Source organism: Euleptes europaea, chromosome 11 (genome assembly GCF_029931775.1).
Source record: "Euleptes europaea isolate rEulEur1 chromosome 11, rEulEur1.hap1, whole genome shotgun sequence".
NCBI lineage: Eukaryota > Metazoa > Chordata > Lepidosauria > Squamata > Sphaerodactylidae > Euleptes > Euleptes europaea.
The window spans coordinates 46427874-47004589 of NC_079322.1; the positions used below are offsets into that span (position 1 = coordinate 46427874).

At 41.9% G+C, this 576716-nt stretch overlaps 2 protein-coding genes and 1 non-coding gene across 7 annotated transcripts; all 3 read left to right on the forward strand.

The window, feature by feature from the left end:
- The first annotated feature begins 65051 nt into the window (after positions 1-65051).
- DGKB (diacylglycerol kinase beta) lies at positions 65052-348402 on the forward strand. Of its 2 annotated transcripts, XM_056856965.1 has the most exons (25): positions 65052-65181; positions 75199-75275; positions 75917-75937; positions 80244-80397; positions 82142-82282; positions 83850-83899; positions 85828-85902; positions 86539-86658; positions 94242-94359; positions 96307-96395; positions 97268-97384; positions 104777-104875; positions 122267-122299; positions 132713-132829; positions 137222-137295; positions 142792-142866; positions 151333-151418; positions 153673-153762; positions 160396-160556; positions 199476-199540; positions 254907-254997; positions 268961-269156; positions 340444-340564; positions 342784-342844; positions 347927-348402. In XM_056856965.1, the coding sequence occupies exons 1-25, from the start codon at positions 65112-65114 to the stop codon at positions 348032-348034; spliced, it is 2409 nt and encodes an 802-aa protein (XP_056712943.1). In that variant the 5' UTR covers positions 65052-65111; the 3' UTR covers positions 348035-348402. The 2 variants fall into 2 exon arrangements, with proteins under 2 accessions (XP_056712943.1, XP_056712944.1); XM_056856966.1 differs by lacking the exon at positions 122267-122299.
- Positions 207223-207291, forward strand: TRNAT-AGU (transfer RNA threonine (anticodon AGU)). The gene has a single exon. It is a non-coding gene; the product is annotated as a tRNA-Thr (tRNA).
- Positions 348403-399128: 50726 nt separating the features above from the next.
- On the forward strand, positions 399129-486567 carry ETV1 (ETS variant transcription factor 1). 4 transcript variants are annotated; one of them, XM_056857691.1, is made up of 12 exons: positions 399129-399222; positions 399986-400073; positions 401976-402023; positions 412372-412425; positions 444132-444261; positions 446022-446210; positions 451320-451567; positions 476142-476222; positions 478181-478249; positions 482847-483016; positions 484516-484617; positions 486317-486567. In XM_056857691.1, the coding sequence occupies exons 1-12, from the start codon at positions 399178-399180 to the stop codon at positions 486536-486538; spliced, it is 1446 nt and encodes a 481-aa protein (XP_056713669.1). In that variant the 5' UTR covers positions 399129-399177; the 3' UTR covers positions 486539-486567. The 4 variants fall into 4 exon arrangements, with proteins under 4 accessions (XP_056713669.1, XP_056713667.1, XP_056713666.1 ...); XM_056857689.1 differs by lacking the exon at positions 412372-412425 and having other exon boundaries at positions 399150-399222; XM_056857688.1 differs by lacking the exon at positions 401976-402023 and having other exon boundaries at positions 399150-399222.
- Positions 486568-576716: the final 90149 nt, after the last annotated feature.

The window sequence follows — 576716 nt, forward strand, 5'->3', positions numbered from 1 at the left end:
TGGCTACAAGGGCACAAAAACATTATAAGCATCCAACAACAAGATTAAAAAATGTACAGTTAAAAATGAAGCCAAATCTTCCAAACTAGTTTATCCTCCACCAAATACCCTCTGAAATCAAACTGTATTTCAGGTCTTTCTAAATACTGAAAATAAAAGTACCCTCTGCACCCACTCCAGTAAGACATCTCAGCAAAATGAACCTACTGTGGTGGGGAGGGGAGCTCACAAACTAACTGTTGCCATATAGACAATCCTGCAAGATGGTACCCCTTGGAGAAGGTTGGCTGAGGACTGCAAGTGGCATGTGGGAGAATACTGGCAGGGCCCCAGGCCATGTAGGGCTTTAAAGGTGGTAGCCAACACTTAGAATCGGGCCTGGAAGCAAATCAGTAGCCGCTGCTGTTGATGCAACACTTAAGTTATATGTTCCAAGCAGATGATCCTGGACAGGAGTCTTGTTTCCACATTTTGTACCAACTGAAGCTTCCAAGATGGCAACTTCACACAGAACATCTATAGTATCTAGAGGATATCATAGTGTAGATCAGCATGGCTAGTTCAGCAGAGTCTAAATTCATTGGGCAAATTCATCGGCAAGATGTAACAGAAAATAAGCATTCCTAGCAAAAGCACCGCCCTGCTTATCCATCAGTAAGATCTGGTTCAAGAGCACTCTCAAGCCCTTAACTCAATCTACAAAAGACAGTTTAACTCCATCTAAGGTTAGTAGATCGAGACCAGCAAAAACAAACTTCATCACCTTGCCTTGTCTGAATTAAGTTTATTTATTAATTCTCTGCCACTTGACCACAGCCTAAAGACAGTGAGCCCAGGACTTGCACTGCTGCTTCTAGAGACTTAGATAATGAGATATAAATCTGAGTATCATCTGCATATTGGTGACAACCCACTTGGAAGCTTCTGATGATCTTCACCAATGGTTTTACATACAGGTTAAAGTACATTGGGGATAAAAAGGACATTTTGGGTACCCCCTAACTATTTGATTCTGTCCTATGAAAACTCTTTGCTTCCTGCTAACATGAAAAGTACAAAACAAACAGAAGTTTGTTCCCTTATACCCCAGACATTAGACATAAAATATTAGAAGTATTAGTATGGTTGTTGCCTATTCAGATATGTGTGAAGATCAAGCCCTCCTCTCAATCCCGTTATCCTCTTGTTGTTTATACAGGCACTAACTGTCGGTGTATAGCTTTTAAACGCACAATTTACATCCCTACCTTGAAGTGAAGTCTCATAATATGAATTAAGCTAAGGTTTGTTGTTAACAGCAACTTATTAAAACTACTTATTAACACTCCTCACTCCTTAGTGTAGGTTACCGTATCTACTGGGCTGCCAGCATTATGGGCAAACGATATTGGCTCAAATCTTCACACAGTAATGCTTTGCCACCATGCTGGATTCAAATGGCATGCCATTACTGAGGAGACCCCCTCTACCCCATAGGAGGGGGTAGGAAAAATTTCCCCATTGTTAACTGAATTGGGTGGTCACCAGATTCCTTTCCTTAGAGCACATGACGCACCCTATTCCTGCTTATCTCAGGGCATCACCAGTATATGCCAAGTCTATTTTACAATCCAAGTCCTCCCCAGGCAGCGTGAAGCTGGTGAAAAATCCCTTCCATCTCCCAATCAGAGAAGGATCCCAAAACATTCCTGCTTTGGCTCCAAAGGGCCTGGTTAATCCCATGTTGGCCTACTAGATGGACAGCTCTGCAAGGCAAGGACTTGCCTTGAAGCAGCAGACTATGCTTGAATGCACATGACTCACCCTCTCCCAACTGGTGGGACTCCGCGCTTGTCTCCTACACCCAGAGTCTAGTATCTTGTCTCTTTAAAAGAAGGGGGTGGGCAAAAATGGACACCCTGACCATATAAAGGTGGCTGCTGAGCCTTTATCCAGGATATTGGAAACCTGCTAAGTGCTGATCAGTTTCTCCAACTCAAGGCATGTTACAGAGATGATAAAGCAAAAATCTAATTAAAATTCTGGCTATTAGCAAGTAGGTAAACCTATATAGGCAAATAGTATATGGGTGGGGTGATACATTTGGAATACCTACAGAGATTGGGAACGGGGGCAGTAAACAATCCCAATCTCCCCACACAAACATTCAAAAAGGTTTGTGTTTCAGTTCACCGTACTCTTGCTAGATATAGCGATCAACTGGTAGCACAAGGAAATGGTTTCACAAAGAACCATAATGCACTTTTGAGCAGCAACAGCATGTTGTTGCCTTCCAGCAACAGTAATAAATGCAATGCCTAAGCTTTCCCTATACAAACACAGCAAAAGTACAAGTTTCACCTTAGGCTAGGTTTTTATTATGTGTGATGATAATCATAGAATATAACGTAATGTATTATATATTGGGGAGGGAAGGTGGCATGGCATATAGTCCAATCTCATCAGATTTTGAAAACTAAGCAGGGTCAGTACTTGGAAGGGAGACCACCAAGGAAAGCTCTGCAGAGGAAGGCAATCGCAAACCACCTCTGCTTCTCACTTGCCTTGAAAGACCCTTGCTGGGGTCTCCATAAATCACAACACTGTTCACATGAGGAGGATATAAAAGGCAGGGCACTATTAGGGCAATAATATTGGTCTACCAGAAAGGAATGGATCACTGTGGTGATGGTATATGTGAAGAACTTTGAAAATTGAAAGTGTTAATCAAATACTAAGTGCTTTCTTTGATGAAGTGGCCATATCTGTGTTACATTTATACATGTTACTTTTCCATGACTGTATTGCACTGGGGTTTCTGACCGTTTCCCCCTGGGCTGGCTGCTGACTGGTGTGTCAAGAAATTGGGTGCCAGTCGGTTTTTAGATTTTATAGATCTATAGTTTTAATTGCAGAATTATATTTTTGTATTATATTATAACATGGATTATATTGTAATTGATACCTTGATGTGAGCCGCTCCGAGCCCTGCCTTGGCTAGGATAGAGTGGGGTACAAGTGTGAAAATAAATAAATAAAATTGATTAGTTTAGTGTGTTTCACAAACTTCTGCTTGGTCTTGGATGATGCAGATTACAAAAAAAAACAAAAACTTCTCAATATTAGCCTACCTACCTGACTATTTGTCATAAACGAAGAAGGGTTGCCATGGCAGCATGAACATAATGCAGCCACTCCTTAAGCTCTCCCCCTCCTGCTCTCCTGCCCACACATTTGTTCGTGATGAATAATTACATTGTTGACTCCCCTTCACTGTCAGAATTATGAAAAAGCTGCCCTTAAAAAAATAATTGTTTGGATTAGAAAGGGTCTGCTAGGTGGTATCTGTTTGGTTTCAGTTGAATCACTATGTATGACTATATCATCCCCCCTCCACACCTTCAATGGATTTTAATGTCTATGAGTAGAGTGGAAGATTCTGGATGGTATTGCTTGTCATAGTTGACCCAGGTCAGTTTAGAATAAATTAAAATTAGCAAACTGACCAACAGGTGCTGCAAATTATGAACTTGCTCTGACCTACTAACTAGTTGCCAGAGGATGGGAAATCTTCTGAACCTGTAGCTGTGATCCTCGGACTCCATTTCCCATTTCCTTTGTTCTTTTTGCTTTTCTAGCTTGCCACCCTCTGGCCTTGCCATCAGTCTCTTCCCTTTCATTCTCTTCCCTCGCACCTACCGATTTACCTTTTCTGTTCCTTCTCCTGGGGAGAAAAATTCCCTTATTTGTCCCTGACCCTGCTTCACAGATATTTTGATCCACACTTCCTTGCAGAGTGAGATATGATATTGATATTTTAAAATTCTGCAACCATTTTTAAAAATAGTCATTAAAAATCAGTTGCACAGAATATAAACAACAAAACGTCATTTCTCCCACAATTCCACCCAATGAGAAGCACAATCGGAATGACCAACAAAAAATAAATTTAGTTCTCCAACTCCTTCCACAGTTCAGCCCAACAAGAAGCAAAGAGGCACAATCAGAATGAAGAATAACCAAAAGGAAATTCAGTTCTCCAATTCTGACTGTGGAAAATGAGAATGCACAGAATAACTTGGACTTGCTCTTTTACAAAAAAGGAAAAGGAAAGGAAAGCTAATGTCTTATCCATTATCTCACTTTCTGTTCCAGCCTGAAAGCTCTTGACCTTATCAGAGACTAAGAGCCATGTTGTGCCATCTCAATAATTAAAACAGGCCCCATTCATCTATTTAACAGCTTATGTCAGTCCAGAAAGTGGCCTCTTTGTGCCACAACAGATAAGCGAGATGTGTGGTGTTGTGGCTTTGTCCATTGAGGGTCTGAATTTAATACCTCACAGACTGATCAAATGAGTTTTTTTTTAAATGTAATTTACATCTTATGGGAGAAGATGAGAAATTCCTCCCATTAAGTGCAATAATAAAAAGTTAAGATTTATGGACTTGCACTTCAGTGTTAAGGGAACTGAGTCATGAATTTTCTATCATGCTGATTTGCTTGCCTTCAGATCAGTCTGGCTTTTGGAACTGAACTTCACAGAGGTCCCTCCCTACTTGGCCAAAAGCACCTCTGGTTTTAAGCTGGTGTATACACACTGATTGTAGTTATTATCATTGCTTTATTGACTGAACAAGGCTGTCAAAATATTGTCGAAGGCTTTCACGGTCAGAGTTCTTTGGTTCTTGTGGGTTATCCGGGCTGTGTAACCGTGGTCTTGGTATTTTCTTTCCTGATGTTTCGCCAGCAGCTGTGGCAGGCATCTTCAGAGGAGTAACACTGAAGGACAGTGTCTCTCAGTGTCAAGTGTGTAGGAATAGTAATATATAGTCAGAAAGGGGTTGGGTTGAGCTGAATCATTGTCCTGCAAAAGTATATCAAGTATATCGTATACCTTGCAGCTGTGGACAAGTTTACATCGGGACAGCAAAACGCAGCATACAAACAAGGATAAAAGAACATGAAAGATACTGCAGACTTGGCCAACCTGAGAAATCAGCAGTGGCTGAACATGGGCTGACACAAACAGGACACAGGGTCTTATTCCAAGACACTGAAAGACTGGACAATTCTACCAACTATTTTGTCAGATTGCACAGAGAAGCCATTGAAATTCATAAACATCAGCACAACTTTAATAGAAGAGAGTTTAAGAATGAATAAGGCTTGGCTTCCTGTCCTGAAAACCTCCAGACTAACAAAGACTACAGTCAACAATAGCCATGCAGATTAGCTTTGGATTTCACACATTAACAGATCACTTCAGGATACAATGGTTCCATATTAGCATACCACACCCTCATTAGCACATTATCTTGATACTTACAGGACAATGATTAGCACATTACCTTTGATACTTTTTGCAGGACAATGATTCAGCTCAACCCAACCCCTTTCTGACTATATATTACTTTTCCTACACCCTTGACACTGAGAGACACTGTCCTTCAGTGTTACTCCTCTGAAGATGCCTGCCACAGCTGCTGGCGAAACGTCAGGAAAGAAAATACCAAGACCATGGTTACACAGCCCGGATAACCTACAAGAACCAAAGGCTGTCAAAGATAAGACATTTTAGAGGACTTTCATTCATAGGGTCGCCATGAGTCGGAAGCGACTTGATGGCACTTAACACACACACATTGACTGTAACAACTAAAGCCAAATAGGAATAGTTAACCATGTAATGTTAGGCTCTTCACTGATCACTATCTTGATCTCTGTTTATGGCTTTTGTCATGAAAACAGTAATTACAAAGAAGAGCCAGGTCAGGGCTTAGGATAGGACACCTCCTGAGGACTGCCTTATCCTCCATGACGGAAAAAAGATAGGATTTGAACATCCATTTATGTTCAGCAATCTGATGGGAACATCTTTTAATGAAGATAAGAGGATTTTGAGGTGGTTTCTTTGACACAAATGTTCTTTTTCTTTCTAAACATTAAATGAAGAGTACAAATCAAGGTGCTATTTGAAAAGCAATATATTTGGATCTCAAAGACGTCTGACAGATAATGATGTGAATCAGAAGGGGGGAAACTGTCCATCAAAGCGTACTCCATCTTTCAGAAAGCTCCACTGTGCTTTCAAAGAGGCACCTGTACACTTTTATTTATTGCTGCTCTTAAAAGAAATATTCATCCCTATTTCTTCTTTTAGGGTTGTATTTTCCACTACTTTGACTTCCTAATTAATTGATTCAAGATCTGATACACTAAAGAATGTACAAACTTTAAAAAAAATTATTAAGTAGCACCTTCTCTTGGCTATACTGTAGAAGAATAAGAGTTTTTATATGCAGACTTTCTTTACCTTTAAGGAGAATCAAACCAGCTTACAATCTCCTTCCCTTCCTCTCCACACAACAGACACCTTGTGAGGTAGGTGGGGCTGAGAGAGTTCTGATACAACTGTGACTAGCCCAAGGTCACTCAGCTGGCTTCATGTGGATGAGTGGGGAAACCAACCTGGTTCACCAGATTAGAGTCCACTGCTCATGTGGAGGAGTGGGGAATCAAAGAGTCAGTGGTACATTTATAAGAATATCAATCTGTTTCACTATGTCAGTCATCAAGAATATTAAAAAATACTCTGTCTGAAACTCTTGTAGTTTGCGGTAGAACTGTGTGAACTATAAACCAGCTGTTTTGTATATGACTACTTTTGTTAGATACTCTCCTTCATTGTTGAACTATACCACCAAAATACTCTATGAAGCATCCTTTTGTTTGATACATATATTTTCCTTTGGGATAAATTTTCTCAATTATTTGCTGAAAATGTTGTATTTGATTACCATCATTCATCCACATGTAAAATTGCCCTTTGTTTCTTGTGCCTTTATTGTGGGAGTGATTTTCATGCGACTTTCCATGCAGTTCTTCATTATGGCTGGAAGCTACAGCTCTCCTGGAGCAATAGATGGGGAATGTGTGCATGGTACATCATTTGTGTACATGTACCAATATTACGAGCTGAGAGACAGAACATAGAAAACAGCTGAGCTTTCCTCTAATGTTTCTTGAGACAGCTCACAATTACCAAGTCACACCAACCTAAAGGGAATTTGTCTGTTGCAGTTAGAAAACCACACCATCCCATTTTCTATTGACAAGAAGTAAGTCCTAAATGATATACTATTCTCTGGAGGAAATATAACAACTATTAACCAACAGTGTGCATATTTAAGTTCAGCAGAACAGGGAAATGCAGCCAATAGATTCATTTCTCTTATGGAGTGGTTTAGCAGCTTGTCTTCCAGTCCATCCTGCTCCCATTGTACCACTTATGGTGGCAAATGTCTTGCAGTTTCTCTGCTTTGACAGCCTAAATTTATTTTAAAATGCCCTGGGTGTTCTGTTTGGTATAACTCAAGATGCCATTAAGAGAGATTCAGTAACATTTAAAAAGTAACTCCAAGAAATGCCAGAGAGGATCTCAGACATCAGCCTAGCACTTGGCTTTATCAGCACTTTATGATGATTTGGTATGAAAATGAAAATAAAAACTTCAAGCCAGAGGGATGCATACTAAGCTGGAATCTTTTTTTTTAAAATTGGGCATAAAACCTGATTTTATTTTAGTGGATTCACCCAAAATCTTTTAAAAACTGAGTCTACACAAGCACTGTTTAAGGGGTAAATAAAAATGAGAAATCCATACTATTTCCCCCTTGTTTCTTCATTAGCAATACTCATACCAAACAATTAAACTGCTTTCTAAACTTGAAGTTGATATTCGCAGGCAAATATTATGGTCATGTCCATGTTGTTTCATATTTCTTTAGGACCTCAGACTTTACTTCATAAATGCAGTGCTTCTCAGTATCTCTTCAGCAACCACCTGCAAGGCTTTATTCACTGAAGGTGCTATTCAAGCGGTTGACGTTCAGTGACATCTAGTGATATACACCCCTTCTTCTAGACAGAGGATATCTGGGCATTGACAGTACACCGATCACAATTAAACTCCAGATGTTTAAGAGACAACAAAAAAGCTACACTTTGCATCTATATTTCAACAACATGGAACATTATATTGTGAAGGCTTTAATCCTAAGAACGCTGTCTTGGGAACCCTTTCTTGGGAGCAAGTCCCACTAAATAAAGAGCAGAGCTGCTTAGAACTGCTACTTAAAGAAGAACATGTACCTTATCCTCCCTACTTCCCCCCTCTATTTTGTGGACTACTAGAGCTACCCAGTCTGAAGAAAGGAGCATTAGCTCTCAGAAGCTTATATCTGAAAATTTTTGTTGGTCTTTAGAAGAAGAAGAGTTGGTTTTTATATGCTGACTTTCTCTACCACTTAAGGAAGAAGCAAACTGGCTTACAATCCCCTTCCCTTCCCCTCCCCACAACAGACACCCTGTGAGGTAGTTGAGGCTGAGAAAGAGTGACTAGCCCAAGGTCACCCAGCTGACTTCATGAGTAGGAGTGGGGAAACAAATCCAGTTCACCAGATTAGCCTCCGCCGCTCATGTGGAGGAGTGGGGAATCAAACCCGGTTCTTCAGTTCAGAGGCCACTGCTCCAAACCACTGTCCTTAACCACTACACCACGCTGGCTCTCCAGTAGGGTGCTACTGGACTTGTCGTATCTAGCTGTTCTACTGCAGACCAACACGGCTACTCTCTGAAATTAGTGCTACCCTAAGCAGAGTTACACCATTCTATGCCCATTGAAGTCAGTAGAAGGGTGCAGCTTTGCTTAGGATAGCACTGTAGATCTCTCTAAGCCTGTGCCTACTGATATCCCATGCTTTTCTTATCACTTAACTGAGGAATATTATCTCTGAAGTGTTCTGCTCCCAAAAAACATACTGCAAATTGTACAGGTTCTGAGGTAAGCAGCTGTGGACATGTAGTATCGCTACTCCCCAGAATGTTACATGAAGAATCAAGAAAATGGGAAACAAGAAGGCAACAGCACAAACAGTCATGGCACTGTAAACATTGTTGCATTAATTATTATTGTACAACATTTATACTGCAGGTAAGCTTTAAAAAAATTAGGCTTAATATTTTTTAATATTCTTGATGACTGACATAGTGAAACAGATTGATATTCTTATAAATGTACCACTGACTCTTTGAACATGCTGTTTTGTTTCCTAATAATGGGCAATTCCATTTTTATGTTGAATTTTCCAGGCAGAGTTATGTAGATAAATTTAATGGGTGCTAAGCAGCCCATTCCTGACCTCAAAGGATGAAAGTCCTTTGGAGGCCAGGAAAGGGCTGCTCTGCATTTGGGCCCCCTGCGCCAGCATTAGTTATGCCACCCAGGATGGGCCAGATGCCAGTGGGGAGGCCCGGACGCTGGTCTCCTGGCGCTGCCATGCCACCCAGGGACGCCAGCTAGGTCTTCCGCCAGCATCCCACCAGTGCAAAGGCCTGCACCAGTGTCCTGGGGGGTGTCCCCAGGGTGTGCCGGGGGCGGAGCTGCCAGTAGGCAGCTTCCTGTCCCCTTTTGGCCTGGCATGCCGGTGGGGAGAATGGTGTTGCTGTGCCTGCTTTTTTGCAGGCGCCAGCCTCACTGTTCTCAATGGGGCAAAATGCCCCATTTAAAATTTTAAAAGCTGGCGAAAGGCTTTTTAAAGCCTTTCGGCAGCTGGGAAACGGGTTTGGAGGAGCCACGGTGGTGCCTTGAGCATACCGTCCCCGACCTCCAAAAGGTGAGGAATGGGCTGTTAATCCAGCAATCCTGTGTTGCCATGCAGGTCTCTATGTTTACTTCAGCTGACTAGGAATGCCATGGTAGTATAGAAGAGCCCCATAAAATGAACTTGGTGAGCTCCATGTGTGCATTGGATCACAATTGTACATGCACATACTTGCAGCCAACCCTACCAAGTTCCATAAGACTTACTTCATAGTCAGTTTGCTTTGGACTGCACCAGAATTGCAAGAGACACTGAAATCAATGGAGCTTATATTCAATCAATTAGTTTAGAATTGGGACATAAGTTTTAAGTCTTAGTGAGTTTTGGTTTGGTTTGCACTTTTAAATTCATATATAGTGTATTCTAAATTACATACTTCTCATGGTTAAGTAAAGGAAGGTTTGTGTGTGTGTATTCCTGACATAATGCTTTCAAAACTTTATGGGTTTTAGAAGCCTGTGTATATTACTCACCAACACCACCGTAAATGACTGCATGACTGTGTTCTATGTGGGAGTTATATACTTTGCACAATGAAGTCTTCTGACAATAAATGCCAGCTAGAGACATTGGAAGGCGGTTCTTCCCTGCATCCTTGCTATACATTTTAAACTAAACAAAGCTCCCCGCCTGGTACTTCGTGACTTTGGTACTTTGTTGTACTAAACCCCTTTCTGTGCCCTTCACTAATAACTTAGGTTTTGTTGCTTTCCTAAATAACTCTCTGATGTTCATTGGCAGAAATTAACCGTGCATTTTTTTGTTTTCAACGGGGCTAAAAGCCCCGTTGAAAACAGCGAGGCTGCACCTGCTAAAAAGTAGGCGCAGCAACACCGTCCTGGCTGCCGGCGTCCGTGGCCAAAAGGGCATAGAGAGCTGCCTAATGGCAGCTCCGCCCCTGCCCCGCCCCAAAAATACCCTCCCACGCCGGCACCACAAGTCTCTGCTGTGGCCTGCGCCATGGGGATACTTTGCTGGCGGAGGGGCGAGGCGCAGCTCTGCAGCGCTCAAGCGCCGATGGAACTGCCCTTGCTGCCAGCGTGTGTCTTGTCCCGTGAATAAGATGCACTTACGCTGGCAGTGAGGTCACGCCGCCTCCTGAGAGGATTCGCACCCCCTTCAGGAATGCACGGTAAGTGTGTATGTGAAAATCAGTTTTCTGCTTATTAGCAGAAGAATCTATGTAAACCTGCTACCATCACCATGGAGGGGAAAAATACCACCACCATCCCCCTGTTTGACAGGGAGCTACCAGAGGTCAAAGTTTTGCCCTATTGATAAATGTTCTTCCCTGACCCATTTCCTCTTTACACACGCCCATTGATTTTTGCAATTGTGCAAATTAATCTTTTGCTCAGATTGTGCTCTGTTGTTACAGGTTAGGCATAGCACTGCCATGCCATTCCATATTTGGATATCCCATGGCTTATTTCTGTGAAGGAAAAATGAGCTGGAGATCCAATCAGCAGTCCTCCAACATCTTGTGTAGTTTGACCTTTAGACAACTATAGTGTTGGTTTCTTTTTCACCCCCACAATCTATCAGGCTTTCAGAGAAACTTGCGCTCTAGTCTTTCAGCCTTTCCTCTCTCCAAGCATACAGGTCAGAGGCTTATATTGCTTCCTACCATCCTTTCTTCCTGCATTTAAATATGTTTGCACAGTGAATACAAAGTACAGGAAAAGAAAGCCCCTCTTCAAAGAAACACTCCCTCTTGGCTTTGGTGAGGTAGCTTTATAAGACCTTACTTATGCTAACTTCTTTTGCCTCAAAAAAGAATTAAAAAGATATTGGAAATGCATTTTGTAGATAGTTTTCTTATATGCAATGCGTAGCTCCTACAAAAAGGTCCAAAAATAATTTGCTGCAAAATGTCTGGTTGGACATAGCTGGCCCTGTTTAACAAAAACAAGTTAAAATAAGGACTGACTTGATCATTCTTACAGAATATAGTTTACCACACACTAAGCAAGTGACCATCAGTTCCCATTTGGAAACTTTATACTGTTTTTTTTAAAAAAAAACCATGAACTGTCATTTGGTTGTCAAATCAAATCAGACCTTTATTGGCATAAAAATAAATAAATACATATTGAGGTTAAATCATTTGGTTGTGTCATTAAATGATTTCATAATCAATTCAATACATGTTAAAGCGCTGTCTTAGTATACATTTTGTTGACAGTAGTGACAGTCCTAAGTATGTTTTTAGGTGGAAGGAACTGTTCACTATGCACTATGCACCCAAATGGAGTCTGCTGCAGACACAAAGCACATTTGGTGGTGGTGGAAAGTTCCGTCAAGTCACATTTATGGTGCATCAATTCCACTGAAAGTAGTTCCAGGGGGTTTCACTGTCAGTCCATATTATTGTTCTAATGACCAGAAAGCAATGCCGTAGTTGTGTCCTAGATAGGTAAGGTTGCCAGCTCCGGGTTGGGAAATACCTGGAGATTTTTGGAGCGGAGCCTGAGGAGGGGAGGGACTTCAATGCTATGCAGTCCAATTGCCAAAGTGGCCATTTTCTCCAGGTGAACTGATCTCTATCGGCTGGAGATCAGTTGTAATAGCAGGAGATCTCAGCTAGTACCTGGAGGTTGGCAACCCTAGTCATAGGACATATGACATCCAGAATAATGTTCAATAAAAATGAGCAAAATTATACCAACCTACCCTTAGTCCAAATGATGCAAAATGTAGTTATTTGGATACTGCAGTTATCTGTTTAATCACAAAAGTTGGAATGTTGATGCTGGTCAGTCTTATTTGTGTTTGATGCTGTTTTTATTGCTTGATTACTTTCTGTGCTGGGTGTCCTTGTCTCTTGTTCTGGTTGTTAGTATATTAAATTATGAATATTGCCTTTTTGCTTTCTTTCCTGGATGGCTCCCCTAGTCTCCCAGCATATTTCCCAGTGCTCCTCTCATACAATAACTGCAAAACTGATCTTCTTCCAACTTTCTCGCATGATTGTTATTTTTTAAAGCACAGGGGCAGTATGTTGTCCATTGTTCTGAAGCATGAGCTTAATTTGTATGTGTGTAAAGTGCCATCAAGTCTCAGCTGACTTTTGGAAACCAAGTAGGGGTTTCAAGGCAACAGACTAATAGAGGTGGTTTGCCATTGCCTTCCTTGCATAGCGACCCTGCCTGGTATTCCTTAGATGGCTACCCAACCAGCAAATGTGGCTACAAGGGCACAAAAACATTATAAGCATCCAACAACAAGATTAAAAAATGTACAGTTAAAAATGAAGCCAAATCTTCCAAACTAGTTTATCCTCCACCAAATACCCTCTGAAATCAAACTGTATTTCAGGTCTTTCTAAATACTGAAAATAAAAGTACCCTCTGCACCCACTCCGGTAAGACATCTCAGCAAAATGAACCTACTGTGGTGGGGAGGGGAGCTCACAAACTAACTGTTGCCATATAGACAATCCTGCAAGATGGTACCCCTTGGAGAAGGTTGGCTGAGGACTGCAAGTGGCATGTGGGAGAATACTGGCAGGGCCCCAGGCCATGTAGAGCTTTAAAGGTGGTAGCCAACACTTAGAATCGGGCCTGGAAGCAAATCTCTCATCTAAGCACTAACCAGGGCCGACCCTGCTTAGCTTCTGAGATCTGAAGAGATCAGGTTAGGCTGGGCCACCCAGGTCAGGGGAGCTTATTTTAGTGACACTCAACAACTTCCAGTTTTCATTTCCCCCCCTGAAAACTAAATCAGAAAGGAGAAAGTTTTCCTTCCTTTTAGAATGAACAAAAAATAAATAAAAAGAGCATTACCCAGAAATATGCACATTTTTGATGTGTTGTTTTTTTTTTTTTTTTTAAATCTGCCTACTTATGCAGCTGATTTCAATGGGGTTTAAGCATAACCTCGTTTCTTGGGTGTGGGTCACCACCTATACCCTGGCAGTTCTTCTTAACACATAGATTCTTCTTTTTCAACCGGATTCCACTGTTACTCTTTCAATACTGGTACATTAGGGAATTGCTTCAGACAGGTAAGAAACTGCATTTATATATGCCAGAATCATGCAGCGGGGCCTTACCTGAGCCACCCAGTTGCAGCCGATGGGCCCCAGTTCCATTCCGGAAATGGAGCAGGACAGACCGCGCAGCTTCCAGCCACTTTGCCTAGCTGCCAGCATGGCCAGGTTTTTTGCCTGCCTCTTCCTCCTCCTCCCTGCAGCCTGTGATTGGCTGGGGGGGGGGGGGCTCTGTCGCTCAGGGATGACACGGGATGGGTGATGCATCATATGATCATCACCCTGCCCTCTAGGCCTACTTAAGGCCTTGTCACCTGGCCTCGTTCCGGGTAGCAGCGGACCCTCCCTCCCTCCCTCCCCTTAATTTTGTATTTTGTTATGTTTCTCATCACAGCTCAGATGGTTGTTTGGCATTGGGATGGATCCTAATTTGGGGAAAGAGCCTGTGTGCCTGCCTCCTCTTTTTTGGGATCCCCATAAAGGGTCTTGGGGTGAATGCCCAGCTCAGGGACTGTTGTGTGGCTCCACTCCAGGTGGTGAAGGAACCATTTAGAGTTGACGTCCTAGTGGAACCAAGGATTCACCATTCCGGTTGCTCCCCCAACACTCGGGTTCGGGGATCTTTACATTGCCTGACAGGGTGGTCAGCCAATGCCAGGATCCACCCCTATGCTGCGCCAGTGGTCCATTGTGATGTAATAAATAAAGCTGTGGCCTTTTGTTCAACCCAATTCTTGTGTATTTGTGTTATCCCCCCCCCCAATTTCTATCACAGAAACACTCTTGTCCTTAGGACCGCAATACTACAGAAAGGGCTGTTTAGTGGGCTTCTAAGGTCTCTTGTATTGTAGCACACTTTTCTACCTCAAAAGCACATCCCAGAATATAAGGAGAATCTCTAAGAAAGTATTTGATGAAATGTAAAAACTATGTTTAAAAGCAGGAAACGTTGGGAAGACTGTGTGTATGCATATGTGTGAGTGACTACTCACATAGGAGTCTTGAAATCTAGCCAATTCAGACTGGCACAGTTTTAACTTCAAATTGTATATAAACTTTCACATCTTTAGGGCAAACTCAAGGCTTTAGTCCCCTTTTTTCCTCAGTACAGATCTTGCTTATAATATTCAGAAGCATATTGCATCTGTTATCCTTTCAGCTGAGATTTCAACACTATCAACTTCTCTAAATAAGTTTGTCCTTTAAAGTTGTTTTTATTATATAATGGAAGTGTCTGACTTGAACTGCTGACAAATTACCCATTTAAACCCTGCATTTTACCTACTAATTCATCAATGTTTCAGTTAATCTTCCTTTACCCTTAGAGTGAAATTTCCTAATGATTTCTCAAAATTAAAAGTCTTGTCTTGAATTATCAATACTAGTAGTAAAATGCTGGGATTTAGCTTAGGTTTGTATTTATCTTAGCTTTTAACATGTGTTTTTGGCTGTTCTTTCTTTTAACCTAAGGTAGTAGTGGAATCTTAAATTCTGATCCAAAACTATGACTTTTTTTCTTGCTTAAAACCAGTAAGTCACTCCGTATTTATTCATTTATAATTGGGGTAAAGGTTTATCACAATGTAGCTTCTTCTGCATTGTTAGGGGGAAAACTGGATTTTTTAAAATCCTGGCTCAAATGAGATTGGACACTTAACAATAGAAGTCTACATTGAATCATACCCTTCTAAATCCTTCAGTTGACTTAGAAGGATGTTGCTCTTATTAGGATTGCACTGTTAGTTGGGTTTAGCACTTGAGACATACAAGATGCACTCCTAACGACACTTTCTTGGGAGTAAATCTCATTGAGTAACATGGGACTTACTTCCTAGTAGACCTATGGAGGATTGCTCCTGTCATATAGTAGACACAGGTCACATATTAGTTATAAACTCAAGTGGTAATGTATTCTTACTAAATGTAGCCCTTCTTCGCTAAGGATGACACAGACTTGTTCCATGGAGACTGATTTGATTACTCCCATTCTGCAGCCCCTCCACTGGTTGCCCATTTGTTACCAAGCCCAGTTTAAGGTTTTGGCTATCACATATAAAACCCTTCATGGTCTTGACCCCTCTTATTTATGGGACTGCCTCTCTCCCTGTGCTCCACCATGACAACTCCACTCATGTCAGCAGGGGTTTCTGTGGGTGCAGCCTGCAAAGGGGCAAACTCAACAACTGCACGCACATGTGCTTTCTTCATTGTGGCTCCTGCCTTGTGGAATGGAATGGTCTGCCTGAGGACAGGAAAGCTCCCACTCTCTACAAACTATGCAGAACTGAACTATCTGACAGGGCTTTTCTGCACAGGTAGTCTGCCTTGGAAACGTCGGGATGTGACGTCACCCCATGGGTCAGGAATGACCCGGTGCTTGCACAGGGGACCTTTACCTTTTTAAATAAGACTGCACAGTACAAGATGGTTTCACAAACTTACTTGAATAAATGATTGGGACTTGAGTCTTTCTGCTGTATATAGCGTATTGTAAGTAATATCCAATAATGTAATTTCTGTAACGCTTAATGTGTTATGTTAACACTTATGCTATACTTCTGTTTCTTTCTGGTGGTTCCAGATTTCTAATATCCTAATGCATTAGTTATTGAATGTCCTATTTGTTGATTGCACTGACTCTCTATGTGTAATCTTCCTTGAGTCCCTGTGAGAAAGGAGGATTATAAACAATGTAAATACAAAATTTTAAAATAATGAAGAGATAGGTGTTATACTTGGTGACTTGGAATTTAATGCAGATGAGGGACAGGTAGTATTGTGACTTAAATGTTCCTAAACTAATCTTCAAACTAATGTTTTACCACAGTTAGGTAATCTGAAACAGGGTTTGAGTTCTATACTCTTCTTTCATGAGAGTGTTCTAGGTAGGGTGACAGCCTCAGATTTATATTATTGAGATCTGTGACACTTTCATATGAATTGTGTTGTTTGATAAAGAAGACAGATGATGCTACAGCAAGGTTGCAGCTTTCTTTTCTATGCAGCTGAGCTGTAATAAAAATGGAATAGTAATAAGCCATCCTGTATTAGTTGAGTAACACATCACCGTTATATAGTAAACACTCATCTCTCTTTTGTTATCCTGCCAGCTAAATGTGTTGTTACATTTTTTTTCTCAGTTTGCTCATCCTAAATGGGATTTTTCCCCCCAGTATAATTTATGCCTAACATATGCTAGGTCTATGCAGCTGAGATTGTTCCTGTGTTGATTTGATTGTGGTGTGGTATGTACTCTGTTTAAAATGGACAATGGTAATGTGAAACTAGTTCAGGAAGCACTGCAGTTAGCTAGACTAATTTTAACAAGGTTAAACCTTGTTAGACCAAGGTTTAACAAGGGTATGATAAAGAGAAAAATGGATGCGTCATAACTGCCCAGCAGAGGTTGCTCAGAGGACTGGCAGATAGGTGGGCTAAAGAAACTATCACGCATAGGACTCTACACTTTGAAAACAGTCTACCTCAGTGGTAATGTGCTGATGAATTTTGTAGTTACAGTGAAGCTTACCCTTTCATTTAGCCACTCAGATAAGAGAAGAGGAGCTGTTTTTTTATATGCTGACTTTATCACTTAAGGCAGAATCAAACCGGCTTACAATCACCTTCCCTTCCCCTCCCCACAACAAACACCCTGTAAGGTAGGTGGGGCTGAGAGAGCTCTAAGAGAGCTGTGATTAGCCCAAGGTCACCCAGCTTCATGTGTAGGCGTGAAGAAACCAACCCAGTTCATCAGATTAGAGTCTGTTGCTCATGTGGAGGAGTGGGGAATCAAACCCAGTTCTCCAGATTAGAGTCCACCACTCTTAACCACTACACCATGCTGGCTCTCTGATGTCATGTCTGTCTGTCTCTCTGTCTCTCTCTCTCGCCCCCCCCCCCCCCGGTTTCCAGGCTCTCACTCCCAGGCCTTACAGGGATCTTGGACAACAAGGAAAAAAGCAGGACTGCAGCTTGACTCTGTTTCAGGGCAGCAAGATTTTTGGAGTACTGCTGGCTGCCTGTTGTTGCTGCTCTGGTCTCTGACTTGGATTACTACTGCCTGCCTGGGAAGATGTGTGTGTGTGTGTGTGTGTGTGCATGTGTGTGTGTGTGCCAGGTTTGGCAGGCTGCCTTGATACTGGCTTGCCAGATTGGTTTTGCTTGGATTCTTTGGTTTGACATTGATTCTGTTGGGCTTGCCACATTGGCCCTGGGTTCTTCTTGGTTTCTGTGATTTGATACTGGTTCTGTTGGGCTCACAACAGTGTCCCTTGATTAAGTTGGTTTGGTTTGGATTATCTGGTTTGACATTCTGAACTTTTTTTCAGATGCGCATCCCTACTCCCAAATTCTCTCCTGCTCATTCCTCTGCTGGTGCCTTGCTCTCCTAGGGTCCATCTAGGATTCTTTTGGATCCTGACATTGTTGCAATTATAAGGAAAGTATAAAGCAGTCAGCAAGGCCCTTTCCACTTCACTGAAAAATTCCCTCAAGCAGCGTAATCAGTCGAGTTTGAGTCAGCTGAGACTCTTGGAATAGGCAGGTGTATCTGACCAATCCAACTGTGTGAGGCACAGGCGGCCATCTGGCTCCTACCTGGCTCATAACGAGTAGATTTAAATAGATTAAAGAAGGTGCAGAGAGAGAGAGAGAGAGAGCAATGATGATGGAGAAGTCTGGGCAGGAGGTCATGCATAGAATTGGGGGGGGGTCTTCTAGACAGTAGCTAAAGAGCCAATTACAAGATGTAGGGCAAAAACCTTTGCCCCTTTTTAATTAAAGCATGCCATTGATCTACAAACTAGTTCAATCACAACTTTTCCTCCACAAGACTGCCAGAATTGATGGTATTGTATAAATATGGGGTTTATTGCAAGCTGAACATGGGGTGAACAATTGCTTCACTACATGTACAGTTCATCACAGATCTGTTTTAATTGACACTTCCCTTGGGTCAGTTTTTTTGTTCGAGGTGGTCCTTGCTTGCAGGTCCACCAGTCCTCTTTTTTTAGAATTAATCTTGTTTGTAAATGGTCTATATGGAAAAGTTTTAATGAAGAAGTTGATTAATTGCAAACTAAGACTTACATTATTTACTCACTGATGTGTGTAAATATTTCAGCAGTACACATAGGTAATTTATATTAATTACATAATGTCCCTGCAGAGAGACAAATTTATCTGAAGTAATGATCAAATAAAAAGGTCCCTATCTCCTACATCCTTAGCTTGTTGCTCTGAACCTTAAAAAAATCTTTGTGAATTTTTCAGGTATTGTCCGTGTTGTGACAGAGCTCATGAGATACTGTGGACCTGAACTGCAAAATAAAAATTGCACATCAAGCCAAACAGGCTTTGTGCATTTCACCCACAAGTTTTAAATGTAATACTTGTAAATAGAACAACAATAATAGTATATCCATATAAATAATTTCATTACATGATCAAGCTAGATTCAAGGTAGCTAGTTTTTGAGAAACTGGACTTAATCATTGTTTTTTACTGATCTTGGATCGTATGGTGGTAGAAGGTCACTTTAAATATACATTTAAAGAAAAAAAACTTAAACCTGATCAATCTTTTTATGCAGAGAAAAGTCATGAAGCATAGTTTTTAGTCATGAATGGACTTTGTATCATCATATAGAGAGTTTTCGATTATTGATGTCAACGACATTTCACTGATTTCACTGAATACCTGATTTGACAGCAATCATATAACTAGGAACAAGAGCCCAAACAAAAATGAGAACAAGTGATGCCAAAGGAGCTGGTAATTAGATATGAGCAAGTATGGAGACCCACAAATACTTGCAAAGGGGTATTTAATTTCTACCTCCTCCACTATCTCCTCTTTCACTTCCCTGAAAGCTCCCACAGACTCTTCCCTTTTCCTGCTTCCTTATATACTTCCAACCTCAGCCAACCTAACTTTATCTGCCCCCTTCCTGATTTCAGGTTCCCTCTTTTCCTCACCCTGGCAGCTCCTACCTGGGAAAGCTATGGCCCAGTTGCATGATGCCACCCACCAGACTGGGCCCAGTTGCACATGGTAGGGGTATGCAAAAAAAAAAAAATCAAAAAAACTGGACTCGAGTATATAGGAGCCAACAATTTTGGGGATTCCTGAACATTCACAAATTTTCATACCAGTATGGGATTTTTTCAGGAATCCGAAAAAAATCCGGCTCCATTATAGGCTATGAGAAATATTTCCAGGGTTCTGGGGGGACTGTTTTTTTAAGATAGAGGCACCAATTTTTTTGTGTTTTTTTGAATTAGAAGTCTTTTTCAGATTGCTGACAACCATTGCATGTAGTTGGCATTTGAGACTGGTATTATGCCATACCATTCTGTTGGTGATATACAAGTGGAAACAACCCCTCCCTTCCCTCTTTATCCAGCATGATTCATAGATCTTTTCACTAGCTTCTGTACAGGAAATGTACATCCTAATGTAATGTATGTCAAGCTAGATTTTGAAAGAGCAACTTGTATTCATCCATTCAGCTTCCTAAATGGTTAATGGTTCAGAGGATCGCATCTCACATCATTTTTTTAAAAAGCTCATTACTCCAATTATCATGGTTGAGATGTCTATGAAGAGAAGCAGGAAAAAATAGACTAGAAAATCTTTTACAGGCATTAAGGAACAGATCTGGGCTTCAAGCTTATTGTCATTCATTCTCCCTGAGAAATGAAGGCAAGTGAGTGCCCGCTAAATAAGTATTTGAGACATGTCTTGGATAGAAAGTGGGAGATGGAAAAATCTAGTTAGTTACAGTCAGGAAAGGCATCAAGACTCTGAGGCAAACAATGTATTAAAAGCCAGTGGGAATAAAGAGCACTAGGGGAAACAGGAAATGGCTGTAAGGGAACATGAAAGAGCTGTACAGGATTGAGGAGACAAGGTCAAGGAGTGAGTACATACCACTGCAATACATTTTTAGCTAGCTTTGATTCACAATGAAATGTACAAAACATACTAATCTGCTTTTCTTTGATTCAACAACGTTGTCACTCCAAGTTGCTGAATAACAGAACCTGTGAGATGCTTTCTGCAATGTCCTAGGGAATGCAGGTACACACTGCTGTGATGGTATAGCACTCTACCCAGTTCAAGAGCAGTGGTTCCCACCATATCATCTGTAACTATTAAGCACACAGAACAATTTGCAGCAAAATGCATGTTGAGTGAACATATTGTTGAAGGCTTTCACAGTCAGAGTTCATTGGTTCTTGTAGGTTATCCGGGCTGTGTAACCGTGGTCTTGGTATTTTCTTTCCTGACCTTTCGCCAGCAGCTGTGGCAGGCATCTTCAGAGGAGTAACGCTAAAGGACAGTGTCCTTCAGTGTTACTCCTCTGAAGATGCCTGCCACAGCTGCTGGCAAAACGTCAGGAAAGAAAATACCAAGACCACGGTTACACAGCCCGGATAACCTACAAGAACCAATGAGTGAACATACTTTGTTCAAACTCCCTTTATTACGTATGAGGTAAGCTCTTGACTGAGTCACTTCAGTGTTCCCTGGCAAAGTTTGCCTCAGGCTGATCAGTACCAGGCTGATCGGTTCTGCACAGGAACTGTTGCAGCTATGGCTGTTTTTGTCCAGTTTAAGAACCAGGGATGATCAGGGGCCTGGAGACTAAGCCCTACTAGGAAAGGCTGAGGGATTTAAGAATATTTAGTCTGTAGGAGATTGAGGGAGGACATGATTGCTCTGTTTAAGTATTTGAAGGGCTGTCACTTGGAGGAGGGCAGGGAGCTGTTCCTGTTGGCAGCAGAGGATAGGACTCGCAATAATGGGTTTAAATTATGGGCAAGAAGGTACCGGCGGGATATCAGCAAAAAAAAATTACAGTAAGTTATTCAAAGTGGAATCAGCTTCCTAGGGAGGTGGTGAGCTCCCCCTCACGGGCAGTATTTAAGCAGAGTCTGGACAAACACTTATCAGGGGTGCTCTAGGCTGATCCTGCATTAGACTAGATGGCCTGTATGGCCCCTTCCAACTCTCATGATTCTATGATTTACCAAACAAGAGCCAGAATCCCACAAGGTTACAGTCATTTAGATAGTTAAATTGGCCAACTTGTATAAAGTACCAAACCCTTCACTATTAATTCCCTTTTTCACCTGATATATGATCAGCTTTGGGTAGAAAGAATGCAGGCAGCACCATCTGTTTGAGAAGTGATTGCAAGAACAGATCTCAAGGTTAGCAAAGTTCACTGGGCCATGAAGAAATATCAAACAGATTAAAAAAATTACTATATGCTCTTAAAAATGTGAGGTGGTAGCAGTGGCAGATGGTGGTAGCGATGACATCTAATAGCATAAGAAAACACTATAATTGTGCAAACGGACACATCCGGATGGCCTGCCAAACAATTGACTTTGTGCTTGCAACCCACAAGCAGGACATGAGCCGTACCAGCAGGTGCCTCATAATGTTGCAAGGGGTCCTGGCTTATGCTGACCAGATTGCATGCTTCAGTGGCACTTGTAAAAACATTGCTGCCCCAAGAATCCACTTGGTTTTTGTGTAGGTGGAATGCCCCTGTGAAGCTTTAACCGGGGGTGGGTGGGTTTGTTACACGGTGCGCTTTTGTTACAGGGTATAATCTTTGTTTACTCTTTGCATGTTGTTAGAGAATCCATAATCTCAGAGGTGAGTTACTATTTTCCCTCTTATTAGCTTTCCATTTCATCTTCCTCTGAGTATGCTAGGAAAGTGTGCAGCTCAGATTCTGGAACTGGTCTTTTGACAATACAGTGCTAGCAGAAAACACAGAAATACACATAATCTTGCTTCAAAAGCCCAGCCCAGCCCTTTCCTTTCTGTTGTTGTTGTTCTTTATTGGATGTAGTGACTGGTCTCAGTATTCCTAGTATTCCTATAGCAATACTCTTTCCGCACATATACCTACCCACCCCCAGGCATCTACAATGAAGCAGCCAGAACACAGTTGCTAAGACACTCTGGTGCTGAGAAAAAGCTTGGATATTTATTTTGTTTTCCATATCTCTGTTCTGTGTTTCATTTTTGGGAGAAAAACTTACCACAACATAATTAACATGGTTACAAAATAATTAAAACTGAAATCCACAATGCAAACAGTTGGGGGGATTAACTCTAAAACTTCCCATTAACTGGATCAAAACAGCTGCAGAAGGCAGCAGATATAGTTAGCTGTTTAATGAGAAGGCTAGACCAGCCTCCTTCGGGAGGGCATTCTACCATATTTGGGTGACAACTGAAAAGGTTGTACTTCTCATGGATGCCAATCTTGAATCTGCAGGTAAAAGATTTATGAGCAGGGCCTCAAAAGCATAAATGTATAGAGGTGTCTGTTTTATACCAGAGAAGGCACTCCTTGGGATATTCTGGATTCAGACCATTTGGGCCTTGAAAAGTCAAATCCAGCATTTTGATTTGGTCCTGGAATAGGGTTGCCAGGTCCCTCCTGGAGACCGATGGAAGCTTTTGGGAGGCAGGTACAGGGAGCGGCAATCCGCATCCCCATGCAATGACATCATTTCCGGAGCGATGTAGAAGCACTGGCACTGTACCAGGGACTAAGTTTGCAGATGCATGTTGGTCAGAAGCTGACCCACAGCCAAAGGGGGAATCATCTGGGAGTGAGATTCTTATTCATCCCTCAGCAAAACAGCTATATAATGACCTTCAAAAAGGGAGCTCTTCCCTCCCCAACAATTTAAGTAGGACAGAAGCAAAGCTTTTGATTTCTGCATTGCAAAAGGGAGAGGAGAAAGAGCTCCTTTCTCTGCATTTCTTTGCAGCCCCGATCAGCAGCTTGGGTGGGGAGAAGAGAACAGAAATCAGCTGAGCTTCTGATTACCCTTCCCTAAATTTGTTGCATATCAGCAAGCCTGGGAGGCAGCAAAGTTTCCAGGATGGAAGATCAGAAGACCTTGGTCAACTGGGAGTCTTCTTCTGATTCCCACCCCCCACCACCTTTCCTTGGTACAGAGCAAAATTTTCTTAGCAGGTGGCTAGAAGCTGACTCCCAACTGATCACTCATCAGTTTGTTGTGAACAGCCAAACAGCCTGTTGAGTAATTAGCTTTCTTATCATCACTGGTGAACTGGAAGTGAGCGGCACTGGCAGGTTTTGAGCATCCGTACACCACTTGTGTATTTTGCCTTTTTTTGTTTTACAGAATTTATATCCCACCTTTCTGCCCTCACAAGGCCACCAAGGCAGCTAACAAATTAAAACATACTTAATAAAATCACATTTTAAAACCAACCCCCCCAAAACACATAATCAAAACAATTACAACAGAGCTAAAATATGTACAAGGCATAGAAACTATTAAAATATTGGACAGGAGGGAGGGATCACTGAGGGAGTTCCAAACAAACCAAAGAAGTCTTTACTCACTTGCAGAAGATGGTACCAGAAGGGGAGACGAATCTCCCTGGGGAGAGAGTTTCAGTGTTTTGTTACCACGGCCAAGAAGGCCCTCTATGGGTTTGCCACCCACCTATCCTCTGAAGGCAGGGGCACCTAAAACTGGGCCTCTGAAGATGACTGTAGTGGTCACATGGGTTCATGAGGGAGTAGGCAGCCCTTCAGGTATATTGGCCCCAAACTATATATAGCTCTGAAGGTCAACACCAGCACCTTGAATTGTGCCTGGAAGCAAATTGGGAGCCAGTGTATATGTACCAACACTAAAGTAACATGGTCTCTACAACTCATTCCAGTCTACATCCTGGCAGCAGCATTCTGCACCCCTGAAGTTTCCAAACATTCATCAAAGGCAGCCCTATATAGAGTGCATTGCAGTAATCTAGTCTAGATGTAAACAGGGCATGGCCAAATCTTTTCTGCCCAGGAAAAAGCTGGTAAAAGACTCTGAGTCCTGGCCATAGCTGCCACTTGCTTATCCTGCAGTGCGCCTGGGTCCAAGATAATCCCCAAACTATGGGCCTGTTTCTTCAAGAGGAGTGCAACCCCATCCATTCAAGAACATGTTTAAAGTTTAGCTTTTTCTCTATGGCAGCCAATAACTAATACTGTCATTAGTCTATTATTATAGCCTATTATTAAACAATAAATTGCAGTGAAATTAAACAATAAAATACAGTGAAAGCAGTTGCAAGGGGGGGAAAGAAAAATATATGGCCAAAAATACCCAAGTTATCAACACACATCAGATAACACTTAATAACAATAGAGTGAGAATAAAAGCAGCTCCATTTAATCATAATCAAGATTTAATTAAAACAGTTTTGAAGACAATAATTGGCTTGTTTCATGAAACAAGAATTACCTTGATAAATTTACTTCATGCCCTTTTCTCTTTTGTTTTACAAAACAATTACATTTTTATGAGCTTGATGAAATAATTCCTTGATCATATTATGCTATAATTCATGGCCTGATGCATATTTATACTATGCAATTTGACTGGAAGACAGGATCACAAGACCGGTTTTCAACATACTGTAGATGCTAACCTTGAAATTTCTATCGCTTCACCACTAGGTATTGTACTGTACATTATGTTCTGTAGTAAAAATACGATGCCTGTGTATGTAACTGTGTTCAGCAGTTGCCACCCCCTTAAAAATGCCATTGAAGAGGCTTCAGTTGTTGATTCAGTTCTTGACTGTAAATATGCAAACGAAGGAGCCGAATAGGACTTTGAAAAGGTGAAAAAGTGAACTGGTTTGGAAAAGCAAGCTCAGCTCATATTTTTATAATTAGATTTCTCATCTAAAGACTATAAGCCTCTTATTCCTGGCTGATCCTTCCCCTCTAAGAAATAGAATAAGTTGAAATTTGAAAAAGGTATAGTTCCGTTTCAGCCTTTTAAAGCCAAGATGAGACTATAAGAAAAAATATGTTAGAGATCAAATATCCATCTTTTCCAGTATCCTGTTTCACACAGTGGCTAGCCAAATGTTTCCAGAAGACATCCTGCCCCAGCAGAACACAAAGTTAATATATTCCCCATTGCTGTTTCCCCTGAATATCTCCTTTATAAGTTAATATTTGTTTCTGTTGGGTATCTTGGTCTCAGGGTGGCTTACATAGTTCTCTCTGTGACTTGCTCAAGGTCACCCAGTGAGTTTTATATCTGAGTTGATTTGAATCTGGGCCTCAGCCAGTAACTTCTGTAACCGCTAACCCATCTTGGCTTTTCATTATCCCTCTGTGGACATTCTGAGATTTCTCAAGATTATTTAGAATGGTCTGGATGATGACTGTAACCATTGGCAGTGTGTTATAGCAGTAAATGTCAGAGAATGTAGAAGACCCAGGTTCAAATCCCCACTCTGCCATGAAGCTTGCTGGTTGATCTTGGACACTCTCAACCTGACCTTTTAGTGTTATTATGAGGATGAAAATTAGATTTATTTATTTGCCACTTTCCGCCCCAAAGAGACCCAAAGCAGCTTACGGTCATAAGGAGCTGTATCTTGGGCTGGTCTTCAGTGGGCTAGATGTCCAAGGTCACAACCAAGGGACCTTTGTCTTTTGACCTTTGCCTCATACATACGGTCATGCCCCTTCTATATATTTGGAAACAGGAAAGAGGAAGGGTGAGCAAAAGCACAGCTTAGATATTGTTTCTGGCATCAGTGTTCCTCCCAGTCGATGGGATGGAAGAGGTCCTGAGCTCTTTGCGAAAAGGGTGGGATTAAAATTTAACACATAAAGGACAAAAAAGAGATATAAGGTTTCCATCTTGGAACAGTTTAATCCCCCCCCCCCAAAAAAAAACTTTTTAAAAATGTATATAATAGGCCATGGCACTGAGATAGGATTCATTTTCAAGTAGTTCTTCTGGCTTTTTAAAGTAAATATTATGGAGCAATTTGGATGCAAGCCCACCAACCCAGACACATCATAAGGAAGATTCTCATTTTAATTGCTAAATCATTGGCACTAGGAGTTACGACAGGCAACATTACAAATTGCAAGTAAATTCACTCTTTGCCAGTAAAAACTGTTACAAACTGCCAGGAATTCTGTCTTATACACGTCAGTGTTCCCTCAATTCCTATAAAAAAATCTAAAATCTTCTTTTAATGCTGATTTTAAAATGAGTATTAAGTTTTATTACTTCAGTTACCATAAATCAAAGGTGTTTGCCACTGGATCATTCTTCTAATGTACTTAGGATGGTGTGGGTCCTCCAATATTAACAGATAATACAAGGACACAGTGGATTTTAGAAAATGAGCTGAATTAACACACAAATCAGCAAAAAGTGGAAAATTTAATGGAAAAGCGGAAAAATTTATCACAGCGTATAGTTCTACTGATAAACTATCTAATAATGATTTCAGTAATCAGTTATGAACTGTAGTTTAATTTCCAAAAAGAGAGAAATGGAGAGTGTGACAGAATGCTACCACAATATGATATGAATGCTGTCAGGGGATTAGGGTTGCCAGGTCCCTCTTCACCTCCGGCAGGAGGTTTTTGGGGCGGAGCCTGAGGAGGGAGGGGTTTGGGGAGGGGAGGGACTTCATTGCCATAGAGTCCAATTGCCAAAGCGGCCATTTTCTCCAGGTGAACTGATCTCTTTTGACTGCAGATCAGTTTTAATAGCAAGAGATCTCCAGCTAGTACCTGGAGGTTGGCAACCCTACAGGTGTTTGAACCTACCACTTTCTGCATAGAAAGTGTATACCACCCATTTTAAGGAGGTTCCACATCAAGCAGGTTCCCTGGAGAGATGGCATAGACATTTTCTAAATAAATATGACTGAACTGCAGTTTACGCTCAAGAAATGCAATTTCTACATTGCTGTTTATATAAATGCTGAATAGGAGGTATTCACATTTTAAAGAAACACAGTTTCTTGGGGGAATATCATTTGGACAGAATATTTTTTTAAAAAATTGTTGATTTTTCAAGTTTTAATTCCTTCTTTTGAAATGAAAATTTAGCTTCTAGTTTCCTTTGATTTTATATTTTTCAGATTATTTTGAAGTGGCAATATTAATTTTCGGTATCCAGAACCAAAGACATTTTTATGGGTAGTTCTAGATTGATTAAAAACTATGAGCACTATCCTGAAAGGGGGGAAGCATTTTTTAAAATAAAAAAGGAAAAAAGGGGAAATGCCCCACTGAAAACAGTGAGGCTGTGCCACCGAAAAGGTGGTGCAACCCCGCCATTGCTCAAGGGGGCATTCCTGGGGCGAAAGGGCTGTGGAAGCTGCCTAAAGGCAGCTCCACCTGGGAATGCCTCACTCCACACTGGGCCGACATGGCTGCGCTGGTGGCGGCAGCACCCAGATGCTTATCATATTCTGTGATAAGGTGGCATCTACACTGACGTGGGGTCATGCCGGTTCCAAAGGAGCTTCCCCCAACTTCAGGAATGGGCTGTTAGTCATAATTTTTCCATGCTGAAACTATTGCAAATTCCTACCAGCAGCAGCTTATTTCACAGCAAGTGCATTTCTTGGCCTTTCTGTGGAGGCCTGCCAGCTAATGACATTAGCTTTTTAGGAATATTTGGCATGATGTGTGTCATGCAAGTATGACTATAAATGCTATTTTCCCTGGCACTGTTTGTGTTCTTCGTGAGTGTGGTTTGAGTCCAAGCCAAAAACTCTTGAAGGGACTGTTATGTCTCTGCTTTGGCTGTACAAGCATAATTAGTTAAATATATCTACAACATGCTGCCTTAACTGTGTCTCAGTTTCTTTTATGAAGATAATTTCGTATTAAAGAAATAGACATCTATTTGGTTGCCTTTCAAAGTACTCTAATATTTATGTCAATGAAAGACAAATAGCACAATCCTAAGGAGAGTTACTCTAGTCTAAGCCCATCAAAATGAAAGGGCTTAGACTGGAGTAACTCACTTTAGGATTGCACTGAAAGTGTTACTTTAGTGCAGATGAAATTAAATGATATTTTTGCCTATTCTGAGGTTAGTTTACTGACTTCATCTTGGGGAGAGGATGTTTTTAATGAAAAACTAGAAAGGTTTAAAACACTGGTCCCTTTTTGCCTTGTCCTTCTGTTGAAGGCAACCAAGTCATCTCAGATTAACAACTAGAGAAATTACAGTATAATTACAAAAAATTAGTTGCTCTTTGATTACCACGAAAAGACAAACGTCTCTTTCTCTAAAAAGCCAAGGAAAGTATACTAGTTTTTTTTAATTGGGATATAGCAGCTGCAGGATGGCCCAGTTTGGATCTGGACTGATGGTTCACCCTTCCCCCCCCCATGCCATTTTCCTGACCTCAAAGAGACTACTGTTATATGTCATATTGAGGGAAATGTACAGGTCAACAGTATGCTGCCTTAATGTTTCCCACTAACCGCTGCCCCATGGCCTATTTGTGACTGGTAGAAATGGTGGAGGATGAATGGGTTAACTCTTCCTTTGTTATGACCCCAATCCAAATTGCAGGCCCTCTACATTTTCTGTTTACTAATTAAAAATCCCTGGGAAATCCAATCACAGATATCATTTGACTTGCTCCTTCAGTTGTTGCCATCTTCCATATTTAATTGTTACAAAAACCAAACCAGAATGTTCTGACTAGCTTTGGGCTTTGGCACTCCTATTGGTGGATTCTGGGGAGGATAATTACATAAGGAATAAATTAATGTATAAATGGGATAGGTGTAAAATGCCTGGGTTTTTGTTTTTTGAAACTCAAGCTTAAGTAAATATAAGTGCCAGCTTAAATGTCTTCAAAGGCAAACATACCAGGAATTTATAAAATTAAAAAAGCTGGCTATTGTCTTTTTTTTTTTTGCCAGGTTCAGCAATAAATAAATTACAATATTCACAACCAGCCTATTATTTTTTCCTGCACACAATTTGATGAACCAACTCTTCCAACCATCATTATGCCGATATTTCTAAATTATTAATGAAACTGGCTGTCTTGGGGGAGGCTGTCTTTAATTGCTCAGTACACAACAGATCTTTAAACAAATGTAAATGTTTGAGCCCACTGTTATTTACTTACTTATTCCCAGTATAGTATTCACTGGATACTACATGTGCCACACATATTACTTTAATACGTCGGTTGCCTTATTCATTTCAACAGACAAACCAAATTAGTACTTGTAGAGTAGTAGATCCTATTCCTTCACTGGAATAGCTGGGGCAACTCATGCAGGTACAGAGGCTTCTGGGTATATTTCAGAGGCTTTGTACCTGCAAAAAGTGCCTGGATTGTGGCAAGAGAACAGGTCCAGAAAAAAGTTAAGCACATTCAGAATCCTACTCAAGTTTATTCAATGGAGCTTTCCCCCAGGAAAATGCTATGAGCAAAAAAAACAAAAAAACAAAAAACAAACAAAAAGGAAATTAAATGAAAAAAGAAAAGAAAAGGAGAAAGAAGAAAAAAAGAAAATGTTATTAGCAAGTAAATTTATCTTGAGATCTATGGTACCTAAGTCCCCAATTAAGTGCATGTAGGATAATTGCTTTTCTTTATTTAGAACATTTAAATGTCACTTTTTTCTTGAAACACAGGACCAAAAGTGGTTTACAAATTTTAAAGTAGTAAATAATCTTAAAACAGTAAGCATAATGTTGGTTATCTTCTTTATATGGCTCTGCATATTTAAAGTGCTGATGCAATCATATATATTTTTCTTTCTGTGCATATATTTGTTTTAACTATTTGTCTCCCATACTCTCAACCAATACCTTAGTTCTTGAGGCAGCTGACATATACGTTAGAAACATGCAATGATGTTTGCACAATAAATAGGGTTGCCAACCTCCAGGTCCTTACAATATACAACTGCCTTGGAAAACTAACTTACAGTAGCTTTTTTGAGCATAAGTCTTGGAAAACCCACTGAAGTATACTGGCGACTAGAGAAACTATTTGAGGCTGATGAAGCCTTAGGTGAAATGCAATGAATACCATGGATCTGCGTTCCTCCTCTTGATCCGGTTCTGAACACTCTTGATTCAGTTGTGGTCCCCACCGGACATTTGGCATTACCCTTTTAAGGGAATTTCAAGAAACGAAGAAGCCGGGTGCTCAGCTTTGAGTCTACGGACAATACAAGTACCTATAAGCTGGATAGCTTGATGGACTTATCTGGTGGTGACTATTCTTTGTAAATATTGTACATAGTACATAATTATTGTTCAGCACCGTTGTTTGTTTGCATAGTCCTTGTCTGTGGCTTGTTGTTTTGAATACACTTGATATTGTTTGATATAAATTGAGCCTACTGTTATATATTGTATTGAACTATTTCAGCACAACTAGGAGTAATATTGTTTGGGTGGAACCTCCAGGTCCTAGCTGGAGATCTCCTGTTATTACAACTGATCTCCAGCCGATACAGATCAGTTCACCTGGAGAAAATGGCTGCTTTGGCAATTGGACTCCATGGCATTGAAGTCTCTCCCCTCCCCAAACCCTGCCCTTCTCAGGCTCAGTCCCAAAAGTCTCCAGGTATTTTCCAACCTGGAGCTGGCAATCCTAACAATAAATTAGCTATAATAATCACAATTCTAAATCCCACCAAAATTACCTTAAAAACATACTTTTGGGCTTAATGAAAACCCAGAACATTATCAGCACGTAAAAACAGGACACATAAACATATATACATATGTCTTCTCTTAAATAATCTAAAACAGGAGTCTCCAGCCTTTTTGAACCTGTGGGCATATTTGAAATTTTGACAGGGCATGGTGGGTGCAGAAATTGCTGCCACAAAATGGCTGCCATAGGAAGCAGAGCCAGCCACAAAATGATTGCCACAGCTTAACTTCAGTAACACAGTGCCGATCCTTATGCTGTGGTGGCAGCTGCTGCTAAAGCAACATTTTTTAAAAATAAGCACAGCCAATCAAATCTCCAGTAGTCAATCAGAAGCCTTGATGGGCAAAAGCCCCACCTGGCCCCACCAACTTCCTAAAATTACTTGGTGGGTGCCTGAAAAAGTGTTTGCGGGCGCCGTGACGCCACTGGAACCACATTGGGGACCTCTGATTTAACGATAAAAGAAAACCAGGAAAAGAGGTCTCCCAAAAATATTGTAAACAATCTTTTGATTTTATGGGAATCGTTTTGCGACAGAAGTAAAATATAAAAACTGAAGGGGTGATAAGAATTAGAACGTCTCCTTTTTTTGTTTGCAAGATTTTTCCTAAAGTAAGTATCTGTGGTAGAAATATTACCATTTTTCGCTCCAGAGGAAAAGCAGAAAGAACCATGATCACACCTACACGCTAGCTCAATTAAATGCTCAGCTTTGTTATTTTAAGTCAGGTGTTAAAGATAAATCTATTTTATAAGTTTTAAAGGTTTATTTGATCTTTCACTGACTTGACAAGAGGTGACAAAATACAAAAAGCTATTTTAAATTCTGGTCTTTTTTTTTTATCCAAGCACAATTAAACATGAGTAAAAATTACAAATATTAATGTTTTCTTATATTTGTGTTTAGGTAAAAAAAAGGATAGTGATTTACTGCTGCTGAATAAATTATAGTGTTAACTTGTTGAGCTCCTCCCATCGTATTTAGCAGTTAAGACCAAAATATGTGTTACGAGTCATGTCACAGGTGCCCAACCCAACACCCAGTCACATATTCATATGGGGACTAACTCTGAAAAACCTCTGCATCACGTCGGGTGGCTGCAAATGCTGTGAAGGAGAAGAGCGGCACAAGACTTCCTTCCAGTGCCATTTTTGCCAGGGGAACTGGCTGCAGGAGAACTTTTTGCCCCTACCTCAGGTTCCGCGTGCTTGTTATTTTTGCTGTATTTGCTGGTCATGGACCGTAATAAATACCTTTGACCATCCAAAGTGCTGACTGGTTCAACAAGGTTGGGGAATTCTGTTCTAAAACCTCAGGAATAGCCTGGAATGGCCACTTGGTGGACTTAGGAAGAGGATAAAAATCTGTGTGAGCAGCAGTCCCCAGGACAGGATATATTGCTGTTGAAAGTATACAAGTTCTTAAACATTTGTTGTGTTTTTAATGAAGACCCTTTAATCCCAATGTTCTCGCAGATACAACTCCCCCCTCAAAAAAGAGGTTTCAAATGGAGAAACTTCTGATTTATCCAGCAGTACCTTGCCATTCAGACTAAGAAAATTATATTTGAGGACTGTAACAAATGAGTTTTGTTTTTTAAATGAAAAATTTCCTTTGCTAAAAAGGCTAATGGAAGCAAGACAGAAATTGACATATTGTACTGAAGCAAAGGTTATGCCAAATATAAGTAGAAGTTGGAACAATGACTTTAATACTGGCTTCAAGGAGAAATACCACTCCAGGTCCACATAAAAGAGTTGAACTATAGTTGAACTATAGTTCAACTGCATGCAAAGATATGTATCAGCACTAACTTAAATAGTGTGTTTTTTAACATGTCTTTATGGTATACTGCACCTTTATATGTTGCTTTTCTCTCAGTCCTCTGACAAAAATGTGCCAGTAGTCATACTGAACCCCCAGTGTTTAAACCAGAGCATCAATGGGCAGCGCTGCAGCTTCCTTGAAGCTGTTTTTATTTGTTTGTTGGTTTGTTTATTTATTTTGTGATTTATAGCCTGCCCTTCCTGGCCAAAGCTGGCTCAGGGCCGGTAACATCATACAAGATACATTAATACATCAATAATAAAATTAACCACAAAATCTAAATTTAAAACAATAAAATCCCAATTTAAAACTTAAAAGACTTAAAAACTACAGAACTTCAGATGGTGCCTAAACACTACTCATGTTGCTGGATATACGCAACAGGTTACCTTCAGTTGACACCAATAATATAACAGGAGGGGAGAGAATAGGGAGGCCAGCAGATGATATTCGTGGCTGTCCTCAACCATAGGCCTGGCGGAATAGCCCTGTGTTGCAGGCCCTGTTGAAGTCTTTAAGGTCCTGCAGGGCCCTGATGTCACCAGGCAGAGTATTCCACCAGGCTGGCGCCAGGGCCAAAGAGGCCTTGGCTCTCGTCGAGGACAGCCGCACACTCTTAGGGCCAGGGACCACCAGTAAGTTGTTATCAGATGACCATATGGATCTTCGGGGGGTATACCAGGAGTTTTTGTGGAGTTTTCCTGGTTGGTTTGCTGGCCACAGCATAGCAAACTGCTCAGGATGGGTTGCAGCTGTGCTGTGGCTGCACCGTCTCCAGATGCAGCACAACTACCCCCTACTTAGGATTGTGCTGTAAGTGGCCTTTGGCAAGCCTCTCTGCACCATCTCTTCAATATGAGGATATCACAAACATTGTTGAAAAGCATACGTTACATCATTAGTTGTTGTTGTTGTTGTTGTTTTTTGCAGTGACCACATATCTGAGCACTCTCTCCGTTAGTCTGTCTTTATATCATTCCCATGTCCCAGCAAATCAGTTTCTCTCCATATGGTGAGGAAGAAGTGGATCATGCATCAGATTGAACATGGTATACATTTATCCACAGGGTTACCCGAACAATGTACTTTTCATTGTCTGGGCAGCCACTGTTCAAAGCAATAATTATCTCGATAATCATGGAATCACTTTCCTATGACAATAACTGGAAGCCCTAATCAAAGGTTCCACCCAAGATGTTGTGTGAACGAACTATATATGGGATATATAACATTTAAGAAAGACCGTTGATGCACAGACACCCATAGTATCTCTTTTCACAACTTTTGAGTAATCATGGCTAGTAATGTGTCCTTTGTGTACATTTATTTAAATATATGCATATTTACCACTGGTCATTCTGGGTAAGATATAAATTAAAAGGAACAGGTTGGTGTCGTGCATTTGAGCATGTTCAGCATCCACTGTTTGTCAAAACTCTATAGTACTGAAACATAAATTACCTGAAAAGGTTTGGAAACTGATTACCAGTCTCCAAGTACAATGTATTTTGTTTTCCTGAAAACAACAGTACCACACCCTTGTTCATGTTACTGGTGACTCACTCAAAGGGTTTTGTTGATTCTCTCTAGCCATTCAAATATAGCAAGAGCATGAAATTACTGTAATTTGAGGCTTCAATCTATGTCACTGCACTGCCTTTTTGTTTGCTTCTTTTGGGGGCAAAAATGGGATATTTCTATAAATAGCACACAGTCCAATAATCTGTAAAGTCTGTAAGACAGGACAACACTTTTGCAGGACAATACTCAGCTCAAACCCAACCCCTTTCTGACTATATATTACTCTTCCTACACCCTTGACACTGAGAGACACTGTCCTTCAGTGTTACTACTCTGAAGATGCCTGCCACAGTTGCTGGCGAAACGTCAGGAAAGAAAATTCCAAGACCACGGTTACACAGCCCGGATAACCTACAAGAACCAGTTAGAACAATATTTATTACTGCCTTTTCTCTCTCTATTGAATGAGAGGTATGCCAAAGTCATACTTTGCCTAGGGTGTCAAAACAACTTGGGCTAATTCTGGACAAGTGTGAGCAACTCATGGGCTGTCCCAAGTAAGTGCCTTGAATCTTCTTCCTCACTAACAGTCCAATCAATGCAAAGTTCCTTACGTTCCTAAAGCCCCTGAGAAAGGTAAGAGCTCACTTAGAGGCTACTCAAATCTGTTCAAATTCAAATCCCCCAGTTTAAGATTGTTCCAGTTTGAAACTCACTGGGATCGCTTTTAACAAGTAATGTGAACAGCTAATTTCCCTCACAAAGTTTTTATGAGGATGAAATGAGAGAATTGACAGGCACTTTTTCTACAGATGCAATGCATAATTATTACTCTATATTGCCAGCATCATGTCTAATTTTATTTTCTTAATTTGGCTGATGAAATGTCCATCAGCAGTTGCCTGAACTTGAAGCAGCAGGTCCAATTTTAGACTTGAATCCAAAACCACTTGTCACTTCTAAAAATAAGTATGTTTATGTCACCATAATTGCTCCAGATGAAGCATATCAGCAAATACTTAGCCCATAATTACACTGCCCTCCACCAAAAGGAGTCCTTGTGCTAACATAACTGTTAGGATATAGAGATTCTAAAGAAAAAGTTGCTTTGCTACTTCTGTGTATCTCTGTTCCCCTTTCCCACTTACTACCTTTAAGTACGTCTTATATAGATCAATCGATCTGTTACTGAGCCTATTTTAATTGGAGTACTATTTATGGCATTCTCATTATCACAAAAATGGTAGGCTGCTCAGGAGGAATTTCTCAGTCAACATCCTTAGTATGTTCAGAATGTCCAATAGCTTTTCTAGTTCTCTGACATGAACAAACATTTCTTTAAACAAAACAAGATCAATAGCTGTGCTTAAAACTTATTGAGTTACTATCACAAATTAAATTAGAATGACTAGTACTGTACAGAGAGTTTCTATGAAATAAAAGTTTGCACTTAAGAAGCCTTGTAAACATTCTTTAAAAGACATCGTTTTAAAGAATTGATGTTTACACAATATAAATCAAAGAAAATATAGATAATTAATGACCATTTGTAAATAGGGATGATTGCTCAAAAATGCCCTGTTTGTACAATGTGCCCTCCTTCTTCTATTGTCAGAACAACCTGGTGAGGTAGGTTAGTCTGAGACAAAAGACTGGCCCAAGGTTCCTCAGTGAGCTTCATAGTTATAGTACAACACTCTACCTACTACAGCGCACTGTTATATGAGTAGAACTATAGTTGCCACCAGAACTGATAGTTTCATTGTAATCTCTTTGTTTTTGTACTTTTAATGGTCTGATTTAACAGTCTATTAAATATATGGAATATAATTGCCAAGGAATAAACAATCTTCTCAATGAAACCAAAGCATAGAGGTTTGATTACTCATTATCCAGAAAAGTTAGCACAGGTAGCTAATATAATATAATATTTCTACCAAGTAATATAAGCTTTCTACCAAAATGTCATTGCATATGGCTAATAGTGGACATAAAGTCGAGACCGGCTCCATCAGCTTCATTCGGTTAGCACAGAAGGATATTTCTGAGACCTTCAGAAATATAATGTACTGGATTTTGAGTCAGCACTTATTGGGATTGGCTACATCACTGGTTTCCAATACCAGACTGGACTTCATTTTTAAAATATGTAAAGTAAATGTGTAAAGTAAAAACAGAGTGCCTTGAGCATATTCAGAATGCCTTTCTTGTTCTCTCTGTCTCCCCTGCATAGCCCAACCACTGACATCTAATATTGGGGTATCAGTAGGGAACATAAAATCCACAAATTCTTAGATGCTGCCATATCCCATTTTAGAAGTTAAATACTGACTGTATGTTGATTACAGAATACAATAGGAGGAGGTTTAATTTCACCTAGAGTGTGTGGTTACACCATCAAACAAGAAGATTGCACAAATGATTTATATTACTGATTTTTATAGCAATATTCTGTGAGAATATATATTTAACCAGCTTCTAAAAGAGTACAGAATCATAGAATCATAGAGTTGGGACCACCAGGGTCATCTAGTCCAACCCCCTGCACAATGCAGGAAATTGTGCTTGTATTTAATATATTTTTAAATGTATTAACAAGACTCCTCACATCTGAGTGTTTACGATTATTTTTAAAGCCCATTGCAGACATTTAAATTGGAATGCCAAATATATGAAGTGCTAATCATTTACAATTAATGTTGCAGAGCAAGTAAATAAAAACTTCCTCTACTTCAACATCTTGATTACAGGTTTCACAAGCCTGTTCTGCATCTTTATCAAGACCCAAGACAAACAAAACTTGGCCTTTCACTTAGAAGGAAGCTGTTTTCTACTATGGATAATGCTTTCAAAGGTTGTGCAGAAGGTCCCAGGTTCAATCCCCAGCATCTCCAGTTAAAGGGATTAGGGAGCCATGAAATGCCCTCCCCACAGGAATGTCTCAGGCTCCTTGAGTTCTATATGCTTGATTAAAATGGTTCTGTTAACAGGCTTTTGGAATTGATCTGTTTGTAGCTGCTGTGTTTTCTTATTGCTTGTTTTTGTTTTTTAATTCTGTTTTTGGAAGGTTGCTGTATTAACTGATTCTGCACCCCCCCCCCCGTTCTTTATATCTTATTTTGGTACCCTCATTCTTTATATCTTATGACGTGTTTCTCTTGAACTCCCTCTATGTATGGTTATTTAAATGGTTTTGCCAGGCGGTTTTTGTAATTAACTGCTATGATTAGTATTTCTATGCGGTTGTAATGAAGATTTGTTATAGTTTAATATTGTATGCCATGGCAGAATTTTTTTTGTGTGTGTGAATACTATAAATAATAATAGATGTCATTCAAAATTTTGCTGAGAAATAGTTTTGACCTTTGAACTGATGCTAGGTTTTGAAAAAATTCATTAAGTACAATCCTCAATTTTTATGATGCTGAAATGTTCTGGCTAATTAGTGCAATTAAGCTCATCAAAAACAACATGCTCATCCATATAAAACTATGATTACCTGTATCACTTTATAAGCGCTAGCTGTCTTTGCAGACTTAAATTTAAAAAAAGCTCAGTGGTTGTAATTTAACCCAAGTTAACTTTTTCACTAATATCAAAGGAGAGTGCTCAGATCACTAACTGAAATCAATATTACTTAACCAATTTACTTTGCTTGTTTTTATTCCTTATGAATATTACAGCATTAATTAGTATTCTAATGAAATTTCGGTTTTATTAACAACACAATCCCATGCACAGTTACTTGGGAGTAAACTTTGCTAAACAAAATGGGGTTTCTGAGTAATTGTTCATAGGATTGCTTTGCACAGCTGCAATACTATATACAATTTTCTGGAAGTGAGCCTTATTTGAACACAGTGGGATTTCATTCTCAGTAAGCATGGAGAGGTTTGGGTTCTACATTGTTTCTGAATGAAGAGAAAATGATAGAGATATGAAAGTTGATACTGATTTTCCTTTTTCAAAACAACAACAATTAACTCTAATATAAGTCATCAGTCAGAAGCTGGACTTTTGTTTGCTGCAGAACATGAAGTATGCTGCATTTGAGATTTTTTGTGGATGCAGCCTGATTAGGTGGCACTTTCCACCACCACCACTTCACTGCTGCCCTAATCTGGAAGGTCTAGACCAGTGGTTCCCAAAGTGAGCAGTGCCACCCCCTGGGGGTGGTGGGATTACCTAGGAGGGCACTAAGAGGCAAGAGGGCAGCAGGGGGGGGCGCTAGAGGTGGGCCCCTTCAACTGTGTTGTCCACTAATTTACAATAGATCAAGCTATGGCACCATGCTGGCAAATTTGGAGGAAACTATCATAATTTTTTCCCCAGACTTTGAAGAGCTGGTACCCCTGGATCAAGTTCATCATTTTTTTGAATAAATTTCAACTAAAAAGTTTTGATTTGATTTTGAGTAGATGTGCAATTAATTGTTACTGTTTTGAAATTTTATTGTTATTATCTTCTTCAGTGAGTCATGCAATTCCCTATTTTGAATAAAGGATAGAGTAGCGCTAGGGTTGAGTTTGTGGAACCAAGGGGGTGGTTGCCTGAAAGGTTTGGGAACCACTGGTCTAGATTAACATGTTCTTATGATATCTTAGAAACTAAGCAAGGTTGGCCCTGGTCAGTATTTGGATGGGAGACCTCCAAGGAGGTCCAGGGTTGTTATACAGAGGCAGGCACTGGCAAGCCATCTGTCTCTTGCCTTGAAAACCTCTGGGAGTTACCATAGGTTGGCTGAGACTTGATGGCACTTTCCACATACACTTCCTTGCAAAGCAGGTCTTGAAGGCAATAGCTGTTATCCTGAGCCTGAACATGGAGGTTTGTGTTAGTTATTATCACTGCATTTTCAGTGTTAATAACTGCGGGAGGTGTTGCCAAGACTAGTTGTTACACTCAAACAAGCTGTTGTGCTACCTTTCAGACTGACTGATTAATCGTAGCATGAGCCTTTTATGTTATAATAAGTCACTAAGAATCATAGAATTGGAAGGGCCCACCAGGGTCATCTAGTCCAACCCCCTGCACAATGCAGGAAATTAACAACTACCTCCCCCCACATCCCCAGTGACCCCAACCCTCCCCCCACCATGCAGGATCCCACAATCAAAGCACTCCTGACAGATGGCCATCTAGCCTCTGCTTAAAGACCTCCAAAGACGGGGACTCCACCACCCTCCGAGGCAGCACATTCCACCGTCGAACAGACCTCACCGTCAGAAAGTTCTTCCTAATGTTTAGGTGGAATCGCTTTTCTCTTAGTTTAAATCCATTACTCCGTGTCCTAGTCTCTGGAGCAACAGAGAACAAGCTAGTTCCCTCATCAACATGACACCCCTTCAAATATTTAAACATGGCTATCATGTCTCCCCTCAACCTTCTCTTCTCCAAACTAAACAAAGCCAACTCCCTGTCTCTCCTCATAAGGCATGGATTCCAGACCTTTGACCATTCTGTTTGCTCCCTCTGGACACACTCCAACTTGTCAACATCCTTCTTAAATTGTGGAGCCCAAAACTGGACACGGTATTCCAAGTGAGGTCTGACCAATACAGAATACAGTGGTAGTATTACTTCCCTTGATCTATACACAGTGGGTAGCTGTGTTAGTCTGTCTGCAGTAGTAGAAAAGAGCAAGAGTCCAGTAGCACCTTAAAGACTAACAAAAATATTTTCTGGCAGGGTATGAGCTTTCGTAAGCCACAGCTCACTGAAGAAGTATCTGAAGAAGTGAGCTGTGGCTCACGAAAGCTCATACCCTGCCAGAAAATATTTTTGTTAGTCTTTAAGGTGCTACTGGACTCTTGCTCTTCCCTTGATCTAGACACAATACTCCTGTTGATGCAGCCCAGAATGGCATTGGCCTTCTTAGCCGCCATATCACACTGTTAACTCATGTTCAGTTTGTGGTCCACTAAGACTCCCAGATCTCTTTCACATGTACTGTTGTCAAGCCAACTATCTCCCATCCTTTACCTGTGCCTTATGGTGTTTCTGCCTAGGTGAAGTACTTTACACTTCTCCTTATTGAAATCCATTTTATTGCTTATGGCCCAGCTCTCCATTCTATTGAGGTCATTCTGAACTCTAACCCTACCCTCTGGGGTATTAATTACCCCTCCTAACTTTGTGTCATCTGCAAATTTGATCTGCAAATCTGTAGGAAGTTGTTTAATCAAGCTGTCTTGAGGCAGCAGCCATCTTTACCTCTTGAGGTAGCGTATTCTTGTTCATGGCACATAGCTTGACAACCAGCATTTTGTAAATGGTAAACAGTGAAGCGACGTGGTGTCTTTGATTCATACAGCCTCCCTCCATACGAATTATTACTTGGAAGTAATACTGAATAAAGCAGATTTGAGGTTTGCGTAAACATGCACATGCTCAAACTGCCAGAGACTAGCTCACAACCCACATTTGATAAGCGTGTGTCATATCCACAATACTCAACAGGTATTCATCCCTGAATGTATTCCTTATTTACAGCATTTATAGGCTGCCTTTCCAGAGACCTGCCCCAGATAGCTCACAAGCTAAAAAGAAGAATTGGTTTTTATATGCTGACTTTCTCTACCACTTAAGGAAGAATCAAACTGGCTTACAAATAACCTTCCCTTCCCCACAACAGGCACCCTGTGAGGTAGGTGGGCTGAGAATGACTAGCCCAAGGTCACCCAGCTGGCTTTATGTGTAGGAGTGGGGAAACCAACTCTGTTCACCAGATGAATGTCCGCCACTCATGTGGAGGAGTGGCGGAATCAAACCCGGGTCTTCAGAACAGAGTCCACTGCTCCAAACCACCACTCTTAACCACTACACCACACTGGCTCCCTCCTCACATTTGGCAGCTTTTGCAAGTCTTTAATGACACTGTTCATGTGGCCGATTCGGCCCCGAACAATGTGCGTTTGCAAGTCCGACCTAGAGCCATGATGAGCTTGCTGCTGGTGATGTCCGAGAGTGGCCAGGAGAGGGGCCGTGGCTCAGTGGTAGAGCATCTGCTTGGCGTGCAGAAGGTCCCAGGTTCCATCCCCGGCATCTCCAGTTCAAGGGACTAGGCGAGGAGGTGATGTGAAAGACCACTGCCTGAGAGCCGCTGCCGGTCTGAGTAGACAATACTGACTTTGATGGACTGAGGGTCTGATTCAGCCATGCGCAAAGAGACCGAACTTCTCGCAATGCAGGACGGGTGAGAGGGGGCGCGCGAGTTAGCTGATTGTGGCCCGACACTGGCTGTAGAAATGCTGCATGCTATTGCACTGAGTTTTAATTTACGCATTTTTAAAAATGCACGGTAGCAAGCTTTCATACTGGACACGTGGGTGGAAAGGAAGGAAAGGGTCACGAGAAACGACTGGTGTCAACGTTTCGCGCAATCTTATGATACTTCAGCACAGTCGAAGAATTGGTCCTAAATATTGTCGAAGGCTTTCACGGTCAGAGTTCATTGGTTCTCGTAGGTCATCCGGGCTGCGTAACTTGGTATACCAAGACCGCGGTTACACAGCCCGGATAACCGACAAGAACCAATTGGTCCTAACTTTGCCACTTCGCGCGACCTACAAGGGGATGTAAAGAAAATAAAAAAAAACGATTCTCGCGATGACGCAGCGAGCAGGGTTCGAACCTGCGCGGGGAGACCCCGTTGGATTTCAAGTCCGACGCCTTAACCACTCGGCCCGCGGGTGGGGGGGGGCGAGCTGGGCCGCGCGGCCCCCTGAAGGAAGAGGGGGAGCCCGTCCACTTGAGGCGAGGGAGGCGGCTCCCCCGAGCAGGGAGCGCCCGGGCGGGTTCTCTTCTCTCCTCAGGCCCGGGGGTGCGGGACGAGCGGCCGGGGAGGCCCCTCCGAGCCCTTTCCGCGTCGCCTCTGGAGAAGCGGCAGCCTGAGGCTCCGGGGCTGCTCTTCGCCGGGAGCGCGACTCTGCCTCTCCCCGCTTCGCGTTTCTTCGCTGGCACAGGGCGGGAGAGGAGGGGGTTGGACGGGAGAGCGCGCGTGCGCACTGCCCGAGCCGAGGCGCCTCATATAACAAGCGGCGGTTAGAGCCGTTGAGGGGAGACGCCGTGAGGCGGACAACAGGTAACTGCGTTTTGGCGGGAGAGGCGCTGGAGTTCCCGGCGGGGGGAAGGGGGTCAGGAGGGCTCGGGCCGAGGGGGGCGCGTGTCTGCCGCAGCCCAGCCTGCCCCCGGGGCGAGGGGGGGGCGAGGAGCGCGGGCGGCGGCGCCTCCCCGCCCTGCTCCAGGGCAGCCGGTGCTGCTCCTCGGAGGGCGCTTGTGCCTCTCGAGGAGGAGCGGCGCGTTCCGGGCGGGAGGACGTTGGCGCGAGCGCGCGCGCGTGGCAGCCCCTTGCTGCAACCCCTGCTGCGAAAAGCAAGCGGCTGGCCGTTCGCAGGGCTTGCAGCCGAGTTGTTGTTGCTCTCCTTCCCCCCCTCCCCTCCCCGTGCCCTGTATATTTTCGCTCTGCATTGCACCGCAGCAAGTTATCAAACCTCTTCTCTCCTCCTCCTCCCCATCCCGCTTGGGTGGTTGGGTTGCTGGCCGCCTTTGGCTGTGTGTGTTTGTGTGGCCGCTTATGCATGGGAGGTTTTGCTTTGGATTTGCCGCTCTCTAGATGCACGTTTTCCCCATCGGGATTCTCTAAACTCCCCGTGGGGGCTTATTGTGGAGTTTTCAGAATTTGGATGGGGGAAAGGTGCATCTAGAGAGCGGCAAATCCAAGGCAAAACCTCCCAGGCGCAAATGGCCTGAGTCGCCTTCTGCGCGTTTGGAGGGACATCTGGGTTAAGGCAAGGGGAGGCGTGAAAGTTAGAGCCACCAGGATCTTCTGCTGCTCATTGCTCAGTGTAAAAGTCTCCTCTTTGCCAATCTGGTGGACGGCCTGATCTGTGACGTAGCGGTGCTTATGTCACACCGGCACTGACGTTAATGTATGGATTTCACCTATGTTAGCAATAAGACGCTTCTTCTGCTTCTCCTGCCAAGGCTGGCTTCTAGAAACTTTGTTGGATGAGGTAGCAGTTTCTTATTTCTCCAAATGACAGTGGAAGAGTGATTCACTTACCTTGGATGTTTGCTCTGACTTATAGGCTGTCACCTACTGACAGCGCTGCTTCCACTCTGGTGATTCTAAGTGTTCGTTTTCAAACAGCATGAGTATTTATCTGCTTGATCCTTAATAGTGACACCCTTCTACATGCGCAAAAGTCAGCGGGCTTAGATGGGTGTAACTCTGCTTGGGATGGCCCTGTAAGTATCTTTTAAAACGGGATGGCTCTGAAACCAGAGAAATCTGAAATGGTCACATTTTAATTCCATGCTTCTTCTAAGGTTGGCTTAGGTAGTCATCCCTTTCTCCATTTGATCCCCTCAGCAACCCTACAAAGTAAGTCAGGCTGAGCTGAGAATGACTGATCCAAGAGCGCTCAGCTGTGTGGCAAAATGAGGATCTGAACCTTGTTCTTCGTGGTTCTAGCCCAACGCTTGAGCCATTATACCACACTGGCTCTAAGTCTAAATGTGATTTGCTAAATATAAAAAGCCATGATACCATGGTAGGCGTGGAGTTCATTTCTACTGTGGGAGCTATAAGATGTAGAGAGATAAAATTTCTAGGACTGTGGAAGCTAGGGGAAACTGGTTGGTGTTTTTCTTTGCGGGGGATGACATTTGTGGGGAAAAATGAAATATACGCAGTAGTTCCTTATCAACCCTATGCTTATTTTACTGTTTTAGCAACAAAAACATTTCATTTATAACTTAGGCTAAACACTACCGTTTTATACGCAAGCTATTTATGAAAGTTAACAGTATAATTTTCTACAAGCTGTTCATATAGCCAATACTAAAAAGAAAGAGCTGCAGACTGCTGTACCTGATTCTACCTTAGCGCATGTGTCTTAGGTTTCTGCCACTGGAGAGGCAGGAGAAGGCTGTTGAAAACAAACACAAATTCCGTAGTAAACAATATAAATAATCTCTTTCACAGTAGCAGCATATTGGATTAATGTTTTGGAACACAGGCAGGACAATGCTGCTGCATTTGTCTTGTTTGTGGGCTTAGAGGCACCTGGTTGGCCACTGTGTGAACAGACTGCTGGACTTGATAGACCTTGGTCTGATCCAGCATGGCCTTTCTTATGCTATATGGATATGCAGGTGAATTTTACAACACTGAAAAAATCAAACTCTTCAATAGTGTATTATCATTATACACATTATAGCATACTTGCTGTGTACAAAAGTATTCAATTTAAACAAACATATTATTGGGAAAATATGTTGTGTATGTCTACAGTACACATAGGAGTTAGCATTCTCTAGCTCCTTCCACAGGTAAGCTGGCCCTGGTGTGGAAGTGGTGGTGAGCTGAGTGGTGGTGGGGGGCAGCATCCATATGCCCCATCCCTATGCTGCTTGCCAATGTCACTGCTTTAACCCCCCTTTCCCCTTGTTGCATTGTTGCAAATGCGCCAATGTGATGACAATCCCCTGTTGATGCCACCACCCTAGAGTCATGGTGCTTCTCAGCAGGGAAAAGGAGGAATTTAGCTCCACCCCCTCCCAGATTTAGATGTCAGTAGAGCTTCCACACCTGAACTCCCATCTGCAGCCATGCTGAATTTCCCAGTTTGAAAAAGATTAGAGGATGGTTTCCTTTGCTCTGGTTGAACAGGGAAGCCTTGGGAACCCCACAAGTCATGCTTGGAATGAGTATTATGTCATGTGGAAACTCTAAAAAAAATGCAGGGGTGTACTGCTGTTAATGCGAAGGGGGGTCCTCATGTGGAAGCTCTAATGCAATAAATTGCCTTACATAAAATATTCATTTTGATTGAGTAAAATCTTGTCTTGAAGATCATTTTACTCATTCAAAAATAGACAGTTTTTCGTTGGAGGTTTTTTTTGGGGGGGTTTCCTAAAATTTCCAATTTTTCTGTGGAGCAAAGAATAAAAAAGTCTGGTGTTTCAATTCAAATCTCTGCCATGAAGCCTGTGGGGTGACCTATGGGTTAGTTACATTCTCTAAGCCTAACTTTTTTTGCAGTTATTGTCCTCCAGAGCTTCTAAAAGGAAGGGCAGGTTAAAAATCTAATGAAAAATAATTGAAACATGATGCGTGTTCAAAATATTATGTTAGTAACAATATATCCCCATCGCATATTTTCTATATAAAATGTGAAGGTAACTTTTATTTTGTGAAATGCCGAACCAGAAATTCCAGCATATGCCTAAAAAATAGAATATCTAAAGTAACAGTAGCCTTGAGCTAAATTTCTAGTCTTTAAAATTATTTTTGTGCTGTTGTACAAATGAGATCATTGACTCCAAGCACAGATAGGTTACCATTAGGTGTTTTTAGTTACATGTAACTTGAAAGAAACATATTGAACTTGTTGTGTGATACCTGAAGAAGTGAGCTGCGGCTCACGAAAGCTCACGAAAGCTCATACCCTGCCAGAAAATATTTTTGTTAGTCTTTAAGGTGCTACTGGACTCTTGCTCTTTTCTACTACTGCAGACAGACTAACATGGCTACCCACTGTGAATTATCTTGTTGTGTGATGTTCAACTCCTTTTCAAACTGGAGAATCGTTTTACAGTGGTGGCATGTTTTTAAGCATGTGTTTTCTAGGCAGGACATAATCTCAACAGAGCTATATTTAAAGAGCATTTATTTCTCAGTTTTATATAATTAATGCAAATTGGCTTAATACACAGGCAGATGTTTTGTGCTCATAGTTCATACACACAGTATGCTTCCTGATGAAACCGTGAATTGAAATGCTGTTAAAATGGAACGTTTGTATATTTCTCAGTTTACTGATTATAGTGATACTATACAACTCTTTAGGAGCCCCGTGGCGCAGAGAGTGGTAAACTGCAGTATTGCAGTCCCAAACTTTGCTCACGACCTGAGTTCGATCCCAACGGTAGTTGGTTTCAGGTAGCCGGCTCAAGGTTGACTCAGCCTTCCATCCTTCTGAGGTCGGTAAAATGAGTACCCAGCTTGCTGGGGGTAAAGGGAAGATGACTGGGGAAGGCACTGGCAAACCACCCCGTAAACAAAGTCTGCCTAGAAAATGTCAGGATGTGACATCACACCATGGGTCAAGAATGACCCGGTGCTTGCACAGGGGACCTTTACCTTTTTATACAACTCTTAAAATATGTGTGGGATTTTACTAATGTAGCCTTGCTTACCTTTGACATAGCTTACGTGCAACAAAACACAATGGAGTCCCAGTAGTGAATGGGAGAGACAGAAGTTGGTCCAGTTCAGTGTAGCTTTTCAGCCTATTCTTGAGGGGAAATGCTGAGCCAGTGGCTGGAGGAGGTGCCACCTCCAACTAGGATTGAGCCCCCCATTGAAACCAAAATGCTGCCCGTACCCTCGAGCCCTGTGGAACTGCTTCATAGGGTTCCACGGGGATACGACACCTAAAAATGTGGCGTTCATCGAGGTGAGGGCAAAGGGGGCATTCCCGGCCTAAAAGGGCTTAGAAGGCAGCCTAAAGGCGGCTCTTCTCCTGGACCGCTCCAGGAATGCCCCCAGGAAGAAACAGGATGCTTGATTAATCAGACTCCTGGTCAATCCATCAGTCTGGTTCTTATGAGGTGGCTAGTGGGGCACAGAAGTGTGTCATCAAGAGTCTGAGCTGGCGTCCCAGGCCAGCACGGGGAGGGCAGCATGAGAGGCTCAACACTGGTGTCCATGTCAGTCTTGCCAACGCAAGGGGCATGGATGCAGGTGTGGGCCTTTGCACTCCTCCTAAGGACTTTCAGTCCTCAAGGTCAAGAATGGGCTGCTATTTGATGAACTCCCAGCCATCTTTTATTTTGTAACTAACTAGCCAGCCTCATAAGAACTAGACTAATGGATTAACCAGCAGTCTGCTTAATCAAGTATCCTGTTTCTCACAGTGGCCAGTCTCCATGTATTCCACAAGCAGGGAATGAAGGAGACAGCTTTGCTTGCTATTCCCCTCCAACAACGTGTTCAGAGGAACAGTGAATACTTTTATAATGATAGTGAACCTTGTTTGCGATATTGGCACCCATTTATGCAGTTCACAGAGATAGTCTTGGAGTTCTTTACAATCTGATTTGGTATTTGTTCTCTTTAATAGGTTTGTGTATTCTGCAGTCTTGGCCTCTTAACTGTTCGCCCTGATTCCAGATATGTTATGAACAAATATTTCCTTTTGTTTACAAAATTGGTGCCCCACCTTTGTGCTCCGTTAGGGCTGCTAGGGATGCTGCCGGTTAAAACGAGCAGTAAATACCAGATGAAACAAAAAAGGCTTCACTCATTGGTTCAAGACCACCAAAAGTGACATATTTTAAGAATAAATTGTTTAATTCTACTATCAGTTTTTTCTTGTTCAATCAGTTACTAACAGTGAAGAGACCCTTCCTTTTATCCCATGACTGCTAAATTTAATCTGGAGCTTTTGGTGAGGAATCTCATCAAACGTTTTTTGGAAGTCCAAATATGGAATGTCTCACCCTTATCCTCATGTTTGTTAATCTCTAAAATAACTCCAAAAAGTTGGCAGGAAAGGACTTCTCTTTGCAGAACCCATGCTGTTTATTCCTTTAAAAACACTTATAATGTGCAAATAAATGTAAACTAAGTAAAATGAAACATGAATTGATATTTGATTCCTAATGAAACTCTGAAATGCTTCCATTATATGGTGCCATCGTAGCGAGCAGTCTTTTCTGTCCGTCTGTGCCACAGTATCAAAGAATAGGAAGAAATGATTCTTGCTCCTGTATTCACACAAATTAATGCATCAGGAGCTATTCCAAAATCTTGGAGACATACTATTATCGTCCCAATCTTTAAAAAGGGTCAGCGCTCTGACCCAAGCTGTTATCATCCAATCAGCCTTTTGTCTTGCTTAGGCAGATTGTATTCCTCCTACTTATTAAAGAGGCTGTTGGACTGGGTTGAGAGTAATGACATCCTTGGCTGGGAACAGATTGGCTTTAGAAGGGGTTGGTCTGTCACGGACCACTGTTTAGTGCTCTCCCATCTAGCCGAGAAATATTCCTCCCCCAGAAATGGCACCCTTTATGCGGGTTTTATGGATCTTAAGGGAGCTTTTGATACCATCCCGAGGGAGAGGCTATGGTTGAAACTATCACATTCTACTATGGATAGGAGGTTGCTATGGCTTATTCAGCAATTTCATACCGACCTCACAGCTCAGGTTCGCTGTGGCAACCAAGGAGAACTAACCGAGCCCTTTGAGCTGGTCAAGGGAGTTAGACAAGGTTGCCTCCTTGCTCCTCTCTTGTTTAATCTATACCTGAATGATATGGCAACCAATTTATCAGAGTTTTGCCACCCCCCAAAGCTTGCAAGTCATCCCACCCCGATTCTATTCTATGCTGACGATGCAGTTCTCCTGTCCCGCACAAGAATTGGTTTGAAAAGATCTTTACAAACTTTTTCTGAGTACTGCTCTAGGGAAGGTCTTAAAATAAACCATCATAAATCTAAGATTATGATCTTCACTAAGAGGAGAAAAATGCCTCTTTTTCGCTGGGTATTAGATGGCTTTGAGCTTGACCAAGTCAAGGAGTTTGTTTACCTTGGCATTCTGTTTTCCCATAACCTAAATTTGAATGCCCATCAAAAAGCAGTGTCCAACAAAATTAAACCTGGGGTTGGTGGTATTGTCAATTTTTTTCACACCAAAGGTGGCATATTCCAGGGGCTATTCCAGGGTTTTTAACCTGAAAATTACCCCAATTATCCTCTTTGGTGTTGCCATCTGGATTACAGTCATCAGTGAATCTATAGATCGTCCACTGCTTCAGTTCTTACGAAAACTCCTAAATGCCCCTCGATGTGTTGCTGGCGTTACTCTTCGTTCCGAGTTTGGCCAAATGTCACTTGAAGCTAGGGCGTGGTTGGCCGCCTTTAAACTACACTTTAAACCGTGCTTTAGCACTGAGGGGTTCCTAGCTTCTCTGAAGCATGACCCTTTTAAATCCTCATGGCAAAAAATCTTAGATGAGAAACTGGCGTTGTTGGGCTTCTCGCAGGATATGTTATCAGATCTTGGGAAAACTGAAGCTTTTGCCAAAATTAAAAAGCGCATTTAAGAGCTCGATTATAACAGCACTACTTTTCGTGCTCGTCGTGTCTGTTCATCCCAGTTCTTCGGAATACCCCCTCCACGTGGTCTGCCTGGCTATACATATTATCTAACAATTCCTCGTCTCTGTAGAGCTTTTTTTGCTTGGCTAGATTGAATGCTAACCCTTCTATGGTAATGCAGGGCAGAATTCTGAATATACCATACTCAGACAGGATCTGCCCTTGCTCTTCTGGCTCTATTGACTCATTAGCCCATGCCCTTTTGGAATGCCGCTTTTACGAGGAACTTCGATCGCACTATATTTCCCCCCTTTTAATATACAAATCCAATGCCTCTGTGACTGACATAATGCCTTTTTTACTAAGTGATAGGGACCCCAAGGCTACATTGTCAGTGGCAAGATTTGTTTCAGTCCTTATATCCCTCCAACACTAGATATATGCTGCTCAAGATCAATTGATCAAGGAGCTTCTAAGGGATAAAAGGAAAGGAAAGAAATGAATAAAGAACCATGTGTGTATGGGGGGCGGGATGTAGCCCAATTCACAGAATGGGGAACTGATACCTTACATCACTATATGGTGGTGGTCTTGAGCACTAAAAAAAATTCATGCCCTCTGTTAATTTGAATCTATGCAATTTTTTTTGTAATAGTTTGCCAATAGAACAATACAGACAAATTAGCTACTGTTAAATTAATTAGTATTATAGTATTAGAATTATACAAGAAGGGATCAGTGAGACTTGTGGGGAGATCCCAGTTTCCCCTTCTTCTTTACTTCTTTCCCTTCACTCTCTTCTCTCTTAACTGCACAGTCTTTCTCTCTACCTCTTTCCCCCCACCCCTTTATTTCATGCTGGCACAATCTTACTGTGTATCATGTCTCATCCCACTGCAGACTGTTCTTGGGCTGCCACCACCACCACATAGCATTAATTATCAGGGTTGCTAGGAAACTCCTATAGTGGTGCCTAGAATCTCATGGTGTTATGTCACAAGATCTCTTATGTTCCCCCCTCACTTTTCTTTTTCATTTTCAGATTTTACTGCAAACCTGGGAGTTCCTTCAGATTTGTAGAAAGATCTGTTTCCCCTCTCCATGACCCCAATAGTTGGATATATGTATCCACAGATGGGGCCATGTTTAGTATTAAATATACTGATGAGTGGACAGTCTGTTGGCAGAGGTGTGCTTTTTTGATCCACAAAAAGTTTATTCCTTGTCTAGGTAAAACAGCTTTGAACCAGTAAAAAAAGTATTTTCCTGTTTTAAGATTTTTTTTGTTCTTGTGCTGATGATGACTAAAAACACTTGAGGTGGTGAGTCCTGAGACATATATGTTAATTTAGTAAATTTACATATGTAATTATTTCAGGATTATGTAGTTGCTTGATTCCCTTATATACTGGTGATGTATACAATCCTGCATTCTGTTTTGATGATAATATACTTGCAAATTTATTTTTGATTGACGTCATTAATGTTGTGTTTTAAGAATTACAGTAGCTGACACATTGTAACTCTTTATTTTAATATGTTGTACATGAGTGTTTCATTTCAATTTTTAATTGGTATAATGTTCTTTGGAGAAAATATGGTCTGCTTTATGGAATATTTGTTTTAATGTGCTCGTCTTCAAACAGTTTTTTAAAAATAATATCAAAGTCATGTTAAACAATTATTTCAAAATAAACCAATACCTTTTACCAGTTTGTGATTAAGAGAAAGTTGTACCAGAGCATATCATAGCAAGCTGCAGTGTTGTTTTGTTAATTATCTTTTCCCATACATATTTTATTGGAAGTAATAAGAACAACTGGGCAGAGGTGTCTTGTATTTTATCTCTTTTAACTCTTTTCCCATACATATTTTATTGGAAGTAATAAGAACAACTGGGCAGAGGTGTCTTGTATTTTATCTCTTTTAACTCTTTTTTAAAAAGCTTAAACTAGAAACTGCAAAGTCAACAAAAATCTGTGAAGTGCTTTACATGTACAAGAGTGAATGTGAATAATTTTATTCAAAAATTCCAGTGGCCCAGACTGTTTTAATAATTTATGTCTACAGATGTACTGACAGCATGTTGACTACATAAGGAAATGATGCCCCACAGGATGCCCGGCAACACCGTTTCTAGTGCCCTCCAAGTGTTTTTAGGAAGTGGGCGGGGTCAGGTAGGGCTTTTGCCCAGCAAGGCTTCTGATTGACTGTGCAGATTTTTTTTTTAATGTTGCTTTGGCAGCAGCTGCCCCCATAGCACATGGATCTATGCTGTGTTACTGAAGTTAAGCTGTGGCAATTGTTTTGTGGCTGGCTCAGCCTCCTGTGGCAGCCATTGTGTGGCAGCCATTTTATTACTGAGCCCACCATGCTGTGTCAGAATTCCAGATGTGCCTGAAGACTCAAAAAGGTTGGTGACCCCTGGGTTACGCTGTGAGAGTGACTAGCCCAAGTTCATCCAGCTGAACTTCATAGCAGAATGGAGATTTTAATCCAGATCTCTCAGGTTCTCAACTTGGCTCCACCTGTGTATTTCTGTTTGAGCAGTGTGACTTTTTTCACCACTGTCTTTTAGCTGCAGCACCAAATGCCTTCCAAAATTCAGTTGGGCATTTTGGGCTACAGAGGCAGGGAGAGGACCAGAAATTCTCCTCTGCAAGTAGAAATCCTTCCATCTTTGAAAATGCTCCAGTGGATGCAAGCCAGTTTTATACCCTAGTTATTACAACACATTGCCTGAGAGTGTGGCCTAGCTTATATGAATGACCGTCCTCATATGATTGGTGCTGTACTTGGAACTGTTGACAGGCTAGTGGCCTTCCCAGAATGATGATGCCGCTATATGCACTGTCAAAAAATAAGACAAAAATGAAGCAAGTCATGGAGTAATCACTGGATGCCACAAGCTTTTCTGCTGGTACATGAGGGAGGACTCCTTTTGACTCCTAAAAAGATATGCCAAGGTGGCATTGCTTCAGACAAATGCTAACAAAAAAATTATCTAAAACCGGAATTTCCACGAGGTGCTCCAAGACAAATGTACTATAGCTCAAATAATTTCTGTCTGAAAATATCATCTTCAGAGACAAGGAACTTGCAATAATAGTAATTATAGGGTTTAAGCGTTATCCTTTTCTGGCCCTTTCCTTTGCTTGCACTGTGCTCCTGAATTGAGTCAGACCACCACATGCCTGATAATTCAGTTTTAAAAATCACTGGGAACTCCAGGCATGGACCACCTAGCACATGTCTGGTTTGGCCTTAATTACATAATTGTTGTTCAAAGTGTCAGTAAGAAGGAGGGTCATTCGTTTAAGAGATTAAGGGCAGGAAGAAATGTGATAGGCTTGCTTTTCTCCAATATAAGTATTGCATCAGACTTGGTGTCCAGAGAAACATGCATATTTTCTTCTTTTTATCATCCCCCCCTTTGGTCATCCTAGTTTCAAATATTAGATTCGGAACTATTTGAGGTAAAGTCCTATCGTCTTGTACTCTAAAGTGCTGTCAGCACTGATGGTGGAATGTCAATAACGCTTGAAACAGGTCTCTTTGGGAACTTATTAGACTGCCCAGTTTCTTAGTACTGTCTCTTGTATTGCAACCATCGCCCTCATGTAAAATGTAACTTTTCACAGTGATGTTCCCTGACTTATCTGAGTGTAAAAATTCAGTACTCATTCACTACTTAAATACCAGTTCAGTACTTATGTTTGCAAAGTAATGGTTGCCATGGGGAAATTGTCAAGGTGCTTTCCTTATCACATTGTATGCCATATGAATAGCTTTAATGCCAGGGGAAAGTCTGAGTCCTTTTCTGCCTCATACAATGAAGAGGAATTTAAACACATCATCTGAACACTCAAATGGTACAATTTTTGCTGTGTGGTAGCTTTTCACACTCAAGATATGTGGTGGATTTGACCATCTGAATAATGGCAATAAAATGTTTTGATCACCAAAAACTAAAGAAGCGACAGTCCCATGAAGGCTACGTAAAGTTTGAAAAATGTGTATCCATGGCCACAATCTACAAAAAATATGCTTAAATCCTGTCTTGTTTGCAACGTTTACATTCCTTCTTTCTACTTGCAAATTATTCGGGATAGTTTACAAAAAGAATAACAGTCTAAATATAAAATAATGCAATGTATCATATCAAATATTAGGAGCATTGCTACTATGAAGCAATGGAGGTTAGCATTCCTCTGTTATTCACCAAACAGAAAATTGAAACACCCCTTATCAAAACCAGAAACATTAAAATGGTAGACGTCAAGCAACAGTTAAAAGTAAAACCAAAAAGCATGGCAACAAAAACATTACGCATTAAGCTCAGCCCCCTCCAAAGGCTATCCAGAAAATAAACATCTCTACCAATCTCTAGAAGGCCAACAAAACACAGGAAATGGGACTTCCTGGGGCAGGTCTAAGAGGCTCTGGTGGGAAAAGCCTCTAGTGGAAAAAGCCTCTTTTAAATGTCAGCCAACCTCACCTCACTGAAGGAAGATGTGGAAAAGCCAGTACAAGTCAGTCTTAATTATAGGCAGGATCACCTGGGCAAAGACGGACCTGTAGAAGTAAATGGGGAATATTAGTTGTAATAAACACCATAGATTTAAAAGTGCATTTGTTTCTCAGGACCAGGCCATGGTTTTTTAAAGGAGTTATTCTGATTTAAGAGCATAAGAAGAGCCCTGCTGGATCAGACCAGTGGTCTATCTAGTTCAGCATCCTGTCTCTCACAGTGGCCTGCCAGTTCCTCTGGAGGTCCAACAACAGGGCATAGAGGCTGAGGCCTTCCCCTGATGTTGCCTCCTGGCACTGGTAATCAGAGGTTTAGAAAAGGTGGATGCACATAATGAAATGCGCTTTCTGTAGCTGTTGTATTTAGAATGAGTGTGAGGGAAACTCATACACTGGTTTATTGTTTTTTGTCTTTGTGAAATTAGAACTATTCATCATCCACAGTCACATATTGTGCCAGAGGCAGAAAGCCCAAAATCTCATGTTGTGTTTACAGTGTGTATAAAGTACTCTCATGCTGCTGGCATGACAGATGAAGTAGTATTTCAGTCTTGGTGCTTACTGCATCGATATGCTATTACGATTTGGTGATTATTTTTTCTAGCCTGTGATGAGAAAAATAAGCTTCATGGGTAGGGTTGGGAAATACCTGGAGATTTTGGGGGTGGAGCCAGAGAAGGGTGGGGTTGGAGATGGGAGGAACTTCAATGGGCTATAATGCCATAGAGTCCACTTTTCAAAGTGGTTATTTTCTCCAGGTGAACTGGTATCTGTTGCCTGGAGATCAGATGTAATCCCAGGAGATCTTCAGGCCACCACCTGGAGGTTGGCATTGCAATCCTTTTTATGGGTCCTCCAGTAGTTCGTGTATTTGAAATGCACTGGAGTGACTTGTAAATTCTTCAGTCTGGGTGAACATAGGCATGCGTTTTCTTATTGACAAAAGAGGGAGAGAGATTGAGAGCCCTCGACATAGACTTTCAGTGTACTAACAGTTACACACTTTCAGATGAAAGCGTATTGGATGGATGCACAGAAGATAGACATATAACAGAAGAAATAAAAAATATGACCAATATATGTTAAGTGTTTGGGTAGCAATAAGTATCTGTGAAGTTGAATTTATACAATGCAGCCATTAACAGACCTTTCAGATTTTATACTATAATCTGCAGATAGCCGTGATTGCATTTTAGATGCTTCTGAGTTCTGAATGGGTAGAAACAGGAGCAGATATCCCAGGAGAATCTGAGGTGCTGCAGTTCAGCTTGGCAGCTTTTGTTTTACTTTAAGAGCAGTAGTGATGCCTTGTATACCAATCTTTAAATGATTATTCCCTCAGCCTGCTAATTTACTTACTCTGGGGCAGAAACAGGAATGTGCTCGCCCAAGTATGTGGGAAAGGAGCGGCACCAAGTGGACATTTAGCATGGCACAGATGCATTTCTTGGATTTATATCCTGACTTTCCATTAGGATGACCTAGGCAGTTAAAAAAAAATATACAGTAGGATACCGACATAATAGAAAATTGAAAACTGCCCTCACCCTCTGCTGGTGGAAACAGATTGCTTGAAGTGTCACACAAGGGATGGCAAGTGGGAGCGATCATTAGACACCTTCCCCCATTATTGGTACCAGTAGAGGGATGGCAGATGGTGGTGGACCATGATCCCTCCCTGTGTTGCTGGCAGCTGGTCATCTTTAAGCCAGTAGCAAGGATGGCAAATGGAGGCAGTCTGTGGCCATTCCCACCTAATTAACATGGGTACAGATGTAATACTGGAATCTGTAACTTTGCAACACAATAAAAGAGCTGTGTGTGTGTGTATTTCTGGAAGTTCACTGGCATGTAAGGAATTCATTACGGTCGTATGAGATAGATTTGGGTCCAGAACTGTATAATTATTTTTGTGCATCCAAGGAAACTTTGCTTAACTCATGTTAATTCCAGATGGGTAGCAGCGTTAATCTGTAGCAGCAGAATAAAATAGGATCCACAGAAGGTTATGCTGGAAGTCTTTAAGATACCACTGGATTCCTAATTTGTATATATATAGTTCTCAGTAAATGATCTGTTCTTTCTGCAGGCTTCAAAAAAGTCTTTAGACACTGACATGGGATTTAAAATCAGTTGGAGTTACAGTCTGAAGGCCTGATAAAATTTAATTTTAATGTTTTTTTTAAAGTAAAGCTTCCCTTTGCACGCTAAAGCAGATCTTTGGATCCTGTTCTTTGCATGTTATCACTACACATTTCTTAATTGTGAAGTAGAATTTCACTTTGTTAGGATTTTTAAAGTTTTGTTTGTGTGTACACATTTATATCTAGTTTTGACAAGTGGCTCCACTGTGTGGATCAAAAACCCATTAAGTGCAATCATCCAGGCTAAAGTAGATGTTTCTGCCATTCAGGATGGTTTCAGAAAAGTTTGGAAGCTTAAAAAAAAGAAGTAAAATAAAACAAAGTAGTTTAAAAATGCTGAAAAACTAAAAGACACAAAACTGCCACAAGAGATTTTTGTTGTAATTTATTTCATTTTGAATCTAAAGGTGGTTAGAAGGTTGAGAAGAATGTATATGCAGGATGGAGAAGCAGGAAGATGGGAGGGAGGCAAAGAAGGAGTGAGAGATGATGCCCCAAATTAGAATGCAGGGATGGAGGGAAAATGGAGCAAAGAGTGTGTGGGGATGGGGGGAGGCGCGCGAGGAAAAAAGACTCCCTTGCCATGGATTCCCCTCATATGTAGAGGTAACTAGGGCATTCATTTTAACTAGTTTAATTCTTTATATACAATCTGTTAGATATGTTTTCATAGAAAGCTCTGTGAAATTGCATTGAAGAAATCCATACAGCAGTCACGTTTAAAATCTAAATTTTTCTTCTGATGTTCTTCTTCTAACATGTAATCAAATGTAAAGTAATTTACGCTATTTGGTATTTCTATGGTGAATGCAATATTTATTGCTGATTAAAGTAATATGATCCAGAATTTATCATATGCTACAAAAATAATTAGAATATTTTTGTGGAAATGAAATATTGTAATGTAGACTGCTTTGTTAATGACGGGCTGAGATCTTTAGGTAAATCTATAATGCTTTGATTTTTGTTGTAAAACTTTTTTCAAAGAGCCGGTATTTCTTCCATTTTATAAAGTAAGCAAAAAATATTACATCTTTGTTTGGAATTTAACTACAGTGTAGCTTCTTGGCCACATCATGCAATGTACAGTTACTTCTACAGATATCCCCTTTAGCTGCATTATAGTCCAATGTACTGGGTTCTGTGCAACAGAAGACATTGGAAGGAGATTTTTCTACTTCCTTCAGCAGCTACCTAGAAACTCTGAAAAAGCAACATCAATGATTGTTGGAACTACACAGTATGGGCAGCTGATTGAGGAGGGCAAAGATTTAGTATTAGACTTCCGTTATAATGTTTTGATTCGTTCCTAGAAAGCATAATATATAAAAAAAATTCTTAGATGAGTGATTGGCAATGACCTTCATAGTATTTTAGGACAATTGAATATCTAAAAGTCATTTTTGCTGTTGCATCGAATGTGGATTTTATCAGCTGTTATGCTTTCCATGTTACTTGGTCCTTTTTTAATAGCAGTGAGATCAACAAGGATGATAAAGTGCAGATCTAGCTTCATTCTTTTAGCTCTTGAATGAATATTTTAAGTGTGAGTCAGTAAGTAATCGGGAATAGCTAGAGTAGATATACTCATAATGAGGTTTCAGGCACTGCAGGCAACTAGGTGGCATACAGTAAATGTTAGGATTAAAATGTAGACAGCATGCCTGGAGCACTCTGAAATAACTAAAGGATACAAGTGTGACAGGGCATAAACGTATATTTGTTTATTTTATTTACAAAATTTAAATCCCACATTTCTGCCCTCACAAAAGCCACTATGACTGATAACAAATGAAAACATACATGATAAAATCACATTTAAACTTCCAACCCTCTCTCAAATACACATCATTAAAACAATTAAGAACAGAGCTAAAATGTGTGGGTGGCTGTACAAAGTACCATAAATGCCCATGGGGTTTTCAAGGCAAGGAACATCAGAGGTGGTTTGCCATTGCTTGCCTCTGCTTATTCCTTGGTGGTCTCTCATCCAAATACTAACCAGGGCTGACCCTGCTTAGTTTCCGAGATCAGGCTAGCATGGACCATCCAGCTCAGGGTGCTAAAATACATATAACAACATAAAAACAACAAAACATTGGGCAGAAAGGTGGGATGACTGAGGGAATGGCAAATTAAAAAAGAAACAACACTTGCTGGTGGAAGATGGCAGATGGTGGAAGATGGCAGCAGAAGGGACAGACAAATCTCCCTGGGGAGAGAGTTCCAGAGTTTTGTTGCCATGACCGAGAAGGCCCTATCCCAGGTTGCCATCCACCTAATCTCAGAAGGCAGGGGCACCTGAAGCAGGGCTTCCAAAGATGACTGTAATGGCCAGGTGGGTTCATAAGGGTGTAAGCAGTCCTTTGGGTATATTGGTCCCAAACCATATGTGGCTTTGAAGTTCAATGCCAGCATCTTGAATTGTGCTGGAAGCAAATTTGGAGCCAGTGTAGCTGGGATGAGACTGAAGTGATACAGCCCCTATGATCTACTTGAGTCAACATCCTGGCTGCACCAACTGAAGTTTCTGAATACTTCTCAAGGGCAGCCTTATGTAGAGCACATTGTAGTAAACTAATCTAGATGTAACCAGGGTTTGTACCACAGTGGCCTGATTTTTTTCTGCCCTGGAAAGGCTGCAGTGGGCTAACCAGTTGAAGCTGGTAAAAGGCACTTCTGGCCACAGCTGCCCTTTATTATCCAGAAGTAGGCTTGGGTCCAAGAGCACCCTCAGAGTATGGACCTTTTCCTTCAACCAGTTCTGTTTGATTTTCAGGGCAGTCCATAAGAATGCTGTACAACAAAGGATTTAAGCTGCTGTAGGTCTCTATGGCATTTATCTGCTAATTCAACTTGAAGGAAGAGTGGACATAAAGGCATGGGGATCTGAAGGCATTGCTTGTGAAAGTGCTAAGCACAACCTTGACACACAGTCCTGCTGCTAAGAGCTCCCTGAGCCAGAAACCCCTTAACAGGTACTTCTTCTCAAGCGGGATCTTCTTGGGGCCAAACCAATGCTTCTATTAAAGGTATTGTAATCTGCAAATGTTATTTGGCAGACACGGTGCACCAGCCAGGAGTTAACAAAATGATTATGGAGTGCAAGGCTTCAAGCTGGCTGCCCACAAGAAGGGAATGGAGTTTGAAACAAGCAGTCAAACTGACTGCTTGAATCTTTACTGCTCTCTTTTCCAGTTCAGTAACAAGTCCATAGTGTGGGAAGTCAGCAACCTTTTATAATCAGAGAACCAAACTGCGTCAAAATTCAGAGCAAGAGATCAACAGAGAACAGCTGTTTGCATAACTGGAAATGTAATATTGATGATAACTGGCATGCTGATTAGTAATCCATAAAGCAAATAAATAATACAAACACTGTTGTAAGTCATTTATTAGGAAGTGGCACACACAAGGTTTCACTATAAGTAATGTACACAGGAGCATCATGTGCAGTTATTCTAGTGCATGGCATAAATCTGCATGTTTTGTACCTGGATTGCTGGCAACTGTTCACCTGTACTATTTTCCTAAGAAGCCCTTTAGTCCCATAAAATATTTGACAGATTCCCTTCACATACTTGTTATTTTTGCATCCCAATAGACTAGAGATCTCACTGTGCTGAGCTACAGAGTTATAGGTTGCTATCCCTTCCTTTATTACCTAACTCAGGGCTGACTTAAGTTTCTGCTTACTAAACAGATTCCTACCAGCATGCTCTGATCAGCTGCTAGGGCATTAGTGGCTAACCTGACCTTCCTGTAGCCTCAGGTAGAGTGGCTGTGGACAGGGGATCCCTACCCCAGGCCCTGCCCAATCTGCTGGCCAGCAGGGAAGGCAGACCTAGGCTGATATCACTGGCAATGTGGTGATGTCACTTCTGGCATGTACTGGTAACGATGTCAGTGTGTCACCAGTGTTATGGCAATACTCTGGTATTTGGGCAACTCTAAGGTAGAAGCCATTTTTACCATAAAGTTTTTGCCCAAATACCAGAGCTTCATCGCAATGCTGGTAACATGATGACGTCACTTCTGATGCCCGTCGAAAGTAATATCACTGTGTCACCCTCCTGCTCCTAGTAAGTCCCCTGGTCGGTTGGCAGGAGGGACCTGGCAACCCTATGCCAGCCTCTAGGACTAGATGCTACTGTTTCCATACCAAGCAACGGGAGCCCCATGTCCACAAAGGCCTCAAACCTGTACTTATTTGGGTACAGTGAAACCTCTCCATAGCTTTTCTGATTTGGGCCTATTATATCCAAGCACGTCACAGTAATTTCAATAGAATTTTTCTAATACATGTAATGAAAATTACAGCCAAGATCTAAACAAATTATCACCTGCCATTCTGATTGTAACCTATGAAGAATGAGAGGACCTGAAAGAGAGAGATGGTATCAGAATACAATAGCACTAATTTAAACAATACTGAATATGGTTCTGTTACTATGCAGAGGCATGCTTGCAGTTAAAAATGGAAACTCATGAGTTGTAATGTTCTTTCTTTGCATTTCAATCAGGCCATCTTTCAAATTACAATGCAGGATATAGAGCTATGAAAATCAAGGTTTGTAAGATTTATTGAAGAAAGCTCTTGAATTGCATATTGTTCACTTGCAAGTCAAAGTCTGAAAGGTCACTTAATTAAGTTTGATATCTTTATTTGATTTGTTCTTTTTTAAGTTGTAGGGATTTTAGAACAGTTCTAAAGCAGGTATGGCTGTCAATGCTTCAGTGATTTCCTAATTGAAGAAGGTCTCATTTGTCTTGATTATAGGTGAATATGAAAAGATTTTAATGCAGTCCAGCATTACAATAGTGAATATTAAATGTCTTTAAAGGAAAAACATGAAATATTCACTACATTATTTTAAATTTAATGTTAAATTTTAAATTATTTTGTTTTAAGCAACAGGTTAAGATCTTAATGAGTCTTCCATTTCTGTATTCAAACATAAATATTGCACTAATTTAAATTACGTTTTTCAAATGTGAACAACTAAAATTAGACATCCTATTCTAGATGATGGCCTCATTGAGCCTCATGCAAGATTTCCAATATTTAATAATCCCACAGTTGTATCTGGGATACCTGATCTCTACTAGAAATGCCTCCAAGCATTTAATTTGTCCCCCCTACTTTCTGTTTTCTAATAGTGTCACATTGTCAACACTCAGATATCCTATTTTCATCCTATATGATTAGATGTTTTTTTTCCCATCTAGCCTTTCCAGCTAATGAGTCCCTAGCTAATCAACAAAAGTGTTGTCACTAAATGGGTGGAGTCAGAGTTATAATGGTTCAGTAGTGGGGGAAATGTTCAACTGTTTTTGTAATATGTGACTTAATCATTTGTTGGACTTTATTATTCCCATCATATGTGTGTTGTTGAACAAGGTTACTATATTTTTAAAATGGTATTCCTAAGTCTAAAGGAGTGCCTAGGCTCTCCCAATGTTTTGCCTTCCTCTGGTCTACCCACCGCTTTCTACTCAGCCATTGACATACCAGTAGGCTTACCATTTGCCCACCAGTTGTGAGCGAGCTCCTTCTATCACCCTCATTTGCCCATGCTTGATCAATTGAGCATCAGGAGAAGTGGGACAAATGATGTCACAGCCCCCCATGGTCTTTACCGTAGAGAATGAGGGAATTCCTGGAGAGTCAGGTACAGTGGTGCTCTGATGTCACTTCTGGGTGATCACCGGGAATGATATCAAAGCACCATCAGTGTTTCCCCTCTCCCAGGCTCTGCCTCCCAAGGCTCCCAGGCTTTGCAGTTGAAGGGACTGGTAACCCTACATGCCAGTGATATTAATGCTGCTGCTACCTTGTTCAAATTAAATAACTATTATTAAATTGCTGCAGCAGGCTGTTACTAAAGGCCACATATAGAAATTAGAGCTTAGAGAGCCTAATATAATTAGTGATCTTAGTAGTAGTAGTAGTAATGTTGTTAAGTGTCAACTATAATAAATTATATGAAATAACCATTTAAAAACAAGTTGTCTTCAGTAAAATTTAATCCGCTGGGAATGAATTAAATGCCAGTCATTATTGAAAGTTCCTTCCTGATCTTTTCTTTGGCTGCTTGCTGGTTATCTTATGTCTGTTGTTTGCAATTCATAAAATTGACTGTATTGGTCTTTAACTTTTTTCCTTCTTGACGGGTGGCTATCATGGATGATCATCTGTTAAAACAGGTGTTCTTCAGCATTACCGTTAATTAAATTGAGCTATATCGCCCTCCCCTTTCTCATTTTATTCCTTATTCTCTTGCTAATTCTAGTTTCTGCTGCTTGAAAATAATGTCTTGTACTTTCCTTTTAACACTTTATTCTAATAAAAAGATAGATAGCCAAGAATACTGCAAGTCTAATTTGTCTTAGTGTTTTTTTTTAATGTCCCCACTTGCTTCTCAAGTACACATAAATAATCCTACTTTATAAACAGCAAGTGCTGTCAATCTGTCCCCTCAAAAGGCTTAGAAAATGTGCTACTAATTTGTACCCAGAAGCTGTCATTACAAAGGCCGTGGAATGAAGCAGAATTTTTTTTGGCTAAACTGGAGCTTGCTTATGGACTCAGCAGAGTTCAAAATCAAAATGTTCCTCATATTCAATGCTGCTTAAGTAACATTCCCCACTGTTCCTACACGGATTAAAATATCTCTGTGGTTCCTCTGAGATCAGAGTAATTTACACTGCCATTCTAAGCACATTTGCATCCTTCTAAACCCATTGGTTTTAATAGATTTAGAAAGTTGTAACTTTAGGGTTGCACTGGTAGAACTGGTACATACATGGCTAGGGTCTCTATGATATAGCAGCTCATGTATCAATAGAGTCAGAAAGAGAACAGAATTCAGCGAAGGTGTACTATGCAGGCAGACCTTTCTCATTTAACATAGCAAAGGAACAAAAAAACACTTTACTTAAATATCAATAGGACTTGGAGTTTTGCAGGTTGCAACTATTCCCTGGGGAAGCTGACATTCTATGCTTCAACATGACTGATGTGATATGGCTTACTTTATATTGCCACATGATGAAACTATGCTACATAACATGGGGGAGTAATTTGCTCTAACTAAGAGAATAAATGCCCTGACATGGTTGGCCCAGGCTAGCCTGATCTCGTCAGATCTCAGAAGCTAAGCAGGGTTAGCCCTGGTTAGTATTTGGATAGGAGACCACCAAGGTAGTCCAGGGTTGTTGTGCAGAGGAAGGCACGGGCAAACCACCTCTGTTAGTCTCTTGCCATGAAAACCCCAAAAGGGGTCGCCATAAGTCGGCTGCGACTTGAAGGCACTTTACACACACAAGAGAATAAATATGTTGCTGCTCTTTTTAATAGCTTTACTGTTTTCTTGTTTTATATTTTGTACACTTGGACAATTTTCTATTGTAGAGGTGATTTATATATACCATCTCCTTTTGATAGAAAACTCGATCATTTCATGTGAGCATTTGTATCATAGGCTAGTGTAGATGAAGATTCTTTGCCAGAATCCTTTTAAAGAATTATTGCAGTTTGTTCATTTATTTATTGAACTTTTTGATGTCTCAACATAACCCCTTGGCATATGGGAGGAAATAATGCTATTTAGGTAGGGAGGGTGCCAATTGAGCTTGTCATTTTGCTTGCCAACTTAATGTCTGATTTGGATATAAAATCTTGGGGAAATTTCAGTGGTGTGGAAGCTTTTAAAAATAATGTACAAGTCTAGATTTAGGGTACTCGAAAAGACTTAGATGAGAGGCATCTGTAATTGACTATGGGGGTGAAATGCACTGTTAATGATGATTACAGAAATACAAGGAGATGCTAAAATAAATAACACAAAGCCCGCTGATAGAAAATCTTGTTAGAATAATGCATTGGCCACGTTTAGACATTGCAACAAACTGCATTTTGTTTAAACAGCACTGTTTTGAACAAGCCACAGTTAGAGCCCATTCCTGAAGGGGAGGCAAAGCTCCTTAGGAACTGGCATGACCCTGTGCCAGCGTAGGTGCCACCTTATCACGAAATAAGGTGGCTCCTATACTAGTGTGGGTGAACACATCTCCTGGGCGCCGCTGACCCCTGCTGCCAGCATAGCTACGCTGGCAGAGCTTTTCTAGAAGCTAGTTTCCTCACCCCTTTTGCTCCGGGAATGCCCCCTCAAGCAGCGGTGGGGCTGTGCCATCTTTTTTGGTGGCGCAGCCCTGTTGTAGGCAATGGGGGATTTCCCCCGCTTTTCTCTATTTTTATGTTTTAAAAGCCCCTTTTTTGCCTTCGCGGCAGCCAGGATGCCTCTGAAGAGGAGGTATGGCTGCATCAGTACCAGCCGCCACAGATCTACCCCCCCCCCCGCCCCATTCTGGATTGGGCTACCCGTGTAGCAGGTGATCAAAGCAAGCTTGACTCTGGAAATCTCTTTGTCTGCTGTTCACTTCTTATGCCATCTCCAAGGTAAATTACCAGATGCTCTCCTGAGTACCCCTGCACTTTCTAGACGTTTATTCATTTCTGCAGTTGTCCCTATCTGTGTTTTCCTAGTAGCAATTCTTTGTAATGCTGATAATATAGAATGTTTAGAACCTTTAATTGTGGGTTTTCTTCTTCTCTTAACAGTGTTCGAATTGTCACCGGTGCCAGAAAATATCTAAAAGCTTGTACCGACTAATTTCATTCTACTCAAATGTCCTGTCATTGAGAATCCAAACTGCTGAATCTCTAAAGGTGTTTGAACTACCTCTAGAACCAAGGAACACAGCTGTCTGGTATGTAAAACTACGCTTCAACATCAGTATGACAAACCAGGAAAAGTGGGCTAACCTCAGTCCATCAGAATTCTCTCAGCTTCAGAAGTATGCTGAATGTAAGTACTGCTTTTGGAACTTTTCTGTATGATTTTGTTGAATGTTATCACCATTTCCAAACATATGAAATTATAAACTGTAATAGAAGAGTCCTGAGTTATTCACTGGCATTATTTTTTAAAAACCCTTCCCCCCCCCATATGTTTATTTAAAATAATTATTGAGAGATTAAAAATAGATTTTTTTGTCAACAGGTTTCTGAATGCAAAAGGTTTAAAGTACTGTGAATTCTACCAAAACCAAATGCTGATTAATGGGAAGCATCCCACAACTGATTACTTATATTCTGTTTCATTACTTCGTTGTTGTCAGCTGATAGTTTACTGCAAGTGGCCCTGATCAATTTAAGATTGCCCCATTCTGAAGCTCTAGAGGCTGTTACTTGTAATCTCTAGCCTTTCTGTCTTGTCTTGCACTTAGTGTAAAATGAGTTTGAGCTGTTGAGTTTATAGATCTTCATTGTACCGTTCATCCATGGGTGGAGAAAGGAAGTCCCAATATTTCCTTATCTCCTTGCTGCATTGAGGACCACCTGGTGGATTTTCCCAAAACATCAGAGTTTGCATGTAGGGACAGTTCAGATTATTTTTGACCCTGCATGTGATGGTGTAGTGAGTGAGAAAGAGTGTGCCTCCCTACCTCATGCACTGACTCTAACTGATACTATTATCCCATAATGGTGTAATATTCAAATGGAGTCAAATTCTGTGTGCATAGGTTCAAATTGCACAGATTATTCCTGTGATCCTTACAGAGGGAAGTAGGATCCATAAGTCTCTGCAGGCAAACAAAAATAGGCTCTCTGCCCTTATGGAGGGAAGTAGCGAAACTCAACCAGACCTTTAAGAGGAAATGATCTGACTATGGCACTGATTCAGATACAAATGTGCTACTCATATCTACACCTGCACAAAAAATATAAAAATATCAAATCCAGCATGTGACCTGCTTCATGTATTGGGGCTGAAACAACCTGGGAGAGGCAGTGTCTACATGGACAGTGAAATCCCCTAGGGCTACCAGTTGTGGGAAATGCAACGCCCTGTCAGAGACTGCCTCCGCTAGTCTTGGTAGGGTATCCACTGGTAAGCTAGGCGGACGGCATTACATTATAAGGCAAAGAGAACTGAGGAGGGGAGAGGAGAAGCAGTGTGGAGAAAGAAGCATCTGCAGAAGGCAGCAGAAAAGGTAAATGGGGAGGAGTCTCATGAAACATATTGTTTCCTCTTCTCTACACTTTCATGAAAAAAGTGTTTTTGTGTAAACAGTTGGTACAGTCCTACGTTGGAGACATTTCATGCAACATGATGCAATAGAGTTTTTCATATCTGTTTGCCACTCTGCAGGCTGTGATGACAGATTTATGAATGCTGAATATATCAGCAGACTGCACTGTAGCATGTGTATGATTTATGACTGTAAAACGATCTGGAATACACTAGAAGGAAATTGTCATAAGTTGACATTGTTTTATAACACTTCATTGAATGACTATCAAGAGAAATTTTTTGAAGAGCCTTTACTAACTTCTAGCAACTCTTCCCACATTAAGCATGCCTATGATCATAGGCAATGCTATTTAAATTGCTATGAAAAATATGATAGCATTTTGCTTTTTATGTTAAGAAGGCTTTTAATGAGTTTATAAATGGCTGCTGTTTTGAAGACTTGCATTTGAAGTTGAACTTTGGTGCAAGCTAAAGAAACTTGGCATGTACTACTTATTTATTTAATTTATTTCATTTGTACCCCACCTTTCTCCCCAATGGGAGCCCAAAGGAGCTTACGTTGTTCTCTTCACCTCCATTTTATCTTCACAAAATACCCTGTGAGATTAGGCTGAGAGAGTGTGCTTGACCCAAGGTCACCCAGCACACTTCCATGGCATGAGTGGGGATTCAAACCTAAGTGTCCCAGATACTAGTCCAACACTCTTAACCACTACACCATACTGGCTCTGCTACTAACTATAGTATAACTATGTTATACAGATTGTGGAAAATCATAAATCAGATTCATTCTTAGAACGAAGAGGCATGCAACATTGAACAGAGCAGCGAAGCTGATCTGGAAGGGCTTGCAGTGCATTAATTTCAAATGTACTTAGAGTTGGAGAAGCGACAGCATATGAACAATTTTATTAATGAAAATATTGATATGGGGCATGTTTACTCCATTTGAAATATAGGGGAAGCTGTAATGTCTGCTGCTCAGAGCCTATGGAATGCTTCTCCAGTCCCCCCCGCCTCTTGTTGTGCTTCCCATCTAGCTGTTACTTCTTGTATCACAAAAGTCTCTCTGCTGTTGAAAGGACTACAGTTAATTAATACATTTGGCAGATCCTATTATTGCAGTAAACTTTATTGAAGGCAACTCTGGTAGTATGGAACTGGTTTATTTCCCCCACCTCTCCGAAATGAAATTCTTTAAGATTTTGCAGTTTCAAGCAGTAGCTGGTTGTGTGTGGTGCTAACTTAGGCTCCCCAGTTGTCTAGGCCTGGTAGGAAATTTCCAGCCCAATCACGTGCCTTTGAGAAGTTACGGAGTGGAAGAAAATAATGGCTTCCATAGTGATTCTCTAGGAATTTTCCCTAGTCTCTGTGGTATTTTGCCTGCAGATCAGGAGAAATTCCTGGAGAGCATCACATAGACATGACATTGCATCCTTCTCAAACTCCACCCTCCCTGAGCACCACCTTCAAAATCTCCTGACAAGTGCTTACGCAGGGTTAGGTAAAATATGTTAGTTAGCTGGTCCTTGTGCTGTCAGTAAACAACATCCTCCTATTCCCACACAGGTTAGAGTAGTTTTGTCCTTTATTTTATTTTTTACCCAATGGAACAATGCATGAATATTCATGCAGTGCTTTAAAAATTGTAGTCTCCTACAATATTAACATATCAACCTCACAATCAGCATTAACTTTAATCCATAACATATCCCATGGTCAAAAACTCCCAGAAGAAACAGAAAGTAAGACATTAGCAAATACAGAGAATAAACCAGATAGGAGCAGGATGGCAGACAGCCAAAAGTGATAAGGGCTAGAAAGTGGGGTGAGTAGAAAGCTGTCTCAGAATTAACATGTATGACTGGGTCTTGTTGCTGGAACAAACCTAAACACATCTGCAACTGGTAAGCATCAGGAAATTCATTTGGTGTAGGACGCTTTTTTTAGTACACTGAGCCCTGGTATACTCTTCTCCCCCTCCTACCCAGTTTTTAGCCTGTTGACAAATTTTCTTGAAAAAAACCAGTCAGTAGTTTTGTTCAGCTTGACTACAAATAGCTGCAGTTCCTGAGCATTCCTAAGTGTTTGCTTTGAGAAGAAATGAATAGACATAGTCACAGTTCTAGTTACGTCTGTGGCATCACCCTGGAGATAATCTCACCTCTGGCATCTTAATGCTTCAGTGCAGGAGAGAAGGAGCTGTTGCATCAGTAATGTGTGTGTGTGTGTGTGTAAGTGCCTTCAAGTCGCAGCCGACTTATGGCGACCCCTTACGGGGTTTTCATGGCAAGAGACTAACAGAGGTGGTTTGCCAGTGCCTTCCTCTGCACAGCAGCCCTGATATTCCTTGGAGGTCTCCTATCCAAATACTAACCAGGGCTGACCCTGCTTAGCTTCTGAGATCTGACGAGATCAGGCTAGCCTGGGCCATCCAGGTCAGGGCTGCATCAGTAATGCAGTAGAATAAATCTGCGTAGAATGCAAAATATTGATGCCTTGACATCTTTGCCACTTGGACAGAAAATCTATTTTTCCATCAGTTCTATTCATCAGATGTAGTTACATAACGGACATAGATTCAATAAACAGTTTATGGAAATTGATATCTTTGTTACTTACATAGTCCATCCTTACCTCTTTAGGCACAGTTAACAGAATTGTTCAGGAGGGCTTTCTTGTAGAGGGAGCAGAGCTATGGAGTAATGGATCAGCTTGGGAAATGATCTGTATTAGGGATAATGTGTTTTTCCTTCCAGTTCTTCAATCCCTGTGCCTGTTGAATATTGTTTTACTGGGAAACTTTGCTTTTAGATTCAGATGCTACCATATTTTGTAATGGGTTTACTGATTGACTGAATAGCCCTATTGTACTTGTAATGTTCCTTGAGTCTCACTAAGAAAGTTGGAATATAAATGTAAATAAACAAATAATGGATGCTTGAGCCATTTGATCTGGAAACACGCAAAGGCAACCTTATCAACCTGAGTGCTCTGTGCCAGACAAAGGCACTGGGCCTTATTTTCCCATAAAATATCCTGACCAAAACAATGCTGGGTCAGCTCTAATTTGCGGTATCACATAGAATATGACATATAGATGTCACATTGCAAAAACACTCAGAAGATCTGGTTATGGATCTTCTGGCGCCAAGTCTAGTTTGGCCCTGAATCTTCAGCAGTGCTCTTCAGGGTTTTTTTATTTTGGCTTTTTATGCACTGTGGGTACTGGTTTTGACTTATTTAGTTGCATGTATGTATGTGTGTCTCTTTGAGCTCTTAATGGTAAAGTCTGGCCATTTTTTTTAAATAGCAAACAAATGCTCTCAAAATGACTGGCAGATTCTGGATATAGCTTTTTTTTTAGCCATTGCTTGTGTCATCTATTTGGTTGGTGTCCTAATTGTGGTTAGAATTCAGTTTTACGAAAGTACATGGAGCTTCCTTATACTAAGTCAGACCACTGGCCTGTCTAGCTCAGTATTATCTACTGTGACTGGCCAAAGCTCTCCACTGTCTCTGGAAGAGATCACCTACTGCTAGATCTCTCCCTTTTAAACTGGAGAAGCCAGGGATTGAACATGGGACCTTTCTAATGCAAAGCAGATTCTCTACCATTGAGCCACAAATCTAACTGATCGCTGAAGAACTCTTGATGAGGTTTATACTAACAGAATGACTTCTTCATGAAGTGCCAATATTTTGGAGAAAACCAAATACTGAATTTTGTTTGAGGTCAACTGGTTGGCAATCCAAAGCACTGTATGCAGTACTTGATGTTTAGAAGAGGTTTTCAGTTTCCCTCTCCTGGTGGCACTGACAGCTTTCAAGACTATAGAGTCGTAGTCATAGAGTTCTGGGAAAGAGCCTTACAGGCCATCTTGTCCAGTCCTTTTCTCAGTGAAGAAAATCTATCAGTACTAGATTAGCACCATGAGGGATGAAAATTTGGTTAATCAGGAACTGAATTCTCTGTATACAGACCACTGCCATGGGGCAATGCCAGGAACAGCTAGTACATATGAATACTGTGTAATTTACAATACAATTTGCTTAAATCCCTGCTGCATAATGTAGACAGGTATAGTATCCAAGTGTTATAAACTAATGCCATGCTTATAAGGTGAAAAGGGGACAAATGGATTTAATTTAGGACTGAGCCTCCCATGGCGTCATGCTTTGAATCAGCAACAGATCCATTGTGCTAGACTAATCAAATTCTTTTGCACCTGTAACTGTAAAACTACTTAACGTGCTGAGCCCTTTATACTGCCAAATCCAGTTTTCTTTGAAGTGTTTCAGTTTGTAATTTTCATAGGACCTCCCCCAGTGAAATAGACTTTTTTTAACCTTTGAACTTTGTTTTTCCCTACTTTGGTTTCTACGTTGGTGGTTCAAATTAATTTGAATAAGGTGCACTGATGCTCAAGACTGTAATTCCAGAATACTATGTGTTCTCTGCTGCTATACCGATTCAATAGTCACTGTGTACTTTCAATCATGGGATTGCTCTAAAATGTTTTATAGTTCACAATAAACTATAAAGTGTAATCTTTATGTATGATTACGCAGTGCATTCCTAAGTAGAGTTACATCCTTCTAAGCCTACTGACTCCACTAGAAGGGTGTAACTCTGTTTAGGATTGCACTGCAAGTATTTGAGGTTGGAATTTGTACTGAAACATGACCTGCCAAATGTCCTCCAACAAGGCTGATCCTTGTCCAATGACAGTACAAGCTAGATGTGATCAAACAAGATCTTTTGTACAGCTCCTGACAAATCTCTATCATGTTAGCCTATGCTTCAATAACAGTGCAATCATGAATAGTTACACTTCTCTTAGCCCATTGGTTTCAATTGATTTAGAAGGGTATAACTCTGTTTAGGATTGCACTCTATGTCTGTTAGCCTTTAAGGTTCCACAAGACTCAAAAATTCCCGTTTCCTTTCTAAGTGTTAAATGAAAATATTAAACTAAACGGAATGATTTTTGTTGCCTAAGGCAACTTGTATAGGGCACATCTCATTGCCTTCAGTGGTATTTATAGAGGTGTAATTATATCTAGGATTGATCTCAATTTTCAAGTTGCAAGTAAATTCCCCTTTAAATGATGAGGTTATTGTCAAGTAAATGAGATTAGAAAGAATCGAGGTGCCAGCAAGAAGACATGGATGCTGTTACAAAGTATAGTTTTGGCAATTAATAATATGTTTGAGTAATTACATTAAAATTGTTTTGATCTGTGTTCTCAAATGATGTTAATTCTGCTTGGACCTTTTCAAAAATTATGGTATAAAAAACTTCAATAGTATTTTCAAAAGCTAATGGGAAATTAGATGTGCCCAATTTATTTGGTTTGGGCTGTACTCTGCGCCCTGTATCATTATGATTGTCCCACTCACATAGAAGAGTAAGAACACTCCTTTTGCAAATGCTCCTGTAACAAGGTTTCAACAAGATGTACATGTTTAGGCCCAGATCATATGGTTTTATCTGGGATATAAACTGTACTGATCAAAGTTGCATGTTTTGGATTTTACATCCATACACTGTATTTAAGGGTGTGGATATCTAGCAGCCCTCGAGCAGGACTGGTGAAATATATAGTAACAAACACTCTCTTTACAGTTAGATCTTTGTATGTTTCTGTTTAAGTGGAATAATGTGTGTGTGTGTGTGTGTGTGTGTGTAATTTTATCATCTTTGGTCTATTTTTTGCTTACATTGCTGAAACGTTTGAGGAACAGAAGTTTTATTTCATATTGTACACACCTAAATGGATACCCTGAACCAACATCTGGAGTTACAGCAGGGCTGGATCAAGGCAAACTTGAAACTTTCAGGACAGGACAGATGTACTGTCAAAGAAGGTTGATCTAGAAATATGCTTATTGTGCAGTCTTGAAGGGGGAGGCGGAACCGCATAGGACCTATGCAGGCATCTGTGCCACTTGCACTGTGCAAAGGGGCATGGACGCCGGCACAGGGTGACTTACGCTGCCCCCGGGGTGCCGCACAGCAGCGCAAGCCTCCTGTGCCGGCACTGCCTCCCTGATGGCCTGCGTCCGGCACGAGTGTGGTTGTGCCACCTTCGGATGCCGCCTAACCATTCCCCCTTAGGAATGGGCTGTTACAGTAGAGTTGCCAACCTCCAAGCTGTTCCTGAAGCCTGATCTTCATCTGGAGGAACAGATTGTGATGGTGGCCTTGGCCAGGAAAGCTTTATATCAGCTCAGTCTTTCATCAGCTGTGATCTTTCCTGGAGAAAATGGATCAGACCACAGCAGTGCATGCTTTAGTGATAGCCATACGAGACTAATGGGCACAAATTGAGGCTGCCTTTGAAGAGAGTCTGGAAATTTCAGTTGATGCAAACTACACAGGCAATAGTTTCAGTGGGAACCTGGATGCTACATGGCACTGCGTTGGCTTCATTGATTGCCAGCATTTTTCCATGGCCAGTGCAGAATGCTGGTGCTGACATTTTAAAGCCCTTAAATCACTTAAAACCAATATTCCTAGACTCCATAGTTCAGTATACTTGTAGATCTTCTGCTGAGGCACTGTTTTGCATATCATCCTTGAGGCATGTCAAATTATATTCTATAATTCTTCTAGGAGGCCTGTCTGGCCCTGCGCTCCTTGTCTTCTGCTTATTTCCTTATCTCAGTTGAACACATGAACACATGCTGCCTTATACTGAATCAGACCCTTGGTCCATCAAAGTCAGTATTGTCTGCTCAGACCCGCAGCGGCTCTCCAGAGGTCTTTCACATCACCACCCTGCCTAGTCCCTTTAACTGGAGATGCTGAGGATTGAACCTGGGACCTTCTGCATGCCAAGCAGATGCTCTACCCCTGAGCCACAACCCCTCCATAGTTTATATATGAGTGAGGAACTGCTTTGTAATGGTGGGTGGTACTGAGAGTCAGTGGCGGCTTCAGTTTCATTTTCCTTGTGGCCCTTGTCCATTCCCGAAAATAAAACAATCCTCAACCTTCAGTAAACAAAAAAGGCATAATTCCAGGTTATTAACTATGAAAGTAGATTTTTTGCTGATATCCAAACTTTGTATTCCAGGAAGCTACAAACTGGATGAAATTATTTTTGTCCTTCTATGGATTCTCTCTCCAATGTTCATTCTTTCCATCTTAACCACTGGCCAAGATTGAAATAGCCAGTCTTCTTCTGGGATCGTATTCAGTTTCCACTGAGGTCTACTTCAGTAGTTACTAACAAATTAAACACAAAGGGCCTATCTTTAATATTAAACCTCAACCTTTTGCATAGCAGGCAAAATTAATGCTGGGTTGTTCTCAGCAAATATACAGAAATAATATTTATCATCCAAATATTCATTTCTCAGTATGTGATATCCTTAAAGCAATTTTGCATTTCAGCACTCATGAAGGATCCTATTTAATTTTTTGGTTCTAAATAACTTGCATAATTTTTATATTGTTTCTTGTTTAATTTTACAAAACAAGCCCCATCTGGCTGGTCTAGCTTTGCTTTCTTTCCTGCTGTTCCTTCTTTGGAATATGTAAAATGTATTTCATTCCTATGGGACTCTTCCCCTGTGTTGCATTTTATAATCCTGCTTCCTCTCCATACGATTCTGTTTTGCTTTGGATGGGACTGTGAGTAATCACTGCCATTTCAGTTCTTTGTACATTAGAAAAAAGAAAAAAATAGTCATGTTTGTGTGTATAAATACAGACACATGTATATATGGTCTAAAATATTAATATGATATAAGGGGAGGGAGAGAGAAAGAGTACCGTATATACTCGAGTATAAGCCGAGTTTTTTTAGCCATGATTTTTGGCTTAAAAAACTCACCTCAGCTTATACTCGGGTCAATACGGTAATTCGCCTGCCGGGCCCTCTCCCAGCGCGCTCCCGCCGGCCAGCTGATGGGCGGGCTGTCCCGCCTTCTACCCCCCACCCCACCCGATTGCACCTTCTGCGCGGCGGCGGTGGCGGCTTCTTCCCCCCCACCCTCCCACCCCACCCGATCGCGCCTTCTGCGCGGCGGCAGTTTCTTCCCCCCACCCCACCTAATTGCGCCTTTTGCGCGATCGTGCCCTCTGCGCGGCGGCTTCTTCACCCCCCACCACACCCCGCCTTCTGCTGGGCGGTGATGGTTTCTCCCCCCCACCCCCCACACCACCCGGGCCGGTCCTTCCGCTTGCCAGCTGACCCTGCGGGGCCTCCTGTGCACAGGGAGGGGGCCGCCGCCACTGCCTGCCTGCGCACCTGGAGCCCGGTCAGGTAAGCCTGCGGGGGGGAGGGGTGCATTTCCCCCTCGGCTTATACGCGGGTGCCTAATTTCCCCCCATTTTGGGGGTGAAATTAGGCACCTCGGCTAAAACTCGGGTCGGCTTATACCCGAGTATATACGGTAATCAATACATTTAAGCAAAACTGAAAAAGAATTAATATTCATAATTATGTGAAGGGAAAACTGTGTCCTCCTTTCCCCCACCCCTTTCTCTTTTTTTCCAGAATTAAACCATTTGGCAATTTAAAGAGGAAAATGTATGCATGGAGAGGGCATATTTAACATTTCTGCCCTCGTCGTATACTCGCACTAAATCTAATTAACAGTGTTTAAATACTTGTGTAATGAAGAATTGTGTCTGCTATTATACTGTGTTTTTTCCTTGGTAAATGGGCCTTAGCTCTAGAAAATACTTTGACTGAACTGATAGAATTTAGGATGGAGGATCCTTGATTCATTCTGGATGAATAAATGCATGGCCTCTGTCCTTGTTTTTGCAGATTCCACAAAGAAAATTAGGGATGTTTTGGAGGAATTCCATGGTAATGGTGTGCTAGCAAAGTACAATCCTGAAGGGGTAATTTTTCTTTCTTATCTTCCTTTAAATTTTACATTAATTGCTGGAAAGTCATGTTCCGTAGAGTTACTTTTTCCACTGTCCTTTCATTTTCTAAAAACCATAGGATACATTATGGTGCAGTAGATAGGAAATTTCAGAGTTGTCAGATTGGATCCAGACTAAATTATCCACCACATAAATGGTAAGGTAATTTCTAGTAATTCCCTCTTCCCTCTGCAGACCCCCAGTTTCCCTCTCATTCTCTCCCTGAGGGCCTCATGTCCCCCAGGTCCAGCATTTTGGGGAGATTAGTAGACTTCAGGAATGGGGGAGGCAGGAACGTTCTTTTCTACTGACAGAAGTGCCTTGCGTAAGCATAAAATTGAGTCTGCGTCTAACCCATTATCTTTGATAAAACAAAAGATTTGTATTGGTGAATGGTGAAAGCTATTGTTTCTTGTTGCATGATGAAAAAATCCTATGAAAAGTTCCTACCAGTTTGTTTTAGAGTATTTTTGACACCTAAATATATTAGGAGATCCTTTTCATCGCTTACCTCTAAAACCAAAGTACAAATGCCATTCTAAGAGGAGATATTGAAAAATGGTAGACTGTATTAATATGTGTGTAATTTCTTTCTTTCTTTGCATGCATTCCAGAAGCAAGATATTCTTAAACAAGTAAGCAAGTGTCTTTGATGGTGGTTTTGCTGATATGTGAAGAATATGTTTTTTTGGGAAGCTTCACTGAAGCACTCATATTTTAAGAGCAATTATATTTAATGGAAAATACTGTGGTGTTCTTTTGGTCATGCTTACTTGAGAAAATATTTTTGTTAGAGAAAATATAGAATACAAAATTAGTATATTAATAGTAACTTCAAATAATACTATTTACAAAATACGTAGATTGTGGGGAGCTGATGAGTAAGATTTATTCCAACCAGTATTGACTGTTTTTTGTGAAATATGATATCAATGCCTTCCTTGCACTATGGGTTGAGTATTTCCTGGAAATTGGATGGTAAAATGATTGGGTAAACCCTCATGCTCAATCCCAAACCACCTACATTTTGTAAACATTCCTGTCAAGCTCTCGAAAATGTTTGGGCATGGTCAAGTCTTTTGACAGGATGCTTTGCCAAATGTTCCTGCCTGTTTATATGAACTCAGATACCTGTCCCCTTTGCACTGGTCACTGTCACCCAGCCATAAAGATTACCATTCTGATGGGAAGGGTAACCTGCTGTGGAGGATTACTGTTTCAACAGAGGGTAGGCTGTGAGTGGGGCCTCTGTTTCCAGGAAATTACTCTTCCAAGTCTACCCCAGCATGACTTCCTACCAGGGAGGGAGAGGGTTGTAAATTTTGTGAGTTCCCAAACTGAATGGGAAGACAGAGCAAATTCCAATTTCCTTCAGTCTTAGAAATCCAGTATGTTCTGACCATGTATGAACATGGTCAGCTGGCTGCCTATGTGATGATGAATTCTGCCAGCTCTGCAGATGCAAATACACTTGAAATACTGCTCATTTTAACTGGCAAACAAATCATCGGTATAAGCACGTGGGGTGTTCAACTGGAAAGAAAATGAGCATAGCAAACAATGGTTGATTTTTGAATGTTATTTATGAGAATTACAGCATCATTATTGATTACTATGACAAAGCAACTCTCACACTGTGGGTTATTCATGTATCACTCTTATCCATATACTTATTGGTATCCTCAAAAGAAATCACATTGGATCTAGGAGGCATACCGTATATACTCGGGTATAAGCCAACCCGAGTATAAGCCGACCCCCCCCCCAAATTTGAGGGAATTTCTTATTGACCCGCGTATAAGCCGATAAGAAGAAATTCCCTTTACCGGTAATGCTGCGCTCTAAAATGGCGGCCGCCATTTTAGAGTGCAGGGATGATCTCGCTCCTGCCCCAGGTCGCCCTCCCGCCGGCCTCCTGGGCCCTCCTGACCCACCCCGACCCCAGTGCCATCCAAGGGGGGGAGGGGCCCCCGAACCCCATACTCACCGGGAGAGGCGGCGAATCGGCGGCGCAGCCTTCCTGGGCCTGCAGGAGGCCCCTGCAGGCCGCTGCCGGACGGAGGAAGCTGCGCAGGCCCGGCGGCGGCCCGGCCTTCCTGGGCCTTCAGGAGTCCCCCCCCCCCCCCAGGCCGCTGCCGGCTGGGGAAAGGTGTGGGCCCGGCGGCGATGGCGGCGGTAAGTTTCCCCCTCCCTCCTCTACCGTATTGACCCGCGTATAAGCCGAGTTCGGCTTTTTCAGCCCGTTTTTTGGGCTGAAAAACTCGGCTTATACGCGAGTATATATGGTAATTCCATTACCAGTGCCACAGGGTTTTACTGATCTATATTCACTGAATTTTTCAGTTTTAATTTTTATGACTATGATGACTGAATTCCTGTCTAGCTACATAGTGTAAAGGTATTTATTTCCTAATTAGTCAGAAAGATTATTCCTTGTAAGAGTTTGTGTATAGGTATTCCAAATTTAAGTTTTGTGTGTTTCTAATAGCAAAAAAAAAAAAAAAAAGAGGGGGGGAGAAGAGAGTGTGTGTACTTCCAGGCTAATGTAGATTAATGCTGATAGCACAACTGTGCTAACACAGGGACATAATAAAAGGGATAAATATCATTGCCCAACAGTAATAAAAATGAATAAGGCTACCTAGTCTATTAAAAGTACTCTGAGGATAATTAGCCAAATCTGCTATCTTTGTAGCTTTCAAACATGGTTGTTATAAAGACTAAGGATGAAGTTAGTGTAAGGCCTGTACTGTTAATATCAATTACAATATTTTTTTCCAGAATTTTAGTGTCATTCTTTCATACTAAATTAGGAGTTTGGCCAAGTATTTTAGAGAGTGAGTGTGTGTATGTGCTTATATAACAGTGCCTAACATGGTTCTCAAGAGTGTCTTGAAGCTCACCAATGTGCTTGCTGCTTGCTAGTTGAATGTTGGAGATAAAATTGAAGGGGCCTTCAATGGAACAGAAAAAAGCAAGGAGTTTTTGGTTACTCCCTACCAGCTGACGTACTAGAAAAGTACTGAACTCATGCTGGGAAGACTCATCAACTATGCATTCTTGGTTTGGCCATACAGACACAGACGTTCTGACATTTCTGAACCTGGAAACCTCCCTGGGGCCACAGAGGAAATAGAGGATACCTCCTTGAGGCAGCACCCTCCTTCAAGGCACCCTTTTAAAGCCATCATCAATTGGAGCAATTGAAATAAGTCTTTTGCATAGCAATACAAAATGGGCAAAATAGGGCAATGGGTTTAGCAATCCATGGGTACAAGGGCTGCAGATCTTTCTACACCCCCTCACCGAACAGCACTTTTGAACACTGAGGTAGTGAATTCTTGGAACGCAGGATCCATATGGACTGATAGCCACATGGATCACTGAAGGTAAAGGAGAAATTACTCTTGTGACATCATCCCCTTCACCCTCCACACTGCAGTCCCATAATCCATGTGGAATCAACTTTCATGGGGGGTGGGGGTCAAATGGGACTGCTGGGTAGAGGGGAAACATGAGAAAGAACTGCAATATTTGCATCCAACGATTACTAGATCCAAAATTGTCAATATGCCAGAAAGAGCTGCAAACGGTTGCACCCCATGCTGCCTTCTCATTCATATCTTAGTTTTTTCCCTATGAAAGGATGAGAAAATAAATGTTTGATAATAGGAAACAAAATTTTGTAGTAAATAAAAAGTGCCCTTTGACAGAAACACTCTCATAAAGTCACAATAAGGCTAGCAGCATATTTGTATATCCAGTTAAACTTTATAACATTGAATTCTTCAATAGTTTATTATAGCATATTGATTGAGGACAGTCTGTTCTCTGCAGTGAAAATATGGGCTGAGGTGATGTCTGGTGTATAATGTACTCAAATTCTAACCATTAAACTATTAGATATCTTAAGAGGAATGAAGTATGCTGAGGTACTATGTAGATAATTAACTTTTTAATAGTTTTTAACTGTTTCTGTTTCTGGATGGCCTATGGGCCATTATAAAGATTGACATTGACTGAGGCCAAAATAAACAATATACATATTCTTGAAAATGTATTTTCCTGTCTCTGATAGGCATTTTCCACTTTTGAAGACAGCTATGATTGGGTTATGAACCTCATGGCGCAGAGTGGTAAGCTGCAGTACTGCAGTCAAAGCTCTGCTCACAACCTGAATTCGATCCCAATGGAAGTTGGTTTCAGGTAGCCAGCTCAAGGTTTACTCAGCCTTCCAACCTTCCAAGGTTGGTAAAATGAGTACCCACCTTGATGGGGGTAAAATGTAGGTGACTGGGGAAGGCAATGGCAAACCTCACCGTAAACAAAGTCTGCCTAGTAAATGTTGTGACGTAATGTCACCCCATGGGTCAGTAATGACCTGGTGCTTGCACAGAGGACTACCTTTGTCTTTTATGACTTGGTTGGATCAAGACTAAATTTTCTCCTAATGATAGGTACTTCCATCAGTGGAACAGAATCCCACCCCCATCGCATAGCTAATCAGTCGCCCTGAGATGCTGCTCCTGTGGGACAGGGAACCCTCAGGCATGGCATGAGGGACAAATCAAAGGTCTGCATCAGACCTTTCACAGAAATACCATCTCCCTTTCTGTTAGCAGCAAATTCAATCTGAATCCAACCCATTTATGTTATGTCTTAACCAACATTGTCCATAGGTAACCCAGCAAGAGTTTGTAACCCTTCCCTTGCCTGTGGTTTTAAGGACTGAATTAGGTACGGACTTATGCTTGCATAAAACATTGGTACATGCATTAAGAATATAAATGGAATTTAGAGTTCACTTTGGTTGAAATGAACTCCAGCAACCATTTTTCAGAAAGTTCTATTCATCTAAATGTGAGTAAAGCAAAATGTAAAAAATATTTAACTTTATCACAAAAAGCCAAGACTGAATGAACACCTTTTCTACCTTTATAGACTATTGACCTAGAAGGTTTCAAATTGTTTATGAAGACTTTTCTAGAGGCTGACCTACCAGAAGAGTTTTGTGAACATTTGTTTACATCATTTGGCAACAAAGTCCCTCATAGCAGTCCTTTGGTAAAGACTAAACCCCAGCTCCTCCCAGGAGGTAAGCAGTTGGATAAGTTATAGTGTTATATGTTTGGCAGTTTTGATTATTGTGATTGGGACTATCTCTGTTATTGTTGCCTCATAGTATTTGATGGGTGATCAAGACTTAACAACAACAACAGCCTTCCCTCTCATTTTCCACAGTGGTTTTTCTTCATTTTTGAATGGCTCAGCATTCTGATAATGGGAGGTGCAGAAAAATAACAGTTGCAGTTTGATCATGGGCAGTTCCAGAAAGGTTCACGTATAGCTGAGAATACAGCTGGAGTTAGTCAAACACAATGCAGCCTTGATAAAGTACTGCGAGTTGTGTATGAGGGGATGGGGGCAGCCACTAGGATGATAGCTGGGAACAGCAGACAGGAGAAAGGCCCTCCTATTGCTTCTCTGGTCCCAGTTGCCCCTCCTAAGGCAACTTTTCCAATAAAAGGACTTTAAAACTCATTCTAAGCAATAAGAAGTAGGTTTTTAGGATTGCATCCTGTCTGGTTATCAACATGACCATCCTTAGTCACTCTTAATCTTTATGATTCCTTTCATATCTCTTATTCACCTATTCGCTTGATATTCTGATGTTTCAGATTTTCTGTTGAAACACATTGGTGGTGCTTAAGTGTTCCATGAAACACATGGATTGGTGGTGCTTAAGTGTTCTATTGTATTTATTATTCTTAAAACACTTTTCTTAGGCTCTAATCCAGCAGGTAGTTACACTCCTGCTCAAGTCCCACTGAAAGCACTGGGATCTAATTAGATATATACTGGAGCCTTTAATGTTTTGTTGTGATAATGTAATGTTCAAGAGATTACCGTTAATTAGTATATAGTGGGTATTTGTTCCTCATAATGAGGTAAGAAATAGGATGCTCTAAAATGCCTTTTTTGTTGCCAAATGCACATTTAAACAGAGCAGTTACAAATTTTAAATTAGGCTTGTTAAGAAAACCTACCATATTAAAAATGTAAATGAAAGTGAAAAGTATTTTTCAGAAATACCTAAAAAGGAAAAGTAACAGTAGTATAGTACACTTACTTGGATCAGCCACAAGATGGGAGCAAGTTTTAAAGTTTTTTGTTGCTTTTAAAACTTTTTATCTGGCTGGAGATTAAGCAAAGGAAATAGGCAAAGAAAAGAGAGAAATAGATGCTGCCAATCATGACAATAGATTGCAATTGTATGCATACTTTCCAGGAAATAATGCCATTGAACTCAGTGGGGCTTGTACCTGGGTAAATAGGCTAGCTCTGAGTAAATAGGATATTCTGTTCTGTTAGGCTGGGTCTTGAATACACTATTTAGTGGCTGGCTTCAGAGTAAATAGAAATTAGCCCAAACTGTCAGTTTGCCATTTGTAATACTCTTTAAAATGGGATGGATCAGCCACAAGATGGGAGCAAGCTTTAAAGATTTTTTGTTGCTTTTTAAAACTCTTTATCTGGCTGAATATTAAAGGAACAGGCAAAGAAAAGAGAAATAGATGTTGCCAGACATGACATTAGATTACAATCGTATGCATACTTTCCAGGAAATAATGCCATTGAACTCAGTAGGGCTTGTACCAGGGTAAATAGGATATCTCTGGGATGGAGAAGGAGCTCCACAGATGTAAATGGAGCAAAAAGATCTCTGTTTGTACTAAAAGCATGAATTCAGGTATAGTTATGGGCAACAGACACAGCCTGTCAAATTTTCTCTTTTTTATTAAGCATATATAACTAACCTAACATGAATGTTATTTCAGGTTTGCGAATTACAAAAAGTATGACTGCATCACGACCTCCCGCTCTTTCTACTTCGCATATACCAGAAGTAATCCAGTTAAAGGATATTGTTTGCTATCTTTCCCTACTTGAAAGAGGAAGACCTGAAGACAAACTAGAGTGTATGTACTGCATTCTATATGCAAAAACTCACTGGAAAAAAACACTCCCTCTGAATCCATTCCTTTGTATTAATACTAAAAACGTTGTTTGTATTTCATCATTGCAAACACAAGATGTAAAGGAGACCCTGTAGTCTGCAACCCCAAGATGTGAGGATACTGGGAAAAATGTAGACTGTGGCCAAAAAATTGGGAACTTCCCCCCATGTCCCCTCCCAGGTTCCTATCTTAAGAGTTGCCCAGAGAAGGTTAGAGAGTCAGTTGTGCAATCCATGTTAATAGGATTTCAACATCATCCCTATTACAAATTACAATCTGTAAAATTGAAATAATCTTCATTAAATTATATCAGAACCCTGGAAATGCTAGCAACACAGTTGGGTTGTTTAAAAATATTGAGCTTCAAAATCACTTAATTTCTGAAACTTGCCACAGCCAAAATGGTGCTATCCATGGAATATGTGAAACGTTTTGGACACAATTCAGGCAACATTATATATTTTTAGGTTCCTTTGATTTCAGTGTAAGAGATAAGAACAGACTATAGGTTTTCTGTTTAACTAAATGAGAGCTGAATGTTAATGATGTTCTCTAGTTTAGTTGTTAGATCTAGAATTTTTTTCAAGTGTTTCATGTGTTTCACTATTAGCAACACAGATTTTAAGCAACTGCTACTGTAAAAATGTAGACAGTAGGCTCTATCTGCTGGAGATTTGGGTTCATTGCATGCTGAGAGAGCGGATCTTCTTTGCAGGCTTGCCCTTACGTTTTTACAGCTAAATTACCTGTGTGTGATTGATAGGGATTCATGCATATCCTATCTTAAGAGCTGCCCAGTGTATATTAATTTGTGTGTGAGAGAGAGAGTAATATATCAGAATAGTCCTGATTTAAAGGAAGAATTTGTTTTTCTGTTGGCAATTTAACACAACAATTTTATGCCTGTTTACTCAAATGTAAGTCTCATTTTATTCATTGGGGTTTACGCCCAGGTAAATAACTTTTTATCAATAACAATGTTTATAAGGAGTGTTAACGCTGAGGAGAGAGCCAGTGTGGTGTAATGGTTAAGGTGTCAGACTACGGCCTGGGAACTCCAGGTTCAAATCTCCACTCGTGCCATAGAAGCTTGTTGAGTAACCTTGGGCCAGTCACACACTCTCAGCCCTGACCCTGGCTAATATTTGGATGGGAGGCCTCCAAGGAACACCAGTGTCGTGACGTAGAGGGAGGGAATGGCAAACCATCTCCGAAGATCTCTTCCCTTTAAAACCCTACAGGGTCACAATAAGTCAGTTGTAACTTGACGGCAAAAAGAAATGCTGAGGAATGCTTAATTGTTGCCACAGTCCCTGATTCAGAAAGGATAATGAACTAGTTGAAAGTAATGTTGTCCAAGCTGTGGTGCGGTGTGTGGCGAGTGAGAAAAAATTCTGCTATTTAATTTTAGATCATCTAGATTTGAAAATAAATATAACTTTCTGTTCTGCTAAGTAATACATGAACTAAATAAAACCATGGGGCCCAGCTTGACCTTGAATAATGGTTGTTGTGTTTTCTTCCTTAGTTATGTTTCGCTTGTACGACACAGATGGAAATGGTTACCTGGACAGTTCGGTAATTTTATTCATTAATACCCAGATTATCTAATAAAACAGTGTTATGTTAATAGTAAAGTTGTGCTTGTCTGGAGATTATAAAGTTAAATATGTATTTTGGACACTTGAATTTAAAACTGTATAAAAAAAGGCCCGGATCCCATGCATCTCTCGTGATAACGGAAGTGTTTTCCAACAGGTGCCAGGAGCTTTCCTGTTATTTAAGAGGCTCTTCTGACTGCACCACCACCAGCAGAACGCCTTTGTGTTGTCCAGTCCACTGTGCTTAAATTGTTCTTCGTAAATATGTTTTCATGACAAAAATCATAAACAGCGAGCTATCACACACTAAAAGGGAAGCCTAAGATTTACTACCTGAGTTACACGCACAAAGTTACTTGTTTGTCAGTATCTTTTAGTAACCAAGAAGACTTACAATGAATTCCTAAGGAATGTTACTTCAGTCTAAACCCATTTAAATGAATGGACTTAGACTGGAGTAACTCTCCTTAGGAATGCGCTGTTAGCTTCTAATGAGACAGAGTCCTACTTAAGCAAAAGAAAAAATCAACTCAGCTCTCAAATCTGAAAATACAGGCCAATCCAAAAATATGATCTATAGAGTCAATTTGGTTAGTACCACATCTGCAGAATCTATTAGAGTATGGAATACTATTAAAACTTCCTAACAGAACTGCCGATGGAAGGCGTTCAACTGCACAAGCTTAAATGCCCTTCTATACTTTAGAAGAGATCATTCAAACAGGTAGTTTGGCATTTTTTTGCTGGGGGAAGAATACCAACTGAAAAGGATGAACAAAATCTGGGAGCTCCAACCAGTATACTCTTACAATCAAGATCCGTCAAACATCTTTTAATTGACTGACTCGGTTTACAACTACACAACATTTGTCATTAATAAAGGAGGGGCTGAGGCTCAAGGGCAGAGCCTTTGATTGCATATAGAAGGCCCCAGGTTCAATTCCCAGTCTCCAGTTTTAAAAAGGATCAAGTTATGTGAAATATTTGTCATTTATGACATGTTAGATATGGTCCTAAAAGTGCTGGATTTTGGAGGGGTTTGGTCCTGATACTTTACAATATGACATGTTCATATAGGTACTTACTTTAAGAAATTGTTTGAAGTAGGAATAAGTGAGGATAGTAAACAGTTTATACCCTACCTACTCCAAAGATGAATAGTATTTTAACGGTTGAACAAAATATTCAGGAAATTACCCAAAATAGTATTAAAATAATTTCCTAATAGCATAATCCCAGCCATCAAATGCCAGGGGAGTAATGAAGTATGAACTCTGCTACTGGAGCATGCCAGATGTAAGATTTGGTAAACCTCTAGAAGAAAATTATTTTGTATTCGATACAAAATTTTGAGGGGTGGGTCTTAAGATCATGGTTGCCTCAGCTGGGGGACACCCTGGGCTTCTCTAGCAATACAATTCTGCTTAATTCTGTAATCTCTTTTCCAATGCCATTCTGCTTTGACCATTTTAAAATGTTATTTCTATAAAATATAATGAACTTTGAAAGAGTTGTCCTAGTTTTTTTAAAAATATATTATGTCAATTAAAATTAATTTAATTTGCTTGACAATGTGTGTGTGTGTGTTAAGTGCCGTCCAGTCGCTTCCGACTCATGGCGACCCTATGAATGAAAGTCCTCAAATATGTCCTATCTTTGACAGCCTTGCTCAGATCTTGCAAAGTGAGGGCTGTGGCTTCCTTATTGAGTCAGTCCATCTCTTGTTGGGTCTTCCTCTTTTCCTGCTACCCTCAACTTTTCCTAGCATGACTTTCTTTTCCAGTTTCTCTTGTCATCACAAGAGTCTTGCTTGACAATAACCCAGTTGAATTACAGAATCACAAAGTAGGTATACGTAATAATGTTGCATTAAAAGGGATTTTTGTGTTTTGCTTTCATGTCTAGGAACTGGAAAACATAATCACACAAATGATGCATGTTGCAGAATATCTTGAATGGGATGTCACTGAACTCAGTCCAGTAAGCATTTCCTCAGGTCAATGATTTAATTAATACTGAAAGTTTCTAAGGAGTGTTTTGAATAAATTGGTTAAGGTTGATATTCATTGTGACTTGGCATTTATTATTCTTTAACTTCATGGTGAAAAAGATGGGAAGATAAGGGAAGGGAAGTGGTCAAGCGCTTAGCTACATTAATGACGAAGCTAAGGAGCAGTGGATTTGTAGAGCTGGGTAGAAGCTTTCACCAGCTAAAATCATATTAGGACATTGACATGGTTACTCATTTGGTGTGTAGACAGATCAAACAAAAGAGATTTACAATTTAGTCTCATGTCAGATAGAACAGATTTCCCCTCCACCCCCCCCTTACATAACCGTGGAAAATATTTTTGTAACGTTTTTGGAAATTTTTATCCAGTGTTTTGATCAGTTTCAGAAACAGAATTAAAGAAAAAGTATTGCTGAAAGAAAGGAAAACCAAAACTAGGTTATGAACATTATTGCTTGATTTGTGTGTGTGTGTAAATGCTAAGCAATTTTATTGCAGTTTCAATAACAAATAAGCTATATAAGATAAAACAGTTTTATATTTTATTTTCAGCATCAGCTTTTACATATTCTGGCTTAATATTATTTTTTGCCTTTATTCCATAGATTCTTCATGAAATGATGGAAGAAATTGATTATGACCATGATGGTACGGTTTCTCTGGAAGAATGGATCCAGGGAGGAATGACTACAATTCCACTCCTAGTGCTGCTAGGACTGGAGAATGTAAGAGCTGCCATAGGGATGGTTAAACAGTAGGGTGAACAAATATGGGTTGTTGTTTTTTTAAGGATAAATCATCAAAAAAGCTCTTTTGATTAGAGCTGAAATCTGAACTCTTAGAAATCTTTGAATGCTATGACACACCTGATAATGCAAGATGAGGTAACTGAGAGGAAAGAAAACACCCACAACATTTCCTTTAAGCTTTTCTTCCCTATTTATTTTCTCTCTCAGGTGCTCAGAATAATTTGTTAATTTCTGGGACTAGAATTACCAGAAAGCCCTACAATTTTCAGTTGTATATTTCACTAGTATATTTTGGGAATGTAGTCCCCAGTACACCTGATAGTTACTGCTAGGCATTCTCAGAACTATAACTCCTAGAATGAATGCTCGGGTTCCTTATGAGGAGGGGGAGAAAAATGGAGGGAAACGCTGCAATTATATTTCCTTCTTTTAGCTGGTTCATGTCATTACCACTTCGCTCCATATTAAAAGCAGATGGATTGAGAGGGGTAGAAGTGGTAGGGGAGGAAAAATTCTTAATTGGTTCAGATTTACCAGCCAAGCTAGAAAAGAATTTGGCAACTACAAAGCCTGAACAAAAATCTAGGAGCCACACACTCCTGAGCAGGTTCATTGCTGGCAAAAAGCTGCAGTCATAAGAACACTTGCTTGGGAGTAAGCTCAATAAATAAGATGGCACTTATTTTTGAGTAGACCTGCTTAGGATGACTCTTAAATTGTACTAGGACTACACTAGTGGAACAGCCATTGAAGTTAAAGTAGCTATTCTACTTGTGCGTATTTGGAGCAGGGGTTCTACCCTGCCTGAGGATGAGATGCTAAAGGCAATCTCTCCTTCCCGCTCAATGTCCTCTGCTAGGAGTGCTGGATCAATCAGGACAGGCCATTTATGCTTAGTAATTAGCAGTGCGTTCCAGGCTGAAGTGCCCCGCATATTTTTTTATTTCTTCACACTGAACCGTCATTCCAGCCGTCACTGTGAATTTACTGAAGGAACCATGAAAAATCACAGCTGCGGCTTAGCTATGCAAATGACCATTACTAATGGCTATGCAAACGAAGGAATGAAGGAGCAGGCGAGTGGGGATGGTGGAATTTGTTTGACTTTCTCCTCTTGCAACTGGACCGCGAATAGGCATTTTAAAGGACGGATTTAAAAAAGCAGCTTTGAGCGACCATCAAAATCGACCCTGCATAAATGGGCTTAGTCTTGTGGAGTACACAAGAACAAGGAAGCACTGCTACAGTATTCATTACATTTGGAATGCCAAAGGGCTTGTGTGATCTGAGTGGGTTTAAGAAAAAGGGGTGTGTGTATTTTTTTTAGCTGCTGCATGCATGGAGAAGCGTACATGGTTCTCTGGATTGTTGTTCAAGATCTTATTCCTACTTGCCGCAAAGTAATGTGTATGTGTACAAGTTTACATGGCCTCAAAAAACCTTAGGACCAAAAGATCCATGAATGACTCTTTGCTATTTTTGTTGCAGCCACACAGAGACCTAGCTCAGATATGGACCACAGCTAGAATTGTCAGGTCTCCCAGCAATCCCCACTGTTGCCTGCTCGCCAGCACTTGAAAGGCCAGCGGGAGAAAAATGGTGGCAAATTGGGAGGGGGGTGATTCACCAGAAGCTCTTTAGTTTGCAAATACTACAGTTTCCCCATAACGTCATGATGTCAATTCTGGTTTTTGATGTTTCATGCTGGTACCAATGCGGTGAGCCTGTCCCCACCGCTTATGCTCAAGATTCCAGGCTGTGACCTGGCAACCCTAACAGCCTGTAAAGAGGAGGTATTTAATCCTTCACCCTGCACTATTTTTTTCAAGCTGGATTGCCCTTTGGAATCTATTATTTGCTCTGGGAAAGGAAGGTTAATTCAGGTAGGCACCTACATTCTCATCTACCCATGAACTGGGGAAGGCTTAAATCTACCTTTCCCTTACCACATCCCCAGTCCAAATTAGGGTTCCATGCAGCTGCAGTTGGTTTAGACTGGAATAAATCTGCATGGGATTACACTGTGGTTTAGATCCAATCAATTTTAGGTACACCTAACGTTCTGCAGATTATTCCCACTGTCCCTTGAAAGCCTTCCCAGAACCATTCTTTCTCCCTTTGAGAGACATTGTACAAAGTAACTGAATAAGATATTTTTTCCAAACCCATGTACATCTTCATGACTATCCGTGATTCTTGTTAACTGTTTCCAAAGTGTGCACAGAGCTTAAATGTACATGATAGAGCCATTGTTTAATTTCTGTTAAAAAAATGAAAATAAAATTGCCCCATAGACTTCAGGGCTACGATGCCAAAAAAGATGTTGTAGGTATGCCGCTGTGGGAAGGGGCATTCCCAAGGCGAAAGGAGTTAGGCAGCTCCATCCCCAGGAACACTCTGGGAATGCCTCCCAGGACGCCAGCACAGGGACTTGCGCCACTGGAACGCTGCCAGGAGGCAGTGTCCGAGCCGCAGCCTTAGCACAGATTAAATGGGCACTTACACCGGTGTGGGGTCACACCGGTTCCTAAGGAGCTTCACCTCCCCCTTTCAGGATTGCAGCCTAAATGAATGAAGTCTTGTATTTCCTTCGAATATCTTTGACATTGAATTATACTTACTATTTATTTTGATTGGATAGGATAGTTTATTGAACTTTCTAGTGAAAACTTAAAAGTTTAAATTATCATGCAAGCTCATAGGAAGAAAAAAGTCCCATAATTTCTATAAAAAGCACCCAAAAATCAAGAATATTGCTGTTAAATGCCTGCTCCCATTGACTTATGTTTGATTTGCTCCATTTATAATGTAACATATCTATTATAGTCTTTTTTTTCAATGCAGCAAATTTGCTTAAGGTATGTTCTTTTTAACAAAAACTTGAATATTCACATGATTCTTTTAAGGTTGTGACGATTCTCAATTTTCATCTTGTAGTGCCGGGATTATGTGGGCCAATAATTTCCCTCCAAAATGTATTGTACAAAATAACTGAGGAAGATATTTTTTCCAAATTGACAATTTACATCTGCATGACTATCCCTGATCCTAAATATACTAAAAAACGTAAACATGTGTAGTTATTGTTGCACTTAGCAGAAGGTCTCAGGTTGAATCCCCAACATATCAGGTACCAGTCAGAACAAACAGAATTCAACAAGATGGAGCAGTGGTCTGGCTTGATAAAAGTCCGGTTCTGAGTTCATCTAAGTTAATGTTATGGATGTGGTATGGAAAAAGGAGTTATGTGATTCTGTTCGTTGAAGTTCTTTGGATGAAGTGAGCCAATTGCAATGCTGCTGTAACAAAGTGATTGAGATGGTCATGCTGTCACAGACATAAAAGTCTTTGGAGCAGTTCACAGATGTGAAAAAATGAGACATGGTTAATTTGGACCTCAGTAAACATCTGCACATGTATTGTGTATATGAGTATGGCTATTCCAATTCTAATCCCCATAATTGCCATTGCGCTTATGGTACCCCAAGGCATTGTTTCACACAAATTAAACCCCCACATAAGCTAGGGTTTAGCAGTATCTCAGCTTGCTTTCTAGGGGATGACATGGGGTAGTCATATGTATGAAATGGAGATCTAGTAAATCAAATAAAGAATATAGAAGATATTGGTGATTTGATACTTCAGCTCCTTCCATTTTTCCTTGAGAGGTATTGTATATATCGTGAAAGCTTGCCCTCTTTCATTTACATAAATTGGTCCAATAAAAACAATAGCATTCATTTTTTGCATCTCAGTCTTGTGAATTTTGTAGTATGCCTGAAACCACTGTACTTTGCTTTCTTCATCCCTTCCACTAGATGTCAGAGTTGTACTGTAACTACTGCTGTAAGATGGTTTGAGGCGTCAAAGCCTTGTAACCTATATATTTGTTAGATGTATTCCTGTGGCCAAAGCCACTGAATATTTAACACTCTCAAACTTCATAGAAATAAGATTGTGGAAATTTAGGTTTAGATTGCAGAGAGACATGTTGTTGAGTTAGACTACAGAGTATGCAATCCCTAAGTAAGATTGTCTCTGAGATAACCTTTGTGTACATGCTCTCTGGCATGGTCAGCATTGACCACTATTAGACAGACTACTCAGCCCGGAGGGAGCGATGGTGTAGCCCTGGTTTGTGTGTTTAAGATAGTTATCCAGTTCAATGCAGAACATTTCGAAGGAGGCTAATAAAAATTACTACGAGTGGCAGAACTTCATTTATATATTTAAAGCATTCCCTATCAATTTTGGTACCCAAAGTGGCTTACAAAGCTATGAAAACAATTTTAAATAAAATTAAAATTCTTTTTTAAAAGATTCCTAAATGGTTGTGATGAGTTTAAACTGCTCATTTTTTGCGTTTGTGTTGCTACTGCAGGCCTGGGAGGACAGAGTTGGCAAAACTGCTCAATCTTGGTGCTACTGCTCTGGTTTCTATCTCTTTAGGGCTTTAGTGAACCTGGTGGATGTAGACCCTCCCATACATGTAGTTGCTGAGCATAAAACATAAAGTCAACAATAAAAAGACCAGTTCAAATACAGTCATACAAGAGGCAGCAGTATATAACAATTGATCAAACAGAGTAAACAGCAGTGCAGAATGAGTCAAATATTTAAAAGCCCCAGAAAGCAAAAACATGTTGACCAGTCACACAAAAAACCCAACTTATTGGGTAAGTGTCTCTGATGGCAGAATTCCATGGCTCGGCATAGAAAAGGCCCTAACATCTGAAGGCAGGATTTGTTGTGAATAGATTTCAAGCAGAGTAAATATTGGCCTATTGGGTATAAATGCCTAATGTTTCTACATGATATTTAGTGTTGCCAACCTCCAGGTACTGGAATTCAAAGTATGGCACAAGGCAATATTTTCCAAAATTAGGAAAACAAAAATACAAATCTTGCTTTTAAGAAAATATATTGAGAACAATTTTTATACAGTCACACTTCTGGAGCAAAAAGATATATAACAATTGGTCTACACAAGACCCCAAGTCATAACACAAAGCTTTGCAATATGAAAGTATATAGGCTCAAAGGCTCAATTCTTATTCAGTCAGTTTCAAAAGAGTCCATAAATATTGAACCAGTAGGCAACGGAAACGTGATACAATGGAGATCCGGTATAATTCCATTTCGTGTAAACTTTCTCAAGCCTTCAGTCTTTCCGTGCACTATTCATTCAATGAATAAAGGAGAGTACCTTTCCTGTATATTTGGACGGCAAAGTAAGACTAGCTGAAGATCTGCTATTACAACTGATCTCCAGCTGATAGAGATCAGTTCACCTGGAGAAAATGGCTGCTTTGGCAATTGGACTCTATGGCATTGAAGTCCCTCCTCTCCCCAAACACTGCCCTCTTCAGGCTGTGCCCCAAAAACCTCCCATCAGTTGCGAAGAGGGACCTGGCAACCCTAATGATATTAGAAGTTCTGGTATTAACTTTCAGCATAGGAGGAAACACTTGCTTTAAAAAAAATGAATCTAGTTTTAGAATGAATGGTGGCAAGGTGAAAACTAAGGAGATTCTAAAAGACAGTAGGGCAAACTTTCTGTTGACAGGTATGGTTTACTATGCCAGTCTTAACTGAAGAGACTGATAGCAAACTTCTTATCAGCTTTGCTCAAAAGAAGCTGGTTCAGCTTCATCGCTGTTCCTTTGCTTTCCACAGGAGGGAGTCACTTTGATTCTCTTGAAAAAACTGTCAGGAAGTACATAGTGCATAAGTTAAACTGTTGAAGCATTCAGAAGTCAGTGTTGTAGAATATACTCTCGTTATGTGCATACACTTGCCTATACACTGTTTGTAGGTTGCCTCCTAATTTTATGTGCATCTAGTGAAGGGCTTTTCATGACCTTTCCTTTGAACATACATGCTACATAACATGAAACGTAAACAATTTATCAACTGGTACCCACTGTATGGTATGAAATTATATTCAAGACTCACAATGTGTTCCTGTATTTGTATATATGAAAATCAATTCAATAGTAACAAAGGGACATATTACATGTAACACATTGTGAGTCTTGAATATAATTTCATACCATACGTTGGGTACCAGTTGATAAATTGTTTGTCTTGCACATTTAGTACCTGTCTCCCCCCATTCAACATAATGTGAAACATGGCAACAGAGGATGGAAATACTCCCTCCTCCAAGTAATCCTGAAAAGCATCAGTGCATGAGGGGAGTGCCATTCAATTCACACACAGGTCACTTGGGATTCAAGCCAAAATATATGATAAAGAGTTCTAACACAACCTAAAACCACCAGTGGTGTAATAAGTTTTATTGGAGCTGCCTAAAGCTTTTAATATTTTAGTTTACTCTGAATATATAATGTAACATGAAACATACTGCATTATTGTTGCTTTTGGATATTTTCTAATAGACCACATAGCTTCGGTTTTGGTAGCTAATAATAATAGTAACTATATGAAGAATGGTGTGTGAGATATTTTTAAAAATCACGATTGTTGTGATGGAAAATGGGGAAAGAAACAGGGGTGATAAGTTTGTATATAAGAAATCCTAGACAGACGATCTATAACTCAGGTATGGTTAGAAATTATTTTAAGTTACAAAGGTATGGTTAGAAGACTCAGGCATGGTTAGAAATTATTTTAAGTTACAAATTTGTATATACTTATATGTAGCACTTAACATCAGATTCTTGGCAGTGAACAGGAACAGAAAACTAATTTGCTGTTTTCTGAAAAGTGCACTTTATTTACGTAATGGATTTGTGGATCGGTTACAGCCTGTAACACACTTAAGTATTTTAATTGGCAGAACACCCACATTCAAGACTTGTTTGTTTCTCTGATAAGGAAAATGCCAGCTAAATCTGTCCATATGTTCTGTTCAAATGGAGGCGAAATCACATGTAGTGGCCGTTCGTTTGAACAAATGGCAAAACAATTAAATTACCTGAAAAACTAAAAATATATATTAAGTATTTTATTTCACTTTTAAGAGAGCAGTCATTTATTTGGGAAATGTGTGTGTGGCAGGGGGTTTGCTTATTGATGACAAGTTAAAAAAATCATTTTTGACACTCAGAAACATTGCTTTGGAAGCATTCGTCTAGTAATAACTTTCCATTAGTTGAGCAATCTTTTGGGAACACAGAAAGCACCACACAAGAAATTACCCTAACGGGATGTGCATTCATAGCACAAGCTGGATGAGTAATCATGACCAAGGTGGATGACTAATCATGAACACAAACAGGTGTTGTGCACATTGTTATTGTACCAGTTCTGTGCATGGGTAGCACCAACTCATAATAGGATGGTGTTGCAGTGTTAGGCATAGATAAACTATTGGGAAAGTTTTAAACATACAACTTTGTGCTTCCAGAAACTTTTGTAACAATGTCAGTATATAATCTATTTAAAAGTATTATGTTGTGATCTTTTCTAAATTAATAAATGAAGAATCAAATTGTCCTTTATGTCCTTGAGTCAATTTCAGTTTTTTTGGGCACTTATAGGTTTCACTGTTTATACCATTAAATGAGATACATTTCTTTTTATGTCCTCTGCAGAATGTGAAGGATGATGGACAGCATGTATGGAGACTGAAACATTTCAATAAACCGGCTTACTGTAATCTTTGTTTGAATATGCTAATAGGAGTAGGCAAACAGGGCCTCTCATGTTCCTGTGAGTATATGTTCAGGTTAGCTCTGTTTATACACTGAACTGGATAGTTCTTGTTTATAAGCTCTAGTTAGATCTGGATTGTTATGCAGGTCTAATTCATTGCCTGAGTTAACGCTTGGGTTTTTCCTAGGCCAGGAGTTTTGGCCTTTTTTGTATCATCCTTAGCAGGAGAAAAAATGTTTGAATATCTCCAGAGTCTAGCAGTCTCTAGAATGGGGATATTTTTATTTATTAAACATTTATAAAAGTGCTTATTGGAAAATAAAAATAAAGGCAGCAACCAGGTCAAAAATTACGTAAATAAAACATTCATATGATTGGGCTGGAAAGAGTTTCACTTCAATTCCCCAGTGGGATTGAGAGAGATACTTAGCTGTCACTTTAAAGTGAATAAACTGATAGATATCTCTTGTTAACTTATAGTTTAGATCACTACTGGTAGCTACCCATGCCTCCTTTTTGGAGGCTCAGTTATAACTTAGAAAATGATAGTAGTACTCTTACGTAAGATTTGGGCATTTTTGCAATAGGCCCACTATCTCAGTTTTGTCTTCTTTCCCTTGATTCACTGTTGCTGCTTATGCCTCATTTAACTGAGCTATAAAGTAGTGTTTTAAGCATTTTCTTTCCTTCCACTGTTGGTAGTTAATCGACTGATATGTTTCTGAACAGTATATATACTTCTTTAGTCATCCTCTGTGTATTAACAAAGTCTCCTCTCTTCCTAATACACAGCAAATTCCTCTAGACTCACATATATAAATACTGCACTGGTGTACAAATTAAACATAGGCCAGTGTTGCCTACTCATGCCATTTGTATTGCCCCGTGCAAATGTTAGCTTTTGGCGCTAAGCTACCTTATTCAACACATTGCTCCTGTGCTTCTGCTAGTTGGTTGCTGGGGGTTTCATTAAAGTGTGGCTGGAGAAGGGGGGCCACAGGAGCGTGTAGTAGGCCACACATCCCTCCGTGGCCAATCAACCGAGTTGCTCCCCGCAGTGTGTCTGATTAATAGACGCCCCTCCCACTGGGTTGCTGTAATAAGTGCAAGTAAGGTGTTCCGAAGCGCTTTGTGCTTGGTTTCAGTTCAAGACACAAGCAGGAATACTATTAGAAGCTGGAAGAATTTTCTTTTGTTTATAGTACATGCAAGCTGTTATACAGTAGCATTATTTCTTCCTTGTAACACAGATACACTAACGTTAGGTATTCAATCATCAAAAAAATACACCAGCAGTATTCTAAGACTGAAACCAAGAGAGTTTTACGTCACAATATGGCACTTAGATCTCTCCCCATTATAATTCTCGTTACTTTCATATGCGAGCTTTGTCAATAAAGAAAAGCGTGTTTAAGAATATGATGTAGGTTAGGGTGGAGACAGGAAAATGAGGTTTTCTATTTCAAGGAAAGTAATAGTGTTCATGAGAGTTGAGCTTTGCATGATGAAATAAAGAGATGGGCAACAATTGCTTTTTGAAAGCAGATTAATTTACTATTTAAGGTTAATAAACCAATACAGAAAATAGCCCTATTTCATTGTGTTTGTTTTCGTGTTTGCTACCTGTGCTTATGCTTATAGTTTGTAAAATATTGGTTTCTTCCTTTTAGTAAATGACACAAGATCATTTGACAGTCATCAATTTGCCTCCAATATTATTTTTCATTTAGGAATTATTGTGAACATTTTAGAGGGCTGATTTAATTAAGCATTTCCTGCTTGATCATGAAGAGTAGAACGATATTCTCCCCCCCCCCAATTACACACTATTTCCTTTATTAAACGGCCTTTTCTACTGCAAAAAGAGTGTTTAGGTTTGAGTTTCCATATTGCTATGTTACATATTAGGAAATGGATAATGGAGTTCTGCTCGTATTGCTGTATTCATAACGACTTTGTATGGAACAGTGGGAGTAATGCAGTGTATATGTGGTGGTCTTTCAGTTTGCAAATATACAGTCCATGAGCGTTGTGTTTCCAGAGCACCAGCTTCATGTATCAAAACATATGTGAAATCCAAAAAGAACACTGAGGTAAGCCAGTATTGGTGTTTGTACTAAAGTGTGCATGTGCAGGGTTGGCCATTCCCAGAATCTTTGTGATGTGTACGTGACTTCCGTAGGAATTCATTAAGATGCCTTGCCAACGTGGTGCTAGCAGCTTCCAAAGGTAGCCTCATATCTGCATTCCTTTGAAGCTCTATGGAGGGTGGTAAGCTGGCTTCTGGTAGTGGGTTTTGACACCCATCTGAGGGTTGATGCAGATTATTCCATTTTTAATGAGGGTTGATGCAGATTATTCTGGCCATCATTTTCTCACTCCTAACCAGGTTAATATTGACTGTTGGTACTGCTTGAATTTTTCTTACTAAGCAATATCTCCAATTTCTGGTCTCTCAAATCACTATGTGGTGTGGTTGGACACCTGTAAATGGATTGTTCCAAAACTCTCCTAAGACTTTTTGTGAAAATTGATCTTAGAAGGGTGCCAGCTTCAGTTTCCTTATATCTTTCTCAGTTGTCAATTGAACCATACAGCATTCTTGCCCTTCATGGGAACTTCTTTGGAATGCTTTGCTCCAAATGGAAATGTTTAGAACACATGTGTGCAGATTTCAATACAGTGAAACCATATCTGTGAGTAGTTATTTGTTGCAGCCCAAACTTTTGACTTTGTTGACTGAGGTGTTTTGCCTCAGCTCCAATTTTTGCCTGAAAATTTGCACACTGATTTTTCACATTACAGTAATATCTGCAGTTTAAGCCTCAGTTCAAATCTACACAACCTCAATAATTATGGTTACATATTTACACCCCCACAGAACCTGAAGCCATGGCATTTTTTTTAGAATAACCCAACCATATTGCCATTGTGTCATACTTATTTCTGCTCTTTTCTTTCCTAGGTGATGCATCATTTCTGGGTAGAAGGCAATTGCCCCAAAAAGTGTGATAAGTGTCACAAAACTATAAAGTGTTACCAAGGACTGACTGGACTACACTGTGTTTGGTGTCAGATCACAGTGAGTACCTGAGTAGTGATAACAACAGTAGTGATTTCACAGGCTAAGTTATTACCACATGAGCTTCACTAACTCTCGGCCCCAGGATGTGGTGATGGCTGCCAACTTGGAGGGCTTTAAGAGGGGAGTGGACATGTTCATGGAGGAAAGGGGTATTCATGGCTATTAGTTGGAATGGATGCTGGTCATTCTGCATACCTGTTCTCTCGTATCAGAGGAGCATGCCTATTGGGTGCGGTGGAACACAGGCAGGATGGTGCTGCTGCACTCGTCTTGTTTGTGGGCTTCCTAGAGGCACCTGGTTGGCCACTGTGTGAACAGACTGCTGGACTTGATGGGCCTTGGTCTGATCCAGCAGGGCCTTTCTTATGTTCTTACATTCTTAATAATGATAACCAGTATCAGTAACTTTGTATGTAATTGTGTGTGTGGGGTGTGTGTGTGTGTGTGTTGGCATCTTGCCCCCTCTATTTTTGCTCAACCATGAGATCTCCAGCCTGATGCTATCAGTGGACCTCAGGTTTGGGGTGGGGGGTGGACATTCATGTCCTCCCTCTTCCTCCTCTTCTCCTTGGTTCGCCTCCTGCACATCTTGGAGTAGGTAGTCAGGCACTTTCTCTTATGACCCTCTCCTGGGCCCTTTTGGAGATACTGTGCCACACAGCACATACCACCCTCTGTTTCTAACTGCTTGTAAGCGACACCTCTTCCCAATCACACAGAGCGCCTACTGCCTTCTAAAACCTGTCTCAGGTTCAGGGTTACAAGTCAGTCAGGATGTCACAAGCTACACTTGTCTCTTTTAGAATATACAGAGAGCCATGACTATTTCCCACCTCAGGTCCTCTCTCACTCACAGAGACATTCATAGACAGGGTAGCCCAGCCCCCTTTAATAACAAGCCCTCACTCACACAGAGTTGTTAGGGTTGAAGCTCAAACACTGTTCCAGTCATGCACTGCCCCCATGAATTCATTTTATGTATATATAGATACATACATGTACATCACATATCTCAGCATCCCTCTTCACTTCTCTCAAACAAAGGAAGGGTTCTCCTCCCAATCAAGAGTCAAATCTCTCTCAAGTGGGCTCCCCTGCACCATGCCACAAGAGCCCTCCTGGCATGTAGCATCTGAGTTTTATGATGCTCATGTATCAGCCTGTCTTTGGCAGGTATGCCAGATGATGGGCTTTCAGGCTGAACCAGATTTCTGTTTCTCATGACTTCCTCCACTTGGGAAAACAGTTTGCCATTGGTTCATGAACTTTTGATCATAACACCCCCAAGCCCAGAGGGTAACCTTGGTATGGTCCATCACTCTAGGAAGTGGTGCCTTCTGAGGGATCACATGCCTTCTCAGACTGATGCCCTCCAACCCTGAGACTCTCACTCTCCACAACAGCAGAAGAGCTGTCAGCACAAGAATAGTAAGTCCTTGAAGGTCTTGTCCCCAAACCTCTCTCTCTGCCTCAGCTACTCCAAGTTGGCAACCCTAGCCTCAAGGGAATGAACCTGAGAGCCAAGAGCTCCATGCATTGAGCATGCACCTATGATTTCCAGTGGGTAGATAATTACACATGTGGCACTCCCTGCAAAACACTAGATAGCCTGTGATGGCTTTCTATCTTCGTAGCTGCTTTAGTTGTTCAAAGGTATTTTAAAGTGAAATAGGGTGCTTACCTGAATTTGTGCAGATTTCTATAGCAGGAAGGATACAACAGTACATCACTCTCTTTGTTGATGTGGAGCTTGATGTCCTTTCTTAGGATGCTTGGACTAGAGGGGTTCTCTTCTGCTCCCGGTTGAACTCCTAAGCTCAACTACCCTGTTTAAAGCACTGGTTGCAAGCCCCACAGGGATCCTGAGTGCCTCTAACAGAGTCAGCCCTCCAATGAGCTCTGCTTTACAGGTGAGAGCTGTGGCTCCACCCCCAGGAGTCAGACAATAACAGCCAGCTGACTCACGTCACTCAACAGAAGCCCTGTCCAGCAGGACCATGTGCTTCTAGTGCATTTACCAAAAGCTGGAAGGAGATTTTCACACAAGAACACCCCCAAGCAGCTCAGAAACCACACAACCTAATAGCCTCTCCCCTTTCCCTGCTTCCTTTTGTTCTTCCCATCCAACAATCAACCTTCCTTTATCTTCTACCTTATCTTCAGGTGCTGCTTCTATTGTTTTTTTAACACCCCCCCCCCCAATATTTGTTTGTTGGGTAGATTTCAGATTTTTCAGCAAACCTGGGGCTTTTCTCAGGTTTGTAGGAAGATCTGTCTTGTCACTCCATGGCCCCAATATCTGGATGGGCCAGTGTTGAGAATTAGGTATAGTGATACGTTGAATGCATATGACTTTAAATGCAAATGTTTATCTGAACAGTCTTAATTATTTTTTTTCATAAAAAGAAGCTCCTAGGCTAGTCCTAGATCAGTGTTTGAGTGTGTAGTTCATGTAGTGTTTAGGGTTTCTAATTAGAAGTTCAAATTACAAGCAGCTCACTATTTCTCTACAGGAGAGATACACATGTTCTCATTCATTCATTCCATAGTGCAGAGCCTTTGCAGTTTCAATGCTTCTGATTTTTGCTCCATGTTTAAGAGATGAGGGGTGGGCTATTGGATCACATGCTGCCTCCCACTTCTGCTTTCCTGCCTGAATCCTTTTGCTTGACTAGAGAATCCCTTCAGGAAACGTTTTTCAGGCCAAATTATTAAATAGATTCCATGTTCCAAGACTGACGGTACAAACATATGCGTAGTTACTCCAGTCTAACCTCTTTGAAATTAGTGGGCTTTGACTGGAGTAACTCTGCATAGTATTGCACTGTGAGTAGTAGCAACGGTAAATGAAAGTTTGCGACTTCCTCCTTTATACACAAAGTTAGTACTTGGCTGCTGCATTAAAGAAAATATCCCTATCAAACAGAACAATCTGGGGAAAAATATGAGACGATCACATCTCAACTGAACAAACTGTACTTTGTTGCAGCTGAACATATGTTGCCTTCTCCTATGATTCTTTATTTCACTGTTTTATTACCTGTTTAAGAATTTGAGTCCTCTGTGCACAGGGATTTCCCCCCCAAAATTCCAAAGAAGTACTGAATTTTACCATAAGTAATACTCATATTTCCATGTTCTTTATCTATAATAAGAACAGTAATGTAATATACAAGCAGGAACCTACAAATATTTGTAGGAGGCATCCCTCCCCCATTATTTCCTCTTCTACTTTCCTGAAAGCCCCAATAGACTTTCCCCTTTTCTTGCTTCCTTCTCTCCTTAGGGTTGCCAACTCCAGGTTGGGAAATTCCTGGAACTTTGGGGGTGAAACCTTTTGAGGCAAGGTTTGGGGAGGGATGCAATCTCAGCAAGGTATAATGCCATAGACTCCACCCTCTAAAACAGACATTTTCTCCAGGGGAACTGATCTCTGTCATCTGGAGATCAGTTGTAATTCTGGGTGATCTCCAGCCTCCACCTGGAGGTTGGCAACCCTTGTTTCCATGGAGGAAATGGCTGCTATGGAGAGTGGAATCTATGTCATTATACTGTTCTGAGGTCCCTCCCTTCCTCAAACCCCACCATCCCAAGGCTCCAGCCCCCAAATCTCCAGGTATTTCCAAACTTGGAGTTGGCAACCCTATCTCCTTCCCACCCAAATGCCAATCTAACTTTATCTGCCCCATGTCTTAAGCTTCCTTCCAATCCCAGCAGTCTCTACCTAGGAAAACTGTGGCTCCATTGTGTGGTGCCAGCCACTGGGCAAGGCTCACTTGAATAGTAGGGAGCCTTCAAGGACTTGTGAGGGAGGGACCTCACTTTCTTCTTATCCCCCACCTCACATTATTTGTCCTTTCCCTCCCCCTGGCAACTCCCACATCCTCTCCCCTTCCCCTGCCTCATTCTCTCCTTCTCAACTCTTTAAACTGTAGCTGGCAATCCTGATCTTGAAAAAGCTGGAAAAAAATCAGCTTCTTGGGGGATCATTTCGGGATTTCTGGCTACAGCGGTAGAAAGGAAGGAGACCCCTTTTAAAAGAAAAAAAACTGCGTTGGCACATTCTCACTGAACTCTGCAGGGCTTCAACACTTGAACCCCTTTGGCTCCATTATCACCTATGGGGAATCTATCTGAGGCTCTGGAGTGGGCTGTTTTTTTTCCCCGTTTGTTTTTTTAAGGCAGTGGCGCCAAATATGCAGTTGCTGATGACTCTTCTTAGAAGAACCCCCAAATTTGGAGGAAAAATTGGGAGACCATAAAATTGTGCAATTCCAATATATTTAACTGGTAATATTTTTCATAAGAAGTGCTGCATAATAGAAAAATGGTTTCAAAAAGCACACAGGCCCAATAATATTGTCCATCTTAACGCTGTCTCTTTTCTGCCTTTATGATCCCAGAGACATATAGGATCTACTTGGTATAGTCATCAAGCTCTGTAAATCTGAACATACTCAGGATCACACATTCCTTCCTCCCATCACAAATCAGGGTTGAAAAGTTTACATAACAAGCTATAGTTAGTTGTGACATCTGTTTCTTGCTAACTTTTTTGTCTAGCTTGAAATGTCAAAATTGTACTTGGTTACAAACCAGGAAGTCTTCCCTCTGTGTAGGGGAAGGAGTGGCCACGTGAGCTCAAGGACTTCCAGGGGTTCTTGAACCAACAAAGCATGGTTTATTTGGATGAGAGCAAAGAAATATTAAATTTGTGGAGCCAGATTCCTCGCTTAGTGGAAGGGGGCCATAAGATCCAAACTCAATATCAAAAATCCCTCCTCCTTTTAACATCTAACTTGCCTTGTCCAAAAAGCATTTCAGACTAATTAGAAAAATCAAGCTATTTTGTTCACAGATAGGACTGCATGCCACTGAGTAGCAAAACTGTTAATTATTACTGGGTATATGAAGAGTCTTCTGTTGGAGCTAGCATGACCTGATGTGCATTAATTAGAGCACAAATGGCTTCACTAAGACAGGGAATTAGCCTGACGTGTTTTAGATTATTGGGTGACCAAAATGCCCACCCCCCCAATAAAGCTTTGGTACTTGGAAGAAATAAACTTTTGCTACATTTTTTATTTTCTGTTGCTAGGAAACTGCTAGAAAAAGGTATTTTTGCAATAGTAATTAATATGACAGGGCTGCTATTAGGTGCCAATCATTTTTTTTAAAAAAACATTCAGAAATATAGTAGCTAAAAGATTCTTTGCTAGGGATATCTCTGAAGAGCACGTGTATGACAGATTTAAACTAATATATCATATGTTTGACACAGCTCACACTAACATAGATAAATCATCTAAAGAAAAACAAATCGTTCACTCACCTGGAGAACAGGGATTTATTGAAGCAGCTATTAGACAAGATATTTTACTGTGCCCACTGAAAGAGATCACTTTAGAGCTAGTTACTTGTGTGCTACCTATTAAGCCATGCAAATTGCTGTATAAATTAGAAACATCTAATTTGTAATGCTTAATATGTTAGGATTCTTTCCATTAATTACAACATGCATTTCCAATAGTTAAATATTGATATGATATTCTGCTAATATATGGGAAATAAATTTTCCAGCTGAATTATTTATCTCATGTTCAATAGCCAACAAATATTATTTCCAAGGAAAAATATTTTAGGAATTGGGTGGGAGGATTGTGATGTTTTCTTTAGTTAGATACATCACCAGCTCATTTTGTGCAGAATAAAATGACATAGGGCCAGTTAACATGTAATGCCTATTCATGGCTTGATGTTCATAAGTGAGCAAAGTCATCGTTTGCCATTTCATCTGAAAAGGCAAACTATATACTCTATATCACTCTATAGAGTGAAGCACTCTATATCAAAAGGCAGTCCAGACACGCAAGCATATTGCTTTTCCTTGGCATTGACCCAGAGGAATATACAGTGGCCAAATACTTGGGAAGATCATAGTGACAGCCCCCATGCTTGGTGGGACCCTTGTCTGTCCCTTTGAGCTATCAAGCTGCCCTACGCAGGAGGTAGACAAGCAGTCCAGGTGCCCAGGAGCCCTCTTGTAGAGCTGGCTCCTGTCGGCTCAAGGCAGACTGAGGGGTAAGGAGGTACCTGAAGATGCTGTCATCTAGTAGTGCTGGATGTCAGAAGCTCAATAATGGCTGGAAGCATCAAGCTGTGCAGCTGAGAGGCAGGAGCGGAATGCACTACAGGTACAGGCGTGTTCTGGCTGAGGGAAAGTGGCTTGCTGTATGGGTGACGCTGATTAACTGGCCATTCTGGATAATTAAGTGTTGAATAAGGAAGTTTGTATCATACAATTTGGTGGGGGGCAAAGTGCAAAGGATCCCTGTGGTGCAGAGTGGTAAGCTGCAGTACTGCAGTCCAAGCTCTGCTCACAACCTGAGTTCGATCCAGATGGAAGTCGGTTTCAAGTAGCCGGCTCAAGGTGTGTGAATCCGGCCCCGAGGAGAAGGGCAAAGCTGCCTAGGCAGCGCAGAGCAGTTTAACCTCCCCCCCCCCCTCTTCCCGATCCTGAGGCTCAGCTGTTGGGCGGAGACCCGGTCCCGAGGCTTCCCGGTCCTGAGCCTCGGACTGGGAAGCCTGGGGGGAGGTTAAACTGCTCTGCGCTGCCTAGGCAGGCAGCGCAGAGCAGTTTAAATACCCCCCGCCCGGCTTCCAGGGACTCTGCTTTAAAGCCTCCTCTAAAAACTTGTTTTCCTCCTCTAAAAACTAGGTGCGTCTTATGGTCAGGTGCGTCTTATGGAGCGAAAAATACGGTAATAGTGCTGTGTGAACTGGAAGACAAAGCCGTATAGGGCAGAATAGGGGGTTCGATGCAACCTGCTTTTCCACTGGTGAAAAGAAAAGGAAAGGGTCTTCTCTTAACCACCTAAAAGACTAAGATGTAGCCTTATTTTGCAGTTATTGGAGAAGGACTTACATTGCTGTCTCATCTAACTGGTAACCACATGTCATACGTAAGTGCCATGAAGTTGCAGCTGAGTTATGGCAACCCCAGTAAGTGGCTCAAGGCATGTGAGAAGCACACATGGTTTGCCATGCCTTCCTCTGCAGACTGTTTCCTGCTGGTGTCTCATCCTAGTACCAGCCCTGGTTAGGTTCCGAGATCTGACGAGATGAGGCTATATCATGGTGCCTTCTCTTCCTTTGGTAACCCTAAGTTTTAGTAAAGTGACTTTTGCCTCTGTCCATTTGTTGTGCCTTTCTGTGAAAATATATCAAAATTATTACTGTGAATTCTAGTTTTGAATCTCATATTGCTCACCTTCAAAAACACTTAATTAAAAATAATAATAATCATTCTTGGTGTGTTTTCACATTTATGGGTTCCTTTAAATGTTTTAATTTTGATATAGTTATTGATATTTCTCTCTTTCATTGTAGATGCACAACAAATGTGCTTCGCACCTAAAACCCGAATGTGACTGTGCTGCTCTGAAGGATCATATTCTGCCACCCACAACAATCTGCCCTGTAGTATTGGTAAGTTCATCCTGTTAACTATTCCAATGAAGCCCTTTTGGACTAAAGAGTTAAAAAAACAACCCTTCATGGATATCTGAACGTAAGGCTTCAGTTGTACTGGCAGCACATTATAACAGAAATCATTTGCTCACTACTGACAGACGCTCACACAATTTTCTCAGTATATTGCATTTTTCTTCATGTGACTCTGTTCTCTAGGATGTATAATGTAACTGAAGCAGTCTCAGATTTTATCACTCAGTCACACTGAACTTACCAGAAATTGTATAGACAGAATACTTCTATATCCTACATCTTTTATGGATCTAGCTTCCCAGAATACTGAAGTTATTCTTATGAGCACTTTTTGCTTGGTATGCACATTATATATCTGCAATGCTGAGGTCTCTGATCTCAGCCGGAGGTTACCTGGAATGATGACATTGGCCGTGCAGCAAGCAATGCATCAACATTATGTGTTTTATGCTGCAGTACTCAGCAGTAAATTTCCTTGTCCACAAAAACAATTACTCAATGAAAATAGCAATAATGATGCATGCTCTCTGAGCAGCTACTACCAAGAGTTGCTGCTGTGAAATGTGTTCACAGCTAACATATGAATAGAGCTGTGTGTTCCCTGTACCCTTTCCCAGAAACTCCTTTCCTTTCTGCAAAGATGTCTATTGCAAAATCGAGGGGGAAATGTAACTCTGCTGCTATTTGGCTGAAAAATATATGGGAAATAGGGATGAGTTGTGCCTCAGTTACCTTCTGTTCTCTGGTCACTCTGTGGGTTCTTCTCTGATCACCTTGCTTTGAATTTCACGAATCTTTGCAGAGTGATGCCCAAGGTCAATGAATGACTAGAGAATAGTTTTGCTTCTTTCCTAAGTATCCACAGAGCCTGTGAACAGTTCCCCACCCCCTCATCTCCTTCTTTTTAAAGGTCTGGGGGGTGTCACTTTTTGACATTCAGAAATCACTGGAGCATCACAACAGATCTTCATTAAGGTTGTCTATTTATTTTTGTTCTGGTCTTTGACCATAATCATTCATTAATGTGAGATCAGTAGATTCTCTAATGTTCACAATGACAATATTTCTTTTGTAGCCAATCAGAATCATGTAACAAAGTACAGCAGAAGCTAGTGATACCAGAAATTAATGCAGAAATATTTCAGCATTCTTTTATAATAGACTTAACAAAATTATCAAAGCAGAAACAAACTTTTAAAAAAACACCCACTATAATAATAATAATAATAATCCAGATCATCCAAGAGCCAGGAACAACAAGAATGTGCCAAATGAATTGCAGTGGGGAGGGTGTTCTGCAGTCAAGGTGCCAAGACTGAAAATACTTTTTATGGTACACATCCACTTTTCCTCCAAAGGTACGCATACAGCAGAACTTCTGAAATGGATCATAACTGATAAACAGGCTTGTATGAGTGTAGCTCAACATTTATTGCTGTTCTGGGGTTAGGATATTCACTCAGTGGCTTGGAAGCAACATGTGGCTTTTTAACATGGCACATATGGTTTATCTTAGTACCAGTCTCTATTGTGGACCTGCCCCATGTTCCAGGAAAGTGGCCATTTTCTGTAGAAATCGAGATAGTTTCATCATTACTGAGAGCCCAAGATAAAACTAATAGTCTTATTTTAAAAACACAGTACAATCCACCCATGCTGATTATATCAGGGCTGTGGAAATATAGGAGTTCTATGTATGAGACAAGGTGAACATATGCATCTGAATGGGGTGGTGGAATGGGGCATACCACATTTGAGTGCTAACCTATTAAAAAAACTCCTTGCAAGTAAAAAGAAGTAACAGGGAGAAAGGTTTTATCCTCCCATTCTCCTGCAGAGCTAGAGTAAACTTTCGAAGGGAACTTTCAACATAAGGAATTTTTGTAAAATCTAGCCTACAAAAGAGTGCCTGTACTGTTTTGAGACATATCTCCTACTTGTAAGGCCTCCCCCCTTCAGATTCACAAGGGCTGACAAAAGTTCGGCAGTAGTGGGGTTAGAGAACCCTACATGCTCAGACGTACTCTGGTCATTAAAAAAAACATTTTATTCCCCATATATCTTATTCTCAATGTGGCCCCATCTGTGGATACTTAAATCGGGAGATTGGGGCTATGGACAGATAAAACAGATATTTTTACAAACCTGAGAAAAGTCCCAGGTGTTAGAGTTTCAGACTAAGATCTGGGAGACCAAGGTTTGAATCCTTACTTTGCTATGGAAGACCACTGGGTGACCTTTGACCAGTCAAATGCTCAGCCTAACCTACTTTAGACGGTTCTGAGGATAAAATGGAGGAGGGGAGAATGCTGCTTTGGCTTTCCGTTGTGGAGAAAGGTTAGGCATAAATGAAGTAAATAGATAATAAATATAGTTGAAGACTGGGCAGATAAAAGGTAGGTTGGTTTGTGGATAGGAAGAAGAGACAGAAGCAGGGAAAGGTGAGGATATGGGGACAGCCAGGAGGAGGGAAAAAGGAAATAATGTGGGTAGAGGGATACAGGGGAAAGTATGATGCTACTTTCAAGTTCTTGCAGGCCCACCACATAACTGGGCCTGGCCTGGCCACCAACACTTTGAAACTTGGTGAGAGTTTTCCTGAGCAGAAGCTTCCAGGGGGAGAGATGGAGGGAAAGCTGAAGACAGGGCAGATAAAGGTAGGCTAGCTGGTGGGTGGGAAGGAGAGAAATAAGCAAAAATAGAGGAGAGGCTATAGAGGCTTTCTGGGATGAGAAAGAAGAAATACTGGGGAGGGGGAAATGAGATTCCCCTCCCACAAGGCCTTGTAGTTTTCCTGCTTGTCAATGACTAATTCACAACATGACCTTATCTGTGGATACTTAAATCCAGAGATTTGGGCCATGGACAAACAAGTGAGATCATAGAATCATAAGAGTTGGAAGGGGCCATACAGGCAATCTAGTCCAACCGCCTGCTCAGTGCAGGATCCGCCTAAAGGGAATTGTAGTTGGTTGCTGGGAAGACTAGACCCCTCTATATCCGTGTTGGCGAACCTATGGCACGCGTGCCAACTCCGGCACGCGTAGCCCTCTCTGCCGGCATGCGCGGCTCAGCTGGGCAGCGGGGGCTGGAGTGATTCAAAGCCCCCGCTGCCTTCCCTGCACTCCCTGCCGCCCAGCTGGCAGATCTGGAAGTCCGACTCCAGGAAGGGGTGGCGAGGGGAGGGGCATGCGCCGAGCTAGCAAGGAGGCAGCATGGATGGGGGCTCTGCTCTCAGCCGCCGGCCGTTGCTTCCTCGGGCCTCTCCACTTGGCCCCGCTGGCGTGGCCGAAGCCGGTGGCTGCCCTCGCCCCCTCTTAAGCCCCCTTAAGAGCTGGGCCGCCCCCTGACCAAGCACCCCGTGGGGCCCTGCCTGGCCCGGAGCTGGCCGCTCCCTCCCCCGCCTCGTGGCACAGCGCCTCCGGGATGGCGTGGCGTGGGGCTGGGGGAGCCCGGAGCGGGAAAGGGCATCGGCCTCGCCTCCTCGGCAGCCAGCGTGGACCGGATCCGGGCGGGTGGCTTTTCCTGGACTCCCTCCTTGGCGCGGCAAGCGGGGCCAGGGAGGCTCTGCAAAGTCCAGCTCTCCTTAGGGACTCGGGGGGGGGGAGAGAAAGACTTTCTTCGGGCTGGCCGAGGGAGGAAGAAGAGGAGGAGGAGGGTCGGGGGGGATTATAGAAAAGGGGGCTTGGGGTTCAGTCCTGTCTTCTTTGGACCTCCCAGGGGCTCCAGGGCCACGTGAGTGGCCCAGGCAGGTTCCAGTGGCCCCGCCCCCACCGGCTCCACCACCGCATGTCTGGGGAGCGGGAAGCAGAGATGGCCACCCCGCCGGCACAGGAGCCTCCTCGAGAGGAAGCGCGGGGGGTGCATGCGCGCCGGAATGGAGCGGAGGGGCGGGGGGGGAGATCTTATGCTGGGCTGTGTGTGTGTGAGAGAGAGAGAGAGAGAGAAAGAAAGCAGGAAGGCTTTTCTGTCTCTGGCCATTCAAGCATGGGAAGTTTTGCTTTGGATTTGCCACTCTGTAGATGCACGTTTTCCCCATCCAAATTCTCAAAACTAATCAGTAAGTCCCCATGCAGAGTTTTGAGAATCCGGATGGGGAAAATGTGCATCTGGAGAGTGGCAAATCCAAGGCAAAACCTCCCATGCATAAATGGCCTCTTTCTTTCTCTGTCTCCCTGTCCTTTTCTTTACCTACTTTTCTTTCTCTCCCTCGCTCCATTTCTTTCTCCCTTTCTCTCTCTTTTTCTTTCTTTCTCTCCCTCCCTTCCTTCCCTTTCCCCCTCCCTTCCCTTCTTTCCTTCCTTCCTTCCTTCCTTCTTTCCCTACAGCGGCTTCTCCAGCGCCCTCTGGGTCTGTGCGGGTGGAGGGGCGTGCAGTTTGGCAATTGCACTTTGGCAATTGGCGTCTATGGCACTGAAGTCCTTCCCCAAACCCTGCCCTCCTCAGGCGCCACCCCAAAAACCTCCCACTCATGGCAAAGAGGAACTTGGCAACCCTAGCCTCTCCCTCTGGGCCCCCCCTGGGGGTGGTATTCAGGTTAAATTGTCGCATTGGCACTCGGCGATAAATAAGTGGGTTTTCAGTTGCAGTTTGGGCACTCGGTCTCTAAAAGGTTCGCCATCACTGCTCTGTACTGAAAAAGAAGAAAGACTGAGGAGAAAGTAGAGCAGGGGCCGTAAAACAACACAGAAGAATCAAATCTTGTTTTATGAATCCTGCCTTCTGTTGCCTTCTTGCCTGCATTCAGCTACATGAAGATCCTCCTTCTCTCATGTAGCAAGATAGTTTCGTTAGTTCTGAGTTCTTTGCAGTCTCTTCTCATGTTTCTAGTTTGTTAACATTTTCCTTGAATTGAGGTGCAAAGACTTGAAATGAGGTGCTAACTAGAAGGGTACTGTTATTTCCTGAGTCTTGGTGATGAGGTCTTGTTAAAGTGGGCTTTAATGGCGCACTACTTACTGTCTCACATTCAGTTTATTATGTTCTAGAATTCCGAGCCCTCCTTAGCAATGATGTTTCTTAGCCAGATATTACTACATTTTATTTATGGGTGGAAAACATTTATATCCTGTCCTCTCATCTGAAAGGACCTTCAGGGTAACTAGAACAAGTAAGAAAATATAGATCACTACGTTACATAAAAGAAAACTGTCATCTGATGAAGCAACACTCAAGTTTTTATTCTTAACAACTTCAGAAGAAATCCAGCAGTGCTGAAACCCCAGATCATGCAAAATCTATAGCAGTAAGGACAGAAGACCTACCCCAAATGGTAAGCAGTAGCAGGGCCAACAGTGTTGTATATTGAGGGCCCATGGAACCTTTAACTGCCCTGACAGAAATGGAACTCGCATTGAATCCTCAACAAACAGAGCCCCTTGAAAAAGTATGTTGTGGTATAACAGTAGGGACAGGGCAAGATGAACCTATTTCAGGATGGGATTACAAAACTGTGATGCCGATACAGCGAATGTCCTCTGACAGTGCAGGCATATGGAGAAGGACCTCTATTAACATATTAGTTATCAGGCAGGTCTAAGTGTGAGAAAACGCTGTTTGAGATACTGTGGTCCTAGACTAATGAACGCTTAAAATATTTTCAGTTGGATCAGGAAGCTAATTGGCAGCCAGTGAAGCTTACACACAATTGGAGTTTATTTACTTATATAATGTGTAGTTGAATTCTCCCAGTGGCTTGCCCCTATCAAGCAACCTGGCAGCTGCATTTTTGACCAGTTATGATTTTTGGACACTGTCTTACACAGTGTACATTACAGTGTCTTCTAGTCTGGATGGCCTTAGGGTGTCCTGGCCAGAACCCTCCTAACCAGGAAGGAGTATAGCTGGCAATCCAGTCAGAGTTGGTTAAAAGGCACCCATAAACACAGCTGCCAATTAGCCTTCCAGGAAAATCAGAGGGTCCAGGAACATGCCCAGGTTGTAAACCTTAGTTTCAATGGGAGTGCATCACCCTCCGTTGGAAGTTCTACACCCACCCCTAGGCTATTTGTGTTTATGACCAAGAGTACTTCTGTGTGGATTAAGTTGTTGTCTATTTCCATTTTCCTCCTCCCATCCAGTCCATCACCCGCTTCAAACACTAGTTCAGAACTTTTCCTGCCTTCCCAGGGTTAGAGGGAAAAGTGAGCGACATAGAGGTGAGCAGGGGATGATCTACATACTGGTAGCAAGCCCATCTCTTTCAGCGGTTTCTTATAGATGTTAAATAGCATAGGTGACAAAATAGTATTTTGTGACGCCCCACAGATTAGAGGCCACAGAACAGACCACCCCCACCTGCACTTAACCCTCTCCCCTAAGAGCTGGAACTACCACAAAACAAGAGCTACTGAGATGATCAGTGGGATGAAATGCTAGAGGAGAACTAACAGAGATACATAGTGGGATATCACCCACCACTATGTAGTGGCCCAGATTGACCAAGGCAGTTTCTGTTTTATACCTGGTCTAAAGTGTATATTGTATTTCTGCATCAGGGTTTCTGTTGATAGATTTTCTTCCTCAGATAAAACACTTTAAAATATGCTTTTTATTAATAATGATTGTAAAACATAGTCATAAGAAACAGAGAAATAAATTCAGTAAAAACCCCAAACCTGGTTATCAAATAAATGAGAACAATTAGTGTTGTTCAAGATATTGATAACAACACTATAATTAAGTTTTTTTTCTATTATGTTTAAACATCTAAAGAAAATATTACCCAATTTTAGAGATCCCGGAATGTTAAAAACTATGTATAAATATATTTAAAAGACAAATAATTTTTAAAATATTTATATATCACTATATTTAAAACATACAGCATTCCATTATTAAATTATAAATACTAAATGTAAACAAAACAAAGAGCTACTTTGGTAATTATGAAAACATTTGTGCATTGACATATCAATATGGTAGTGCTCATATAGTCGATCCTGTTAAAACCATTAATAATAAAGTATATTTAAGGGGGGAAACCAAAGAACAATGTAAATGGACAACAGTTCTAATTGTCTGACTCATATATACCAAAGTATCATATCAGTATTATTGACCAAATCCCAGAGTTTGAGATTTAATACTGGAAACTGCTGTTGACTTCCAATTACTAGCCTTGATAATTCTGGTCAAAACCATTCTGTAGACTAGAAGATGCATTTTCTCCTTAAGAACTAACCCTTTAAAAAAGTCAATATACAAACAGATTTTTGGACCCAAATGTCGATTAACCTTTAAAATATTATTTATTGCATTTGTAATTTGTAACCCCAACTTCTTAAGTTAAATGCTTTAAATTTATTCTTCCTGCATTTTAATTAAATTGGTAGTCTAGATCTCCAGTTTATCAGGTATTTTATTTCTATCATTTTCATTTAAGTGATTGTGTATTGTATGTATCTATTGATTTTTTAAAATATGGCTATTATGGAAGTAGGACATAATCTGGTAGGGTTACTTCTTAGTGTGAAGTCTTTGACTATTTTTCATTTGTTTTTCATGTCTTGCCTAAACCTCTGTGGTCTCCCGTATATTAGAAAGTTCATAACAAATTTCCACCTTATACTCCCATTCCTTCTTTGCTCTGCCTCTCCAGAACCATGGTGCTTTTCAGTTTTATATAAGGACTGAGAAGAAAAGGGGGTTACCTGTAACAAAAGTTATTCAAGAGGAGACTCAGAACATATATGCAGTGATTGGCTTTATTACATAGCTTGTGACTGAAACGAAATGATTTTCGTTACAAACTGTGCATGCAGATCTCAAGTGATGGTCTTTTAATAGATGTCAGATACACTTTATTGCCATCTTCTTTTATTTCAGTAACATTTTAATTAATTCACACTGATCAAATAAATGTACATTGAGACTTGTTTCCTAATGAGGGTGCATTTAGAAGAAAGGTTTTGCATCCTTCTGATATCCTGTGGGTAATTATATTCTAATTATATGATAGGGGGAGGCTATAACTCTTTTCTCAGATTATTCATTGGATCCAATTAATTGCAGACTCATAATGAAAGTTCATGATAAGGTTGACTGTCAGTGAGTTTAAGAGAACCTTTAACTCAATTTAATCCTAGTACTACATTACAATAGAATTACATTATAACAAGGTTAGAAGCTGAGTATTGGCATGAGGTAGATGAGTGTTCAGGAAGAATAAAAGGTGAACCCCTCCCCCAATAATATTCCTTGTTTTATATTATGCAGAAAATAAAGCAGTGATATGTACCGCTTCTATAGTCAGGTGTATGCTATGCATAGTGTATAATACCAGTGTCCCATTTGTCAGTATAATAAGTAACAGGATAATTTCATTTTCCTGCTCTGTATTATAAACTGTAATGCTAATTAAGTAAACAGCAAAGAAATGAGCCTTCCTGTCAACTTCCCCTCCACAATCCTAGTGTAATAATAAAGTAGCCCTTCTTTGTATTAATATGAAAAAGGATAACTCCTCTCTCTTAAAAATGGAATAACCATGTGGAAAGAGCTGTGGAAAGAGCTGCAGTAATGTTTATCTCCTCTCTCTCTCTCTCTCTCTCTCTCTCTCTCTCTCTCTCTCTCTCTCTCTCTCTCTCTCTCTCTCTCTCTCTCTCTCTCTCTCTCTCTCTCACTCACTCACTCACTCACTCACTCACTCACTGTATGCCTTCCCTTTTAAAAATATAAATTAAACACAACATTTTTTTGATATGTCATGTTGCTTTTCAGCATTTATTTATGCAGAGTGTACCATGCAAAATTATTCCCAATATTCAGAAACTATTCATTCCATGTACTGGAGTATTCAGTTGGGGCTGCAGCTCAGTGGTATATATTAAAATGTCTTTATTAAAACATATCCCACCTTTCCTCGAGGTTCAAGGCAACTAACAATAATAGTTTGTAAATTTTCCAGTTAAAACCAGACTAAAATAACAAACTCCAAATCTCTCTTTCCCTCCCCCTTCAAAGATACTTTCCATTCAGAAGCCTTGGCAAAGAAGCAGGGCTTGCAGCACCTCCTGAAGATATTCAACGAGGAGCCTCCTCACTTCTGGTAGGCATATGTTTGTCCCAGAAGGTTCTAGATCTAATTCTCTATTGATAGCTAAAAGGATCAGGCAGTAGGTGATATGAAAGACCTCTATTTGAGATACTGGACAGCTGCTACCAGCCAGAACAGCAACCTGCAAGCACATTTGGAATTCTGACAAGGCATAGTGGGTGCAGCAAAATAAAAATGGCTGCCACAGAATGGTTGCTACAGGAGGTGGAGCCAGCCACAAAACAATTGCCACAGCGTAACTTCAGTAACATAGTGTAGATCCTTGTGCTGTGGTGGCAGTTGCTGCCCTAGCAATATTTTTAAAACTCTGCACAGCCAATCAGAAGCCTTGCTGGGCAATAGTCCTACCTGGCCCCACCCACCCCCTAAAAACACTTGATGGGTGCCAGAAAAGGTGTTATGGTAAATATGAAGGCAATTCTGTTAACAGGAGATTTTGGTTTACAAATTTTGTCAGTGATGCTTCTGGAAATCACCTTTTCATTGTGGTAGCATACTGCATAATGATTTCACCCAAAATGTTTAATAGAACCACACCAGCAAATAAACTTAGGAAGGGAGATGCTGCTCAGAAATATTAATACATTATGGCAGGTAAATTGCTCAACTTGTTTCAATAGCAATCTCCTTCAGGGACACAGTAAATGAATAAAACATATAAGATGTTAAAATGAATGCAACATGTTAAATCAATAAACGTCTGCCTTCCAACAGAAGATATGTGTGATGTAGAGAACTCAGAATATTTAATAATCAACAGTCATGCATCATTGAATTTCAGAAACATGGAAGGACAAACAGTTATAAGAATATAATAAACAACTTTAATTAGAGATGTCATCTCGATCATATGAGTACAGTTAACTGCTTTCTTTTATCCAACAAAAACCATGTTTAAAAAATCTTTTAAAACTTTATTGTTAAAAAAAAGCTAACAGCAATAAAAATCTGTCTCGAACAAAACATTCCAAAATCCAGACTCAAAATGATTTAATAGAAACATAATTGAGAGCTGGGATGCAAAACCTATAACGAGATGGCCATAAAGAAGAACACAAAGCAAGCCTTCTGCTTATGCTTCATAAGAGTCATAGTAAGAACTACTTCAATAAAAACAAAAATATCTTAAAATATCTGTCTACAAGGCAACAGCAAAGAACTCATATGGCCAAAGGCAGAAACCCTACAGGTGGAAACCATTCAATTCCTGTTTATGGTCACAAGATACATATATAGTAGACGAGAGTAGGAGTCCAGTAGCACCTTAAAGAATAACAAAATTTCTGGCAACGTTCGTGAGCCATAGCTCACTTCTTCAGATACAGTTAGAATGTGATTCCATCTATCCTTAAGTAGAGATGAGTGAATTAGACACAGAATGGCAATGTAAATGTAAAAAGTAAGTAAATGATATTAGCAGGCGTGATTGGATTAGGTGTGATATGCAGAAGGGTAGTAGGCATGGAAAAATCAGCATTGGTAATGAGACAAGAATCTCAGATCTCTATTAAGTTCTGCAGAATGCATAGTCTTGAGCTTCATTATTAGTTGTAATTCAGCAGTCTCTCTAATCCACCCTTGAAATCCCTTTGTAAGAGAACTGCTACTCTTAAATCAGCAACTGAATGTCCTGGAAGGTTAAAATGTCCCCCTTCTGGTTTCTGAATGTTGTGGTTTCTGATGTCTAAGTCTGACATCAGTAACAAAGCTGCTCTACCTGCAGAGAGGTGTGTGTTATTCCCAAACTCACTCAACCAAACCAGTCTGGCTTGACATCAACATCCATGAAATGCAACAGTCATGTTTGAACACGTCTAAGCATCTAAATATCTTGTCCTCGCCATTAGACTTCAGCAACTGAAATTTATCTATACAACTTGAACCAAACTGCACTCCAATAGTGTCCTGAGTTTTAACTGAATGAGTCACGGCATCCAAATCACAGTGGATGTGAGCAGTTTTGTCTATAAAATGCACCACAAAAGAATTACAGCAGATCTGCCTGTTTTCTGGGCTAACCTGTTTAAGGAGGTAGGATAAGAGCCCCCTCACAGCTTGGAAAAAGACCACTAGGCAGCATTGTGTGGGTGCAATGATGCAGGTGATCTTGCTTTATTGTCACAACAGCCACGGAGTAGGAATTATAATGCTAACATGTATATAATGCATAGGGACCAGAATGTTCTGGAAAGTCCCATGGTTGTCATAAAAGCCATGAAGTCCTAAGCTGCTCATGCCAGGGTAACCTTAACATGAATGTTGAAGTCCACAAGGACAGCAAACCTCATGGTCCTCAACGCCAAATCTGAGACCGCCTCCATCAGTTCAGGTAGGGACATTGTTGGACAGAGGGGTAGGCTTTACACCAACAAAATCCCTGCTTTGTCCTGAGTCCCCAGCATCAGGTACATACATTCAAAATTAGGGTGTAACAGGTGTAAACCCCCCCCCCTCAATTAGGGAAGTATTCCTTTTAAAATAGACACCTGGAAACAAAGGATATTTTTGCCTGTTCCAAGGGCTGTACTGAGATGACTACTCTCTCAGATACACAATAACTACAGGTAAACAGCCTTCTTAATTAAGAGAAGTCAAAAATTTATTTGTTCCAGGTGTCAAGTGAAAACCTTGTGTCCCCTTGTGGGACAGTCTGCCTGAGGAGGTCAGGAAGGCTCTCACACTTTTATCATTCTGCAGAATGTGCAAAACAAATGTTCAGGAGGGCATTTTTATAAAGGGGTTAGAGCTGCAGTGTAATGGAACTGTTCGGGAGGGTGCTTTTATAAGGGAATAGGACTGTAGTCTGTTGCGGGGTTTATTACATGTATTGTCCTGCCTTTGTTTCATTGTCTTCTACCATTGTAATCCATTTTCTGCATTGTATATCATACTTTATGCAGATTTTTTATTTGCAATCTGATTCGCAATTTGGTTAACCTAGTCCTCTTGCATTGTTTATTGGATATTTTATGGGATCTGATTGCGTTGCTTCCTTATTTTTATAATCTTCCTTGAGTCTCAGCAAGAAAAATAGGCTATAAAGTTAACAACAAACAACAAACTCACCTGGCATGCGGCAGCAGCGCTTTTAGACAATGTATGATCTGCAAGATTACCAGGATGCCCATGGTTGACTGGAAGACTAGAAGATGGGATGCTTATAACTTGATGACCATTTCTGCCTCTTACCCACCCTATCTTTATCCCACCACATCTCCTCCTTGGCAATCTGGCCAAGTTTGAAAAGAGGGAGGGGGCAAAAAGGAAGAGTCAGGAGTAAAACCTCACTGGGCAAGGATGTGAGGGTGATCTGGCTGCAACATCTTTCGGTCCATTGATTGCCAGGGTTGATTTGGCTGATCTGGCTGGCTAGGCAGGTGACCCCTACCTCCCTCACCTCCCAAAGCTGTGTGCTCGGTGGAAGAGGATGACCATCCCAGATAGAAGGAGTGTACCATTCTTCAGTCAAGGGTATATGATAGCTGTGCTCCCCTGCTAGAACCTCCAAACAAGCTTAAGATCCAAAACCTGACTGGGCAAAGAAGAGGAAAGAGAAGATTGTTCAGGATAAAAGAAGGGGAGGTTTCCAGGCAAGAATGGAAAATGTTTGGAGGCAGTCATGGTCTGATCAGTAAAATGGAACTTGGGTGGCCAGTTCAAATAATATAAATTGGATCATTGAGTTAGCTAGTGTAAGTCAGGAAAACCTTAATTTGAAAAATTGTAATAGAATAGATTCTGCTTGTGGTTAAAGGCACAGTGAGGGTCTTTGATGGACAGATACTGGGATAACTATTCTACTCCTTTCAGCAAATGGTAAATCTTGCCTCCTCTGTGGGTTCCCTGACTTTTATTTTTAGAAATGACTAGGAACCTGTTTACTGGCCTGATGAAAAGACAGGAAAGAATTTGATCCTGACACCAAGATGGAGGTGAGGGATGAAAGAAAGACACACACCAAAAATCCATAAGCTTGAATCCTAGGAAAGATATGTATGGCAGAAAACACAAATTAAAGGCCCTCAGTGAACAGAAATGAATTATTTTTCCCATTTAGCAAAACAATTTGCTAACTTGATTGCATGATTTACAAAGCAATATAAAGCTGCTAACTAAGACAGAGATTTTTTTGCACCCAAGTGTCTTCATGTCTCTTAGTGTGGTACCTCTGCTAAAATGTTTTAGTGAAAGGGATATAATGTTAAAAGAAGAAGGTTCATTATATCTGCAAATGTCTTACCTGTAGAGGCTGGGTCTCATTAATTTCAGTACATCTTACAGAGTTAGAATTCATAATTGATAGGATTCGTTATCACTTGGATTTCAATCAAGGCTCCCCTCCTACCATTTATAAAGCCTCGATAGGCTTTATTTGCGTCAGCTCTATGTGGTGCCTCTTCCCCCTAGTGACTGTGATTCTTCATCTGGGGTCTTCTCACAACCCTCAGCTGACATTGTTAATCCACAGAGTTGTTCAACTTGGCATGTGCAGCTTGACAGCCCCCCTTTTCTTATTTAATTTAATAATGCAATGCATTTTTGTTTGGCAAAACCATGATTTCCATTCATCTATTCAGTGTTGTACCTGTTGGCAGGATACCGTTCTGGCCTTCTGCCGTTTTGGTATTCCTCAAGCCTTTACATAGGATAAACACTTCACTAATAGGAGTAAGATGTGGAAAGTGTGTGTGAGTGTACAGAAAAGTATTATTCTTCAACATCTTCATGGTGATGCTGGGAGTATTTATCCAGAGATCTGGATTGAAATATCATCTGTATGTTGGTGACTAGGGCTGTCAATTCGGTTCGGTCCGAACAGAAAATCAACCGAATTCTCCTCGATTCGGCGCTTTTCTGTTCGGACGGATCCGAACTCAAAACTGGCGGGCAACCGGGGGTGCCGAATTCAGCGAGTTCGGGAGTTCGCGAATAAATCCGGCAAATTCGGCCGTCAGTAAGCAGGCGCGGGGTGCCCTTTAAACTGATGTGCGCCTCCCAGCTGGGAGGCGCACATCAGTTTAAAGGGTAGCCCGCCCCCCTTCAGGGGAGCCGGCTGAAGAGGCGCGGGGTGCCCTTTAAACTGATGTGCGCCTCCTGGCCGGGAGGCGCACATCAGTTTAAAGGGTAGCCCGCCCCCCTTCAGGGGAGCCGGCTGAAGAGGCGCGGGGTGCCCTTTAAACTGATCTGCGTCTCCCGGCTGGGAGGCGCACATCAGTTTAAAGGGTAGCCCGCCCCCCTTCAGGGGAGCCGGCTGTAGAGGCGCGGGGTGCCCTTTAAACTGATCTGCGCCTCTCGGCCGGGAGGCGCAGATCAGTTTAAAGGGTAGCCCGCCCCCCTTCAGGGGGCCCGAATATGAAATGGCCCAAATATGGTTTATATGTTTTTGTTTCTCAATTACGTATTTTCTCTTCTCCTCGCCCCCCCCCCCCCCAGCCACCAAGAAGGCAGGCAGAAAAGCTTCCCCAAGAATTTTCCGAGACTGCCATAACCTGTTGTATACCATGATGATGAGAATATTAACATAATAGCAACAGCTGCAGCCTAAATAGAACCTATGAGACAATTAATGGGCTACAACAAATTAATTTGCTGCAGGTGTGTGAGATCTGAACTCCATCACCCAAGCTATTTCCCTCTGAAGGCGCGCGGGGGCCGAATTTTCCCCTGAACTCCGGATCCCCCCGAATTTCTGGGGATCCGAAGCGGGGGAGTTCGGACTTCGGCACGGCCCGAAGAAAAACGGGCCGAATTTTGCCGAATCCGAACTGTACCGAATTTTTTTTTTTGACAGCCCTATTGGTGACGCGGTGGAAGATTCTGTTAAATTGCAGTCGACTTATGGTGAGCTTGGAGGGTTTTCAAGGCAGGAGATGTTCAGAGGTGGTTTGCCATTGCTTGTTTCTGCGTAGCAACTCTGGACTTCCTTGGTGGTCCCCCATCCAAATGCTAACCAGGGTGGACCCTGCTTGGCTCAAGATCAGGCTAGCCTGGGCAACCAGGTCAGAGCAACTAATGGCGATGAGCAACTAATTTCTTTTTTTATTTTCAAGAGTGGTGAAGCAGTCCATGTTCTGAACAATGATCTGGAGGTGGAAGTGGGCTGCATGAGGGCTAATAAACACGTAAAACTGTTGGTCAATAATATAGCCAGTCAGGAATTCAGCCTGTTTTTGGTGATATTGAACTTATTTTAAATAAACTTAATGCTTGGAGGTAATATTGGAGGTATTCCATAGATGAGGCTCAGATCAGATCCATGGTTTGTAGTGCGCCAAATGGTGTGCCAGCTCTGGATATTTTTTATAGGCATGGCTTGATCAAGTGTATCCATGTTCTGAACATTCCAAGTTAGATTGTTGGCATTGTATTGTATGGGGAAATGTTTTCTGAAATCTATTCAGAAGGTACAAGTAGCCAAAATGAAGTGGTAAGATTTCTGACTGGCGTGAATTAAAGGAAACATACCTTGACAGTTTGAAGACAATGACACAGGCCACTGATTGCTTCTAAGCACAATTCAGAGTGCTGGCCATTACCTTTAAACCCTTAAACTCCTTGGACCAAGGTAGTTAAGGGGTTGCCTGCTTTACAAGTCTATCTGTCAATTAAGGAGGTCTTGTTATACATGTCCCTACTTCCAGTGGTAAAGTGGGAGACTGCAAGAGCCGGAACCTTTGTTATTGTGGTTTCCTGACTTTGGAACACCTTCCTTACAGCCATTTGCCTGGCCCTAAACCTGTCTAACGTCTGACACCAGATTAATAAGTGTTTAATGCTTTAATGCCTAATTGTTTTTTTTTATTTATTTATTTTATTACCATTGGCCTCTCTGGTATATTTTAGATCCTGGTGTTTTAATGCCTTTTATTGTACTGTTTTTAATTCTGTCTGTATTTCTTATCTTGTTATTTTAATGGCTTTTATTGTACTGTTTTATTTATTTATTTTTTGCTTTTTTTAGGTGATTTTTATGGTTTTTCAGATTTTGTAACTTTAACATACAGGAGCCATCTTGATAACTACTGTGCTTGATATAAATATTTTGAATAAATGAGTAATATGTTGCATGAAACATGTAAACTAGCTTTAGTGGTTTTGTTTTTAAACCAAACATGGAATCAGAGCTGGATAGATGCTAGGAAGACAGAATTCTTGATTATAGATCCACTGCGAGAAACCTGGTCCAAATTGAAATGAGCTTTACTCTGTGGAGTAAATGATTTACATCAAGTAAAATATGATTTCACAATGTTTTATGACCTCTAGTGAGACCAAGACTTTAAAAAAGTTAGTGTTCTTAGTTCTAGAAATACTTAGAGTGTAATTTCTTACTGTTCTAAACCTGTGTTAAAGTATGATGTTGTTGTTACCTTCTACAACAACTACCTATGTTTCTTTTATGTTGGATAGAAAAAGTTGTTCTTTCCAGAGGAGAATTGCATGTTTGAATTAACTTTCATTGTTTCACATTCTGTTCAATGTTGGAATTTAGATGATACATTATAGCTGGTACTATTCACTTATCTTGATTTGTATTTAAGTTTGCCACCTCAATGTCTTTGATTTTTTTGTTTTTACAAAAAGCCAAGATATGGGGTATATGTGACACAGTTATTCTCAGTGCACATGTAGGTGTTGTGTAGTCTGAGCATTCAACTAGTTGTAAAATGGTGACCAGTGGAAAAACATTACAGTGAAGCTTAATTCATGTTACTGAAGTGGTGGGGGAGCTGCCACCTTTGAGTATTCACATTGAGTTATTCTGGTAATGTTTGTAAGAAGGAGCCACATGGGTTGAGTAATGTTTCATTCCACTGCCAGAGTCTTCTAGCACGACATTTTATCTATCTTGGCCAGAAACTGTGGCATTTTGCAGATAACGCCAGCAGGAGTTTCTATATGAATAAGATGATAGTTTACACTGTCAATATACATATATAATAAATGTGGGTGTTCCACAGTTCATGCAATCGTTTGCCAGTACTCACATCTAGATTCCTCAAAATGTCAGCATTATGTGCCATGATATTTGAAATAACAAGGTAGCAGAAGAGAATGGTTATATGGTAACTGGCAAAAGGGAAAGAAGAATGGGGACAGTTACAGAGGAACATGACAGTGAACAAAAGCCTGTACTGGTAACCTCAGATCACTTCCTTGTAATGACTTCAGTAAAAGCAAAAATAAAACGGCTTCCTTTCTTACACATTCAACATAATGACTAAACATTCAAATTCCTTGGCAGGGATTGTTTGTTGTTGTTGTTGTTTATTTACAGTTTTAATATTATAGCTGAAACTGTTTTTCTCCAACAGACTCTACCCCCTTTAGGAGGCTCACTTCCTGAGGTGCGTAATGTAAAATGTTTACAGCTACAAATACAAATGGTTTTCATATTGAGTTTCTTTTGCAATAGCATGTGTTTATGAGCTAGTGGTATATTTTCAGTGGTAACAATTGTAAGCAGTCGGACCCCTCCCCCGTGAAGGGTTGTCATGGAGGCATGGGGGCCAAAGACTGGCATAAGAGCAAGACACTGCTCCCCACAAAATGGACGCCTCTCAGAGGGCTTTGGGATCCACCTTGTGTGTCAAGCCTGGGCAAGAAGGTGGTTAGCAGCTGAACTTTTCCCCTGGACCTAAGGCGTGCCTGGCTGAACACTAGGGTTAGCTAATTCAACACTCCGAGCAGACCATTACTTACCCTGTCTGCACCCATCCCAGCAATCAATCAGTATTCAAGAGAATAGCCCAGGCAGTCTCTTGGGTCTTGATAACTCATCAAGCCTTTCCTATCTTTTTGTTAGAACCCCAGAAAAGCAGTCAATTCTTACTCTCTGGCTTCCCTGCCAGCTTACCTTATACCACCTCAGACCCATTTTGAGGTATAAATATTGGTCCTTGGCCATTCATAGCGTGTGTGTGTGTCCGTGTCCATACTCTCACTTGCGTGTGAGCTCTTTCCTTTGCTCCTGGAAACGCTGGTCGTTTTCCTTCTGAGCGCTGCTTTCCCTGGATGTCCCTTCAAGACTGGTAACTATCACCCACCCCAAAACCCTATCCAACTTCCTCCCTTTTCTCTTAGTCATCTTTTGTATGCTTTGTTCATTGCTTAAAATATATTTCTTGCTTTACTATTTTTATTCTTTAATAAAACTAGTATTAATTATACCACCTGCTAATTTGAGAGTTTTCACCGAAGACTATCCTGGTATACATAGGTTATCAATCCCAGTTACCCCCTTTTGTTTTCTGTCTTCAGCTAATTCCCCCAAACAAAGTGGAGACTGTCTACTTAGGGTAACACAATCTTCTCTGTAGTGTATAGTGTGCAGGAAAGCACACCTGATTAAAAGATTTTCTTTCCCAGTGAGCAGTAATCTTAAGTATTATATAAAGATTAGTCCTATGTCTGTACATTTCACATGGTAATAGGGATATATGGAACAAGGGTGTTTTGTTTTGAAAGTTTTGGTGGAAGAGGGAGTAGAATAGATTATAGGATCCACAAAGGATTCCACAATCCATTGTGGTACTTTGCTTCCTTGGAACAGCACAGGCCTTAAAGCAAACAAGATGCAGCCTATCATATGCCCTTGAGTTATTCTGCACCTCATTTATACTGGAGCTATTGATGTGTTGTTGGTGGTCTTGGCAACCCAGAGACATTGCTGCAAACAGGGACAGTACCTGAGCAGGTCAAATGACTTCCCTTCATTATACTAGGCCTTGTCTTATCTGTTCTCATGCCTCCAGAAGGTGTGGTATGGCATAGAGACATCTCAAATTGCCTTATACCCAGCTTCCATGTATTTTAGAATGGCCCCAGAACAACAAAAGAAACAGGTTCTGGATCCACCTCAGTAATACCCATCTAGAAGTACAGGTGGCAGCCTGGATTCTGGCTGTGGTGGAATTCTTCCCCCAAATGTAGGCAATAGGTGTCTAATTGAATAATTAAGATGCAGCTTTTTAGGGCTTTTGAATAAGAATAAAAAAAGCCTTTCCCCTGGTTTCTGGGACTTGAATGATATTGCAAAGATTCCTGCAGGAAACAAGAGTGGCAGAGGATGAGAAGAATTCTGTCCCTGTTCAGGGAAAACTAGATTGGTGCTGAACACTCAGATGTATATCTGTTTTGTCATCGCTAATGGCTATAACAAGTAGTGTATGCAAAATCAGCTTGTATTAGATAGGCATCCAAATCCCTGTTGGGAATGACCAAGAATTTTAAAAAGTTTAAAGGTTGGTTAAAGAATAGAACAAATTAACAATGTAAGCCATTAAAATGTGTATTGGATTTTAATAATGTATATTAACTTTTAATATTGCTTTATTGAATAACTTTTGTTCAGCATGTCTGTTTCATGCCTGTGTCTATGAGTCAACATTATTACGGTTGTGTCAATCATTCAGTATGTGCTAATAAAATTATCATTACATGTATGTCACCTAGAAAATAAATTTCTGCACTTCACAATGATATTTATTTTCAGTAGGTGTCAGCTTCACCAGCACATTGATATAAAAATATTCTTCAATCACCCTGAGATTTTACTTAGCTGTTGCTTTTGCAAACCATGCCATGTGTCACTTGATTATTCTTATGTCATGACAATCTTTCAATTATGTTAAAATCATATTAGATACTTAATTTTAATTACTAAGGAACTTTGACGTAGGCTTTTGTTTTCATACTTCTCTGTTCTGAAATGTTCCTTCTGGTGCTCTGCACTGTTGCAGTCCACACATGCAAAAGCGGTGCAGGAATTTTTTTTAAAAAATGTTGGGCTTACTGACAAGTAGATATGCTTTCTTGAAATAGCAAATACATTGAAAACTCTTAAGTGGAAATAACCCAAAGGGCATGCTGTCAAAAATATATGAATTGCGTCTAGCCTGCCAGAAAGATATGAGTTACATGAAAACTTGGGATGAAGATTTAGGAAGGGCCAATGGGGAACAATTTATTGTCGGAAACCTGTTATCTTCCATAAGCATTCAGAAAAATCATTATAAAATCATTATGCTAGTGCCTGTCAGAATGCCAGAGAGCCAGTGTGGTGTAGTGGTTAAAAGTCTTAGACTAGTGTCTGGAAGAACCAGGTTCTAATCCCTACTCATGCCATGGAAACTGGCTGGGTGCCCCTGGACCAGTCACATGCTCTAAGCCTAACCTACCTCACAGTGTTGTTGTGAGAATAAAATGAAGGAGAGGAGAATGATGTAATCCACTTTGGGTCTTCATTGGAGAGAACGGCAGGGTACAAATGAATTAAATAAATAGATAAAAATTATGCAATAGCTTAATACTCCTTGGAAAATTACAAAAAAATGTGTGGGTGGGTTTATGTGATAATATTAAGGGAGGTTTCCTAGGTATATATTGGGCTTGTCCCATGATTACAAGTGTGTGGAAGGGAGTTCTTAAGATCAATAGGAATGTACTAGGTATTACATTACCATTGAGACCTGTACTGATCTTGAGAAACCAATTCCAAGTAGAAGTAATTTGGTATCAGTTGCTGAAATTCTAGTAGCAACAACTTCTTCAATTAATATGTGACTTTAAAAGATTTGGGGAGACACATTAGCAAAGTTCATTAAATTGCATGAGTGCACAAGTGTGCTCCCATGGAAGCCTTAGTGCTACTTGCATTTGTATATCCCTGTTGTAAGGGTTGCAGGAGGCATAGCAGATAAATGGATCTGAGGTCCTGGTGATACAGAGTACTCTGATGTGAAAGCTCTGTTGAGAATTCTGACGGCATCAGCAGGTAGAGAAAAATCAGAGGGAATGGAAATCCCACCAAAACAAAGGGGGAGCCATTGTCTGCCTTTCTTTGTCAGTTTTTTGTCTCATGGCAGCAAATTTTCCAAAATTGGAAGGAGGAAGAAAAAAGTTGCAGCCAAGGAAAGCGCTCAAATGGATTCAGAAAAATAACTCAATGAAAAGAGCTTTACATTAGTTAATCCCTGAGTATACTCAAGAAAATATAAATGCATTTATTGCTCCAGACAGAAGTTCTGTGAGGCCTTTTATCTGTCACATGACTGTGCTTTGAATATGTGTTCTGTTTCCTTCTTGTTTAGTATTGCAGTGGAATGTCTGTCACTATTCCTTACACAATATTGCCCTCCCCTCCAATTTCTCCACTCTACCTCACTTCGGGCTCCATTTAAAAGCTGCAAAATAGTTCACAATAATTGCCAGTATCTTTCCTTGCAGATAAGGTGTTTCCTATGCTACACTGTCACTGAATCTTCACAACACCAGCTTAATTACCTTTGTTTCCCTTTACCTTTCTCTTAAAGTTGTTACTACTTACACTTTAATAATAGCAAGAACGCAGGGGTTGCTTCTCCTTGTGATTGTGCCTGTAGGAAAGCTTTTAACAGCAGCTTTTACAAAGGAGCATGGAAAGGGGTAAACTAGGGATACCACCCCACACCCATATTTGTTTTACAAGCAATGTTCACTACCAGTCTGCCTTGTTTCTTCCTTCATTGTCGTATTTAACAGAAGAAAATGTCACAACTTTCAGACCTAACTGAAATTTAGACTATTATTGAAGGTGTAGAATATCATATGTTGGTTACTTTATTACTTTAAAAAGTTGAATTAAATCCTTAAACCTGTGCTAAATTATCAGTGGAGAAAACATTTTTGATCATTTCAGTGGCTTCTGCAGAATGGCTCTCAAGCTTTCTTGCCTCCTAGTTCTGCTTGACAAGTTCCTTTAGTCTTCCTGGGAGCAGGGAGCAAGGCTTTGAACACAAGCCTTCAAAAACTGAAGGAGTGAAATCTTGTTTTTGGGTCTGCTGTTGTAATTAATTATGTTTGAGGGAAACTTCGTCCACCATCTGTTCAAGCATTGTTGAAAACTGGTGAGGCCTGGTGGTCATGCAACAGCAAGAAGAGAAAGTTGTTAAAACATTTAGGTAGGCTCTGCAGTATAGGACAGTCACAGTGATTTTAAGTTAGGAAGGAAATTCCACAGGTACAGAGCCTTATTATGGATGTACTCAACTGTATTTCTGCCTGTTATATGAGTCTGTTGGAGACTCAGAGCCGCCATCAGGAGTGAAAGAGATTGTAGTTTTGTGTCTTTGTTTATGAGCTGGAGAAAGGTTTTATTTGTTTGCTGTAAAACTGGTTGTTTCTAAAAGCTATTGACTCGGCCCAAAAGAATTATAAAATAAAACAGTTAGCTAAACGACATAAAAGTTAGCTAAACATTGGCCCAAAGGAATTATACAATATAAATGTTAGCTAAACATTCTGGGTTTAGAAACCATAGATTAAATTTTAATATGCTTTACCAACTCAATATGATTGCTTGAACTAAACTTTTCCATTGCTCTTTAATTTGTGGTCAAAAGGTGATCAATAATGCTGATGAATTTCAAATTGCAGACTCATAATATAACTCCTCCCCCCTTAAAAACTTCCCTCCATTTGTGGGGCATGTGGCTTGAAATAGGATTCACTAAACGTCCCTTCTAGGTTTTTTTCAGTCCAGTCGCAGGCAAAAAACCCTTACCTTTAGGAATGGAGCAATTGGTGGCAGGGAGGACTTGATACCCACCAGTCCTTACGTTCCCTGGTATCTGGAAATGTTGCTCTGCATTATGTTCAGTGTATTATTTCCTACCAAGGATCATGGCATCTGCTTCTTGAATTGTACTGAGAGGTAGAGAAACTGCAACTGTGTTATGCACAGCTTGATCTAATTCTGCTTTCTGAGTATGCTCAGAGCATCAATTTCAGAGGCCAGACAATGTGTGATTTGTCTGTAGCAAGCTTTCCCTGTCACTGGTTACTTCCATCCATTTTTTAAAATGGTAAGAGGTGGAGTATTTTTTTTATTTATTTTTTTAAGACAGAGTGTGCTGATAGGGAGGGGCATGAATCAACCATTTGAATTTTTGAATGTTCCCATCAAATGCTCAAAAGAACCCTTGAGGTTTTTTCCAAGTGTTTGTCAGGAAAGCTTAAAAATTCTAAATGGTTTTTGAGACAAGCCTTGGGGGAAGGGGTTGCTTATCATGGGCAAACCATTCCTGACCCCGAAGGATGAAAGTCCTTTGGAGGCCAGGAAAGGGCTGCGCTCTGGGCCCATGTCACTTATGCTGCCCAGGGTGGCCTGGACGCTGGCAGGGGCCCCAGACACCATCCTCCTGGTGCTGCCATGACAGCGCCACCCAGGGAAACCGGCTTGGTCTCTTGCTGGCATCCAGATGGGACACTTACATTCACCGTCCTCCAGGGGGCGGAGTGCCAGTAGGCAGCTTCTTGACCCCTTTCGGGATGGGAACACCCCCCCCCCCGAAACAGTGTATGCCAGCTTTTTGCTGGTGCAGCCTTGCTGTTTTCAATGAGGCAAAATTCCCCATTTTTAAAAAAATAAAACAAAGGCTTTTTAAGGCCTTGAAACAGCCAGGGAATGGCTTTGGAGGTGGTGCAGTGGTGCCTCGGCTACTCCGTCTCTGGCCGCCTCAAAGCTCAGGAATGAGCTGTAAAATGTGACTTTCCCAAGCTTCTGATGTTTCCTCACTTTTTAGTGTCCGAATCCCAGGCTTGTTTCCTGGAACGACTCTCTTAAGTTCTACAGATCCTGCTTCCGGCAAGGTTGGCATAGGATTGTAGCCCGATCCAATGGTTATTTTCGTAGCAGCTGAACGGTCTGCAGTGGATGGTCTGTTCTTTGGGAAAACTGACCGTTGAATGGGCCTGCCTTGTGTTGAGGAGTCGAACTCAGTGGTCATGAACTGGTACAGCTGGATTTGATAGTATGTTATCCAAACAGTTGGCTCCACATTGTACCTAAGAAAATGAACTGTGATCTGTGAGTTCCCTGATTCAGATCTCATTTCTGTCACAAATTTGCAAGGTGTCCTCAGACAAGTTTCTCTCTCAGCCTCACTTCAGCAATAAGAGATAATAACAATGGTGTACCTCACAGACCTTCGTGTGAGGGTTCTCTTACATAAATAAAGCAGCCACCAACAGCAAAATGGTGCAGATTGCTTTTAGCTTGGTCCTTACCTACCCCTTAAATTCACTGTCCCTTCTGTATAACCTGTGCTATGGGGTTAAGAAATGTCAAAATAAAAACACTCCACAAGATTTTGTTATGTGGCTACAGCTTGTCCTGAATTTCAAAGCCTCACTGATGTTTCTGAATGGGGAAAGTGGCCCCTTAAAGTTGTGAATTTCAACTGCATAGGAAACTGACCTATGGGGCTAGGGCTGGCTGTTCTATAAACTGGGTTGAGAGCCCCAATCTTCACCTTAGCTGGTCAGCAGGGATACTTCCTAAGGTATTGGTTTGGAAGGAAAGAGACAGTAAACACTTTCTCTTCACCTCCTAATTGGAGTCTTACAGGCAAATTTACAAAGGGTTTGTTTCTTTTTAAAAAAAAGATATTTTATTAACATTTTCAGAAAAAAACACACAAATTACATTTACACACATTCACACAGTTTGTACTCCGGGGAAACTGTTTCTTCATTTCAAATATCCTATAAATTATTCCTATAGTCTTCGTTTTTAAAAAAAATAAATTTGTTCTATATAGTAAGTTTTATAAACTAATCTTTATCTCTAACAATCTATCTTTTCTGTTTAACATATTCAAAATAGCATTCCCATTTTTTGGGGGGAAGTCTTCAGTCGTCTTCTCTTTTATCAAACTGGTCAGTCTGACCATCACCACAAATTCATCATTTTTTGATGCCATTTTTCCAAGTCTGGGATATCATCCTGTTTCCAGGATGCTGCCAGTACTAATCTGGCCGCTGTTGTCAAATAACCAAATAATTGTCCATGATTTCTATCCAAGTTATCAGGTTCAATTCCTAATAGCATAGTTTCTGGGTTCAGAGGGAATTTGATTCCTAAAACTTTCTGCATTTCTTGATGAATTTGTATTCAAAATTTCTTAACTTTTTTACATGTCCACCACAAATGAAAATATGTTCCATCTTTATCTTTACATTTCCAACACTGACTGTCATAAGATTCATTCATTTTTTTAATGTCCACTGGTGTGATAAACCATCTGAAAAATTGCTTGTACCAATTTTCACGTAGATTATTACTTGCCGTGAATTTAATTGACTTTGTCCAAAGTCTTTCCCATTGCTGCAAAGTTACCTCCTTTTTAAAAAATTTCATGCATTTTATCATGCATGTCTTAATTTGTTCTTGTTCTGTTTCAAATTTAAGTAAGAGTTTATAGATTTTTCCCAAAATATGATCCTTATCTTTACTAATTAAGTCTTCAAACTCAGTATTCTTTCTTATTTCGCCTTGCTCATTTAGCATATCTTGATATTTCACCATATCTACATTCTTCTCTCCCTTGGTTAGATATGTATCTGTGGGAGACATTATCCGTGGAGATGCTGGACTTAATCTGTTTTTATTTCTAAGCCATGTCTTCATCAATCCATCTTTGATAACATGTTTCTCTCTAAAGATTTCTGAGTTCTTAGCCTTCCATAAATAATAATGAAATCCTTTGTTCCATATGCCCTTTTCAATGTTCAGATTTGTCTGATCTGGTTTCTTTATCCAGTCCTCAATCCACGATAATGCTGCTGCTTGGTGATAAAGCTTGATATTCGGTAATGCAAGACCACCTCTTTTCTTTTCATCTTGCATTATTGTAAAATTAATTCTTGGTTTCTTTCCCACCCAAACAAATTTATTAATTTGTTCTGCCACTCTTTTAACAACTTGTCCTCGATTTGTATTGGAAGCATTTGAAAAAGAAATATCAATCTTGGTAATAGGTTCATCTTAATGACTGCGATTCTCCCCATCCACGATAAATTGAGTTTTGTCCATCTTTTTAAATCTTGCTGTATTGTCAACCATGTTTTAAGGTAGTTATCTTTTAACAATGTAAGATTTTCCCCAGTGATGTGTATTCCAAGATATCTAACCGGTTCTTCTGTTATCTCACATCCTGTTAAAGACTGTATGGTCTGTTTTTCCAAGTTATCCAGATTCTCTAAAATGATCTTTGTCTTATTTTTATTTATTCTATATCCCAATACTCGGCCATAGTTCTCTATTTCCTCCATAAGATGTTCTATTGACTCTGTAGGATTCTCCAATGTTAAGACCACATCATCAGCATAGCATTTTAATTTATATTCCTCTTCATCAACTTTCAGTCCACCAATCTTCTCATCTTGTCTTATTCTGGTTGCTAGTACTTCTAAGGCCACATTGAATAATAATGGCAAAAGTGGGCATCCTTATCTAGGGCCTGCCTTAATTTCAAAATTTTCTGATAATTTTCAAGGGGTTTGTTTCTATTCTATTTAGGGGGCCCGTGGCGCAGAGTGTTAAGCTGCGGTACTGCAGTCAAAAGCTCTGCTCACGACCTGAGTTTGATCCCGACTGAAGTCGGTTTCAAGTAGCTGGCTCAAGGTTGACTCAGCTTTCCATCCTTCCGAGGTCGGTGAAATTAGTACCCAGCTTGCTGGGGGTAAAGGGAAGATGACTGGGGAAGGCACTGGCACACCACCCCGCAAACAAAAGTCTGCCTTGGAAACGTCGGGATGTGACATCACCCCATGGGTCAGGAATGACCCGGTGCTTTCACAGGGGACCTTTACCTTTTTGTTTCTATTTAGCCCAGCTGCCAAGGGTCAGAGGGAGGGCAGTATGCATGTTTACTCCTAACTCTGTCTCATTTTGGGGGTTTGTTTCTCTTTTTACCCCTAGTGTAGCAGTGAAGTAGTGTTTTTCTGAGTGCCTGGAGACTCCCCTGGGCATGCAGAAACCTCCATCTTGTTTGTAACGATTTTCATATTTGGCATGGGGTCTAACCAGTTTACTATCAGAGAATGTGATAATAGACCTGGAAGAGATGGACATACTCATAATCAAAATGTAGTTATTCAAAAACAACTGGTTGAGTCCAACGGTCATTTTATAACAATAGAAGATAAGGTGATTTTTTTGCTGATTTTTCTACTGCAGATCCCCAGTTTGCCACCAAGTTTTTCTGGAGGGACCCCTGTCCCCCAGAGCAGCCTTTTCAGAATGTTTAATGGGCTGCAGCATGAGGGGAGAGTTGAAAAAGTTCACTTCTGCTTTCTTTTGGCAAAAAATAACCTTTGGATTTGGCCCAGTGCCTTTCTATATGGTTGCACCCAATTAAGTTATTCCTTACCTGCATTTGCACATGATGTGCTGCTATTGAAGCAATGCCATGGGGAAAATATTCTGAACTTACTCCTTTGAATGCTACTTGCTTTTAGTCAATCTTGGAATTAACTATATTCTCATGTTTTAAACTCTTCAAATAAGAAGTTGCAAGGTACCAAACCCTTTTGAAAATTCCAGATTTGTGTGAGCCAACTTTTGAGGACTTTTATGAACTGCATAGATTTTATTTTCAAGAGCTGTGAAAACTCCTCTAATTAATCTTATTATTCAAGAAGCTTGATCGTGCAGTTAGATGGCCTCACATTGTATTACCAACTTCACACCATTACATTAGTACTTATTGTGACAAAATAATTATCATCTATCTATTATCTAACCACCATTATGCCTAGACACATAAATAGACGTATGTGAAGTTGGGCTTCATTTAGTGATTTGATTGCAATCACTAAACTCATTATCACTGAAGCAGTATTTGAATGTGTCATCCTAGAGTAAGTGTTTTCCATTTTAACCATAGCAGGGTTTTATAACATTAATCTGTTCTGCCCCTCCCAACCCTCCATTTTAGGAACGGCAAGCAACTATGAAAAAAGAAATGAGTGGCTCTCAGCAAATGAACAAACTAAGTGATCGGAACAAGATGCAGCGAGCCAACTCTGTCACTGTAGATGGACAAGGCCTTCAGGTATTATTAGTTTTATTACTTTAAATGTACATCCAGCCACTCTTATAAGGTTTTCCCTTGTCACAGAATCAGTTTGAGTTTAGCCCAAACAAAGGTCCTCAGGTAAAAAGTGTTTTGAACATGAATTACGTGTTTCACTTCATGATACTATAGGCCGCAGCAATGAATCGCTGTTTTTAGACTTGAGTAACCAAATGACCATTATGACTTAAATTTCGTGTGGAACTCCAAAATGTGTTGATGATTGTTTGATTTTCAGTACCAAACTTTGCCTTACAAATTCAGAGCAGAATGGAAGAGGCGATTCCCTAAAATATAGGCTGGCAATTTAGCACCTGTTAGACATGAGGGGTTACAGGAGCAGTTGAAGCAGCCCAGGCTTTCTTGCTGGATGTGTGCCAACATCTGAAGCAGACAGAGACTTTTCCTTACCCAGAGGGGAGCCCCTCAGCCCTGGAATAGAGTCTAAAAATGCAGTTGTGGATGGAAATTCACAAAAGGAAACAGAATATGTGTTTCGTAAGTAACCAAGTTCTTGTAGAAGAAAAACATAGTCACCTGAACATTTGTTGCTGCCTCCCAGAAGTGTTGACTCAGTGTGGAGAACCTGCAAGTGACACCCCCAAGCTTGTGAGAAAGGAAGGACACTGAAGCTCCAAAGTTTTTTCCAGCAGAAGCACTATGTTGCTTTCTTCCTTAATGGCAAGGAGCTCACCCCTTATCAATCATTCCATGACCCCTGGGGTACTCCCATCCCCCACCTAGTTTGATTAGTTTGAGAACCACTGCCTTAGAACTGTATGAAAACCCTTTGTCGTTGAACAGAGGGTCACTTGCTGAACTATACACTTATACAACCGCTTGTATCACAGTAGATAACTGTAGATCAACATTGTAGTAAAGAGTATTCTTAATACCCAATCTCTACAGATGTGAATCAATATATTTTGCTGCAAGAACATGTAATATGGGACATTTGCATTTCTCTAAAAAAAAAAGCACCATTTGTGGGCATTATTTAATTTGGGCTTACAAATGCAGGTGTAGTTCTCTGTGTCACATAGTACCTCTGCCCAACTTTGGTGGCCTTTTCTTGGTAGCATAATCTGACGACAGTTAACCAGGATCTGGATAACATCTACCCTATAACCAGGGTCCAGATAACATCTTCTGGATCACGTTCTACTCTATATAGGTCTGCCTTTGAAGACTGTTCAGAAGCAAAATTTAGTGCAAAATTTGGAAGCAAGATTGATGTCTGGCACAATTTACAGGGACACATCTCTCCATTATTGACAGAGCTACATTGGATTTCTGCTTGCTTCCATGTACAATTCAGAGTGCTGATCATTACCTTCAAAACTTTAAACAGTTGTGGACCAGGCTGCTTAAAGGATGGTTTGTATCCCATGTGTTCTTGGCCACCAGTAACATCTTCTAGAGACACTGCAGTGTGCCCCCATGCTCAGAGATAAAATAGATGATTATTTAGAATAGGGCCTTTGTATAAGTCAGCAAGATATAGGAACTTCCTGCTCACACAGTGCCTAGCCTTTCCAGTTGTGGGCAATGGGTATAAATTATTTGATTCCTTTGATTTTGTGGTTCTGTTACTGTTGATTTGCTGTTTCTATGGATTTCATGTTTTGTCAGTCAGTGTGCATATCACTGTAGGGATGGTCTTCTCTGTCTCTTTTCCACTTTTCCTTTATTGTTATAGTTGTTGGTGATATTTGCAGTGGATATTTTCCTCACTAGCTACCATTATTTGTTTCTTATTCTTGATTACTTATTGTGAGTCATGTTAATTCTGTATAAGCTGCTTCAGAAACCACTGGCTGAGAGTTATTGTGCAGGGTATAAATGGTTCAATAAATAAGTTGCCTAGTGTTGACTTCACTTATACTGATGCACCAGGAGGGGTTTTTGTTCTGTATGTCTTCTGTTAGATGTGGGAAAATCAATTTGAGTGCTACCATCAAATAAGAGATTTTTTGTTATAGGATATAAACATTTCACAATGAAAGAGAGTTGGCAAATTCTCCTGTTCCTTTTTGAGGAATACTATCTGCATTAGATTTTCATGCCTGCTTTCAGAATTGGTAGAACGTTTATTTTTAAAAACCCAATAGTAGAATAGGTGCTAAGGCAAATAATTTCCTGGCATTCATACAGAGCTCTATTGGCATTATTCAGAAAGTCTGATAGACACTTCATTCCAGCTTAGATTTTGAACATTTTAACCAAAATAAAATAAGGTTATCAAGTGCTGTTTTGTTTTTGATGTAAACATGTATCCACAGTTGTGTGGGTTCTACTGTCTAGATGAATATTGGAGATGTGTGCTGTTGAATTAGATAAGATATGGAGGTGAACTCCTAAAAATACCAATAAAATAACCCTTTCCCCGTTGCAAAAGAGTGGTTGCTTATATGAGATGAAAATATATGTCTAGATCAGTGGTCCCCAAACTTTTCGGGCCACTGCCCCTTTGGTTCTACAAACTCAACCCCAGTGCCCCCTATCCTATAAAAAGCATCATTCAAAATAGGGGTTTGCATGACTCACCAAATAAAATAATAACAATAAAATTTCATAACAGTAACAATTACACATCTATTCAAAACCAAATTATAACTTTTTAGTTGAAATGTATTCAACAAAACTGATGAACTCGATCCAGTGGTACCAGCTCTTCAAAGTCTGGGGAAAAAATTTCCACCAAATTTGCTAGCATGGTGCCATAGCTCGATCTGTTGTAAATTAGTGAACAACACAGTTGAAGGGGCCCACCTCTAGTGCCCCCTGTTGCTCTCTTGCCACTTAGTGCCCCCCTAGATAATCCCACCGCCCCCCAGGAAGTGATACTGCCCACTTTGGGAACCACTGCTCTAGATTGTATCAGCTACTGGTGGCATCCAACACATGGGAATGACTATGAAACCAGGGCTCACCTTGCAAAGGTCTTTATATTGGCATCTATTTCAGTAGGTGAAACATGGGGGAGAGATAATATAATATTAATTAAATAAATGTTCAGTGACATATGGCTTTACTTCTATGGCAGAATAGTGACTGAGGATTTTGAGCAGTGTGCTTTCTGTGCTTTAAGCATGTAGTTTACATTTGTATTGAAGTAAGTTATGATGACACTTCAAAAACAAACCTAAATACTAATTTTCATTTTGAGTTCTGGCAATTTGGGAAACGTTTTTTAAAAAAATTGGATGTGATCTACCACCACTCTCCCTTAAATATAGAAAGAGAGGAATTGAATATTTTTCTATTATCTATTTTTATTAAGAACTTTGAATAGTATGTATTAAAAAGAAAGAAGCTTTGAAGTACTCATCTGCATAGATTTCTCTGTCTCTCTGTATCAAACAAAAACATTGTCATGTAGGACTATGCAGGCAACTCAGTAGCAGAGGAGATTGCTACTTAAGTTCAACTATTATTAATCATAGTTAAGCACATTCATCTTATTTCTCTCTAGCTTAACCAGCATAATGATCAGGATTATTATTTCTAATTAGAGGAAGTAATATATCATGTATAACCTTAGGATGAGCCTCATTAATTAACCTGAATCTGTAGGGACATCCAAGAGGCAGTCCATCTTTGTCACAATGAGAACCACTGGTTTATGTTTCATTTACAAGGACAAACATCCCTGGAATTGGACTAAATAAGTAAAATTGATTAAAAATCTAGATAAGCATTAGAGGTGTGACAGTCTTTTATATAGGCTGTAATATGACACCGTCTATGCAGAAACGTATGTTCCTCAATCCATAGATATTTCTTCCTTTCCTTCACCACCCAACAGATGATTGCAAGCTGGGGAAAACAGGGTCCTGGTCTGTTCTTTCTTTCCTCAATTACAGAAAAGTGAAGAGTCTACATGTATGTGGCTTATGACTACACCTGTATTAAAAGAAATCACAAATGGTAGATCTCCAAGTCCAAGAATCTGCCATTGGATCGCCTGTCGGGAGAAAACCACTAGGGAAAAATCACCTAATTTTATTACAGCCAAAATGTAATGTCAGTAGGCCCACTGGTTAAAATGGTCCTCCCAAGGAGCCTCATGAATCGTACCAGATTCCAGAACACTCTGGGGGATTTTAGGATCCCAAACACATGCTCAGCGGAGGCTACAATGGGAGTGTTGAATGCAAAGCTCCTTGAAGCTATCAACAAGGTTGCCCTCCTACGACCACTCCCGCCCCTGGGGCTTAAATCGACACCCAGGTTTTATCACAGAAGTGGGTGACTTGAAGAGGACCACAGCGGTGCCTCTTCCCCACCATCCCCGAATGCCGAACTCTCAGGGATGCACTGTAACTGTAGTAAAAGGATTGACGTGCTTCTGTGGTATTCTTTATTTAGATCACTCCTGTTCCAAATACTCATCCACTTCTAGTTTTTGTGAACCCTAAAAGTGGTGGAAAACAAGGAGAAAGGTATGTGTTGCATTGGTGATCCTTCTCCTTTAAATGGGCTGATTTGTTGAAGTTTTTGTGTCTATTTTTTTCAGGAGGCTAATTCCTTTTATTGATTCTTAAGAAATATGTAAACATGTCTTTCACTTTTGAATTACACTTAATAATAGTTTTGAATCATAGTGGACCTATTACTAGTGATGGAAATTTACTGGGACTATAATCAATATGTACATTATAGATTATTTGACCATCATTCTGGAAAAAGGCCTCTGCTCATAGGAAGAAGAGGTTCCAGCATTGGATTGTAGGGTGCATGGTGTAGTGACCTTGCTGGTGAGAATCAGGTGTGACTCTGGTCTCCCTGTACGGGAGACCTCCTAGAGATCCCACAAACACCATCTTGTGTTCCATGATGGAAGACAGCTAGAAAATAAATGGACTACTTAAGGAAGCAAGCAAGAGACTCAGATGCCCAATATCTCCAGAAAATTATCAAGCTGAACAAGATAGCTGAATGGTTATAAAATGAGCTCTTCTATCTGATGTCCTTTGAAAGCCTAAGATGAATAGAAACTGGGATTGAATATTGCGGGCAGAAGCATTGGAAATCTGAAATGGGCTTCTTTGAAACCGGGGCTATAAGAAAACTGCAGAAATACCCAAAACTACCGTACTTGGAATCAAGGGATCTTATTTTATTTCCTTAAAATTGTATGAGCAGAGAAGCTACCACTGCACTATCAAAAGAGGCTATATCATCAATACTTTAAAAACAAACAAACCAGTAATATAATTCAATTAACATTGTTGTTCAAAGTACATCTCAGGCTGCTTCCACATGGCTGTTCTGCTCCACCTTTGTTCCCATACTGGAACAGGGATTTTTTTTTTTTAAATCCACATAATGTTTATTATGTATGTGTAGGTTACACACAAGGCCAGAGACAGAGTTCCAACAGCAACCACTTTATTGAGCTAACAGGGAAGAGAGAGCAAGCTAACTGCAAAAAACCTCAACTTATATACAGTTCCCAACCACCCAGAGCCACCCCCACCCCCAGTCTGTGGTTGGACGGCCAAAGTCCACAGTCCAGTAGGAAAAAACAGACGACAGAGCCTGGAGCAGAGCGTCAAGCTCAACACAGTTCAGCGCAGCTGAGTTCAGCAGTTCAATAGTTCAGCATAGTCCAGTGATGGCGAACCTTTTAGAGACCGAGTGCCCAAACTGCAACCGAAAACCCACTTATTTATCGCTGAGTGCCAATGCGGCAATTTAACCTGAATACCACCCCCAGAGGGGGGCCCAGAGGGAGAGGCTAGGGTTGCCAAGTTCCTCTTTGCCATGAGTGGGAGGTTTTTGGGGTGGCGCCTGAGGAGGGCGGGGTTTGGGGAAGGACTTCAGTGCCATAGAGTCCAATTTCCAAAGTGGCAATTTTTTCCAGGGGAACGGATCTCTATTGGTTGGAGATCACTTGTAATAGCAGGAGATCTCCAGCTAATACCTGGAGATTGGCAACTAGTTCCTTAGTGTTTTCTCTCTACATATCAAGACAAATGGAAAGGTGTTTGGAGGATGGCTTGTGGGCACTTCAAAGGTGGAATAGGATTGCACGCCCCTCCGCCCGCACAGACCCAGAGGGCGCTGGAGAAGCCACTGGAGGGAAAGAAGGAAGGAAGGAAGGAAAGAAGGGAAGGGAGGGGGAAAGGGAAGGGAGGGAGAGAAAGAAAGAAAGAAAAAGAGAGACAAAGGGAGAAAGAAATGGAGCGAAGGAGAGAAAGAAAAGTAGGGGGGGGAAGGACAGAGGGAGACAGAGAAAGAAAGAGGCCATTTGTGCATGGGAGGTTTTGCCTTGGATTTGCCACTCTCCAGATGCACATTTTCCCCATCCGGATTCTCAAAACTCTGCATGGGGACTTACTGATAAGTTTTGAGAATTTGGATAAGGAAAATGTGCATCTACAGAATGGCAAATCCAAGGCAAAACCTCCCATGTTTGAATGGCCAGAGACAGAAAAGCCCTCCTGCTTTCTCTCTTTCTTTCTTTCTCTCTCTCTCTCTCTCTCTCTCTCTCTCTCTCTCACACACACACACACACACACAGCCTCACCTCCTCCCTCAGCCCGCAGCAGAGAAGTGGGGGGGGGGAGCACACAGAACAGCCTGCAGCGCACGGGCGCCTGGAGACCCTTCCCTTCCCGCGGAGGCTCGGTGTCCTGCCCCGCTGACAGCATGAATGTCCAGACAGAAAAGCCTTCCCGCTTTTCTCTCTCTCTCTCTCACACACACACACGCACACACACACACACGGCCCCCGCCTCCCCCCTCAGCAGAGAAGTGGGGGGCGTGCACCCAGAACAGCCCGCAGCGCATGGGGCGCTGGGAGACCATTCCCTTCCTGCGGAGGCTCGGTGTCCTGCCCCGCTCCTACACACCCGTGGAGGGCTGGGGCAGGTCCTGAGTGAGGGAGAAGGAGCTGGGAGAGGAAGGGTGAAGGGGCAGGAGAGGCAGAGCAGCCCAAGGAAGGCCAACAATGCGGCGGTGTGGCTCAGTGCCACCAGCCAGCTGGGCGGCGTGCAGGAAGGCATGCAAGGGGAGAAGGGGGGAATGGACAAGGGCCCAGAAGCCTTCCCCAATCAGGCACCAGCTGTGAAGGGGGAAGAAGGGAAGGGGGACAAGAAGGGGAAAAGAAAAAAATCCTGCCCCGCTGACAGCTACCCCCACCAAGCCGGGCCCGCCGCCAGCGAGGGAGGGGAGGGAGGCACCCCAGAGCCTCCGCCTAACTTCCCGCCCTGCGGCTCACCGGCCACCAGCCCTGCCGCTGCGCCCTTTGCTTATGGACGGGGCTGGGAAGGAGGGAGGGAGCCCAACCTAGCTCAGTGCCCCTCTCTGTCTGCCTGGCTTGCCCAGGCCCCTAAGCCCCCAGCCTGGAGGGGATCTCCCAATCGGCCTGCCTGCCCTGAGGGGGGGATGCGGCGGTGGGGCGCAGCGGCGGCAGGCTTGTGAGAGGCTAGCGGGGTGGGGCAGAGGGCGCCTCCTTCGCGCCCACCTGCCAGCCACGCCCCTCCACCCGCACAGGCCCAGAGGGCACCGGAGAAGCCGCTGGCCATGCCGAGTGTGGGCGCTCGGCTTCTGTTCCCCGCTCTCCCACCCGCCTAGCCGTCCACGCACGCTCCAGCGGCGGCAATGGCGGCGGCTTCTGTGGGAGAGTCTGGGGGCCACCGCCAATGATGTCGGAGGTTCCCCACCCCTGGGCTACTGCCTCCCCCATCCGGGGCGGGGCAGAGCCAGAAAGGCCAGCGGCTTGAAGGAACCGCGCGTGCTGGCAGAGAGGGCTACGCGTGCAGGAAGTGGCACGCGTGCCATAGGTTCGCAAACACGGACATAGTCCTTGCACCAACTAAATACATTGCAATGTTGTCATCCACTTTCTGACTTTCCCCGTTTTTCTGTAATCCTGCAGAAAAGATAGGAGTCAAAGCAGGTTGCAGATGGGAAGATGTGGATTTTCAAACTGCCCTCCCACACTGGTAGCAGTTTGCAGCTGTCATTTCCCACCCCTAATGTTCCAGGCTTTTGCTGCCTTTTTAAAAAAAAGTAGTTGCTACCGGCCGGCCTCACCCGAGAGGGGGCTCCTTCCTACCCACTTGTGAGGGGGGGATGTGGCGGTGGGGCACAGCTTCAGGCTTGTGAGAGGTGAGCGGGGTGGGGCAGAGCCTCCTTCGCGCCCACCCGCCAGCCACGCCCCTCCACTCGCACAGGCCCAGAGGGTGCCGGAGAAGCCGCCGGCCATGCCGAGTGCTGGCGCTTGGCTTCTGTTCCCCACTCGCCCGGCCATCTGCGCACCCTCCAGTGGCGGCAATGGCGGCGGCTTCTGCAGGAGTCCGCGGGCCGCCGCCAATGATGTCGCGGGCCGGATCCTGCCCGCGGGCCGGAGGTTCCCCACCCCTGGTGTTATCGGTAATAATAACGATAATTAGTCATTGTTTGACTGGGTTGCAGGTTCATCAAGACAAACCTTTCTTGCTAGTTGTCCTACTGACTTTCTAAATATATCAGTGGATTTTTTTCAAAGGCAATAACTTTTAATAAAGAAAAAAACCAGCCTAAATCATCAGGCTAATTACTTTTTTCACTTCAAAAAAGGACAGAGAATACATAATGACTGGCAATTTTTGGAAAGCATCAGGGCTTTAAAACTCCAAGCATGTCCACCTGTCAGGTGTCTGGTTTAGTAATCATCATACTAGTAGTTCATCCATCCACAAGACAAAGTCAGTCACCCTGCATTGACTTTTTGTCTTTGGATCACCTCCAGACTAGGAAAAATGCTTGTGTGTGTTTCTTGAGGATTTGACTGGCATCAATAAACATTTGATAAATGATCAGACTGTTCCAATATGGCAAATTTACAGATGGGCACAGCTTAAATAAGAGAAGTACAGTGAAGTTCTAAGCAGAGTTACTGCTGTAACTGACCACTGACTTCAATAGACAGGATGACACTGATTTTGCCGTGTCTTTTCTGTTTCCATATCTTTTCTATTTCCAAGCATAGTACGATGCACATAAGTAAATAAAAGTAAAAAAGATGCATGTTGCTTGAACTCAGAAGTGGATGGCGGAGAGACATTTTTAAAATCACCTTCACCTATGAGTAACATAGGGAGAGGTAGGGGGGAGGGGGGAGTGAGAGAGAGAGAGAGAGAGAGAGACCACACATAGAAGATGAGACAGAAGGCAAGAATGCCAGCAACGTTTGGTTATTTCCATCTTTGCCCCATTCACATATCCTTTCCCTTCCCAGGTTAACTAGCTGCACTTTATCATCTCAGTCACTCCCCCTCCCCAGCCTCTTTTAATTTCCCGTATTATGAGAATAGTGCTTGAAACAATGGAATGTGGAGCACCCAAGTCAGAAGAATGGTTGGCTCCTTTCAGTCATACATATATCTTGTTACAAAAATTAGAACTCCCAACCTCTTTTTTTATATGTGAATGAGACAGCAAACATATCTTCATCCCATCGAGTTAGGCGCTTATTTGTTTGAAATACTCTGTTGTTGTTTTTAATTAAAATCATGGCTAGGATCCCAAGAGTTTGTACTTCAGCACACAAAGGGGCTTGTGGATGTGTGCGCTTAATAGCAGCCCACCGTGTTGCATGGCCAATGAATGTTGAAACTGATATTTCAAAAGCAGTCAGTTTCCGAAGAAAAATGTAAACTGGATATCTCATGTGACTCCCTGGCCTTTCTCATAAATGTAGATCTGCGGTCCTCTGTGTCCAGCGATTATGGCTAGCCATTCCATATGCCTTTATGTGTTCATATAATTGCTTTTTGTAAAAACGTGAAACTGTGGTTTCAGTTCTAAATCCTGGTCACAATAATAAGTGGGTGAATTTTAACCACTTCAGTTTGTTCAGTTTCAAAATATTTAAGTTTAGATTAGGCAAAAGCTTAATTGACTAGCTAATAAAACCTCTTAAATATTCCTTGTTTCAACTCTTGCAGAATTTATAGAAAATTTCAGTATCTTTTGAATCCTCGTCAGGTTTACAGCCTTTCTGGAAGTGGACCAATGCCGGGGTAAGTCCAAGGCTAAATGTTGTCATCATGAATTTATCAAATAAAATACAGCATAAGTAGAGCAAACTGAAGGTTACACATAGGAAGTATATGATTTTAGTGCATCAGCAACATAAATTTGAGTTAACATTGCAGAAAGGAAAATTGTGTGGTTTGAAGATATATAGTGCACACAACTCATATGTTAGCCATTTGCTGCTCTGCATAACTTTGTGGTACATCACATTTTTCATATATGTCATTTTCTTCTGTTTCTTCCATACTCAACCTTTTCTTCTTTCTTATCTTATCTCTTGCTATGCTTGGCTTCCAATACTAGTAGCCTATTGCCTTTTAAATGCCACCCCAATTGGGCAAGATGGGGTGTGGGAAGTGGATTGGTTATTTCAGCCAACTCTTATTTAATTATTTCAGCTTTTTAACAAGAGTAATAAAGATGTTAATTAAAATGTGATTTGCATTGTATCTTCTAAATACTGATAATAGCCTCAACAAGGAAGAAGTGAGAATGGTGTAATGACTGTTATCGCACTAGGTATTCCCAGCGATGTATCAAGAGTTTGGAAATGTTATAAAAAACATCGCTTTAAAAGGGTTTTTGGATACCACGGCTAAAAAATGTTTGGAAGACGTCTTCACAGCTCAAGGGGCCAAAGTAAGTGCGAACAGAATTTTTTATAACATTTCCAAACTCTTGATACATCGCTGGGAATACCTAGTGCGGTAACAGCCTGTACCTTTGTGGCCTGTTTGGCCATCCCCAAAAGAGGAAAGACTCTGGAAAACTACAACAATGCTAAGTAGTGGTATTACCTTTTCTCCTTTCTTTGGGACCTAAGGAAACAATGAGCATATGCAGAGCACATGTGGCTGTGAAATAAAAGGTTTTGGTTGCCCTGGCCATGCTTGAAGTGTGCACAAGTATTCTTCTGGCCTATGAGAGTATTTTGTTTTCATTACTTAGAAGATAACTCTGTGTTCTCGGCCATCTGCTTCTGCTTTTGTTAAATGTACTGGCCCTGACCTGGATGATCCAGGCTAGCCCAATCTCGTCAGATCTTGGAAGCTAACCAGGGTCTTAGAGCCAGCATGATATAGTGGTTAAGAGCAGTGGACTCTAATCTGTAGAACCGGATTTGATTCCCCCGCTCCTCCCCATGAGCGGTGGATGCTAATCCAGTGAACTGGGTTGGTTTCCCCACTCCTACGCATGAAGCCAGCTGGGCGACTTCGGGGTAGTCTGAACTCTCTCAGCCCCACGTACCTCACTAGGTGTCTGTTGTAGGGAGAGGAAGGGAAGGAGATTGTAAGCCGGTTTGATTCTACTCAAAGGGTAGAGACAGTAGGCTTATAAAAACCAACTTTTTATCTTCTTCTTCTGCCCTGATTAATACTTGGATGGGAGACCACCAAGGAAGTCCAGGGTTACTACACAGTGGCTGGCAATGGCAAACCACCTCTGAATGTTTCTTGTTTTGATAACCCTATAGGGTTACCATAAGTCAGCTGCAACTTTACAGCGCTTTCCATCACCATCACCACCACCAGTGGATACCTTATATTGTCTCTATCTTGATCTCCCATATACTACTCCAAAGTATATGATTCAACCTACTGCACAAATAGCTTGTGGAGTTCAGTTTACTGTTTTGTACTACAGAAGCTGCTGAAATCTTCGCTTGTTTATTTTTTTCAGATATTTCTACCCCACTTTCCCCCCACTGGAGACCCAAAGCTGCTAACAATATTTTCTGTCTTCTTCCATTTTATCCTCTTGCCAACAACCATGTGAGGTAGCTTAGGCTGAGAGAGTGACTGGACAAAGGCTTCCCAGTGAACTTCCATGGCAAAGTGGGGATTTGAACGTTGGTCTCTCAGATCCTAGTCTAACTAGTACACCAAGCTGGAACTAGAATTTTTATTTGAATTTTCAACTTGCTAAAATAGTTGCAATTACAAAATGATAACAGTAAAAAGGACATCTTAATCTAAATTATGCTTGTACCTCTGGAACACAATATTTATATCTTGGGAACATATATTGGACTTTTGTGTGGCACACACCATTAAAAAGCAACACCTGCCAGGTTTGTCTACTGTTGGCATTTTCTGATAGCCAGGTTTTTCTGTTGCTGTTGCCTCTTGCTTTCAAAAACATGCAGCTGCCAGGACCTAGGGTAACAATATCTCTGAGCATGTACTGAACATTTTACTGCAGCTCTATATGTTGCTGCCAGCTTTGCATATGTTATGCTTAGTGTTAATGTAAGCATAGGGCGTTTACCTTCAGTAGATTGTTGCTGTAAGATGTTACATATGAATCACCAGACCATTTTCACGGGGTTACTTAATATTTTTATTCAGTTTTACATGATTGAAAAGTGTTTCAGTTTTTTGACATGACGTGTCTTTACTTGCTTTAGAAAACCTGTGGTCGTTAGATTTATAGATATCACTATGACTTAATGATTAATAATGAGTTTCAAGATTCTCAAGTTTTTAGTATTTTTTTAAAACTTAAGCAAAATACACTCCACAATCTTCAAATTACCATTTGTGATGACCCCTGGTAACTTGAACCAAAGTACTGTAATTTTATCTTTTTAATATGCTTTTAAAAAACATTTGCGAGGATAGAAAATAAACTGTGTAGCATACATCCACAAGAGGGCAATGTTCAGTATGGACTTGAATCTTTGTTTAGTTTTCTTTTCCATTTTTCACTGAATATAAATGCATATATAAAAAGGACAGGAGGATGAGTTCAAGCAATTCCTAATTAATTATCCGGCCAACATAATTTTACACATAGATTTTTCATTCAGATATGGGGTTTTTTTTTGTACAAATTTAATATATTTCTAAACTTCTCATATATATTGTTACTTTTCATTCTTTTGTTCTGGCTACTGCATACAATATAACTCCTTTTCTAGAATGGCAGTACAAATTTATAGTACAGTCCTAAGTAGGTCTACTCAATGGGGCCTACTCCCAGAGAAGTGATTTTAGGATTGTAGTGGCAGTCAATACATAGAAGAGCTATGCAAGTAAGAGATCATTGGATGGGTGCCCCTTAAACCCCCATAGTTGTTCTTTTCTTCTTCAGCTGCCACTTTCGAGCCTGACTATCAATGGAGCCTCTCCCAGTTTTAAATGCAGCTGCTGTACTCCGTCATGCTTCCCTGTCTGGGAACAAAGTTAATTTTTGGTGGCTGCCAGAACCTTTTTTAAGGGGTAGGCAGGCTCCAAAGAATAGTGTTGTAGCCAGAAGAAAGGTAGCCAGAAGAAAGGATAGAAAAAGTAAAGCACCACTTACTCTTCTGCTGGGGCTCTGTAATTTCCTCGACAACATGGTTTTGCTTTTCTGAGGCCTGTTCAGTCTTTACAAGTTTGGTGATTCAACTGTAAGTGTGGTCTCTGGGTTATTTTGGGGGGGGGGGGGTCAGCGAACATATTTTCCAACTTCAGTACATGTGATTGGAAACCCAGGTATTTGGAAAATACAAGCAATGCCCTATTCACACAAAATGGTGAGCACATGCACTGTGAGGATCCGAAGCAGCATCTTCTATTAAAGAGAAGAAGATTTTTTATATGCCAACTTTCTCTACTATTTAAGGAAGAATCATACAGGCTTACAATCACCTTCCCTTCCCCTCCCCACAACAGACACCCTGTGAGGTAGATGGGGCTGAAAGCGCTCTAAGAGCTGTGACTAGCCCAAGGACACCCAGCTGGCTTCATGTGTAGGAGTGGGGAAACAAATCCAGTTCACCAGATTAGCCTCCGCCGCTCATGTTGAGGAGTGGGGAATCAAACCCAGTTCTCCAGATTAGAGTCCACTGCTCCAAGCCACTGCTCTTAACCACTACACCACACTGACTCTTTATTAAGGGAGGCTGGAATGCCAAAACTGTAACAATTGAACAGGGCTCCACTTTTCCAGTAAGGAAGCTTTCAGTAAAAAGATCAACATTTGAATTATTGAAGCAGTGACTGACATCTAGCCACTGTTATTATTTTTTTAAATTTCTTTCTAAATTTGTTTCTTTTGTTAGCTATAACCTCAAACTGTGGTTCAGTTGACCAACATTGTCTGTAGCAAAGACTAGTATAAAGCATTTATTTGGCTTCTATTCAATTTCTCTGCCTGCCTTTTAGTATTAGTTTTATATATTTGTCATCCAGTGGTCTTACAGTCTCTGTTGGTTTTTCTGGGATATTTAAAAGCATATGTGTGCGTGTGTGTATGTATGTATCTATACAGATTGCTGTACTTGTATTTCTCAAACCCACCCTTCTGCTAATGTGTATGGCAAGCAGCTTTTGAAAATGAGGGTAATGTCAAAAGCAGTTTATGGTATACATTGGAGTTTAGCAATTCAAAGGGGGAAAAGGCTGTGGCTGAATCTAAACAGCTTTTCAGTTTCTGGTCTATTTGTTTCTCACACTTCTTCTTTCTCTTATTTTTACATTTTTTCTGTCTGTATTAAAAACTTCCTTCATTAAGTAAGGACCTCAATGTGGGCCAGTTGTCGTCCTGAGGTGTATTCAATCCCTCTGATGTAGCTAATAGGTTTCAGAGTGGTTGTTTCATATGAACATATCAAATCAATGTAAGGCCATGCATTACTCTGTGCAAGAATGCCAGTGTTCATAAAACAGGTACTCTTTGCAATGTATGCTGTCCTGTATATACACATATTGACAACCTGAGTATTTAGCTCTGTGGGATTGAGTTTTTTTTTTATTGGATTTACAATTGAAATAGATATAAGAGTTTAATATTAACGTCACTATTACGAGTTATTAAAAACTGGATATGGGAAAATAAGTATAAATGTGAGAAGCCATGCAGTCGCCACAGCTGAGTTTCAGTATAAATGGTACACAATTCAGTCATAGAGAGTCACAGTTAACTAAGTGACATGAAAATTGCCATTCTCCTACATTCTGCAATTTGTAACTTGCACCTGTTTTTACCCTGAAAAGAGTTTCACTGTTCAGTGGTTATATCTCTATGGGAGCCATCCACTTCTGTCAACAACTGCTTTGTGGATTTAATTATGCTGAAGAATCTGAAATTCAGTCATTATTCACCTCAAAACTAAATAATTGTTGTGCAAGTAGCAGTTGGCCTGTAGCACTGTGTGAAACAAAAGAGAGGTCACCATTTATAAAACCATTACATTCTATGCTTGAAATGTCTGGATTCTGTGCATTTTATACATAACAATTAGAACTCTTTTCACATGGTGTATGTAAACTTTCTTAAGAATGTGAGGTGATAACAAGAAATTTAAGGAAGTAATTTATCATCCGAAGCATTGCTTCTATCTGATTGCAGCATTTGCTCCTCAGTTCTTTACAAGTTTGTGTTATAATCTGAATAGCTGTGGTATCTAAAAGAAAAGAGGAACCTCATACAAGCACCAAAGCATTGTAAAAACAGCTGATAGTGACATACCCCTGTTAAAAGACATATAAATACGGCAACATTCTGCACCAAGGCAGAATGAAAGGCAGCCCATACAGCATGCAATAGAGAATAGGGTATGCAGTCAAATGCTGTAGATCCAGGCCCTAAGATATCAGGCATTTTATTAGATGGGAAATATCTGATACTGCTCCTGAATCCTTGACAGTTTAGTACTTTGATAATATTGGAATCAGAAATCCTGTCAGGGAGGCAGAAGCAGCTAGGGAGAGGAAGCGCCCCCAGTCACTAGCTGGTGCACAGTGCATGTAGCCCCGCCACTCAGCTGAGAGCCTGGCGGGCCCGCCCTGGGCGCGGTCGTGCCTACGCCAGGCGGATGACGCGGTGGGATGTGTGGGAGGCTGAGGAAGCTCCCCTGGCTCTGCCCATTCAGGTCTCGGAGGAGAAGAGGGCGGTCCCCCTTGAGGCCGCCTGAGGGTCCCCCCAGCCCTCCCCATGCTCCATTCCCCCGGCCTGCGCGCTTGCCGCGCTACCGCCGGAAGGTCCCCCCCCACCCTCCCCGTGCTCCATTCCCCTGGCCTGCGCGCTTGCCGCGCTGCCGCCGAAGGGTCCCCCCCCCAGCCCTCCCCGTGCTCCATTCCCCCGGCGTGCGCGCTTGCCGCGCTGCCGCCGGAGGGTCCCCCCCAGCCCTCCCCGTGTATGTGTGTGTGTGCTCGAGATCCCCGGGCCGCTGGCGAGTGCATGTGTGTGGGGGAAGCCTCCCTCCCTCTCTTTCCTTCCTTCCTTTTTTCTTTTTTTCTTCTTTCTTTCATTCCTTCCTTCCCTTCTTTCCTTTCTTACTTCCTTTCCTTCTTTCCTTTTTTTCCTTTCCTTTCTTCTTTTCTTCTTTCCTTTTTTTCCCTTTTTTTCTTTCTTTCCTTTTTTCCTTCCTTCCCTTCCTTCCCTTCTTTCCTTTCTTACTTCCTTTCCTTCCTTCCTTTCCTTCTTTCCTTTCTTTCCTTCTTTCCTTTTTTTCCTTTTCTTCCTTCAGTTCTTTCCTTCCTTTCCTTTCCTTCCTTCCCTTGTTTCCTTCCTTCCTTTCCTTCTTTCCTTCTCTCCCTCCCCTGCATAGCCTCTGCTAGGTTTGCAAACCTCCAGGTGGTGGCTGGAGACCTGGCAACCCTAGCCTCTCCCCCCCCCCCCACGCCGGGAGATCAATGCCCGGTATGGCTCCTGAATTATGTTATAAATGTGCAAGTGGCCTTTGGCAGGAAAAAGGTTCCCCACCCCTGCCCTAATGTAATCAGGTAAAACCAGCCCAAAGCATAAAAATGTCACCATGCTCGCCTTTCGAGTTTTAATTCCATTTGCCTTTACATATCTCTGCGAGAGTGGATTTTCAACGCTTCTTCATATCAAAACAAAGACAAGAAACAGACTAAATGTTGAGGATGACATGAGGTTGGCTTTAACAAACACTCAGCCACGAATTTTGAAGCTAGTTACCCAGATGCAAGGACAACCATCACATTAAATATTAATTAATTATTTAATAAAATTAATTAATTAAATATTATGTTGGAATTATATTCTGAAAAATCTATTTGTATTGTGTTTTCTTTATCCTATTGAAAATGTCATTTATGGCTTTATTATACAAATGTGGCGGGGGTTGCAGGTTACTTGGCAATTGTAAAAGGGGGTCACGACTCGAAAAAGGTTGGGAATCACTGCACTAAAGAGAAGGAAGTAGTTTCATTCTTTACTGAAGAAGATATAATTTGCATATTGATGACAAGCAAGTGGGGACCCGTGATACTCGTGGGAAATCATTTCCCCTTCTATTAATTATCCCCCCCATTGCTGACCGCTGCAGCTCCTACCCGCCCGCCCCCCAATTTCTGCCCATGGGTCCTCTGAGGCTTTCTAACCCACCCAACATGACTTACTTGAACACATGAAGCTGCCTTATACTGAATCAGACCCTTGGTCCATCCAAGTTAGTGTTGTCTGCTCAGACCGGCAGCAGCTCTCCAGGGTCTCAGGTAGAGTTTTTTCACATCACCTACTTGCCTAGTCCCTTTAACTGGAGATGCCGGGGATTGAACCTGGGACCTTCGACATGCCAAGCAGATGCTCTACCACTGAGCCACAGTCCCTCTCCTGGCCACTCTCCAATGTCACCAACAGCAAGCTCATCATGGCTCTAGGCCTTTGCTGCTTTGGTTTCCTCTACCCCCATCATTGCTGCCGCCGGGCCCAACACAGCAGGTGAATTGCTGATCTTCATTTCAGCTTGGAGCTTTACCATCAGCCAAATAAATATCAGTCTGTTATAAAGTCTCACTATTTTTCTGAATTCCTCGTTTCATTAAGGATTCTGTAATCATCAAGAATACCCTGTGCAACATATTTGAACACATGAAGCTGCCTTATACTGAATCAGACCCTTGGTCCATCAAAGTCAGTATTGTCTACTCAGACTGGCAGCAGCTCTCCAGGGTCTCAGGCAGAGGTCTTCTACATCACCTACTTGCTTAGTCCCTTTAAATGGAGATGCCTAGGATTGAACCTGGGACCTTCTGCATGCCAAGCAGATGCTCTGCCACTGAGCCACAGCCCCTCCCAAAGTTTTGATTTGTTTTTAGTGTGTGTTTGAAAACCATTGCAGTCAGCCTTGGGTTGTAAATTCCCTGCCTGAAAAATGATATTCTTACAGATACTTGGCATCCATATACTAATTATTCTTTATACATTAAAATATAGTGCCCAGGAGATGAATACTTTACTGATCTCTATAATAAACTGCACATTATAATGAAACTAATTTTATTGGATCACTTTACAGTAATTAGCATCTGATGGCTATTTGCCTTATAGTTTAGCCCATTGTATCTGAGAATTATAACCACTATGCTGTCCTGTTGCAAAATGACTTCAGCCGGTTTGGACAATTTAAGCAAATGGAGCAGCTGTGTAAGTTTTATATTCATAGAATCAAGAAAACAAGGTTGCAGATAATTGCACATACGTTCTTTCTTTTTCAGATTAAATTTTTTCCGAGATGTTCCTGATTTTCGAGTATTGGCGTGTGGTGGAGATGGAACTGTAGGTTGGATTTTGGACTGCATAGGTAACATTTCTTATAGTTTCTATTGATCTCTCTTTTTGTGGGGGAACACTTACCAGATGTTTGCAATTTGACATTTTCATACAGCTGAAACTGAAAATCATCTGAGACAGCAAAACGTCCTGTGTTCATGGTAGTCAAAGGCTGCAGTCCCATGCAGCCTTACATGGGAATAACCCTCACTGAATAAGATGGATTTATTTCTGAGTAAACATGCATAGGATTGCACTGAAAGGAAGGGAGGCTGCAGAAAGCAAAAGCAACTTTTGAAAGGTGTGGTTGAAGTGCTGTTTAGTATAGAGCTGCATAGTGAACAAAGGTCTATAAGCTGTTTTGTCAGTTTTATATATTGTTTATAATGAATGTCTTATTTTAGTGCTGATCCTCTTTCATTACATTGGACTTTACTCAGTATTACAACACACTCCTCATTAAAATTTTATCTACCATATCTTAGAATGGTACTTTTCTTTTTTTGCTATTCCTAGGAATAGACCACAGAACCCTCTCACAGCAGTACAGTTGTTTTACTCTAATAGAATATGTGGTTTTACTGTACAATGATCTTCTTTCTCAGTTCCTGTGATACTAATGGCTACCAGAGAAGACAATAAGATGTGGGTTTCTCAGTGTGGTTGCCATATAAGGAAGAGTATCCATGCAGTAGAGCCATATACAGATTGGGGAAGATTTTTCTACAAACCTGGGAGAACCCTCAGGTTAGTAGAACAATCCAAAAAAAGGAGTGCCTTGAAAGACTAAAACAAGCCCCAGGTCTGCATTAGATCTCTCAACACATGGAGCTGACCGGCACTGATAGGAGGTGGGAAGCTTAAAGCAAAAAGTGGCACTGTGGCCACTGGCCAGGCAATGGAGAGGATCTGGGTTGGATTTGCCTTCCTCTCCATTCCCCTGTCAGCTACGTGGTGGTGATGAGAAGCTTAGAGGAGAAAGCACATCCTTTGCCAGGAGATGGTGGGTCAGGGAGGTGGAGCAGAAAACGTGTGTTGTGGCTTCTGCTCCAAAGCCAGATTCCTGATCCGCTGAAGCCTCCTGTGGCACTACTGCCACCAGCCTCATGTGAGCTTCCCAGTGGCAAGGAGGGCGGGTGGAAAAAGCACCTATCCTTGTGCTGGAAGAGTTACCTGCCATGCTGCAAGAATAGCTCTGCGCCTGGCCCCAGTGAGGAGACCATAAGGGGGGAGGTGGAAATGACATTGAACAGGTGGCACAATTGGGATGGAGAAACTATATTTCTCCTCCTTTGCAAGTCCTTTTGGGTCTCTCTTTCTCTGTCGTATGAGAAGTAAGCATACCTACCGACATAGTCCCTGCCGGTGGTGTCTGTGCCCCCAAAAAGGTCAGGGAAGGGGTAAACCAGTCTTTTCAGCAGTTCTCAAGACTATGAGAGCTTATCTCCTCAGGCTACCCAGTAGCCCTGCTCTCAGAGCCATGAGGATGCCAAGAAACAGGAAACACATTGTAGTTTGCCTGAGGAGAGGTGCAGAGCTGAGACTGTTCCCCCTTTGTAGTTATCTTTGGATAACTTAAAAACAACTTGCAACATCATGCTGTAAGTCTCTTATGTATATTTATTCACTTGATTTATAACCCAGGCTATCCACAAAGACTTATGGTTGATATCGATCTTATTTTAAAATGTTAAAATAATCTTACATTGGTTCTAGAGGACAAGCTTGGATGGTGAGCTTGGTATCGAGCTATGTTTTGCTTGGTATGTTATAAGGTGGTCCTAGATTGTGCAAATATTAGATGCAATATTGAAACATTCAAAATTGACACGCACGTTTCCATTGACTTTATTCAAACTGTCTGATTTGACCGAGCAAGCTCATCTCTGGGTATTTTCCTAGTTTATCATATCCTGAATATTAGAAATAGATTCAAGTAGGAGGAAATTGTTCCATTGTGTGCAGTTGTGTACTCCATTCCAAAGAGGATAACAGAAAGCTGAAAGATTCTCTTCTTCTCTAGTAGTCTGAAAACATCAGAGATCTACAGTGGCTAGTCAGCAGTTGCAAGGTTAGGTACCAAAAAGGTGAAAATAATAAATCATGGAAGCACGTACTGCAGGCAATAAAAATTGGTAACTCAGTTGCTAGGAGGCTTCCTTCAAGCTGGACCAATTGCTGGGTTAAATTTTTATCTGAACACTGACATTAGTGATGTATTTTAAAATCTGTATGCTGTCTCATCTGCTTTATCCTTTAGCTGTGTCTACTTTTTTCATTTACAGAGAAAGCAAATGTGATTAAGCATCCACCAGTTGCCATTCTGCCCCTTGGAACTGGGAATGACTTAGCCAGGTGTTTGAGATGGGGAGGAGGTAAATGAAAGTTATGATGTTCTATATTTAATTATTTAAACCTATTTTGTTAACAAGAAAAAACAATTTCTTTTGCAAAAAATTTTTTACAGGTGTAATACATTTACTACAGTGCAAATTTTAGGTGTATGGAATAAGATTTCAGTGTGACAAAGTGGTTAGCGTTGGACTAAGACCTGTGAGACCTGTGTTCAAATCTCTCAGGCAAAAAAGTCTTTGGATGACCTTGGGTCACCTAATCCGTAATCTACTTCATAGGGTTGTTTTGAGAAGAAAATGGAGGGGAGGGAGATAATACACTAAAAGCCCCAATGTACACTGTCCTGAGCTCCTTGGAGAGAGGGTAGGATAAAAATGTATGAAATAAATCCCTTTACAGCCTGGGCCTGCAAAGTGCTGCATATAACAACTGGTTCAGGAGACCCAGCTTAGAGGTGATTATCGCTTTCAGTATTGCTGTCTTTTTAGCCCTGCATAGAACAGCTGTGCAAGCTAAAAGACATTGCGGTGCTCTACCTGAGAGGATGGGGAACGGGAAGGGTATCTTTACATTGTCTTGGAAGATGGATAGGAGTTTCAGACAGAGTCATTTTCCCAAATGGGAGGTCCAGTTTGGGCTTCACTAATGCCAGTCCATTGAATCCGAGTCCTACAGGCATCGATGGTCTTATGCTGTGGTCAGGTCATGATGCGTGCTGACAGTAGGAACTCCCATGAGTTTAAGGCTGGTAGTATACAATCACTGATATTTCTGTTATTTTAAATATAATTTTAGTACATTGTTCATTAATAACAAGAAGCATAAGTTGGTTTTTGTTGCCCTTTAGAATTGATTTGAACAAAAAGATGATTTTCTATAATATTATGATGTTAATGTTTGGGAATGTTAAAAACCAGTCTCAAATCCTGTTTGGCTGATACCTTGGATGGTTTTTTTTTAGTTGTTCTTTCCTTCTTCTCTCATCCTGCAGTAGATTTCAGACAATCAGTCTTATGGTGCTATCTACCAGGATCCATGGAGGCAAAGAATAAATAAGAAGAGGGTGCATTTAAAACCAAGCTTCCATTCTTGTTTCATTTGTGTTATGTCTTGAAAGCATGAAGAATGTATTTTTACATCCAGTGCTTTCTTTGTGTGGGATTAAAAGGGGAAGACAGTAGCAACTTGCACAAAATCCCAAGAAATAATGTAGCCAAGAAACAGGACCCCTGCTGATTATGTAAGGTATGAAAATTTACAGTCCCAGAGCAGCTTTAAACGGACCTATCTATGCTTATCTTATTTTCAGTATATGGAAGACTGTAATTCATACGAGACCTGACACATGACCCTATTGAGTAAACTTTGATGTCATGCAGTTCTTCCATTTTTTAATATTCCTTCTGCTCATTTCTTATTAGTCAGATAGCACTAGGTGCATTCTTGAACCTATGCTGATATTAAACTGGGAGGCTGTAGGAGATCAATATAAGCTTCTCTGAATTTTCTAAAGGATAAACGATGAAATGAATAAATAAAATAGTTGCACCTCTATCTTCCTTTAATTGTGTTCTGAATGCCTGCTGGAACCCAACAATTCTTCCATTTTTGCATTGTAATTCTGTCTTTCTACTTTGGAGCCCTTTCCCCTTCTCCTAGTTTTTAAATACAAGGCTTCTGAGATCCATTACACTTTCTCTGTAGAATTCTATGCTACTATCTCCTTGGTTATCTTTTGTAGTTTTTTACTTCTGCCTGCCAAGGGGCATGACATTTTGCCAACTGTGATATATCTATGGCTTGATCTTTAACTTTCAGCATATCTTGTTCTGCTTGTCCTCAGATAATACACTAAAAGCCCCAATAGTGGTCATAGGAATTGAACTCTTCTCTTCTGGAATATAGAAAAAGAATTTGTCTTAATTATTTGCTTCAAATTCTGTAAATCACAAATTTGACCTGTTGGGTGTAAAAGTTATTCCTCTCAAGGTTGTCTAGCCAGCCTTGACTTCTTCCAAATTTTTGAAACTTTTATAGAACATAGATGATCCCTCTTGATATGCTGTGGTCTACACCTAATTTCCAGATCAATTAGCTCTCATGATCTCTACGAAAATAGTGAAGCAGATACCTAAAAGAACAATTTCCTGAATATAGTTTATATGGCACTTCATATGGAGCGTTTAATCAAAGACTATTGTAATTGTTTGACATGATATTGTGATCTGATTTTTTTAGGATATTAGCATTTTGGTGTTTAGAGTTGGATTTAGGTTTCAATTATATATAATCTGTTTTTTCACCAAGTTGATAACTTTTAAAATAACTCTTCTTCTTCTTTTTTTTTAACAAACAAGTGATTTTCCTTTATAAGTATGGGTTCTATAGGCACTGATCCTGTCCAGAAAAATTCCATTAAAGTCCCAGGCGTGAAGGACAGGTTTTAAAATAACATTTGAAAGAGGTAGTGTGAGGCAAAGTTTGACCAGTGTGGTCTTTATCTCAGCTTTCACCTGACAGACTGACCTCAAGTGGTTTGTAAAAACAGTTTTTCCAGTATATGTGAGGAAAATTACCACAGCTTAATTAATGTTGCTGCTTGTTGTAGCTATGATGGCCTTTGAGTTCTTATTCCCTCTTATTGCCTGGGTTATAGTTTAGAATAGCCTTGCCTTCCCTGGAACTTCATAGGAGTCATGAGAGAAACAGAACTTCTTCTGGAAATTCCAGTTCTTTGGTTAGCTTTCCCCTGAAACTAACCTCTGAGACAGGTATTCATTAAAATTAGCCTGCTTTTCTTGAAGCCAGGCTCTGTCACACTGGACATTAACACATGGTTGTTTTCACATATGTTTGCCCTTGTCCTATCTCACACCTTCCAATCCCACGTTCCAAAAACTAAACACACGGGGAGAGGGGACAGGGACAAACAAATGAGAAGGGGCAGCAGCGGTGACTCCTTCCCCACCCCCACCCACTCCTCTCTCTCCCCCGTACCCTCCTTGGCCTTTCTCCAGCACCAAGCTGGGGTCTTAGCCCACCTCACAGCCCGCAGCATGCAGCCCGGAGCCCCACAGTCTAGCAGCAAAGTGGCGAGGTGACAAAGCAGCACAGTGGCGGAGGCTCCCTCCGGTGCCAACATCTCACACTTCCAGCCAACGCATTCAGGCTTGCCTTTGCCAGGTGGAGGCAGCATCAGCTGGAAGTGCATGGCATTGGCACCGGAAGGAGCCACTGCCGCTTCACTGCCTCACCACTTTGCTGCCTCACTTCTTGACTGTGGGGCTTCGGGCTGCGAGGTGGGCTAAGACCCCGGCTGGTGCTGGGGGAAGGCCAAGGAGAGCACGGGGGAGATGGGGGGAGAGAGGCGCAGGTGGCGGGGAAGGAGACGTCAATGGTGCTGCCGCCAGAGCTACAAGTGGGGAGCTTGTAAACGCACCGTAAAACTCCCACAGCTATAGCAAATCGGCAGTAGAAATAGTGGCAACACAGCATTCAGATAATCCAGGGAAGATCCTGAATTGGAAGAATTCATCCCGCGGGTGGGCCACGGCCATGCGTGTGGCCTTCGGAGTTTTGCTACACCCTCAGGAGATTCCAGGGGCAAAACGGCCATGCGTTAATCCTAAGAAAGGATCCCTCCAGTCTTACCCTCTGGAAACTCAAGTCATATCTCCCAAAGCATTCACAATATTCACTTGCATTCTGTTAAAGCCAGGCTCTGAGACAACTCAGTCTCCTGAGAGAATATTCCTCCAGTTTCACTCCATAGAGGTCCAAACCTTATCTGACTCAAACTGACTCAAACTACCACTTTTCTTGTCATTTCCCCCTCCCCTTGGCTCCACCAGCATTCCATGCATCCTGATTGGATTGTAGCTGCTCTGCTGCACACCCACCAAACAGGAATAAAGAGGACTGGAGATTGACAGAAAGGGGGAGGACCTTTCCCATGTGTCTCAATAGGGGGAGTAGGTTAGACTATTGAATTTCAGTGAGAAAGGTGGGATATAAATAAAGTAAGAATATAAAATTAATTTGTGTCATCAGTTTCAATGAGTTTCCTAATCATGAATAACTTAATCTCGATCAAGGTCATTGCCCACCCATGGATTCTTCTCTAGTTATCACTTCTACTAATGTTGCTTCTAGTGTTTAAAAGGGTTGTTAAAAACCTGAGATAACAATGTTCTGATTGCTGATTCCACAAATTGACAACCCAACTTTTTCAGAGATACTGATCTACTTATACCAATATACAGTCATCTTTTTATAAAATATGTTTTCTTCTCTTACCAAATCATGTCCTTTCTATATGTCCAAAATAGCTAGTGATGACAGTGCAGATATCTGGGTTCCACTTTGTCCTTTACTCACAAATGTCCAGAGCTGTCAGTGTTTCACATCTTCTTTGGATGCATCAGTTCCTTGGGAAATGCTGTGTCCTTCCTTATCCAGTAATGAGGTCAATTCATGACCATATGCTAAGGTTTTATACTAGAATCTTCCTTTTTAATGTGAGCTCTTCTACTACATGTGTGTGTTCACAAAATGACCATATATTGCTCAGTATACTTCAAAAGGTTTCTGACTGGTATACTCCCTTCCTATGGGCCTGCTTGCTGCTTCCTTCTGATTGTCTGGAATGTTCTGCAGAATGGAAGAAAGTGGGGGCACTTAACAATGGAAATTACTCAGCAGTAATTCATTTTGTCAGAGTCCCTTTTCTCCCACCCTGCTACCCTCATCATTCCTTTCTTTATGCACTGTCCATGGTGGATTAGCGCTTAACCAGTGTGCAAGCCAAAAGTTGGAATCAGGAGAAAACAAAACAAAACAAAAATGCTCAAATTCTCTTCCTTTCATTATTCTTTGCCTCCTTTTCCCTGGTAGCTGGTGCCATAACACTGATTTTTTTTCTGAAACTTTCCCATAGGATTGGAGAACGCAAGGGATGTCAACAAATGTTGTTGCTGGTGAGTAATTTTCCTCCTCAATGATGCAAACTCCTGGCTTGATTTATGGATTATGAAGCAAATAACCTTTATCAATTTGCAGAACCAGCTCCAACACTACTAAACTCATTGACTGGCAATATTACTTTTGTAGTTTGTCGTAGAAATATAAGATTTTAGTTTCTTTGTATGAAGAATCATCTCTCTCTCCCCCCCCCCCCATACTGGAGAAGGTTGCAAGTACACAGACAAAATTAAAAATCATGCAATACCTTTTGTTATGACCAGCCAAAGTATCACAAAATAGGAAGCAAGTGTTGACACTTAGGATGTTTCATCAGTCTGGATGTTCATTCCCCCCCCCCCCCGAAAAAGTGGAGGGATGAAAGAAAAAGTCATGGTGACAAAAGGTTGTTTTAAAGTGAAACATGCTACAGGCTAAATTGGCTTAGTTTAGATGGTGCAACAGGGTTTCATGTTGCTGGGGCAAAAAGAGAGGGGACAAGATTGGCATTCTTACTCTGTGAATGTGAAAAGTAGCAGTTAGTCAAGTGTCCCTTGTAATATTGGTGGTGCATGATGATTTGTTGATAGAGTAGCATTGTTTCATGCCCACCTAAAACAGTGACAACATTGCAACTCCTGATTTACTTGTACGGTGATGATGTCTGTTTCACAGGAGTTTGATAGCCTTATAATTTTGAATCCTTATGATGAGTGCATAAGAATTTTTAAGTAGTGGAAGAAATAAACACTTACTGTCCTTAGCCAAGATTCTTTATACTTTTTTATGGTCTTACATAATAAACATTTGTTGTTGAGAATGGAAAAATGCAAAATAATTTGCATTTCTGCCATTATTGCATTTCTGCCATGATCACAAATTTTGGAAGTGTTTTTCCATTATTCCTTTCAAAGCCAGCCAACAACAAAGAAAGTTGATGCAGAAGAATAAAGTGCAGTTGGGCTCCCAAAACTGTTGCAAGCCCGATACATGTAAAATCAGAGAACCTAAGCCAATGTCCAACCAAAGAATCTAAGCTAATGTCAAACCTGAGAATCTAGTGCAAACAGGATACAAACCAACTTAAGCAAAGAATACAATGCTGCAAAACAAACAAAAAAAGTTTCAAAGGACATGAATAGCATTGTCAAAATACCATTCCAACCCAATATTAAGCCCTGGGAAGACACAGAAATGCAGGAAATTATAGGGAGAAATTCCTGGGAGCCTTAAAATGCTGGCTCCCAATATTCCTGGTTACTCCTTAACATTTCTAGGATTTTTCCGGTATCCCAAAAAATCCTGAATACCATCCGGAGACCTGAATATAGTTGGAGAATACCAACAAGGTCTTTTTCAGGAATATATTCAGACCTGATATATCTGAATGCACATCCCTAGTTATGAGATCAAATTAGGTAAAGATGTTACGTTTGTTACCACTCCTGTTTGTTCTGTTTGCCAGTAGGAAAAAAAAAATCAACGATCAGCTGAGCAGACCAGATTCTGCCCTCAATTTCTTTGTCATCTTTGTTCACATTTCACCAAGATCTGTTGTTTACATGTATTTCTAGTTGGTCAACCTAGAAGGTTTTTAAAATGCTGGTGGTGAAATGATGGCCCCTAAATTTACTCAAGAAAATCAAATGTTGGTGAAGTTGTTTGTATTCAAAGTCACCCTTTTTTTTTTACAGGGTATGAAGGTGAGAATCTTTTGAAGATCTTAAAAGATATTGAAAACAGCACTGAGATCTTACTGGACAGATGGAAATTTGAAGTAACACCCAATGATAAAGACGAGAAAGGAGATCCAGTGCCTAACAGTATCATCAATAATTATTTTTCAATTGGAGTGGTAAGTTTTTTGCTTATTCTTAAGTGATATCTTTTGTTGTTCTAAATAAGTGATTGAAATTAATATTCGGAGTGAAGAATGGCTGAATGCAGAATTTATCTTACATACAGTTTTTCTAGTAAAAGGAATACATAGATTGGTGATAATTTACATAAATTTACTTACATAGTCAAAATAGAATTATTTTCTCAAGCTCTTCCACCTGTTCATGTATGGGCAATATAATCATACTGTTCCTAATGCTTTCTATGAAGAGCTGCAGCACTAAATTAGTGGTGCCTATACAAATATAAATTATGAATCATTCATTAACACCTCTTAACTCATGTTGGTAAATATTCAGTCTTGCAGAAGCAAGATGATGAAGACTTTTTATATGCTCCTTTTTAACATAATTTCATATGTTTCTCCATGAAGAAAAATTTGCATTTATACTTATTGCTTAGTAATATCAAAACTAAAATTTTCTGGTGGTATATGTATGGATATGTGTATGAATATAATCTTTTGTCAGAGCTTTGAATATTATAAAACCATTTATCAGAGAGAAAATGGTAGCTAATTCCCAGTTATTCAGAGATCTGTACTGTTTACTAATGCAAATTAATATAAGAACTGCCATCTTATATGGCTATCACCAGATCGTAGGTCAGTTCTACCACTCAGTTGTGGGACTACCCTTTAGCTGTTAAAGAATGTGGCAGTCATTTCCAGCGGGGTTGCACTTTGTAATAGTGATCTGACATTTGTATCACCTCCATGGTCTCATAGCCTTAAAACCTAATGTAGCTTTACAGTCATCATAACTTACAGACTGTTTCCTCCCGTGTGACAGGTTTTGATTTCTGAGGTCTAAGGCACCATCTTAATGATGTCAGCATTTTGTGGGGTTGCATCCCAGTTATTGAATTCTCTCCTTTTGCATACTCACCCTTGCTAAGGAACCTCTTCTTATCACAGTGTACACTCTAGTTATAAGACCATCCCTGCCCCCAGCTGATCTCAAATTCACCCTGCTACTAGCAGCCTCTGTGGCTGAAGCCTCCACCCCAAAATGGGTCATAGCTGATGCCCAAGAAGATGTGCTGCCTTTTCTCACCTGGCAGAGCCTGTGAAATGCCTTGCAATGGCTGGATGCCATCCCTGACCACCAGGCAACTGATGACCAGTGGCAGGGGCCGCAGTGGCCACCCAACACCTTTAAAGCCTCTAACAGGCCAGGCCACTGAAGTGTCAGAAGTGCAAGTGCTCATGGGGGCGGACTGAGGGTGGACTTTGGCTGCAACTGTGGCCCCAGTCAGGAGGACAGATCCTTTGCTTGGCCTGTACAGCTTGCCACCCAGTCCTTAAAAGGGGGGCTAGAACACAGGCTGAGGAGGAGCTAAGCAAGCTCTTCCCACTAGCTGCATGTGAGATGTCATGGAGAGGAAGAGAGACCAGATGAAGGCAGTCTTCCACCCCTTTCAGTTCTTGTGGCCCTGACATGAATGTGTCAAAGGAGGCAGAACAGGACCCACATCCAGCCTTTAACCTACCCCCTTGGCGAATGAGGATGCGGGGGAGGGAAACTAATTGATTTTTATACTTTTCCCATGAGGTCCTAGTTAACATCAGTTTTGGTCCATACCAGACATCCATGTTGTCAAAGGTACTGGCAAAACCATTTGCTCGAGGCAGTTTCATATTTTTCTGTAGATGATACAGTTAGATTGCTTATTTTTTTTAATGCTTGCATTATCACCCTATGAATTTTGGCTTTTTTGTATCCTCAAATGTATGAGGAGTTGTAATTTGCCCATTTGCAGGCTGGCACCTGCAGAAGACCCTGCTCCAATGAGTGAAGCTGTTGTGGCAGAGTGTAGGGGGAGAGATGTGATCTTACAGATAAATCTATATAATTTGGTAAAACAAACTTCCAATAGGAAAAAATGACCTATATCAAGAAAGGTTCTCCAGGTTACTTGCAAAACAAGCCTTAATTGATTAAGCTTCTTCCCCCACCCCCTCAACATCATGTAATTTATCTATTTGAGGAGGAGAATCTCATTCATACTGGTATTGCTGATGAATAAAGATCAGTATGTGTTCATTCTGAAGTTATTAACCTAAAGTAGCCAGTGCCCCCGACAAAGACAAGTGTACTTTTACAACACCTAATATATTACCATCCATATACACTATCAAATAGAAATTTGTATGGTCGTGATTTAATACCCTTCAACGCCAGTCAGTCACTAAGAGCCTCTTATTCTGCCAATAGGTTAAAAAAAATGACTTCTTAGTTCTCATAATTGTAAATTCGGCATTGTTATGGGTCTTGGTCCCCATCACTGTCCTGCAAGTTGTTAGCCTCATCTTTCATTATGTATCCTTAACATATTCCTGCAGAATGGGAAAGAACTACAGGTATAACTATTTGGGATCATATTTTAGACTTGTCCTAGATAAGGTTTTTCACTGCCATTGACATCATGTTCTATGGCAAATATAAAATGTTTTTGTCATTAAAAAGGCAATTCAGACCTATAATTGATGGTAAGCAAGTCAGAGTGATAGCTATAGAGAAAGAGAGAGAAATGACAAGTAATTTCACATACAATTGCGCTATAAGCTTTTTTGGCACACTGCCTACTGTCTTAAAAGGACTGAGAATTAACTATACAAGAGATATTTACAGAGCTTTTTTTAAAAAGTTGCAGTTCAGGGCTGACTTGGTAGAGACATAGCTGATCTATGCCATAGTAGCCGGGTTGATGACATAGGACAAGTGAGTTGATAAGCTTTTATCAAACTAATAGCCAAATCCTATCCACTTTGGATAGGTTAAGTACCGTCAAGTTGCTTCCGACTCATGGCAACAATCACAATCCGTGCATACCGAGCGAGAGAGAGACTACTTTCCAAAATGTTTGATTGGTGTTTTATTTTTTCTCCTTAGTCTCTTTACATATTTTACCTCAGTAGAAATGAGACAGCAGAGAGGCTTTTTCAAGTTAACAACCAAGTAACAGAGATTTATTAAACACTGTACAAGGTATGAACTTGGAGGGGAAACGGTAGGTAGGGAATTACAGTTATTAAATGGTTCTCAAATTCAGTTCACAGAACTTCCTATAGATGTTCCTATTTAGATTCTGCTGCCTAGCTAACAGGGAGGTATGGCGATTATACAATCTCTCTCCCCTCAGAGAACAAAGAAGTATGGAGATTGTTTCTCAAATCTCTCTTCCAGTTCTCTCTATAGAACTACCCCACTTTTGTGGCAGTAATCTCTTAACCAACCCCTTATCTGGAATATCTCCTTCCCAGAGCTTATTCCCTTTCAGTGACCTGAAAAAAGGTTCCTTTCCTCCCAATCTCTGCCTGTCAAAACCGCTTAGGCAAATCTGCCTGTTTCACAACCGCTTAGGCAAATCTGAACCCTCAGGTTCCAAAGTCAAAAACAGCTACTAAACACGCAGGTTACCAAAACTAGACTTCCTCCCTTTTCCAGAAAAGAGAGAGTGAGTGCCTTAGCTCTGCCCACTCCCTGCCAGTTTTTTTATGAGCTTCTCTCAAAGATTAACTCTTTGTCACAGTGACCCTGTGAGTTAATGACCTCCAAAATGTCCTATCATTAACAGCCTTGTTCAGGTCTCATCAAATTGTAATGGTGTAAGTAGATTTGGCCCTGACCAGGCTAGCCTGATCTCGTCAGATCTCAGAAGGTAAGCAGAGTTGACCCTGGCAAGTATTTGGATGGGAGACCTCTAAGGAATACCAGAGGTGTGACATGGGGGCTGGCAATAGCAAACCATCACTGAATGTCTCTTCCCTTTAAAACCCCACTAGGAGTCGCCAAAAGTCAGATGTGACTTGATGGCATAAAAAGTAGCTTTGGCCTATTTTGCATAATGTAGGTTGGCTGCAAGTGGATGCTGACAGCCCCTCCCTCAAAGTACCCCCTTTCACAATGCTACTGTGTTGCATAAGTGCTTCCTTGCAACACCAGTTCCATTTCACTGGCATAGTCTTCCCTGAGACCAGTCCTGTGCTCTTGTTTGCGTTCTGCATAGATCATAAACTCAAGATCGAGAGCTGTTCAAGAGTTCATTAAAACACTATTTATATAGCTTCAGAGCTGTTCTAACCTTTGATATAAAAAACCCCATGTATGAGAGACAGAAAGCATGCATAGCTATAGCTTCAGAACTACATATAGACCTGAAAACTTACATAAATGTAATTGTCAGCTGTGTGGTATATACTTAATTTACAGCTTATATTAGTCCATATATAATTTTGTTATTTATGTTACAAGATTTGTAATTCACTATGTAATGATTAACAAAGCATCATGTATTAATATCATCATACCATAACTGAGGTGTATTTTCATATTGATACGTTTATTTTATAATAGTAATTGAAGTCAACTTGAAGTATATTCTTCCCATAGCTGGAATATATTGTTAAGGCTTCTGTTTACTAATATTGTTTATTTATTGCTTTGTTATTCTTTACATCCTCTGAAGTTTTGGGGGCAGTGCCTGTGAGATCCTTTTTAAATCTTTGCAACAACTCTGTGAGGGAGACTAGCATGAGAGAAAATAGTTGGGGGGGGTGTCACCAACTCCTCTCTCCCACTGCAGTCCTCCAATTCACTCTTCATGCTATTCCTGATGGTTCCCTGTCCCACAAGAGCAGCATTTTGGGTTGCAGTAAGAGGGAAGTTGGGCACGGTGGACAGAAATTCTTCCTTTAGCAGAAATGTTTGGTGAGATCCAAGATTGTTATTGTACATGCCACAAATGGCATTGCTGTTTAGAAGCCAAAAACAAGAAATCATTAAACAACAAGGGTATATCTCTTCAAATAGTTTTCTTTTTCATTTTAGTAGCAGAATGACAAATTGTGATATGGCGGTTGATTTTCTTGCTTATGGCTGCATTCAGATGTAACCTCTAGTTGGCTCATGCTTATTGGAGAGTCCTCAGGCTTACATTCTCCTTCTACCACTAATAAAATTTTAAAACCAGGAAACCTTCAATAAGCCACAATTTGCTGTGACATCCAAATGATCCACTTCAATCAACTGCAGTGTTTCTTGCTTACAAACCAGGATTCTAAAACATTGGGTTATGAGCATGCACACCTCAAGGCTTTGGCATGTTCTCTCAAACAAAACTAAGTTCACTTGGCAAGGGTGTACAGCCTGGGAAAGCTGCTATTGCCAGTATTTAGAGTAAATGTCAAATAATCTGATTGTCCGCGTAATAATAATCACCATCTGAAAGCATGGTTATGTGAATCTGACAGTGCAGTCAAAAGAGGAAAAGGGAGTGGAGATTATATCTGATATTTTAGTTAATCATGATCAGTGTTTTCCACAATTTAGCATGGTCAGTAGGTACAGTATGGATGGACCTTCTCCACCTGTTAATGTAGATGTCCATTTGCACAAGGGCATCTGAACACATATGGACTAGTGAATGGATGTTTAAAAGATCCCTTTCTGGGCTACAGAAATAATTCAAGCGGTAGCTGTCTGCTACAGCAAAGACAATCAGTACTCTATTCCAGCATAAACTTCCTTGGGCATAAACCTCTTCAGAGAGCATGTCAGCTCAGCCCAATGAAATGTATTTGCATATATACCAGCAAGTTCCATCTATTGTGGATTCAAGGGAAAGCTAATCGTTATACCCTTAAGTATTAACCCCTCACATTATTGTTATTACTTGTATTACAAACTGATTTACAATAATTGTTATAAGAAGGAGAAATGAGGAAGCAGAAGTTGGCAATATAATGTTCAGAAAAAAACTAACTGAGAACAAGACTGGTTTCCATTTACAGTTTGCCCTTCAAGATGATTGTGGCATCTTTTCTGGAATAACTTTCCACATTTTTTTTCATTATCTGTCTTTGAAGAATGTATGCTAATTTTTGAAGAGAGAAAAATAAACTTGACAATGGGGGTCTAATGAGAAGAAATCATTTTCTGAAAGGCAACTGTGATCATTTTTGAAGTTATTAGATTAATAAGTACAGTCTTAGTCAATGACATTTCCCATCTTAGGAGGGTTATTGACATTTTGATATGAGACAGAGAGACCTTTAATGAGATCTCAATCAAAGGTAATATTTAGATAATGATACATGAATTCATAAATACTAGTCAAATAAAAATGCTGTAGTCCATCTTGGCCTTCACCTTATGAGAATTGGCATAGGCCACAAGATTAACAACATCATGATTGACTACTAATACCCTCTCACTTTAGTGCCTAATTATGTCTGGCTAATTGTATGAGATAATGTTTGAAGCTGAATTTAACAATGTAACTTAATCCATCATCCAGACAATTCCCTGTGATAAGATACTTACCACACCAGGTATTAATAATTGCTGCCAGTGTTAAATGTATAGTGTTCAATGGTGTGGTTATATTCAGTTCACTTTAACCCTAGGCCGAGTGATTTCAAAGTCACCTGAAGGCAAAACGTTAGCGCTGGGGTTACAGTAGACAGACACAGTAAGAAAATGAAAGTTTAAATTTGCACTCTGGGTCGAAGGATGACAGTTGGGTGGGAAATGCCTGTATAATCAATCACATGCATGTGATTGAGATATTCACAAATGTACCACAGCTATGTGAGATCTCACTGTAAGAAAGCAGCTCTGACATTTCTCTCTGTATAAGTGTGTCTGAAGGGCTTCTGTGTTTTGCTGATTCAAGTAGAATTTTATTTTGAATTTTCAGTTTCTGCCAGAATTGACCAGATTTGTATGTATGTATTTTTGAAACTTCTGCACCATTTCCACAGAAATGCATAGTGAACAAGCAATTACTATAAAATACATACATTTATTGTTCGATTCTGCATCTATGCGGTCTATGGGGTCATTCTCCAAGTGAGACCACTGAACTATTTTGATGTTGGGCAGCGCAATCCTGAAGGGGGCAGTTCTGCGGTGACCGGGCTCAGTGCAGCTGCGCCACCTCCTTCGAGGCTTCCTGGCTGTTGCGGAGGTATAAAAAGCCTAAAGGCAGCTCTATCCCTTGGAACGCCCCTCAGGCCAGCGTGGGCTTTCCCTTCTGGGAAAACCCTGCCTGTGCTGGCAGCAGGGACCTTCAGCGCCTAGATGCCAGTGTGTTTGCCCCCACGCCAGTGTAGGTACCACCTTATTCCAAAGGAGCTTCATCCCCCTTTAGGAGTGGGCTCTCAAGTGCAGCATGTAATTTAAATGGGAGTAGAAGTGAACAGTGAAATGAATGTTAGTCAAGATTGTAATAGCACAAGAGTTAAGGGAATCAGTAGATGATTTTGTTAAAACATGTTAAAATGGTGCAAGAATGCAACTGGTTTGATTTGGCACAAGGGGTAAAATATTACATGTATCAAAATGTCCCTTGCTGATGTTAGCAGATAATAGAAAATGTTTTGGATCAAGAGAAAAGTTATCAGTTTGCTGAAAACTTGATGAATTTCAAAATGGCTGCCAGAATTTCTAGAACAGGATTCTGAATTATTCAAATTTAATTAATTAACCTGAATTCTGTGTTTTGTTTTGTTTCTTTGTTTAAGTTTTGTCACCTTGCATGATTGATCTGAAATGCTTTTGTGTTTCTGGATAGGATTTTCAAAGTTCCTGATGCTCATGAGTCTTTAACAACCTAATTTAGGATCAAATTAGACATTAAGCTAAGCCACTGGCTGCCACCAGAAATGGTAATGACATGTTTGCCTCCCCCTACATAGTCTAATAGAGCTTTGTTATACTGTGAAGACACAATGTTCTGTTTTTCATCACATTTGCCAGCAGCCACCACAGGGAACAAAGGAAAAGAAAATTGTGATGTCACAACATGAGGTAAAATTTGCTTGGAGTTACGGAGTTGAGGGGACATTTTAAAGCTGCTGCACCTTTGGTGTAATGTCTGGTTTGGTCCTGAGAGTTGCCGTGATCTAAGTAACTGTTTCTTTAAAGGAGGGAATAGTGCAATAATTAATAATAAAAATAAACCATTTTTCACTCTCACAGCAAGTGTCTGTAAGTACTACCACCTGGCATCTCAGTGAAAGATAATAAGCATGCTTTCTTAAATTTTGTCAGTGATTTGGCACATGGCAAGAATAAGTAAATTTCTTCAAGTCAATCTAGAAACTTGATTATTTACTGAGAGAGCATTCGATCAAAATAAATGGGAGTTTTAGTCCCTCATTTGCAAAGGATTGTTTTTAAAAATAAGATGTAAACACATTTCTGTTTTACTGGTTTCAGTCAATGATCTGTCTATGTCCTTCTCTTTCTTTTAAAAGAAATAAATCATTATTTCTAGGAATGTTTGGATCCTAAAACCATATCCTGTGTTCTGGGAGCAGAACCTATCTTTTTTCCCCTGTCATCTACTCACAGAAATTGAATTGCTTTATTTTACTACAAACCTATGTGTGGGATGTTTGTCATAAGGGTGTCTTGGCACAGGGGATCTCAACCTTCATGAAAGTGAGTGTCCTATGCCAGAAAATGCCTGCTTGAATTCCATCGTTTTCATGTTGTATTTATCTCATGGCAATTCAGAAGCTAAGCAAGGTCCGACCTGGTATGTGTTTGGATTGTGACACAGAGGCAGGCAATGGCAAACAACCTCTGAATGTCTCTTGCCTTGAAAACCATACGTCAGCTATGACTTGACAGCACACAAAAACGTTTCAGCTCCCCAGTGTTGTGCTAGAGGTAGGCTACATGAATTTAAAGTCAACTTGGGGCTGCCGAAGTTTTGCAGACAAAGTGTTCCAAGTTGCCCAAACTGTAACTCAATGTGGCTACATGTCACTGTTTGTACTGAGAGTACCAAGATAATCCCTTCCTCTTAAATATAAAACTTGGCTTCATAACTCCCTCCTCCAATAGGAAGGATGTTTCCTTGTTGCTTGAAAGAAACATTTTAGTGCTGGCACAGGTGCCAACAAGAAAATGAGAGAAGACAAAAGTAGTGAGATCTGTGGACCTTACAGGAACTTCTCTTCATTATAGGTAACTATCAGTTATATGGTGGTACTTTTGTATTCTTTATTCTCAGGGTTCCTTTGTTCCTTGTGCTATTCTTACATTTTTAAAGCGTGTTATATTTGACCTTGCTGCATATTTAGGAGAAAGGTGAGCTGATTAATAAAGAAATCAGCCAACCACAGCACTGCCTAATGGTGCTTCTGTAAAACAAAGTCTAGGCAACCAGGCCTGCCTTTTTGATCAGCATTTTTATTCAATCTCTGATACTTTGGGAATCAACACTGTTACGCTTCCCACCTGTCAGCTCTTGGAACCAGCTTCTTTGACACCTCATGTTCTCCACTTGTTGGCCTCCAGCTTTGAAACTCCTTGACCCACTGGCGCCAAATCACATTGTATCAGTTACAGGATATGGGTGTGTCACGGAATTCTGTTCTGTCTCCAGTGTCTGCTGGAGGTGTTGTGAAGTGTCGAGCACTGTGATGCACAGAGTTATGAAATGTTCCACACGGGATATAGCCCAATCATCGAAAATTAGTTGTAGGCAGTAATTAATCTAACAGACTGAATAGGAGTCAGATTTGACATATCCAAATTACCGAAACAGCCTCCATGATTGAAGGAGAGAATTGTTATGCCACATCTGTTTGTTAATTCACCCTTTCTCACTAGCAGAACTAGACATTTTGTCAAAGGGGGGGGGAATGGAACAAAAAGTAGGTGGCTGACACATACATTGAACAAACTTGTATTTGTTCAGAAGTTGCATATATTATCACTGAGTATGTTCACTTATGAAGAAAAAATGCATGGTTTCTATTAGATTTGCAAGTTTCTTGCTTTCACATTATTATAATGGTTAATAATATCAGGTTTTTCTATTCTAATTTTGCAAGCAGTCATTATCAATAAAAAACATTGTGCTGAGCTCTATGCATCCCCCCAATCCTCTCCAAATGCAGTATTGTTACGATTGTGTCCCTCTTCTGAAATTCCTCAAGCTTTTCTCTTATCTGAATAACTGGCTTCTGGCTGAGTTCTCCCCAACCTGGCTTCAATAGGCCAAGGGTTACACTTCTCTCCTTCAGTTTTGGAGGCTCTTTCAGTAATCTGGATATGTTAAATCTGACTCCTATTCAGTCTATTAGATTAATTACAGCTTCCAATTAATTTTCTATGATTGGTCTATGTCCCATGTGGACCATTTTATAGCTCTGTACTTTACAGTACCCCATATTTCATGACACCTACAGCAACTGGCCATGCTGTTTCAAAAGCTTTTGTTCCTTTTGACATTCATGGTGTTCATGATCCTGAAAGCAAGGTTGAGAATACATTTCTTCCAACTATGTTTCCTAAAAGCATTTGCTCCTGATGTTGGCAACTAAAACTACAACAGCCACCCACATCCATCTGTTGGTGGCTGAAGCCATATCACATGATGAGCAACGTGTCCTTTCAGCTTCTGAAAGTAGATGTCATTTTGTCCTTGGATTACTAAACTATGGGGTGCAGATTGCAAGGGCTAATCACCTCTGGACCAACATAGAAATATTCAGATAAACTGGAATTAGTTAGTGGTGCTCACTCTTCAAGCCTTCGCACCTTTCCACAGCAGAATTACATTTCAGGTTGCCGCTGATAATATTGGGAAAAAATTAACTCAAGGAGGAATTTGTCCTCCCTTTCTAAGTTAACTTTACAGATCTGTCAACAGACTCTTTATGGTAATAATATTTATTCTTGTTTTACAAAATGTGTGCCCCATTTTCTGCCCTCATAAGGGCCATCAAGGCAGCTAACAAGTTGAAAACATACATAATAAATTGGTTCTTGTAGGTTATCCGGGCTGTGTGACTGTGGTCTTGGTATAATAAATACATAATAAAATCACATCTTAAATTTACATAAAAAATCATGTTAGGCTTAGAACTGTTCATATCTCAGGGATGGACAAAACAGCTGAGAGCATCCTTTGTAAGTGTGATTATGCTTCATTAGCTTTCTAGTCTTCCCAGATGCTTTTTCTCTATTGTATATATTGATATATCTAACGCGAAATACACCCCTAGAAAGCAGTTTTCAAAAATCCCTCAGTTTGCAGAAAAATCTGATTAAAAAATGTAAACCCCCCCCCCCCCACACACACACACAAAATGACTTTGGTGAAAAAAACGCCCACCAAGATCTCATGACGTCATCGCTGACATTCCAAGGAAGATTTAAAACAACTTCTGAGAAGAAATCAGAGGCAGGAGGAGGACAGGCATGACTGGGTGGTTGGAAGGGGGAATGAGAACAATTAGGAGGAGGAGGAGGAAGAAGGAGAGGGATGAAACGGGCCACTGTAACACTTAGAGCCATCAATCAGAATGAGCCAGAAGAGTTTTGAAACAGAAAGTGCATCATAGGCATTCCTGCTGTCCCCATGTACTAATTTATACCTTGCATGCCTGGGTAATGTTGTTGATGAGCAACACTATGGTGCCAGAGTTGTCAGGGACTCTGCCAGGAGCGATTGTTGGTGTTACTACATTAGCTTTTATTTCAAATGGTATTGATGTGCAACTGACTTTGGATAGCTTTGAACTTTTGGCTGCAAACATCAGTAGCAGTTGGCAGCAATAATGAAACCATGGGATCAGCCTAAATCTAACAAACTAATCTCTGGAAATCTATTTATCCTAAAGCATTTTAAAAAATTTAAGCACAACAGAAGTGACACAAAATGAAAACCCTAGTGACACAACATGTGGATATCCCTAGTTCTTGACACGTTATCACAGGTAGGATCCACATGTCATTGAATCTTATAGTAGCATGATAATTTACTTCCTGCATTTTCTTGTGCAGAAAGAAAAGTCCAGGAGCTGAATCATTATGATAGCACAATATCCAACAATATCTATTCATAAAGTTGCAGTCAGATATGCCATCATAGTTGTTTAGTATTTTCTTGCCAGGCTAAGTCAATAAAAGACATTTATGTTCTAATTTGTCAAACATGGTTCTTGCACAGTGCAGTATTTGGTGTATTGAACCCGATGTCATAAAGAAATGCAACTCAGAGAATCTTGCCCATTAACAGAATGCCTCTAATTAATGTTAATTACAGTTTCCTTTTGTAGCCAAAGCCTTCATTATTTTGCTGCCAGAAATATCTGCTCTGTCATTCTTCCTTCATTTGGTTTATTCTCTGCATTTTCTCATTATTGTTTCTTGCTGCATCTTTTGCTATCAGTTTTACTTCCATTTGTGCATGTATACATAGTGAGCTTTATTGATTTAAATAAATAATTATTATAAATTAATAAGTTTCAGCTGAGATTTTTGCTAATTATTACAAATTTGTGCTGATGCTGAAATTGGTTTAAAAGTAGCTACAATGTATTATTCACAGAACTAATATACTTTTTTAAAAGTCATGCCTATTAGGATAAATCGATTCAGAATTCAATGTGTATGTCTTCTGTATGTGGATTTGGCTCACGATCCTGTGTCATCATTCTAAATCTCAAGTCACTCTTACATTGACTTCTGTTTCGGTTGTTGTTTTCAGAGCTATATGAGATGTTTTGTTCAGCAGTTGATACAAGTGAGGAACTGAAAAGTGGCTTGCTGTGCTCATACAAATCAACACCAGTTAGTGGCGCCTATATTCCATGGAGGTGTTTGTGTATCGAGCCAGTGGTGTAGTGGTTTGCAGCAGTGGATTCTAATCTGGAGAACCGGGTTTGATTCCCCACTCCTTCACATGAGCAGTGGATCCTAATCTGGTGAACCGGGTTGGTATTCCCACTCCTACACATGAAGTCAGCTGGTCACAGTTCTCTTAGAGCTCTCTCAGCCTCACCTACCTCAGAGGGTGTCTATTGTGGGAAGGAGAAAGTGATTGTAAGCCAGTGTGATTCTTCTTTAAGTGGTAGAGAAAGTCAGCATATAAAAACCAACTCTTCTTATTATTATTCTTCTTCAGTTCAGATGTTACTTCTTGTATATGACGCAGTCTTATGTCATCAGATCACTGGAGCATCTAGTTTAGTATTGTCTATTCCGGCTGGCAGTTGCTCCCCAGGGTTTCAGACAGGGTTTCAGACAGCATCTGCTCTCTTAGATCCTTTTTCCTGGTGATGCCAGGGACTGAAATTGGAATTTTCTTTGTGCAGTTTGTCATTGGTCACTGAACAGTGGCACTTCCTTTTTAAAATAAGGGCTGTGTCACACTGTATTTTAGCTGCACTCAGGTAAGTTCTGTATATCCATCTCTGCAATGTTGTGTCTCTGTGAAATTAGGCCTTACAGCATTTCTGCGTAGTCCCTTCCCTGCATGCTTGATATAGGGTCTCTGCCAACTCTGCATCTGATTGGGTAGGCTGTGGCTTGCAAAAACCACAATAAATTCATTAGTCTTTAAGGTGTCAGAAGACTATTTGTTGTTGTTTTCATATCCACTGCTGATTTCTTGTCTTGCTTGCCTGTATTTGGAGTTGCCATGTTAGTAACTGTTGTAAGAACTTTTCTAAATCATATTACTAAATCCACACCTCAGATGCTTAGGTTGGTTCCGGATTGTGCTCACACTCTGTCTCTTCCTCGTTTTCTTTTTTTCACCTAGAGCCATAAATGGGCAGAACCTGCCAGCTCTGATTTGTAATAGGTTCTTTTAAAAAATACTGGTTTTGATCTTGACATCCAATGAAAAACCTGGTTGGGGGGGGTTGTATATTGTTGGCTGAGCAAGCTGTGGCTTTCTCAGCATCTGGGGTGGACCACATTGGTACATTATTTCAAAGGAGATTGAGAAGATGGACAAGAATTATAAAGGGAAATGCTGGAAATGGAAAAAGAGAGATGGTATATTTTACCATAGGTGGTGGACATGTAAAAAAAAACAAAGAAGTACCGGAAAGAAATACATGCTAAAATTCAGAAAATTTTAAAGTTCATTTTTTTTAATGGAAGCCAAATGTATGTTATTGGGCTTTCCCCAAAAAAAGTATTCCAAAAACTCTGGAAGAAGAGTTCAGATGTATGATAATGACGGCCAGAGTTACATAAGCAGCAAAATGGAAAGCAGAAGAGAGCCCTGTTAGAGAAGCTTGGGAGAGTAAATTGGCTGAATATGCTATAATAGCGAAATTGACAAACTGTGTTAACACATTGGAGATCCAATTCCTGCTGAATTGCTGCAGCCTGACTGACTCTTGGGCATGCACAGTCTTACCCAGGGCTGCTGGCTGCCTCTTCCAGTTTTGCTAGCCCTGTAAGAAGTTGCAGTTTTTGGAGAGCAGTATTTACCACAGCAGCCATAGTGTGCTGCAACTGAATCCTTTAGTTCTGTAGAATCTATCACGGTCTTAGGTGGAAGTGTTACTAGCAGTGCCCTCACCAAACTTATTCATTCTTTGTGCAAACAGTTAGCTACTACTTTTTGTGCAAGTTGTGTAACTGGAGACTGACTACTTCCATACATGGCACATAACTAGTGGGAGCATATGGCTTTAATTAAGTAGCCTATTCTAGCTCCTTCTTAGGCATCTATCCACATGGCACACAGTATTTGTTGAACACAAATCAAGTTTCACAGCTGTCTCTTAAAAGAAACTGATTAAATGACATAGGCTGCTTTTAAACACTCTGTTAGGTTACTTTGCAGACCCTCAAGAGATTAAGCCAACAGAAAAAGATGGATAGGACACATACATTAAATATCATATGGTTCAATGTTCCCCCACTTTTTTCTTTCTTTCTTTCTTTCTTTCTTTCTTTACAGTTTAGGCTCCTTAATATACTTGATGAAGGCATTATGCAACTAGAAATACTGGCAGGCAGCACTGTGGAACCAATGATTTTGGAATAAATTTCTTATCATGATTTTTCATTTGGAATTTAAGGCATCCAAAAATGGTGTTTATAGGAATTAACAGTGTTTTAGGGCTCCTTAGTTGTTGTTTTTTCATTAAAATGTTTAAGATGTTTTTAAAATGCAAAGACATTCAAGATGGGTAAAATGGATAGAGAGAGCTGTTTCTCTCTCTCCCATAATAATAGCATGAGGGGGACTCAAAGAAGTTGATGGGCAATAGGTTCAGGCCAAGCAAAAGGAATTTTTTCTTTACTCAGTGAATAGTTAAATTGTAGAAGTCACTGCCAGTGGACGGCCATAAACCTAGATAACTTTAAAAGGGGGTTAGGTTCATGGAGGATAGGTCCATTAATGTCTGCTAGCGATGGTTAGTAAAGGGAACCTGCATATTCAGAGGCAGTAAACCTCTGAAACTCAGTGCTAGGAGGCAACATGAAGGGAGGGCCTTGGCCTCTGTTCACATTGATTGGCCCTCCAGGGCAACCGATTGGCCACGGTTTGAAACAGAATACTGGACTAGTTGGACTAGCAGAGCTATTCTTATGTTCCTATGTACTGTTGCCAACCTTTTATCTGAGGCTACAGATTATTAGAATAAAATTTTTGTTTCCTGTCTCCCATGCCCAGGTCTAATCTCACAGTTAGCTCCTTCCCCCTATCATGGCATGCATGTCAGAGTATCAAGTTGATTGTAATAATCTGACAGTAACAGCTGTGTGATAGCTGTCAGATCTGAGAGATCTGGGAGGTCAAAGATGATGTAAGCAGAATCAATAGCCTTGCTGGTACCAAAGGGAACTGCAAGAATCCGGATCTGGGCAGTTTGCTGATGCAATGCTTTGCACAGTTCCACAGGTGGCCTAATTCAGATCAGCTGCAGTGAGTGTATATAAGGCTATGTAACTGTGCTTCTGTAACACCAGTAACACCAATTACAGCCTGGAAGTAGTAGTGGAGAAGTGTACGTGATGGTATGTTTTATCTGTGCACTGTAAATAAAAGACACTGTTTCTTATAAAGCAAGACTGCTGGTGGTTATGTCCTGGAGGAACTCCTAATCCACTTGCTTCCACGTCAATGCAATGCTGATATGCTAATGCTGCATACAATTGAACTGGACTACATGAAAGAAGAGTTATCTAATCCAGCCACACACACACACAGAGAGAGAGAGAGAGAGAGAGAGAGAGCACATCTAAGGCAGAATCATACTTTTTGTGAGATCTCTGCAAATTAAGTATAGAACTGTTCTCAGTTCTCAATAGCAAGGCTTTGGTATGTACGTCTACTGTGAAAAAAATTACGTCTAAAGTCAGAGGTGCGCAACTCAGGTGGGCCATAAGGGATCTTGATTGGGGCTAAATGGGGTCACCCCATGACATCACCTGGCTTTGCCCCATTTCATTGCCTGGCTCAATTATGGCACGCGTAAATTTTTTGGAGGGCAGAATGCCGGCTGTTCTCTGGGCTGAAAGGTGACTTCTGACCCATCCTCACACCTATGAAACCCTGGTCTGGATAAAGCAGAAATTTCACAGGCTGGCATGGTGAGTTCAGAACACTGTTCTCTTGATGTTCTTACACTCCTTTGAGGAGGCAGGTTATATGTAGTAAATCCTAGTCTTAAAATGTAGCAATATCTGATGCACCCAGAGGAAATGAAGCAAAGTCTATTGAATTGTATTTTACTTTGTTGTAAGCCACCATGAGCCTTGCTTGTCAAGGGAGTGGTGAGGTATAAATTTGATTGATTGATAAATAAATAAATATGCTGGCCACAAACCTGAGGTAACAGAACTAAAGAACATCTAAGAATGAATCCATTTAAATGTATCCAGAAATGAATGTGATTGTAGGGTTCATTTTAATAAGCTCATATCTAGTAGATGTTTAGGGGCTTGCACCTTTTCATGTATTGTTGTCAAGCATGACTTCTAGAAAGACAATTGGAAAAAAATGTTTTCTTTTTGTTAGTCTTTATACATAGTTGTCATGCGGGGGGTTGTCACCTGCGGTTGCCCACGTCGCTGCCTGGGAGAGAGAGGGGGCTGAGACTATTTCTTCCGCCTCAGACCAGTCAGATGGAGAGTCAGAGCTGGTCTCTCCTCCTGATTCAGCCAGTGTGCCTACGAGCGCTCGGCTCTAGCTAACACTGGCCTCTGTATCCTCCCCGGCAGTTCTCTCTCCTCCCCCTTTATCCTCCCAGCCAGCGAGCTGACGCCCGGGCCCCCCCCCCCGGAAGCCGCCTAAATAGCTGGTTACCCAGGCCGGCGTCCTCCTCCCCTCCCTGTCGTGCTGGGCGTGGGGCGCAGTCCGGCCGCCTGCGTGCCCGCCCATGAGTCAGCCGCTGGGCGGGCTGGCCCTCCCCCGCCCGATCCTGTGCTGCGGCGGGAAGGCTCCGAGCTGCCCCGCAGTCATTGGGGCCAAGTCTGCTGCCTGGTGTCAGCGCCGTGGGGCCACCGGAGCCCCTCTCCCGTCGCCGTCGCCACCGGGCCCCTAGGGGAGAAGAGGGAGAAGCCCGTGGTAAGGCGACAGGCCGGGGGGGAGGGGGGTTGCTGGCCGCGAGGTCTGGGGCGCGGGGTGGGAGCCCCGCCCCTGGAGAGCCGGCTGCTGGGTCCGGGGCGCGGGGTGGGAGCCCTGCCCCTGGAGAGCCGGCTGCTGGTTCCGGGGCGCGGGGTGGGAGCCCCGCCCCTGGAGAGCCGGCTGCTGGGTCCGGGGCACGGGGTGGGAGCCCCGCCCCTGGAGCGCCGGCTGCTAGGTCCGGGGCGCGGGGTGGGAGCCCCGCCCCTGGAGAGCCGGCTGCTAGGTCCGGGGCGCGGGGTGGGAGCCCCGCCCCTGGAGAGCCGGCTGCTAGGTCCAGGGCGTGGGGTGGGAGCCCCACCCCTGGAGAGCCGGCTGCTAGGTCCGGGACGCGGGGTGGGAGCCCCGTCCCCGGACAATAGTGAAGTTACATACAGTAAAAAAGAGTAGGAGATCAGTATCATCTTAAAGACTAACAAAATTTCTGGCAGGGTATTAGCTTTTGTGAGCTACAGCTCACTTCTTCGGATACAGCTGTATCTGAAGAAGTGAGCTGTGGCTCATGAAAGCTCATACCCTGCCAGAAATTTTGTTAGTCTTTAAGGTGGTACGGGGCTCTTACTCTTTTCTATTGTTAGTGACAGACTAATACAGCTACCCATCATGAAGTTACATAGTCTGTTGTGATAGCATTCATAATCACAGCATTCCCTTTTTGCTCTTGATTCTACAGCTTTACTTTCTGTTAAAGCATCTCGGGATTTTAAAAATGCATTATTTGTTGGGAATACCATTTGGGGTCTTTCTCAAATTGCCATTTTTTGCTAGCCTCTTTATTTATAGAATCATAATTCAATCCTTATCTCATTGAACAGTGTCAATACAGTTGGGATTGACACATTTACTGTGCTGTTTTAAACTTGTTTGAGCACCCCTCAAGTGTTCCCGCATCCCCTTCGAGCGAAGCTTCTTGTCTGTGGGTTCTACGTCATGAATGGTGAGCATTAACCAGAAGGTTAATAGGAGGGGGGTTACAAAGAAATTGTGGTTAAAATAAAACAGTCTTGAAAACCACATTTAAATTTTATATTAGTTTTTAATCATGGCCACTCATTTCCATAGTTTTACCCAGATATCTTCATACCATTTAGAGAAGTTGCATCCAAGATCACTTTATGCCATTTGAGAACAAAAGGTATTTCTGAGAAATATAGTGTGATCTTTAGTAACAGCACGAGCTCTACTTGATATGGACGAGAGAAATTTTATTCTTAATTAAATATAATGCAAAAACGTGTTCAAACTGCTTTGACATGTGTGGAAGATAGGATAATAAAGTACCGACAGTCTTAATCACTGGACCTTATTAAATATTAATATGCTGTCATTAGCAGTATGTCTTAAAATCCATGTCATTATATGTCATTCAGGATCACTACTAATTTCCTATCATATGCTAATCACATAAGCAGGTGCATGAGGTTTAATTTAACCCTTCTGTTGCCACACTGATTAATGGATGGGATTGGTCCTCTCAACCTGGGCTGACAAAACCAAGACATACATAATGTATACCTTTGGGCATAACCCACAAAACTTGTAACTTATAAGATAAGATGCTATTTTCTACATGTTCTACATGTTCTTCCTCATTCTCTTTATCATAGATCTTCCAAAGCTAAAATATCTAGATCAATATATGTACATCACATGCCCAGCTTTTTCCTTTATTCTATACATCCTTTATCATGTGTTATGTGGATAAAATGGAGGAGAGCAAACTAAATATGTTGCCTTGACCTCCTTGGAGAATGGATGGGATAAAAATATGCTTAATAAATAAATGGTAGATCAGGCACCCTATCCTTTTTGAACGTGCAAGAACCAGTGGAATTCTGACACAAGGTGATTGGTGCAACCACAAAATGGCTGCCTTAGGAGGTGGAACCAAATACAGAATATCAGGGAGTGATGTTATGAATGCACACGAACACAGGAAGCTTCCTTCTACTAAGTCAGACCCTTCCATCAAAGTTGGTATTGTCTTCTCAGCCCAGCAGGTCTTCCGATTGACCAATTGAGATCTGATTGGCTGTACCGATTAAAAAAACATGGCTTCCACAGCATTTGAGAGCCAACGTGGTGAAGTGGTTAAGAGTGGTGGTTTGACGTGGTGGACTCTAATCTGGAGAACCGGGTTTGATTTCCCTCTCCTCCACATGAGTGGTAATCCTAATCTGGTGAACCAGGTTGGTTTCCCCACTTCTACACATGAAGCCAGCAGGGTGACCTTGGGCTAGTCACAGCTCTCTCAGAGTTTTCTCAGCCTCACCTACCTCACAGGGTGTCTGTTGTGGAGAGGGGGAGGGGAAGTGATTGTGAGCCAGTTTGATTCTTCCTTAAGTGGTAGAGAAAGTCAGCGTATAAAAACCAACTCTTCTTCGCCACCACACCACAAGGATCTTCACTGCATGACTGAAGGTAAGCTGTGTATATGCAAGAAAATATTATAAAATATATATTCATTTTAAGAAGTATCCTGTTAAGCAGAGGTTCTGCCTCAAATGTTAAAGAGTTTCTATTAGATTTCCATATAACCTGACTCCCTGATATTTTGTTGTTGGCTCCATCTCCTATGGCAACCATTTTGTGGTTGCTCCCACCACCCTTCGTCAGAATTCCAAAAGTGCCTGCAGGCTCCTAAAGGTTGGGGAGCCCTGTTCTAGAGCTTAACAACAAAGTGTATGCTTCTAGCAATCATTTGAAACCAGTCTACTTCTGCCTGAAGAGAGACAATGAGATAAAGCTCTCCCTAACCTGCTAGTTAGATGTCAAAATTGTCTCTGAAAAAGTGGCAGTTCAGCTCCTCCTCCTTTTTACTTCTCCAACCTCCCTTCCCATTTCTCTCTGAGGGCCTTGATTGGGTGCTTCTGGCGTCTCCAGTACCCAAACAGAGATAAAAGAGGATTGGCAGATTTATTTTTAAAAAGTGATGGACAGTGCTTTCCATCACAAGGTGAGACCCACAGGAATAGGATTTCATTGGGGGGAGGGATATCAGTCTGCTGTGAGAGATGAGAAAATTGCTCTCTGCTGGCGCAAGGACTTGTGCCCACACAAATCCTAGTATGGATCCAAGCTGAAGAGTGCAATCCTAGGCATGTATGCTCAAAAGGAAATTTCATTGAGTTCAATCATGCTTGTTCCCTATAAAGTTGATAACATTTTCCTTATCATTTGGCAAGATTTTACAGGCAACCTGGTATTCTATGATAGCTCAATCATTGATTCTTTGTAGACAGATATACTGCAGCATATTTCAGAATTGAGATATAAATTACTTTTTAAAATGTGATTTAACTCCTATGCCTCACATTTGTGAAATTTTAGTCCATTGGATTAAATAAGCACAACTAAATGAATGTGGCTAATTAAGCTAGGTTTAACAGGTTAATATATATTGCTCTAATATGACTGCTGGATGTTTGCACCTTGAAGGTGCTTTTCTACAATGAGGTCTTATGCTCATTGTATCATGCCTTAAAAGAAACAATAGACTTGAAATGTTCTATTATGGAGCTCTTACTCTAGTCTTGGAAGTTTTATATTATGGTTTTGGTATCTTGTGGCCCAGTAAACAGGGCTAATTGTGGGGGTGGGGAGACATTTGGCCTAACCCTCAAGCTCAGAGGAGGGCTCAGACACATGTTAAATTTTTGACATTTAATAAGTTTCCTAACTTGTTTGATTCACATCACATATTGTCATTGTTTATTTTTTTATTATGGCTAAAGGCCTCAAAAGCTCAAAGTGGTCCAGGCCTTCCTGGACCCTGCCAGTAACCATGTTTTAATCTTTTCCCCCTGAGCTCAAAATTTGGACTGTGTCATATGGAGAAAATGTCAGTAAAATAGACATAAATAACAACGGGTGCGGGGGGGGGGGCTCAGGAATTTTCAGGGTACAATCCCTTTAGAAGAAATTTGCAGAAGAAAGTATGCAGATAGAGTTATTCAAGCTGTGTATTGTAGGGATTCCATCACAGCATTCTCAAGCGACTGGACTAAATGGGGGTTGGGCTGATTTTGTTAGATTGAAGGGTAATGCAAAGTGCATCTGAAGAGCTGTTATACATCTTCTGCAAATGATAAAAGTTAATTATATCTTCATTTCTACAAGGAACTATCCCCCACACAAGAGCATATTTAATACATAATTTTAAAAGTTAATCCAGTTTATAATGATTATTCATTATAAGCATAAGCCTGATAGATTAGGATGGACAACTGTTTAGAACTTCATGGCTGGGAACAGTTCCATCTCTACCCACAATTGATGCACATACGTGGCTATTTGGCTGTGTACCTCATGCCATCTGTTCACATGGCATGACGCTGCCTTACAAATTGGTTTAGGCCTGTGCCAGCAGTAATTGATGTAGTTATAAATACAAAAGATTGCATGTGCCATCTTCTGGATGAAGATTCTCTTGTGGCCCCTGTAATAATGCGGATCTAAATCTGTACCTGGTGATGTCGTGAATCCATGACATGAAATCTTCAAGTTAGTAGTTAATTTAAATATTCAGATCATGAATCCTTAGGAGGCTAAAGACAGACTTCATATAAAAGGGAGCTCCTAGTGCTTTTGATAATTATGCCTGTTTCTAGCATATCAGTGAATCAAATGCTGATATTCTTCCCCCTTCGGATCAGCACTGCAACTGTGTCTTCCATCTAAACGAGGGAAAGGTACACTATAGACTTTTATGCATGGCTGTTTCTTTCGTGGTCACCCCTCCAATGACTTTGGGTCTTTATTTTGATTATGCATGCCGTTTCTGACCGTCAGAGGTCGCCTCACTCTCCCCCTGTGTTTCCCCACGTCTTGCCTGTGTTTTCAAATTCAAGATAAAACAGGTATCTGAAAACATGGTAAAAATGCAGGGAAACGCAGGGGGAGAGCAAGGCGACATCTGACTGTTGGAAACGGCATGCATAATCGAAACAAAGACCCAAAGTAGTTGGATAGGTAATGTGAGGAAAACAGCCATGCATAAAAGGCCTATAGCTAGATGCCTGAAATGAGAGGAGTTTGTACAGCCTCTACCAACCCTGCTTTGGGGTGCCTTGTTTCACAGTGAGATGGCACAGTAGAAGCATAGACATGAGTGGGGAATGGCAAGAATGACATAGCATCTGGTTCCTTACTATAATGATATTTAGCTAGTATATGGAATTTGTTGTGTTCACATACATTACCTCAGTAATCCTTACAACTGTCCTCTAAAGTAGGTTAGTAATGTTATTCTCTTTCTGCAGATCTGGTACTGAGGTTAAGCAAGAGAGATATGCCTAAGTTCACGTCATGCATTTGTGGCAGAAAAGAGGTTTGTACTGGGGATGTCCCAGATCACAGTCCATTTTCTTGGCTACTACACTATGCAATGTGGACATTAAAAAGCCGACAATGCATTTACAGTGCTGTGAGCTGCCTGTTATATTAAGCAATATATGCATATTTAACTTTTTAAAAGCTTTTTAATAAGGGAGATTATAATTGTTCTAATCATATATTTGTAAAAAGGAAGTAGAATCTTAAACCAATCATGATTGAAATCTCTTGTTCATTAACTATTAATCCTAATCCAGCAATTCCTTCTGGACACTTAAAAAAGAAAGTATCCATGGAGTTTTCACCTTCATTAAGGTAGCAAAGCTTTCTCTTGTATGAGCTGTGTATATCAGTGTTTACAAAACTTTGGAACAGGATCGGTCTTAGAAAAATTAGTAAAACTTTTATTTGCTAGACTTGTACCAAGAAGAATAAATTATTTTAGAAGCAGCAGATATAAACTGATACGGTGATAAAGAGATCTTCACAGTCATAGCACTGGTTAGCATATAACCTAAAATCTGTGATGACCCTATCTTGTCAATAGAGAGGTGAAAAACTGATTAGCATGAACAAGAAAATCAGTTTTGGAAACAATTAAAATAGTCTCTGCAAGCCAAATCTTGAATTATGTTGGCAAAATTTTGCACTCTAACAAAAGTGCAAAGTGGAAATCCCAGAGTGTTGAGCATCAAAGGCTGTTAATAGCTTCACTATTAAGGGTTAATAACTGCAGAATTGTTATCATTTTTCCCTTTTACAAACCTTTCCCTGAATGTGAATGTCAGTGTTCAGTTGGAGCATGCTTAGTTGAGTCAGTATGACATCATTTATGTGGGTGAATTTTTTCATATTATGGTTTGTGGGAGGCATGATATTTTTCCCGATGTTATGAGATGTTGCCAATATCTTTTATTTTAAGATAGAGAGAAGCAGAGCTGTTATTCTTTCTGTGATTCAAAGATTGTGTAAATTGAGCAAGAAAGTAGTGAGGAAACACTTTTAAAAGGAAGAAAAGGGGCACAGATTTATAATTTACCCTTTGTGTGATGGTTTACAATGATCTACTGGTTCAAAGTACACAGGAACTACAAATTAAAGAAATATTTGTACTGAACCTTGAGACTATTCATAATCACAAGTGTGATCTTTTATAGTTCACAATAGTGGGCGCCAAATTTGAAAGTGTACAGCAAAGCAATCGTGTGGACCAGTTTTTCAACAAACAAGATGTGATTATACCAGGGCTGATCTAGCAATCCTCCAACAAGCCTTCCTGCAGTTTAAAGAGTCTTCCGCCAGTTGTGACTTTTCCTCCAGTGCTCCAAAGCTGGAGGAAGGCTTGCTCAGTGGAGCAGGATCCATCCCACTGGCTACAGTGTTAGTTAAATGTCAGAAGAGGTGATGTTCCTCAAGCAAGTGTACATAAGTCACATCAGTACAGCAGTATTTTCTGAAATGGCTTTGCATAGAAATCCATGAAATGTCTATGTCTGAAGAGTAGGGTAAATAAAATTTAAAAAACAAACTTTGGTGCAGAAAGATTAAAAACAAAAAATATTAAATAGCAGGTTTTATGACCATTTTTTATTTAATTTCAACCAAAACTGTTTATTTTGTAAAACTGGTGATTACTGAATATGCAGTTTCTCATCTACAACAGATCAATTTCACATATGCAAACTGAGCTTTGAAAGAGGTGGTATTTCAGTATGTAACAGCCCCTCCCTTCCCAATGGCGTTTTATTCATGAAAAACTGTGAATAGCAGTATTCTTCAAAGATCCCCTTAAACATTAGGGAACTGATCTATGTTGTCTCATTCAAATGAATAGAAGTTTGCTTTTCACTTTCTTTCAGAAGATCAGATTCTTTATGTGTCAGCTAACACAAAGTAACATTTGTGAGCAAAAAAGGTGTTTTTCCCCCTACGTTCTGCAAAGTTCATTTTTAAAAGCCACTTTGCTGTAACCATGAAAACCTATGTAACCTTAGAGCTTTGTCAAGACCAACTTAAATGGTTCCTGATAAGAAGCCAGTCAGTAGCTATCCATTCAGCTAGGGATGATCCAAACTCCAGCTGATTGTCCTAGCAGCTGTGTGACTTCATTACCATTATAAAGGCAAACAGCCAAGCCAGCTGGAATCCAGAGAGGCTACTCAATATACATGGCATGTCAGTTTGTTGGTTTACATATCAGAATTATAAGAGGATCCTGTGGGTGGAAAATATTGAGTAGAAAATACTATGTCTATCAAGTTTTGGTTTCAAAACTCTTGTTGCTGTTGTGCCAAATTCACGCTATTTTATGATAAGAATGTTTTTGCTTCTCCTACAACATAGTAAGCATGTCATGTTTCAACCCTTCATTTAAACGGAGACATGTCAAAATTTGCATTTAGATTTCAAATATAAATGCACACCATAATCTGTCTGTTGTGATAACATATTATGGTGCTGTAGAGAATTTATACTGCTGTTACTTCTATAGCTATAGTGGGGAAAGATGTGAGGCTTGATAAGATCTGTTAGTGCTTAGTTTCTGAAAAGTGATAGAGCAGGGTCTTAAACTTGCTCCCATGTCCTTTGGAAGCCCTGGCCCTTAATCCTAATTGTGGGTACAAGCTATGGTCACTCAGTAGTGAGGCCAAGATATTCTTTACACGTTTAAAGGGGAACCCTAAGCAGAGTCACATCCTTCCAAGCCCATTTCACTCATTAGGCTTAGAATGGTGTAAAGCTGCTAGTGTGGTTTTCAAGGCAAGTGACATTCAGAGCTGGTTTGCCATTTCCTGCCTATGTGTCACAACCCTGGTATTCCTTGGAGGTTTCGCATCCAAATACTTGCCAGGGTCAACCCTGATTAGCTTCTGAGATCTGACGAGATCGCGATTAGAAGATCTTTCTTATTTCATCACCGGACTCAGCCCTGCAGTTAAAATCAGGTAATTGGGTTGAACTGTAGGTAGTTAAGCCTTATCATCAATACTTTCGATCCATATTTTACAAATCAAGGGATGTGAAATGTGTTTGCCAGTCATATGGGACAAGAGGCCAGGGGAGGACTTTGAAAGAAAAATCAGCAAGGTGGGGTTCAATACATATGCTTTCTGATGCAGATGCTATGACAAGTACAGTGTTGAGAATCCTATAGTTCTTCCCTAAGAGACTCTGTCTCTGGTGCAATCTTATCGAATTGGATATAATGCTAACTGATGACTTTACTATGTAAATTGCTGAATAAGGACTTCATAGGACAATAGAACCTGCATAGAACATTAATCCAACTTACATTGTTAGCATCCTTGTAGCCAACCACCACCACCCCCACTCATCAAATTGCTTTAAATTAATTAAATATCTCTATATGGTTTGTTGGACTTTAAATGTTGGTAGATAAGTTACTCCTCTTGAACTGAATCATATTAGGAAAAAAACCACTATGGCTCTTGCAGCTGATAATAAGCAGACTATTTAATTGTGAGAGTTGAAGTTAAAATGCTGATTCAGTAGATGGAAAATACATTTAAGTTAAATATTAATTTATATGTCTTCAATAATGGGTACCTATGCTATTTAAGGAAGTAATTATGCCACAGTGTAGTCAACAAGAGTATTGATTAGAATTTAATTCACTACAAGAAGACTCCAATCATTCTTAACCGAAGTTTTTCCCCCTCTTTAACAGTATACTGAAGCTTGTCCTATATTTTTTTTTTTTTGGTGGTCAATTTAGTAACAAGTTTGCAATTAATCATTTGCTGATTGCAATGAATGGTCTGTCAATAATATGCAGCTCACACTGCTAAAAGGGTTATACAGTGCTTTATTGTTTTCCTTTTGTCTTGGGAACACTTTGTCTAGCTATGTTTCCTAGAATGGATTTTGAATAGATGTTTTGAAGTAATGCATGCCAGCTTTAAAGAGACACCATGGACTGATTCGGCATATTAATCAAAATAAGCACTAACTTTCTTTTGGCATTTCAGTATTTGGACATCTGTTGACTTCTAATACGTGAAGTTGGACACTCTGGCATTAATGAAGAGTTTCATTATCTTAAATGTCATAACATTTGTTTGAATTACTCTGTGTAGGTTTCAGATGCTGAAATTGTAATCTTGAATTGCTCAACAGATTTCATTATTCTTTCAAAAATACATAAATGGAAGCTTGCTAAAAATTCCATCAATAAGTCCCAGTCTGTGCAACAATAATTCAGTTGATATAAAAGGTAGTGTACCTTGATTTCTAAAGGGACATTTACCCTGCTTTAATGGCATTCACTTCAGAGGTAGTAAACTAACATTGGGTTGGATCCAGTCGGTTTGCACTGATGAAGAAGAGAGGAAGGGTTATGCTTGGGATCTTGGGAACTGCAAGTACAAAAGCCATGTGGAATGAACACTGTAATGAGTGGGGGAATTGGCTGAGATTGAGCAGAAAAGCTGGCTGGATTTTTCTCTTTTTAGATAATAAATAGATCAAAAATGCATTTTTGTTTAATCTCTGCTTCTGCATCCATTAATGAAAGCTGTATTACCCCTTTCCATGATATCTCTTGGGAGGGAAATATTTGAACTGATTTTTACATCATGACAAGATTTGTGTACTCCATGTAGGATCATCTACAACCTCTCACAGTGAGTTGGAAAACCTATTCACCTGTTTTCTGTCATAGAAGCCTGTGCCATAATTGCATTAATTTCCCATTGAACTGCTGATCTGTGTCATTCTGGGAAATTGTTTATATTTCAATGAATCTGTCTGGATTTTGTGGTATAGTGGCTAGAGTGTTGGGGTAGGGTCTAGGAGACTCAGGTTCAAATCCCTACTCTGCCACGAAACTTGCTGGGTGAGCTTGGACCAGTCATATATTCTCAGCCTAACCTACCTCACAGGGTTGCTGTGAAGACGAAATGGAGGAGAGGAGAATGATGTAAGTCATTATGGACCCGCTTTGGAGAGAAAAGCAGGATGTAAATTAATTAAATAAATAGGAGACGTTTGTGCTTGTTTGAAAGCACTCCACTCAAAAGATTGCACACTGATCTGCGGCTAATATTTGAGGATTAGTCTTGCCAACCGGGGTCAAACCACTTCCTTAAGAAAGTTGTCCAGTAGTTGTCCATTGGAAAAAAAAGTCACTTCATTTCAGGAGGTTCTTAAAATTGTTCAGAATTGCTCACCCCAATGCAAGGCAAGCCCAGACACTTTCTGTTTCATGTCTGGGTTTGTACTAAGAAGAGGGACTTGCTGACCCTCCTTCCTCTCCAGCCATATATTTCATTTTCCTTGTTTCAAATCTACCTTGTAGTAGGGAACACAGATCCCCTGTGTTATAAGTGGCACAATAGAAGCTTCCAGGTATGCTCAGAAACAGCTGTCTGTTGCCAAGTACATATCAGATCTCTTCTCTTTCTAGTTTTCCCTGCCATGATTTCCCTCCTCGAACATCCTGAATTCCCCTTTCGAAACTTCCCCAGTTCCAAAATTCAGAGCAATTGCTGGTCTAAGTTTTGACTACTAACTTTGCACAATAGTGGGTTTTGTCAAAGGCTTTCACGGTCAGAGTTCATTGGTTCTTGTAGGTTATCCGGGTTGTGTAACCGTGGTCTTGGTATTTTCTTTCCTGACGTTTCGCCAGCAGCTGTGGCAGGCATCTTTAGAGGAGTAACACTGAAGGACAGTGTCTCTTCAGTGTTACTCCTCTGAAGATGCCTGCCACAGCTGCTGGCGAAACGTCAGGAAAGAAAATACCAAGACCACGGTTACACAGCCCGGATAACCTACAAGAACCAATAGTGGGTTTGCTTAGCAAGATAATATCAGCTGTTCTATCCTAATATTTGTGTACAAAGGCATCCACACTGCCATTTGAATTTTTGCTGCATGATCAGGGGCCAGAGAAATACACCTTCAGAGTTATTTGCTTCCCTCAGCTCTACTTCTGAATGCTGATGATAATAGTGATCTACCTCACAGAGTTGATATGAGGATTAAAAAAAAAAAGATATAGATTGCAAAGCAATTTGAGCCCTAAAATTGCTATATACATTATTTACAAACAGCCTTGAGATCTAAATTTTAGATCTATATTCCACAAATTGAGTATATTTATAGGCCAGGCCTGTCACATAACAACAATAACATTGTGTTAAGAGTATGTCTATTATAAATTATTTGTGCTTATAGCCTTCCACTTTGTTATCATAATTGAAACTCTACACGGCTATTAATATTATATAGCACTTTGAGCATGCAAAGTGGTTTACATAACTTATTTCATTAATCACTGCAGCAGGATAGGTGATGTGATGGAGAAAATTAAAATTACTTACTGCTTAAAGCCAGCCAATCAGCATGGTCAAGTGGAAGATACTTGCAGATACCTGAAGACTGAGGTTTGGAAAATGGAATCCAGCCTTAGGAATACAAGTTTTCTTTTCTCTCCTCCCTCTTGGGGAAATTCACCCTTCCTTTCCTTAGTGTTAACTTAATACATTGGCACTATCCATCATTAACATTAATCTACCTTCATGAGATCATTATTTACAAACCCATTTCAGATTGTGGTTTCAGTTTCTGATTTATGAAGGAGACCATGGCTAGTTCTGGCAAAACGTCGCAACCATGTTTAATGATAAGAGAACTTAGAGGGGAGTTTTGGATACAGTGAAATGCAGGGAGCACTTGTTCTTAATGCTTAGCTGTGTCTGTACCAGGTAGTTGTGGACGAACTATGATTTGAACAGAGAGATACTACTTTTTTAAAGTCAGCTCTGACCAGTTGACAGTATTGCGTGATGTTTTAATATTAATGAAGTTTGTTTAGCACCACCAGTTAAAAGTTTTGGTGATTTTAGTGGTGTCAGCCTGTTGTGTCCCTGGCTGTGAGATCAATCCCGGAAGTAAAACATAAGCATTGATTATTGAATCTGCTTCACTCCTTCCCAGTTACCATAGAATAAGGGAATACACATGTATGCACATTCACAAGTGCACAGCTGATGGTGTCTTTGAGCCTATGTATAAACAAGTGTGTTCGAGGGGGATATATTTTAGAAAGTGAAGACAGTTCTAAAATCAGAGATTCAATTTTATTGAAGCATAAGTAACAAGTAGAAAATGCAACTTTACTGGCAATTCACGCAGTAGAAAGAGGGCTGGGAGGGGAGCCACTGAAACTGCATTATCTGCTGGAGACTATTTAGGGAAGGAGAGAGAATTGGATTGGAGAATGGAAGGGGTGGGATACAAGTGCAAAAGTTGGGGCTTTAGTGGGGTCTAGCCAGGTAAGAAAATGGGAAGACTATCAAAGAGAAGGGATGGCAGGAGAGCTGTCAAGAACTCCATGGAAATCCTTAGTGGATTTGTTGGCAAATGTGGAGGGGAGGGGGACTTTTGGAAGGCAGCTAGACAGGGCGGGGAGGGCGAAGGATTGGCTTGAGACCAAGCTTTCCAGAGAAAGAAAGAGAAAACAAGCATGCAAGAGGAGAGAGGATTTAAAATAAGGGTCTTGCTGCTTGAGTTTGATCCGAGTGCAGGTTCAGCAGCATATCGGAGGGGGCAATTCTCTGGGGGAAACTGACTTGATTTGAGAGGCCTGGAGGCCCCTTTTAACTAAAGTTTCTTTAGACTTTTTGGTCATCTGGTTTGAGAAGGTGTTTGCAACACCAAAGGTCACTCTGTTAATCTGTTAAAGAAGATGGTTTAATTTTGTTAAAATGAAAGAGGTTTTGATGGCCTTCTCAAATGACTCTAGAATTTTCTGCAGTCTTTAAGAAGAGGTTTCAGTGATCCACAGGCACCAGTCCTTGTTTCAGAGGGTGAACTCATCAGCTTGTTTTCCTCCGTTCCTGTGGGGGACCCTGAATCCAGCTTCCCCTGCCTCACTGCAGCTTAGGCAATAGACAGTGTTAGGACTTTAAAATAATGTTTTGAGAATTTAGGAAAATGGCGTATGTATATATATATATATATATATATTTAAAGATGTGTTCAAGTAATTACTTGAGAATTATCTCCTTTGCGGCATGGAATCAAACCTGCCCACTCAAACTATTTTCAGCTTCAAAACCTTCCACTGTCATAAGATGACCAAAATAATTAGTGTCTCTTTTGAATACTATAAGCTGTGCATTAAGTCAGTGGAAAATGTTTTTGCCTATCTAAATTATTTAGTCAAAACAGACATTCGGAAAAGTATTTCAACAGGAAGATGCATGCAAATCATCAGTGTGAAGAATGCAAGTACTTTTTCACAACTTAGTTTAGGAGGGACTGATTTTAACCCTTCACCCTCTATCCCTGTTCTGCATTTTATTTATATGCCCAAAGGTAGTTTGCAGCTCTCCTGGTTTTAGTAGTTTGATGGAAAAAGAAAGTCTTGAGAAGCCACCATGAAGGGTTGACTCAGACAATACACTTCCAGGCATATAGTGGGGTGTGGAAGGAGAAGAACATGATGCCTTACCATCTCACCTACTTGGTACACTGTCCCAACTATGATGCAGTAACCTAGGCTATATTGTCTGATTGGGAACAGGTAAGCTCCTAGACAATGCAGAGGCTTTGGGGCAAAATTAGAGGGTACAGTAATGTGCTTGCACTGGAAGCCAGACCAGTTTAGTTTATTTATTTACAATCATTTGACCAGCAGATAAACAACATTAACCTTGATCAATACAGAGACAGAATTACAATTTTATGCTCACCAGAGCTCTCCGCACTCTAGTGGCAATGTAACAAAACTTTGCCACTCTGTAGGAAATGCTGACATATCCTCAAGTAAATAATTAATAATAAAACCATCTAAATGTCTAAAAACTCAGTTCAACAAGGGCAAAATCAGCCTATTTCTCATCCTGATAAAATTCACAATATAATACAATATGGGTAATTGTCTCAACATCAAAGTTACAAAGGCACAACCTAGACTCCAAAGGTAAATGCTGTAATCTCCCACTGAGCAAAGCCGATGGAAAGGCATTAAAATGAGGTCTTGAAAAAGCCCATCAAAATTTAGTAAAAGTAATGAACGTAAGATAAGGGACCAAAGAGAATCCCTCCCAACTGTTTAGTAATCTATATGGTATTGGAAGAAGGGTCCTCTCATTCTGCAATTCGATGTCTATACATCATTGACTAACCATATTTTTGCTCTGCTGAAGCCCATTTCTAGTAAATTGTCAGGGGCTAGACCTATTGAGAGACCTTTATTAATTATCCCTCTGCTCCAAGAGGACTGAAGGGTTAGATAGAGTATAAGGCCTACAGGCTGAAGATGAATTTTTAACCAGTAATTGAAAACATATTATCCAAGCTTTAGCCTTCACTGTTAACATCCCAGTCTCTTGTTGGAGCACCACATTGGGTGTACATTTTGGGACGTTAAACAAGGCTCTAAGGAACCCTGACTGGATTCTCTCTAAGGGTGCATAGTTAGTTTAAGGACCTAATTGGGCACCACATAAAAGCTGGGCTAATGATTTGGCTAGAAATAATTGCAGCTAGAATGAAGCCACCTCCTTTAGTGCTTAAAAAAGAAAATCTTAAAATGGTAGCCAGACCAGTATGCTGGCATCTGGGCAGGTAGCACATAGAACCTAATACTCCCCATCTTATAGTCCAAACAGGCCCAGGGTTGAATAGCAACAGCTTTTATTGCAATAAGGAATATTGCTAGCACTGTACTTAAATGTGAGGAGGGCTGCCAAACCTGTTGCTTTCTGTAAAAATGTACCCCCTTTTCAATAATTTTTCCATGTGCACGAACAGGCAAAATATTTGCCTCCTTTAATGTGGCAGTTACATGTGAGACTAATACGACAGAAGAAATTAAACAGTTATAGATAATAGATTATAAGGAGATGGGTTGCATGGCTTACAATAAAATTGTAATTTTTCCTACCTGCTGTTTCCCAATTACCTTTTTCCCTATTTTCCCTTCTGTATCCTATAAAAACCAATACAAATTATTTTAAAAATCAACAACTAACTAACAGGCCTTCCAGGATACAGGAAAAGATTGTGCAAAAATTTATTTTATTTGTTGCTTTATTTTGGGTAAGCACTGAAACTGTGCAGCACTAACTTTATACCACATTTTCTGGGTTTTAAGACTACCTGTGGAATCTGCATACATGCAAAAAAAAGAGAGGAATGCATTAAACAATGAACAAAGGATCTAGGAGCAATGCACACATCACAGCTGCATTTATGACTATTGAAAGTTGCAATTTCACTCTGTGTAAACAAAGTTATCAGCTCATAAGAACAACGAGACACATCTTTAACACAGAACAACCCAATTAACCAAATTGTGCGTGATACGAACACAACAATATGTTTCAAAATACAAATAACAAGCCTTATATCAAAGTATCTGCACACCAATGTGCAACAAATCAAAAAACAACAAATGAACAGAAAACTCTTCCACATATCTTTAAAAAACATCCAAAGTTGCATTTTTTATCTTGGTAAATGCCTATGTTGCAGCTTAGCTGCATCTCTTGTATTTTTAACTTACCGTATATACTCGGGTATAAGCCGACCCGAGTATAAGCTGACCCCCCAAATTTGAGGCCAGAAAAGGGAATTTCTTATTGACCCGCGTATAAGCCGAGGGTCAATAAGAAATTCCCTTTACCGGTAATGCTGCGCTCTAAAATGGCGGCTGCCATTTTAGAGCGCAGGGATGGTCTCGCCCCTGCCCCAGGTCGCCCTCCCGCCAGCCTCCCAGGCCCTCCCAACCCACCCTGACCCCAGTCATCCAAGGGGGGGAGGGGGAAGAGCCTCTGAACCCCCTACTCACCGGGAGAGGCGCTCTAAAATGGTGGCCGCCATTTTAGAGCGGGAGGAAGAGGCCCAGAGAAGGCCCGCTGGAGGCTCGCGGATCAGCTGTAGAGTGGGAGGACCAGCCCTGGTGAGGTGGGCGAGGTGGGGGGGAAGAAACTGCCGCTGCCGCCACACAGCAGAAGGCGTGGTGCGGTGGGGGTGGGCTGGGGGAAATCAGCTGGCCGGGGGGAGCGCGCTGGGGGTGTGGGGGGGCGCGCTAACTAGCTGGTCGGCTGGAGCGCGCTGGAGCGCGCTGGGGGGGTGGGGTGGGGAATCAGCTGGAGCGCTGGAGCGCGCTGGGGGGGTGGGGGGAGCGCGCTGGTCGGCTGGAGTGCCCTGGAGCGCGCTGGGAGGGTGGGGAATCAGCTGGAGCGCTGGAGCGCGCTGGGGGGGTGGGGAATCAGCTGGAGCGCTGGAGCGTGCTGGGGGGGTGGGGGGAGCGCGCTGGGGGTGGGGGGGAATCAGCTGTCAGGGGAGCGCACTGGGGGGGTGGGGGGGAATCAGCTGGCCGGCGGGAGCGGGATTCAGGCGGCTCCGAAGGAGAAACCGCCCAATTACCGTATTGACCCGTGTATAAGCCGAGTTGGGATTTTTCAGCCTTTTTGGGGGGCTGAAAAACTCGGCTTATACACGAGTATATACGGTACATCTTGCAATTTAATATGATTTCTTGAGCTGCCTTTGCTGAGTGTATCCATATCATATAAAGGCATCCCACGCACAAACACCCAAAAAAACAACCTAATAGTGATTTTTAAATAAATCTGTAAATCCATTTGCCATCAGTGTAATTTAAAAACTGTTGACATGTTTCCATACTTAATACTGTTATGGTATACAGTCTGTCTACCTCTCTTGACAAAGAGCTTTGTAAGAGATGATGTACAGTGTGATATCTCTCCCACTCTAGGCAAGCATTTTGCCAAGAAATGGAAGGGATGCTGATTGTGCTGTGGATCCCGATATAGGGCTGCCAGGTCCCCCTTCTCCTCTGGTGGGAGCTTTTGGGGCAGGAAAGCAGCGCCCGAATGCGTGCCCGCACCGACGCACCCGCGCGACACTTCCGGTTTGCAACCAGAAGGGCTGCCTCGCGAGGAGCCTTATGCTACTCAGACTCTTAGTTTTGAGTGGTGAAAGGCCCCTTGCAATGCATTTACACCCAGAAGTGCTGCATCGCAAGTGGCCCTTTACCACTCAAACTCTTAGTTTAAGTGGCATAAGGCTCCTCGCGAGGCAGCACTTCTGGTTGCAAACCGGAAGCAAACCGAAAGCACAGTTTAAGGTGTAGTTTAAAGGCGGCCAACCACGCTCTAGCTTCAAGTGACATTTGGCCAAACTCGGAACGAAGAGTAACGCCAGCAACACATCGAGGGGCATTTAGGAGTTTTCGTAAGAACTGAAGCAGTGGATGATCTATAGATTCATTGATGACTGTAATCCAGATGGCAACACCAAAGAGGATAATTGGGGTAATTTTCAGGTTAAAAACCTGAATAGCCCCTGGAATATATTTGCCACCTTTGGTGTGAAAAAAATTGACAATAGCACCAACCCCAGGTTTAATTTTGTTGGACACTGCTTTTTGATGGGCATTCCAATTTAGGTTATGGGAAAACAGAATGCCAAGGTAAACAAACTCCTTGACTTGGTCAACCTCAAAGCCATCTAATACCCAGAGAAAAAAAGGCATTTTTCTCCTCTTAGTGAAGATCATAATCTTAGATTTATGATGGTTTATTTTAAGACCTTGAGATTGGTTTTCAAGAAAAGGCAGAAATTGGAGGGAAAACTCAAGTCAGATTTATATACACAAGATTACCTCAGAGAAATAGCTTAGATGTTTTCTTCACTCAAGTTCCTTCAGTTCTCAGTTTCAAGCTTACTCAGATTCCGTTTCAAGCTTAGCTTAGTTCTATCCCTCAGAACTATTATTCAGACGCAGACTCTCAGTCCCCAGCCTAGCTCTCTGACTACCCCACCTCAGTGGCTGTAATCCTCCACACCTCCCTGCTACTAGAATAGCTCTACCTCAGAGACTAATCCCCCTTGTGACTTGAGAATGGGCCCTCTCTAACCCAGTTTTCACTCCTGTCACTGCCACAGGTTGTGTGTGTCAATAGCTTCGGCTTTAACAGAACCCCTCAGGTTCACAGAGTACAGTCTCGCTTCTTCTTCGTCTCTTCACCCAGCTCTGAATGCTTTCTGTCTCTCTGAGCTCAGAGTGTCTGTTTTCTGGCTCCGCCCACTCTTGGTCTGTCAGCTCTTGCTGCAGATTAAGCCCTTATCTGTCACACATGTATATAAATTACTAGAAAAAAAATCCATTTTTTAAAAATGTGTATCTTCTCGACAAGCAAAAAAATAATTTTTGTCAACACATTGCGTACAGATACAAACATGTAAAATGGTCCACTGCATGGTCTCTGTCCTAAATTAGTATGGCCAGAGACTGAAAATCGAAAACACAAATATTTTCATGCCAATTATATCTTCAAGAAACAGAAAATAAGAAGCAGCGGTATTTATTTGATTTGCATCCTTAAGGTAGCTTGTGAATGTCCATAACCAAACTTGATCACAGGATGTGGAGTAGACAATAGATTATTAGTAGCATCATGCAGAAGATATTGATATTGTCAAAACCTTATACAGTAATTAAGGTCATTAACAGCTTACTTTGTGTAATTGGGGGCTTTATTATGCTTATGTGAAAACAGCATAAGTTATGAGTTCAATATGGATAATATTAAAAATGTGTTTTAAAGGTATTTTGCTTAGTATAACAAATATATAAAAAATAGAGAATAAATATATCACATTTTAGAATGTTAGAGGTTAAATTGGGATAAAAGACATATTGGTCATTTATGCAGGGGAAATGTGCGTTTGGTTTGCTGCACAGTTTTCTGCTCCGAATTCTCAAACATCATATGCATGAAAGCTCCCACCCCCCAAAAATTCCAGAAGTACCTTGTGATTAATTAGGCATCCCCCAGTAAATCACGGAGCTTCTGAGTTTCTCCCCCTGAAAACGTCGCCTTGTTGCACCTTACTTGGAGGGGGCAGGTCAGCTCTTACAGGGGCTGCATGTGCTTTTGCTGGGTATTCCTCCCCACCCTTCTTCAACAGCTCCCTGCTGGGAGCTGCCTTCCAACCTTTGCAGCCTCTCTTCAGTGTCTTCCTGCACATTTCATGAAGGTCTAACTCCCTCTTTTGTGCTTTGCTTTGAGGGAAGGGGTCGGATGGGAGGGACAAACACATGGGAGGAAGAAGCCAAAATGAGCATGGGGAGAGAAACCTGAAGTTAAGAGATATGCGTGGAAATAGGAGGAATTTGCTTCGCTCTTGCCTCAAAGCAGTATTTAAATTCATTCTAAAACAGGATCCTAGAACTGCGGGGGAAGAACCAGGCCAGAGCGAAGTCACCTCTGATAGTCGGCAAAATCATGAATAATGCAAAGGAAGCCTCGAGGCAGTCCAGCAGGGACTATGAACTAAATGCCCCTGCATAAATGGCCATTCCCACCCAGTGTATATACTTTTTCTTCTATATAATCGAACAGTCGATGTAACATTTTGATGAATTATTGTGATCCCCTATTTCCCCCATCCCTTTTCTTTTATGTTCACTCCTTTTGAAAATTTAATAATAATAATAATAAAGCTTACTTGGTGGAAGATGTTTAGAACTCTGGCTTATAGGTGATGGTATTGTTTTTCATTCTCCCTTCTTGACTAAATTTTGTGCTTTTCTTCATCTCAACTCAACACTTATGCAGTGTTGATCCAAACGTTTTGCATCTGTATGGTTTGCCTGCTTCTGTAGCAACTGCTAAATAAAAAGCAAAGCCTACCTAACCAAGTGACATCCTATGCCAGAACTCTGTACCTAGGATTGTTTTTATATATATATATAATTGTGATCATGCAACATTGGTTGTTAACATGCTTAGTTATCCCTGATATTACATAGATCCAAGGAGGCAGCTCACCTGCATGGGAATCATGGGAACATATATATAGTCCTATCAGCCATAATGTACAAATAAAATTGGTAAGGCAGTAACATGCACGACTTTCATATTAACAATACTAACATAACAATAACAGATTAGCAAAATCAGCATATTTTGCAAAAGGTGCTCCAAAGTCTCAGTCTTCTGGATACAAAGATAGTTCTAAATGCAGGAGAGGAAAGATTCATAGACAAGAATGTTAAAGACAATGCGTTTACTGAATATCAACCTAGACTCTGGTGGAGGAGAAACTACAGTAGGGTCTCACTAGATGACTCGTGGGTACGGTCAGATTGCAAATATGGCTGATTCCACGGAACATTCTATGCTGGGGGCTGAGACTTAAGTGGGTCTGAGGGAAGGGAAGCAAAGGAACCTACTGATATTGTGCTTAGAGAAGTTATTGTATTTATGAGCTGGGGCTGGAGTTGACATGGAAACAGACAGTGTGTACCTGTACCCTTCTCCTATTCTTGCCATATTTTTGAGTCGGATCAATAATGCTCCCAGACTATCATTTTAAGGTATCAGTATTGTTCCCATCTCTTTGTTCCATGCAGTTCTATAATAATATTAGGATCAGTAGTCAGAATATCCTGTAATGTGGATAAGGTTCTCATATGATGATGATCAGAAACAAAAACGTTTCCCAAGGCCATTGAGTTTCTCAAACTAAGTTTTAATCTGCTAATATAACAATTCTTTATCGGGAAATACTAATAGGGGATATTAATGAGCAGTGAACTTTACCATATGGTGCTTTTAAAAAATGAATGTAGCATGTGTAACACCTTGCCCTTCATTTGCACTGAACATTGATTCTTTCCCCAAAAAATATCTTCCTAGTGGGAGAATTCCGGTCTCTTCCTATTACCTTAAATATAAAGATATCTCAGTGGCTTTGTTCAAATAATTTGAAGAATGCCATTCTGTTTCTTGGGTATGAAACAATGGCAATTTCATTATATAAAAAGAACTGTAGGACAAACATCCCTATGAACTATCTATAAAAATGAATTCCATGTGCCATTGTTAGGGACTCCTTTATCCAAATCTAGCCAGAGTCTTACTCTTTAATGAACAGCAAAAATGTGAAATAAGTGAGTAGCTTACAAAGGCAGGGTCCAGCCAAGTATTAACCCCCATTAAAAGCTTATGATCTAAGAATACTTCTCTCACTGGGGCATCTAAATAAGGAGGCAGATAACAGCCTTGCAATAACATTTCATATTTTGTGATTGTCTAAAATAATATATTTATTTTTAAACATTTTCTTCCAGGATGCTTCAATTGCTCACAGGTTTCACATCATGCGAGAAAAACACCCAGAGAAGTTCAACAGCAGGTGAGAGCACATATACTACACATATATCTATGTCTATATCTTTTATAGCACAAGTGAGCTAGTACATATTCAATGACCAAGTGTAATTTATTGTGTGTTTATTGTGAAAATGGAATGTTACCAACCAGTAGCCATAGCATCACTGAATCTTATATTAAAGTGAGTCATGCTGGCAGTCATATTTCATTTCCATTCTCTTCCTCATTTTTGTGGAACAGATCTTTGCATGTGGGGAAGGGGCCATGGCTTAGTGGTAGAGCTTCTGCTTTCCATGCAGATGGTCCCAAGTTCAACTCCTAGCATCTTCAGTTAATAAGATCAGATATCAGGTGATGTGAAAGAGCTCCACCTGAGACCCTGGAAAGCCACAGAGTAGGTAATACTGACTTTAATAGACTAATGGTCTGATACAGAATGAGGCCACTTAATGTGTTTACGATCAGCTTGTTTCCTATGTGTTTTCCCAAAAAAGTAGATTAGACATTTATTTATGTTTTGCTCCTAATAATACTATGTTTACATGTATACCTATGTACTATATGACCAATTTAATTGCCAGGGCTGGGTGAGATTTGAGCTGGAATTATGAAGTAGTCAAACTCTGGGCTTGTGAAGTTGCCAAAATTAAATTAATCTAAAATAAAATGTTTCTCAAGTACCAGAGGGATGCATGGGCGAGTCTCTTGATGAATGTAACAATAATACTAGAACTGTGGGGCACCCATTGAAGTTGGTGGGCAATAGTTACAAGACACTCAAAAGGAAATACTTTACTCAACAAGTCACTGTTGATGCAGTGATGACCATGAGTGTGGATGGTTTTAAAAGGGGTTTAGACAGATTGATAGAACATAGGTCCATCAGTAGCTACTAGCCATGGTAACTGAAGTGAACCTACATACAAAGAGGTAGCTACCTCTGAAAACCATTGCTAGGAGGCAACATCAAGGAAAGGCCTTGGCCTCTAGGCCCATAAATTGGCCTTTCAACTGATTGCCTGTTATGTGATACAGTATACTGGACTAGATGGTCCACTGGTCTGACTCAGCATTGTGTTCTGATGCCTGGCACACATTCTTGCAAAACCAAACAAAAATGGTGGTCAGCATGAGGCATGACATGAGACCAATAATTCGAAAGCTTGCGCCTCTTTAAAGATGCACAAGGTTTTTTGTGTGGGAAGAAGGGCTTATTATTTAGAATGGTTTCTACTTCTTTTGTGTTCTCATTTAATACCTGATTTGCATTGGGGGGGGGATACTGGAAAATATGAATCCAGACAAGCAGTTTTTATGATGTATGGCAATAATATTTCCACAAGGACATAAAACACACTGGATCTGTTACAGTTTCCGTTTCCAAGGTTTCCCTCCTCACACAATCCTTAAAGAAGGCCCAGCTTCTGTATACAGATTGCCATTCGTTTTTTCTCTCTCTTAAACGTACTCTTTAAAATATGCAAGAATAAATGCTGAGAATCCTCTAAAACTGAAACAATCCTATTTTGCTCCTTCTACTCACTCGGGTAGCAGTGATCAATAGTAATCACTGGTATATCAGTTTAGCATTTTTAGAACCACACTTTTCCTTTCTGGAATTCTTCCCTCCCTTATAATGAGAAACTGTACGTATGTGTTTAGTTTCCCAAAGATTTGGAAAAACAGTCCACACGCAACGCAAAGTAGAAATGCACAGGAAAAAAGTCACGTTTTGCAGATTTTACACATTTCTCCCTATGTTTTCCAATGGAAAGAAGCCTATATTTGTAAAACAGCATTTGGTTGATCTTGCTTGTGATGAGCATGAAAGAGGCTCCTGTCAGCACACAAGTATGTGAGTGGAAGCAAAACATAAGGATTCACAGCTGCAGCTGTCTAATAAGAGTTCTGCAGTGGCTAATGGCAAAGTGTCAGCTCATGGATCTTCAAATACCACATAGCGCATCATCATTGCTATCATGCTGGTCTTGAGAGTCAAGCATTTTCTGTGCCAGAATGGTTTGTTATTTAGAATAGTCTCTACTTCTGCTGTGTTCTCATTTTATATATGATTTGAATTGGGGGGGGGGGGCGGTGACCTGGAACGATGCATCCAGACAGGCAAGTTTTTATTCAGTTATGGTTCCAATATTTTTAAAAGGATGGAGTGGAGTCCTAAAAGGACACTGGATCTGTTACTGTTTATTTTCTATTTTGCTGCCTTCTAGAAGGAGGCAGTGATCAAACTATTCCTGGAAAAGCCCTGTTTAGATAAAGACCCAGCAAATTACAGATCAAAGAATACAAGCTCTTGGTGGTGGCCCAAATGCAGCATTACTGTGGGGGGGGGGAGGAATCAGATTATCTAGATATTTATCAGTCTGCTTCTCATTCCAATTTGGAACGGATTACTTTGGTTGTGCTATCTGATTACCTCCGCTAAACAGTAGGAGTACAGCCCTGCTGGTTTCCTTGGATCTGTCAGTATTCTCAACCATAGACTCCTTCTAAGTCATGTGGTTGGGATGGGAGTAGGAAGCTTGACTTCTTCCTGACTGGCAGGTTCCAGAAACTGATACTGAAACGCATCCACCCCACCCCATAGCATCTGGTCTGTGGCATGTTACAAATGTCCATCCCGTTTCTGAAGCAATTTAACGTTCAAATGAAATGGTTGGAGAAGGGAGGTCATTGGGAGATTTTGCGGTACTGTGCCTTCAACATGCAGATGACATCTAACTCTGTCTCTCCTTCAATTTATGCTCTGAGTGGTTGTCTGTAATCAGAAATAGATTCTATGGGCACTAATAAATTATTCTATGGTAACTAATAAATAAAGCCAATTCAAGAGAAGATTAGGGAAGAGAGGAGTATTGGTATCAGGACTTACTCAGTGTCATTCTTACCTTGGCAAGCTCCAGAATACTTCACTGATATATCCTTTACATGTAAATTATTCTGAAAAGTTGGTTCTTGTTGGTTATCCGGGCTGTGTGACTGTGGTCTTGGCCCGGATAACCAACAAGAACCAATGAACTCTGACCGTGAAAGCCTTCGACAATATTTTGAAAAGTATTTGGAAACTATAGTCAGTTCAGAATGCTGCAGCAGGAGTGAAATTGAACATTAATTACAGGGAAATCAGCTTCATGGACTACCAGTTTCAAAGCAGTGGCAACTGGTATTGTTCATCTTCATCTGTGCCTGTCAGACAGTTAGAGGAGGCCCTGCTTCAGGTGCTGCTACATTTTGAAGTGAAAGAGATGGCTATCATGGACAGGGCCTTTTCACTGGTAGCTCCCAGTTTGCAGAATGTGCCTCTTAGGAAGGACTCGGTGGCATCTTCCTTCCTCTTCTGCCAGAGGCAAGTTAAAACTTCCTTTATTTGGAGAGCCTTTTATGTTAGCTTTATTTGATGATTGCTATTATCTGATTTTGCTGGTATTTTTTTGATATTTTACTACACCAGTGGCCCCTGGCAGTTACTGTTTTTAATTGAATATTCAATTGTACTCAGTTTTAGGTGTTTTTTTTTTTTAAGTGATTAGCTGTTTGTAAGCCTGCTTTCAGGTAGATTTTTAGGGTTTTTTAAATTGATTAGCTGTTTTATATCCCGCCCTCCCCAGCCAAAGGTCAGGCTGTGTATCATTATTCTTGGTGGGAGGGAGGGGATGAGGTCTAAATACTCTTTAATATGCCACATCACACTTCTCCAGATGTGATTCTAAACCCAATGTACAAATGGTTCTACGATTTTGAAGAAGAGCAAGCGGATGTACTGGTGGCTTGTTTGAGTTTCCTGAAGCATAACTGAGGCTGTAGTTGAAAAGGACATAAGGTTGTCAGTACCCAGAGAACATGCTACTTGTAATCTAGTGCTTTCTGTATTGCACCGTATCCTATAATAAATGCCTGTGTAATAATTGTAAAACTCTAAAAAGCTTGTGTCAAGAATTATGCTGTATCAAGGATGTATCTCAGGTCTGGCTTCCACAGCCAAGGGCACTCTAAGTGCCTCCAAAGACAAATGGCAGGGCCTATTGAACACTTAGCGAATGCTGAATTTCTAGACTCTAATGGTGAAGCTGGTTTATTAGGGTCCGGCTGCATATTTTCAGTAGCTGGCAATTATAATTTATAAAAAGCTCAGCTAATCATATGGTTTCGGCTCAGATTTCATGTCACAATAAATCATATGCCATTAATAACATCTGCTAGCCTGCTCACCTTGGAATTCATCTATATTTTAAAGAACCTGATGCTTTAACATTATCTTAAGGAAATTAATTGCAAAAATATATAGTTCTGGCCCTTATGCCCTCTATAGATACTGAGAGGGAATTTGAAAAAAAAGTAAGATCCTCAAGAATTCTCATTTCCAAAGGGCATGCAGAATATTTGTCAGAAATATTTCTGTGAAATTAGGTTATACTTCTTCACATTAGTATACTTGCCCATTTATAGTCTCAGAAATTGCTTAAGTAAAATTGGTACATTTTAAAGAGAGGGTTTCCTTTCACCCTGCATGCCCTGTATACTGAGAGCAAAACACAGAAAGTCTTTGCTCTTCATACATACTATCACACATGAGTATTTGTATTGTGGAGTGTTCTCAACCTGAAACATCCCATAGATTTTTGCATCACAAATTCATCCTCCTGATTCAGAAAGCTTGTGGGCTGAACAAGCCCTGGCATGGCAAACATAAATGCATTTATTTGGAAAGAACTCTAATTTCAACAGAACTTCTATCTGAATACAGAATCAGAACATACATCTTTGCCTGTTGCTGTACACATTATTGACTGATGTTTTGCTGGCTTTGTGTTAGACATTTTTGTCAGTCATATTTGTGCTTTTGTTTTGTGCCAATGTCAGCGCATTTAACATCTACAGAAAGAGGCTCTTCAAAACACTGATTACTTCATGCACATAACCTGTAAACAAACATATATATTTATGGGTTACATTTAAGGTCTTGCTTTACTTTAGGAAGGGAAGAGAAAAAGAGAAATGATGAACCTATACAAAGCTGTGCTGCCACCACCCCTTCTGCCCAACACTGAATTTACTTCAAGACAGGTCATGTTTGTAGTTAATATTCTAAAAGTACAATATACTCTTTAATAAGGCATATGAATTCTAGTCGTAGCTAGGCAGCATTGTGTTTAACAATTTTGCCTCAGAATTTATAACTGACGTTTGCAACGATGATGATCATAGATCACACTCAATCCATGCATTTTCAGTTAACATTTATCCAGCATACTGCATACTGCATAGCAAGATACAGCAAACATTAGATAAATATGTTTTTGTTCTTCTCTCACTAAGCATTTCTTTACTTTCATGAAAGTTTCTCACGTATAAAGACTAAGATGGATCTTCATTTTTACTCCATGACTGTAATGGGGTGGGGAGGAAGCCATACTAACTTCCTTGTGTTTCACCCAGGGCCAAGCCAGTTATGTACATAGACACTGCTAGTTGTTTAGATAGATAACATTCAATCATTTCAAAACAACTGTGGTAGATATCTTTGATGCCAACACCAAATCACATTTAGAAAACTTGTTAAGTAAATGCAAGAGAATTGAAAATGACTCATATATACATACATACACAGGCCATGTACTCATCCATTCCAGAAATTCTCATACATTTTCTCAACCACCGAATACAGCATTTGCAAAAGTAAACTTAAGTTTATGATGCAGTTCCAGACTAATCTCCATTGTTCACTTTTACTTTTAGGAGTTACTTATGAAACATCAGCGGTGATAGAACTTAAATATATAGCTTTAATCTATTGCTCCTTTGGGGGAATGATACTTCTTAATCTCTAGAACAGAACCAAATTATTGTGTCGGTGATTGCCTTTGAGTGCACCCTTAAATAATAGATGTCAACTTGACAGGCCTTTGCTGTCAGCAAAGGGGAACCATAATATGTACCACTGGCTGACAAATCCAGAGGCTCCTTAGTGTTAAGCATATTTTCTTGCTCCGATTAAAAATTGCCAAGCATACTCTCTACAAGGACAAACTGTTGATTCATAACAGATCCATATGCTATAGGCCAACATCAATAAAATGTAATTTTCTTCATGATGATATCAGGCTAGCAACATATTTTCATTACTTGGGTAGCTTTGAGTAGTTCAGTGCGTGTGTCCCCCACCACCTGAGGCGGATGCTGAAGTGTCAGCTGTATGTTCTGTTATTAATATAATCAATGGCACTTAGCTGTTAATTTTTCTAAGAAATGGTATTTTATAATCGGGTATCTACAGGAAGAGGACAGGCAACAATACAGAAAGCTATCACTGCTGTCCCCTTTCTAATGAATTTGGCGGTATCTACATGTGATTATGTGATATCACCCCATGGGTCAGTAATGACCTGGTGCCTGCACAGGAGACTACCTTTACCTATATATCTACACCTCTGGTTAAATCAGCGCTTTCAAAGAGTGAACCATCACATGGAAGAAATAACTTGTTCAAAGGGGAAAGGCAGAGCTTGGAACAACTTGTTACTGACACTGTCCATGTACCGAGAACTTACTGACACTAGCAACTGTGATTGTACCAAGAACTTAAAGAAAGGGGGGGGGGGAAATCACCAGTAGTACAGATCACTTATATTTGTTGCACAAAGAGCATTGGTTCGCCATAAACCTGAGCATGTTGGATCGAGGAGGGGTCTGTATAATAACCTAAGAGCTAGAAGAAAATTCGGTTGGATTCACTCATATGCAGTAGCAGCTGTTGTTTAGCACCCGGTGTGCATTGGGAGGCCCTGATATAAATGTCCTGGTAGGCTTCTTCCAGCTCTTTCTTTGTTCCAGAATGACCTGGTAAAGTAGTGACCACTGAAAACAGTAGCCACAAACACTGTTAGAACATGGTGCCACCAGCCAGTTTTAAACCAGACTTTCAGTGCAGTCTGAGCTAGAGCAACCTACCTGTGGCCATACTGAGTTTGACAACTAGAGGCATTACTGAATGGCACCAAAGTGGCTTCCATTTCTATATCATGTCCAGATGCACAGGGGCATTCCTAGTATGCATATGGTGCTGCAAAGGAATCGTGGGCTGCTCCTGAGGTCTGGATTATATTGACAGTGCTGCATGTCTAAGGTCCTCAATGTGCACGAAGCCTCTGCACATTGGGGTTTTCAGTTGCTTGCAAAAGTAGATGCTCCACAAATACATGTCTCCCAGTTGAGATTTTTTACTTGCACAAAAGAGAACCCAAATACAATCAGTGTCTGAGGAAGGGGAATGATGCTGTTTTCCTCATGTGCACCCCAGCCCTCTTTGCACCAAGGTTTTTGAGGATCTAACAATCGACTAAACTGTAGGGCTGTCGATTTGGTTCGTTCCGAACCAAAAAAGCGCCGAATTTCCCCCGATTCGGCGGTTTGCCGAAGTTGAACTGTACCGATTTTTTTTTCAACAGCCCTACTAAACTGTACCTCATACATCACCCATTCTGTGCCATTTGAAGAGGTTTGTTTTAATTTCCACAACTCTCTCTATAGGGATCAATTCATTGTTTTCTGTGTTGCTTATGCATGGGAGTTTTACCTGAGCTTCATTGCTTGCTGGACCCACACTTTCTTCTCTGGAATCTATGCACCAGCAGTCTCAAAACAAGAAGCTTGTGAGTCCCTGCCCCTTGAAATGGCACTATGTAGTGGGCTGTGGCTCAGTGGTAGAGTATCTGCTTAGTATGCAGAAGGTCCCAGGTTCAATCCCCGGCATCTCCCGTTAAAGGGACTAGGCAGGCAGGTGATATGAAAGACTCCTGCCTGAGACCTTGGAGAGCCCCTGTTGGTCTGAGTATACAATACTGACTTGGATGGACCAAGGGTCTGATTCAATATAAGGCAGCTTCATGAAACCCAAAAACAAAAAGGAGCTCCCTAAAATGAATTGGGGCGGGGGGACCCAAGCCTTGTTTCTAAATGCCTTTCTTCTGCTCATAAAGAACAGGCCTGGCCTCTTGACATGCTTTGTAATTGGCTGTAGTTCTTTCTGTGAGAGAGAAACATCCCTCCCCCAAGCTTCCTTGTGCTGCGCTTTGTTTTATGCATGGAGATTTCAAGCGGGCTGAGTTCAGGGGAGATGGAAGAATCGGATTAATAGAGGGATGGGAAGTCCCAGGATTTGTGAGGGCTGGCCACAAGGTCATCTCTAATGGACGGAAAACTCATGCATAACTCCAAGGAACAACCGAGACAGACTGGGGGTGAACATGAGTGGAGGTACCCATGAATAACCAATCTGTGTGTCTGTTTCATTTTTCTCATCCTTCCAAGAAGCAGCATTCCCATCCCCCCCATTTCATCCTGACAACAACCCTATGGGTTGTTAGGCTGAGATAATGTGACTGGCCCAAACTGGTAGAACCCAGTTCTCCCGAGTCCTAGTCAGAAACTCTTAACATTTGCACAACATTTTCTCTTTTGTGTGTGTGCAAAGATTCACTGATCTTACTTATAGACCTTTCCATAGCAACGAAAATATAATGTCAATATTTTTGTATTTCTTCTCCCAATAAACTTTAACCTTAAAAAGTTGGAGGCAGTTAAGACACATTGTTTTTAAATGTCTGTACTATATTATAAAAAATCATTTTTCAGTTCCTGCTTGTATGAAAATTCATTTGAATTGCTTATGTTGTTTCAGAACATGTATCACTTCTATGCAAATAAAAACTTTGTTTTGGACTTGATCATAGTTTGCATTTTTAGAAGTAGCATCATTCAGTCATATTGTTTTTCATGCTTTTGCATTAGGATGCTCACATAACTAAACACATTTACATCTCATTCTTCAAAGTGGGAAGCTCCACTCAAAGGGAATGGTATTTGTGCTATAGAATATTGTCAAGATTTCACACTTTACTGTAAGCCCCAATCCCCTCAAACAGCTATAGTGGAATGTAAAATGGTTTAATCCCATGGAACAGCCAGTCCTCTGTTGCAACTTTAACTTCTGCAGCACAAAGGTTGTTTTGCAACAGCTTAAGCAACATTTATCCCTGACAAGTGGAAAGGTTTTGTACAGCACTACACCCTTGGTTTCTAAATACACCTACAACAACCTTGCAGTTGAACCATTGGATTTTGGTAGACTTGTATTTAAATAATATCATCCGTTAGCAGTTATTACATCGTTTTCATCTACTGCAGCAGTCTTTATGATTTTTCCTTTCCTAATTTTTACCAACATTTGAAAACCATGGTGAGTTCTGTACAGAGTCATAAGAACAAAAGAAAGGCCATGCTGGATCAGATCAAGGTCCATCAAGTCCAGCAGTCTGTTCACACAGTGGCCAACCAGGTGCCTCTAGGAAGCCCACAAACAAGACAACTGCAGCAGAATTATCCTGCCTGTGCTCCAAAGCACCTAATATAATAGGCATGCTCCTCTGATCCTGGAGAGTATAGGTATGCATCATGACTAGTATCCATTTTTACTAGTAGTCATGAATACCCCTGTCCTCCATGAACATGTCCACTACAGTCTAACATTAAAATTATGATAAAATATCTGTTTATCATAACATTACTGTAAAAGATTCAACAATGCAATTCTATGAGCACTTTCCTGGGAGTAAGCCCTGTTGAATAAACAGGGCAAATAGCACCTATAAACCCTGTTTTATCCTAGTAGTGACTGCACACCATTCAAGATCCCCATACCCTATAGTCACCCCAAGAACAGAAAAAGATTTCAGGCTTGTCAGGCCTGAGTTTGAAGCCCAGAGCACGTGGGGTTGCTCGCTTGGTAGTGCAAAGCCCTTCCGCTCTTCTGCTAGTCCTTCTTTGGAAGAAAGACACGTTAACACCATTTAGTTCCACTAAATGCACAGAAAGAGATGGGTGCTAGAAAACTCTTCAGTTGCTGCCTAGACTCTGCTGCATCTCCCTATTGCACCTCTATTTCTGCAGCTTCAGCTACTGGGTTAGACAGCTACTTACCGTATATACTCGGGTATAAGCCGACCCCCCAAATGTGAGGCCAGAAAAGGGAATTTCTTATTGACCCGCGTATAAGCCAAGGGTCAATAAGAAATTCCCTTTACTGGCAATGCTGCGCTCTAAAATGGAGCCTCCTGCCGGCCCTGGCAGGCCCCTGCCCGCCGGAGGAAGGCGCCCGGGCGCGTGGGCGGCGTTGGCGTGGCCGGCAGGGGCTTCCTGTCGGCCCTGGAAGGCCCCTGCCAGCTGAAGAAAGGCGCCCAGGCGCGTGGGCTACGCGGCCGGCAGGGGCCTCCTGCCGGCCCAGGAAGACTGCTGCCGGCTGGGGAAAGGCGCGCGGGCGATGGCAGCGATGATGGCGGTAAGTTCCCCCCTTCCCTACCGTATTGACCCGCGTATAAGCCGAGTTCGGCTTTTTCAGCCCTTTTTTTGGGCTGAAAAACTCGGCTTATACGGGAGTATATACGGTACCTCTTCCTGGCCTTGAAATTAAATGCATAGCTCCCCAATTACCTCAGCAGCTCCCAACTCCTTGCCTCGCTGGATCTTTCCCTCAGACCAGGACTTCAAATCTCTGGTCCTCCATGGAACAAGAAAAAGACAAAATAAGAGATGCGGGGGGAGGCTAGGGGTACAAAGAGATAGGAGGGTTGGGGATTCATGGTTTACATTCACTTTTAGTGTCATTTTGGGTGTGAATTCTCAAGGCAGTGGTGGATAACTTTAATGTTACTTGTATCTTTGACTGTGTGCTTTGTAACAGCTTATAAATATTTACAATCCACCCACTTGAATGTACCTGACTGTCACAGTTGACTTGGCATATCAGTCTGGCAAATTACTCACCCAGAAGTAATGATTACTGGCCCCAGGCAAATAGCTAGCTGAAATTATGGTTTATCTATGCCCATACATATAAATAGATACATGTACCTATGGGTGTGTTAGTATTGGACAGAGAATATGTTGTGAGGGAATAATTCAAATGAATTGGTTTACAGATAATAGTTATCAGTCTTTTGTTCAAGGGCTGCCTATAAATAAAATTAAGATTTTGTTAATCTCCATTGTTGTTTTCTTTGGAATTGCTGGGTTGCATGTGTTCTTTAGATAATTTTGGTCTGGTGCTTGTTCACAAATACTTTGTTAATTGTTCTAGTAGTCAAAATTAGAATTCATTTCAGTTGTCGCATCACATGGTATGCTTCTCTCTAAATGAATGAATATAATAATTCTTATTATTGTGTTTCTGGTAGATTGTGTTTTCAGTGTAACTATTCATCATTCTGCATTTGAAGTTGTAATGAGTGTGTGTGTAATTTCATTCCATACAATTCTATGTTGATTTATCAGTTTGTTGATTTCATGCCGATAAAAGTGTCTCTTGATGAAAGGTTCTCAAAGTGCAAGGCAGCAACCCTTCAGAATGACAAATGGAGAGTTGCAGGCTTTTCCCTGTCCTAAAGTGTGTGTCTTCAGCAGCCTGAGGAGTCAGAGTGCCAGCTCACCACCACATCTTCCCAGTTAGCAAAATAAAAGAGAATGCCCTGCACCTTTGTTCTATGCCTGTGTCTTCAGTTGGCATAAAAGATGGGGTATGTTCCATTGTTTCTCTCAGGGGCTTTTCACGGGGAGGGGCTGTGGCTCAGTGGTAGAAGGTCCCAGGTTCAATCCCCAGCATCTCCTGTTAAAGAGACCAGGCAAGTAGGTGATGTGAAAGAGCTCAGCCTGAGACCCTGGAGAGCTGCTGCCAGTCTGAGTAGACAATACTGACTTTGATGGGCCTTGATGGTCTGATTCAGTATAAGGCAGCTTCATGTGTTCATGTATTTCTCCCCTGCTTTTTCTTATGTTTGTCCTCTTTGCTCCTAGGTCAAAGGCACAAACATGCAAGGGTATCACAATACTTTGGGCTGCCAAAGAGTGTAGTGATGGTGGCAGCCATAGACAGTTTTCAAAGGGGATTAAGCAGATTCATGGAGGATAGGTCTACCAGTGGCTACTAGCCATGGCAGCTAAAGGGAACCTCCATGTTCAGGGGCAGTAAATCTCTGAATACCAGTGCCAGGAGGGAACAACAGGGGAAGGCCTCAACCTCTGTGCCCTGTTGTGGGCCATCCAGAGTAACTGGTTGGCCACTGTGTGAGACAGGAATACACAACCCTATATCTTTTTAATTTTCTATGTTCAGATGAATATTTTTTTGGTAGCATTTGCTGCAATCTTAGATTTTTTTTGCAGCTAGTGTAGTGTGTCTTTGCAGTTCCTCCTGTATTCCATGTTAAGATGACTATACACTTTCTCATCATGTCCCAAAATGTTTTTTCTTCCTTTCATCAGCCAGCTGAAAGTACTTTGTTAGTACTTTAGAGTATAAGCGTGCTTGCACATGGGAGTTTTACCCTGTATAGATTGTCGAAAGTTCCCACTGTATGTGGGAACATCTGTACAATGCCCAGTCTTGGCAGGACTCAAGAATTTCCCATGTTTTTCCATGATTCGCCAGTTTAAAGGGAAATATTCTTAAACCCAACTCATTGGAAAAAACTGCAGGGTGGATGAGGGCGGAACTTCCATTTGGATGCTCTGACCACAGCCAATACAGGTACGAGGGTAGAGTTAAGGGAGGGTTGCTGTGACATCACTGATGATGACAATACCCTGCCTTGAAAAATCCGCATTGTTTAAGGTACATGTGGAAGAAAATAAACTGAGGGGGTTACCGCACTTGTATTCCCACCGATGTATAAAGAGTTTGAAACCGTTATAAAAAATACTGTTTGCGCTTTGTTTGGCCCCTTTAGCTGTGAAGACGTCTTCCAACCATTTATAAGCCATGGTATCCAAAAACCCTTTTAAAGCGATGTTTTTTATAACATTTTCAAACTCTTAATACGTCGCTGGGAATACAAAGTGCAGTAACCCCGAGGCCACAACTGTGAAAATGTAGAGGGAGGGCAGAAGAACCATGCTCAAACTGATTCCAATGCTTGTGGATCAACTGCTAAGAAAATCAGTAGTAAGTTAAGCATGTGAAAAACCCTTATAGTGATTTTTTTGTGTGTGTTGGCTTACAATGCTTAAAATTTTAGCTGATGCAAATTGGCTTTTTAAGGAGTTGTTGGTAATAGCATATGGTACAACTTTAGATCTTCTTTGCACTCCTGATTTTTAGACAGAAGTTGAGAAATGTGAGTTTCAGGGGATGTACAATGGATTGGATTCAACCAGCATTTCCTAGTAAAAAAGAGAGGGAGGGGTCCAGTTTGAACACCAAAAAGGCTATGCTGGGGATCATCGAACCTGCATGGACCTACAAAACCCTTAATGACCTTGATCCACATACCTGAGGATCTCATCTTCTGTTGTGACAGTTTTGCTTGTCGGAGGAAAACCTTCTGAAGGTGCCACCTTCAAATTGATAAGGTTGGCTACTGTCTATTCATGTGTATTCTCTGTAGTGGCTCCCACCTTGTGGAACAGCCTGCCTGATCAGGAAGATGCCCACTGTTCTATCGTTCTACAGAATGTGCTAAATTGAAATGCTCAATAGGTCATTTTTATGAAGGGATTCGAACTGTAGTAGAAAGGAATAGTTGAGGAGTGCACCTTTATAATGGGATAGGTTTGTAGTATTTTATTGTTTTATGGCATTATCTTCTACCTTTGTAGTTCCTCTTTTTGCAGTTATTTATAGTATACCTTGCCTTAGAAAATTTGCTGTTTGTATTGTTTTTTAACTTTGTAATCATAGACCTATTGCACTGTTCTTTCTGTAATATACCTTGATTCTCAGTGTGAAAGTAAAGTAAGTAAATAAGTGGACAAAAGTCACATGTGATGGAGGTTATAGTAAGAAAACAAATTGACTGAGCCAGCTTTTTGATATATGGTATAGAGCGGTACATTCATGTTAAAGCACCCTTTAAGTCTGCTCCTGTGCACTCTCCCTTTTTTCTTCTAATTTCTTTTGTTCATTTAATATACTGTAGTGCAGAAAAAAATAATAAAGATTTCAAATGTGAGCCCAGATTTATTCTTGTATTATAAAGTTAAATCAATAGCTACTTAATGCCCTTGGTTTAGTATTTTAATAAAAATAAAAAGGGAGAGACAAGCTTACAGACCTGAAGGAAAATGCTGTTAAACTATGCTGCTTGAAATTTAAAGTCTCTCTTTATTCAAATAGCATTTTGAATAGTACGTTATGTCTTTTGATAACCTAGAGCAAAGATCGAGGCATTGTAAACTTTGAAGAATACCTAATGACTTTGAGCACTTGAGAGCAATTTTCCAATCTTGCGGCAGCTGCACTGATTCCCAATTCATTTCCAGTGCCAATTCAAGCTGTTGGTTTTGACCTATAAAGCCCTAAACAGTCTAAAGACCCTCATACCTTCAGGACCACCTCACCCAATATGACCCCCTCTCCCCCTTCAGTCCTCAATACTGCTGGTGCCTGTTTGTCATCCACGAGGGCAAGGGCCTTCTTGGTGGCTACCCCTGCCCTCTGGAACCAGCTCCTCAAGGAGGTTCATGCCCTGCAGAATCTATTAAGGTTCAGTAGGGCATGCAAGGCTGCCTTGTTTTGGGCAGTATTTAATTAACCAAGAGAATGGGTGAGCTGGCTGGCTGTCTAGATTTGTTCCAGAGCTGATGACCGATTGAATTTTAATTAGAATCTGTTTTATTGCATTTATTTGTATTTATCGATTTTAATATCTATTTTAAGTTTTGATGCTGTGTTGTGTGTGTTGTGAGCCGCTCCGTGTCCAAGAGGGTGCAGGTTATAAATCAAACGAACAAATAAAAGTGCTTCTACACATTAGACTGTTGTCTTTAATTGGTTCTTATAGGTTATCCGGGCTGTGTGACCGTGGTCTTGGTATTTTCTTTCCTGACGTTTCGCCAGCAGCTGTGGCAGGCATCTTCAGAGGAGTAACACTGAAGGACAGTGTCTCTCAGTGTCAAGTGTGTAGGAAGAATAATATATAGTCAAAAAGGGGTTGGGTTTGAGCTGAGTCATTGTCTTGCAAAAAGTATCAAAGGTAATGTGCTAATCATTGTCCTGTAAGTATGAAGATAATGTGCTAATGAGGGTGTGGTATGTTAATATGGAACCATTTTATCCTGAAGTGTTCTTTTAACTTTTGAAAAAACATAACCTACAAACAGTGTTTAAACCCACCAAGAAAATACAACAGATGCTACGATCAGCAAAAGACAAAAGAGACCCCTCACCTCTGTATATCGTATACCTTGCAGTTGTGGACAAGTTTACATCGGGACCACAAAACGCAGCATACAAACAAGGATAAAAGAACATGAAAGATACTGCAGACTTGACCAACCTGAGAAATCAGCAGTGGCTGAACATGGACTGACACAAACAGTACACAGGGTCTTATTCCAAGACACTGAAAGACTGGACAATTCTACCAACTATTTTGTCAGATTGCACAGAGAAGCCATTGAAATTCATAAACATCAGCACAACTTTAACAGAAAAGAGTTTAAACAGAAGAGAGTTTAAGAATGAGTAAGGCTTGGCTTCCTGTCCTGAAAACCTCCAGACTAACAAAGACTACAGTCCACAATAGCCATGCAGTTTAGCTTTGGATTTCACACATTAACAGATGACTTCAGGATACAATAGGTCCATGTTAACATACCACACCCTCATTAGCACATTATCTTGATACTTACAGGACAATGATTAGCACATTACCTTTGATACTTTTTGCAGGACAATGATTCAGCTCAAACCCAACCCCTTTCTGACTATATATTACTCTTCCTATACACTTGACACTGAGAGACACTGTCCTTCAGTGTTACTCCTCTGAAGATGCCTGCCACAGCTGCTGGCAAAACGTCAGGAAAGAAAATACCAAGACCACAGTCACACAGCCCGGATAACCTACAAGAACCAATGAAATCTGACCGTGAAAGCCTTCGACAATATTTTGTTGTCTTTAAATTCACAAAAACTGGCTTCACTGTTAAAAAATGATTTTAGAAACCCACGTGTAACTTAAGTGACTAAGCAAGAGAGAGATGTAAAAAGCACATCAACGAGTCAAAGGTAGGATGAATTCTTTTAATCTGATCTGGAAATGGTGGAGTCTTTGTCCTGCATAAGGAACACTTCTCGTGCCAGTGGAAGGTTCCTGAGCTAGAGGAAGGCTCTTCCAGAATCTGAAAAGAATTATAGGACCAACCAAGTATCTCTATTGTTTGGATATGTTAGTAGATCTTAACATTTTACATTACTCCACCTAATGCTTCTCCACATAAAAACAAGGTGGCAAAATCTTCATGTGCAGACTTTATCATCTCAGAAGTGAAGATATTGAACTGCTCTTAGTCATGTAGGTTGAATGGAGCTACATGAAATATTCCGTTGTTCCTGTAGTCCTAGCACCGCATGAGCCATCAATCTAAAAAGTTTAACACTTAGTGGAAGTTGTTTCAGATCCCAACACTTGGATTTGTGCTGTCAAGTTGCAGCCAACTTATGGTGACCCCCAGCAAAGGGCTTCCAAGGCAAGTGAAAAGCAGAGGTGGTTTGCCTTTGCCTTCCTCTGCAGAGGCTTCCTTGGTGGTCTCCTTTTCCATTACTGACCCTGCTTAGCATCCGAGATCTGATAAGATTGGGCTATACCATGCTGCCTTCCTCTCACACTTGGATTTAGCATAAGGTAAATTCCCAATCACTGGAAAAGACAGTCATGCTAGGAAAAGTTGAAGTCATGCAGCAGGAAAAGAGGAAGACCCAACGAGAGATGGATTGACTCAATAAAGGAAGCCACAGCCTTCAGTTTGCAAGATCTGAGCAAGGCTGTCAAAGATAGGACATTTTGGAGGACTTTCATTCATGGGGTCTCCATGAGTCGGAAGCGACTTGACAGCACTTAACACACACACACAGAAATTCCCAAAGATGGTGGAGTGGACGCATCATTTTGTATTACCTCCAGCTTTGGAATTGTTTTTGGTTGATATGTACTCACAAGTAATGGCAAGACTGATTTATCATTAGACTGTAATTCAGGTCCTGGTACATGAGCATCACACTATGGATGTGATAATCTGCCTTTCTTTTTAGTTCCACAACCTCTTTTCCTCTTACTTGTACAGTCCTGGGCTTTGGAGCTATTTGAAGCTCATGACAACTACCTATTGAAGGAGCTGAATATTAAGATCCCCCCCAGTAGTCATACATACACACAGCATATCAAAAAATGGGAATTTTTCTGCAAATCTGGAGGGTCCCCCAAGTCTGGAGAAAAATCTATTTTCTCTCAATGTGTGCTTGATCTGTGTATTTAGCTATGCACAGAACTGCTCATACTTGAGAAACAGCTATATAGATGATGATATATAGATGATGCTCATTCCCCCTTCTTACTTCAGTCCCTGCACCACATCCCAATCTTGAAGGCCCCTTGACCTTCTGAAGAATCTTTTGAGAGCACACAGGAGTTTTCAGGATGAAGGGGGAGAGAACCATTCAATAAATTCTTTTAGTTCACAGTTAGTAGGATCCAGTTCAGTGGTTTTTGGGAGACTAAGGTAGTAGCTAAAAGGAAGTTTGGGATGCTGCCTTCTAGCTGTGTGTGCTTCTCTGGACCTCCATCACAGTGTAGTGAATGATGCTGAAGACAGTAAGGATGAGAGTCAGCTCTTTGAATCTTTTGTGATAGGTTTGAGGATTCCATTATAAAGGGAACAGTAGTTATACTCTCTATAAGTATAGCTTTTAGGATTATGCTTTCCCCCTGTAGTAAAACAATTTGTTCTAATGAAACACTCCTCACTATACATGACAATTTTGAGTTTTGCATTTTTCACCTTTTATTGTAAAATGTGACAATAATCTTCACATTTGAATTGTAACTAATAAAACACTGGCTTCAAGATGTGTTTCCTTAGAGCAAGTACCATCTTGTAGACATCTATAAATAATGTTTGAATCTTAGGGAATTTCTCATTTCAGAAACTATTGGTATTGCTCCTTGAAAATTAGATTATGTACAATTTACCTTTTACATATTGCATATGTTATTAAACTTTTTTTGAACGCTTCCTGGCTGATTACCCTTACATTTTGTACTATGGTAACGACCCCTTAAAGGGTGATAGATTCGTACAAAGAAAATGTGGCAAGTGCTTCTTTAAAATGCTTCTGTTTCTATGTGTTTTGTGGTAACATAAGCCAAATATTACATGCGTGCCCTTCATTCTAGAAAGCTTTGTGTATGTATGTCTTTTTTATTTGAGTGTCCCTTCTTTTGGATGAAATGTAGTGTTGTGTTGAGGGTTTAACTATGAATTAGGGTAGATGTTGTTGTCTAGGTAGCGTTGGGTTTATTGCTGGGTGCCATGAAGCCCACTGAAAATAGAGAACCAAATGGTGTAATGGTTGACGGACTCTAATCAGAAGAACTGTGTTTGATTCCCCCGTTCCTCCACATGAGCTGCAGACTCTAATCTAGAGGGCTTCAAATCTCTTGTCCTCCATGGCACAAGAGGGAGGTGGTGAGCTCCCCTACAACATGGTGTAGTGGTTAAGAGTGATTGTTTGGAGCGGTGGACTCTAATCTGGAGAACCAGGTTTGATTCCCCACTCCTACACATGAAGCCTACTGGATGATCTTGGGCTAGTGACAGCTCTCTTAGAGATCTGAGCCCTACCTACCTCACAGGGTGTCTGTTGTGGAGAGCGAAAGGGAAGGTGATTGTAAGCCACTTTGAAACTCCATAAAGGTAGAGAAACGCCGGGAATAAAAACCAACTCTTCTTCTTCTGAATAACTTTAGGGAAGCAGCTTTCTCTGCCTTTTCCACAGGTAGTTGTGAGGATAAATGGGAGAATAATGCTATAATAACTGGGTGTTGCCCAGTTAAAGGAGGCCCAGGGCATGCCCTGAAGGTAAAGGTTGCATCAGCTTTGTTGAAGCCAAGCAAGTCTGGATCGGGTCTGTGCTAAGATGGGAAAATCCTTTGGCGCCTTAGGATAACGAGATAGACAGGATAAAAGAGTAGATTTTGGCTTCAGTGTTTGTGAACAAGCTTTCATGGCCAACTTAAATATCCATCTTCTGCTAAGTGTACATTTTTAGCAAATTCTCAATTATAGTTCAAAGAGATATAAAGTATGCTCAGAGTATGTTAGTTGTTTGCAGATTTAGGGGAAAAATACACCATAATTGGTAGTTAATGGTTCACCACAGTTAATACTTAATAAACCATTAAAAATGGTGGATGTTAATTTTATCATGCAGCAGTACGAGGGCCTTCCGAGACATGGAGGGTGCCTCCTTAATATAATGAACCTGTAACAATTTTATTTGCAAAGAAAATGATTATTTAATAAATGACAAGCTGTCCCACTCTAGGATACATTAATTCACTTTTAAAACTGTGCCTTGTACTCTATAAGAAGGTGATAATTAGGTTTGCAGATTAAAATAACATAATCAGACCACTTGTCTGGATGCTTGTTAAAATACATTTTCTCCTTCATATAAGCCTCCTAATAATTAAAACTAATGTTTAAAAGTTATTCATTTTCATCATCTGTTTTTTTAAGAACAAAAATATCTGATAACATGCTATGCCATTCTTAAGCTGATAAACTCTTTAAAAGTTTAATGTTTGAAAAAGAATATGAGAAGTGATTAAGTGATAAGTTTAGGCATTGCAATTAGATCAGTACACCTACAATATAAAGCAGTGCTCATTCATATCCTGATGTAATTTCTTCCACTGTCATTACTAGTTGTTCCACTTAACCTTTTTTTTAAAGTACACAAAATTTTCTTGCATGTTTAAATCAACATTTTCTAATACCAATGCAAATGCGAAATATTGTGACAATATGTCAGCGATTCTGTGTTTAAACAAAGTTTAAATTAATTTAATGCCAATTAATCATTGTGAGCCAAATCAGTGCATTTAGTATACCAGTTTGCAGCACAAATGAACCCAACAGATAAAATAACAATGAGTAGTTCATGTCTGAACTGTTGTAGGTTTCTATGTGTTTTATAGGATCAGAGCTATTGCTGCTGATCTCAGAGGTTTGGGTTTTTTTAAAAAAAGAAAAGAAATGCAAGTCAATTTCCTATATATGGTGTTTGCACAGCATTAAATACTCCTTAAAACAACTTCCTGACCTGAAGTAGACAGCTCACTTCAATGAATAGTTTTTGTGTACACAGAGTACCTCCAGACAAGTGTTGCTTTGCTTGGACAAGACACAAAATTAGTTTTCCAAAAGGAAATCTGTTCACGGAACAGCACTTTAATGGAGATCCTTCCGAGAATGCCAATCAGTTCAATATCAAGTCACCAACTTTGTATTCTGGTGTTAGATTTGTAATGAGAAATGTGCCCGAACGAGCTTAGTTTCTGTAAAACACCACATTTGTTGACAGGAGTTATTGTTCGGGGGCGGGGGGGGGGAGAGAAAGTTAAATGTTTGAGCAATAAATATAAGTACACTAAAGGTCAAAGGTTTTACCAGGTCACCACATCTTTTTCTCTCCCTGAATTGTGAACCATTCCGGTATTAACCTTTTGAAAAGGCAGAAGTAAGAGCTGGATGGTTAGGAGATGCTTAATTATCTGTTTCTTTAAGTTAGATCCAATCACATCTGATCTCTTTCAGCACTAACGTTTTCATAAAGCTGCCAGAAAGTTCCTCTATCTATCCAATTGCACGGCCATAATTTGAGATAAAATAATGCATCTAGCTATGCTGTCATCTATAATTCATGGACACTTATGAGTGTAATTCATTGAAATTTCACCTCTGGCCCAACCTCTGCAGCTCCAGGAAGCAAGATTCATAACGCATTTCTGTATGGGTTTTTTTTTTTATCCATATCATTATGTGAGCCTTATAGGGGGTATAGACAATAAATCATACAAAACAAACAGAGGGCAGGAGTCTGGCACAAAGCTGAGTCATTTAATAACAGAATTTTCCCTCCTTTTCCTTTTTTTTGGAGTACTTGAGGGGAATGGGGGCTGATAAACAATTGAATCGGGCTCCTGCTAAGTCTGAGCTCTTCTTCAAATGTCAGTTGTTTTCTTAGGCTCTAAAAAATTAAAGAGCTTTCCCCTTTTGACCTACTAATACATCTCAGTCACAGTTCATTGAGAAGCTGTGACAACATGCACATTGATAACAATGCATGCTGTTTGATCGCAGTATTCTTAATATCATCTATACAGGGATTTTGTGGGCAAGACTGGTCAGCGATTTGTAATAATCTGAATTAATCAAGGTTGTGAGGGCAGATATGTCTGATTTTTACTATCCACTTGCATAATTAACCAAAAGACTCATTCCATGCTACCAGCTTGGACCATGTTCACATGTTGCTGTGTTTCCAAGGCTCTAGCATTACTTCCTAATGATATTTAAATTGTGGTAGCTTATGTTAAAATGCATACTGGGCATGATATGACTGTTTACATTGACAGTAGCAGGTATGACTGACAGGTATAGAACACCTGTATCATACTTGCCAGCCTCATAGCAGTGGATCTCTTTCAGTACCTTTATTAGAATTTGTTTAAAATTCAAATTGTCTTGCTTTAATGCCTTGCTATAATTTCTTTTCCTTGCTTTTTTCTGGCCTAAAAATAGAAATTGAGTTGGGATAAGGTGGGCTGTAGCAAAGGGGGGAAAGGAGGGAGGGCTTGATACAGGATAATCCCTTTCTTCTCTCCCAGCTTTTAGTATTTAAAAGGTGTTCTTTCAAGATGCAAATTAACATAATTATCCAACTGGAAAACATATTTAGAAGGTATGCAATCAATGTAATAAAGCTAGTCAAATAAAGATGGGAATCATATCTGACAAATCAATTACAATTTCCTAATGAAGAAATCTTGACAAATTATCAGGCCTTTTTAAATTCAGGTGGCATATACTTCTCTGTTGCTGTTTGAGTAGAAATTACACCAAATTGTTGGGTTTTATTTTTAAAAATTCTACTTTGATTTTTGAAATTCTCTGTGTGGAAGAGAATAATATTTGCTACCATTTGGTATAGACAAAAGGTGATACTTTGAGTTTACTTCCATAGAGCTTTTGGCAGAAAACATTGATCCCAACTGGGATGAATCGAAGAGTTCATAGATTGTTTAATTTGTTTTGTTTAACAAGAAGCATTTAGGTTTTGAAATTTACCCATAATGATGTAAGAGAAACATATTCCTCGTGTTAATTCATACTTAATTTTCTTTTTATTTGGTAATCATAAGTGGTTATTCTTTACTTTAAGGAGATTTTATTCGCTTGGGCAGGACAACTGAGCCACTGAAAGATTCTGAAATTGTAGCTATGAAAGGAGTGCATTCTTATTCTCTATTAACTGAAAGTGACAGCAATATTATAGCAAAAAACTATGAAGGACCATACCACATATGTGCAATTTAGAGTACCATAATGAACAGAATTATATCATTCCAAGCCCTGACCATGTAGAAATCCCGTTTTTTGTCTTGTGAGTTTTACTGCTCTTGCGATCATAGTGCAAGGCAGCCCCTTTACTATTAGAATGATCATAAAACTTTGCATTTCTGTAGTATGCTCAATGTTCAAAGCACTTCAGAAACACCCTGCTGTGAAACTTACAACTGCCCTGTAAGGTAGGCAACGATTATCCCCCATACTGCAGAAGGGGGGAGACTGAGGATGAGACAGAGTGGCCTCTCAGATCAAAGCTCCTTCTCATAGTCACCACAGTGCACTCTTTCATTTAACAATTTTATATATAACAAAAATAAATTTGTTGAGGAAAAACACTGCAGAATTATAGTTCCTCTGCTGCACTGTGTTTTTTTGCAACAGCAAACAATGCCTTTCTTTTACTGTTCAGTATTGCTATGCTAAGCTCCTTTCAACAAATGTCTTTTGCTTGTAATCACTGTTTCATCAACTCAGCTGACAGTCACCATTGTTGTTTTTTGCATCCCACTTAAAGCAGCAAAACATCTCTTCTTATTGCTGTTTAGCTACTGATTAAATCAAATCTCCTCTGATTTGCTTACAGGCAAAAATGAGCCACGTTTTCTTCTGTCTGCAGCATTTCAATGTCGAAGGCATTAAAAACTAGGAGTGTGTGAAATTTAGTTTTCAGATTTTATACATAAGTTTAAGTATTTCTCAATGCAAAGTTTATAATGCAGGTGGGGGAGGAGATGGGAGCTCCTAGTTCTGCTCTCTGCAGGCCCCATCAGGATCGGGCTCTTGTAACATTTTTCGATAGCCTGAATTGAGCTCTAAAATGGCGGCATCAACAGGACGGACCCATGGATGACATATCATCTAGTTTGGCCTTAAGCTCTTGAACAATATTGGGATAGAGAAACAAGTGATCTGCGTTCAGTATATAGCAGCTTCATCTGTCCAATTGTTCATCCTTGCTCTAAAGTAAAGGATGAACTAGCAAATACTAATCTTGCAAATCTCCAAGGCTACAATTCCACACAAGTGATTTGTGCCTAACTTCCATTTGAGTCTTCAGTGATTGTGAACACAGCTGTATCCTTAATGAGGAGATTAAGCATTACCCAGCCAAAGAAGTATTAACAATGGAATGAAAAGGAGGATGTCCCTTGTAAAAAAGGAACATTTAAATGCTTAGGCATAGAGACATGTTGATTTGACACACCTTCAGAAGTGGCAATTCAGGGTCTTTTGCCCATTTATACAGATGGAATATGCAGATCACCACTGAGGAGCTGAAAAATATTCTGCTTATGAGTTTTCCTGCATTGCTTTCAGTGGTTCAGGAGTAAGTGCTTTTATTACCCACTGAAGCATAGCTGACATAGCCCTTAGAATCTGTCAAATGTCAAGATGATGCAAAATATAACATTTGTAAATAATGCATCCAAGTCATAGTGTGCATTTATAGGGACTCATTCATTCTTTATTATGACTATAAATACTCTATTATATGTACTGTACCTGTATTAAAACAAAATGTGTCTATCTTCATGGCACTGGGTTAAATGCATATTTTTGCCCCACATAAATCAACTGCAAATAGAAAAACATAGGCAAAATTTATTATTGTTGTTGTTGTTGTTATTTGTTAAATGCATATACCTCTTCCTTTAAAAAACAACATTTAAAATGACATTCAATGTAAGGCATTCAGTATAAGGCATTTGCCATTGAAGACCAGCTGTCTTCAGCATGGAAGCTATCTTGTGGTGTTCCACCGGGCACAGTCTTATCCGCCATGTCATTCAACCTCTATGTAAAGCCTTTAGGAGAAATCATTTATAGCTTTGGAAGTGGATGTCATCAATGTGCTGATGACATCCGGTATTGATCTTGAGCCACTGCTTCAGTGGCCCGATGGGCGGTGAAGGTGAAGCAGGAGTCAGGGAAGCCGTTAGCCCTGCTGTAAAATGAGATGGCAGCCAGATGAGTCATCATGGTCTTAGGCGCTAGGCCTCTTTTCTTCAGGAGGTGAGATATTGGAAGACCATGGTCTCAGAGGTGAGCCAGGAGCTACTGCCTCCATGGGTGGTGGCAAACCCCAGGAATGATGTCACGGCCCTAGAGTAGGTGCCCCACATGGAGGGGACAATGGAATTTAATACTTCCTGCAGAATTAGCTGCTGCCAAGCACCCACAGCACCTCTTGGAAGAGGTCCAGTTGGCAATTTGCCTTGGAGGCCAGGGACTGGAACCTTGCTTCTGAAAACGATACAAGGTGTCCGTGATGTTGTTATCTGTGCCTGCACCATATTGGGCTGAAAAGCAGATGTTAGTGGACAGGCATGCAAGGACGAACCTGCGAATGAGACTCATCGGCTTATAGTGTGACATTTGCCAGTGAATGAGCCTGATCATGGCCTGGTTGTTGCACCAGAATTGCACCTTTCAGTCCCTGAAGAGGTCCTCCCAACAACAAGAACTGGAAACAATTCCAAGAAGGTATCATGGCCAGCCTGGGCTCAGCGACAGTGAGGACTCCGCAGAGGAGCAGGGACCTGGTGCAGGCAGCCCACAGCTGAATAACAGATGGAAGAGATGGAATAACATCAGGAAGACCAAGTGCAGGAACTCTTGAAGATGCAGCTGACAGTCAACTCAGAGGCACCTTCACCCCCTAATTCTGAGGCAGTAACTCAGGCCCCAGCTCTCCAGGATCACCAGCACCCTTGGAATCCCACAGAAGACAACTGAGATCAGAACTGCAGGCTCACAGGCATAGCGCACGCTTGGCTGCGCAGCACCAACTGTGGATGGAAAGTGAGAGAGAGAAGTGCCTGCAGGACTGGTCTCGAGAAGCAGGTGGCACGCCCTAGCATGTGGCTATAAAACCTCCAGAATAGAGCTGTGGGACGTGGACGCAACACATTCAATAGAAGTTGAACTGGCTGACACTTTACCTGATTAATTCCTTGTGACCTGACCTCAGACCAGCTACTGACTCTGCAACCTTTTCTGGCTCCCTCTGACTTTGGACTGTTTGACCTTGCTTTTGGACATTCCTTTGGCTTGTAAACCTTGAGGCTGAAAGAGATGCTGTAAGCTGACACCAGCCCCGGCAGGCAGTTAGAACAGAAGGTGAGGTCTCTCAAGGTGGCCTGTCCCACACACCGAGTTGGCCACCATTGTGCGCACCAAAGCCTGGAGAGGTAGATGCCGAGCCCAATGCTGCCTGATGTGTCCGAATGGACTTTCATCAAGGTGCCTAGGTCCGGGGAAGGATTGCCAGATTGAAGCACTGTTAAAGGACTCAAGAAATGAGAACCAAGCCTTGAGGTTGGGTTATCCTGATGTGATGCCGTGGGGAATATGCTCCAGCTGTGGCCCTGGCAAGGATGGGTACAGATGGCCCAGCCTGGGAAAACAGCCCTGCATGCAAAGTTGAGGTGCCCCAGGAGCACCTGGAGCTCCCTCAGGGTGCAAGGGCAAGAATGATCAGAGCCTGAAGGGCGGTCAGCTTGTCATCTGGTAAGCGGGATGTGCCAGCACTGGAGTCCAGTAGCATCCCCAGGTAAACCAACTGAGTGCGAGGGGCCTCCATTCTGCTGTGGGCCAGTGACATACCCAGCTCATCTGCCAGGGCCCAGAAGGCAGCCAGGAAGGCAGTGCAGATGGTGCTCCCAGCCAGCCTGGCAAAGAGAAAATCGTCCAAGAATTGTGGATGTGGAAGAACCTGGTCCAGTCCTGAACTGTCCACTCCTACAATGTGGTCAAAGCTTCAAAAGCCACACAGGCCACAGAGCAGCCCATGGGCATAGCTTGTCTACATACTATAGGTCGTTCAATTTGAAACCCAACAAGCAGACGCTGGGGTGGACAGGAAGGAACCAGAAGGCCAATTGTATATCACATTTAGCCATCAAGGCTCCAGGGCCGCAGGAATGACACAATCTAATAGTGTGATCAAAGAAGGCATAACGAATTGAGCAGAATTCCTGAGGGACTGAGGAACCATTTTTTCCCCCTTCTGGTGGCAGCACCTCATGCCTCTTGGGGCTTCTGCTCGCAAAGCCTCCCACCCAACCTTGTGGGTGGAGGGGGCTGCCTCTGAGAGGGGGAAAACGTGAAAGAGTGGCACTTAGAACCCTAATTAATCAAATTATGTTCTAAGAAGAAAGGCAGGTATGTTTGGATGGTCTGCAGGTCAACAATAGCTCTAAAACAGTGCTATTATGCCAATCGTATTGATCATTTAGACAGCAGTTTAATGCAGGTGATAATGTCTGTAACGAAGCACTTTATGCCAGTAAACATTATCAGGTAATGGCATTGATAGTCAGCAACCTGATCTGTCATAAACAAACCACTAATGAGACAATGAAAATAATTAATACAATGTTAATGGACGGAAATGCTTGCAATTATTTTCTAGCTATCATTTTATAGCGAGTTGAAGGAATGCAGCAGTTTGTGGAGTAGTATGTTGTTCTTCTTTATTTGATTTAATGCTTGGCCAATGGCTCAGGGCAACTAACAGTGGTAGACTAGAACAGGGGTCGGCAAACTCATTAGTCAAAAGAGCCAAATATCAACAATACAACGATTGAGATTTCTTTTGAGAGCCAAATTTCTTAAACTTAAACTATATAGGTAGGTACACTGTTTATTAACGTAATAAACTTTAATTAAAGTTTTAAGTCTTAATTAAACTATAGGTACACTGAATAAAACTTGATATCATACTTAATAATGATCTTTTTTATTGATAAAAATTAAATTGTAAGTCCCTGCCATTTCCCCCTCCCCGTCCGGAGTCCTCGTCTGGAGGCCTGGTCTACAGCCATAAAAGCTTATTGGTAGACCTGGCCTCCGGCTGAGTCCCATTGGGAGGCCAGGTCTACCCATTGGCTTTCTTGGCAGTAGACCTGGCCTCCGGAGGCCTATAGAAGCCAATTGGTAGACCTGGCCTCTGAAGGGGAACTTTTTCCCCTCCTCGGAGTCCAGGTCTACCGACAAGAAAGCCAGTGGGTAGACATGGCCTCTGAGGAGGGAAAAAAGTAAGTAAGGCATCCATAAAATTAAATCATGACAATGACTGACAAACACTGTCCATTTTCCCCATCTGCATTCTCAAAACTCTGCAGGGGGGCTTATTGTTGAGTTGTGCATCTGAGTGGCAAATCCAAGGCAAAACCTCGCATTCACAAAGGCCAATAACCCCCATGCAGAGTTTTGAGAATCTGGATGGGGAAAATGTGCATCTGAGTGGCAAATCCAAGACCTCCTCCTCCTCGCCGCCGCCTGGGCTCCTTCCTACCTTCCCTCAAGACCCAACCCAGGACTGCCCTGGGCGGACACTGATGGGCCCCGTGCCCCACTTACCTCCGAGCCTGGGGAACAGGCGGCGCAGCGCGGCGGGAGCGCGGCGTGGACGGAGCCAAGCCGCGATGCCAGGCCGAGCAGGGAGGGACGAGCGATGGGGAGGGAGGGCCAGAAAGGCATTCTCCGGGCCAGCATGCCGGGGCTGAGAGGCGAGGCCAGGAGCAACCCGGGGCAGGGCAACGCCCCAGCGGGTCGGCGGGCAGACGCCGACGGCTCCAGCACCAGGCGGCCCTTACAACAAGGGAGAGGGGAGCCAAAGCGGGGCGGCCTAGAGGAGGCCCCAGGGGGAGGTAGCTCTCGGGCCAGCCGGAAGACAGGCCCGGACGGACACCAGACGCCCCCCCGACCAGATCACCCGCCGGAGAGGAAAGGGGCGGGGCTGGAAACCGGGAGGGCCCTTGGAAGTTTGGCGAAAGTGGAAGGGGCGGGAAGCGCTTCAAACCCCCGCCGGCCAGCTGGGTGGGACTGGAAAGAGCTGCACTCAAGGGCTCAAAGAGCCGCATGCGGCTTGGGAGCTGCGCTTTTGCGACCCGTGGACTAGAACGTACTTTTGTTTTTACTGTAGTCATCACTTGGTTATTTTGACCCACTTCAAATTGAGAAAGAGTACTTTCTAGAAAGACTTCATGAGAGTATTGGATCTTCTAATTACTTGAATGCACCAAATACATTCAGTTTCTGCATTATGTGAGTTATTTCATTCTTTTCTAAAACAACCACATAACTTCAGTTTATGTTCCTAACTTAAGAGAAAAAAAGATAGTGGGATCCAGCCATTTCCTTCATTTAGTCTTATGCACATAATTCCCCCCTTATTACAGTCCCTGACTCTCATGGTTTTGTCCATTCAGAACCCATGGTCCCCAGTACAACCTTTTAGGCAGTTAAAGGAGATCCCCTCAGTTTTTTCCAGTGGAAAGGTTAGTTGGATCCAACCCAGAGTATTCAAGATTAACTATACTACCCACCACAGACCCTAACATACTATACCAGTCAAGCATTCCTGTTGTAACATCTATTACATTGTTAGGTTTAAAGAGCCACATCAGTTACTTAAAATGTACTGCCTGCCTTAATCTTTACAAAATTCATGTTCTTTTTATTATTATGACAATAAATTTCTGTCAACAAATGATTGCTACCAATTCCAGACGTTTCTTCTGGTATTAAGTCAGCTTAAAGTATCACCTAGGCATTAAATGCCATTAACAGAGATTTACCACTAGGAAGAATGATTTGCGAAATTCACTGTAATGTTTCTTTGCTGGTGGTAAGCCAAAAAAGATACAGGTTTGCCAGAAAATGTTTCAATTATTTAGATAAATAATGCAAGATCATTTTATGGTTTCAGGGCTTTTTACTAATACTGGAATAATTCTCAAAGAAGGTTTTGCCTCTCCATTTAAGGTGCCTTAGGGACAGCAGATGATTATGTTTTCCCTTTATGCACAACAAAATAGGATACTTCTATGCACTCAAAAGGCTTTGGTGGAGAATGGTGGTCATTTTTCTATGAAGTACATGCAAGTCTCAGTAGCATGCCACTGACCAAGTAAAAAGGTCCCCTGTGCAAGCACCGGGTCATTCCTGACCCATGGGGTGACGTCACATCCCAACGTTTACTAGGCAGTCTTTGTTTACGGGGTGGTTTGCCAGTGTCTTTTCCAGTCATCTTCCTTTTACCCCCAGCAAGCTGGGTACTCATTTTACTGACCTCGGAAGGATGGAAGGCTGAGTCAACCTTGAGCCGGCTACCTGAAACCAACTTCCGTTGGGATCGAACTCAGGTCGTGAGCAGAGCTTGGACTGCAGTACTGCAGCTTACCACTCTGCGCCACGGGGCTCTTGACCAAGTACAGAGGAGGGAAATATGTAATTTTGTTTGATTGAAGCAATCCTAGCATGCCTACTCAGGAGTAAGTTCCATTTTATTCAGTGAGGATACTGCCAGGAAAGGGTTCTTAGGATTGCAGCCTAAGAGAATACGAAGAGACATACTGACAATCTCCTGCAGTTTTTCACTCAGTTTTCAGTTTTTCATACATTAATGCAGGTTGCTTTGTTTATTTATTTGTGACCATTTTAAAATGCCCTTTAAGTACAGTCCGCATTCTTGAAGGACTGCTCCTCCTCAGATGAACCCAAATGAACTTTCTCAGAAGGTTTGCTCTCTTTCCCTCCTTTCAAGGAAGTGAGATCTGTGACTGCCCAGGCAAGAATGGTTTCTGAGGTGATTCTGCTTACAAAATGGGCTGCCGGTTGAAGTAAGAACCATCTCTTCTCTCATCCAATTTAGGTGGCAGTAAAAAAAATTTTTTTTAAAAAACACCAAAACACCAATTTAGGTGGCAGTGAAAAGCTACATTGTTCAGGCAGGCTTTTTCCTGACATGGATTTAATGGTGTTTAATTGTGTTCATGTTTTTGTATGTTAGGTTTTTAGTTGACATTAATTTTGCTTTATTGTACCCACTTTGAGCAATGAGGAAAAGCGGTGTAGAAATACAGTAAAATAAACAGTTCCCTTTGTCTTGTTCATTGTGATCCATTTGTCTGGACTGAGTGAACACCTTTAAAAACCTAGTTTCACTGTATTAACTCTTGCCTTCCCATATTAGCATGGAACACTAGTTGGCTACAAATTAATTGTGGCAATTACCACACTGTTCAATTAAAAAGCAATATTCAGGTGCTTGTTGTTAGTATGTTAAAAATAGTATCCCACAGCTAGTACATTTGAGTGGTGGAACAAAACAACCAGCCAAGATTAAGTATGATTAATCCCATTTATCGAGAAGTTATTTTGTTTGATTTACGTAGTTTTTAGTGCTGCAGCTCAAGGTGAATACGTGTAATTATTTTCTAGGGGCACATCCACCCACTTTCTACCTTATGGTTTAAATGGGGAAATTAAGCACATCCTGAAATATTTGGCATTAATGCATCTTAAAAGTGCTCAGCTTTGATTGAATCATGCCCAAGATTTATGATATTATTTACTGTTGACCATCTTCTTGCAAGCAGTTATTCTTAGTGTATATTAAAGGATTAATGCAAGCAAGGGTTGTACTTGATAGAAACTAGTAGATCTGTATCTTTCTTTGCTGACGGTCTCAAAGCAATATGACAATCAACCTAAATGCATGCTGGATTGACATGACATTAAGATGGGCAGTTCTGCACCATAAAGCTTTTGATAGAAAAGATGAGCACTTCTCTTTCTAAAGTTGCTTGAAATCTGACAGATTGTCAAAATTAAGTGCCATGTCATTCACGTAACAACAAAGCAAACACTTTGAAAGCTTTTTATGATAGAAAGGTCTTCGGTTCAGGACCTGTTGCCTACACCTTGCAAATGTATGTTAATAATGTGCTGTCCAAATAATTGTCCAGAATTTTTTTTAAAAAACCAAGTATGTAGGAAAGAGCAGTTTCATAAATGCAGAATGTTGTTAAAACATATGTCTTCCCTTGATGGGCTTTAGCTAGGAAAATGACTACTGCTGTTGCTGCCTGTAGCCAAAGAAAAATAGGCCCAATATATTTGATGAAGATTTAATATACTTATTTATGGACAAGTGATTTTTACTAAAGAATATGAGGCGAAATCTGGAAGATTGAAATATATCTCATATTGCATTGCTTATAAGGACAGGACAAAGGAGAGATATGAAAAAGCAAATGCAGCCTCAGGTTTAGGGCTTTTCCAATTCCTAATTTCCAGCAACTGGCATCACACTCATGCTGCTATGTTTTGCTTTGTTTTCTCATTTTATCTGCGTTTTATTCCTATAATCTGTCGATTTCAGAGATTCCTTCAAGATTCCAGACAGGACATATCCCCTTTTTGATTATTTTCATGTAATATTTCATAATCAAATGAGTGTGTTTGCACTATATACTTCCCACTTCCAATTGATCCATTCATGGTGGAAGACCAGTATATTAGTGCATAAAAATAAGGTATGCTTAGAAGTAGACAAACATGAAGGAAACTGGAAAATTTGCACTTGATGTAAAGAGATGCTTTTAAATTCTCATTGAGCTCACAGAAAGTATGATGCAAATCAAGTACAAACAACCATTATTTGAAATGAGGAATTCTGCAAGTCTGATATGAATTTACCAGTCACAACTGGTGATAAAATTAGTGATAATCATTGGAAAATCTTGAAATTGGTGATAATCATTGGTAATCACATTCCTTTTTGGATGCAAACAACATGGTGAGGGGGTTTGTGTGTGTCAGCAAAGCTGAAAGCAATACTATAAGGGGCCTAGACTCTGTCAAGAGGCTAAGCACCTAGCAGTCACTCAAGGCAAAATGGTTGAAGCTGAGACACCAGACTAAGATGTATCCACCCCTTCAGAGATCAAAGGATACATCAGAAGAGCACAGACAGTTTCAGTGGTGAAGGGGGCAGAGGAATCCTTGAAGGGTAGCTACTGGGCAGCAGCAGTAGTAGGAGGTGACACTGGTAGAGGATTTTTCATCGACAAAGGTAGTGCCGCTAACCCTAGTTAGTACTGCGCAGAAGAAGGGAATGGTAAACCACTTCTGACCAACCCTTACCTTGAAAACCCTATGATGAGACAATGAAAAATGAAAAAAGATATAGTGCTGGAAGATGGTACCCCCAGGTCGGATGGCGCTCAGTCAACTCCTGGGGAAGAGGAGAGGAAAATTACAAGAAGCGCTATTCTTAATTATTCAACTGCACTAAAGCCGAAAGGATGTTCAGTTGTTGACATGAATGGATGCAAGTGGAAAGGGTGTGAAAGTTGGACAATAAAGAAAGCTGACAGTGTTTCTTTTGAAATTTGGTGTTGGAGGAGAGTTTTGCTGATACCGTGGACCACCAAAAAGACAAATAAGTAGGTTCTAGATCAAATCAAGCCTGAACTATCCCTAGAAGCTAAAATGACTAAACTGAGGCCATCGTACTTTGGTCACATTATGAGAAGACAAGAGTCACTGGAAAAGACATCTGAAGAAGTGAGCTGTGGCTCACGAAAGCTCATACCCTACCAGAAAATATTTTTGTTAGTCTTTAAGGTGCTACTGGACTCTTGCCCTTTTTGACTACTGCAAACAGACTAACACGGCTACCCACTGTGGAAAAGACAATCATTGCTAGGAAAAGTTGAAGACAGCAGGAAAAGAGGAACACTTAACATATGATGGATTGACTCTATAGCCACAACCCTCAGTTTGCAAGACCCAAGCAAGGATGTTAACGATAGGACATTCTGGAGGACGTTGATTCAAAGGGTCGCCATGAGTCAGAAGCAACTTAATGGCACTTAGCACACACACACACATACAGGAGGAGGTGGTCCTTAAGGTATGTCGTCCCAAGCAGTAGCAGGAATGCATAGTAGCATGGGGAAGTACTTTCCTCTCCTCACTCATGGAGCTGTTTAGATACCAGCTAGATACAAAACTTTTTCCCCAAATAATGGCCATCCCATTTGTCTTGCCTACACATTTCTTATATTACAGTGATGGACAATTCACTAGTGTGATATAACAGTAGTCTTCAACCATTTTAAATCACAGCCTTCAACTTATTGACTGACTTGCAATATTTTAAATGCCATTATTTTCATTTTTGTCATAGTAACACACTTTCTTCATCATACTCTCTCCCTCCCTCCCTCCCTCCCTCCCTCCCTCCCAGTTTTCTGTTTTTTTTAAAAAATGATAAACAACAAAAAGAAAATTAGGATGATACCACTGGTGAAACCCAACTTAGATTGTCCCAACTCACCAGGTGAAGATCAGTGTAATATTGAGAGAGTCTACAATCCAGTGGGTATAAAAGTATACCTATATTTTTGATTGTGGCTATTGGCTGTCTTGAATAAAAGACACTTGGAGTAACAGTAGAGGCTATCTTACAAGTGGCATTTTATCTTTTCTACCATTATCAAAGGAGCATTTTCCAAAAAGTAATATCGAATTAGTGCAATCCTAAACAGAATTACACAGTTCTAACTCAATTGACTTTAATGAACTTAGAAGAGTATAACTCTGTTTAGGATTGCCCTGTGAGTGAGTTTTGCTCCTTGTTGGCCTACTTTTCTTTAGTGAGGGGTTGTTGAGAACTACATAGGTTTTGTCATTATAATTATCACCATAAATCAAGAACTGAGATTTGCCTTTGTGTTTAAGAGAATCAGCTTTTTATTGACTGTCTTCCATAATTAATAGCATTTTAGTCTGATTTTCTCTAAAGGTTTAGTGTGAGATCATTTTTTAGGACACTAAACTACCTTGACAAAAATGAGGAATCAATAATGTGTTGATTAGCAGTCTATTTGCTGTAATATTGGATGTTTCCCCTGTCGTTACTTTTTCCTGTTACATTTCTGGTAGAGGTTGAAGGTCACTTCTACCTTCTGGTTATTCTGCTTTCCATAAGTGGCAGTTTAACACTGATGGATTCACTCAGCTATCTGTATGGATTTTCTTAGTGCATCTTTAATCTATTCTCTTTTGGTCTCAAGGTTATCCTGTAGGAATATTCATCAAGACTGTTATCAAGAGAAAATAAATTGTTGGGCTCTGTGAGATAGATTCTGATGCCAATTTCATCTGTTGATCTAGATTTAATATGATTAAGGAATTTCAGATTTAAGACTAAGACCCTAAGTTTAATTTCAATACTCATTTATGAAATCCAGGAATTCTCTGTTTGTTTTTGTTTTGTTTTAATTCTGAAAACTAGCTGTGAAAGTGGATAACATGATTTGAAAAACTAAGTTTTATTCTTTAAATGATATTGAAAATGAGAATAATGCATTGGGTATGAAATTACAGTTGGGAGTGGTGACAAAATCAACAAAGTTTAAACTTTAATAGGCTGAATGCCAACCAACTTACACAACCACTTACAAAAGGTCAAAAGAGGTGATGGCTATATCCAGGACCTGTTACCACAACCAGAATATAGTGTCCCTGATCCAGCTGTTTAATCATGGCCCAGTGTACACTTAACTCCTGCCCCCTCACAGAATATCTTCGTTGTTTGTTACAATGGAGAAAGACATTCCATGTATGCACTGTTCCGAATATGTAGATTGATTCCCCCCCGCCCCCTGCCCCCAGTTAAATGAATATGTGCAATGGATTTCTGGACAGGGAAACTGGTCAGCATGGAATCTAAATTGTTCTGTTTTGTTATAAACAGCATGCCCTTATATGATGTGATTGGCGGGGGCGGGGGATGTGTATAAGATTTTACAATAAAATCCTAAGCAGAGTTACACTGTTCTAAGCCCACTGACATCAAAGAGTTTAGAGGAGTATAATTCTGTTTAGGATTGCACTGTCGATATCTTCACACATATACATATGTAAGATCATATTCTACTGCCTATACTCTAGTAATAGTAACAGTTCTCGATACATGGAGCTCGATGTGTGGAGCTCTTGGTTCCAGGGTGCAGGTTCATTTTCTTGAGCCTAGGGTTGCTGACCTGGAGAAGCTGAAACAGAGAGAGGGGTTTGGGGACAAGACCTTCAAGGACTTGCCCACTCCTGTGCTGACAGCTCTTCTGCTGTTGTAGAGTCATGAGGTCGGAGGGCATCAGTCTGAGGAGGAGGGATGTGATTGCTTGGTTGACAGACCAATATCCTTTCGTACTAAGGATACCCCTCTGGCGTTGTGGGGAGGTGGGCTTTTGGTAGTGGGTGATTCAATTATTAGGAATGTAGAGAGGAGTCTATGACAGGCATTTTGACCACAGTGACTTGCCTGCCTGGTGCAAAGGGTGTGGACATCACATGCTGTCTAGATAGGTTGATAGATAGTGCTGGGGCAGAGTCAGCAATCATGGTGCACACCGGAACCAATTGCATTGGGAAATGTAGTCATGTGGTCCTGGAGGAAAAATTAGGCTATTCGGCAGAAAGTTAAAGGCTAAAATCTCAAAGGTAGCATTCTCAGAATTGCTTCTGGCTCCTGAGTAGGGCAGCTAGACAGACACTGATCAGGAGCCTCAATGCCTGGATGGAAAAAGTGGTGCCATGGGGAATGAGATTTGTTAGGCACTGGGGAACTTTCTGGGATAAGTCAAACCTGTACAAAAAAGATGGGATTCATTTGAACCTAAGGAGAAACAGGCTGATGATGATTAGTGCCAAAAATGTGGCAAAGCAACTTTTAAACTAATCCTATGGGGAAAGCAGGGCCAACCAGAGGAGTAGTGATCTTGGACTTGGTTCTGAGCTGGGCTCAAGATCTGGTGAGAGATGTAGAGTCTGTTGCATCATTTGGGGAACAGTGACCACAATGCTATTGAGTTCTGCATTAAGGTCAATGGAAAGTTACCCCTAAAGTAAAAAACTGTAACATTTGATTTCAAAAGTGGAAACTTTACAACATTGAGGAGAATAGTTAAAAGGAAGCTGAAAGGGAAAGACAAGAGAGTCTAATCACTAAAGGATGCATGGAAGCAACTTAAAACCACGCTAATTGAAGCCCAGATAGAACGCATTCCCCAGGTTATGAAAGGTACTGCCACGTCTAAAAGAATGCATGCGCTGTTAACAATGCAAGTCAAGGAAGTTATAAAAACTTCATTTTAAAAGTGGAAAAAGAGGCTTCTTTTTAAAAGTGGAAGGTCTGCCCCAATGAATTGGACCACAGGCTCTGGCAAAAGAAACGTAAGTTAATAATCAATGCAAAAACGAGAATTTGAGGAGTGGGTTGCTAAAAGCATCAAAACAAACAATAAACATTTATTTAAATACATCTGGAGCAGGAAACAGCCAGAGAAGCAGTTGGACCTTTGGATGACCAAGGAATAAAGGGATTGCTAAAGGAAGATGGGGAAATGGCAGAGAAGCTCAATGATTTTTTTGCTTCGGTGTTCACTGTGGAAAGTGTGGGGCATGATCTTGGGGTTGTAGTAGATAGCAGTGTGCTACAGCATTGAAAAAACCAAACTGCATGTTCAGGGTTTTTAAGAAAGGGATTGAAAATAAAATGGCCTGTACTATAATGCCCCTGTATAGATCTATGGTGTGGCCTCGTTTGGAATACAGTGTACAGTTCTGGTCACCATATCTCAAAAAAGATATAACAGAGCTGGAAAAAGTGCAGAAGAGAGCAATCAAGTTGATTAGATTGGAGTACCTTCCTTATGAGGAAAAGCTAAAGAGTCTGGGACTTTTCTGTTTAGAAAAGAGATGACTGAGGGGGACACAGTAGAGTTTTATAAACTTATGCATGTGGTGGAGAGAGTTGACAAAGAGAACTTTTCTTCCTCTCCCCAAAATGCTGGAACTCTGTGGCATCCAATGAAGCTGATGGGCAGTAGATTCAGGATGGACAAAAGGAAATACTTTTTTACACAGAGCAATTAAAATGTGGAATTCTCTGCCAGAGAATGTAGTGTTGGCCACAGGCATAGGCAGCTTTAACAGGGCATTAGACAGATTAATGGAGGATAGATTTTTCAGTGGCTATGAGCCATAATGACTAAAGGGAACCTCCTCGTTCAGAGGCAGTGAACCTCTGAATACCAGTGCCAGGAAGGAACATCAGGGGAAAGCCTTGGCCTCTATGCCCTATTGTTGGCCCTCCAGAGGAACTCGTTGGCCATTGTGTGAGGCAGGATGCTGGACTAGATGGACACTCACTGGTCTGATCCAGCAGGGCTCTTCTTATGTTCTGAGTAAAATATTTTAAAGTATAATTGCAATATTTTGTTCAGACATTTGCACATTATAAACAAACCCCAATTTTCTTCTGTTTTTTAAGATGACATTTTTCAAATAGGGCTTCCAGGGTAACCCTTAAGTAAAGTGTAATCTGACTCTTCTGAGTATTTCACTGATATTTTATGAAATAGCAAAAATAAACCTATTTTACAGGGGAGAGGCTGTGGCTCAAGGGTAAAGCATCTGATTTGCATGCAGAAAGTTCCAGGTTCTATCTCTTGAATCTCCAGTTAAAAAAGGATCAGGTAGTAGGTGATGCGAAAGACTTTTACTTGAGTCCCTAATGAACCATTACCAGTCAGAGTAAACAATATTGACCTTGATAGACCAAAGGTCTGACTTTTTATAAGGCAGTTTCCAGTTACATGGGAACATTGTACAATTTAAATAATGACAAATAGCATAAACATAGACTCATGAGAATTTTTGAAACTAGTGACTTGCTGTTTATTCATTTGCATTCAGCATCATGTGTTTGTTTAAGTTGCTTACATATATAAAAAAATTGGTTGATGTAAATACAATATGGTTCACAAAACTGCTCCAATTACCATTTTGCTGTGCTTTCTCTGCAGTAGTTTATCTCCAGCATGAAGTCACAGTGAAAGTCACTAGAGTTGTAATATTAATTACTAACCAGTCATTGATTTGTTAATCTGTTAGCTAGGACCCCATTAGGTCTTTAAGAAACCAAATTTAAAGGCATCACTGAGGCTACTATTCAGATTTGCTGTTTTTAGCTCAAAAACCCACTAAAGCTTTACAGGAACACACAAGGATTATTACGCTGTTTGAAAGACATGTGGCCATTCTCTTAAACACAGAGAAGTGACTCTCCCTTCATCACAAGGCCAATTTTAAATTATTATTTCCATGCTGCCATGGCATAATTTTGCCGGAGATTAGGAGAGGAGAATTTTTAAAGACCTGCTGCTAGGGCCGCCATTTTCCAGCAGACTGGAGAAAAAGAGAGCCAAAAAAAAAAAGAGATCTCAACTGTTCATAGTTATCAGTCCACTCTAGGAATCACTGGAAAGTCTATGAGTTTACCATAGTGTTTCCAGTGATTCCTAGAGAGGCATGATGTCTCTTCTGGGTTTTCCCTGGAAGTAATGTCATGTTGCTGGCACACACCCCGTGTTCCCACCTCCCTCCCCTAGACTCTGGGACCACTAGTTACTACTACTGCAGTTTCTGAATGCTAGGGGAGACATGAAGGATCATACATTCATTTTTTCTTAAAGAGTTGCTCTTCAGAACAATTGTTTAGATGTTAGTAGAATCATATATTGCCACTGTGGGGCAATAAATAATTTAAGGAAATTCAGGCATGGTCCATAATCTTTGATAAGGACAGGGAATGACTGAGTCAGCACTGTTCAAAGCACACAGTTAGCCTATTTTGATAGCCTACTTTGCTGATTTCAGCAGTCTGTTCAGAGGCAACTATCCGTCAGCAACCATATAGTTTCACAGTGAGGAGTGACCCTCCACACACACACTGCTTCCCAGTGTTTAAAGAGCACCACCCCCTTCAGGTCATCCCACAGCAGTAGCCAGTGGTTCTAGCTGCCTGAGTGGCGATTCCTAGTTACTAGGCATAGAGAGTTCTTAACTTTTAGAATAAATTAAAGCTGTTGACAGTAAAAGCACTCTGGGAGTTTGAGAAGTGGTACTGTGAATTGCTTTTTGTTTATGAAATGAAAGGGAGTACTCAGTGCCATGGCCTATAACTGTCTCTGTCTAAGAGCACAGACCATCTCACCATATGAGCGCTTTCTGCTTTGCCTTATGTTTGGGGGAGGGGAAATAATTTTGGCCCAGCAAACATCTGGTTGCTAAACTAAAAAAGCACTGATTGGTCCTGACAGCTGTCTGCTTCACAGTACTATTTAACCGGAAATCTTTGAAACAGATTGATATGAATAATGAACAATTTGTGTAATGTATGTGTGACTGAAATAAACAGCACCAAGATCTGGCTAATTAATGTGGAAATAATCCTATATAGAAATTAGGATTTAAACCCTGACTTTCCCCCACACTTTTGCCCGTTTTAATAATCCATCATCAAATAGGACTTTTATAACACCCCCCTCCCTCTGAGCAATATATTGCAACTGTTTTCATTATGAAATAGTTTGAATGGGATGTCATCATCCCTTAACTTCAACAAGTGCAGCTGATGGATGTGGCCCATTTAAATGTACAACAAAGAGCTGAACTAGATAACGAACTTATTATTACTCTCTGAGGATTATAGGTTATTCCCAAAGGAGTGCAGTAAGCCAGTGAAAATCCATATCTACTGGCTAAACAATAGCCAGAAGGCTGACTGGAGATATTGATTTACTTTCTAGGCCATTTAGGCCTTAATGGTAGAGAAAAGCTGAAGTGCTGTTTACTTTTCTGCCAGAATCGACCAAACAACCAGCGCATTTTTTTTACAGACTTTTGATTGATTTCGCTTAGAGGAATTAGGGGTGATTTATTTTTAAGCTGAAAGCAACTCGTAAATATCTCCCACTACAGTTTTCCTGAGAGTAAATTAAAGGGAAATACTTATTGAGAAATTCTTTTGTTGCAAATCAATGTGAAATAAGAAATCTGCCTAACTAGCTATGGTATGGTGTCAGACACCTTTGCAAGAATGTAATCACACCGCAAAGTCTCAGAGTTGTCGAAAAGTTTCACAAAGTATGTATAGGTATTTGAGAAAACTGTACCCTTCTGATTTTTTTAAAAAAAAGAAAACCTCAGCTACGATAACATAAATAATAATGAGTGATTTGTTTATAGTATTTGAGGTAACACTAGAAATGTTATGGAAAGCTTCCATAGATAAACTAAACAAAAAGACAATTGGATTATGGAATGAAACACTGCATATTTAATACAGAAATGCAGGGGAAAAAATCTTTAAACAGTTGGGATGTTAGCCACTACAAACCTAGATTAATAGGTCTTAAATTTCTTTCCTTCCCCCATTCTTAGGGGAATACAAATTTAAGAGTGTTAGATTTGAATCCAAAGGGCAGTCTCTAGGTATGGACATTATGGGCAAAGATAAATAGTCTCTGAAGCTGTCTGTGCTCTATTCCCATCTTTGTCTCCTTTTTATCTTGAAGAATGTCCATTCAGTCATTAGTATCCTCATCTGCCCTTTGGAGTCCGTTTCCTATCACTTTGTTTGGTTCTCAACTCACAGCTGATTTATGGCAACCCCTAGTGGGGCTTTCGAGGCAAGAGGTGTTCAGAAGTGGTTTGCCATTGCCTGCCTCTGCGTAATGATCCTGGTATTCCTTGGTGGTCTCCCATCCAAACACTGACCAGGGCTGACTCTGCTTAGCTTCCAAGATCTGATGAGATCGGGTTAGCATGGGCTATGCAGATCACTGTTCTAGATCTAGATAATTACTAAATAAAAAATAATTTTCACCCCCCAAAAACTGTGTGTGTGTGTGTGTGTGTTTAATTTTGGGAAAGGAGTATATATCTAAATTCAATGGTATTTGGATCCCCCACCATTTCAGGAATTTGGTTTGGGTTTTTCTGGGTTTCAGGAATTATTCAGGTTCCATTATTCCCTATGAGACCCTTTTTCAGAGTGGCTGGAGTGGCTATTTTCCAACTAGTGACACCAAAATTGTGGCAGACCTAGGGCTGCATGTCCACTAAAGCCCCCCTCCCCCGAGTTTCAGGTTGATTGGACCACAGGCCCCTGAACAAGGTGCCCCCAGTCATCCTACTTGCAGGGGTGTAGACTGGGAGATAAAAACAGCCCTGGGAAAGGGCCCTGCCCCCACAAAGGAGGAAGAGAGAAGGATCCAGCCAGACCCTATGCCTGGTTCATCCAGACTGCAAGTCGCCTTCCCCAGGCTGGGCAAGATTCACACTGGCCTTGGGTCATCTTCCTGGGACCCGGTAAGACTCAATGACAGCAAGGCACTACCCTCCCTGGGTTGTGCAAGACTCATACTGACCAGGAGCTGCCTTCCCTGGGCCAGGAGAGATGCCTCTCTCCCCCCACCCTCTCTCCTTGCCCAAGAAACCTGTTAAAGGCTAAAAACAAGCCTGGGATCCTTAAAATACCAACCCCCAATATTACCAGGAAAAAATGGGAGCCTGAGAATCACAGATACCAATCTGGATACTCAAATATACCCTGAAAATACCAATAAGGTTTTTATTTTGATATATATTCAGACTGGATATATCTGAGTGCACATCCCTAATAATTATTCCTGTAATGAACTAGGATCAAACGATAAACATTTAATACCATGGGGGAATCTAAAGGGCATCTTAAGTTAACCCAGGGCAATTGGGGTGGCTGAATGCAGTTTTTGACTTATTTTCCTTTAGCAACTAATCCACAAAATGTAACAAATTTGTTTCGATTCCAGAGCAAATTGTCATGCAGAGTATGAATGTGGGGGACTGCTATTCAAGGAGACTTAAAGCTTTGTTGGGGTCACAGGATTCCCAAACTGCATAAGGATTGGTGGACTTGTAATGTTTTAAGTAAAATGTTTATGATTATTGAAATATTTCTACAGTGTTTTTACCTGCATAGTGGGACAAGGTTTAAGAATTCTGCCATTTCTGCAAAGTTACTCACCGTGAGGAATTGGGCGATTCCTCCACATGACTGATTTTTTTTTACCTTGAGATGGCAAGGATAAAATATCCTGATCTATGTGACAAGTTGCTGTATGCAGTGAACTTTCCACATGGTGTCTATTTTCCTCGACCTTGCCATTCCAGAATAAGGAAACGGGAATTTGGGATAAAAAGCAGGGCCGCTGACAGTTTGCTCTCTCCAGTGTTAGGTAATGAAATTAGGTGAGAAGAATTTAGAAGAAGAAGAAGAGTTGGTTTTTATATGCCGACTTTCTCTACCACTTAAGGGAGACTCAGACCGTCTTGCAATCACCTTCCCTTCCCCTCCCCACAACAGACACCCTGTGAGGTAGGTGGGGCAGGGAGAGTGTGACTAACCCAAGGTCACCTAGCTGGCTTCGTGTGTAGGAGTGGGGAAACAAATCCAGTTCACCAGATTAGCCTCCGCCGCTCATGTGGAAGAGTGGGGAATCCAACCCGGTTCTCCAGATCAGACTCCACCTCTCCAAACCACAGCTCCAAACCACCGCTCTTAGCCACTATACTTCTACAACTAAAACAAATCTGTAATATTTATTTGTGATTTCGTAATTGCAACCAGAAATATGCTTCCTTAAAAGTTATTTCAGATTTCCTCTGAATGTCACCTATTATCTTTAGTTTTTAAATAAGAGTTACTGCTCGGTACAGAAGCAGATTAATGAATTTCATGTGGGCCTGCTATACTGGGAGGCAATTCATAAAAATGCTTTTCACATTTCGTATTCTAAAATATAGTAAGAATTATGTGGCTGGAACCAGTAGCCAAGATTTTCTTCATAGAAGCCTGATGATAGCCCTATGGAGAATTATAATAATAGCTTCATTAATTTAAGTAAAAGTCTGTGTCAGGTCTGCGTTAGCATAGCAGGATATTAGAAGTAAAGACAAGGAAAATTGTTTTATTCCTCTGACATAATTTAAAAATGAAGTGTGAAGTTCTATGACCTTGCTATAAAGTTAATAAGGTTCTGTGTTATAAGTCACAAAATTACATAGATTTTCGTACTGTGTCATTGATTCTGTACAATGGATTAGACCTGATAAATCCAAAACTGTTTACAGGATTCATTGTTTATGTTATAGTGAATACTGTAAGTATAATGGAGAATGTACATAAGAACACTGGTAATCGTGTGGATTCATATACAGGCATGGAGATTGTGTGCAAAGGACAGCATGAACAGAGATATCACATACTGTTGGGCCAACATGCAGAATTTCTTCAGTGATTTGGGAGCATATGACAAGTGGTTATGACAAACTGAGTGGTGTGTACACTGGTCAGCTACCTCTTCTCTGTGTGAGGACTATACATTTTGTAACGGCAATGTACAACACTTTCAATGGAACCTGTGCATATTAACGCAGCAATGTGTGAAACATCTGTAATAATTTCATATTGTCTGGCAGAAGTTGGCAGGTGTCAATGTTGACCATGCAATTAATGCTGTCAGTGTGAGCACCTTCTCCCTGCTCTGTTGCCAGTATTTATATACAACTTGTATTAATCCCAGTTTTTAAAAAAACTACTAACCTGCCAATCTGCCTCTGGTATTTCAGCAGCTGCTTTCATAACTCTGAAGCTTAGTAAGGAAGCAATGCTGTCATAACCACGAAAAAATACAAATACATTGAGCATAAGAAGCTTTGTAGTGAGTATCAAGAGACAATCAAATGCAAAAGACAAATGACTGGCTTTTAACTTCACTTTTCTCAATGTTTAGCATCCCCCCCACCATGAAGATAGCAATTTCCCTCCCCAGTACATGAATAAGCATCTTACTGTGATTACGAGCAGTGGCATTTGCTTTTGAAGATAAAGCATCACAGATCAGAAACTCTGTTCAGTTATGCGGGAAGTCTCTTGTAAATTATTATCATTCAGATATCACACTGCTGTGTAATTGCTGGTTTTATACCAGGTGCTGGTTTTATACCAGGTGCTTGAGGTTAACCTCTTGTTAATTTATGCCACTTGAGAATATCACATCTAATCCTGATAATAGAATATAACCTTTGGAGGGGGGTTAACAAGGCAGTATTTGCTTCTTCAGCATACCACAGGTGCAACCTAAGGTGTCTGCCTCAGAAATCATCTTTGCCTGTGACAACATGGCATAACCTAGTTTTCAATATTGCACTCTGGTATGGGCCAGTCATACAATTTAATAGCAAAAATCTCTGTTCAAAAGGATACAGTCCTATGTGGACATACAAAATGGAAATGGGGGAATCTGTGCACAGGAAACCAACATTAATCAGTACTAATGACCTGCATGTCCCAGACTAGCCCAATCTCGTCAGATCTCAGAAGCTAATAAGGGTCAGCCCTGGATAGTATAGGGATGGGAGACCATCAAGGAATTCCAGGGTTGCTATGCAGAGGCAGGCAATAGCAAACCTTCTCAGATCGTCTCTTGCCTTGGAATCCTTACGAGGTCACTATGTCAGCTGTGACTTGACGGCACTTTATACACACACACACACAATGCTATTGAGAGAAATGATAGTGGGAAACTTTCCAAAGAACAAAAACCTTGACCATTAGATCTAGAAATACTGACAATGACATACCGGTAGAAGAGAACATGTAGCTAAGATTATGAAGGCTCTATGCATCCATGGAGGTTAAAGATAGGAAGTGTCATTTGGCAGCATTCAACATCTTATGCCTTGTGTCAGCCTCCTTTTGTTTTCTGCCCAACAGCTAACCTTGCCATCAGTTTGCCAGTCTTGTTGTGATTGTTCTTAACAAAGTTGTTTATTCACCAAAATATCTGTTAGTCCTTGCCTCATCCCATTTTACAGTGTGTAACTGCTTTAATAATTATATTATGTTTTAATTACTGTTTTAATTAACTTAATAGTAATATTTTTAATTTAACAGTAATTTTTATGTTTATTGTTACCTGCTGTGGGACCTGACTGTATATGTAGAATGGAAGGGTACATAAATGTCCTAAATAAATATGATATAGGGAAAGGAGGCAGGTTTTAAGGTATATTGTCCCCAGGCTGTTTTTTGCTCCATGCAGAAAGAGGAGTTTTAACCTGTATACAGAAAGAAGATTAACACTGACTTGCCATTCTTAGGGTTAGTTATTGGAAATTTAAAAATGGCAAAGATGAACCTATTATAAATCTTTCTACCGACATATAAAATTTTCCTGGATATGCATTGCCACTGACTATTTCCTTACCTTTTCATATGATTCATTATAAAACAGAGCAAGGATTATATGATTGTCAAGACAGGAGTGAAAAGAAAAGGAGAACATTAAAAAAGTCATACAATCTTATTAATATATATTATGTGCTACAATGAAATCATTTTACCTAAGTACAAAATTACCTGGGTAATAGATTTATGAGCAATGAGAAAAGGCAGACTGTTTTTCAATGAGCAAGCCTTGTGTAAAAAATCCTCTTTTTCCCTTAAAATTTAACACTGAATTCTCCAAATTGTCTACAGTTCCTTGTTTTCAACTGTGTTATTCTTTCTGGTTTAGGTTTAGATATGTGTAGTTCCGTGATCGTTCCCTGTGAAAGAAAGGATTTTTGTTTTCTTTCATGGATTGCAGGGGCTACTGTTTCAAAATTGATTCAGCACAGGGGAAGAAGAGATATTAGTTCCTACACACACACACTCCATTTTCCTGCTAAACTTAATTCCATTGGAATTGAGTTGCCCCTCAATGTGGATATAAGCAGTCCATTTTGAGTTAAGAAGCAGGGCAAGGGTCAAGAGTTACCGTAAATAACACCCATCCCAACATGCCAGAATCTATCTCTGTCTGTGTTTAAAAACTTGATAATAAGCATTGCAGCTGTTCTAAAAAGTTACTCTAGTATCCTAGAGTGGACCCTAGTCCCAGGCAATTATTTTTTACAGAAAGGCTTATGAACAATTTGAAAGTAATCTGCAATGCAGTGTTAAGAATCTTTTTCTGTGAGTATGCCCCTTGCATAGATCTGAGTAGGATTCTTAGTAGACCTGTTTAGGATTGCTTTCCCACTCTGCCATCCTAAACAGAGCTACAGTCTTCTCAACCCATTGACTTCTATACACTAACAGCGCATTCCTGACATGCGCCCGTGGCCAGGACCAAAGGCCTTTAGAGGCCGTTGAAGGCCCGCTCCGGCGCAAGGGCCCACAGTGTCGGCGCGCAGGGCCGGACGCCTGCCGCCGGACGCTGCCGGACGCCTGCCACCGGCATCCGGACACCAGCAAAGGCCGCATCGTCATCCCGGGAGGTGTTCCCAGGGCTTCACAGCATCACGGGAGGCGTTCCCGGGGCGTCATGGCGCCGGCCGGGGGGCAGGGCCGCTGTTACGGCTCAGGAACGCCTCCTTTTTTCCCAGCCAAGGTACGCCACCTTTTAGGTGGTGTATCTCCCATGCAACCCTATGCGTGCAACCCTATGGCGCTGGCCAGCCGAAACCTCCTTAGGAGGTGTTGCCTCCTAAGCCTGGCGCAGGCATTCCAGTCAGAAATGCCTGGTTAGAAGTTTAGGTTTGCATTGCTAGTCTAGTTTCACAAATGTTGTTTTATTGTAGGACTCTGATGTTGTTGTGAATATATTCTGTTACATAGCCACCTCCCTGTTATTGAACTGTTCATTCATTCATTTATTGGGTGCCATCAGTGAGGCTAATTTAGAACCACCACTGATCAGCAAGGGAAGAGGGAGGGTGACAAAAATCACCCAAAACAGAGGAGCGTTTGCTCTTGCACACTCAACACAGCTCTGTTGGAGACACTGCTGCTGCCTCCATCTCTCTCCCTTTCTCTGAGGGGAGAGAACCACTCACCGCAAGGCCAGCAGCCACGTGTCGGCTTGGGAAAGGGAGGTGCCCTCTTTTTTCTCCCCTGGCGGGCCCGTGTCTGAGTGACCTATGAGTGTAGCTGATTGCCTCCACAGTCTGAAGGGGCAATCCCATCATGGTGGGCTTAGAGCAAAGGAGGGGTGGTGTAAGGGTTGCCAACCTCCAGGTACTAGCTGGAAATCTCCTGTTATTACAACTGATCTCCAGCCAATAGAGATCAGTTCACCTTGAAAAAATGGCCACTTTGGCAATTGGACTTTATGGCATTGAAGTCCCTCCACTCCCCAAACCCCGCCCTTCTCAGGCTCCACCCCCAAAACCTTCCGCTGGTGGTGAAGAGGGCCCTGGCAGCCCTAAGTAAAGGGATGGGTGGATAAGCAGAGTGGTGAAGGGGTGTGGAAAGGCAGTGCGATGAAGAGGGGGCAGATGGGTGGGAAGTATGACGAGGAGTTGGACAGGCAGTACAGCAAAGATTGAGTTGCGAGCAGAATAGCAAGGAGGGGGAGAGGGCGGGGGAAGAATAATGAGGAGAGGGTGGCTAGGCAGAGCAGAAGGGAGAGGGGTGGGTGGGTAGGCCGAGCAACAAAGGGAAAGAGGAGGGGTAGGCAGGCAGAGTTGCAAGGAGAGGTTGTGTGGCAGGAGGTCAGAATGCAGAAAGAGGGGGCAGTGGAAGGGCAAGGGGGAGGTGGGGACATAAGAAGTGTCTTGCTGGATCAGAGCAGTTGTCCATCTAGTCCAGCATCCCACCTCACACAGTGACCAACCAGTTCCTCTGGGGATCCAGTAACAGGGCATAGAAGCCGAGGTCTTCCCCTGTGTTTGGATGTTAGGAAGAAGAAGGAGCATGGTGTGGAAGGAAAAAGATGGGAGGAGGAAGTGGCAGTGGGAGGAAAAGGTAGAGAAAGATGACTGATAGTGGGTGTCAGAAGCCAGAGGAGAAAGCAGGAACCAGTGTGGCAATTTCTCTATGAGTTTCTCATGGGTCCCCACTTGTCTATAGCTAAATGCATGACATCTAGAATAGGTCCCCCTAACCAGAGACAAAATCAAAGTGTCACCTCTTCTAAAGATAAGTCTTGGATTTTGTTTGAAAATCTTTATGGACAAGGAATTGAGGTTCTAGCTACCAAAGAAAACAAAAATTGAAATGTATCAGGATTATTATTTTTGGCTGGCTGGGGAGATTTGATTTATAGGCAGTTCACATCTTCACCGATGACCTGTGAAATAAGGAGATGACCTGGGCTTTTGGCATGATTGCCTCTGAGTGCCCTCTCTTCTTCCATGGAGTCTGGAATGCCCCATAACTTTGGATGTTGAAATGGTAGGGCAGATGGTTAGAGCAATAGTGTAGAATAACTTGAAGCAATTATGACCAGACACAGGTGAGAGTACACTGTCACGCCTACCATGTGGCAGTGATGGCAGCAAAGTGAGTGCACTCTTCTTCCACCATTGTGTTGGCACAGCGTCATCTGGTGGAGCTTTTCTGGGTTGTTGAAGAGGCTTTTATCTCAAGCCCCAGAATATGTTGAAAACGCACAAGCCTGCTCTGATTCCTTAGCAATGAATTTTGCAGATAAAATTGATTGTATCCACCACAATTTAGACACCACAGTTGGATTGATTCAACCTCAGGATGTTACTGGAGCACAGTCTGGTCTTAGTTGTATGGAAGATTTTCAGTTGGTGAGGCCTGATGAAGTGGACAAGGTGCTTCGAATTGTACAGCCCACCACATCTAGTCTTGACCATCGACCCTCATAGTTAATAGTATCAAGCCAGGCTGGGATGGTTGACTGGCTCCAGGAGGTAATAAATGCCTATCTTCAGGATGGTGTAGTTCTGACCACTTTGAAGGAGGCGGTTGTGAGTCCCTTACTGAAGAAGGCATTCCCGGACCCAAATGACCTAAACAACTGCACCTAGTGGCCAGTATTCCATTCTTAGGCAAATTGCTCAAGGCAGGCAGTGACTACACAACTTCAGGCAGTCTTGGAGGAGACAGATTATCTAGAACGATTTAAATCGGGATTTAGGCCTATTTTTGGGATAGAAATAGCCTTGGTCACCCTGACTGATGACTTTCACTGTGTTAGTGACAGGGGGAGTATGTCCTGGTTTTATTCTACTAGACCATGGTATCCTTCTGGAAAGCGTGGCTGAGTTGGGAGGGAGTACCGTGCTTCGGTGGTTCTGCTTGTACTTGACCAATTGATTCCAAAAGGTGTTTTGGCCCTGTGATATTTGTGCTATGGGGTCCTGCAGGGTTCCATCTTGTTCCCCTGCTGTTTAACATGTACATTAAACCACTGGGAGAGGTCATCCAGGGATTTGCAGTGAAGTTCCACCAATATGTGGGTGGCACTTGGCTCTATTTTGCCTTAACAGCTTAGCAAGGCGGGTCTGGGGAAGCTCTGAAAAGTTGTCTGGAAAAGGTAATGGGATGGATGAGGGCCAATAAATTGAAGTTCAGTTCAGACAAAACTGAAGTGCTGTTGGTCAATGGACAAGCTGCTCAGGAACTGAGGAGCCAGCCTGTCCTGAAGGGGGTTGCGCTCTTCCTGAAGGAGCAGGTTTGTAGCTTGAGGTGCTACTGGATCCTGGCCTACTATGATGATTCCTCAGAGAACATGATCTGACCACAGTGATCCGTACTCTGATCACATCCCAATTTAATTACTACATTGCACTCTATGTGGGGCTACCTTTGAAAATGGTTCAGAAACTTCAGTTGGACCAAAAAGCAGTGTCCAGGGGTTGTTTACAGTGATCATATCACCCCAGTGCTGAAGGATGTACACTTGTTACCCATCTGTTTCCAGGCACAATTCAAAGTGCCGGTTCTTACCCTTAAGGCCCTGAAGAGCATGGGGCAGGGTACTTGAAGTCCAGTGTCCTCCCATACTATCTGGCCTGTCAGTTAAGATCTGCCTGTCAGGCCCTACTGTCTGTGCCCCCACCTTCAGAGGTGAGGCAGGTGGCAACTAGAGACTGGATTTTTTTTGTTTCTTTGTTTGTTGTTTTGCTTTAACTGTTATAGGATAAAGCGGATTTTCCCCACATTTCCACTCTCATACAAAAAAACCATTGCTTCTACGTGATAGTATAATAATTCTGTTGTTAGATAAAATTAAGTGGATGAGAAGTATGCTTACTAGGGCTGTTGAAAAAAAATCAGTAAAATTCGGATTCAGCGAAATTTGGCCTGTTTTAATTCAGGAAATGCCGAAGTCCGAACTCCCCTGCTTCGGATCCGTGGAATTCGGTGCGAGATTTGAGTTCGGGGAAAAATTTGGCCGAATAAAGCCATAAAAACTACATTCCAGCCATTCCGTGGCTGCAGGGGGTGCATTTTTGGGGGTACAGCCCCCAAACTTTCAGCGTAGCTTCAGAGGAGCCTTCTTGCAAGAACCCCCAAGTTCAGCTGATCCCATTCATCCCAATAGAGAAAAGGGGGGACCCCATATTTCGGGGGGGGGGGGCCTGATCTCATCTTTACAAAACTTGGGGGTTCTTGCAAGAAGGCTCCTCTGAAGCTACGCTGAAGGTTTGGGGGCTGTACCCCCCAAAATGCGCCCCCTGCAGCCACGGAATGGCTTGAATGTGTGCTGTAAATGGAATAAAAATGCACATTAATGGAGGACCCCTTTCGGGGCCCATATTTCGGGGGGCCCTGATCCCATCTTTACAAAACTTGGGGGTTCTTGCAAGAAGGCTCCTCTGAAGCTATGCTGAAAGTTTGGGGCTGTACCCCCAAAAATGCACCCCCTGCAGCCACGGAATGGCTCGAATGTGTGCTGTAAATGGAATAAAAATGCACATTAAGGGGGGGACCCCTTTCGGGGCCCATATTTCAGCCCCCCCTGATCCCATCTTTACAAAACATGGGGGTTCTTGCAAGAAGGGTACTTTGAAGCTACGCTGAAAGTTTGGGAGCTCTACTCCCAAAAATGCGCCCCCTGCAGCCACGGAAAGGAGCGAATGTGCACACGCACCCCCCCCATGGGGATTTCTCTCTCACGCAAACAGATATTCTCTCTCCCCGGGCCGCACAGCAGCTGGGCTCACGTGCTCAATCGCGACTAATTGGCCAGAAGAAGATCCTGCTTGGCCACCGATTGGCCGCAGGAGAATGCTACTTACTGACGGTTATGCTGCTGCGCCGAACCCCGAATTTGCCAAATTTATTCGCCGAACACCCCATACTCGCCAAATTCGGCTCCCTGTTTTCTCGCCTTTTTTGAGTTCGGTTCCATCCAAACTAAAAACCGCCGAATTGGGGAAAATCTGGCTGTTTTTCGGTTTGGAATGAACCGAATCGACAGCCCTAATGCTTACATTGAAAAATTAGAATATATAAAAATACCGTATTGTCCCGAGTATAAGATGACTTTTTAACCCAGGAAAATCTTCTCAAAAGTCGGGGGTCGTCTTATACGCCGGGGGTCATCTTACAGGGCGGGTGCTGAAACTTCCGAGCCGGACTGGAGAATCTGCCTGGGGAGCCGCCTCCGCTCTGTCCGTGTCCGCCGGAGGAGGGGGTGAGGCGAGCCCGGCGAGGGCACTTGCTGCCCAGCTGGGAGTCGGAGCCAGGCGCGCCGGGGCGCATGGAGGGAAGCGCTCGGCCATGCTCCGGCGGCGGCACAAGGCCGGCAGGCTGGCTGGCAGGGGCGTCCTTCTCCGCCTCCTGGCTCCTGCCCACCCACTCCGGCGTCGCGACTGCAGCCGCATCGCGCTCCAGCCCAGACTGAGGGTGGTTCGGGGCTGAGCGAATGTGGGCGGGCGGGCTGCGCGCTCCTCCTCCTGGCCCCCCCTGACTCCCTCCCTCCCCGCCTCCCTCCTCGCCTGTGCGTTGGTGCATCTGGCTCCGCTTTTGCAGCGCGGCCAAGAATGTGACCAACTCCCCAGGCAGGGCTCTTCCAGGAACAGGCGGCGCCTCCCCCCAGCCTGGCTCGGCTCCCGGCCCTTGTGCAAAAGGCGAGCGAAGGGGGGCGGCAGGGGAGCGTGCGAGGGGCGGGCCTCGGCTGCGGAGGAGTATATCCCAAACTCTATATTTTAACTGGAAAAGTTGGGGGTCGTCTTATACGCCCAGTCGTCTTATACGCCGGACAGTATGGCTCCTGACATTAAATGGATGGGTCAGTATTTTCCAGAGTGACAAATATAATATATTCCATAGAAGGTTGTATTAAGACACATGGGCCTTACTGAAATTATATTGATATTGTGAGGTCCCTCCCAGTTAGATACCCCAATCACTCCAAGATCTTAGCATGGCAGATTTGTATTCAACTTCTTCAAAACAACGAATTTAACGAATTAATGAATCAAAATGAATTTTGGTTCTTCTAGGCCACAGAGAAACTTTGAAAATTTGGCAGACACATTGTTCATATTACTCTAATTATTAGAAGCAGTGAAAGAGGGACTCCTCCTAGAAATGAGAGTGAGTGGTATATATCCAAATGATTATTGTAATTCCCAGTTACTGTGAAGGATGATGTTTAGTGTACACATGTGGAAAATTCACAAAATTATATTTTTGCACCAGTCAGTCAAAAATTGTGGCATATGCTGATCTCATTGTACAGGCCAGTATTCCATCACAGAGCACGCCATGTCATAAAAGGCCAGAACTTTATTTATTTGAGCATTTCTGTGCTGCTGTTCTCCTTTAAGGGATCCAAAGGAGCTTATTGTGTTGCTCAGCCATTTCAAGAGCAGGGTAAAGGGAAAAGAGGGGTATTTAGTCTGCCTCATGTTCCTGCTCAGCAGAATTATGGCTTCCTGAAGGGCCAGAGTGAGAGAGAGAGAGAGAGAGAGAGAGAGAGAGAGAGTTTCTGCTTCCATGCATAATTCCCTATTCTACAATGAAACACATGCTACTTCAGACTTGGACTTGGAGGTAACACTTGCATCTCAGCCTGTGGCTCCTGGCTTGATTGGAACAATAAACTGTTTCCATCTTGTTATGCAGAATTGACTCATAAGGGGTCACTTGTTTATGGTGCATAATGGCTTTAAAGGGCATTTATTCTTCTGCCATATAGATTTTTCCTGTTCTGAAGAAAAAGGCTTTCTAGAAATATTTAGTTATTTTTTCCATTTAATAAAACTTATCCAGCATTTTATAGGAGGAAACTGGGCATATTTTGGTCCAATTTTAGTCCCATTTATTTCAACTGAACAGTAAAGCATATGCCTCCACTTTTCACATCAGAATAAATGGAACTGAAAAGTATCAAACTTTGTTTGGATCATGCACACTTACAGGAAGTAAATGAGAAATTATTTTAAAGAAGAGAATAGGAGGTGAGGCCATGAAATGAATTCCTGCTCTACATCCCATTTTCTCCCTTAGGATTATTTCTGATGCATCTGGCTTTGTGGACTTTATGGTCCATAAAGACTTTATTGCCTAGAAAGGAAATATTCAATTCTTATGATATTTACAAAAGATAGAAATTTAAGACAAACTCTATCAAAATGGGGATTTTAGCAAGAACAAATGTCATCATGAGTTTACAGGTAGGGGGAAGTTTCATTGCCATGGACAGTCTTATTGTTTCCTAAAATCAAACTATTGATTAAGTGTTTTAGAAGAGTGGTTTTCTATAAATGAACAAACTTCCTATTGGCCAATACATTTAAGAGTCATTAATTTGTTTGTTCGTTTGTTAGCAATTATGTACATCTTCCCAGGTTTTCATAAGGGTGATATCATTTTACCTTTGTTTTACTGAGTATTTGTGCACATGCAGATGTAATTTTGTATAAAGCTAGGGCTTTTAAAAAAATTTACATTCACACGAATTATTATTTAGGTGAAAGAATAAGAGCCTGTTTTTTTATTTTAAAAAAATCCTAGAAACCATTTCTAAATTGTTTGTCACTGAAAATAGATCTGTATATTCTTGTGAGCTTTGTTTTTTCAGGTTTATGGCTAAGGTCATGGAAAAAAAGATTTCTAGCTAACGTTCTGTTCAATGCTGAAAGGCCTGTAAGAGCCCTTGCCATAAAGAGGATAATGGTACATACTAATAGATGCGTTATTTTGTGAAATAAAGACTGTTCATGAAGGCTTTTCCGCCTCCTTGACAATTATTAAATGGATATAGTTTCTATTGACTTAAGGGTTCCAAGGACTTCTTTAAAAGGTCCTGAATTCAGTAGGATAAATTTTGAATTGAGAAGAGGCTGGACAGCTGGTGCTATTTCTTCTAACTGGAGAACAGGATTTGGGTCACTTACTCAAGGACCACAAGGTGGGGGAAGAGGGCTCGTTTTGTACTATTGGAACAAGTCTGAAATAATGTAAGTTAGTGTATGTTTTCACAAGATTATAATGAGCACCCATTAAAATAGTAATGTATGAAACAGCCCCTTACTCTGCAGGTAAGCTGTGATGTTTGGTGCAACTTGTGAGCATCCCAAAGCATTTTATTGTCAGCAGACTTAAATGAATATCACTAGACTCACTGTCACAGCTCTGCATGCACAAAGGGTTGCATATTTCTGTCCAACACCGTTCCCACGAAACCCAAACTGCATTTTAAAATCAGGCAGAACAGGAAGAACCCTGATACACATCTACACAATCACAGCCTTTTTAACGTGGAGTTATACTACTGATGAAACAGATTGCTAAATATTTTCACTAAACAGATTCACTATATCCTGTGGTAGTAGGATGAACAGGGGTAATGTTTTTGCCTAAAGTGCCAAATGTTTTATACTGTTTCCATCAGGTTTTATTTTGCAGTAGAATATGCTAACTTTAAAATTCCAAGTTTCTGTCCGGCTGCTTTTGTATTATAGGTTTTTACTGAAACTAGCCAATATCCAGTTGCCCTGAAGCTAATTAATTGAAGATATGGCATATTGGTGTTTTCTTTTTTTAATACCTGTCATAATGAACAATAAGCTATTGCAATAGCTTACGGTAAGCTTTTGTTGTTCTTTCTGTACTTCATTATGATTACATGCCCTGGAACAAGATCAAATTAGCAAGCACAAGACACAAAGTAGGAAATCGTACATTTTCGAGACATTCACTAGCTGTGGCAGTGTGGCAGTAGCCTCCCCACCCCCCCCACCCCGAATCCCCTCAGCATTACCTAATATATCTCCATTCCAGAACTTTCCTGTTATAGCCTTTGGAGATATTTTCCCACTTGACAGCCACATTTAAGTTTTCAAAATTATGAGATCATCTGTTTCAAAATGGATGTCAGACATTACCTTCCCTTATGATGGAAGTCAGGATGCTAACATTTTTCTTTAATGTTCATATATTGATGATTCTTTTCTTCACATTTCAGAATGAAGAACAAATTTTGGTATTTTGAATTTGGCACTTCTGAAACTTTCTCAGCCACCTGCAAGAAGCTGCATGAATCTATAGAAATAGAAGTAAGAAAAGAATTACCATGTGTTATTCATGCAAATGTAGTATTGAAATATAAGAGGCATGTTGAGATCAAGGGGCTCAACTTGATTGTGAAGTGAATATAATTTTCAAGCTCAAATAATGTAATCCATATTGTATCCTTCGGTGTGACCCTAAACATTGGAAGAAGGCTCAGTTTAGTGATCAGTGAAGCCTGACTTTGGTAGAAGAGTATAACATGTAAAGTATATTGATTTGATGCAATTTTAACCAATCTTTTCACCCAATTCTGTGTTCACAAGGTGTCTTCCAACCATAAAGTATTATAGCAAACCACTCCAAAATCATTCAGATATACACGGGCACACATAATATAGCAGCAGAAAATCAAAACTGAACCTCTTACCAATGGACATCAACAGAGAAAATTTGAGTTGTTTGGATCCTACAACTCTCTTCTGCTAAGTGAGGAGCGTTTCTCCATTGGGGCTAGGCTCCCCAATTATTAGAAAAGAGTTATTGGATCCAGCCTATTGTGTCTAGTTAATATTTATAAATGAAAAATTGTTCAAATAAGGGGAAATTGCTCTGGGATGAATTTTTTTAAACTTAATTTCTAAGACCCAAGGTTTTTTAACCTTTAAGATCAATCCACAAGACCTGAACTTATCTTCCTGAATTAAAGGTTAAAGAATGCATTTTGGGGGAATCATTTGTCTTCATTTAGTGACTTTTTTCCCTGTGCAAGGGATCATTTTGCCATTTAAGCATACAGGATAGATAGGAAAGAACCTGTTGGAGATAAGAAGAAAGCAGGAATTAAGAAAGATAAATTTGTGAAGTTTTTGCTGATTGATCATGAAAAGAATATTTCTGGATGGTCTCTTTGTGTGCATGGTAATTGTGTTAAATGTTCACATCCAAATATATAAAATACTGTAATTAAAAATAAGAGATTGAGAAGTTATAACAAAATCCTGATTATCTCTGGAAGGTAGAATAATCTCAGCCCAATGAAGTCATCAAAATCACAAGCATTTCTTCAGTGAGTATTATTCAGGATCAGGCCCATAAAATGTAATGAATTCCAAAAAGGTCATGCAAAAGCTTATGGCAAGCTGGTCATACTAATTACACTCTCTTCTTAAATGGCTGTTGGATAAACTAGGAAAGCCTTAGTTCAGGAAATATAAGGAGCTTTTTGTTCTCTATGAAGTAGCTGGGTTGGGTTCCTTATGATTTGTTGTGGTATATTTGTTTGTGTAACTTAAAAAAAATAACCAGTGAATATATGTTTGATTTTTAAAAACATTTTGAATAACTTCTGTATGTATTCCGATCCAAAAAGTGCAATCCACATGCAGAAACAGATCTTCGCACACTCTGATCTGTTTTCTAGATCTACACCCATGTACACACATGGCTGCCTGAAGGGGCAGAAGTCCTGTACTGCTCCTGCAATGGTTTGGCAGAGGAACAGAAAGGTCAGGAATAAAGCCCTCATGTGCAATAGGGGTGTGCAGTGAAATCTCTGGATTGTGGCTTACATTGTTGTTGTTGTTTGCCTTTGTATTTACAAGTAAGGGAAAAGCCTCTTTTGTGGAAATCTAAGCAATAACCCTCAAGGTCATCAAATAGTTAGCTAGATTTTATTTTCAACTAGGTACAAAACCAGGTACATTTTCCATTTAAAGATCCAGTATTCGACAAAATTAATGCCCACATTCAGCCTGTCTGCTAGCCGTATTTCCACTTCTACTCAGGTTGCCATTTTTTTATTATTGAGAGCCAGCGTGGTGTAGTAGGTAGGAGCGGTGGACTCTAATCTGGGGGTTGATTCCCCGCTCCTTCACATGAGCGGCAGACTCTAATCTGGTGAACCAGGTTGGTTTCCTGACTCCTACACATGAAGCAAGTTGGGTGACCTTGGGCCACTCACAGTTCTCTTAGCGCTCCCTCAGCCTCACCTACCTCACAAAGTATCTGTTGTGGGGAGAGGAAGGGAAAGAGTTTGTAAGCCAGTTTGATTCTCCTTAAAAGGTAGAGAAAATTGGCATATAAAAACAAACTCTTCTTATTATTTACATTTTGGTTCACTACTACAAAAGATTTCCAAAATCACCCTCCGTTTACACCTGTAAATCTACACTCAGACTTTCTGTAAAGATTCATCTCCTTCAGCTTCAACTCTTGATTTCATTTACCATTAATCTATTTGTCTTATTTAATCAATCCAATATCCATTCCCTTTGTTTTCAAAGGGAAACACATATTTAGACGTAACTTCCCCAGCACCCAGTTAGGATTAAATGTACAGGGATTATTCCCTTCACATCAGGAATTCTCTCTGCCACATTGTAGATTTATTACATTGTAGATCATTACTTACTTTATTTATACTCCGCCTTTGTCCCAAGTGGGATTCCACAGCAGCTTCTATCATTTTCCTTTTCTCCATTGTATCTTCACATCAGCCCTGTGAGGTAGCTTAGGCTGAGAGTGTGTAACTGGCCCAAGGTCACCCAGCAAGCTTCCATGGCAGTGAGGATTTGAACCTGGGTTTCCCAGATACTAGTATTACACTCTAACCACAACACCACACTGGAAGGAAGCAAGTGTCCCCATTTTAGAGGCAATTACAATTCTCCCTTGCAGAGCATACACAAGGAGGTGTGACAGTATTGGCATGTAAGTAAGTTTTTCTCAAGTCCCAGGATTTCTTTAAAAATTCAAGCAATGAGGGGTCTATTTTTTTTAACAAAAATAGAGTACACCGGAGTTAAACATCTACTCCCTATCTCATTGCAGTACCGCGCTTTCAGTATTTTTGTTCTTGCCTAGTCCCAACACCAATAGAGATGTGATGGCCCTGGAAAAACACTTGTTGAGGCATTTTTATTTCCCTAGGGCCCAGAACCACTTTATACCACTTTTTTTTGCTTGAGTAACATTATTGTTGTGGTGGTAAAGCTTGGGTCTGATGGGGTGTGGGAGTCACACAAATACGACCCACTTCTTCTTCAACATGTCCAAATCTGTCCTATTTAGGTTCACCAACCTCCAGGTAATAGCAGAAGATCTCCTGCTATTACAACTGATCTCCAGCCAATAGAGATCAGTTCATTTGGAGAAAATGGCCGGTTTGGCAATTGGACTCTATGGGATTGAAGTCCCTCCCCAAACCCTGCCCTCCTCAGGCTCTGCCCCAAAAACCTCCTGCCGATGGCGAAGAGGGACCTGGCAACCCTAGTCCTATATAATGACAAAGTTGCAACTGACACCTATTGTTACAGTAGTGAAGATCACTTTGCACTTGACAGAATTTGAAAAACAAACAAACAAGGATTTAACTGGAATCCTATACCATTTCACCCATTGTAACTGTGATGCTTGTTGTTTTGCTTTAATTTATTGTTTTAGTTGTTTTACCTTTTAAAAATGTAAACTTTTTTGTAAAAAGTAGTATATAGGTAAGAAAATAGACTGGAGTACAGAACTATACTGTTTCCCAGGTATCAAAATATAAACATATCTGTCAGGAAATCTGAAAGTAACCTGTGATGGTAATAGATAATATTTCTCAAAGGTGTATCATACTTTAGGCAGAAAAATCAATTACATACTTAAGGTTATGGATCCAACAAGACATTGATAATATAGCTAATATAATAATTAAATAAAAAAGTTAATAAATGGCCTTATTGGGTGGATCAAATTAAAGATTTTATGAATAGATAGAATTTCTGCTATTAATATGAATGTGCCTTCCAAAACATTTTGACTAAGGTTAATAACCAAATCTTCATAACAGTTATATTACTCTTTATCTGGAAAGGGAATCATGTTCTAATATACTTCATAGATTGGTTCTTCCTAATATTAAACACATTTCCAAGCAACAAAATTGGAATCAATGGCCAGTTGATACTCATTATATATTGGACAAATGTATAATTCTTGAAGTATGTGCACTCTTTGTGCCATTAGAACAACTGATTATAAACTTGGTGGATGGAATAGAGAGAAAGATTTGGCCTTATTCAAGTCCAAAACCTGAGTACCCAAGATTGAGTGGAAAAGATAAAACTGTATAATAGAATGACATGGAAGGAACCATCAAGGTCTGCCATGGGAAGGATAAATCAGTAGGAATCTCTTCCCTCTGTTTCATAAGCAGAAGTGCTTTTCCACTTGTCCAAGGAAAAATTTGTTCCAGAATCACAGTTTGTATATTCTAGAGCCTTCCAAATGTTCTGTAGTATTCCCCTTGTTTTCACTATAAAAAATGAGTGACAGATTATCATATTCCAAAACCTTTACAAAGTCTTATTTGAATACTTACCTGAAATAGCAGTTGAGTATTTAGAAATTATATTTGACTGAGGCCAAAGAAGTATGCAAAATGACTTGACCATTGGCAATGGATTAATTTCATAAAGTATGAAATATTACCTCAAGCAACAAATTGAGGGACAAATTGTACTGTGAGGACAAATTTCATGAGATGTGCAGTTACATATTAGTTTAGTTGTTATAATCATATACGGTACATTTCCTTTTCTTCTCTCTTTGCTTCTGGAAAAATATAGGACTATATATTTAAATTAACAGATACTGTTATGCTATGCCACTTTCAAACACACTGCTGAGTAGTAGTAATGAAAAATTCCATCATTTCTTGGGAAATAACAGGAATAGATTTGTGTTTTGTGTTTTGTTATTTTAACTGAAAGCTATGTTGGCATAATGGAAATGGACTCACATTTAAAAACTCCTCTGTTTCTGAACAAAGAATTTCTCCTTTACTAATTCTGAAAGTAACTCATCACAGCGGGATTCTGAGGCCTAGTGAAATAATTGTCTTAGTATACTGCCTGCTGTGTTCAATATTGAGTGAAAATGCTCTCTGCATCATCTTATATCACAATTCTCCATTTATTTAAATAATTTTAGTCAGTTTGGGGGACGCAAGACCTTTATAAATTAACAGCAGGGAAATACCAAAGGTGTCAGATTGCATATTTATCATCTTTTTCGTGTAATACTTAAATATGTATTAAGAAGTGACTGACATAAATTAGGCAGATTTCAGAAGCCACAGGCTGTGGCTTGTAGAGGACCCCCTTCTGCTTGACATTTCATCCTTGTCAAAGATCAAATTATTTTAATTTAGGCTGCAAATTATAAGGAATGAAGACTTCTTTGTGGGAATTCCCTGTGGTAATCTGACTTTTGTTGTTACTGCTGCTTGTCAGTGTGCAAAAGATATAATATGCATGCAAATAAGGTTAAAAAATATGTACTATCTAATTATCCAGCCAGTACATTCCACTTGAAGACAGTGGGAGGCCTGACACACAGTATGTGTTTGATTCATTGAGGCCTGCAGGGTATTTACACAAGATTACTTTTAATTATGAAATTAATATCTGTTTATCGAGAATGTATAGCAGTGAGTGAGTATACACGCATGGAATTTTTTAAGTCAAAGAAATCATCTTAATGTTTAATGCATATGTAAGATGTAAGAATGTGGAAGGTTTGATGCCAGTACAGAAGTTAAAGATGCTTCTCACCCTCACTGAAAGTGATTCAGTTTTTTTAAAAAAATTGTACGTTTGGTTATTCCAGGTGCTAAGTAATTTCAAGATATGTTACTAGAGCTTTTTAGGCTCGCTTCCATGAAGACTACATGCAGTTTTAAATGTTGGTTCTTAAAAACAAATATGGAATAGAGGCTGAATAGCTATGATTATTTTTTTATCTTCTCTCCTGATTTCAAATATTTTTTTTAAAAAAAGCAGGCACTGTGCAGAGCATCGAAATGACCATAAGTGGAGGACCTGTAATATACAACAAACAGACAAGATAGGGATGGAATAAAGGCAATGCAATGACATACAAGTAGGGGAAGGTTAGGAGAAAGATCCCATGAGGAGATTTTCAGGAGGGAGGTTGTCAGAAAGCCACTAGTCAGTTCAGAGAACAGCTGAGGTGGGATTCCTGCTCCCCAAAATCTAGTTACATTGGGCATAATGGAGCCAGCTGCCATCATGAAGCAGTTACAGCCCCCTTAGCTCCAATCAAGATCTCTTGTAGGCCAGCCCACGTTGTTTGAATTGTGCACCTCTACTCCAAACCCTGTTTTCTAATTCCATATGTGGGGAGAGGCTTCAGTTTGGTGGTGAAGGAAAAGTGGGGTTGCCAACCCCAAATTGAGAGATTCTTGGAGATTTGGGGGCAGTAACTGGGGAGGGAGAAATTCAGAGAAGGGACATTGCTCAGCAGAGTCTGTCCTCCAAATCTGTCATGTCCTCCAGGGAAACTGATCTCTGTTGTCTGGAGATTACTTATAATTCCAGGAGAACTCCAGCTCCCACCTGGAAGTTGGTGAACTTTGGGGAAAGCATTCTGTATATCATCATAGGTGCTTCGTTATTACTTACATGCTATTTCTGTTTAAGAATTCTGTACCACAGGCTGGGCTATGCCTCAGTGTTACTCCACTGTAGAAATTGGACTGATGTCGTCCAAATGACAAACATGCAATCAATATGCACATAGTCCAAATGACAAACATGCAATCAATATGCACATAGTCCAAATGACAAACATGCAATCAATATGCACATAGATGTGTATTTTACTTGCCTCACTGCTTCTGTCATCTGGAGTCATTGGCTAGGACACCATTGTAGTTCCTGTTTTCTGCTTTTGGTATGTTTGGGTTTCAGTTGCACTGGGATATCCCTGCTTTCAACTGTGAAATGTAGGTTCACATATTGTTCACATATTGCTGTCACATATTGTGCAGTCTGTACTATCCCTAGAGTTCATCCCAACTGTCCACTTGTATGGAGTAATCTAAGACCGATAAGCTTTAACACAGTGAGTTGAATCTAGCCAGCTTGTTCACTCAATCTCACCTAATTCCTATCCTTGCTACAACCCCTGTTCCACATGGCTTTCGTCCATGCAGGTCTCAAGATCCCCAGCATAGTCTTTCTGGTGGGTAAAGAGGAAATCTCATCCTTTTTTTTAACCATTGGAAAAAACAGTTGTCTCCAATCCAGTGACAAAAAAGCAATAACTGAACTTTTTAGTTTGTTTTTCCATGGTATTAATTATTGATTTTTAGCTCTCTATTTGATCATGTTTTAGTCATGTCGCAGTGGAAGTAATGAATCATAAAATTTCATGAACCAAAGTATTATTAAATATTGGTGGTCCCCAGCCCAAAGAGTGTCCAGCTGGCCTCGACCAGGGCCAGGGCTTTTTCCGCCCTGGCCCCTGCCTGGTGAAATGGTCTCCCTGGAGAGATCAGAGCCTTGCGGGATCTTACAGAATTCTGCAGGGCTTGCGAGACAGAACTATTCTGCCGGGCTTACGGTTGAGGCCAGCTATGATTCCTTTTGAAATATTGGCTTCCCTCATTTTCTTCCCCCTCACTGCTGACTCCCCCACCCCAATTTTGTTTGATACCATCTTGGGGGTATTGTCCATCTGTCCACCCAGCTGCAGCCGGATATTTACGTTGGCACCACTGGGCATCTTGATCTTGATATTAGAATTTCAGGCCGTTTTGATGCTGTTTTAATGTTTTTATTCTGTTTTTATATATATATAACATGATGGGTAACTTTAATTACAAAACACAGTGGGAAAGTTACATCGGAGCCCAAAACTGCTCAGTTTAAAACGAAGTTAACAATAAAGATTAAACTAAAATTGCCATAATTGTTGTCAGCCAGTAAATAGAATACAATAAAACAGCATCTCAATAGTGTGGCCAAAATTTTATTTATATCATTGTAAAATTAGATCCAAGCCACCCAAGTTTAATAAACAATCATCTGGCATCTGGCCTTTTATTTGCCAACAAGTTAAATGATAGGAGGATAATGTATTATTATGATTCAGAATATATTTTTGAGACATGAGATTCAACTAGTGACTTTGACCTATACAGAGAAAGTGAGCCCAACGGACATCAGAAGGCCATGCATAGCTATGGTGGGTTTTCTTTTTACTGTTTGAATGAATTCCAGGTTGCATTAACAGTGGGGGAAATGTAGATATTGTGACAACTCCATGCCCTACAATATGTTAACATGAGCTCTTCATCTTGATAACCATATGGCAACATTTGCAAATCCATATTACACGGGAAGGGGGAATAGAGGATTCCATAATTCACTGTGGTTTTGAACCCATTTTGATTATTTTTCTTGACTGGCGTGTGTATTAATGTGTGATCTGGACAAATTTGTTTTTCAGGATTATACATTTCAGTCTGCACTTCAGAGCAACTATGCTTGTTTCTACAGTAACAAAAGTACTATAATTAGCAGCTGTTAAAATGTTTTTCAATGGATTGTGTTAGCCCTGACTCAGCCTTTTCCATGAGGCAGCAAGGTGTGGAGGCTCTATGAGAGTTGGGGGAAAAGAGCTGATGAGGGAAATTGGCTAATTTAGCTTATTGCTTCCTTTCCCCACTCCTCTTTCCTTGTTTCATGTACAGGGATAGTGCCTGATGGTTCCTATGCCCTCTTCTCCTCAACTTAGGCTTTGCAGGGTCCCCTGCACAGACTGCTTGTAGCTAAGGGGCAAGGGAGAGCGCAAGGGTGATGGGAAGAACAACATGAGATCACATTAACTTGGCCATAAAATGACCAAAGCCTAGGCTTGCCAACCTCCAGAGATCTCCTGCTATTACAACTGATCTCTAGCCAATAGAGATCAGTTCACCTACAGAAAATAGTCCCTTTGGCAATTGGATTCTGTGGCATCGAAGTCCCTCCCATCCCCAAACCCCACCCTCCTTAGGCTCCGCCCCAAAAACCTTCCACCGGTGGCAAAGAGGGACCTAGCAACCCTACCAAAACCTTTATTAAGCACAATCATAGGAGCACTAACGCAGCATAGGGAGGGATCCATAATCAGGCGACCCACCTGTTGGCTGATAACACAACCCTTCACCCTAGCCTGCCTGCTGAGGGAGCACTCCAGGATGGCAATTCCACAGATCCCACGTGGATATCCTCCATCACTCTCTGGTTCCCTTGCCACTTGAGGGTTGGAGCCAGGCACCAACCCCCGAGCTTGACTTAATGCAGACAGCTCCACCCTCAAGACCCCTTATGGAGGTCCCTAGACCTGGAACCAGCCTGATGCCTCAAACCGGCAAAGAGGTGAGCAGCCACCCAACGTCTGCCAAAGCATTAGAAATGTGCCCATGAAAGGAGGCTGTCCTGAATGCCATACAGCCAAATGACCTGACCCCATTCAGAGAGGTACTCCCCATGCAGCCAAAATAAGGCCGATTGCCTGTCTGGGTGCCATATGATCGAGCTGTCCACCACCTCCACAATCTGCCCAGTTGCCTTTGCTCGCTTTCCACTGTGTCATGTCAATTCTGCCTGGGCAGACCCCACCACCACCACTCGCAATGCTGCAGCAACTCAAACCAAAAGAGCTGTGTCCCCAGGAGGCAGTAGATGACGAATCACAAATCTTTAGAAGCGGCTATCAGTAGCTCCACCTTTTTCTTGCTAGTAAGGTCGTTCTCACCCACATGTAGGACCAAGTCATCTGGAGGCTCGTGCATGACGACTTCTTGGGTGACAGCAGTCATCAGCTCCTCCCATCACACACCCCTATGCCGGATCCATGTGACTGATAGCAACTCCTCTAGGCCCATAGCTGTCCACCATCTGGATGAAGCCGTGTAGATCCCGGCCCAGTGCATGATGCAGTGGCCCATGATCCAAACTGTGCTGCCCTGCTGGGACGAAAAGAGAAGTAGTTAGCAACCAATGTACAGGCGGTGTGAATGTAGATTTTTAAAGGACCTCCAGCAGCCGATAACCTGGATGTGGAGCAGGGAAAACCCAAGCCCTGCTACCTCAGTGGCAGCCCCAATGTGGAAGAAATGTGCCCCATAGTCCACGGGGGGAGCCCCAGTCCAGCCAAGTGTGCCTGCAGTACACTGGTGAACTGATACCTGGTGAGATAGGCTGAGGCTCACATGGCCAGATAGTCCCTGGTGGCCCGAACTGGGCAAGGCTGACCCCAGGGAGCAACCAACTGTGGCAACTGCTCCCTGCTGCAGTTCTCTGAACAAAAGAGGGCCAGGCCAGAGTAAACTAATACGAGTTCCAGGTCCTCCTGGAATCCCTGCCCCTCGCTCAAACAGCCCAGGCACCAGATTAGCTGCCTGAGCTGCGATGGAGTTGAGCACTGCATCCCCCAGCTCTCTGAGGATCCAAAGGGGAAATCCCTCTTATTCCCCAAGCCCATGGCCACAAAGCTGGCCCCAGGTAAGTCCAGGGCTGTTGTTTATGCCAGGATCAGGTGTAACTCTGCACTCAGACCTGAGCCACTGAATGGGCAAAGAGGACAGGTCTATGGTATGATTCAGCAACATCTCTTCACTCAGTACTTATCATATGCTTCTGGGTTGCCAGCTTCCAGCCCTTTGTGTGTGTGTGTGTGTGCTGTCACGTTTCAGCTAACTTATAGTGACCCTGTAGGGTTATCAAGGCAATAGATGTTCAGAGGTGATAGATAGATTGTTTATTTGCGGCCCTTGGCCAGATAAAACAAGATGTTCAGAGGTGGTTTATCATTGCTTGCCTTTGCGTCAGAACCCTGGTAGTCCTTGGAGGTTGCCCATCCAAATTCTAACCAGGGCCAACCCTTCTTAGCTTCTGAGGGCTGACGAGATCAGGCTAGCCTGGAGCTATCCAGGTCAGGGGCCCTTTGTTTACAGAACCTCTATGTTTTTGGCCTCTGAATTCAGAGAGCTTGATAGTACCCATGTAATGGAAAAGAAACAAAATGATGAGGCACATTAGAAATAATGTGCCTGCCACACAGACGTTTCTGTCAAGCATCATCATAATTCTTACCTGATAAGGATTTCCAGTTGAATGTGGGAGTGTGACTTAGAAATTAGCATGTTAGGACGATTATGGATGTTCAGATGGGAGGTGTTTTATATAGAGCAATATAGGTTATAGTTATATATAGGTGTTTTATATAGAATTACTGTCCCAATAACATGGGAGAGCATACAGGGTAAGACTAGTTCAATCAAGAATCCATGAAGTATCTCACACTGCAGGGGTTGATTGTTCGTAGAACTGAGAACCTAGCTGTTTTATATCAACTCAGACCATTTTTATGAAAGGTAGTTAAATGTTGCTATAAGTGCATCTGTAAAACAAATCTAAAATCCCAGATTGAGCAGGAAGCCACACAGCAATATGTATAAAATGATATATTTGAAGTCATTGAGCAAGTGGCTCTTTTTGAGGCACAGAGCATTTTTAACCACACAGAATTTCCCATGAGAAGGGTAGCATGTGCATCGTTCAAATTGGCCAAAATCAAATAGGGATCTTATCAACATATGCTGCATTCATATGCCTTCAGCATGCCAGGTGATACATTTTGAATGCAATTATTTACTGTTTAATTGCACTATTTTATATGGCTTTTCCAAAAGCTCAAAGCACAGAATACAGATAAATACCACAATGGCCTTTTTTGTGGAATGAGTCCTTAGGGTGAACCGTCTGACTCAGAAGCTAGAGTGCCAATTATTGCTGATTTTGAAGATGACTTCTGTACTATCAATATTCAGTAAGCATTATAATGACAATGTGAATACCTTCATAACTTGGTCACCACATAGAGGGTTCTAATGTTGTTCCACATTCAATTACATAAATGTCCTGTAAATCAAGGAAGAAGGGAGAGGAAGCTAGCAAAAGGATCCAAAATTTGGTCTTTCTGCTATCCTAATTGCATTATATATAATAATAATGTATTATTAGGTCTATGACCGCAGTCTTGGACCAAGGGAGGAAGAAAGGAAGAAAGGGGAAGATGAGGGGGGATGGGAAGCATAATACATAGTATAATACAATCTTAAGTTAACAATGCTAAAAATTAGGCGTCAGCCCAATAGGTAAAATTCCTAACTAAAATAAACTGGGGGCGGAGCAAACTGACTAAAAGTTTCCAGAGGTAGGCGTTGAGAGTTCTTTCTTCTTAAGAGCAGCCACTCTGGCCAAAAAACGGGCAACATTCGATGTGGCTGCACCATTAGTTGAGTCGCCAAGCAAAAAAGGCAACACCCAGGCATGTAGAGGGAGGTTCAAGCTGGTGAGGATTGGAGCAATAAGAGCATCTCTATCTTGAGACCAGCGAGGACCAACGTTTCAATTTCGCCCATATTACATGGGCAGAGACGGTCCGGAAAAGGTATCCCGGTATATCTGCCCAACATGACCATGGATGGAAAGGCATTTAACGAACTAAAAGGAGAGCCCAACGATGTGTTTTGCTCCCTCTTTGATATGCGGCACCAAATCATTGATAAAGATGTTAAACAAAGAGGGAGCAAGCAGGCATCCCTGTCTTACCCCCTTTTGAACTGGGAAAGAATCTGTCAGTGTACCACTGGGATCAACCCGCACTGAGGCAGTTGTTCTAGAGTAAAGGGCCATAATCAAAACCAGGAGTCTGCGGTCTATGCTGGTGTTCATCAGTTTCTTCCAAAGTCTATGTCAGGAGATAGAATCAAATGCAGCCCTTAGGTCCATAAAGACCGCATATAAACATCCCCTCGGGCGACTCGAATACTTAGAGGCCAACTGAAGGAGGGTCAGACAATGGTCTGTGGTAGAGGTACCTCGACGGAAACCACACTGTTCAGGGTGGAGATAGGTCTCTTCATCAAGCCAATCCTGTAGCCTCTCCAAGAGGAGTGCAGAGTAGATCTTACACGGGATGGCAATAAAACTAATCGGCCTATAATTCCCAGGGTTGCTGGCATCATCGCTTTTGTGGATTGGCACGATTGTAGCTGTCCTCCAAATCTCCGGAATGATAGCTGTTTGGTTAATATCCAAGAAGAAGGGGGCCAAACAAGCAGCCCACCATTCGGGGTTTACTAGAAAACGCTCCAAGGGAATCAGATCTGGACCCGCTGCTTTTCCTCGCTTCATTTGGTTAATTTCCTCCAACACGGTCTTTGGGGAGATGCGTGGCCAGTCTGGTGTTAAGGCCAGCAATTCCTTAGTTTCCTTCTCCTCCGCTGGGCACTCAGAGGACCGGTACAGGGCTGAAAAATGTTCCATCCATCTCATTGGGGGGATTTGTATCTGTTCCTTCAGATGACCATTGTGTGTTGACAATTTTGATAAATAAATTCTTATTAAATGTTTCTATAGCACTGAGCCCATATTTAGAGTTCTACCCCATCCTGCAGGAGAAAGATCATTGGGGCTAAAATAGACTGACTGGAGTTCTTTATACTGCTCAGAAGTGTAACTTAAGTAAAAGCAGCAACCTTAACATATGATTTCCATGGGGATTTTTAGCATGAATTAAATTGTACTATAGCTTGTTCCCTGAACTGAAGGCAGGATTGATTCTAGACGTTTAGTTTGGTTTTTCAAGAAAAATCAATGCGTTCCATGTCCCCTTTATGCTGGGGAAGTGGCAAAGTCATGTTTTTCTAGGCTTTTCTCAGAAGTGCAAAATTAGTTGTGTACTTTCAGAATCAAGACATTACTAACAAACGTCTAAAATTCAGCAACTTAAATTAGATTTTTTTAAATAATGTGAACTTGTCTCCAGGTTGATTCTCCAAATTTCACATTGACTGCACAAATCATCTTGATATTATGTTCAGTAGAAGTGGTAGAACATTTTAAAAAACTAGCATTCCTTACCCGTACAGCAGTTCTTTCAGGTGGATAAAATTGGGGCAGTCAATCTCTCTAAGGCTAACCTACCTCACAGACTGTTTTTAGGATAAAATGGAGGAGAGGGAAACAATGTTGTAAGCCATTTTGTGACCTGATGGGAAAAAAACAGGGTGTGAATATCTAAACAAACTATTCTGAGATCCATTATTCTCACTGATTTCTTCATTTATATTTCTCTCTTTTTTTTTTTTTTTTTGCCAATAAGTGTGATGGAATCCAGTTAGACTTAAACAACGTTTCCCTAGAAGGGATTGCTGTTTTGAACATTCCAAGCATGCACGGAGGGTCAAATCTTTGGGGTGACACCAAGAAAAGGCGAAGCCATCGTCGCATTGAAAAGAACAGGTCAGATAAAAGAGCCACTGTTACCGATGCTAAGGAACTGAAATTTGCATACCAAGGTGAGTGCCCAAGTGGAAATGAATAGTTGGTTCTGTGTTCAAACTTCCGGTTTTAATGTGTGCTTTGCAGATAATGTATGACTTCTTAATGTATGAGAGCAAGTCTAGCTGTGATTTTTAAAAGTGGGGGATTTATAGAAGAGTTCTAACTAGGTCAGGTGAAAAGTTTAAGTCTATCAGCTATCTAAACAGCATGCTTCCTGTCTGGGCTCAGGTTCTGTAATTCCTTGACAGCTTTAGAAAAGGATTTCTATTCTCATTTTAAATGAATGTCTTTTGTACCTTCTCACTTTATATGAAAATTTATTGTTTTAATAGAGATATTTGTATATACCTAGTTTGGAGCATTTTACAAAATGACAAGGATTGTTCAGATGTTTGTTCTGCAAGGTTAAGAAACCAAGGCAAATACATATTTAAGTGTTAATCTCTGTGTTCAGCTATTTACTTATATTGAATAAACAGGCTTGAAAATGTTTTTTTATTTTTCTAGAAAAGCAATAATGACTAGGTCTAACAAAGTCTATATTTTATCAGATATTATTAGAGCATCTAGGCTTTTTCTTATTTATATTTCTGTTCTTCCTGGTGTTTTAATTATCCTAAATAGGCTTTGGAATTAATGTGCAAATTTGGTTTTCAGTTACAGGCACAGGTACCCAGGTGTAAATGGAATTCAGTTTGCTGTTACAGCTCTTGCTGTAATTCCATTGCAGCTATGCCAATTGAACAAATGCTGGTCTTGGCTTGGGTCTTTATATTATCTGTATTGTAATGACAGGGAGATTTTGTGTGCTGAAGATTTTGACTGTGATTAATGGAGATGTCATAATGTTATGGAATGTCCTTGGTGCTTCTAATTGCTAAGGGAATTAAAATGTAAATAGTGCGATGTTAACAAATAGTTCATCCTCCTCTATGGGTGAGGTGAACGGTCAGTTTGACTGGAATTAGGATTTCAAAGGTTACTAAAGTCTGTTTAGTGTTGAATTGGCAACTGCTCTTTCAAACGGCAAATAAGTTCTAGGGTTATGAGAAACTGCATAAGCAGGCAGAGAGATTGAAAACGGGAGACTGACTTGGAAGAAATACCACTGGACAGATACTGCCAGATGTGAAGCGCAAAGGCAGAATGATCTGTTGACTGAAGTAACAAGAGCTGAGGGAAGAGTAGGTGGAGGAAGCGGGGAAAGAAACATGGAGTTAGGAAGTAGAACAAAGAAGAGCTGTAAAAAAAATGCACAGGAGCTTAGAAGGAAATATGTATAACAGGCTGGAAAGTGATAAGGGGCTAAAAATAGTTTTAGGGCAGGCAGTGTAGCCGGGGGAAGGGGCAGTGCCACAAAGACAAAATCAAGTATAATAGAGGCATGGGACAAGCACGAAGAGGCAATGAAGGTCATGGTCACAAAAGACAGTGGAAATGTTCAATGTAAGGGGTAGGCAAAGCAATTTCCAGAAACTGAAAGACTGTGGGACCAGATAGCAAGTGCTTATACCGTTGCTGGGTCCAGGTTCTAAGGACAGACATTCGGCTTCCCAGTTTCATGTTTAGAAGTTGTAGAGGAGATGTGGTGTATGAGGATACTTATCCCTTATCTTGCCCATCCTTTTTACTCTGCAACCTCCTTACTGCTGAAGAGGAGGAGAAGTTGCAAACAAAAGATGTTGGGTGAGGAAAGAGTTAAGAATCCTCCCTCTCATTCAACATTTTTTTTTTACTGTCAAGTCACGTCTGACTTATGGTGAAGCTGGTGGGGTTTTCAAGGAAAGAGATGTTCAAAGGGAGTTTGCCATTGCCTGCCTCCCCGTCTTGACCCCAGTATTCCTTGGAGGTCACTCATCCAAATACTTGCCAGGGTTGACCCTGCGTAACTTATGAGATCAGGCTAGCCTGGGCTATCCGAGTCAGGATGCAACACTACTTTTTTGAAAATGCCTACCCACCCTTCCCAGTTTGTACATGAGAGACAAATACTAAGACAAGGTCTTTCCCACCTGTGCTTCATGTACATAAATTGAAAAATCAGTGATTTCCTGAGTAACTAAAAGAAACCTCTGTGACCCTGTCATCAAGCCGAAGTCTCTACAGTCTATGAACTGTAAAAACAAGCAAACTGAATATGAATTAGTGTTTCTCCACTTTATATATTGAAATGTCTCATTTTACCCTGTGATACCTACTATTAATGTATATATTCTTAGACATGATTTTTTTACTCCCTTTAAGCACCTTACCAAATGGACGAGAGAAACATGACAGTATTCTTGGGAGGGAATCCACCTTGACTCAGAGTGGGTGTGAGGGTCTCTGTCTTTGTGTCTCTGCTTTCCATCACCTGCTGTGTTATCAGTGAACTCGTAAAAGCAGTTCACACCTTCTGGTCTCAGGCGCCAGGCCTGATGGCCCATGTATCTTCCCCCCCCCCGCTGTTCTTCCTGCCAGTACTCCCTCAGGCCGATGCGGCCTTGGAAGTGTGATAGCCGCCCAGACTTCCTGGGATCTGTCTGATGTTTTGTATTATGCCAAGCTTGTAACTTCCCATAACAATAAGTGTGAACCCCAGTGCCCCAGTGCCCTGGAGTCAATATATTCTGTAAACCCGTATAGCCCCTCACTTGCAACTTTCTACCTGTGCCTGTCTCATCTCCTGAAGGCTTCAATAAATCGATTGTTTCTGTATCAACGTCTGAGCAACTGATTTGGAGAAGCAAACTCAGAGAGGGGGATCTCTCACATTAAGTTGCAAGTCCTTGCCTCTCGGACTGCAGCTGTACCGCTTTGGACAGAATGTCAGCCGACGAGGACACCACCCCTAACCCCGATGCCCCCAAGGAACCGGACGAGCCGGAGAAGCCGGACCCTAAAGAGGAGGGAGCCAAGCCAAAGAAACCGAAGGGTCGCGCCCCCGACCAAGATCGGGACGGACGTCCCCGGGGGCTCACTTATTGGCTGGACTCTCCCAAGGGCTGGTCGCTCTCGCGGACTGCGGCGAAGGATCGCCGGTTGGCCTTCCCCAGCACGGGACTCGAAGGGGACCCGGCCCGCAAAGAGGCCCTCATGGAGGAAGAACGAAAGCAGTGGCAGGAAGACCGCCGGGCTATGCAGGAACAGATGGAGATCATGCAACGCGTAATGGGTGAGATGGCCACGACCCTAGATGCGCTGAAATTGCAACCTCCAGCCGGTGCTCCCCCAGACGGGGCGCCAGTAGTTCCGCCCGCAACCCCTGCCCCCCCGGCCCGTCGGGACCTGAAAGTCACGTATGACGGGTCGGGAGACCAGTTGACCTTTTTTATGGTCCAAGTAGACATTTTTATGCGGGAACAAGGCCGAACCTTCGTTTCTGAGGAGTCCCGGGTGCAGTACGTGGCTTCCTTACTGCAAGGGGAGGCGGCTGCCTGGATGGTGTTGCAGTATGAACTCCGCTCGCCGGTGCTGCGAACCCTGGACGAGTTCATGGTAGCACTCCGAAACCGTTTTGAGGACCCGACTCTAGGTGAGCGGGCTAAAGCCTCCCTGATGCAACTGCGCCAAGGGACTAAGTCGGTGGCGCAGTATGCAAGTGAGTTCCAGTCACTGGCTAGCCGAATTCTGGACTGGAGTGAGGCTACCTTGGTACAATGTTTCAGGGAGGGTCTCAACCCAGACCTCCAACATTGGGCCTTCATGCAAGGGAACCCCCCGGATGTGGAAGGTTGGGTTCGCCATGCTGCTGACATCGAGAATCGCAAACAACTCCTGAACTTGTCCAAGCAACGGATTGGGCGAGACCCCAGGCCCCGGGGTGACCGTGGCCGGGAACTCCGGCAAGGGGGTGGCGGGGTCCTCTCGGCCGCGGAACGCCGCAAGCGGTTCGAGGCCGGCGTCTGCCTGATCTGCGGGGGAAAGGGTCACTTTGCATCGCAATGCCCCTCTCGCTCAGGCCGTCCGACCCCTCCCCGCCAAACCCAGGCCGAGCCGACGAAACCGGCCGCCGACAGCCAGCCTCGCCGCAGAAGTGGACCACTGAGCCGGCGCTCCGGCGCACCCTCCGCTCTCCACGCACGTCCCCAGGATGGGGCATCCGACTCTACGGTCCCATCGGGGTCCCGGATTACAAATACCGTCTTTGATTCGGACGGCTCCCCGGAGGCCACTACCCCGTCCCCCTCTTCCAGCGAGGAGGAAGAGTGGGAACAGCCGGCAAAAAACGCCGTCGGTCTGCTGTAGAGGGGGCTCCGCAGCAGACCGTCCCTATCGTTGTGCAAGGAGCTCCACCGACGGTAAGCGCCCAAGAGGACAATGTATTTGTGCGTGTCCATCTGTCCCTACCCAAAGGGGGTCCCCCGTTAGAGGTCCCCGCGTTGGTCGACTCGGGGTGTGCCCGCACCATGATAAATGAGGAAACTGCCAAGAAGTTGGGTGTCCGGCGCAAGCGGCTTCCGGGACCCCTCCGTTTTTCCCAAATGGACGGGAGTGACTTTAAACGGGGCCCGGTGACCCACAGAACTGCAGCCGTGATTATGTCCGTGGGGGAACATTGGGAACGGTTGTATTTCACTATCGCCCCTATTGTAACCCCTGTGGTGTTAGGGATGAACTGGTTAAGGGGGCACAATCCCTCCATTGATTGGGTTAAACGGGTGCTTTCCTTCCCCGAAAACCCCTGTGGGTTGCATGACAAGGAACGGGTACTCAGGACTCCAGCCGCCGCACTGGTAGGGTCCCCCGCCCCAGTCTCTCCTCAATTACCCTCTGAGTACTCGCAATTTACTGATGTTTTTGATGTTAGAGAGTGCGACGAACTGCCTCCCCACAGAGAAACGGACTGTGCCATCGAGATTGTAGGGGAAAGCAAACTGTCTAAGGGAAAGGTTTACCCCATGAGCCCTAGTGAAAAGACAGTGTTGCGAGACTATCTGGATGTCAATCTGGCGAGGGGTTTCATACGCCCCTCCAAGGCTCCTTATTCAGCCCCAGCTTTCTTTGTAAAGAAAAAGACGGGAGATTTAAGACTGTGTATTGACTTTCGCAGACTGAACGCAGTCACCCAGTCTAATGCTTACCCCCTCCCTCTTATTCCTGACCTTCTAGCACAATTAAAGGAGGGCCGAATCTTCACCAAACTGGACTTGGTAGAAGCCTACCACCGCATTCGCATCAAAGAAGGAGACGAACCCAAAACGGCCTTTTCCAGTTGTTTTGGGATGTTTGAGTACCTAGTCATGCCGTTCGGACTTTCGGGGGCTCCGAGTGTCTTTATGCAATTAATTAATGAGGTTTTGCATGATTTGCTGTTTCGGGGGGTGGTGGTATTTCTCGATGACATCCTTATTTACTCTGAAACCATGGAAGACCATGTGCGCCTAGTGCGAGAGGTGCTCCAGCGGCTGCGGGAGCACAAACTGTATGCTAAGGTGTCCAAATGTGAATTCCACCAACCCTCCATTACATTTCTGGGGTATGTGATCTCCCACCAAGGGTTGGAAATGGACCCCGCCAAGGTCCAGGCAGTGCGGGACTGGGAACCCCCCACTACCCGCCGCCAACTTCAGCAGTTTTTGGGGTTTGCCAATTTTTACCGGAACTTCATTCCTAACTTTGCCCAAGTTGCGCTTCCCCTCACTGCCCTGTTGCGTACCAAGGACAAGGGGGCTAGCGCCGCGCTTCCCTCAGCCCGTTTGCAATGGTCCCCCCAGTGCCAGCTAGCTTTTGAACGTTTGAAGCTACTTTTTTCATCCGAACCCGTTTTGGCTCACCCAGATTGCACCAAGCCTTTTGTGGTGCAAGTGGATGCCTCGGATGTAGCCATGGGCGGGGCCCTATTGCAGAGGGATGAGGGGGGACGGTTGAGACCATGCGCCTACTTCTCCAAGAAGTTTTCCCAGTCTGAAATCAACTGGGCCATTTGGGAGAAGGAGGCAGCAGCGGTCAAACATGCCCTTACCATATGGCGACACTTCTTGGAAGGGGCCGAACTGCCATTCGAAGTGTGTACCGATCACAAGAATCTTGAGGCCCTCAAGGGGGCTAGAAAACTCAATGCCAAACAGGTTCGGTGGGCCCAATTTTTCGCTAAGTTCCGGTTCACTCTCAGACATGTCCCTGGCAAAGAAAATGCCCTAGCCGACGCTTTGTCACGACTTCCCCAGTATCGCAACGATTTCGATCGCCCAGTCGACTCCCTGTTCACTCCCGAGCAGCGAGGGGAAGTTCCTAGCTTAGCCGTCACCACCCGGTCCCAAGCCCGACCACCGGAGACCCCCCCTACACTCAAAGGCATCCCGGAAGCCTTCCAACAGCGACTCCGGGACGCCTCCTTGCAGGAGGAGGAGCATCATCTCCTCCCCACTGGTCTGGAACGTACCAACACTTGGTGGGTGCAAGGGGGGAAACTGTACGTCCCCTCCTCTCTTCGCAAGGAAGTATTGGGACTTGTACATGGTGCCAGGCTAGCGGGTCATTTTGGTTTCATAAAAACGCTTCACCTGGTTCGAAGACAATTCTGGTGGCCCGGTATGAGATCTGATGTAGAGTTGTATGTGCGCAGCTGCCCCACCTGCGCCACAGCCAAGAAACGGATGGGAAAACCCCCAGGGCTTCTCAAACCGCTTGAGAGCCCCTCCCGTCCCTGGGAAGTCATCGCCATGGATTTTATCACCGACCTACCTCCGAGTCGGGGAAAAACGGTTCTTTGGGTTATCACAGACCTCTTTTCCAAACAGGTTCACTTCGTTCCATGTGCAGGCCTTCCTTCAGCCCAGGGCTTAGCTAAACTGTTCATCACACACGTCCTCAGGCTACACTCGATCCCGAGGAAGGTCCTCTCCGACCGGGGGGTCCAGTTTGTTGCCAAATTCTGGCGGGCCTTCCTAAAGTTAATGGGAGTGGAAGAGCAGGGCCTTTCTTCCGCCTATCACCCCCAAACGGATGGTCAAACAGAACGAGTAAATGCGGTGGTAGAATGTTATTTGCGTTGCTATGTAAATTTCCACCAGGACGACTGGGTCGACCTGCTGCCATTTGCCGAATATGCGTATAACAATGCGCCTCATTCCTCTACCGGCTTTAGTCCCTTCCAAGTTATATACGGGACGGATTTCGGCCCTTTCGGTTCTGCCCCCGTCTCGCCAGAGCTCCAGTCTACCCCTGACCTTCAGGAGTGGATTCAGGTGGTTAAATCCACCTGGCCATGGTTGCTCAAAAATCTGGAAAGGGCAAAAAGCAAGTACAAGGAACAAGCAGACAAACACCGGTCTCCGGGATGGGAACTCAAGGTGGGGGAGCAAGTCTATCTGTCCACCAAAAACCTCCGCTCTCTTCGCCCCTGCAAAAAACTGAGCGACCGTTATGTGGGACCTTTCCCCATTACCAGAGTAATCAACGAGGTTACTGTGGAACTGGACCTCCCAAAAACTCTGAAAGGAGTCCATCCAGTCTTTCATATAAGCCTCCTCAAACCCTATGTGGCAGCCCCCCAGTTCCACCCCCCTCCCGCACACGAGATTCCTACCGTAGTGGGAGGGGACACCCATTTGGAAATATCCAAGGTTTTAGACTCCAAATGGAAGAAAGGGAAACTGTTTTACTTTGTTCGCTGGAAAAACCTTGGCTCCGCTCATGACGAATGGGTGGCCGCACCCCACATGGCGGCTCCTCGCTTAGTTCGGGAATTCCACCTTGCTTATCCCGATAAGCCTCGTCCTCTCGGGGACCCCGGGGGGGGGCCTTAAGGGGGGCAGAATGTGAGGGTCTCTGTCTTTGTGTCTCTGCTTTCCATCACCTGCTGTGTTATCAGTGAACTCGTAAAAGCAGTTCACACCTTCTGGTCTCAGGCGCCAGGCCTGATGGCCCATGTATCTTCCCCCCCCCCCGCTGTTCTTCCTGCCAGTACTCCCTCAGGCCGATGCGGCCTTGGAAGTGTGATAGCCGCCCAGACTTCCTGGGATCTGTCTGATGTTTTGTATTATGCCAAGCTTGTAACTTCCCATAACAATAAGTGTGAACCCCAGTGCCCCAGTGCCCTGGAGTCAATATATTCTGTAAACCCGTATAGCCCCTCACTTGCAACTTTCTACCTGTGCCTGTCTCATCTCCTGAAGGCTTCAATAAATCGATTGTTTCTGTATCAACGTCTGAGCAACTGATTTGGAGAAGCAAACTCAGAGAGGGGGATCTCTCACAGTGGGCAGATCTGGGTGGTCCAAGTGGGTAGAAAGAGGGGAGTATTGCTACCCTGATTTTATTTTAAAAAACCTTTTTATTCTTCAAACATTTTCTATTCTTCCTATTCTAACATCTACACAACTGGTGAAAATAGCTCCATCTATTTTCACAGCTTAAGGCTGCAGCAAGGCCCAGGAGGCAGAGGATGGTACTAAAACAATTGGGGAAATCAAATTATGTCATTCCACTAAACACATTTGTTTTACCAATTTCCATGGATATTCGCTAATACATGCTGAGATTTCTTCACAATCTACCTTAGTTTCCATTATTTTGCATAAAATTGAGAGTGAGAGATCAGCATTGATTTCTGTTTCTTTTGGCGAGTCCTAGAATTCAAAACCTGGGAAATTCTGGTAAATGAGGTTCACTCTATGATCATCTCTCTATGGCTGTCCTCACTATGAAGCAAGGTGAATCAGTTGTGGTGGGCTGCATTTCCAAAGTGATGCCGTCTAGTTTGCTGTGACGATCTCTGTCTTTTCATCCAATCAGTGAGTCTGTTCATTTTAAAAAACAGAGCTCCAATCAAAGCAGAGACCCTCATTTTTCTGTTTATGTGAAAAATAAATCTCCCTCATGCGTGTGTATATACAACTGCAAATTAAATTCTTCCAGAGAACAACTTTAGTAAGCTAACGTCTATAGTGTTGAAGAAGCATTTAAGCCAAATGTCTAGTAGATGAACCTAAACCAAAATTTTCTTTATAGTTTTATGGGTTATGAGAATTGTTCAGTTTTTGAAAACTGCATGTTTTGAAACTGTTGTTCAAAGACCTCACAGCAGTTGCCAGAGAGATTGGCTCTAACCAGTGCCATAATCTTTACTATAACTACTGACATTCCACTTTTGTCTTCAAACCAGATGTCATCCATTACTGAGAAGATTGTCTCCGCAGGTGCATTAGTGTCTCCGTATGCCAAAACAAATTCAGCAAGCAACAGAGGATTTTACAATGTACTTTTTTAAATTATTTAGACATTACAGTATGTAATAGACAGGCCTTACCATCATAAAACCTACTCCCTCACCCAAAAAAAATCAAACCTGTTTATATGAAATATAGACAGACAAAAAAAAAGACCAAAGTGGAAGGGAACGGGGTGACAATTTTCATAAATGTCCATGTTTCAAAAAGAAAAAACCATCCATATCTCTTTGGAAGTAAATAAACAGGAATATCCTCCTTAATACACAGGTATTATTCCAAATAAAAATCTCAGCACTGTAATGGTGAAAGGCAGGTTTTGCTCTCACTGCCATGTTGTTTAGAAGCGTAGTGCTTTATTTTTGTCAATCAGAATGTAAGGTGATGGGCAGAGGGCCGTAATTGTGCGAGGGTTGTGTGCTTCATGGATAGCAGTAGCCTTGTTATTGAACACACATAGGAAGCCACGATGAATCCCCTTTGAATCCAAAAATGATGACATGTTGCACCAATATGTTTATGGACAATGTCCTCTGAAGTTCTGCAGCGATGACTGGCTGTAGATTTCTATGCCATATTCTTCCACTCTTGCCACTCGTGAGGTCTATAATGTTTTCTGACCATGGTGGGTGTGGTCCTGTGCAGCCCTAGGTCTCCTGCCTCTTCTGCTGCTTCTCCAAATTGTGCTATCCTATCTTTTCACTAAGTTCTTCCTTTGTCTACTGGTTCTGCTCCCTCAGCACCCATACTCAGGTTCTGTCCTTGAGGTTCCCACCATAAGACTAGGCTCTTTAACTGTATATCTCAGATCTTGAATATTAAGGTCCTCATATAGCAATTCCAAGGCTTGACACAGTCCAGAAAATTCTGCTTTATTCATATAAGCAATGTTTGCAGCCATGTCTTTTTTTATTCTATCTATGACTGAAGACCTGGGGGGGGGGATAAAAAACTCTGACAGCCATTTTTGGCCTGGCGGGGTTTTGGTAACCCTAATCTTGCCCCGGCAATAACCTGGGTGCTGCATTTTGGATGAGTTGGAGTTTCTGCCAGCCCCATGTAAAGCGCAGTTTAGTAATCTAACCAGGATGTAATCAGAGCATGGATCACCCTGGGCAGATCATGCTGGCGGAGGAATGGCCATAGCTGGTGTATCAACTGAAGCTAATAAAAGGTCCTCTGTGCCACAGAGGAGCCCTGGGCTCCCAACCGTGGATAGAGCACATCAGAACCGAAACAAGCTCAAAAATAAATCAGTGTCTTTAGCTCTGAACCTCACTGATTTAAAATTTAAACTATCTGAGACTAGCTACAATCCTAAAACTAACATCCTACTGAGTATTGAATAAAATGGGACTTACCCCTGAACAAAAAGAGAGCCAGGGTGGTGTAGTGGTTCAGGTGTCAGACTGGGATATGGGAAACCCATGTTCGAATCTCAACTCTCAGCCTCGGACCGGGCAAGTATTTGGATGGGAGACTTCCCAGAAATGCCAGGGTCGTGATATGAAGGTAGGCAATGGTGAACCATCTCCGAAGTCTCTTGCCTTGAAAACACTATGGGGCCACAATAAGTCAGTTGTAACTTGACGGTGAAACGCACACAGAGACCTGATTAGGGTTGCTCCCTTAGTTGGTTAATCTATTGATTAAGCCTATTAAAAATGGAAATGCCATTCAGTTCAAGAATGCCACAGTAAGAAATATCTTTTTTTGAAAGAGTGACAAGTATGGTAGATGAAGGGAATGCTGTAGATGTAGTGTACCTTGATTTCAGTAAAGCCTTTGATAAAGTCCCCCATGATCTTCTTGAAACAAAGCTAGTAAAATGTGGGCTGGACACCGCTACTGTCAGGTGGATTGGTAATTGGTTGACCAACCGAACCCAAAGGGTGCTCATTAATGGCACAACTTCATCCTGGAGAGGAGTGACCAGTGGGGTGCCACAGGGGTCTGTCCTGGGACCGGTACTATTTAATATTTTATAAATGACTTGGATGATGGAATAGAGAGCATGCTAATCAAATTTGCAGATGACACCAAGTTAGGAGGGGTAGTTAATACCCCGGAGGATAGGGTCAGAGTTCAGAATTACCTTGATAGACTGGAGAGCTGGGTCATAAATAATAAAATGGATTTCAGTAGGGAGAAGTGTAAAGTACTTCACCTAGGCAGAAACAACATAAGGCACAGGTACAGGATGGGAGAGAGTTGGCTTGACAACAGTACATGTGAAAGAGATCTGGGAGTCTTAGTGGACCACCAAACTGAACATGAGTCAACAGTGTGATATGGCGGCTAAGAAGGCCAATGCAATTCTGGGCTGCATCAATAGGACTATTGTGTCTAAATCAAGGGAAGTAATACTACCACTGTATTCTGCATTGGTCAGACCTCACTTGGAGGTCTGTGTCCAGTTTTGGGCTCCACAATTTAAGAAGGATGTTGACAAGTTGGAGCATGTCCAGAGGAGGGCGACCAGAATGGTTAGAGGTCTGGAATCCATGCCCTATGAGGAGAGACTTAGGGAGTTGGGTTTGTTTAGTTTGGAGAAGAGAAGGTTGAGGGGAGACATGATAGCCATGTTTAAATATTTGAAGGGATGTCATGTTGATGAGGGAACTAGCTTGTTCTCTGTTGCTCCAGAGACTAAACTAAGAGAAAAGCGATTCCACCTAAACATTAGGAAGAACTTCCTGATGGTGAGGGCTGTTCGATGGTGAAATGCACTTCCTCGGAGGGTGGTAGAGTCCCCGTCTTTGGAGGTCTTTAAGCAGAGGCTAGATGGCCATCTATCGGGAGTGCTTTGATTGTGGGATCCTGCATGGTGGGTGGAGGGTTGGGGTCACTGGGGATGTGTGGGGAGGTAGTTGTTAATTTCCTGCATTGTGCAGGGGGTTGGACTAGATGACCCTGGTGGTCCCTTCCAACTCTGTAATTCTATGATTCTATGACTATTAATTTGTGAAATTCTGCTTCCCATCATAAGGGTTTTAAGCAGTAAAGCTTAACATCTTCTAATGTGGCCTTTATGCAAATCACTCACAACAACAAAAAGTAGGTGGCATTTCCCAATTTCTTGCAGACTCTACAAAATAGCTTTCTAATGAAGAGGAGATGCATAAACTTGTTTGACTCCTTATCGCTCCAACAAAAGCAAGTCCCAGAATTTTATATCTTTCTTCTTCTTTTTCTTGACAGCTATATAGCAATGCCATTCCTCATGCTGTTCATGATAGTTAAATGGATTCTTTCTTTTTCAATTATCTAGCAACATTTTTGTCAATTATCTAGCAGCTCACATTATCAAAACTTGCCATAAACTAGGTAGTTCAGTCAGATTCCTATAATGATGGAACATATGTTAAAAAGACCCCCATGTCCCTACAGAAATCAAACATGTGGCCCAGGCCAAACGAGATCTGATACATGCACCATTAAAGGAATCTAGTTTCTGAATTTAGTGCTTCTAAATTCACTGGTCACAGTGTCACCCTCTCTTTCAAGCTGTTGCAAGTACTTCCTTCTTTTTAAAAAGTCTTTCCTATTATCTTTTGTTTTAGCAGAATCCATTCATTTCCAGAAAAGAGATCTGCTTTTCCCATGTGCGTTTGCTAAGTGAAAGTATACTTTTTTCCACTGTTCAGTTATGAACCTAAGGCAGAGCCAACAATCATATTCTAAAGACACTTTTTGAGAAAATACGGGATTTTGACACTGGAAGCTATTCTGAGGTGAGACTCAAAACAGCTTTCACACACTCTTTTGTAATACTTTACGTGGGAGGTGAGAGTAACCTCGACACACTAACAAACAAAAACATAAAGCCAAAGCAGTTTAAACCAACCCTGGAGAACTTTAGTTAGAAATAACAAGGGGGAAAGCCTGGCAAAGGTTAAGTTCAGATGTTCATAAAAGTTTCCCTCAAGTCTTGGTGGTTCTGTTACAGAAGAACTTTAATAAATACATCAATATATAATCAGGAAATAAAGTTTTGGTGACAATCCAATGGACATCTTAGGAGCCACTGTACTGGAGAAGCAGGTTGGAGGTTCTCAGTGCTTGGAAGGAACCAGATTTTATATTCTTGCCAGATTTTGCAACACGTTTTTGAGTATGCTCAAGTAATCTGCAGGATGGCATTTTCTCCATAATAGAAGGCCTTGGGGAGGGAAGGTAGCATGGTATAGCCCTATTTAATCAGATCTTGGAAGCTAAGCAGGGTCAGTGCTTTGATGGGGGACCACCAAGGAAATCTCTGCAGAGGAAGGCAGTGGCAAACCACCTCTGCATCTCACTTGCCTTGAAAGCTCCTTCTTGAGTCACTATTAGACAGGTCCAACTTGACAGTACTTACGTACATAGAGAGCCTGGACCTGGCTGATTTTGCAGTTCCTAGACCAGCAGAGTATAAAGACAGATGACTGCTAAATCCAGTGGGACATCTGCCCCCTGGCAAGTTGCTGAATATCCTGAATTAAGGGAATATTAGAGAAGAAACAATGAACTTTGTGGCAGGATTTAAATATCCCCCTGACCAAGGAAGGGTAATGATAGAAGTGTACAAATTCCAGCATTTTATCTACCCCTGACTGGATTTTGCACGCCCTAGACCAGGAGATAATATAGCTGAAAACCTGCACATTCCAGGGTATGAGCTTTGGTGAGCCACAGCTCACTTCTTCAGATACAGCTAGAATGTGAATCCATCTGTCTTTAAGTAGAGGAGAGTGAATTCAGACAAGCATTTGTATGTAAATGTGAATAGCAGGCGTGATGGAATTAGGTGTGGTATGCAGAAGAGTCTGTGATGTCCAGGGGAGAGATGGGTGTGGAGAAATCAGCATTGGTAATGAGCCATGAATGTAAGGTCTTTATTCAGCCCAGGTAAATGCATTGTCTTTAGTTTGAATATCAACTGTAATTCAGCAGTTTCTCTTTCCAATCTCCCTTTGAAATTCCTTTGTAAGAGAACTGCTACTCTTAAATCTGCAACAGAATGTCCTGGAAGGTTCAGAGAGGCACAGATAGAAACCTGCATATACATTTTAAAAATTGCTTTCTGAGCACCAGACCCTGTTATGCTAACGTCAATACCCTTTTCAAACTTTAGGGATTTTTCTGTTCGGAGAAAAGAAGCTATCTGCACATGAAAAAATCCTTCCAGTTTCGTAAAGAGGCTTGCTGGGTCCCAGAATCTTATTGTCTTTTTATATATATTTATATTTTTAAAATATATATATATATATATATATATATATAAATTTTTTATTGTTTTTTCATACATTCAATACAATCAATTAACATTACCTTTCAATCTTTTCTAATTCTCAATTAAGACTAACATATATATAACAACCAGAATCTTATTGTCAAGGAAGCAAACTGATTTTCTTGACTAAGAACAAAAATTTTAAAAATGTTAACTGTGGTCCAGTTCATTGTCTTTGTTGGCTCAGGTGATTGATTAATCAGGTTCCTAGATCTGCAAATAGGTGTTGTTTACCTGTTCTAGCTGTCAGTGGACTGCAGAGGAACAGAAGCAGCTTTCTTGCAATGCACAGCTTCCAAGGTTCAATTTAGGGCATGGCAGCGTTGGTGGGCTACACAGCAGATGGTCAGATAACCTTGCTTTGAGTTTTGTTAAGTAAGCATATGTCTCCGCATAACTGTAAAGGTTCTAGAAACATCCTTCAAGGACTCCTGATAATCAACGCCAAAAAAAAAAAAGAGTGCTTTAGTAGCACACATGAATGACAGCCAGGGTGTTTGTGACCCAGTTAACTTGGAAATAGCTGGTACAGAAACAGTTGGCACTCAACTTTAAATAAAACTATAGAACTCTTTGAGCCTCTCCATGCTCGCTGTGTAAATGTGAAAGTACTGTAAATCCTGTTGACAGTTATTGCCATATCTATTGGCACACAGTCAACAGCTATTTGAAAAGTGTTGTGCAGCAGAGCTAGTGCCCATTACCTGTCTCCCTATATTTTCTTACAATTTATTTTCACCCCAGCAGGCAGCACCCTCACAATGCCATTAATTTATAAGGCAGCTTGTGCTTTCCAGTGCTGCCTGTTTACAATATGCTCGTGTAAACAACCCCGTAGTTTCCTGGCAGTGCATTTACAATGTCAGAAGGAAAGCCACAATTGAAGGTAGTGGGAGGAAAGGGAATTGGTCAAGAAGACCTCTTAAACCCTGAGGTAATTCTTCCTTTCTTAAAAAAATGTGTCAGTCCCTAAATAATGTTGTTGAAGTAGGTAATTGGGAAGGGTTATGATTGAAAATGCAGTAGAAACTCCCTTACAGTGGGACACTAGAGGTGAGGTTAGTGGCGAATATTTGTCTGCAAGGGAAGGGTGTCTGTATTAGCTGATGACTCTTAATGCATGCATATTGAGGAGGTCAGGAATATTTATATTTATTTCTATCACATTTTTACAAAATGGAATTTTTGTTCTAAAACATCTTACTCAGTAATTGAACAGTAACAAAGACAATTACAATTAAAGCATAGACAGAAGAAAAATAGCAGATAAATTGCACAGTAGAGCAAAGCCAGAGGTGGAAAAACTCAACATACTGAAAAGTCACTTGAAATAGAATCTACTACTGTGTGTGATCATAGAGGCACATGTACTTTAGACATGTGTCAGTGTAAATGTGCCCCACTTTCCTGTTTGGCTCAAACCCACACTAAAATAGTGTAAGCAGAACGCATGGCCTAAAGCAGAACTAAGCAGAACAAATTACCGTAGCTGATGGTTTAGGTTCTACACCCACTTAAGGAATGCCCCTGAGAACTGACCGGCACAAACTACTATAAGGGAACTAGTACTGACTATTTATCTAAAACATTTACAGAGCCGCCTTTGTTCCAGAAAACTAGTGTCTAATGTTGGTATAATGTAGGGGGAGCCTTAGAGGTTGCGCTAAAAACTGTACAATCTATAAGAAAATAATTGTATTTATTATATGGTGTACACAATAAGTTTGTTAAAAAGACAGGGCCTGGAATACAGGCCTCATATTAAAAAATCAGTATAAACTGTTACAAAGATCTCAAACAGAGTTGATGATACGCTCATTATTAATGACAAATACAGGACCATACGCATTTCAGCCTATTGGGCCTTCCTCAGTGGTCATAAATACAAAACATGATTATTAAAGACACATCCGGAAATACACCGTACAAGGTGTTTTTATCTGAAAATAGAAAACCTTAAGAGGAGAGAGAGCCTAATTAATAAAACCAATATTATTACTATAACAAGACATTTAATGAAAACTCATTAAATATAAGACCATATATATAGGGTTGCCAAACTCGAGGTGGTAGCTGGAGATCTCTTGCTATTACAGCTGATCTCCAGCCAATAGAGATCAGTTCACCTGGAGAAAATGGCCACTTTGACAATTGGACTCTATGGCATTGAAGTCCCTCTCCTCTCCAAATCCTACCTTCCTCAGGCTCTGCCTCCAAAATCTTCAGGTATTTCCCAACCTAGAGCTGCCAACCCTACCTTGTGTGGCCTGATGTTAACCATTACACAAATCATTGGTCTTGCAACATGGAAACTTACACAGAAATCTAGATGACAAAAATATATCCATAAGCTAACTTATATGATAGATTTTAAAAACATTAAACCCTACCCACAGCAAAAGTATGTATAAATAACCAATTAAAACAAACCTGGTATAAAATTACCAGTGTTTCCAGATGTGTGTAACATTAACCAATGGTAGTCATTCCGACATACATCAAATTACAGGCACACTGAATAACATAAATTACCTCCTTCAAATTACAGTTGTTGAATAGGTTTATATAAAAAGTCTTGGTAGTGCATGAGTTCTGAAGTGTTCTCTTTGTTTCTGCACATCACTCAGTGGCCACATGCCAAAAAACATTTTGGTGCTGTCCTCCCCCTCCCATTGATATTATCTGTAACCTCTGGCAGTCTGCTGCTCACTAACATATCTCAGAGGTATTTCGCTCTTTTAGCTGTGAAAAGGGGAGGGTTTTGGTACCTTGGGATGTTAGACAAGAGGTGCCAGTGCTTTATTATAATTGTCTGAACTGGTTTATATGTGGTATTGTATGTCAGGGGAATTATCAAATTCTGTTGGTACTTTGTTCGTGATTAATGATCTGATAACTAGGTACCTGGGAAGGCTCAGTTTCTCTCTGGAGTTGCTAGCTTCAGTAAGGTCAAGCAGGTCTTTGGAGATGTGGCCTATAAATTCTCTAAATAATAAAAATAAATAGTAAATGTTGTGAGTTTAGGTACAACCCCACTCATGTGCTGGCTCTTATGTCTTTGTTGTCTTCATTGGCCAAAACTTCCTGGCGTGCCCATTCAATGATAGAGAGAAGACAAGCTGGTCCCAACTCAGACTGGAGGGAAGGGGAGAATTATAAACCAAAATGGAGACAGCTTGGCAAAACGACTAGGTAGTACACATAGGACACTCTAAGAAAATCTTACTTATTACCTGAATCACCATAAAAGGATGCAGAGTATCCAGAGAAGATTTCACTGGCAGATCCACACAAAATAAGATTTAGGAAAGGACAACAGAAGAACCAGCACCTAGAGTTACCAATTGAACAGATGGCCGGCATGGCCTGTTCTTGTACATTTAACAACAGCTTGACCTGTGTAAATCATCTGGTTAAGCTTTTCATGCCATAGAGAATGTTACCAACTGATTGTGTCTACAGATCAAGCTAGTATAGGAGTCGGTTGAAAAAGCTGACAACTGTGCTGAAAGAAGTTGTGAAATAGACTTTTGTTGCACTGTATTTTATTACTCCATACAGTTCTGAACAAAACAGAATCTTTGTCAAGGCAAAATGGTACAAGACAAATTCTGGTTCATAAAGCGTGATTAGCCATGATTGCTAAATGAAACCGCCATATTCAGTGGCAGTGTCTCTCTGAGCACCAGTTGCAGGAGAGCAGCATTGGAAGAAGATGGTTACTTTTGCACCCTGGGTATGGGCTTCCCAGAGGCCCCTGTTGGAAACAGGATCGGGTAGTGTTGCCCTTAAGTTTTCATTATCTCTCCAGGGTGTCCAAAAGGATTCAGAACAAGATTCCCATCTCTTTTCCATTTCCTTACAATTAGCATTTCCACTCCTTCCTGTAGTGTGACAGGGTAAAATATGGCAAAGAAGCCCTTTGACTGGGATTAGGGTCATCTTGGGATGAACTGCAATCACACTGCAGACTGACAGAAATATAAACTGAGGTCCAGAATGAGAAAGAATGTTCATTAATAAGGGACAGATAAAGCAGCTTTAACCGAACATGTTTTAATAGATAAACATTTGGTACACCCAATTATCTCCAGTGGTAGGAGAACTGTGCCAATTATATGGAGATATTTAAATCTAGTTTTTCACACTCATCATAAACTTTTGCATGTAAAATATGCTACATTTAATCAACCTTCCATCAATAATATACTTTGCATAAATGCCAAAGGGAATAGAAATTTTCTTTTGACAATCAATGCTAAACATTTTTTCTAAAATTGGTTGTTTCTCAGCATCCAGTGAAGAAAATGCAGGAATATCTCATTCGTATTTTGGAAGACTATTAATCTCAAGATTCAGGTGCCCAGAGCAGGGTTAAATGGATAATATAGTGTCAGACATCTCTAGGGAATACATGTCTGCAGTTAAACAAATTGAATAGCGATGACAGATTTTGCTGCCTTCTCATATAAAGGTCAGCAAGAGAAACCATCTATTTGCCATTACAAGATACAACTGTGAATCTTAACCAAACCCAAATTCAAACACCTTATCATACTAAAGTCAATTCTTTTAATGTAACCTTTTTATTTTCACTATCACTCACCCCTTGAAAGGTTCCCCTAATGTCGAAGAGCCTCAAAAGGATCAGATTCTTCAATAGACCCTATCTTTCCACACTGAGACTGAATTTTTATTAGCAACTGAAATGTTTTCATAGATCTTAAAAGGTTTCTTAACACTCTATGCTAAATTACAATAATTATTCGTATTCTTTTCTCAAGAAAAGTAACACCTGCAATAGTAGGATAATTGCTAATTTGTTCACACCATCTTTAAGAATAGTAACATTTTCAACTTTTTTAAAAAACCTGGAATATTTTCAGAAGCGCAAGCATAAATGATTAATAAAACAAATGGCAACAAAACCAAAGAACTTATTTCAGAATAGAACAGATGTTTTGACTTGGTCAATTAAAAAGAAAAGGTCTTTTGGAAGTATTAAGGTAAAGACTGCATAGCTATTTGCTTTCCTTCTCATGCTGGCTTTGCACAAGGGATATTTCCAATTACTTGAGTAATTTCTAATAAATACTATGACATCATAATGGAGGTCAGAAGAAAACTGATGTAAAGGCATAATATATAATAATCAGCCATGTGATACTTTCTTATATCTAAGTGAACAAGTAATTGTTCAAAGAGCTTCAGCTTTCATTATAAAAGGGATATGTTTCTAGACCTCTGGATGTGATGTTTAAGGTATATGCACCTCCTGCAAATGCTTAATACATTAGGGGGTGGACTTGAGAGGGGTTCCACATATCAGCATACATTCACAAATTTTCCAGCGTCTGAGACTAGCTTTAGATATTTGAAATGTGGGTAAGGAGCATAAGGGAGCTGTACTTCTTCCTCTGTGTGTCTTTTTTCCTGTGGGAATATGCACATGCTGCAGATGCGGAGACCATGCCTTTATCTCTCCTCCATAGGAGTAGATGTGTACACTTTGCTTAAGATATTCCAAACAAGCATAGGAACTAATCCATTTCCTCCCATTAGATTGTTTAGAATGCCTGAAGACATTCCCAGTTCCGTGCTTCAGCGCTAAACGTGAAGGTTCATATTCTGATAGTACATTGGGCTAGTGTTTGTAAAGTTTTGCACCTTACTGCAAAACCCCATGAGGTTTATTGGTGTGGTCGGCATTTTGCATTCCTTGCAATGAAAAGATGTTGAGTTGTTAATTCACCCATCTTTTACTAGAACTAAGATTCAGTTAGATCTTTCCCACACCTGGCTCTATGGGCTGCCCACATCCCTTTCAAAGAGAATTAGATGCACTCCTGGGTAATGTGTCTGCAGCACAGGAGAAGATTAAACATTAAATCTAGTAAGGTTGGAGCAGAAAGATTTATGGCAGCACTTAATGAAAGCTAGTATCTTTACAGACTTGAAGTGAGGTTTAATCATAACCTTACAAATGGCAAGTGCTAGCATTTGGTTAGCAAGAAGTCTCACTAAAAATGAAAAGGTATAATACCAAATAATATTATCTGCTCATAGAATGCAAGATTATCAAAATTAGCAGGGTGCTTTCATAAATTACATGTATTTTTTTATATACTACTAATATTTTTCATTGAAATTGTGATTTTTATAAATCAAAGCTTATCTAGTCTGTTGATGCTGGCAGTTCTTACATACAATTAAAAAAAAACCCTCCAAAATAACTATCAGGAATGTTCATTTGTTAGGATCAGGCTTTAAGATAACTGGTTGTTCAGTTACCAGGCCATTAGAGCAAGAAAGATAGAAGCATATTTTAAAAGTAAGGTTGTGATTCATGCAGGAAAACCCAGATTCATATTGTGAGACGGATGGCATTTAGAAGATGTACGAGTGATATACTTAGCAAATTGTAAAGCATGATCCTGTGCGTGTTGATTTGAAAGCAAGCTACACGGAGACTTATACAGGCTGCAATCTTAAGAACACTTTCCTGGGAGAAAGTCCTATTGACTAAAATGGGACATACTTCTGAGTAGACCAGCTTAGGCTTACTCTCACAGTGTGCATAGGAGTGCTGTCTTAATTTATGTTTTGAAGCCAGCTCGTTTGCTCTGTCTACATGCTAACCATCTGTTGGCAACTTTTAAAACACTGGAAGTAAGGCAATCAAGTTTAAATTATTCATTTTTAAAAAAAAAATCTAAACATACTCTTTATCTACTATAAAGTTTCTAAGTCAATACAGTTACTTTGAAACAGTGAATATTTTGAAATGCAACATACCACACATTTGTGGCATGATTTTACAAGACCACAGACACAGAAAGAGGGAAAGGGTGTCCTCTCAAAGATCACGAAAGAAGAGTGGCAGAAGTATTCTGCATGCATATAACAAAACTATAAACATCATTCAATGTGTATCAGCATATTAGAAGTATGACAACCAGATTGTGTAAAACTTGCAAGTAAGTTTTGTTCTGATAGTGGTTTCTGCCATTTTAATGGCCCTGAAGTTCATAGTTACTTGATTCCCCTTCAACTAAAGGTGGAAAAAGTCATTTGGATTTGGTCTATGGATTTGTTCAGCATTAAAAATGTGCCACCAGATTGCTAGTATATTTTGTGTCCATGAAATCAGACACTCATTATCATATGCAAACTAGGGCAAGTTTCTGACGTATACCTCCTATTTGATGGATTAGAAACCCTGTATCATAGTAAATCCTGTGTGCATTTGATGTTCACCACTCTTGCTGCTGATTTAATATCACAAGAATATTCCCAATCACATTCTAGTGACACAGAAATCTTCTGTGCTTGAATGTTACTCTGTTCTATCTCACTACAGGTTTGTTTCAACTACAAAAACTGTTGAACAGGTGGATTTATTTTAATGTGCCCTGGTTGAGTGCTGTTATAGTGTGGTATTGAATTCCTGTCACTGAAGGCCATTTGTTCAGCATTTTTTGGATTACAAACATAGAACTGAGGATTTCAAAGTGTTAGCTACTAAAAAGATCAATTTTCGAACATTTTAATTGGACAGATATGGATACTCTAGTTGTTGTAATGTAGTTGTGTTAACATGAGTCCTTCTGCATACAAAGAATAATTACAGTTCATCTGAATGGCTTCTATGCAGTCCCACATTGGGACTGCGCAGGCGCAGGCCAGCCACGGATAAGATTTGTCAGCTTCTAGCAAAATCTAAAAGAGTGCTCCCCCTCCCCCTGGGGCATGCAATCTCCCCGCCCATCGGTCACATGACCCAAGGGGGAGCGAGCACTCTTCCCCCCAGTTCTCTTTCTGCCGCCATGGAGAGAGAACGTGTCTAGCTTCGTCTCTAGCAATGGAGTCCAAGAAGGTTCCACCTTTCAAGAAATGTTCCTCTTGCGGTGTGAAGGTGGCGAAGACCGATCCTCACAAGGAATGCCTCCTTTGCCTGGGGGAAGGCCATGTTCCTGCGACTTGCAAGAGTTGTGGTAAACTTACTGCCAAGGCCTTGAGGGTCCGTTCTACTCGTCTCATCTCCCATCTTTACAAGGAATCCCTCCGCCCGCAAGATAGTCCTGTTGAGCCTGGCCTTTCGACCGGTAAGGCTAAATCTGTGGAGGGTGCCCCTGCCAAAAAGTCCAGTGGGGTTGCCCCTTCTAAAAAGCCATCCTCAGTCATCCTTCGGCCAGCGAAATTCATCGCTCCGGGCTCACAAGATGGCCGCAGCCGCGGTTCATCAAAGCGTGTTTCCCGCTCTAAATCTCCCAGGCGCCGACCACCTTCTAGGTCGCCGAATTCTTCTCGACGCCATTCATCCTTGAAATCGCTGAGGACTCGTCGGTGCCATTCGTCTTCAAGGTCGCTGAAATCCTCTCAACGCCGGTCACCCTTGATGCCATCAAGGAGCCGAGCCCAGGTTAAGGCGCCTTATTCCGCGTCTCCGCGCTCCCCTGAAGGGGTTGACCAGCCAACCATTACTATTGAGGATTCGCCTTCTCATCCTCTGGCCACCCCCTCGGCTCCAGATCCGAGCAGGGCCCATGAGGTTTCAGCGGAATTTAAGGAGCACCTCCTTCAGCTTTACAAGGATGTGCCTCAAGTACCCATGAAATCCCCACCGCCGGTGGCCCAGGGGCCTGCGTTGGAGCCAGCAAAGCCCCAAGACGACCTTGTCCAAGAAGAACCCCGTCAACCAGCTGAGGAGGTTCACTTGGATTCATCAAAAGGCTCGTCCCGGCTTGAACCTGGCCAGCAGCCTTGTCGGGGCTCTATTCTTGGAAACGTTCCATTAGTCTGGCTTCATCCCGCTCTCATGGGCTTCGACCGGCCCATCGGAGTCGGTCTCCCCATCGGAGTTGTACTCCTCGTCGGAGTCGTTCCGTCCATCGGAGTCCTTCTACCTGTCGGAGCCAGTCTACTCGTCGAAGCCACTCCACTTGTAGGAGCCGATCCTCGAGTCGGAGCCGATACACTCATCGATGCCGACCCACCTATCGAAGCCAGTTCGCTTGTCGGAGCCGCTCATATCGTCGGAGCCGTTCCAGCCGTCGGAGCCGTTCCAGTTGTTGGAGCTGCTCCAGTCGTCGGAGCCGTTCTCTCTTTCGGTCCTCCTCCTGTCGACACCAAGATGCTCGTCGACACCGTTACACGACCCCCTCGGCTGATTCTGGCTCACCGGTCTACGTTCATAGTCGCCGGCATTCCCACTCCCGCTCTCCTGTGAGAGTCCCTCAGCAGCATCGGCATACACCATTTCGCCATCCTTCAAAGCAAGAGCACCTTCGCGAGCCGATTCCACCCGGGTCTCCTTCTATGTTAAGGGACACTGATCAATCCGATTATGATCCCTCCTTCTCGCCTGACTCGGATGAGGAAGAAGAGACCCGCACATCTCTCCCCTCGTCGGAGGATGTTGTTGGGGACTCTAAACCCTTATCTCCTGTAGAGGATATCTGTTCTTATGTGGAGCAGTTAATCCGTATGGCAAAGGCCCTTAAGACTGAGTTCAAACCAGAGGATTCTGGTCCCATTAATGATGTAATGGACATCCTAGACAATCCTGATGTGGTTTTTCCTATGTTAAAGAGTGTTCTGGAGGTTCTCCACGCCAACTGGGCTAAGCCAGCCTCAGTCCCTTCTTCCACCAAACGTATAGAGAATCTGTATAAGATTCGTAAGGAAGGGAGGGAGTTCCTTTACCAACACCCTCCCCTAATTCAGTCATAGTGGAAGCCTTACCTGGCAAGTACAGGTCAGGTGCTCATTCCTCACCTCGTGACGCAGAGGGCCACAAACTGGATACCCTCGCCAGGAAAGTTTATTCCTTGACCGCGGTTAGTGTCCGCATATCTAATTTCCTTGCCATGATGGCAAGATATCAATATTCCCTTTGGGATCACATATCCCCACAACTTGTTCTCATTCCTGATGACCAACGGCCCTCAGCGTTAGCTGTTCAATCAGAGAGCATGTCCCTAGTGAGGCAGCAGTTAGCGGCTGCCCGACATGTGGCGGATTCATCCAGCAAGGCCATAGCCTCCGCCATTGTTATTCGCAGAACGCCTGGTTGTGTCAGTCTGCACTTCCTCATGACACCAAGGCCCGTATCAAGGACCTTCCCTTCAAAGGAATGGCCTTGTTTAGCGACCAAACAGACACCTTTTTGTATTGCTTGAAGAAAAATAAAACGAACGCCAAATCCCTAGGGATTACCCATCAGGTTCCCGATGCCAAGCGGCATTACTTTGGCCGTCAGGCTAATCAGCCTACCCGTCCTTATAGATTTCAGGGTTCTTTTCATCAGCCCTCCTTCCACCCGTCCTTTCCTCACCCACAACAGGACAGGAAATTTCCCAAAAACAGGGCCCGTAGAGGTCCGAGAGGGTCACCTGGTAATTTTAGCAAACCAAAACAGGCATGACTAGACGTGCCTGTTAGTTTCCTTGACTGACTGTCGGCTTTCGTTCATGCTTGGTCTTGAATCACTTCCGATGTTTGGGTTCTTCAAATAATAAATGTCGGTTACTTTATTGAATTTGACATGTTACCTCCTTTTAGGCCTGTGGGCCGCTCTTCATCGCCCACCCCAGATCTTCTAGTGAAGGAGGTTCACACTCTACTGAATAAGGGAGCCATTTCAGAGATTTTGCCATCAGAACAGAATCAGGGGTTTTATTCCCACTTTTTTTCTAGTAGATAAAAAAGGCGGAGGGAAACGCCCTATCCTGGATCTCCAGGACCTTAATGTCTTTGTTAAGACCAGAAAGTTTCGCATGCTTACTCTGACTGAAGTTCTTCCCTTCATTGACAGTCACATGTGGTTTGTGGTGTTAGACCTCCGTGATGCTTATTTTCATATATCGATTCATGCGTAGTGTCACCTATTTCTACGATTTCAATGTAACAATAAGTGTTATCAATATAATGTGTTGCCCTTTGGGCTATCAACGGCTCCTAGGACCTTTACAAAGTGCCTTGCCGTGGTGGTAGCTCACCTTGCCCTTAAGGGATGTGTTATATTCCCTTACCTTGATGACTGGTTGGTGGTGGCCCATTTACAGTCGGAATTGTCCATCCAAGTGGATTTAATTCTCTCAACTCTTCATGACTTGGGTCTTTTAGTTAATTTTGAGAAGTCCAAGTTGATTCCTGCCCAAACTCAGACATTTATTGGAGCGTGTTTGGATGCTCGGTTGGCTAGAGCCTTCCTTCCGTTACCGAGAACCTGTGCTATTAGGAAAATGGTGACTAGATTCACAAAGAAAAGATTTCAGACGGTGCGTCAGATACAGAAGCTGTTAGGCCTTATGGTCTCTACCACGGCTGTGGTGGAGTTTGCCAGGCTTCGTATGCTCCCACTTCAAAACTGGTTCCTTCGGGTGTTCAGGCTTAATGTGGATCCCCAGTATAAGTGCCTGTCCATTCCCAGATATGTAGTCTCTTCCATACAGTGGTGGACACATGACAACAATATTTTATCAGGGATACCTTTTCTCAAACCATCTCCCGACAGGTTTCTGTTCACTGATGCTTCCCTTTCGGGATGGGGGCCCTACTGTGATAACCGTTTGGTCTCATTCAGAAACTAGGTTACACATCAATTTACTTGAACTTTGTGCCATCCGTCTCGCTCTGTCTTCATTTGCAGGGTACCTGGACGGACGGCACATTCAAATTGCCACAGACAGCTCCACCGCCCTGTACTACATAAACAAGCAGGGCAGTACAGGGTCTGTTTCACTCTCCAGGGAGGCCAGCGACATTTGGGAGTGGGCCATAAATCATGGTTCCACTCTTGTGGTGATTCATATTGCGGGCAAGAACAACACATTAGCAGATGCTCTGAGTCACCTTCCAAACCAAGCACACGAGATCGCCCTGGACAGCGATTGCCTCAACCACATATTCCAACAGTGGGACTATCCCCAGGTAGACCTGTTTGCCACGCACCTCAATGCAGTGTGTCCCATGTTCTACTCGAGGGCGGGAGCCGGCCCGGCCTCAATGGGGGATGCCTTTCAGATTCCCTGGAACGGGGCCCTATTCTACCTTTTTACTCCATTCCCTCTACTTCAAAAGGTCCTAGCCAAGGTGATTCAGGACAGGACAAATGCCATCCTTGTCACTCCTTTTTGGCCCAGGAGGTCTTGGTTCGCAGTGCTCATGTCACTTGCGCAGGGGAACTACATCATTCTCCCGAAAGATCCCTCCCACCCACCCCCGACCTTCAACTTGCAGCATGGAGGGTCCTACCCCTGGGCAGTGGTCCGACAGGGTAACTAGGGTCCTCTTTCACTCACTTAAGTCTGCCACACGATGTTCCTGTGATGCTAAGTGGAAACGCTTTTCTGAGTGGGCTAAAGGCATGAATGTTTCGCCATTTACCTGCCCACTGTCTGTTGTGTTTGATTTTTTGCTGTTCCTCAAGGATGAGGGTTTATCTAATTCCTCCATTAAAGTTTATTTGGCCGCAATATCGGCCTTTCACCCGGATATTGATTCCTTTTCAGTTTTTTCTCATCCCCTTTCCAAAAAGTTTTTAAGAGGTCTTACTAATTTGTATCCTCCTGTAACTCCACCAGTGCCTCAGTGGAGTCTCTCCTTAGTACTTTCTCAACTGATGAGAACTCCCTTTGAGCCATTGGCTACCTGCGAATTGGCCTTGCTCTCGTTCAAGGTGGCCTTTCTGGTTGCAATTACCTCAGCAAGGAGGGTGAGTGACTTATCAGCACTGTCATGGCCCAGGCTTCAACAGGCGAAACATCAACAGAGGAAGAGCCTGAGCAGGGAGAAATAACGGGCATTGCACCTCAGGCAGCTGAGAATGCAGGGCAGGGTGAAGGACAACAGGTAGGAGTAAACACCAGCCCTGCTGAGGAATTGGAAGTAAACACAGAATCACCTCCTTTGACACAACCAGATGCAGCTGTAACTCCACAGAAGCAGGACCCACCCAGCTCACCTGAAGCCACTCAACAGCACAGGCAAAAGGGGAGAATGGAGTTGCAAAGTAAAAGGAGAAGTGCACGCCTACAGGCACTAAGGAGACGGCTCCAAGACTGAGTTGTCTGAGGATGAGAACTAAGGCAAAGAGAAACAGCTTAAACCCAGGCTTGAAACAGACAGCCATTGCAAAAGCAATTGTTGCAAAAGGAGCTAACGCTCCTAGACTTTGATAAACGGACTTCTGACCCTTGGACCGGACTTTTGACTTCCCCTCTGCACGCCGACTTTATTCTGGTTTCCAGCTCCTGGCGGGACTCCCCCGGATTCCTGCATTCCTGAGATAACAGCCTGCTCTCAAGACCAGTAGCCGGCAGTAACCTGAGACGACCTGGCCTAGCACAAGCGCTCTCATATTCCCCCCTTATACCACGTTTCATTCGAACGGAGTAGTTCTCAAACCAAAGATTTCCTTTTTGCCCAAGGTAGTTTCAGCCTTCCACCTTGCACAGGACATTGTCCTTCCGTTTTTTTCCCCTAATCCATCTTCGCATGCCGATAGAGCACTACACTCCCTCGATGTTAGGAGAGCTCTCCTTTTTTATATTAAGAGGTCTCAGTCCTTTCGTAAGGACGATAACCTTTTCGTTTGCTTCAGGGGAAATCGTAGAGGGCATCGTGCTTCTCCTCAGACCTTATCGAGGTGGATCACATCTACCATCACGTTAGCCTAAGATCTGGCTCACCAAGAGTGTCCTCCTATGATCAAGGCCCACTCTACAAGAGCATATGCGACCTCTATAGCCTTTTCGTCAAAGATTGATCTCCGGGACATCTGCAAAGCTGCTACCTGGTCCACTCCCTCTACGTTCATGAAACATTATGCTGTGGATGTGGATTCAGCGGGAGACGCAGCTGTGGGACGTGCCGTGCTGCAGTCTTTATTCCGGTGACTGTCCCATACCCACCGTCCTGGTAAGCGAGCTCGCTAATCTCCCAATGTGGTACTGCATAGAAGCCATTCAGATGAAAAACAGAGTTTCACTTACCTGTAACTGTTGTTCATCTGATGGATCTTCTATGCAGTAACACATTCCCTCCCTCCTTCCCCGCTGTGGGACCTTTCCGCTAGACCAGTGGTTGGTTCTGTGGCGGCAGGTTGGAGAACTGGAGGGAAGAGTGCTCCCTCTCCCTTGGGTCATGTGACCGATGGGCGGGGAGATTGCATGCCCCAGGGGGAGGGGGGAGCACTCTTTTAGATTTTGCTAGAAGCTGACAAATCTTATCCGTGGCTGGCCTGTGCCTGCGCAGTCCCAATGTGTTACTGCATAGAAGATCCATCAGATGAACAACAGTTACAGGTAAGTGAAACTCTGTTTTTCATCCAGTTCAAGTGATTGGTTGGAACTGAGCTGCTTTCTGTGAGCATTTCACCTTACCTGAAATCTTCCCTGCTGCTTCCTGTGATCATGGTTTTTAAGTAGCTGTAGGATAGTTAGTGCCATTCTAAGCAGAACTACACCCTTCTTAACTCTCAGGCTAACCTGCCTCACAAGGTAGTTGTAAAGATAAAATGGAGGAAACAAATGTAAGCTGCTTTTGGTCCCAGGAAATAAATAAAGGAAATAAATAAATAAATCCAAAGGATTTAAAAAGGTAAAGGTAGTCCCCTATGCAAGCATTGGGTCATTACTGACCCATGGGGTGGCGTCACATCCTGATGTTTACTAGGCAGATTGTGTTTACGGGTTGGTTTGCCATTGCCTTCCCCAGCCATCTACACTTTACCCCCAGCAAGCTGGGTGCTCATTCTACCAACCTCGGAAGGATGGAAGGCTGAGTCAACCTCGAGCCCGCTACCTGAAACCGACTTCCATCAGGATTGAACTCAGGTCATGAGCAGAGCTTTTGACTGCAGTACTGCAGCTTACCACTCTGCACCATGGGGCACTATAGGATTTAGATGGGTGTAACTTGTCTTGCAAAGGCATTGTAAGTGTTGTTGTGGTTGAAACATATATTCATCTGAATGGCTTCTATGCAGTCCCACATTGGGACTGCGCAGGCGCAGGCCAGCCACGGAAAAGAATTGTCAGCTTCCAGCAAATTCCAAAAGAGAGCTCCCCCTCCCCTCGGGTATGCAATCTCCCTGCCCCGAGTCACATGACCCAAGGAGGAGGGAGCACTCTTCCCTCCAGTTCTCTTTCTGCCGCCACGGAGAGAAAACGTGCTTAGCTTCGTTCCAGCAATGGTTATGGAGTCTAAGAAGATTGCTGCATTCAAGAAGTGCTCCTCTTGTGGGGCAAAGGTTGCTAAATCTGATCCCCACAAGGAGTGCTTGCTCTGTTTGGGAGAAGGCCATGTTTCCTCTTCGTGCAAGAGCTGTGGGAAACTCACGGCCAAAGCTCTGAGGGAACGCTCGTCTCGCCTTATCTCCCACCTCTACAAGGTGTCCCTTCGTCCTCAGGAGGATTCCTCTGACCGTCCTACCGGTAAGGTGTCCTCCTCCGATGGGGCCCCTGTCGCCAAATCTACGGGTTCTGCTTCAGAAAAGCCGTCCTCGGTGGTCCTTCGACCGGCGAGGTTTATAGCCCCGAGCTCCCAAGATGACCGCGGCCGCGGCTCGTCAAAGCGTGTTTCCCGCTCGAGGTCTCCCAGGCGTCGTCCACCCTCTCGGCCTCCAAAGTCCCCGTCGGATCCTTCAAGGCGGGGTCGGCGCCGTTCAGCTTCGAAGTCGCCAAAGTCTTCTCGGCGCCGTCTATCGTTGACGCCTTCGCGGCTCCATCCCCAGCTCGCTGTGGCATCGCGCTCTGCTGAGCCCATCATTACTGTAGAGGATTCTCCTCCTCATCCCCTGGCAACCCCCTCGGCTCCAGACCTGAGCAGGGCCCAGGAGGTACCGGCGGAATTTAAGGAGCACCTACTTCATCTTTATAAGGGTGTGCCACAAGTATCCCTCGACGGAGGCTCTGCCCCGGAGCAGCAAGAGTCCCATGTTGGTGCCACTCAACTATGCCCAGAGAGGGAGGTTCGGGAACCGCCGACCCCTTCTGGCCGGAGTCGTTCCAGGAGCCGGGACCGTTCAGGTCACCGCAGTGGATCGGGCAGTCGGAGTCATTCCCGTCGGAGTCGCTCGGTGCGTCAGAGCCGTTCTCCCCGTCGGAGCTGCTCTCCGCGTCGGAGTCGCTCGACTCGTCGAAGCCGTTCCACTCGTCGGAGCCGCTCTCAGTGTCGGAGTCGTTCGACTCGTCGGAGTCGTTCTCCGGGTCGGAGCCGCTCTCCAGGTCGGAGCCGTTCTCCCTGTTGGAGTCGTTCTCCGCGTCGGAACCGCTCTCCTCATCGGAGCCGTTCTCCTCGTCGTTCCTGCTCTCAGGGGAACTGTTCTAATCGTCGGTGCCTTTTCAACCGTCGGGGCCGTTCCGGTCGGAGTCGTTCCACCCGTCGGAGCCGTTCGGGTCGTCGGGATCTCTCAAACAGGGCTAGTCGCCGCAGTTCGAGCCGGAGTCGATCCGGACACCAAAGTCGCCATGCTCACCGAGACCGGTCTGTTGATCGGAGTGGGACTGGCCGTCGGAGTCGCTCCAGTCATCGAGGTCGTTCTCCCCGGACTGATGACCCTGAACGTTTTGCCCGGTCACATCGTCACCGGTACATAACGCCTTCGTTCGATTCGAGGTCGCCATTACTGCATCGTGGTCGCTCTCAGTCGCGACCTAGTTCATCCTCAAGACGACGTTTGTCGGGGTCCCCTGTCTCCCTTATGGCCGATTATGATTCGGTTTATGACTCTGATTATGATCCCTCGCTTTCACGCGATTATGATTATGACGACACCCGTACGTCCCTGCCCTCGCCTGATGATTCAGTTGGGGATCCCAAACCCTTATCCCCTGCGGGGGATGTCCGCCTATATGCGGAGCAATTGATAAGAATGGCGAAGGCCCTTAAAATCGACGTCAAGCCCGAGGAATCGGGTCCTATTGATGATGTCATGGATATCTTACATAACCCCGATGTGGGCCCGGCTGTATTCCCAATCCTTAAGAGTCTCTTAGAGATTCTCCACGCCAACTGGGCTAAACCAGCATCAGTTCCTTCCTCCACAAAACGTATAGAGAATTTGTACAAGATACGGAAGGAAGGAGGGGAATTCTTATACCAGCACCCCCCTCCCAACTCTATTATTGCCGAGGCCCTCCCTGGGAAGTTTAGGTCTGGGTCCCACACCTCCCCAAGAGACCCTGAAGGTCGTAAGTTAGACACTCTGGCAAGGAAGGTCTATTCCTCCACGGCAGTTAGTGTCCGCATCTCCAATTTTATGGCCATGATGGCGAGGTATCAATTTGCCCTTTGGGACCGCATTTCCCCCCAGGTTTCCCTCGTTCCCGAGGACCAACGTCCATCGGTCCTAGCAGTGCAGGCTGAGGGAATGTCTCTCGCGAGACAACAGTTAGCTGCTGCCAGACATGTGACGGATTCGTCGAGTAAAGCTATAGCCTCTGCTATAGTTATTAGGAGACATGCCTGGCTGCGCCAGTCAGCGCTTCCCTTAGATACTAAGGCTCGCATAGAGGATCTCCCTTTCGAGGGCACGGTTCTCTTTAGTAATCAGACCGACACTTTCTTAGACCGCCTCAAAAAGAATAAGACGAACGCCAAGTCCCTTGGTATTACTCGTCAGACCTCTGATAACAGGAGGCGTTATTTCGGCCGTTCGGCTGATCAATCTTCCCTCCCATTTAGGTTCCAGGCCCCTCCGAAGCACCCCCCCTTCCGTCCATCTTTTCCTCGTCCACAACAGGACAGGAAATTCTCCAATAAGAATAAATCACGCAGGGGTCAGAGGGGATCCCCTGGTTCCTTCCCCAGGGCAAAACAAGCATGACTAAATGTACATGTTGATTTTTGTGACCGGTTGTCACTTTTTTATTCCCAGTGGTCGTTTATCACTACCGATGTTTGGGTTCTTAAAATAATAAAATATGGTTATTTCATCAAATTTGATTCTCTTCCTCCTTTTAGGCCGGTTGCCCATGCTGTCTCTCGTGACCCTGAGCCCCTTTCTGCGGAAATCAAGGCCTTACTGGCTAAGGGCGCAATCTCCGAAGTGCTCCCTCCAGACCAGAATCATGGCTTCTACTCCTGTTTTTTCTTAGTGGACAAGAAAGGCGGTGGAAAGCGCCCTATCCTGGACCTACAGGATTTAAACCTGTTTGTCAAGACTAGGAAGTTTCGTTGCTTACCCTACCTGAGGTGCTCCCCTTCCTTGATGCGCACATGTGGTTCACAGTATTGGACCTTCGTGACGCGTATTTTCATATTGCGATTCATGAGGAGTGCCGCTGTTATTTACGTTTCTGGTGCAATAACAGGTGCTACCAGTATAATGTCTTGCCATTTGGCTTGTCCACTGCCCCTAGGACTTTCACTAAGTGCCTCGCCGTAGTGGTCGCGCACCTTGCACTTCAAGGATGCATTATATTTCCTTACCTTGATGACTGGTTGGTGGTGGCCCATTCAGAATCTGAATTATCCTCACACATGGATTTGATCCTTGCAACACTTCATAATCTAGGACTCCTAGTCAATTTTGAGAAGTCTCACCTAACCCCTGCACGGGCTCAGATGTTTATTGGGGCACGTTTGGATGCCTCTTTGGCCCGGGCTTTTCTTCCTCCACCTAGGGCTCATGCCATCAGAAAACTGATTAACAGTTTTGTCCGCAATAGGTTCCAGTCAGCACATCGAATACAAAAGTTGTTGGGCCTTATGGCCTCCACCACGGCGGTGGTGGAGTTTGCTAGGCTTAGGATGCGACCACTGCAAAACTGGTTTGTTAGAGCCTTTACCATTAATGTGGACTCGCAATTTAAGCGTTTGTCCATCCCCAGATACGTCTTATCCTCTCTACGATGGTGGACGTTGGATGTCAATGTCCTGTCAGGGGTTCCCTTCCGTAGACAATCTCCGGACAGGTTTCTATTCACTGACGCCTCCCTGGTGGGTTGGGGGGCTCACTGCGACCATCTTACAGTACAAGGGAGATGGTCTCCTTCGGAGTCTTTATTGCATATTAATTTGCTTGAGCTTCGTGCCATCCGTCTCGCTCTGTCTTCGTTTGCAGGGTACCTGATGGGTCGGCGCGTTCAAATCGCCACAGACAGCTCCACCGCCCTGTTTTATCTAAACAAGCAGGGCGGCACAAGGTCCGTTTCGCTCTGCAAAGAAGCCAGCGACATCTGGGAATGGGCCATACATCACGACACCTCCCTCTTAGCAATTCACATTGCGGGCAAGAGCAACACACTAGCCGATGCCCTGAGCCGCTGTCCAGACCTGTCTCACGAGCTCACACTGAACACTACATGCCTACAACATGTTTTTCATCACTGGGGTCGTCCTCTAATAGACCTTTTTGCCACACAATCCAATGCGGTATGCCCCAGATTTTACTCCAGGGCGGGGGTCAGCCCAGGCTCTCTGGGAGATGCCTTCCAAATTCCCTGGAAGGGGACCCTGTTTTATCTGTTTCCCCCGTTCCCTTTACTTCAGAGGGTCATTGCCAAGGTGATCCAGGACAACACAGATGCCATCCTTGTCACTCCCTACTGGCCCAGGAGATCATGGTTCGCAGTGCTCAAGTCACTTGCACACGGACAGTGTCTACTTCTCCCGAGAGACCCCTCCCACCACCCTCCCAATCTGCAACTAGCGGCTTGGAGGGTCCTACCCCGAGCCTATGGTCTGACAGAGTAGCCCAGGTGCTTCTCCATTCGCTCAAAGCTTCCACACGTCGTTCTTACGACAATAAGTGGAGGCGCTTCTCTGACTGGTCATCAGATAAGGGCATCTCTCCTGTTACCTGCCCCTTGTCTGGTATTTTTGACTATTTACTGTTCCTTAAGGATGAGGGCTTATCCAATTCATCTGTTAAGGTTCATTTGGCCGCTATATCGGCTTTTCACCCAGAGGTTGACTCCTTCTCGGTTTTCTCTCACCCCCTCTCCAAAAAGTTTTTGAAGGGTCTAAATAATTTATTTCCACCCGCTGCCTTGCCAGTTCCCCAGTGGAGCCTGTCTCTAGTGCTCACTCGTCTCATGACTTCCCCCTTTGAACCCCTGGCCACCTGTAATTTGGCCTTGCTTTCTTTTAAGACCGCGTTTCTGGTCGCAATTACCTCAGCTAGGAGGGTGAGCGACTTGTCAGCTCTTTCCCATTCCCCTCCATACACTGTCTTCCACTCTAATAGGGTGGTCCTTAGAACTAAGTTATCATTCCTGCCCAAGGTAGTGTCTGTATTTCATCTTTCACAGGACGTCGTCCTACCTGTTTTTTCCCCTAACCCGTCTTCAGACGCTGACAAAGCCCTTCATTTGCTCTACGTAACGAGGGCTCTCCTGTTCTATATTAACCGTACCCAATCCTTTAGGGCTGTGGACAACTTATTTGTCTGTTTTGGGGGGAAACACAAAGGTCAGCGGGCATCTCCTCAAACCATCTCTAGATGGATTACATGTACTATTAAATTGGCTTATGACCTTGCTCACCAGGATTGCCCTCCCATGATCAAGGCTCATTCTACCAGGGCGTATGCGGCTTCTATCGCCTTCTCGTCAAGAGTAGATATCCGGGACATCTGCAAAGCTGCCACTTGGTCCACTCCATCGACATTCATGAAACACTACGCTGTGGATGTGGATTCAGCAAAGGATGCAGCTGTGGGACGTGCAGTGTTGCAGTCCTTATTCCGGTGATGTCCCACACCCACCGTCCTGGTAAGCGAGCTCGCTACTCTCCCAATGTGGGACTGCATAGAAGCCATTCAGATGAAAAACAGAGTTTCACTTACTGTAACTGTTGTTCATCTGATGGATCTTCTATGCAGTAACACATTCCCTCCCTCCTTCCCCGCTGTGGGACCTTTCCGCTTGTATGGTGGTTGGTTCTGTGGCAGCAGGTTGGAGAACTGGAGGGAAGAGTGCTCCCTCCTCCTTGGGTCATGTGACTCGGGGCGGGGAGATTGCATACCCGAGGGGAGGGGGAGCACTCTTTTGGAATTTGCTGGAAGCTGACAATTCTTTTCCGTGGCTGGCCTGCGCCTGCGCAGTCCCAATGTGTTACTGCATAGAAGATCCATCAGATGAACAACAGTTACAGTAAGTGAAACTCTGTTTTTCATATCTCCCTCCCCCCCACAACTTCAATTCAGCTTTTGAAAACTAAGTCTCTTTTATTGTTGTGTATACAAGGTATTGTGTATACAAGCTGTGTGTATACAAGGTATTGGTTTTCCTCCTACCACTCCTCTTAGCCAAGTCTGGAGCTTTCCTACAGCAATGGCAGACTCTTTAGGTTGGAAGAGAATGCTGAAGTGGCAGCCTACAAGGCACTGCTTTGTTTTTAACTACTAGTCCATTACTCGCTGCATTGCAATGGCAAGATTTCAGCGACGTTTCTATCTTTTTGTAATTTATACAGGATCTTAAACAATATCAAAAGACATTTTGCTATAGCTTGGAAGGAAACATAAAAATCTTCAGTAGCTGTTGACTGCATTAATATCTGGAAAAACCAACTCAGAATTGAATGGTGAATCAAACCCACCTCACTGGATTAGTCTGCCACTCATGTGGAGGAGGGGGGAATCAAACCCGGTTCTCCAGATGAAATATCTCCTGAACACTCTGCCCTACGTTAAAACATCAATAGAAAGAAAGTTCATCAAAAAGCTTCATCTGGTGCCAAAAATTGGACACCGGTCTAATGTGATAGTAATCCTATCATAAGCATTTTTAACCAGCTCCACTGGGGCAGGTTTCCTTTTCTGCCAGTTTTCTGTAGCACCACCCTGCTTGGCATCATTAATATACAACATCAAGAGTGTGAGATTTCCAGAACAAATTTTGATGTGCATCAGCTTTGGTACTCTAAACTTGATGGACCACAAATTTTGCAGAAATTGAGGGAAAAAACTATTGTACCTTGGAACACAATATTTACCTGTATATGTGCAAGGAATGTAGGAAAGGGTGAGTTAAGTTCCTACTAGGTCTAGCTTGTAATAAGGCACTTGGGCAAAATATTTGCTGAATGCTTCTCTAACATGATTTAATGCTTTGCATCATAAACAATGGGAAGAAGAAAAGGAATAAACAGTCACAGAATGGCAATGCTAATCCTAATATGGGAAAAAAACAAAGGTATGTCAATTTTACTGTTGTTATCACAGTGGCATTCAGATGCAAAATCCAGTGTGGAGTGGCTATAGCTGGGGGAAAGAGTACTTTAAAAAAATCAGTACAAAAAACTTTGTGAGTAATGGCCTGCTTGCTGTAAGAAAAACAGGTGCTGAATGCATTCTTCATTATCTTCAGCTGCGTAAAATGTAGTTTATAATTTGATCCAGTGTTCAAATCATGTTTCCACACCTTTGTTTAAAGGTATAACGTTGTTCCTAGTTATGGCCTATTCCTAGAAAATTAAGTGGACTGAACAAAGTTTGTTTGAAATGATTTGTAACTCCTTCTTGTTCTTTGTGTCTGTTATCATCCTGCTATTTGTTTTCTTTCATACACAGAAATGTCTAGCTGCTGGCCTGGGAAGTACAATATTTAGTATATCATTATGTTATTTTTCCTCTCTCCAATTTCAACAGAAGTGCTACAGGCAAGCAGCAATTTTCAGGGCATTACTCTGTGAACATCAGGCTCAGATGTGAACAATTAAAATCCCATTTCAGTGATGCCTTGCTGTCATTACTGGTCTTTCATAGTATGTTTCCAGTTGAAAGGTGTAGCAGCACTTGGTCATGGCCTTTATACAGGCCAGGTACTTAAAACAGAGACTGCACAAACACCCCACAGGCTGCACAAACACCCCAGTTAAAAGAGCTGAATTAGCACATTTACCACCATAAAATCTTTGAAATGGAGCAGTGTGTAAAGATAGCAATATTGTGAAATGCAGTAGCACTAACACCAACAGTACACATATATATAAAAATAAAAGTAGTCCAATAACATGCTTTTGCAACTGAGGTACATCTCTCATGTTTACTATCATAAAACTTTATGGCTGCTTATAGCAGCCAAATTAGCCACAGGAAGCTAAACATTAATGAAGTCCTCTTTAAGTATGCAAGAATAGATTAAGTCTTTCCAGAGAGTATTTAGACAAGCAGAATTGGGCAATGGAAAGTAGACAATCTGTGCAGGCATGTTTTAATTCACAGGACATAATCTTTTCTTATGGAACTCAATGGGAGTCTTGCAATTACTTCAGTAAGGGCACAATTAGGCCTATCCATTTACACTAATCAGTAATTCAGTTTAATCTTACTATGTACACAATTTACACTACTTTGAGATTTGGGCTGAGCTGCCACCAATATGCAGATGACACTCAACTCTGTCTTGCTCTACCAGCAGATCCCAGGGAGGCTGTGGAAACTGTAAACAGGTGCCTGGATGAGGGCTAACAAGCCAAAACGTAATCCTGACAAAATGGGGGTGCTACTGGTGGAAGGAAGGTCTGACCCAGAAAACAAGTTATCCTCATTAAAGCAACAGGTTCATAGCTTGGGGGTGCTTCTAGACCCAGGCCTCCTGTTGGATAAAGAGTTGACCAAGGGTGCCTTTAAGCAGCTTTTGCTGGTGAACCAGCTTCCTAGACAAAATGATCTTGCTACTGTGGTGCTTGCCTTGGTAACGTCTAGATTAGATGCCTGCAGTGGGGCTGCCCTTGAAGACTGTCTGGAAACTACAATTGGTACAGAAGGCTGCAGCCAGAGTGTTGACTGGAGTGGGTCGTAGCGACAATATCACTCCAGCCTTCTTCCACCTACACTAGCTTCCAGTTTGCTTCTGGGCTCAATTCAAGGTGCTAGTATTGACCTTTATGTATTTATGTATTTATTTAAAACATTTATAAACTGCCTTTCTCCCTTGTGGTACTCAAGGCAGCTTACAATATAAGTAAAACATTATAAAAACACAATGAACACTATTATAAAACCCATAAAAGGCACAGTTTAAAAACTCCAATTAGGACTGTCAATAATAAAAGCTACATCAATCCAAATGCAGTCCTAAAGGAAGCTATTGTCAATTGCCTCCTGAAGAACAGCAGAGAGTGGGCCAGGCGCACCTCCCTGGGAAGGTTGTTCCATAATTGTGTGGCTGCCTCAGAAAAGGTCTTTTCTCATGTACACACCAAGTGAGCATTTTAAATTGGTGGGACAGTCAGGAATACTTCTCCTTTCACATCACCTGATCCTTTTAACGGAAGATACTAGAGAGTGAACCTGGGACCTTCTGCATGGAAAGCAGATGGTCTACTACTGAGCTATGGATAGGGTTGCCAACCTCCAGGTACTAGCTGGAGATCTCCTGCTATTACAACTGATCTCCAGCTGATAGAGATCATTTCACCTGGAGAAAATGGCTGCCTTTGGCAATGGGACTCTATGGCATTGAAGTCCCTCCCCTCTCCACACCCCACTCTCCTGAGGCTCTGCCCTAAAAACCTCCCGCCGGTGGCAAAGAGGGACCTGGCAACCCTAGCTATGGACCCTACCCCAGAGTTGGCATTCACTTTAAATTCCATGTCATGTGACATTGGGTTTGCTTACAACAGTCTTCTTCCCCCCCTTCCCCCCCTCCCCCCCCCTTTTGTCTTTCAGTCCAATCCTCTCCCTTTGCAGGTTGGTGACAGTATTGAAGCTAGGTCAATAGTATGTGTAACTGTAATAAGATACATTATCTTAAATTTTTAGCCCTTAACTGTCAAGCAACCCTCTTGCAAAGCTTGTCTTCAGCCGCAGAGCACAATTTGAGCACATTTAACAACAGCCTAGCCTGCTGTGTCTGTAAATTCTAGGTTTTTTCCTCCTTCAACACAACCATGATAATACGATGACCTGGAGTGCAGGCAACTTTGATCACAAATTGAGTCCTACATCTTGCTTTTTAAAAATGAAAGTCTGGGGTTTTTCTTTGTTTGCATAATGTTTGTTTTTTATTACATCATTTACCTCATATGTCTGTAAAGGTATTACCAGAGGCACAACATTTTCAAAAACTGCTTCCCTCAGAATAAATCCCTGATTTTCCTCAGCATGTTTTAGAGCTTCCAATTCCTGCAGTATGGACACTTAGTAAGTTTCAGCTGTCACATAACTGATTGCTGGCCGTCTTTAGAAACAGATGTGATACCTGTATAAGATATGTCAATTAACAGGGTTGGGTTTCCACAATTCATGCAGAGATGCTTCTAGTTAAAAGAAACTTCCCATTTGTACCTAACAATGGGACTTTCTTTTGTGGGTAAATAGGGCTATATGTAGTGCAACTAATAGGTAACACTACTCAAGATAGTTCCTTTAGGCTGTTTATCTAACATGCTAACTAAACTAATTAGCCAGCGTGGTATAGTGGTTAAGAGCGGTGGTTTGGAAAGGTGGACTCTGATCTGGAAAACCGGGTTTGATTCCCCACTCCTCCACGTGAGTGGCAGGGGCTAATCTGGTGAACTGGATTTGTTTCCCCGCTTCTCCACATGAAGCCAGCCGGATGACCTTGGGCCAGTCACACTCTCTCAAACCCACCTACCTCACAGTGTGTCTGTTGTGGGGAGGGGAAGGGAAGGGACGGTGATTGTAAGCGTGTTTGATTCTTTCTTAAGTGGTAGAGAAAGTCTGCATATAAAAACCAACTCTTCTTTTAATTTACAAACAATGCAGTTCTAAGCAGAGCTAAACCCTTCAAAGGTTGTTGGACTTAGAAGGGTGAAACTCTGTTTGGGATTGCACTGAAGGAATACAACAGAGGGAACAATCCTAAACACATCTACTCGGAAGGGCCATTTTATTCATTACGGCTTAATTCCAGGAAAATGTTCTTAAGAATGCAACTGTATTTCCCTACTTCTGGTCCCACATTTTTCATTTAGTGCTTGGGTTGGATCTGAATAACTGATGGCTTTTATATTTTCAAAAGGAAGTAGCCAAGTGTTTCTGCTTTGTTCCAGTAGTGTCTGATGTAACTAGGAACCTGTTTTACACCTAACACAATATAAACCAAGTATACAACACTTCCTGTACTCCCATCTCAAGACTTTGACAAACTGCAGACTTGGGATTTTCCATCATGCCCTGACATTTTGTTTTATTCCTCCCTCCCTCCTTTTTTTTTTGGGGGGGGGTGAAATCCAGCCTCATGAAAAATTCTGGGAAAATTAAAAAGTTTGTTCACTACTTCATGATGCTGAGATATCAAATCAAAGATATTTCCTGGAATGCATTGGGATGTTAGAACAGCCCAGGAGCAATCTGAGCAAAGTCCCAGTGGCTCTGAAAATGCCACAGAGACCACTGGCTTAGATACAGGCTATAAGGACAATGGGAATGGGAATAGGTTTGCCTGTAGCTGTCCCCATATGGGTCCAAACAAGCAGCATGCAATGAACTGGCCAGGTTTGAGCTAAGAGTCCCCTTTGACTGTTCTAGAGCCACTGGGGCTTTGCTCAGATTGCTCCTGGCCATCAGCAAATCCCCAATGCAGTGGCCCGTCAGGAGTTATCTCGGTAAGTTAAAGGGCCAATGCATTCCTGAATTTTTCATTGCTGTTTCCCCCACAATTCTAGTTGTGCACCAGCCAGTCTCGGTAGGTATTAATTTGCACTTTTTAAATGTAAACCAGGATTTTAAAAATACTCCCAAGAACAAGAGGGGAAGTTGCAAGTATACTTTCAGTTCCATTATAAATGCAGCACCATCAGCTTCCATGATCCCTTACCAAAATATTCCACAAATAATGATCTACATTAGAAAATTCTAGATCAAGAGAGTTACACTGATAACACGGAGAACTGCTCAGCATGCTGGGAATTTTCTTTTCATACAGTACTAGAGAACTTGTGATGAGACGGATGTCTCATATAATAGCAGATAATAGATGCACCAACGAATTTAGGATAGCTTGTATATAGGTAGGTTTTGTTTGCTTTGATTTGCTTCTGGCATGCAAATCCTTATTTGGAGGTCTTAGTAACAGAAAACAATGAGGAGGTGTAGGGAAATAAGCGAGCCGTGACGAACAACAAGCACAATTTGTTTATAAGTTTGCATAAGTGTCCTGTCCTGATTTGATTATTTTGTCCTGCAGCTCAGCCGTGAATCAGTGGCAACCTTGCCTAGTCTGCAAACAATGTGATGAGAACTCACACTACTGTTTTTGTAAGCTGGTTCTTCTCTTTATTAGGAGCTGTTAAGAAGCTGTTTTCCATGCTGAGGATACCACCTCAAAGCTGTTTCCAGAAAATGTATTATATTGGTGCAATAGGGTACGCAACATCAGTACTGGATTTGACATCTTTTTCTTCTGCATACTCCTGGTTTTACTGAAGTGATAAAATATTCCCTATCACAACAGACAATTCATTATGGTTTCTATGTAACCCAAAAGCATGTCAATGATAATGGGCCCATTCTCCAAGTTAATTCACTGCAGTATGGTATATAGCGGCCAGTGGCTGGCTATGCCAGAGATGAAAAAGGACAACTTAGCCTTTGTCCTCCCATGTTGCTCGCCTCTACTCGGTTTCCTTCAAATTGAAGAAATAATCAATAATACAAGCTGCAGCCGTTTCTGTCCCTTTGTCTGGCAGTCAGTCATTTTCAGCTGCAAAATCAAATCTGCAAAGCAGCTTGCGCTAACTGGAACTAGCAAGACACACAGATGCCTGTGATATGTCCCATTAGAATCAGATAGTCATCATGAGCTGGAAGGTAAGTCTTTGCATATGTTTCTTTAGCCTCCATTTGCATGATTGAAATTAATGAAGGTTGTACCTAAGATTAATTCTTGGTAGTTATTCCAAATTAATAACCCTCACATTGCTTTGGGGGGTCTCCTGCTTCTCACTTTCTCAGGTCTCTTTTAGGTTACCTTGAGCTTGCTATAAATTTTTAGCCTCATCTAGCTTTGCCTACATGACATTACTGATCCTGGCATTGCTTATGCAGATCCTTAACAGAGGTGCACACTAAATTATTCTGTGACTCTATACTACACTTGTAACTCACTTGAACTACTTGGCAAAGCTGAAGCAAGTTGGGTAGTTGCTACCTTGGGGTATGTGATTACTACAACCATGCCAGGCTGTAACTGGTTCTCTAAACGCCTTAAAGTTAATATATGGACATAGACTGTAATGATGTCTACTACACTGTTTAAAGAACAATAAAACAATTGCTTTCGTTAGTATCTAATGCTGAAACTAATTCACAAATATTAAAGTCTGAGGTTGATTTTTGTACCTGGTACTCTCAGTCAGAGTACTGGGGTCTTCCCTTTAGCCCATTACTATCCATCACAGCAGCATCAAATGTCCCAACCTGCCTTGCACTATAATGTTCAAGGCCATTTCACACGTCCCAATTTTAATGAGCTCACTACTGTATAATTTCACAACCTCTAAAGCCTTAAATGTGTGAAGCCAAGGTGTATCCTTCCAAGGTGCATGCAAAATTTTAAAATGTGCTTCAATTATTGTGATGTTAGCAAGAACACACCACAGATCCGTAATGTACCCTTAATAATTGTGAATGTATTAGAACCCCCTCAGCAAACTCTGCCAACCCTCATGTAGCTAAACTTTGCTGTACAGGTTTCTCTTTTTAATAAATACATTAAATGCAGCCCAGAATTATATCAGATGAAACATGGTAATGTCTGACTTGCTCCACTCTGTTTCTTTTATGAAAGAGTATGCTGTGAGGCACTTCTTCCTTCTCTCTCCCCTGCACACTGGAGTTCACTTTCCCAGTTACTTCCCATATGAATTCAGAGCAGCCATTTCATGAAAATAATCCTTTGAGACCAGATTTTCCATGTCTGTTAAAAATAAAAGAGCTGGTGATGTAACTATGCAACAGTTCACAAAACTGCCATCAATTTCAAAGGGAGCTGTGAACCTTCTGTGCCAGAAGTCCAAACTGAAACTTTATTTTTCCAGGATGTACTTTAATTTATGAAAGAAAGGAGAATAATGAAGCTACGCAATTAGCAATGTGTTATTAAGCATGCCTAACAAATAATTGGGAGAATCAATAAATAATAGGTTAGAAAGATCCATTTCATAACAGTTAATATTATCATTCCTGCTATTTCCTGCTTTTCTTCTTTTGTTTGCAGGATCTTTCAGACCAGTAGTATATTTTTAACTTGAATAGTTACTGAAAGTCTGCTTTTGTAGCACAAGTATTTGGCAGTCTCTTTGGGATGTTTCTATATTACTATTTGCAGTCAATGAAGAATACCAGGAACAAACTTCAATGGCAAAAGTCATGTGTCTGATTATAGGATATACTCCTGTAATTCTTTTGTTCTAGATGCTTATTTTATTCCAAATGCAGAGGGGAAACTCAAACAAATCAATGTTGGTTTTCTAATAAAATCCTTAAAAAATTAACCAGGGATAGATGTTAATCCTCTGCAAACATATGCAGAGTTTTCATGCTCACTGTGGGTAAGAAACAGGAACAAGGAAATCAAAAATATTCAGAAGCGGTCAAAGGGTGCACAGATGAACAAGGCATACATAGCATCAGAATCAGGTTATGGTCTGTCATGGATTTTTAAGGACTGCCCAAATAAATTTTGGAACCAACAATTTTTCTGATCAAGAACAGTTGAATCATCACTTGTAGCTGTTGTCTAGTGTCTCCATAGGTTGAACTACAATACCTTTTGCAGGAAGAGAACAGCATCTAGGATTTTGTGAAAATTAATCTGTTTTGAGAAAGAAAGACAAAAGAACCAATAATGCAGCCTCACATACCAAAATTGTCGCTGGTTACCACTATTAAAGACACAGGCAGCCTGATTACCACTGGTTACCACTATTAAAGACACAGGCTTCCCAGTTAGGGAGTGTCCAGTGTGCTTCTGAATTGCAGCAAATTAATATATTAATAATTAGATTAATAATATTAATAAGATTAATACTATTAATATATTAGGAGGAACTTTCTAACAGTTAGAGCAGTTCCTCAGTAGAACAGGCTCCCTTGGGAGGTGGTGAGCTCTCCTTCCCTGGAGGTTTTTAAGCAAAGGCTAGATGGCCATCTGTCAGCAATGCTGATTCTATGACCTTAGGCAGATCATGAGAGGGAAGGTATCTTGGCCATCTTCTGGGCATGGAGTAGGGGTCACTGGGTATGTGGGGGGGAGGTAGTTGTGAATTTCCTGCATTGTGCAGGGGGTTGGATTAGATGACCCTGGTGACCCCTTCCAACTCTATGATTTGAGGAGAGGCTGTGGCTCAGTGGTCGAACATCTGCTTGGCATGCAGAAGGTTCCAGGTTGAATCCCTGGCATCTCCAGTTAAAGGGACTAGGCAAGCAGGTGAAGTGAAAGACCTCTACCTGAGACCCTGGAGGCTGCTGGTCTAAGTAGACAATACTGACTTCGATGGACCAAGGGTCTGATTCAGTAGAAGGCAGCTTCATGTGTTCATGTATATTTTGCTCAAAATATCTGTGGAGCTTGTAAAGCACTGACTTTTGAGTTTCCCACCCATTTCTAGCATGAGCTTTTTCTACACATTTTCCTTTTTTTAAAAAAATAGTGATTTTTTATATATCACTGTATTGCTATATTAGTATATTGCAAATGTTGGAACTGCTTAAAAAAACAAAACACCTGTGTGGCACTAGAAAAAGGGGCACGGTTTGAAACAGAAACTGTGATTCTCATACAATTCACAAACAGATGTAAATGCTGTTTAAAACCTCCATTCCCACATTGCTTTACACAGAGTCAGGGCAGCAATTGTTTGTGTTTTATTTTATTTTATTCTATTTTTTATCCCACCCTTTCCCAGGACAGGGTGGCTCATGGTGGCTAACAACAATCTTAAATTCACAATTTATCAGTTTATTGAAACACCTCCTGCAGCAGCCGTTTTGGGATTATGCTTAACTCCCCTCTCAAATTCCAAAGGTGTTCACAGGCTCAAAAAGGTCGAGGGCCCCTGGTCTTGAGCATAGCACCATGCCAGGCAAATTGGTATTTGTGCAGTAGCCAGCTGGTAGTTGCAGTAGCCACTTGGTAGCTTACAGCTGTTCTTGCCCTGTTCAAGAACTAAATCTTTTACCAGAGTCATCCAATATACTAGATTTCTCCCCCAGGATAATGGTCATTCAGGTAATTAAACAGATCATCTTGTTTAAGCACAGAAACTTGCAGTTTGTCCCCTTTGTACCTGTGCAGTTGTATGCATCCTTCAAATGACCAACAGCAACTAGACAGCACTGTCTGCTTTCTGCACTTCTATAGTCAGTGGCATCTGTTCAAAAAGGATCACTAGGACTGACTGCAAGATTAGTTAGGTTCACAGGCAGACACCAAAAACACACTGATGCATCTGAGTAGTAAGTCTGAACTAAAAATCTTGAATTCATTTCCCCCTTTTTTATTATATTCCTTTTTAAATTGGAGGTGGTAGCAGGCGGGTGGAAAAGAAAATATTTATTGTTAGAAAGCTGACTTATCATATGAGAAAGCAGAGTAATCTTTCAAGTGGATATATCCAAATTTGTTTGAATGCATCCAAACAGCTCACCTCATGACTGGCTCCCTGCTTGCAACTGGCAAGCAGGACATGAGCCAAACCCATGGGTGTTCAAGCATAATTATGCCCTTACCTTGAGGGGAAGCAGTTACCTGACGTGAAAAATGAGTAAAAGAAGTATCTTTCACACCTCAACATTTCATGAGAACCAGGTCTGATTCATGATGTAGATGACAAAACTCTGAGTTAGCTTTCACCTCTATGGAACACTAACTCTCCCAGAAATGATTCATGTTTCTCTGAAGGCAGGCTTATATGTGGGTTTAGGGGACATGTGCTGAGCTTGGACACATGGTAAAATAATTAAATTATTTTTGGACTGCATATATTGTTGTGTTGGCATTTTAACAAGCTACTGCTGACTAGCTTTCATAAACTTTTGAACTGTTGTGGTTAAATTGGCCAAGAAGCAGACTTCATTATGAAGCCATTGTGTGACCATTTCACTGTACACCTGAACTCATATCCCAGTTCCTTAATCTACATTTCAGCCCACTTTGAAGGAGTCTTGGTGAATTGGCTGCGAGTTTCCTCTGACTGTACTTGTGAGGAAGAGTAGGTACATAATGATTTTGTAGACATCATTCAGATTTTTGTTGAAGGGTTTTTTCCCCTAAAGCAGGGGTCGGCAAACTCATTAGTCAAAAGAGCCAAATATCAACAGTACAACGATTGAGATTTCTTTTGAGAGCCAAATTTCTTAATCTTAAACTATATAGGTAGGTACACTGTTTATTAACTTAATAAACTTTAATTAAAGTTTTAAGTCTTAATTAAACTATAGGTACACTGAATAAAACTTGATATCATACTTAATAGTGATCTTATTTATTGATAAAAATTAAATTTTAAGTCCCTGCCATTTCCCCCTCCCTGTCCGGAGTCCTCGTCTGGAGGCCTGGTCTACAGCCATAAAAGCCTATTGGTAGACCTGGCCTCCGGCTGAGTCCCATTGGGAGGCCAGGTCTACCCATTGGCTTTCTTGGCAGTAGACCTGGCCTCCGGAGGCCCATAGAAGCCAATTTGTAGACCTGGCCTCTGAAGGGGGACTTTTTCCCCTCCTCGGAGTCCAGGTCTACCGCCAAGAAAGCCAGTGGGTAGACATGGCCTCCCAATGGGACTCAGCCGGAGGCCAGGTCTACCAAAGGAAGCCCGCCCCGCCCAACAGCTGATAGGCGGGGGGAGGAACCGCTGAGCCGCCCGCCCAGCAATCGCGCGGCTAGAGGGGAGGGGAGGCTTTAGCCTCCCAACCATTGAGGGCAAGGGAAAGGGGGACCTGGCCATTCTTCACGGTGGGGGGGGGGAGAGACAGCACACCCGCTCTCAGGCGCGCTGGCTCCGCAGCCCGGCTGCCGGCACGAGCAGGTGCAAGAGCAGGGGCTCCGAACCAAGTTCGGAGAGCCGCACTCAACACGCCAAAGAGCCGCATGCGGCTCTGGAGCCGCAGTTTTGAGACCCCTGCCCTAAAGTGAGGAGAAGAAAAAACAGAGGCGTCAATGGTATCTGAGCTCTGCCTTGTCTACATGCCTAGATTTTCAGCATTTATTGCAAAATGAAGAACACCACGTTCCCCAGATGGAATAAGCAATAGATTTTTTTTAATATTGTTGTTACCATTGCCACTCTGTGCTGAAATAAAGAGACAAATTGAGACCTATTTTAAACTAGAGTAATACAATTGTCTTTAATGGCCAACTTCTACTCCATTACAGAGTAGTCGCTGTTAAAAGAGTACATGTTGGAAGTACAAGCATTGTAAGCCAGAGCTTACTAAAGCAGATACGTGGAGAACTTGATTTTCGACATGCATGCTACATAACACAAGCAAAGCAATTTGAGACACACGTGCATAATACCATATTACAGCCACAGTATCACACAATGAACCACAGTGCATGCATACAACACACAGTTGAAACCAGGGATGGTTCAAGGTATTTTGTCACCTGTATGGCCATCACCTCTTCGCTGTGATGCTCAGGCCTAGCTGGAGTCCAGGAGAAGAAGAGTTGGCTTTTATACCCTGCTTTTCTGAGGAGTCTCAAAGCAGCTTACAAATGCCTTCCCTTTCCCTCCCCACAACAGGCACCTTGTGAGGTCAGTGGGACTCAGAGAGTTCTGAGAGAACTGTGAGTAGCCCAAGGTCATCCAGCTGGCTTCATGTGTAGGAGTGGGGAATCAAACCTAGTTTTCCAGATTAGAGCTCGATGCTTTTAACCACTACGCCACACTGGAGGAAGCGATCGGTGTAGCATACACCTATTGCCTTGTCTCATGCTGCACACAGCCATCAGGAAGCCTGCAGTCCATAAGTGCCTTCCTCCACCCCAAGCAGCTAATTGGGTGGCTTTGGCAGAGCATTCAACTTAATCCTGTCTTCCTCTAAAAAAAAACCTTTGTGTATTTCAGGTACAGCATACACAAAATGTAGATAGTTGTGTTAAGAGCGGTGGACTCTAATCTGGAGAACTGGGTTTGATTCCCCACTCCTTCACATGAGTGGCGGACTCTAATCTGGTGATCCAGGTTGCTTTCCCCAGGTTGCTACACATGAAGCCAGCTGGGTGACCTAGGGCTAGTCACAGTTCTCTCTCAGCCTCACCTACCTCACAAGGTGTCTGTTGCAGGGAGAGGAAGAGAAGGAGATTGTAAACCAGTTTGATTCTCCTTAAAAGGTAGAGAAAATCAGCATATAAAAAACAGCCTTTCTTCTTCGTAATTTTAAAATATTGCTAACCCATTCTTCCAAGTTTCAGAGCAGCTGTAGAGTATACAGCTGTAGAGTATACAGTATCTTATGTCTAAGGTCATTCATTTTGAGGTGTTTAGATGTGGCAAATTCTGTGTAGGGTAATGTTGGCAGTGTAGATGTAATTCTCAAGTAAAAGTCTGCACGTGAGATTTCTGGAATAGAAATATTTTAAAAAGCTCATAGCTAGGAATATATGTAATTCTTTATAGTAATGCATATAATGCCCCAAAGTTGTTATTTAAAAAAAAAAATTAAATAGTTTGTTCTTGAAAACTAATCTTAAAGGCATCTCGAGAAAAACAGTTCTATTTCACTTACGTTGAATCTCAACATGCTTGTGCCAGATGGTATTTCATTTCAGGTCAGAAAATAATGGAGGAGTCTGGCTTTAAAATCTGAAGTTAACAAGGAGAAGATGAATAACAAGGCAATGCTAAATTTGCAACCGTTTCTTTAATGGAAAATCAACCCTTCTAAAGTTTCATCTAGCAGTATTTATCATTTAATAAAGTGTATTTTAAAAATCTTTATCCATGGCCAATCCTACTTTATTATATTAATTACAAATAATATCAGACTCATTAGTTTTAATCATTTTTATTATAGTTTGATCTTTGTGGTTGTTTCTATATATATATTTTTTTAATGTAGCAGGTTTGGCGGACAGTACGAGGATACAATGGAATGCCAGTTGCCAAGATGATAAGTTAGTCCTTTTCATTAAAGGAGGTGTTTACAGAATCAAAAAACAGAGTGTACCTTTTATACAATTGTGAATGGAAACATTCTTGGTTTTTGTCATCCAATTTTTGGAGAGGGTGGCAGAATTTAGGGATTATTTAGGTTGATAGTTTTTTGTAAGTAGACTACACAAATTATAGTCTCTCAAACGATATAAATCGAAATGTGAACTAAAGATGTGTGAGCAGAGCTTTAATTAACCATTGAGCACCTAAGTTTAGTTAACCATCAAGCATCTAAGATGGCATCTAAGATGGCACTACTGACATAAGTTAGTGCTGCCGTTGATATCAGTAGGACCTTGCATTGATTTCATTGGAAATGAGCCCATGGATCTTGGTCAAAGGGGCAATCCATGAATGACATTTTTGCATTGTAGTAGCAAACCCAGTGTGGTGTAGTGGTTAAGAGCGGTGGACTCTAATCTGGAGAACCTGTTTTGATTCCCCACTCCTGCTAAGTGACTTTGGGCTAATCACAGTTCTCTCTGAATTCTCTCAGCACCACCTGCCTCACAAGGTGTCTGTTGTGGAGAGAGGAAGGGAAGGCAATTGTAAGTCGCTTTGAGACTTCTAAAAGGTTGAGAAATGCAGGGTATAAAAACCACATCTTCAAATATTTAAGTAATCTGAATGCCTCATTTTTTCTGAACAATGTTTATGTAAACATTCTGCAAGAAATGCCACATGTTAAATAAGCAAAATGAAATATGTACGATATTTTAAATAACTTATTCTGTGTAATCAACATGGCAGCAACATCTAGATGCTGTGCTGAACTAGTAATAGTGTTACAAATGCCAGAGTTATTTTAATTATTTTGTGCATTTGAATATTTGGCAACCCATTTCTCTTAATTTGTGAAATGGGATGGAAACAAGCCACTACTCTCAGCAACATTATGGTTTGATAAATAGGGTTCAGCTGTGTGCATTATATACCTCATGCACACAATACATGGAACAGTTTAACCACATGTACAAGTTGGTATGAATTGGCCCAAGTCTGTATCCGGGTGGCGTGACCATCCTCCTTGATCACACTTCCCCTTCTGCCTTGGCTGCATATAGAAGCACAGCAAACCCTCTCACCAAACCTAGCCCCCCCCCCAATTAACACGCCTGCCCGCCGTCCCTCAGCAGGCTGTTAGGGGAAAGCAGTTAAAAGGGGTGACAGTCGGCACGCAGCACAATAATGTCCCAGGGTAAACCCAGAAGTGACGGGGACACTCTGGCATGTCCTTCAAAAAACTATGGAAACCAAAAGGGTTCTGAAGGAATATGCTAGCTAGAGCATCCCCATTACTTCCGGGTTTACCTCAGAAGGGACATTATTGTGTGTGCACACTGCACGCTCGCTAATCGACCCCCACCCCCCTGAAGCCACCGTCAGTGGCAAAGGGGTACCCAGCAACCCTGGGGAACATGGTCAGGAAGAGGGGCACCTGACACAGGCTGTCTACTCAGCCATCCATTCCACTGCTGCAACAAATAATACAAACAATTTGTTTTGACTTGTAATGGCCAGCGTTGCATAAATGTTTCCTTTTGGGGGGAAATTTACATCAGTGCCTATTCAACAAACTGTGTGCACGAGTGACAGTGATATCAATACCATAAAAATAATTGAACATAATGAGATTTTTGGATGGTTTATCATATAAACGCAGGCTGCAATCCTAAAAACATGATCCTGGGATTAAGATCCATTGACTAAAATGGGACTTACTTCTGCATTGAGCTGTTTAGGATTTGTGTGTGTGTGTGTTTTTCATCATTGCATTTTATTACTCTGTATTTCAGGGAGAAATTGTGCGTGCAAATTTATGTATTTGTTTTATTTGCTTCATTTATACCCTTCCCAATGAGGACCCAAAATGACTTACATTGTTCTCCTCTTCTCCATTTATCTCCTCGCAACAATCCTGTGAGGTAGGTTAGACTGAAAGTGTGTGACTGGCCCATGGTAACCAAGTGAATTCTTCCATGGCAGAGTGGGGATTCAGTGAGGCTTCACACCTTGATATCCTGGAACCTAGTCTGACATTCTAACTGCTACACCACACTGTCTCCAAATTATCCATCAAAGTAATGAAACTGCCAACAAATGCAATAAACGAATAAGGTATTCAAAGGTAGAGCGAACGGAAACGACACTGAAGAAACTCCCCACCTAGAACTGGGCCAGTTGTCCCCCTACATTCAAAATAATGTCTTCACCCTCCATTATCCATTAGGAAGATTTGAAAGGATAATACATATGGGTTTCTTAACAAATCTGGTTGTTGAACCTACAAAAACTTAATCCTCTTACCCATCCCCCCAAAAAAACTGAACAAAGGAAATAAGATTCGAAGGTTCTAATTGGAGACAGTGGGGGTTACCGCACTTGTATTCCCAGCAATGTATTAAGAGTTTGAAAATGTTATAACAAATACTGTTCGCACTTTCTATGTATTCCCACTGATGTATTAAGAGTTTGAAAAGGTTATAAAAAATACTGTTCGCACTTTGTTTGGCCCCTTTAGCTGTGAAGACGTCTTCCAACCATTTATAAGCTGTGGTATCCAAAAACCCTTTTAAAAGCGATGGTTTTTTTATAACATTTTCAAACTCTTAATACATTGCTGGGAATACAACGTGCGGTAACCCCCAGTAAGTGGCACCCAATTGCTTTGTAAGTCCTGTTTTCTTAATAGCTGCCTACATTAGTATACAAGTACAATTCTTTACAGTCCGTAATGATGGTATCTAGGAAAGGCCTCTTACATTTTTGAATTCTTAAAGGACTAATTCTTTTCAAAGAGAACTATCCTCATGCAGACACAAGTTAATTCAAAATATGGTCAGCACTGAATATGTAGATACCCTCTGAAACACATGCATAAAACCATTTAGAATCCAAAGCTGCTGGGTACTCTTTTAAATTAAGCATTAGTTCTGGGGAGAGGCATTGTACCAAGATGTTGAATTTTAATGTACTAAAGAGCTAGTGTTTATTCTCAACTCATATAACTGCTTTTAGGAATAGGATGTTTTCCTCAATAATTAGGATGGTAAAAGGAACAGAATTATAAACATCACTTAATAATTGAACATTAGGGTAAGGGAGCGAAACTGCAAAAGGGGGGGAGGGGCATAGAACACCATGTCCTAATGAGAACATCAGGAAACAAGTTATTTCTTTCAAAAGCATCTTTGAATGAGCTATGTCCAGTGTAGTTTCAGAATCTCCCAAACTTGTTGGTTGAGGCACAAAATAGGTTGGTGAGCAAGGAGAAATGAAAGGGCCGCATCAGTCAAAGGAGATAAAAATAAGGCCAAGGCCAATGGTGCAAAATAGATAAAACTGTATTTTATTACTCTGTTAAAATCCACTATGCATTCTGTCCTAAGTGCCTCTTTAGGGGAATCTGTAATATATAATATGTAATTACATTACTAAGTTTATAAAAATAGTTATTTAGTTAAAATTATACATATAAACATATTAAAAGTCAGAATACGGGTTGTACCATATACAAAACTGCTAGAGCTTATTTGTCCTTAAGATTGCACAAAGGGAAAAAAATCCTTGTGAGTGAAACCTGCCGGGTGCTGGACAGTTTTCTTTCTCTCACTTTCTTTTCTTTTACCGATTCCCCTGAAGAAGCTTCTTGGGGGAAATGCATGAGGCATTTTTTGGGAGTAATAAAATACATTTTTATCTATTTTGCACCATCAGCCTTGGCCTTATTTTTTATATCCCAAGCTATTTGAGTAGTCAGGCTTAGGATTCATCTTCAGGTACAGTTAGGGATGCCAGGTCCCTCTTTGCAACTGGTGGGAGGTTTTTGGGGGTGGAGCCTGAGGAGGGTTGGGTTTGGGGAGGGGAGGGACTTCAATGCCATAGACTCCAATTGCCAAAGTCGCCATTTTCTCCAGCCAAACTGATCTCTATCAGCTGGAGATCAGTTGTAATAGCAGGAGATCTTCTGCTATTACCTGGAGGTTGGCAACCCTAGGTACAGTGGAGAATTGGCATGTTACACATGGCCCCTTGTGATTGGAGAGCAATATGAAGCTTCCCGATTGGCCAGGCTGTAGCCATCTGTGTCTGCAGGGTAGTCTCTACTGCTGTTGGATTTGAGGCTGTTACTTTGCACTGTTTTCAACTTTTCTGCTTCCAACTTCTCCAGAACCTCTTGACCTAGATTCAGGTACAGGTATCTAGAATCCTGGTCATGTCCTAAGAATTAATTTGAATGGATTCACCCAGAAGCAAAAGTGCAGCAAACCCAAGGCATATAAGCTTGTCTTTAGTGGCAAATCTTCTGAAAATAACTTCTCCAAAACAATTGTTCTGTTCTTTACGTAAGATTTACAATCCTGCCCCCCTTCAGAAGTCATATTTTACTTCATGTTTGACTCTCTACCATAATCACCTGAATTCAGCTATGAAAAACATTAAAGGCAGCCTAGTTCTAGAGATTACTCAGCAGCTCAGAGCTCTATAAATGCAAGCTTCAGTTTATTAACTAATTATCATATTGAATGACACTTTTTGTTTATGCAAAATGTGTCCTCTTTCAAAGAAGTCAAGGAGTATTTTAAAGCCTGTTGGTTATACTGAGAGAGAGGGAAAATTGTATGGCTTCCATCTTCAAACCTAAGCGCTAGTATGGGGAGGACTGAAACCTACCACATAACCAGTCCAGAGCCAGATGTACAATATAAATACTGCAATCCATAGTGGGTAGGAGTATAGAAGATAATCTGATGCACACAGATGCTTGCAGTCAAGACTTCTCAAGCTGTCCTGATATTTCCTTTGCACCTGGCACTGGAGGTGTCAGCCATGCCAGTTCAGTCCCCCAGCACAGATGTTCTTGTTGTGCCACTTTGTCTGTGTAACATTTAGGTTGCTGTTTAGCTCAGCACTGCACACATAAATACTGTAATCCACAGACCACCCATTTGTTAGTGCACCTGCATCATTCAGTTCCTTTCATTCTTTTCAGTGTTGCAAGTTGCCTCCTGACTTCTAGGCCTAGTGAGGAGGCCATTTTTTGTTTATGTTTTTTTAGAGCAAAAGGTAAGCACAGTCCCTTAGCTTCACCGTGGTTGAGTACCTGATACCCTAGAACAGGCTTTCCTGTTATTAAAATATGTACAGTCGCCAGGGATAGGCCTTGAAGTTGTGAAGCACATTCGATTGAGTGCTGCATCTATCTTGTCTTGGTTTGTAAGAAGCCTTATTTTAAAGGCCTCTGTGCTCTGATTTGAGCCCTTGACATACAAATGCAGTGCAGAAAAGCACTTGTCCGCATACTTAACTTTAAGCACATAAGTAGCCCAATTGAAGTCAGCTGCATTAAGCATGTATTTAAGCCTAAAGTATAGCCCTCAGTGTCAATTATTTCAATATTTTTCCCCCCAAAAATAAAAAAGAACCATGCCAAATACTATCAGGCAATCTTTCCCATTCACTGTTATCAGCGGGGGGTGCTGAATCCTGCCACCATAAGACAAAAACATGAGCATAAATTATGTAAATTAAACTATGTGACCTAAACTTTGCTCATCTGCATAATGTAGGGTGACTTTTCACAGTTGTCCAAGCTGTTGCATCTCCCCTCTGGGGTGAAAATCACAAGCAACAACCCCCCATTGTCATAATATGAAGAAGCATGCCTCTAGGGTCCACTTATAGGAATGAACTGAAACATGAGCCTGTTGGCATAATGGGAGAAGAAGAAAGATGGGTGGGATCTTGAAGAACTGGAATTTCAGCATTTGGAGACTTCAGTGAAAGAGAAAACACAAAGTAGAACTGGAACAAAATGAGGGAGTCCGTCCTATGTTTTGCAGCTACTACAAAACCTTTCTTAGTTTTTAATACAGTGATGGATGGATGAACCCTTTTTAATTAAAGTTATAAGTGTCAGGATTTTGTGACAGATTACTGTATTCAGTCAAATTTCTTACCAACAAGATGTTAGAGTTGTTTCATATACAACATCCCTCACCCAGCTATTGTTTCTGATCCTGTTGTTAGAGATGTCCTGTAGGATTTCTGCAGCATCTAGGGTTTTTTTTAATTTATTTATTCAGTGTAATATAGTAAACGCTATAGTGCTTGACTTGAGATTTCTTTCCCTAGGTCCTTTGCTGTTTGACCTTAACACCATTGAGATCCTAACATGGCTCCTCTCTTCCTATCACATGACTTAGGGTAGTAACTGTAACTGTTGCTGAAATACAACAATTTGAAGCCTGAGAGACTGCAGCTGAAAACAGCATTTTCTCAAATTTGGAATGGGTTCACCAGAATGCCTGTGCACTAGACATCCTCAAATACTGTTGTAAATGCATGACCCAGAGACCATTTAAAAATTGAGAAGATAAAACTCCTAATTAAAAGATATTTTAGTTTGGTGCCTACAAGACAGTAAAGACAGTAAAGTAGGTGCCAGGGAACCGCAAGGTTGAGGGCATTCCAGAGGTGAGGTGCTCTGGTCCCAAGCCATTTAGAGCCTTTAAATTGTGCCCATACGTGTAGATACTGCATAATTCCTGTAACTAACCCCTGTAAGTAGCTTGTCTGCTGCATTTTGGACCAATGGAAGTTTCCAGATCATTTCCAAAGGCATCCCCACATAAAGCACATACAGTAATGCAACTTGGATGTAATCAAAGCATGGATCAGTATGTCCACTCACACTTTCTGAGGACCAACCATAGCTTGCATGTAGACTGAAGGTGATAAAAAGCAATAACGTGCCAAGGAGGAGACTTGTACACATAGGCCAGGACCCAGAAGCACCCCCAAGCTATGAATGTATTCCTTCAGGGGGAGTGCAATCCTCTCCAGGACAAGCTGACTCCACAGTCCCCAAGCAGCTTCCCAATTAACCAACAGCACCTTCAGTTTTGTCTGAATTGAGCTTCAGTTTATTGACCCTCATCCATCCCATGACCTTCTCCAGACACCTATTCAGGACTTACACAGGTCCACCTGACTCCATTGTTAAGGATAAATAGTTCTGGTAGTCATCCACATATTGGTGACACCTCACTCCAAATCCCTGGCTGACATCTCCCAGCAGTTTCTTGTGGTTATTAAACAGCATGGGGACAAGTTGGAACCCTGCAGGACCCCACAGCATATATGCCATAGGGAGGAGCACCACTTCTCCAGCACCACCTTCTGGAATCTGTCAGCCAAGAAAGAGTGGAACCACCACTTTTGTTCTTGGGATAGCTGCTCACCTAGCCGACCCTCAAAAGGTTGTTGTGAGGATAAAATGAAGGTGAGTTTAGGATATATGCCACCCTGAGCGCCCTGGTGGAAGGTGGAAGAATAAAAATGTACTATATAAAATAATTTTATTTAGGAGGGGGAAATTGCCACAGAAAATAAATTCCAGAAAATAACAAGGCATCTCTGCTCCGTGGTTGGTAAAAAAAAAAATAGTGTCATTGCTTTTTCTGAAACTGAAGAGCATGTCTTCCATAATATGCATATAAATGTGGCATCAGGAAGACATTATTAATTTATAGAAATCAGAAATTTAAAAATATACGCCATCCTGCTAAATCAACAGAACTTATGAATACGTATACTGAGAAATCATTATTGCTTAAGTCAGTATTAGCACCCAGTCCATATGTCACAAAATTATTTAACATCCCAAAATGTAAATACAGACGAAGAATGTTGTACAACAAAAAGATGCACTGGGAATCTTTCACTTTCTGGTTTTGCATGCCTGCTCCTTTCTTTCCTGGTAGATAGAATTTATGGGTAAATTATACATTGAACTTCCCCTTCCAGCAATGCTGTGTAAAAGACATAGGGAAAGTAACCACAGGACTTCTGGCTTCCCCAAGATGAGTGTAATGTGTAGACTTAGTGGCCAATTAGTGAACCTCCAAGCCATTAAAAATTCTTACTCGTTTCTAGTTCTCTGCCCTAATACTGTGTCCTTTTCAGTTATTGTTTCTACTGTTCCTTCAGCATAATTCTCCATTCCTCATTATTAATAATCCCTTTTAGACCTTAAGCCTGACCATCACTGAATTTTAATCATTCATCTGTTCTCAGGTGAGAAAAATAAGGGAGCAGGAGTATATGCTCGTCTGTAAAAAGCAGTAAGAACTACTGAACTGTTGGTCTGAAAAAGCCTAGCCAAGTTACAGGGCCTCTTCCATCTCTGCTCACCACAGCAATGCTGTTTTCTCTCGGAAGCAACTCTGCAACAGTTACTTTAGTATGTGGATAGTTGATGACAGCTTGCAAGGAATAGTGTAGAAAACACAACAGTCATCTTTGGGATAACCTTATGTACGGAAAAATTTCCTTTGGGAAGGGAAAGAAGGGAATGTATACTGAGATCAGGGAATGTGAGCAGTACTTTACAGCTGGAAAACCTCAGAGAAACCTTTAAGTTTTGCCTTGTATTCATAGGAAGACCGCTTGGGATGTAAAATTTAACAAGATGCATGGCTGAAATGTGGATTGCATTGATCCATTTTGTCCAGTTCCAGTACCTTTCCTTTCTAGATAGGGGCATTTTTATACAGCAATTAAATATATAATATTACTAGAAACCATTTGAAGTGAATGCCAAAACTGTTGTAAGTAATCTGAGAATGAGATCTATTTCTGTTAGTGGGAACAGTCCTGATTTGTTCATATTGTTTTGTGCAATCTGATACCACCCAGACAAACAGGAAGGTATCAGGTTTGGATTTCTTAAATATCCAGCTAAAAGCAGCGAATGGTTTGGGCACATTAAAATTCCATTTTCCTCTTACAAGTGTTTGCTTCGGATGACCCCCACTGATCTTAAATATATTTCTGTATCTGTAACAGAATAGAGGTTTTCTGTACATCATGTTCTAATGATACTCTGGCCTTTAGCCAACAAGGCACTGAATAAGGCTATTTTTAAAATACAGAAATGGGAACAGCTGCAGCAATCAAATTTGATAAAAACAGAGAAGAACTTTGCTTCTCACCCCCCCCCTTTTTTTACAGTTTGTCCAAGTTCAGAATCCTTTCATAGACAGGCTTTTGTTCTGCTGCATAAAGGGGGTTACAAAACTAAGACAGAAAAATCCTTTTAAAACAAATAACTTTTATTTTTTTTAAGCTTAAAATAATAGGCACCTTTTTGTGTGCACAGCTAGCTTCAAAGCAGTTGGGCCTCCTACTATTAAAAGAATGACTGTCAAAAATACATTTTGCTCAAGGTATATAAAAGGTTTTCCATAATGATGTCCTGAAACTGGAAGATGAAACCCTTTGTTTCAAAATCTTAGAAATCTGGAAGTTAATATTTGTTCTTAATGTTACATTCACTGAAAGAAAGAAGGTAGCACTTTGGATGCGAACATTCTTTGTCTTGTTTTATTAATCAGGAACTGTGCTGTTGAAGAATTAAAAAACCCCACTTAAGCTCACTTAGGAAGAACTCTCATTATAAAATGTTGCATGTTTTAAAACCTCTCACAAAGTTTGTAACAGTAGGATTTCCCCCCTGTTTTCTACCCTCAGATCCCAATTAACTGCAGTTGGGAAGATGATTACACTTAAGATTGATTTCACGCATGTCACTGAAAGCTCTTTTGAAACTCTTTGGGGAAGGTGTAAAAGTAAAAAATGCAGTTTAAATGCTCTTTTATCAGATTTTTAAAACTGCCCGATCGTGGTGCAGGAAGGTGTATTTACAATTGCATTTTAATTTTTCTGTGATTTTTGTGTTACCTATGTACAGAATTTCTACATGATGCATATTTATTCAAAGTAACCTTTCATCTAAATTTTAAAATAAATAAAAATGATTTTTTTAAAAAAGATACGATTAAAGTGTTGGGGAAAGTTATATACATCAATATCAATATTATGCTACTTCTAAAAATCAGTCAAAGCACAACCATTCTTGACAGAACTTCTCTCTTACAACCTTATAATTTTGCTTCTACTATTTACCGTAATTTAGTGTTCTTTTCTCTTAGGCATTTTTGGATGTTTTAAATTTTTAGCTACACCAATTTTTGCAAGTCAGTGATTAAGAGGTAAGATTCAGAGTTGTACTCTTTGTTCTGTTTCAATAAACAGTTCTAATAATGTGATTTTAGGACTTCCAGTTCTACTGATATTATTTTAGGGCTGCAGCATCACAAATTGTCATTCTTGGATTTAAACTTTTTATCTAAAGTGATCACAGCAGGACATGTCTACCAGTTCCAGTTCAAATTTATTTGCAGTCAAAGACCAGCAGCAGTTGATATAGTACCAGCCATGTTAAAACTATTGGATACCACTGTTACAATAATGCCGTACATCTCTAATCCAAGGTGATAAATCCCTAATCTAAATACATAGCTATTGTACACTACTCCGTTTTACGGACAAAGACATGTCTACCATATATGTAGAATGTCAGCCAAAGAGAAACTATTAGGGCTGTCAATTTGGTTCGGTCCGAACTGAAAATCAACCGAATTTCCCCTGATTCGGTGATTTTCTGTTCGGACGGATCCGAACTCAAAACTGGCGGGCAACCGGGGGGGGCGAATTCAGCGAGTTCGCGAATAAATTCGGCAAATTCGGCCCCCCTTCAGGGGAGCCCGCTGAAAGGCGCGGGCTGCCCTTTAAACTGATCTGAGCCTCCCAGCTGGGAGGCTCAGGTCAGTTTAAAGGGCAGCCCGCCCCCCTTCAGCGGGCTCCGCTGGAGAGGCGCGGGCTGTCATTTAAACTGATCTGCGCCTCCCGGCCGGGAGGCACAGATGAGTTTAAAGGGCAGCCCGCCCCCCTCCCAGCTGGGAGGCTCAGATCAGTTTAAAGGGCAGCCCGAGCCTCTCCAGCGGAGCCCGCTGAAGGGGGGTGGGCTCCCCTTTAAACTGATCTGCGCCTCCCAGCTGGGAGGCTCAGATCAGTTTAAAGGGCCCCCGCGCGCCTTCAGGGAATCCCTCTGAAGGCGCCCTGGGGCCGAATTTTCCCCCGAACTCCGGATCCCCCCGAATTACCGGGGATCCGAAGCGGGGGAGTTTGGACTTCGGCACGTACCGAACCCACAAGGGTCAAATTCGGCCGAATCCGAACTGTACCGGATTTTTTTTTTTTTGACAGCCCTAGAAACTATGCCTCCAACAATCAGATCTGCATTTTGTTTTGTTTGGTACACATCTTATTTGGTATTAATAGCCAGCACTATAGTGTTTTATGTTCCTTTTAAGTTTGCTTGGATAGATTTTGCGTTGCCCATTTGGAAATATTTTTGTGATTGTTAACCCCTATCACTGTGGCTATATCTTTCATAAAAACTGAAGCATGGTTTAGTTCTCCACCTAGCATATCTTTTATACACATTTGGAAATGACTTTTTAAAATGTAATCTCTCCTCTCTATGTGGAAGTGTTGGTTTGCTGTCTTCCTTTAACAATTAGAAATGTGTGCTGCCTTGTTTGTAATTACACCAACTCTGGCTTGCAGAGGTCTCAGTTTCTGTACACAATGACACAAAACGTACAGTAGAGAGGAAAAGGAAAGGAAAAGAGAAACTGCTGGTACCAAACAAAGCTGTAAGTGAGCTACAGTGAAAAATAAAAGGGAAAACCAACAGATGTGGCAGAGTGAAGAAACTGATTCTGAGCCAAAGTATTTTCTGCTTTAAGTGAAAATGGAGGATGGGGGTAGGACTCAAGTTCAGCATAGAAAAGAGAACACAGCACCAGAATGCATCACAATTCCCTGGTTCTGATTTGGAATTTGTAAGGATATCTTTCCTAAAACACTCCCCCTAATGAAAAAAAAAGAAGGGTTAAAGGGAAATGCACTCTTGGAGGGGGATCCATCTTGGATGGCCCAGGCTAGCCCGATCTTGTCAGATCTCAGAAGCTAAGGTGGGTTGGCCCTGGTTAGTATTTGGATGGGAGACCATCAAAGAATTCCAGGGTAGCTATGCAGAGGAAGGCAATGGCAAACTACCTCTGTTAGTCCCTTGCCTTGAAAACCATTCGGGGTCACCATAAGTCAGCTGTGACTTGACAGCACTTTACATGCATACATGATCATGAAGCTACAAATTATCCATTAGCCATTTGTATCTATCTTCTTCCAGCATGGTGTAGTGGTTAAGAGTGGTAGTTTGGAGCAGTGGACTCTTATCTGGAGAACTGAGTTTGATTCCCCACTCCTCCACGTGAGCGGCGGATGCTGATCTGGTGAACCAGGTTGGTTTCCCCACTCCTACACATGAAGCCGGCTGGGTGACCTTGGGCTAGTCACAGCTCTCTTAGTGCTCTCTCTGCCCCACCTACCTCACAGAGTGCCTGCTGCGGGGAGGGGGAGGGAAGGTGATTGTAAGCCTGTTTGATTCTTCCTTAAGTGGTAGAGAAAGTTGGCATATCTTCCTTGTTCCCTCCATGTCTCCAAGGACTTTTAAGAATGTTTGTTGTACTGAAGTGGTGAAAATACCAGGAATGTTTGCTTCATATACAAAGCAATTGCTTTTAGGGATGTTCGAACACTTGCCAGTTTGGCCGACTTCCTATTTGCCAGTGATAAGTAGGCAGCCAGTTAATGGATGGTCTGTTTGGTGGTTTGAAACCTATTAGTGTATATTCACAGGAGCTTCTGTTGAGGAAGTTTTGCTCTGTACCAAGCAAATGGTGGGGGGGGGGGGGTTGAATGGGAGCCAAACCCCAGCTGATCAGCTGGAAGTTGGGTTCTTCTGACCTCCTATGCTGAAAAATGTGCTACTTCCCAAACTTGCTGACATGCAACAGATTGGGGCTGATTTCCCTTTTCTTCTTTTCTCCCCTAGCTGTTGGCTTGGGCTGCAGAGAAAAGGAAAGAAATTAACTCTCTTCCTTGCCGTTTTGTAAGTTTGCTGTGTAGCTTCACTGTGTAGTTATTTTGCTGAAGGGAGAATCATTACCTGACTTCCAGCTGATCCCTGCTTATCTGTGAGTCAGCGTCCACCCAACAAGCAGCTGCAAACTTGTTTGGCAGTTATTCGAGTTGCTCAAAAAACTACCCTAAAATATCCCTGATTGTCTCTCAGTCTGATAATGAGTATTAAACAAGGTAAGTTTGACTGTCCCACCGGTTCACTGAGAAATTTGCAGCATCCCTCATCACTATGTGCAGCAAGGGTGGATTGGTAACACAGAAAAGGGTGTGTCTTCTCTTTCATTATCTGTAGACCAGCAAGGTAACAGGGAAATCATAATTTTTGACCAGTAGTAACGTTCAATCAGGAATATTCCCAACTGATATTTAAAGCATTTTAAAATTGCATGTGTGCTTTTGGCCATTAAAAACTGCAGCAGATTGAAATATATCTACGAAGTCATTTTCTTGGTTCACAACAAAGTAATCAACTGAAGGCATGTTAAGTATTTTTAGATTGTCTTAATGAGCAATGCATGTCTCCTAAATGTTGTCTGAGACAACTTCAGCTAAATTAGACAAAAGAATTTAAATAAACGTTCTTTGCCTCTCTTGTCCTTCCAGCCTTAAGGAATCATACCTCAACTGTATATTTACAATGGATGATGATGGTGTTGCCATCAATGTGGCAAGTACAAGAAGATGGGCTCCTGTCCCAAGGAGTTTACAATATAAAATTTGACATTAGAGAGGTAACAAAGATGGGTGTGTAGACGCAGGAATGAAAAAGGAACCAATGTGCATCCTTTTAGGACACCTGGGACAACGTTGTGGCGCAAGTGCTCATGAAACATAAATGGAATCTCAAATAAGGGTCCTTAGATTACAACCTGAGCTTCATTACCGAGTTTCTCCCCTCAAATTATCTCAGGAAACCATTGTTCTGAGAAAGTGAACTTTCATATAGGGTTCCAACACAGGCGTGAAATAGGTTTCCTCTTGGGGAATAGGGATGATTGCAGGTGTGCTCCACTAATGGTGGCACTTTCCTTCCATGCAAGAAGCCTTCCCTTGACACAAGATCAAACCCCTGATCTATGGAGATCTGATAAGCAGTCCAAGGGGAGCTGACACTTTGCTTGTTGTTTTCCAATACTGCATATACGGAATATTGCACTAACATTAGTTAAGTATTAATTAAAATTGCAGCAATAAGGAATAATACCTGTAAAATATCTCAATACAGTGGGGCTATTTTATAGTTTGGCTGCCCACAGTTCTTTTTGTAGAAGACTTGTAATTGTGATAATCAAGATCATTTAGCTTGGATTATTTACTTCTTTAATTCCACTTTACTATTCAAATATCCCTTCAAAGAATGCTAATGGTCACACTGGGGATTCTAATTTATAGTATCCATAGTGTAAATACTTATTCTTGGTAAATCAGCCTAAAGTAAATTGATGTTTATATGACATTCAATATTTCCCTGTGTCTTCAGTCAGTTACTCAACAGTCAGTTACTCTGCTAGCTGAATATATATGGATTCGTGCAGTTAAGGCCATATCAGGGTGACATAAGCACTGTCAGTATTCATAGAAATCTAGTTATCAAATGGTAAACACATCCTTAGTTTTTAGTGTTCCTATTCACTGTAACAGAACTACTCCAGAATAAACGTAGAAAGCAACCACAAGATACAGAAATGTCTATAACATGGTTTGACACTGGTCCCTGCCAAAAATCGGATGGTGCAACACTGTTCAGTCATTTATTTTATATCCAAGCATCAAGACATTGTGTTACATTTAGCAATAGTTCATCTTAAAACATACAAGCTTGTGACATTAAGCATGTATTTGGCACTCTACGCAACAGCAGTTCCTGTATCTGTGTATGAAAATGTCCTTGCCTTCCTGCATATTGGAAAAGAAGTTATTAATGCAGTTTTCCAAGCAGACAGTGTAGCAATTAGGATGTGATACAGAGCATTGAGTCCTGTTCATTTCTAAGGGCTCTCTGGCGGTATGCTATATCTTCAACCCGCGTGCTATATTTTAACCGAAACCCAAAGGTTTTTTCCCCCCACTGTGATGATTACCATGTTTTAATTACATTTAGGCAGCCATGTCTTCTCCTCACTCCAAAGACAAACTGCCAGCAGAGAGAGATTTACCACTGACCAATGATGTTTTTTATGTAAATGTATTTGACTAAGTGCAGCAACTTCAGATTCTAATAGAGTCAGTCTCTTGCCAGGTCTGCAATATTTATATATGACCAAGATAAATTGGATATTTACAAAACCACTCCATTATAGAGGGACAATTCTCCATGTGTAAATCATCATTTCTAATCATGGTACTGCTGTGTTCCCCTCCACCTTTGCCCTTCTTTATTTTCCTTGATTTATATTTACAGGGACATATTTGAAATATAGTATTTTACCAAACAGTGCAATGGTCAGGCAATGCCCGATAGCAAAGACATCTGAAGATCTCTTTGGTCTCTTCAGTCTACTATTGATAGGACTGGAGAGTGCTCTAAAGTCACAATGTTCACAAATATGGTGTTGCCTAGATTTCACTTTGTCTTTCCTCCTGCCTGACAGGAGGAAATGGAAGGGGAATCTCCCTGCTGACTTTATTCTCTCCTCCCTTCACGCGCACACTTTGGAAGTGGATGCAAAGGGTCAGATGCCCCCTCTGTGTGCGACTCACAAGCTGCTGACATCAGCAGTCACTCATGAGAGCTAGCCTTGTTTACTGAGGGTGCTAATCTGAAGAGACGCGTGAAGTAGTTTGGTTTGTGGAAGAGGGCAGAAGTGGCACGGTGCTGTGCAAACATTCCCACACAGCCTGAAAGGTCATTCGCACAGAAAACAAGTGAAAGTCTTCATGTTGTGTTCAAAGTTCAGGGTAGAGCAAACGGACTCTCAAGAACCCAAGGGCAGTGGTCATAAAATAAGACTCAACAGCTGTCTTCATAGTGCAGTTTGGATGTGTACCCTAGGATATATATTTGTAAGTGGGCTAACTTTTGGTCTCTGTTTGTTTTGCATTTTGCGTATGAAAAAAACCGCTGCATTTTGAGCTCTGCAGTAGTGGGATGTGAAACATTTTGTGGGAAAAGGGGGGAAACATTAGGGGTGTCAACAGTAAGGTTTAGAGTCATTTTTTGTTACTTCTGAATACTGGAAGTAAAGTAAATTGTATTAGGGACTCAGACTGAGAATTGGTTTGAATGGGCATCACATTTTTTGATGTAACTCCTTTCAGTTTGGTGTATATACATACCCAGTTGTGATGAAATTATTCAGCATTTCACCCTCATGCAAGGGAACCTTCCTCTCAAATGTCAGGCAGAAAGTGCAAAGCATCCCCTTTCTATGTGGGCCATTAAATGGATCACATGCAAGACCACAGGCAGACAGGCATGAATTGGTATGGGAGTGGGCTTTTCACTCCTTTTATGGGAATAGGGTTGCCAGCTCCGGGTTGGGAAATACCTGGATATTTGGGGGATGGAGCCTGAAGAGGTTGGGGTTTGCAGAGGGAATCAACTTCTATGGGGTATAATGTCATAGAGTCTACCTTCCAAAGTGGCCATTTTCTCCAGGAGGACTGATAGCTATCATCAGGAGATCAGATGTAATAGCGGGAGATTTCCAACCACAACCTGGAGGTTGGCAACCCTATCTGGGAACCATAATTGATTGATGGATGGGAGGTATGGGTGAGTGGGCCCCCATATTACACAGCAGCCCTTGGTTTCTTCTGCCATCCTGACAGACATCATATAAGAGTCTGGCTAGGAGAAAATATGCTTCATAGTAAAATGTGGGATAGGTCACTCCTGACCTGTGCCTTCTGATTTTTTTTAATAGGCCCCATATGAGTTTGTTTATACAAGAATGGGAGGGGATTCCTGTATTTTCTCTAGAGCAGGCTTTAGAATGTCAGGGACAGGGTGAAAAGTTTATATTAGAAACTACGGCTACTTAGTATTTTTACATGAATTTATAGATGCCAAGTTATCTCAGATCTTGAATCAACAATTCTTTCATATGTAATTAGATGATATGATCCTTTCTCATCAAGGACTTCTCACATCTCATCTGGTTTAGTATGTGTGCATCTTTACAACACTTTAGCCTTAGTCTCGATAGCCTTGCCTACCTGCCAGTAAGTACAAGCAAAGCATTTGCTTCTGTCATTGTCCTCTGTAGTGGTATGACATCTCACCCAAGGTATCTGTGTAAGAACGTTCCTCTTGCTTTGTGAGTGTTGGCTTCATATTCTGAGAATGCTCAAGAGTTTGACTCAAACCTCTCTTACAGGTGGTCTGGTCTAAAGAACAGCTGGTCTTTTCCCCCTTTCTAAATTCCAAGCCTCATAATCTGGCCAAATAGCTATTCTTATGGTTATGGATGTAGCCAAGGAAGACTAAAAAGGCCCTGGAGAGGTCATAGTCAGAAAGCACATAAGCGATTTTCTAGCTTTGATTTCCCTTCTCTACCACAGCAGTTTCTTTTAGGAGGAAGTTAGTGAGCTTTTGGGAAGCATAAGCTCTTTTTTTTAAGAAGGGGAACAGACGTTCCTTTGGAGTGGTTCTGTTTCAGATTCAGAAGGAAACACACAGGCACGTGTTCTAAAAAGAGATGGCCGGCAAGTTGGAAGAAGAAGGTAAAAGGGGTATGAGTAGAGCTTGAATAACCCACCTGGAATGATGAACCTATATCTGCTTATCTCTTTAACATCTTAGGGATAGGTTTTAGATCCAGGAAAAGAGGACTGCTTTTTATCTATATTGATTTTCCTGTGCTCAAATGCTGTTCAGCTGTTTTCCTTGGTGTAGCCAATGATTGCTTATAAAAGTAAAGATAAACGTTTTGTTTCCTGAAATTGGAGTTATTTGGTCTTTCAAACCACATACTAAACCAAAGTGTGATTCATACTTGCCAATGTACAAGAGGGAACCAGGTAGAGCCTGTATAGTTGAGAATCTCTTTAACAAGAGAGAGTTCTAAAGTTTTCTTCTTTCTCTGTGGTGGTTAGGAGAGAGACTTGGTGGTTTGGATTTGGACAAGAGAATGTCTGCCAGACTGTAATACCTTGACTGGCCTGCCAGTGGCAGTATATTCTATTCATAGAATCATAGAGTTGGAAGGGACCACCAGGGTCATCAAGTCCAACCCCCTGCACAATGCAGGAAATTCACAACCACCTCCCCCCCACACCTAGTGATGGCCAAGATTCCCTCCCTCTCATCATCTGCCTAAGGTCACAGAATCAGCATTGCTGACAGATGGCCATCTAACCTCTTCTTAAAAATCTCCAGGGAAGGAGAGCTTACCACCTCCCGAGGAAGCCTGTTCCTCTGAGGAACCGCTCTAACTGTTGGAAAATTCTTCCTAATGTCTAGACGGAAACTCTTTTGATTAAATTTCAACCCGTTGGTTCTGGTCCGACCTTCTTGGGCAACAGAAAACAACTCAGCACCATCCTCAATATGACAGCCCCTCAAGTACTTGAACATGTAGGTTATCCCGGCTGTGTGACCGTGGTCTTGGTATTTTCTTTCCTGACCTTTCGCCAGCAGCTGTGGCAGGCATCTTCAGAGGAGTTACGGTAAAGGACAGTGTCCTTCAGTGTTACTCCTCTGAAGATGCCTGCCACAGCTGCTGGCGAAACGTCAGGAAAGAAAATACCAAGACCACGGTCACACAGCCCGGATAACCTACAAGAACCAATGAACTCTGACCGTGAAAGCCTTCGACAATACTTGAACATGGTTATCATATCCCCTCTCAGTCTTCTCTTCAGGCTAAACATACTCAGCTCCTTCAACCTTTCCTCATAGGACTTGGTCTCCAGACCCCTCACCATCTTTGTTGCCCTCCTCTGGACATGTTCCAGCTTGTCTACATCTTTTTAAAATTGTGGTGCCCAAAACTATGGTACAACAGAATGTTTGGTTTAAAGCTGGTGAAATCCTTAAAGGGCCAGCTGCCTAAATGCTTCATTTCCAGTGGTAAAGATTCCTATGGGGCCCATTTTACTACACCCTCCACCCTTTGCAAACAGGTGATCGATGTTATGAAAAGTGACATCTGTGTGGCCATGTGCAGGCAGTCTCAATCCATGCCAATCTGCACACAGAGCCTTGCTTCTACAAGCACAGAAAGCCATTTCTAGACCAGGGTGCATATTTCCTTTACACTTAGGGTACTTGAAGATCTGCCATTACTTCAATCACTATATATAGTTTAATGAGCTTCATTGGGATGGAATTGTGGTTGTTCTGAAGAAATTATAAGGTGATTGATTCAACTAATTTCTTTCATCAGCCACACAATGAATCGGTCTCATTTCTCAGTGAAGACAAATACTATCACTGAACAGAGCTGGAAAACTAGTGCAGGTTTTTCACTTACATTAAAGACTGAGCTGCTCTAGATATGCAAATACCAGTCCACTTTCTCAAACCCTATGCTAATCTTATCTATACATAATGCAAGGTGCTTATTATTTATAGATGACAAGAAGGGCTTCTTTCTATCATACTTAGTATAATATTTTCTAGGGAAAGGGATGCTAACAACCAGTGTGAAGGAAGGGGCATTTAAGCATAATCCAGAACAGAAATAAAATGTCTCTGTTCCTTTCCCATCTGTTCTTGGCAGCAAATTTAAATCAAAATTTGAGTAATAAAATAAGTATGTTTGGTTGTCTTTCTTTTTTTCTACAGGCTCAGTAGTACTCTTCCGATTCAAGAAAGGTAGCTGTGTATGTCTCTTGTTTCAAGCAGGGGCTTATGACACCTCTATGATATAGAACCCCCATCATTGCCCCTGTCAGATGGAATGCATTTATTTAGCTAGTTCATTTCTTGCAGAGATTCAAGGTAGGTTACAAAGATAAATAGCCAACAATACAATAAAAACAGTTAAAAAAGCAAAAATACATCTAATAAAAACCTCCCTTAAAAATCCACAGATTTATAAAAACTTATTACCGTAAAAGGATATTCTTTATAAAAATGCCCTCCTAAAGAGTTACTCCAGTCCATTGAAATGAATGGGCTTAGACTGGAGTAACTCTCCTTAAGAATGCACTGTAAAGGTGAAGGGGACAGAAAGGGGAAGAATATACACTTGTTCTAGTTACACATGCTTAGTGGGTTTGAAGGAGGAGGTGGAAGGAAGTGAGAAAGCTGGCAGTGCTCAGGCTCTCTGAAAGGTGGTTCCTGGTGTAAGGACAGAGTAACCTGGGCATAAGCTCCACTGATCACAGCAGACTATGCTTTTGAATCAACAAGCACAGAATCTGATTACTGTTCTAAGCAAAATTCCTAGGGAGAAAGCCCCATTTAACTCATTGTGAATTACTGCAGTGTTAAGATGCTTAGGGTGGCACTGCAGGGTTACAGCTGTACTTCATTGGGAGTAAATCCTATTAACCTTAATGGAACGTACTTCTGAGTTACCACATTTGTAAGAGCACATCCCCTCCCTTGCCACATATGAAGAGCAGAAGGTCAACCCTTCTTAGCTGCCAAGATCTAATGAGGTCGGGCTAGGCTGGGCCATCTAGGTCAGGACAGAAGGGGTTTTGCTTACTAGGAATGGCCAGTGCATTTCAGCATGTACAGTATGAGGCTGGCACAAGAGGGAAAGACTGCAGCACATTCCATGGTAAACCAACAGTTCTCTGTGTAAGGAAAGTGATGTACTATAGCATGACAAGGGCCTGCTTCATCAGATGTATCATCTCTTTGTCTGTTTCACTGATCGCTGGCAGCTTCTCAAACTAGCATTGTGTGCTGATAACTGAAATGTACTGTGAATTACCTCTTTGTACCTACTTCAAAGAATCTGAGCATGTATCTTCTGGTTCCTTTGTTATGGTCAAAGAAAACAATACTTATTTTAGTGATTTGAAACAAAAATTCCATTACTCCATGTTTCCTTTTTCAAATTACATGATGTAAAGTTCCATGCTACAACACTGTGTGATACACTGGGGGTTACCGCACTTGTATTCCCAGCGATGTATTAAGAGTTTGAAAATGTTGTAAAAAATACTGTTCGCACTTTGTTTGGTCCCTTTAGCTGTGAAGACGTCTTCCAGCCATTTATAAGCCGTGGTATCCAAAAACCCTTTTAAAGCGATGTTTTTTATAACATTTTCAAACTCTTAATACATCGCAGGGAATACAAAGTGCGGTAACCCCCAATAATACATGTGATGAAGAATAATTCTCGCAACATGCAATTAGTGGGATCTTATGGTGTAAAATTTTTGCAAGGATTGTAATGAGTCCAAGTTATTAAACTCCACATTTTTTACAAGCTGATATACCATTGGCAAAAAGATTGTGTTCTCTTATTGCTTCCCACCCCCCTACACATGGAAAATACCAACATTATCTTTGCTGTGGTTGTATAAAGGTCACAATTACCACACTGGCATAAGTGTCTCCAGCACCAGTAGGCATACTTGAGAGCTGAGACTCTGCATATCTCAGCAGCCATGCAACAAACAGCCCTGCCAGTTGGAGCATTATGGGCTTGTAGCTGCCTCCACCTGTCAAAGAGTTTTTGCATGCTGCTGTGCAGTCTGAGGGTTGGTGGTACCCGGATTCTGGCATGCTGGAGATTTGCAGGCAGTAGGATACACTGGGAGCCATTAACTGAGGATGTTTGTGGATTGCACCAAACTGATAAAGATGGTTCTTTGAAACTTTACTTTGGTTTACTTTGGACCACAAGTTGTGTCAACTTTTTACCTTGATATGATTTATGCTACTAGACATTATCGGGAAGAAGAGGAGAATAATACAAGGAGCTGCTGATTGTTGACAGCCATGCATATTCCATCACTTCTAATTCCAGCATAACAATTATGTTTATATTTCAGATCTGAGTGATCAACTGGTGGAGGTGGTTGGTTTGGAGGGAGCCATGGAGATGGGTCAAATATACACAGGACTGAAAAGTGCTGGGAGACGTCTTGCTCAGTGTGCATCTGTTGTCATCAGGTGGGGACCTTATTGCACACTGCTGTTGTGGAGCCATGCATTTCATGGCCAAATTAAGCAAGGCCTTTGATATTCCATTTGTAACTGTGTTTATCTGTATTGTGGTACTCCCATAAAATGTGGACGTACAGGGATGAAATTTGGTACACATGTTTAGGGTGAGTATATGGGCATAAGATGTTGTATGTTTTTGCTGTTGTTAGTAACACTGAATAATGCTCTTCAGGTGTGAGACAGAATGCTGGCATTTAAATGAACTCAAATAAATAAATATGTAACATTACTATTGGTCTAATTACTCTAGTTGTATGTCCTGAGTCTTATCATCACACCCAGGCCTATCCATACAACCATAGTGGTTGACTATGGAGATGATAAAGTCCGCCCATGTTGTTTTCACCATGTAGTAAACAGATCCCATGATTATTTTGATGCATGTCTGCAAATTATGAGTCAGCGTGTCATTTCTCAACCCACTTTGGAATGTTTTCAAGGACATGCTGGTTCACACAGTATGAAGTTCTGTTGAAATATTTGGATGACCAGTTCACCATATGGCTAGTTGGCTAATGTTGACTTCACCATATCAAAAAAGAGCTGAAACTGGTTTGTCAGTACACCTTCTGTTTACAAACGTTTTTAATTAGAGGGGGACCAGTTTTGGATTTCAGTCATACATACTATATATTATAGGGCCGTGTTGGCGAACCTATGGCACGGGTGCCACTTCCGGCACTCGTAGCCCTCTCTGCCGGCACGCGCGGTTCCTCCAAGCCGCTGGCCTTTCCGGCTCTGCCCTGCCCCGGATGGGGGAGGCTGTAGCCCAGGGGTGGGGAACCTCCGACATCATTGGCGGTGGCCCCCGGACTCTCCCACAGAAGCTGCCGCCATTGCCGCCACTGGAGCGTGCGTGGCCGGCCAGGTGGATGGGAGAGCGGGGAACAGAAGCCGAGCGCCCACACTCAGCATGGCCGGCGGCTTCTCCGGCGCCCTCTGGGCCTGTGCGGGTGGAGGGGCGTGGCTGGCCGGTGGGTGCGAAGGAGGCGTCCTCTGCCCTACCCTGCTCGCCTCTCACTAGCCTGCCGCCGCCGCCACGCCCCACCGAGTGGCAAATCCAAGGCAAAACCTCCCATGCATAAATGGCCTCTTTCTTTTTCTGTCTCCCTCTGTCCTTTTCTTTCCCTACTTTTCTTTCTCTCCCTTGCTCCATTTCCTTCTCCCTTTCTCTCTCTTTTTCTTTCTTTCTCTCCCTCCCTCCCTTCCCTTTCCTTCTCCCTTCCCTTCTTTCCTTCCTTCCTTCTTTCCCTCCAGCGGCTTCTCCGGCGCCCTCTGGGTCTGTGCGGGCGGAGGGGCGTGCAGTCCTATTCCACCTTTGAAGTGCCCACAAGCCATCCTCCAAACACCTTTCCATTTGTCTTGATATGTAGAGAGAAAACACTAAGGAACTAGTTGCCAATCTCCAGGTACTAGCTGGAGATCTCCTCCTATTACAAGTGATCTCCAACCAATAGAGATCAGTTCCCCTGGAAAAAATTGCCACTTTGGCAATTGGACTCTATGGCACTGAAGTCCTTCCCCAAACCCCGCCCTCCTCAGGCGCAAAAACCTCCCACTCATGGCAAAGAGGAACTTGGCAACCCTAGCCTCTCCCTCTGGGCCCCCTCTGGGGGTGGTATTCAGGTTAAATTGCTGCATTGGCACTCAACGATAAATAAGTGGGTTTTTGGTTGCAGTTTGGGCACTCGGTCTCTAAAAGGTTCGCCATCACTGTCCTATTACAAGTGATCTCCAACCAATAGAGATCAGTTCCCCTGGAAAAAATTGCCACTTTGGCAATTGGACTCTATGGCACTGAAGTCCTTCCCCAAACCCCGCCCTCCTCAGGCGCAAAAACCTCCCACTCATGGCAAAGAGGAACTTGGCAACCCTAGCCTCTCCCTCTGGGCCCCCTCTGGGGGTGGTATTCAGGTTAAATTGCTGCATTGGCACTCGACGATAAATAAGTGGGTTTTTGGTTGCAGTTTGGGCACTCGGTCTCTAAAAGGTTCGCCATCACTGTTATAGGGTGTTAAGATGCATTTCTAAATGTCTGTAGTAGAAGGTGTCTAGAAGATACACATGGGAATTAAGGTGTCTCGGGGGAGGATGAGATTCTGTCTGTTCGGAATGCACGCTTTATTTTTTCCAGATAGTGTTATTATTTACCTATTTTGTCCTAGGACCAGCAAATCTTTGCCTATGCAGATTGATGGGGAGCCATGGATGCAGACACCTTGTACAGTAAGTATGTTTGTTAGAGAAACTGCTGAATTACAGTTGATATTCAAACTAAAGTCAATGCATTTACCTGGGCTGAATAAAGACCTTGCATTCATGGCCCATTACCAATGCTGATTTCTCCACACCCATCTCTCCCCTGGACATCACAGACTCTTCTGCATATCACACCTAATCCAATCAAGCCTGCTATTGACATTTACATACTGTTCTTCTACTTAAAGACTGATGGATTCACATTCTAGCTGTATCTGAAGAAGTGAGCTGTGGCTCACGAAAGCTCATACCCTACCAGAAAATATTTTTGTTAGTCTTTAAGGTGCTACTGGACTCTTGCCCTTTTTGACTACTGCAAACAGACTAACACGGCTACCCACTGTGAATTATGTTTGTTAGAAACAAAGTTGTTGTACTGCATGAAGTGGAATATCACACTATCTCCTCAAACTTGTGTGGTTTCAATGCTGGTTCTGTGATTAAAGAACTTCGCTATAATTCGTACTTCTTATGACCACATTTATATATAATCTCACCGTGCAGTGTAACATACAGCTGTAGGCATGACTTATTTTGTATGAGCTCTAGATGCATGTTTTCTCTGTTATCCTTTCTAAACATAATGTACTTGAATCATTTGGATATTTCTGGCCCATTAGAAAGACTGTAGCAAGCACTGACAGATTAATCAAAGTAATTTAATCAGGATACAGAGGTGAGTGGGAGGAGTTCTCCCTGTCGCCCTCTCACTTGTCCTCATTTGAGAAGAACCAGGGGAAAGTATTTTGGGTCTCTTAGGGTGCTTTCACACATGCGGAATAATCCACTTTCAATGCACTTTGCAGATGGATTTTGCTGTATGAAATGGCAAAATCCACTTGCAAATGATAATTAAAGTGGATTGAAAGTGCATTATTCAGCATGTGTGAAAGTGCCCTTATTATTAGATCCCTTTCACACATTACACTGGGCTGCCCTGTGTTTGCCACCAAGTGTACCCTCAACAGGTAAATTTAGCCAATCCCCAATTTAGCCAATCCCCAATGAATGAATCTGCCCAATGCATCTGTTTGCTAATATGTGTTCATCGCATTTACACTTTACATTATAAGGTGGACTTTTGAAACATGTGAGATGTTCATCTCAAAAATAATTCATAAAGTAGCCCTCCCCCCTCGTAAGTCCTAAACACATTTTTCTTATCCTGAACTTCTGAGACACTCTAAAGGAAGTTCATCACATACTTAAATAGAAGCAGTAACTCTCTGCATATAAAAATATATGTATGTAGAATCTAGTAAATTAACCAGGAAAACAGTTACATGTGTGGGTGCTTTGAGCATTCCTCAGGGCTATAATATGAGAAGGAGCGCTTGAATCCAACTGATTTTCTTGCAACAATGTATAACTCAGAGGAAAAATAGCATCCCCCACAGCCCATTTCAACTCAGGAAAATGGTACAGAGGAAGGCAGAAGCCTGTGCTTCCCATGCCCTGTAGTCCTGGCCCAAATCAGGACCCTGTGTACTTAAGTGCTGAATTCCCAGCCCAAAACTCACAGCTGAACCCATAGGTAACATTGCTGAAATACCATATTCGGCTTTCCCAATCAAAGCGATATGGCAGTGTGCTTAGTGGGGTAGGGCTAGGGTTCATTCCTAGGCAGAATGGCTTACAGTAGAACAATGGTTAAATAATTAATATGCAAACTCATATCTATCTTAATTTTTTAAAAATTTAATCTAATTTGCATATATGAGACCTGCCACGCTGCTGTGAAGTTGGCCATTATTTCTGTGTTCCCCACAACATTGTGCATAAATTATTTTTGTTTACCTATGCATAATGTTTCTTAATTTCACAACAGAGCTTTGTTTTGTTTAACTGACAATGCAATTTACTGCATGTGTGCTTTCTGCACCTTAGACAACTACGCCGAGATGTAATACACCTATCTTTCCAGTTTAAGAAAAGAATTAGTTGTGACTAATTGCCAATTAATTTGTAGTAGTTTAAGTGTGGGGGAAGGGGAGAAACAATTGCACCTACTAATTAAAATTTAAAATATTCCAAAGTGTCATCTTAGGTGTCTGTGGAATATATAATTTCCATCTTGGTTCTGTGCTGGATCCTGTAACAACCCTGAGCTTGACAGCTCTATTAATTTAAAGGCTCAGCAATACTTATTAGTACAAAACATGTAAAATGCCATTAATCATTTATTTCAATTTTGCAGCTCTGTCATTTTCTCAGTATGTTTAAAAATTATGATGACACCACCATGTTTTTTCCAACCTACCTGTGTGAAAGGGAAACGGATCACACTACTTAGGACTGATACTAGAGTACATTATAAGAACTTAATTAATGCCAAACTAATTAGATTTAATTTCAACTTGTGCAATGATCATGCTCAGAAACTATCACATAAATCTATATTTAATATTGTTGGGTTGAATCATAGGACATGGCCATAGAACACAAGATAAAAGAGAGATGCTAATGCCATTTAAGACTTATTGTGAATTCTCCAAAGTCTTGGTCTACACCCAACTCTGTCATTGACGCTAAGACCCTATAATTATGCCTCTTTGCCCTATGAAGGTCCCACTCTTACATTTGGGGATCACATAACTATCTAGAAGATGTTTGAAATTTTTCTGCCTTAATGTGATATCTCATTGACAAACTATGGTATTTCAATTAGCCACCAAACCAGAAGCAGAAACGGTGGTTTGAAGTGGGCTTTTAAGCCATCATTTATTATTTGATTTGATGTCTGATTTGACATACTGTAGTTATGGCCACTACATTAAAGACTGCAGAGCTGATCCAATGGAAGATGAATGCAGATCCATTGCTTTAATCATAGTTTCTTTGTACCTGGTGGCACCTGAAAGATTAAAAGTGTATATATTGGGGCATAAGCTTTGAGAGGCCACTTCATCAGATACATGAGATGTTATATCCATTTGGCACAGACGCACTCACACAGACAGACAAACTGAAGAAGTGGGCTTAATATTACTAGGCCAAGGGGGCCAAGCGTTCCTAGACAGAGATTTATTAAATTACATTACAGAATACAGATGAAAATAAAATCCAGTCAAAAGTAGCTAGTTAGATGGGATTTTTCTGTTTGAAAAATGAATTTAAAATCAGAATATTTTTTTAAAAGATGGGATGGAATAGACCACTCCTAGTAATATTAAGTTTGTAGTCCATTGCTAGGTGTCTCACGAAGAAACGTGTTGTTACCGATCTTTTGCATCCAGAGTATGAACCTTAATGAAATTTGTGGGACTTATAAACAGAATTTGATATTAATTATAGTACCCTAAAGTCCAACTTTAGATGATACCACAGACATCCTAACAGACTATTCACGCATATGGTGTTGCCCCACTGAAGAATAAGCTGAGATTCCAGAAGAGTTAAATGAAACCCACTTATCCTGTTGAGGTTTTTATATTTCTATCATCTTTGATTGTAAAGTAAATTTCCACCCCAAGAAGCAGCCTATTCTCTATTTTAATGAGCCTTTCCACTTGGTGTACTTTTTTTTTGTTTCATTACTATTAGTGAATGACAAGTGAAGGATATTCATTTTAGTTTTAAAATGCCAGGTATGCACTTTAAGAGATATATTTTTGCCGTTTTTAATGAGGCGGTGTTTCTTTTTGAAGGGAATACTCATTTGTGATGTGGATACTATGCAGATGACAACTGATATTTAATAAGTGATGGTTCTTGTATTAGTCGTAGTTCAGTAAAGAAAATGTCTCAGATAGCTTTTGAAAAACTGTTAGCGTCACTAGCCCAAAGGCAAGATGTGACCTTTTTATTACATAATGAGAATCATTTATTATCTTACAATGTATCTTAAAGTCACAGACAAAATGCCACTTTGATAATTGCTTTCAATTAGCTTTGAGCATAGCATACATTCATAAAACGTCTTCTCTAATTTAGACTTGAATTAGAGAAAATTGGAGGCATAATCTACGTTAAGGTTGTCTCATTTAAGGTGATTTCTAGTTTTATATCAAAGAAATCAAAATGGGTAGCTATAAAGAAGTCTTTCATAGTGTTTTAAACAGGTCTTTCAATATTTGATTTGATTCTACTATCAATTAATTAACAAATTAGAATGCCACTTCGTCATTCTTGACCTTTTTAATACGCTGGCTTTTGACTTGCGTTCTTAATGGTTATTTTGAAATTAAGCATTGAAGTTCATGTTAACAGCAATGAGCAATGCGATTAGGAGAAATATAAATAAGGCATGTTACTATAATAAAAGTGTCTGATTTAATACTCAATATGTTACAAAGTTCATTATCCCGCTGATCCACTGACAGTAAGCCACATGTAGAAACAGTTTCTAATCCCCACTGTGCTGTCTAGGGGACAGGATTGATTCAACAGGCTATATGGGGAGAAAAAAATTCACATCCAGCAATGGGGGAACACATATGGGAGTGCAGGCATTGCCCTACTATGGAACAACATTGTTCTGGGAAGCCATGAACAGCAGCAGGCATACTCGGTCTTCTGTGCCATTTACAGTTGATGGCATACATTTCCTAATACTGTTTGGTTGGTTTCTTTGAATCTGTAGATAACAGAAGTATCAAAATGTCCTTGATTTATAACTATGAAGATCATAAATATAGGGCCAAATCAAGTTTTGTTGATGCTTACACAACATTACTTATTACAAGAACTTCCATTTTATTAAAATATAGCATTAAGGCTGTATCTACTGTACTTACCCCAAAAGGATGAGTAATGTTTTCTTCCAAGTGTGCCGTCCACAAAAAGTCGCAAGTATGTACCGTAATTTAAAAAAACAAAAACGTTAGTGACTAACTTTTCGGGGACAGGGGGATTCTTACACTCAGTATTATCATCCTTTTGGATAAGTATGGTAAGTGAACTATTTTTTTATACGTTAATGTTTTAAATAATGAACTTAACAAAGCATAGTTTGATGCCCTCCTTTTAAAAATTATTTAAAAGTTTATAAACTACGATCCATACTGTAGGCACCTCAAAAATAACTTTCCTTCTTTTCTCTCTTAACAGATAAAAATTACCCACAAGAATCAAGTTCCTATGCTGATAGGACCACCTCCAAAAACTGGCCTATTCTCTTCCATCATTAAAAAAACAAGGAACCACAGCAAAGAATAAGCTTCTGTAGTTAAATGCATACAAAATCAAATTAGCAAGTATTTGGAATGTGTATACTGAAAATTTTTCAAGGGTTTTAAAATGTTCTCTTACTGCATAATCATGGAATCTGGAATAACAGTTTCTGTGACTGAGCTAATGTAAAATGATGCTATTAGAATAATTTATTGCCACAGTTTTGTAGGCATTTTGCATGAAGAAAGCTAATGTTTACATAAAGTGATAAAGCATATTTTTGTTGCATGCATTACCATTACTAATTTATAGGATAAATATGTTGTGGAATGGAAAAATTCAACACCATTGGAATTGTGATTTTCATGGGACATTGTCCTCAGTCTGCTTACTTCAGATCAGTCTTTCTACTCCAGCCTGTTCTAAAGAAAGCACCACAAGGCTTACACAGCTTTGGTTTGATTCCTTTTCTGCTTAATGCCGATGAATAACTAACACTCCGTCCTAGTGGTATCCAGAATGCCTCTCTTACAGCTAACGATCTTCTTATCTGTGTAGATCTGATTTACCATTTTAAGCCCTGAAATGTGAAAGATTTCTTTTACTTTGTTCTCTTAGAGTTCAAATAGAAGGCATACGTAAAAGGAAATAAGCCTCACTGCACACAAGCATGAGCTGTGTAACTTGTAACCACATGAATGTAGCCCAGTAGCATTAATGTAAAAGAAACATGGATAACGCCATTTATAAAGCAGGGCATTATTTCACGTTACGCAATGAGAAACCCAGTTTGCCAACGAGTCTGCCTTTATCAGGGAGCCTTGGCCAACTCTGTGCTTCTAAGAAAGTTACACTTGTTGCCAAACGTCTATTCGCCACACTTACATTTTAGGTTTATGGTTAAAATCTTTAAATGTACATTTAAAACAAGGAAAGTGTGAAAACGAGGCAATAGGGATTTGGATCCAGCCAACATTTTCACTCAAACTCACCCAATTCCCCACCTTATTACAGCCCCTGACCCACATGGTTTTTGTCCATGCAGGCCTCGTGATCTTCAACATAGCTTTTTTGGTGGTCAAAGGGAACTATGTCCTCTCTTTTCACCATTAGAAAGTTGGTTGGATCCAACCCAGTGATGTTTTATTTCCTACAATGTACTGAACAGTAAAACTTTTAAAATTTATAATGCAGTAAGTGTGCAAATGGTAACCAAGATTTGTGGCCAAACAAACTATGTTTTTCATCAACAATTTAGCAAAATGGAGCTTCGGAGAAATAAATGGATAAGTAATAAAGCATTCTAAATCAGAATTTACTAAAATTACTAAATGAATTTTCAGAAATAAGAGCAAGGAGGAATTACTTACAATGAGTATCCTTTTATTTCACATATTTATAAATTCTAGCTACAGTCAAAAATTTTATAGGGTTCCCCAATCAAACCAGATGTGATGGTATATGTTAGTACATGTCGAAGCTTCATATCTATGTTACAGAATATTCCACTACCAAATGGGGAGTACAACTGAGCATTTCATTCCTAATCCTCAAGTGTACATCAAAATTTCTGCATGCACAATGGAAAAACTCAGTCTGGAAGACTCAGCACTACCCACTTACCATCATTATACTTTTTTGCTATTCAATTTAATTTATAAATATAAATTATATGACCATGTTGCTTTCTTTCTGTTTTAAAAAATCCAAAAAATTCTGCTGAGATGATTTTGTGCTCAATGGCTTTACTTCTCTTTCTTGGTCCCTTGAAAAATGTACTAACAGTTCGGAAATGGTAACACAGATTGCTTTGTTTGGGTTATGTGCAACTGTCTGGTCTGTTTTAGGATTAAAGTCAGATCAGCCAACCATTTCAACGTTGCTTATAAATCTATACACATACACCTCTAGTAAAATGTTTTTTTGGGAAGACCATTAAAGGGTTTTTTTTAGTAAGGAGTGGCTTGCATTTCATCCTTGCATGGTTTACTTTCTAGCATACCGTCAGAAAAATAACTTGCTCGAAATGCATGATTTATTATTATCCTCCCACCTTTTAATCTATTCTGTCATACTTTACTAATGATTTATCAAATCTCGATTCCTATTGATCATTTGTCCTTATGAAACAAGAACAACATTTAATCTTCCTGTTATGCACGGTATTGTGCATGAATGTAAATATGTTAGATACGGTCTGAGTAATGCTACAGGATTTGGTAGGCTTCTTCTATATGTAATTGAAGATGAACACAGAAACAGTATGTTGCTGGTAAAGATAATGTATATGATATATGCTCTTAGTGTTCAGTAAATGTTTGCAGAGAAGTGCCAATTAACTTGGCATATTCAGCATTAAGCTGAAAAACGTGATGTCAGTCTACAAACCTAAGGCTATATAGTTCAATGTTTATGGGTCCAGTGAAGTTAACAATTACATATGCAGTAGTATAAAAATGATCATTTCCCTGTAAGCTACTTACAAATGTAGATCTGTGTTTTATGCAATGGCTATTTTAGATATTAATGATTATGAGGCAAATACATCTAGCTGATATATCACATGGCGAGTACATTCATTTTATGAAGTTATAGCTACAGGTAATAAATATTTTCACATAATGATACAGTTTTCTACATATTATATTTAGCAGTTTTGTAAACCTGATATACAGTCCCTGTACCTTGATCAGTCATCTATAATAATGTCACAAATGGAGTGTTTCTGAAACAGATAAACGTGTGTGTGTGTGTGTGTGTTAAGTACAATTAATCTGTACTTTCATTGATGTAAAAACCACTTTCCCATGGCAGCTTCCCACACTGCTCTGGTCTCTTGTTCCAGAAAGAACTACATGGACCAGGCCAGTGTGATGGTTCTTCCTCAAAGATGCGAGGGCCTGGGGGAAGGCAGAAAAAATTGGCGGGAAAACCTTTTTTGTGGTTGCTGAGGCCTTTTTTTCAGTTTCCCCATGGAAAAATAGAAAAAATTTGAGGAACACTGAAAAGAAACTTGTATGAGAGGGTATGAATATGATATGATAGAATGAATAAAATGCTTCTTAAGGCAAAGATGTTCACATTCGAAATGTATACCATGAACAAGTTTGAGGACTTTTTCAGTTTTTCCAATGGAAAAATTGGGAAATGTTGAGGATCACTGGAAAAACCCTCCTATAAAAGGTTTTATAAAAAAAAAACTTGTTTAACAAAGCATTTCACTCAGTCGAAATGCAGGGCCACTGACGGTGTGACTGAGGGGGAGAAAATTCCCAAGTCAGCTGGATGGCCCCTGAAGCCAGCGCCATGCCGCAGTCGCAGAATACATTACTTGTTTTTTCCTTCTAATGCAGTTCTGCACTGCAGCCACTAGGGGCGCAGGGAAAACAGAGCATAGCAAACAGGAGTAGTCCTGACTCTGCTGGCCAGGCCTTTCTGCAAAGGTTACTATGATTCTGAGGGACACCTTAAAAGCAAAGTAAGCATTACATATATTTTAATTTGCCCCCCCCCCCAATATTTTTCCATGGCTTTACCATTTCTGGAAATTCTTCATATATTAACATTGCATCATTCTTACAGGTGGTGAATGACTGTTTATCAAGGGAAGCCCAGTCCACATGGCTTCTTCATTCATATATCCTAATGCAGAGAATCATCACCCATGCAGTCGTGTAAGTGTGGATACTGACTGCAGGAGGCAAGAAGGGGAAGTGTTGTAACTGGTTAATTTAGAGGTAGCATGCTGATTCATCAGATGTTTTATGAAAAACCAGTTAGCCTCTCAGCTTCTGGGGCACATTTTATGATCTTTTAAAAGAGTTCATTATGGTAAATGTATCTGGGAGAAATCCATTAATCGTATGCTTGATATAAGTTGCTCTCAATTGAAGGAACGGCAAGTAAGGTATTTGCTAATTGCCTCAAGATGCCTATGGAGTGGCCAGTTGTGCCACTGAAGTTTTGCCCTTAGCCCAGACTGAGCTTGAACAAAGCTTTGGCCATTCAACTTGGTCTACTAGATAAATCAGTATTCCATTCCCTCAGGTACCTATCTGGCTGTCCAAGTGTTCTGTCAGAAGGGAAGAATGAGCATAATCTGAGAGAGGATTTGCTGTTTTCCTGGATCTACAGTGAGACTAGCTGCGAAATACATTTTGCTATCAAATGAGCTTTTTTATGCTACATAATAGAAGACTGGTAGGTAACATGTAGTCAGACCTTTTTAAAATCCCCTTTGACTATTACCCCACTCTTCCCGGGGTATATATATGTATGTGACCCAGAACCTGAATTTCCATTAGAATAAGCCACTACCCAGGATTTATTATGGGCACAGAAGCGCACCACTGTATCTGGTAGCTAAATGGTGAGAATCCTTTGCAGTTTGCATTGGAAATTAGAGAGAAACCAGTTGTTTTAGACCAGAAGTAAACACAATAAGGTCTCTTTCTAGTGTTTTGCTATATCTCTCTAGTTTTGCTATCTCTATGATTAGGCATAGAGATGTTCAAAGGTGGTTTACCATTGCCTTCTTCCATCTCACGACCCTGGTATTCCTTGGAGGTTCCCCATCCAAATACTAACCAGGCCGACCCCGCTTAGCTTCTGAGATCAGGCTAGCCTGGGGCTTTTTATATTGATATGGTGTTAATGGGTTATGTGAAGACTGGATAGGGCCAATAAGAATGAAGGTGATGTTGAGCAGCAATTCAGCAATTTAGGTTTAGACTGAATATTTTCAGAGATTAAGCCTGAACCTCTAAATAAAGGACGTGCTATTAAACATACTCCATTGAGGACTAGGAATTTTGCTGAACTCTTCTTATTTAGACCCTCAAGGAGTCTCTTGTTACTGTGAAGCAACAAGTGAAAACCTGACAGAAACAGGTGGTGGTATTTACAGTTTTCCAGCTATATCTGAAGCAAACAGTGCTTTATAATAGAGCAGTGGGGCGGCACTGGTGGGGAAACTCCTGAATGGAATAAGGTGGCCTAGTTTATACCGAACAATTGTGTCTTCTCTTTTCAAAACCCCAACCCCATTTGATGCTGAATAATCAATGCATCTGGTAGTAAATAAAAATGAGAGGCAATCAGAGGTTCATAAAGCCTTACAACTAGAAGAAGCACCATCCATGGTATTTCTTTCTGACTCTTTCAAAAATGCCCAAGCCTGATGCTTCAGACTTTGTGGGGGTTTTCTTTTTTCTTTTCCTTGAGTGAATCTTCTTCCGCTTTAAAGACTCTTCCAGCATGGAGGCATTTCACATGTTTTCTTGCTATGATTCAGAAGCTACTCAAGAAGCACCTTGGGAAGCCTTGCAGGAGTGACTCATATGAAAGAGTAAGCAGCAACCACAGAGTTTTGGTATTTACAGGGAGGAGAAAAAAACAGCACCTGTGTTGATGATAGACTAGCGCAATTCAATATTTACTGAGTGCTGCTTTCAAATAAACACAGAGTGTCATTCACAGAGATTGCCAGCTCTAATCAGCATATAGACATCTAGTTGCCATGCTCTGCTTTGCATTGGTATTCCTGACGAAAGGACCAAACTCCTATTGCCAGCACCACCAGAAGTTTGTAGAAAGCCGCTTTTGCCTAAAAGGGGCACAACAGGGTTTGTCTGGCACTTTGTAGCTCAAATACTTGAAGCTCAAATCCCGTCCTTTCAGGGGGTGGACCTGGACTCCTTGAATATCTTAATTGGCGGGGGGGACATCTGATTATCTATGGCCACTGAGATGGCTATAGAAGGAATAATCATTCTATGGTTGGTGTTAAAGGCATTTATTTTGAATAGGGTTGCCAAGTGGGTGATATTGGTGGGCAATTGCCCGCCAAGCCACCAAGCCACTCCAGAGCTGGGGCTGTGTGTGTGTGTGGGCACGCACAAGAGATGACGGCACTTCCATAAGTGCCACATTGCCGTGGCTATTTTAAAATTTTGGGGTTTTGAGTGTTAAATCGGCCGTGGCTCAGTGATGCAGCACTTCCAGAAGTAAAACCGGAAGTGCCGTCATTGTGTGAGCTCGCCTGTGCGTGCACACAGCCACCGCAGCCCCACCCCCTAAAACCTCCCGCTGATTGGGAGGGGGGACCTGGCAACCCTAATTTTGAAACATATATATCCCACATCATTAGGGTTTCCAACCTCCAGGTGGTAGCAGGAGATCCCCTGCTATTACAACTGATCTCCAGGCAACAGAGATCAGTTCATCTGGAGAAAATGGCCTCTTTGGAAGATAAACTCTATGGCATTACACCCTATTGATGTCTCTCCCCCTCCTTAAACCCCGCCCTCCTCAGGCTTTCCCGCCCAAAAAAGTCTCCAGGTATTTCTCAACCTGGAGCTGGCAACCCTATACATCATTTCATAACTTGAAATGACTAACAGAATTTTAAAAACACAGAATAAGGAAAATATCTTAAAATCAACCGTAAACAGTAATATAGCACTGCCCCAATATCAGCATCAGTTTCAAAATCAGAGCACTCAATCGAATTAAGCCACACAATCAATTTTAACAAGCAATGCCTTTTACAGTTTTTAAAACTGTGAAAGGAAAGGGACTCTACAAACTTCTTAGGCATCCCAACAGGTACCACCACAGAGAACAAAGAGTATTTTGTCATGGCGAGCCTTACCTGGGGATGAGATGGAACAAGCAAGGGCTGGTAAGATGACCTCGGTTCAAGGGCTTATTATATGACACCCTTGTTTACGTCGTTGAGCATAAAATGTTAGTGGATACATAATATATAAAACTTTATAATGTTACACCTTGGAAGGATGGAACCACTAATTTCTCTTGAATTCTTTTCTTCCTGTTGCCCACTTTCTATATATAGTCCAATCAGCATTCATGGTGATTTTTACAGGCCTAGGTCCCTACTCAGAGGAAATTATGATCTATTAATACTACAAATAGGAAAAGCAAGTTATAGCATGCCAAGATCTCTTAAGGATGTCACAGCGCACGCACTAAGATTTTTTACAGTTTTAAAGAGCAAGAAGAAACAATTAAAAGAAGGGTTTTGGGTTCTGGTTTTTTGAAGTTTTGAGCAGGACCTTGAATGATAAGAGGATAGTTGTATGATATAAATGGTCTGGAAAGTTGCTTAGTACAGGAGGCATCAGGGAAGAATGGGTGGTGTCAACAGAGGGAGTCCTTGGATATGACTGAAGGTAATGAGCTGGGAGAGAGAGCAAAGGTCTTGACCTAGAGATATAGCAATATATGAAAGACCAAAGAAGGAACTGCATGATTGTATTGGAAATGTACAGTGACAGAAAGTTTATACAGTCAGTGCAATCAGCTGGTGACAGCAGTTCTGACTGCAGAATTTTCAAGTAGCATTGAGGGAATAATACATAACAGACAAAGACTTTGGGACAGGAAATTGTGTCTTTATATATATTTCTTATGGTAACTTGCTCTGGAGTAGGACAAGATATATCATCAAATAAAAAGGAAATCCCGAAATAAGTATGTTGCGTCAAAAACAATGTCAATCATAATCCAGCATAATATTATTTTTCCAAGAACTACTAAAATCGTATTTTTTAAATCACAGCTTAAAAACAGGAGCTCATCAATGGTCACTTGCTAATGTAAACCTTGTCTGCCTTTTTGTGTGGAGAAGCTATCGTGCATTAGGTACCATTCAGAGAATAAATGCACTAATATCAACTGCTCTTTTGAAACATCTAACACCATCTTTTGCATTTTTTAATTTGGCAGATCCTAATAAAATTCGAACATGTACTGCTTATTAGCCAAAATGCCATATTCATCTCTAATAAGTAATCTGTAATGAGTTATAGCAGTGAACAACCTGAAACAATTCTATGGCTACATGAGATCTTTCCAAGACAGTCAACGTTGCAATCTAATAGCTACAGGTGACAGCAGAGTAAAATTCAGTAAATGTTGTGTCTCATGAGTGCAATATATTGTTCTGTTTCTCCTGCTGGCAATTGTTTGTCTTACATTTTTTCCCTTCCCTGAAAAAGGTACAAACTGTTCATTATTGTAAGAAAACATATAGCATTCCTTTGGCATGACAACACTTTGGCAAAAAAATAAAGATTTTTGGCAGATGCTCATTGTTTCCTGTTGGTTTGAATGAAGAAACGTCTATTGCTACAATGCTTTGTCAATGAGAGTAAGAGGCAGGCCACATCCAGTTGAAATTGAAAATGGCAAAATGCAGGAAAATAGCAAAATGTAAATCCTCTGCCACATTTAGATGACGTATCCTTTGATTGCGGCTACTTGCCAGACCTTGGTGGTGTTTGTACAGGAAATAATGGGCGCAATCTTGGGCAACCAAGCTTGAATACAGTGGAATTTACTGCCAAGCACACATGCTTAGATTTGAATTCTTAAAGGGTTTGCAAAAGCTTTAATGCTAGCTGTACTGAATCAATCTGTTGGTGGGGGAGGGAAGAACTGTGGTTGACAGAATGTTTCAGTAGAGTCATGGAAAGAAGGAACATCAACAACAATGAAAACAGGTAAGTTCAGCATCCTGGAGGAAGCTATTAAGGAAGACTGGGCTGCTTCCACATGGGGTGACTCCTTACCCCTGCTAATGCAGAGGCATGGGCTGCTGCAACGAAGCATCCATGCAGGCCATTCATCACCTGCAGCAGAGAGCTGGGATCCCTACAACCCTCCAAAAATCTCAGGCAAACACTCAACAAGGGCCATCCCACAAACAGCCAGAAAGCTTACGAGGCATACACAATCTACTCTCAGTACTGCAGCCTACCACAATACTGCTCTGTAAGGCTTCCTCCTCATTTTTGTACTGTTTTTTTTTGCCAATGCACAATAGTAGAAAGCTTTGCTAATAAAACACTCCACACTACAATTCTATACATGCTTACTTGAGAACAAAACCTATTGGACTTTATTTACTTCCAAGTAAATAAGCATATCACTGGTTTGATGGGGGAGGGGAACACTTTCTGAATGCAATTCTATGCAGTTACTCTAGTCTAAGCCCATTATCTACAACTCTGCATAGGAATGAACACTAAATATCCGATGCCGCCTTCTGGCAATATCCTAACAAAAAAAGGCTTTGTAGAGTACAGAGCCCTGACGGAGTTCAGAAGCTAAGCAGGGTCAACACTGGCAAGTATTTCAATGGGATGTCTCCAAGAAATACCAGAATTATGACAAGGAGGCAGGCAATGAAAAACCACCTCTGAGTGTCTCTTGCCTCAAAAAAACCCCAGGGTCGCCATAAGTCGACTGTGACTTGACAGCCAAAAAAAGTATTTTTTGTGTACACTTTCTCTTTATATTTGTTTAAAGAAGCCTACCGACTCAAAGGTAGATGACAAACTATTGTTACTGCTGCACCATAAATGCCCATGATGCTTTGCAGCAGAAAAGCCTGCAGAAAAACTTCAGTCAGGCCTCTGCCCCAAGAATCTTACAATCTGAATTTAGACAGAGTGCAGAGAAAGGGATAGAAGGAAAGCTAGAATAATTAGAAAAAAAGGGGGGGGTCTCTCAGGCAGTCTCATGAGAGGAGGAAGAGATTTACAGTGCAATCCTAATCATGTTGACTGAGATGGAAGTCCAATTCTTTAGGACTGCAGCCTTTGTATACATCTGGAGGGATGAGCAGACACATGGAGCCAGCAGTGGGACAAACAGCCCTTTTCTACTAGCAAAAGTGTGTGGGGTGAAAGGGAGGGAATAATGACACCCCTCCTGCCACTTTCCCACACTGGGAGATAATTCCCACCCACCCCTTACACTTACACATTATTTTAAAGGTAAGTCCCCGGTCACACATTAAATGCATCACACCCTAAAACATCATCTCTTCCACACACACCCCACCCCCAGGCTCTGCATTCACAGCCAGAAATTCAATAGGTTCATCATCTTCTGTCACTGAAATCTCCATACCAGGAGTAGCAGTCTTTAGAAAGTCTCCCTGTTATAAAGCTGTTAATGGCACAGAGGTGCTGTCAAGGAAGAGAGGTTATGACCCTAAAGTTAAAATACTGTATAGTGTTGTAGCTCTGGACAAATTTATGCATAGCCTGGTTGAATAGACTAGAATCCGTCACAAAAAATCCAAGTGAGAGTAAAAAAAATTTTTTCCCAAGGAGTGAAAATATTAAGAAGTGGAAAATAAGATGATGGCTTTCATTAATCTCCAGTATAAACCTTCTTCTGCATTGTTTCTTTGCTAACACCTGTTATTTCCCCTTGGTGTTTGCCAGAACAAGATGTTAACAGGATAAAACAGAGTAAGATTACTAGGAGTCAGGGGAAATTAATGTGTTATTTGCTACACAGCTGAAGTGCAGAACATTGTAGAGTGGACAGCTTTAATTAAAACTTATTTTGGAAATAATGACAGCTGAAGTCCACGTGGAAGAAAGAAAAAAAGGCCAATTTGTAGCTCCCTGGTTTTAAAGGTGTCTCTAGGGGGCTCAGTGTCGTGGACTTTGTGTAGCCCTAGCCACACAGTCTCAGGAATTGGGGGAGGGGGAGGAAATCCACTACAAATGCTGTGAATTTGTTACCACTGCACTTATATCCCCCATCTCCAATTAACTGACCCTTTGTGTTTGAGATGAAGTCATAGGATTAACTGCAGACAGGTGTCCTGTGACTTCAAAAAGGAGTACAAAGGGGGCAGAATTAGCAAGGAAAACTTGACAGCGGTCAGGAGTACCAGGCACAACTGCCAATGGTTTGTTGGCACACTCCTAGTGCCTGCTAGGCAAGAATTCCAAAGATTAAACATTTGCCATCACTTGCAAAACACATGAAGCTGCCTCGTACTAAGGGAGATCATGGCTGTCCATGTGGACTGGCAGCAGCTATCCAGCGTCTCCGGCAAAGGTCTTTCACATCACCCCCTCCTGATCCTTTTTAGCTGAAGATGCCAGGGATTGGACTTGAGGACCTTCTGCATGCAAAACAGATGTTCTACCACTGAGCCAGGGCCCCTCCTTTTAACAAAAACACATGAAGCTGCCTCATATTGAACCAGACCATAGGTCCCTTGAGGCCAGTACTGTCTATTCTGACTGGCTGCCAGCAGCTTCTCCATACCAGCTGCATCTGCTTATTAAGCACCTTGATTCTGGCATTTTTCTCCTTTAGTCAACCAAGTGCAATGAGGTGGGGTAAGGTGGCGGTAGAGAGCAGAAGTGGCCTAGGAAGTGAAAATGGCTCTGGATCAAGCCAGACTGAATAGCTCCTGTGCAGCTACAAGCCAGCACTGCAAGGACAGGGAGCATACCTGGTCAGCAATACCAATGATAGATGGTAGTGGCGAACCTGCTCCTTTAGGAGGCATAACCCATTTCCTGGGTCAGACCTCCCCCCCACACCAGTTTTTCAGGATAATGTTTCAGCTTAGCCCCCATCCATTCCAAACCTGTCTCCAGGCACCTGTTCACAGTTTCCACAGCCTCCCTGGGATCTAATGGTAGTGAGAGAGAGAGCTGAGTGTCATTTGCATATTGGGGGCAGCTTAGCCCAAATCTCTGGATGACCTCTCCCAGTGGCATTACATAGAAGTTGGAAAGCATTGGTGGAAACGATGGAACCTGGGGGTGGGGGGAGGATTGGAGGCAGCCTCCATTGTAGTGGAACGGAATCATAGGGTTGTATCCAGATTAATTCTCCCTTCCTGCTGTAGACCCAACTCATGACATCCCTCAGGGGATATATCAAAATAGGTATACTTAACATTCCATTTTAGGGCCTGATCTGGATGGCCCAGGATAGCCCAGTCTTATCAGATCTGAGAAGCTCAGTAGTACTTAGATGGGAGCTAGCTACTGCTTGGGTGGGAGACCACCAAGGAACTCCAGGGTTGCTAGTCAGAGATGGGCAACTGGAAAACCCCTCTGTTCTTCTCTTGCCTTTAAAATCCTACAGGGTTGCTGTAAGTCAGCTGTGATTTGATGGCACTTTCTACCACCAATGTACATACATTGTATGTACAGTACATACATACTGTACATACAATGTACAGCATACATTGTATGTTCTCTATAACATTTACCACTCCAACTATATGGATGTGCTTTTGTATTCCCTTTCACACAGGGGAAGTTTGAAATGTACAGGAGGAATCTGTTTTCTTAAAAGTTTCTCTTACAGGCCAAAGCAACAGATTTTCATTTTGAAAAATTCATCTGCTGTCCAGATTTTGGCTTGTCCACTACTATAGATAACCAGCATTGCTCATTTAAGTTACAGGCCCTGAACATTTCCACACAGTTGTATTTTTGATCAGATACACTGCATTATGGGCTTTGTAGTTTTAAAGTTACATAGACAGCAGTTTTTGTTCACATACTTTTATTGCACCGCATTATGGCTTTTATAAGCAATGGAAGTGCGCAGATCAGATGTTATGAAAACTTGTAAATTACAGAAAGGTGGCCTGTCAGTTGCACAGCCCTGGGGGTTTGATTCCATGATTAGAGTTGCCAGCTCTGGGTTGGGAAATACCTGGAGATTTGGGGGGCAGAGCCTGAGGAGGGCAGAGTTTGGGGAGGGACTTCAGTGCTATAGAATCTAATTGCCAAAGCAGCCATTTTCTTCAGGTGAACGGATCTCTATCGGCTGGAGATCAGTTGTAACAGCAAGAGATCTCCAGCTAGTACCTGGAGGTTACAATACAAAATAGGCACCTCCGTGCCAGTACCAATGGTTAGAAAATCTGCAACGGAGTCTTCAGTACAAAAGTAGCAAGAAATCTTATTGGTGCTTACACATATGACATCAACAATACAAGAGTGAAAGATACATATAAGAACAGTCAAAGGTATATACCAGGGGTGGGGAACCTCAGGCCCGGGGGCCGTATGCGGCCCCCGAGAACATTTTTTGTGGCCCTCGGGAGCTCCAGGGCCATGCTGCAGAGGCGGGGCACAGGGCGGCCCTCCCAGAGGGAGTTCCTGGCTTACAGCGGCGCTGCGGCGCCCTTTGGACCTCCTCTCGCCGACTGTCGGCTGTTGAGCAGCAAGAGGGAGGGGGAAAGAGGCTGGTGGCTCCCTGCGGCAGAGCATGCATGCAGGAGCCGATTGGGCTTCGGGGGGGGGCCCTTTTGTGGACTCTGGGGAGGAGAGGTCATGGAGACTGGGACCCAGTCGCGCGGGGCTCTGTGCGCCGCCGGGTGTGTGTGTGTGTGTGTGTGTGTGTGGGCAGGGGAGGCTGGGGCCCGGTCACACAGGGCCAGCGTGCATGGGTGTGTGTGCGTGGGGGGGAGGCATCTTTTAAGGGGAGGAAGGAGGTAGAGATTTGAGGTTTGCTGTTTTATTTTTTGGTTTTAACAGCATATTTTAAAATTATTATTGTAAACTGTCTTGTACTGCAAGGAAAGGCGGGATCGAAATGTTTGAATAAATAAAAAGGTAAAGGTCCCCTGTGCAAGCACTGGGGCATTCCTGACCCATGGGGTGACGTCACATCCTGACGTTTACTAGGCGGACTTTGTTTACGGGGTGGTTTGCCAGTGCCTTTCCCAGTCATCTTCCCTTTACAACCAGCAAGCTGGGTACTCATTTTACCGACCTCGGAAGGATGGAAGGCTGAGTCAACCTTGAGCTGGCTACCTGAAACCAACTTCCGTCGCGATCGAACTCAGGTCGTGAGCAGAGCTTGGACTGCAGTACTGCAGCTTACCACTCTGCGCCATGGGGCTCATATTAATAAATAGTTATTTATCAGTTTGAAAAAAATAACAGTGCTGCTTCTTTTTGTCAAACACCACAAAAACTACTATATACTCACCCACTCCCTTAGCAGGTTTTCTTTTGGAGCTGTCACTTTTAAACCAAGTTCAGACACACACACACACACACACACACTTTTTTGATCATTTTTTACTGGGGAAATTGCTAAGACTCAAGTGCAATGCTGTTGCTACCTTGTGGAGGCAAAACAGTTAAAGTGGAAAGGACAAGAAGAAATGCCATATTTGCCAATAGATATTGCAATAAACGCCAAAAGGTTTTTGAGGGCTTATGTAAACTACAACTTTACGCAGGTTGAATTGTCATTTCCTACCTCTGCTGAGGGCTCCCTGGATACTTTTACTGAAGGGAGGGGAAGAAGGAATCTATAACAAAATTTGCAGCGCTTCACCAAGCCTCAGTTCCCAGGATTCTTTCTGGGAAGCCATGGATGCTAAAGTAGCATAAAACTGATAAAACTTTATAGGCTACCTATGCTCTTAAAGTGAACGACAGTTTTCAGAAGTGGACAAGCTCCATAGATTCGTTCTGGCTAAATAAATGAATTCCTATTAAATTTGGTGCCTTCTGATATGACTTTTTGAGGTGCGGGTTCATTAATAAAGTGACTGTTGGGGAGGGCCAGGAGTGGAAGATAAGTGAATGCATTCCAAACAAACCAGTCTCCTGGAACATATAAACTTCCAGTGCAATAGTCTACAATGTATGGTTAATACTGTAAGTTATGCACAATTTTTTGGAATTACACATCAGTGTTTTGACATTGGTATCAAAAAGAAGCAAAATATTTGCAGAGTGCTACTCGGCACATTTGCACACAGTTCTGTGCTGGAGGGAGAGGAAGCTGTAACCAAAGGTTTTTTTCTGAAGCCAGGAAGAGAGTGTTACATCCCCCACCCCCAGAAATTCAGACCTGATTTCTTTCGTTCACACAGCCAAATTTCTTAGCCAACTTGATTTTCCTTGACCATTTCTTCACTTTTTGAAATCTTAAATGTTGGGACCCATGTGTCTGGCACAATGTACACATGTGGCTCCAAGATTGGCAAGTAGTAGATGTTCGCCCCTGTGCTGGGAGCCTTGGCCATATAAACAATCTGTGGTGCAATATTTCACATGCCTAACTGTACCCCAACAGCGAACAGCATCTATGTTTGCTAGATTAAATGAATTACCATCTCTATTACTATATGGAAGATTTAATAAAATTCCATCTCTGGATAGGGTCAGCCCATGTGGGAAGGGTGACATAGAAACAGTTTCACATATCCTCATTAAGTGTTCACCCTAAGATGGGGACTGATCTAATCTCATAGTCACATTGCTTGCTGATAGGGAATGGTTATCTGCCAAATCTAAGGTGTCCCACCTCATGACCACACAAGATCCAATAAGTATTGACTCGGTGGCAAGGTTTTTTCAGCTCGTAATTAGAGAACACGATTGTTATGCACCACATAACGGTTAAGTTAGGAGTGAATAACTAAGTAACCAATTTAGTGGGATTTGCATGTTCTTATAAAAAATGATTATATAGTAAATTTTATCGTATGATATCTGCATGCCCTTATATCATGATTTTACTGTAAATTTCACTGTATGACTTCCTTTTATTGCCAATAAAGGCTTTCATATTCATTTGGGCTCCCCTATGTTGTGCATTTTCCTATTTATTTCAACAGAGGGGCAGCTCTATGTACCCCAAGGAATGCACATCTGGAACTGGTCCCTCTTTTAATGTTATTGGCGGAGGCCTTTCAGGTTGATCTTAATGGTTTTAAAATGTGGTTTTATCATGTGTGTGTTAAATTTTTAGCTACCTTGGTGGCCCTTGTAAGGGTAGAAAGGTGGGATACAAATTCTGTAACTAAATAAAGAATAAACTACTGGGTTGAGATGCCTAATCATTTGGGATGTGTAATTAAGAAGGAACATAATTTCTCTCTACTCTCAGTTAAAATAGCTTTCAGCCTTTTTGAACACACTATCTTTCTTGGCCCAGCAGTCCTGTGTGTCTGGATAAGGAGGACAGGGGACCTTCTTCAGGAATCTTGCCTCAGGCCTACAAATACCAGGACAAAAATCTTGCCGCAATTTAACATTATCAGCCGAATCCAGCATGTGTTTGTTGTGTTTAAACCGTATGGAAATCAACAGGATAAGTTAAATTAGTTGAGATTAACTCATCTTTTTGAATTCAGTGTGGTTTGAGTACAATTAAGTTTTAATTCAGTTGGGATCTTTGGTTCATTTTGGAGAGATAGAATTTAGAAAAAGTTTACAGGGGCTAGACCAGGGGTGGCGGACGTCAGGCCCGGCAGCCATTTAAGGCCCGCAAAATCATTTGGTCTGGCCCTTTGTGGGTCTTGGCAGATGTCTAGCTCAGAAGGATCTAAGATTGGTGATTCGCCCCCTCCCACAGACAGGAACAGCCTCTGTTCAAGGCAGATGTTCAACTAAGAACCACACCACCAAACAGAAGACACCCAGTCCCTCAGGCCTTGCAAGGATTTTTGGCCTGTTCCCCACCCCCCGTCCCACACAAGAAGAAGACAAGGGTTTCCAAACAAAAAAATAGAAAGGGTGAAGGAAGCCCCCCCCCAAAAAAAAACACCCAAGAAAAATAGTTCAGAAAATCCCCAGCAGGGCCACACACACAAGGCCCTAAAAATAAAACAACTTACCGTATATACCCATGTATAAGCCGACCCGCGTATAAGCCGAGGTGCCTAATTTCTCCCCAAAAATGGGGAAAAATTAGGTACCCGCGTATAAGCCGAGGGTCGGCTTATAACCCCTCCCCCCCAAGACTTACCTGACAGGGCTCTCCAGCGGCGAGGGTCCGGCAGCGGCGCGGCCCATCCTGCGGCTGCAGGAGGCTGCCCAAGGCCCCTCCCGCCCGAAAAAAATGGCGGGGGAGGCGGGAAGGGCCGGGGCAGCCATCCTGCGGCTGCAGGAGGCTGCCCAAGGCCCCTCCCGCCCGAAAAAAATGGCGGCGGGGGGCGGGGGGGCCTTGGGCAGCCATCCTGCGGCTGCAGGAGGCTGCCCAAGGCCCCTCCCGCCTGGGAAAAATGGCGGCGGGGGCGGGAAGGGCCGGGGCAGCCTTCCTGCGGCTGCAGGAGGCTGCCTATGGCCCCTCCTGCCCGGGAAAAATGGCGGCGGGGGCCGGGGGGGCCGGGGCAGCCTTCCTGCGGCTGCAGGAGGCTGCCCCAGGCCGCACCCGGCGGCAGGAAGCGGCACGGGCCCGGCGGCTGTGGCGACGGCGGTAAGTTTCCCCCCTCCCTCCTCCCTCCCTCCCCCCGTATTGACCCGCGTATAAGCTGAGGCCGGCTTTTTCAGCCCATTTTTGGGGCTGAAAAACTCGGCTTATACGCAAGTATATACGGTAACCTTTAAGAAACAGGAAACCAAACCAAACTCAAGGCAATTGAAGGGCCTTTATGCCTCAGTAGGCCCTGAGCCCCTCCCCGCAACCCACCAACAGGCCAAAGACTGAAAGGTGCAACAGTCACACTTCACCAAAAAATAAAATAAATCAAATTATTTTTTAAAAATGCACCAATTATTTCAAACCATTTGGCAACTTCTTCTCCAGGCAGCAGGCAGGCAGCAGGAATCCAATGCAGGCAGGCAGTAATCCAAGGGATTATTGAAAATTGTGAACCGATTGTATTGCATGGGTTCTCCACTGTTTCTGCTTTGGAATCAATGTTGCTTGAGCTGGCTGGTCCTCTTCTGGGCCATTCTTATCCATTTTTAATGGACATTCACAGAGATGTCTTTAAAATCTAGTGTCTCACCCTTCCCTCCCCCCAAAATGATCTTGCAGTGGCTGTTCTGAAGACTCTAGTGCAGTGGTTCCCAACCTTTTTTTGACCAGGGACCACTAGGACTTTTTTGTTCAGTGCAGGGACCCCAAGGTTCAAAATAAAAATTCAGAGAATTTGAAAATAAACTTTAATCATAACTGTTAGTTAAACTTTAAGCTTAGAATAATATTTGAATATATATTTTTATAATAGAGAACTTTTAATTGAAAATATTAATTTATTATGGGTTTATAACTTTGTTTCGCGGACCTTAATTTAGTTCTCGCGGACCCCTGGGGATCCACGGACCCCTGGTTGGGAACCAGTGCTCTAGTGCATGGCCAAGGGAGAGCAAAAGCATTTATTTTCTGAGAAAATACACTCTAAAAGATTTGTGAAGTTTCCTTTTTAGTCAAAATACCTAGAAAGTCTAGTGGATGTCAAGGGAACTGATGACTTTCCCTCCAGAGTTTAGCTTGGATTTCTTGCTTGATTCATGTTCTGGAGGAGAAATCTTTCAGCAACATTTTATTCTGGTATGCTGTGCTGTAAACTTCATTTGTTGATAGGGTTATGTTCCTACCTGTTAGATGTTGATTGGATTATATGCTCTTCTTATCTCCTGCAACAGTTACAATGGCATTTATTTTGATTACATCAATTCTTAGTAGGGCTTGAGAACTACGGTATGCCCAATTCAAGCATTTGATGAAGATAAACTCTGCAATACCACCTGTGTGGTGGCTTGCAATCTATGCTTCTTGACTTCATCTTTCAATAGCACGAACTGAGTTCAAGTAACCAGTGTTTTTCACGAATGGGAATGAGTCTGAAGATTGAAAAAATTAGTTGGAATCTAAAAAGACAATACGTCACACACCATTTTCCTCTCACAATACAGCTTTTCAAAGAAACCTTCATAATGTGCATCATAGATAGTGCTGCAAGCAACTTTACTGCTGGTGTGTTTTGTGTCTCACTTCCAGTAAACATTCAGAATAGATAAAAGGAAATATTATTTCACACAACGCATAGTTAAATTGTGGAACTTCCTGCCCCAGGATGTGGTGATGGCTGCCAGCTTGGAGGGCTTTAAGAGGGGAGTGGACATATTCATGGAGGAGAGGGGTATTCATGGTTGTTAGTTAGAATGGATACTGGTCATGCTGCATACCTGTTCGCTCTAGTATCAGAGGAGCATGCCTATTATTTTGGGTGCGGTGGAACACAGACAGGATGGTGCTGTTGCAGTCGTCTAGTTTGTGGCTTCCTAGAAGCACCTGGTTGGCCACTGTGTGAACAGACTGCTGGACTTGATGGGCCTTGGTCTGATCCAGCAGGGCCTTTCTTATGTTCTTATGTTCTAGATACTCAGTCCCTTTTAGATGCATTATGCCAATCATGTCCTACTCAATAGAAAAGCATGAGGGGGGGGGGAGAGAGAGAGAGAGAGAGAGAGAAAGAGAGAGAGAGAGAACACCAGTCTGCTAAATTGGAACCAATTTCTTACTCATCTCATGGCAAAGAAGCTTCATTAATCTGTACGAGTGCCAACAGATACAGCAAATGACAGATGCAGCCGTTTGTAACAGTTTGGATAAGAAGTTTAGGACACACTTATTTCTCTATTATGAAATGACCTTTGGGATTGGCAACATATCAGACTGAGATTTCTATGAGGAAGATAAATACCGAATAGTTTCTCTTCAAAACAGAAATACATCTTTAACGTTTTGGGGCATATTGTGTTTATATAGGAGACCCTTCTTCTCGGACCATCCACCAAGGTGAAAAAAATTTCTATATTCAGATAGTATGTTGAATATTGAGATAGAATGTTGAAATGGGAATGGAGAAGAGTGAGGTTCAAATCACTGTTCAGCCCTGAAACCAATTAGCTGACCTTCGAGCATTCATTCTGTCTCAACCTATCATAACCCATCTTTGCCAAACTCAAAGATATTATAAGATTCCGGTGGCCTGGACACATGAAACTGCCTTATACTAAGTCAGACCACTGGTCTACTATGTCACCATTGTTGACTCTGGCTGGCAGCAGCTCTCCAGAATCTCGGGCAGAGGCTTTTCACATTGCCTACTTTTTTTTTTAAATTGGAGAAGCTGGGGGTTTTGCCTGTTCTTCAAGAAGCTTACGCAAGAATACATGGAATACATAGTGAGAAGTCATGGCTCCATGGAAGAACATCTGCTTTGCATGTAGAAGGTCTTAAGTTCAATCCATGTATGAAAAATACATTTTGCGCATTTGTTTTTAACAACATAAATTCTTAGCAAGAAGAAGAAATCATGTCCACAGACTTACCGCCGGCCTCAGCTCCATCCCGGAAATGGAACCAGAGCAGCCTGGCTGCTTCTGCCCTGCCCACATGCTGGCCGGGGCTGAACCCCACCTTACCAGCTGGCAGCCTATCGGTGCTCTGGGGGGGGTGCTGCTCCCCAGGGGCAGGGATTGGAGCATGATGCACTTGCATTGCTCCCACCCCCTCCTTAATTTAAGCCCCCTTCACCCAGCCATCAGTTTTGCATGTGGGCACTGCGGACCCTCCCGCCCACCCTGTGTTCAAATGGTTTTTCTGTTCTGTTTTATCACAGCTTTAGGTGGTTTTGGCATCAGGCTGGATCCATTTATGGGGAGGCTGTGCCTGCGTGCCAGCCTTTCCCATTTTGGGGAATTTCCATAAGGGATCTTGGGGGTTGAGTCCTACTGTGGACACCCAGGTCGGGGGCTGTTTTGTGGCTCCCCTCCCAGGTGGCAAAGGTACAACAGAGGTTTGTGGGCACTGTTCCCCCCCCCAACACTCAGATTGGGGATATGCTCATTGGCCAACAGGATGGTCACCTGATGCCTGGATCCGTGTCCTATGCTGCGCCAATGCTCCATGTTCTGTAATCAGTAAAGCTGTAGTCTTTTTTAACCCACTTCTTTGTGTTTATTGTATTTATTACCTCTCCCTCCTTTCCACTGCGGGGCTGTTCCTGCCCTTAGAATTGCAAATATACTACAATGACTAGCAAGGGTAGTAACTGTTTATACAAGAACATCTTCAATATCCTGATATCTATAATATTTGTGTAGAATTCAAGTAAAAATCTAATATATCCTACAGCCCAAAACAATATTGTTTATGTGCTAAATTGTATCCAAATCCTTTAGCCAACAAGTTTACAGAAGACTACAGAGTTCTGAGGAAACTAACACATGTGTATTGTCCCATTTCATGAGAACAATTGTTGAACATCAGAAAAATCCTGACTGATCTTTTAGGATAACATAAAGGATTTTTTTCCAATTGTATTGTAGAAGAATAACACAGTATGAGGACAAGAAGTGACTTTACAGACCTCAACAAGAGCAAAATGTGATTTTTGACCCACCATATACAGAGAGCTTGTGGTCAAACTTTCCCATATGTCCCTGATCTTTGGAAATAGACAACACTGTTATCATCTGACAGAATGAAGACTCTTTATTCCTTTTGGTTTCAAAGGTGTCTTTCCAGGTGCATCTTTTCCCCAGTTTTTGAAGTAAAAGATGAAAAAGCACAAATAATGTTGTTTGAGGTTTGCAGAACCAGGAATGAGGTGTAGAAGGCCAGGTTTTGGAGGCATGCCGCTTACTCCTCAAGATGAATGATAGCATGTAACACAGGGCAGATATCCACTCCTAATGAAGAGTATTGTGACAAAAAGAAGCACATCCTGAACCAGCAAGAGGGTGTTACATATAAGGAAACACATTTCTAGCTGGATGGGGTGTTGTGTACAAAAATGCCCTGTTTATAGTCCCTCCCACTGAGGGTTGCTGAATATGCCCCGTTCAAGAGGAGGCTGCTATTCGTGCGGAGGTCTTAATTGGGGCGTTGGTGTCTGCTACCTGTGTTTGCTGGCTGCTAGCGGTGTCTCCTGGACTCAGGGAGATTAGGACAGAAATGTTTCTGTCAACTGTGGAGGCAAAAGGCTAGAACCAACGTTGGCAAAGGGTGGGTTCTTCTTTTTAATTGCAAGTGCCCAATTTGGAATGTATGTACTTAGTCTTTTCAACCTTTATCCCTCCATAAAAACAGGAACATTTTTCTCATCAGCAATATTCAGACATTTATTTCATCTCCGTTCGTTAGTCCTTTGTTTAAAATACCAATTACATCTTTTTCTCTCTCAACAACCTTTATGAAATATGTTAATCAGTTTGTTTATAGTATGAATCACTCTTGCGTCTGCTCTAAATGTCTTCCTCCCTCATTGCTAGAAACCAAACGCTGAAGTCCGTTTAGCTTTTACCAAATGTACTGAATTAAAACTGTGGATTTCTCTTTACAAAAATATGGTTAGAGCCCTGAGTAGGCCCTTACGCCTGACAAACACTCTGTATATTATTATTAATCTTCTTCCATGGAAAGAAACTGAGTTCTTTTTATATTGAATTTGAATAATTCTGTTTCTTAATATTTTCACAGTTGAAGAATAGAAACTGTGACATAAAGGATTCTAAAACTGCAAGGATTTTGGAATTAAAATGTGTATCAACTGAAAATTCAAGATATCACAGGCAAATGTAAACATGCCATAGTATTATTTTCTTTCAGTATATCTATAGTTTGAGAAGGAAGAAAGGATGTGAACCTTTCTTTCCGCATGAGATTATTTCCAGATTTAGTGACTGTCTTGCTCCTTTGCTATTCAGGCAGGACTGCACTCCTATCTTATCTTTATCTATTCATCCACCCACCCCATCTTATCGCCTTGGACTCAAGATAGCTAACAGTGCAGTAGGCAAACTGTGAGGACAAAAACTATAACAGTTCAAATTACCAAAATTAGCACAGAGATTAAAATGCACAAGTTACAAATGAAAAAGCAGTTGAAGATTAAAAAACACTGAATTAAAAGCACAGGCCCATGCAGAATTAAAACAAACACAGCCATATCTGCTGAATCAATTTACCTTCCACCAGTTGCTCTCTGGAATAAGATTGTCTTACCTGACTTCCTAAATATCTACCTCCCAAATTACAAATAATTGACATAATAATTATTATGTGCTAGTGTCATTGAGTAAGTTAGAAGAAGAAGAAGAAGAAGAAGAAGAAGAAGAAGAGTTGGTTTTTATATTCCAACTTTCTCTACCACTTAAGGAGACTCAAACCGGCTTTATTATACAGTTATTCCTGTGTACATGTCCAGAAAACAATTTATTAAAAAGTTTAAAAGTGGGTTGAGATGGGAACTATGTGAAACACAATCTGGGCTAGGGTTGCCAACCTCCAGGTAGTAGCAGGAGATCTCCTGCTATTTCAACTGATCTCTAGCCGATAGAGATCAGTCCACCTGGAGAAAATGGCTGCTTTGGCAATTTATGGCACTGAAGTCCTACCCCCCAAACCCCGCCCTCCTCAGGCTCTGCCCCAAAAATCTCCAGGTATTTCCCAACCCAGAGCTGGCAACTCTAGACCTGACATTTGTATTACTGTGACTGTACACATAAACAATGTAAAGTCTAGTAAGGTCCTCAAAAAAAGTTGAAAAGTTGTCTTTAAATCATCATCCTTCCTTCCAATTCATTTCTTGAGAATTTCATTTTCAGTCCTACATATTGGGAAAGAAGTTTAAACACAGTTTTTTACAAGTGTCCATTTAATGCTTTCTGGACAACCATTGTTTGCAATGTCATTTTCAGCCATGGTACAAATACCAAATCAATACTTTTGATCTTCTGGTGCTAAAGCAGCTGTTATTTTGTCCCCACTTCCTCATCTCTCAACCCCTTCTTAGCAGAAAATCATGTTTTTCTCCAGTACAAATGACTCCTGAGGCATTCACTTTGGCTACATTCACTCCACACTACTGGCTTAAGATCATATGCCCAGACGTTGCAAAACAGGAAACTATTTAGGGAAGCCTTTATACTGTAAAGGTCAGATGCCTTTGGCTTAGACTGCTAGTGACCAAACACCCAGCACTAACCAAGTGGAAACAAGTCTTACAACATTTCCTAATGCAAGGGATTTTCAGTGCCATCTTAGCCAGAGTTTAAAGTCCATTGAACTCAATCAAACTCTGCTGAGGATGACACTGTTTGTTTCTATTCAAGATATTCTGTAAATTACGGTATATGAAAACTATACAAAGAAAGGAACCCTTCAAATGCAATGGAACACATGCTTCAAGATAAAGAGGATTTCTGTGGTCCTCATTTGAGTTTACCAGATGGAAGGTGGGATTGAACTGAAATTCAAATATAGCTGTTTCCAACAGGATAGCTACCGTTACCCCCAAACACTAACAATGTGTTATTTGGCAAGATGAAATACATTCTAAAGCTGCTAAAGGCTGGACAGCCAATGTTACCACATAGGGGTGAGAGCATTGGAGACCAAGGTTCAAATCTCCACTCTGCCATGGAAGCTCGCTGGTGAGGATAAAATAGAAGACAGAACAATGCTGAGTACCCACTGGAGAAAGAAAAGCAGGATATGAGTATCGAAACCATATCAAACTTCCAGCGTTTCGTGTCATTGTAGCATAGTGGCTTAGAGAACAAGCTGGAAGATCCTGATTCAAATCAGTCTCAGCCCTGTTCACCTGTTATAGAAAGAACCTACCTTAAAGGACTGTAAGGGCAATGCATGTGGAACACTGTGAAGATTTTAAAACAGTGTGCTGTATATATACCAAATACTTTTCTCAACTGTTTTTTCATTGACCAATAAATTGTTGATCAATACAACCTTCGGAACACTTGCCAAAGGGATAGCATATTTATTTATTATGTAAAACATTTATATGCCACATTTTGGTACCCCAAATGTCATAAAAACAGCACAGCATCCACTACAAACTGATTCAAAGCCCATTCCTGAGCCTTGCAGCGGCCCGGGACAGTGTGGCTGAGGCATGGCCGTGGCGCCTCCAAAGAGGTTCCCTGGCCACTGCAAGGCTAAAAAAAGTCTTTAAAACAAAACAAAAATAAAAATGGGGGGGAAAGCCCCATTGAAAACAGTGAGGCTGCACCAAGAAAAACCTGGCGGAGCAAAGCTGGTGCTGGAAGGGTTTTCCCGGACTGGAGGGGCTTAGGAAGCTGACTATAGTCAGCTCCGCCCCTGGGAAAGCCCCGGGAATGCCCCCCATGCCAGCGTCACATTTCTTTTCTGGGATTTAGGTCCTGGAGAGGCTGTGGTGTTGGAGGAGCACCATGCAGCTCTGTGGCACCCAGGCGCCGATGGAATTGCTGCCGCCGCCAGCGTAAGTGCCTCTTATTCTGTGATAAGAGGGCACTTATGTTGGCGATGGGGTCACGCCGCCTCCACTACACTTCCAGCCCAATCCTCAGGAATGGGAAGTTAGCATACCTAATGTTTGCTAACAGAACAGCTGGACTCCATAATTTGCTGGAAGAAGTGGAACCCAGTTGTCTGGATTACAGTAGACATGGTAGCACATGTAGTAATCTTTGCCACTGTGCTGTAGCTGTTAGCCATTATGACTAAATGGAACTCCATGTTTAGAGGCAGTTACCTTAATATCAGTGCTGGGGGGGTTCAACAACAAATTTAAGTTGTGGCCTCCATATTTTGTTTGTAGGTTTTCTGGGGTCATCTGGTTGAACATTGTGTGAAACAGGATGCTGGACTACACAAATCTGTCTCATGAATTGGTCTGATCTGTCATGGCTGATCTTGTGTTCATAGTGGTAGAGTCTCTTGTCTAAGGATGATTGTTAGCTGAGATTGTGGTTCCTGTTCTCTTTGCCCAGGAAAACCTCCCATGTTATTGTTACAATCAAGTCAGCTGAGATTGGTAAATGAATGAATGAATGAAAGGAAGGAAGAAGGTAAAAGCTAGTGAGAAGGCAACACACATGTTTGCAGGATGTACTGATTGATTTCTTTTGTACTGATGGTGCAAAGCAGCTAACAAAACACAGATACGAATACAAAAACATTGATCTATTAATACATCTATTTTTTTTAAAAAAAACCTACAATTAAATCCCATAAAAGCATTATTAAAACCAGCAAGGAATAGTAAAATGTGTGGTTTAGTGATTAAAGTGTTAGACTAGGATCCCTCCTCTACTGTGGAAGCTTGCTGGGTGACCTTGGGCCAGTCTCACACACACTCACCCTGATAGGGTTATTGTGAGGATAAGATCGAGAACAGGAGAATGATGTACACCATTTTGAGCACCCATTGGGGAGAAAGGTGGAGTAAAACTGAATAAAATAAAATAAATGGTGATATTCAGCAACCAAAATATTAGAAAACAGCAAGACCACCTTAGGGTGTGGTCAGATTAATTTATATAAATTTCTGTCTCTGGAGTTTTGGCACCATTGAGGGGCATTACTGGGCTATTTTAAATTACCTTAAACTATTTTAATGGGTTATTGTTTTATTGTGTTTTTAGACTGTGTAAGCCGCTCTGAGTCCGACCTTTGGGTTGGGGAGAGCGGGGTAGAAATGTAATAAATAAATAATAATAATAGAAGTCAGTACAAAAAATGGCAATTGAACTCAAAATGGGGGGGTAAAAGATTTGCTTTAAAAGTCCTCTGAAAAAGCAAGCCTTCAGTATGTCAAATGTAAGGTAATGTCAAATGTACTTCCAAAGGGACGGGAGTTCTACAGGTGGTGGGCAGCAGAGAAAGCTTTTTCTCTGCTAGCTTCATCTCACAAAATCATGAAAGTATGATTCTTTCAGCCAATCCCTGCCGGATGATTTCAGATCCTGGTCAGGTTAGAGGCACATAAACCTACATGTGTTTTCTTGGCTGGCTTACTAGAGCCCTCTATAGCCAGTCTACAGGACTGCAAAGTTTGCATGGGCTAAGGACTTTTCAGAAAGTGGGTGAGGCCACTGTAAGGCAGGGTTTTTTATTGGCTACCTGCATTGAAATGAAAGGGTTTTGCATGGCTGCAATAATAGTGGCAGCCACAGGAGGATCAAGAGGACCACGTTTATGGTTCCATTCTCCCTTCAGATTTTCATTCTTCTTACGCACAAATCTCTTTCTCGCAATCATTCTCTCTTTCATTCTTCTTATTCTCCAATCTCTTTCTCTCTCCCCCCTGCCCTGGGCTTTCCTTCATTTATTCATGTATTTATTTCTCTTCTGCCATTCTTTTGCAAGATGAGGAGTAAGATATTGTTAGGGTTGCCAACCTCCAGGTAGTAGCTGGAGATCTCCTGCTATTACCACTGATCTCCAGCTGGTAGAGATCAGTTCACCTGGAGAAAATGGCTGCTTTGGCAATTGGACTCTATGGCACTGAAGTCCCTCACCGCGCCAAACCCCACCCTCCTCAGGCTCCACCTCAAAAACCTCCCACTGGTGGTGAAGAGGGACCTGGCAACCCTAGATATTGTGTTTGACTCTGCCTCCCATGGAAGCCATTTTATGGTTATGAAAATTTTGGGGTGATCAAAATTCCAAAGGTGACTACAATCTAAAAAACGTTGGGGATCCCCGAGTTAGACTAGCATCTAGGAAACCCAGGTTTGAATCTCGATTGTGCTATGGAAGTTTGCTGGATGACATTGGGCCAGTCATTTTCTCTCTCAGCCTAACTTACCTCAACGGGCTGTTGTTGTGAAGATAAAATGGAGGAGGGAATAATACGTTTTGTGAGCTGCTTTGGGGGGAAAAGCAGGGTATCAATAATAATAGTAATAATAACAACGAATTATAAGGATAAGACAAAACTCTATTGTTTCTTTTTCAGCTGTTGCTGCCACAACGTATAAACTATTTGCTGGGTTGGAGTACATATTGTGAATCAATAACTGGAGCTTCACATTACACCAAGGATGGCAAGCCATTTTCTTTTATAATAGGTTTCAGAAAGTGACCACACTCTGCATTTCCTGCCTTTACAGCGGTTTTGGGTTTTCAGAGCTCCATCAATACACAGAAAGGACAAGCTGAGCACATTGGAGCTTGTGCTGTGGAGAAGCAAGAGACATGAAAACTACCAACAAGGAAGAAGCAGACAAATCTATAGTTCAGGTCAGGTTTTAATCTTACCTTTGTCTCCATGTGTGCTGTCATGTTACCTCAAAGTGCTTTGGGCAAGTGGAAATCAAGTAGGAGGTAAGGTTATTAGCATCCAAGCCACAACTGAAGCAGGGTTGTGGCAAGCAATTTCTTTCTATAAACTCTTGCTTAAATGTTGATAAAACTGGCTAGAATGACACAAAAGGAAAGGGTTCACTTCAAATAAAAACGTAACAGGACCCTACTGGGTCAGACCAATGGTTCATCTAGTCCAGCACCCTGTTTTGCACAGTGGCAAATCATATTCCCTAGAAGTCCAGCAAGCAGGGGCAGAAGATTAAAAACTCCCCTTATTATTGCTCTCCATCGACCAACTGTCATTCACAGGTATTCTCCCTCTGAACATGGAGGTTCCATTTAACTATCATGGATAATAGCCAAGAATGGACTAATCCTCCATTAATCTGTTTAAGCCCTTTTTAAAGACATCTAAGCTAGTGGTCATCACACCATCCTGTGGGACTTCCACTAGATAATTGTGCATTGTGTGAAGAAATACTCCCTGTTGTCTGTTCTCAATCTTCTGTCGAAGAAGAAGAAATTGGAGATAAGAACCAACTCCTCCAACTCCTCCTCTTCTTCCTCCTCCTCTTCCTCTTCTTCTTCTATATAACTTTCTTCTTCTTGTTCCACATAACTTTCTTTTTCTTGTTCCACATAACTTTCCAAGATCTGTGTGCTGAATGACCTGAACTGAGACCAACAACCTCTCCTGGCCTTCTGGGAAAGTATGTGAGTTCCAGTAGTTTGCTTCTGCTCTCACCCAGCTGGTTGGCACTTGGATCCCCTGCTACTTGGCTTTTCCTTGTTTCATCTTAGTGCTGAATTCTAACCTGTAACCTGTTAGCAGCAGATGTTAGTGCATTATTATTGACATAGTAAGCCACCTATGACAGGTCACATTGGAAATCTCTGATATATTTCTAAAATCCAGAAATCATTTCCAATAATTGACATGGCCCAGAGGGTGGTATTACAGGATTAGTAATTACCGTATTTTCCCGTATTTAAGACAATCTTTTTTTCTAAACATATTTAGAAATGAATTGGGGGTTGTCTTATACACGGAAGGTCCTGCTCTCTTCCCCACCCATCAGCTGATGGGCGGGGCAGAGAGAGGGCGGGGAAGAGCCCAGTCACCTTGGCCGGCCGGTGACCAGCCTTCCTGTGGTCCCCGCTCTCTTCCCCGCCCGTCTGCTGATGGACGGGGAAGAAAGCAGGTGGAGAAGAGCCTGGTCGCCCTGGCCGGCCAGCAACCAGCCTTCCCATGGTCCCCGCTCTCTTCCCTGCCCATATTTTGTACACGCCCCCATGTATAAGATGTCCCCTGATTTCTTAATTTTGGGTTAAAAAAATAGGGGTCATCTTATATATGAGGGCTTCTTATACACAGAAAAATACGGTAATCACTTAACTTCCTGGATTGTGCCTTCATTCTCCACAAAATGTTAGAATTGCATTTTTCATAGACTTCCCCTCTATGGATCCTGACTTTTGGACTGATCCTGATGTTGTGTCTGCTGCCCCCTACAAAGATTTCTGGCTACTCAGCTGCCAGCTTGCCTTCAGATTTTGCTAACCAGACTGACAATAAGTCTATTGAGCCCAACATTTTGTTTCCAACAGGAGCTAAGTATTTGCCTTTCAGTGCTCACAAGCAAGTTATGAGGATTATGGGCATCATCTGCTGTCTGCTTCTGTCCATGACCATAGGGAAGAAGAAGAGTTGACCATAATTGTACATAGTACTATAAATATATTTGTATCAAAAATTAATGGCATTATGAAGTATCTTACTTTTACTCTTCTTCCTAACAACTCCTGACTTTCAGTTTTGGCACACTGCATGAATATTTTGGAAAACTTTCCATTATGCCCCTAGGATTTCCTTCCTGTGTAAGAACCAAGGCCTCTGAACTATTACTCCCCAGGCTGTATATAGGGTTGCCAGCTCTGGGTTGGGAAATACCTGGAGATTTTGGAGGTGGAGGCTGAGGAGAGTGGGGTTTGAGAGGCCATAGAGTCCAATTGCCAAAGCAGCAATTTTCTCCAGGGGAACTGATCTCTGTCACCTGGAAATCAGTTGTAATAGTGGGAGATCTTTAGCCACTACCTGGAAGTTGGCAACTCTAGCCGTATGGCACATTGTTCAAGTTTGATTCAATGGTGATCACGAGTCACAGTGAATTACTAGTATTATCTCTTACCAATACAGACTAAAGGGACCATCCCCATTTTGGTTCAGTGTGTTTGGCTCCTTGATGGTTCTAATTCCTGTTCTTCTATTTTAAAGATGTTAATGCACGGACATGTTAACCATGTAACAAAATCCAAGTTCTGCTCATATGCCTGATAATAACTGCGCAACTCAAAAGTTAGTGTGCACTATTTTTAGCAGTACTCTTTAGGGTTCTTCAAAAGTGGTAGTCAGTAATAACAGGGTGTGCTTTTCATATCCCATTCATTTCAATGGCAGTGTTAATCATCATGTGCTTAACTCTCTTGAATTGGCATCTGTGAGGTGTTTAAAGTACTGATATGTGGCTGGATTGCATTTATACTGATTAACATTCAAATTGTCAGTTTCATAGTTTTGGAGTACCAGGGCTGATCACCAGGACCATAGCTCTCCAGACAGTCTAGCAAGAGAACAGTTGGCAGAATCCCTTACTTAACGGTCTTATTTCACAAAAGCCCAGCGCAGATGAAATGAAGGAAAACCAGGATTACGCCTTCTAGCTTTGTTACCTTTATGCATGTGTCTGACTTCCAGTGTAGTAGTTGCAAATTATCGACCGGTCATTTCTTTTTGTTCATGCCCAGTTGAATTGAATGAGAATGCTCTCATTGAATGGAATACACTTCTTAATTGCTACATATTAGGTAGGCAAGTAACACAGAATAGTTAAGCATTTAGGGGTTTAGTAAAAGAAAAGAAAAGAAAAGAAAAGAAAAGAAAAGAAAAGAAAAGAAAAGAAAAGAAAAAGAAAAGTTGTCAGCTGCCAAAGCTCAAGTAAAAAATATAGCGCAGGACGATGAGAGCATGAGCACATATGCATGCACATATACATCTAAAATGTGGTGTTAAAATGTCATCTTTGAGCAGGAGAATTTGTATAAGACTTTTTTTCCATTGACATCATAATGGCTCAGAAGTCAAAGGAAGTGCAGGAGACACTAATCCATTATACCATCAATGGAAGTGGATGAAATGCTGCAATTGGCAGTGCTCAATGGAAGTTGAGAAGTCACTTTATGCAAGTGTGAGATACATTCATTGACATGTACGGGATACTTCTAGAGATGGCCCTGAGCCAGTGTCATTGTTCCTTTATGTCTTTGGCAATGGAAGAATCTACGAAAGGGTAATAAAAAACACATAAAGTGCATGTGTCGTAGTTATGCAATATTTGGCTCTCTCTCGGCATTTTTTGTTTTTAATTACTGGTGGCTAAATCCTGGAAACGTTTAGAAATACAAGCAACTTGGCTCAGAGGCGTTCTCCTCATGATCCTCAATGTGCTACTCATTTGAGTACAGCTACTTATATACACAAGGGAGTCAAGGGTCAAACCCAGAGGCATGGAGTCACAATAGGATGCACAGTATTAAATGAATTTAAATCTTAAGTACAGAGGGAAGGGAAAAGGAAGAAGTGGGGGAGATTTTTTTAAAAAATGCAGCTGATTTTTACTTGAAAGTGCTGCTAGTCACAAAATGCACATTTGGCTGCTCTGCAATTAAATAATCCAAATTACTCCATAAGGAAAAAATCCATTTTTGGCTTCCAATCTATACATTATCTTTTGGCTTTGCAGACGCTGAAGCAGCTTCAGTTAGAGGGAGAATTTGCAAGAGGGTATGAACAAGATTTCTATGGCAGATATAAGTCTGGCCTGAAAATGCTGATCAATACCTCAATGACATTCTTAGATGCTTTACTCTGTGCTCCAACGATTTGTGTTGTTGATTTCTAGTTCCCTTAGACTGCTTCAAGATTAACATTTTGCTTTTGATGTGTAATTCAGGAATTCTTCCCCCTATCCTAAGGTTTTCTTTCTACATAGGGTGATGTGTGTGTGTTTGTTAAGTGCCGTCAAGTCGCTTCCGACTCATGGTGACCCTATGAATGAAAGTCCTCCAAAATGTCCTATCTTTGACAGCCTTGCTCAGATCTTTAGGGTGATAGCTACATATTAAAAAATATTGTTTTAAGTAGCAGAATTCCCCCAAGACCTTCCATTGGCATTATAATGCCTTGGTACTTAAAGAAGGACCATCATTTTATAATATCAATGGAACCATAGTCAGCACTGAACTGGCTTCTATTGTCTTGCGAACAAGGCAAGATATCCAAGTTGGCTACATCTGTTTTTTCAATATAATTGACTATGTTCTTCTGCAAGTCAGATCGATTTGCCGACTTAAAATCACAGCCAGTTGCCTAATGCTCACAAAATTAAGTCACTTAGGCAGATGTTTCCGACACTGGGTCAGGATTTAGGAGGCCCTTTGGCACTGTCCTGAAGACTAAATGTGTACTAAGGTCTGGTAAACATAGTGATACTTAGATTTATATAGCAGATTCAAATGACGTAAAGTGCTTCATGAGCCCAGAAATCCTTAAAGGTAAAGGTCCCCTGTGCAATCACTGGGTCATTCCTGACCCATGGGGTGACATGACATCCCGACGTTTAGTAGGCAGACTTTTGTTTACGGGGTTGTTTGCCAGTGCCTTCCCCAGTCATCTTCCCTTTACCCCCCAGCAAGCTGGGTACTCATTTTACCGACCTCGGAAGGATGGAAGGCTGAGTCAACCTTGAGTCGGCTACCTGAAACCAACTTCCGTTGGGATCCAACTCAGGTCGTGAGTAGAGTTTGGACTGCAGGACTGCAGCATACCACTCTGCGCCACGGGGCTCCTCCAGTAATCCTTACAACTGGCTTTTAAGTAATCCTTACAACTGGCTTTTAAGGTAGGCCAGTATTATCACCATCATATTGCAGTTGGGAGACTGGGGTCCAGATAATTTGTTAGTAGCCTTAGGCTTCCTTAAGGCTGACAGCAAGTTCGAGGTGAGATCTAAATTTGGGACTTAACAGTTCACTTCTAGTCTAGAGAAGTGTACTATATCATATTTTTGTTAAGCCTCAACAAGGCTTACTGATCTTGGCTTCCCTTTTGTTTAATATTTTTGAATAGCTTAATACCTTGTTCATATTTTTTCTAGATTACCACTCTCGAGCACACATTAAGCCATACACTTTGCAGATTTTGAGGGAATATATTGCCACCGTGACAAGTAAACACATGACAGTGGCTTCATATTGAGTCTGTTTGCTGGTCTAGCTCAGTATTGTCTATGCTGACTAGCAGGGGCTCTCCACATTCTCAGGCAAAGGTCTTTCTCAGCACCTAAGAACATAAGAACCTGTAAACTGACCCCCTTCTCAATGGAAATGCCAGTGAATGAACTTGGGCCCTTCATGCTAAGCATGTGTTCTGTCACTGAGCAATGGCCCTGTCCAAATGTCCCTGTTCTCTTCCCTCATTCCTCCTTCGTTTCTGTAGCCCTTGCCTAAAATCATGATGGGCTTCCCCACCTTTAGGATGGAATTTTATTATAACAGTGGGTTTAAATTAGATGGCCATCTTTTTAATCTGTATTGTATGTGTGGTAAATTGTATTTTAAATTATGTTGTAATGTATATTATTTGGGTTGCCAGCTCTGGGTTGGGAAATACCTGGAGATTTTTGGGGCCAAGCCTGAGGGCAGGGTTTGTGCAGGGGAGGGACTTCAATGCCATAGAGTCCAATTGCCAAAGCGGCCATTTTCCCCAGGGGAACTGATCTCTATAGGCTGTAATAGCAGGAGTTGTAATAGCAGGAATTGTAATAGCAGGAGATCTCCAGCTATTACCTGGAGGTTGGCAACCTTACATGTAGATTCAAAACAAGGTTGCTAACACAATGCCATACACATGTTCAGGCTTCCTATTGTCTTCTCTGAAGGAAAATGCTCATGTGCAGATAGGATATGACCATTCTGGGACCTAATCAACAAGCATTCTCTTGACCATTGACTCACATGGGAAGGCTTCTTCATGCTGAACTCTATGTGTGCACTGAAACTGCTGGAATGCATTTAAAGTGAGCCATAATAATCACTCCTGCCGCTTAGTTAACACCTGTTGCCAATGTCATTAACGTTAGTAATGGCTTGGTATAGTCCTACTGACGATGAAGAGCCAGTCAATCTTGATGAGCCAGGGGATCTGCCATGCTTGTAGAAATGTAGTCATTTGGATTTTAAAACGATAAGTGTAAAAAGAGTGTTGATTTAATCAGGAATTCCAAGACCATCTGAGATGATTTCTCTAGGCACTTCTTGAGAGGTGCGTGAAACAGACACACTGTGTTAAAGCTTTACTTAGAAAGAAAGGTGGCCTGTTTTCAAGAGCATATGTCACAAATCTGTCCCTACCTGTTCCCCAATTTACGCAGAACACAGCCAGTGCCATCTGAATAGGCCTGAGGCATGACTGTATGGGAACTTTGCCACCGATGCAATTAGAGGCTGTACGTGTAATTAAAATGTGGACAGAAGCTATTTTATTAGCCGCTACCATCGAATTTACAGGCACAAATCCAAGAGCCGTGTGTCTTTCTTCACCACTTCTGAATTTCCAAACATGAACACTAGGGAACTTAAGTGCTGCAATATTAAATAAACTTCCTGCCAAAAATATATATATGAGAAGAGGTATAAACAAGACAAAATGTAAACAAATTGCTAGGGGAGGTGATCCTGTTTATTGTTCAAATATGAGGAACAGATGAAGGATGGAATAAATGGCTTCTTAGCTCAGACTCTGGTGCAATACATGAATGTGATGCACTATAGAAAGATCCCAGTCTTGGGAGATAAGATGCATTTGGTTCTACTGTGTTGCCTTCCGGTTGGACTCACATTATCAAAAGATATTTACCAGATAACTGTAAAACATACAGATTTCACTCACATAATATGGGCCAGTCACCTGTGGCCCTGCCTCTTACAGGATCTGTCATGGCCCTTTTCCTTTCTATTCTGGAATGGACAATAGAGCCATCCAGCTTTTCTACTGGTGAAAAAGAGATGAGGGAGGTCCAAAAAGGCTCCGCTAGGGATCATGAGACCTATAAGAATAAAAGCCATGTGTGACGAGGGTGGTAACCAGGAGAGGACTTGGGTGAGATTGAGCAGAAAAGCTAGCTGAATTCAACCCAACAGTTCTGCATGCTATACTTGGCAATAGTGGCACCTTGACCTCATAGTAGCAAATACTTATGTTATTGTTCTGGTTCAATGTTCAAGGTTGCATCACAGACTGAGAGCAGATTCATATGTTATGAAACCATGGTGACCTTGGTGACCTTTGGCTAGTCACAGCTCTGATAGAGCTCTCTCAGCCCCACCTACCTCAGAGGGTGTCTGTTGTGGGGAGGGGAAGGGAAGGTGATTGTAATCCGGTTTGAGTCTCCCTTAAGTGGTAGAGAAAGTCGGCATATAAAAAACAAATCTTCTTCTTCTTCTTCTTCATCATCATCATCATCATCATCTTCTAAATGTTCATTTTTCCAGTTTGTAATACTCTGCACCATTTTCACTCATACTGTTATTTCTTAATACTTATATGGTATCAACAACATTCTAGGTCAGAGATGCCCAATATGGTGCCTATGGACCCCATGGAACCCACTGACACCTTTTCTGGTGCCAGCCAAGTGTTTTTAGGAAGTGGCTTTTGCCCAGCAAGACTTCTGATTGACTATTGGAGATTTGATTGCCTGCGCAGATGTTTTTAAATGTTGCTTTAGCGGCAGCTGCCACTACAGAACAAGGATCTTAACTGTGTTACTGAAGTTAAGCTGTGGCAATTATTTTGTGGCTGACTGGCTCTGCCTCCTACGACAGCCATTTTGTAAATCAAAACCAGTAGGGAGAAAATCAATGATAATACTTATCTTGTTATCTTCCTTGCCATTTTTGAGGTTTATTGGTTTCTTTCTTGGCAGCAGACACAGACAAGTATATGGAGACTGAACATCTTCTCATCTTTACCGATCTTCCAGAACAAATGCCGAGGTACTGTTGTAAGCCATAAATGGGTTGAAGTACAGTTGGCCTTCCCTTAATATATACAAAGTGTTTTGGACTGCCTTTGTTTACATAAAAAGACTTGGCCCTTGAGGGTTGGAGATTTAATTTTCTAAAAGAAATGGAAGAACACTATCCTTTAAATAGAAAACCACAGATATCTTTATAGCAATTTGTCCTATAGTAAATATGCACACAAATCTCTACTATGTGAGAGGTAGGTATGTTGTTGATGTCTTCTTTATGCTGTTAAGCACAGGTTATGTGCTAGGTGGCTTAATGCACTATGGTTGTACCCTACATTAATCAGATACTAATTAAAGGAGGCATCATATCCCAACAGTTTAGGAAGGCCAAATATCAGGACTTGACTTTACAATAAAAACAGATATTCACATGTGCAAATGCACACAAGGGACTTTCTACCAAAACAAACATCTAGGATGAGAATTCCTTGAACTTGTTGCCTACAGCCTTAGTAGGGTTGCCACTGCCATCTCCCGGTTGGGAAATTTTCTGGAGATTTGGGGTAGAGCCTGAGCGGGACAGGTTTTGGGGATGGGAAGGATCTCAGTAGGGTATAATGCCCCAGAGTCCATCCTCCAAATTTGCCATTTGCTCCAGGGCAACTAATAGGGATGCCAATCTCCAGGTGAGGCCTGGAGATCCCCTCAAATTACAGCTCATCTCCAGACTACAGAGATCAGTTCCCCTGGAGACAATAGATGCTTTGGAGGGTGGACTCTGCGGCATTGTACCCCACCGAGGTCTCTGTCATCCCCAGGCTTCATCCTCAAATCTCCAGGAGTTTCCCAACCTAGATCTGGCAGCCCTAGCCCCCAGACCTCGCCGGTGGCCGGGGGACCTGCCAACTTTAGGAACTAATCTTTGTAGTCTGGAGAGCAGTTTTGGGAGATAAGCATGCCCCACCTGGAGGCTGGCAACCCTAAGCCTTGGCCAACAAATTATAAAATGGTAACATATAGGTACACTGCAAGATCTACCGTATGTCTAGATTTAATCCCAGGCTCAGCAGGCAAAGTTGGTCCTCGCACATTTGAGAAATACGGAATCAAGATGTGATACCCGCTAAGACATTCAGACTTGGTTGTGTGTAATTTGAGCAGATGTCCAAATAAATTTAAACTTTTCATAATTTGCATCATTTATTTGCATATAAACTGATTCTTGCTGAATACAGGAGACTATAAGGCCACATGAAACATCCTTGGGACAATTTTCATATAGTAGCATGTCTACTTGCTGGGGGCTCATATGTCCAGCATATATGGGCGCTGATATGTCCAGAACCATCAATTAATATTTTTGCCTTTGTTTCTGCATAGGAACTACAATGCTTCTAGCACCAAGCCAATCTGTATGATTTTAGATGCAGGAACAAGAAGTGTTCCCTGTGCAGAACCCAAGGATATCAAGGTAAGCAATGTGCAGCAATACAATTGCTCTTGAGTGCTCATTTCTATTGAATCAGCAGTGACTTTCAATCTCAAGCAAAGAGACAGTATTGATTTTTAGTCTCTTGTAAGAGTCAAGAAGATGAAGAAACTAAGGCTTGCAAAGACCAAGTTACTGTTCCGCATTATTTTACTCAAGATCATGGTGTACAGATGTTGCTGTTGAGAAATTTACCACCGGGACATGACAACCTCCAAAAAAAATTGAAAGATTTTGACTAATGAATGAATTCTTCTTTCCTACCCAGACAAGATCACACCCGATAAAGACTGACCAGTACAGGGAGGTAGTGCACACAGATCATAGATTAATCTTCCATGCAACCAATCCAGTTCATTTTTTAAAAAATACAAAAGAAAAATAAAAGTGGTTGGGGGATGCGTCTGATTTTCTCAGCTTTCTTTCATGCCCTGTTTTCCCTTTTCTGAACTAAATTTCTATTACGGTGGGGAACAGGTGCTACTAGAAACACTTACTGCTTTAGCATGATGAAGGAGGAGTGTATTGGCAGTGGCAGGAGCCTTATATGTCGTGCCTACTAAAGCCCTGCATCACTCTTTGAAATGTAGACTGTGTTCTCTGTTTGTACACCATGTTCTAATGCTCAGGGTGTACTGGCACAATTCTAATAAAAGAAGGAGAAGGGAAAAGCAGTAGGTGTTTGTTTTCCAGTGGCTATGAGAAAAGTGCAGAGGGGAAAGTAGATGGAACTGGTATTTCCCACCCACCCCAACCATCATTATTGCTGAAAATTATATAAGCAGTTTTACTATACAAATTCTAGAGAGGTAGCTGACTGAGTCTGTTAGAGCAAAAACAATAGAAAATTTTGGGGCACCTTAAAGAGTAACAAATGGATTGTTGCATAAGCTCTCATGAGCCACTTCTCCAGAGTCAATATACTGAAGTGCTATACAGAATTGCTTCAAACCATTTTTGTTATCCTTCATAGCTGCACTAGCAGCAAAACATTTATAACGTGTTTTATAGCCCCATAAGACAATAAATTTGTTATTATTCCCTCTTCAGGGTAATAATAAAACTAATGTTCCATATTATATCTGTTCAGATATTGAGCTGAACATCACAGGGGGAAAGTTTGGTCGTCTTTAATGTGGAACGTACTTTCCTCATGACGAAGCCCAAAGTTGTGCATTGATCAATGACTTCACCCAGGATCTGGTCTGCATGGTTTTGGAGAAGGTAAGAAATAGCAAAGTTGATGGGGGAAATGGAGACAGCAGGGACCAGAGATTGTCTTAGGCTGTGGTTTTCAAACCTGGGTCCAGGGAACTCTTGTCATGGCTAACAACATTCCCTAAAAGACTATCGGGTCCCAGTTTCCCAACTGGACTCTTCAATGAGCAGCCTCAGCAGATTGTTAACTGAATTCAGGGATTTATTCTTAGTTCATACTGTGTAGCCAGGAGGCCAAATAGGCCTGGCCAGGGTTCATTATGAATTAAGGATGCACCTTAGAACTAGGGTTGCCAGCCTCCAGTACTAGATGGAGATCTCCTGCTGTTACAACTGATTTCAAGCCAATAGAGGTCAGTACACCTGGAGAAAATGGCTGCTTTGGCAATTGGACTCTATGGCATTGAATTGCCTCCCCTCCCCGAACCCCGCCCTCCTCAGGCTTGGCCCCAAAAACCTCCCGCCGGTGGCAAAGAGGGACCTGACAACCCTACTTAGATTACATGCTGGAGATGTTCAGGGTTTCTTAGCAGACTCATTGATGGCATGAGTTCAAGGATTCATGCTTTCTGGTCTCTCATTTGAGAGAAAGTGAAACAATTGTTGTGTCTATTGCCCTATTTAAAAGCATTTTAAAACAACAATAATAACTTTATATCTGTTTGACTGTCTGACTGTCTGTGACAGCTACAAAAGAGTGTCCATTTTAGGAAACAAGGTGGGATATCATGGTGGTTGCCTTTTAATGCAGCATGTTTTTTAATGCAAAGTATGTGTCAGTGTAGGGAACTCACATATTGGGGATTTCCATGTTGGCTGAAATCTGCTAGTACGGAGGCGAGGGTTGCCAGGTCTGTCTTTGCCACCAGCAGGAGGTTTTTGAGGCGGAGCCTGAGCAGGGCAGGGTTTGGGGAGGGGGAGGGCCTTCAATGTCATAGAGTTCAATTGCCAAAGCAGCCATTTTCTCCCAGTGAACTGATCTCCATGGGCTGGAGATCAGTTGTAATAGCAGGAGATCTCCAGGTAGTACCTGGAGGTTGGTAACCCTAACGGAGGCAGAAAGTCTATATTCCAAATGAGCTAGCATATCTTTTGCTCCCTAAATAGATTTTAGCTATATTTACAATGACTTCAACTCCCAGATTTGAAATACTTTATCTGGAAACTTAGTACTATTGGCACAGGGTTCATGGAGATGCATGCAAAAATGGTGTACATATAGTAGCATATTAAAAGGGCATGCCCTCAAAATGAATGGAGGTAAGGTGGAATCTGTTATCAGTAAATATTGCAACATTAAACATCTCTGCAACCCTTATGGATTAGTTCTATATTTAAGGAAAGTTACAATTCACTTCGGCAACAAAGCGTCCTGCAACAACTTGATTCAACAAGAACACTGTTAGTCTTTAGACCAGAGCCCAGGTCCACAGATGCAGGATGTGTTTTGCATCTCAATGGATACGTATGTACACACCTGAGGCAGAAAGAAGAGTTTGTAAACAGTGGGGCCACCACAGGTTCATGGCAGAGAACAGCTATTCTTTTCTTCCTTCATTCTCACAGCCTTTTCAGTTGGAAACGGTTCTGTTTTACATATGAAGAACCAAGATTTGGCCAAAGTGACTTAGTGGGAGCCCACTAAAAGTCAAATAAAAACAATTTACAGATAAAGGTCATAAATTAAATGCGAAGAGGTGGCAGGGACTGATATAAGCTGGGGGAATGTCTTCAATAACAACAAATGTCTTTAATAACTACAAATGACTTTAATGACTGTAGACAGCCCGAGGAAGAGTTAATTTATTTATGCATTTATGTATTTTATATTTATATATGCTTTTTGCTTCAATGGGGATCCAAAGAAGGTTACAATATCCATTTTATCTTCACAACAACAGTGCTGAAAAGTAGGTTGGCTGGGAGAGTGACTGGCCCAAAGACATCCCAGGGAGCTTCCATGCATAGAAGCAATTTGAAACTGGGTCTCTGAGATCCTAATTTGATACTACAACCACTATACCACTCTGTTAATAAGGGGGTAATTAAAAAAAGAGGAAATAAGTGTAACTGCCTTAGGAATTGTCCTCCTTGTCTACAGCCACCAAAGCTATCATGTTGTGAGAACAGTACAATAGCAAACACGTTTGTTTTTAAGTAAACATGGAATATTTACGAGCCAAAGGACCTACCTACAAAAATCCAGGGAAAACTTAGGACGTATAAAGGAAAACTAACACTTATCTCTGCCCAGCTTTATTTGAGGCAAGTGTGCTCCTGAGTACTGCAGAGAATTATAGCACTTGGTATAAAATGAAAAGCAGCTTGTCTGCTGAGTTATAACACTGTCCTAAAGCATGGGAATAAGGAACCAACTTCAGCCTCCTCATTTCCTTCTCAAAGTATCTTCACACACACATGTGTGGTTGATGCCACCCTCTTCCCCTTGCCCCTTATTGTTGCCACCATGGCCTACTAGTAGGGTTGCCAGCTCCAGGTTGCGAAATACCTGGAGAGATTTGGGGCGGAGCCTGAGGAGGGTGGGGTTTGGGGAGGGGAGGGACTTCAACGCCATAGTGTCCAAGTGCCAAAGTGGCCATTTTCTCCAGCAGAACTGATCTCTATTGGCTGGAGATCAGTTGTAATAGCAGGAGATCTCCAGCTAGTACCTGGAGGTTGGCAACCCTACTACTAGAAGAAGAAGATATAAAAACCATAGTTTTTATATGCCGGCTTTCTTTATGACTTAAGGGCTTACAATCACCTTCCCTTCCCCACAACAGACACCCCGTGAGGTAGGTGGGGCGGCGAGAGTGCGACTAGCCCAAGGTCACCCAGCTGGCTTCGTGTGTAGGAGTGGGGAAACAAATCCAGTTCACCAGATTAGCCTCCACTGCTCATGTGGAGGAGTGGGGGATCAAACCCAGTTCTCCAGATCAGAGCCCACCGCTCCAAGTCAGTGCTCTTAACCACTACACCACGCTGGGTTTGTGACTGAAATCAACACTTTGCCTTAGAATTTGTAGAATGGCAAATTGTTAACTGCATGTTTGGTCTGACATGCTGATGTTGCTCCCCGTGCACCTGGAAGTGACGTCAGCTCCTCATCAGAGGTTGCCAGGGATGCTCCACCATTTGGGCAAAACTTGATCCTAAGGTTGCCAGGTCCCTCTTTGCCACTGATGGGAGGTTTTTGGGATGGAGCCTGAGGATGGCGGGGTTTGGGGAGGGGAGGGACTTCAATAACATAGAGTCCAATTGCCAAAGCAGCCATTTTCTCCAGGTGAACCTATCTCTATCGGCTGGAGATCAGTTGTAATAGCAGGAGATCTCCAGCCAACACCTGGAGGTTGGCAACCCTACTCTATGCACTGCCGGTAATGTCATTATGTCACCAGCGAGCCTCCCCACACATGGTAAGTTCCCCCTCTGCCGGTTGCCAGGCCGTTTCTGGCAACCCTAGGTACCATGTGTCAAGATGACCGCAAAGGCTGATAGGCTGAACTGTTATTCTTATTAGCGTGTTTATCTCTTTTCTTTTAATCTCTTTCTCAATCAAGATGTGATATTGAAACACAAGCAAACAAATGTCAAATCCTTTTCCTCTCGCTCCTGCCATTGCAATTCTGAAAGCCTGCCAAATAGAAATTTTTCGTCCAAAGTGACTGGTATTTGCAGATTTACTTTTTAAAACAACAATAACAAACACTCAGTTTCATATGTAATGGAAATTTTAAAACTCTTTTGCAACTTTATGTACGACGTTTTGAGGCCAGCTTGTTTTATAGCTCTCCCTACTCCAAGAAAATGGGAAAATTACTACCAATTTCTAAACAAACAGGAGGAAAACTCTGGTTTGCAGAACCTACGGTTTGCCTGGTTTGGATTTTACGGCAAACTATGACTGTGCAAATCAAGAAGTGAAAGATGGAACTATAGTGTGTGTGTGGGGGAGGAGCACAACCGGTGGGAGGTTTATGGGGCGGAGCCTGAGGAGGGCAGGGTTTGGGGAGGGGAGGGACTTCAATGCCATAGAGTCCACTTGTCAAAGCGGCCATTTTCTCCCGGCGAACTGATCTCTTTAGGCTGGAGATCAGTTGTAATAGCAGGAGATCTCCAGCTAGTACCTGGAGGCTGGCAACCCTAATTTTGGATAGTGTACTGGCCTGAACAGAAGCCACAGTTCTGCAGCGGCTCCAATTCCATACGATGACGCCCTAATGAGATTTCCAACTCTGGGTTGTAACGTGTTCTAAACTTGTTCTAAAGTTATACCCTTCTTTGTCTTCTTTGCACTTTGCTCAGTCAATTGCCTTCACTTTCCTTTCTGAAGCAGTTGGGTCAATGAGCACAGCATAGCTGCCCAACTGGGTGAGGATTTATGGAAAATTTTTATTAATTTGCACGCTGCTGGATTTTGTAAGCTCTCTGTGGAGAATGACAGATATAGCGGAGCCTGTGTCTAGCTCCATCTTGAGCATTTCCTCGCCTACAAGAGGCATTACCCATATGGGTTCTTTATTACCATCTTTTTTCCATACAGTAATTAATGTAGCTATGCCCTCTTCACTTGGTCTGTTTCTATTGCATGAACCATATGGTGCCTTTTCAGTCTTTTACTCATAATTTCTTTATTCTGTTTTGGGCGGAAGACTGGATCACTGTTTGTACACATCCCCCTTTTCCAAAATACCATCTACTGGAGACAGCAATCCATACAGTTATATCTTTCCTTGGCACAGTGACTGCATTTTTCTTTCAAGTCTGCTTCGGCCCTTTGATTTGGAGCACACTTCTGAATTGAGTGTAGGCTCACAAAAGCTTATACTCTGGAAAATGTTGGTTTTTAAGGTGGTATTGGACTCAAATTTTATTCCACTACTACAGACTAACACAACTGCCCACGTGAAATTGTCTTCTTGGAGCACAATGTAACTTTTAAGAAGGGTTTTTACTCCTGTTCATCACTTGACATTTCCACAGCTGAACTTCTGATGTCAGGAAGTGTTTTTGAATACTTTAATTTCTGAGACTACAGATCAGTTGGTTCTTCAGAGTCATTTATAAGGCATCCCCTAAATGGCAGCATTCTGCTGATTTTTTTTTTTTTTAGTGAAGCTCTATATGCCATAACGCTTTCCCCCATGCTGGTTGTGTATGTGTGTGTAAAATGCAGTCAAGTTGCAGCTGACGTATGTTGACCCCAGCCAGGAGCTTTCAAGGTAAGTGAGAAGCAGAGGAGGTTTGCCATTGCCTTCCTCTGCAGAGTGTTCCTAAGGGGTCTCCGTTCTAAGTACTGACCCTACTTAGCTTCCGAGATCTGATGAAATCAGGCTATACCATGCTGCCTCCCCCTCCCCCCTCTGTTGGTTACACCTGTAAAATCTAAATCTCTCTGCAATCTTCATGGGGTTCGGTAAAAAATGTGAAGGATTTGGAGCATTAGTTCTCCGGGTATGTCAAACCATGTGCGCGCACACACAGACCCAGAGTTGATAATTATCTGGGCCCCATTATGATGTTATAATGTTTCTTGTTCATCTATTATCATTTGTATTTTTGTTCCTTGGTTTGCAATACATGTTTGCACTTTTTCTGGCTTCTCTCTCTCTCTCTGCTTTGTAGTGGTACATCTTGCTACCCATGTAGTTCAGCAAAGTCAGCCCTTGCTTTTCATCCAGGGTATCATAGAGTGCAACATACTGCTCAAGGCATTCAATGTATGTGGAAACAGTCCTCTACAATATAATCGGATGGCTCCATCTACTCTGTCTGGGAGTTATAGTTTAAGCTTCATAATACTGTTATCTGGCCACCTCACATGCTCCCCATCTTTTTCATCTTAGACACCAGAGGCCTGCAAATGTGGGTCTAGCCCTTAACTACGGTTGCCAACCTCCAGTTACTAGCTGGAGATTACTAGCTATTACAACTGATCTCCAGCAGATAGAGATCCATTCACCTGGAGAAAACGGCCACTATGGCATTGAAGTCCCTTCCTTCCCCAAACCCCGCCCTCCCCAGGCTCTGCCCCCGAAAACCTCCCACCAGTGGCAAAGAGGGATCTGGCAACTCTACCTTTAACAGAACCTCCATGCACACGCATACCCATTTGTAAGAAAAAACCAATAAGCATTCACTTTACAAATTAAACCAGGGACCAGTACCTGGATAAATGTGGAGTTTCAATCACATGGTCAGCTGTACCTGCACTCAATGTAACACAAGACATACTCAATGCACATATGAAGAAGAAGAGTTGGTTTTTATATGCTGACTTCTCTACCACTTAAGGCAGAATCAACCCGGCTTACAATCACCTTCCCTTCTCCATAACAGACACCCTGTGAGGTAGATGGGGCTGAGAGAGTGTGACCAGCCCAAGGTCAACCAGCTGGCTTCATGTGTAGGAGTGGGGAAACAAATCCAGCTCACCAGATTAGCCTCCGCTGCTCATGTGGAGGAGTGGGGAATCAAACCCGGTTCTCCAGATCAGAGTCCACTACTCCAAACCACCACTCTTAACCACTACACCATCAAGCATACACTTTATCTAGGGTTGCCAGGTCCCCCCTGGTGGGGGATGGGGGGTAGGGTTGCCAGCTCCAGTTGGGAAACTCCTGGAGATTTGGGGATGGAGCCTGAGGAGGACAGGGGCCTTAGCAGGGTACAATAGCATAGGCCAAAAACGCACGGTTGCTTAGCCAACTTTATTCCCTGTTTCATCCAGGATACCTGGAGGCTTAACATAGGACACACATAACAGGGAGCAAAGTTCTCATACTAGGAGGGAAGGAATGCAGCAGATGCTTTTAGTAGGCCAGCCAACATCCAAAGAATGCCTTAGAACATGAATTACAGGTGTCAGCGTGTTAAAAGCAGGCACGCATGTCAGATCAATTGTAGATATGATGATAAAGAAGATGTGGGAGAATGACACCCAAAAAGTTACCTAGAGCATCGTTTTAAAGGCCGCAAATCCCTACGCAGTACTCATCATACTTCTTTCAAGAAAACTGCAGCAGGAATGAACTGATTTGGACATACTGGCTTCCAGAACGGGATTTTCTAACTTCTCCTCTTGCTGCAGGCCACTGAAATTTAGTTTCAACATATTGTCGAAGGCTTTCACGGTCAGAGTTCATTGGTTCTTGTAGGTTATCCGGGCTGTGTAACCGTGGTCTTGGAATTTTCTTTCCTGACGTTTCGCCAGCAACTGTGGCAGGCATCTTCAGAGTAGTAACACTGAAGGACAGTGTCTCTCAGTGTCAAGGGTGTAGAAAGAGTAATATATAGTCAGAAAGGGGTTGGGTTTGAGCTGAGTATTGTCCTGCAAAAGTATTGTCCTGTAAGTATCAAGATAATGTGCTAATGAGGGTATGGTATGTTAATATGGAACCATTGTATCCTGAAGTGATCTGTTAATGTGTGTAATCCAAAACTAATCTGTATGGCTATTGTTGAATGTTGTCTTTGTCTGGAGGTTTTTCAGGGCAGGAAGCCAAGCCTTATTCATTCTTAAACTCTCCTCTTTTCTGTTAAAGTTGTGCTGATGTTTGTGAATTTCAATGGCTTCTCTGTGCAATCTGACAAAATAGTTGGTAGAATTGTCCAGTCTTTCAGTGTCTTGGAATAAGACCCTGTGTCCTGTTTGTGTCAGTCCATGTTCAGCCACTGCTGATTTCTCAGGTTGGCCAAGTCTGCAGTATCTTTCATGTTCTTTTATCCTTGTTTGTATGCTGCGTTTTGTGGTCCCGATGTAAACTTCTCCACAGCTGCAAGGTATACGATATACTCCTGCAGAGGTGAGGGGGTCTCTTTTGTCTTTTGCTGATCGTAGCATTTGTTGTATTTTCTTGGTGGGTTTAAACACTGTTTGTAGGTTATGTTTTTTCAAAAGTTTCTCCATCCTATCAGTGACTCCTTTAATAAATGGCAAGAATACCTTTCCTATGGGAGACTGTTTTTCTTGAGTTTTCTGATTTTTGTTTGGTTCAATGGCCCTTCTGATTTCATTCTTGGAGTAGCCGTTTGCTAGCAGTGCGTGATTTAGATGGTTAGTTTCTTCCTTGAGAAACTGTGGTTCACAGATCCGTCTTGCACGGTCCATTAATGTTTTGATTATTCTTCTTTTCTGTCGGGGGTGGTGGTTGGAGTTTTTGTGTAAGTAGCGATCTGTGTGAGTTGGTTTCCGGTAGACCTTGTGACCTAACTGAAGGTTTGATTTACGGATGACAAGGGTATCAAGAAATGGGAGTTTACCCTCAATTTCCTTTTCCATGGTAAACTGAATGTTTGGATGGATATTATTAAGATGGTTTAGAAAGTCCATTAATTTTTCTTCACCATGGCTCCAAATGGTAAATGTATCATCTACGAACCTGAACCAGACTGTAGGTTTGTAAGGTGCTGATTCTAATGCTGTCTTTTCAAAATATTCCATGTAAAAGTTTGCTATTACTGGACTGAGTGGACTTCCCATAGCTACTCCATCAATCTGTTCATAAAATTCTTGATCCCATAGGAAATAACTTGTTGTCAAACAATGGTGAACAGTCCAAAACTTGACAACAAACGGATTATCTTCAATCTGACAGACCGACAACTCTCACCTGAAGAAACTTCCATCTTAGCTAAGGGAGGAAACTTTGCAGTCACTCCCACCCAAATTCCAGTGGAAGACATCATTGCAAATGTAGAATCTGCCATTCGTAATCTACCTGAAGAAGATGCTGAGGAAATAAGAGGAGAGACAGCAAGAATTCTACGAAAAGCAAAGCCCCCTGCTAGCAATATAACACGCAAGGAGAGAAACGCCATCAAGACCCTCAATGCAGATCCAGAAATCATTATTCTACCAGCTGACAAAGGCAATGCCACAGTGATCATGAAAACAGAAGAATACAAAAAGAAGATTGAGGAACTTCTGGACCCTGCCACATACAAAAAACTAAAACGAGATCCAACTTGCAAAATTACCAGGAAAACTAGCATTCTGATCAAGAATTCCACTCTTCATCCCGACACACACAGAAAACTATGCAAGACTGAAGCACAACCACCACGATTATATGGACTACCTAAAATTCATAAGGATTCCGTTCCACTCCGACCCATCGTGAGTGCCATTGGTTCCCCAACATATGAATTAGCTAAATATTTGACCACCCTCCTACAGGACCACATTGGAAAAACCACTTCTTACATCAAAGATTCAACTCACTTCATCAACAAAATCAGTCCATTAAGACTCAATCCAAAGGATATATTAATCAGTTTTGATGTTGCATCCCTCTTTACCAAGGTTCCAGTTAAAGACACAATCTCATTGATTAACCAGATTTTTCCAGAAGATATAACAGCCTTATTTCACCATTGTTTGACAACAAGTTATTTCCTATGGGATCAAGAATTTTATGAACAGATTGATGGAGTAGCTATGGGAAGTCCACTCAGTCCAGTAATAGCAAACTTTTACATGGAATATTTTGAAAAGACAGCATTAGAATCAGCACCTTACAAACCTACAGTCTGGTTCAGGTTCGTAGATGATACATTTACCATTTGGAGCCATGGTGAAGAAAAATTAATGGACTTTCTAAACCATCTTAATAATATCCATCCAAACATTCAGTTTACCATGGAAAAGGAAATTGAGGGTAAACTCCCATTTCTTGATACCCTTGTCATCCGTAAATCAAACCTTCAGTTAGGTCACAAGGTCTACCGGAAACCAACTCACACAGATCGCTACTTACACAAAAACTCCAACCACCACCCCCGACAGAAAAGAGGAATAATCAAAACATTAATGGACCGTGCAAGACGGATCTGTGAACCACAGTTTCTCAAGGAAGAAACTAACCATCTAAATCACGCACTGCTAGCAAACGGCTACTCCAAGAATGAAATCAGAAGGGCCATTGAACCAAACAAAAATCAGAAAACTCAAGAAAAACAGTCTCCCATAGGAAAGGTATTCTTGCCATTTATTAAAGGAGTCACTGATAGGATGGAGAAACTTTTGAAAAAACATAACCTACAAACAGTGTTTAAACCCACCAAGAAAATACAACAAATGCTACGATCAGCAAAAGACAAAAGAGACCCCCTCACCTCTGCAGGAGTATATCGTATACCTTGCAGCTGTGGAGAAGTTTACATCGGGACCACAAAACGCAGCATACAAACAAGGATAAAAGAACATGAAAGATACTGCAGACTTGGCCAACCTGAGAAATCAGCAGTGGCTGAACATGGACTGACACAAACAGGACACAGGGTCTTATTCCAAGACACTGAAAGACTGGACAATTCTACCAACTATTTTGTCAGATTGCACAGAGAAGCCATTGAAATTCACAAACATCAGCACAACTTTAACAGAAAAGAGGAGAGTTTAAGAATGAATAAGGCTTGGCTTCCTGCCCTGAAAAACCTCCAGACAAAGACAACATTCAACAATAGCCATACAGATTAGTTTTGGATTACACACATTAACAGATCACTTCAGGATACAATGGTTCCATATTAACATACCATACCCTCATTAGCACATTATCTTGATACTTACAGGACAATACTTTTGCAGGACAATACTCAGCTCAAACCCAACCCCTTTCTGACTATATATTACTCTTCCTACACCCTTGACACTGAGAGACACTGTCCTTCAGTGTTACTACTCTGAAGATGCCTGCCACAGTTGCTGGCGAAACGTCAGGAAAGAAAATTCCAAGACCACGGTTACACAGCCCGGATAACCTACAAGAACCAATTAGTTTCAACAATTCATGAGTTGTTGAACAAGCATTCTAATCCTCACATCGGCAAAAAGAACTTTAAAAAAATCCTAAAGAATTCAGAGATGTAAAGCATATTTATTGTGTGCAAATACCTAATGATAGCAAAGATTGTTTAACCGGATGTGGCTTCTTTGATTGGTTTTGTGCAGCTGTATTTACAATGTTCAATATGCCAAATTTCACTCGATACTACTTTCTTGGTCCCATTTGTTTAGAATCCCCGGTTGCGTCTTTACATTAGAAATGTGCTCCTCTTGCTATTTAAACACAAATTTGGAATGTGACACATTCTGAGAACCAACAAGGCTCTCAGTGCCTGCATCCCTTTTAACCCCTGACACATTGAATATTAACAGCCCATGTAGTACAGTGGTGAAAGTATCTGGCAGGATCTGGGAGACCCCCATATTTGACTCCCCTCATTCCCACTGAAACTCACTGGGTAATCATGGGCCAGTCACACACTCTCCGCCTAACCTACCTCACAGGGTTGTTTTGAGAACAGACTGGAGGAGAGGAGATCCCAGCGGGGAGAAAGCCTAGGTGTAAAGGAAGTAAATAAATAGATGCTCTTGTATGGATTGAACTCCAGGTGCCATATTAATTTGGTACCGTTTTTATGTACTAATATTGACAACGTTTCATAAAGTGAGGCTGCAATCCACGGCACAGTGAAGCAAGTTACCTGTGTTAAACCCTGAAGTTGGTGGCAAGAATTTGGCCAAATTAGCAAAAACCTGGCAGAATTCTGCTAAGATTAGCGGGTGATCAAAACAACAAGAATCTTATGGATTTGCTGGCACAAGGGGCACAGATCTCCAAGCTGGAAGCCTTTAATGGGACTGGCCAGCAAAACGAATTTGATCTAGGCTGCACGATAATATCGAAGGGTTCGTTGCACTGAGATGCAAAGTCTTTTAATGCGTGTGTGTGTGTGTGTTATATCGAGGAGTCGTTTTTGTGCGCTCAGTTCAGGGAGCCACGACTCGTCGAATCCCCTGCAAAAAAAATCCGCGAGGATCCGGCTTTTCCCTTTTTCCCCGAGGGGGGCGAGAGGCGTCCCTGATTGACAGGCAGAAATCCGATCCGCTGAAAGAGCCGGCGAGCCAATGGGATGCGGAGATCCACCCGCTTGGCTTGGAGGCCCCCGGAGGAGAAGCCGAGGAAAAAGCCTCGGAATCAAGCCCTGTCAGTGGCGCGTCTCGCTTCCACGGGGGAAGCGCTGGGGGTCGGTCGGTCGGTGGGTGGGAGTAATTAATGTTTGCATTGCAGTCGGAGGGACTTTTTTGGGGGGGCGCAGCCAGATCGTCTCGCGGTTGCCTTCAGGTGGGTCTTTGCAGCAACTTTTCCCCCCCCCTCCCCCCCCTCCGGCTGATTGACGTGGTGGGGCTTTGCAAAAAAAATATATATAAAAGAAATAAAAAGAAAGGCAGGCAGGCAGCTGCTGCGCGCCTCTGCTCCCGTTCGGTGCAACGCGAGTCGTGTTGTGCGCCATGGCGAGTCCTGCACGCGTTGGCGAATGAGCGGCGCCGCGCTCCCCCGGGTCGCTCCGGGGACAGAAGGGGCCTGTCCGCAAAGAGCCGTGGCCTCTCGCTGAGCTTCCTCGCTGGGAAAAGTCCTTTCCCCCTTGGCGCTGCCTTTTTCCGCCTCTTGCTTGTAACCCAGGGGAAGGCAGCGGAAGGAGGAGGGGGGGGTGGTTTTTTCCCCCTCCCCCTTTCTTTTTTATGAATGGGACTCTTGGAGGATCATTAGCTATGCAAATTCGAGCGGTTCATTCATGGTTTTTTCTCTCTCTCTCTCTCAATCTAAAAGCCATCTTGTGTTCCCGGTTTTTTAGGCTGCTCGGAGGCTACATCTGGAGGAACTCTCTCGGTCCAATGTCCAGAAAACAGTAATAATAAAAAATACTCCGCTAAGGTCTGCAGGATGGATGGATTTTATGACCAGCAAGTGCCTTACATGGTCACCAGTGTGAGTGATCAGATCTAAAGTTATTGTTTTAAACTTGAATCTCAGTGTGCGTGGGGGGGGGGGGTGAAGAGTAGAGGTGTATTTTTTGTTGGGGGGTGCGGATATCTGCTTTGTTGTTGCGTTAGGGTTCCTATGCTTTGCTGGCACCGTGGAGTTTTATTTTAATAAATGCTCCCCACCCTGACAATTCCTAGCTGGATGAAAGCAAAATCCACTTCTTCTTCTTCTTCTTTTTTAAGTGTTGGTAGAAGAAAACCAGCTGCTCCTTTCCAAGTTTTTGGTTGGGATTGTCTGCCCTGGCGGGAAGAGTGAAATGGACATAAATTTGTTTAATCCTGTCTGTTGTTTAAGACTTTTCAAAACTCTTTGACAAATAAGGCTCGAAAACAAAGCAGCCTATTGGCATCCTTTCCTTGTTCTCCCAAAGAGCTGAAATGAAGGGTCTGTTTTTTTAAAAAAAAATTCTCTTGTGTAGGTGTTACCACTGGAAATTGCCAAAAATAGCTCTTATTTTTAAGGCTGTGTTGCTCAGGAAAGTATAGGTGTGTGTTCAGATGTGTATTTGGGTAGGTGGGCTGAGTCAGAAAGACTGGAGGAAGGTTAATGCTGTCAGTAAACTAACAGGTTGAAATGAGTAGCTGGGTCAATAGAGAAAGCTTTCTCTCTTTGGGCTTGTAATGCTTTTAAAATGCTGATTGTATGGGGCTGTCACCTTGCCTCCAGTTTTCCTCTTTTTAAAGTAACCAATCTTTTCTATTTGTAGAATCCCTGTGGGAGAAACTGTAATGAGCGACCAGCAAACGTCAGGAAAAGAAAATTCATTAACAGGGATTTGGCTCATGACTCAGAAGGTGAGGGTTGTTGGGGGGGGGGGGAAGAGAGATAACTTTGCTCCCCTCTTAATACCAAGTTACTCCATGAAATGCTTTTTCATCTTTGAGGGAGAATGGGAGTGTTTTGTGTGGGCTTTTTTGTTTGTTTGTGCCTTCCTGGAATATTTGTCTCAAACAAACAAATTTATTTATAGGAGTGAGACAAGAAAAATCACATTTAACAATGTGACACAGGCTGACAAAAACAATTTCGCCGCTCTGTCGTTGTACCTGCCGTGACTCACTCCCTCTGGGGAAACGTATCCCTGCTCAGAAGGGATGTAAATAATATCACAAATCTGAAATGGGGATTGGGCAAGGTTTGGCATGATGGCTTGTGGAAAGGCTTTGTTGCCTCTAGGCCTGACCTGGGCCAAACAGAATTGCCCTGGCGCTGCCTCCAACATCACTTGATGCTGACCTCTGACGTAGACCCCTTGCCAGACTGGCGCGCGGATCCCATCACCATCACAGTAGCCTTGTCAAAGGCCTTTGTGTATTGCCCTTCAGTATCTCTACTCTCTCGATTTTAGCCAGAGCTCTTCTCGGTTTTGTCAACGCCAAGGAGATGGACGACTGCATTTGGCATCTGCCAGTCACACCTTAAGCCTCCTGTCGATGTATGGGGCGGGGGGGGGGAAACTATGATACAAGTTAACTTCTGTCTGTTCAAAGCAGCTCTGTTGCTGCGTAGCTTCATTTTGGCTCGTGCGTATCTTCTGTGCAAGCCCCATTGCGCTGAAGGGCTGTTCTGCAGCAGCCATGCTTTGCAGAATTGATCCATGATGCCTGCTTTTGGGGTAAGGTGGGGGAAATGTACACCACACAACCTCTTTTTTTCCACTTGAAAGAAATGTGCAAAGCGCTCTGGCCCTGCGTAAACCTGGGTGCTGTAAAGCTAGTTTCAGAAACCGAAACAATGTCCACTCTCCCTCATATAGAGTCAGCTACCCAAAAAAAACCCCTTCGTTTTAGCTGAGGAACTTCTCAAGCATCAAACTACAGACCAATTATTTATAACAACTCTGGAAAGCAGTTAAGAATGTGTGAATACTTCATCAAAAACCTTTCTCCTGTCCACTACTGAATCACGTACTACTTGTGGGTGATCCTAATATTCAAAGACAGCTTCACTAATTGACAGGATGAAGTTCTGCAATTCATGTGCTTAATCTAGTGTTATGTAGACTTCAAAAATACGTAACACTGGTGTCCAATTCTGTTCATTCTTGGATCTTTTTCTCTCTCCTCTTTCTCTCTCCCTCCGAGTGTGAACTCGAGTGCTCTGACCAGTGCTGTGACCCGTGTACAATAAATATACGTGTAGAGTTAGGAGATGGCATGGCCATGCCTAAAAATAAGAAATGGATTTTATTTTGCCAATTTTTTGGGGTAGTGCTGTATATTATCATATGAATGAGTCATTACTGGGGCAAAACTGTTGAAGTCAGCAGTGTAGCGGTTTGTGCAAGGGCTGCTAAAGCTGGCCTGAAGTTGTGGGTTGTTTTTTTTAGGGAGAAACAAGATTATGTGAATTAAAAGCTGACTGAATTGGTGTTTGGGTGGCTAAACTGGCATTCTGTTCCATACCTGCAAGTTACTGAAAGGGGGAAATCATGAATATTGTTGGGGATGAGAGCAAAAGGAAAGAATTCTGTTGCATATGTTTCTTGTGGGATCTGAATAATAATAAAGGTTATGGTAATAATGATAATGAATTGTGATCTGTGACCAGGGTATTTCCAGTTTCCTCTCTGTGTATGAGGTCAGACAAAACAGTATTTATAAATGTGATCTTCAGGGAGGGGAGAAAAATTAGCTTTCAGTCTATAAAACGAGCAAGGCATTGGTCTCTTATCCATCCTCTTCCTCTCTTCTTAGAACTCTTTCAAGATCTGAGCCAATTACAGGAGACGTGGCTTGCAGAAGGTAAGGGGGGGGAGAGCCTTGTTAAAAAAAAAAGAAGGGAAAAACAACTCTGGAAGGGGAGGAGGGGGGGAGGGAAGAAAAAGTCCTGAACTTGCTGTCTTAATGTTCAGCCCAATTAATTGAGCTCTAAAAGAGCCACCTCATGTGTCATGCATACATTAGAGCCTCTGATGAGTCTGTCTTTGGGGACTGTGGGGCTGCTCTACCCAGTGTCATCACAAATTACCAGGAGAAATTGCTTCTAGCTCACAATCACATCTGCTTTTGGCAAGAACTAATGCACCAAGACTTCAAGTTTCCAAGCCCTCTGTTCAGATTTTAATTGCAATTGATCAGGTTTATATTATTGTTCCTCAAGAGACTGCATACAGCCAGAACTGGACTTGCTCTCTTTCCTTTAGAGCAGGGCGTGCGATTGTTTGGTACTCTGATGGAAGTACTTTTCTGATGGCAGAATATAGTTTCTCTGGGTTCATCAGGACGGGATGCTTCAAGATTTAAGTGCAAGTGTCTTCTTCCCACCTTGCTCACAACACAGAACATTAGGTGTGTATTGAATGCTTAAAGAGCAATGAGGTTTATTCTTTTCTTTTTTAATTTTGGGAAGCTTTTAAAAAGAGAGTGGATTTTCCCCCTCCTCTCTTGTTTTCTAGCGTTCGCTTGAAATCAGATATAGTTACTCTATTATTGACAGTTTTAAAGGGGAAAAAAATCTCTAGTTGTAAATGTGAATTCACTTGAGCAGTGGAGAGGAGGGTTGAACAAAAGGAGAGATTGTGAAGTTTTGAAAAGGCAAGGGAAGTTGCTCCTAGCTGAGGTATATATTTTAACTTAAATGTTTATGCTCTTGTCTGTGACGCACTTGGCTATTTAAAAGCTTGTTTATTTCCAGTATGGTGATGACTCAGTATAGATCCTGTGTTCTGTAATATCTCTATCACTTTCTCTAGAACAGCAGGCTGAATTAAACTGCATTCAGATATTACCAGATCTATGCATGTATTCTGAGTTATGTGCATTGATGAGAGTTTTTATTTTTATCTAACTGAATGTGTATTATTGTTTGTTGACTGGACTTGCCCTTTCTTTCAGAAAGGGGAAGCAGTAGGGAGACCTGCATGTGATGGATTCACATAGAAAAGAGGAAATGTTGTAATGGTATCCAGGCTGACTAGCTATTTTGATATCTCTTCATATAGTTTGCCAAGTACTGAGCCTATAGCGTAAGCTTTTCCTAATCCCTTATTCTCAGCCGTGCCTTTGCTATCTGGCATTAGTAAGGAGATAAGATACTCTGCATGCATAGAGGTGGGAAACTTTAAATTGGAAGAACCTTTATAATGAGTTCGGTTGCAGTGAAATCCCCCTTAAAACGCCACAGTGACTCACTATGTTAAGGTAACTCCAATAAGGACTTTGTAAAGCTGTTCAACTTTTTATTCTTCTTAATAAGACAGAAGATTGTCACAACTCTAAATATTGTGGGAGGCGGGTGGATTGGGAGAGGAAGACTTAGTTCTTCTGTGATGCCTGGTTTTCAATTTGAAACCAATATAAATTGTTTGGCTCTATTGAGGTAACTTGAGAGTTACTTGTATGTTGGGGGTATTTAATGGGCGAATCATTATTGGACCCACTATTCCTGCTTTAAAACCATAGTGCTTTTAAAAACTTCTTCACATAACCCAAACCAAATATTTTTTCACCTGTATATGATGTCATAATCTAGAAATGTCAGAAAGCAGTTTTGTGAGTGTGGGTGTGCATGCATGTGTGTACAATTCACACAGTGGTGAAAAATCTATCGAGCAGGAAAGTTAAAGTCCAGTGTTTCGACAATGTTTCTTTAATGAGAGATTTATACAGAAACATTAAATATTGTTGTAACCATGCTTTAGAAGTGACTTATGCTTCTAAAGGTGAAGTTGATGTACACTTATGCTAGAAATGTCGGGGGAAGGTGAGTTTTGGGGAAAACAGAAAGTTTTTAAAGCAACAACTTGGCAATAATTGTTTGTACCTTAAACAAAGGGGAAAACAGAAAGTTTACAGAACACATGTGGGGGGGTTGTTTTAAATCCTCTGCAGTTCTTGCAGGGCTGACGTTCAGTTATGGAACCGAACTTGAAATTAGTACTGTTTTCCTACTGTTCAGTTTGTTCATTTAGATCCTCCTGGATCTCTAGAAAGTTACATGGCTGCCAAACTAGCAGTCTTGCCGTTTATTATGTTTTTTTAAATTTCGTGATTCTTGGTAGCCAGGAAAAGTGACCATGATATTTTAACCCCCCCATTTAATAGAACCCCCCAGTTGCCATTGCTGTATGAGTTCTGAGCTACCACTTGGGTAGTAACCAGGTCAGAAACATTTGCTTATTGTGCTGCAACATGCTTAACTGGGGCTCTGAAGAATAGAGAGGGGTGGAAAAGAGAAAGAATTGTCCTTAATAGTTGAGATGCTTCAGCTGCATATTTATCAGTATCCCTATTCTTCCTTGGAGAATGTTGCTTAAAATGAGTAATCATAAACAGTCTATTCTCTTTTCAGCCGATGCGCAAAAGTGTCCTTGGAAACAATGGGATTTACATATGTATTGGAGGTGGAAAATAATTCAAAGTGGTGAATAGAAAACAGGCCATTTTACTTTGTTTCTGTTTGTCTGATGTACACTGTGCCAAACTCTGAATGTCACATTCAAAAATATGTTGCATCCTGTAGCACTAGAATTGTAGACAGTTTGGCAAAACTTTGTTGTTTCCTTCTCTTGCATGTAAGGAACAGAGATAATTCTCCCTGCCCAGAAGAAATCTGTAGTCTTTAGTTGCCTTGCTGTGGCTTAAAATGAAAAGGCGATAAGTATCAGAATGAAAATGAGTCTGGTTTGGAAGTTAAGTGTTTAGTAAAGCATTAATATTGCTTCCAAAAATCACATTCGGGTGTCAGTTCTTCCTTCATGTGGCCCATACATTTCCTCTAAATCCACCTTCAAGTGATATGTTTCAGTATGTTGGGGGTAAAGCTGTGGTTCATTTTTGTTCAAAGAATACTACAGTTCCTCTATTTGACCCTGCATACAAAAATCTCCTCTGTTGAATCTATAGATATTGCATTAAGTTGTTCTTGGCAAACATAAGTTAACCATTGACTTGAAATAATTGTCTCAACTATGAATATAATGTATTTTGCATTATGGAAGCTCCTGCTGCTTGTTCTGCAACAAAAAGAAGAAAATAACTGGTGCTGAAAGCCTGCTGTGTCGGGTGGAAACACTTTATGGTTGAAAGAGGAATAAAAGTAAAATGAAAGTATGCTAAAATCCTTATTGAATAGAATAACTACAAGGTAAATATTCTAAGAGGTGATGAAAATCCCGTTAGCATTATTATTGATTTGACAAAATGTCATCTAGAATTTTAATGGAGACTAATCTGTTATTAATCAAAGGGACAGATGAAGGGATGGTTTCATTCCTCCCTTCATTCCTGTTCAAGATGGCACAGGATATCCTGATAATAAGGAATTGATTTCTTTAAATATATTGGTGCCACTGAATAATGGCCAAATTTGGTGAATGAGCATCAGCAAGAAGTATGTATCAGTTCTTCTGTCACCTGGCAAAGTTTGTATATTATGAGTATTCTGGAAGCAGCGACTTTTGCCTCTCTTAGAAATGAGTCATTACTAATAGGTATGCCCTCCCCACCAATAGTGGCCAATTTCTTACTTCAGTTGGGAAGCAAAATGTGAAGGGACAAGCAATCGGGATGCATGAAACTGGTTTGTCCCACCTACAGTCCCTAGAACTATGGAAATGCCACCCCTGCCCCAGTATCTTGTTGGTGCAATCTGACATGAAGACATTCAATCCTTTACAGCAGAGGTTCCCAAACTGTGCTCCGTGGAGCACTTGGTGCTCTGCGAAACATCTCCTAGTGCTCCATGAAGAGATTGGGGAAAAAAATACTACTGTCATTTGGTTTAGTATATCCGTGCAAGGTGAAAATTAGTTCTCCATGATGAATTTCTCTCCTGAAAAGTGTTCCTGACTCAAAGTTTGGGAACTTCTGCTTTACAGGAAATAAACTGATGATGGGTTAATGGAATTTTGGAACAGCCTTAGTCCAGCAAAACCCAAGAAGTATTTGAAATCTAGTAGAGGGATGTTGACGGTGATGGACCTAGCATGTATTTGGAAGGTTTTTTTTGGGAGGTTGTGACTTCGGAAAATTTGGGGGGAAATAATCCACAAGTCACAAATGGTGCCCAAGGCAAGAAGTGTTGGGGTTTATGAGAAATGTTTCTTTTTAATGTTTAGAGAGCACATAAAATAGTGTGTGGGGGAAGGGTGTTCGTTGAGAATGTAGTGACTTTATGACATTGTTAGACTATGATTAGTATATTTGATCTGTACTGCTCACTACCATCAGAGATTTTTTAAAACGTTATGACAGTTTATAGCATTTGGACTTGTTCAGCATTCATGCACAAGAGCATGTTCCTAAGCCATCCAGAAAACTTGCAGTCATTTTGGAAATGGTGCATTTCAACAGATAGAGTGCTCTCCCCCCCCCCCCGTGATCTTCTGTTATGATAGTTTCCCCCCTTCCCGAATATTCATCAGGCACATAGAAGGAAGCAGCGCTTAATTGATTTGTGACAACTTAGCTGTTGAATAGCTTCTTGTTTTCTGAATAAATCAAAGTAGTACTTCCCAGATCATCTGTTTATTTCCCCCAAGATATTTATCCGTGTGTGTGGCTCCATGAAAGAAATACCTAATTCTTAGATAATCTGAAATCACTGGTATCTGTTTCTAACGGGCTATCAAAACCAGAAGAAATATTATTGGAAATATTAGGGAAAAATTAAGAACTGGGGCTAAAAATAGCTTTCATCTGATCTTCCCCGCCCTGTGGAGTCTATAACTTCCCCCCTTCTTGCAGCAATTTGTTCCAGCGTTGGTGATCTGCTTGACTTTCCATTTATTAAGTTTTGTTCCTTAATGAGGCCTGTGCCGTGTCTGAGACAAAGCATGGAAATGGATGTGTTTGTGTAAAAAGTTCAAGTTTACTCAGTTCTTGTTCTATCAGGGTGTGACATGAAAAGGTTGTGCTTGGTGCCACATGTTTCTTGCTGGATTCTGTTTTTGTGAATGGAGGCAAGGCTGCAGTTCTGACGGCATGTCTTGAAGAATTGCTTAGGAGATCAGCTGTCTCATTCACTGGCAGAAAGAATGACTCATACATCTTCTGCCTTTTTGGCTGCAGGTCATTGTTACAGTGGATATAGCTGGTTTTAATTAAATATCAACTTCTTTTGCATGGGCTGGTGCCCAGTCCCCCCCCCTTTTGGGGCTTTATTTGCCAGTGAAGAAACTAAACTAATCTGCAATTTATGGCTTTATTCTCCAGCCTGCTTCTGGCTGGCTTGCTACACTCAAATAGGTTTTTCTTTTTTGTTTAATATTAACAGAATATTACATAAGTAGTTAAAAGGCCAAAACCGAAAATACAAGCTTATGCAAATTCACTTAAGGATTGGTCCCACTGAATTCAGTGGTGGTTACTTTTGAGTAAACTGGCACAGGAGCTGGCCCATTTTAATTGGTTTGAAGAAAAGATGCAGATCACATCTTTTTTTAATATCCAGATGCAGATCACATCTTTTTTTAATAATAATTTTTAATAATGATAATAATCTGCACCTGCGACGAGATAAATTGGGGAGGGGGAGAAATGAAGGCAGAGGAACATTTGGTGGTCAGGCTTATGGAAAGATCGGACGTGACTCATTCAAGTCAGAGTCCAAAACTTGGGGGACCGCTTGCTCTGTTAATGCACAGTGAACCTGTTAGAGTCATTCCCGCTATTGCCAATATTGAAACACAAGAGGCTTTGGGAGTATATATAGTTTTCCTCCCATCCTAATTGCATTCTATGGACAAATAATCTTATTCTGTAAGGAAATCATCATGTGCATTATATATAAAATCATGTTCAGCAAATGTTCTTGTTGACATGCCCCCTTTTCCCCCTGCTGCCATCGTATTCAAAACCACTGTACCTTTTATGACAGCTTCATAGAATTGCAGCGTTGGCGTTGACAAGAAAAGAGGAAATGAATGATACATAAATATGCCTGTAGTTACAGCCCTCCGAAGTCATATTTCTTTCTTTTCAGGCATCCAGATTAGTTCTCCTTAACTGTTTGCTAGCTGGTCCTTCAATGCTGGTGGTGCAAAAGTTCTTTGGAGTCGTAGAAGTCTGTCATGCGTTGTCTTCAAATCAGTGCAGCTGCTTTTTTTGGGTAGGGAAAATTGATCTGGTGGGAGGGGGTGGCTGGAAGAGTCTCTGCTTCCTTTTCCTAAGTGAGTTTTGATTCTGTATCTTTCTTTTTTTTTAAATGTAAGCAACATATTAATTCTTTGTATGTTGTCTGTAGTGCTCGTGTTTAAATTCTTACATTTGAGTTTTGAGAGTATTAATACACGTCCAAAGGAGAAAGTTTTTATCCCCAGGGACGTATAAAATATCAAAACTCGTATCTCATGACATTTGCTTTTACTTTAAAAAGCTTAAATGCCTGCTAGGTTTAAACCTCATTCCCCACAGGGTTCAAAAACTACTCTACATAATAAATTATTTTGAGTAAATTAGTAACTTTTAATCTTAACTGTTCTTATAAAATGATGCGCAGTGACTTTTCCCATTGTGTGAGTATTTCTTGCGGAAAACTGTCTTGGGTAGCTGGACACCCCTTCTGGTATCATCCTGACTTTGAAAGTGAATTTGTGGATACATTAAAGCTAGTGACTGGAAAGAAGTCCGAAAAACAGATTTCTTCTCTGTGTGTTTGTTTTTAAATCCTGTGGCAAAAAGGAAAGCCAAATTTTTGTTTCAATTTTGTAAGACAACTGAAATGTACTCAACTGGTGTATTGAAAGTTAAACTTTATACAAATTTGGTACACGCTCGACATGTAAATAATAAAACGGGCTCAATTCGGCAACTCCTAATTCTCTGTAATAATTCAGGGGTGCACACGCTTCAGAAGTCAGTCCATTTATTTAGGGCAGTCTACAAAGATTTTTAAAAGGTTTAAAATGAACTATGTTACAATTAGTGCTAACATTCTCATCCCTGCATCTTGGAGATGTGTACAGCGTTAATTATGCCTACCTTTATTGTAAATGATCTTGTGAGTGTTGATAAATGTGCTGAAACTTTGTATGGAACCATCTACATATTTTAAGGAACTATTGCAAACATTCTACCGTAATAGTCCGACTGTTTATAGATACATCCGTTTCCCCCTCCCTTTTACTTTATTGCTTAGCATGACAATCAGATTGCTGTCCCCTGTTCAGTCGCTGAATGAAACCACTTGTGGAATGTTGATGTTAAATTCTTTCGGTTTTTTGCTTGGGTTTGTAAGCTAGAATAATGACTAGATGTTAAGGGTTGGTGTTGGGAACCTGGATTCACAAGAACTTAAGAAGAGCCCTGCTGGATCAGACCAGTGGTCCATCTAGCCAAACATCCTGTCTCACACAGTGGCCAACCAGTTCCTCTGGAGGTCCAACAACAGGGCATAGAGGCCGAGGCCTTCCCTGATGTTGCCTCCTGGCACTGGTATTCAAAGGTTTACTGCTTCTAAACCTGAAGGTTCCCTTCAGTCACCATGGCTAGTAGCCACTGAAAGACTTTGAGATCTCCCTTCCCTTCCGCCAAGTTTCTGTTTCTCAGCGTAGAACTCTCTTGCGAGTGAAAATGTTGTTCTGAGCACACAGAAGAAAATGCAGGATGCAGATGTAATGTGTTTTAAAACTATAAAGACATTGCGGTTCCTTTTATTGGGAGAAAGAATGGTAAGTCTTAGGTATCCACCAATTTAAAGCTCGGTTAAAATAGACACCTTGTAGAATCGTAGCTGCGTATAATCCTTGGTTTGGAGTAACAGTTTAAATTTAAAGCTCGGTTAAAATAGACACCTTGTAGAATCGTAGCTGCGTATAATCCTTGGTTTGGAGTAACAGAATAATAGAAAGCTTGATGATTATGCATTGTGGGACGCAGTCTGTCCGCTGTTGGACAGCAAATGCATTGTTTCCTCATAATGTGTCATGGTCTCTTCTACCAAAACTATCTGAACCTTGCCCGTACACCGTGAAATGTTTTTGCTTGAGGGGGACGTGACTTGTGCTCTCTAACACGTATGGCTAACCTATATTTATTTTAGGATTACTTATCTAGGGCTGATGTTGCCTCCATCTCAGATAGTTTAATTTGGTCTGATTCTGAATGTTGAATACAGTCATAAGCAAGTGGGAGTGGTACTTGTAAATCCTGGAAAGTCAGGCCAGAGTTTAGGCAATCGTGAAAAATACTTCAGGAGCTCGAAGGACTTTAGAAGAAACACTCCCCTCGTACAGAGTGTGTGGTAAACCGTTTTTATATATGGGAGGTAGTTTCAGAAACAGTGATATGGTAGGGGTCAGCTAAAAGCTGTTAAGGGAAAACTTGGGTTAGTTTAAACTTCTTGTTTCCTCTGAAGGAACTCCTTGGGGTCCCCACCTAAGCACCCAATTGTACAGTCAACAATATTTTTTTGGTCTGGGCAGACTAATTCCATTACACTCTTCTTTCCTTTGACTGTGTGTGTGTGTGTGTGTGTGTGTGAGAGAGAGAGAGAGAGCTCACATCCCATAGTGATGGAAAGTCTGTTTATTCATTAGTATTCTAATTTTCCAGTATTGTTTGTGTGTTCCTAAATCTATAAAATATAATGTACATATAAACCAGAAAGTGGAAGCCTATGTCAGCTTTTACTACTTGAAGAAAAATGATATGGGCTATTGCTCTATCTAGTTTTTAAGTCTGGCATTAGCACTAACTACTATACGACTGAATTAATTTGTTAATGTTCATTTTATTAAGAGAGCCTACAATTGTTATCTTCATGAACCAAGTTCATTTGTATATTTGATTGGCCAGTAAGCTCCCTGGAAGAGCGCTCTGAGCAAACTAGTGAAACAGGCAGTCCTGTGCAGAGTTACTCCAGTCTAAGTGGATTAAAATCAGTGGGTTTAGGCTAGAGTAACTTTGCATCAGATTGAACTGTGTGATTGCCAACGTAGTCTTACTTACAAGGCAATAAAACTGTAATTGATCTTGGTGGAACTTAATTCTAAGTAAATATATATAGAGAAGCCCTTAATTGTATGCAAATGGTTTGGAAGTTGGATAAAGACACGAGATTTTGCTGTACAAGATTTTGCAACCACCTTCATTTGGTCTATTTTTGGAGAACTGTTGGCAGATGCAGAGAATCCGTGGTGATCCTAGCACAATTTTGGTTTGTTTCAGCTCTGATCTAGAAGTTCAGAAGATGGCAACATTCTACTAAAATAGTTATAAGTTTCCATCTGTGGTAAAATAAAATAAAGTGTGCTACTCTTGAATGAGGAGTCTGGAGTTAACTTGAAGAATGCAGTTAAAATTGGTGCAGAGTGGTGCAAGAATTTCATGCAGTTGAAAAAGAAATACATTTTTCTTTTCCAGCCTACTTAATTAATACTCTCCTTAATGAATACTCTGTCTTCCTCATGCTTCTACCAAAGCCTTACTTGTCTCGATAAGAACTGCAACTGTTCATAGGTAGCGTTTTCAAAAGCTTCTTGAGGGCTGGTGCACACTTTGTATGTTGGTTTTTTGGTTGCTATGCCAAGTGTTACTTGTGGGCCAGTGTTGTGAGTGCAACTGGGGAGTTCTGGGTTCAATTCCCCACTCCGCCAAAGAAGCTCCCAGGGTAACTGGAACAATCATTCTCCAAATTATCTGCCTCAGAGTTGTTATGAGGGTCAGAGGGATTGGTCCATATGCAGCACCCGCAGGCCCTTAAGGACTGTGCAGGATGAAAATTTAATAAATAACCACTGATTGCTACATAGATGCATCCTTCTCTCTAAACGTTGACTTAGAGGTAAGCAGAAATCTCATGTGTGTAACTGCTGCCTGTCTCCTAATTTAATGTAGGGATGGCTTGATACCACTGTTACCTTATTTATTGAAGTAAGTACATAGTGTTCTGATGTGTGCTCAACATGGGAATTAAAGTGTACAGGTAATTCTCCTAATCACTTCCACCCAGCAAGTATTTTCAAATATATTTCATGTTGCTTTTCATGCTTAATTTGAATTTTAATGAATACTAATCTTACCCCTGATTTTTTTGTTTGTTTTTGTTTTCAACCAGTCCTAATGGTTAGGATCATTTCATGCATTAGCGGCGTGTGTATGTTAATTCTTTCCTTTCTGTCTCCTCCCTGTCCCCCCACTCTATCTTCAGCTCAGGTACCTGACAACGATGAGCAGTTTGTGCCAGACTACCAGGCTGAAAGTCGTAAGTATAGAATGACTTACCATTTGACTCTTAACTTTTTGGGTGGTGGTTTTGTGTCTACTTTTGCATAGCCAACAGTCGTGTGAAATTTGAGGCTGGTACTCACACAAAGAAAATCAACATTGAACTGTGGCTGGAAAATGTAGTTTAACTGAAGCCTGATGGGTAGCCCATGTTAGTCTGTCAATAGCTGTAGAAAAGAGCAAGAGTCCAGTAGCACCTTAAAGACTAACAACATTTCTGGCAGGGTATGAGTTTTCGTGAGTCACAGCTGTATCTGAAGAAGTGAGCTATGGCTCATGACAACTCATACCCTGCCTGAAATTTTGTTAGTCTTTAAGGTGCTACTGTGGACTCTTGCTCTTTAACTGGAGCAGGTTGTCTTGCGTCTCTTCTTTTGTGCAGGTCCTGCCATGAGGATGGCTAGATGGCTAAAAAAGAAAGACTCCCACCTTCAAATTATGCCAACTCTCTGCTGCTTTGATAAATGCCAGAGTAAAGGGATACCTTTTCTTCTTGCCTCAGCAGTATTAGCCAGCCTTGCCCCTTTGTCTGGGTGTCAGTTGCCACCTTCAGTGCTGGGCAACATCTCTCTGCAGTACAGGAATGCTGCACAAGAGGCTTTGAGGGGATAAGGCCAGCTTGTGATTCTAGATAGGGTATTTTAACAGCCATAAATGTCTAGTCTGGCCAATAATTTTTTACTGGGAGCATGTTAAGGAATGTCATATGTTAGCTGTGCTGCTGAAACCCTAAATGCAGTCAGGCCCTGGATACACCTCCCTTTTAACATGTACTTGTGTCTCCTGGTAACGTTTCTGCACAACTTATTCCCAAACAGCGGCTTGATTGGTTAATTTTAAGTGAAGCTCCTGTGGCTGTTGGTTGAAGGGCAAGTTTACATGAGTGGTTAATACGCCAGTCACACGATCGTCTCATCTGTGACTGTTCCTGCCATTGACTGCTAGTGTGATGGAAAGGACCAGGCTGTCAAATGAAAACTCTTAAGGGACGCGTGAATAAACTGACTGTGTGAATGGTATCTAACTCAAGAATTGCTCCTCGAGGTTTCTGTTCTGGAAATAAATTGGTACATTCTGATTCCCCAAAGAAGGAAGCTGGAAAAGGCTGCTCTCAGGTTTGTAAACACGTAGAGCTCTTTTACTGTGCCTGTGTTCCTTAATCTTATTTCTGTGGCATCTAGGTTTCCTACACTACACTGTTTGCCTGTTCATTCTGGGATTTCATTTCCTTGAGGTGCCCAGACTTGCTTCTGAGGTGCTGAATCTAGCCAACCTTTATATATCCTAGTGAATCCTGGATCGAGTGAAGCCTTGAGGTTTAAGGCTTGGTTCTAGTGAACTGTTGAGTGGAACAGATCTTCTCCCCTTCTGTCTTCTGCAGAGGCTCCCTTGCATCCCCTCTGCCCAAGTCATTTCAAAGGGGGTTGGTGGGACATTTTGAGAACAGTCTGAGTTAACAGCACAAGGGGTTGTTGTAGGAAGGAGGGATTAGTGAAAATCATTTTCCCCTAGGGTAAACAGGTGTGCCTTTCTGAACTACCAGCTATTCCTTTAAGAAGTATACACAGTCTCAGGGAGGAAGACATGAGTCCGCCCTGATGGAGAGTTTGTATTGATGGTGCATATATCAAGTATACTTTGCCTGGGTCCACAGTGCATGCCCATGTTACCGTGCCATCCTGAGAATTCTTTCCTGGGAGTTACCCCTAAGAAGAAGAGTTGGTTTTTATTTGCCGACTTTCTCTATGACCTTAAGGGAGAATCAAACTGGCTTACAATCACCTTCCCCTCCTCACAACAGACACCCTGTGAGGTAGTTGAGGCTGGGAGAGTGGTGACTAGCCCAAGGTCACCCAGCTGGCTTCATGTGGAGAATTGGGGGAGCCAACCCAGTTCACCAGATTAGCGTCCGCTGCTCATGTGGAGGAGTGGGGGAATCAAACCCGGTTCTCCAGATTAGAGTCCACTGCTCCAAACCACCGCTCTTAACCACTACTATTGAATAGATGTGAGTTTGGATTCTGAGAAGACCTCTCCCCCCTCCCCCAACCTCAGGATGTTCAACAAGCAAGGGTTTGAGAATGCATATTTTAGAGCAGAAGTTCTTGACGTTTATAGCTATGTGCCTCTTTAAATCAGAGGTATAAAGCTGCTAAAATTAGATCTCCTTCCAAATGTGCTGAGATAGAAAAAGCAAAACTGTACCTGATGATTCATGTTCTCTCTGGTGGGGTAGAGAGGAAGCAGGGGCTGCTCTATAAAGAACTTTAGGTATTGGCAGCGCAACCCTCAGAATGGGAAAACTTGATGTTGAACTTAATGTGAACTGGAAAGGGACGCATCAAACGGCACTCTGTATTGTACTATTGAAAAGCAATATGTGGTCATACATACACATAATTCTGCCAGAAAAGGCTACAGCCACAATTCCTGCCTGTCCCCAATTTCTCTCTGAAGAACCACAGGTTGATCCTATCACCACCTTTATTTCGAGAATAAAGCTGCCTTTTTGTGGTGGAAGAGTCAATAGTGGTGACTTTCTTCCCTCAGTTGTCGTGATTAATGGGGTTTTGTAAAACTTCCTCACTCCCATTGAATTCACGCATGGTCACATCCTGAAATGAACGTCAAATGTCACTTTCAGGATAGGGTAGCGTGATATTTTACTAAGGTCCTGTTTGTGCTTCGTAAGATCTACTTTATCAATTGAAAAATTAGTCTTCCTCTTCAAAAATGGGCAGCGTTCTGGGTAAACGGCCTATACTTTTCTCGAGCAAGCTTAAAAAGCCTAGTGTTGTAACTCAAGTCAGCTATAATTCTGTTTGTTGTGCGGTATCTTGTCAGGGGATGTTTTTGTCCCAGTTAGTTAAATCTCATTCTCAAAAATGACTTCTTTCACAACATTTCCTTATTTCAGCTCACTGGAAAACGTTTCCCCCCCCCCCCAATTTTCTTAAACAAGTTATTGATTGAACACTGTAACCTTTAAAATCAGGAGCCTGTTAATCTTAACATTAAGGTGTTACAAAACGGTATTAAACTGATACTTGGGATAGAAACGTGTTGTACCATATTAAGCAGTGTGGTTAAATAATAGCCTCGAGCTCCTTGTAAAACTGTGCCACTTTTTATGCATGGAGTGAAATTTGATTTATTAGCTTGAAATGGAATTTAGACAATAAAGTATTTTAACTTTCTGAACAAAGAGCTTTCTTTACAATGTCACTATTGTTATGCAGGAACTTTGAAAGCCATCTCTAGCCCTGTTCACATGTTGCAGAGTATGCACATACAGCCTGCATGTATGTGAATGTACCTGTTTGTAATAAAGAGCCAATGTGTGTTCACTTTACCAATGCCTGGATAAATGTTTCAATCACAAGTTCAGCTGTACATGAATTGAATGTAACAGGAGAATTGCTCAGTGCGTGTACAAAGAAAAATCAAGTCTGTGCTTTACATGGATTGCATGCATGTTCACTGTAATTTGTGAACAGGGCTTTTGGGTGTTTGTTAGCAGAAATCTTGCTACATGTAAATGGTTTAATATGCTAATATCCTATTAGGTTTGGGATCTGTAAGTTCACAGTCTACATTCAGCATCAGCACTGAATGCCAAATGGGTATTCAAAAAAATTATCTAGAAGTTTGAAGTTTTACTAGTGCTTTGTTTTGCCAGCTATTGTTGTTGCAAATCAAGTCAATGATTCTTGAAGAATGATTACAAACTGCAAACTGAGGAAAAAAGTTTTAAAAACTGTGTGGGGTTCTGGGTTAAATGGGGTGTATCCTATCACTCAATTGAGCATATTTTATTTATTTATTAAAATACTTATACCCAGCTTTCCTTTTGGCTCAAATTTGAGCTTTCCTTTCTCCAGCTGAAGTGTCTCTTTCCTCAAAAGTTGAAGGAAGGTTCCTCAAGCTGGAGAAAGGGTTCTTGGAGGATGGTTGGATTCATCTCATCATTTGCCCTCAGATATTAACAGTGTAGTGTTGTTCATACTTAGTAGCAGGCATCAGTGCATTTATTTATTTGTTTACAAAATGTATATCCTGCCTTTATGCCCTTACCCACCTTCAAGGCGGCTAACAATTTAAACTGCACAAGGTAAAATAACATTATCCCTAGATGAATGAGGAATTCCATGCACAAAAGTATCCTGTGTGTTAAGTTTCCATTTCTGATCCAGTGGGTGAGGCTGTGAACAAGAACCCCTTTTGAGAAGATCAGAATCCAACCAGTCAGTAGTTTGTGGGTGGGGTGGATTTAGTTCCTCTTGCTCCCCATTCCCTGCCTCAATGCTGATCAACAGGATTTTAGCCTATGGGAAAGATCTTTGTACATTCAGCGCTAAACTGAGATACTGGGCTTCAGAAACAGGGCTACAGAATTTATAAAATACTCCTTTTAAACAATTTTATCATTTTGTGTCTGCCGAAGTAATCAGAGGCGCTGCTCAAATTGTAACATGTTCTTCTCTGCGGGCATGTTCTGCTGGAGCTGTTGCTCGTTGGCTTTGCAGTCATCTCAGGGCATCTCCTCTGTTGTGGCTGTGAGTTGGAGCCATGTTTGGAAGATGCAGGTGGCGCTCATGCATGACTGCAGTTGTACTGCTGTGATCTCATTGCTACCATCTGCAGAGGACCAGAGTAATGTTGGCATGAGTTTCCTTTCTGCCGCTCGGTTCTGTTTGGAGGGAGAAGCCGTGTTGCATTCTCTTCCTACGGCTCACTATGTTGAAACAGCAGCTGGAAGGAAATGATGCTGCAGCGATTACTGTGTCTTTTCAGTTTGTTGATTAAAAACAAAAAAACCCCACCACTTCGATCAAGCTACTGAACCAACTATCAAGTATCTGATAGAAAGGGATGTTTTAAAATGCCTAACAGTACAGGACCATTTATCTTGTTCTGAAAGTCTTGTGTTGAAAGCTGAAGCCAAGACGGTCAAAATATCACGTTACTTGCTTCCTACATTTTATCCTGTGTGGGTCCAATCTGGCAATGTTCATCTAGATTGAGTTGTTAGCAGTATGCCATAAGTCAACTCAGTTAGGCCTGAGTACCACTGTGTCATATAAAAGTTCCTTTTTGACTTTCCTCTCATTTCAGATGAGCAAAAATGTAGTAGTACATTTGATTGTGTCCTCTTATTCGGACTTCTTCCATAGCTTAATTTTGTGCCTAGCCCCAAGCATTATCCTGTATTTAGCAGGAGTATTCTTACCTCTAGAAGATTGTGGTGGGGGGGGGGCACTACTTAAATTTGATGCAGCCTGTTCCTCATGGACATAACAAGGGAGAGCTTTTGCCATGAAGCTTCTCTTAGTCAATAATGCCTTTAATCTGTGGTTGTAGTAGCAATTTGAAAGCTTTATTTTGGTTTTAATAAGTAGTTCTTGTTCTTCTGCAGACAGTGTAGGTTTTGTTTCTTTTGTTTTTTTAAAATGGAACTCCTAACTCTGAAGGGTACAGAGACCTTGATATATTTAGCTTCGGTATTGATCTGATACACAACTGGCACAATATGACTATAAAACAAATGGCTGGTCCCTGCCAATGTATATAGACAGTATTGATGTCTAATCCTTTTGGAAAGTTTATTTAAAAAAAAAAAGAGATGACCTTGTGAGGCAAAGGCTTTGCTCGGGTAAATCGCCCTCATATCTTTTCAGGAAAAGTGGCAGTTATAGGCTCTTCCTGTGTTTTGACTGTACTTTTCGGTATTTAAGGCATTTGTGAAATTAACTAATCTAGTTATGTCTAATCTTTTGGCTGGTTCTTGAGTCCTAGTAAGTGGGTACTATTCCCAAACTTTCTCTTTGCCACTCATACCAGATTTCTGTACTGTTGGTTGGCATTAACCACGTTTTCTGTTGATCTTTCATCCATCATGGTATGCTGAGGTTTCTACATGATACCCAAGTCTATATTTGTAGTTCTTTCAATTTTTTAAAAAAATCTACCATCGGGACAGCACATTGGAAAACAAAAGGCTAGAAATTTAGAAGAAGAAGAGTTTTTATATGCCGACTTTCTCTACCACTTTAGGGAGAATCAAAGTGGCTTACAATCACCTTCCCTTCCCCTCCCCACAACAGACACCTTGTGAGGTAGGTGATGCTGAGAGAGCTCTAACAGAGCTGTAACTTGCCCAAGGTCACCCAGCTGGCTTCGTGTGTAGGAGTGGGGAAACAAATCCAGTTCACCAGATTAGCCTCCACCACTCATGTGGAGGAGGGGGAATCAAACCTGGTTCTCCAGATTAGACCACCGCTCCAAATCACCGTTCTTAACCTCTACACCACACTGGCAGTTTTCAATCTGTCCCTTGGCTTCTGAGGAAATGTTGACCTAAAAGAGGTATATATGGTCAGCTATAACTTAGCCTTACTCATTTATCCTAATGAAACTCTTAAACAAATACATCACGTGAATGATGAAGTCTAGTGGTGTGCATATTAATGCTCCCTATGTATGATTTACACTGTATACAGAGTCCACTTATACAGGAATCCTGGCATGGAAGTAGTCATAGTCTCAGTCCTCTGACAGAAAATTATGGATTATTATTTTTGGGTCTTGACTCAGGTTATTACAGCACTTGCATTGGTTAGAAGATTCTAGAAACGAGAAGGATTGTACATGAGTGAAAAAGCTTGTCATGAGGGCAACTGTAGATGAAGTCTTTTTAATATCCTCCGTAATAGTACCCTCCCCACTTAAAACAACTGGACTGTTTGGTTACACAGCTTTAGGCAGAGGTTGGTACTAACTTTACACAGTGGAACGTTTCTGTCAATATGGTGGAGTGCTCCATTCCCGAAGGGGAGGCACAGAAAATGCCTGTTAGAGAGCTGCAGCCAGGTGAAGTCCCCTGGCGTATGCCAATGTATTTTCAGATACGTACCTCCGTTTCCCTTTACTTGTTTACTAGTATAAACACAGGTATTTTTTGAAGGGAAAGTATTTTTGAGGCAAAAATACTTTCACTGAAATGCACTTTTATATTAGTAAATGATACCCTGTGTGATTGTGCATTTGGTGTCCTGAACTACATTATAGAGGTCATGTTACTTAAAGAATTAGTCTGACAGTTGAAGAACTGTACAAGGGAAGAGTTTATTTTAAATAGTTTGAAATGGCACTGGGGACCTTGGCTATGAAGTTATATTCAGGCTCTCTGTCAACTTCCATTTGAGACTATCCAATTAATCTGTGGTCTTGTCCAGTTAGGTTTGGCCCAACACTCTCTCCATATGTCATATTGGCATTGTCTAGCTGGAGACAGATAATATTCTCTCTCCTCCCCCCTCCAGACTGAAGGTTGTTTGAATGCTGGATCCTTGTTTCTACTTACTCCACTTTTGTACCTAGGAAACAGGTTCTGCAAGTATCTGAAATGCTTCAAAAATCTTTGGAACCTGTTTGACAAGAAACGTCAGTGGGACAGGAGCCTTTCTCAAGCCGCTTTTATTGTCGGTTTTCTGTCTTAAGACGGAAGATAGTTCTTGGAGTGGGGAAGAGAAATATAGTGCTAGGAGCGCTCTACATGGATTGATTAATGCAGTGTAAAAATGGGAATGAGATGGCTTGGGGATTAAAGAAGAATTCTTTGCAGTACTGAGAGTTTCTCACACCTGTCTTAAATACAGCCTTGTGCTAAAGAATTTGATTTTTCTAAAAAAAAATCAAGCAGCTTGTAGTACCTTAAGAGAAGGTACTACAGGCCTGTAAATGAACAGCATTTTCTTGCCATTAAATAGGTACTGTCTGTATTCCACCTCCCTGCTTTACACCCTTAATACCCATGCTATCTTAATACCCATGCTATCTTGTTTGGGGGCTTCCTAGAGGCACCTGGTTTGGCCACTGTGTGAACAGACTGCTGGACTTGATGGGCCTTGGTCTGATCCAGCACGGCTTTTCTTATGTTGTTCTTATGTTCTTATAGCCAGCCGTTGGTAGGTAGAGTGATTTTGGCAGTCCTTGGATAATCGTGAATTTGGGGGCCTTGGAGAAGGAGATGGATCATGCAACCTGGGCTTTAGAAGTCTACCTTCTAATATTTCTATATTATCTACCGTTATGCAAGCAGCTGATTGCTTTGGGGTTTTTTAAAAAAAGTGTTCAGTTCCCTTTAATTGGAGTATTTTCCTGTCCCTTATTACAGCAGTGGGAAGTACATGCAGTTTATCGACATAAGTAATGGCTCTGTCGTAATGTGAAATAAGCATATGCTGTTCATTAGACATGGTTGCTACTTGCGTTTTGAAGAACAGAGTAATTAATTGGGGCCTGACTTCGGAAATAATGACTGCTTTTAAATAAAATAACCTATAGTTTGATTGCAAATGTGCCTAAAGGTGAAATGTTTTATATTTAGTACGGAGTACTTTTGCAGGAGGAAAATATGGAACAGATTTTTTAAAGCTACTCTATGTATGTAGGATTTGAGAATTTCACTTGACACACAAAAGATGGACAGCTGACTTCTCCCATATATATAGTAGAATAGTATATTTTGATTAAAACAATCTCTTGAAAATGTTGTACTATCATTCCATAATACAAAGGCATGCCTGTTGATCCATTTTAAGAAACAATGTTGGTTCTGAGTAGGGGAAGGCAGCTAGTGAAGCTCCTTCACTTCTGGTTTGATGGTTACAACAATTGTCTGCAACTGCTGTGAATCATATGGAAAGAATCCTGGCAGGAATTTAGGGCTTCCCCCTGGTGAAATTGTTCAGCGACAACATTAAGCATAGGATCAGATTACAAAATTATATGAAAATAAATAATAATTTAGAGGAATAATAATCATTATTGTTATCATATGAATTTTTAAGATATATTTGTGTTGCAGTTTTAGCTGGTCCTTCTGCCAGGAAACTCAGACTGGCAAAACTGGGTTTTCAGAACAAACACACATTTTTTAAATTCTTTTAGCTTGGCTACAGCAGCACAATTGTGTCCCTTGCATCTTCACATGATTCTCTAGGTTGAAAAATGAATAGTTTTTGAAGGTACTAATGAAATGCAGAATAGCTAGAGTTGAATAAAATAATTTTGCGTAAAACATCACAATAGCATGACTTTGGAGGGGGGAATTATTATTACTATTATTACTGCTACTGTGCTGAATTTTATGCATGCCAACTAATAATACCTTGACATTAGCAATTTATGTAGTTTGGAATGGAGTATCTAAAGATTGATACTGGGAAGATATTGTTCTGGACAATGCCTTCCTGATATACAGTCATCCTTGATAGTGTTATGGTCTTGTCATTAGAGTGCTGCTTTTGTCTTTTGACATTTCCAGAACTTTGCAAAAAAATAAATAAATTCTGGATTAAAACTTGAAGGTACGGCTGCACTCGCTTTCAGAAACATACATTTTATGTGGAGAGGTTTTTATCGGGTCCCCAAACAATGGTTGGACACCTTCCTTGTATCTAAATAGTGACTTTGCCAAGTCAGTCAAGACTCATGAATGAGACCATGATGATGCTTCTGGGCCTGTCAGCTGTAGCATTGGCTATGTCAGGGAATCCTGGCATCTCCTTACTTCCTCTGTTGACACTGTCAGTACATTGGCAGGAAGAAAAGGAATCAGTGCTGTGCAGAGCTTTCGGTATTCCTAGAGGGAATCGAACAGTGGCTACATCCAGCATGGTAGCATTGCTTCTGCCTCTGAGCAGTATGCTAGTGTAGGAATCACTGATCTAAAAGCAAGATTAGAAGGATCACCCCTTCCCGCTCATGTGCTCGGGTGAGGATGAAAACCAGCTTGACCTGAGAGGGTAAACATAACATTTTAACAGCTCATTCCTGAGCCTTTCGGCGGCTGGGGACAGCGTAGCTGAAAGGCTAAAAAAAAAGGCCTTTTAAAAGTTATAAAATAAAAAATGGGGAGTTTCGCCCCATTGAGAATAGCGAGGCCGCTCCAGGAATAACCTGGCACAGCAGCGCTATTGCTGGAGGGGGCGTTCCCAGCCTGGAGGGGCTGTGGAAGCTGACTAACGTCAGCTCTGCCCCTGGGAGAGCCTGGGAATGCCCCCCATACCAGTGCCAAATGTCTTTTCTGGGATTTAGGTCCTGGAGAGACTGTGCCGCCAGGGGAGCGGCGTGCAGCTCGGAACTGCCCTTGCCGCCAGCGTAAGTGCCTCTTATCACGGAAAAAGAGGCACTTATGCTGGCAGCGGGGTCATGCTGCCTCTTGAGCCCAGTTGGCCCCCGGGCTCAGGAATGAGCTCGAAGTCAGGAGTTGGCTTGAAGAGTTGCTGGAAGATTTCTGGTTAAAGGCAGATTATTTTATTTCGTTCGGTCCTTTCTGTTCCTTGGGGTCTGATACTGTTCTGAACCTAACACTGCCTTTCTATGGCTGCTCCCAGCCACACAGGAACCCCTTCTGCATGGCCCAGTTCTCTGCTTAAGGGATGAGCATATGAATATGGATCCACCTGTGGTCACTTTCTCTGTGACTGCACATTCTTGTGAATGTGTAACAACACCTGTGGGGCTAATCATGTGAACTTTTACTGTTCATTTGGCACCCAATCGAAGGAGGATGTCAGTGTGGTAGCAAGGGCTCTTCGTAAGCCCCCACATGTGCAGATTTACCTGCATGTTCCTACCACGAGGGATCAAATCACATGGAAGTGAATCAATGCTGTTGGAAACGTGTGAAGAACACCTGCGATGCCTGCTCAAAATATGCACTTATAATTGGGTTATCACAAAGAAGGCGCAAGCCCATCGTCTTTCTCTCCCAAAATGTCACTTCTTTTAAAGGCTGTCCTGGACTTCTCATTGCTAGAGGAATACTTAAAAGGACCAGCGTATCCTCAAGATTACAAATTCCACAGTCCTACAATCTGTCATACAACTAGTTCAGATTTTTAGCTTTACTATTTGATTTAATTCTGGTCTAGAAGAAGAGTATATATAGTATCTCAGTTCTGTTTACATCCATGTGGTGTACAGAGAGTTAATGAGTAAATCTTTAGTAACTTCTCCTTCTGGTTTGTTTTCTCCATGTTGTTGTTGTGAACTTGGCAAGTGAAGCTGCCAGTGTATTAATGCAGTGAATGATTTTGCGAGTAACAAATAGCAATACTTGCCAAGTCACAGAGTGACTGAACAGTGAGGTTGCTTACTGGCTCAGAGTTTCTGTCATTCATATTCCTTAATATTTACATACGAACTTAAAATTTGTGGTTGTGCTATAAACTTGGTTGTGTATTACTTGGTGACTTTAGAAGTGTCTTTGCCAATATTTTGTTTAATTTTCAGTTACTGGTAAGGAGTAGTTTTGAAGACGAGATGAGATTTTTCCACTTTGGACGATGAAATGCCTTTTGGCTATTACAAGAAGCGGGGAGGAAAATTGGATTCATGAGGGATTCGGACTTTATTTTTCATGCTTTTGTTGCTAATATTCAGATTGGAAGCTGCACATCCCTTTCTATGGTGAGATGAATGTGCGGTTCATGTGGATATAGTTTCTAATAATGTTCAAGTACTGATATGGACATTATTAAGAAAAGAACAGTAAGTAGAAGTCACAGCTCCATACATGTAGCAATATGGCTGTGAACATCTTTTCAGCATATTGTCTTTATGCTATAAACATACAAAAGTAAAAATAAAACAACAGCATGACAACACTCCCCAGTACAATTGCGGGACTAATATAGAACAGCAATAAAATCATATCTCAGCTGCAATTTAAAATATGAGAGAACATGATGAACTTCAGTTGATGCCTACACATTTTAACAAAGATGGTGCCAGCTAAATATGCCTAGGGAGTGAGTTCCAAAGTTTTGATTCACAAAAGGAAAGACTCTGTCTCTCGTAATCACTAGTCTTTCCTTCAAAAGTTGGTGTACCTGGAAAAGGGTCTCATACAGTGACCTTAATCAACAGGCATGTTCATATGGTAGAAGGTGTTCCTCCATCCAGGAGAAACATTTGCTTAAAGTAAGCGATTTTCATTGTATAGTGGGGTTCAAATTCTCACTGCATAATTCTTGAGAGGGTACACATAGGGAAAATGCATGCCAGGTCCTCTGCCAGATGAGGATTCAGGCTTTACTAGTGGACGTTTTCTGCATGTGAGAGGGAAGGATGAGATTAGAAAGATAATCAAGAAGGGAAAAAATGCAGCTGCACACCTGCGAGTTGCTGCCCTGTCCCCTTCCCAGTTGCTTAGCAGTTATAAGGAGAAGTGCATTTGAATCCTGTTATGATCATATGTGTAGTTATGGCAAAACATGTTTTGGAAGAGTAGACAGAAATGATCATGTCAGCAGCAGGTAAAAAAGATATCAAGGAGGAGTTAGAACCATTCCATCACTTCTCTAACTATATGGGAGGCAGGACTTAGACGAGGAACGTATCCTAACATAGATTAGGGAATTAGCCAGGTATACCAGAACTGAAGCTGTAACCTTGTGGAATAAGCACAGGTTTAACTGATGATGATGATATACCCTGCCCTCCCTGGCGAACTGGGCTCAGGGCAGCTGACAACAGGTAAATATTTAATAATATAAATATGTTAAAATAATTCTAAAACGATCTAAAATCACTAATTAATAAAACCTATACTGATGTCACCCAGACTGCCCCACCTTGGGAGGATGTTATAAGGTGGCTGTGGAGTAGTGCCTACAATCAATATTACTCAGTCTGTTGGGGACAAGAAAGGATGAAGACAGACAGACATGGGATAAGGAAAACACAACCAGGAAAAAGGGGGGAAAGAAGAAGGGCTGAAGGGTGGAAGGGAATAAAAAGGAATAAGGGGTAAGAGGGTAAGGATTGAACACACACCTCTGATGTGATACTTCGTAGATTGGGCTGATGGGAGTCCCTGCACAAGGCACCTCTGAGCGAGTGCGGTGGAAGAATGAATCAGAAGGAACGGAACAATGACACTATCTAGAGCAGGGGTGGGGAACCTTTTTTCTGCCAAGGGCCATGTGGATATTTATAACATCATTCGCGGGCCATACAAAATTATCAACTTAAAAATTAGCCTGCTATAGTTGGTCAGTTATTTAGCCAAGAGGCACAACCAGAGATGGCTCTGAGTGTCTGCCATGTAGAGCTACTCACTTTTGAGCAGATCGCCAGTCTTAGATCCTTCTGCGCTAGAGATCTGCCAGGACCCATGAAGGGCCAGACAAAATGATTTTGCGGGCCTTATATGGCCCCCGGGTCTGACGTTCCCCACCCCTGATCTAGAGTCATAGAGTTGGAAGTGGCCATCTAGTCCAACTCCCTCTCAATGCAGGATCAGCCTAGAGCATCCTTGACAAGTGTTTGTCCAGCTGCTAGTTACTTGACCAGTTTGCTAAGCAGAAGAGTTGGTTTTTATTTTCTCTACCTTTAAGGAGACTCAAACCAGCTTACCCTTCCTCTCCCCACAACAGACACCTTGTGAGGTAGGTGGGGCTGAGAGAGTTCGGAGAGAGCTGTGACTATGCCAAGGTCACCCAGCGGGCTTCATGTGTAGGAGTGGGGAAACCAACCCAGTTCACCAGATTAGAGTCCACCGCTCTTAACCAGTACATCACACTTAGCCCTCTCCCATGCAGCTATTCCTCCCTGATGCACATTTGCTTGATGATGGCCTGTAACCAGCTTGCTTATGATCCCAGCAGACTTTGTTATTCATTCCTCCTGAACCTCCCATGTCATGCAGCATAATAATGTGGTTTATCACACCCGCAGTGATGGGTGGATTGCGAACCCTTAGGAGGTTGCTTTTTCCACTTGGAAGAACAAAAATAGCCAGTATTGAAGACACCCCCCTCCAGCTTCCCCTTCCAGAGCAAGTCCTATCCTGAAGACGGCCAAATTCCATTAATGCAGAAAGAGGCAGCTGTGAAACAGTTCAGATTTTCATTATATGGCATGTGTGATGACGTAAGTTCTGAAAGCAGCTGCAAATGAACAGGGCTACCAGCCTTCTTGTCCTAGGAGGGCTCCTGTGGCTTTGAAAGGTGCATGACAGACAGCAGGGTAGCAGGTGGAACTGCATTCCCAAGTTAGGTATGGTTTCACCTGTCATGTAACTGTCTCAGTCTATAAGCAGCTTGCAAAGGTGCAGGAATTCTGCTTGCACAAGACAGGTGGCAACCCCAGTGAGGGATGCATACTGGCGATGCCTTTGTTGGTATTGCTATAGGCCTTGTTTATGGCCCATGTTCAGATGAGAGTAGGGAACATCCTCACCTCTGTACCGAGGGAGGGCTGTTTGGTAAGAGCTGAGATGGAATGCCATAAGTCATGATCAGCCGTATCAAAAGAGGATGTAAGCTGAGGGCTACAAGTTAGCAAGTGAAATGGAAGCACCTAGGGCAGTGGTTCCCAAAGTGGGCAGTACCTCCCCCGGGGGGGATTACCTAGGGGGGGGCACTAAGAGGCAAGGGGGCAGCAGGGGGGAGCTAGAGGTGGGCCCCTTCAACTGTGTTGTTCACTAACTTACAATAGATCAAGCTATGGCACCATGCTGGCAAATTTGCTGGAAGCTATTAGAATTTTTTTCTAGACTTTGATGAGCTGGTACCACTGGATCAAGTTAATCAGTTTTGTTGAATAAATTTCAACTAAAAGGTTTTAATTTGATTTTAAAATTTTGATTTTATTGTTATTATCTTCTTTAGTGAGTCATGCAAACCCCTATTTTGAATAATATTTTTTATAGAATAGGGTAGGGGGCGCTGGAGTTGAGTTTGTGGGACCAAGGGGGCGGTAGCCCAAAAGGTTTGGGAACCACTGACCCAGGGGATCTGATGCCCATGCTCCCTGCTGTTGCCCACACTTCAGTTGCTTGCTGGAGGAGATAGGATGATCACTTACCCAATCCCGATAGCGAGTTGTAGTACAATTCATACTGTCTCTATTGTTTTCAGTGCTCCTTGAGGCCATGCTGGGATCGTATGGGGCAAAATGATGTGAATAAGTGATATAAATAAAGGCTAATGCAGTCTTGAAGTGTATCAACAGCGGCATAACATCCGAATCACAAGATGTCATACTCCCACTGTATACCCCATTGGTCAGGCTGTGCCTGGAGTACCTTGGCAGTTCGAGGAGGTCTCACTTCAGAGAGGATATGGATACAATGGAGTGGGTGCAGAGGAGAGAGAGAGGAGGCCTGGAGGCTGAGGGACATGGGAATGTTTAGTCTGGAAAGGAGGAGGTTGAGGGGGGGCGGGACATGGTTTGAAAGGCTGTCACTTAGAGGAGGGCAGGGACCTGTTCTTGTTGGCGGCAGTCACAAAAGGGCAGGCACTACTTGTTGCCTTTACCAATGTCCGGTGGCATTTTCTTACATGTGGGGTTTCATGTGCCTTTTTGATGTGACTCTTTCGCCTTTCTGCATAGTGCACATTCTCCCTATGGGACAGGCTGCTAGCAACTATTGAGTGAGAAAGGGTTAAGGCAATACACATTAACCACGTATTGCAAGAAAGGAGGGAGAGTTATTGAATGTTAAACAGTGCCTATCAAACTTTCAAGCATGCAGTCCACCCCCCTGACTTTTGGAATAAAAGTCCCTATGGGTGTTTGTGTCCTAAAATGGAGTGTGTAAAGGTTCTGAGACTCTTCCCTTATTTTATCAGCCTTGACTTAATCAGAAAGGACTCTTTCTCATGTTAAGTGTTCTTTTTCCAGAATCCCCATCTCCAAGGTTCATACTTAAATGTTCAAAATTTGCATGACATGAAGCCAGAGTCATGCAACCCTATGCTACATTTACTTGGGGTGTATACTGTGCTTCTGGTGAGCTGTGATTGGCTGAAGTCAGACAAGTGGAGGGGTACCTTCAGTCTCTCCTTTCAATGGGAGAATTTAAACTTGCATTACCTTTTTGGCAGTCTAACCATTTTTGCCAAAGTCAGGGTTAGAATCTTAGTCTGATATAGTTTAGGATTCCATTTAAGTTCCATTCTGCTCCTGCCATACTCCTAAAGCCCCCCCCCCCAGTTCTAGTCACAGGCCAGTATTATGTGCCAGCATTGCTATTGTGCCAGCCTAAAGTTATGCCAGTGTTATGGCAATATCACACCAGTGCTGAGTTTCCAGTGCTCGTTTAGGGAAGATATGTGGAATCCTATAGCTCTTCAGTCAGTGTAACTTTATTGTGTGGTCCGTCCAGCTCTTTTCAGTCATTCCTTTTACTACATGTATGCTACACATAATCCTGCTGATATATACTATCACCTTGAATTCTGGTACATATGTACTGAAAATACATGTTCCCCCTTTTAGATAAAATGGCAGCTACACGTGTCAGGAGGATCGCGATTAGTGTGTTCTTTGTATGTTTGTGGTAAAGCTGAAAAGGGCCTCCCTGTTCTGGTGTGACATATGCCTGTTAATCATTCATATTTCACACTATATTATTCTTTCTGACTCTTGTGTTGAAGGAAGGTCCCTGAAGTACAAAGAGCAGGCATTTATGTAAGAGGCAAAAAGTAGAACCTGAACGAGGGGCGAAAGATTCCGTTGTCCTTGTGTTCATGCTTCATTGACTAGGCAAATTTTGGGAGAGAAAAAAATCGTACCAATTAAATGAGGTATGAAATGCTTCAGGAATTCTCATTCTTGGAAATCTGGTGTATGATTGAGCAAGGTTAATGGGGTCGAAAACTTAATATGTGACTTAATATTGATGCATATAAAACTTGACTTGCTTGGCATGATTTAGAATTTGTGTTCTTTATTCTCCTCTCCCCCCCCCCCCCCCGGGTTCAATGAAAATGTTCCAGACTTGGCCTTGTGATTAATATTATATATTTTGTGGCCTTGAACAATTAATGCACTTTAATTTGATCTGTGCGTATGGCTAACAGACCTTCAATAATAACAATGAGTAAATCGAAACAGGAGAAGGAAATGAGTCGACTGAAGCTAAATCTATTTTTCTCTCATTTGCTTGGATAATTTTAATTCTCTGTTTTGGTTTTCCTTGGCAATTATCATCAATGTTTTTAACGTTCAGTCATATTAATATATGGCTCAAGAGCAGGATCTGTTTAATTGCGCTGAAATTAACTTTAATATGAATTGCTAATATGGACGTCTTTGAGAGTTCTTGGCTCACTGGAACTCTTCCTGCCAGGGCAAACAGTCGTACCAATTATGTTCCTGTACACCTTTAGCTGGTTCTCTTTAAAAACTCAGAAAAGCGAGTACCAGTAGCTCTTACTGCTGCCACTGGATATGTTTTCGGGCCAGACTGAACATTCCAGCTCTTCTCCAACAAGTCCCCTCCCATGGGAACTTGGAAAAAGTGGAACTGGTCAGGTTCAGTTAGCCAAATCCAATCCAAGCTAGTATATGTTACATCTGTACACTCATTTGTACACTGAAGACTTGCTGAGTACCACCATTCAAGGCAGTGAGGCCTTCCAAGTTAAGTGCCATAGCTGTGAATGTTTTAGGCATGTGACTTACTGTCGGCATTCACTGTTTGAAAGGTAGTCAACTAGAGAGCAGAGTTGTGTCCAGAGTATAGCCCACCGCCAGGCATTCTCTCATTCTTGGATCCTAAATTGTTTATTTTCTTCATTTATATTCTACCTTTCGCGCTATGACTTAAGGCAGATTGCAAAATTAGAAAATGATACAATAAAACCAGTATAATGCATACAATAAACCATTCAATAAAACTGCCTCAAATTTTCCCAGACATTAAAAGTATAAGGCGACCTATAGGACAGCAACTACAAGGGCCGTTTTCCTAGTACCAACTCTGTGTACGCTGCTTTATAGAGCAACACAAGCAAAACGTAGGTCCTAACGCTGAGCAGTTCATAATTTAAATTTAGTTGGGGGTAAGGCAGGAACAAAGGGAGAAACGTAGATTGCAAACTGGTAGAGAGGACAGAGGAATGTGATAAGGGAATTTTAGAAGTCGGTGTGGTATAATAGTTAGAATGCCAGACTAGGTTCTAATCTAGGTATCTAAAAAGAAATTGAAAACATATTATTAGAAGTATGGGAGAAATCTCAAGGTTGGTTCGAGAGGAACTGCTTGAGACCACATTTCTGCGGAACTTTTGTTTTGAGAACCTAACAGCCTTTGAGAATTCAGCAACGTGTAAAATATATCATGACATTTACAAACCCTGATGCCTTTAGTGATAGTGGAGGTAGGTCCCCATGAATAAACTTGTAAAACATGTGCCAAAATAGTAATTTGTTATGTGCATGTTTTCTCCGTCTACTGTTGACAGAATCTTTCCTTAAATCATGTGGATTTCCATTCTATTAGCAGCTGAAGCAATTTAGGACACTATCAGTCATTTGGCCTAACAAGGTGTTTACTGACAGTCTATTGAAAAGGGTTTTTTTCCCCACTCCTTTGTAATTGCTTTCTTTGCAGCTTTGGAAGCTGGTTAACTATCTTTGGCATTTAGCGAAAGCTCTTCTTTGACAGTAGGCAGTTGGCTTTCTACTGTTTTTTAATTTTAATTTTTTTTTGAAGCAGCAAGGTCAAGCATTCCTAGTTTGATATTTAGAATATATTTGCGGTCGTGATAATCAGCGGGGTGTCTTTCAACAACAGCAACAAAAAATGGTGACTCATAACAGTTGGTTAGATTTCAATCATGTTTTCATTGGACTTGCATCATCGTTATGCTGTAACTGTAAATTCAATCAGAAGACCACCTCATGCTTTCCTGGTGTCATAGTGAGTGTGAGTAGTCATAAATAAATGGCTTTTTTATGCTACACAGTAAGATGTGGAGCGCTTGGCTCTTTAACAAAAGGAGCCATGAGGATACTTTCCTTGGTATGCAGATTGAACTGGAAAAGGGATGTTTCAGCATTTTGCATGTGTGGCCATTGTCAGATATACATATAAAATAGTATATTTCTATCACATGAGTTCTCCATGGTGTACAAAGCAACACACATTCTGTTCCCCCCCCTCCACCCCAGTTTTATCCTTACAGTAGCCTTGTGAGAGAAGTTGAGGGGTAATGACTGGTCCATGGTTACCCAGTGAGAGTCAGTGTTGTTTAGAGCATCAAATCAGTCTGGGTGGACCTGAGTTCAAATTACCACTCTGCCATTAAATTCATTGGATGACCTTGTACTGGCCATTCTTATTCTAAACCTATCTCATGGTGGTGGTGTGAGGATAAAATGGGGGAGGGGCTAACTATGTACACTGCCTTGAGCAAGGCTGGCCTGGCATTTGAACCCTGATCCCCCAAGTGGTTGTAGGCTGTAATCTGAGGTTAACACCATATCATAGTTGTTATATGTGAGTTTTTCTGTCATTTGGATTTCTGTGTCAGAGGGACCCGAAGGAGCTTTGGCTTCCAAGCTGGAATGGCAAAGTCCTAATACAGTTGAAATATTGTGGCTGAAATAAAATTATTCGGCATAAAATTGTCTAATTTGTTACACATTTACGACTCATATTTGACATTGCACTGAATTTTAGTTAAGTTTTTTGCTGTTATAAAGTATGTTTCATTTTTTTTCACTAACATGTAGCCTTTTACAAATTGTTCAGAACCACATGAGTCACTTTTGTGTCATGAGCGTTAAAGATGAGTGACATTAAATAAGTACTGACACTTTCCCCAATGTTGCAGTTAGAGAATCGTAGGTTTTTTTAAAAGGATTGGCTCTTTAAAATTTAACCTGTGCAGCAAAACTAAATAACACTGGATATAGTGGTGCCTTTTTGTTTCATTGGTGATCATTCTGTCATTCGGTACTGGGTTCTTTCATGCTTAGATAAAAGCACATATTTGTTGTCCACAGCAAAGTGTGAACGTGACTGCTCATTCATATTCAGATACAGCATATCCTTATGTGCAATACACCTGTGTCAGGAAAGTTGGCCATCAGTTGCCATCATCTGGATGGTGATATGCTGTTGTGCCTAAACTGGAATTGTTTATGGCAAGGCTCAATTGGATGCTTTCCCCTAGCTCAAGAAATTTAGGCTAGACAAAATCAACGGGAGAAAACATAACACTTGCAGGTGAGTTCGAACTGGAGTTTCTTGGTCATATGGCTATGCTTGAAGCAGATAAATAAGTACTGGCAATTTATGCTGCCATTTTAAACTACATAGTGTTGGCTCTGATGGTTTGTCATGTCCATTGGTGTATCCTTATTTAGTTAGTTATTTGCAACATTTGTATACTGCCTTTCTTCCCTTACAAGGTCCACCAAGATGGCTAACCATTTAAAATAGACATAGTAAAACCACATTTTAAAACCATTAAAATCAACCCCCCAAACACAAAGCATTAAAACAATTAAAAACATACAAAAAAGAAATTAAAACATCGGTTGCGAGGGAGGAATCATTGAGGGAATGCCAAATGAAACAAAAAAGTCCTCCGCCACTGGTTGAAGATGGCGACAGATGGGGGACAGATGAATCTCCCTGGGGAGAGAGTTCCAGAGCTTTGGTGTCATGACTGAGAAGAGCCTTCTCCAAGGTTGCCACCCATCTAATCTCAGAAGATGGGGGCACCCAAAGCAGGGCCTCCGAAAATGACTGTAGCAGTTGGGTAGGTTCATAAGGGAGTAGGTGGTCCTTAAGGTTTGTTGGTTCCAAACTGTATGGTTTGTTGGTCCCAAACTGTATAGGGTATTGAAGGTCAAGACCAGCACCTTGAATTGTGCCCAGAACAAATTGGGAGCCCATGTAGATGGGCCAAGTCTGGAGTGATATGGTCTCTACGACCCACTCCAGTCAACATTCTGACTGCACCATTCCATACCAATGGAAGTTTTCAAACACTTCTCAATGGCAGCCCCATATAAAGCGCATTGCAGTAAACTAATCTAGATATAACCAGAGCATGCACCACAGTGGCCAGATCTTTTCGGCCCAGGAATGGGCCGTACTTCACTAAGTTTAGCTCTTAACCAGGTTGTTCTGAAACCAGTGTAGGATGTATACGAGAAGTGTGGCAGGTTCTTTTTTTGGTCTTCATCTGTGGGCTTCCTGCTTCATTCATCTTTCATTTCTATTCCCAAGTGAGTGCTCAAGATTATTTATTCGTGAAATTTATATCCCACTGCTCTACAAGCATGCACCCAAGATGGATTGTGTGTTTAAAGTGCCATCAAGTCGCAGCCGACTTATGGCGACCCCTTTTTGGGGTTTTCATGGCAAGAGACTAACAGAGGTGGTTTGCCAGTGCCTTCCTCTGCACAGCAACCCTGATATTCCTTGGTGGTCTCCCATCCAAATACTAACCAGGGCTGACCCTGCTTCTGAGATCTGACGAGATCAGGCTAGCCTGGGCCATCCAGGTCATTAGGGAAGAAAATAATAGATGAAATTATAATGAAATCACCATGATAAAAGCAACCTAAAATTAAAAAGCCAAATTCCTTTTGTTCATATTATTAGCCATATAATGTCAATTTTATTTTGCTAATTGATATCAGTCCATTTAAAGATCTCTAACTTGTTCTTTGCCCAAACCACAATTAAATATCAGCTGTCTTCCTTCTGAAAAATGTATGTGTTAAGGTTTCACTGGAAATCCATCAAAGGAGGAGAAAATTGTATTAGCAGGGAGATACGATTTTGGGTCCACAGCTTTAAAAGCATTGCTACAAGTAGATGATTGCGTCACCTCTGATGGAATAGGTTCCTACAACAGCTGACAATGGGGCAATTTCAATATATAGGCAGGTTCATATAGATAGCCCTCCATCTACTTTGGACCTGATCCATTAAGTTTTTTCAGAGTTAAAAAGGCACCTTGCATTGAGCTGGAAATTCAGTTTGGAATAATACTGGAATAATAGACACTAGGCTTCAGTTAGCAACTGCATTTTTCACCAGTTGAGTTTTAGAACACTATGTAGTGTGTGTTAAGGAATGGGTAGAAGATTTGGGACCTGCCATAACTTTATGGGAAGGGACTGGGGAAGAGAATTTTTCTGGGGAAACCTAAGTGGGATTGGAATGTGTGGGATGGGATGGTGAGAGTAGGAAGACTAACATAGGGCTCATGGATGGTGGTGTCTACATGGGATTGCATGCTTTCAAGATTAAGTGGTCTACAGACTAACTCAAGCCACTGGGATGAGGTAATATGGTATAAGTGCCTTTATTCTTCTCTCGAGAAGTAATGATTTGGTGGCACAGATATTTTACAGATACAAATATTTATTTAACATATTTAGAGTCCTGCATTTCTCCTCAGAAAACCAAGACCCAAGGTGGATAACACGAATAAAAGTGATACATCAAAGAATAGCCACTAAAACAGCCAGTAATGACCAACTTAAAAGTAAGTCTGAGCAGTTGCCCTTCAAAGCTATAGTGTTAAAAATGCTCATCCAGATGAGTCAAAAAGTTCAGTGCTGCATTCCTTCTGAAACAGCCAAAGGGGTGTGGATATTCTACTGACCTCTGGGAGATTATTCCGTAGAGTATTATTTTACCTGAGAGGGATTTTCTAAAGTGGGAGAGCATAATGAAGTAATAATGACAACAAAAATGCTTGTTTTTTTTTGTGGGCTGTATTGAGTGCCTGTTACAATATTTTATTGTGTAGCATTCATAAAATTGATTTATTTTCTTTTATGAATTCTTTGATGTGGGAGGCAGGGAAAAATCTTGGCCAGGATATGAGATTCAGACAGAAGGCATTCTTAAATTTAGTTATCTACTTTTTGGATGCTTTTATTTTCTAGGAAAGGTGGCAACTTCCAATGCATAGCTGTACTTTTTCTCTTTGTTAGATAAGTATCCCACATGGCTGCATCTCGCCCACATGCTCCATTGTTGCCAGTTGGCTCTGCCGCGTAGTGCTTGGGCTCATCGTACTGAATTAGTTTCCAAAAATGAGATGCCATGCTGTTTCTATCCACTAATCTAGTGTGGGTTGGAAGGATTTGGTCTGAAGCCAAATCAAAACCAGATAGGATTGGATTCTATCTGATATTTTTGCCAAAGTATTGTCAAGTTTTACAACTTTGCTTTCTGGGAGAAAAAAGATATCTGAAAGCTGCTTTCAATGTGAACATTTTTTTGTTCACAGGAAATATTCTTGTTAGTCAGTTCTGTGACAAATATAATAGAGTGGGAAGGGTTTATTAACATTATTAAGCTATCAAGGTATCCTGTGTGTATTCATGAGTATGCCAATCTGCTAGTAGGTTTTTAAAAAAACATGCCAGAGACTGCTGTGCAGGAGTAAACTCTTCCCACATGGTAACTTTCTATCATGGCAATGACTAGCATGATCAAAACACATAGTGCATGAAGTTCCAGTAAAAATGGGAAGACCATGTTAAATGTGGAAATTGGCTTTTGCTGCACAAACATGAATAGGTTGGTGGAGGGGGGGGTCTTCTGTTGACTTAGAAAGGTTCAACTCCGCATTGTGAGTTCCTTTAAATGGATGTTGAACACAACACATGAAGCTGCCTTATACTGAATCAGACCCTTGGTCCATCAAAGTCAGTACTGTCTACTCAGACCGACAGGAGCTCTCCAGGGTCTCAGTCAGAGGTCTTTCACATCACCTACTTGCCTAGTCCCTTTAACTGGAAATGCTGGGGATTGAACCTGGGACCTTCTGCATGCCACACAGATGAACTACCACTGAGCCATGGCACCTCCCCCTAACACCACCTTGGACCAGTCACAGTTTTCTCAGAGCTCTCCGCCCATGCGGAAGCAGGCAATGGCAAACCACCTCTGATCATCTCTTGCCTTGAAAACCCTACAGGGTCCCCATAAGTCAGCCTGTGACTTGATGGCACTTTCCTCCACCACCAGATGCTTACAAGGATAGCACAGATGTGCCTTTGCGATGTCCAGTTAGAACTGAGTAGGTTAGACGCCCTTTGACTGAGGTCTTTGATATAAAAGTTCCTACTCTGGGAATGGGATAGAGAATATCAGGCTCTTACAGTTGTAGGGGATTCTATGATTTGACCTTACTGTATACATCTCCCAATTGTGGGACTGCAGATGAAATAATCTGAAGAACAGTAGTTATAAGGAAGCGTAACTCCATTTTCAGTCAGCTTTCTTTACTTTTCTCTGAGAATGTCTATCTACGCATGTGGAAGTCATCCATATTGCATCTCTCTTGATTTGCAGCCCAAGTCGCAATAGAAGAGGACTGAAATAAAAGGATTGTAAGGGTACTAATGATTATTATGTTCTCAGCTTTAAAAACTTCTTTGTAAAAAAGCAACTCCTTGTTTCAGAAACTGTTTTTTTATAGAGTCTTTTAAAAATATTAGCAATTGTTTATCTGCTTTTCAGCTATAACCTTTGTATTAGCTGAAGATGTTGAAGCAAATTATTTTTTTCCTAGAATTAAAAGGCGCACAGTACCAACTGCCCTTCTGGTAGGGCCCGTCATTTCAAAGTGTCTTCCTCAGAACATGTTTGCCTAGTTTAGATCAGGTGAAGAAAATTGCAAAAAACAAAACAAAATCAGGGACGCCTGTCCTTTAAATGTATTTCAGTTTGCATTTTGATAGCAGTTTAGAAATGTTATCACCCACTTTGTCACAGACATAATTCACATCTTTCTTCAGGCACTGTAAACAAGAGAAATGGTTTAATGGCTCCCTAAAAGGCACTCTGTACTGATAGCTGAGATTAGACCCTTTAGTAATGGATTTTTGCGTGCTGGAGAAAGAGAGGGAGGGAGGGGAGGGCTTGGCAGAGGGAAATGTACTGGAAAAGAATCTTTGAGAGGCAGTGGCAATGTATCTGAAGTGCCCACTGCTCTTAAGTATGGGCTGGTAGATAGGTTTAACATGTCCTCCCAGTACTGTGGGGTTTTATCTGAACCCTTTTGCCTCTTGAATTTAACTGCATGTTAATTGAGCCCATCTCAGGCAGTTCATCACCTGGAGACAGAGTAAGATTGGCTGAGATAGGGTTATGTCTGGCCCATCCGTTCTGTTCACATCCCTGAAAAAGCCAACACTCTGCTCACTTTGTGTTGTTGAAGTCTCTTCATTCCAGAACACTAGGAAAATTCCTTGATTGGTATGAAAGTGCGGATAACTTTCTTGAAAACACAATTTAAAAAACGTATTTCATAGAGGGTGCGAGAAGAGCTAACCAAAACAGTCATATCTAGTATATCGGACGTGTATAAACTTTTTCTCTACTGGAACACAAAGCTCTTACATCATTTGGGTGTAATGTTGCAAAATGTCTTTTTGCACACAAGTTTGTCTGCACCACTCTATTACTATTGGCACCAACGTTCCACCTGTCATTGGTTGCATGTTTTTGTGCTTTTGTTGGTTTGGGAAAGCCTCCTGGCCCTGTGGAGTCTGTGTAACCTGAATTTATATGGTTGTGTGGGTATGTGTGTGAGTGTGCCATCAGGTCACAGCTGACTTATGGTGTCTCTATAGGGTTTTCAAGGCAAGAGATGTTCTGAAGTGATTTGCCATTGCCTGCCTGAGCATCATACCCCTGCTAATCCTTCAAGGCAAGAGACATTTAGAAGTGATTTGCCATTGCCTGCCTGCGCATCATGCTCCTGGTAGTTCTTGGAGGTCTCCCATCCAAATTCTAAACAGGCCAATCCTGCTTAACTTCTGAGATCTGACGAGATCAGGCTAGCCTGGGGCTATCCAGGTCAGGGTTATTGTGGTAGCTAGTTGAATATCACTTCCAAATAGCAAATATCTTGTCTCTCTGTGTGTGTGTTTTCCTGGTATCCACACTTAATTTTTTGCTTGTTGTGATTAACTCAGGTATATTTTGTAGCCTATAACAGAAAAGTTAGTTCCATTTTTGATCAAGGCCTGCCCACCATTCCCAAGCTGCAGTTTCTTCACACGGGGTGTGGATTGTGGCTCTGTTCTTATAGACTGATGCTGTCTTGTTCCCATGCTTGAATTGACCTCTTGTAATTGTTTCCAATACAACTAAAAATGGTCTCCTGACACTTTCCTAGGACGAGTTTTTGCCTCTCCACAAATGATGGTACTTTTGCAGCAGCTTCTTAAGCAAGCTTCTTCCATAAACGTCAGTTTCAGTAGAGGAGCATGGAGCCATAATGGGGTGGTGGTGTTTGTTTTGGTGTTTTTTTGAAAGCTACAAGTATTATTAGAGTCCTATATCTAAATAACACGGGGGGGGGGGTGTAGGTGAGAGAGAGAGAAGAGCGTAGGAGGGAGTTAGGAAGATATTGACCACACCCAGTCACATATTCTCAGCCTAACCTACCTCATAGGGTTGTGAGAATGATGTCAATTGCTTTGGGTCCCCATTGGGGAGAGAGTCAGGATATAAATAAACAGCATAAGAAAAAGATGATCCCCAAGTTGTATACCCCATTTGATTGAAAATAAACTTCTTTCCAAAAATGTCAGCACTTTCTCATAACACAGTACACTATATGTGCCCTGGTTTGTTTTAATACTTTATTATGTGGGTGTATCAAGACTCAGTTGTAAAGCTCCATATCATTGATGATTTAGAAAAATAATTTTATAGCTGTTTGTGTACCTTGTACTATTCTAATCTTACCTAGAATATTTGGATATGTATGAAATCTAGAAATGTACTTTATTATGATTTCTTTCTTCTGCAGCCCAACAAGTAGATGACCAGATGACTGGCTGGCCTAGTTATATTTATATTCTTAATGTTAAGAAAATGTAATATTTGCTTATCAAGATAATCAGTAATGCATTTATCCAATATTCTTCCTGGATGGGCCAGGATAGCTCGATCTTGTCAGATCAGGGTTGGCCCTGGTTAGTATTTGGATGGGAGACCAACCAAGGAAGTCCAGGTTCGCGGCGTAGAAGCAGGCAATGGCAAACCGTCTGAACGTCTCTTGGCTTGAAAACCTTATGGGATCTCCATCAGTTTCTACCACCAATGTTCTTCCTTCCTCCCTTTAAAGCAAAATTTCAGAGGTTCTGTATAGCATGCAATCCTAATGTAATGAGAGCAGTGACAGTGATGGAAGATGAGAGACCTGCTTTTTGGCAGGGAAAGGTTTAGCATTCTGGTTAGTGTGCTGTTAGACTTGCAGTCAAGTAGCCATCATTTCATGCAATTTTTCCTCTTTGATTCCCCAATAGGAACATTTTTAAAGAATCATAGAATAGAACCAGAGAGTTGGAAGGAACCACCAGGGCCATCTAGTCCAACCCCCTGCACAATGCAGGAAATTCACAACTACCTCCCCCCCACACCCCCAGTGACCCCCACTACATGCCCAGAAGATGGCCAAGATGTGTTCCCTCTCATCATCTGCTTAAGGTTATAGAATCAGCATTGCTGACAGATGGCCATCTAACTTCTTCTTAAAAACCTCCAGGGAAGGGGAGCTTACCACCTCCCATGGAAGCCTGTTCCACTGAGGATCCACTCTTATTCTTAGAAAGTTCTTCCTAATGTTTAGATGGAAACTCTTTTGATTTAATTTCAACCCGTTGTTTCTGTTCCGACCTTCTGGGGAAACAGAAAACAACTCGGCACCCTCCTCTATGTGACAGAACTGTGAACAAAAGTTTGCATGGTAAACTTATCTGGGGAACACCTGAGGGATTATTCAAATTCGATAACTAGGCAGAAGCAGCGGTTCAGATAAAGATCTCCTGTAAAATCCCTTGGAACAACATCTACCAAGTGCTTCCTCTACACAGGAATAAAACTTCACCAATTGCTGCTGAAATGCAAGCTTTTTCCGAGATGACATGAAAGAGTTAACCCCTCTGAACTGAGACTCTGAATCCTGGAGAACCTGAAGAAGGTGGGATGAACTTTAATTAAAAACTCCAGCATAGCTGCCTTCTAGCTTTGTACTCTGGACCTCGTGAGCACAGCATTGAAAGCAAAATAAAATGTACCTTGCAGCTGAAGGCAGCAGGCAGGAGCCGTGTTCAGTGAAAGTAATTTAATTAGTGTTGATCATGACTCCAGATGATGGTGATTTGATAAGGAATAATTTAGTACTTAACAGCCTTTTACATGCACCAACTCCATGTGGGAAGGTAAAAGCAAATTGCACAAAAATGAATGTGCCGCTTTTGCTTGTGCCTGTGCCAGTGAGCTGGAAAACTGCCTGTTAGCAGCCGCTCGGGCTTTCCACGCTGTGATGAAATACCCCAGCCTTTCTTAGAATACGGCTGCAGTTTGGGCTTCTCTGAGCTCCCCTTATTTAAGTTAAATAAGGGGAAAGTCATTTTTCGTGACGGGTTAACTGCAAGTAAGGAAGCAGCAAATGTAGGGGGGAGGCTTAAAATGGATTGTTGCCAGTTTCTAAAATTGTTTATTTAAACTTCTGATTTAATGTCTCTGGAAATTCTCAGCAGCAGCATGGTAGCGATGTGCAGAATGCAGGTGGAATAAGGTTGAAAGGCTTGAGGAAATTGGCACTGATACCTTGGAAGGGCCAAGATCGGAGCTTGAGGCTTTCTAGAATACAAGAAATAGTCTAAGCTCTCTATCCTGAAACCATAAAGTGGGAGTGTGTGTCTATGAGGTCTCAGATCTGCCTTTGAGCTTCTCTTGTGTTGTATGTGCAACATTCGAATGTTGTTAGTGTGAAACAGAATATGGAAGAGAAGATCATACATGCTGTGGTCAGTTTAGGTTTATCTTCATGTGGCAGGTTGATTCAAGCTACGGCCAATTTAATACATCTGTGGAATCCTAGTTTGCAAGAAAAATTCAAACTATAATTTGGAAGTGGAAATCCTTCACGAAATCCCTAGGAGGAGGGGGAAGGCACATGTGCTCATTCATATAGGGGGGAAAACAAGGTTTTATTGAACTGAGCTACTGCCCATAAGTGCACAGATTGCTTATCTGAACATGTGGCCATGCATTTCTTAAAGAAGAAGAATGTGCCACTGAGTTGCAGCCAACTCATGGCAACCCCTTTCACAGAGCGTTCCAGGCAGGAGAGGAGCAGAGGTGGTTTTGCCATTGCCTTCCTCTGTGTAGCTACCCCAGTCTTCCTTGGCAGTCTCCCATTCATGGACTAACCATGGCCAACCCTGCTTAGCTCCCAATACTTAATAGACATTGATCCCTTGATCAAAATCTCTGGAATTATGGTAGTGTGCTTGCTGGTATTTAGGGTTTGGAAGGAAAAGTTTTGGTGTATGTGTAGGGTTTTTAAGAATTATATATTTGATGATCGTTAAGAAAACTGTATCTGATAAGAAATGGGCCCTCAGTTTTTCCTTGAGGAATAAAATATTGTATAATTAAATTTGAGACTGATCTAAGTGCTATGACCAACGTAAGAAAAGTAAATGGAAACATCCAAAGGCTGTGCTTGGTCTGAGCTGGGCTATTCCTGGGGCTTTTTGTTTTTGAGTTATCTCAAGTAGAGGCCTGTTTTGTTAATAAAATACTCCAACTGTATCCAGGCAATAGGTATTCTGTGGTGTATTTGCCATATGTTCCTCAGCACCTGCTGTAAAATCATGGTGACTTAAAAAAAAAAAATCAAGTTGCTCCAGAACTCTGACAACCAAAATAATAAATGGTGGGGGGGGGGGGGGCAGTGTATGGCAAATCCATTTTTCTATTGAGCAAGGATTTCAAGTGCCTTCACAACTAAAAGTTATTGTCCCTGTAATGATATATGCTCACGTCCTTTCTCCTGGTGAGTATTGTACTTTTGACTCCTGTGGTAATTAGAGAAATGCAAATGAACTGTTGCTTCCTTGCTAATGAGCTGGGATCTTGGCGGTGACTGTCTTCAAACAATAAGCGCACCAACAGTACAAAGGACCTCTGATGTCTCCTATTGCTGCTGATACCCAAAGAGGTTCCTGGTCATTTTCACTTACTTTTTTTTTGGGGGGGGGGTATTGCTTTTACTCCAGTAGTTTTAATTAATCATGCTTTTTCTTGGAAGCAGTGAACCAAAGGAAGGGTTACTTGTCCCGTAACAGGCAAAATGAAAATATTAGCTGCAGCTCATTTGCTTATTTTAGGTGTGCGGAATAAACATAAGCGTTGCATTTGGATATCATTTGCATGAATCTGGAAAGTACAAAACTAGAGTCAGTGGAGATGTGGCTTTGATGCACCTGTCCCTTCTTGTGAATGTTCCACATGTGTAAGAGAGAATCCCTGAGCATGTGGGTAGCTTTTGCCCTTATGGGCAACAACAGGAAGCATTATATGTATGTGTGGACTCCCTAGCCCTTGTTCTCCATTGTGCCCTTGGAGGGGAGAAAAATAGATTTATGAGGACATTGTGAATTGTGGGGCATATGTTAATGGAGAATAAACCTTAACTTGGGTTTCTTCATTCTTGTTTCCACGGCCCTGATCTATAAGCATTTTTATCAGCATATTCTAATGAGAGCCGATAATGAGTTTTTCTAGCCCTAGCCGAAACTCCTTCTGTTCAAACATGTGCCTGCAAACCAGAAGATGCCCTGTTTTTAAGGCCGTTAGTGAGTAAGAGGAAATTGCTGATCAGGGCAGAGTTGCATCCTGCCAGCTTCACATTTAAATCAGGACCTCAGCCGCTGTGCATGTGGTACCTTGGATCCAAACTGATTCAACCCCAGTCATTTAGATCCAACCCCATGTTAGCACATCAGGGGGGCACCCCACGTGGCCATGGATCATTGTCATGCCTATCCTACATGCGCAGCAGCAGCAGGATGGGAATGCCTTTTCGCTTTTCTGGGTTTTGTTTCCGTGCGCCTTTTTGTTTTGCCCATTTACGGAACTATATTTTCTGTTTGCTGATCAAGTCCCTTCCTTCCGTGCAATCTCTGCACATCGGCCATGGCGGACCTACATTTTTGGGGCCCTGAAGCTTGAACTGTTATGGGGGCCCCTTCGCAACCAGCAACAATAGGGCAATGTCCAACAAGGTCCAAAGGATCTTGCTGCCCTTGCAAGGACCTTGAGCCCCAAATGGCGGAGAACAGGGTGGTGGGGTGGAGTCCTTGAAAATGGGCCATACAGTGATGAAATTAAACTATAGAACTATTAAGCCCTGCACCAGCGAAGGATTCGAGGATCCAGCTGCCAAAATGTAGGCTACGAATAGATTCTGGCGAGCTCAGAGAGCCCTTACAGCTGGGGGTTCAGGCTCTGCAAGCCCCCAAGAAAATTTTGAAATTTGACCAATTACAGGGACATTTTGAGGCCATATGAAATGGTCATTAGAGCATATTCTAAAGTCAATATTAAGTACTTCAACCCATTGGCTTATGGTTCTGTCACTAAAAATCTCCATCGATTTTGCTGAGAAATTCACTCATTAAAAAAAAGTTGCTTCAGGGGGCCCCTCCGGGATTAGGGGCCCTGAAGCTTAAGCTTCATTAGTTTCACAGTAGATCCGCCTCTGCACATTGGCTAATAAATAAACAAACATTGTTTACTTTTAAAACAAAAAAAGGCATCAGAAAACAGTGTAAATAAAGACTTGTGAGCTCAGTGCACACAAGGGACAATCAAACTGGGACGTTTGAGTTGAAACAGTGGGGTGGCAAAATTTGGTAACAACCCTGCAACAGAGGTGACCATCTGCACATACAGCTTAGCTGTGGATAGCACCTACACAGTGTCATATATATTTTGTCCCCGAGTCCTAGTTTCTTGATCACATCTGCTTATATTTGCACATGCTTAGTTTCTCTTTCTGGTTTTCTTCCCCCACCTTCTCTTTCCAGTGGCTTTTCATGGTCTCCCAGTGAAAATCAAGAAGGAACCCCACAGTCCATGTTCTGAGCTCGGGTCGGCTTGCAGTCAAGAACAGCCATTCAAGTTCAGTTATGGGGAAAAGTGCCTGTACAATGTCAGGTAAAGAAAGCAGCCTGCATGTTTTGATACAGCTTCAGTGGAAACCGACCAAGGAGTAATAAGACCATGCCTTTCACCACCCGCATCCCACCCTCTGTAGACAGGACTGATAAGAATGTGAGTGCATTTAGCCAAAGACTCTGGGAAGCATTTCCACTCCTGTCTTAAAATCATTTTAAAGTAATTGCTCTGCCTTAAATATCCACAATGTATTCCTTTTCCCTTGGAGACAGCCTGAGTTTCAAAAGGGTGAGTCTTAGTTGCCGTGAGAATGGAGTGTGTGTGTGTGTCTGATATACTTTTATTTTTTTTTACATTCATTAGGTTAAAGGAGGCCTCCTTGTAGAAAGACAAGCCTGAACAACATATTACATATTTTGAGAAGTTTTGCAGATGGGTTGTGTGCGTGCATGCATATTCATGGATGATCATTTTAAAAAATCACATTCTGTGAGGCTTTGTAGATACTATTATCTGTTCAGAAGCAGGTTGCTGGCCTTCGGGAATAAGGGGTGGGAACAAAACTTCTTTTAAAATTGCTTGTAGGATAATTTTTAATGGGTTTGGTAGCATTGTTTTTAATAGCTTTTTCTTCTGGAAGGAAACCAGTCCCAGTATAGGGAGGGGCTCTGGCTCAGTGGTAGCTCACATTCTTGGCCTGTAGAAGGTCCCAGACACAATCCACAGCATCTCCAGTTAGAGAATCTCAGCTTGGAAATGTTGGGGGGGGGGGACGACTTTCTGTGGCGGACACCCTGAAGAGCCGGTGCCAGTCAGAAACAGACAATATGAAGCAAGACAGACACATGATCACATGAAGCTGCCTTATAGTGAATCAGACCCTTGATCCATCAAAGTCAGTATTGTCTACTCAGACTGGCAGCTGCTCTCCAGGGTCTCAGGCAGAGTCTTTCACATCACCTACCCGCCTAGTCCCTTTAACTGGAAATACCAGGGATTGAACTTAGGACCTTCTGCATGCCAAGCAGATGCTCTACCACTGAACCATGGCCCCTCCCCACGCCCCTTCTGAGGTGGTGTAAAGCAGCGCCATGTGTTGACTAGAAAAGGAGCTGCTGCTTTCCCATTGCTTGTGTGCTTTCTGCTCATTGCAATATATATCAGAGCTTAATTGCAAACAAGACAAAGCGGGCTACTGTCTGAAAGGATAAATATCAAGTCCAGTAGCACCTTCAAGACCAACTTTTTTTAAGGTATAAGCTTTTGTGAACTTTGATTGTCAAGAGCTTATTCCCTGGAAAGTTTCCTGGTCTTCTACTTTATAGAAATGTGGTTTCGTTGGGGGGTGTAACAATAAAATACATGTATTTAATCTTTTAAAAAATGATTTTGTGCTTTTTTGTGAAGCACACCTTGGGTGCTTTTAACTAGGCAGAAAGGCAGCAATACAAACAAACTCACTCCTGCAGAGAAGAGTTACATATTGGTAACTTTTAAAACATCAGTTATTTTGCAGTGGTTCCTACTGTTTTGCTCTGCGTACAAAGGAGAAAGCCACATGGTGTGGAAAAAAAAGGAGAATAATGATTTATTTGTGTGTACTGAATCCTCAGACAGTTCAGTCCTTGACTATCACCCTGGGGTGGTAAATAAAGATGTACAGAGAGTGACTGTTAATAGCTCTGCTAGTACTAAATCTGAAGTCTTCACATGTCCAAGACCAGCACTTCACAATGGGCCATTTTGGCTATATGTTTATTGATTCTAATTCCCTGAATAATTTGCTTCTTAATTGGCAGTGCCTATGATCAGAAGCCACAAGTGGGAATGAGGCCCTCCAACCCTCCTACTCCGTCAAGCACTCCAGTTTCACCACTGCATCATGCGTCCCCAAACTCGGCTCAGAATCCTAAACCGGACCGGGTTTTTCCTGCTCATCTGCCTCCAGCCCAGCCCATGCCAGATAACAGCTTCTCTATGGACCACAGGTAGAAGGATAAGTGTTCCTGGGTTTTGTGGTGGGCATTCCACCATTTTTGTATTAATGGCCCTGGATGATAAGGCCACTGTCGTTCACCATAGCTGCAGTGAGTGTACGCAGTGGGGCAGAATGGAGAAGCACAATAGAAACAGCACAGTAGAAAAGTCCTGGTCAGCCAAGAACCTCTTTGTAGCCTTGCTTACTTTCCTTCGTAATTGAGGCTCTTGTCTGCTTGGCTGTAGATGTCATGGGAGTAGTGGTGAGCAGAAGAGTAAGGAAAGACTTGAAAGACTATGGTACATGGGGGTGAGAAGTTCCATTGTAGTGAGCATAGGCATGTGCACCAAGTTTCCATAGGTACTGCACACGATTGTGCATAAGGGAATATGCATAAAGGCATAAGGGAATTGGTTCTTGTAGGTTATCCGGGCTGTGTAACCGTGGTCTTGGTATTTTCTTTCCTGACGTTTCGCCAGCAGCTGTGGCAGGCATCTTCAGAGGAGTAACACTGAAGGACAGTGTCTCTCAGTGTCAAGTGTGTAGGAAGAGTAATATATAGTCAGAAGGGGGTTGGGTTTGAGCTGAGTCATTGTCCTGCAAAGTATTAAAGGTAATGTGCAAATCATTGTCCTGTAAGAATCAAGATAATGTGCTAATGAGGGTGTGGTATGTTAATGTGGAACCATTGTATCCTAAAGTGATCTGTTAACATGTGGAATCCAAGGCTAATCTGCATGGCTATTGTGGACTGTAGTCTTTGTTAGTCTGGAGGTTTTCAGGACAGGAAGCCAAGCGTTATTCTTCGTTTCTGTTAAAGTTGTGCTGATGTTTATGAATTTCAATGGCTTCTCTGTGCAATCTGACAAAATAGTTGGTAGAATTGTCCAGTCTTTCAGTGTCTTGGAATAAGACCCTGTGTCCTGTTTGTGTCAGTCCATGTTCAGCCACTGCTGATTTCTCAGGTTGGCCAAGTCTGCAGTATCTTTCATGTTCTTTTATCCTTGTTTGTATGCTGCGTTGTGTGGTCCCGATGTAAACTTGTCCACAACTGCAAGGTATACGATATACTCCTGCAGAGGTGAGGGGGTCTCTTTTGTCTTTTGCTGATCGTAGCATCTGTTGTATTTTCTTGGTGGGTTTAAACACTGTTTGTAGGTTATGTTTTTTCAAAAGTTTTTCCATCCTATCAGTGACTCCTTTAATAAATGGCAAGAATACCTTTCCTATGGGAGACTGTTTTTCCTGAGTTTTCTGATTTTTGTTTGGTTTAATGGTCCTTCTGATTTCATTGCTGGAATAGCTGTTTGCTAGCAGTGCGTGATTTAGATGATTAATTTCTTCCTTGAGAAACTGTGGTTCACAGATCCGTCTTGCACGGTCCATTAATGTTTTGATTATTCCTCTTTTCTGTTGGGGTGGTGGTTGGAGTTTTTGTGTAAGTAGCGATCTGTGTGAGTTGGTTTCCGGTAGAACTTGTGACCTATCTGAAAGTTTGTTTTACAGATGACAAGGGTATCAAGAAAAGGGAGTTTACCCTCAGTTTCTTTTTCCATGGTAAACTGAGAAATCAGCAGTGGCTTAACATGGACTGACACAAACGGGGTCTTATTCCAAGTCACTGAAATACTGGACAATTCTACCAACTATTTTGTCAGATTGCACAGAGAAGCCATTGAAATTCATAAACATCAGCACAACTTTAACAGAAACGAGGAGAGTTTACGAATGAATAAGGCTTGGCTTCCTGTCCTGAAAACCTCCAGACTAACAAAGACTACAGTCCACAATAGCCATGTGGATTAGCCTTGGATTCCACATGTTAACAGATCACTTTAGGATACAATGATTCCACATTAACATACCACACCCTCATTAGCACATTATCTTGATTCTTACAGGACAATGATTTGCACATTACCTTTAATACTTTGCAGGACAATGACTCAGCTCAAACTCAACCCCCTTCTGACTATATATTATTCTTCCTACACACTTGACACTGAGAGACACTGTCCTTCAGTGTTACTCCTCTGAAGATGCCTGCCACAGCTGCTGGCGAAACGTCAGGAAAGAAAATACCAAGACCACGGTTACACAGCCCGGATAACCTACAAAAACCAATGAACTCTGACCGTGAAAGCCTTCGACAGCATAAGGGAATGTTTGCCAGCATGAGAGCCAGCGTGGTGTAGTGGTTAAGAGCAGGGGTTTGGAGCGGTGGACTCTGATCTGGAGAACCGGGTTTGATCCCCCACTCCTCCACCTGAGCGGCAGATGCTAATCTGGTGAACTGGATTTGTTTCCCCACTCCCACACATGAAGCCAGCTGGGTGACCTTGGGCTAGTCACTCTCTCTCAGCCCCACCTACCTCACAGGGTGTCTGTTGTGAGAAGGGGAAGGGAAGGCGATTTTAAGCCGGTTTGATTATTCCTTAAGAGGTAGAGGAAGTCTGAATATAAAAACCAACTCTTCTATGTACATATAATTCACTTGCTTGCAAGTAGTATTCACTTTAAGAGATACTCCCGGCCTATTAAATTAAATTACTAGATGATGATTTCTCCCTTCCTATTTAAATTTCGTTTAATAGCCAGGCATCTACAGGCATCACTTGTTGTTTTAAAAATTTGCATGGTATCAATTGAAAGGGTGGGGATTTCCCCCCCCCTTCTGAGCTTTTTGAAATGCAACAGCTTAGGGAAAGGAAGTTAAGCTGCCAAAACAAACTACTGCTCTAATGCCTTTAGGCTGAGCAAAACCACAAAAGCTAAAAAAAAAACTGAACTGAAGCTCCAGCTACATCCCTCAATCAATCTGTTTAGCTTTTGTATTTGAGGTCCTAAGGTAAAGCCCTCATTGTCTGAACAAAATCTGTCGCTTAAAGTTTGCTGTGGCTGTGTTGGAACTGTTTATAATGGTTTACACAAGTCTGATCAAACGTTTCCTTGTTCTGTCATTCCCACTGCTAAAATATGCAGTTAACAGGCATGCCACTTAATCCTATATATGTTTCCTAGTAAGTAAACCTCACTAAGATCAGTGGGCCTACACTCAAGTGTGTTTGTAAAATCATAGGGACTTTGGCTGGCTTTGCAAAGCCAGCCTGTCTTCGTCCAATGGAATGCCTTCACTGTAGTAAACTCAGTGACAAGCTCCTGTTACAGGTAGCATTATCTATGGTCTCTTTTTTTGTGAACTTTTTTTTCTAACTTTTCATGTGAAGCTGCCTTATGCTGAGTCAGGCCATTGGTCTGTCTGGGTCAGTACTACCTACTGTGGATGGCAGAAGCTGTCTGGGGTCTCAGGCAGAGTTCTTTCACGTCACCCCTGACCTGACTCTTTTAACTGGGGTCTGTGGCGGACTTACGTTTTTGGGACACTAAAGCTTGAACTGGTTTGGGGGTCCCTTTGCAACCAGCAACGAGGTCTGGGTAACCGCTGTTATCTTCTTCGATGGGGTTGTTCTATGGCAGATGTATTGGTTCATTTTCTAATAGAGGGGTAGAAGGTTATCAGAGGGGCTTGTTAAGATAAAGAGGTGAAAATCTTATATTTGGTGTTAAAATGCACAAGCGAGACGAGTGCAGCCTGAATTGAGAATTCAGATGTCTTTTTATGGTTCCGATTGGCTATAGCCTGAGGTATAGAACTATTACGCCATTCACCAATGATGGATTCGAGGATCCAGCTGCCAAAATGTAGGCTATGAATAGATTCTAGCGAGCTCAGTGAACCCATACAGTTGGGAGTTTGGGCGCTTCAAGCCTCTGAGAAAATTTTGAAATTTGACCAATTACATGGACATTTTGAGGCCATATGAATGTGTATTAGAGCATATTCTAAGGTCAGTATTAAGTACTTCAACCCATTGGCTTATGATTTTATCACTAAAATAGCCTTATTTGAATAACAAACACTTTCAAAAACTCAATAGATTTTGTTGAAAAATTCACTCATTAAAAAAAAGTTGCTTCAGAGATCCTCTGGGATCAGGGGCCCTGAAGCTTAAGCTTCATTAGTTTCATGGTAGATCCACCACTGACTGAGGGTGCCAGTGATTGAAAAAGAACCCTTTGGCTTGCAAAGCAGATGCCTTACCACAGACCCACAGTTCTTTCTAAAACTGTATAGTGGCAGGGGGAGACAGAGTCTGGGGGAGGGGACCAGTGCTCTATGGAAGACCCAACTCAGTCTGCCAGATCTTTTGGCCTACCAGCTTGGCCTACCTGCAGTTCCAATTACACCATTCACTTATGGAATGAAAATGGCCCCGGCAGGAACCAACAGTAAAGCCACTTGTATAAACATATGGCTTGATTTCCGTGCAAGTATTATTCACTTGCTTTTGAGGCTTGGTAAGTGAGCCTGTTTCTTATTTGATGTTCAACCCTCTATTTTTCTGATTCATTCCTGACAGTTTTTAATGATGACTTCTGCTCCTTTTCTTGTCTAAAGGGAAAAGAGGGGAAATGACTGCAGCGCCAGTCAACAGCTATTTCCCAAAGCTTTGAATTTAAGAACTTGTTTTCTGAAGGTGTAGGTGGACTGCAGAGGCACCACTCTATTCGCTGTGCTATAGAATATTTTTAGCTCTGTGAAATGCATTTGCTTTTTGGCTACGCTCTTCTCTTGAGAGAATTTTTTTTCCATCTCTGCCTCCACCCTTACAAAGGGTGTGTATGTATTTGATTTTTCAGATCTAAGGGATCACAAAATAAATGTCAGCATTGAATTGTTGGTGGTGATGGGTTTTTTTACTGCCCCCTCCACGCACAAACATACACTTGGAGGTTAATATTAGCACAGGAAAAAAATAGAGGAGAGGACCTCAACTGGCGGCCAAAACAGGTTTTTAAAGTATGATCCTTGTGGTTCAGGTGTGAACATTTGTTCATTTATAACTGAAGACGTAATTCTTCCCTTGACTAGCTAGTCACTTTGCAAGAATTACATAAGAAAAGCTGTACATGAAGAAGGGTTTCATAACCAAACACATGGATCTTACCATGGTTTGGGGGGTGGGGGGGAATACCTGCTCAGTTTCCCATCCAGTTTTAGAAATGATATTAACAGCATTCTGTATGTCCAACTGGTTTCTTTTGTGTTTAATCTCAGATTTCGCCGTCAGCTTTCAGAACCTTGCAATTCATTCCCTCCTTTGCCTGCAATGCCAAGGGAAGGACGCCCGATGTACCAACGGCAGATGTCTGAGCCAAACATCCCTTTTCCGCCACAAGGGTTTAAGCAGGAGTACCATGATCCAGTATATGAACACAATGCTATGATTGGCGGTTCGGCCAATCAAAACTTCCCCCCTCCTCTGATGATTAAACAGGAACCTAGAGATTTTGCATATGATTCAGGTAGGTGGGAACTTGTTGGATTTTGCTGTTTTATCGTACCTGTTAGATAGGCTTTGTGAGAAAGCAAACTGTTGTATACAAGGAATACTGCTTTGAATTGTCACATTAAAGCCTCATCTCCTGTCAAGCAGCACTGGCACAGTAGAGCAGATAAATTGGGGTTCAGACTACTTTGCCTCACTTGCCCTGTAGACTACTTTCTAGATCTGTGGCTCTGGAAATGAGACACTATAGTTACTGAGGAAGAAAACTGGAATTTTGAACACAGTGTAGTCGCTCATGATAAGAGCTATGCTTCCCTCAGACAGAGAAGCCTTTTAAACCCTTTAAAGGAAACAAAAAAGGTACTTAGAGAGAGAAGAGAACATTCTGAGAACCATACTGAAACGTTTACATGAGTGTGGCATAATTTATGTAGGCTTGCAGGATGGGAGAAGATCTCATGCGGAGGGGATGGAGGGTGAGGAACAAAGGGAACAAGAGGATGAATGAACAACTTTTATACGTTTCCTGGAACGTCTCGCATGGGCAGGGTATCAGTATCTTAATGTATACATCGGGAATATAGTTGAAGTTTGAATACTTAAATGACATCCTCTTTATCCTGTATGAGCCTCTCCCTCAGTGTAATACTATATTATTAACACTTCTGATTATCTGAGTTTATCTGATTTGAAGTTAATGAGGGATTTGGAATGTCTGCAAGGTAATTCAGATAAAAGGAAGTTGAATTAGAAGTTGACACTCATCATAGGGATGGGTAGTTTTTTGACCTGCGCACCATATGGCGATTGCTTTATTTTGTTTTTATAAGCATTTACAATATGAGTACAATATAAATTTACCTCAGACAGAAGGCAATAGGAACATCCATTTGTTCAGATTAATAAGTGATAGCCAACATCTTACAGCTCCTGTTGTTGGTAACTTCCTGGTGTGGTTATAAGGTAGTTTCCCTACAGTGTAGCCTTAAAGGGTATAATTCCGCTCATGCCCATTGACTTCAATGGGCTTAGAAGGGTGTCATTCTGCTTCAGATTGCACTTCGAGTCTAGGGGATTGGGTGCACAGCATCTGGAAGTTTTACACACATGACTGCTGTGTACAGAGCTCCTGTCACTTGGCTAACATGACACCAGTACTACTGGTCACCTGTTAGATGGCCTTGCAGGGGATTGTGTGTGTAAAGTGCCTTCAAGTTGCAGCCGACTTATGGTGACCCCTTTTGGGGTTTTCATGGCAAGAGACTAACAGAGGTGGTTTTGCCAGTGCCTTCCTCTTCACAGCCACCCTGGACTTCCTTGGTGGTCTCCCATCTAAATACTAATCAGGGCTGACCCTGCTTAGCTTCTGAGATCTGACGAGATCAGGCTAGCCTGGGCCATCCAGGTCAGGGCGCTGCAGGGGATTAGTTATCGGTAAAAATTTCAAAAGCATATTCCTCTTGATATGTCTTTGCTAGAGAAGGAAGAGAACCAAAGCTGCAAATAAAAATGTTCCAGATGTAATGTTTTTCAAAGTCTGGGAACTTAGCATAGCAAAACTGATGTAGAGAAATGAAAGAATCTCGGGCACCAACAATTCTTTTATGATCTTCACAAATGCACTTATTCAGTCTTCTTAGTTTAAGGGGTGACGGGGTTCACTTTTCAGCTTGGTTTACATTTGGGCAAGGTGAAAATAGCAAGGCGTTTTGCCCACTGTTAGTTTCAACAGGACCTGTTGCCGCCGTGTCTTTTAATGTAATCATCAGATTTTTCTTTACAGAAGATAGATTGTAGACTGGTAGAATAACATGAGCATTTTTGTTTCCTTCTACTGATATAGAAAGGGTTTTTTTCCCCTATTCACACAAGGAGAGTTGTTGACTCTTGTGGTTGACTCTTGTGCTTCAAAAGTGTTCCTGATTGTCAGAAACATACTGTCTTAAATACAAGTGGGTCCTCTTATCTCTGTTTTCCTTAGAAACCCTTTGATTATCACCATGAGCTCTTATACTTTTGAATTGTCTGGTTGTGCTTTTTGGGGGGCATTTTAAAACATTCAGTGCTTACATTCCATGCTTTTTTTTGTATTTAAAAAGTGTATTTTGTATTTAAAAAGTGCCTTAGTCATATATAAGGCTGTACCAATTTCCACCAATTCCCCCCTCAGGACTTTGGAAAGCCCCTCCCCCCCAAAGGGTGCTGGTACTCAGTAGCAGTGAGTACCTCTGCAAAGAATGCCCTGGCTGTATTTAATGTATTCCATTTAGAGGACCATTCTCTCTTCATAAGGGTACTTCAGGCATGATCTTTTCTGGTATAAGCTTAGCCATATGGGCATGGAAAGGCACAATGGAGCCCCTCTTCTTCTCTCTGTTTGGAATGTGAGCACCACAGCATGCCAGCAGTTAACCAAAATGGAAGGCTAGTCCACTTCTTACTTCCCTGTTCAGCCTTTGGTCTCAAACCTATGACTTTGGTTAGGAAGTTGCTTTTTGGTCCGATCTAATCCTGATTGAAGGTTTAGATATGCTGGCCTCCCATTTCTGGTAATGGCTTCTGTGATGCACGCATGGTAAAGATGAGTGGGTTCTATTGTGATTCCCCCATTGCATATCTTGGGAAGGATTGTGCCTTCAGTTTTGTCTTTCCTCCATGGAAATTTGGATGGCCCTCATTCCAATAGGTTTTGCTGTTTATTTTCCCCCTCATTTCCACCCATCATTATGAACTTCTGGAGATGTCATCTGAGTTGCTGTAGTCAAAGAATTAGTTCTATAAATGAGCTGGCATTACAACCAGTGGCCATGAAAAATTGATTTGTGGCCTCAGAAAGTACTTTTATTGGCTTCAGAGTCCCTGCATTTAAGTTGACACATCTGTACACAACATAAATTGCAGTCGTCAACGAGGTCTGATGGTATTTTGTCTTGTTGCCATCTGTTCTTCAGAAAACATTTTTTCCCATCCTTGCTAAGAGTACATTAAATAACCCTTTAGGAGACGTAATGCACTTGCCATTGAACCATTGATTTTTATTATGCCTACGAATGTTTGGGGACAAGTTGCACTGAAACATAGCTTTGCATAATATTACTTTGCTGTCCCGATAAAAATTCAAAAGTCCGTTTTGCAAGATCATTATGCTAAGTTGCTCCTTCTGGGATATTTTGAAAGAGCCTCATAACTGCTGATTGCTTCTGAGCACTGTATTCTTACCCATTTTGGAAATATGGTGAATGAAAACCATTATTATGGAATGATTATAACTCTATTAAAACATGACATTAATTATGACATCGGAAATGGCAGATCAATTAGTTGTAATTGTAATTGCAGGTATGCAATTTCTGTTGCAGAATGTTGAGATAATGGAACATGGGGGAAAAAAAAGAAATGTCAACAGAGTAGAAGCTGCTTTATTTTTCCACCCATCTAGGAGCCATACTGCGGGGGAAATTAAGACGAATGAAATCAGGCAATGTCTTTGATCTGACTAGCTTCTGTTGCAGGAGAAATGCACAAGCTTTTAAGTTGCACAGAGTTCTGCACGATCTAAGTAATCTGGCAGCTTTCACATTCCCATATATGTCTGGATTACAAGCTAAAGCTAGTCCATTAAAATATTGCTTAAGTGAGCAGAAGGGGTAGGGCAGGCCTTAGGCATCTTTGGCGTCAGATGTCTACAAAGAGCTGTCCTTGCAAATTGCCCCTCACCTACCTCTGAATCCTGCTTCTAGCAAGATGGGCTGTCCTCTAGACTCAGAAAAACTTAAGACCCTGCCACATCAGACCAGTGGTCCATCTAGTCCAGCATCCTGTCTCACACTGTGGCCAACCAGTTACTATGGAGGGCCAACAACACCTCCTACAACATATTTTATATTTAAGAAGTCTACTTAAAAGCTTGCCCAGTTTCTGGATTTCCATTTTTGAGGAAACTTGCTGATTGAGTGGCTGCCCACCCACCCACTTGAGGCAAACCACTGAAGCTGCACATCTGTCTTGAACTGATTATCACTACTTAGTGCAAATTGTATCATAGTGAAATGATTTCACCTTTCTGCTGTCTTGGGTGGTACTGATTGTGATATTTCGGACTGAGCTGAAGCAACAGAAGGGTTTCATAAGACCCTTGTAAAATGTTTCTGTTCAGTATTAGAGGTGGATCCCAAAAGCTGGTGATAAACTGCCAAAGGGAAACTTGTATTTCTCTTAATATCTTCTATATAGAGTTCAGAGTTCCAAATTTGTTTAACGTGTATATGATGTTATTGAGGAAGATCATATTAGTATGGTATGCAGATGGTGTGCTGCTGAACTTCCGTTGTCTTTAAACATGTCTCCTACAGTTTTATTTATAACTGTCTTAAAATTGGCTATTAAATATCAGTGCTGGATTTATATTTTACGATTGACCATTGATACTTAGGGTTGCCAGGTTCCTCTTTGCCACTAGCGGGAGGTTTTTTGGGCAGAGCCTGAGGAGGGCAGGGTTTGGGGAGGGGAGAGACGCCAATGCCATAGAGTCCAATTGCCAAAGCGGCCAAACTGATCTCTCTCGGCAGGAGATCAGTTGTAGTAGCAGGAGATCTCCAGCCACCACCTGGAGGTTGGCAACCCTATTGATACTGGAAACATGCGAGACTTGTGCATCATCTTTTTGTGTTACTAGTGTAGTATGTCAGTGGTGGGGAGGGTGTAATTATGTACTACATCCCCATTATTAAGTGCCTACTCCGAATCCAGGTACTTGTTCTTTGGCTCTTGGTGTTGTGTCTGAAATTCACCACTGTGGGAGACTGGATGTGAGCCGGAACACAGAAGCTGAATTACAGGCAAAACTGAAATTGTAACGAAACGAACTTGTAGGGATTTCACATGCATCTGTTTGGGTGAGGGGTACACATTCTCAATGGGAAAATGTTTCTTTTTCTTTTTCAGCAAGGTCCAAATAATGAGAATGGGTTTTTATCAACTCTGGTTAGAACCCTGGAGGCTTTTCTTCTTGTTTTGGGCATAGTGACCATCATTCATGGCCTCTTATCTTTGAGTCTCAACTACTGTGATGCAGTGCATACGTGATCTTGTTTATTCTGTAGATACATCAGCTGGATATAAAACACAATGGCTTGTCTTCTGATGTAGATAGGCCACTGGGAATATATCGTACCAGGATGCCCACCATCTACACCAGTTCTCAGTTGTCTTCTAGGCACAATTTGAGATGTTGTAGAACAAAATTTGAGTCCAAAATTTGATCTCCTTAAAGACCAAAGTTTTCCAGGGTATAAGCTTTTGTAAGTCAATGTTCACTTTGTCAGATATAAATGAGAATGAAGGTGCTGGGTTTGGTAAATCTAAAAACCCCTAAAGAACATGCTTCTGATGCTGCTGGGCAGTGGTCTGGCCCCCTCCTGGGATACTGTAGGTCCTTGCCTGAATTTTCAGCATAAAGTAAGCCTCTGGCCCTTTTACATGTAGAGAGATAAGGGAACAACATACAGTCAGTATTCTACTCAGTTTTTCCCATCAGAAACAAATGTGCAACTGCTTGCCAGGTGTTTTGGCAACTGAGTGCAAAGGTAATGGGAAAGCACTGATTTAAAATTTCACAAAATTCAGTTGTGTTGTGCTAATATATAAATGATTTCATGCATCTACTATATTTAAAGATACAATATTAGAGTTTTGCATTGATTTACCTGTATATCTTTAAGACCCCTTGCCACAAAACTTTGGGCTACAGCTCTGGACTACTTTTTCCCCATGTACTGTGCTGCAGTCTCTTAGGTCATCCAAGAGTATCATCCTATGAATATAATCCATGCTGCTAGGTTATGAGATGCTCTTGGTCATTGAACTCCATTACTGAATCTCTGTGCTTCCAAAAACCTGAACCTCAGTAGCTTCTATACCAAGACGCTGCAATACTATTTTTAGAACAATGTTTTAGACACCTGGGACAAGGAAGAACAATTTTTGCAGTGTATATGGAACTGTGCATTTTAAAAAATTGTAATAAAGTAATAGATTTTAAAGATGCTGTTATCAGACTTGACCCTGTTGGGGTCAGGAAAAGTTATCATATTCTACCATGTAAGCCTGTTCATCATTTAAGATTATTTTCTGAGACCATGCATTAGTTTGGGGTCCCCTTACAGCAGCATCCAAGCTAACCAATGTGACTTGCAATTTTATTTATTAGAGTAAAAGCCCAGATACCTCCTCCCCCCAGAAGATGTCTGCAATTTAGACCCCATTAAAAGCCCTGGTGAATAAAATGATTTTGTAGTGCCTCCTGAAAACTTCTACCGATAGTGCTTCCATCACAATTTTAAACCAATTTTAAAACATTTAAAGGACACAGTATAAACATCCAACAGAAGCCATTCATCATCATCATCATCATCAGTCAGCTAATACAAAAGTGTTCTGGCATAGAAAAATTTCTCCTTTCTCCAGAAGGCCCAAAGAGAGAGCACTAGCTGGGGGCATCAGCTGAAAAGACCCTCCTATATTTTCTCCCCACCCATCTCACCTCGGACAAAAAAATGTTCTCACAGGAGAGCCATGTTCCTTGATCACAGGGTTTGGCCAGATTGATATGGGAAGGGATGATCGTTTAGGTACTGTAGATCCAGACTGTTTGGAGGTGAAGGAATGCACCTGGAAATCCCTGAACCCCCAAAATACCAGAAAATGCCTTTTTGGAGAGGTTCTGGGATTTACTAAATGTTTAAACACAATTCTGGAATTTTCTCGGATTATGGAAATGCATCCTGTAGAATTCTGGGGAGGGATTTTTCCAGGTTTACAGGCATGCTGGCGGCTACTTGTTTCTTTTTCTTTGAGTCTCCTGATTTCTCAGACTATAGGAGGGAGGCTTTCTCCCTGCCAGTGGGATCCTTGTAAGGTATCAGATCACTTCCTAGCCAATCAAAGCCTTGTCCAAGTAAAGGATCCTGATGTACCTCCCCCCACAAAAAAAGTACAGAAGACAAGGCACTGTTACTTAATCCGCTGCTGCTGCTTCTCTTCCTCCTCCAGTAACTCTATCTTGGGCTGGCACATGGCTTGGTGCATTTCCTCCAACTGCAGTGGGTTTGCAGGGCTTCTGCTGCTGGCACCACTGGCAACCTTGGAGGATGCCAATGCTGCTGCCTATTTCAGGGGTGCAGGCCTCCACCACCAGCTCATTCTGAGCCCCTTTCTCCATTTTTCAGTAAGTTGGCAACACCTACCCAGAAGCCTAAACAACTGGCTTAAAATATTTTCTGTTCATATTTTTGGAATACTACTCATTTAGGGTTTGATCAAATTATTCCCTTCCTCAGGTGAGGACTCTTCCACTGGAGGAAGTCCACACCTAGTAGAAGGGAATCATTCTATTAGGTCTTCAGTGTGCTGTTCCCTTTCAAATAGGCAGAGAAAAGAGGACGCAAATAAGATAGGTCTGACAGCTGGAGTAAAAACAGACCATAAGTATGACTTACTGTATATCTGTGCCATTGTATAATTAACACCTGCTTAACCAGAATGGTGGTCTTTGGGTAGGCCATTCTGATGTCAAGCATATCTTAGTCTTAAACATTGTTTCTATACTCTAAACTGTTTAATGCTGCAAACTCCCATCAAAATCTGCAAAATGCCTCAGATTCACCAGGGTAGTTGAGGCTAGGAAGGAGAAAACATTGAGAACCTTTGCTGGGGACACTGCTGGTTCTGAAATGTTTCCATTGTAGTTGAAATGCCAGCTTGTGTGAAAGTTTCTTATCTTGCCAGCTGGCTATGTGTTCAGAGATAAAGAAGTGTGTTGTGGCTTGAATATTCTTTCTTGGTTGCAAATTCAGAGAGGGAGGAAGAAATAGTTATAGACTCCCTTCACATTTATGTCTTTTTATAGGTTTCTTGGGGCAGCTGTGATCTTTGTTATGTTGGTTACTTGTACTGTTCCTTTTTCATATGTTACAAAGCTTAAATAAATGCTTTTATAAGTGCGTTCCTTTTTGAAATGTCATTCCACTGCGTAAAAGAATATTTTAATGAAGAAATAGATCTTAATATCTAGCTTACATTTTCTTCTCCCTTTGACTGGGTATGTTAATTTTAGGGAAGAGGTGATCTTAGTATAGATTCCTGTAGATACCTTATGCATCTTTCATAAGACTGTCTTCACTGCTATAATCCATTTCTTTGGGTTAGTGGTTAATATTGAGATTTCCAGTTTCTTTCTCATTCATACTAATGTGCTTAACGGGAATTTTAAACAAGACAGCCCGTCTAGACAGTCTCATAACTGCCCAGTAATATGGAAACAACCTTTGTTGTGCCAGTGGTTCAACAGGAAGAGTGCACAGTTGGGCTGTACCATTTTACTTGCCATTAAGAGTCATAGGGTCAAGTATGCAACATATTCCACTTAACACAATTCATGGTTATTACTTGCAGCTGTTTCTGCCGGACAAAAAAAATGTTACCTGTTTGCTTCAGATAGCAATGACAGCAGCTGTCTTAACACATGAGAACATGAGTCTTTATCAATATCTCTCCTAAATGTTTCTTTTGAGTTTTGATCTCAGGCTTCCCTTTTATTACCACAACCGTGTTGTTGACCATTATGTTTTCCAACTGGTCCATGGTTTCTATAAAGAATTTTGTTTTATCAAGCTCTTAAGATTTCATTCTGTTTTGTAACCATTCCTTGAATGGAAATTTTTCATTTGGCAGTCTCATAGATTTGGTGCCTATACCCCCTTTCTCACCCTGACCTGGATGGCCCAGGCTATCCTGATCTCGTCAGATCTCAGAAGCTAAGCAGGGTTGGCCTTGGTTAGTATTTGAATGGGAGACCACCAAGGAATACCAGGGTTGCTGTGCAGAGGAAGGCACTGGCAAACCACCTCTGTTAGTCTCTTGTCATGACAACCCCAAAGGGGTCACCATAAGTCGTCTGCGACTTGAAGACACTTTATACACACACACACACACACACACACACACACACACACACACACACACACACACACACCTTTCTCCCTGGCCTGAAGTAGAGGCTAATGAAAAGGCTGACAGGTGCCTTTGAATTGCTTTAAGTTTAATGAGAGGGAAACAGAGAAGAAAAACAAAACTGAGGACACCCAGTTGGCTTTCAGCCCACACAGCTGTAAATTACTTGGCCAAATCAACAGAAAATTGAGTTGGAGATGGGCTCTCAGAGGAACTTGGAAATCTCATAGGAACTGCCTGCACCTGCCTAAGAAGTCATGCCTCAGGCGTTGAGGGCCATAACCTTGTAGTCTCAGAACCTCGGATGAATGAAACTTGTGGAAAATGTGTGATCATGGAATCTATAAATTTCAGTGACAATGCACTGATATAGTACCCGAGGCTGTAGCCTTGGGGGCTCTGCCAGAAGCATTTTGAGGCAAACTCATTCTGGAAACTAGATAGTGTAAACAGCAGGGCAACTCATTGCTAAAATGACCTTCCAAAATTAGATGACCATGGTAGTAATGGTGAGAACTTTGGGAGTTTTGAAACGGCTTGGGTCAGCTTTTCTGAGCAGCCGGCTCTTTTTTAAACACACACACACACACACACACACACACACACACACACAGAGGTCCATCTTTGCACAAAGTTTGTTTTTTAAAGTTACCAAAGTTGTTATGTTTTTCTTTTTGAGATTTATAATCCCATAAAATCCCTTGTTCTCCTGTAGAGAGTGCTATATCATTTCTAACAGGCAATAGCTATAAAACTCTTGCTCCCCCCCCTTTTTATTTTAAAGAAATGGCTAAATATCCTCTGAATCTACTACAGTTACAGTAAGTGGCCCTGGCTAATGATTTGATTTGAGAATTGAGGATACAGTCTGGATTTACTCTGTGTGCATTAACGCAGGTCAAATGGACACCGGCTGCATTTTAAATCCATAATGGAAGGCTGAAGCTTGTCTTAAACCAATCACATCAGCCTTGCCCAGGACTGACTCGGTCCCTCGAGACCCAACCCAGTAAGCAAAGCTTTTATATGAATGGACTCTGTGCAGCCTGGAGTTTCATTCATAAAAATGGACGCAGAAGGGGGGGGGAAGGAAAAGTGCACACACGCACATTGGAATGTCCATTTATACAAAGCCGAAGGGTGTAGTGTTCCATCAGCTGCCGCTTTTGCTCGAGTAATGATTAATGTTCGCTGGCCTCCTCCGCATGTAACTTGACACCCTTTATGGCCTTGGAGTGTTTCTAATGTATAGTGAATGAGAAGGCTGCTTTCTCCAATCAGAAACATAAACAGGAACTGGTTGGTCTGAATTCCATTCAAATATGTCACTTCAGCCAGGCAGTGTTTGTAGAACTTAAATTTTACAGGCGGAGGACGGGATGGAGGGCTAAAGAAAGCAGCACAGATGTTGTTCTTTGCAGCCAAAGCCTGGAAAGGGGGGGGGGGTAGAGAGGAGGAAGAAACCCTGTTTTGTATTTTCCTTGTAAAGAGCAAGCTTAAACTACAAAACCGTTTAAAAAGTAATCCCGAACGACAGGAACAAATGTGACATGTAAGAAATTTTTAAAAATAGCCACCATCAGACAGGATTTCACATTAAAAAAACAACAATGTACGCATCTTTTTTCTGTTTGGGTTCTGCTGACAACCACAACCCCAAAGTAATCTTTTGTTGAAGGGAGGCTGTTGTTGCCTAATGTGTTTTCTGAAAACCGGATGTCAGGACGCTGCCAGAGTAAACCAGCAGTTCGCTATAGAAAGCAATCTGGTGTGTTTCAGGGAAGAAAACTGTGGCTTTTCTTTTGCATGTGTTTTGGTTTCTTTTGGAATTGCTTTAGCCAAATTAGATTACAATTTATAGGTTGTTGCCAGATGAGAGGTAGGGATTAAGTTCTCTTTCTAAGAAGCCTGGCTTTTGCATTTATTGGCATCTGTTGTAATGCATTGTTTCTGTTGCTCTGAATTAATGTTAATATTTAATTTAATGGGGACATTTCTCCCCCACCCCCATCCTCCTTCAATGCAGTATTGATGTCCCTGCCCAAGTATTTGGAATATAGGCAGAAAGGGCTCAGAGGACTTGGGTAGGTAAATGCTTTTAAAGATAGCAAATGTTGTTAGCTCTTATCTTGATGGGCTTCTTGGTGAATTTAACATATATGTGGGGCCTGCCCCATATATGTGGGCCTCTCTGCCTCAGATCCAATGTAACAGACTGGCCAAAAGTACAAGTCAGGAAATCACCATTTCAGATCATAGCTATAAACTCAGTAGATGGATTTAGATACACCTGCCTCAGCTTCCCCTGCCTTCTGGTTTGCAATATGAGAATAAAAGCACTGGCGAGCAACACAAGACTACTGAGATGTCTGAGAAATACTTTCAATCCAAAGGGTTTCTTCTACAAAATAGTTCAATTTCTCTGGTGCTGGGAGCTTTCATTAATTTATATTTCATAGTGAATCAAAAGTCACAATGAACTAAAACATATTGCCTGTTTCACTAGGGTTGCCAGCTCCAAGGAGGGAAATTCCTAGAGATTTGGGGGATGGAGCTGAGAGAAGCGGAGTTTGGGGAGGGTAGAGACCTCAGCAGGGTATAATGCCATAGAGTAATCTCTCCAAAGCAGCCATTATCTCCCGGTGAAGTGATCTCTTATCTGGAAAACAGTTATAATTCCGGGAGATCTCCAGGGTGCACCTGAAGGTTGGCAATCCTGTGTTTCGCCCACTGTGTAAAGAATGGTACTGCTTTAGCATTTAATTTTGTTCCTATTTCCTTGGTAGGATGCCTTACTTTGAGCACTTCTGTGTAAAAAGATGTTATTTCTTTAGTAAAATAAGTAGGATGTTCCCTACTTATGAGGGAGGTATGTGTACATGTACTTTAGAGAGCTTTGGAATAAATGGAGTAAGCAGACAAACTGTGCAAGAACAGTGGGTAAAATAACAGCCATTGATACAATAGGCAAATTATCTTTACAAACATCTGCCAAAACAGGTTTGCAGTTAAAAGGTGATACAATTTAGAGTCAATAAACTATTTCATTGATAAAATAATCCTATAGATTTTTCCCTTTAACTTTTTTTAGCTGTTGATGCTAAGGAGGTCAGTGGCCTAAATTGCATTATTCTCCAGTATAACTCTTCTCCATATAAATAATGGTGTGATGTGAAGGGTTTATCATTATTGTGAGAGATGGAAATAGAATATTTTCAAGAACATCTTGCTTGGAAGTATTGTGGCCTCCTCCTTGTCCAGCTCTGAGGACAACCAGTAATAAAGATTAGACCGTGATGGCAATCTTTCTATGGATTTGATCTTTCTGGCCCCTGTCGATAGGATACTGTTTGTCCAAATAACATTGCTTTGTGGACTTTGCACAACAATGACCCAGCCTGTTCTTAACAATCTGGTTTCTTTATTTACTTTCTAATCCTGCTCTTCCTCTAAGTAGCTCAGGGTGGCATGCAGGGTCCCCTCCTCCTGTTTTATCCTGAACCCTCCTGAGGTTCATTACACTGGGAGATGGAACAGGCTCAAGGATACCCCCCTAAGTTTCATGGCACAATAGGAACCTGAACCAGTAGTGTCTCCTGAGTCCCAGTTCAAACAAGAACACCATACTGATTCTAGTGATATGGAGGTAAGAGTCATTTAGTATAGCCATAGAGAGGGGCCCAGTTTGCTCCAGCACCCCCAGTTTTTTTTAACTTGTCAGGACTTGCTGCTGTTCAGGACTTGCACCTGTCTACTTAGTGAAAAGCAAGGTTATAACTGATCTGCTGTATCTCCCATTTTTATATGCTCCCTAAATGCAAGATTGCTTCTTAAACTTGCAAGTTTATGGCCTGGAAGGCTGCCGTGGTTCAGCTCTGCCTAGCACGAGCCGTATATTTCATTCTGTGTAATTTTTGCATCTAGCTTTTGCAATTTGCAGTTAAAGCAAAAGCTATATACCACAACTGCTCCACTAAAGACATCTTAGCAATGGGTGTTGTCTGTAATTCTGCTCTCTGAATATGCTGCTTGCTCTCTCGTCCAGTTTCCCTCACCTGTAACAGCAAGGATCATTCTTTTTTTTTGTTTTTAATTAATGCCCTCAACATTTGGAAGTAAAGGCAGCAGGCAGAGGGCAAGACTAGGTCCCCCACTGAGATATGCAACAGAATCCTGCACTCTGTGGGCAAGTCCTGCCAATTCTCTAAACTGCCCAAATGGCTGTGCCAAGGTGGCACATATGCTTGCTCCACCACCAGAGAATATCCCTGAAGAGAAAGGTGCTAGCGCCGATGAGGAATTAGTCATGACCAGGAATTGGGGGTGGAGTGGGCTAAGTATGTTGGCTGGTCTCAGCCGGGCCCTCAGACTCAGTTCCTCCAGGAGGTGGGCTCCGTGCCAGCATAGATGAAAGAAGTTCTGGTTCATCTTCTTTTGGGCACCATACAGGAGGTACCAGGTGTTTCTTGTGGAATGTGTCCACTCGCAGAGTTTGTGGTTGCCAGGTGTGTGGAACTAGCATCAGTCACCAAGATTAAGTTAATTCATGCCATTGTATTCCCTATTACTATGTATGGGTGTGAAAACTGGACATTGAAAAAAGCAGATAAGAAGAAAGTAGATTCCTTTGAAATGTGGTGTTGGAGGAGAGTGTTAGGGATACCCTGGACTGCCAAAAAAAAAAAAAATCAGAGGGTTATAGATCAAATCAAGCCTGAACTGACCCTAGAAGCTAAAATGACTAAACTGAAGCTATCGTATTATGGTCACATTATGAGAAGACAAGAGTAACTAGAAAAGACAGTCATGCTAGGAAAAGTTGAGGGCAGCAGGAAAAGAGGAAGACCCAAAAAAGATGGACTGACTCAATAAAGGAAGCCACAGCCCTCAATTTGCAAGATCTGAGCAAGGCTGTCAAAGACAGGACATTTTGGAGGACACTGATTCATAGGGTCGCCATGAGTCGGAAGCAACTTGACGGCACTTAACTGAATGTGGGGGTTGCGAAAAATTTGTCAGCAGTATGCAAATTGGTATGCTAATTTGCTTTCAGCTTTAATAAATGGTAAAATTATACGTATACCAAATATTTGTTTTAAAATTAATTTCTTTAGGATTTGTTATCAGTAAATTTTGCTTTGTATACCTATTTTATATACCTATATATCCGGGGTGGCGTAAAAATTTCTTGGGCAAAAGGGGGTCGCAAGTGGGAAAAGTTTAAGAAACCCTGGTCTAGAATATAGGGGACATTGAAAAAGATGGATTGGGGCTTCTGCAGTTTCTTTGCTTGCTTGTTCTTCACCTCTGTGTTGTCCCTTGCACCTCCTTTCTCTACCTTTGTTATAAAAGTACCCTGAAGGCCAGCTGTCCCCTGTATATTTGAAACAGCATTTTGTCCCCTCTTACCATTTAAAACTCATTGATTTTATCTGCTTGTGACTATGTGCAACTGGTTACAGCTCAGTTATGCCCTGAAAGGAGGAGTTTTCCAAGGGGCTTCTCTGCCTTGGAATTAACCTATTAATGTCTGGATGGATGGCAGCTCACCCAGTAGGGTAGCCTGGTCCCTCTTCTCAACCAGCAGGAGATTTTGGGGTGGAGCCTGAAGAGGGCGGGGTTTGGGGAGGGGAGGGACTTCAATGCCATAGAGTTCAATTGCCAAAGAGGCCATTTTTCTCCAGGTGATCTGATCTCTATTGGCTGGAGATCAGTTGAATTAGCAGGAGATCTCCTGCTACTACCTGGCAGTTGGCAACCCTATCACCCAGTCTTCCCAGGAGAGATGAATGCAGAGGATGGGTAAATGGGCAGCTAGGCACTGGCATGAGGCACTTTGACCAGCGAAGCCTACAGACTCATTTGTCTCTTTGCTATATAGATTCATACCTAAGTGTGACTATATGGTGTTTGGTTTTGAAGGGCCATCTTGAAATTGGAAGAAAATATATAGTCGCTGATATTTATCTACTGCTTCAAAATGTAACCTCAGTCAGCTAGTTAAAATACTTCTGGGCCTTAGTCAAGCATTTAGCACAATTTAAACCTGCAATGCTAAATTTCATCGGTTGGCCTTTTTATTAGATAAGGTAGAAATGAAAGCAGCAGGCAATTTAATTGGCAGTAATTTTTTTTCTGGGCAAGTCATTACTTTGATGAACTTCAGAGCAATGTTTATGGCTCCTAATTAACCATGTTAGTCATTTGATTGAATAATCACTTTGGAAATGTTTCTACAATTTGATTAGAGTTTGACCCATTCTGATAGTCATAAATTAACCAATAGCACTTTAGTTACTGAGCAAAGAACAAAGTCTGCTCAGCCGTATTTTTCTTTCAGTCCTCTGTGGACTGTTTAATCATATAGTTACGCTGTAGCTAATATGGGTAAATGCAAGTTTTGTTTTTAAAGACTTTGGGATGGGAATTACAATTAACATAGCAATGCACGAGTATCTCCAGAGGTTGGTAGAAGGTGAGAGGGCATTGTGGAGAGCTGGTGCTTCACAGTGGTTATAGCAAGCACATAAAACAAGCTAGGAATGGGAAAGACAGAAGCCACAGGACTGGTTGTGTCTCTCTTCCTTGGCTGTTTGTAGGTCCTGGGGAAAATGGCATTTGGAGTCTCCTTTTTTGTGACCCTGTCCTTCCTCTCTCTCTAACAAACATATTTTCCTCTCTGGAATCACTGGATTTTGAAGACAAAGGAATGCATATACTCTTGCGTATGCTTTTACATTTGGACTATGGTATAGTAGTTGAGAGCAGTGGTTTGGAGCGGTGGACTCTAAGCTGGAGAACTGGGTTTGATTCCCCACTCCTCCACATGAGGGGCAGACGCTAATCTGGTGAACCGAGTTGGTTTCCCCACTCCTACACATGAAGCCAGCTGGGTGACCGTGGGCTAGTCACAGCTCTCTTAGAGCTCTCTCATCCTCACCTACCTCACAGGGTGTCTGTTGTGGGGAGGGGAAGGGAAGGTGATTGTAAGCCAGTTTGATTCTTCCTTAAGTGGTAGAGAAAGACAGCATATAAAACCCAACTCTTCTTCATCTTCTTCACTATCAATAGTGGGGTGAGAATGGGGTACTAAATGAACTGCATTTGCATCCTTCCATTGGCTTCAGATGTGCATGGCGGAATTGGGGCCAGTTTTTCTTCTCTGCAGTCAGCCATCCTGCTGCAGTGCCCCCCTTGCAGACTCCCTTAGTGTATGAACTGCTGGGAGAGTGAAAACGTTGTGTGCTGTTAGCACTGAGCTCAACAAGGAAGAGCCAGAGAGGAGGGGGTATTAAAAGAAACGCTGGAGAAAAAAAAGAACACATTAACATACGAGAAGCTGCCTTATATGGAATCAGACCCTTGGTCCATCAAAGTCAGTATTGTCTGCTCAGACTGGCAGCGGCTCTACAGGGTCTCAGGCAGAGGTCTTTCCCATCACCTACTTGCCTAGTCCCTTTAACTGGAGATGCCGAGGATTGAACCTGAGACCTTCTGCATGCCAAGCAGATGCTCTGCCACTGAGCCACAGACCCTTCCCAGTGGAGAGAATGTAGATGTGGTGAGAAAGAAGAACACAACAGGCTGGGGAGCAGAATGAACTGTAGAGGCAAAAAAGAAAACATTGTGAGGGTGCAGAGAGAACCAGCTTGGTGTAGTAAAGTATTGGGCTAGATGCGGGAGACCTGAATTTGCATCCCCGCTCTGCCATGGAGCTTGCTGAGTGACTTTGGGCCAGTCATATTCTCTTAGCCTAACCTACCTTACAAGATTGTTATCAGGGTACAATGGAGGAGGGGAGGCCAATGTACACTGTCCTCAGCTCCTTGGAAGGAGGCGGGAGAAAAATGTACTAAATAGACAGGAGTACAGACTTATGGCAGAAAAGTAAGCTTGTCCTACAAAATGCAGAGACTACTGTGCAGTAACCAGATTGAGAGAGGAAAAGAGGGTGGCTGCAGTCTGTGGTTAGAGAGAGAGAAAAACTCTTGAGTTGTAAGAAGAATGCTTTGGGGCAAATAAAATAGCAACTCTACATTTTGGAATGGATAAAAATATAAAAGTAAATGTCAAAGTGCACATGCCGTAAGCTAATAGTTTTTGCTTCTAATGGAAGTAGGCATTCACCTTAATATATCCAATTGAATTCTCATCACTGGCTAGTTTGTCTGACCATTATTTTTACCTTCTAGCAGGTTTTCTCCAGTACTTTAAAATGGCCAAATCTGACTGCGTATATATGATTTAAGACATGAATATAAGCAATGAGGTTGGGGTGAAATGGTATTCTTAACATTCTCTGTCTCGCTCTCTTTTTCCTCTTGTCTTGCTTATTTGAAAATCCAATTAATTTTGTACAGATAGAAATCAACGCTATCTGAAAAGCTGCAGGTCTGAGAACTGAACTAGATATGATACTCAGCAAGTTCTCTTCTTCCTCTTCTACATGATATTCAAGCAAACTTACCTCTGTTGCTATTGGCAATAGTCTAGAGTTGTGGTGAAGAAAACATCCACAATGCGGCAATGACACAGCACTGGTACATTTACTTGAAATTATGAACAGTGAGAGAAGTACTTGACGTAGTGCTCTAGGCTTTGGCGGTAGCCCGGTGTCAAGCATCACATCTAGTTCTACCGAGTATGATTTTTAAAAATAATTATTTTTAACAGCCTTGAAATATTGTAGGTCCAATGTGACAAGTACACTTCATAGTGAAAAAGAACAGTAAAGGTTTGTGGAAAGAGATTACAAATAGATGAACCCTTATTGCTATCTCTGCCTGTGCTTGCTTGGCGAATTCAGTGTAAAATCTCATTTTCTTCTCCTTCCAAGTCCTTGATACTCATCACTAGCCAGTGAACAGTAAAATTCAGGATTGCATTCTGAAAACCTTGATGAAACTGTTTGCTCCTCCTCATATCTTTTCAAATTTTTGTGTTGAGGCTCTTCAGGATTTTATTGACAAGCTCATTGTGATGACATATTGAACCATGTTTTAACAAGCCTAAGATTGTATCCTCTGTATTAGCAATTAGGGGGGGAAATTAAGAGAACAAAATATGTCCATGTACATAGTTGTTAAAGCATGTAATAGTTGTTGGAACTGTACACAATTAATGCAATTTTAATGAGTAAAACAAGTAGTTTGGAGAATTAAAATGTGGTCATAATTTAGAATATTATATATAGGGTGTTGATTTCCACTAACCTGTTCACAAGAGGTACAAATAGCTTTCTCTAGAGAAGTGCTATTCCACTCACAAACACTCTGTCTTTGTTCTAAACCATGACATATCCGTTGACCACTTATTGCAGAAGGTACACTATGAGTGAATGGCATGTGTTCCCCCTCCAATTTATTTATTTGCATTTTATCTTGCCCTTCTTCCAAGAGTGGTATACAGAGTTCTATCCCCTTTGTATCTCACAATGTTCAATGGAAATATCGAGTCTTCTGACTTTGTCCTTGATCATTTTATTTCATCTTCTGTCTTCGGTGCAGCCCCACATGTGGGACTGCGCCTGCGCGCAGGCCTGCCGCCGGAAAAAATTCAATAGCCTTAGTCCTCCACCGGGGATGCCCCTCCCTCACAGGCGGGGCCGGCCTTCGCGCCGTGCAGCCCGCATGCTACTGGGCGGGGCATCCCCTTCCCTCCTCAGTTCCTTTTTTGCCGCCGCCTGGATTGGAGCTCCTTGCCTTACCTCTCCGAGTTCGTAAGTTCTGTGGGCCGCGCCCGGCCCTCCTTCTCTTTCCTACAAAAAAAAAAAAAAAAAAAGATAAGAAGAAAGAAACTTAAAAATAAAATAAGTAACTAAAGGACGTTAACAAATAAGCTGAATACGTGATGGCCTCTAAGGCCCCCTTTAAGATCTGTAAGAAGTGCCCGGCCAAGATACCGCACTCAGATCAACATGAACTCTGCTTAACTTGCTTAGGCGAAGGTCACAACGTGTCTAAATGCTCCATATGCCAAGGCTTCTCTACCCGGTCTCGCAATGCTCGCGCGCACCGGCTGAGCGCCGAATTGTGGAAAAAGGCTCTCTCGGCTCCCTCCCCTTCGACGGGTTCTAGGACCCCGGGAGACACGCAGTCGACTAGATCGGTACCGATCCCTGGTACCAGTTCGACACCGAGACCCTCGGATCCGACCTCCTCGGATCCGTCCCGGAGCCATAAGAAGCACAAACGCAAGACGAAACATCTTGACAGGCCGTCTAGCTCCGGCCATCCAGTGTATAAGAGGCCTGCGGAGACACCAAGACCCCTGGCACCGGACGTCTCCATCCCGGTACCGCCCTCGGTACCACCATCGGCACCGCCCTCGGTACCACCATCGGCACCGCCCTCGGTACCACCTTCGGTACCGAGGACGCCCTCGCCTCACCTGGACTCGCCGTTCCACTCCTTCTCTGAAGCAGACTTGGATCCCCTCGAGGACCCTCTCTTGATTACGGATCCAGACCCGCTAGACCCAGCCTCTATGGTACCGACCCCCTCGGTACCACAACAAATTTTCCAACCAGCTCCCTCCACCTCTGGGCCCACAATCTCCCCAGAGTTGGTCAAGGACTGGATCGAATTCTGCCGCTTCAGACGGCTTTCCATCAGAGGCGAACCGGTGGTCCTTCATACACCTCAATTACCCTCTCCATTTACCCCTCTGACTCAGCGCACTCCTAGACCGGAATCCGAACTGGAGGAAACAGAGTCAAGGGATGAAAGCTCTGAGGATGTATCAGAACCCTCACCAGATGAACTGGTAGGGGACACAGAGGCTATTTCACCATCTGAAGATCTCAGGCTCCGGACGGAGCAAATGATAAGGATGGCTGAAGCATTGGACATTAATATCTCCACAACGGACAATAGGCCTAAGGACAAGATCCTTAGTCGTCTCTACCCCGATACACCGGGCATTGCTGCCTTCCCCATACTGGAGGGCCTCTCAGAGATAGCCACATCTCTCTGGAAGAAACCTGCTTCCTTACCAGCCTCTTCCAAGAAGGTGGAAAACCTGTATAGGACAAAATCTGAGTCGGCTGAATTCCTCACAATCCACCCTCCGCCCTCCTCCATAGTGACCACGGAGATGCAATCTCGGCAGCGCCAGGGACCACATTCAACCCCTGCCGACAAGGAGAGTAAACGACTCGATCAGCTGGGCAGACGGACATACACCTCCTCTGCCCTGAGTTTCCGTATATCCAACTATCAAACCATCATGGGGGGGTACCAGCTTTTTTTGTGGGAGAAGGCTGCCCCCCATATTGACCTGCTTCCAGAGGAGTCTAAGAATGCCATGCGTCTTATCCAAGCAGAGGCCACTCGCTTATCGAGACAGCAGATCAACGCAGGCAAACATGCTGCAGCTAGTGCAGCTAGAACGATGGCTTCAGCAATCACCCTACGTCGCCACTCTTGGCTTCGCTCTACTGCCCTTCCGTTGGACACGAGATCACTTATCGAGGATCTCCCATTTGAAGGCGATACCCTGTTTGCTTCATCTACCACAGAATTTCTCACGAATCTCAAGAAGGACCGCCAGACCGCCCGTTCTCTAGGGGTAGCTCCTCCTTTTCACCAACAACAGAGGGACAAACCTCAATATCGTCAACAATCTTTCGGCCCATCCTTCAACAGATACCAGAGATTTCAAAGATTTCACCCGTATCCTCCACAGGATAAATTCCAACATCAGCAACCTAGACCAAAACACGGTTTCAAGCAACGCTCTCACCCTAACCCCCAGAACAAGGATCAGAGACAACCCTCACAAAAGTTCTGACTATTTCCGCAACCCTCAGAGGAGGGACTACCGTTCATGAATAGGTTGGCTAAGTTTTCTGAGGCCTGGCAAGCTATCTGCGCTGATACCTGGGTTCTCAGGGTTATTTCCCAGGGTTACCACCTGGAGTTTAAATCCATCCCTACTTGTTTCTCTGCCAGTTCTGCGGCAGACAACCCACTCCCAGAATTTGCACCCCAACTAGGTGAACTTCTCCTGAAGGGTGCTGTTGAAAAAGTTAACCTCCCATGTTTGGGATTCTTTTCTCGTATCTTTATGGTTGATAAGAAGGATGGGGGCTCTAGACCCATTATTGATCTTAGATTTTTGAATAAATATTTACGAGTTTCCAAGTTCAGAATGGTTTCCCTACCCTCTGTGATGGAACTTATTTCACCTCATACATGGTTCGCAGTTTTGGACCTGAAGGACGCTTACTTCCATATTTCCATCCACCCTGAACATCGACACTTCTTAATGTTTCGTTATGGGTCTGAATTTTTTCAATATTCTGTCCTCCCTTTCGGCCTTGCCACGGCCCCCAGAGTATTTACGAAATGCATGGCGGTAGTTATGTCCTTCCTCAGAGACCAGGGATGCACGATTTATCCCTACCTTGACGATTGGCTGCTCACGGCTTCTAGCCCTGAGTCTCTCTCCGTCAATTTGCAGCTGGTTCTCTCTACCTGTTCAAAGTTGGGACTGATGGTCAACTTGAAAAAGTCTAAATTAAGCCCTTCTCCCAGAGCTCAGTTTATTGGTGCCGTGTTAGATTCCACAGCAGGTCGGGCATTCCTCCCCACTGAGAGGGTGTCCTCCATTAAGAGGCTAGTCCATCTTTTTATGAGATATAGACACCAACCAGTAGTCTCTATACAGAGATTATTAGGCCTAATGGCATCGACCACTGCAGTGACCCCTCTAGCCAGGCTTAAGATGAGGGAACTGCAAAATTGGTTCATTAGGTCCTACGACTGCTCTCGCCACTCCAAGTGGTATAGACTGTCTATCCCTAGGCCTATTCTGCGATCACTACAATGGTGGCTCTCTGAGCCTAATCTTCTTAAAGGGATCCCTCTGGGGTTTTGGACTCCAAGTTTTACAGTCACCACAGACGCCTCTATGGAAGGTTGGGGTGGTCATTGCGGGAGTCACTATGTTCAGGATAGATGGTCTCCTAGTGAGTTGTCTATGCACATTAATTTTCTAGAACTGAGAGCTGTGCGTTATGTTCTTACCTCATTCTCAGATATCCTCCAGAACTCGAGAACACTTTTACAATCGGACAACTCCTGCACAGTGTTTTATGTAAACAAACAGGGGGGCACAGGTTCCATTCCTCTCTCCAGGGAAGCCCAGAGGATCTGGGCAATAGCTGGGAGACACAACATAGACCTACGTGCCATGCATATAGCGGGGATCCACAACACCTGGGCGGATTCCTTGAGCAGGGTTTTTACCACAAACCACGAATGGGAACTACAGGATCAGTTTATCCTCCCCATTTTCCAAGAATGGGGCACTCCTCAGATAGACCTGTTTGCGACCAGGGGCAACAAGAAAGCGGTAGAATTCTGCTCTCTCGCGGGGAGCGACCCCTTGTCCCTGGGAGACGCCTTCCAGCTCATTTGGTGGAACCGCCTGTTTTACGCCTTCCCCCCATTCCCCCTGCTTGCCCGAGTTCTGGGGAAAATAGCTGCAGACAACACCGACTGCATTCTCATAGCACCCCGATGGCCGAGACAGATATGGTTCACCCTTCTTACACACCTGGCGGGGGGGAATTACAAGCCACTTCCAGACCACCCGAACCTACTTCGCTGGGGGGAACTGGCCCATCACGATGTACAGAGACTACACCTCATGGCGTGGAGAATCCTTCCCTCTCATTAGTGGGTTGTTCACAGCCGGTTCAGGAGGTCCTTTTGCAAGCTAGAAGGCCCTCGACTCGTTATTCGTATGACAGGAAGTGGGATAGATTTTTAGCCTGGGCGGATCAGGAAAGTTTTTCTCCCTTTACCTGCCCTGTTCCTAAGATCTTGGATTATTTGTTGGAATTAACCAAGAGGGGACTGGCAGTCTCATCCATAAGGGTACATTTGGCTGCGATTTCAGCCTTCCACGATAAGGTGGAGGGTTATACAGTTTTCTCCCATCCCCTTGCAAAACGCTTTCTGAAGGGTCTTAATAATTTATTTCCTCCTACTCCTATACTAACGCCCCAATGGTCACTCTCCCTGGTCCTAGCCAAACTGATGCTAGCACCCTTTGAGCCTTTAGCTCAGGTACACCTGTCGTTTTTGTCGGCTAAAATAGCCTTCCTGGTGGCTGTGACATCAACTAGGAGAGTAGGGGAGCTGGCAGCCCTTCGTATTGATAGCCCCTTCCTCAGGGTTTATAATGAAAGGGTGGTCCTCCACCCTAGTTTTAGATTTAAACCCAAGGTGATCTCTTCCTTTCACCTAGCTCAAGATTTAGTTCTACCAGTGTTTTTCCCCAATCCTTCCTCTCAAGCAGAGAGGACGCTACATACCCTTGATGTAAAAAGGGCTCTCCTTTATTACATTGACCGTACCAAACAGTTTAGAAGGTCCAAGTCCCTGTTTGTATGCTATCAGGGTCCCAAGAAAGGTAAAGCCGCCTCAGCCCAATCTATAGCGAGGTGGGTGGTCACGGCGGTTAGAATAGCCTATAAACAGGCGAAGGTGACATGCCCCTTGGGCATTAGGGCGCATTCCACCAGGGCGCAGGGTTCTTCTGCTGCTCTCCATAGAAAAGTTCCTGTGGGCGACATCTGCAGAGCGGCGACGTGGTCTTCGGAAGACACCTTTGTGAAGCACTACGCTCTGGACCTGCAGGCCAGGAAGGATGCAGCAGTGGGTAGAGCAGTTCTGCAGACCCTTTTTTCCTGAGTCGACCCCACCACCTACTGGGTAAGCTTGCTAATATCCCACATGTGGGGCTGCACCGAAGACAGAAGATGAAAACAGAGTTGCACTTACCTGTAACTGCTGTTCATTGATGTCTTCGGTGCAGACACACATCCCTCCCTTCCGACCCCGCTGTCGACCTAAAAAAAAAAAAAAGAAAAGAAAAGAAGAGAAACAAATTATTAAATGAAGGGATTAAGTTATAGCTGGTTCGTGTATTCCAGTCTTGGTCGGCGGCGGAGAAGGAACTGAGGAGGGAAGGGGATGCCCCGCCCAGTAGCATGCGGGCTGCACGGCGCGAAGGCCGGCCCCGCCTGTGAGGGAGGGGCATCCCCGGTGGAGGACTAAGGCTATTGAATTTTTTCCGGCGGCAGGCCTGCGCGCAGGCGCAGTCCCACATGTGTGTCTGCACCGAAGACATCAATGAACAGCAGTTACAGGTAAGTGCAACTCTGTTTTCTGTTGCATAGTTTATTTTTTCTTTAATATAAGCGGTAAGAATGGATGGTGTCAGCCAAGTCTTTATTCAGTAGGCGTCAACAAGAATTATTATTATATCAAATGTTCTGTGCACCAATTTAGAGAAATAAGCCTTAGTTGCTGTGTTTGTACTTCTGAATGTTCTTAATTATTACGGGAACAAAGGTTTTGTTTCAGTGGTTTGTGTTGGACAACATTGTTGTTGGTGACGTTGTTTCCTTTTTTTGTTTTCCTTGCAAATGCTATTCTGACTGTTGACAGTTGGTCCCTACCCCTGTTACTTTGGTCTTTTCTACTACTATTTTTTTTCTTTAGCCCGCCTTGCTCTTAGCCTATGCAGTTCCAAACCACCTTCTAATGAGCATGGTCTTCTTTTTCCAGAAGTGCCTAGCTGCCATTCCATTTACATGAGGCAAGAAGGCTTCCTGGCTCATCAAAACAGGACAGAAGTTAAGTGTGTGTGTGTGTTTCTATTTTCTCTCTGCCTAAAAGTTGAATTGTTATTGACATAGTACAAAGATGAATGTGGTGCTGCTTTTAACACTCTGGCTCTTACTAAGGCCTGGTTCACACATGCAAGAGAATACAGGGGGCAGTAAGCTGGTAGAATGGGCTATACCACTTCAGACTGCAGGTGGGAACATCATGGTGGTTCATGTTTTAGAAGGCCCTTTTAAGTTTAAAATTCCCTGAAAATAGAATACCAGCACTATGCAGCTTTTTTCTGTGTGCATGGACTCTTCTATAGAGAAGAGCATTCAAAACTGGAATCTCCTGCCGGCAGTCCATTCTACCACCTCATTCTTCAGCATGTGTAAACCTGGCCTTAGTTATAAATAATGCAGGTAATGATCTACGTGTAACAGTTCCATTAGTGTAACAGCAGCTATGTCAATAGCATTTGTGTTTGCTGAAGAAGGAAGGGCAATTTTTGCCAATTTCTCCTTCCCTCTGTAGTCCCTCATGTTGTTCCAGGAATCGAGTGACCCAGTCTTGGAGGGCACAGAAGGATGCAGTGAGAGTGGCGAGGTGGTGAAGTTGTCTTCACCTAGTGTGTCTCCATTCATGCCGCCCAGGATCCAGGCTGTTATTACATGTGCTTATGGTTGCCAACCTCCAGCTACTACCTGGCAATCTCCTGCTATTACAACTGATCTCCAGCCGATAGAGATCAGTTCACCTGGAGAAAATGGCTGCTTTGGCAATTGGACTTTATGGCATTGAAGTCCCTCCCCTCCCCAAACCCCGCCCTCCTCAGGCTCCACCCAAAAAACCTCCCACTGGTGGCGAAGAGGGACCTGGCAACCCTACTTATGCTCCCCACCAGGAAGGTTTGGTAAAACATTCACTGCAGAATAAGTAGCTGCCAAAGCAGATTCTCTATGAAAGTGTGCATGAGAGAGAACTCAGCACATTGTTGGTAATGCTTTGACCTGTGCTAGACTTGAGTGGCCTAGTATGATCATTCTCAAAAAAGAGAAAGGAAGATTGTGTGTGGCTCGAGTACCTTGCTGGGCCTTCTGCTAAGGATATCCCTTTGTGTGCTATGTGCCCATATCAGAATACGTATAAAAACATAAATGTCAAAACAGTAATACAATGGGAACAAAAGCCAGGCATAAATATATATTTTTAAATAAATCTGTTTAAAGAAAAGACATGCGTGAGCTGTGGGAGACATTCTTGGGGACAGGCGTCTCTTCCAAGATAAAGGCATGTGTTCCATGTTATGAAACAGTTACAAGTGTCTTGTTGTGAATTTTCCCAAGAGCACATTTGTGGGCTGTGGAAAATTACATATAGGCCTGAAGCTAAATAGCATTGTGGCAAAAGGCTCTGGCCTTTCCAGAGCTCTGAATCAGAAGCATGGATGTGGGGAGGGGACACTGATCTTATGCTTTCTAGGTAGGATGTGGTAAGGAGGACGTGCTGAGTGGGAATGCACATCTCATAGTGATCTGCCCATGGCTACCCAGTATGCTTCTTGGCGGGGCAAGCATCTGAACTTGTATTGTAGTTCTAAAGTCCTTGGGCATTTGCAGGCTCTTTCATTTCTTGCATGCTTCTCCACTTAACCCTAATCTTGTAATGGCAAAGCATCACAAATTAATTATTTGGAAGTTCTGTCGATGCATTCACGGATTCCATTTCTGCCTATAAATCACTGTTCTCCATTTCACCAGTCCTGTGTAATGACAAGAGAACGATCTAAGTATATGAACTAGTGCTGCTTTCTTCCCCAATAAAGGCTGGCATTTTGTGCTGCTGCAGAACTTTGCATTAATAACTGTGTTGAGAAGGAAGTGACTGGTCCAATATATGGGCACGGCTCAGTTTTAACAAGTGGTCTGCCCTAAGTTGCTGACTCCTCTTTTCCCAAACCATGTGGTTAAATAAATCAATCTCTCTTAAAACTACAGGCTGTATGTATGAAAAGGGACCAAGGCAGTTTTATGATGATACCTGCGTTGTTCCGGAGAAGTTTGACGGTATGTTTTTATTTATTTATTTAAAACTTTTTAATGCTGCCTTTTTACCTGATCACAGTCTATAAGGCAGCAAACATTTAAAAAATCATCCAAACATTAAGCAATTAAAAATACAGTTAAAATTGTGAAATAATTCAACTAAGAACACATAACATAACACTAGGAGAACCAGTAACTGTTATCCACATAGGTGTTTGGGTTTTTCTCTCTCTTACATGCAAATTTAGAAAGGGAAATGGATAAGGGTCTTCAATTTTTACATTTCCCCCCCAAAAAAGGTTAGCATTCCAACTCAAGTCTGTTTAATAGCCCTTTTGCAGTATGCCTAATCAAAGACTGACCTTTGCCTCGTGAAACCAAAGCCTGCTTTTCAATAGGATGTCAGTCTCTTTTTTGCTAGCCAGAGATTCTGTACCCAGAGACAAGATAAATAGGAGGATTTCCATTGCCGTGATGATCACATACCACTTGTTAGAGATTTATTGAAAGCTGATCCTATAATTAATGAAGCAGAACAGAAAGCAGCTACTTTGGATTTACTGATGACTAATGCAAACGCTTGTCTTTTTTTCCCTCCACAAAGAGATGAATTACGGAATATGAGTTCAATAGTTTTTCAGGGGTTTCTGTGTGTTTGTAGAAGGCTATGCTTTATTAAATATTGTATTGCTTTGTTTAATGAAGCTGGTACGTACAGAGTTGAATATGACTGACTAGTGTTAAACTTCTTCTCAACCACACCCTGTTCTCATTACTAGATATGACTCCGCTGTGTATCCTGTGGGATGAACAGATAATTAAGTTAATATGGGTGTTGTTGTTTTTTACAGCCACTAGTACTCCATGGGACACTGACTGCAGTACTCTCTAAGTTGGGAGTGGGTGGATTGCAAAACCATCACCTAATTGGTTAAGATTACAATTTGGTGCAACTTATATGGTGCTATAAATACTTTACAGGACAACTGTTAATGCTGCCAAAGGATCAAGACAGATATAAAGTAAAAAAGAGGATTTGAGTAGGTTCTTTCCAGCTTTGTTGCTGAAAAGACAGAAGTGCATAACAGTGAAGGAACATTAGTTCTTGCCACATCTCCACATCCCCCTTTCAATTGGGAAACTTAGGAAACACTTGCCAGTGACGAAAAAGGGTTGGACTATTTCCTTCCTTTCTTTCAAATGTGTGCAAAATGTTAGGATCAGGACCATGGCCATCTCCTTGGCTGGTCTGCTGTGTGTGTTGGGGGGTTGGGGGCGGGAGAGAGATCTTCTCTGTTTGTGCAAGGATGGGGAGGAATTGGAAGCCTTCACCCTTCTTAGCCATCCAGTGACAGGGTAGTTTGCTAATTTCACCCAGCCTTAAGAAAAGGAGAAAGCAGCAATATTTATAATCGAAACAATGTTAGATTCTTCAGTATCCATATCTGTCTTTTTACACAGCTGGGCTTGTGATGGGGAATAAAGCCCACGTGTGGAGTTCTCACTTTATGTTGCATATGACTTCACACATGAAAGGAAATCTTGTGTATTCCAGAACTGATACCTTAAATGCTAATAATAACAGCGGAACCCTCTTCTGTGGGCTACTGATTATTTTGCATCTTTCTGCTGCAGTTTTGTACTATCTTCTGAGGGGGAGATATTTAGTTGTTATTTGTTGTATTTGTATAACTTCAGCAGTGGCAGTTGATTATTAGTTATTCCTTAACTATCAAGAGATCCTGCAATCACACTCTTGCTTTGTAAATTCAAGACACTCTGGTGGATCAAGGGAATTCTAGGGGTGTTGTTTTTTTAAGTGCTCCATAAATAATGGAAGTTGTCCCTCATGGATGTTAAAGGCTCTGGATCTGCCCTTCTGCTTTGTTGCAAAGTTGTTTCCTTGCAGAGGTTTTTCTGTCACACAAGACATAGAGATGGGGCCCATCACCCCCTATTTTCCATTCTTCAATTCATTGATGTGCAAACAGTGTTTACTCACAGCTTGGAAGGCTTACAGTATATATAGTTGATACTTGGGAATTGGGATGCTTGCTTCGGAATGCTGTGTCTGAGTCAGTTTGAGCAATCTGGTAGCATATTTAGGTACAATTTTCAAATATTTTGTCCTATCCACCTTCAATTTGATTTGGCTAACTTCAGTAATCATAGGGCTGCTACATTCACACAAACGACTTCTCTGAAAGTCATTCTGGTGTTCTGGGAATTGAACATATGCTAACTGTGGTTTTATTTAGCATCTCATCTTGGCTTGCTTTTTTCCTGGAGTGCCTGACCCTGGAGTCCTAGTTTTATTTTCTTTCGTTTCTCTGGCAATCTTCCCATTTAGCAGTGAAAGTATGCTTTGGCTTTTCTTACATGTTCGTGAAGTACAAGAATGCTTCTTCTAATAGTTTTCTTGAATCTTTAAAAGCTAACAGAAGTTTTTATAAATAAGCAGGAAGAACAACCAACCAGGGTTACCTGACCTACCCTTCCATCATGCTTGGACTATATCTCACTGAACCCTCGCCCATTGCCTCAGCACCTTTTAAATGACATTTTAATTTTATACTTATATCTATGTTGGTTTTAAATTGCCGTAAGGTGCTTTGGGGTCAATTTTTGGTTAAAAAGTGAAGTAAAATTAACACATAGTAAGTGTTAAATAAATGATTGTCTTTGGAAACATTGGTGGTCTTCACTCCTTCATCCCAAGTTAGCAGGGGAATTGGATATTCAGGTTCCTTTGAATTAAGGACATAATTAAGCTAAGAACATAATAAAGGCCATGCTGGATCAGACCAAGGCCCATCAAGTCCAGCAGTCTGTTCACACAGTGGCCAACCAGGCGCCTCTAGGAAGCCCCCAAACAAGATGACTGCAGCAGCAGCATCCTGCCTGTGTTTCACAAGTTCTTTTAGTAATTATGTTTTACCATATATATGGGGAGAATGACTTGCCCGTGATCTTCCCATACGTCTGATTGCCATTTTGCTGGAAGTAGCGATGCATGTATCTTCAGCTTCAGTACAGAAGCAAAAAATATTTGTGTTGCCCCTTTCAGACAAAATGATGATTGTGTGTATTGGGAAGAATTTGTGTAGCATAGTAAAATGTAGTGACTGAAAAGGGCTCTAATGATGGACAAACAAGCTTGGTCAGCTCGACTGAGAATCAGCTCAATATTTACAGGTTCTCTCATGATTAAACTCTCTCAGCCTCTCATCTCAACCTTTGCCCTTTTCCAAGAATTTCCCCACAGTTCATAATGTTGGCTACCCTTTATCTCGCTGCCTTATTTTATTTAAAATCTCATCTTTTTGGGTCTGAGTTTAGGACACTAATGACTGCTCTGACCAAGCTATGTGAATCCCTCCAAAGTCTGGTTTTGATTTTCTTTTTAAGGCTCAAGGGCACAGGTGACAAGGGGTGTAGCGAAAGATTATTAGCCTGATAAGTTGAACACTGAGATGCTGTTCTCAGTTTAAGAATCTGGCTTTCAGTAATGTTTGTCTCTGTGGTTTAACAGTGCAATCCTAAAGAGAGTTACTGCAGTCTATGCCCATTCATTTCAGCGCGCTTAGGCTGGCATAACTCTGCTTAGAATTGCATTGTGAGTGTCTCAGAAAAGTAAGAATCTGATTGAAAAAGGAAAGTTTAAAGGGAAACTTGAATTGAAATGGTCATATTGTCTCTTTGGCTCAGAATGATTATTGATAGGGACGTGCGTGGTGTTTAAATAGGCCTTTTATGCTTGTGTTGGTGGCGAGGATCAGATTTAATGCAAAGTTTGTTCTGTGTAGCACAGGACTTTGAGTTGAGATCCTCTGCTTCGAGTCAAAGCAGGAAGTAAAGCATGATGTATTTTTACTAGAAAATAAAGAATTCCCATCGTCATTAGCAGAAGAAAAAATATAATCCCATTCCCAAACACTTCAACGGACTGCTCTGCAAACTGCTCAGTGAGGTTATCTTAACTGTCTTATGTTAAACACTTGTATTTTGTTGGCTTTGGGGAGAACAACCGAATTATATATTTCTAGATATATATTTTTTTGCCTTTGCCATTGATATAGTGCTTTTGGAAGAATGGATAATGCTCCGCTCAACCACTGTAATAGTGATCCCATTTTATATGCAAGACCAAGAGGAACTCGTCTATCCTCAGGATTTGCCTACCCATGTATAAAGCTCATGTTGCTTAAATCCTAGCCAAATACGCTGTCAGATTTCTCTTAGAAGAATTTGCATGCTAAGGGCGTTTCAGTCAATTTAGTTTTGCAGCTATATAAAGCATACATTACATTTCCAAATGAAGGACTGGGCACAATGCTGTATACAAAAGGAGCCCTTCAAATATCCAAGCTGGGTGTTTTTTTAAGGGGGGCATGCTTTTTCCAAAGTAGGTGTTGCATAATGGTTGCAGATAAATTTTGCATAGATCACAGGTTTGGGACAAACAAGCAAGACTGCAGTCAAGAGAATCTGAATTTAGCCGTTTCCTGAAAAGTAATCTGTGGTGGGATTGAATTCCACGTATCTTTTTTTTCCCATACAGGTGTCTACTTGTACCAGACAAACGGTTCCCCTTTAAGTCATGTTTTATTTCATATAGGAGATATTAAGCAGGAGCCAGGAATGTTCCGTGAGGGTCCAACATATCAGCGGCGGGGCTCCCTCCAGCTGTGGCAGTTTTTGGTGGCCCTTCTTGATGATCCGTCAAACTCTCACTTCATTGCCTGGACTGGCCGAGGCATGGAATTCAAACTCATTGAACCAGAAGAGGTGAGCCTGGTCATTTGCAATACGCTTGCTTCAATAATGCTGCATTAAAGAAGAATATTTCATTGTTTTTGAGAAGTGGTATATTTTTCACATATTTTAACTATCCAAGCAACAGTTAGTGGGGTTTAAGGAGCTTATTTTTTTAAAGACTCTACTCTGCTCTTGACTATGGCCGGGTTCAGATATTTGAGTTCATATAAAGTGTCCTTCTTATGGGGCTTAGACCAGGACTTGAGAGCACATATGCCCAGTAACGCATAAAGGATGAATCAGGAGAACAGGGTGAATTGGACATGGGGTTTACATGATGCGCATGATGCATCCCTCTTCCCCTCAAAAAATAGAAAGATCACTGAAATCAGAAGAATCTGTAGCTCCTGTGGGGAGGGAAAGGAAAGTTCTCATGTTGTGCGTGTCTTTTCTAAGGCTAAAATCAGTCTTGAGGGGCAGTTTTTATCAGATAATGGTGCAATGGGAAAGGGGGACCCTCCCAACACCACAATCCCAATCTATAACCCATCCCTCCACCACCACCACCACCACCGCTTCTTTCTGAGGCTAATTTGTGGACCCCTGGATCTAGTCAGGGATCCTCAGCATCATAATTCAGTTTGGATCCTAACACAAGTGGCCTTTTATGTGGATTTTTATGTGGATTTTAACATGCGCACACTCCTCTGAGGTCCTTGGTGCTACTCCCTGGTAAGCATGTATGACAAAGGGAAAGGGTCTCTACATCAGGGAGTGTTGATGGTAGGGCCAATGTTGAGCTAATTATTATCCTGATTATTAGGCTCGACTCCTAATTGGCTCAGGAACTCTTGAATTCATTTTGGAACTCACACCAACCACTTCCCAAATTTGTCATTACTGCTATTTCCGTTTCCTCCTCTACCTGTAAATAGCTTCCCCTTTGCCGCAAAGTTTCTTCTTCAAAACCTTCCTTTTTCAACACTTCTCCCCCACCACCCAAAAGAAGCCTTTTTCCAGGCTCATCTTCCTTCCTTCCTTCCTTCCTTCCTTCCTTCCTTCCTTCCTTCCTTCCTTCCTTCCTTCCTTCCTTCCTTCCTTCCTTCCTTCCTTCCTTCCTTCCTTCCTTCCTTCCTTCCTTCCTTCCTTCCTTCCTTCCTTCCTTCCTTCCTTCCTTCCTTCTCAAAAATAACAAGTGGTGGCAAAAAAATAAGCTGAAGAATAATGTTGTGTATGTATGGCAGTTTACATTTGATTAACATTCTTGTTTGCTCTGGTTTATTTTCAAGGGGGGTTCTATAAAAAGCAAAGGGGGAAAGCCGGATTACTAAAAGTGGAATAAATTCCATGTTTCAGCACAAGAAATGTGGATTTGGAAAGCCTGCGTTTTTATGTGTTTGACCTCTAGGTTTCCTGTTAAAAATATAGCTGATAAGGCTATATAACCCTGCTTGTTTAAACGCTTTTAACAAATCAACACTAATCTCTGTGTGTTTTAACAAATCAACACTAATCTCTGTCTGTGACAGGTGGCACGTCGCTGGGGGATTCAGAAAAACAGGCCTGCTATGAACTATGATAAACTTAGCCGTTCGCTTCGCTATTATTATGAGAAGGGCATCATGCAAAAGGTGAGCAGTTAAGGTGCTGAGATGATGTCTCACTGGAATGTTGCATGTTAATCTATAAACCATCTATATAGGCGAGCAGATGCAGACTCCCTTGCTCCAACAGGTGCATTACCAATAGAGGCAAGTGCTCTAAATGTTTAGATTTGATTGTTTATGATTTAGGTTTTTTTCCCTATTAGTCCAGAATCATGGATTTGCACGTCAAATTCGATCCTCATATACATGGGAGTCATGAAATTGCACACCTGGACTGGGTTTGCTTCAACTGTTCTGTGTTTTGTCGAAGGCTTTAACGGTCAGAGTTCATTGGTTCTTGTAGGTTATCCGGGCTGTGTTAACCGTGGTCTTGGTATTTTCTTTCCTGACGTATCGCCCGCAGCTGTGGCAGGCATCTTCAGAGGAGTAACACTGAAGGACAGACACTGTCCTTCAGTGTTACTCCTCTGAAGATGCCTGCCACAGTGTCTGTCCTTCAGTGTTACTCCTCTGAAGATGCCTGCCACAGCTGCGGGCGAAACGTCAGGACAGAAAATACCAAGACCAAGGTTAACACAGCCCGGATAACCTACACGAACCAATGTTCTGTGTTTACTTAAACACTCCTAATAGATGAGTCCACCAAATGAACTATCTCTTGGTGTGTTCATTTATTAAGCTTTTTCCATATTGGTCTTAAAGCCAGTTTAAGCTCAAACCAGTTTAAAATAGTGGAGATAGAAGAAGCCTTCAGTTATCCATTAGTCAGGCTCTGTCAAGAATTCTAAATACTCCTTTGGAGCCAGACAGAATAAACCTGTGAGGCTCAGGAAGCCTCTACCCAGTCTTCTCAGTTGATTGTTTATGCCTCTCTGAACCGCTAACAAAGTTATCCATTCTCCATTAAATGAGAGATAAACAATAGGGAGAAAGACAGACAATAACTCTGTCTTCCACTATCTTTCCTCCAGAGAATTAAGCCACTGCCTCTTGACACGTGATCTAGTTCCTAAAGATTGAAAAAGAGCAAGCTGGCTCTAATTTCCTCTGGAAGAAATCTCGATCTCTTCCTTCATTATAGAAATATGTGCCAAATTATCTGTGCAGAGGGCTGGGCAAAAACCTTGCCCATCCTAGACCACATCTGTCATACTCCTTTGTATGATGCGGCAGGGCCTGGGCAGCAGAGCCATTAAGTTCCTATGCATGGCAGAAATGGAGTGGTGAGCCATGGGATCAGGTTGTTACTTGTTTGCTTCAATTCAGACAAGTTGGCAAAACTCAAAAAAGAATGTTATGGCAAAATGTTTTAGTGGTAGAATCAGTTGAATGTTCCTACACATTTAATCTGAAGAACCAGGTTCGATTCTCCACAGCTCCACAGGAAGCCTGCTGGGTGACCCTGTGCTAGTCACAGTTCTCTCAGCCCTCGTGTTGGCGGGCAATGGCAAACCACCTCCAAACGTCTCTTGCCTTGAAAACCCTACAGGGTCGCCATATGTGAGCTGTGACTTGATGGCACTTTCCACCACCACCACACATTTCCTTCTTGCGCAACCACATTAAAGCTCATAAAGACTTTCCTTAATTTATAATCTTTGTTTGTTTGTTGTTTACACTACCATCCCCACAAGTTCCTCTCTTTTGGGGGGAAACACATTAGTAGCTGATTTCCATTTCCACCTCTTACGAACTGTGTCTTTGTTTCCCCATCTCCCCCAAGGTTGCCGGAGAGAGATACGTGTATAAGTTTGTTTGTGACCCAGAAGCCCTCTTCTCCATGGCCTTTCCAGACAACCAGCGCCCCTTGCTGAAGACTGACATGGAGCGCCATATCAACGAAGAGGACACAGTGCCTCTGTCTCATTTTGACGAGAGCATGGTCTACATGCAAGAGGGAGGCTGCTGTAATACCCACCCGTATAATGAAGGCTATGTGTATTAACTGCGGTGACACTGAAGAAAACCCCGTCGCCCGCAACTCCCAAGCTTTTCCTCTTTCATGAGACCAGGAGGAAAGCTGTATCCCCTTCAGTTGGTTTTGTAAAAAAAGAAAAAGAAAAGAAACACAAAAATTAAAAAAAAGAATAAAGTAGTACTATAAAGGGGCTTTTCCTGTTGCATTACTCCTATGATCTGCCATGGACGGTGCACTTTATCTGAATGGGGAAGATTGGGATTTAACCATTTATTCTGTGTAACAGAAGGGAAAAGGGTGGGTCTGCTTTTTTTTTTTTTTTGCCTTTTTTTTCTCCTTAAGATTGGGAAGGGAACATACAGGTTTTAAGTAAAATGAAGCTGTATCATGTCTGGTTTTGTTTAAAATTGGCTTAAAAATATTGTACGTGTTCTCTGGGTATCCATAGTACAGTTAATTCTAGATATGTTAAATAACCATTTGTAAACTATTGGGAGAATTACCTGTCATGGACACTTTTTTTTTTTTTTGCATTTGCTTTTGGCACACTATATTCCTTGTTTTAGAAGGATAACCAATGACCTATGTTGCAGGATTCTATAGAAGCTAGCACCTCGGAGCCTTTCTGTGTGTGAGAGTGGGGTTTTTTTGGTGGTTGTTGGCTTTTTAAGTAGCCTTCTTAATTTTTATTTGCCCTCACTTGGTTCTTTTCGGTGTCTACATGTCTTTATCGCTGCCTTGTGTTCTTTAATGAGTCATTAAGGAAGGCATTCACTGTTGACCGAAGAGCACAATTCGTGACTTAAAAACTGCAAATTGCAGAGTTATAGCTTAGCTTCTTGTACCTGGTGCCATCTTGCTATGCAAGTACAGCACATCTGATCTTTTTAGACCTTTCAAGATCTATCTGAGTGTAGTAATTACATGTGCTGGACCATTATGGATATCATCTCAACATTAAATATAGAATTGTGATCACAGAAGAGAAGACTTAATAGCATACCTCCATTTACTTTGATACATAAATAAGTTATTTAATCAATAGGAATTAACTGTACTAGGTCACATATCTCATTATGCTGTTTAGATCACAGCAAGCACTCCTTGAGCAAAATATCCAATACACTAAATAGGTACTTTAGTAATTTTTAGACATGGTACCCATTATTATGCATTTAAGCCTTTTACTGCTGTGTTACGTTGATAACATATATACATACTTAGATAATGCTAATGCTTCTGCTGCTGTCTTTTTTTCTGTAATATTCTCTTTGCTGAATTTACTATGCCCATTTATAAGCAATGCTGTAACTACAGATAGCATTTCAGGACAAAATAGATGACTTGAACCATTTATTGCTTAGAAACAAAATAGCTTATGCCACAGCTGTGCTATAAGCAGCTTTTATGCGCATTGAGAAATGAGCAGTAAGCTTCAGCTTGCTAAGAGGGAGCTCTGTGGAATCTTTTTACAACTTTCAGTGGAGCAGAGACTTATATGAACCGTCAAAGAATACAATGAAGTTGCTGTATGATGTTGTAGTGCTGGCACTGATGCTATCAATCAACTTTGTTTTAGACACTAAATGTAAATGTGATCAGATATGGTTGGAAGACGATTTACAGGGGTCTTTTTGATTTTTTTAATGATTTTTATTTTTTTAATTTTGAGAAGGGTAATGTTGAAAACAAGACACAACACCCCTTATCCAAGTTAAAATTAAAAGAGAAGAAATGTTTTAAATATTTATGAGCACCTTTTCTGAAACATTGCGTTTCCTAGTCTGAAAAGGAAAGGAAAAAAATGAGGTTTTGAGCTGTCCAGTGGTTATTTTAAGTGACTCCTTATAACTATCCCCCCCACACACATTCATTCCCCAATGCTAACAACTCTGGAAGGTGGGGGAAGGGAGTCGACTCCATAATCATTAGCCAGAGAATTGATGTTTCATTGTAAATGACATGATATCAAAGATGCCTTGAGGTGGTGATTTACTTTGCACTCTCAGTGTCAGTCAGGAAACCAGTAAAGCTATAAATGATTTATTATGCAATTCATTCCAAACTAACAAATGTTAGCCACTACAAACCACAGCTGTTGGAAAAAGCACACTGGGTATGCATTCTAAAACACCAAGAAGCAGAAAACAAACCTATTACGTGCATGTGTATAAATCCAGGCCTGCCTACTACTCCTCCACCAGCCCAAATGCAAAGCCTTTCCTCTGGTTCCTGCACTCATAAATTTCACTGGTACTCTAATTGGCTAACATGGGGGGGGGGAGACCAACTCCATCGGTATATACCAGGGGCTTTCAGAATGTGTCCCAGGGAACTGTAGGGCTGCTTCGAAGCTTGCTGTGGGTTTGTCAATGAGAAAATAAGTAATAGGTGATCAGCTTTCCTTCAAGAAGACTTTTTTTTTAAAAAAAAATCTAAGTGCACTACCACAAAGGTCTCAGGTGCACCCTCCATTTCGCATGGAGTGACTGAGGCTTGGTGTGGGAACAGAATGCACTCCCAAGAACATGCCTAGGAAAACTGCAGCACTCAGAGTTCTAGGCATTTATTTTAATGTGGAAGAGTTCCCTGAAGGTGGAAAATGTGAAAAACCCCAAGCTGAGAGGGGAGAAGAGCATGAACACACATGAAGCTGCCTTATACTGAATCAGACCTTTTGGTCGGTATTGTCTACTCCAGAGGTGGGGAACCTTTTTTTTTACCGCCAAGGGCCATTTGGATATTTATAACATCATTCACGGGCCATACAAAATTATCAACTTAAAAGTTAGCCAACCAATACGTTTCTCCATGGCCCAGGTGGGAAAGGGTTAACGCAGTTTCTTGGGCGGTCCTAGCAGCTCCATAGTTAACGACTCTCCTGCAAGGGGGAAAAAGATTCCTTTTCTTGGCAAAACAAACTCACATATGCCTTGAATAGAGGCTATTCCTGTCCCTGGGAGGGTGCTGATCACCAGTTTTAGATCCTTATGAGCTAGAGAACTGCCAGGACCGACAAAGGGCCAGACCAAACAATTTCGCGGGCCTTAAACAGCCCCCAGGCCTGACGTTCCCCACCCCTGGTCTACTCAGACCAGCAGCGGCTCTCCAGGGTCTCAGGCAGAGGTCTTTCACATCACTTACTGCCTAGTCGTTTTAGCTTGAGATGCTGGGGATTGAACCTGGGACCTTCTGCATGCCAAACAGATGCTCTACCAGTGAACCACTGCCCTTTCCTACCCATGAAAAGAATCCTGATTCACACTGCTATTCTTCTTCATTAAAACAGAGCCCCAGGGGGTGGCTCACTGTTCTATGACAGCTTTGGGTTTTGTCAATATCAGCGTAGAGTGTTTCTTGTCAGGAACAGATATATATTTGGTGAATGGGGTTGGGTTACTTGGCGGTGGGAGAGGTGAACATTGGTTGAAATATCTAATGTTTTCCATATATATATATATATATATTGTATAAGGTAGTGATTCACTGAACAAAAATAAACAGTTCACCCACCATTGAATGAATTCCCAGGAAAAAAGTGGTAAACATTGTTTTATGAAATTGATTAGCCCTTTTGAAACTGTATGTTAAGGAGTTTATTTCAAGTTCTGTTTTTATTCCACATTTTTCCAGGTAGATTAATAAATCTGGCAGCTGATTTCTGAAAGATGGTGTTTTGGATTTCTAATCAACTCCTTTACTTGTTAGCCAAAGTCAACTAAAGGGTTTGTGAGCACAAAGAAGATGAAGAGTTGGTTTTTAAAACCCCGCTTTTCTCTACCGTAAGGAGTCTCAAAGCGGCTTACAATTGTCTTCCCTTCCCCCTCACAACAGGCATCTAGTGAGGTAGGTGGGGCTGAGAGAAGACGGAGAGAGCTGTGACTAGCTGAAGGTCACCCAACAGGCTGCATGCAGAGGAGTGGGGAAGCAAACCTGGTTCACCAGATTAGAGTCCACCTCATGCGGAGGAGTGAGGAAGCAAACCTGGTTCCACCAGATTAGAGTCCACTTCTCATGCGGAGGAGTGAGGAAGCAAACCTGGTTCCACCAGATTAGAGTCTGCCGCTCTTAACCACAACACCACGCTGGTGGTGTCGTGTCATCCCATGCTTCTTCCAAACTAAGGTAGCCAAGCCAAGGTAGCCATCGTCATAATCTGTCACTTGATGTTAATGTGGTACCTATGGGGGAAAAGACAGAGTGGATGAACATTACACTGGGCTGGCTTAGCCTGCAGGGCAAGGAGAACTTTTTAGAGAAGTTCTCCCTAAAAATCCAGATCAACTATAAAGGTCAAAACATACAAAATGTGTTCTTTAAAATAATTGCCTGCAAGGCAAAAAAGGAGTTTGAGCAATGATTCATTAAGGTACTTTGGGGGCTTATTTCATAAAAATTATTTTTCCTAGCCTAGCAAAAAACAAAAGCCCCTATTTTTGCAAGAGTGGGGCTGTTCATTTGAGTGAACAGGCTTTGCAGCTTGCTGAACCCGGGTTAGTAGCTGGTGGTACACATGTACACACTCAAAACACATGTTAGACTAAGTGAAGTTATCATCTATAGGCCTTCTCTTAGAATATGACATGAATCCACCCCACATGCTATTAATATGACATGAATCCACCCCACACGGACATTCTAGCAAGCTGCCAGATCACAAACCTGCTGAATGTGTTAAACCAACCTTGCAGTCTTCTACGTAGAGATGGGTACTGGGGCTTTGTACATCACGGCTCCTCTGCGTGTATGGCATCTTGTATTACCTATGGCCCTTATGTACATGTTCAGTTCCTGCGATCTTTCCTCCAGAAGCATGAGAACACAGAGCTTGCGGGATCAGACCAGTGGTCCATCTAGTCCAGCATCCTCTTTTAACACAGTGGCCATCCCATTGCTCTGGACCCAAAAATATGGGGCATTGAGGCCAAAGCTGCCTCCTAGCAAGGGCATTCAGAAGTCTGCTGCCTATGTATATGAAGGTTCCCTTTGTGCAGCATGGTTAGTTGCCATCGATGGACCTGTCATCCCAGAGTTTGTCTAACCCCTTTTAAAGCCATCTATGCGCGTGGATACCACTAAGTCGTCTGGCAGTGAATTCCGCAGGGTCATTACTCAGTAAAGTAGTGTTTCCTTTTGTCTGTTCTGAACCTATTTCCCAACAGCTTTATCAGGTCCCCCAAGTTCTAGTATGGAACAGGGAGGAAAAAAACTCTGTCCACTTTCTCTATCCCGTGCATAATTTTATAAACCTCTAATTCCCTCAGCAATTTTTCTAAACTGAAAGTCCCAGAGTCATCTACAAATATTTTTTTATTTTTGAAAGAATTATAACCCCCAAACAAGGAAAAGAATAGAAAAACATAACAACTTTGGCAAGTCTACAGATAAGCATCTATAAGAGTTTTCCAAATGTCTAAAAATATGCCCATGTGCAATTGTGGTCTATATGCCATACATTCAAATGTGGATAATAGTTGTAAGGCCCTCAAATCCACTGCACTCCTTTTTCAGTGACTGGCAGAAATTGGTTGAAATCAGGGAACGCAACTTAATCCAAGGTAAGCTGATTCCTTGGTCCCTAGTTGGCAGTATTATCAACAAATGGGATATACTGCGCTTTAGGTTCCTTCCATGTGGGGTGGCTTCCTGTTTTCCTCAAAGCCACAGCAAGTGCAAAGGCATTGTCGGGGCAACAAAACCTCTACAACAGAGATGTTCTTCATACGTTCCCTTCCCCCACCACCTCCATTTGCTATTTTTATTTGTCACAGGTATATTGATATATTTATTGATGATTCTTTTCAAAAAAGGAAAAAAAGCTCTCCAGAAGTGGGAGGATAGTGGGCTGTAGGCAAAATGGTACCAACTGTGGCACTGGATGTGGGCAGGGAGATGTGGGAATTCTCCCTTTCCCATTCATGCCTTCCCCAAACCTTACAGTACAATCAAGTTTAAGGAAACTCATCGGGGGAAACCTGGAACGGTGATAATTCTTGGAAGCCAAAATTTTTAAAAAACAAACCCTGCAATTTGGGGTAGGGTGGCACATGGAGCCTGAGCACCATGTGGTAGCCTTAACTGTGCCTCTCTTCAAGCCCATTTGCTCCTTCCATACTTAACTGGGCTGAAAAAGAGAAATAGATTCAGATTGTAGCATGTTGGGGATATCATATGCCAAATCCCCAAGAGCATAAATGTTGAAGGACCAAGCAGCTGATCCCCACAGTACCAGCTTCTTATGCTGGTTGGTCATAACAGAAGAGGCGAGCCCCCAAACACCTATCTCTGGCAGTCAGAAAGCTACTGACAGGTCCAGGAGTATCAACAGGGGTTTTTCCTCTGTCTTCCCTGGTTAAAATGGTCATGGCAAAAATCAGCTCCACAACTGAAATGAAAGAGGTCTACATAATCTGTCTCAGCAAGGAAAGTCTGAAGTCGGATGGCTGCCACACTTCATGAAGTAATATGTGAACTGACTTTCCATTAACTGCAAAACTGCAAATACTCTCCATTATCCATGGTGCACTAAATGAAGCTACAGGCCTGTGCCACATGGGCATGAGCTGACACTATAAAGATAATCATCAAGTGAAAACCAGCCCACATAATTGTGGTCTGAATCACTCCTGAGAGCAACTGAAAAGATACAAAGGAAAGAGCCGTTTCAAAGGGTGTAAAGAATACTTGGCTGGCAGAGTTGTGCAGAAGGCAACAAAGAGCTCCTGTGGAGATTTATAACCACACCCATGGAGAATTCTGCAAGGGAAGAAAAAGATGGATGTTCCGGACCAGCTGAGAAAATCCACTTGCATATCACTCATGGGATCAAGAACTGTCGGAGCAAATGTTCAGAACACATGTATGCTTATGGAAGTAGTTTATCCACCTATTTGCAATGCTTTTTGGAAGGATGTATGATTGAATGTCAAAAGTGGTACGACTAGTCATGCAGCAATCCTGTTTTCAGTCCAACGAGAAGTGGCTCAGGGCAAGAGACTGATAAATGATGCAAGGCTGCAATGAAGTTGGGCTAGAACATCAGAAGTAACTTAATTTCATATTTCTAAATGATATGAAGATTGCCCTGCTTTACAGGAGGAAGTAGAATGGTTAGTACTTGAGGCAGAAGAGATAAGTACGTTGGAAGGAAGCACTTAACGGCAGTGCACTTTGAAGTCTGCACGCCAAAGAAATGGTGCTTGATCAGAATGGGCGCTAGTAATGAATCTGCAGTGGTCTTTGTACATACGCCCAGCAGACTCATTCTCATTCCCACTAATAGTTGATCCTTCACTACTGCTCTAGTATGCCATGGGATCAAGCAGCTGTCCCCACAGCACCAACCATATGCCAGGTGAAACTAGAACCACTGTGATGTCATGCCCACCAATATCCATTTCAGCCAACCAGATCAGGAAGAAGGACCTGCTTAAGTTCAGAGACTTTCCCACACATAGCTGCTCCACTAATCTGCGCCAAGCAGGTGCTGAGGAAGGAAGCTTGGCTGAGTTCAAGCTTTGCTTTGTAAGTGGGGGCTATGGACAGACTTCACTGTGGAAATGTTCAGAAGGTGGGCATACTGTTTTCAACAGCTGGAGTCACTCATGAACTGAGCCTTGGATCTCCCCACCTCAACACAGCCTGACTTGAACAGTTGGGCAGCTTTGCAACTGTGTAGAAGCTATGGTGTCGATTTTCATTTACTGCTCATCCCCTACAGTCATGGATGGTCAGGTGCGGTGACTAAATGACATGGGGAACTGACTCGCACAAGACTGTGAAGATACACATGCATGAAATAAACTTAGACTCGATTTAAATGAACACTAAACAGTAAAACCAAACAGTGCTTGCTCATAATCACTGTTTCACTGTGATAACAGGTCTTTGGGGGCAGGGAGTTAGAACTCCCAATGGGTTGTGTGAGTACAGGTTATATGTGAAATTCTGTCAGATATACTATTTGAATATGTGAGAAGTAACCTGCTGAACTGGCTCAAGCTGTTCAAAAACTGCTGGGCTGCTTGACAAGGAACTGGCTCCATGTTTAAGACTGGTGAGCAGAACATGAGCTGAACAGGTGAACATCTCTAGTGGGTCCACATGAGTAAGCTCACTATGAGGAGAACAAAAGGAGAAGCAGGGTTGGGGTATGTGTGTTGGGCTATGGTTCAAAAGCACATAGTAAATAGCAAAGAGAGGAAATCCATGTTTTCCTCATTCCCATCCCATCTCAAGAGTGGTCCTATCAAAAGCAGGAAGTGTTGAGACAGTGAGCAAAGCATTACCCGAGTGACCATGTTTATAGGCTGACTCTTCATCATTGGATAAATTGGAGAGTGGGGGAGTGAGAGGCAGTTGCATTCCAACCCCTGCCTATATTTTTAAGTAAGCCATGGGGTTGGAGGGGAGAGGTTTCGATAAGTAGTGGATACCTGCCAATGTATGGTCAACATCACAGGCTGTACCTGCCCTTGATGGTGTTACATCTGGATCTATATGCCTTTGCCCCAAGGACGCAAAGAGTTAACCCTGACATGGGCTTGATTGTCAATAATGTAGTTAAACCAGCTGCACAATGTTTGGTTGTGCTTAAAAGAGCAAACAAAGCCTTGAAATATGGATGGTGGCTTATGGGCCCTAAAGGCAAAGTAACTATTGTCACAAAGTAATTTTTTAAAAAACCAAGTTAATGAGCCATAAGCTCTGCCTGTGTAAACTAATATAACTTCTGTAAAACCATTGCAACTAACCTGATTTACACCATTTGAGCCTCCCTAGAATTTATTTTGTTCACCCATGTGTTTTTATACCCCTCCTGTAATGAATATATAAGTGTGACTGGTATACCAAAGAGACATGGTGGGTGGTTTGTCAGTGGATTTATCTGGGTGCAAAAGTTATGAATGAAATGACTGTGTGTTATAGTAGAGAAAAGGCTTGCATTAATACTAACTGCTGAGCAAAAAGAAAGCATTTAGGGTTTATAGACATTACTGTACCTTGCAAGAAAAAAAATAACTTGGACATAAACCAACATTACTTTCTGCCTATAGAATCCTTGTTTTGCCATGCACAATATTTTTCCTGATTATGATATATTATAAATATTGTGTATAGGGAATGAATGAATGGAGAAACACCTTTGCCAGTTCTGTCATCTTGCGGAGGGTTTTTTCTTCCTGTTCAGATACATTAACGCTTGGGCATAGCCAGAGGTAAGAGCCAAAGGGCAAGAGTCCAGGGGATCTTGGCCCTTTGACTCTTAGCCTGTGGCTTACAGCCCAGGCCTTTGGAAGAGCCAGCACAAGAGTCCAGGACCAGCCCAAAATGTAGTTGGTGTCATTGTGCAGCGTTTCCTCAGTTTAGGTATAGTCTTCATTTTTGGTTGTAACCCTCTTTGGGCCCCTTCAGGGAGAAAAACAGGGTACAAATACTTAAATAAAAATAAATGCATGGCCTATATCAGCAGTCACTGTGGCAGGACATTTTGAGGGGTCCAAGGGCTACCTGGGACCTCACTCTCACTGCCACCAACTCTAAGAGCCTCATTTTTGACAGTCTGAGAGCAAGGTAGCAATGACACTGCATTCCCTTTGTTGATCTCTGAGAAGCAGCTGCCATAAGGAGGACTAAGTAGTTTGGTAAGAAGGAGCAACCTGCTCCCTTCCCTGCCCAGTCTTCAGCAGAGCAGCAGCTACTGCAAGGATGGAGCAGGGAGGTTAGAGCAGAGAGAAAACAGGTCACCACCAGTCTGTTCCGTCCTTCTTAGCTACAAGGGCTGTAGTTAGAAATGGAGTGAAGCCAAAGGGGATGGCCCAATGCAGGGAAGAGGAAAGGCTAGAGGAGCAAGGGGCAGTACCAAAGGTGTTGCCTAGAGCTAGGGTTACCAGGTGCCAGTAATAGCAAGCAATCTCCCAGGGATTCCTGCCACTGCCCACCTACACTCAGCTCTTTGGTGGGTGGAAGCAAGCCAGCCAAAAAGGGGGGGGGGAGAGAATGAGCTGCATCTGTGCATGATGATGTCACTTCTGGCGTAATGAGGAAGCACTGGCATTGCACCAGGGGGACACTCTATCACTCTCCCTCAAACTCTATGGAAACCATTACGCAGAAGTGACATCATCATGCATGGAAGCAGATCACTGCCCCCTGTACCCACCTAATTGTCTCACACTGATTGTCAGGAGGAACCGAGCAACCCTACCCAGAGCCACAAAAATGAGAAACCAGCCATGAGAAACCAGCCATGATATCCTGTGATTTGGTTCTGTCTGTGAAACAATTCATGCAATTCGTTTTTATTGTTTTTTAAACAAAGCATACACAAATCCATAATGATACCAAGGTAGAAGGCTAGGGTCAGTATGCCATAAAGCAAACTTGCTTCATTTCTAAAGCCCGGCCTTGGCTGGGGAGGGCAGGGTAGAAATTTAATAAAATAAATAATAAATAAAATACGAATCTGCCCTTAAAGATTATGTGATGCTTCGAACTCAGATAAAGTATGGACAGTAAATTCAGCAATGAAGCCAAGGTGGTCATGAAGCAAGCATGTACATATAGAGAGGACAGCATGTGAGCCATTTTCGTAATATTTAGGGTCATGTGGTCTATTTTAACTCTAGGGGTAGCTGTAGTACATTCTGTCCACTGTTTAGAGCCTATTTACTGTTCACAACCTATTGTTTCCCTCCTGCCACTTGTGTCTCCCCTCTGTTTGTAAGTTCTTGTATCCTGAATGTGTCTCTGTTACTGGCAGGCCTACAGTTAGTTAATACTATGTGCAAATCCTGTTGTTGCAGTAAACGTTTTTGAAAGCAATTCTGTGTGTGTGAGATTGGGTTATTTCTCCAACTCTGGGAACAGTAAGGCAGAGCACTATAAATTGTGATCCACCCCAATAAAGGTAGGCATCAGACTAAGGACTGTAGCCAGTTGGGAACTTCATTGTTCCCAAATCATTGCCTGCTCCATTTGAGGAAGGTGCAAGAAAAAAACAGGCATTTAATCTCCTGGTGGACCTCTTTATGTGGTTGGTGGGCTGCGTTTGGAGTGGTTGAACTAAGTTGTGGCATACAGTGACCCACCAAGGTTTTGCAGTCTTGATACTTTTCTCGTACCTGATATAAGTGAACCAACAGAAATTGAATTCAGGCAAGACTGAAATCGGATCGATCAGAAGGTCTTGCAATTTTGCAGAGAGGAAGTGGATTTGGATAAAATCTACAAGATTGATGTCTAGATAGGGTATACTGAAGTACTCAGCAAGAAGTATGGCATCCTGGCCCATGACCATACTAGGCACTGTTACCCACATAATGGGAAGGGCTGGGGCTCAGTGGTAGAGCCTCTGCTTGGTATGCAGAAGGTCCCACCTTCAATCCCTGGCAACTCCAGTTAAAGGGACTAGGCAAGGAGGTGATGTGAAAGACCTCTGCCTGAGACCCTGGAGAGCCGCTGCCTGTCTGAGTAGGCAATACTGACTTTGATGGACCAACAGTCTGATTCAGTAGAAGGCAGCTTCATGTGTTCATATGTTCATGGCTTCCTCGCAACATAATTAGCTGCCCATACACTCTATGCTCCTGTCCTGTAGTGTCTGTCTCATTCTGCCATGGAAGCTTACAGGGTGACCTTGAGTCAATCACTGTCTCTCAGTCTAACCTACCTCACAGGGTGGTTGTTGTGAGAATAAAACAGAGAAAAGGGGAATAATGTTGTATGCTGCTTTTGATACCACAGGAGGTGGCATGGAGAAGAGGATATAAATGAACAAAATAAAAGGTGACAAGTTAAAACCATTACACAGATAAGCACCCTCTGTGTCTATACCTCAATTTGGGGATAACATTTTCTTTCCTTGATGACCTAAGTCTTGGGCAGTATTGCAAAACATTTTTATTTCCATTGGCTATTAGCAGCCAGATACATAAAGATAAGAATTGGGTTTCAATATTTGTAACCTTTTAGAAATATTAAGAGGTCAGGCTTTAAATTGAATACATAAACGACTCAGAAGAATCAACCACTTAAAGTTTATTTGGTTCCCTGGAGCATAGAAAGTGTATCCTATGTATGCACAGAAAGAGCACAGTTGAAGAGGAAGTTGGATGGTTCTAGTTTATCAGTTGAAACTTCTGCCTGTCCAAGTAAGAAATACTGTCAATTATTTTACTGGCTCCTCATAAGAGCTCCTAATGGCTGATGATCAACCCTCAGGTTCTTTGTTCTCTATCTGATCAATTGCTTAATGTAAGAAGGTGATTTTCTGAGATGGACTATCTAGCAAATGTTCTTCTACACCACTGTATGAGGACAAATTAAGCTCTGATTTGTGATATTTATTCTACCAACTTATTATTTTCATCCTGTGGTAGGTAATTAGATCTGGATATTTACATGAATGATGCTTTTTAAGAGTCAGACTGCTGGCCCATTTAGTTCAGTATTGTTAGAATGGCAGTGGCTCTCCAGGACTCAAGCAAAAAAAAAAAAAAAGCCTTTCCCAACACCTGCTCTCCAAGATCTCTTAACTGGAGAATTAAGAAAGATTCCTCTCGTTTGGCTATTTCCCATTTAGGGCTGTTCCCACCTGACTTTCCTCTAGAGAGGGAGGGGAATCTTCCCAGCTGATTAGATTGCAACTTGAAGGCTTTTTTGGTAGTAGTCGGAGATCTCCCGCTATTACAACTGATCTCCAGCCGATAGAGATCAGATCACCTGGAGAAAATGGCCATTTTGGCAATTGGGCTCTATGGCATTGAAGTCCATCCCTTCCCCAAACCCTGCCCTTCTCAGGCTCCGCCCCAAACATCTCCAGGTATCTCCCAACCTAGAGCTGGCAACCCTAGTCTCCCCTCAAGTTTGTGACCACATTTTTAGATTCAATAGGATGTGATAATCCTGGGCTAAGAAAGCAAACTTTTAGAATGTTATTGGAAACCTGAGATGGAAATAGTCCCTTAGATAGTTGGCCACCAATCTTGCTGATTGTTTTTATTTGTCATCTTCTGTAATTCGTGTTTTACTTAGTCTAATCTTGTAATGGCCTTTGGCCATGTACACTGCAAAATTCTACATACATCCCTTAGCTGGAGTTGCCTGGGATTGAACTTGGGATATCTAGGATGCAAAGCAAGTGCTCCACAACAGTCCTTTCCCGTTATAGAATCAGCTTTCTGACTCACCTTCCAATCTGATAGTACATGTGTAAATGCATCCCACTTTTCACAAAACTTATCTTTTGGGGCAGTAAATCACATGCGGTTTTGAAAAATAGTTTTCTTGCTTTAAAAAACACACCGTGCTTACCTCACTAAACATTAGTAACCTCCTGATTGCCATTATGGCAATAGCAAAATATTTCTTCTCCATTCACAATGATAGCAAATAGTTGTCATGGAAACATGATTGACATGCCTAAGCAGGAGACCAAAAATAAGGTTCCATTGCACTTTTGGAATGTCCTGACTCAGCCTGTCCAAACATCAGCTTGAAACAGGACACTTGATTGCTTGGTAGTAAAGGGCACCTCAGAAGTAGTCAGGATGGAAGAGAAGAATGCAATTATTTTAATTGCAGGACAGAAGAAATAAATATTTTAGGGGGGGGGAATGAAATCTCCCCCCCAATACACACACACACACACATACACGAGGGCCTCTCTGTCCTGATGCTTGGAGCAGGAAGGACTAAGTCCAGCACAAAGTCTGAGAGACTGATAAAGGAGGAAACATAGAATGGTAGAGTTGCAAAGAACTGCAAGCTATCTTTTCCAGCCCTCTATGAATCATACCATGAACAGATATGCCTGACAGAGTGGAAATTTAACTGGAAATTTAACACTTTTAACCCTCTCCCTCAGTTACGTAGGATTTTCACTTACCAGTAAGGACTAGTGTTTTGTAACTGCCACCACCAAGTTTGTTGTTATGGTAAACTAGGATGGTACAAAATAAACACATGCTGGGGAGAAGTGTTTTATTGCCTTTGTCTTCTTTTACTTTGTGGATTCTCTGACTGATTGATACTGTTTTTATTGTAAATTTATGTTATTCCTGATTAGATCTGTTCTTTTTTTTGGTCAAATGATCGGTAAAATAAATGATTGCTTGCCTTTGTCTTCTTTGATCAAAGTTGTAAAACTTCTTTGCCAGTTTGGGCACATAGTCCTATTTAGGAGAGTATGTAACCAAGAACTCTGAGGGGAGGCTTTTCAGCAAAACATAGGTTGATCCTTTTCACCAAAGCACATTAAAATAAACGTAGAAATAGCAAAATCCAAGAGTATTTGGGTGGATATGGGTGGTTGATGATCTTGCCCAATTACAAGGTGGTACCTTCAGAAGACTTTACTCAGATGAGCGAAGCTGTTGTGGCAGAGCATAGCAGGAGAGGTGGTCTTGCAGATAGAAGCGATCCTGTTGGTTCAAGGCCATGAAGAGTTTGTAGGTGAAAACCAGAACTTTGACTTGAACCTGGGAACTGATCAGTAACCAATAGAGTAACTGCAGAATGGGTGTGACATGTATGTTCTGTTCACGCCCACAGTAGCTGGGCTGCCTAATTCTGTACCAACTGAAGTTTCCCAATTGACTTTAAAAGTAGATTCATCCTTAGTTCATGACGAGATGTAGAAATCTTGAAGGAACTAAAAATGCACCTTCTTTATCACAATTATAGAATCTTCAAAAACTTTCCATCTGGTTGTAGGACTCTTCAAAAATCTATTCTAGCAGAAGCAAAAGAACTGATTTAGGGAACGCTGCTGATGCCGTCTGTGTTGATTGGATCATATATGATAATTAAAGGGATGATAAAAGGTTTCCATTAAAACTACCCATTTTAATGACTGAAATAATAATAGGTTTTCTTCTCCGGCAAAGGGTAGCAAAATAAATACCCCCAGTTACCTGGATTAACTGGGTTTGGGTTTGTTTTTGTTTTGCTTGCAAATTCATTTCCAAGTAGGCATAACAAGCTGTTCATCTTTGAGACATCATGTCAAATTTAGGGGAAATGATGTTAAAAAATATGGTAGCATGGTCTACAGTCATCGTAAATACAATCAAATGATCCCAGCAGGTCCCCCCTTCACCCAAGCAGATGGCTTTAATGATTTTTTTCAAGCCATAGTTAATTCATCTGCAAATAACAGAGATCGGTTTGCAAATGTGTACCGCAAGAGAGAGACATTACTGTTCATAAATGCGCCTGAAGTTTGCTTTTCTCTGTCATTAGTAGCAAATGGTGTTTGTTTAAGGTAAATTATTTGTGTGAACCACCTCAGAGTCAGTGGTGCTAGCACAATAAATTACCTGTAAAGTGAAATGAGCATCACCTGGTTAATGTGGTTAGTGCAATTGACTCCACGGAAGATACAAACCTCATCCATTTTCTTCTGCATTAAAATTGCATTGTCAGAGTAGTTTATGTCTTTGTTAAATGTAGCCTGTTTAAGGTTACATCTCTCCCCCCCAATCCCTGTTCCTGCATTCCTTCTTTTTACCCATTTAATTAATGTATTATTAATGTTGCTGATGAGATGTGAGGACATGCAGGGAATACTCTATGCTTATTCCCTCTACTAATAACCTAATAATAGTATTAAATTGATTTGGCCTGAAATAAGTTTGGAGCAGATCTAATTACCAAAATGTGATGTACAGTAGGACTCCAATTATCTGAATCTCATTTAGCAAAATCATATTTTTCTACAAATTAACAGTTTGTATCCTATGTGGCCCAGTGCTAAAACAGTAAATAGTACTTTCATCAGATGGCTTTGTTTATTCCCTAGACAATGCACATAAGGATAGATTCTCATGAAACCATCAACTAGTGATTCTGCCAAACTTACTGAGTGCAAACTTTCCTCCCCGTTGATGAATGGTGTTCATGATCAAAAAGGCTGGTGCATACTAGAAGTTTCAAACAACCAGAGGAGGGGGTGTGAGTTGCAAGTGGCACACAACAGTACAGATCATAGGAACTCATCTTCAGTTGTTTTATCTACAGTACATTTAACAGTGTTCTTATAAACTAACTAATAGTAAAACAGAAGTAACCAATCCAAACCTTCACAGGTTGTCTAGAATCATAGAATCATAGAGTTGGAAGGGACCACCAGGGTCATCTAGTCCAACCTCCTGCACAATGCAGAAAATTCCAAACTACCTCCCCACCACAATCCCAGTGACCCATACTCCATGCCCAGAAGATGGCCAAGGTGCCCTCCCTCTCATGATCTGCCTAAGGTCATAGAATCAGCATTCATACTGAACTTCTACAAAATATACTTTCCATTCACTCCATTGGGAGTATCTTTACACCCACTAATGGATGTGTTAAAGGGAATTTGGATACTTTTGTGAGCAAGGGAGGGAGGGAAGTCTTGCACATGGAAGGAGCTACGGGATTGGTGTTTTTTTCATATATGTAGGCTGCAAAAGAACTCTTCTCTTCCAGTAAAGATTCTGAAATCTGATTTCTCTTAGTAGCTCTAGGCTACGTAGGGATGAGGTTTTAAAATTCTGCCTACATTGTACTCTAAAAATTGGAATAAAAGTTTTTTGTCTTCCCTAGTACAGGCATTTATCACTTATAGATGTGAGTAATGTATCCAATTAGGCCATACAAGACTTGCTTTCTTTCCAAACTGATCTTACTTGAAGTTAAAATATGTTTCTTGATTTATGATTGATGGGTTGCCAGCTAAACCATTTAAAATGTAGCAGGCTTAGGCAAAGGTGTTGGGATGACATTGACTATAATAAATAACATGAGATATGTGTTAAGAAAACTGTGAAATTAGATATTGAAGAGCATTGATGCTTGGGGTTGTGGACGTTCTTGAGTTTGAACAGAAATTACCAACAAAAAAAGTTGCATTAAATTAAGCTCTAGAAGCTTGCTTTGGCATTCCTGATGGACAATTTCTTCTTTTTTTTGGCCCCCCTTCAATAATGCTTTATACAATACTTCAGGATGGGTCTGAACAAAAGACATGTCTTTTATTATGTTAAATAATTGTTTTACTTAATCATTATTCATCATCATTTCTACTGTTTAGATGCAGCTGTATCAGAAAGCCTCAAAAACAAGTTGTCTTGCAACAGAACTTGTCTCCAATAAATGCTTGAAGAACATTGATTTTTGAAACAAATGACCATTGGTACATTTTTAAAAATGATTTTCCACTGCAAATTGCAATGTTGTCTTAAAGCACAGAATATATCTTTGGCTTCTGTTGACATTCATTCTAGACCAAGAAAAACATTGAAACAAAGTGAAATCCAAAATCAGAACCAAAAGGGTTGCCAGTTGGCAGCCATCATGAAGAATTATTTACTTAAGCTTACTCTACCAGGGAGGTTTCCTCTGCTCAGTGTTTTAGGGGGACACTGGAATACATGAAAGAATAAAAGTAGGAAAGAATAACAGCCCATTCCTAAGGTTGGGGGCAGAATGGGCATAGGAGGCAGTGTGACCCCTACACCGACACCCGTGCCACTTGGGCTGTGCAAACTGGCCACATGATTGGAGGCATTGCGGTGACGCTGCGGCCACACCTCCCCAGCTGCTGCAGCTCTTAGGAATGGGCTGTAAATGTCACATGAGTATTTTGTGGAGCTACCAGCTCAGCATCCTTCATGTGCAGTATGCAAAACTCATAATACCTCATTGTTACTGGGTGGAGAGGCAGAAGAATCCGTATTTATTAAAAATTTAAAAAAATAAATCCATCTTTCAGTAGTTCAGAATGGCATAGAACCACGTAAAATGTCCAACTATACATTATGTGGGTTGCGGATGAGTGTTCCATTGTTTGACAGTCTCCAGCACTAGCAGTCTAAAACACATCCCTTGTGGAACTCCTTTGTGGTAATTTTGACCAATTTCCCTCAAATGTTATCTTTGCAATCTCAGGTGAGCTACTTTATCTCCTAGTACAGCACTGTAAAGTGGGCATTCTAATATCTTCATATTCTGTAGCTGACTACAAGCAGAGCTTTTGCAGAGAGATACAGTTTCGTGGCATTTGAGCAAAGAAGAATCCCAAATAAACCAATTTTATGCTTTGTCTCGGGCAAAACTAGGGCAACAGGATGTAGTAATGTGTGCCAAATTCTTACTACAGGAGTTCCTCTCTACATCCTCTTACCAAGATAGTAATAGTAATTCTCCAGTGGCAAAACTCAACTACTGGAATATAGATGCTGGGATCTAACCCTTTAATATACATATAAAATTAAAATGTCTTAAGTTTTCCTCAGCTGTTATGGGTAAGTGATATTTAGCCATGTGTATACACAAGGCCTCTATATTTCCAGTTGAATAACATCCAAGAAAAACCATTGTAATAACATATTTATTTAATCTGATTGGAGAGGTAACATCTCATCACGACAATTGTCATGAAAGAAAGACAGCAAGCCAGTGCATGTACAGTTGTGAAATTCCTAAATAACAGCAATCATATCAGCTATCAGGCATAATGCAAGCAACAACAGCAGAGGTGTGTTTTCAAAAAAGTTTAGATTAAGTAATCGTTTGCAACTTGACATCCAATTTCATTTGTAAAGAATAATATGAATATGGGTGTTAATGGTAAAGGAATGACTATCAGAATAAATTTCAATAATAAACTTCAATGCCAACTAATGCTGGGGTAGGGGGAAGGAGCAGACCTCATGAACAGAACATGTTTCAGTGAGAACCAAATCTAAATTCTCCAGGACAAAACAATTGTGTAGAGTAAAATATACGGGGCATGATCCAGAGCTCTATGAAGCACACATACAGAAGTGAATCTGTTCTTTTTTGACATGGGTAATGTTCTGCACATGTGCTAGCACAATGCTTTTCCAATCCCAGACAGTAGGTTGCCATGGCACCTAGAAATTTCATTGTGGCACCAAGGATTTTCAGTAATACTTTTATTGTCCTGTCTGTCATCTATCCCTCAGCAGAGATACAAAGCTTATTCATTACTTCACATCAGAATATACTGAATATACTTTCAGCCTAAAAGCATGTGCTTGAAGTTCTTGTCATTGCTTATTTATTTAGGTTAACTTTATACCCTTCAATAATGGTGGATGAATTCATTTATTAACTTGTTCCTTTCTATTCTTCCCTCAATATTAAATTAAATGGAAGTTTTAAAAGCAATTAGGAGAAACTGGGACGATATTAGGTTAAGGTTATGTGTGTAAAGATAGGATTTTCAAGGCAGGTTGCTAAGTAGAGGTGGTTTGCCGTTGCCTTCTTCTGCAAAGTCTTCCTTGGAGGTCTTCCATCCAAGCACTGATCCAGCTTCACTTCTGAGAACTGATGAGACTGGGCTGCATTATATTATCCCACATCCCAGGTTAGGGTTAGAGGTCAGATTTATGTTGTAGTGATGACAACCAGCACTACAAACCTATTTATTAATATAGTACAACAGTATTGTCACCAAAAACTGTGAAGGGGCTATCATTAGCCTTAGTGGTAACAATCGTTAGAAAACCATGGTCAGTAAAATGTGAAACTCTTAAGGCTGAAAAATGAGGCTGGCTCTTAAACTTTTGGGTTGGCTCTGCAAGACAAAGAAATTTGCTCAAGACCTGCATTAGCACTTTACGAGTTGGATCAGCAATTTCCACTGAGTTGACTTTCTTAATGCGGAGTTGGACTCCCCTCATTTTATTCCTTGGGGTCCCCTATCCCACAGGTGAACATTGCATGGAGATCTATGGGCTGCAGTGGGAAGGGGGATACAGGAATTTTTCATTATACTAATGGAAAATTTAGTCTGGATCCAACCCTATGTAAGCCCCATCTCAAAAGAGAAGAGGGCAGGCACAATAATTGGCATGTATCCAACTTAGGCTGGAAATTGTCTAATTCTTCCAACTTAAGTAGCTCTTCTGTTGGAGGAGCTAGTGTGGTGTAGTAGTTAGCATCTCAGACTAGGATCTGTGAGACCCCAGTTCAAATCTCCACTCTGCCATGGAAGCTTGCTGGGTGACCTTGGACCAGTCACATACTAACCCTAACCCTAACCTAAGCCACCTCTCAGTAGGGCTGTCGATTCGGTTCCATCCAAACTGAAAAACAGCCGAATTTGCCCCAATTCGGCGGTTTCTAGTTTGGATAGAACCAAAGTAAAAAAAGGCGGGAAAACGACGAGCCAAACTCGGCAAGTTCGGGCGGACGCTGGATACATTCGTACAACTTCGGCGTGCCCTAATCAGCATTCTCCCATGGCCAATAGGTGGCCAAGCTGGGTCTTCTTCTGGCCAATCAGTCGCGGATGAGTGCGTGAGCCTTGCCACTGTGTGGCCCAAGGAGAAAAAGAGGGAGTGTCTGTGTGTGTGAGAGAGAGATACCCGTGTGTGTGGGGGTGCATGTGCATGGTCCCGGGTTGCTGCGCAGCCGGGGGGGAGAGAGTGTGTCTGTGTGTGAAAGAGAGATTCCCGTGGGGGGTGGTGCTTGTGCCTGGTCCCGGGTTGCTGTGCGGCCCGGGGGGGGGGGGAGAGAGGCCATTTATGCACGGGAGGTTTTGCCTTGGATTTGCCGCTCTCTAGATGCACATTTTCCCCATCCAAATTCTCAAAACTCAACAATAAGCTCCCATGCAGAGTTTTGAGAATCTGGACGGGGAAAATGTGCATCTAGAGAGCGGCAAATCCAAGGTAAAACCTCCCGTGCATAAATGGCCAGAGAGTCTGTGTGTGAGAGTCTGTATTCCTTCCAATGCTGCTGCTCCTGTGCTGCTCCTGTGCTGATCGTGAGAGACCCTTAGCTGAGGTGACCTTCTGCTGCTTGCTGGAATCAGATTGGATTACTCCTCCTAACCCCTGCTTCTGCTGGAAGAGAAGACATTCCCAGTTTGACCCATTTTGGGGCTTTTCTCTATAACTTTTTTCCTGTGTGTATGTGCGGGGGGGATTCTGTGTGTGTGTGTGTGTGTGTGTGAAGCCAAAGGGAAGATGTCTGCTGGGGGGCTTGATTGCCTCTGCGCTAGTGTTTTTTTTGCTGTTTTCACTGGTTGCCACCTTCGCCTGGAGGTCAGTGTGGGTCGGTGAGTCTCTCTCTGGCTGCCCCGTTCTCCTTCGTTTGGAATTTGCGTCTTCTTGTAGCGGGGAGGGGGCTGTTCTGCTTGAGGGGATTGATTGCCTCTGCGCTAGTGTTTTTTTTTCTGTTTTCACTGGTTGCCACCTTTGCCTGGAGGTCAGTGTGGGTCGGTGAGTCTCTCTCTCTGGCTGCCTTGTTGTGTCTTCTTTTCATGGGGGGGCTGTCCTTCTTGGGGGGGTTGATTGTCTCTGTGGGCTGTGTCTGTAGAATCTGAGCTTTTGCCTTCTTTTGCGTGATGGGGGGAGGGAATGGCGTGTAGCGGGTGTGCATGTGTGTATGCGCCAGTGGTGTCATGTGCTGTACAATGCAGCATCCTACTTATTCCCCCCCTCCCCGGCCCCCCGCGGGTGTCCCTGCTCAGGATTTCTCTTTTCCCCTGACAGTGACAGCTCAGCCATGTTGTCTCCTCCCTCAACTTCCCCCACCCCGGTCTTCATTGTTTTTGGGTGCCCCCAGGGCTGAGGAAGCGGTGACAGGAGGAAGCGAAATGTAGAAGAAAGGGCGGGCAGTCCTGATCCTCCGGCCTGCTTACTCGGAAGTAAGAGCCGCTGTGGGGCTTTGCTCCCAAGGTAAAGTGGAGCGAATTGTAAACAACACTGCCTTTTATCAGTCCACAACAATGGGAGGTTTTGCCTTGGATTTGCCGCTCTCAAGATGCACATTAAGGATTGCCTGCTCCCATTCATTCCAATGGGCGGATGGGGGGACCCCTTCCAGACCCCATAACTCGGAACCCCCTGACCTAATCTTCACTAAACTTGGGGGTTCTTGCAAGTAGGGTCCCTTCAAGCTACCCTGAAAGTTTGGGACCTCTACCTCCAAAAATACCCCCCCGGAGCCGCGGAAAGCCGCGAATGTGCTTTAAATGTCTTTATTTGGCCGAATTTATTCAGGAATGCTGAATTTCATGCCAAATTCCATGGATCCAAATAGGGGGAGTTCAGACTTCGGTATTTCCCGAATAAAAACGGACTTTGGCATTTCCCGAATAATTTTTTTTTGCCAAATCCGAAATTAACCGAATTAATTTTTTTTCAACAGCCCTACCTCTCAGGGCTGTTGTAAGGATAAAATAGAGGAGAGGATAATGGTGTAAGCCTCTTTGGGCTCCCATTAGGGAGAAAGGTGGGGTATAAATGAAGCAATTGTTTTTAAAAAATAGATTTTCCATATGTGCCCTGAAGCTCCTGAACAGTGCAATGGGCTCCAGTAACCTTTGTGGCAGCAAAGTAGCAACATTGCATTGAAAGAAGGTTACTATTAATTTCAGTATTTGAGCCTTTGGTGAGAAACAAGAGTAGTACCTACACTTAAGATGCATTTGAGTACGGCACCGATTGTATAGCTAGAGCTTTGCTGAATAATTCATGCAAAAGCTGGTGAGCTAAGAGAAGTGACATGAAAGCACTTCGTAAATAACATATCACCAAAAAGAAGGTACATTGGTCTTAGCGCTCATCCACAAATACCTGTTTTGGGATGTTTTATATAGCAAACCCGTATCATATATGAATGTATACTTTCCAGTGACTGAAGTAAATAGCCAATTCTCATACTAACAACTAACTAACAATTCTAATTACTAACCAATCCCATAACCTTGCTCAGGCAAGAACTGTGGTTGCCACATTGCCAGACAACAATCTACCCCAAGCAAATACCCCCGTCCTTCTCAGCATATTCCTTCCCTGTTGTATCTCACATGACCCTGTGTTTGTAGCATTCCCAACCACAGTTTCTTACTCTGAGCACATCTCCATAATCCTCTGCAAATCATTTAGGGGCTAAGTAATCATGCCTCAGCCAGGCATCTGTGACTGATCACTCTCCCCAAAGTGAATGACAATTGCCTTTGACGGGTCAATAAGACAGCTTCTGATGCAACCTTAATATGCTCCATATTTTGTCCCTAAAAAAATAATATTAAAGCTCCCTGAATCGGTTATATTCAAAAATTTAAAAATTCAAGAAGGAATAACTGCTTTCATAGCTTCTGAGACACGGCAATACTGCTAAGCACACCTCGCCTGCATGCTTCAGGTGGATAGTCTGAGCTGCAGAAGATGGAGTCGATAGCCAAAGTTGATCAAGGATGACAACCTTTTCATACATTTTTACCCAGTCACTGTCATATTCTCACAGTGATGACCTGAAATGGAAATACCGATCAACAAGACCATTAAACTGGAAAGCTCCTGAGCTGCTGTGATGTTGAAATCACAGTTTAAATCTTGACTTTGCTAGTTATGTTGTCAGAATTGAACAGGGGAGTCGCCAGTTTTGCTTCTTGGAGAATAATGAAGAAAAGGAGCTGAACATCAGAAACCTGAGCTCTAGATGAGCTTCTCATTGGATTTTAGCAGCAGGAGACCTGGACTTGGTAATCATTACCACTGTCTAATCTATTGAATGTTTATTTAGTCAGTGGGGGATTAGGGTAATGGTGCTAAAGAAAGTTGTTGGGAATATGACTAAAGAACTGTAATGAAAATTATGTGTAAAAATAATATATGTGTTACAAGGTGTCAACATTTCTTTATCCAACATTGTCAGCCTAGTACAACTTCCATTTGTGGCAAGGTAGAAATCTCCTTGGATAAGTCTCTCAGTCTTGCAGGACAAAATATTGCAAGTATGTCCTTTAGAGCTTTGTACAAATTTAGAAACACATTGTGGGCCTGATTCCGTGCAAGAGTAATGGACAAGAATTCCATGCTTGGGGTGCGCATGCTGTGTGGTTGGCTGTATTAAAGGGAATTGAGGTTGTCTCCAAAAAACAGTAGATTTTACGACACAATATGCAAGTGTTAGCTAGTGACAAAATGGCCAGTGACATATTCCATCTTTATTGGCAAACATAGAAATGGAAGTTCTTTCATAGCATTTTTTTCCGACAAAACATAACTGTCAAACTTAATCCAGAAAACCAAACCAGTTTACACTTTTAATGAAAGGATGATAACTAAGGTTGCCAGGTCCCTCTTCGCCACCAGCGGGAGGTTTTAGGGGCGGAGTCTGAGGAGGGTGGGGTTTGGGGAGGGGAGGGACATACAGTCCAATGGCCAAAGCGGCCATTTTCTCCAGGTGAACTGATCTCTATCAGCTGGAGATCAGTTGAAACAGCAGGAGATCTGCTACTACCTGGCGGTTGGCAACCCTAATGATAATGGTGATGATAAGAACAACAGCAACAGGAATGAAAAAGAATGAAAGGGAGGTAATGTTACCTAGTTATTAGCAAACTCTGAAGACGGTGATTACAAATTTTTAAAACGTATGGCTGGTGTAGTACAACATAAGTACAACATCAGTATTATCCGTGATGGGGCAGAAGAGTTTGCGCTGCTGAACAGATATAGTGTATCTTTGATGAAAAGATCAAGTCTGGGATGGGATTGGGAGGCAGTGGGTTTGCCTGGGTTTGCAGGATTGTTCTGCAGAGGTTCCAGTCCTACCTGGAGGGTAGTTTTCAGAAGGTGGCGATGTGGGACTGCTACTCAGCCCCTTGGCCTTTGGCCTGTGGGGTATCACAAGGTTCCATCTGGTCCCCTATGCTCTTTAACATCAACATGAAACCGCTGGGTGAGGTCATCAAGAGATTTGGGCTGGGCTGTCACCAATATGTGGTTGACACTCACCTCTATCTCACACTTCCAGCTGATCCCAGAGAGGCTGTAGAAATCCTGAACTGGTGCCTGGAGGCAGTTTTGGATAGGTAAAAGTAAAGGTAGTCCCCTGTGCAAGCACCGGGTCAATACTGACCAATGGGGTTAACGTCATATCACAACATTTGCTAGGCAGACTATGTTTACAGGGTGGTATGCCATTGCTTTCCCCGGTCATCAACACTTTACCCCTCAGCAAGCTGGGTACTCATTTTATGGACCTCAGAAGGATCGAAGGCTGAGTGAACCTTGAGCAGGCTACCTGAATCTAACTTCCAGCACGATTGAACTCAGGCCATGAGCAGAGCTTTGACTGCAGTACTGCAGTTTACCACTCTGCACCACGGGGCTCCTTTTGGATTGGATACGGGCTAATAAACTGAAGGTTAATCCTGAAAAGACAGAAGTGATACTGGTGACTGGGAGGTCCCATCCAAGATTTAAGGTATCACCTGTTCTGGATGTGGTTGCGCTCCTCTTGAAGGCACATGTCCATAGTCTGGATTTGGTCTTGGACCGAGGCCTACTGCTGGATAAGCACATGGCAGCTGTGGCCAGGAGTGCCTTGTACCAGCTTCAATTTATTAGGCAATTGTGGTATATCCTGGGCAGAAAAGATCTGGCCACTGTGGTGCATGCCTTGGTTACATCTGTAATGTCTACGTAGAGCTGCCCTTGAGAAGTGTTCAGGAGCTTTAATTGGTTCAGAATGCAGCAGTCAGGATATTGACTGGAGTGGATCATAGGGACCGTATATACCTGGCCAACATACTTGAAGGTATGGAACCAATATACCTGAAGGACTGCCTACTCCCTTATAAACCTGCCCGATCACTGCTGTCATCGTGGGAAGCCTGCTTCAGGTGCCCCTGCCTTCTGGGATTAGGCAGGTGGACACCCATGAGATGCCTTCTTGGTCATGGCACCAAAGCTCTGGAATAATCTCCCCAGGGACATTAAACTGTGTCCGTCTGTTGCTGTTTTCTGTCAGTAGATGAAGACCTTTTTTTGGGTTTGGTTTGGCATTCCCTCAGTGATCCCTCCTTCCTAACCAATGTTTTACTTGCTGTTTTTATGTTTTGTATGTATTTTAACTCTGTTTTTAATTGTTTTAATGATTTGTGTTTGGGAGATTGATTTTAATTGTTTTAAAGTGTGGCTTTATTATGTATGTTTTAAATAGTTAGCCAGCTTGGTAGCACTTGTAAGGGTAGAAAGGAAGCATGCACATTTTGTAAATAAAAATAAAATAGCAATTCTTTGTTATTTCTGTTTATGTGCCCAAATGACATCCCCAAATAACCTATGCATCCCAGTGTTCTCTATGTTGTTTTTCCTATCATTCTACAGACTGGATTTGTTGCAATTGCAGCACCAGCCTGTTCAATGTTGACTGGCAAAGTGCTACTGAGATTTCCCAGGATCGCTGTCCCTTTACATTTTTGTCCTTTCTTCCATCAGCTTCTCTTTCTTAGCTTAATAAGTTGCTTCCTCTTAATTTACATGGCACTCCCGAATAGGCCCTTGTGTGTGTGTGTAAAGTGCCATCAAGTCGCAGCCAACTTAAGGCGACCCCTTTTGGGGTTTTCATAGCAAGAGACTAACAGAGGTGGTTTGCCAGTGCCTTCCTCTGCACAGCAACCCTGGTATTCCTAGGCCCTTACTGAGTTATTTCTAGGTCTGGGAGAAGGGGCCTATAATAATTCATTGTCGCCAAAACAATTGCTCCTTATTGTTTTTCCTTTTAAGGTTGTAATTATGTAAGTGTAACCATGAAAAATAAAAGGAAAAACTAAAGAACTATTGTTTTGTCTGCAAAGAGTAATTAAAGCCCCACCTCCAGCTGACATTCTATTAGAGATAGAATGCAGCAAGGCAATTGGTTCTTATGATGTCTCTCCAAATGCCTTTACAAGTAACCAAGCTCACAAATTTCAGCATCTCAAAGGAACCCTAAAATGGCATTATATTCCAAGGGAGGAGTTCAAAGAGATTTTAAAATGCATGCAGTTCCAACCTTGTTCAACATACAAGATTTATTAGATTTGTTACATGAAGAAAAATTGATGGAAACATCTGGAGAAAGTATGCCGAAGGAAAACATATGGTGGATGAGGGTGATGGTCATCCAGGAAAACTAGGAAGACTTGTAAGCTGTCACACAGAGCAGACCATCCTCTCACCAGGAATTCCTTTATCTCCCCCAACTCCCAAATTTTCCAGCAAAGTCACAAGTGTCCTTTCATTTCAAAATGACCCTGTTTTCCAGATAGCCTTACACTGTAGCTGGGATTTTGATTCCCCAGATCAGAATGGTCGTACATAGTCACACTATCTTTAGTCTTCACAACAAAACTTTAAAAAGTTATTTCCTAAATGTCCAGAAAGTTAGCGCTTTAGTTTAAGATAAAAAGTGTGATGGAAACTGTGTACCATGTACGTCACAGGAGAGCCAGAGGACAACTATATCTATGGCATATAGTTCTTTCTTTCACGGAAAATAGACTGTTGGGACTTGTTCTTCACAGACTACACTACAGTGCAGAAAAGAGATCAAACATCCAATTGAATATCTCTATCTGTGACAATTACCCAACTGCCTTTTGGCAAGTCTAGTCTGCTCAGTCCTTAACCTCCAAGCTGATATGTGCAAATTGCTTTGCAGTGAGAATAAATATGTTCTTGATCCGAAGGGGGGGGGATGTAAATTAATTTACACCTGAACATTGAGGTTAGTGATTGAGCAAGCTAGGCTGATGGAACAGTTTTGTGAACATTGTTGTTTCCAGGAAGATGATTTATGAACTGTGAATCTATCCTTGATCCACTAGAAAAAGAAGTTAAGACAGTGCATCATAAATTCATTAACCATTTTCACAGTTCAAAAATCACACACAACCTGGTTTTTATAAGGTACATTGAAAATGCATCCTCTTATTAGTGATTTAAAAAAATGAAATCCTTGACATCATCTATTTTATAATGTTCTCCCATCTTCCTCAAGTGGTGAGAAGTCCAGGGATAATGCTACAGAGGTTAGTTCCATTTGTATGAAAGTGCATTAGATACTTAAGGTGTCTGTATAACCTGCTTTATTTGCAAATATACTGGCAGAGTATATTGAAGGCAAATACTTCTACAGCAGGCAGCAAAACCACTAATCTGTCATTGGCCAACTAGTACAGATAGGAACCTTGCGTTGAGCTGCAGATTTTCAATCTAAGGGAGAAGGTTGCTATCCAGGCCTTAGCCTCCAGAGATGGTTCTGCAAATTCCAGTCGGATAGCTGGGCCAGAGACAAATATAGGGGTGTGAACATAGGAAAGAGTTTAAACATAAATCAAACTTTTTGTTCATCTTGGCTATGGCCAGTGGAACACCATATAACAAGGTCAAAGGTGCCTTTGCCTGAAAAGCCCAAATAGCAGCTGGCAAATCGTTGCCCCCTGCAGTCCGGAAAAATCTCAGAAGGGCTGTGGAATGTACTGATGCTAATTTTTTAGTAGCAGCTATGTGCCTGAATGTAATTTTAAACAATATTTTTAATAATTTTGTGTACATTGAACCATCAATGGCACTGCTAAGGGCCTGTGAGTAATGCCTGCATGCCGGATCAAAAGGTCAGGTTTTTTAAGGTCCGGATGTCCGGATAAGGGATACTCAACCTGCACAATGCAGCTTCATAGAAATACAGGGAGTGTTATGGCTCAGTGGGAAAGCAGGCATTTTGCATGCTGAAAGCCTCAGGTTCGTTCCCAGTCACCTCCACCTAGAGGATCTCACGCAGCAGACGCTGAGAAAGGCCTTCCTTTAGCAGATACTTTGGAAAGCTGCTGCCAATCAGTAGGGTTTCCAACCTCCAGGTACTAGCTGGAGATCTCCTGCTTTTACAACTGATCTCCAGCCGATAGACATCAGGCCACCTGGAGAAAATGGCCGCTTTGGCAATTGGACTCTATGGCATGGAAGTTCCTCCCCTCTCCAAACCCTGCCCTCCTCAGGCTCTGCCCCAAAAACCTCCCACTGGTGGCCAAGAGGGACCTGGCAACCCTACCAATCAGACTTCACAATACTGAGCTAGATGGACCAGTAGTCTATGTTACAAAGCAGCTTTTTTATGTTCAAGAAAGAAATCTCTCACACAGGTCTTCTTCAGACTTCCAGTTGTCAGATTCAATTTCTAAGAGTTGAGACCCGAAGTCGGAGTTTTTCCTATTCTTTTGCTCTCTCCTTTTTTGATTTCTTTTTCTCGTTCTCTTTGACTGTATCAAACTGTGTTGCTGGTTACTGAGGTGCTGCTTCACCTTCTGCAATGTTGCTTGATCTCTGATTTCCTGTGAAGCACAATGAATCTTACATTAGACTGTTCAAAGTCAGGTGGTGCACCATCTGTTCCCAGGCTTGGAAAACACTGAGTAACAGAGATCATCAGAAAGCAACAGCTTCACCCGTTTCATCAGAATATTCATATTCACTCAGTGACAAGGAGGCAGATGACTCTGCCTTCCAAGATATGAGATTTTTTTTCCTTTTACAGTTCTCTCCTAAACCTGATGTGTTGCTGTGTGTGTGAGGTTTTTAAAAAAAAGTTATTAAAAATGTATCTCATATTGATTAATAGGAACTGCTTGGAAAACGTGTTAATGAATCTGAAATTATTTGGATTACAAGATGTCATGGAGCCCATGTAACTTACAGGTCAGAGAAAGTTTAATACACACTGCACTTAATGTCCATTGTATGTGTGAGCTGCCTAGGGTTGCCAACCTCCAGGTACTGTAACTAGTAATGACTGAAGGAATAGGCAGCACCTGGGCTCTAAGTCATGTAGTGTAAAACACTGTTAAACTTCACAGTTATATAAAGAATGAAAAGGTAATTAATATTTAATCAACCAAGCATATGAAAAACATTCAGAAAAAGCAACACTATATTTCCTGCAACATCAAGGGAAACAATAAACATACATATACATAGCTGATACAGCTCAGTTCACATTGCATATATACATATACAACTGATAATCTCAGTCATTTAACAAATAACAAAAAGGGCAGGAAAGCCGAAAACCAATGATAACTTCTCAATATGGTAAAGCCCAAAAATTTCAAAAAAAGGGAAACCCAAAATGAAGGACCTAAGAACAGGTACGTAAGGGAAGAACTGGACTCGATAACGTCCGGGGAGACCGTAGTCTCAACTCTGCCAAGTTGCAGAAACAATTGTTAAGATGGGATCCGGGAAGAGCAAAGATTCTTCAGAATAAGGCAGACCGGTAGGCTGTCTTGCGGAGGATCGGGTCCCGATCAACCGTGAGTGAGAACGCGTCACTAGTCAGAACACGTTTCTGTGGCTTCATCAGCTCAATCATATATAATTTTCTGTGTATGGTCGGCTCTTGAGAGGAATTATGAGGGCCGGTTTGGAATTTCCTAAGAAAATTTTATCAATATTTATAAGGATTCAAAGTTGATACGTAAGAATAGACAAAGATGCATAAAGCCACTTAACCCGTAGGGTTCTGTAGGAGTAAATAAACTGGTGGGTAGTCTCTAATATGGGGCAAGTTGCCCCTCTTAAATGAGATTATCGGTGAAAAATAAAGAGTAGAAATTTAGTTAAAGGATGCCTGTCGTGCACAATGTGAGGCACCGACACGGCTTTTACGAAAAATCCTATCGTTCTAAGGCGCAAAGCCACTTACCCTGTGGGGTGCAAATCCTTCTCGAGGGATCAGAAACGGGCATGTAGCCACTGTTGAAGGGCAAATTGCCTCTTGCGATAGAGGTTCGATTTGTGTGGGATAGAAATTTAGCTGTGTCGGTGCGGAGACATTGCAAACACCTGTGCATGAAGCCAAAAAATGGCTTGTCAGTTTTTAAAGCGACAGATGCTAAATAACCGGAATGAAGTGGCCAAACTTGGATTCTCAGGGGAATATCTAAGGAGGCTTGATTTCTTTGCAGCTAAACATTTAATAAAACAAAGATTGTCAGATGTAAGTGTCCAAGTGGATACTAGATTGCTAGGTACTCTGAGAACTGCCTCTCTTTATAAGCAGTTTCCCCCTCTCCTTTTAACCCTCCCAGCTTGATTTATCATATTTGGAGCATGGAAAGGCCTTTACTAAGGCATGTCTGAATACCTTATAACTGGCAATGTTAAGAAGTCTTTATAATGACCCTTACATATATAATGAACAAGTCTGCTCTTGTGGCCACAGGTCCATTAAGGACCTGGCTCAAGATTTGCAGTAGACCATGAAAAATATTTTGGGAATCTTTTGTCACGATGCTCACGGAGGTCAGATGGGAACAAACTGGTGTCAGAGATAAGTTGATAACACTACAATTTGCAAAGTTTGTGGCCCTGGTTATAAAGATACAGTCAAAATCCTTTGATGCAAGTTTTGTTGATGAATAGTTTACTAACTTTATGCTGGATTACTCCTTATTACTATAGGAATAGTAAATTGTTAATTCTGTTTCTTTTAGCTATCAAGGCTTATGTTTTTAATGGTTATCATCTTTTAATGGATATTTAATTTTTAATGGATATTTTATGGATTACACTTGATATTGTGATTGCCTTGCTTTGTTTGTTTTGTGTTTTTCTGCTATTTTGATTTGATTCATTGAATTTATACCCCACCCTCCCTGGCCTATGTTGGGCTCAGGACGGCTTCCAACAAGAGCATAAAACTATAAATACATCAAGTAAAACCTATCATGTTAAATTAAAAACTAGTCTCAATTTAAAACATACAAGGTGCCCTGATACAATAACCCCTATATAAAATATTTTTGCTATGGCTTTAAGCTAAAGCAATATAACATCTGTCTGTCTGTCTGTCTGTCTGTCTGTCTGTCTGTCTTCCTTCTCCGGGGATGGTTGTTTACCCTTCTGTCCAAATTGCAATTTGTTTGCAAATGATAAGCAGGTTCCTAGATTTATTTTTATCCTTGTGAATATTCAAAATTGGTGGTTGGTGGTCAGTTTTGGTCAACCAAAATGATCAGCATATACACACTTACATCTTGCTTTCCCATCCTCATGCCTTATCTATTGTCTTAGCTAGACATTAAAAAATGATAGGATCCAGATTGCCATGGCTATCACTGTTGCCAGTCTATTCTCTCACACACACCAGGAAAAGACTCTCAACATAAAAAGAGGTGGATTTCCTTGGTTGACAATATTGTTGTGTGAGAAACGAGGAAAGGCATATATGGCTTGTCTCTGTAACCTTCCATTTTGCCTCTCTGCCTGACTCCCAAAGTTGAGCATGTTTGTATTCATTTGTATTAATTACATTTGCCTGGTGCTGTCTGGGAACTGTAGTTCGATCCAATCGATTCTGGGCATGATGAATGCTACCAGCTGATTAATGCTGCTAATTGCGCAGGCGCAAAAGCAGCACATACAGTCTATGTAACTGATTGTGAATGATGTGTGTGATGATTGGGGGCATACATAATCCAAGCAAGACAATAAATTGTAAGTGTGCATCATCAGGGCTACCCAGTCAGCCGCCATGTTGAATGCCACCACTGCACAGGCGCAAAACTACTCAAAATGCTGTTCATTTTTATATTGCAAGCAAATGACTTGAGGCGAACATATGAGCTATTTGACTTGACATAAAATGGGCCTTGCAAACAAGGTGTGTCTGAATGTCTGCTGCATATTTTGTGAATTTCTCAGCACCTCTCATATTATCCTCTGTGTTAATTGGATCCCCTCCTTTGACATTGTATTCCTCATAAGTTCCTTTTCTTGTGGCACTCCTAGGCCAGATGATGGAAAATCTATTATCTCCTGCATCTACAATCAGAGTAGGCCCAGAGTAATGGGAAAGGGGAAACAAAACCTTTCTGCAGTGCCCCATTCTCTGATGCTAATTGCCTCCCTAGAGGTGCTGTTTTGCACACTGGAGAAAATGTACCACTACCTATATGGCATCGCTATGTTTCCCCCCTCAGGCATTTTACTTCTCACAAAGGGAGAAGCAATTTGCATCAGGGATAATGGCACTGGGGGAAGATTACCCCCATCCTCTAGTGTACAGCCCCAGTTTGGTTTGCTTCCACCCCCAGGGCTGGAGTCAGAATACCTTGAAGTGGGGCAGCTGCTGGGGCCCCAAAACCTGTATGGGCCCTACTCTGCCCAAGCAGTTTCTCTTAGTATTTTAAAAACACACAGAAGACCCAATGGTTTGATTTTCTACCATCATCTAATTTGGCCCTTAGCTTTTTGACTGTGTTATTTTTTCCCCTGATTAATTGATCACTATGTTAATTTTGTTTTTTTATATCTATGGTTAAGAAAACACTCCTTCCAGCTCCTAAATATAATTAAATGGGAGATTGCATTTTCCACTAACTGAAGTTAACAATTAGTCTTCAAGAATGGCTCAATGTAAGGAGCATTACAGTAACGTTTCATGGAGGTTACCAAAATGTGTGTGTTAAAGTGAGCAGTTCATAATAGTGGTGGTTTTGTATTCCATCGGCCAGTCAAAAGAGCAATAGTATATTTCCTTATTGGGATCCAGAACTCAGTATCTTTAGACTGTAGCTGGTTTGACAGATATACCATAGGCTGCAGACCTGGTCCCCATTTGGAAAGTTATCCATCCCTTTTGTATTCTTGTGCCAGACAAGGAAAGGATCTGATCATGCCTCTCTTGCTCATGATTTCTAACTAGGCAGACAAAAGTGGTGGCTTCCTGTTTTGGAATTGTGTCCACAGGTGTTCCTAAATGCTAGAAGTAGGGATATAACAACTGAACACGGTCACTTATATTGCTCTGTCTGAGGGTGCCACGTGACAAAGAAAAATCTGAATGGTGGAGACTAACGTGTTGAAAGAGGTGCCAATGTAACTTATGAAAACATTTTAATGTGCATGAAGATTCTATCACTAAAATAGCGAGTGTACTTGTTATGCAGGGGATGATAGTGCAAAAACATGTAGCATTTTATTAAGCATATGTGTCTGGTTCTGCTAAGGACATCTGCATGTGCAAGCAGGCCTTCTGTATGCATATCAGTTACCATATAGTTTGTATGTGCATCTAGAGCTTGATGTCCTCTGTCTACATTGCATTATTTTTAAATGTGCCTACCTATCCCTACTTTGGCCATACCAGTCCTGCATAAATGCCTCTTGAAAGCACAACTAGAGTTCGACTGGCAGGATAGTATGTACTGATTAATTATACAAATCAGTGGACTACTGTAGAATAGGACTTCACTGACTGAAATAAATGAAGAGAAATCAAAGTTGTTAGACAGAGACCTGCAATGTTGTACTGTTCTAACCCAAGATAATGCTAGTATAGTTGAAGTCAGAGTTACAGGAATCAGAAATTACTTTAACTACTCTGCTAAATATTGTGCCTATTATAGAATAAATTTGAGGAAAGACTTATCACATTTTTAGCAACCATTTAGAAAGCTTCATTGATCTCCTGCCTGTACTTTAGATTCTCAGCTCTTGTTTTCAGGCATTATCATATAAAGAAAATACTAAAAAAGGTAGGCACCTGCCCCCCAAATGAGGAAATTGGGGCAAAAAAATGAAATGTTTTAGAATTGTTTTGTTTTAGATTTTAGACTTTTAACACTTTTACTGTATTCTATTGCTGTTCTGATTGCTTTTTATTGTTACTATTTCTCTGCTTTCTATCACTGCTTTCTCATTTTGTCTACTGCAATTTTATTGTTTCTAGGATTATGTTTGAAGGTTAGTTTTATGCCATTAGTTGATTTAATAGGTTAATGTTTTAGTACTTTTTAGCTATTTTTTTTAGTTGTCTTAGAATGGAAAGATGAAATATAGTTCATCCCTTCTGGTTCTTCTCATCCTTCTCCTCTTCCACCTCTTCTCTTTTCCCCTTCCCAAGGTCATAACTTGCCCAGAATTCTACTGAGGCCTCTCTTTGCTTGCTTATTTCCTGTCTGCCAGTCCCTACGCAACTTTATTTAGGAATGTACAAATGTGTATTTTGGAGGTTTCTTTTAATATGCACGTATGGTTGTGAAGAACATTTTTGTCCTGTTCCCATTTTCATTTATGTCACTGTTAGACTTTTTATTCCATTCATATTCAACCAACACAAAAACTCTGAGAATCCTTAAAGATAGAGAAAAATTCGGTATAAAAACCAACTCTTCTTCTGATGAAGCCCTAAGTGGTTGACCGGTCTCATTCTGATGCTACGTTATCTCTTGCTTCTGGGGATCCTGTGCCACTTGATGGTGGCTCCAGAGGACACAATGTAATAAGGCAGCACAGTCATTTCTGCATCAGACTGGCAGTGCTTGTAGTTTCACCCAAAGGGAAGCATTCACAGAACAGCTGAGCAGTCTGTACCTGCACAATTCCTTAAAAAACCCTGACACAAATATTAAGTCTAAATTACTGCCGCTCTGGGCTGCTAAACACATTACCTTTCCCCATGGGAAGCTGCTTCCATGGGGTAACTGTTCATCTCCTGCCAACAGAACTTGGCATGGCTTGCCACAGAGATTCCCCCAACCACCTAGAGAGTTTCTGTGCTAGTGCTGGATGTTCATGAAACTGTGGAAACTCTCCAGCCAATCTGGAGGATCTACATGCCAAGTTACAGCTGATGCAACTGCTGGGGAAAGAAATGGAGGGTCACTGTGCGAAAACAATCTGTCACAGGGTAAGGATAAGGAAACATGTATGCTGCCCCTCAGCATTCTACAGTGAAGGGCTATGATTCTCAACTGACTATGACAGCATGTCAGTTTTCGAGCGGGAAATCACTTGAAAATTTAAATTTTCACAAGAAAATTGAAGTTTATGAGTTGGATACAGATGAAATTTTCCATCAGCAGAATGCAACCTTCCTGCCTGGGCCTTTATGCTAGCTAGACTAAACGCTTTTCCATCGGCAGTTCTATTCGGGAGATTTAATGGTACCCCTTTGGAAAAGAGAATTTGTAGCTGTGGCTTAAACCAGATAGACTCCATTTATCATATTTTATTGGAATGTGAAATGCTAGCGGACCTACGTACTAAATTTTTAATGCCATCAATTTTGGATAGGAACTCTCCCCCCCACTCTCTGATCAGACTTTTACTGAACGGGTATGATCCAGAAACTACAGAAATAGTAGCCATGTTTTTGAAGCAAGCTTTAATGATAAAAATCAAACAAAAAATATAATAGCTGCTATTCCGGTTACTTGTAGAAACCAGTTTTCTATATATACCTTATATCCACTGTACTCCGGCATACCTCATTTTATTCATATCTATTGCTACAGATTGCGATATTGATGTTTTATCATTTGCCAAATTCTGGAATACCTTGTACAATTTGTTATGCCAATAAAGGTTTTTGAATTTGAATTTGAATTTGAACCTTCCTTCCTTCTCACTCCAGCCCACTGATCTCCACAAAATGCTGCCCCAGGGAGATAAGAGATCCAGAGGAACTGGTGGGTCTGCAGTGCGAAGGGGAAATGGGTGGAAACTGCCATTTTTTCCCTGGAACTGTCCCATTGTGAGTGACTGACAGCGCCGTCCTAAGCAGAGTGACACCCTTCTAAAAGCATTGACTTAAATGAATCAGAGAAAAAGAAGGTAAATGAAATCCAGTAGCACCTTAAAGACTATATTTATTCCACCATAAGCTTTCATGAATAAGAGCTCATTTCATCCAATGCATGAAGCGTTCATTCACTGAGCTAGTCCATTTAAATTTTTAAACAATATGCTGCAATTTATACATTTATATTAAAAGGCCCCCCTTTCACCTTTCTGTTATCTGCAGCCTTTTGAAAAATGTACCTGCCAAATGGTGGAACACATCACGCATCTGGTGAAGTGTGCTCTGACTCATTAAAGGCTTATGCTGGAATGAATTTTGTCGGTCTTCAAGGTGTCACTGGACTTCTGTTTTATTTTGCTGATACAAATACTGCTACCCATCCAGACAAAAAGCTAGTATTCTATATTGCAGTTTCCCCCCATATGGGACATGATTTTTATGCCTTCGAAAAACAACAACTCAAAGAGATACTTATGATGGATGAGTCTCTTGTTTCATTTGGTTGTAAACACCTGTAACTCTTCACTTGGTACCAATTAATTTTTCGTCTTCACTGTTGCTGACACTGGGATCTCTTTCCTGCTGCCTTCTCCATGTGTCTTCCGTGTAGCATAATGTATGTCCAATGATGTTCTCTATGCTGAACAGGTGGGCCACTTCAAGGCTACCTTGACTTTATTCTCAATGAAGACTTGTACAGCTTTGGGATGCGGCACTGCCAGAAAAGCTCTTACCAATGACAAATTCACATGTGGTGGAAATAATATTCAAAAGCTTCTCACCTTAGACACCCAACCAGATGTGTGCCTTTGGTGTTGCTGAAGTGGCGTCTGTGCTGATGAGCCAGTTCATGGAGGGTAAGAACCTCTGAAATGTTATAAAAACTACATGGTTTGTTGCCACTGGTGAGGTCTTAGCTTTCCCACAGTGCTGCACATGGGAGAGGCAGCCCCTATATCTTTGCTCTTTGCTTGCAAAGTGCAATATAAACCCCTCCCCTGCGTACATTCAGAATTTTAGAGCAAAAGAACAATCTCTGACCAACCCCAGGGATTCTGTTATCAATGTGAACATAGAACCCATTATGAACAAGAGGAAAGTTTAAAATAAGCTTCAAGCTACATCCCCACAGGCTGTCTGTCTGCTTCTCTCTGGGATATACGAACATTGCCAAAACTGGCAGCCTCAACTTGGCACCTTTCAGTGTAGTAACAGCAAAAATGTTACATTTCACAAAACAAACTCCACACATCTCAAACTGATATTGTATAACTCAGCACATCTCCAACAGCATGTGGAGCAGAGAGGTGTCATGCAGCAGGCTGGAGATGTCTAGAAAAGCCATCTTTCTCATCTCCTGTCTTCCTCCACCACTCCAAGAGAAACTGTGACGACAAATCTCGCTGCTGATGTTGTACAAGTGGTTCCCCCCTCCGCCCTTCCAGTTTATGGGGCATTCCAAAGGAATGATGAACAGTTCACAGGATGATCTGGAAGGCTTTACTTGCTCCCCAGTCTTTCAATCTTTTCCCTCTCCGTTTTTGGCAGCCTGAATTGTCTTGGAAAGGGATGAAGGGTGAGCCTGCAAATGTTAAGGAGTGATAGACGTCAGGTTCAAACAGCACATTGAACTGATAGACGAAAGGAAGTGCTTCTTCTCTGCTGGGGGGACTGCTGCTCAGCCCTGTAGCAGGGTTCCATTTCATTCCCCATGCTGTTCAATATCTACATGAAACCGATAGGAGAGATTAGCGAGGGATTTGGAGAAAGGTGCTACTAATATGTGGGTGTTGGAGGAGAGTGTTACGGATACCATGGACTGCCAAAAAAACAAATCAATGGGTTATAGATCAAATCAAGCCTGAACTGACCCTAGAAGCTAAAATGACTAAACTGAGGCTATCGTATTTTGGTCACATTATGAAAAGGCAAGAGTCACTAGAAAAGACAGTCATGCTAGGAAAAGTTGAGGGCAGCAGGAAAAGAGGAAGACCCAACAAGAGATGGATTGGCTCAATAAAGGAAGCCACAGCCCCCAATTTGCAAGATCTGAGCAAGGCTGTCAAAGATAGGACATTTTGGAGGACATTGATTCATAGGGTCGCCATGAGTTGGCAGCGACTTGATGGCACTTAACACACACACAATATGTGGATGATACCCAACTCTACTTTTTCTTAACAGCTGAGTCAAGTGGGTCACTGGAAGTCCTGAACAGGTTCCTGGAAAAGGTAATGGGATGGATGAGAGTCAATAAACAGAAGCTCAATCTAGACAAGACTCACATGCTACTGTTCAATGACAAAGCTGCTTGAGGACTGAAGAGTCAGCCTGTCCCAGAAGGGATAGCACTCTCCCTGAAAGAACAGGTTCATCGCTTGGGGGAACTGCTGGATCCTGGCCTACACTTAGTACCCAATACAGAGGAGATCTGGGCCTCTATCTTTTATCATCTTCAATTGATACGCCAGCTATGGCTATTCCTAGAAAAATGTGATTTGGTCACAGTGATCCATACTCTGATTACATCCAAGTTAGATAACTGTAAAGCACTTTCCATGGGGCTGCCTTTGAAAATGGTCTGGAAACTCTGGCTACTACTACTACACAGGCACAAAGGTTCAACAGTGCATCTGATCAAACTCTGAGAAAATCATGATGATGATCTGATAAGGAACTCAATTAATATCTAAATTAACAATTCAATCAGAGTAAATTGAACATGTTTGTACCTGCATAAGACCCTGCTCTGATGAGTGAAGCTGCCAAAGTGGAGCATAGGGGGAGAGGAGGTCTTGCAGATATGAGGATCCAAAACCATGAAGGGCTTTGTATGTGATAGCATCCAGTTGTCTCTTATGCCCAGATCAAAGGAAGAACCATTATCTTCATGGCTCCTACCAAAGCAGTCTTCTCAGGAGCAAGGCCTCCCGTTTAAATGTATACCTGGAATGAGAAGGGTAGAACAAATGGGGAAAGGAACCAATGGGGGAGCTTTTCCACCAGCCAACAGTCTGTTATTCCCAGATCAAAAGAGGATGCATGATATAACTTGTGGAACTCACAGCCACAAGATGTAGTAGTGGCCACTAGCTTCAAAGGGTTGAAATGGGGATTAAACAAATTCATGAGACATCAATGACTCTTATTCCATTTATTCATGGGAGGTTTTGCTTTGGATTTGCTGCTCTCTAGGTGCACATTTTTCCAATCCAGGTTTTCAAAACTCTGCACGGGGGCTTATTTTTGAGTTTTGAGAATTTGGATGGGGAAAATGTGCACCTAGAGAGTGGCAAATCCAAGGCAAAACTCCCCATGCATAAATGGCTTTACAGAGCAATCCTAAGGAGAGTTACTCCAGTCTACCCATTCATTTCATTGGGCTTAGACTGGAGAGGAATGCACTGTTAGCCATGATGGCTGATATTCAAAAGCAGCACAACTCTGGATACCAATCCCTAGAGATCCCAGCAACGGGGGTGGGGGAGGATTTAACTTCTGTGATCCTGATGTTGGCCTTCTGGGGCTTCTCATCGGCCATTGTGGAAAACAGGTTGCTAGATAAATTGGACCGGTCATTGGTCAGATCCAACAGGGCTCGTATGACCCTTTTACCATTCAAATTGCAAACTGCCCCTTTCTAATTGGGGCAGCTATGACATGGGCGAGATCCATCTGCAGAAGGTAAACTTCAATGAGAAGCGTTCAGCAAGACTTCAGTCAAGTCTGATGAAAAAGAAGCAAACTGAAACCTCTGCCAAGGATGGCTCCTCAACTTTCTGCCAGGCCACTTCAAGCTCTGCTTGTGTTTTTAATGCCTCGCAGCAAACGCACGTTGTGCAACTTCTGCTAGTTTAATTAGAGTTCTGTGAGGAGTGGAGTCTCTAGAGAGAGAAAGCCTCTGCTTACCCCATCCACTAATTATCTGCCTTTTCTTTGAACAGGTATTTGATATTAGAAGCTACTGTTCTTGGGGGAGGGAAAAGTGGGATGACCTTTGATGAAACATACACAAAGTGAATGAATGTAGGAAGGGGCTGATGAGATGATGTCTGATTGGGCTCAGGAACCCTGATGCACAAACCAAGGATAAATAAGGGAACATGGAGGAGGAATTTAGGCCAGCCTTCTGTGGTTCTCTGAGGCTCTAATATTAATATTATCAATTCTATTTACCAGCCAGGAAATGCTGTTGTTCATAAACAACTGGAGTTTATTGCATTTAGCATAGTGTGTTTTTGCTAATGAATTAAATGCTGATTGCTCTGTTGGCTTAATGGAGTTTCTGAACCAGCCTGTATTTGAACCGCTGTACATTTAAAAATTGTTTTTATCCTACGTCCCCCACTGTCTGCCCCCGACCCCCTGGAAAGGCCAAGGCAGCTCACAGCAAATGCCTTCAAAGGCAAAAGATTCCAAACAAAATAAAATCTGCAGATGTATTAAGACACAAAAAATCTCTAACTCCTCAATACATTCACAGTGGGTAGCCGTGTTAGTCTGTCTGCAGTAGTAGAAAAGAGCAAGAGTCCAGTAGCACCTTAAAGACTAACAAAAATATTTTCTGGCAGGGTATGAGCTTTCGTGAGCCACAGCTCACTTCCTCAATACATTGACAGCCTTCCACAATATTAAAAAAATATAACTCCATAGCTTCAGCCAAAGGCCCCGGGAAAAGGGACCTCCTTAAAAACTTTCTTAAGAATGGAATGGGTGTGGCTCTCCTAACATCCTCCAGCAGATCATTCCAAGATTGGAACAATAACTGGAAAAACTAGTAATTGTGCCAAAAAGGAGCAATTATATCTGACTGGTGGAATGTTTGATTAGAGGAACATAAATTGACATACAAATACATAGAGGGAGAGTTTCAGCTATGATGCCAATATGTAGTCATATTTAAAGCATACAATCCACATTATAAAATATGAAGAACCAATTGGAGAGTGAAATCGAACCTTCCCCTAAGATTCGCCTTTGATTACCATCAGAGGCTGTGTGACCTTGGGTGGTCAGATGGGTGAGTGCCAGAGACAAGACCTTATCTGCTGTGGCACCCAGATTCTGAATATATCTCCACATAAAAACTTGCCAGGTACCTAGCTTGTTGAGCTTTAGGTGCAGGAGAAAACATATTTGTTTTCTCAGACTATTGGTTCATTTTACTGATTTGTGGATTTTGATATAGTCCTTTTCTTTTCTTTTCTTTTCTTTTCGTCTTCTCCTACTGGTACATTTTTTGCTGATTTTGAAAAAAACCTTTTAATAAGATTTCTTGCCCCAAAATGTTGATGGTATTGTTCCCCTTTTAATGCCAGTTTTAGGTCTTTGAATGATTTTATGTATTTTTGTTGATTTTTATTCTTTTTTCCTCCATCTCCAATTTTAGCACAGATAAGCAGAAAGTATAAAGGTTTCAAATACGTAAATAATGTCATATAGAAATAAGTTATCTAACTAAGAGTTATCTAGCTATCTAAATACTGTTTGTTATAACTGTTTGTTTTGTTTGTGTATAGAGGTTCTGTGGAGGGTTTCAAAGGATTGCAATGTATTTTCAATTGGTGAAGCAAGTGTCGGTTGCTTAAGAGGAGGTTAAAAGGCCAGTAAAAAGAGCTTTCAACCTCAGAATAGTTTTTTTCCCGCTTAGAAGGGATTCTTAAAGGGGATTTCTAAAGTCTAGAATTCCATAACCAATCAAACAAGACTGGACCAAGTGTTAGCAGTTGATTGGATGGAACCTTCCTGAGAGAGTGTATAAGGGATAGTTGAGAAACCAGAGAAGTGACTGGAAGGTGGTTGGAAGTCGTTAGATCTCCAGGAAGAAGGGAAGAAAGATACCAGCAGAGGTCTTCCAAGTGAGGGGCTGAAGTCAGGGGCTGAAGGCAAGGAGGATTTGCCGTCAAAGGGAAGGCAGGAGAAAGAGCAGAGATAGCTTGGGAAGATGCTAAAATATGTGTGGCTACAGCTGTCTGAATAGATGGGAATTATGCCTCAGCCGGACCAGAGAAAGATTATGAAGTAGTCTGAGGCAGTCCTCCAGTAGCATCAACAGGATGATGCCAGGCCAATCAGGGCATTCTCCATCAGTAAGTCCATGAAGTTCTGGCTGGGGTGGAAGAGTAGGGAAATATGGCCTTTTAATTTTAGTAGGGAGAAGGGGACTATTCAAGCCTCATCTTGATAGCAGTCCTTTACTGCCGTCAATAAAGGACTGTTATCAAGGTGAGGCTTGAAGAGTGTCCCTACACAATGGCTTGCTTTGCAGCTGTTAACAAAAAAATCAATTTAAGATTTACATTTTTCTCTACAGGGGACTGACTGACCATCTGATGAGGCTTGCAAACCATTGGGGGTCTTATCATGTTGCCACAAAAACTATGCAACGAGCTTTGGGTCCTCACTGTAGGGCTGTTGAATTAAAAAAAAATCGGTATAGTTCGGATTCGGCTGAATTCGGCCCGTTTAGATTCGGCATATGCCGAAGTCCAAACTCCCCCGCTTCGGGTCCGTGCAATTCGGCGGGAATTCAAAGTTCGGAAAAAAAATTCGGCCGAATAAAGCCATTAAAAACACAACCGCGCCTTTCCGTGGCTCTGGGGGGGCATTTTTGGGGGTAGAGGTCCCAAACTTTCAGCAGAGCTTCAAAGGATGTTTCTTGAAAGACCCCCCAAGTTTTGTAAAGATTGGGTCAGGGGGGGCCTGAGATAGGGGCCCTGAAAGGGGTCCCCCCCACCCTTAATGTGAATCTCTGAGCAGAGCTTGCCGCCCACGCACAAAGCTCCCAGCCCCGACAATCAGCTGAGATGTTTTTTATGAATGAGGGAAAACCTGAAGACACACAACTGAAACCCCCCCTCAAACCATGGAGAGAGAGACTCGAGGGGGAACACACACCCCAGGCAGAACTGGCAAAAGCCCCCTTTGGCTTCCCCCCACCCACAGAAACTGTTCCCTCCCCCCACACACACAGACTCTGCTTCCCCCCCCCCACACACACACAGGAGAAAAATTATAGATTAAAGCCCCCAAAGGGGTCTTACTGTGACTGTCTTCTGTTCCATCAGGAGGGGCTGGGAGGAGGACTGGGTAATCCAAGACGATTCCATTTAGGCACGGGACGTTTTGCTCTGGAGGAGATGCATACAGGATCCCATTCATCCCAATAGGGGAAAGGGGAAAGCCCATATCTCGGGACCCCCTGACCCAATGTTTACAAAACTTGGGTGGTCTCTTAAGAAGGCTTGCCTGAAGCTCCGCTCAAAGTTTGGGATCTGCACCCCCAAAAATGCGCCCCCTGCAGCCACGGAAAGAGAAAAGGGGGAGCCAATATTTCTGCCCCCACTGAACCCATCTTTACAAAGCTTGGGTGGTATCTTAAGAAGGATTGTCTGAAGCTATGCTGAAAGTTTGGGGGCTGTATCCCCAAAAAAGCGCCCCCTGCAGCCACGGAAATGGAAAAGGGGGGAGGGAAAAGGGGTGGAGCCCATATCTCGAGACCCCCTGACCCAATGTTTACAAAACTTAGGGGGTATCTTAAGAAGGCTCATCTGAAGCTCCACTGAAAGTTTGGGGTCTGTACACCCAAAAATGCGCCCCCTGCAGCCATGGAAAGAAAAAGGGGGGAGCCCATATCTCGGGACCCCCTGACCCAATGTTTACAAAACTTGGGTGGTCTCTTAAGAAAGCTTGTCTGAATCTCTGCTGAAAGTTTTGTGTCTGTACCCCAAAAAATACGCTCCCTGCAGCCACAGAAAGGAGCGAATGTGCACAAGCACCCCCACACACACACACAGGAAGATTTCCCTCTCTCTCTCTCTCTCTCTCTCTCCCCGGCCCGCACATCAGCTGATTCCTCCAGTACTCAATCCTGACTGATTGGCCAGAAGAAGACCCAGAAGGGGGCTCCAGATAAGAAGCCAGAGAAGGAGCGTCTGCAGAACAAGGACGGGCTACCAGACAGGACGAAGTGGCTTACCTCCCAGGAGACGACTTCCCATCTTCCTAAGGTTATTAGCCTGGATACAGGGTTATTTTTTAATAAAGCTGCATACCTTTTCCTCCCCAATATCTGCCTGTTGGAATAATTTCCTTACCTAACCATGGGTAATACAATTGGCGCTGTGAGCAGGATTCCAGAGACAATATGGGGACAAAGGAATGCATGGAATGTGCAAAGCTGCATCCCAGGATGGTCGTGTACCAGTGCATGGGCTCCAGCTGCGCACATGTTAAACTCAATAACCCCACCTACCAAATGGGATACTGAGCTGGAAAAAGCAGGAGGTCCCACACCCAGGGCAATAAGTAAATGCTTTAAAAAGATAGGAATAAGGGAAGGTGCAGGTGTAGAGGAATGTGGCAAAGTGGGTTGGCTACTTCTAACTGCACTAAGAATGGTCTGGGAGTTGTTGGAAGCCTCTTGGAAGCAAATGGAAGAGCAGGCTGAAGAAATAAGTGCCTTAAAAGAACAGCAACTAATTCTGCAGGAAGCCTTGAAGAAGGCAAGAGAAGGCAGGAATGCTGCTGAGGAACAGGCAGGGGCTATAGCTGTTCGTGTCACGAAGATTAAACGGAACCGGCAGCAGAAGAAAGACCCCTACAAAATCAGAGCACTCAACATCCCTAAAGACTGGAGTTCCTCAGGTTCAGGGGATTCCAGTGAGGCAGAGTGGACTGAGGGGGAAGGTAGTAGCGAGGAGAAAGTGCACGTAAGACCTCTGGTTACCAACAAGGCCAAAGGGCCACTTGGAGGGCAAGCACAAGTCACTCTCACTGTAAGGGATTTCAGCCAGCAGGAGCTGACTGAAATCACCAAAAATACTAAACAGCAGCCGGGGGAGTATTTAAGCCACTGGTTGGTACGGCTTTGGGACCAAGGCTATACAGGTGTGCATATGAGCCCCCAGGAGCTATTGAAACTAGGTGCTTTATCTAATGACGTGCTCATTAATGGGTATTTGAGGGGGGCTTCTGGTCAAACACAGACTCTCTTTGATTGGGTTTGCCTGGGCATCAGACAACGGTACCCTGCCCCCATGGACTGGGAAGAACATCTGCCATCCTGGAACACCATTGCTGAGGCAACAGCACAGCTTAGGGGGATGGCAATGCAGACTGGGATATATATCCAGGGATTCCCAGGTCCTGACCCTATGCCCCTAACGGCAGGTATGAGAGCACGGCTAATTAGGGGAACCCCGCCCGGTTTGCATGGTGCTCTATTAGCCCTGCTGGGACCTGCTCAAGGGCGAGAAGTAGCGAATGTGGTAATCCTTCTGGGACAGCTGGGGGATGTTCCCAGGGAAAATAAGCCCAGAGCACAAACTGCTGTGGAAAATAAGCAAGACTGGTCCAAGGATAGAACAAAAGGGCCTAAAATAACTCGAAGGCAGATGTTTTTTGAGCTCCTTAGGCAAGGAGTGGAAAAGGAGAAGATTGATGGCCTTCCAACACCTGACCTGTTCCAGCTGTGGAGACGCAAATGTACTACTCAGGAGCAGAAGGGGAAGGTACCGCAGACCAAAGGAGTCAACTTGAGAGGAGTAACACCAACTGCTCCACCTGAGGAGGAGGACTTCTGGTATTCACCTGTACCCAGTGTATCAAAGGGGTGGGAGATGCCCATACCTTTGGATTAGGGGTGTGGCAAGGCTCCAGTGAGTAGGTTAATGAAGACAGCCATTCCTGGAGACCCACGCCCACATATACCCCTCACAGGAGCTGTGGCTTCAATCCATGGGAACCCCACAATGTGTAATGATGCCTATGGGAACAGGGGGGAGCATCAGCAGGCAGCCCTGGCAGAGGCCAAGGCTGCTGTAGTATCTGCTAGGCCCCTAAGTCCCTTTGTAAAAGGACTTCCATGTGAGCTGCTGTCTGCTACCATAGAGGTGACTGTATGGAGTCTTTGGCAGAAAGGGCAGGAAGGGAAATGTGTGCCATTGGGCTTCTGGTCGCGGAGGCTGCCAGACGCCATGTCAAACCATTCTCCCTTTAAAGACCCACTGCTAGCATGCTACTGGGCTCTGGTCGAGACCAAAAAGTGGACTGGCCAGGAGCTCGTGATAATGAGCCTGAACTGGGTGGAAGGTGACTCAGCCAGTCCTCTGGTAGGCAGAGCTCAACCCCCATCTGAGCAAGTTCACCCTGGCCCCCAAGGAGTGAGTGCTTTGCAGGAAGAGTTGCCTGTCAAAAAGGCTCCCCCTTATTCAGAAGTGGCTCATGAAACTGTGTGGTTTACCAATGGTTCAGCTAAATATAAGGGGGGAGAACGAATCTGGCGTGCAGCTGCACTAAACCCCAAACGACAGCTCACGCTAACCAGAGCTGGGAAAGGAAAATCCAGCCAATATGCAGAGTTAATGGCTGTGGTAATGGCCATAGAACAAGCTGTAGAACAGCAGGAAGATGTTGTATATGTTTATACAGATTCCTGGGCAGTATATAAAGGATTGACCACATGGTTTCCCAAGTGGAAACGGGAAGGGTTTACCATCCATAAGCGCCCATTATGGGGACAGGAGCTATGGCAATGTCTTGATAATGTGCTATCATATATATCTGTGTATGTAGGACATGTTGATGGACATGTTTCTGGCACTCCTGAAACATTGTACAACCAAGCCGTAGATCAATTGGCCCGTGTGCGAGCTGTGGGACCCACGCAGAACCAGGAAGATGAACTGTTGATCCTTGCTCGATGGGCCCATGAAAAGTCTGGGCATTTGGGTGCCAAGGCTACCAGGGAATGGGCATTGCAGCGAGGTATTCCTTGTTCTATAGATGCAGCTACTACAGCAACTGCTAGATGTGACCTGTGTTCTGCTTTAAAGCAGGTTCCTCTTTCAAAGGTACCAATGGGACAGCTACACCGAGGCAAGGCACCTGGGCAAATATGGCAAGTAGATTATATTGGTCCTCTACCTCAGCATGGCAGATGGCAATATCTACTAACCATGGTTGATACCTGCTCAGGTTACCTCCTAACTTATCCATGTGCCAGAGCCACCCAGCAGAACACCATCCGGGGTCTGGAACTTCTTATCAGAAGATATGGAGTACCCATGGCAATCCAGACAGATAATGCTAGCCATATCCGAGGAGCACAGGTACAAGATTGGGCTCGTGAGTGGGACATCCATTGGGTGTTTCATATCCCCTATCACCCAAGGGCAGCAGGGTTAGTAGAGAGGATGAATGGGCTATTAAAACAAAAAATACAACAACTAACTCCTGACCACACCCTAAAGAAATGGGGAACTGTTTGGGAACTAGCAGAATTTGAGTTAAATAGTCGGCCTCTAGGAGCAGACCAGACACCCCTCCAGAGGATGGTGGGTTTAAAAGTACCTACCCCAGTGCCACACCTGAAGGTTTGGAAAGTTCATCCATATGGTGTGTTACCTATTCGAACCACCCCCAACAGTGCGGGGATGGATTTGATAACTCCAAAAGAGGTGACTATTCCTGCAGGAGGACAAACAAATGTACCCCTGGGAATTGGAGTCACAGTCCCTTCTGACACTTATGGACGGATTGCGCCACAATCCAGCCTAGCCCTCAAAGGCCTTCAGATACTAGGTGGGGTAGTGAATCATGATGACCAAGAGGAATTAAGTGTTATTCTACATAATACCAGCCCATATGATCTAACCTGTGGGGCAGGTCAACGAATTGCCCAGTTATTATGTGAGCGAATACGCCTGCCTGCTATACAAGAAGTGGTGAACCCAAAGCAAGACTCCACAGATGTTGACTACATCCCAGGACAGAAAGTCTGGGTTGTATATCCAGACAAACCAAATCAGCCAGGAGAAATAATTTGTAAAGGACCAGGAGCCACGTATTGGGTCATAGTGGCGAATGCTCCTTCTCCAATATGCCTGGATATGACAAAACTAAGGAAAAACCCAAGATGACTGTAAATAGTTGAACCCTGAGTTGCTATAAGGAACACATGGATGAAGGGTGTATTGATCACCAAGGGGTGGAATGTAGTGGAAACTGCGGAAGACCATTGTACTACGAGGAGGTAGATGGTGGTCAATGCAGCCCTTCCCCATGTGAGAGCAATCTCAGGTCATTAACTTTCACACTGCACTGTAAATAATGAGCACCTGGTGATGGGGAAATAAATCTGGCTTCGCTCACTACTGAAGGGAGGAGGAGAAGGGGGCTCCAGATAAGAAGCCAGAGAAGGAGCGTCTGCAGAACAAGGACGGGCTACCAGACAGGACGAAGTGGCTTACCTCCCAGGAGACGACTTCCCATCTTCCTAAGGTTATTAGCCTGGATACAGGGTTATTTTTGTTTAATAAAGCTGCATACCTTTTCCTCCCCAATATCTGCCTGTTGGAATAATTTCCTTACCTAACCATGGGTAATACAGTGTGGACATCTTATTTATCACTAAATCTAATATTAAAGTAGCTCTGTGTATATAATGAAAGCCATAAAACTAGGCCACCCACAGACAAGATGAGGGCTTCTATATATCTGGGTACTGTAACTTATCCAAATAATGAAAAAAGCCATGGGGAAAAAAAGGCTGAGAAAGACTGCAAATACTCCAGAAGGGATGAAATGTTTAAAGCAGCAGCTGGGCATCAGGCAAAAGAGAAAGGTAAGAAGAATCCATCCTGCTTAATCCCTTGCGAGCTTGGAAAATCCTGGAGGAGATGAGAGGAGTACATCCCGAAATTCCTAAAACGAAAATATCAATGAAAATTGCTTTTTCTGGGTTGTTACTGTGATCCGTGAAACAATGAACGTAAGTCCATGTTCTTCTGCATTATGAAGCAAGTGCTTCTCAAAAAGTCTGTGATGTTTTTTCTTGTTCAGGGGCTTATTGTCATCAGTAACAGAAGGTGAATTGTTTTTCTTTTATTATCCTGATTTCCAGGGCAGTAACATTTTCCCTTCCCAACCGGAACCTTGCAAATGATCCGGAGCTTTCCCAGCCAATCACCATTGTAGACAAGCCCCAGAGCAGGAATGTTAAGGGCCACTGCAGCTGTAGCTCTGAGGAATCTTGAACACATGAAGCTGCCTTATACTGAATCAGATCCTTGGTCCATCAAAGTCAGTACTGTCTACTTAGACCAGCAGCGGCTCTCCAGGGTCTCAGGCTGAGGTCTTTCACATCACCTACTTGCCTAATCCCTTTAACTGGAGATGCCAGGGATGCCCCACCTCAAGGAGCTCTCATTCAAAGGAATGAGAGACTCCAGTGGATGCCGAGCATGAAGACATGGGTCTCATAGCAATTGATGATTGAGTCATATCATGCCAATTGCACACACACACCTTTTTAAAAATTCAGACTATTTTCAAAGATTGCAGTGATGTGGTGGGGTTGGGGGGGGGCGTTCTGCAAAATAAGCCTTCCTTCCTTTGTGAAAGGAGACAATGGATTGCAACAAGGTAGGATGGCAAATGCAGAGTTTTCAGTAGAAGGGTAAAAAAGAATGAGTAAAGAATGAGTAAAAAAATGGGATGAAGCCAGGAATTTTCTTTAAAAAAAATATGGTAGCTGGTGTTGTCCTTCTGGGCTGTTGCCCTTGCCCCTCCCCCACAGGAGAGAAGTTCACCAAAGAGAACCTAGTTCAGGGCCCTGTAAAATCTAACCCTTTTGTCCATCCTGCTTGAAACTTGGGGTCTTTATATTAGAGGGAGGATTGTATTCTGTGCAAATTTGGTGTCATTATCACTAAAACCAATTGCACCATACCCTCAAATTTGTTCCCTCATTGAAAATAATTGTCCTGAAATTCTGGAATCCTAAAAAAGCAACAACCATGGATTTGTATCCTGAACTGGTACTGTCCTACCTGAAAATCAAGTATAAATGGTAAAATTGCCATCCCCAAATCTCAGATCTGAATTTATAATGAATTTCTTCTCAGAGTACACCCCATTCGGCATGGCCTCCCAGATTATTTGTTATATTTTTATTCCACTCTTTAAAAAAATACTCTTTATATAGTCTTGATTGAGAATAATTAGTCCAAGGTAATTACGGATCAGTGAATTTTATGGCAGGGTTAACATTTAATCCACGTATTCCTAGCCTTGATCAAAGCATCGTATCCATTATACTACATTAGCCCTGTACACACAAAGTACACTAAGAGGGAGAGCGGGAGTGGCTCCACCCCACACTCATGACTGAATATGCAAGAACCACCTTCTTCACATCTTCACCCAAATATGGGCATAGTGCCAAAGCTTTGTGATCAGGGAAGTTTCTGATCCAGAATTCCCAATCATAGGGACAGATCCTGTGCTCATACAGTCTGCACATGAGTAAGTGCTCTGCCCCTGCTTGGTTGAATGCAGAACCAGCATACTAATTCCCTCTCTTCCTTTACACATGTTTGGTTTGTCCATAAATACGTCCATTTGTATATCTTTGACACCATCTGCACACTTTGATGGCACCAAAGGTCCTATAAACCATCTTTATGGTACCAAATCAGGCCACAAATTCCAAAATTCCAAGGAAATATAACCCACAAATTTGTGTAAAAGGATTTATTCATGAAATTCTTTCTATGGATTTCATTCATTTCTACCTACAACTTTTTGTTTATCAAGCCAATGGTAACAGCATTATTAAACCCATTTCCCCCAAGATATGGGAGAAAAGCCCTAAACACTTTAACAACTAAAACAAATACCCTTGCTCAAAAGTCCAGTGTCTGTAGTGGTTAAGAGCAGTGGTTTGGCGCGGTGGAGTGTGATCTGGAGAACCGGGTTTGATTCCCCACTCCTCCACATGAGTGGCGGAGGCTAATCTGGTGAACTGGATTTGTTTCCCCACTCCTACACACGAAGCCAGCTGGGTGACCTTGGGCAAGTCATTCTCTCTCAGCCTCACCTACCTCACAGGGTGTCTGTTGTGGGGAGGGGAAGGGAAGGCAATTGTAAGCCGGTTTGATTCTGCCTTATGTGGTAGAGAAAGTCGGCATATAAAAACCAACTCTTCTTCTTCTTCTAAACAGGAGCAATGGCAACAGGGTCTATGCTATCAAAGGGTTTGTATATAAACAAGGAACAAAGAAACAATGGTTGCACTGTAGATGAGGTCAAGGCAGAAACAGAGTTCCGACTAGGATCTCAGTGTGTTGAAAGGTATAATCTTCTCCAACAGTAAGTCAGTGCCAAGGTAAAAACCTAGTCATGTTTACTGAGGCAATACAATAGTCAGGCTAAAAAAAATATAGTGGAGAGGGCAGCACATGCATAAATAGAGTAGGTGATAGTAGTGATGGATTATCTTTTCCTAGCTTAACTTAAAATTTCAAAGAATACTGATTCTCAGCATGTCAAATACCTAGCTGTTGGATTAGTGGTTAACCAATAGCAGCGACAAGCCAGTCTCAGGGGTATAGTTTTGTGGAAATTTATTTGTTACTGCTGATATCACACTCTGCTGCAAAGGGTTCTACGAAGTACAACTTTGCAGAAATGCAGTAATTTATCCCAAAGATCTATGGTTTAAATGAGAATATGTTAGCATTACTTATAGTCCAACTAGCATTCCCTTGACCTGTATGTGCAAGAGTATTTTTCAGACAACACTTAGTAAAACTGATTTATTTAAGTATGTCTGTGAAATTCATCTTCAAGTCTTTAGGTGCTGATACGCAATTAATAATTAGACAAAGAATTGACTCCATCTTGAATTGTGTTTATTAATCAGTACATCTAATTTTCAACATGGCCCCATCTGTGGATTCTTAAATTCAGGGATTTTGTATTCTGTATGAACAGAAAAGAGAGATCTTTCTATAAGCCTGAGAAAAAGTTTGTAGAAATACATAAACACACACAGGGGGTTAACCCCACCACTAAGAGAAGCAGTGCATGTAGCTTTAAAAATAAATGGCCTCTTAATAGCCATGGTATTGCCAGCCTTTAAGCCTTGGTTTCTGTCAGTAAAAGGCAGGGTGAGGGGGCAGGGCCCTTTCCAGAACAGTGTGCAACAGATGATAACATCTTGATTGTGTCTCACCTATTCAGCATCTCCTGTTCTCTGGGGAAGGGGGAAAAAGTCCAGGAGAACTTATAATGAATGACCAGTACTGATTACTGCAGGTTTTTTCTCCCACCCCCGCAAAAATAAGAAGTTTAATCAATATTGAAATAGTTTCCCCCGAAACAATACAGCTGCTCTGAATAATTTATCCTTATTTAACCAATCTGCTCTCATTTTCCAAGAGGTTTACTGTGCTAAAGCCTCCACTGCCCATGTGTAAATGAATTAGCCTTAATGCTAGAGTAAATGCAAACTGCTGTATCAGATCACATCTCTGTTCTGTTTAGCAATGAAAAAACAGAATGCAGGGAGGTTTTCCTGCTTTGTGAAGCTCCTTGCAGAGGATGAAGATGTTTATTAGGTATTTGGTGGGATGAAGTATTTACTTATATGCAGGGTTGCTGTTTTATTTCCCTTGTCTCTTCTTGCCCTCCATATTGCTTGGTTCCCCCCTTCACTTCCTCACCCTTTGTCTTGTTTGATCATTCTGGAATGAGAGACTGTTTTGGCCTGTAAGAGAGGACTCATTAGGGTAGCAACCACCAGGTGACTTGTTACCACCCAACTTGCATGACTCCCCCAGCTTGGCTGCTTGCTACTGTTCAATAGCAGCCACCCTACAAAAGCCAGTGTGGTGTAATGGTTAGAGTTTCAGACTAGCATCTGGAAGACCCAGGTTCAAATTTCCACTCTGCTGAGGAAGCTGACTGAGTGATCTTGGGCCAGTCACACATTCTCAGCCTAACTTACCCCATTATAAAGAAAGGCAGGATATAAGTGAAGCAAATAATAAATCTAAGTCTGCAATGCAGTGGACTCCTACAGAGAACTAAGTGCTCCTAGACCAAGTATGGCTAGAAAACAATCTACAACTGAGGATGGGGCATTCAGAACTTTGGAGGTAAATTGGGAGCATCTGGGATTTCTGAACGGCAGTCACTTTGTGGCTTGTCTCCAAAGGTGATTGGCTGGGGGCATTCTGTTCTCCTCCTTCGCAAGGAACTGATCGGGAGAAATTCCATTGCCCAGGAAATCAATGGAATCAAAGAAAAAGAGAAGCACATGCTGCATTGCTGGTAAGTACTCAAGCTTGAAAAATAAGAATTGTTTTGGGGAAGCAGGTTTGTTGTACCAACAATCCCAAATTTGCATTACCATTCCAGGAAATCCTTGTACCGAGCCAGCGATTCCCATAGAATCATAGAGTTAGAAGGGACCACCAGGGTCATATAGTCCAACCCCCTGCACAATGCAGGAAATTTACAACTACCCTCCCCCACACCCCCAGTGACCCCCACTATACCAAGATGCATTCCCTCTCATCATCTGCTTAAGGTTATAGAATTGACAGATGGCCATCTAACCTCTTCTTAAAAACCTCTAGGGAAGGAGAGCTTACCACCTCCCAAGGAAGCCTGTTCCACTGAGGAACTGCTCCAACTGTTAGAAATGTATATCTTTGGTTTGGAAATTTCATTATGCGCACTCCTAACATAGGCAAACATGCTAAGAAATTATACGTTGCCTAAGGTCACCTATTGACTTCATGGACTAGAGGTGAAGTTTGAATTGGGGGCTTCCTAGTTCAGTTTCTGCTATTTCAATTTATCCAATGACAACCAGATTCTACAGCTCATGTGAGCTTGTGACTTCAAACAACAGAAATTAGATCAGCATATAGGAGCTGAAATTTGCATTGGGAAGCCATCACATGTTCGGCACAGAGAGAAAAAGGAAGTCTTTGGCTATGTCCATCCTCCTGGACACTGTGATTTATACTAATACATTGAATCCATAGTATAAAAAGCAGGTGAGAAAGTCCCTCCTGAAAATGAGAGAGATAAATTAAAATCTTGGGAGCTTTCAAACTTTATCTTTCTGATTAAAGAAATTATGTCCTATGGTACACATCTACTGAGAAACAAGATTACTGTTCTCTTATTTCAAAGGTTCTCTTATAATATCATGGCTATGATGCTGCTGGAATTCAGATGAAATCAGTTTATAGTAATTATTAAAGAATGAGAACTATGGTTCAGTCATTATCATTATACCATAAAATGTTGTGTGCTGATAAAATGCATTTTCACACTATATTATAATATTTTAAAAGCTGCTGACTGGTATGAACTCTGATAAGAAACATATGTGAGTGAAGCAACAGGCTCCTTTCTGAATGGTTTAGGGCTAAGTGAATAAAGTTAGTATACATGTTTGATAGATCCCATTTGATAATAGCTGATGCTGGTATATTAGTGTGACCTCTTAAAGCAGCTCTACACAATTGCTGCACTAATGACCTGTGTTGTACAGGTGTTTTGCATAGCAAACGTATAAGGTGCAAACATCACACACACCCTTTAAAGCTTTTTGACATGTGACAGGAAACCTTGAACCAATTCCAGACAGAGGCAGACTGGCGCTTAAAGATGTACGTAGTTTGTTGGTTTAACACTAGAGAAACCATAAGAGCCATAATCAAAGAGTAGTATAGTGTTTAGAGTGCCAGCACGGCCATAACTGGGGTGGGGGGGAGAGATTCTGATTCTGTTGTTATTTAGGGATGTTTTGACCCCTAAAAGTGCTGGAGATGACAAGCCAGAAAGAGAAGGCATTAGAAGGCAGAACTAGGAGAACATGGGGAGATAAGAGGTCAAGAAACTAATCAATAAGGGCCAAACCTAAATGTGGTTGTGAGAGATCTGTGCATGGATCTCTCTCTTTTTTAAAGGGTTAAAAGCAGCCACAGGGAAGGTAATTTAAACTGGGAATACATTGTTGGAGGAGGTTAACCATTTTCTCCCTCTCAGCTTTTCCGAGGCAAATAGCCTCCAGACCTATTATTTGTCCTACAGGGAAAATCATATGGATACATATATTGGGCCTGGAGGCAATTTATAATGGGAAAATACACAGGAAGAAGAATAGTTCAGTGCTATAGCCCAATAAAAATTTCCCTTCTTCTGTAGCTGTTTCTAATTTTTTTTAAAAAAGCCTTCAGGAGATCCATTCATGGAACTGTTCCTATCATGTCAAGCTTGGACCCGAAAGTGAGGACAGGCTGGTTTCCAGCAACACAATTAAGGAAGAATTTAGACTGAAAAAAACTATTGCTGTCTACAGGTTGTGACCCTAAAAGTGTTGGGGTTATATGACTCAGTGAGAGAGAAACAGCAGGCAGAACCAGAAGGACATGGTGAAGTGAGTGGCCGCATAAGTGAGAGAGTACCCAAGCTGGAAAAAGGAAAGACTGTTTCCATTGAAACATAAGGGTTGGCTAGCAAGCCCAGCTAGCCACAATTTGTGATAGTGTTCCCAACCTCCAGGTGGGGCCTGGAGGTCTCTTGGAATCACAACTAACCTTCAGTCCACAGACAGCAGTTCCTTTGGTGAAACTAGCTGCTTTGGAGGGCGGGCTCTAGATTGTGCTGAAGTCCCTCCCTCCCTTAAAGCCCACCCTCTCTGGGAATTTCCCAACATAGAGTCGCTTCCCTAATTTGTGCACCTCTAACAAGAGGCAAGCTGAAGGTGAATTTGGCTGCCATTTATTTGGAAATAAAAGGTAAAAGGTAAAGGTCCCCTGTGCAAGCACAGGATCATTATTGACTCATGGGGTGATGTCACATCCCTACATTTTCTAGGCAGACTTTGTTTACGGGGTGGTTTGCCAGTGCCTTCCCCAGGCATCTTCCCTTTACCCCCAGCAAGCTGGGTACTCATTTGACCGACCTCGGAAGGATGGAAGGCTGAGTCAACCTTGAGCCGAATACCTGAAACCAACGTCCGTTGGGATCGAACTCAGGTTGTGAGCAAAGCTTTGGACTGCAATACTGCAGTTTACCACTCTGCGCCATGGGGCTCCTTATTTGGAAAGAAGATATCTGTAATTTGGGTTTGTAAATCTTCTCTGCCCCCACCCCCTGCCGCCCTATGTTGGTTACATTTCATATATTGTCTGTTTTGCAAGCACTTACTGCTTTTAATATTTGATTAATCTGGAAGAGTGCATCTAGTTAATGGAATGTTTTGATTCTGACTGGAGTTCCGATTAGTTTCTGGAGTCCAACTTCATTAGCTAAACTTTCAAGAGGCAATGTGAAATTTGGTCTAATTGAAAAAGAAACCAAGAAAAGGCTCTCGATATTTTCTTCTGCGTTCAGCCTGCGCCTGAATAAAGCATGATTTTACAGATTCCTTTTGTCAGATCTTCTACAGCGTTCCTTCTAAAACTGCATTCACAGCAACACTTGATTTAAAGATTAGGCCAGGCAATCCTTTAAGAAGTACGGGGCTTCAATGATAGACAGATGGTGGCTTTCATGATGTCAGGAAGTGTCAAATATTATGGTTGGCTGTAGAGTGATGGATACTTTCCAAACAGATTGAGCAACAGACAGAAAGAGCAAGAACACCATTTGTTTTTGTTAGATACATTCTGAACAGAAGGAAGCAAGGCAGAGCATACTTTGACACATCTTTCTCTCCCCTCTATGCAAAAACACTTTAGGGGTTTGTTATGTTATATTAGCCCTTTCATTATGCAAGAAACATGTGAAAACCATAGAAGCTGGTTCTAAAAAAAAAAGTTTGTTTTGACTGCAAAATGTGTTTATTTCCATATGGGAGAATAATTAGAATTTCTGAAGGGTTCTACTAAGCTCTCCTACTTCAAACTTTTTGAGCTTGAGTTACACATTGAGTCAGCATTTTTAGTTACGTTTTGAGAGCAGCCACTGCTCTTGACTAGATCTTGAGAGTTAGGGAGAACAGCCGAATGAGTTTTTAGAAAAAAATTCAGCAAGAAGTCTACAAAATACAGAGGGTTTCATCTGATTGCCCCCTATCACTAGAAATCCGTGCAAGTGGCAGGGCACACAACTTCCAGTTTAGTGCACTGAAAGGATCCAAAGGTTTGGGAAGAGTGTTGATTGTCATTCTTCCTCTGAACCAATCAAGGTACAGGGAACGTAGAATAGAGAGTGAAAAATTAGTCATAGGCCATTTTTGCATGGTAATTAGCAGAGCTTTCCAGGCTGAATTGCCCCGCATATTTTCGCATTACGAAAGAGCCCATTTAACTCGACCTTTGGTGTTTGCCTCGAAGAATCCCCCTCAAGGAACAATGCAAAACAACAGAGGCACGTTAGCTATGCCCATGCTAATGGCTATGCAAACAGGAACGAAGGAGCAGGCGAGTGGGGGGTGGAATTTCTCCTTTTGCGTCGGGACTGTAAATAGGCATTTTTAAAGTTGCATTTTAAAAAAGAGCTTTGAGCGAGCATCAAAATTGACCCTGCATAGATGGCCATTCAGTATCTATTCATGGAAGGTTTTGCCTTGGATTTGCCACTCTATAGATGCACATTTTCCCCATCCAAATTCTCAAAACTCTGCACGGGGGCTTATTGTTGAGTTTTGAGAATATGGATGAGGGGAAAGTGCATCTAAAGAGTGGCAAATCCAAGGCAAAACCTCCCATGCATAAATGGCCATAGCTTCCCCTTCCAGTTTCAATTTGAACACCAGTAAATTGAGGGGAAAAGCATAAAGCAGAGGGGGAAGCCGATTTACCCCAAATCTCTATGCACCCTTGTGTTGTTTTCTTTGCATTGATTGCCCAACCTATTCAAGGGCAATCAGAAGACAACCAATTAACCAGTGCTAACTTAATACAGTTTGCATGTAACCCTTCAACAAGCCTATTGTGGCTTACTGGCTTTGTCCAGCAGGAGAAAAAGCTACTTATTCTAAAATAGATATTCGGTTTAAATAACACTGGGCTTTCACCTTTTAGAAGGCATGTTTGCAGTTCTCACAATAAATATGTATAAATCAGTACACATATGTCCATTTAGTGTACCGTTGCCAACCTCCAGGTACTAGCTGGAGATCTCCTGCTATTACAACTGATCTCCAGCCGATAGAGATCAGCTCACCTGGAGAAAATGGCTGCTTTGGCACTTGGACTCTATGGCGTTGAAGTCCCTCCCCTCTCCAAACCCCACCCTCCTCAGGCACCACCCCAAAAATCTCCCGCTGGTTGTGAAGAGGGACTGGCAACCCTAATTTTATGGAAGTTAATAGTGTTTTCCCCTCACTGCTCTGGATACTTGACATTTCTACTGCACAAGGAAATGAGCATGAAAGATGATTTATGCCCTACCTTTCTTCACAATGGAGACCCAAAGAAGTTTACATCATTCTCTTCCATTTTATCCTCATGACAATCCTGGAAGGAAGGTTAGGCTAAGGATGTGTAACTGGTGCAAGATCACTCAGCAAACTTCTACCACAGAATGGGGTTTCGAACCTGAGTCTCCTAGCCTGAAATTCTCACCACTGTACCACACTGGCTTTTGTGCAGTGGGCTAGTCATGCAAGTCAGGTGGTACCAGGTTGCCTGGTGCTTGCTGCCAGGTGTGGCTCTGATGATTCCTCCCTCAAAGGCCAAAACAGCCCTGGAAAGGGCCTTGCCCCCTCCACCTGCCTTTCACAGACAGAAACCAAGTGCTAAAAGCTGGTGGTACTGTTGTAGTTGCCTAGCAACAGCCACTGAGGGCATTCATTTCTTAAAGCAACAGGCACTGCTTCTGTTATTGGGGGTGGGTGGGTTGACCCCTCCAATGTATCTTTTTAGTTCAGATTTTTCTGCAAATTTTGGGTGTTTTAAAGGTCTGTTCATGGCTCCAATCTCCAGATTTAAATATCCACAGATTTGGCCATGTTGAGAATTAGATATATTGACAACCTACCTTTATCTGCTCCCCCTTTCAACTTGTGCTCCTTTCATCTCCCTGGCAGCTTCTGGCCAAGTTATGTGGTGCTGTCTGAGCCAGGCCCAATTGCATAATGGGGAACCTCACTCTCCTCTGTATCTGCTCCCCACACTATTTCCTCTTTCCCTCCTCCTGGCATCCCCCATATCCTCATCTTTCTCTGCTCCTATCTCTTTCCCATCCACCATTCAACCTTCCTTTTATGTGCACCCTCACTGTAAGCTATATTTATTTACTAACTTCATATATAGCTCACCCTTCTTTTCTTCTTTCTTTCCTTTTTTCTTTTATTTTTTTTTTAATTTCAGGTTTTCCTGTGAACCTCAGACTTTTCCCAAGTTTGTACCAATATTTGTTTTGACTGTTTGTGATTCCAGTCTTTCAAGTATCCACTGAGAATTAGATATATTGATGATGAGAGAGCTATAATGTGAAGAAGAAAAATGAACAAGATTCTGAGGGAGGAAAGAAGTGGGAAACTAGGGCAGATGTCTTGCTTACTTATTTATAAGGTTTATATTGTACTCATCACTGTTATCTACATATAGATTTGCACGCTCCTCAGCGCTCACTTGCCATGTCTGTTTGTTTTCCCACAGTATTGCCTGTGCTATTCAAATAGTTCGAGGGAAAGTAATTGTTTACATTAACATTAAATAACCCTCTTTCCAGGAGAATGAATGTCTCTATCTGGGAATATTCCTTTATTCTCTTTTGCCTCTGTCAGCTCCATTATGGATTAGCTGGAAGCTTAGAGTCACCACATGAAAGGTATTTACACTTTAAAGCAGCACAGCGTTTACAACGAAAATGCCACTGAGAATCCAGAAGGAAAGAGCTTTTTAACTAGCTCCTTTTTGCTTTGGGTGAAAGTCCTGAATTACCAAGGTATAATTCTTAAGGAAAATAAGTGTAAATATATGTTATCACGGGTGGGCCCTGACACACTCTATGAAGCATAATTCCGTCACTGTTTGATTTAGTTTTTTAGAAAATGTATATGTCATCTCCAGGGAGGGAAGGCAGCATGGTATAGCCCGATCTCATCAGATCTCGGAAGCTAAACCACGTTAGCCCTGGTTAGTATTTGGATGGGACACCACCAACGAATACCAGGGTTGCTATGCAGAGGAAGGCACTGGCAAACCACCTCTGTTAGTCTCTTGCTTTGATAACCCCATTCGGGGTCACCTTAAATTGGCTGCAACTTAGTGGCATTTTGCACACGCACACATATGACATCTCCAGGGACCTTCTTGAAGTGGCTCACAAAATAAAAACAGTAGTAGAAAAGAGCAAGAGTCCAGTAGCACCTTAAAAACTAACAAAAATATTTTCTGGCAGGGTATGAGCTTTCGTGAGCCACAGCTCACTTCTTTTCTACTACTTTTCTACTACTGCAGACAGACTCACACGGCTACCCACTGTGAAAATAAAAACAATACAAGAAAACAACAACATAAGAATTATCAATATTAAAAACAAACCTGGGGCATAAAACCAGCATAAAACCACATCCCGAAGCCTAAAATTATACCCATATAACAGTCCTGAGGCTAGAAGGACTGATCTTAAAACATACCATAAAAACAGCATTTAAAGATGAAAATGTGTCTATGGTTTATGTCTGCAGACCACAGAAGGTATGGGATTCCTGTCATCTTCTGCATCTGTAGGCTCTTAAGAAGATGAAGTCAGTGGTGTCAGTCTGAGCAAAAGTAATTGCATATAGGGGTGAGACCAAATTTTGAAAGCTGGCTGGTTTGATTCAAATATTCCTATTTTTATTTTCTTCCTTGTGAGGGGTGCACTTATGGATCATTGGCTCAGTTCAGTACATTTACTTACTTACTACATTTGATCTCACCTTTCCACCAAAGAGCTCAAGATGGGGTACACGGTTTACCCTCTTCCATTTTGGCCTCACAACAACTCTGTGAAATAGGTTAGGCTCAGAGAGTATGACGGACCCAAGGTCACCCACCAAAGGTCACCACCAAAGGTCACTTCTTCACAGAATGGGGATTTGAACCTGGGTCTCATAATACAAACCATGGTTTATTTGATCTGTGGTCAGTTTTACAAAAACAGGATTCAACTCACTAACAATCGCTTAAACCCTAGTTTGCCTCAACAAATGCAGTTTTTATTTTCTTCTCTCTGTAGCCTGGAAGAACATCGTCAGACAACAAGCCAGGACTGAACAAGATTTAAGCCACCATGTATGCATTTAGTTTAACTGTGATCAATAAACTAACTACAGATCCTGGTTTGATGGACTCTTGCCATAGATAGTGTAGTGGCCTCCACTGAGACAATCACACTTATCGTAGTTAGTTGAATTAAAGCATGATTTCGAACAATATTTGAACGGAACCTTTATTTTTGCAAGAGGAGGATGTGTGATCCCCACTTTCTTCCAGACCTGTTTAGCCCAGAAGATGCCCCCTATCTAGACTCAGCTGATCTGGCCACCTGGATCCATGTCATGGTAACATTAAGTCTAGACTACTGTAACACACTGTACATAGGTCTGCACTTGAAGTCAACTCAGAGACTCCAGTTGGTACAAAATGCCACAGCTCAGCTGCTATCAGGAACTAGATGGAGCATGCATTTTACACCCATTCTGCAGCTACTCCTTTGGCCGTCCATCAGTTACAACACTCAATTCAAGTTACTGGCTATCACACATAAAGCCCTTCATGGTCTTGGACCTTGATATCTGCAGGACCATTTCTCCCCCTATTCCTTGCTACAACAGCTTCACTCATCTGTTTGCAAGAAAGAGCCAATGTGCATTTATTTTACAAATGAAACTGAGTCCAGTACCTGGATAAATGAGTGGTTTTAGTCATATGTTCAGGTATACATACATTGAATGTAACATGACAATTACATGTAAAGAAAACTCAAGTGTACACTGTATACAGATTGTACATGCATTCACTGTAACATGTAGGGCTACTATCACGAAGCAAATTTTCATTCCTGCTCCAGATATCTTATGTACAGGGGACTGGAAAAGCAGTCCATTCAGATAAATATTTACCCTGACTAATGGCAGCTCTCCAGGGTCCCAGAGAAACACATCAGATATCTGAAGTTCTTTTAACCTCATTTGCCAGGGATTGTACCTGGAATTTTCTAGACAATGCAAAAGTGGATTCTGTACCTCTGAGTCATAGCTCCTTCTATAAAAGTTTTTTGAATAGATTTTGTGATGCTTCTTAGATAGCTTCCACAAAGAGTTCATAATACTTTTGTTTAATTTTACAGCTTTTAATGGAATTTGTTCCACTGCATACATCTTTATTTCTTATGCTGACCCAATCTACTGACTCACCACTAATTCCCAGAATTTGTAGATATTTGTTACAACAACCATGGACATCATTGAGTCCCAGGTTCCCTTGACAGCCATGAGAATAGTTTGCCCCGTTCAACCTGAACAGAATTGCCACTTGAAATTATTATTTATAATTGTGATGATGAAGGAGGTGGAGCTGGAAGAAAGGCTGATAAGCTTGTAGGACTATCCCCTGAAAAGCTTTCCCAAAGACATCAACCATCTCAGATTTTTATCTTGGGTACATCAACTTTATTGAAAGGGATTAATTATCTCGGTGGCCACACTTGAAACGATTGTGTGTATGTATGCATGTGTGTAAAGGGCTGTCAAGTTACAGATGCCTTATAGTGATCCCTGGTGGGGTTTCAAGGCAAGTGATTAAGAAGGTGGCTTGTCATTGCCTTCCTCTGCAGAATCTTCCTTGGAGGTCTCCCTTCCAAGTACCAACCCACTTAGCTTCCAAGATCAGACGAGATGGGGTTATACTATGCCATTCCGATTCCCCTTGAAAAGATTGCTCTGATACAAAATCTGAGTCCTTTATTGGAGTTCATTAAGTACTGGAAAAAGTGAGTTGAAGCAGCAGGACTAGATCAAAGAGCAACCTCAGACTATGGATCTATTCCTTCAAGGGCAGTACAACTCCTTCCAGAACAGGTGACACCTGAAATCCTGGATTATACCTTCCACTGACCAGTAGCAGTGTCTTGTAGGGATTAAATTTCAGTTTATTAGCCTACATCTACTCCAGTACTGCCACCTCGCACCCGTTCATTAAAACAACTGACCATGTTCTTCTGTACTAGTCTGACATTGGGGACGGATATACAGTTTTTGATATCATTTTGCATTATCTGTAACTATCCCCATGGAGGATCCCTTTTTGTTAGACACAGACATACCTGTCCAACAGAACAGCCCTCTTTTTGAAAGCTTGAGTTTCTAGTGTAAATCAAAATAATAGCTTCTGGGAAGTGCTGCATTATGTCACCAACCTTAAAGGTTTCTATGGTGAATTAGGCTGAATTTCCCTTGATTCTAGTGTAGGTCCATCTACTCCCAATTTGGTCCTCGATGGTTAACTTTAGTAAACTATATATATATATATATATACAATTTGTTATACATTATATATTAGAAAACATGTACTGGAAACCATTATTCTATGCTTGGAAAACACTGGACATTTTTTAAATGATGAATATCTCTGACATTTTCAAAGATGATTTAAAACAAAGTTTACTTGCAAGCTGTAACCTGAGACTACTGGGAGCGATACCACTGTATTATTATTCTTAATAGCACAGACTAGGTTTACAGATATTTCATCCCACAAATTTTCTCTGTTACAAAGCTGCATAATGTTAATCTCTGCGATACTTTATAAACTGACCATAAACCAATGTTTATGGTCAGTTAATCATTGTATTACTTTGCTTTAGGTAATTTAGTACATTACCATAATGCAACAATCTACTTAATATAAATTTTAAAGTGAGCCCAGTGAAAGTTGCAGGGCATTAATATATTATGTCTTCTAACCAGAAGCTCAAAAATACAACTGAAGTTTGCATGTAGCTCAGCTCTTCTTTGATGGAACTTCCTTTTATTATGAAGGGCACCGTGCCAAAGCGCTAGGTTATTTATTATTATCTGTACCACAGTACAGCCTACCGGCCTCAGTCAGAATCCCAATTGCACGAGGCATTGTGTAAGCAGCCTTCAAAAGTTGCTACCCAAAACAACCTTTTCTTTTTCCTACAGATTGATTATTATCCAAAGAAGGATATTTGCTAGATATGCACCTGAAGGCGTGGGTCAATAAAGTTGCCTACCTCTGCCATGAAGCTCACTGAAGGCTTAACTATGCAACACATTGGGAAATCTATGTACTGAGTGCTCATCGTTTTTAAAAATTCACTTACCAGTGCATGGGCCCTGATTCAGATTGAGATTATGGTGAGAGGAGAGAGTGCTTTTAAGCCTCACCCCATGCTATTGTACTGAGCAAAAATAGCCTCGGAAGAACACTGATTGCCCATTTGTACATGTACGGTTCACATATATTTTCATATATCTTCACATTGGGAAGGGGTTGTGGCTCAGTGGTAGAGCCTCTGCTTGGCATACAGAAGGTCCCTGGTTCAATCCCTGGTTTCTCCAGTTAAAGGGATTAGGCAAGTAGGTGATGTAGAAGATCTCCGCCTGGGACCCTGGAAAGCCGCTGCCGGTCCCCCCAAGAGTCTCGCTTGGAACTTTTTGGCCATTTATGATCCAAGGTGAAGAACACCAGAGCAGATCTGCAACCTGGGCTGGAGAAGAGCTAAGCAGAACTAAGTCCCTCACCTCTCGTGCCTGGAGGAGTTTGCGGGGAGGCTGGTTTAAAAAAAAATACTGAACCTTGAGGGCAAGGGGGTGTCAAGATCACTCTCCTCCAGAGAGAAGCTTGGACTTAGAAACCATGAACTGTCACCTCTTGGTGAGCTGACCCTGCTTTTGTCCTTCACCTCCTGTCATGCTGCTTCCCAGCAGCAAGTCTGGTGGGCTGAGGGAGAGTGTTATCTCACGTGCTTAGGCAGGGAGGCATGTGCAACAGCTGAGCGGGCAGCCAGTCTCTGGGTGGGCAGCTGCAGCACCGCCCCCTCTCTGCTGCTGGCCCCTCTCTGCTCGCTGCCTGGGGCAGCTGCATCCCTTGCCCCCTTTTAGAACCATCCCAGGTGCAGCTGAATTAATAAGCATCTTTTCTTTATGGCATCCCTCTAAGCATCAGATATCACCAACACATACCCAGACTTACAAACATTACATGGATGGATGGCAAACTGCAACAGGTGTCCACCGCATGTTCCAATAGCACTAAATCCATTCATTCTGTTCAGACGTCCCAGTAGCATTCAGTTGAGAGCTGTATTGTGAATTTCAAAAGAAACTCTGCTATGAAAATCAAATGGTGAGATCTGGAATTCAAGACAACAACTCAGGTAACTCTGGTCCAAGTGTCCATCTGTTCAGTGCTGCTGAATGAATGATCAATTTGGTCTTCCCAATATGGTCTTCCCAGTGGTAAACATTAATTTGAAAATACTTACCCCTTCAGCATCAGCTCACACAAGTCATATCCATTTCAGCACAAACATATTAATAATGGAATACATAAATAAGTAGAACATGCCTCTGAGTCCCCTACAGAGTCATGAAATCCTGCGCTTCAGAATCAGATGTGTAGTATTCACATGTATTGTGGAGTTGGATGTATACATTAACAGTACACACAACTTCTTTTAGAGGGCAGTGTACAGGTTCAGACCCAAGTTTTGTTAGGCCACTTGCTGGTGGCAACTTGCACCAGAGTTAGGGTTGTTTATTTGAAAATAAATTAATAAATAAAAACTTGGTTTTGACTACTTTGTTTTAAAAAAGTTTTCAAATTAATGAACAGATTTTTTTAAAAATGAGATTCATATGGAAAACTGGCTATTACCATGAGGTATCTATTGATGGATGGATTCTGCTTAAGCCAACCACTTATTGGATCTGTGGCCAGGGGGACATGGGGAGAGCACTGCCTTGATGCTGGGTAGCATTCAGATGAACAGGACAGGAGGATGTTGGTGGAGCTCTGTGCCTCTCTGTGCAGGAAATTTTTTCCAAAAGCCTTCAGGATCCAAGACCGACATGTCTTACAGGTGTTCCTCCATTAACCTGTCCATTAGCAAAAATGATAATATTTTTTTAAACAAACCCACATTCTATATTCAGTTAAAAGATCTCAGGTAGCAAATGTGGGAAAAAGTCCTTTCTCTGGAGAAAAAAGGATTCTCTAGGGAAGAAAAACAATGTGCACCTCAGTTTTCCGTAACACTTGTTCACAGTTCTGCAAGGTAAGTCTGATTAAGCTGGCACCATTAGAAATCTGTGGAGAATCGGGATATTTGCAGCTCCTCAGAAGTTAGCAGAGAAGACTTGGGTGGCCAGTCTCCAGAGAGAAGAGGAAAGGCACCTCTTTCTGCCCAAGCCAAGAGGCAGTGCCAACCTACTTCCACAAAGGGCTATATAGATGCTGAGAGGAGCAATTCCCATCAAATGTAAAGAAGCTTCAATTAATATATAAATGGGAACCACTCCATTCTATTCAATGTGACTTAAAGCATAACTTGTCCTTGATTATTTTACAAAGTGCAGAGGCAGCCTACAAGAATTACAATATATGACAATAACACCAGCTAAAGGAGAAAAGAGGAACAGTTACATCAAACTGAAATATGGATCCTTCTATATCATTCTGCAGGGTGCCGGAAGTGATTATCACAGCAAATAAGTTATTAACATTGAAGGCATCTTCCCAAGCAGATCTGGCTCCTTTTGGGGGAAAAAATTAAAGAGCCAAACAGGGTCTTTCATTAAGAGGTATATTGCATGGCTTTGTGAGCTGTAGTTTCAACATGGGTATTTCTGGTTTGACATGTAGTCAGCAAACAAGACATACGCTTCAGGACATTTTTGCGGCCAAGAGTCTGTGGGCCCACCTGCGTTTCTCTTTCAGGGTCTAAATGTCTCTCTTTCTGACCTCGTGGGCCCTCTGCACTTCACAAAGGACCCAACGATGTAAAGACAAGGTTCTCTTCGTCCACATGGGCTTATTTGTGTTCTGCTGGCACAAATTATAACCATACAGTAGCGAACATAATTTTTTTAGTTTTATTATCACCTCTAAGAAGAGTCAGAAATGTGAAAATTGAAGCCAGAAGGTTTGTATCACAGGATTAATTAGGCAAGGCCAAGTGGAGTCACACTCCCCCTGGCAGTGAGTGCCTCAAGAAGGTGCCTGCCTTCAATTATAGAGCGCACAAAGCAATTAAAAAACCCTGTTTCTTTTTCCTGAGGTGTTACTTGTTACTTGATAAATCTTTTTTTTTAAAATTCTCTGGAGATCTGAACTGGCTTGAGGTGTAATCTTCTAGGGTAGATATTCATGAAAAATTGATTCAGCGGTAGCCTAAATGCAGTACATCCAAAATAAACCTGGAAGGAATTCACCCTGTGATCCTACATTGACATTTTAATTGACCATATTTTTGAAACACGCACACACACACAGGACTAGACAATCAAAAGTCAAGACCTTGCGGTTGTCCAGAAAAGACTTTGGTTAAAATACAGATTTGAAGCAGGCAGCCCCTTCAGTGTTTTCTGGTAATGAGTAACCTGTACACAAAACTAGTTATGAATGTAGCTGAATGATAATTAACTAGATAAGTCAAATTTATACATGATTTATACATGTGCCAGAGGATTTCTTTAACCACCAAACAATAGGAAAACAGGCTTTTAAACATCAATTCATTCTGCTACTTGACCAGAAATAAACTTACCAAACTAATCTATCCTACTTAACTTCCCCCGCCCCCTAATTTTTCAATGTCAACTGGCACTAAATATTGAGGTGGTCATAATCCTGTGCTGCCATGCTGGTGACGTTGTATGTACAGTAGGTAAAAAATAAAAGTAAAATTATGTACTCAGATAATCTAAATTACTTTTTTTTTTTTAAAAAAAAGTAAAGGTCCCCTGTGCAAGCACCAGGTCATTCCTGACCCATGGGGTGATGTCACATCTTGACATTTACTAGGCAGACCATGTTTATGGGGTGGTTTGCCAGTGCCTTCCCCAGTCATCTTCCCTTTACCCCCAGCAAGCTGGGTACTCATTTTACCGACCTCAGAAGGATGGAAGGCTGAGTCAACCTTGAGCTGGCTACCTGAAACCGACTTCTGTGGGGATCGAACTCAGGTCGTGAGCAGAGCTTGGACTGCAGTACTGCAGCTTACCATTCTGCACCACGGAGTACTTTACCTGTACATAAATCCAGAAAATCCAAAAACTAAGTTCTCTTTGATCCAGCACGGCTCTTCTTACTTCATTATCCCAGATTCATCTTGTGTTTCAAAGGTGCAACCGGTAGCATCAGCCATTGTCTTTAGGGTGGGATACTATTGGGCTGCGTTCTTTGCAAGGTGCTCCTTGTACACCCTGAAAACACCGGCTTCAGGCTTGGGACCTGCAATATTCTATCTTAAAGGGGCTTGCAATATTCCATCTCAAGTCTTTAAAGAGGCTGAACATTTTGAATCTTTATTCGTTTTGCTATTTACAACCTGCGTATTTGTATATCCACAAGTACAGCTTTTCAGGAAAGTGCTAACAGCAGGCACAGTCATTACATATAGTTTATTTGTCTGTCTATTCATTTCCCACAGTTTTGATGCAGAGCAAGTCTCTCTCTCTCTCTCTCTCTCTCTCTCTCTCTCTCTCTCTCTCTCTCTCTCTCTCTCACAGTAAACAGCAGTTTTGTTTAAAAATGTTTACTGCTGCAGATGAGTGAGATGGGAGCTGAGGTGGAAAACATAGCAGGAATGAAATCCTCCGTCTTGAAAAGAGATAACTCTTCTTACATTAAATTTACTAAATTAAGGGTTGATTAGGCCACAAACCCTAAAGATAATTCTAGAGGGAATAAGAGGTCTGGAAACAATAGGTTAAAGACTATTCTGGTTTTAACCTAAACATGAGAGCCAGTGTTGTGTAGTTATTAGAGGAGGCTAAGATTTTTTAGGAGACTCAGGTTCAAATCTCCACTCTGCCATGGAAGCTTACTGTGTGACCTTGGTCCAGCCACTCTCTCTCTTAATCTAACCCACTTTATGTTCTGCGCATAAAGTAGAGGAAGGGGAAATGATGTAATAATAGGGTTGCCAGGTCCCTCTTGGCCATTGGCAGGATTTTGGGGGGGGGCGGAGCCTAGGAGGCCGGGTTTGGGAAGGGAGTCCCCAATTGCCAAAGCGGCCATTTTCTCCAGGTGATCTCTATCGGCTGGAGATCAGTTGTAATAGCAAGAGATCTCCAGCTACTACCTGGCGGTTGGCAACCCCATGTTATAAGCACTTTTGGGTCCCCACTGGAGGTAAGAGTGGGATAATAAATAGCTAAACAATTAAATAAATTAAATACATAAAAATAGTACTAGCAACTACATAGACCTGTAGTTAAGCACAGCAAAGATAGAAGTTACTATTCTTCCCTTCTCCGCTGCTTCCAGTGGGGCTCTGGGATGCAGGCTGTTTTGTGCTGAAACTCCGGCTGATTGGTGCAGGGGAGAAGCGGGGGAGGGTGCAGGAGCGGGTTGGGGTGGAGAGGGAGAGAGAGAGGCATGCCCCATTTGTTTGTCCCTGTCCCCATGCTTTCATTTTTTGAATGTGGGGTCATAAAATGTGAGGACAGGGACAAACAAATTCGATTACAGCCATCATTTGGCAGTTGGTTAGTGAGATCTTGAGGAGTTCTTCTGATCACTTCAATGTTTGCTTATGCCCTTTATGAAAACTGGAAGAAAGTGGCACCAATTGTATTAAGGCAAGATGAGGAAAAGAAGCTGTATTACTTGTTAGCACTCCCAAACCAAAGAAAGTACTCGAAGCAGATGTAAAGCTGATCAGTAGGGATCAAAGAGGGATTCATAAAACTTGGTGCTGAGCTTGCTTGAGCCTGATATTCAATAGCTTGGTCAAAAACAAACAAAAAAACTTCTCAACAATGTGTGACAAAATATTTGCTTTTCAGTTACAATGCAGCCCTTAGCAGAGTTATACCCTTCTCCATCCATTGAAAGGGTGTAACTCTACTTAGAAGTGCACTGTTAGACAATAGTAGTTGTAACTCACTGCAAGATATAAACATCTCATTCTGCATCCTTAATTCTAGTTGATTAATTAAAGAGGATGGAGGAACACAGCTAATCATGGCCTTTTTGACACTCTTAATCACATTTGAAGAGAGTTTGACTGAATTGTTGAACAAACTATTCAGATTGTTACATTCTGTATTTTCCTAGCGAATGTTTCCTGTACTATTTTGTGGGTGGGCTGCAGTATCAACACTGTCTGCCAGCTCTTAAAGCTTTAGAAGATGACTCAATCAGAGTTTTATTGACAGTGTTCTTACTACAGCTGGATAAGAATTTTATGTTAAAATAAAAGTGACAAATTCTTTGAAATTTTCAATATTATGGAATTTCTGTGTTCACTTTAAGTTACTCCATGTTGCATTCAGTGAGTTCTCTGATGACAAACTTAACTCCATCATTAAGAAGACTGATCTATGAATTGGTGGGTTTTTATGAAAACCATTAAGGTGTTCTAACTTATTTTTCAGTAGAGTATAGTACAACTGCTCTACGTGAATTGCTAAGTATTATTCTAATTTGGTGAAGGTAACCCCAAGAGTTTTTTTTTAATACCTTCTCATCAGCTACCTACATAGGATGTTATCAAACAGAAGTTTTTGTTAATTACTCATTCACAGCATTACTTATTCATAATGACATATAAAAATCATAATAATGTGACTTCTGCAGATTTTGACCTGTAAACTCTTTTTATCTTTGAATAGCCATGATGCAGTTGGGATGCCTGGGAGAAAGCATCATTGTAAAGCTCCGCTGGTAAGACAACCATAATCATACAGGGGATGTGATCTATCTGACCAACCTATATGTACTTACTGTCCCACCCATGATAAGTTCTCTGCTGTACCAAGAGCTGTGCCAAAGCATGGGAGTTGCACCTTTGAGGAAACAGGAGAGTGCAACTCCATCAATGGCCCCTGTCCTGAGCAGTTGGTTTGGTCCTCAATATGCTGGTGTCCAGCAATTCTATTCCATTATTTTGTTGGTATGGGACCACTCATTTTAAAAATAATAATTGCAAAGTCCCTATCTTTTAATTTCTTGACAGCCCCCAACATCTGTTCTGAGCCCCAATGTATATAGACAGGCAGAGAAAATGTTTCCTATAATATCCCTTTTCCCAACAAGAAACCTGCTGATGAATGCAGATTACAAAGCAAACTAAGAGCAGATGGCATACCTCAAACCAACATGGGCTGGCAGAAGTGCTGGCTATTGTACACAATAGTTCTGATTGGTACCAGAGGTGGGGCTAAAATATAAAGCCTTTTTGCTTAGTGGAGAGAGGATTAAAAGAAGGAGATGAATAGCTGCCAACTGACTTGGCGCTTCCTAGTCGCTATAATGTACTGCAGATCATTGAGATAGCAGGTATATTGAGATAACCAGCATATAGAACAAGACATTGCAAACTCTAAGGGACCCGTAGCCAGATCAACTCTTTCAGTGATCTCCAAGGCTCTGACGTAAATGTACACAACTGTTTATTCTTTCCACGGGCCAGAATGAGTGACTGTCTGTGAACTGTTTAGTCATGGAACAATCTATTCTTGGACCACACAATGGGCATTGATATTGCATATCTCCTTGGTAGTATTTTTTTCCATCCAGTTACTATGTTTTGACTCATCTGGCAGCGGATCATTAAGTGCAGCCCAGGCTAGCCTGATCTTGTCAGAACTCAGAAGCTAAGCAGGGTCATCCCTGGTTAGTAGTTGGATGGGAGACCTCCAAGGAATACCAGGGTTGCTGTGCAGAGGAAGGCACTGGCAAACCACCTCTGTTAGTCTCTTGCCATGAAAACCCCAAAAAGGGGGTCGCCATAAGTCGGTTGCGACTTGACAGCACTTTACACACACACACACACACTTCAGGGTCACACCAAGACTCCACCTATTCCAGCATCTTGCTTCACAAACTGGCTGACCAGATGCTCTCTGCAGGTCAACAAGAAGAATGCAGAGGTCCTGCTATTGGCCCCTGCTGCATTGCTATTCTGACACATTCTGCCTCTGATCATGAAAGTTCTATGTAGGCATCATGGCTAAAAGTAATGGATGGACTTCCCTTCCATGAATTTGTCTTTCAAAGCCATCTAAGGTAGTGATCATCATTATGAGAACATATCAGATCAGTTTGAAAAAGAACATTTAAATAATAAAAAAGAAATATTATAGAACAGTGGTGAATGAAAGACTACATTATTGAATCCCAGATCAGTAAGGTGCAACTACAGTTACAGCGCATTCCTGAGATGCACTGTTGTCCTGACCGAAAGCCCTTAGGAGGCCGGCAATGGTGCACGCTGGCACAAGGGCCCACACCATCGGAGCCCGGAAGGTGCATGCTGGCGTTGGTGGCCCCAGCGCCAGCGTACAGGCCCCGATGGCAGTCCTTGGCCGCTGCAGTAGCAGCGCTGGGCCCGGACGCCACCGGAGCCACCTGCTGGCATCTGGACGCCGGCACAGGCCATGGCGGCGACCCTGGAGGCACTCTGGCGTCCTGGGAGGCGTTCCCGGGGCGTAATGGTGCCCTGGGAGGCGTTCCTGGGGCATTCCCGTGCCAGGTGGGGGGTGGGGCCACCGTCAGGCGGCTTCTGAGCCGTTTCAGCTCGGGAACACACCCTTTTATTTTTAGCGAGATAGTGGGTTGCACAGAGTTTTGCCGCTGGGTTGCCTCCTAAGACTGGTGCCCGCATTCCTGCTGTAAGGTACATAATCTCTTCTTATCTGTATTTACATCACACTCTGTAGAAATTTGTGCTTACGGTAGATTATTTTACATCCCAAATCCAAAAGCACTGATTTAGTAATTGGTTTCAATAATCCCAACTTCCATGGTGATGGGTTTTGTTTTTGACTTAGAAAATCTTGTAAGAACTTTTACCAAAGAAAGGGCTGTGCTTTTAACCAAGAAAGCAATCATTTGGGGACTCTGCTGATTAACAAAGCTGTCTGAGAAATTTATGATGCCATTGCAGCATCAGCTCAGAAGGAGGGGGGAAAATATCCATTTGGAGTTCAGAAAATATTCATTTTTGGCTAAAGGGATCTTTCCTTTCAATAAAAAGGGTAGACATCATGAAATCTATTAGAAGTGAGTTATGTTCTGCAGACACTGGCTTTTCTTGTAACAATTAGTATTTCATTTTAATAGCTTGCTTTATACTTTACTTCTTGAAAAGTCATATTTCATGGAATGGTCAGACGTAATCACAAAAAATAATAATGAATGTTCTGGAAGAATGTTTAGACTCAGGACATAACTGCACATCATGTAAAGGACCACCCAATATTTTAAAAAAAAAAAACAAAAAAAAAAACAGCTTCAGGTTTTTTTTTTGAAGTGTAAAATGGCAGAAGAAAGCATGGCCTGGGACCTTCAAACATCTAGACCAGGGGTCCTCAAACTTTTTAAACAGGGGGCCAGTTCACTGTCCCTCAAACACTGTTGGGGGCCGCCCCCCCCAAACGGGAAGATAGCCAGGCGCCCAGGTGCCTCTCCATGGCCGACACTCCCCCCTTCGCTGGGCTGAGAGACCCCCCCCCCGTCGCCGCACGCCCTCCTTTCCCGCCTCCTGGAGCGGGAGGCGGGCTGGCCCCCTGCTTGGCAAAGAGCACCTGAGGGGAAGGGCGCGGGAGGAGGCCGGTGGGAGACGGGGGTCTCTCAGCCCTCCCCTCCCCGGAGGCGCCGCCACCCAAGCCCCCCATGTGGGGCCCCCGGCGCTCGCTCGCCCGTTCGCTCGCCCACTCGCCTCACTCCTGCTCACCTCGCAGGCAGACGGGGATGTTCTTCTTCCAGCCCAGTATGGCTCCTTCAGGGCTGCGCCAGCTGCTGTGGCAGGAGGAGCAGTGGTGGCGAGGGGCACATTGCAGTCCGAGGCGGCACCTCCCGTACCCCGAGCCGCGTGAGCGCCTGGGGAAAGGAAGGCGGCGGCAGCTCTTCAGGGCAGCCGCGGCAGGGAAGGTTCAGAGGCGGTGGTGGCAGCTCCCGGGTCGGCTCGGGTGTTGCTGCTCCGCTGCTGCCACCGACGCTTTATATGGTGAACGGCCGCCTTAGTTTGGGGAAGGGACGGGTGCGGCGGCGGCTCCGGAGGAAGCCGGGTTCAGGACCCTGACGGGCCGGATCCGTCCCGCAGGCCGTAGTTTGAGGACCCCTGATCTAGACTTTCTCTAGACACACACACACACACAAACACACACACCTTTACAGCAATTTCATTCCTCTGATCAGTCTCTGTTCTCCCTTCCTGCCTGCAAGCAACTGTGTGTGTGTGTAAAGTGCCGTCAAGTCGCAGCCAACTTATGGCGACCCCATTTTAGGGTTTTCATGGCAAGAGACTAACAGAGGTAGTTTGCCAGTGCCTTCCTCTGCACAGCAACCCTGGTATTCCTTGATGATCTCCCATCCAAATACTAACCAGGGCTGACCCTGCTTAGCTTCTGAGATCTGACGAGATCAGGCTAGCCTGGGCCATCCAGGTCAGGGTCTGCAAGCAACTATAGATAGCAAAATGTCTCTCTGCAGCAGGTAGGCTTACCATTTGCCTGGTGGCAATGGTTTTCCCCAGCCACTGCTCTCATTCCCCCACCTTTGATCATTTGAGCAATGAGAGAAAAAATGGGGCAGGGGATGGCACTGATGGGGACGCTCTAGGAATTTTCCTCAGTGTCTATAGGAATGACCATAGAGATTAGAGAAATTCTTACAAGTGAAGAGGGATTCTTCAGTGGTGGTCAGTGGTACAAAAAAGTGATGAATCTACGCTTTAGAACAACTGAGCAATGACACATAAAGTAGGCTATGTATCTACCATGTTGCACTGTGCACAAGTACAAAACAAATTACAATATAATCCTATGTAGAGTCCACTGGGGAGCTTAGACGAGGGCAACTCTCCATGGGATTGTACATGTCATTATTTTTGTATTCATCGCCTGCATCACCAAGAGCATCATTTCTCCCAGGCTGAAAACTAGCCAATTTCACTCCCGAATGTGTATACACATTTTCCACCCCATCCCATCTTGATTTAACAGGAATTTACAAGTGTATACATATTTTGAAAATGAAAGATCTACAGAACTCACAGAATGACAAAGCATAACAGTTTGACTTTTCTGTGTAGAAGGCTGGGCTTTTGAATCTTTCAGTAATTCCATCGGCACTATGAATCCTCATATAGGATAATGTGTGTGTGTGTGTGTTAAGTGCCGTCAAGTCGCTTCTGACTCATGGCGACCCTATGAATGAAAGTCCTCCAAAATGTCCTATCTTTGACAGCCTTGCTCAGATATTGCAAACTGAAGGCTGTGGCCTCCTTTATTCAGTCATTCCATCTCTTGTTGGGTCTTCCTCTTTTCCTGCTGCCCTCAACCTTTCTTAGCATGACTGTCTTTTCCAGTGACTCTTGTCGTCTCATGACGTGACCAAAATACGACAGCCTCAGTTTAGTCATTTTTCCTTCTAGGGTCAGTTCAGGCCTGATTTGATCTATAACCCACTGATTTGTTTTTTTGGCAGTCCACGGGATCCGTAACCCTCTCCTCCAACACCACATTTCAAAGGAATCTATTTTCTTCCTATCACCTTTCCTCACTGTCCAGTTTTCACACTCATACATAGTAATAGGGAATACGATGGCAAGAATTAATCTAGTCTTGGTGGCCAGTGACACATCCTTACACTTCAAAATATTTTCTAGCTCCTTCATGGCTGCCCTTCCCAGTCTCAATCTCCTTCTGATTTCTTGGCTGCAGTCTCCTATTGGTTGATGGTGATAAGATAACGTAAGAATTGTTAAATGCATTTGGTTTGATGGCCATGTCTGTTCCACAGAGTTTTGTCATATTTGATCAACCTGAAAAGGGTGCAATTGTACCACCTTTATTTTCTATTTAAGTTCTATCTGACAATGCTATTAACAGCGTTATTGAGACTGGAAAAATGAGAACGCCCAGGCAAACACAGTCACAATAAACAAGGGCAGTGGAGGCATCAAATGTTAGGCATGGTGCTCACATTATATTTTAAAATGGAGAAAGTATTTTTTGCAGGTTTTTTTTAAATATTCTTGCATACATAAGAGTGTGAATGCCTGGCTTGTCACAATTTCAGTTGCAAATCTCAGGAAATGCAGAATATGAAAATTGAATTAGGAAGAGCTCACTGGATTACAGGGTAGCAAATTTTTATTCAATTTCTTTACAAAATATCATTTAGGCAATAATTTAATAGAATGTTGTATGTGCTTTGCTAAGTATTGCTGAGACAGTTTTTAATACGTGCAGACTGTTTTTCCCTGTATTACCATGCACACAGTCTAATCAGACTCTTATTTTAATCACCAGAATTAGATATTTATTTTTATCAGACACCAACAGTTATACGTATGCTTCGAACTGACATACAATTCAAAACAACTAAGTTTACTAATAATGTTCTATAATAATCACATACAAGATAGCAAACCTCTTTACTATTGAGCTGTGACCCCTCCCAAACATAAGGTGTGATGCCTTATACTGAAAGCCGTTATTACTTGATTATCAGAGCAACATATCATTGTCTTGCTGGACTGTACCATTTTGATGGGCAAATCTCATTTTGAATGCTGCTACACATTCCAAACTGCTGGGAGAGATTTTTTTTAAAGTGTGGCAGCATTCAAAATGAGACTTCCCCACCTATACTCCAAAGTGGCACCATCTAGCCTTACTGATCTAGCTTTATAAGGTCAGAAACCAAGGATTTCCGCAAAGGTTTTCATCACATAATTGTGTTTGTTATGTAGCTCTGATTCTGAATGTGGAATATGTCACCCATACACACAGTTTCCAACTGCCTGGAAAATGTTGTGGCCTAGGCTCCCCCTAGAAAAGAAAGCCAAGGCAAGAGCTGACAGATACCAAGTACTGCATGTTCTCCAATAATTTCAATGAATAAAAATAGCACTCCACCTCTCCACTGCCTCCCAGAGCTTCCACACCACTTTCTCCCTTCTTTTCCAGGCGACAGACTACAGTTTGTCAGACTAAGTCCATCAGCCCTTCTCCACCTTAATAGCGCCCACAGGCAAAAGTAACCTTCTTCCAACTCACACACTCTCTCAGCCATTAGACCCTCATCTCTAGACTCAAAAACCTTCTTTCTGTTCCATCATTTTATTGTCCAAAAAAGATGATGTTCTGCACTCTGCAGGCAGGCCCAGTCAGGTCTCATTAGAAGCAATGCCCTAAGTCTAGGCAGCAAGGCTTCAGATCACTGGCAGGAGCTGGAACACAGGGTTCTGCCAAGTGGATCAGTTGATCCAGCAATGCAGCTTTCTCAAGCCTCAGCCTAAATAGGCTGGAAGTAATCATGCTCAGCTGCCCTGCTGGGAGGCCTTGCACTCCTGTGGCTGCACTCTGCTTGAGCCAGAATTATTGTTCTCATTCTCTGGTTCTGGGCAGAGGTTGAATGCAGCCAGGTGAGCACTATGCCTCATTTGGGCCACCTCGGCCCAGTACTTCTGCTGTCACCATTCCTGCAGAGTGAGAGCCACTCTTAGGGTTGCCAACTGCCAGGTAGTAGCAGGAGATCTCCTGCTGATTCAACTGATCTCCAGCCGATAGAGATCAGATCACCTGGTGAAAAATGGCCGCTTTGGCAATTGAACTCTATGGCATTGAAGTCCCTCCCCTCCCCAAACTCTGCCCTCCTCAGGCTCCGCCCCAAAAATCTCCCGCCGGTGGCAAAGAGGGACCTGGCAACCCTAGCCACTCTGGAGTGGCGATCATATGCATGCACGGCCACACACAATGACATCCCTTCCAGGTTTACTCCCAGAAGCGCCGCATTGCCACAGCTGCGTTAGTATTCAAACCCCCAAAATTTTGGGGTTTGAGTGCTAAATCGACCACGGCGATGCGGCTCTTCTGGAAGTAAACCTGGAAGTGACGTCGTTGTGTGAGCGTGGCTGCCCCAGCTCCACCACCAAAAACTTCCCACCAATTGAGAGGGGGGACCTGGCAACCCTACCTGGGGGTGGGGGCTATGGGCCCAGGTCCATGTCCTGCCCAGCAGAGGCCTGGTGACTATTTTGGGGGAATTGGCAAGGCCTCTCTTGCAGGCTCAGGCAGGACAGCCTCCGGTGCTGCTGGACCATTGTCAGCAGGCACTTTGGTGGTCCCGGGCATTCTCTGACCCCCCCTCCCCCGGTCCCCTTCAGCCACCAACTTTGGCTCCTCGGGCTCCTCCGCTGAAGACTCAGAGTGACTGGACTGGTCAGAGGGGATCATGACAGACGACCCCTCACACTAGGTAAATCAAACTGTAATTGTTCATTACAAGACATAAATAGATCGAAAGAAATTTCATTGTCAACACCTTTTTTATCTATCAGTTTTAAGCTACAGTAATCAGAATCCATATAGCATTCTTTCACACACCAAGTATGCAACCCTATAGGGATCTGAAGACCCTGAATTTAGAATGGTGATTCAACAGCCCCTTTATATGAGTCTCTTCATGACAGGGTGCCATTACAAAGGACTTGCATCCCCACCCTACCGCATAGTGTCTGCCTTAATGTCTGGATGCTCTTTAGCAATACATAGAATTGCCTAAGGTTTCTGAGGATCAGCAGAGAATGCAGGAAAGCTTTTATTTCATGCCTCATTTCCCTCAATATCCTTGCACTGACTTAACACATTCAAGCTCCTTTGACTGTTACCAAAAGAGAAGTTTACTTAATAAATTAGTATTTTCACCCTGTGGACATACATGCCAATATAACTCTGTTATTGTAATGCCGATCTCCATCCTCTGGCCCAGGGTTTGAAATGCATGGGATTTTGAATAGCAAAGGAACAGTGGGGAAGCTAATGTATTTGTGTGCTATGTATGCTGGAGAGGAAGTTGAAGAGATGCTGATGTTCTTCAAAGGGGAAAGAAAGTCTATTGATTTAATTACAAATAATTGATGGGTCATCTAAAGTGGAAACTTCTCTGACTCTCTGGTGCCCTACATAATACTTATATGCATTTGCAATCTGAGAGCTTGTCAGGCTGCAATGTTACCATTTTGTCAATATCCATATACCATTTGACCTGGATTGGTCAGGATGTTATGAATGGCAAAGTCAGACATTATTCCTGGAAGGCAGGGCTTAGCCAGTTGAAGCACAGCAGGGAACAGTTATAATACTGACAGAGCAGGAGAAAAGGACTGTATTTGGCCCGAAGCTTCTTATAGGGTAAGGAGGTAATCAAATAAACCTTTTCCAGCCAATCTACTGTAACCAGCGAGGGTTGCAGACCTGCTCAATTAGTCCAGTCCTGAATGCTTGACCTGGTGAGAGATACCATTTATATGCATTATAAGAATACAAGCAGGAATCTGCAAGGACTTGCGGGAGACATCTCGTTTCCCCCTCCCCCACTATTTCCTCTTTCCCTTCACTGAAAGCCCTCATAAAGGTAAAGGCCCCCTGTGCAAGCACTGGGTCATTCCTGACCCATGGGGTGACGTCACATCCCGACGTTTACGGGGTGGTTTGCCAGTGCCTTCCCCAGTCATCATCCTTTACCCCCAGCAAGCTGGGTACTCATTTTACCAACCTCGGAAGGATGGAAAGCTGAGTCAACCTTGAGCCGAATACCTGAAACCAACTTCCGTTGGGATCGAACTCAGGTAGTGAGCAGAGCTTGGACTGCAGTACGGCAGCTTACCACTCTGTGCCTGAAAGCCATCATAGCTTCTCCCTATTTCTTGTTTCCTTCTCTCCTTCCCACCCAACAGCCAACCTATATTTATCTGCTTCTCTGTCTTCAGCTTCCACTGTTTTTGTTTTGGGTTTTTTTACCCCCCCCCCCCATTAAAAAATGCTTTTAGATTTTTCTGGAAACCTGGGGTCACCCCCCTTCACATTTGAAGAAAAATCTCCTTTCTCTCAATGTGAGCCCGATCTACATATTTAGGTATCCACACATCTGCCCGCACTTGAGAAACAGATATATAGATGATGATGACATTTCATTGTAATGGCATCACATCAGTAATTCTTAGAAATGTCTTAGAGAGGTGGGCATGGCAATTACTCATGCACACATGACAAGAAGTGCTTTAGACGTTACATTTACCCTGTAAACAACAAAACGCTGTGTCCTTAAATTGCAAGATTTATGGCACAGTTGGGTTTCCAAAGAAAATCTAGTAAGCAAGCAAAAGCAGGCTTTGCAAATGCTTAAAACCTCTTTCAATGGTTCCACATCATACATTGCAAAGAGAGAGCTTTTCTGAATAAGAAGTTCTGCTGAGCTTCCAATAATGTTCACAGTATTTTTTATTTATTTTTTGCAAATCTGGTTTTCTATCTTAGTCTCAATACTGCTCCTGTGATCACAGTTATTTGCCATTCAGAATTGGTTCCAATGGAATAATTCATCAGCTAAATAGTGTAGATTGTTCTTGCTATTCAACCCAATCATCTCTTCTTATCCTAGTACTTTGTAGGAGGCTTAAGGTAGAACCCAGTTCACTTGTTGTGTCTGATATATATTGAATTAGATGCTTTGTATGTAGGTGGGACTCATCACCAGAAGGATATGTTCAACAACAAAAAAGAGAATGAGCTTCTAAATCTGATTCAGCTTCTGTGAGAAAAGGGTTTAAAGCCCTTGTCAGTGTCAAATGCCAGCTGGGGAGGAGGAGGGCGCGGGGAGAGGGGGAGAGAGAGGCATGGGTGGGGTGGGGTGAGGAGTGGGGAAGAAAAGGTGCTGCCACTGCTGCTTTCCTCGCCGGGGCCGGACAGTGCCGAATTTGTTTGTCCCTCTAATATGTCCCCATGCATTCAATTTTTTGAATGCTGGGACATAAAATGTGAGATAGGACAGTGACAAACAAATTAGATTATGGACATGTGTTAATGGCCAATGATAATTTTTCAAAATGTGTGTGTTTTTTTAAGGCCCCGTATCAAACTTCCACCAATGGTTTGCTTTGCTAACAGGAAATGCTTTTTCTCTTTTGGATTTTATTTGATTTCCCCCCTCTCTTTCATCTTTTCTTTTTCCTTTTCTCTCTTCTGTGAAGTGGCTAAAGCAGAACCATCTGAAATTGAACCCATCAAAGAGGGCCAGGTCAGGGAGTTCAGCTCCCTCACTCTTGACAAAGTGCAGCAGATACTGGCTCTGTCTGTCAGAAGTTTGAGGGTGACTCTAGATGCCTCCCTTTCTTTGGAGGCCCAGGTCACAAATTCTAGCAGGATGGTGTTTATTTCATCTTTGCCAAGCCCGGCACCTGACTCCTTACCTATCCCATGCCGACCTAGCCACAGTGATCTATGCAACAGTTACCTCTAGATTAGACTACTGTATCTTGCTCTATGCAGGGCTGCCCTTGAAGTTGCTCTGGAAATTGCAATTGGTCCAGAATGCAGTGGCGCGGGTCCTTACGGGGACCCCAGGGAGAACACATATATAACCATTGCTCTGCCAGCTGCACTGGCTCCAGATTGAGTACTAGATTTTGGTATTTATCTTTAAAGCCTCGAATGGTCTGGAACCCTCATATCTATGGCTCCGCCTCTCTTCATATACCCTCCAGAGAGCATTATGCTCTTCTGGGAACAACTCTCTGGTGATCCCTCGCCCCAGAAGCATACAGCTACTCTTGAGCAGGGACAAAGCTTTTCAGCTCTGGCCTCAGCCTGGTGGAACTTTTTGTCTAGTGAGACCCATTCCCGGCGGGACTTGACTCAGTTCTGCACGGCCGGTAAGATGGAGATGTCCGCCAGGCCTATGGCTGAGGACAGCAATGGTATTATATATTTGCTGGCCTCCCTTCCCCTTCCCTTCCCTCTCCCCTTCTTTTTCCTTCCCTCCTCTATTCCCCTTTCCTTCTGGACCTGTTAGTTTTCTGCCAATCTTGTTGGTCTTCTCCTATTGTCATCTCTTGGACCAATATCACTATATTGGTGATAACTCCCCCTATATGAAGCGGTTGCGTAGTTCAGGGCGCCATCCTGCACAATATTAGATTAGGATTTATGGTTTTAATTATATGTTTTAATCTGATATTTATATATCTATTTATCATTGTGGTTTCTGAAAGCTGCCCTGAGCCAGGCCATGCTGGGAAAGGAACATAAGAACATAAGAAAAGCCATGGTGGCTAAGACCAAGGCCCATCAAGTCCAACAGTCTGTTCACACAGTGGCCAACAACGTGCCCCTTGGAAGCCCACAAACAAGATGATAGGGCAGGGCAATAACTGAACATCTAAATCTACACCTGAAACTAACATCTTAAAAATCCACATTCTGGATTCAGTTATGCTTTTCTATGTTTGAAACACATGCAGTGAAAGTCCAGGGACTGTACTTGGGACAAAGCATATACCTACAGCTCATTTCCACTTAGTTCAACCCTACCTCACATGGTTTTTGTGAGGGTAAAATGGGAACAGCAGAACCATACACACCACCCCAAGCTGCTTGGAGGAAGGGTGGTATAAAGATGGAACAGATTTACATCGCAGATTGTATAACAATAGTGAGAGGGTCAGTATACTCAAAGGAGCAATGGTACATCATTTCCCTATGCCACATCATTTCTGCTTAAAAGGCAATTCTATCTTGCACTGCCACTTTGATTGACAGGCCCTAAATATGTTCTTCAGTCTTTACTGAATCAGAATTGCAAATCTGGCTTTAGATCACAGCTACCCCTTAAACCACAGAAAAAGAACCCTTATATATTCTTGGGAATAGGCACTTGCTTTGAGATTCTCTTTTGTTTCTTATTATCCATCCCCTTTTCTATTCTGGGCTGCTACTTGAATCAAAAGCACAGTGTTTATGGAATGATGCTATTCTACTGATAAAGTATTACAGAATACTGTGACAACAATCTAAGACTCAGCAGGGAAGCTGTAAAGAGAGCTATTTTTGTAATGTTTAAAATTACACTAAATTAATAAAAATAAAATGTCCCGCTGGGCTTCCAGCTTTAAAATAGCATATTGTCGTGGTGTAATAGATCAGAGAATCAGGACTCTGTTAATGTGCTGCATGTTGTAATGACGGAGATCATAGCATTTTTCATGGCAAACAGTTTGACAATTTAGGTAACAGTTTCAGCAGTGTGTGATAAGAGTTGCTAAAATCACCCTAAGAATGAAAATAACTTTATTTTGGGAAAGTCTTAAACAGATGATTTTCTGAAGAGGTCAGAGACATCTTGCTTACATTTCATACCATGCCACATTACAATACACATGGTGAACATTGTAATAAATTTTATCCAGTTATTATTCTTCAGAACCTACCATTGGATATTGGGTTCTGAACACCATTACCTTTAAAATAGACTCTTGTACTTTCCAGCCGATTAAATACTGCCTGGACCTCAGCCATGGCTCAGTGGAAGAGCATCTGCTTGGCATGCAGAAGGTCCCAGGTTCAATCCCTGGCATATCCAGTTAAAAGGACCAGGTAGCAGGTGATGTGAAAGACCTCTGCCTGAGACCCTGGAGAGCTGCTGCCAGTCTGGAGTAGACAATACTGGCTTTGAGGATCTGATTCAGTATATGACAGCTTTCTGTGGTCCTGTGGTGAGATTATAATTCCTTTGGCCAATATTACCAACACATCTTGGTTGGAGAGGACTTTTCTAAAACCCTCAAGACCTGTGACAAAGAGGGGAAGGAGAGAAGAAATGCAGAGGTTTGCTTTGCTCCTCCCTCCCAGTAGTGGCTGCAGGTGAAATATCTATATGGACCTGCACTCTTTAGTTTCTCCTGTGACGTGGAACAAAGGAGATTTTTCTGTGGTCCAGTTTAAAGGGGAAAGCCCCTAGAAGTCCATGCTTAGAATGAACATGACATTGTGTTGATGCTCCTGTTTAATTCTGAGGCTCTCTTGCATTCCACATGGGGTAAACTCTCCAGCTCAAGTGCTAGAGAACAAGTCTAAAATGGTTATAGTTCAACAATATACAATCTCAGTGGATTCTCTGATATTCTGGAGGGGCTGCAAGTGGAGGTGAAATCTGGCTCCTCCTTATGTATATTTAGGAAACTGTAAAATTGTATTGTTTCAAATTTTGGGGTTGTTTTCATTGTTGTTAATTTTATCATCATTGTCTGGACTATAGACTTGAACCATGGTTTTATGGCTAATGAAATGAAGTTTTATGGCCTTTTGGTTTCTTGCACTGCTATGCTGTAGCATGCCTTTGAAAACTGACTTGGGCCCACTAGCTGAGGAAAGGAGATCAGCATGTCCTACTACAATGAGCTAGCAATGCTCCTACTGCAGAGAAACTACAAAGCAGGAAGAGGAATCCCAATTCTCCTTCAGTGTCAGAGGGTTAGGAAGGTACTTTAAACTCTGCTAGTTTAATGTAAATTAATATAAGCAATCCTGTGCTCAGTGTATAAAAGACCATCCCCACCACTAACAAGCAGCTTCCAAAAATAGGAAGTTATTAATCTGAACTTGCCTCTATCCAGAGCTGCCAATTTTTTGTGAAGATAAAATCATATAAAAATAAAAAACCTCCTCATGTTGTGAGCAGGATAATGTCACTTTCATGGTAGCTCTAAGAATCACTAAAATCTCTATGGTATAACCCAGAGCATCTGGCGATTCCTAGAGCTACCCATTGTCACTTCTGGGTTTTACCTAGAATTTACATCATCATGCTTGATACCCCCCCACACACATCATGTTCCTGTCCCCCTCTCTTCTGCTGGTTACCTGACTCTGATCCCAGCAATGTACTATGGGGTAAAAAGGTAAAGGTCCCCTGTGCAAGCACTGGGTCATTCCTGACCCATGGGATGACGTCACATCCCGACATTTCCAAGGCAGACTTTGTTTGCGGGGTGGTTTGCCAGTGCCTTTCCCAGTCATCTTCCCTTTACCCCCAGCAAGCTGAATACTCATTTCACCGACCTCGGAATGATGGAAGACTGAGTCAACCTTGAGCCAGCTACCTGAAACCGACTTCCGTCAGGACTGAACTCAGGTTGTGAGCAGAGCTTTTGACTGCAGTACTGCAGCTTAACACTCTGCGCCACGGGGCTCCTATGGTGTACTATTGTGTAAATACCCCCATACCTTTGTGTAGTTGATGAAGGCACATCATTAAGCCAGTGAGGTGTAGTGATTACAGTGTCACAATAGGATCTGGGAGACCCAAGTTCAAATCCCCAGTCTACCATGGACGCTCACTAGGGAACTTGAGCCAGCCATTCCTGTTCAGCTTAACCTACCTCACAGGGTTCTTGTTGTGATGATAAAATGGAGAAGGGGAGAATGTTGTTGTGTTATAAATTGTTTGGGTCCCCACTGGAGAGAAGCAAAGGTATAAATATGTAAATAAACCAATACATAAATAACCCTGCGTCTTTAATGGGTCTGCATTCTGCATGCATCTTGGGATTACCCAATGTATTTTGAAACAAGTCAGTATATTCAAACACAGTAAGTAGGGTCATTGTACGTGCCTTGTAATGTCATACGTTCAAGACTTTTCAAATACTTTTATCTTCCCCATCTTTATTTTTCTTTTTACTTCGGGAGCTGGAATGAATTTGTATGGATTTTTTTTTTACAATGTTATTAATTGCAGATGTTCTTTCTTTCCACTTGACTGCAGCATCCATTCTAAAAGGGGCCTGTATTGAATCACATCTCATGTGCTGTTCAGGCGGATTCCGCTGCCTCCCCCCCCCCACTTCCCAGTGTCCATCATCCTTTTAACTCAGCAGCCTTGTCAACCTCCCCGCCCAACTATAGCCCAGCTCTGCTAATTACCACTTCCATTTCTAAACCAGCAGTTCATGCTCTCTGTGCAAACTACCCAACAGAATGGCAATGTAGACAGACAAAAGGAATCTTGAATACCCCCAGGCAATAATAACACAGCTTCTGCTACTTAACAATCAATCTTCTACAGAAACAAACACAAAGGGTAGAGAATCTCTCTCCATTTTTTTAAAAAATGGTTAATGTTGTGATAAGCTAGAGCTGAGGCAAACAGGGTTGCCAGCTCTGGGTTGGGAAATTCTTGGCAATTTGGGGGTGGAGCCTGGGGAAGGCAGGGTTTGGGAAGAGGAGTGACTTCAGCAGGGTACAATGCCATAAAGTAGCCATTGCCTCCAGAGGAACTGATCTCTTGACTCTGTAGAACAGCTGTAAATCCAGGAAACCTCCAGGCCCCACCTGTAGATTAGCAACCCTAAAACTTCACCCCACATGGAAGGCTGCTTACAAACCAGACATGTATTAAAGGAGTTGCATTAAACAATATACATAAATCAAGCAATATTGGATAGAGACACATGTAAGGTCAAAATAATTGTGATGGGGGAGGCAGCCACACATGTCTATTCATATGGCTTTCCCATTCATGAGTTAATCTGGTGATGAAGGTTTAATTGCTCTGTGAAAAGGCTTGTGCTGGTGAGGGGAGCTAAAGTTTCATCCTCCTTCTCCTTACTGCACTGTGTTCTGTTGCTTTAAACATTTTTTCCTGTTCAGATTCTTACTTCCAGGATCAAAGCTGAACTGAGAGAAAAGTACTTCAGGCAATTATACACCAATGAGGTAAAGTAGGAAATGGAGAGAATATTTACTTCCCCTTCACCCATACAGTCATGTTCATATGAAAAATAGACTTATGGCTCCTCACTTTATGCACAGTGTGGCAGACACATGGCTACCATATCTAGGGTGCCAGACCCCCACCGGGGATGGTGTATCCCCCACTTTGGGGTCTTTCCTCTGGCACCATTCAGCCAACTGGCAGGGGGACTTACCAGCAGCAAACTGAGGCCTAGGGCTCTGTTGCCGGTGACACGTTAACTTCTGCTGAACGCTGGAAGTGATGTTATGTCATCCCGTTGCCAGTGATATGGGGACGTTCTGGTATTTGGGTAACAACTGTATTGTAGAAATGGCTTCTACCATAGAGTTTTTGCCAAAATACCAGAGCGTTTTTGCGATCATCAGCAACATAATGACATCACCTCTGGTGCACACCAGAATTGATGTCAATGTGTTGCAGGCGGCGGAGGACTGGGCTTCAATTTGCTACTGGTAAGTTCCCCTCATCTCCCACCGGTTGCCAGAGGATTCCTGGCAGCCCTAGATATCCTATCCTGTTTGGTGTACCCAGAAGGCATTTGGGTCTGGAAACTAGTCACTGGGTATTTGCCACTGTTCTCTTGTTGAAGCTTAATAAGTTTTCAGCATTAGTAATGCTTAGTTACGAGATTTCATGGAAGCCCTGACAGTAAAATTAAAACAAATCAATACATCAATCAAAGCTCATCAAGTCCATCAGGGCACATGGGCACATACCCTCAAGCTGCTCCCTCCCAAGCCATATCTTTCTAAAGGTTGTTGTGCATGGTGTTCAATGCCGGTTGAGAACTCTTCAAATGTAGAGTGGGTTGCACTGCTATTTTATTTTCCTCCTCAGATAAATATGTTCAGGTAAACATCTCCTTTTGGTGGCGGTTTCTCAGCCAATCCTTAGTCCCATTGCAGGGTTGCCAGCTCCAGGTTGGGAAATACCTGGAGATTTTTGGGCAGAGCCTGAGGAGGGTGGGGTTTGGAGAGGGGAGGGACCTTAATGCCATAGAGTCCAATTGCAAAAGCAGCCATTTTCTCCAGGTGAACTGATCTCTCGGCTGGAGATCACTTGTAATAGCAGGAGATCTCCAGCCACCATCTGGAGGTTGGCAACCCTATCCCATGGCAATAGGCACTCAGAATGGAAACAGCAAAGTAGGAGATTCGTTGTAATACTTTTCCATACAGGATTGTCCCTGGGAGAAGTAAGCAGCAAAGGAGGTAGATATAAAGTTGAAGGTAGCTATAAAGACTTAAGACCTCACCAAACAGTATAGTATAGTGGTTAAGGGCAGCGGACTCTAATCTGGAGAACAGGGTTTGATTCCCCACTCCTCCACACGAAGCCTGCTGGGTGACCTTGGGCTAGTCACAGTTCTCTCAAAACTCTCTCAGCCTCATCTACATTACAAGGTGTCTGCTGTGGGTAGGGGAAGGGAAGGTGATTGTAAGGTGATCTGCTGGCAACCCCTGGGAGCTTTTGGGGGTGGGGCAGGGTGAAAGAGGCATACAATGCCATGATATCACTTCTGGTAATGTACCTGGAGGTGGCATCACAGTGATGCTCTAGGAATTCCCCATATCTCTTTGGTAAAAACCACAGAGATCTGGGGAAATCCTAGAGAGTCACCATAATTCTGCGATGTCACTTCTTGGTATGTAGGCAGAAATGACATCATGGCATCACTGAAATGCTTCTTTTGTCTTCATGTTGCTCTTGCTGTTTCATCAAGCAGCAGTGGGAGGTCACACTACTCACTGGGGACACTTCAGCTTGGGAAAGCAGCAAAGAGGGAAAACTTAACCCCTATATTCCCAAATGCTGCAGTTGGAGTTCAAATTGGTCTCCATATGCTTGAGAATCTAAGTTCAAACGAGGAACACCCAGTGTATATCTGCTTGACAGAACCTGGAATGGACCCAGGGGTGGTGCCAGAAACAGTGTATCATGTAGTTAGGCCCTCATTCAAAAAACAACAGAAGCCTTCCTGTGGGTAGTGACAAGTCTGAACTTTTCATCCCTCCTGTTGTGATCTGAAAAATCCACATTTCAATTTCATTTGTCCCTTTAGTGAATCAATCTTATCAGTCTTTTAATATCCAAGTACATTTTTGGCATGTGTTTCACTTGTGCACTTTTCATTGTTGGCTTTAAAGAGTTGTTGTTTATTGTGTAGGCATTTTGTGTGGTTTTTATGCACAATTTATACAATATTATATATAGAATATATGTAATTTGTATATATAATAGGCATATAATATTGAATGCTGATCTATTGATGCACAAAAAACATTGAAAATATGGTACATTTTACAGAGAAAAAACCAGTGCAAGGAAATGGAAAAGTGCCATGCAAATAAATAAGGTTCAAATAATAAAGATATAAAAAATCAACTTTGAGGGTAGTTGAAAGTGACAAAGAATAAAGGCTGAATTATCACAGCAAATAAGAGCAATAAATAAAACACTGCTTATATTTCAAACATGGACATAAACTGCACATATATAAAACTAATATGACAGTTCTTTGTCTTTTGTCAAGACAGGTACATTCAAAACAATTTTTAAAAGATAAAAACAAAAGATAAATCTCTGGAAATAGCATAATTGTTACTTATCAGAAAACCATGGCAATGAGAAAAAAACAGTCTTACAGAGGAAAACCTGTTTTTACATTATATGGGGTAGCTAACTCCTTCCATTCCCTCTACATGAGCTGTAGCGGGAGAATCCACAGCTTGCTTAGCTATGACTGCAGTAATATCTACACTTAGAAAAGTAGACAAGAATTGTCTGAATCTCCTTCACTAACCAGGCAGTTCTGGCGTTAATATGTGGCACATCCTTATGGCTACCATGAGTCTTACAGAATGAAATGCCCCCAGTTTGATGCTCATGATAGTGGATGGGGACTGTGTTATAATCCCAGAGTTGTGTCACATTCCTTCATGAAACATGACTATCCTATAACATGGGCAAAAGACAACCTGTGCCTTTCTCTCAGACCTTAACCACCATATTAGTAGGCTGCTCCTAGGCCATAAATAAACAGATTTTTGCAGAATAAACATATTTGCAGCAGTTGATATAAACATGTATCCTTCTACCCAAAGTTTATGTACCTCTGAGGGGAGACCTTCAGATACAAACTGACACCATCATATTTCCATTGCTACTTTGGGTTTCAGTTCTCCCTAAGGTTTGACTGCTAAGGTGGTCAGATGTTTTATACTGAAGTATTATTTGATTCCCTACTGAGAGTCCCTGACTAATGGTCAGAAGGCTAGATA

Excerpts from the sequence above, each read along its gene's own strand:
- DGKB (XM_056856965.1), top strand. The coding sequence starts at position 65,112 with ATGACAAACCAGGAAAAGTGGGCTAACCTCAGTCCATCAGAATTCTCT. Across the intron at positions 94,360-96,306 it reads ACAGGGCCTCTCATGTTCCT|TTTGCAAATATACAGTCCAT; the intron begins GTGAGTATATGT and ends GTGGTCTTTCAG. Across the intron at positions 269,157-340,443 it reads ACTGAAATTTGCATACCAAG|ATCTGAGTGATCAACTGGTG; the intron begins GTGAGTGCCCAA and ends TTTATATTTCAG.
- ETV1 (XM_056857691.1), top strand. The coding sequence starts at position 399,178 with ATGGATGGATTTTATGACCAGCAAGTGCCTTACATGGTCACCAGT. Across the intron at positions 412,426-444,131 it reads AGACTACCAGGCTGAAAGTC|TGGCTTTTCATGGTCTCCCA; the intron begins GTAAGTATAGAA and ends TTCTCTTTCCAG. Across the intron at positions 483,017-484,515 it reads AACTCATTGAACCAGAAGAG|GTGGCACGTCGCTGGGGGAT; the intron begins GTGAGCCTGGTC and ends TGTCTGTGACAG.